Source organism: Capra hircus, chromosome 4, assembly GCF_001704415.2.
Source record: "Capra hircus breed San Clemente chromosome 4, ASM170441v1, whole genome shotgun sequence".
Taxonomy (NCBI): Eukaryota; Metazoa; Chordata; class Mammalia; order Artiodactyla; family Bovidae; genus Capra; species Capra hircus.
The window spans coordinates 52457794-53027433 of NC_030811.1; the positions used below are offsets into that span (position 1 = coordinate 52457794).

Below are 569640 nucleotides of genomic sequence, written 5' to 3' on the forward strand. Positions count from 1 at the left end.
AAAACTGACTTAAAATTTAACATTCAAAAAACAAAGATCATGGCATCTGGTCCCGTTACTTCATGGCAAATAGATGGGGAAAACGTGGAAGCAGTGACAGATTTTATTCTCTTGGGCTCCAAAATTACTGTGGACAGTGACTGCAACCATGAATGTTAAAAGACACTTGCTCCTTGGAAGAAAAGCTATGACAAACGTGGACAGCATATTAAAAAGCAGAGACATCACTGCTGACAAAGGGCCATATAGTCAGAGTTATGGTTTTTCCAGTAGTCATGTATGGCTGTGAGAGTTGGATCATAAAAAAGGCTGAGCACCAAAGGCTTGATGCTTTCAAACTGTGGTGCTGGAGAAGACTCTTTAGAGTCCCTTGGACAGTAAGGACATCAAACCGGTCAATCCTAAAGGAAATCAATCCTTAATATTTATTGGAAGGACTGACGCTGAAGCTGAAGCTCCAATACTTTAGCCACCTGATGCAAAGAGCTGACTCTCTGGAAAAGACCCTGATAATGGGAAAGATTGAGGGCAGATGGAGAAGGGGCATCAGAGAATAAGATGGTTGAATGGCATCACTGATTCAATGGACATGAGTTTGAGCAAACTCTGGGATATAGTGAAGGACGGGGAAGCCTGGCATGCTGTAGTTCGTGGGGTTGCAGAGAGTCGGACACAATTTAGCGACTGAATAATCTCATCAACAACAGGCATATCTTATAAGCATCAGGACTTTCTCACAGGTGAAACCCCAAGTGAAACATCTTTACTTCATATTAAGAAAATAAGTATAATTTGAAAGATATGTACATTATTTATTTATGCATTCTCAAAAAAGTAAACTCTATTAAATTGAACGCATAATATTGTAGAATACTGTAACTAGAAAATCTTAGAATAGGGAAAGCAATATGTTTTTGAAGTGAAGTGAAGTGAAAGTCACTCAGTCATGTCTGACTCTGGGATCCCATGGACTATACAGTCCATGGAATTCTCCAGGCCAGAATACTGGAGTGGGTAGCCTTTTCCCTTCTCCAGGGGAATCTTCCCAACCCAGAGACTGAGCTCATGTCTCCCGCATTGCAGGTGGATTCTTTACCAGCTGAGCCACTAGGGAAGCCCAAGAATACTGGAGAGGGTAGCCTATCCTTCTCCAGCAGATCTCCCCAACCCAGGAATCGAACCGGGGTCTCCTGGATTGCAGGCAGATTCTTTATCAGCTGAGCTACCAGAGAATCCCCAGTGTTTTTGAGGTTTCCACAGAAAAAAGATAGACATTCAGAATTTCAGTGTTCCTGTCTCAAACGACTGCATGTTAACAAACCACCACCACTGCCAAAAAATATATATGTACACATACCAAGATAAAATGACCTATAGCTATCAGCTGTGGTTTTGCGTTGTTTCATGCCAAATTCATAAATCTCCATGAAATGGAGATGTCATCCAAATTTCACATTTTTCTTCAATTTTATCAATTTTATTCAATTTTCATCTTGTTCTCAGACGGTGCTTACCTTGCTTAGCCTTTTTTTAAAATTTAAGAAAACCTGTTGAGGGTTTGAAACTTCCTGTAGAGGGCGCTATTGATATGGTCAACTATGCTAAACATTAAAAAAAAAAAAAGTACTATAGACTCTGCTTAGAAGTCATTAGGTTGATATTTGGGAGAGTTGAATTAAACCAAAACCTTAAGCAGACTAATAATTCTTAAGCTGTTTAATACTTGTGAAACCGGGCATTCCTCTGGCTTTTAACACTGGAGTCTGAAGTTTCTCTCCCCTCCCCCTTTATTATTTAATGAACAATTCCTCTTCTGGTCTGTATTAACAATGGTGCTTGGAACTCGGCATCGATAACACACTGTATGCCCTGTTGTGCTACATGTTGAATGATTTGTGTGTCTTTGAGAAAGTCCAGCTTCTCTTCTTAATCTGGTATCGTGGAGGCTCTGTAATTTACTCCCACAGTTCCCTGCCATAACATATTTCATGTCAAGGGGGAGGTTTCTTTTCTTTTTTTTTCTTTAAAAACTCTTAATAGAGATACTTCCAAACAAAGACAGAGGGCAAAGAGGATCCTCTTCGGATATTAAATGAGAACATAACCATAGCTTATTTTTCTTTTGTATTATTATGAGGCAATTGATGATTGCTTGGGGCTTTGTGGATGAATCAGACTTTTAATAAGTTTCAGTGAGAACAGTGTTCACGGAGATAAGTTAATTAATTGCTCTGCTGTGTGAAAGCTCATGCAGATAGAGTTTTATTCTACCATGAGAATGTTCTTTAAAAGGCACACAATTCTTACTTGAATGCTTATCAGCCAACCTTCACAGAAAATTTTACTTTGCTCTTCTTTTTAAAAAAGAAATTGTTAATAACCTTATTAAACTGAAATAAAATACATTACTGATCACTCTCCAGAACGGGAACTGAAAAGACATCTTTTCTTTCCGAGGTTCTGATGTCTTGCATCTATTGTTTACAAAACTCTTCTGGATGCTGACAGATACCTCTCTCTTGGTTACTTTTAATCTTGGAATTTTTGGCACAGTGCTTCTTTTTTCCTCTGCATCACTTGGGTGATTTCAAACCAGAAGAATTCTTTGTCTTGTCTTTACCCTGTCTCTGTGGCAGCAATGTAAGGGACTGTAAGAAAATGACTCTGAAAGCATCACTGGCTAATACAGTGAGTTTTTCTCCTGATGGCTACAATTTACATGCCAGGGGCCCCCTAAGCCCTCCAGCATTTTCCTGATGCTATGAAGAGGAAAAAAAAAAAAATCAAAGTTTCTTAGAGTCTGGAATGCTTTCCCTGGCAATTGACAACAGAGTTCAAGTCAAGTTTATGATTTGGATTCTAACTTAGACTTTCCTTATGCATTTTTAACTCTTTGAAAGATGGGTTGAAGATACTATAGTATGCGTTACATTCCTCCTGCTATATTTGTTTTATTATTGATTGAATTTTGAAAAGTCTTTATTGATAATTTTGTTTTTTTAGATTTTTTTTTAATAGAGAAAAGAAAGCAATCCACTTAGAGTCTCATCCATCACCTTAATGCCTTTGCTGTCGATCTTTTTCAGGTAAAAATTATTTACTGGATAGAAGTATATTTGTATTATCACTGTTTTCTGTCCTAGTTTGATATTCTGTTCAAATTTAGTATCATATCATAATTTTATCAAAACATTTTTCATATGTGTCGGTGTGGTCTTCAGACCTCTTACAGATTTCAGTAAGTGCAATTTACACATGGCCTCAGGAATTAGGCACTGTTTTCACGTGTAAGAACAATCACACCTGTCTCAAAGGACAACGCCAGGATTAAATGACTCCATCTGAATAGCCTAGCAGAGTGCTTGACATATAAGCCCTCAACAGTGTTTCTCCTTTTTCTCCCTCTTCTTTCCCTGATCTTAATTGGCTTTCATTTGTCACTACTAATATGCCATTACATGATGTAGAATGAATCTCTTGGAACATAATTAAAGTATTTTCATGCTTTCCAATATAATTACAACATGAAAAAAATCAAGTCAGATCAACTTGGCCATTGAAGAATTGCCCAGGGAAGGCTCTGTGCCACCCGGAGCTTTGCTGTAAGGCCTACTCCAATTCCAATGGGCCATCAGCTGGTGGCCCACAGCGCCCTCCTTGGTGACAGCTGCCTAAAAGACACTCTTTTACCTCACCAAGTATTTCTGTGGCTTCAGGAGTGATTGGCTGTGGTTTTTCTAATATCAGAACAACAAATGAATCTCCCATCTCTATCTCCTTTTAATTTTTCTGTTTCTCTACTCTAGTGTTCTTAGCACTCACCTTCCCTGTCCTGGGCAGCAATTTTTTTTTTGTATCTTTTGGGGTGTGTTGTTCAGTAACCTTTGCATTTCTAGCCAGGGTCTATCCAGGAGGCATCCTTCTTTTCCTAAAGTGGCTGTTTTAAGAATATCCAATGAACTCTTGTTCTTCCCATTCTCCATCAGGGGGACTGCACTGTTCAGGAGATTCTGGCTTCTGGCACTCCCTGCTGGAGTTGCCTCTTCTTTGATTCTTAAGTGGAGGGTGTATTCTACACACCATACCCTTGCTTTTGGTAGCCTTGGATTATATGCCACTGTATTTGCTGGGTTATGTAATATTTCTCTTGCAAGTTTTCACCCTTGCGTCTTTTTAAAACACTCTTGCCCTTTACTGATGAGAGATTGGTATTTCCACTGCGTATCTAACCCTTCATAGAATCTTAGAATTTCAGTACAGAGCAATCTTATAGTTTATCTAGTCATATCCTCATCTTCAAAGGTGCAGGAAAGGAGGCTAGGAATGGCCAAGACACTTTCTAGATGCAGGTGACACCTTAGCTCATAACTCAGATCTTGTCTATCTCATGACACTATTTCAGCTTCGGTGAGTTTGAGCTTAATGCTGATTCTTTTTTTCATTTGTTGTTTTTAAGTACAGAAATCTTCCTCAACCCACAAAGTAGTGAGGCTTTTTAGCCAAGAAGCATCACATATTTCTATTGGATCAAACTCTCTTCTCAGAAACCTTATTTCCTCAGACTCTGTATTTCATAACGAAAGCAACAAAGTTTTAGATTTTCAAACATCTCTTCTCCTTTCCCTTCTCTCTGCTACATTTCCACCCATCTCTCCACTTGTTTCAACTTTTCTCTGTTACTTTGATATTCTGATGATTGATCATGGATTCTAGTCTCATTATCTTGCCTGTTAGATCTTAATGACCCTTCTTCTGGTCTTTCCTAGTCTTGTAAATGCGATATAAATTAAGGTCAACTTCCGGCTTCCAATCCAGTATAAAAAGAGATTGGAAGTCATCAATCCCATCCTAACAACTGAAAACTAACAATCATCTAACAGAAAATAATTTGTTCAAAATAATAATAGCAACAACACATTGAGTAATTATAGCTTATGGTTAAGAGAAAGGAAAACAAAGTTATAAGGAATGGGAAGGAGGAATTTTCTATTATAACATGCCTGGACTACAACTACCCATGAAGCAGTATAGTGTTAAGACGGACTTGAATTAAGATGTAAATGTATATTGCAAATTCTAGGGAAACTACTAAAATTTTGTTTTTAAAGTATAATTGATATACTAAAGAGAAAAGAGAAAATGGAATCATAAAATTCTCAATTAAAAGCAGAAAAAGCAGAAAGAGTGGAAGACCAAAAAAAAGAATCAAAGAACATGCAATAAATATAAAATAGTTGCAAATATGGTAGATAGAATTCCAACTACATCAAAAATCACTTTAAATGTGAATGGTCCAATTAAAAGACAGAGACTGTCAGAACAGATAAAAGAGATAAGACCTCACCCTACGTTGTCTATAAGAAATGTATGTTAAATATAGACAGATATAGATTAAAAATAAGAAGATTGGGGAAAGATGTATCATGCTGTGTCTGTGCTCAGTTGCTTCAGTTGTGTCTGACTCTTCACAACTCAATGGACTGTAGCCCACCAGGCTCCTCTGTCCATGGGATTCTCCAGGCAAGAATACTGGAGTGGGTTGCCATTTCCTTCTCCAGGGACCTTCCTGACCCTGGGTTCAAACCTGGGTCTCTTGCATTGCAGGCGGATTTCTTACTGACTGAGCCACAAGGGAAGCCCCCATATCATGCTGCTGCTGCTGCTGCTGCTAATTCACTTCAATCGTGTCCAACTCTGCGTGACCCCATAGACGGCAACCTACCAGGCTCCTCCGTCCCCGGGGCTCTCCAGGCAAGAACGCTGGAGTGGTTGCCATTTCCTTCTCCATATCATGCTGCTGCTGCTGTTGCTAAGTCGCTTCAGTCATGACCGACTCTGTGCGACTCCATAGACGGCAGCCCACCAGGCTCCCCTGTCCCTGGGATTCTTCAGGCAAGAACACTGGAGTGGGTTGCCTTTGAACACTAGTTAAAATAGTGGAGTAGCTATTTCAGATAAATTAGTTCTTAACATAAGTAATAAAGTCAGATATGCTTTAAAAGTCTTTGTTTTCTTCTCATAGAATTCATGTTAAGAGAGAGTTCCCCATCTTTCAACATTTGGCACAAGTTTCACCTGCATTTGATTGTGTCCTTTGGGCTTGCCTGGTGGCTCAGATGGTAAAGAATCTGCCTGCACTGTGGGAGACCTGAGCTCGATCCCCGGATTGGGAAGATCCCCTGGAGGAGGACATGGCAACCCACTCCAGCTTTCTTGCCTGGAGAATTCTATGGACAGAGGACCTTGGCAATTATAGGAGTAAGAATAATTCTTTTGGCTTCCCTGGTGACTCAGACAGTAAAGAGTCTTCCTGCAGTGCTGGAGACTCAGGTTCAATCCCTGGGTCAGGAAGATCCCCTGGAGAAGGAAATGGCAACCCACTCCAGTATTCTTGCCTGGAAAATTCCATGGACAGAGGAGCCTGACAGGCTACAGTCCATGGGGTTGCAGAGTTGGAGGCGACTGAGCAACTTTACTTTTCTGTAATTCAGTGATATACCATGTATGTTGAGTGTTCTGGTCTGATTTGGCTTCATGATGGATCAAGCATTATTGCTCAAAATTTTATCATGAAAAGAAGCCTTTTGAATATTCATCTTCTAACCCTTGCATTTTTATTTAGGTAGAGAAAGAGTAAAAGAATTATCATTCATTCCTGTTTTGTTTTAGCATACTTGTTGGTTTTATGTCTTCTTTGAATTGGAATGACTTTTATGTATTTGAGATATTCATCAAAGTTATCTGCCTTACTATTTTGAAATGCTAGAGATTTTCTCTCTTCTCTGAAAGAGTAAAAGGACCGCAATTAATTCCCTCGGGAGAGGGTGTTAAGAGGAAACTATTTGGAGGCTTTTAGGTGAAATTCACCATGTACCTAGGAACACTGTCTAAATTTTCTTTGGCAAAGGGCCTCTATTAGGCTTTTCTCATGCAAGATAAATACAAACCCTTTTAAATGATGTCTGTTGATCTCATCATAATCTCAGATTCCAAGATTCAACTATCTTGTGGGTACTCACCTCCTCTCCAGGGGAACAAGCCCACTCTGAGGCAGGATATAACCATTTCCATTAGTGGTCAAGGGCAGTTTCTCTCCACACTGGCTGTGCAGTATGAACTTCCCTTTTATATAGTCTTCAGTCAAGTGACTTGATTTAGAGTGGGTGAAGATGAACATTTGTTAGGAACAAAGTAAAGAAAGAAGGAGAGGCCCTGTCTTCTTACTGATCTTCCTGATGATTCTGTTTTCAATTTTCCTTCACGCTATAGCCCTGGTGCATGTCAGGACAAGGTTGGTGTTAACCCAGTTTCCCCCCACCCTTTTCTTTTCCCAACTGGCTCCAGTGGGTAGCAAATATCTGACTTGCACTCCAGGTTGCAACAGGTTGGTAGACATTGTACACTACATGCAGTGGGATGTGCTCCAATTACAGAGAACATCCTAAACAACACTTCATTTCAATAAAGACATAAAATCCCTTTTCCTTACTGGGGCCAAGAATGTCAAGCCAAACGAGGTATTCTATGAAATGGTCTGCAAAGTAGGGCGAGGAGTTCCTTTCCCATTTTTTCTTTTTTCCTGTAACAACTCTAGGCAAATTCCTCAGAAATCAGATTGGCAAGGGCAGACAAGGGGTGGGCTGGAACTCCGGAATCTGGGCTTGCTGAATGCATGCCATTCCCTTGCCACATAGCACAAACTGATGCCAATTGCAGAAAATAAAGACTTAAGTCAGAAGAGCAATACAGGCACAAGGCAATCATCAGCTCAATTAAACTGGTTATTCCACAAATAACCTAGAAACAGCAGGATTGCCAAACAATCTCCAGCCCCTGGAACATTTGCAAATGAGCATGACAACTGAGATTTTTTTTCTTTCTTTGTAGCCATACACTGTCACATTTTAATGATGGATTATAGACATGGGCTTTTGGCAGCAGACTGTAGCAAACATGATTCTATACTTATTTTCTTTTAATCAGAAGATACAAGGGCATATAGATCCATGGCACTGTGCCGGAGTTAGATAAAGCCCTAGAAAGAGAAATGTAGGATGGGAATATACATACACTTTCCCTTCTTTTCGGATACAAGGCAAATATGTTTTTCTTGTCATAACATACATTATCTTTTGTTTTACTTTAGGTGGTATTGTTGCACCTGTTGGGGATGTTTATATTAAAATATATAACTAGATAGTATAGCATATGTCTCTAATCCTATAATATATACGAATCCATATCAGTATCATTTAAAAATTGCAAGTTGAACATATTTTTTCATAAACTAGTAATATAATCTCTTGATGTCATAAATATGAAAGCAACATGTTACTTCTACAGGCATGATGTCAGGAAGATATTATTTAAGCATTTAATGGGATCAGAGTCTTAGTGTACAAAAAATATCCTTGTTTCTATAGGTTTCCTGTTTCTGTTCTACTTTGTTCAATCACTTTAACTGCAATTTCCTTTTATTTGTAAAACAGGACCGTAATTCTCGGATGCTATTGATTCTTTTTATTTTGGCAAGCTGAAGAATACCAGGTAACATTGTAAGAATGAAGCCACAACTTCTGTATTCTTCTGTTTTGTCCTTGTCTTGATCTATACCTGTCTCCTTTTTCCTTCTCCTCTTCTTTATATTCTTGATTATTTACCTTTATTCATTTCATTGGGCTATGAGTACAAAAAGAGGAAAAACTCTGGGTCTTATTTTATGAGGACAAATTACCTTATATTTTAAATGCCACAAGGATATATATACATATATATATGTGTATATATATATATTTGAAGAATTTTCTTGTTTGGGAGACTGCCTTGGATCAGAGGGTAAAATAATATATGGAACATGGTTTCCTAAAAATAACTCATTCTTAAACAGTAATGTAATAAATTGAAAATATAGAGAAAAATCTAAAATGTGGATTGGAAAAAAGTCCATAGTTTTGATTTAGGTCCCATATGTGTGGATGTGTGACATCCATCAATGGGTAAACAGTACCTGGTGGTTGATTTACAGAGTGGAATCCCTCTCCAAAAAGGCACCTATTTACCCCTTGACAATACTCTGAGTGATGGATGTTGTATTCCAGATGGATCTATTTGGAGAAGCAAAATTTAGGCTAGGGTGGGACCAGTATAATGAGATGGGGGAAGACATAAGGACTGCATCTGTCTGGACCTCTTGGGTTGGAGCCAGCCTCTGGAGGATCCATCAGCTCCTTCCTCTTCCAGTTTGTGAGATATTGAGGATCTGCACCAAGGAGACCCGTACCTGCCACAGCTGCCCCTTTTGCCCGTTTATTTGACTTAGTGAATCAGGGTAGAAATGGTTCCTCTTTTTTTTTTTTTTTTAAGTTCGTTCATCAGCCTCACACAAGACCCTGGTCTTCATGTTTAGCAATTAGAATGACCAGCGGTGGGTTCAGTAATGGTAAGTCAGCAATGCTAAGGCTTGACTCGTGCCCTCACAATCCGATCTTTGCCACAAAGCCTCCCATTATTCTGGAAAGGGTCTATGTCTGCTATTCCTTTACCACACAAGACCTTACTTAGAACAAGAAAACACTAAGATCTGGGTTTGATTCAAAATGGTAGAACCAGTTAAAGCAGTTAGACTCTGGTATATAAGCCTTGGACTTTAACCTCAGGTTTCATGAGTTGAGATTCCAGTTCCAGGGGAAGAGGAAATGAGGACTTATTGCCTAGTATATACAAGTTTCCATTTAGGATGGGGAAAAGGTTCTGAAAATAGATAAACAGTGGTGATCATTATACAGAATGAATGTACTTAGTGACATCAAATTGAATACTTAAAAATTACTAAAAAGGTAATTTGTTTTATGTTCTATATATTTACCACAATAAATGTTGGCAAGGATGTGGAGAAAAGGGAATCCTCCTACACTGTTAGTAGAAATGTAAATTTGTGCAGGCACTATGGAAAACAGAATGGAGATTTCTTGAAGAACTGAAAACAGAAGTACCATAAGATCCAGCAATTCCACTCTTGAGTATTTATTCAACCCACCTCCAAAGCCAGAAACACTAATTTGAAAAGGTACATGACCCCAAAATTCATAGCAGCATTGTCTACACTTGTCAAGATATGGAAGCAATGTACATGTCCATCAACACATAAATGGATAAAGAAGATTATATATTCACACACATACACACAGAGGAATATTACTCAGCCATAAAAATGAAAACTTGCCATTTTCAATGACATGGGTAGACTTTGAGGGTATTATACTCAGTGAAATACATCAGACAGAGACAGACAAATACTATATGTTATCACTTATAGGTGGAATCTAAAAAATAAAACAAACTAGTGGAGATAAAAAAAACAGAAACAGACTCACAGATACAGAGAACAAATTAGTGGTTACTAGTGGGGAGACCAGGGCAGAGAGAGGCAAGACAAAGGTGGGAAATTAAAAGGTACAAACTACTAGGTTTAAAATAAAGAAGCTACAAGGATACGTAGTTCAACATAGGAAATAGAGCCGATATTTTATAATAACTCTAAATGGAATACAACCTTCACAAACTGTGAATCCATTTTGTACACCCGAAACATATATTATTACACATCAACTATATATCAGTTAAGGGCTTCTCTCATGGCTCAGTTGGTAAATCATCTGCCTGCAATGCAGGAGACCTGGGTTCAATTCCTCGGTCGAGAAGATCCCCTGGAGAAGAAACGGCAACCCACTCCAGTATTCTTGCCTGGGGAATCCCATGGACAGAGGAGCCTGGCAGGCTCTAGTCCACAGGATTGCAAGTGTCGGACACAACTTAGCGACTAAACCACCACCACCATATATCAATTTAAAAAAATGAAAAAAATGAATCCCAGTTTCACTTCCTGTCAGACATTTAGGCAAGTTTCCTGTACCTCTATATAATCGAGTTTCCTCCAGAATGGAAGAGGAGGATAGAAATGATACTAGCTGGGTTATCTTAAAAGAATGAGATGTGTGGGAAAGACTTACATTAATTACTAACAATCAAAGTTAACTGTTGTCTGATGATTTATGAGTGTGAATTCCGTTGTCAAAATGTCTTGCATTTGGATTCTGTGTAGATACCACCAATTTCAATTTTGCTTATAAGACAGACTAACATCCGTTTGAAATCTCAAGTAAGACTTTGCTCTTAAAAGATGCCCCTGCTGATAAGAATGTGGGGACAGGGGGCACTCTTGCTTCTTGTAGGCTGGACACTAATTGGTGTCCTACAATTCTGAAGGGCCATTAAGCAATATGTAGCAACATTTAAAACAGGTATAACCTGTGGCCCTGCAATACCATTTCTATGAAAATTAGTCACATATGTATGCGCAAGTAACAGGTATTCACTGTAGAACTGTTTATAATATCAGCATATTGGAAACTATATGGATATCCATTCATAGTGAATGGATTAACTAAACCCAAACAATAAAATCTTACATAACCATGAAAAAGGATGATGCCATATTATAATATTCCTGGACAGATGTAACAATAAATTGTAAAATTTAAAACTAAATTGTAGGAAAAGGCAGTTTGAGAACAGAATATATAACTTGACCACATGCATGCAATTTATGTTTACATGTATAGTACAATTTCTAGAAGCATATTCATCCAACTTTTACAGTAGTTATGTCCAGATGGGATTGTAGGGAGAAATTTACCTTCTATTTTAAACACTTTTGTGTTACTTGAGGTTTTTACAAGCATGTATTACTTTTCTAACCTGCAGAAACAATAAAAATATTTCCATTAAAGAAAAATGAAAGAGAGGCCATAAGGGATATTCTTGGATCATCCATGATAGCCAGGATCTTGCTAGGCCAGGGTCCGCTGTTCTTCATCAAACAGGTCTACTGCTTCCTGAACACAGGATTCAGCCTCTGAAAGGATTCAGCTTCCACAAAATGATCACTGAGAGACATGGCAGCTTCCAACCTTTTGCGTGTGTGTGTGTGTGTGTGTGTGTGTGTGTGTGTGTGTGTGTGTGTGTGTGTGTGAGGGGACTGGGTTGCTCCACAAAACAAAATAATGTGATGCAAGACAGTGAAAGGAGAGATGGAACATCTTGAAATAAAAGCCGCTGCAGCAGGGTGTAATGGACACTGGGGATTCTGGAGCTGCCTTACTTATTCGCTGTGTGACCTTGGTCAAATTACTTAGCCTCTCTGAGTTTTAATACACCCATCAATAAAGTAGGAGTAACAACATCTTCCACCCAGAGTTGTCAAGATTCAATGAGATAAAATATATAACTTGAACCATAGTTCGTGCTCACAAATAATCCTCTCCTTTCCGTCCTCTCAGACTTCAGCATTGCACTGAACAGACACAGCAGTCTTGAAAATAGATGGTTTTTCTAAACAGCACAGTGTTCCAGTGTACTGCCTGTACGGCATTCTCTTTAAGTGTCAAGTTAGGGCACTGCTGTGAAAGCTACAGACAGAATATTTTAAAACCAGCATGAGTAAGGGGGATGGGGAAGTTTTATATTTTCTGACTCCTTCAGTGGGCAATTTTCATGTTTCAAATGAGGTTGAAAATAACTTTCCAGGTTTTAAATATTCTGTACCATGTAAGAATGAGGAGGAATCGCTGATCAATTAGGTTTAAAAGCTACTGAAATTCTCTAGAATCATTTCAATAAGGTACTTATAAATAAATGCCCCTGAAGAGATGAGAGTAACCTTCCACGTCAGCAGTACATGAGTTAAACATGTGGTTAACGATAATATAAAAAGAGGTGGTGTGTGAAATATCAGTTCATGTGAGGTGGCACTCAATATTAATTTATGTGATATCAATACTGTTTTAGTCTAAATGAACCTTCCCCATATAAAACACTCCTAATTATTGTAAAACCGTTACTTTCCACTTACCATTGATCTTAAGGAAATGACTAAAACTTTTCCAGTGTGCTGACACAGCACTATTATTCTGGGTCATTATTCAGAGCAGGTGTCAATCTCTTTCACTTAATCCCAACGCCGGGGCCGGGGGGGGGGGGTGGGGAGGAGGAGGAAGAGTAGTTTTTCATTTAATCAAGTCTCTCTTTTAAAAGATAAAAGAGGAACACATTAAGATAAGTGTAACTTTCATAGGGATGTTAACACTCTAATGATACTCTTTGGGACAAGTGAACACTTCTGAGTTTCAGCCCAGTTCAAGAGAAAACATTAAATTTTATAATATGGGGGATACAGTAATTCCCTAAAGGAATAGGTCAAGGCAATCAGTAACTGATACTCTTTCAAAAGAAGTCATCCAAGGTTGAACCAAGTGACCAGGCTGTCCTTTGTTAAACAACATTTGAGTTGACACGCATCCCCACCTCCAATGCAAGAGTATGGTGTCTTTTGAGCTACACCTTTTAGGATTTTAAGAAGTGATTACAGAAAATCTAAACCAGACAAGAATTAATAATTATACAACTGGCGGTTTAAGAAGGCATTTGTATGTTAAGGAAGGGAAAATTGTGATGGTTTCAACCAGAATATCAGCCTGTGTAAAATTGCTCTGTTGCCCACAAACTCAAGATGGATTTGTTCATCTAACTATCTTTCAAATACCAGTGGCTTATCTGAAGGCCATTAATTTGAGGACAAATGGGATTGATTCCTCGATTTTAATCCATAGAACTTCAGGATTAGAGCTTACATGCAATTTTATGTAACAAACATTTGCTGAGCATATTCTAAATGACATACCTAGTTGCTAAGCACTTGACATGGATTATTTTATGAAATTCTTCACCAAATCTTATCAGGGGATAAGGGTTTCTAACATTTTTCCAGTAATTATTATGTGCCAGGCATTGTTTTAGGCACTTTATGTATATTAAGTCATTGAATCCTTGCAATATCCTAGGAGATAGATACTAACATTAGCTCCACTTTACAGATGAAGGATCTGAAGTTTAGAGAAGTCAAAAAACAGTCAGGGCCACACACTAAGTGACAGAAGGCTGTTAGACTCCTGATCCGCTTGCCCTTGCTCTGCACATGGGGAGCATGGGTCTGGGGGCACAGCAGATTGCTTCCTTCATTTAGGTAGGGTTGGTTGCAGGGCTTCCCAGGTGGTGCTAGTGGTAAAGAACCCACCTGCCAATGTAGGAGACATAAGAGATGTGAGTTTGATCCCTGGGTCGGGAAGATCCCCTGGAAGAGGGCATGACAAACCACTCCAATATTCTTGCCTGGAGAATCCCCATGGAAAGAAGAGACTGGTGGGCTACAGTCCATAGGGTTGGAAAGAGTCAGACATAACTTAAGCGACTTAGAGCACTTGCAGGGCTGGCTACATAATTCTCAGACCCAGCTTAACTGAAAATGCAGGGCCCTTTGTTCAAAAGACTGGGGAAAAATGTCATTAAAGGTACTAAATAGAAAGGTTTTCCTCTCTGTCATAGTCAGTCTCTCCACTTGTCATGGTGTTTTTAATCTGCTATTTAACGTCATTCAAAGTAACAAAAAATTAAAATATTAAATTATTAACACTCATTTTACCATTTGCATTTATGTTGTATAATGCCAGTTTTGAATGTACATATGTTCACTTGTATGTGGAATCACTGAATTCACACAATTCCTATGTGTATATGAATTTTGTTCTTACCTGCACAGTGGAAATGCTGCATAAAATGAACTCAACTGTATTTCACTTCTTAGAGTGTACACATTCTACAAATATTCTGCCTTCTGTTTACTTACAAGGAAAGGCTGAAAAGAAGTAAGGGCAACTCTATCTTTCCCTTTCCATCTATGTCATCATTTTCAGTGTAAGAGATTAGTTGCCCAACACAGAGACTAACAGAAGTTAAGACAGTTTTCCTAAGTTTTTTTGGGTGTCTTAGAGAGCCTTTGGGCTTCCCATGTGGCACAAGTGATAAACAGCCCACCTGCCAGTGCAGAAGATGTAAGAAAGAAGGGTTCGATTCCTGGGTCGGGAAGATTCCCTGGAGGAGGGCATGGCAACCCACTCCAGTATTCTTGCCTGGAGAATCCCACGGATAGAGGAGCCTGGAGGGCTATAATCCATGGGGTCACAGAGAGTCGGACACAATGAAGTGACTTAACACAGCACAAAGCACCTTTGCCTTTTTGCTGAGTTCCAACAAAGTTCCAGTTTGAAAGGAAAGCATGCCCTCTCAGGGCCGACAGTGTCCACTTCACCCCCATTCCACCTACGGCAAAGGAAAAAGGCTTACCTCCTGGTTACTTAGTGTCTCACTGACTCCCATGCACCACAGGTCCACCAGAATTTTGTGCATAAGCTGCTCCATGCAAATGAAGTGGGAGGGAACAGTGGACACCTGAGAGGCTGAGCGCCTGTGTTCTGGTGCATGCTCTGTGGTCCAAGGGTCTTCCCGGAGGCGCTTGTACTAGCTCTAAAGTGGTCTGGGTCCCTCAATTCTCTTGGCCTTGACCCAGCTGCATGATCTTTGGCAAGCTGCTCACTGCTCCAAGATTTGATCTCTTCATTGCAAATGAGAATGGGTTCAACAACCTCGTAGGATTATTCTGAGGAGTAACTGAAAGAAAGCACATAAAGCTCTGAGCATAAGCCTTGGCAAAGAGTAAATGCTTGGTAAGTGTTAGCCAGCGGTTCTGTGGTTGTTTCTGCCTTTGGGTGAATTTTCCAGTTCTGTTTATTTGAACATCTTTATCCCTTCAAATACAGAGGAGCCTGGTGGGCTGCAGTCCATGGGGTCGCTGAAAGTCAGACATGACTGAGTGACTTCCCTTTCACTTTTCACTTTTGTGCATTGGAGAAGGAAATGGCAACCCACTCCAGTGTTCTTGCCTGGAGAATCCCAGGGTCAGCAGAGCCTGGTGGTCTGCCGTCTATGGGGTCACACAGAGTCGGACACAACTGAAGCAACTTAGCAGCAGCAGCAGCAGCAGCAGCAGCAGCATCCCTTCAAATAAGATAGTGAGGATTCATTTTAAAAGAAATGGAAACTTCCCAGTGGTCTCATAGCAAGGTGTTTAACCACAAAGACAGCCACAATCTTATTACCACTGTTAACACTGTTAAGAAAAGCCTTGAATGCAAAAGAAATGGTAAAACTCCCTCTGAGTGGTGTATGTGGAAGGGAGAAGAGGAATCCTTCTCCAGGATTATGGGAAGCAGCTGGAGGATTGATTTTAAGCAAGAGACTGTTTTTTTTTTCTTTAATTTTTAAATTTTTTAGTGCTGCAGGCTGCAGACTCTTCCTGTTCCATCCCTGGCGTCCTCCCAGGTAACTGCCCATCTATGAATTCACTAGACAAGAATCACTCGAAGTGGGGTCTCCAGACACTTGCATCAGAATCACAAATGCAGAATCCTGGGCCCAATGCCAGATCCTTGAACAGAAATCCCCCGGGGATGCCTGACCCAAGAAACTGTCTTTAACAAGTTACCTAAGTGCTGCTTATGCCATTAAGTTTGAGAACTTCGGTGGGAGTCTAGGAGAGAGCTGAAAAGGAGACACTTGTTTTTTCCTCCTCAGTACTGGGCAGACCTATCAGCCTTTGCTGAATGTTGGAGAAATGACTGAATCCAAAAAATCCAAAGCATGCGCAAAAGGGCTTCTTACCCTCTGAGGACCCGTGGGATGGTTCTACTCTGGCCTCATATTCAGTGCCTAAGTACTGGTAAGGCTGTAAGTTTGTTAAAATATTAAAATTCTTCCCTCAGTTGAGTTCAGTTCAGTCATGTCTGACTCTTCGCAACCCCATGAATCACAGCATGCCAGTCCTCCCTGTCCATCACCAACAGCTGGAGTCCACCCAAACCCATGTCCATTGAGTTGGTGATGCCATCCAACCATCTTATCCTCTGTCATCCCCTTCTCCTCCTGCATTCAATATTTTCCAGCATCAGGGTCTTTCCAAGTGAGTCAGCTCTTCGCATCAGGTGGCCGAAGTACTGAAGTTTCAGCTTCAACATCAGTCCTTCCCAATGAACACCCAGGACTGATCTCCTTTAGGATGGACTGGTTGGATATCCTTGTAGTCCAAGGGACTCTCAAGAGTCTTCTCCAACAACACACTTCAAAAGCATCAATTCTTCGGTGCTCAGCTTTCTTTATAGTCCAACTCTCACATCCCTACACAACCACTGGAAAATCCATAGCCTTGACTAGATGGACCTTTGTTGACAAAGTAATGTCTCTGCTTTTTAATATTCTGTTTAGGTTGGTCATAACTTTCCTTCCAAGGAGTAAGCGTCTTTTAATTTCATAACTGTAATCACCATCTGCAGTGATTTTGGAGCCCAGGAAAATAAAGACAGCCACAGTTTCCACTTTTTCCCCATTTATTTGCCATGAAGTGATGGGACCAGATGCCGTGATCTTTGTTTTCTGAATGTTGAGCTTTAAGCCAACTTTTTCATTCTCCTCTTTCACTTTCATCAAGAGGCTCTTTAGTTCTTCTTCACTTTCTGCCATAAGGGTGGTGTCATTTGCATATCTGAGGTTATTTATAGTTCTCCAGGCAATCTTGATTCCAGCTTGTGTTTCTTCCAGCCCAGCGTTTCTCATGATGTACTCTGCATATAAGTTAAATAAGCAGGGTGACAATATATAGCCTTGATGTACTCCTTTTCCTATTTGGAACCAGTCTGTTGTTCCACGTCCAGTTCTAACTGTTGCTTCCTGACCTGCATACAGATTTCTCAAGAGGCAGGTTAGGTGATCTGGTATTCCCATCTCTTGAAGAATTTTCCACAGTTTATTGTGATCCACACAGTCAAAGGCTTTGACATAGTCAATAAAGCAGAAATAGATGTTTTTCTGGAACTCTCTTGCTTTTTCCATGATCCAGCGGATGTTGGCAATTTGATCTCTGGTTCCTCTGCCATTTCTAAAACCAGCTTGAACATATGTAAGTTCATGCTTCATGTATTGCTGAAGCCTGGCTTGGAGAATTTTGAGCATCACTTTACTAGTGTGTGAGATGAGTGCAATTATGCGGTAGTTTGAGTATTCTTTGGCATTGCCTTTCTTTGGGATTGGAATGAAAACTGACCTTTTCCAGTCCTGTGGCCACTGCTGAATTTTCCAAATGTGCTGGCATATTGAGTGTAGCACTTTCACAGCACATAGTTAGGATTTGAAATAGTTCAACTGGAATGCCATCACCTCCACTAGTTTTGCTCGTAGTGATGCTTTCTAAGGCCCACCTGACTTCACATTCCAGGATGTCTGGTTCTAGGTGTATGATCACACCATCGTGATTATCTGGGTTGTGAATATCTTTTTTGTACAGTTCTTCTGTGTATTCTTGCCACCTTTTCTTTTTTTTTTTTTTTTAGTTTTTTATTTTTTAAATTTTAAAATCTTTAATTCTTACATGCATTCCCAAACATGAACCCCCCTCCCACCTCCCTCCCCACAACATCTCTCTGGGTCATCCCCATGCACCAGCCCCAAGCATGCTGCACCCTGCGTCAGACATAGACCGGCGATTCAATTCTTACATGATAGTATACATGTTAGAATGCCATTCTCCCAAATCATCCCACCCTCTCCCTCTCCCTCTGAGTCCAAAAGTCCGTTATACACATCTGTGTCTTTTTTCCTGTCTTGCATACAGGGTCGTCATTGCCATCTTCCTAAATTCCATATATATGTGTTAGTATACTGTATTGGTGTTTTTCTTTCTGGCTTACTTCACTCTGTATAATTGGCTCCAGTTTCATCCATCTCATCAGAACTGATTCAAATGAATTCTTTTTAACGGCTGAGTAATACTCCATTGTGTATATGTACCACTGCTTTCTTATCCATTCATCTGCTGATGGACATCTAGGTTGTTTCCATGTCCTGGCTATTATAAACAGTGCTGCGATGAACATTGGGGTACATGTGTCTCTTTCAATTCTGGTTTCCTCGGTGTGTATGCCCAGCAGTGGGATTGCTGGGTCATAAGGTAGTTCTATTTGCAATTTTTTAAGGAATCTCCACACTGTTCTCCATAGTGGCTGTACTAGTTTGCATTCCCACCAACAGTGTAGGAGGGTTCCCTTTTCTCCACACCCTCTCCAGCATTTATTGCTTGCAGATTTTTGGATCACAGCCATTCTGACTGGTGTGAAGTGGTACCTCATTGTGGTTTTGATTTGCATTTCTCTAATAATGAGTGATGTTGAGCATCTTTTCATGTGTTTGTTAGCCATCCGTATGTCTTCTTTGGAGAAATGTCTATTTAGTTCTTTGGCCCATTTTTTGATTGGGTCGTTTATTTTTCTGGAATTGAGCTGCATAAGTTGTTTGTATATTTTTGAGATTAGTTGTTTGTCAGTTGCTTCATTTGCTATTATTTTCTCCCATTCAGAAGGCTGTCTTTTCACCTTGCTTATATTTTCCTTTGTTGTGCAGAAGCTTTTAATTTTAATTAGATCCCATTTGTTTATTTTTGCTTTTATTTCCAGCATTCTGGGAGGTGGATCATAGAGGATCCTGCTGTGATTTATGTCTGAAAGTGTTTTGCCTATGTTCTCCTCTAGGAGTTTTATAGTTTCTGACCTTACATTTAGATCTTTAATCCATTTTGAGTTTATTTTTGTGTGCGGTGTTAGAAAGTGATCTAGTTTCATTCTTTTACAAGTGGTTGACCAGTTTTCCCAGCACCACTTGTTAAAGAGATTGTCTTTACTCCATTGTATATTCTTGCCTCCTTTGTCAAAGATAAGGTGTCCATATGTGTGTGGATTTATCTCTGGGCTTTCTATTTTGTTCCATTGATCTATATGTCTGTCTTTGTGCCAGTACCATACTGTCTTGATGACTATGGCTTTGTAGTAGAGCCTGAAGTCAGGCAAGTTGATTCCTCCAGTTCCATTCTTCTTTCTCAAGATTGCTTTGGCTATTCGAGGTTTTTTGTATTTCCATACAAATCTTGAAATTATTTGTTCTAGTTCTGTGAAAAATGTGGCTGGTAGCTTGATAGGGATTGCACTGAATTTGTAAATTGCTTTGGGTAGTATACTCATTTTCACTATATTGATTCTTCCAATCCATGAACATGGTATATTTCTCCATCTATTAGTGTCCTCTTTGATTTCTTTCATCAGTGTTTTATAGTTTTCTATATATAGGTCTTTAGTTTCTTTAGGTAGATAGATTCCTAAGTATTTTATTCTTTTCGTTGCAATGGTGAATGGAATTGTTTCCTTAATTTCTTTTTCTACTTTCTCATTATTCGTGTATAGGAATGCAAGGGATTTCTGTGTGTTGATTTTATATCTTGCAACTTTACTATATTCATTGATTAGCTCTAGTAATTTTCTGGTGGAGTCTTTAGGGTTTTCCATGTAGAGGATCATGTCATCTGCAAACAGTGAGAGTTTTACTTCTTCTTTTCCAATTTGGATTCCTTTTATTTCTTTTTCTGCTCTGATTGCTGTTGCCACCTTTTCTTAATATCTTCTGCTTCTGTTAGGTCCCTACCATTTCTGTCCTTTAGTGAGCCCATCTTTGCATGAAATGTTCCCTTGGTATCTCTAATTTTCTTGAAGAGATCTTTCCCATTCTATTGTTTTCCTCTATTTCTTTGCATTGATCACTGAGTAAGGCCAGTAAATACCCACTGCTCTGACCTCTGTGCTACCCCCACTGACCCAGCTGCCCAGGCCTCATTCTTGAACTGCCCTGTGATCCAGCAACTAAGGGTTAATCTCTGGTCTAACAGGCATCTCATCTATTCTCGTTGGTCAGTGTAGGTGCTGAGCCAGTTTTTCATAGGTTCAATGAATGTGGGGATGTGGTGCCTTACGGGCAGAACTGTGCCCTGCCTGTGCCCCTACCCTTGGAGGTGGTGGGGGAGAACCCTGGGTGGGTAGCACCTCAGCTAATTTACCCTGGCTCTAGTGTAAGGGCCCTTGTCTCCACATATCTCCCGGGCCATGATGGGTGGAGTCCTAGTGGGTGAAGTGGCATTCTTGGAGGTGGTGCTGGCGCCCCAGCTGGCGATTGCCACAGGTTATGGCTGTCACCAGTGGAGGTGCCCCTAGAGATGCTCTTGCAGGGCTTCTTCTGGGAACTGCAGCCTCCATGGGACTCTGGCTCTGAGAGATCCTGAACGAGACAGGGTGAGCTCAAGGCATGTAGAAATTTGAGTCCATAAACACAAGGGCTCTGTTGGCATGCTTTGACACAGGAGAGCCTGGTTGGTATAGAGGGTGGATGCAGGGGCTAATGTGAGGCTGGGAAAAGTATGGGGAAACAGGGTGTCCTTTCATTCGTTTGGTCAAGTTTGCCAAAATCACGGAATATCTTCCTGTCATGGCATTAGTGGCATTATTTTCACTGATAAAAATGAGGGCAAATATTTATGTATTATTTGTCCCGTGCCAAACACAATTCTCAACTCATTTGAGTTATTATAATTATCATCACCAGTCCCATTATATAGATGAGGAAACTAAGACCCAAAGATTAAAGTTCAAGATTGGGGGCAGGAGGAGAAGGGGACGACCGAGGATGAGATGGCTGGATGGCATCACTGACTCGATGGACGTGAGTCTGGGTGAACTCCGGGAGTTGGTGATGGACAGGGAGGCCTGGCGTGCTGCGATTCATGGGGTCGCAAAGAGTCGGACACGACTGAGCGACTGAACTGAAATGAGCAGAGCCACAATCTGAACTCTGCCAGCCTGACAATAGAGTCCACACTTACAAACACTACCTCTTTTCTTCAGTTTACATTAAAAATAATTTTGTGTGTGTGTGTGACTTACTTGGTCACAGAGATCTATAATATATAGAAAACTGTAGTACAATGGCTTAGAAACATTGTGAATGAAATTGTTATCAGTTCAGCAGAAGCAGAGATATGAGTCAGCACCATGAACAATATTGCTGATGTGGAGAAATTATCTGCCCATTGAAATTCCAATTAACGTAATGATTATTAAATTATTGGAGAGAGCATTGGAAAAGTTCCACGTGTATTCCTGTGTCAACCATGGCTTGGAGGGGGAGGCATTGTTTACCTGGTAATAGCATATCAAACAAAAGATCAGCAACAATTTTTAAAGACTGACAACTGATTTGAATAGTATTAGAAGCTGATGAAATACTGCTTAAAACCCACATATATGCTTCTGGTTAGAGAATACTGGGAAGTCAATGTTTTAAATTTAGATGATGATTAATTACTTACAGGTTTTTAAATATTTTGGTTATCACCTCAGCTTTGCTTATTCAATTCTCCATTATGCACCTTTGAGCCACACCTATTAGCCAAGAAAAAAGATGAGCTCTCAGACTTGGTACTGCTTTGTCAAGCTGCATCCCTCTCCTGCCTCAAGTTTGCTCCTGATCTGGCTCACACTTTTTTCTTTTGAGAGAGGAAGTAGATACCTGCTTTACTGGTAAAGGATGTCCTGATAATTGAGTGGGAATGCGGGCAAGGTGGCTGTTGCTTCCTTCTGTCAACCCAAGTAACTGAGCTGTCATATTTAAAGTTTTATTGGTTAAGATTCAAGTTAGGACTGGAGCCCTTCTTTTCAGTTCCTTTAGGGCCACATGTGGAAGACAGCAAATAGGAAACTCAGTGATGAGTTCTGAATAAGACTGTGAGAAATCCAAAGTCAGCAGTCCCTGTGGTCTCAAGAAACACTAAAGGGAAGAGAGTTAAACACTTAAAACCAGAAAGGAAACACAAAGATCTTCCATTTAGTGTATCAAAACCAGCTCAGAAGCACGTGACAATCCAGGCAGAGCATTACAATTTCTAGCCAGTCCAGTCACGATTCTCTGGCAAACTGCACAGTCATGGTTTTGATGCAGTGGGATGAGAGGTGCTATATGAATGTCAAATGTTACATAAACGTCAGGAAAGATTATTGTTTGTTGTGTGTGTGTTAGTTACTCAGTCGTGTCCGACTCTTTGTGACTCCATGGACTATAGCTCTCCAGACTCTTTCATTCATGGGATTTTCCAGGCAAGAACACTGGAGTGGGTTGCCATTTCCTTCTCCAGGATATCTTCCCAACCCAGGGATTGAACCTGGGTCTCCCACATTGCAGGTAGACTCTTCACTTCTGAGCCACCAGGGAAGTTAAATTGTTTGTTAACAGGGGCTAAACTGTTCCTAAGCAAAGCTCCAATCCTTAGCAAAGGTTCTAACCACCAATAACCCATGAGAAGGGAAAACAACCTTGGTTCTAGAAGAGCCCAGTTGGGATCTGAGGTTTGAAAACAGGATTTGGGGTGGTGCCAGTGCCACCACTTACTCAAGCAGCTTCAGGCCAGCTCCCTAACCTTGTGGATTTTGCCTTGGCTCACCTGTAAAATGGGGATAATGATAACGCTTGCCCTCCTTGTGCTGGTTGTGAGAATCAAGGGAGTTCCACGTGGGTGTGAAGGCTTTGTACACTGTGAGCTGCAGCAGGGATGACAGTGGTGGTCTGGGGTGGCTAGGATCCACTGGAAATTACTCTATGCCTTCTCTTTGAGTCTGGCTCACTGAAAGAACATCTGAATGGAAGTCAAGCCGAGGATAGTGATGGTGAGGGTGTCTTGGCTGATCCTGAAACCTCCAGGCTCCTTCTCTCACGGAGCTGTGGGGAAGATACTGCAGACCAGGGGCTCTTTCCCTCCCTTTGGCTCCTGCTCTGCCACTTGTCAGCCGGGGAGCTTGGGCAAGTTACAGCCGAGTCTCTGGAATGATCGCCAATGGCCCTTCCGGCTCTGACGCTGAGTCTAAATCAGGCTCATCACTTGGCTCTAGCCGTGATACACCTTTCCCTTCCAGGAGTAACTCTTTTTCCAGCTCTTAGACTCGAGAAGCAGGGGTCTTGGAAAGGGTGGGGGCAGTGTATTCCACATGAGTTTGCACAATAAAGAAGTTATTTCCTTGGAAGTGAGCTGGAGAGGGGCGGAGGCGGGAGGTGAAAAGGGGTGTCCAGTGAGTGCTCTGAAAAGCCAGGATGCAGGGAACACTGTAATGAGGTCATGACTGTCGCAGCAAAACGGAGCTGGACATCTGCTGGTGGGGGAAGGGGGAGCGTCCCGCATTTCTGTTCGGAGAAAGTCTCTTCCCTGCGCTCTTCGGCACCCCTCCCCACCTCGCCCCATCCCCACACCTTTTAAAATGCTACCAGGCCCTACTCACGGGAGAGCCCGTGTCCCTGCCTCCTCCGTGGTCCTTTCTGAAACCTTGAGGATTGTTTCCAAGCTGACTCACACCACTAATGTCAGGGAGCCGTGTCACACGGCGCTGGGCTCTGCAAGCTGTTGCTTGCGCGGTCGCCGCTGCCGCCGCCGCTTCCCCGCGGGTGCACCAGGGTCCGCTCGTGGCGCGGGAGCGGGGCGGGGCTGGGGCGGAGCCCGCCCCCTCGGCGCGACGGCCCCGCCCCTCCCTTCCTCCCTCCCCCACGGACCGCAATGATTTAGAAGTTCAGGAATCCCACGTGACGTCACCGGGGGGGTGATGTAATGCACTCTAAATAGAATGTATTGTAATCTTTGCTCAGTCCAACGTGGTCCCTTCACCCGGGCTCCGCTCTTGCCTTCTCCACACTTGTTTGGTAAGTTCCTAAAAATACGGCTAGGCCACTTCTGGGGCTTTTGCATTTAGTCACTTTTGTTGCACTTGCCGCGGGAGCCGTCTCGGGAGTGTAGTTGTTTGCAGGGGTTGGTTCTCGGCAGCAGCCGCGAGGTTACTTGGTCCAGTGGGCAGGTCGCAGGGCAAGGAGTAGGGAAGATGCGATGCATTTTCTTTTTGGAGGATGATCTGTGTTTGTAAACACTTTGACGGACCAGAGGGAAGTCAGGCCCCAAATACTGGTGGATTGTGGAATCAGCCGTGTCCTGAGGCTACCCCAGAGACCCCACGCCGTGTCCGTCCCGGAGCGCGTCTTGGTGGCCGCCGCGCCGTGCGACTGGAGGGATGCTAACGTGGAGCGAGCGCCGAGTCCGCCCCAGCGTGCGTGCGTGTGTAGGAGCGCGCGTGTGTTTCCCTGACACGGGGAACAGTTATGAATCGGGGGTGTGTGTTTGCCTCCAGAGACCTGGCAAGGTGCGGAACCCTCCAGAAGTGCGGTCAAGCGGCGGCAGAGGCGGCAGCAGCGGAGACGGCGAGACAGGAACCTCCCCCCCGCGTCCCCAACTTCCCTGTGATGCGGCGGAACCCCGGAGAAAGTTTGCAAACTTCCAGCGGGCGCGGCGAGGACGCCGGGTCACCTAGGGGGCGGACGGGCGGGCGCACTGGGGGCTAGCTCCCTCCCGGGCCCCAAGCCTGCTGCTGCCACCTTTTGCAGGGCTGCCCACCGCAGGTGGTGGGCGCGCGCGCCAGGGCCTGAGGGGGCATCACCCTCGGAGGGCACTTGCCTTTCACTGCAGGCGTGGAAGGCTCGACAGTGGCGAGGCTCTCCTCGTCTTCACTCCTGCAGCCGCCTCTTGCCTCTGTCCGGTTCTCGCTGGCATCGTTACCTCTTCCCCGCCGCTGCCCCAAATGACAGCTCCCGCCTTCGACGCGGCTGCAGTTCTCAGAGCACGGCGGCGGAGCCTTCCTCTCCACCAGATTCTCCACGCAATAGCTCAAAACTTTTCACGACGTTCTTAGAGGGGCAAGACTCACGAAGGAACCAAGGAGATGTTTTCTCCCAGCGGCTGCATCCCGCTTTTCCTTTGCCATAGATTTATTTCTGGGGTGGGGGTTGAGTATCTGGTAGATAAAGATCTTGTCCACCCTAACTTTCCCTGAACAAGTGCCGCCCCCACTTGAGACTTGTTCAAGGCCGGGAACTGAAGTGGGCTACTTGTATATTTCGTTGTCAGAGTCTACAGAGTGTTTGATTTTTATTTTTCCCTCCTTCTCTGACATGTGTCAAGGAATAAAGGCTGGATACAGGTCCATTACGTCATTCTGCAGACCAATAAGTGTTTGATTAACAGCTTCAGATACTCAAGGGTTGGGGGCCTTAGAAGTGCTGACAAGGCAAGGCTTTCCATCCCCAACCCCCAACATACTCGTACAATCTCTGATTCCCTGGGCATCGTTATTGCCCTCTCCTCCCGGATCCCTCCTTCTCCACCCGCTCTACCGCCCACACTGTTATCACTCTGGCCCCGCCTCCGCCTTTGACTGCTTTCCCTGGGGCGATCACAGTCCCTGGAGTGTGGGTGAGAGCTTCTGGTGGCTGAGGGAGCGCAGTACCTGATCGACGCACACACAATCTGCCCTTTTCTATTATTTAAGAAAGGCACCAGTGAACCCTCTTCTCCAGGGCAAACTGCTCAACTCTGATAGAAAAGGCGTCTCAGGAAATGTTTAGAGACACTATGAGAGTACCGTGTCCCTGTGGTGACTTAGGAAAACAACACACTCACTGTAAGCAAAGTACTTAATTTTACACAGCGCCTTCCTCAGACAGACCGGTTATCCGAAGAGGGATGGCTGAGGGTGCTTGACTAAATCAAATTTGGCTGGAAGGCTCGAGATTAAACGTTTCATTTCCAAAGTGAGGGAATGTAAGTCGTTGAACTCAAAATATCGTACAATAGAGTGGTGCACGGGTTACTTTTTTTCTCTTAACATTAACTTTCTGTATTTAAATAGAAAGTTAAATACGTACGTCATTGACCTGAGTCAGAATCCCCGTTTCTGGCAGTTGAAGAAAAATGCTGTATATGACATGTTTAAGGGATAAAAGTAAAAAGAACTCCGGGTGGGGTGGGGGTGGGGCTGCAGTGTAGCAGAAATTAAAGAAAAGATTTCTTAACAGGCTTTTGAATAGAGGGGGTGCAGAAGAGCTGAGTGCTCTCTGATTTGAAGCTGGTGAAAGCTAAATAAAGGAAAATTTATATTCTGAGTATGTGGGAATTTCTTGAAGAACACATGTTTTGTTATAATCAGATCTACTTTCTTCAGAGTGAAAGCCATGCTGTAGAGTAGGCATTTGTGAAACTCATGTCTGGAGTCTAATTGACATCATTCCCCAAGTTTGTGGCAGTATTTATTATTTATTCACATCTAGAGATGAAATAGTATGACCCCACACACAATACATGTGCATCTGAAATGTTAAAACTTCTTGTTTGTGATGCATACATAGACCTAAAGGGGAAAATGGCCCGGGTCACCAGCACTGGAGAGTGTGATTAATGATCAGTGATTTAGTGATCAGTGATTAGTGGTTTTATTCAAACTGTTACCTCTGACCAGAAGCACACATCAGAGGATTAACAGGCTCTTTAGATAAATGCTCATTAGTGGAAGGGGAAAAGCACAGATAATAGGCATGCACCCAGGGACAACTTTCGAAGAAAATCATTCCCCGTCTTCAGAATAATAAGCTCTATTAACAGAAAGCCCTTTTAATTTAAAACTTGCTTTTATCTTGTAAATCAAAGTTAGATGTAAAAGTTTGTAGTGCCATTATAACCTAAATTTTCCCATATCCACTAGATGTGGATTATCTCAGTAGCGATATTTTTTTTTATTTAAATAAACAATTGGACCTTTAGAGCAGCTGAACCCTGACAAGTCCTTAAGTCCCAGAGTTTGAAGGTGTCCCCCCTTTTAGAATGGAGAGTGCAGCTTGCTAACTAGATGGCGCAGTGTTATTTGGTGTTCTGTGCTGTGTCGTGCAGGAGTCTAAAGGAGCAAGTAGCTGCTTGCGAAGTGTTCTTCAACACTTCCAACAAAGTTGATTCTGTGTAGGGTTGGAGGCTAGACAGTTCTACAAGTTTTTAGTCACATTTTCCATGTCAGTTAAATCTGGGGAGTTCAAGGCTACTGGAAAAGTTAGTCTCATTACTAAAAGAAACTTAGAACCAGAAAGAAGAGGAGATTCCGGAGTCCAGGAGGTACCTGTGGATTGCAGAAGTGATTGTAAAATACCAGACCTGTTCTTTTTTTTCCTTTTTTTTTCTTTTACTAAGAGCTGGTTTCTCAGTGTTGTGGTCTGAATTACTGAGGCAAATACTTAAAGCTTTATTTTCTTCCTAATCTTGCTGGTGAAAAAGAATTTACTTAGAAAGAAAGGAAGGAAAAACTTGATTTGGTGGCTGCAGAAAGCAACACGGTGTTGATTTTATTCTACAGATAATGGTAAGATGATGTTTATTACGCTTATTAAGGAGAAAGGGAACTTTGTAGTTGGTTCCAGGAGAACCATCTTGTATTTTCATAGATGAGATTCGTAAGTGGAATTCTTATTTTACACTGACTTTTAATGTTGCTGTTGTAGTTTCCTGAGACTTGATAACGTTTGATTGGAAGCTTTTGTGTGTGTTTGTGTGTGTGAATAAGACCATTATTTCCTGGGTAAAATAATGTTTGTGAGCATGGGAACTGCAGTAAGGGAGCTATGAAACATGTGAAATGATATGCCAGGTAAGAATACACTTTCCCCCTAAGATTTCATGAATCACTTCAGTAGCTACTTAAGTTTTAATTAAAAAAGAAACCTAAAAATTAAAAATAAAACAAAAACCATCCTAGATGAGTATTCCCTGAAGAAGGATGCTGTTGATGGAATATCAGCTACTACTTTAGTTATAAAACTTAAAAAGAAAGCAATTAAAGAACTCCTTTCTTTATTGTGCTTCCCTGTAAGTTTTCTCATTTTCTGTTGCTTATAGCATGTTATATGCATGTTATATTTAAATCCTGTCTGATTCATAGTGATTTTTATTTTCCAGCTTTGCTCAGACTATGTTTACTCAGTTGATCATATCTTGAAGCCAACTGGTTTTGAATATAAATGGATGATACCCCCATATTGCCTGTCAATGAGAAGTCAGTTGTGACCTTATATAGTCACAAATAGTTAATTAGGACATTCTCACAAAAAAATAGAAACAGTGCTTTTATTTTTATATCTTTTGGTGTTGCTACTTTTATTTGAACAAGAGGTTCAGTGAATGGTAGCTTGTTAGAGAGATTTTTCTTGTATAGCTTTTTAGTTACAGTAAGTTGAAGATTTTGGTTACAGTTATTTGTCAGTTTCCCTCACCTATGGATTCAAAACCAATCAATTGTGGACTTTCCATGGCTGTTCATATTAATGTCAGGTTCCTGGTCTCCTTATTTCTTACTAAAATTTGCTTTTTTGGCAATGATGCATCACTGTCCAATAGTATTTCCTTTAGCTTTCCTTTACTTTTTATTAAGCTGAAAATTATTTAGTGGGGGTGTGATGTTTGCTTTATCACCGAGATGTAAACTTTGTGTCTGTAGTTGGTTTTCTTCTGGTTATGCTATTAGAATAAATTGGGGATTTGAGTAGACTTATTATTTTTGTCATCTTTTTTCCCCCTTCTTCTTCTTCACTTCAAAGCAGTGCTGTTAGCCACAAAATTAATGTGATCATGGCTGGTGTTTCCCATCTATATGCTTCTTTTGCTTCTTACAAATTGGATTTCCACAGCAATTTAAGATCTTTTTTTAGAGGCAGCTTTCTTGGATGAAGATGGAACAATGATCTCAGTCAATTCATTATCTTGTCCAGTTTGACTACCAGCTGTATTATGGGAATCAACCCATGCTTTTGTAAGTTAGTGTTTAAAAATTTAAATCTAGGACTATTTCTCTGAATCCTATTTAAGAAAATTATACAGCTGAGATAAGGTAATAAACTTGGGGGGGGGGGGGCAATGGCCCCACATATTTAAATGTGAGAAAGAAGCACTTTCAGATATGCTAAGCAGACTTAAAGAACCTTTTTGTATTGCTATTTGTAAACTATATAAGCTATCTACTTTATGGCATTGCTTTAAATAGAAACTCTGGCACTTTAAAAATGACATCATGTTGAATGTTTTCAATAAAGGGTTCTTACATTTTGTAATTAGGAAAAAAATGGACAATTAGTGCTTTTTGAGGATCCATTAGTATTCCATTGTTGGGAATCACAAATCATGGATTTAATGTAAGAAAAGAGAAGAGAGAGAAGGCTTTTACAAGTTTCCAGGTAATACTGATGATACTATTACAAAACAAAAGTAAAAATTTTGAAACTCTTATTGAGACTCTAGGACCTTCAAAATAAAACTTTAAAAGTTTAGGATAAATTCTTGAATGTATAATATGTTACAGTGACATTTCCATATTTCTTACCTCCAAGCTCACTCTGTTGCCCATTTAGGTTTTCTGAGAAATAGATCAGAATCAACTTTAACATTAAAAAAAATACATATTTTAGCTGCTTCCTCCTACTTCCTCAAGGTTCACATTTGTAACCTCTACCCTAAAATTAACAAGGATTGAAAACTGCCACGTTGGCATTTGGCTTCCCACTCCGGTATTCTTGCCTGGAGAATCCCCATGGACAGAGGAGCCTGGCAGGCTATAGTCCATGGGGTCGCAAAGAATCAGATATAACTGAGCACCTAAGCACACACACCTAATTGTAGTGAGAAGTTCCTTTTGGCTTAGGGGTTCAGATGTGAGAAAGGCTTTTGTGATAGCATTTGGCAGAGCTGGAATTGGTGGGGTAGGGGGCATCTTCTCGTTGATCGGCCAGCTTCGTCCCTTTGCAGAGGACAACCTTCGGCCTGGTGGTTCTTCTGGCTCATCTAAGGCCTAGAGTTGGAGAATGCCGAACCCAGCCTAGAAGCAGGGTCTTTACTTCCAGGTCAGAGGGTCTTTCCAAGTGTCAGGCTGTCATAATTGCCCTTGTCCTGAAGGAAGCATAACCATGGCTTCGAATGCTTTGCTCTTTTCAAGCCTTTTGATCACTAACCTTTCAAATTTATCAGATCCTTTGAATGAATATCTTGACCATATAAACTGTAGTTTTTATTCTGGTTATTCTTATATATCTGCAATGTTAATTTTTCTGATATTGGTTTCCTTATTTGAAGGCCACTCATCTTCACCATTGTAATTAGACATGCCCTGTAAAACTACATCATCCAGACTTAATTTGAGACTAAAAACGGTCTATAGGATTATCTCAATAAAGGCAGTAACTTTCTTTACTTTCTTGTCCTTTTCCTTTCATAAATTTCCTTTCCTTTCTTTTTCGTCTCTGAGGAAGGAATCCAAAAAAATTTCTTAAAGTTAAAATACTTTGTCCTTCTTTATGTTAAATAGAGTAACAAGTACTATTTTCACTCTGGCAGATACGTTTTTGCCTAAGATCTGTCTCTAATATATTATCTTTACGGGCTGGTGTATTTGAGATTGTTTACAGGTGAATATTACTACATAAGGAGTGAGTTGGACCTGGAAGTATGGTCTTTGAGGTTTGACTGGCAAAATTTGACTGATCACAGCAAATTGAAATCATGCATGCAACATAGGGGGCTCCAGAGCACCAAACATTGATTTAAGATGATGTTTTGGTTTTGCTGTATTTAGGATGGAGCACAAGAATATCTCAACAGAAATCTTGAATGTATCTACTGTATGTGTTGTTTGGCTTGACCCATAGTTTTCCTTTCCAGCTCTTTGCATGAACACTTTATATCAGAATTCAGGTCTCTTTTATTCTTTGATTACACTGAGGAGCCTCTGTGTTGCATGATTTCTCAAATATAACACATTTCAGCCAGTTTTATGCAATTCTCTCTCTGCTGGCTTCCCAAGGAGGGAAAAACCACATGGAACAAAAAACATCTCTGTTTTTGTTTGAATTAGCTGATTATTAGAAGAAATACATTTTATCTCCATTTGCCAGATCTGGTGGGACCACTTTACATTATCAAAACAAGATTTTTTTCTTTAAGTCAACTGCGATGCTATTTGACTTCGGAATGACCAAGTACTAATCCATGCAGCAGAGACAGAAGGCTTTGAGGATAAAGTCCACTTCTAGAAAGGTATCTACGTGTGATGAGGTGTGCCATTTGGAAGAGTCTGTTTGCCTCACTGAGTGACAACAGAGTCCAGAAAAACATTGCCTTTGGGAGGAAAGAAAATATTACAGGCTCAGGCTTCTAAATTCTGAGTGGAGACTGGGATGCTGTGCTGAGGATGAACTTTGGAATGCTGAGGGTCTCCAGGGTTATTTATTAAACTGCAACAGGGTAAAACATTCACGGGATAGAACTTGACCATCTACATCTTAAAAGCCTTAATAGTCTTCATTTATTTTCTGCATTTCCTTTATGCTAATGTTCTTCTAGATTTATTTTTAACATTCATTCTTGTGACTGGGCTTTCATGAGCAACCTACAAGGACAAATCACAAATGTGTGCACAGCAGAGAGGGGGCATTTTTTCATAAGGGAAATAGATTTCCATATCAAATCTTAGAGGAAACAACCAGCAAGATAAAAGAAAGAAAGGTTTGAAATCCCAATGGTGGTTTCCTGGGCTCTGCCATTCCTAGGTCTGCAACAGTGAGCTTTAAGGCAACGGGACAAGCCTGAGGCCAGAAGAGAGTTTAAGACTCCAAAGTGCTGCCTTGTACTCATGATGCTCTCTGCCTCAGTTTCTTCTTTTGTAATTAGAGTGTTGGTCTTGACCGGCACAGTCCAATGGCAGGAACCACAAATGCAAGCTGCACATGTAATTTTAAGTGTTCCTATAGCCACATTAAAAATATTTTTTTAAAGGTGATGTTAATTTTAATAATTTTATTTAACCCAATATATCTGAAATATTATCAGTATACAATCAATATTAAAATGTTGATGAGATACTTTGTGATTTGGGGAGGTAGTAGATCTTTGAAATCCTGTATGTGTTTATAATTATGCCACATTTCAATTCAGATTAGTCAGATTTCAAGTGCTCAGAAGTCACATTTCATGTACCAGTGATTATGATATTGGGCAATGTAAATCTATAGGCTATATCGATGGTTCTAATCCTGGCAGCCCTATAAAACTACCTGTGGAGTTTATTTAAAAAAAAATACTAATATTTACCCTGTCCCCCTCCATTCTGATTTAATTTGTTTGGGGTGGGGACCTGGGGTCTCTATATTTTTTAAAAGCTCCAGAAATGCTTGTAACGTTTAGCCAGGGTTGAGAACTGCAATTCTAACTGATCGCTGAGGAATCTTCTACTCTAATATTCCATGGTTCTATTTAAGGAAAGAGATTGCAGTGGAGCCTTCAGAGTTCAAAGGGCAGCAAGTGGTTTTTATTGGTGTGCTGCTGCACGCTGCGAAACATGTTTAAGAAGATGTCATTAACACAAAGTAAAACATAAAGGTTTTAGAAGATAATTCCTTGAACCACGGATGAGCTCCTTTTTGTGTAAGTTTCAATGTGGATTGTTTTAAGTGGTTTGCTTCCAGAGAAATCTTAAGGTAGGATCTGGTTTGCACGCAGACTCTCAGAAAGCTTCCATTTTGGAAAAGGTCAAGATCACCACATTTCAGGTATTTTGCTAGCTTGCTTCTTTGCCCCAGATGCTCCTTGCCTTTAGCTGGTTTTGAAGAGATGCTCTGACTGTTTGAGACATCTGGATACCCTTGTATTTCTGCCCTCTAAACTTTTAACAAGCTTCGTGTCGGACGGAACTTGCTCTCTGCTCATGTCAAAGTGTTAGTTACAAACCCCTAGAATTAAAGTGTTCCTTCTATTTGTTATCCTTGAAAAATCACTATTTCTTAGTACACATCAGGATGTTTTCCTTTAATGATTTTTTGAACAATATACCAGCCTGTACTTTCGGTAAATGATGTGAAGAATCCCCCAAAACAAAAAATAATAATTTCCAAACTCCTCACCCATCTTCTTTTGAACACTGCATTGTTTGTGGAGGGGAGGAGAGACCTCAGGGACGGTCCCTTGTGACTTCATGTTTCCTAGAGCCCCTGCATTCCCGCATTCGTGAGTCATTTCACCCTGAACCTCTCTCCTTATCCCCTGCATAGCAACTTGGTTCCAAGTACATGTTTCTCTGGCCGTGTTCTTTCAAAACGTGACTTAAACTGCTTTTAGGTTCAAAACTATACCTTTCGCTACATTTCATGGTGATAACATTTGTGTTTTCTGTAATATCATTCCCTGGGAGAATTTTAACCTCCACAACACACAGCATGATTTCCTATTGTATAGGTGGGGAAACAGAGATTGACACTGTGTTCCTTAATTAGGAGGGTGGTCAGTGTGAGCAAAAAGCTCACATTTATTAGTGCCTAAATATAAGCATTCCGGATAGCTTCCAGGTGAGGAGTTCCCAATTGTGTATATTATTGCATTCGTCTTTGAATTCATAAATAAAGTTTTTTTCCTGTACTTTTCCTTGCATTATTTGCACATCAATTAGTGCCTAAATATAAGCACTGGTCTGGATGGCTTCCAGGTGGGGACTTCCCAATTGTGTATATTATTGCATTTGCCTTTGAATTTATAAATAATGTTTTTCTGATACTTTTTCATGCATTATTTGTACATCGATGACTTCTCTGCTAATAACTCTTACTTCCCAGCTTCAGGCTGCAAGTGCAGACCTGGATTGATTAACAAATACATATGGGTTTATCAGCCTCTTAACATGGAATCTGTTCTGAAAGTTGCGTGGAGACATCTGTTGCAAACCTGTGTTTTTGGTGGTATCTAGGGAACCTTTCTTCAGGCTTCTTTGTGATTGACTGTCAGAGGACTTTGTGGAGAGACGATGAGATTAAAGATGTGAGTTGTTTTAGGTATTCATTTGTTAAGCAAGGCAGACTCTAGTCCTAGCTCCTAAACTGTCTTTAATAAAACTTTAACTCTTGTTTTACCAGTGTTCTGTCTTCACACTTGACCTGGAGCCATCTTCTTTGGAGTACTTGGTTTTTGTTTTCTCCTAGTAATGACTAGAGTTGGACTTAGTCATTTATAGTCTTTGTCTACACCTCTGTTTCTTCAATGGGGTAGATACAAGCCAGGATTAATTGCACGATCTGTTACCAGTGCCAGGGAGGGGTCACTTTGGTTCCTTTTCCAAGTATTATACTAAAATTAAAGAAATCTTAATATCTACACAAATATGTGGTTAAACATATATAAACAAGAACCTCAGCCAATGAAGACCAGAATGTTACTAACATATATACTTGTAAATGTGATTATCTTTTTAAGGATGCCCATGGATAATTATTCCTCCTTTTGAGCAAGTATCTATTTGTCACATTGATTTAGATACACAATTGGTGATTAAGGGTTTTCCAGTCGTTGCTAGGGGTAAAGAACCCACCTGCCAATGCAGGAGACTTAAGAGATGCAGGTTTGATCCCTGGGTCAGGAAGATCCCCTCTAGGAGGGCATGGCAACCCACTCCAGTATTCTTGTCTGGAGAATCCCATGGTCAGAGGAACCTGGAGAGCTAAAGTCTATAGGGTTGCAAAGAGTTGGACACGACTGAAACAATTTAGCAAGCACACACGCCTTGGTGATTAAAAGAGATTGCTAGTTTAAAAAAAAATGAAATTATCTTTAAGACACTCTTCTAATAAGGCTTGTCTAATACTCTTGCCTGGAAAATCCCATGGACGGAGGAGCCTGGTAGGCTGCAGTCCATGGGGTCGCTGAGAGTTGGACACGACTCAGTGACTTCACTTTCACTTTCATGCATTGGAGGAGATGGCAACCGACTCCAGTGTTCTTGCCTAGAGAATCCCAGGGACGGAGGAGCCTGGTGGGCTGCCGTCTATGGGGTCGCACAGAGTTGGACACGACTGAAGCGACTTAGCAGCAGCAGCAGCAAGCACACATTGTTTGCAATTTCATCTTGCAGCTTTGCAAGGCAAGATGACTAACAACCCCCATTCTTAGTGCTGTGTTGGTAGACATCATCAAAGATGATGGTGCAGTGTTTTGGCACCACGAAGCAGCAAGTAATTTGAAACTGTACATTTTGCTAAATACCCACGCTAATCTCCAAACCATTCAAGACGTTAAAAAAAAAAAAGAACGGTGATGTCTCTCTGTTGGACGGACAGAGCACTGGCAAAGAAGCACAATTCTTTCTTCATGTGCCTCAGAAGCACTCGCAAAAATCAGGGAGGAAAAAAATTACATGGAATTGCTTGATCTGCCCTTAGGAATGGACATTCTTAAGACAGACAAGTCAACCCTTTAATCCAAGATTCATTTTTACTCTTTCCAGGAAATAAATTTTTTTTTCAATCCTGAAGGACAAAAATTATATTATCTTTAAAAAGAAGGCTATAAATGGATGCTTAATCTTTTTTTAAGTTAATATATTTTTTAATTGAAAGATAGTTGCTTTACAGAATTTTGTTGTTTTCTGTCAAATCTCAACATAAATCAGCCATAGGTATATATATATATTCCCTCCCTCTTGCTTAATCTTTACTCAACATTTAGCAGGTATTTTAGAAGGTATAGTTAGGAACTTTTACATTCCTTTACATAGTTCTAGTTATTTAATGTTTGTTGAAAAAGTAGGCAATTCTGGAGATTGGTTGCACAACTATGGTGAATACATGGAACACTACTGAACTATGTACTTAAACATTGTTAACATAGGGAATTTTATTATGTGTAATTTATGATTTATTTTAAAAAGGAGGGATAAATGTTGCTCATAACCATTTGCAGGATGGAGAAATAGAATGCATAAACCACTTGTTCCAAGCTGTCATGAACACTAAGCCTTAGTGTGTTAATGGGAGGAATAAAAGTGTAAAGAGGACTTTTGAATTTCATGCAAATGAAGAGAAGTGACAGGTGTGTGATGTGATTCTGACATGTTGGATGATCCAGGGAGGACAGCAGCTAGGCACAGGGCTCAAAGTGCCTCTTTTCTGGAGACCAGCTCAGATCTAGATGGATTCTGTGTATAGAAAGTTGTGTCATATAATTTGAAAACCACACACCATTTGGCACTATTTGAATATCTCTGCTTGTATTGACTTGATTGCTTTTCTCAGTGCAAGGATGTGCTCAACTGAGAGCAAGGAAGAACCATGGCCTTTAGTTTATGAAGTGAAGTGAAATGAAAGTCGCTCAGTCATGTCTGACTCCTTGCAATTCCAAGGACTATGCAATCCATGGAATTCTATAGGCCAGAATACTGGAGTGGGTAGTCTTTCTCTTCTCTTGGGGATCTGCCCAACCCAGGGATTGAACCCAGGTCTCCCGCATTGCAGGTGAATTCTTTACCAGCTGAGCCACAAGGGAAGCCCAAGAATACTGGAGTGGGTAGCCTATCCCTTATCCGGTGGATCTACCCAGCCCAGGAATCGAACTGGTGTCTCCTGAATTGCAGGTGGATTCTTTACCAACTGAGTTATCAGGGAGCTAGTTTATGAAAGGAAATAAAACCTACATATCATTTCCGCCTCTACCCCACCTTTCCTTCCTTCCTTTGTCAGCCATTTGTCAAGCATCTATTATGTGCCCGGTAGTAGGGATACATGATCAAAACCGGACACAGTCCCTCTCCTCCCAGATCTTACTGGTAGGAGAGACACCAAATAGGTCACTGCAACAGAATGTTGTGGGAGGGTGAGGGAGTATAGATCTGGAGGTGGAAAGTCCAGTGAGAGGGCTAGTGTGGTTGTCCAGGGAAGAGATGATACTGGCTTGAGCTATAGTGGTGCCAGATTCAAAAGCCATTTAAAAAGTAGGATTGATACGACTGGAGGATTGATTAACTGAAGATAGGAAAGGGAGAGGGTTTACTCATTGTCAGGGAAGAGGGAGCCAGGCAGGAGAAGCCTGACCCAGTTACGAAGCCCGGATTGTCCTTTGGGGTGGTAGAAGAGGGGAGGGTTTCTGGCCCAGTGCCCCATGCATGGGCTGGTGTCAGAATCCTCGACAGAGAACAGAAAAAAACTGTGAACAAAAACTCAAAGAGCAGCTATGACGAAAAACTGCAAGTGCAGTTGTTGGGTTGCAAGGCAATGCAGTTTTGGTCTTTATGTCAGAGGGAGAGGCACCCTCCTCCTAAGACAGCCTTGGCTTTGGCACTCAGCAGGAAGTCCACTGCCAGACGCGTTAGTTTCCTGGGGCTGCGGTAATCAAGTACCATATACTTGGTGGCTTGAGCAACAGAAACTTATTCTCTCACAGTTTTGGAGGCTGAAACTAAAAAGTGTTAGTCAGGCACTCAGTTGTGTCCGACTCTTTGTGACCCTAAGGACTGTAGCCCTCCAGGCTCCTCTGTCCATGAAATTCTCAGGCAAGAATGCTGGAGTGGGTTGCCATTCCCTTCTCCAGGGATCTTCCCACCCTAAGGACTGAACCTGGGTCTCCCACATTGTAGGCAGATTCTTTGCCATCTGTGCAACCAGGAAAACCCTAGAAGTCCCAGATCCAGGTGTCAGCAGGGTTAGTTCCTTCTGAGGTCTGTGGGGGAAAATTGTTTCTTGTCTCTCTCTTTAGCTTTTAAATGGCTGTCTTCTCCCTGTGTCTCTCTTCTCCCTGACTTCCTTCTGTGTGAGTTTGCCTCTGTGTTCAAAGTTCCCTTTTTATAAAGACACCAGTCATACTAGATTAGGGCCCACCCTAAGGACCTCATCTTACTCTGACCACCTCTGTAATAGGTGGTCCCATTAAAGTCACATTCTAGGGTGTTGGAGATTTGGGAGATGCAGTTCAGCCCAAAACAGCAAGTATGCCCATAGTACTAGCCCCAGGACAACTAGTATGGGACCCTATAGGAGCTGGCAGGTTGGGAGTTGTGACTCATAACCTGACAATTTTTAAAGCAGGTGTTTAAAATAAACTTTTATGGACTCCCAGAAAAATTCAGAACAAGTCTTCAGAGATGGGGATCTATACATTACCAGGAATGGACAAAACCAACAAAACAAGTCGATACATTAGAATAGATGTATATATATTACACTGGTGAGTGAACTTGCTGATGTAGTCATTGTCCTTGGTTTGGCCTTGAATTTGTCTTCAGAGTTTGTGAAAGAGAAATGCCAAAAGGGCAGCACCAACTTTGACCTTGAGAACAAAGAATGAAATGCAGCTGTAGTTTGTCACCCTGCCAGGCTTAACAGCCATTGTTTTGACGTGCTAATATTTACTGACAAGGACAAAAGCCATCAGTTCCTATAAACAACAGACACACCAAGTTGAACATAGATGTTTCAAGCAGGAAGAAAAGTAATTCTGCTTTTCTAATAGTTGATGGATAATTTATGCCTATGTGTTACCTCTGTTTTACACAGTGAAAGCGCAGAAGACACAATTCCGTGATCTAAAAACGTATCATCATAAAAAGACAAATAGCCAATTTAAAAATGGGCAAAGAATCTGAATAGACAATTTTACAAAGGTGATATACAAATGGACGATAAGCACATGAAAAGATGTTCAACATCACTAGCTATCAGGGAAATGCTTATCAAAACCACAGTGAGATTCCACTTCATACCTATTAGGATGACTATAAAGAAAAGACCAACAATAGCCAGTGTTGATGAGGATGTGAAGAAGTAGGAGCCCTCATACATTGCTGGTGGGACTGTCAAATGCTATAGTCACTTTGGAACACAGTCTGGCAGTTCCTCAAAAAATTAAACATAAATCTTATGACCCAGCAATTCCACTCCTCAGTATACATCCAGGAGATTTGAAAACATGTCTACACAAAAGCTTGAATATCCATGCCCACAGCAGGGTTATTCACAGTAGCCAAAACATGGAAGTAACCCAAAGTTCATCTGTTGATGAGTCGATAAACAAACTGTGGTATATCTATATGTTGGGAAATTGTTTGGTCCTAAAAATAAATGAAATAATGCTGCATACTGCAGCTTACATGAATCTTGAAAACACTGTGCTGAGAAATAGAAGCCAGATACAAAGGACTCTACACTGTATGATTAATTTATGTGAAAGGTCCAGAATAGCCAAATCTATGGAGAGAAAGTATAGATTCGTGGTTGCCTAAGACTGGGTGGGGCTGGGGACTTGGGAATGACTACTGAGGGAAAAACGTGTTTTCCTATTTAGATGATGAAAATCTTCTAAAATTGATTGTGGTGATGGTTGCACAGATCTGTGGATATTCTAAGGCCATTGAATTATAAACTTTAAGTGGGTGAATTGTATGACATGTGAATTATGTACTTCTAACTGTATGGATGTGAGAGTTGGACTGTGAAGAAGGCTGAGAGCCTAAGAATTGATGCTTTTGAACTGTGGTGTTGGAGAAGACTCTTGAGGGTCCCTTGGACTACAAGGAGATCCAACCAGTCCATTCTGAAGGAGATCAACCCTGGGATTTCTTTGGAAGGAATGATGCTAAAGCTGAAACTCCAGTACTTTGGCCACCTCATGCGAAGAGTTGATTCATTGGAAAAGACTCTGATGCTGGGAGGGACTGAGGGCAGGAGGAGAAGGGGATGACAGAGGATGAGATGGCTTGATGGCATCACTGACTTGATGGATGTGAGTCTGAGTGAACTCCAGAAGTTGGTGATGGACAGGGAGGCCTGGCGTGCTGCGGTTCATGGGGTCACAAAGAGTCAGACACGAGTGAGTGACTGAACTGAACTGAACTGAACTGTTAAAAAAAACACATGGAGAAAAATATATGATGCTAAATTTAGTTGGAATATATGTCAAGCAGGGTTTTTGGTCCAGCAACTTCTCTGTACATTTGGGCTATATAATAATGAGCTGTAGAGAAGGGTAGATAGGAGCATTACAGACGTTGGTAACAGGAACAGTCAACTACTAAAAATCTTACAGTGTATGCCATGGGTCTCCAGCCCATACTTTTATCCCGGGCCATGAATCTTGACTTCCAACTTCACGTTGGCTATTTTTTGCTAGATGGACTGCTGCTGTTCCTTAGTTTTTAAATTGTTCAAACACAAGCCATCTTCATACCATTTCTCCTTCTATCATACCCATTTCACTGGGGGGCCATCATCATCCCCTGATCTCTCGTCTTGAACCTTCATGACAGTTGCTGACTTTGCCTTTTCCCTTAGCCATCGTGATCATGTCACCCCCTAGTCTGCTAGGTCCCACGTGAAACATGTCCTGTGATCTGCATCCTTTTGCCTTGTTTTCTCCATCAGTTCCTTCTCAGAACTGAAAATTGAGAGGAACGAAATGATTTATTGAGTCTTTACTGAAGCTCCTCTCTTGTTCTACCGTGTCAACTTTCCTAACAAGCCTATCGAGGAGCTGGAGTTATCCCTTTTTATAGATAAGGAAAGTGAAGCTCAGAGGTTAGGTGGCAAACCAGATAATGTGGCGAAACGAGTACATGGAGGAGTTGGAGTTTGGAACTGTTTTGTTTGGTCCCTGAGCTTGAACTCTTTCCAGCTACTAAACAAGATTTTCTACTCTATTGCTTTGAACTTCTCATTTTTCTGCTCAAGAGCCTTTATGAGCATTTGTTCTAAGGCCTCTCAGCCAACCCTAGCCACAATCCCTGTGCGTATACCCAACATTTACGCCAGGTGGTAGTGGGTGGTTTAGTCACTAAGTCGTGGACAACTCTTGCAACCCCATGGACTGTCGCACCCCAGGCTTCTCTGTCTATGGGATTCTCAAGGAAAGAATCCTGGAGTGGGTTTCTGTTCCCTTCTCCAGGGGCTCTTCCTGACCCAGGGATCGAACCCGAGTCTCCTGAATAGCAGGTAGATTCTTCCCCACCAGGGAAGCCCTATTAAAGCCAAACCCATAATTGGATCTTATTTTGTTGAGTGCCTCTCTGCCATGTTCAGAGTCTCATCTTCCTGGAACATCTACTCTTGTCCCCTAAGTCCTCACCTGTGGAAACACTTGTCTCTGGATCTCTCAAAGCAAAGACTGAATGCAAAACTAGTTAATTCCCTGCTGCTGCTGCTCAGTCACTTCAGTCGTGTCCGACTCTGTGGGACCCCATAGACGGCAGCCCACCAGGCTCCCCCGTCCCTGGGATTCTCCAGGCAAGAACACTGGAGTAGGGTGCCATTTCCTTCTCCAATGTATGAAAGTGAAAAGGGAAAGGGAAGTCGCTCAGCCGTGTCTGACTCTTCGCGACCCCATGGACTGCAGCCCACCAGGGTCCTCCATCCGTGGGATTTTCCAGGCAAGAGTACTGGAGTGGGGTGCCATTGCCTTCTTAGTGCTATGTTAATATTTTTTTCTCAGGATTAAAAAGTCTTATATTGTGGTTGTTTGGAGTTTGTCATAAATTCCTTCTCCTGGATCATCAGCCCCATCACAGCAAGAGTTGACTCTTGCACAGTTTTGATTTCCCTCATAGAAGCTAGCATATAGTCCCTTACACAGAGTTAGTTAATCCTGAGTGAATTGATTATAGGGATGCTCAAGCATTGTTCTTTGTCATGAATTTCCTGTTACCAGCATGAGATGTTTGATGTCTGGGAGTGTCCTTGGGAAGACCAGTGTAGGGAGATTCTTTAGGTATATTGATGGATGTTCCCATGGGGCTTCCCCAGTGGCTCAGACAGTAAAAAACCTGCCTGCGATGTAGGATACCTGGTTCAATCCCTGGATTGGGAAGATCCCCTGAAGAAGGGTATGGCTACTCAGTCCAGTATTCTTGCCTGGAGAATTCCATGGACAGAGAAGGGTGACAGACTTCAGCTCATGGAGTTGCAAACAGTCAGACATGGCTGAGCGACTAAAACACCCATAGCTTGAAAACTGAAATAGTATTTTGAACTACAAAAATGTGAAATCAGTGAGGTTTTCACCACTCTAGGGAATCACTGATTTTTCATTTGTCCAGAAATTAACATAATTTTAAAAGTTTCAATCAGAACATAGACATAGTTTAAAATTCTTCCTTCACTTAAAACTATACCACAGACATTTTTTCATGTTGCTACATAGTTTTCAAAACTATGATTATGCATCATATTCCATTGAGTTGCTATACCATAATTTCCAAACCATCCCCTATTGTTTGCCATTTAAGTTTGCTGTGGATTTTTTCTTCTTATGATTATAGAAAAACACATGAGTAATCTTTTGGCAAGAGAAATATGTACTCAGAAGACCTTAATCTCCTTCCCCTTAAGCTGGTTGAAAACTCAGTTGAGCATAGGCAAGATTCTGGAGAGGGGTATGGCAACCCACTCCAGTATTCTTGTCTGGAGAATTCCACGAACAGAGGAGAGTGGTAGGCTACAGTCCATGGGGTGGCAAAGAGTTGAGCACAACTGAGTGACTAATGCTTTCACCTGGGCTTCTCAGGTGGCTCAGTGGGTAAAGAATATGCTTGCAACGCAAGAGCTGCAGAAAGACACAGGTTCAGTCCCTTTGTGAGGAAGACCCCTTGGAGGAAGGCATAGCAACCCATTCCAGTATTTTTTGCCTGGAGAATTCCATGAACAGAGGGGCCTGGCAAGCTACAGTCCATGGTGTTGCAAAGAGTCTGACACGACTGAAGTGACTGGGCACGCACTCACATAGGCCTTCTCTTCTTTCTCTAGAACCTCGATCTTGGTAAGATATTGCTGCTGCTGCTGCTAAGTCGCTTCAGTCATGTCCGACTCTGTGCGACTCCATAGACGGCAGCCCACCAGGCTCCCCCATCCCTGGGATTCTCTAGGCAAGAATCCTGGAGTGGGTTGCCATTTCCTTCTCCAGTGCATGAAAGTGAAAAGTGAAAGTGAAGTCGCTCAGTCGTGTCCGACTCTTAGTGACCCCATGGACTGCAGCCCACCAGGCTCCTCCATCCATGGGATTTTCCAGGCAAGAGTACTGGAGTGGGGTGCCATTAATTTCCTAAGAGTTTGTAATTTTATCTGATCTAGAAATGACCATGTGGTAGCCCAGCAAAGTGCATCATTAAAGGTACCTTCTTGAACTGGAACTCTTCAAGTTCTAAGGGCATGGCAGTGCATCAATAGACAACATTTCTTTAGAAGTAGAGATGCATCACACAGCATTTAAGTGCTTAACAAGAAAGTGGGTGGATACGGTGTGCTCTTTCATCTTTCCAGCTGGAATAGTCAGGGAATGCCATTTTGAGAGCTTTTGACATGAGGGAGCAATTCCTGGGGAGATCTGGAGAAAAATCTTTCAGGCAAAGGGAGCTGCTCATACTAAGGCCCTGGTGTGTAAGCAGGGATGGAGACAATAAGGAGATAGTGGATGGCTAGATCATGTAGGGCTTGCGAACCATGTTCTGAACGTTGGGTATGAACTTCAGCAATAAAGCAAGCCATGGAGAGTTCTGAGAAGAGAATTCATCACTTCTAAAAACCTCCCTTGTTATGGTTGAAGAACAGACTATTTAGCAGGTGGGGGGCAGCAGGGAGACCTGTTAGAAGGAACAGACCATGGTGGCTTGAACTAGATGATTGTGAGAAGGAGTTTGGCTTATTTTAGAGGTTAAGGCTGAAATGAATTGCTGATAGATTGGGTGGTGTGGCTAAGCAGGAAGTCAGGGAGGGTGCTGAGGTTTTTGACCTGAGACCCTGGGAGGATGGATTTGCCATCAACTGAGAAGGAGCAGATGACACATGGAATGTTTGGTAGGAAAGACAAAGAACTTGAGTTTGAGCTTTGATGTTATATGTGAGGAGACGTCCAGGAGTCAGTGGGATGATGCCTCTCAGAGAAGGTTTTGGGGCTTCAGATAAGGAGCCAGGATTGGCATCATCTAGGCCAGCCTCCTCCTAACAACACACAACCCCAAACACACTGGAATTTCAGGTGCTTAAAAGCACCAAGTCCTTGTTAACTCCAGGGTTTTTGCATGTGCTATGCCCTCTGCCTAGACCATTCCAGCCTGGTTAACTACTGCTTTTCCCTCGTTCCCTGATCTAAATCACGTGTCTGACTCTTTGCGACCCCGTGGACTATAGCTAGCCAGGCTCCTCTGTCTGTGGGATTTTCCAGTCAAAAATACTGGAGTGGGTTGCTATCTCCTTCTTCTGGGGATCTTCCAGAACCAGGGATCGAACCTATGTCTCCTGCATTGGCAGGCAGGTTCTTTACCACTGAGCCATCTAGGAACCTCAATCTAAATTAGGTCCCCCAGTGAAATATTCAGGTTACCCTGAACTTTTCCTTCATTCATCTGTTTTCAAATGTATATTCCTGTAAGTGATTTTTAATTTTTTAAAAATAAAAATCCATATGTCTCACTGGAATCTAAATTCTGAAATGTCAAGGGTCATGCATGATTAGTTCATCAACATTTTCCCCACATCTAGTGCTGGCACGTCGTAGGCACTTACTCAAAATTTGCTGAATAAGTAGATAACTGTTACTAATTTATTAGCTTATATGTGATATGTTGGAGTTCCTCCATTTGTAATCATACAATTCCAAGGGTAATTGAACCTAATGATTTTATCTTCTTAAAATATAGACTAATTTATTATTTAATGGCTCCATGTGTTTGTTGTGATCAAACATTTTTTTATTAGGTGGTACTGAGTAGAGATTGGCCTGTGATTGAAAACGGAATGGGTAACTTGACTGTGAAAGTTTGAAAAGAAAAGGAATTTAAGGCTTACACAAACTTCCCAATTGAAATCCCTCCACCTCCTGTTTCCTTGTCAGCAGTTTTGTTGCATTTCTATGGACTCCTGTATCCAGCATTGCCTGAGGTTATTTTATAGTGACCTTTGACAAGACCTATTACTTCCTACTCACCATGTTTATGGGGGGACAGAGGCCAGGCATGGCAAAGAAGGGATGAGAGTGTTGTGGGAGATGACGGGGTCTGAGTTGGCTGAGTTGACTTCTGAGAGTCCTTTGGTGACTCTCAGAAAGGTCTGTTATTTCCAGCCTCATCCTGGAAGATTATAGGAAATGATATGTGAGGGAAGAGATTTGATTTACCAAGAAAGGGTTGTTTGCTCTGAGTTTCTGTTTTTGGTGGTGTTGAACTGTATGAAAAACAGGATTAAATTGGGATTTTATCTCTTTATTGTCTTTAAAGCTAGAGTGAACTTTCAGAGGAGCCTGTGTTGTTTGGGAAACACATATATTGGTTCCATGAATATATATTTGTGTGTTACACAGATATACATAGAAACTGATTGGTTGATTGATTGATTGATATATGTCCAGTGGAGCACTTCATGGAAAAAGTCACCATCTTTATATATAATATTTTTGTGGGAGACATCCACTCAACAAATATATGTTGAGTGCTAGACCTTGAGAAAAAGTGGTGAACAAGCTAGACAAGGTCTTTGCCTTCGTGCAAGTCATGAAATCTACCTAGTCTCATTCTCCTCATCTGTAAGATGAGTTCATAATAATACCTACTTTGGAGAAGACTCTTGAGAGTCCCTGGACTACAAGGAGATCCAACCAGTCATTCTGAAGGAGATCAACCCTGGGATTTCTTTGGAAGGAATGATGCTAAAGCTGAAACTCCAGTACTTTGGCCACCTCATGCGAAGAGCTGACTCACTGGAAAAGACTCTGATGCTGGGAGGGATTGGGGGCAGGAGGAGCAGGGGATGACCGAGGATGAGATGGCTGGATGGCATCATGGACTCGATGGACGTGAGTCTGAGTGAACTCCGGGAGATGGTGATGGACAGGGAGGCCTGGCGTGCTGCGATTCATGGGGTCACAAAGAGTCGGACACGACTGGGCGACTGAACTGAACTGAACTGAAATGCCCCTGAATATGAAAATACCAGTTGGATTTTAAAATGCTGTGTAAATTGAGTGTCTACTATGATTGATATACCAAATATAGTTATTATTACCTTTCAGAACAAATCTGGATTAATTATTGACACTTCTGAATATCTTACATCCCCATACAATTTGATTTTTCCTTATAATTTGGGAAGCTAAATTTCCTTTCATTACAGGCCTAACTGTAAGAAAAGAAAATGTCACAATACAGTTTGTGTTTTAAAGTGTTGTATTAGTTAGCTATTGCTGTGTAACAAACTAGCTCCCCGCACCACCCTGCCACGTATTTGTTAAGTCCGTGTTTCTGTGGGTCAGGAATCTGGGTATGGCTTAGCTGGGTCCTCTGGCTTAAGGTCTCACAAGGCTGTAATCAGGATGTTGGCCAGGGATGCAGTCATCTTGGGTCTCAGCTGGGAGAGGATCTACTTCTAGACTCATATGGCTGTTACGTGCTTTTGAAACTCTACATGCAGGCTTATTTGCCTGGCTTTCGGCAGGGTAAGAGTAAGAAGGGGTTCTAAGAGTGAGAAAGAGAGAGATGGAAATTGCAGTCGTTTTTGGTAATCTAACTTTAGATATGACATCCCATTAAATTTGCCATATTCTTTTAAAAATATTTATTTGTTTTTGGTTCCTCCACATGACTGGTAGGATCTTAGTTCCACAAGCAGGAATTAAGTGTGGGCCTCCAGCAGTGAAAACAAGACTCAACCACTGGACTGCCAGGGAATTCCCACATTTGCCATATTTCCTTTGTTAGAAACAAGTCAGTAGGCCTCATCCGTATTCAGGGGATGAGATTGCACATGTGTATACAAGATTGCGTTGATTAGGAGATATCTCAAAGACTGACTGAAATAGTGATAATGCTATGAGTTAATGCTATAGCTGTGGTATTAAAAATGTTACACCTTTTTAAAGGAAAGAAATAGGAACATAAGCACCATCGCTTCCTTAAGACACAATAATTAGACAGACAAGGGAGACTGATGTTGGAGCCTTCTAGATTTTCACTTGTGACCAGTAACAAATCCTGGTTCGTTCGTTTCCTTCTGCTGTGAGCTCATGCCTGGACATTTATAACCTCTGTGTTTTTTAGGAAAGCATTTGAAAGGTACCAGGTAAATACTGGACGTAACCAAAGGTCAGTCTTTCCTAAGCAAGAATACCAAATTAAAAAATGTTATTTGCCATTTCACATGATTAAGTCATGTGTTCACTTGATTACTTTTTTAAAAGATCAAGTTATTAAACTATAGGTGATTAACAATGTTGTGTTAATTTCTGCTGTATAGCAAAGTAATCCAGTTATACATACATATATTGCTTTTCATATTCCTTTCCATTATGGTTTATCACAGGATATTGAATGTAGCTCCCCGTGCTCTACAGTAGGGCCTTCCTGTTTATCCATCCTATAGGAATAGTGTGTAGCTGCTAGTCCCAGTCTCCTAGCCCATCCCTCCCATATGCCACCACAAATCTGTTCTCTATGTCTGTGAGTCTGCTTCTATTTTGTAGTTAAGTTCATTTGTGTCATATATTAGATTCCACGTGTAAGGGATATCGTATATTTGTTTTTCTGACTTACTTAATATGATAGTCTCTGGGTCCATCCATATTGCTGCAAATGGCACTATTTCGTTCTTTTTTATGGTGAGTAGTATTCCATTGTATATATGTACCCTAACTTCTTTATCCATTGATCTGTCAGTGGACATTTAAGATGTTTCCATTGTTTACTTGATTACTGTTAACCCTGACCTGAAAACAAAGCTGGTCTAATCATTTGCCGATGATGAAGGTGAAGTCACTCAGTCGTGTCCGACTCTTTGCGACCCTATGGACTGTAGCCTACCAGGCTCCTCCGTCCATGGGATTCTCCAGGCAAGAATACTGGAGTGGGTTGCCATTTCCTTCTCCAGGGGATCTTCCCAACCCAGGGATCGAACCCAGGTCTCCCGCATTGGAGGCAGATGCTTTAATATCTGAGCCACCAGGGAAGCATATTCTCTTAAAATGTAGACAAAACCTAGTGCTATGGAAATAAGCTTGCCAGGATTGAGAAACAGAATAAAGACTAGTATGTCCACAATATAGTGAGCAAGGGATTAAATGCTACAAGATGACGCTGGAGGTGAGGTATACTAAGCCAAGTTAGGAGTTTAGATTATGATCTAAATGCAGTGGAGAGCCATTGCACAGTTTGGGATGATGGCAAACAGCAATAATTTTTTCGTGTGTGTGATTTTAGCTGTTTTTGAAAGAAAGATTCTGAAATCTGTTAACTAAAAGCCATGCTTGGGCAAAGATAAAACAAGCACTGAAACTTTATAATAGGATGTTTGAATTAGGCAATGTGTTTAACACAGAGTTGAAGTGTTGTGTATTTCAACCAGCCAATGGCAAAAGCAATGTGGTAGATGCATTTGGAATGAGGTCCTCGTATCATAGGGATTCCTAGTATTACATTAGTTTCATGTGACAGAACTTACAAGAAATTCATTCAGAAAAACATCCAGTGTAGGAGTCCTTTTGGCATAATCTGTGCATATTTTCTCAAACAAGCAGCAATCACTTTTCGGTTCTGTCATTTATGGCTGGTGTCTGTATGTAGTCCTGGGGCTCTTTTCTAAGCCGGCAGGCACCGCGAGGCAGCTTGGCAATGTCATCTGGAACTGTAAAATTAGAGCACACTGTTTAAAATAGTGGTCTCAGTAACTTCTCTTTCCTCCAAATTTCCCCTGAAGCTGGCCTTGTAAGAAAAATACCCTGAAGAGGAACAATAGGGCATCTTTTTTTTCCTAAAAGGGTAACTAGGAAAGGAAAGTTCCAAAGTTTTAACATTGGAAATCAGCCCATCCTAATGCTAAAATCTATTTACTAGTGTGTTCCTTTCTGAGTCAAGACAAATTTTAGCTGCCTTGGAAAAAAATGGTGAAACATTTTTAATTAGATCTGAAGTTCAAAGATTCTGTTACTTGGCTTTTAAAAAAAATTTAGAGATAAATGTGCTGTTTTCTGATTTAAGAAAAAAACTCACAGAAAAGACAAAAACATGTAAAGAAGAAACTTCTTACGGAAAATAATCACTGTTGGTGATTTTGATGTGTATCCTTCATATAATCTGTGTCTATCCATCCGCATCCGGTAGCTGTAATTCATAGAGTATTTGCAGTTTTGTGTTTGGGTTTGTTTTCTATGTTATATTTTTTTTGTGGTCATTTCCCCAAAATCATGATATATTTTTTGAAAATATGATTTTAATGGCTGTACTGTCTTCTGTTTTCCTTAATTTACTTAAGCTTTTCTGCTTATTATTAGGTGCTTAGTCCATTTGGAATTTTTCCTTGGTAATGCATAGCATTTTATGACTCTTCTTACACATAACTCTTCATCTGCATCTCTCATTTTCCCAAAGGAATTAATCCAACAAATGGATTCTGATACATTTTATTAAATTGCTTTCAAACAGCCTGGACCAATTGCCTCATCATCATCAAAGCTATTCAGAGTGCCTATCAAACTTGACCTCTAAACCAGTATTTAGATAGTCACTAAAAAAAAAGAGATATTTGCCAGTTTATTAGGTCAAAATTGTTTTAATTTGCTTTTATTTGATTAAAAGGGATGTTGAACATTATTTCCGTTTGTTTGCTGGCAGTTTGTCAATTGTCTGTTGATGTCTGTCTGTGCCTTTTGGCCATTTTTCTCCTATACTATTACTGTTATTGCTTATTGAAATTTACATTTATGAATATGGCAAGGGTATGCACTCTTTATCTTAAAAATTTAGAGACATAAATATAGCCATGACATCTAGCGTATAAAAAGGTTTAAAATTTTTTTGTGGTTCTTAATTCCTGATACAGTGGTTTATATATGAGTCGGTAAAATATATAAACAGTTTACTTTTAGAATAATGTTACTTCTGCTTGGTATATGTTCAGTTACATGAATCTTCCTTATATATTTCTGCCTGTTTCCCTCTTCCTTCTCCTGTAATAATTTTTTTTTTTTTTAAGATCCAGACTTCTACTTATCTCACTTTATTCAACTACACTTTTAGGTGGCAGCTCGCCAAGGAAACCAAATCTGCAAAGAATCTCATGGGAGCACTGAAGGGGGTCGGTAGCTCTAGCGAGAGGAATAGTCCATGAGAGAGCAAAGACAGCTTCTTGTTTATGCCATGGAGAGAATGAACTTCCTGATGCCAGCTCAGAATGAGCAGGCTTAGTGCGGAGGCCTCGGGGCTCAGGAATTTCAGGTATCCGTCAGCCCGCTCTCTTTTTCTGCCTGTGGCCAGAGGCAACCGGTTCATCCCGGCTCCATCTCCGCTCCTCATTTTATAATGGAGGTAATAATACCTCAAAGGTATGCTCTAATTAATTTTTCTTAGAGCCTCTGAAAATATAATTGCTAATTATGACAACTATTAGATCATTAATTCTTCATTCCTTTTATGGAATTTCAATCAAATGCCAAAAATTCAACACCCGGATTTAGCTAGTGGTGACTTTTGTTGGCTTGCTGTTTCAGGGCTTCTTTATGTTTATTTTGCCCTATGCTAAATGAAGTCTTTAAAATGTAGCAATTTGAAAGTCTGTTGAAAATATTTAGAAATGTTGAAGTTCCAAGGAGAGGGAATGCCAAAAAATTTTATGAAATTAAAAAATTTAAATTACAAAGTTTTATATTAGTATCTCCACAGATCATTGTAACTCACTAATAAAAATATTAAGAGCTAAATATTTGAGACTGTTGTTTTTAAATCATGTTAAATTCCTTTTTCTTAAAGGTGAGACATTTTAGTCTGGTCATTGGTAAATAATTATATCTAAGACTATTACAGTTACCTAGATATTGAACAAGAGAATCATATGGGCATAAATAATTTAACAAATGGCATATTCTGACCAGTGGCCCTGGTTCTTATTGTGCAGCTTTAAGTTTGAAACTGTGTGTTGACTAATTCAGAATCTTTTTGTTAATTCCATAAATTCAGAAAATGAATATGGTTTTGAGTTGGAAAGGGTGAAAAGGGTATATGCTTAGCATTGGTGATTTTTCTTCAGTTGCACTGTTTGATTTAGTGTGTAATCGTCTTATTTTTCTAATTAAGTCGTATGCACCTTAAGAGTAGAGACCATGTGTTGTACTTCTTCTGAAAGCAGAGGGGTTGAATGAATGCTGGAATTATCACCTGGGCCACCTGGCTTTTTTCACCCAGCTCAACCTGTCATCAGCTGTGAGTCTTTGAACACTTAGGTAACTGCTTGCCGCCTCAGTTTCCCAATGTCTAAATTGGAAAATCATACCTTCTTTAATTTACAAGGCTGTTGTGAAGTGGTCAGGAGCTTTGTGGGGGCTAGTAAAAAATCAGTGTCATTTTGTAAAGTTGTTTTATTTCCAGATGTATGATTGTCAGTGGAGACATACGTTTTGACCTCTTCTCCTCCATTTCTGCCTGGGAGATTTTTGCATACTGATAAGAGCTGAGAGTTGATTTAGCAGAGTTATTATCTGATGTTTCCGGCTCTCATGGCCTCTAGCTTCTCCTGGGCTGGCCTTCATATGAACGAGGGCTGTACAATCAGCCTCTTAATTTATGTCAGTGGTATCGTCTTCATCAGGAGAAACATCTCAAACATTTATTTTCTTTGCAGAAAGCGAGTTTTAGTGGGGGAGTCAATTTATTTCTGAAACGATCTCATTTACCTGAATGAGGAGTGCATATTTATTTTCAGGGTAAGTGGCGAGGGTGTATAATTCTCCTGTGACAGATGAGCCAAACACTCTGCTGTAAATTACATTTGGCTGGAAGAAGATGCTCTGGTATGAAACCACATTTCTGTCTTGCTTACTTGCTCTTCTTGGGTTGGGGCTGAGAGCTGGAAGATGGGTGAGTCTTTACCTAGAAAATGGAAACTGTTCTTTAGAGGAACCTGAAAGGGGTGAGTAATCCCATCTATACTTATCTATATAAAAAAGAGGATTCGTGAATGTGACCTGGGTCCAGCCTTTCTCTTGCCAAGAGACTAAAAGTGTCGCAGAACATGTCTAAACGGCTTGTGGCATTACAGTTTATTGTCAAAGGCCTTTTGATAACACAATTAAGCCTTTCCCTTTGTTTTATTATTTTTTTTTATTAATGTAGCCAGTAAGTTGCCCTTACTGGCTACATTAATGTGTCACAAAGTGGGAATTTTGTTGTTGTTGTTCCTGTGAGCCTTCAGTCTCATAAAAATTAAATGTGTGCATTCCTGTAACCCGATATGCCCTCTCCAGTGAAAATCAATGCTTCGTGCCCTTGCTGCTCAAGCTGCAGAGGTCTTACGTAGCCTGTGTCCATTGTATGCATTTGCACATTTGGCCTTTCATCACCCCATGTTTTCTGATGTTTCTGAAGCATATCTGATATCTCAACCCTGCTACAAACAATCTGTCTGCTTATGTTTAGCCTCTCTGTGTATATGATCAGAACAGCAGAGGGTGCTTTTTTTTTTTTCCTCCCAGTATTTGCCCTGGGGAGTGGGTGCAGAAAAGCACCACTTTGTTACTCGTCTATGTGTTGTTTTGGTTCGGGGTAGCAAGAACATCTGAAGAAGATGGATTTCTGGAGGGATAGCAGCGTTGAAAACCATTTAGTTCACCTTCAGACTTGAATTATTTTTTCTTAAATAGGCCAAGTACAAAGAGTCTGAGACTCGTGATGGCTAATTATTTGCCTGTGCTTAGATGCACGTATTTTTCTTTGACCAGTGGAGTTTCCATTGCAGGTTTCTTCTAGGAAATAATCAAATGTTGAATTTTAGGATTAGGCTCCAAAGTGGAGGAAAGATTCTGGAAGTCACAGATTCTCCTTGAACTAATCATTGCCTTGGATAAATGGGATCAACCTTGCTGGTTACAGCAATTGACTGGAATTTAAGGATGTGTTACCAAAAGGGTGGCATTTGGGGAAAGAGACTACATTTATTCTGCTCTGTAAAAGTCCCTGAGTTGAATTGTATACTATGCTGGTGAGGTAACTGAAAGCTTGTGTTAGAGCAAGTGGTGAGCTGTCCCCAGTTGCCCTTCCCTCAGTTTTAAAAGGAGAGGAAGCATCAGAAGGTCTTTGGTTTGGTGCAGTCCAGTCATGATTTTGTCTGATGTCACCGAATCAGTAGGACAGCATCTTCTCAGAGGTCTCAGCGCTTACTCACAAAGTCCCGCTTGTATGATCAATAGAAAGGATTCTTAGGGGCATGGCTAAAGACTTGTTACTATTGTTTGTTATTCATCAATTAATCTGATCAGTGCCTACTATACGCTAAGCATTGTGTTCAATACTTTACTTACATTGTTTTATTTAGTAGGTGTAATTATTATCTCTTTACTGATGAAGAAACTGAAGTTCAGTGAGACTGAAAATTTACCCAAGATCACATATCTATTAAGTGGCAGAGCCAGCATTCACTGTCTGTCGTGGGTGCTTTCTTTCCTTGTACAGTATTAGGAGCATAGGGAAAGATTTGTAAAGCTTCCCCAGAGAGATCACCATTCCATCTTCTTCAGATGAAGCTATCTGTACAGCCAAAATATCACTGAGGTTTTGGATCCAAAGATCTTCCTTCCGTCACCTTCTACCAATACAAGATGCTTTTTAGTTCTGTCACCAAATATTTTACTGAGTGCCTACAGAATCCTAATTTTAAGAGGTCATTGATTTCAAGAAATACAATAAAAGTATAGTGCATGTCATCTGCTGCTGCTGCTGCTAAGTCGCTTCAGTCGTGTCCGACTCTATGCAACCCCATAGACGGCAGGCCACCAGGCTCCGCCATCCCTGGGATTCTCCAGGCAAGAACACTGGAGTGGGTTGCCATTTCCTTCTCCAATGCATGAAAAGGAGAAGTGAAAGTGAAGTCGCTCAGTCGTGTCCGAGTCTTTGGGACCCCGTAGACTGCAACCTATGAGGCTCCTCTGTCCATGGGATTTTCCAGGCAAGAGTACTGGAGTGGGTTGCCATTGTCATCTAACAACACAAAAATTAAGGTGCAGTTGGTATTACAGTCTAACTAAGTGAAATTGCAAGCGATGTTATTAATAGTCTTAATAGTTGTGTTTAAAGATACACTCCTCTTACCTATGATCACTGTAATATCATGCCACTGCTTAAATGCAGTCACTCAATGATTAATAAGTTCAGGAGTCTTTGTATAACTGTTTTTGGAATTACAGTCCTAAATCTGTTCTGGAACAGAAAGAGAGTATAGACATTTATGGGATTAGAATCTGGTAACTTTCAGACCCAGGGCGAATTTACACACCCTGGCATTCATCCCTGCATTATTTCCCAGTTATCCAAAAAGGCTTTTATTCAGGAACCATTTGTGGTCAGGATGCATTGTGATGCATCATTTATGCAGTGCCTTAAGTGTTTACTGAGGCAGGAGACAAAGCTCCAGATCCCTGCCTAAAGCCCTGACTAACTAGAGACACATTTACTGTTATGTAATAAAATTTCATCTGTGAGTAGATATTGTTTAACTCATTCGTTTCCTGAGAGTTGAAGTTCAGAGTTTCCTTTCACATTTAGATAACCCCCAACATGCTGCTTACTATTTTCCCTTCCAATAAATAGTCATGCCAAAGAATATGTTTTGCACTTTAAAGATGAGCAGGAGGTGGGATGGGAAAGAAGGTATTAACAGTAACCAGCAAGTTATTGTTAAGAGGGTTTTGGGAGAGGGCAGCTGAGGGTGGGCAAGAGATCGCTGATCCCCAGCTTTACACCATAAAGGGTCTCTTTGTTTTTTTTTTTTACTTTTATGTTTGAAAGTTTTTTTTTCCTACTCCATAAATATTAATTAATCAGTTTTCTTTAAAGCTAAGGACTTTTACAATTGTCATTCCAAAACTGTAACAGTCATCAGCTGACTGATGTTACCACACTGAATCAAAGAGTTTCCAGCCAGAAGTAAATCTGATATTTTCCTTGGCATGTAAGAGCTTTTTTGGTAAATTACTAAATGTTTAAATACATGTTAAGCTTTTGGAAATTCTGAAAATAGAAGTCATCTCTGTTACTACTTTCACAGACTCCTTAGGAATCCAGAGACCCCTAAGTGGGGAGCAATTGTATTTAGTGATTGCTGTAAATTGCCTTCAACTTCTCACATTCTGTGATTTGGGAACACCATTAGAGCTAACAAAACGGACGAGTTGCAAATGTAATCCCAACAACGTTTTGAAATCCAGGTCTGACATTTTGTGGGGTGGAGGAAGAAGCAAAATTAGATGCGCCCCCACCCCGCCCAGAATTTGGAGAGCTAGGTAAATAAGTGGCAGCGGCTATGCTCTGGGTGTGCCCCACAGTTTTCCTTGGAAAGCAACCAGAAATCGCAGTGTCTACTTTGTCACCCTTGACCACAGTCAGTTCTACTTGTGATTAAAACAAACAACCAAACAAAACCAAACCCTTTACATCTGGAGTGGACCTTACACAACTCTTTAGCCCAGGCCCCACACTGTGGACAGAATGATAGGGAAAGCCAAAGCCGACTATATCAAAACCCCTGTTGGGTCTCAACTACCCATGGGGATAAAATCTAACCTCCTTAGCTTGATGTAGAAGATCTTTGACAATATGACCCTAATCTACCCCTGATTCATCTCCACACATGCATTATGAACCTGCTAATGCTGAATTTTTCATCATACTTGCAACTACCAGATCTTTCATTAACCATTGCCTTTACACATGCTATTTGGAAGATTTTTTTGCTGCTCAATCTTTGTTGCATAAGTTCCTACAATATCTGGCTCAGATAATAGTAATTATTATGTGCCAGACACTCATTTAATCTTTACAATGAGGTAGTTGACATTATCAGTACCCTTTTGCAGAGGAGGAACCTGGCCCAGAGAGGATAAGTAAACTTCCCAAAATCACATAGCCAATAAGTGGTGGAGCCAGGATTTGAACCTATACAGCCCATCACTTCTGTACCTGTATCCTCAACCCCTGTACCACACTCCCCCTTTTCTAAGCTGCATGTACAAAGTTGACAATGTTCCTAAATTCCTCAAGTGGAGTAACCTCTTTCATTCTTAGGATTTCCAAAGTGCTTTCTAAAGCAGTCTAGTAATAGAATCTAGCAAGTTGAATTATTATTTTGTTTTTTTTTTCTGTGCCTTTGTGATTTGTGAGTAATTCTGAGCATCATTCAGTTTCATGTGCCCAGGGCCTGGCAAATTGCCTGCCACTAGGTAAACACTTAATAGATTTATTTCTTCAATGAGAGAATGAAGAGTGAATGAACAAACACAGAAATACTTATCTGTACTCAGGTGGGTCAGGATTGTCTTTCCTTCTATGACATGCTGCTGGGATATCAGTTGAAAAACACTTTCTTCCAGTAGACTTTACCTGTCTCATGGGTGTAGAACATTCCAGCAGGAAAACTTAGAGCTGTCATCTTCACATGACAGTAAATCATTTCCAAATCCTGCAAAGATGCCCATGAATTCTGCTGAGCAGCCATGTAGCACTCTAGTCTGACAACGCTGATTTATTTAAGTATAGGTTTGGTGCTCTGTGAGAGCTCACCATCTGCTTAAGTTGTGTTTACTTTAAGCACCAGTCAGCGTTTTCCTGATGCATTATAGAAAAATGGTAGTTCGACTTAATTTTTAAGCGAAGTCTGTTTAAGAATAATTTGTTAATTACTAGTTGGTTGATCTTGTTTCCTTAAATTAAGGGCTTCAGTTAATATCACATGTTTATTGCCAGCTTGCTAGAAGCTGCTATAGTGATGCCCATAGTTGCATGATATACGCTAGCCCTATTTCTCTGTGCCATCCTCTGCCCCAGCTTTTAAATTCATCTTTAGCTAATTTTACAAGGCTGGAGAGTAAGCTGATGGTTTCCTAGCTTTAGGGTTGCAAGTTGGAAGCTTAATTTAATAGCCACTTATAAAACCGTTTAGGCAGAAATTGGTTACTAGGCCTTCAATATGATAGGCACACAGAGCCATTTCATCAAGGCTGATAATTCAAAATACAGGAGAATTGGAGTTCACAGTATTTGGGCTGAAGGTGTTTCATCAACCACACACGAGACAGGATCCAAACCTTGCTGTGGGTTGATTTGGAGTCCAGAGAACTTTTTGGCAAGAAAGGAAATATTTGGCAGCCTGTTACTAGGGAGGTCCAAGGAGGCTGGCCCTGGCTATTAAAGAGAACACACTGAGGTTGGGTGAATCTGGATGTGTAATGGTTTTGTAAATGTTTTGGTTTCAATAAAATCCCAAATGTATTTTATCAATGCATTTCCCCCTGTAATTTTCAGACCTTTGTGTATTTCAAGGGAAATTTCATCCATATGTTTTTGATTCATTTATACTTAACTCATCAAAATGTTGTTCTCTAAGAGTTATTTGATGTTCAAGAAGATTTTAGAGCTTGATTTAAATACCTTCTAGTGTTTTTTCCCTTTCCTTTTTAAAAATAGAAAGTCATCTACTTTTGGCAAAACCTAAATGCACACACACCAAAAGTCTGCATTTGGTTGAAAGCTCTAAGCCCATAAGGCTGTTAAGCTGAGCCAAATGAATTCTCCAGCTCCTAGTAATGTGTGAGCTCTGTTCCTCAAGAGTATAAAGAGATCTTTACCTTTTGATAATCTCTGGTGGCTGTGTACCTGGAAAAAAACTCTAAAAAATAAAATGCCTGATATTTTCTAGCTCTTTGAACTTGGGAAAGCCACTTCACCTCCCTTCACTTCACTTTCCCCATCTGTAAAGTTGTGACATCTTTGTCCTGCTTCCCTCTCAGAATTAGAGGATTAAAAGAGCTCATATGAAAAACACAAATAGCTCCACAAGTAGAATTACATCTCTTTTCTTGATGTTATTATTCCTTGAATAAAATAATAGACTCAACCTTTAGTCAGTGTTGATCACGTGCCAGGTACTATATTAGATATTTTACAAATTGCTATCTTGTTTAATCTTCATAGTATCTGGTAAAGAGCAGATACTTTACATTTCTACATTTTGGAAGGTAAAACTCTTCTACATCATTTACCCAAGGTCTTATAGTATGTGGAAGAGCTGGAATGTAAATCTAGCCCTTTATGGGTTTTAGCCAATAAGTTGTACAGTAAGTATATGGTTGAAGCCATATTAATCATTGTGATGTTGACATAATGTCAAAGTTTATCTTGAAAATTAACTGAGTCTCTCCATGTGGTTGGACTTCCCAGGTGGCTCAGTGGTAAAGAATCTGCTTGCCAGTGTGGGAGACACAGGAGACATAGGTTCGATTCCTGGGTTGGGATGATCCCCTGGAAGAAGAAATGGCAGTCTGCTCCAGTATTCTTGCCTAGAAAATTCCATGGACAGAGGAGCCTGGCAGGCTACAGTCCATAACATCACAGAGAGGCAGATACGACTGAGTGATGGGAACAGGCACGGACACGCACTCACACGTGGTTAAGGCCACTTACATTTTCTGTTACATTCTCTTATTGAATAGAGTGAATGCATATATAATATTATTCTGTTTGATTAGGTGCATATTAAAAGATCATTCGTTACATGGTTTAGCAGAGAAGCTAATTTTAACTGAATGCCCACTTTGGACTAGACACTGCAGAGCTCGCTATGTGTTCATTGCCTTTATCCTCACAGCAACTCTTTGAGGTAGAGACTGTTATTATCAAGAGCTGTGAAGATCTGAGATTTTACTCTATTTGCAGGCTAGCAAACTAGCCTCCTGTTTCATGGATGCTGGAAGAAGTTATGAAACTCCTGAAGCAGAAATGAAGTTATTACTGACAGCCAGCAGACAGCATCAGCTTCATCCCTGCATCAGTTTCCCCTGGCCCCCAGATCCTACTAGGCTGATGTGCACTGGCCCACGTGGGTTTATGTTATAGCGAAGGAGATAACCCCAAGCTCAGAAGTCCATCTCTTTTAATACTGTGGTAAGAAACCTTGCCTGACCCTTGCCCCAGGAACAGACATTATCTTTATTATATTGGACAGTAAGCAAACCTGCCCTGTGCTCCAGATGGACATTGCATCTATCTCACTGTTTTCTATACAAATATGTTAGAAAAGTACCAGCCATAAAGTGCCTCTGCTTCTAAGACATACATTATCTCAAGAGACTCATCTCCATTTTACAGACAAGGAATCTGGGCTTAGAGAGCTTTAGTCATTCATTCATTCCAGAAATATCTATTGAGCACCTGTATGTGTTAAGGTCACACAGCCAAACAGTGGAGGAGAGGAGCAGCCAACACAGGCTCTAAGTCATTAACTTGTCCCCTGACCCACTGACCCCTCACCTTCTCAGTCATTATCCATTTTGCCTCCCCACCTAAGGACCAATGATATGAAATGGTGATTAACATAAGATGATAATAACCCTTTGCGACACATATGTTTCCTGCCATCAGATGCTCCCTCTGCAGCTTGACCCAGCCCTAGAAACCCAGATGCAGCGGGGTTGCCTGAGATGTGAGCATGGTATTAGCAGCCCCCAAGGAAGTCGGAGGTCCTATTTAGCGTCACATGAAAGTCAATGGTGCTAGGTGATTAGACAGTTAAATTTGAATCATTTTGCAATGAAAAACTTAGTTTTGGAACTTTTGAATAATTTGGTCTCTGTATAAAATTGAGAAGGTTCTTTTTCCTTGTTGCTCCCTCTTCCAGTTCATCAGCATTATTTTGTGTTTGTATACTGATGCCATGAAGTGACTCCATGTTTTGGTAGTACCCGTGCTGAGAGTCGGGCACGACTGAGCAACTTCACTTTCACTTTTCACTTTCGTGCATTGGAGAAGGAAATGGCAACCCACTCCAGTGTTCTTGCCTGGAGAATCCCAGGGACGGGGGAGCCTGGTGGGCTGCTGTCTATGGGGTTGCACAGAGTTGGACACGACTGAAGCGACTTAGTAGCAGCAGCAGCAGCAGCAGCATGCTAGCTTGTGGGATTCCTCTTGCCATGTTTCTGAATCAATCCTTCAGGAAATATTAAGTGATTATGAAATTGGAATCTGGGGAGAAGAAAAAAGTCTTGACAATAATCTGACCAGAAGCATCATTTCCAAAGAGGTCTCTACTCCATGGGAAGGTGTCCTAGGGTGTTACTTTTCTGTAACAGACTCCCCTAAGAGAGCTAGTTTGCCAGTTTTCCTAGGAGAAGAATGCGGGTTGGACCCAAGTGGGGAAAGGAGGGTAAGATGAATTAGCAGATTGGGGGTGACATATATACTGTTGGTGGTATCTATAAAATAGATATCTAATGGGAATCTACTGTGAGCACAGGGAACTCTACTCAGTACTCTGTGTGTGTGTGTGTGTGTGCTCAGTTGTTTAGTCATATCTGACTCTTTGTGACCCTGTGGACTGTATGTGGCCAGGTTCCTCTGTCCATGGGATTCTCCAGGCAAGAATACTGGAGTGGCCTGCCATTTCCTCCTCCAGGGGATCTTCCCTGACCCAGGGATGGAACCCACCTCTCCTGCGCCTCCTGCATTAGCAGGTGGATTCTTTACCAGGGAGCCACATGGGAAGCCGACTCAGGTTCTATGGTGACATAAATGGGAAGGAGATCCAAAACAAGAGGGGATATATGTATACATATAGCTGATTCGCTTTGCTGTGCAGCAGAAACTAACACGACATTGTAAAGCAACTATATTGTTGTTCAGTCGCTAAGTCGTGTCCAACTCTTTGGGACACCAGCACTGTAGCCCTCCAGGATCCTCTGTCCATGAGATTTCCCAGGCAAGAATGCTGGAGTGGCTTGCCATTTCCTTCTCCAAGGGATCTTCCTGACCCAAGGATCGAACCTGTGTCTCCTGCATTGGCAGGCAGATTCTTTACCACTGAGCCACCAGGGAAGCCTAAAGCAACTACACTCCACTAAAAATTAAAATGAAAAAGAATAATGGTGGGCACTGGACAATGAAGAGGGCTGGTATTGAACAAATAAAGTGAAACCGAACTGGTCAACCTTTGCCTCTTTCAACCAAGAGACCTTGGGGCAAACATTCTTCTGCTGGCATCTCTCCACCAGAGGGGAAGCTGTACCTTAAAAAAAATGAAAGAAAGATGCCTGCCTGGATGTTCACTTAGCCCTGCCACTGTGTTCATGGATTAGCATAACACAGTGAGCAATTCTCTCCTGCTGGCCTACTCCTCAGCACCTGAAGCTATTGGCCCTGTTTCCTGAGCTTGTTTCAACTCCCTTTGATGCCAGAGAAAATCTAATTAGTGAAGAATTTGAAACAAGGAATTTTGGAGAGAACTCTGCCACCTCAAAACCTCAGCAGAGTGGGACCATGACTTCCTTGTGAGACCCTCACTGTAAGGGGTCACTTCCTAATTTTAAAAGTTAAGAAAGAAAGTTCATGCACAGACTGTGATGGAGCTGGGCCTCGTTTTGAGCAGAGGATTCTAGAACCACTTATTTTGCAAATGGAATCTCTCTTCAGATTGACTCTATCTGATTCTAGACTAGGCTTGCAGAGAGAGGAAATTACCTTATGCACCTGAGCAGCAAAGTCAATTGGAAGAGAAAAATAGGAATCTTTGGAACTGAGTTTTACTTAAGAATGAAAGTGGGCCTCAGGAGCTAATGTTCTCTAAGTATATGTGATGGGGTGAAGAAAAAAAATGTTTGCTGCTTTGCTCCAAATATCCGAGGCCTGTTCATGGCCGTGGCAAAACAACCTCAATAAATAAAAACCAGACAAAAGCCCAACAATGGGTGACGTGTTACTTTCCTAATTACTTGATTCTGCTCCTTCCTCCCCCAACCCCAGCCCCTTAGAGCAGCCAGGCCACCTTTCCTTGAGGTAGCCATACAAGATGTCCTTGCATGGCTCCAGGGGAACCTTCAGTGCAGACCATCTTCCCCGCCTCCTTTGTTCCTCTTGATAGGTCCACCCGAGTTTCCTTGTTGTTGTTTTTGGTTGATCTGTTTGTTTTGGGTTCTCCCGCCACACATGCACCGCCCCCTCCCCCAGCTCCAGGAAGCTGTACACACACTGGAGCATTTGGAGCTGACTTGGCAGGATAATGTGACTGCTGGCAGCTTCTAAAATATGACACCAGTGAAAATATGAACCAAATGTTTCTTGTACGCTAGGGTGTGCAGTCTTCATCACGCTTCGCTCTGAGAGCAGAGAGCACGAAAGAACTAGACAGTTTTGGGTCTTGATCCTGGCTGGGTCTCTTAATTGCTGGGTGGTATCTTTGAACATAATTCTTTATTATAAAATAGCAGTTGTCTTACTTGCTTCATAAAGGTGCCATTGGGGTCAAACAAAGTCATTTATTGAGTCCCTATTACATGGCAGAGAGTGTGGTGAAGTAGCATCTCTACTGAAACCTGAGTTCCTCAAAGGCAGGACCATTTCTTACTCCCACTGGGCTTGAATCTTGATGCTGTCCCTTGCTAGCTCTGTGACTTTGGGCAAGTTACTAACCTTTCACCTGGAAAGCATCAATCACAACAGCACCTGCCTCAGAGAGTTCTCCTAGGAACTAAATAGGCTTTTATGCATAGCCCAAGGCTTGGAAGTCGCTCCGTGAAAGTCAGCAATGGTTGTTACTTGTAAGCCCAGTGCCTGGCACACATCTGTCTTTTGAAATATAGTTAACAGTAAGTCGGAGTAGGCAATGGCAACCCACTCCAGTACTCTTGCCTGAAAAATCCCATGGACGGAGGAGCCTGGTAGGCTGCAGTCCATGGGGTCGCTAAGAATTGGAGACGACTGAGCAACTTCACTTTCACCTTTCACCTTCATGCATTGGAAAAGGAAATGGCAACCCACCCCAGTGTTCTTGCCTGGAGAATCCCAGGGATGGGGGACCCTGGTGGGCTTCAGTCTCTGCACAGAGTCAGACACGACTGAAGCGACTTAGCAGCAGTAGTAGCAAACAGTAAGTGCTCAACAAATGCTAGTTCCATTTTCCATAATCCATCTTCAGCAAGTCTTTCCTTTCAGATATGGCAGATTACTATGGTGTGTCTCATTGGGGCTGATCCCAAGACAGGAAGATAGGGGTTTTCCAGAGGGAGTTTAATGGTGAAGGTTTTCTTCATATGCATTTGTTATTTCAGCCATTATAAACCTACAAAGGGAGAAATAATGGACCAACTAACTCAGTGTCTTAGGGCGTTTGTCCCTTCATATAGCCGTTTGTTTCAGCTGAGCCCAGGCGCAGTGATCCTTAGCCATATTGGTGGTAGAGAGAAAGCAGAGAATGTTCACTCAGCAAGTCGCTGTGACAGGGACCCCACACCGGCACCTGCTGGGGGAGTCTTCATCTAGTCTTTGTGTGTCTTCTGGGGGACTTCTCAGATACTGAAGTGAGCCTTTAACCTGCTAAATTCTTTGGATGGCTTGACAGGTTGCTGGCTGTGACTTCCAAATCATGCATTCCCTGAATCCTTTAGTCCCTAGGGGGTTGACAGATCTGGGGGAGAGGGATCGGTGGGGGAGAACTGGTAAATCAGTAGGGCTTATTGCTGCATTTACACTCACATAAACAAAAACAAAACAAAATTCCAACAAACAACGTGTGAAGTGCTACTTTCATAATTATTTGGGTTCTGTTTTCAGGATTTGAATGCAAATCCAGTTCTATGGACCCCGTGAGCAGGGAGCATTTGAGATGATTCAGTCTAACCTTCCCATTTTACAGATGTGGGAACTGAGGCCCAAGTGGGGGTCAGATAACTTGCTTCTGGTCACAGTGCCAGGAGCAGAGTCACAGCTGGGTTTCAGGCCTTGTGATGCCTTCTTTCAGGGTTCTTTCTGTTCTCTTCCACGTGCATACTTGTCCTTGACTGAGGCAGAAACTGGCTTCTTATCCAGTTTTTTTCACCGATTGTCAAACCCTCTTACTTTTTAAAAATGGAGTTTTACAGCTCTTCCTCTTGGCTAAGTTTCTTCTCCTTCTCCTCTCACTTGTCCTATGTGCACCTGGAAGCAAAGTAAATCACATGAAAAAAAACTTAAGTTGAAAAACCATCATTTCCCCTGGTCACTCACCAGAGGTGATTTTTTTCTAACTGGTTCTGTTTTGGGTTTTTTCTGGAAGTGACTGCCAAACTTTAAATAATACACTCATATCTATGTTTCTTCCTTTATCATATTTTTACGGCATCTATTGTTTGGAAATGGGGATTGAGCTCTGTTGTCCTGCTTCTTCTCTACCCCCACTTTCTCTCAGTGTTCCATCATGACTTTTACTCCTTTTGGTCAGCAGTACCTTTAAATGTAACTTGCACCTTCACTTTGCCTTGTCAAATTTCAACCAGTTTTCCTAAGATGGAGTTCTGAGCCCTTCGGAGACTCACTCCTTGCCCTGTCCCCTTCCACACACCACCTTTTGTCAGCTCCAAGTTACTCTTACCTTGTTAAGGTGATTTTCCTTTCCATTCTTTCTTGTAACCACAGTCATGGCTTCTATGCTTTGGTTAACTCTAAAAATGACCCTGATGCTGAGAAGGCCTGAAGGCAAAAGAAGGTGGAGGAGGATGAGATGGTTAGATAACATCACTGACTCTATAAACATAAATTTGCGCAAACTCCGGGAGATAGTGAAGGACACTACCTGAAAAAAAGAATATAGATCTAGAGGTGATTCTTAGGGGAAAACTAGAGCTAGGAGCCTGGTAGGCTGCGGTCCACGGGGTCGCTAAGAGTCAGACATGACTGAGCGTCTTCACTTTCATGCATTGGAGAAGGAAATGGCAACCCACTCCAGTGTTCTTGCCTGGAGAATCCCAGGGACGGGGGAGCCTGGTGGGCTGCCGTCTCTGGGGTTGCACAGAGTCGGACATGACTGAAGCGACTTAGCAGCAGCAGCAGCAGAGCTAGCTGCATATGGCTGTGAGAGTGTGCATTCAAGAAGTTGTTTGATGAAAGAGAATGTAAGCTGTGGCTGATGAGTGAAAGTTGGCTTCCCAGGTGGTGCTAGTGGTAAAGAACCCGTCTGCCAATGCAGGAGACTCAAGAGACGTGGGTTCAATCCCTGGGTTGGGAGGATCCCCTGGAGGAGAGCATGGCAACCCACTCCAGTATTCTTGCCTGGAGAATCTGATGGACAGAGGAGCCTGGCGTACTACAGTCCACGAGGTTGGAAAGAGTTGGACACAACTTAGCAACTGAGAAACAACAAAAGGAAGAAAAGTGGAAAACAAACAAATAGCGTTTATATATTGAGACTATGCAATTGCTCTTTGTTGCTTGGGCAAATAATGTATTACAATATTCTCTAGAGGACTTAATGTCATAACTTGCTGCTAAGTCGTTTCAGTCGTGTCCAACTCTGTGCGACCCCATAGATGGCAACCCACCAGGCTCTTCCGTCCCTGGGATTCTCCAGGCAAGAACACTGGAGTGGGTTGCCATTTCCTTCTCCAATGCATGAAAGTGAAAAGTGAAAGTGAAGTCGCTCAGTCAAGTCCGACTCTTAGCGGTCCCATGGACTGCAGCCCACCAGGCTCCTCTGTCCATGGGATTTTCCAGGCAAGAGTACTGGAGTGGGGTGCGGGCTTGTCAAAGAAGAATATTCCTAACATCATGGTCATGACTGGCTTCTTTTTTTTTAAATAAAATGTTTCATTGGTTGCTTAAAATCATTGGACCAAGATTGATACCTCTGTCAGTGTCTTCTGAGAAGGTCCCTGGAAGGTTTTTCTCCAGTGTTTTCTCTGCTGCTTTCTTCTAGCTCCCTCTCACACTTCACAGAAAATAGAGTCAAGTACTGTTCAGTTTTCTTAGGCTTAGAATCTCAGAATTTGGAGATGTAATCTATGAGGTATGCTCAGTCAGGGATGCCATTGATTCTTTGGCCTTCTTTTGGACAACTAGCATGGAACCATGTGTGCCCTGTAATAGTAAGAGAAGCTGCTGTTTTGGAGAATCAGTTGATATTGCTGATGAGTTTAATTTTCTTTGTCTATTTATTTATTTTTGATGTTCTCTTCCCAAAGGAGGATGTCAATATAATAGATGCTGTTTGTTTGATGGATCCTGTTGTGATTGATAATAGTGATTCTGATGCTTTCTGTTGGATTAAGATAATAAAAAGCCCAAGGGTATTTATAATATGCCTAACTGGGTTTTAGATCAATTAGTGGGTATCTGAGGGCTTTATATAATACATCACTAGAAACGGCTACTTGAGGAAGAGCCTGGAAATTCTCAAAAATTATCCCCATTTGAAACTGTGATACCTGCTGCTCTAAATGACCATTCTGATACTTGATTTGTATATTATGCGGAATACTGAAATAGATAATTTACCAAGCATGCAATTTCTCATGCTGAAGAAAATATGCAATTAGGAAACACCCAGCATAGATTTAGAAAAAAAGTATTTGCAGCAACTCAAATGGTTGATGTTAAACCATAATTTTCCCCAGATAATGGAGTGCCACAGGAGCTGAATCTGCTTGGCCAGATTCTCCACCTCTTCCTGGCATTTATCCCTTTCTGTCTCTCTCTCTGTGGATCTTTCATGGGAGAAGACAGTGTGGGGTAGCAGGAGATGAAAACTGGCTCTCTACATTTTTCTCAAGTTTTGGCAAAATGTTGAAGCTGGGTATTAACGTATATCCCCCACAGTTCATAAGTGCTTTTTACTCACTCTAAATGGTTCTTTTTAAATTACTTTTTTAAAATTTTTATTGAAGTAGAGTTGATTTGTAATGTGTCAGTTTCAAGGTACAGCAAATTGACTCAGACATACTTTCATCAGATTCTTTTCCATTATAGTTTATTATAAGATATTGAATATAGTCTGCTGTGCTATATAGTAGGTCCTTGTTGTTTATCTATTTTGTATATAGCAGTGTGTATCTGTTAATTCCATACTCCTCATTTATTCCTCCATTCCTTTCCCCTTTGGTAATTATAAATTTGTTTTCTATGTCTGTGAGTCTATTTCTGTTTTGTAAATAAATTAATTTGTTCATCATTTTAGATTCCACATGTAAATGATATCATGTATTTGTCTTTGTCTGAATTACTTCACTTGGTATGATAATCTCTGGGCCCATCCATGTTGCTGCAAATGGCACTATTTAATTCTTTTTTATGAGTGAGTAATATTCCATTGTGTATATACCCCACATCTTTATCCATTCATCTGTCGATCGGCATATAGGTTGCTTGCTCATAAGTACTTTTGAAACTGATTTTCGTTTTGATGTGATTGGGTGTTTAAAGCTGTTAATGATGAAGTAGTGATTTGGGCAAAAAAAATCTTCTAATGGGCTTCATAAGTACCCTAGCATTAGTTACAATGTGCAAAACTATAGGAGTCTGTGGTCTGTGTATGGAGTGGGTAGAGACGTGCAAAGAGAGCAGAAGTGAGAATGTGATTGGGAGGGTCTCTGCTAGGGAATCCTTCTCCCAAGAGAAATATCATTCTTGGAAAGAAGCTAGTCTATGTTGCGACTGGCATATAATGTTCCTCAGTCCTAAAGTTAACACCATCTGTGTTCAGCTTTCAGTAATCCTTTCTGTGGTTTGGGCCTAACAAGTAGAGCCCAGGCCATTCTGGTCTTTTCACTTGATCTAGACTCCAACCACTTTCCTTGGGTGCTATTTTGTCTTTTTGCCGAATGTGTGTGTGTGTGTGTGTGTGTGTGTGTGTGTGTGTGTACGTACTTCTCCCACTGGAAAATTAAGTCTTAGGTGAAGCTGGTTGTGGGGCTGTAGCTTAAAAGGAATGGCATCTGAATTTACCTAGAAGTGGCATGGTATGTATGTGTGTGTGTGTGCTGTGGATATACAGTGAGGTGGGACAAGGAAGATCAAGGTTGTGTGTGCACAGAGGTACAGTGTTCCTACAGGAGCCATCCCTACTTGGGAACCACTCTTGAGAGAGTGATGCTAACCTGGTCTTTCTATCTTGGGTCCTGGGAACTTGAATATAAATGTGGTTTGGGTTTATGTGCAGTACAGTCGGCTTACTTTTTAAACAGCTGATGGACTGTGTGAGGATCCCTGAGCTCACATTCTTGACTGACATCCACAGGGCTTCCCAAACGTGTATTCTAAAGTGTACACACATAGAACAGACGTACATGTACAGCAACTGCAAGCTGTGTGTAGGTGTTGCTGCTGCGTGCTCTGGCACTAGCTGCCAGCCCCTCCTGGCAAGGAAATAGGGCCCTGCTCCCACCCTCTGTTTTTCCTGCCTCATCTGTCAGTTCGTCTCTGAGCCACTCCAGCCCATCTTGGACTGGTGATTTCCTTCTATCATGGATATTAACATCACTCCGCAGTTGGCTCTTGACCTCCAGTTACTCGAGGTTGTGTTTCCCCATTTCCATGTCCTCATCATCTCTGGCCTTATCGGGTGAAATGATACCTCTTTATGACAAATATTTTATAATAAGCTGCTACAGTTTTACAGTAAACCTTATAGATAAAAAACCTGCTCTAGATACTTGATTACCAAAACTACCATAAATATAATAAAGAAATAAAAGGAAGATAATTTTAATAAAAATTAAATTTTTTTAATCAATCAAGGTCCTGACAGGAAAGAACACAGTTAACAAGAGCTGTTTTTAAACTGAAAAGACTTCAGTGAATGTGAGGTTCAGGGTTAAGGGAACCAACCAACCAGAGTAAGGGACTCAGAGACCAGAACAGCTGGAAGCACTTACCAACCCCTAGGCCTGCAGGAGCCGCTTGAGAGAGTGGAATCTGGAGCTGGAAAGTGGGAGACAGACACATCTTCACTCTTAGGATTAGGAAGGAGGGAAGCGGTGAGTAGATACCCTAGTCTCTCCCACCTCTCACCCTGGGATCTGCCTCTGCCTCTGCCTCTCATTGGCTGGATGCTAGAGGCCCGAGGGTCAGGAAGCCTGCGGGATGAACTCCCCAGAGCCCAGCCTCCTAATGGAAAAAAGAGAGAAGACCAGAGAATGGATCCAGGTGGGGTGGGGCACAGGTAGAAACTAGCACACTGTTTCAGTATGCACCTGCCAGCTGCCTTGACACTGGAGGGTTTAATGAAGGGTCAAGTCCTCGAACTTTGGTGTGGGATTTCTCAGGGAATACGGGAATGTGACAAATGTTTTGCATTGTGTTTGGAACTCTGATGTTCTCAAATGGCAAACAACTTTCGGTAAAGTTCTAAATTAAACCAAATCCAATTTTCTCTTTCCAGGTTGCTTTTCTAAAAAAATAACTTCAGCATATATTAAATCATGCAAAAATACATTTTGTTTATACCTATAAAATTGAGTTAGTTTCTCAGATAATTTTAAGTCTATTTTTTCTTCTACATTAATGGCACTTGAGTTGCCTGTGGGGGTGCAGGGCAAGTATCTGCTCAGCAGGAGTATTTTGTCTATTGTAGGATGGTTGACCCCTACCCTCTAAGTAAATGCTCACAGCACCCCTCCAGTCACAGTAAGAAACAAAAGGAAGCACCCAACAGTGTTCAAAATGCCCTCAGGCTGGGGTCTATCCTGTTAGCCGCCACTGCTTTAGCTATTCCTGGTGTCATTTACTGGGCTTCTCAGATGGCGCCAGTGGTAAAGAACCCACCTGCCTATGCAGGGGACATAAAGAGATATGGGTTCCATTCCTGAGTCAGGAAGATCCCCTGGGGGGAGGGTGCAGCAACCCACTACAGTATTCTTGCCTGGAGAATCCCATGGACAGAGGAGCCTGCTGGGCTGCAGTTTATGGGGTCACATTACTATGTCATCACCCACAAAATTGCTTGAGGTACAAGTTTCCTCCAGTGCAGTTGGCATAAAACAAATTTAAATGCTGCCTTCTTCACCTTGCTGGGTGAGCAGGTTCTGTAAATCATTTTTCTGGGAGAGGATGTGGTCCAGGCTAGTTGTTATCTGAAAGAGACTCTCTTCCAATTCTTATTCCTATAAAGGTTCCCTCATCACTTTTCTCCTAATGTGTGCATAATGAGCACATCCTCCTCCACCAAAGCTGTGTGCATGTCACTCAGTTGCTCAGTGGTGTCCGACTCTGTGTGACCCCAAGGGCTGTAGCCCACCAGGCTCCTCTGTCCATGGGATTCTCCAGGCAAGGATGCTGGAATGGGTTGCCATTTCCTCCTCCAGGGGATCTTCCTGACCCAGGGATTGAATGCACATCTCTTTCACTGGCACACGGATTCTTTACCATTGAGCCACCTGGGAAACCCTGTCAAAACTGTGTGTTCGTAGCTAAATTGGCTGAGCCACTGCTTTCTAGAACATCAGATCAGCCTGAATGTGGGTTCTTGAGGCACTTGTGATAACAGGTACCAGCATCTGAGGCCCTGCTGCTCTGCCACCCATCAGCATTTCTCAGTCTTCTCCCAGGACTGTTCACTTCCAGTTTCCCTTCTCATCTGTGTTGGCTGTGTGGCCTCTCCCCCTAGCATCTATGGGTACCATACCTCCACCTGAGCTTAATAAGCTGTACCACTGTTGATGTCATGACATAAGACATAATTGGGTTACCAGTCATGACTGGTCTACCTGTGGCTCTACCTTCCCCTTATTACTATGACATTTCTCAGTATCTGGGTCTCAGGGTCCAAGTCCCACTGGAGTGTATATTATTCTTAGGATATGCTATTAAGTGGGCTTTCCAGTTGGCTTAGTGGTAAAGAATCCACCTGCCAATGACACAGGAGATGGGAGTTTGATCCCTAGGTAGGCCAGGAAGATCCCTGGAGGAGGGCATGGCAACCCATGCCAGTATTCTTGCCTGGAGAAACCCATGGACAGAGACACCTGGTGGGTTACAGTCCATAGCGTCGCAAAGGGTTGGGTAAGACTGAAACGACTTCGCACATACTGTGCATGCTATTAAGCACCTAAAATTCCTTTCTAAATGACTGAGATGCTAGTAGGCCAGTGCTGTTTTAGAATTTGAAATAGCTGATATGCCATTTCTTCATCGCATGGAGAATCTGGCCAATTATAATGGAATGTGCTTTAATTAACATAGCCATAGTCAGCCATGGAGGGTTGTGTGTACTGATACCTACTTCCCCTTCCTTTTCTGTCATGGATGCTGAAGGGATAACCTTAATGTAGTTTTGGCACACCACCTCAATTGTCTTTGAATGAGGCTCCTTTATAATTCTGTAGTGGCATCTGATCACCCCCTTAATGTACATTAAGACAGTGCTTCTTTCACCTTCGGTTCTCGTAATCAGATGATGAACAAAAGCTTTAAACATAGCATTTGGCAGAAATGGGTGGGAGGTAAAGCTGCACATGAAGCCTGTTCAAGTCATCAGTTACATGTGTTGAGGCATTAAAACTGTTCATTTATTAGTAGTCATATGTCAATCCCAAGACATATTTTGCCATGCAAAATATGGAACACTCTAGGCTAAACTCCACAGAACTGTAGAGATGGACAAGATTGAGACTGCTTACTGTCTGGGAATGAATCAGGCTAACAGACAGAGCAGATCAGAATGATTTGGAAGTAGACCGAGGGGAGAGAGGGGATAGATGCTTTTTTTAATGGGGGCACTTTTTTTATGGGGCACTTGAATCAAGTCTTGAAGGTAATACAAGATTTTGATAAAGAAAGGAGAAAGGGTGCTGCAACTGAGAGGGTGCTGCTGGCTTAACATGAGAAAAATACTATTTGTAAATTAATTGCTTAAATTTTGTGTTGACCCAATTACTGGCAAGAGTTTCAGGATGGCAGATATGTAGGATTTATGCAACTCTGACCCTGGCAGGGGATAAAAGTTGGGGACAACTTTGGACAGCAAAGCACCTTCACCAACCTGCCAAGGAGCATAGATTGAATTTGGGGGCTTTGATGCTTCAGATGGGCACTGAGGAGGGGGCAAACACACTAAAACCATAATTCTAAGAAGATCGCCCTTGTGCAGTGTGAAGGAGGGATTAGAGAGGTAAGGAAGCAGGAAAGAAATGGTTAATGGGCTACTTAATAGCTCTGGCCAAGATGATGTGAGCAGAAGGGCTATGTGTGCTCATGGCAGATATGAGTGGAGAACTGCGTGCATTTTCCTTCTCAGTGATGTTGGAGGAATGACTGATACCTTTATTTCTTTTCTTACTATGTGAGACGTATTACTGACCTGGTCAACTTTTCGCCTCTCAGTCTCACTGAGCCCAGACCATAGAGGGGATGATCGAATTTTTTTTTTTTTTTTTTTCTGTGCTCTCACTGGTGCTGGGAAGAGAAGGTGATATAATCCGTTAGTGTGAAATCATAAATGGAATTCAGATTATTCTTAGGCAGGCCACTGACTTAATGTTTCTAAGCAATAGCTAGAGTTTACATCCTCATCTTGAGAGGGGAAAAAAATGTTCCCTCTGAAGCATGTACTAAAGAGAAAGGCTAAGAGGATTGATTTTTTTTCCCCCAAAGAATCCATAAATATTTACATAAGTGCAAGTTACAAATCTGTGGCTTGGAGATTATCGAATTTCACTGCTTTTACACTCACAGCATATAAATTTCCAGCAGGCATTTGCTGGTTGTGAATGTTGGGTCTTTGGAGAATTGTCTCCTAGTTTGTTTCCTTTGCTCTTGGAAAACACATCTCTCATGTGCTGTTTTTAATACTGTCACTTATGGGTAGGGATTGGTCGCTGGCAGCCATGTGACAATGGTCCTTGGCCGAGGGGCCTCCACCGTGATGGACTGCCTGCTGGTGGGAGCATTGCACCCTGAGCCAAAGTTCGGCTTTTAAAGATCCTTTTGGTAACGCAATCATTCTCTCCAGAAGAGAGCCCTAGATGGTGGTATATTTCCAAAGTCTTTATGGACTTCTTAGGTAAATGAAAAAAAACCTCTGAAGATCATGTCCCTTTAGCAGAGAGACATGTCAGCAAGTCTTCATTAAATATGACTGTTGCATCCGCCATTTTGCATGTGGACAGACCTCAGCGATTTTATTTTTTTATTCTCTTTAGAGAATTGGGCCTGAGGCATGCTCTTTTCTTGTTTGGCTGGTCAGAACAATCGGTGCCCAGTAAAACTTGTCACTAAGATTCTGAATAGATTTTGGACTAGCCTACTAATCCCAGGGGTCTAAATCTGTATATACCGAATGGCATATTTCTTCAATATACCAGGGACAAGGTCCTTGCCTGTGTCCTGCCTGTGACAGACAGGTAATACACATTTGTGGAATTGGGGAGTACTTGACCTGAAAGCAGTTCACGTCTGTCTTCTTTCAAAATCATTTTAACGTTTGTTTTTAAATTTGAGAAGGTGCTGCACAAAAAGTAAACAAATGAATTTAAAATTCCTTCCAGTGGACCATGCGAGGGTGCCAGAAGAACTTAAGTCTGTAAAAGATGGGCTTTCAGACAGAGAAACAAAGGGGCCATTTCTGTCTTGTGTGGGGACTCAGCTGAACACAGCTCGGTCACTTGCACAAGCGAGATTGGTGATAGGTGGGCTTAGAACTGGGTTTACCGCCAGCCTCAGAACAAACTCTGGTCAGCCTGCCTGGTTAAAGGTTTAGCCCAGTGTCCACAGCAGTAACTGGTGTGGTCCTGATGAGAGGTTTGCAATGGGAACCCAACAGAGGGGATGAGGTTTCTCAGCAAGCAGACAGACTGAGATCACAGAATGAATGGTGCCTTTGGATTCTGTGATTCTCAGATCCTGTGCCTTTGGACAGGACTCCAGGCCTGGAAGGGGGACTTGGAGGAGCATGGTCAGACCCTTGCCTCTAATCACTTGACTGGAAGATGGAACCAATATGGAAGAAATCTAAAATTGGGAGTCTTGCTCTCTGGGCATAAAGAAGCCCAGGTTTTTAACTGGGGTATAAGATTAGGACACATTAGCAGTGAGGCAAATAATTCATGTCTAAAATTCAGGCAATCACTCCTTAAAGAACCCCTCCATGAGATCACGCTTAGCTTTGGATCTTGGAGGAAGGCCTGAGACTGTGTCTCATTCATTGTGTATCTTCTTGTGTCTAGCAAGATGCCTGATAGTATAGTACTCACTAAGTAATGGATTGCAATGGGAGTGGCCTGGGTGGTGTTTTAAGAATGTTAAAAAGCAATGAAAGCTTATCTAAAGTTGAATTTAAGTTTACAGTAACATTAAAAAAAAATCCTTTAACTAATATTGAGGTTATGTAATACACAAAATAGGCAGAAAAGAAATGGCTATGTCAAGAGCAGGGTCCTGAACTTTCTCTGGAAGCTATGTATTCTGGTGAAAAAAGAAAAAACAAAACAAAATGAAACATGGGCTGTGGTTTCAGATAGATCTGGGTTTGAATCTCAACTTTGCTAAATACTAATTATGTGATCATGGCCAATAACTTCACCTCTCTGAGCCCAACTTAATCACCAGTAAAATATGGATACTATTTCATTCCTGGAAGGGGTGTTGCATGAATATAATGTTTTAATATAAGTTTAATACTTAGGTGGTGCCTGAGACCTAGTGGGCCATGGGAATGGCAATTACCACATAGAGTGCCAAAAGAACTAACTGTGAAGGAGAGAGGCAAAAGGCTTTTAATGCCTTGCTCTGGGATTTGATGGCCCCGATGGGCCTCATCCTTGTGCTCCCTGAGTGATGCTATTCTTGCTGACGTAATGGGCTGGGTCAATGTCGTGGAGATCTGATGACAGAACACCCACACCCTGTCACCCTCAGTGCCAAGAAGGACCGTACTTGTTGGAGCTGGCCCCTCCACAGGAACCAGGCTTTACTCACGTCCTCTTGGAAAATTCAGCCTGTTGCTCTGGAGTGGTCATGTTCTTAGCAAGGGAGCACCTTCCAACCACTTCTGCAAACCCTAACACTCTCATCCTTCACCCAGACATCCAGGTTCCTGTTTCATCAGGCAGAATTTGTTTACATCTTGACCATTCTTTCTTCTGATTTGGAGGAGTGGGAGAGCACAGGAAGTGAAAATCAGGAAAAGAGGCCTTTTTTTTCCCCCCTATTGCCTGGACACTCAGAAAAGTGAAACTAGGCTGTTGGATCAGAGTCATGTAGCTCTGATGTTTCTCATGGTGAGGTTTTAGGTTCTGGAATTGGGTCATCATGAGATGCATGAAATCCCATCTGCTACACTTTTGCCCCCACCAAAGTGCCTTGTTTTTCTTCCAGGTGAAGCAGAAGGCAGGCAGGATACACATTTAGGGGCTGACTCATTCTGCTGAAAATGTGACCAGGCCCTGTGCATGTGGAAAGGTGGGCTGACACACTGGAAATTGTGGAGTCCAACTTGGGTTTGTGCCGCCCTCGCCTTTGACTGGCAGTGACTCTGTCCTAGTCAAGTACAGTTGTCGTTGTCTAACGTTTGCTATCTAGTATTACATAGTAAACAATGTTTACTGTGTTCCTAGCATGGCACAGACGCTTCGTATATGTTATCTGGTTTAATCCTCACTACAAATCTTATGAAGTCTGTATCATTATCCTCATTTTACACACGAGGCTCAGAGAAGTTGGTGAGCGGCACGAAGAGAACTTTGAAATGATGTTCCTCCGGCTGCAGTGCCTGCCACTGTCATTGTGTCTTCTACAGCCCTTGCCCTTATCAGACCTCACCATCTGCCCCTTACAACTGGCCCACTGCAGTCATTTATGAAGACGTTTGATGTCTTTATGAAATAATTTGTCCTGCTTACTTCACAAAATTGCCTGAGGAATTAGAATTGAGGAACTGCTGAGGAAAAAAAAAAAATTGGAAAAGAACTAAGTCCTTTACAAACATAAGGAAACTCACTAATATGATGTCATAAAATTAATTGATTGATTTTTCTGCCATGAATATTAGTTGCAGCACACAGGATCTTTGTGGCATCACGAAGGATCTTTCTTTGCTGCGCTCAGACTCTCTGGTTGTGGCATGTGGGCTTAGTTGCTCCATGGCGTGTAGGAGCTTAGTTCCCCAACCAGGAGTCGAACCCACATGCCCTGCATTCCAAGGCAAACTCTTAAACCCTGGACCATCAGGGAAGTACCACTAATATGAAACTTTATATAAAGGAAAGTAAAGTTGGCAGAAATAGCAGAGGTAAATAAAAATGGATAAAAGAGAAACAGTTAAAAAGAAAAACTTTACGTATGAATATATATGTGCTTCTATAGATATCTAATTGCTTCACGTGTTACAAGCCAACGAAGTCCATGCAGGTGCAATTATTTACCCATAATTTAGAGATGAGGAAACTGAGGCACAGAGAGGTTCAGTATATTGCACAAGATCACATTCCTGATAAGCAGCAGACCTGGTCAGCCAAAGTCTAACTCAGAAGCCTGCAATTTTAACTCTGATTATTTGATGTTCAGCCTTCCAGTGGCTTTCAGAGGTAAGGGCAAGGGGCTAGGACACTCATGAAAGGGTCTCCTAGCTAATATTTCAGATGTGGTGTCCATCATGGAGGTGGTGACAGCTAAGGTGATTTTTAAAGGACTCTTGGGAATTGGCAGTAAGTAAGACAGGAGGGTTAAGAAGAACAACACCAGGCAGAACCTTCTTAAGGAGCCTGTAGTTTACCCTAGAGGGCAATGAAGGGTTGTATGTAGGGGAGGACCATGTTCAGCTTTGAGTTTTAGAAATATCATCCAGACAGCCACATGGCCATATGGCAGGATGGGATGATGAGAGAGAATGAAGGCTGTGGGGTCGGACAGACTCAACTGTCAATACCTGTCTGGGTCTTGATTTTCTTATCTTAAAAACAAAGAATAATGACAAGATATACTTAGGAAGGTTACCTTGAGGATGAAATGAGAGCTGTTTTGCACAGTAAGTGCTTCATAGAGGCCAGCAGTGCATACTATGAGCTGCTTCAAGAAAACAGTTAAGGATGAACATGGTTTACCTGGGATGGTGGCCATGGAAATGGAGAGAGTAGACAGGTTTAAGAGAAGTCAAAATGAGAAGATTTGACCATTAATGCGATTCATGGGGTCGCAAAGAGTCAGACACGACTGAGCGACTGAACTGAACTGAACTGACCATTAATCAGAGGGGGCTTCCCTAGTGGCTCCATGGGGTTGCAAAGTGTCGGACACGACTGAGTGACTTTAACTTTCCCTAGTGGCTCAGTGGTAAAGAACCTACCTGCAGTGCAGGAGATGCAAGAAATGTAGGTTCTGTTGCTGGGTCAGGAGAACCTACTTCCTCCCTGGAGGAGGAAATGCAACCCACTCTAGTATTCTTGTCCAGAGAATCCAATGGACAGAGGAACCTGACGGAACACAGTCTATGGGGTCGCAAAGAGCCGATACAACTGGGTGACTAACACTGACCTTTGATCTGATGTCGTGGTTTAGAGAGGAGAGGAAGAGAGAGCTGTGAGAAGAGAGGTGTAGTAGAAACAGGAGAAGAAAGCATGGAAAGGGAAGGAGTGGGGGAAGGGATATCAAAGAGATGTAGAGCCTGTAAGAATACCCAGTGTTAGCAAAGCTGTAATCACAGGAGGAGATAGACAAAGGAAACACTCCAGCGAGAAAGAGCACTTGTGATTTGATGAGGGAAAAATCCACTTATTCATTCAACCATTGTTTGTTTATGCAGTACCTTTTATACTAGACATCAATCAACAATGCAAGATAGTCTGATTATTGCATTTTTTGGATGGGTGTTTGTTTTAGCTTTGGTGGTCTTTAAATGTTCATACTTTGAGTTTAGAGTAGAAAATGAGTGATGCTTTCCTACATAAATACCTTTTTGTAGTCACAGTTTTCCATGAACTCATCATGGTTAGAGTTCAGTAATTAGTGTGTGTTTTTTGAATAGTGGAGTATGTATATTTCATGTGGTTTGATGACTGACACATGAGGCCACTCTAGAATTTTCTGTGACACCTCCATTTCCGTGTCGTTGTAACACTTTCCCGACAGATGACTTGTAAAATGGTTCATTGTGATTGAATGGGTAGGCTTTTTCATTTAATTAAATTAAAAAGCAGAAATTTCTTACGTCAGAATGTATCCTGATTTTCGGAAGATATGGGCCTTATAGCCTTTTGAGCTTAACTTGTAAATCCATTGCCAGTTTTCAAATTGAACCCACTTGTAGACTTTAAAATGTATATAAAACAGCTTTATTGAGATATAATTCACATATTATAAAACTCCCCCTTTTAAAGTATATAGTTTAGTGTTTTTTTAATATATTCACAGACTTGTGTAACCATCACACTGTCTAATTTTAGAACATTTCATCACCGTAAAAAGAAACCCTGTGTCCATTAGCAGTCACTGCATGTTATTCCCTACCTCCCAACTCCTGGCAACCATGAATCTACTTTCTCTCAATATGGGATTTGCCTCTGCTGGATATTTCATGTAAATGGAATCATACAATATGTGGCCTTTTGTGTCTGGGTTCTTTCACTCAGTATATTTTTAAGGTTCATTTATGTTGTAGCATGTATCAGTACTTTCTTCCTTTTTTATGGCCAAATAATTAAACATGAGAATAGACAATGTTTTGTTTATCCAGTCATTAGCTGATACACATTTAGATAGTTTCCACTTTGTGGTTATTACCAAGCATGCTGCTGTGAACATTCATGCACAAGCATACAAGCTTCTGTCTGGACATATATTTTCATTTCTCTTAGGTGTAGACCCAAGAGTGGAACTGCTAAATCATATGGTAACTCTATGTTTCATGTTTGGGGAAACTAGCCAACTTTTCCAAAGTAGCTGCCTCATTTTATAGTCCCACTGCCAGTGTATGGGGGTTTGCAGTCTCTCTACCTTACCAACACTTGTTTGTGTCTTTTTAATTTTAGCTGTCGTGTGGGTATGATGTGATTTCTCACTCTGCTTTTGATTTGCACTTTCCTGGTGACAAACGATATTGAACATTTTTTCATGTGTTTTTGCTTCATTTGGATATCTGCTTTAGCGAAATGCATGTTCATATCACTTGTCCTCTTTCTAATTGGTTTATCTGTCTTTTTATTGGTGCGTTCTAAGAGTTCTTAATTTAATTTGGATACTTGACCCTTATTGAGAATATGACTTGCAAATGCCTTCTCCCATTGTATGGGTTGTGTTCACTTTCTTTTTTTTTTTTTTTTTTTTTTTTAGCGGGAGACTTTATTTTATTTTATTTTATTTTTTTAAATTTTAAAATCTTTAATTCTTACATGCGTTCCTAAACATGAACCCCCCTCCCACCTCCCTCCCCACAACATCTCTCTGGGTCATCCCCATGCACCAGCCCCAAGCATGCTGCACCCTGCGTCAGACATGGACTGGCGATTCAATTCTTACATGATAGTATACATGTTAGAATTCCCATTCTCCCAAATCATCCCACCCTCTCCCTCTCCCTCTGAGTTCAAAAGTCCATTATACACATCTGTGTCTTTTTTCCTGTCTTGCATACAGGGTCGTCATTGCCATCTTCCTAAATTCCATATAGATGTGTTAGTATACTGTATTGGTGTTTTTCTTTCTGGCTTACTTCACTCTGTATAATTGGCTCCAGTTTCATCCATCTCATCAGAACTGATTCAAATGAATTCTTTTTAACGACTGAGTAATACTCCATTGTGTATATGTACCACTGCTTTCTTATCCATTCATCTGCTGATGGACATCTAAGTTGTTTCCATGTCCTGGCTATTATAAACAGTGCTGCGATGAACATTGGGGTACATGTGTCTCTTTCAATTCTGGTTTCCTCGGTGTGTATGCCCAGCAGTGGGATTGCTGGGTCATAAGGTAGTTCTATTTGCAATTTTTTAAGGAATCTCCACACTGTTCTCCATAGTGGCTGTACTAGTTTGCATTCCCACCAACAGTGTAGGAGGGTTCCCTTTTCTCCACACCCTCTCCAGCATTTATTGCTTGCAGATTTTTGGATCGCAGCCATTCTGACTGGTGTGAAGTGGTACCTCATTGTGGTTTTGATTTGCATTTCTCTAATAATGAGTGATGTTGAGCATCTTTTCATGTGTTTGTTAGCCATCCGTATGTCTTCTTTGGAGAAATGTCTATTTAGTTCTTTGGCCCATTTTTTGATTGGGTCGTTTATTTTTCTGGAATTGAGCTGCATAAGTTGCTTGTATATTTTTGAGATTAGTTGTTTGTCAGTTGCTTCATTTGCTATTATTTTCTCCCATTCAGAAGGCTGTCTTTTCACCTTGCTTATATTTTCCTTTGTTGTGCAGAAGCTTTTAATTTTAATTAGATCCCATTTGTTTATTTTTGCTTTTATTTCCAGAATTCTGGGAGGTGGATCATAGAGGATCCTGCTGTGATTTATGTCTGAAAGTGTTTTGCCTATGTTCTCCTCTAGGAGTTTTATAGTTTCTGACCTTACATTTAGATCTTTAATCCATTTTGAGTTTATTTTTGTGTACGGTGTTAGAAAGTGATCTAGTTTCATTCTTTTACAAGTGGTTGACCAGCTTTCCCAGCACCACTTGTTAAAGAGATTGTCTTTACTCCATTGTATATTCTTGCCTCCTTTGTCAAAGATAAGGTGTCCATATGTGTGTGGATTTATCTCTGGGCTTTCTATTTTGTTCCATTGATCTATATGTCTGTCTTTGTGCCAGTACCATACTGTCTTGATGACTGTGGCTTTGTAGTAGAGCCTGAAGTCAGGCAAGTTGATTCCTCCAGTTCCATTCTTTCTTGATGGTGTCCTTTGAAACACAAAAGTTGTAAATTTTGACAAAGTCTAGTTTATCTTGTTTTGTTGCTTATGCTTTTGGTGTCATATCTAAAAATTTATTGTCTAATTTAAGGTCATGAAAATCTATATCTATGTTTTCTTATCAGTTTTATAGTTTAAGTTCTTATATTCAGTTTTATGATCCATTTTGAGTTAATTTTTGTATATGGTGTGAAGTAGGAGTCCAGACTTATTGTTTCCCATGTGAATATCCGGTTGGCCTAGTACCTTTTGTTGAAAAGGCTTCTTTCTCTATTGAATGTTTTTGATATCCTTCCTGAAAAGCAACTAACCATAAATGTAATGGTTTATTTCTAAACTCTATGTTTCATTGATCTGTGTGTCTTGATTACAGCTGCTTTGTAGTAAGTTCTGAAATTAGGATGCGTGAATCCTTCAACTTTGTTCTTCTGTTTTCAAGATTGTTTTGGCTACACTGGGTTTCTTGAATTTCCATATGAATTTAAGGATCAACTTGTCAATATTGGCAAAAAAGGCATCTGGGATCATGACTAGGATTGCATTGAATCTGAAGATGAACTTGTTATTTAACATATTTGCAATTTATAAACTTGAAATATCCTTCCATATATTTATTTATCCTTTAATTTCTTTCAATGGTATATTGATTTTTTAGTATACTCTTCTTATACCTCTAGTTAAATTTATTACCATTTTATTATTTTGATGCTATTGTAAGTTATATTGTTTTTTTAATTTTATTTTCTGATCAGAGCATATAGAAATACAAATGAATTTTATATATTCACTTGTATCATACAAACTTGTTGAACATATTTATTAGTTCTAATAGGCTTTTTATATTGACGGGTTCCTTAATATTTTCTGTATACAAGATTATGTCATCTGTGATTAGAGATCATTTTGTTTCTTTCTTTCAAATCTGGATGACTTCAATTTTGCTTTCTTGCCTAAATATCCTGGCTAGACCTCTGGTGAAATAGAAGTGATAAGATCTTATATCATTCTTTTCTTCTTGATCCTGGGGTAAAATCTTTAATCTTTCACCATCACATATGATATCAGCTGTGGGGTTTTGGGGGTAAATTTCCTTTGTCATGTTGAGGAAGTCACCCTCTATTCCTAAGTTTTTGAATGTTTTATCATGGAAGAGTTGGATTTTGTCAAATGCTTTTTCTTTGTCTATGGAGATAATCAGTTTTTTTTTTCTGTTTATTCTGTTAATTTGATGTTATTGTGATTGATTTTCAGAAGATAAACTAACTTTGCATTCCAGAGAAATTCTACTTGGTCATGGGATACAATACTTTTATATGTTGCTAGATTTGATTGACTTGCATTTTGCTGAGGATTTTTGCATCTATATAAGAAATGCTGGTGCATTTTTTTCCCCTTCTTGTGATGTCCTTGTCTGTTTTGGTATCAGGATAATAATAGCTTCATAGAATAAGTTGGAGAATGTCCCTTTTTCTTTATTTTTTTGGAAGACTTTGAGAAGAGCTGGTGTTAGTTCTTGAAACATTTGGTAGAATTGACCACTGAATCCATGTAGGCTTGAGCTTTTCTTTGTGGAAAGTTTCTGTTTGTTTGTTTTTTAAATGATCAATTTAGTCTCTTTATTTGTTGTAGGTTTAGTCAGATTTTCTATTTTCTCTTGAGTCATCTTTGGTAATTTGAGTTTTTCTAGGAATTTGTCCATTTCATCTAGGTTATCTAACTTGTTCATGTACAGGTTTTTATAACACATGTACTTTTGTTTCAATTATGAAAAGTTATACTTTTTGAAAATAGGAGCTTCTACAAGACGTGTCTATGTAGCTCTGGACACAGGCCTGTGATAATAACTGTTACAGAGTACTTACTATGTGCTGAACAGTTTGCTAACTACTTTATACTTGTGCTTTCATGTGCTACAACAACATTCTGAGATAGGTAGTGTGTTATCTGGAAATGGAGGCTCACATTGGTTATGCAACTGGCATGTAGTGGGACTAGTAACTGTACCCAGATAACCTGGACACTTAGAGCAGAATTCTTTGGAAAGAGGTACTGAGTTCCATCCAAGTGTTAGCTTGGGAGAAGAGAATTTCAAAGTCACCTCTTCATATAGAATGTCTTAAGGTCCCAAGGACAGGATGCTGAGTGGAGAGATGTCATGACTCCTGAAGTTTCAGGAGACTGTGGTAAGTACTGCAGAGGTAGAAAGCAGGACAGGGGGATGCTTTGAATTTACCCAGATTATTCTCTACAGTCTGCCTTAAGCTTAGGTCTCTGGGTTATGCTAGGAGCATGGAATGGGGATACAGCACAGAGGGTTTTGCAGCTTGATCCAGGGCAGAGGGTGCTGGAAAGGTGCTTGATATGGTTTCTCCAGCTTCCAAGGTAAGAGCACAACTTCCTCCCCATCTTTGGAAACACCCCATAGGGCCTAGAGCTTTCTAGAGTAATACTTGTATAATTGTATCATAAATGTATTTTCAGGAGCCACTGGCGTGTAATTCCCCCAAGGGCAGAAACACTGGCAAATTGGTTGCTCTGCTCTGTTGTAAGAATAGCCTAGAAATAAGGGGCAGAGGGCCCGAATTCAAGTCCTAGCTTTGTTTTTCACTCACGGTGTGACCTTAGTCATATTACTTTCCTTCTCTAAATCGCAGTTTCATCATCTGCAAAATGAGAAAAAAAAATACATCTCATAAATCATTCTAAGTTCCAAATTAAATTAATGTATGGAAAGTGGCTTTGTAAACTGTTAAACCTTACAAAAGTTAACGAATGGCTCTTTTTCTCCCCCATATGGAAAAAGCCACTGAATGAATAATCTCTTACTTGAGTGTCCATTTATGTCAGCCTGCTGAGGTCATACGGTGTGGCTTTGAAGTGGAGAAAGTGTGACTGTCAGGTTTTAAAAAGGAAGCAGAGAGACTGTATTTCTCTTGCCTCTCTGCAAGGTAGCAAGCACAGCTGTAAAGGCAATGATTTCACAGAACCTGCAGCACCTTCCTGGGGCAGAAATAGTCAAAATAAGAACAACTGAGAAACCAGACTTGGACAAGTTGGAGAAATGAAATAAAAACAGACCTGGAGGGCATAAAAAGCACCTTCATTTATAAAAAGCATTCTTAAAATAAATAGGTTCTTATGTTTCTTTTGTGGTTTTTCTAGAAAATTCCATCTAGTTCTTACCTGATCACTTTTATCCTAAATGTATGACTGAAAAACAAAAGCTCTGACATTTTCAGCCTGATACTTTGTGAAAATTGAGAATGATGATGTTTCTCAAGATAATGTCATATCTAGTATCTGTTATGGCTACTATGATTCACTGATGATTTTGGGAAAGTTTCAATCAGGCTTGAAAGAAAAATGCAGTTCAAGTGGAGGAAAGACGGCTGGTATTGGGGTTGGTAGATGATACGTTGTGTTTGGTTCCTGGTCCCTTTCTCCTAGTTGGGTCCTTGGAGAAGTTATTTTCCTCAGATTTTCTCATCTGTAAAGTAGGGAGAATAAAATACTTTTTCAGTAGGGTTGTGATGAAGACTAAGTAAACAGCAATAAATCTTTATTGCCTTCCCTGCCTTCTTTTTTTGATTTAGCTTTTTGTATTGTAAGACCAACATCACTTACCGAGAAGACATTTCCAAACCAGTTTTTCTCTCTCATTCTGAATGTTTCTCAAGCATCTGACTTTCCATCTGGGATTCTGAGAGCTGCCCTTACAGGGTGGTCAAACAACATCTCTCTGGTCAATTGACTTCTCCAGAGAATTCTGATATCCTCTGAGTCTCTAGGTCAAGGCCTTGCAAATCTGGGCTCTGATCTAGGAGAATTCATGGTCACGGTAGTTCTAGGCATGAGAACATGATTAAGCAGTCCTCAGACAGACCGCTGTATCTGCTAGGGTTGCCGTGAGAACAGATGGCACTCTCCGGGGGATAATGAAAGGAAGTGTAGTGAGGGGACTACTTCACAGCTGTGGGCAGGCTACCAGGGAGCCTGGAGGGGCCAGGGGGCCAAGGGAAGAACCCACGGAGGATTCCTTTGGTCTGGGAAGGGGCTGCCTGCCATATGTGGAGAACACCATCACTGCCACTCAAACCCCAGAAGAGAGGCAGCGCCATTGAGTGGACCCTTGACTCCTCTCCGGTTCCTCCCTTCAGTTAAGGAGATTTGGGGGCAGTTGGCAAAGGGTGGCCTCCTGGGACACGGTGGGGGTGCAGAGAATGGATCTGGAGGGGGAGAGGAAGAGAAGAACCATCCTCTCAGTGAGGGAGGGTCCTTAGGGCTGATGCTGGCATTATACAGATTGACTCCAGTCCTGGAACCACGGGCAAGGGTAGCACACGTAAGTACAACCTTTTATCCCACCTCCCCTGCTTTTTTTCCCCCTGTCCTTTTACACATCTAGAAAGGAAAAGATTTCATACTACCCAGGTTTGAATCTGAGAAATCCTGTCTTCTGCTTCCTTGCATTCTTGGCCACAGTTCTGGCAATACATAGTTCAGATACAGCATCTGTTTTCAAGACCTCTTTGAGGATTTATGAAAATGGGTTATTGCTCCGGGTAACACTTGCAATTCTTTATTTTCCTTCTGTAGACAGATGAGGAATTTCTCTTGTGGGCTGATATGAAGTGTATAGAAGTCACCCTAGATCTCATCAGCAGCCTACCCATCAGCCAGAATTTCCCACATTGTCAACTTTTTGGGGCCACTGTGTTGAAGTTACTGTGGAGGTTCCTTAGGATTGATGGCAGAGAAAAGCTGCTCATGTGAAGTTGGTCAGGCTGCATCCTAGGAAAGAGGTTGGATTAAAGCAGAAACATCTTAAAGGCCAGCAGCACAAGCAACTTGGAGCTGTTTGGTCCTTCTAAGAGAGTGGCAGGCAGTCTTGGTTGGCCTGAAGATATTTGAAACTCTGCCATGTTAAAAAAAAGGTTATACTTCAAGATGGGCCCCTGGGATGGGATAACTTGCAGTTACTGGGAGATGGAGTTTTGTTCCCTAGGATGAGGAAGCCCTAAACCATGAGAGCATATGAAGATTGGCAGGTGGCCTTATGCGGTCATTACATGCTTCTGCAAGGAACAGTTCAGTTCAAAGGTCAGTACTCAAGAAGCTGTGGCAGAGAGTAGACCTGGGCAGAGAGCCTGGGAACAGAGTGAGACAGTGTCCAGTGCCCTGAACAGAAGTCATGAGTGTCTGAGCAGCAGAGCTTACTGCAGAATAGACATGAGGTTCTGAACTGCTGTGGCTGATAAGCTATGGGCACGGGGTGCTCAGCTCATTTCTGGGATGGATTTTATTTGTCTCAGGTTCCTTCAGAGGCCTGAATTGAGACCTGTGTGCTGACGCTGCTCATCATCTTAAAGGTGGCCTCTAATCCTTCATGGGGGCATGGTTACCATCACTGCAGGTCCTCGTCTGCCTCTGGTTGGTGAGTTCTTTGGAAAGTTGTTAGATAGAACCAAGCATGACTTGTGTGGTTGGACAAGATAAGCTTGATCTCATTTGATGAGGGTGAGAGTAAGCTTTGATTGGGTCTTGGATTAGAGGCAAAGGGATGGGGTCTTACTTGTCTCAGGCAATGGCAGATCTTCCTAACCAATCTGTAATTTATTAGGCTTCCAGTAAAAATTGTGTCTGATATGTAATGAATGACCTGAGAAGCTTTCCAGGTGGCTCAGTGGTAAAGAATCTGCCTGAAGATTCCCTGAGGGAGGAAATGGCAACTCCCTCCAGTATTCTTGCCTGGAGAATCCCATGGACATAAGACTGGTAGGATACAGTCCACAGGGTTGAGAATAGTCAGACATGACTTAGCGACTAAGCACGCACACACCAACAACCTGAGTCCCCTTTGTGCGTGCGGTGTGACTACATACATTAACAAAATCACATGGAGATTTACTGAATTCTGTTCTACACTGGAGGAATAACAAAAAGAATGAAGACAAAGAAAATTCTCATTGGAGAAATTGGGCAATTAAGTTGGCTGGGTAGTCCTAAAATTATAGCTTGTGTTTAATATATAGAAACAAATAAAAAATTAGGACTTTGATTTTTCCTTGTCACATAAACATAACAAGTTTATACATGAATAAAAATTAATGTCTGTGCCAATGAGTGATACTAAAATGCCATGCTATTCTTGCTTGTTATTTTTGTCACCATAAAATAAACCATATTTACATGATTATGTAACCATATGCTTTTCAGAAGTTTTAGATTTAGATTTCATAATAGTAATGAGAACTGGCAGTTACATAGCATTTACCATGTGCCAGGCACTGTTCCAAATTGTTTACATATGTTAAGTCCTTTAATCCTCATATACTCTTCTATCCATATAAGGAAAGTGCCATTATTAGAAAATATGAGGAAATTGAGGCACAGAGAGGTTAAATGACTTATCTAAGGTCATGCAGATAATTAATGAAAGAAAATATTTGAACCCAAATGCTCTTAAACACTACAGGGTACTATGGAGCTGTGATTTATTAAGTAGTCACTGTATGCCTCATTCAGTCTTTACCACAATGCTGTATGAAAAGAATTGTTTTGTTCATCTAACAAGTTAATAAACCCTAAAATTTAGGGATGCTTAGAAATTTGCTGAAGATGGAACTTGCCTGCAAAAGTCAAGGGAAGTTCATGGACTCTTAAGAGTTTTCTTGATGAACTTTCAATGGATAACTTTTCTTTACATTTGAAATAATCAACTCTGTAAAAATGAAACCAAACCAAAATAAACCTGACCTATTGAGAAACTAAAATTATATTTGATACACTTTCTTTATCCTAATGAAAATGGTCTTTTCGAAAAAATTATTTTTATTGAGCTTTACATTGATTTATAATACTACATAAGTTTCAAGTGTGTGCCATGTATATTTCTACTTCTGTATATGCTCTAGCATGCTTACCACCAAATTTTTAGTTTTCATCTGTCACCATACAGTTGACCCTCTTTAGCCCTTTTGCTCTACCTCTGCCCCTTCCCCTCTGGTAACAACTACTCTATTCTCAGTATCTGTGTGTTTGTTTTTGCTTGGTTTGTGTTTGTTTATTTTATTTATTTATTTTGTATTCTATATATCAGTGAAATCTTACAGTATTTGTCTTTCTGTACCTGACTTATTCCAGTTAGGATAAAGCCCTCGAGGCCATCCATGTTATTATAAATGGCAAGATATCATCTTTTATGACTGAGTGTATTCCATTTGTGTGTATGCGTATTGTATGCATATATATCACTAGGTATGTGTATGTAAAATCTATATATCTATATTTATCTATCTCACATCTTTATTCATTCATTCATTGACACTTAGGTTGTTTCCTTATCTTCAGTTCAGTTCAGTTCAGTTCAGTTGCTCAGTCGTGTCCGATTCTTTGCGAGCCCATGAATCGCAGCACACCAGGCCTTCCTGTCCATCACCAACTCCTGGAGTTCACTCAGACTCACGTCCATCGAGTCAGTGATGCCATCCAGCCATCTCATCCTTGGTTGTCCCCCTTTTCCTCCTGCCCCCAATCCCTCCCAGCATCAGGGTCTTTTCCAATGAGTCAACTCTTTGCATGAGGTGTCCAAAGTACTGGAGTTTCAGCTTTAGTATCATTCCTTCCAGAGAAATCCCAGGGTTGATCTCCTTCAGAATGGACTGGTTGGATCTCCTTGCAGTCCGAGGGACTCTCAAGAGTCTTCTCCAACACAATAGTTCAAAAGCATCAATTCTTCGGCCCTCAGCCTTCTGCACAGTCCAACTCTCACATCCATACATGACACTGGAAAAACCATAGCCTTGACTAGACGGACCTTAGTCAGCAAAGTAATGTCTCTGCTTTTGAAAATGCTATCTAGGTTGGTCATAACTTTTCTTCCAAGGAGTAAGCGTCTTTTAATTTCATGGCTGCAGTCACCATCTGCAGTGATTTTGGAGCCCCAAAAATAAAGTCTGACACTGTTTCCACTGCTTCTTCATGTATTTCCCATGGAGTGATGGGATCGGATGCCATGATCTTCGTTTTCTGAATGTTGAGCTTTAAGCCATCTTTTTCACTCTCCTCTTTTACATCTTAGCTATTGTAAATAATGCTTCAGTGAGCATCAGTCAGTTCAGTTCAGTTGCTCAGTAGTGTCCAACTCTGCGACCCCATGAATCACAGCACACCAGGCCTTCCTGTCCATCACCAACTCCTGGAGTTCACTCAGACTCATGTCCATCGAGTCAGTGATGCCATCCAGCCATCTCATCCTTGGTCGTCCCCTTCTCCTCCTGTCCCCAATCCCTCCCAGCATCAGAGTCTTTTCCAATGAGTCAACTCTTCACATGAGGTGTCCAAAGTACTGGAGTTTCAGCTTTAGCATCATTCCTTCCAAAGAAATTCCAGGGCTGATCTCCTTTAGAATGGGCTGGTTGGATCTCCTTGCAGTCCAAGGGACTCTCAAGAGTCTTCTCCAACACCACAGTTCAAAAGCATCAATTCTTCGGTGCTCAGCCTTCTTCACAGTCCAACCCTCACATCCCTACATGACCCCTGGAAAAACCATAGCCTTGACTAGATGGACCTTTGTTGGGAAAGTAATGTCTCTGCTTTTGAATATTCTATCTAGGTTGGTCATAACTTTCCTTCCAAGGAGTAAGCATCTTTTAATTTTATGGCTGCAATCACAATCTGCAGTGATTGTGGAGCCCCCAAAAATAAAGTCTGATACTGTTTCCACTGTTTCCCCATCTATTTCCCATGAAGTGATGGGACCAGATGCCATGATCTTAGTTTTCTGAATGTTGAGCTTTAAGCCAACTTTTTCACTCTCCACTTTCACTTTCATCAAGAGGCTTTTTAGTTCCTCTTCACTTTCTGCCATAAGCATCGGACCTTGTTTCTGTCACCAGTCACATCCACAGCTGGGTATTGTTTTTGCTTTGGCTCCAACCCTTCATTCTTTCTGGAGTTATTTTTCCACTGATCTCCAGTAACATCTTGGGCACCTACTGACCTGGGGAGTTCCTCTTTCAGTATCCTATCATTTTGCCTTATACTTTTCAGTGAGCATAGGGGTGCGTATATCTTTTTGAATTAGTGTTTTCATATTATTTAGGTAACTACCCAGAAGTGGAGTTTTTGAATCATAGGGTAGTTCTTAATTTTTTGAGGAATCTCCATACTATTTTCCATAGTGGCTGTACTAATTTACCTTCCCACCAACAATGTATAAGGGTTCCATTTTCTCCACATCCTTGCCAACCCTTGTATTTCTTGCCCTTTTGGTAATAGTCATTCTAGCAGGTATGGGGTGGTAACTCATTGTGGTTTTGATTTGCATTTCCCTAATAATTAGTGGTGTTAAACATCTTTTCATGTGCCTCTTGGTCATTTGTATGTCTTCTTTGGAAAAATATCTTTTCATCTCTGACAGTTTTTAATTGGGTTGTTTTTTGTCGTTCAGTTGTATGAGGTCATAATGTATTTTGAATATTTATTAATAAAACCTTATCTGATATGTGATTTTCAAATATCTTCTCCCATTTAATAGGTTGTCTTTTCATTTTGTTGATAGTGTCCTTTGCTGTGCAGATGCTTTTTAGGTTTATGTAGCCCCACTTGTTGGAGAAGGCAATGGCACCCCACTCCAGTACTCTTGCCTAGAAAATCCCATGGATGGAGGAGCCTGGCAGGCTGCAGTCCACAGGGTCGCCAAGAGTCGGACACAACTGAGTGACTTCACTTTCACTTTTCACTTTCATGCATTGGAGAAGGAAATGGCAACCCACTCCGGTGTTCTTGCCTGGAGAATCCCAGGGATGGGGGAGCCTGGTGGGCTGCTGTCTATGGGGTCGCACAGATTTGGACACGACTGAAGTGACTTAGCAGCAGCAGCCCCACTTGTTATTTTTGCTTCAAAAATGTTCTTTCAGTCCACCTTTTTCTCTATCACATTGCTCTCTTTATCTCTCTCAGTGAACTTTCCAAAATGTGCAGTTGTTTTTCTTGGTCACTTACTTGATTTGTGTGCTGGTGGATTTCCCTTACTTTCTGTGGTGTTTGCTTACTTTTTTTTTTATTCTCCGTGAGAACCGGGACCTCATCTATCTCCTTTCCTACCCTTTCCCTCATGCTCACCTACTGATGTCCTCCAGAGACATTTGCTGGAAGACTGACAAGTCTTCTGAAGGCAGACAGAGAATATAAGGGAAGAAAGTGACTCTTCAGTCCGCTTAAAACCTGAACCCTGCACTGGGCTTGGATGAGTGAGATCTGTGCTCAAATCAACCGGCCCTAGGACAGGAATCTGAGGTCAGCAGATTACTGAAGACACAGGCCACTGTCCACCTTTAGGAAAGGCCTCGAGCCCAGCTTATTTGGCCAGATGTTCTTGGGAGTGTCTCATTGTCACCTTTGGGTCCTTGACCCTGCCCTGTGACTTTGTGCTTTGAAGATTTCTGATGAGTGCTGTGGGGTGTGCCTTAAAGTGGCTTGTGTGCACTGTGGAATTTGGCTCCTGAAAGCCTCATTTTAGGGCTTCCCTAGTGACTCAGCTGGTAAAGAACCCCCTTGTCAATGCAGGAGACATAAGAGATGCGAGTTCAATCTTGGGTCGGGAAGATCCCCTACAGGAGGGAATGGCTACCTATTCCAGTACTCTTGCCTGTGAAATCCCAGGGACAGAAGAGCCTGGAGGGCTACAGTCCATGGGGTCCACCCAGTCCATGGGGTCACCAAGAGTCAGACAGGACTGAGTGACTAACACTTTTGCTTTGAGTCTCATTTTTAAGGGATTATCTGAAGCCTGGTTTTGTTGTTTGTTTTGCTTTCCTTTTCTTGTCTTAGCTCACTGAATTGCCTGGTTCAGGGGACATCAAGACACCAGCTTGACTCACTGTCCAGCCCTGACCAAGAGGCACATGAAAAGACATTTAACACCACTAATTATTAGGGAAATGCAAATCATTCTGAGAGAAATCTCAGACGTCTGCTGGGTTTTGAGGGGCTGGGGGATGAGACTCTGTGGAGAGAAGCTCTCTCGTCTGCTACTCCTTTTTAAGCTTTCTTTGCGTATTATTAGCAGCAGAAGCCTTGCAGTGATAGCTTAAATGTGAGTACTGGTCTGGGTAAGAAGGCTTGAGAATCAATGAGCTTGGACTTTGGGTGCTTGCTCGTGAATCCTGACCTCAGGTTCCGCGGGTGTTGACGGGTAACTATTGGTTTCCAGTGAGAGAGAGGGAGCCTTAATCTCAGCATGTGTGGGATGTGCCCCGTGGGGCCGTGTTTTGTAGGCAGTGAAGTTAAGGCTTGCCCAGAAAAATAACATGTTTTCCTTGCCTGGTGCTTGAGGTGTTTGCCTGGTGACTGGCTGATTGGCGGTTAGGGAAGAAAGGAGACATTGGCTAACTTGGGTGTCCGGAAGATTTGTGTGTGTGTGTTTGTGTAAGAGGTTGTTTCTGTTTCTTTGGAAACAGTAGAGGACAGATGAAGAAATAACAAAGATATTACTACTTTCAACTTGTGTTCGAGTTCCTTGAAGCATCTTACCAACAGTAGCATGATGTCATTATTTACATAATCCCGTCACTTAAAGAGTACCAGAAATCTTTTGATGTGGGTGTCATAAAGGTGGATAGGAAAACTGAAGATTTTGAAAATTACTGAGAATTTTGCCATCCTAATTCCTATTTGAACAGCTTTATCTGGTTGTATTCCCTACAGAGGCACTTAGTGGAGAAGATAAATCAAAGCTGTATCTCATCAAGGTTTTCTTTCAGCCTTGATGCAAAATGCTTTTCTGAGATTAAAAATGGCTGACAACTTAGGATGCGGTGGTACATGGAAGAGATATTTTCATTAAATAAAATTCTCACTATTCTCAAGCATTAAGAAAAAAAAAAAAAAACCTCAAAAATTTTCAGTCTTTCCATACATACTGACCTTTCTGCCAGTATGAGGCTGGAGCTAGTTGGAGGGCCAGTGATCTGCTTTCAAGGACAGAGGTCTAATCATCTTGAACAACTCAGTGTCCTGAGTTAGGAAGTGTTGCTCTTATTGACGTGTCATCTCTCCATTTTCCCAAGTGGGTGAATTGACCAGATTTTTTATTTGTGCTGTGACTTTTTTTTTCCCACAGCTGACTCTTGTTGCCTTATTCAAAGTTCAGTTCAGTTCAGTCACTCAGTCATGTCTGACTCTTTGCAACCCCATGGACTACAGCACACCAGGCTTCCCTGTCATCAACCCCCGAAGCTCAAACTCATGTCCATAGAGTCAGTGATGCCATCCAACCATCTCATCCTCTGTCGTCACCTTCTCCTGCCTTCAATCTTTCCCAGCATCAGAGTCTTTTCCAGTGAGTCAGTTCTTTGCATCAGGTGGCCAAAGTATTGGAGTTTCAGCTTCAACATCAGTCCTTCCAATGAATATTCAGGACTGATTTCCTTTAGGATTGACTGGTTGGATCTCTTTGCCATCCAAAGTATTTTTATTAAATATTACCTGGGATATTTTGGGAATTAAAAAAAAAAGAGAGAGAAGAAAGAAAAAATAAGAAGAGCAAGAACAAGAATAGGCAATAAGATGATGAAGAAAATATAATTTGCTGAAGAAAATTTAATGATAAAAGGAGGGTTCGATTTCTTCTTTGGTAGCCCAAGTGGAGAGCACATGTAAACATTGTCATAATCTGTATTACTCTTTTTTTTTCCAGACTTTATTTTAGCACATATATAAACATATATATATATAATTAATATTGTCAAATTTTGTGTCTGTTTTACATCAACTGCATTTTTTAACCTTTTGACCCCCTTTACCCTTTAGTTTTATATTAATCTTTTTAGTCTGTATTAGTCTTATTTCTGATGACTTCAGGTGAGCCTAAAAGCACCCATTGATAAGAAGACACTGAGTTTCTCAGTTTATTCCAAGTGCCTTCCAGATTCCCCTCTTCCTGCCATGAGTATGACTGGAGTCTGGATGGTAAGGACAGCGTGGCCAGGCTCTAGCAGTGGGCTTGCCTAGCAAGGAGCTTTCCCTTCATGTCTGTGTTCGGGAGCAGTACTCCAGGAAGGTAAACAAATTCATCTGCCTCTCTAGCTCTGGCTCCTCCAAGCGCAGGCTGAGGTACCTGATGCTCCCTGATTTGCTCAGCCAGCAATAGCCAAGTTTGTCCTAGGGTCAAGTGACCCATGACCCAAGCTTATAGGTCAGCTGGCATGTCACAGAGCTGACGTTTGAACACTGACCAGACTCCACAGCATTTCTTGACATTGCATCTCAATTGGAAGACCAAGAAAGTAAATCTACTTGGGAGCCTACAAGTTAAAAGCTGATAGATAGTAAAGGTTTGGCTTGGTAGTCGCTAGGTCATCCGAGAAGCATAGAAGGTCAGGATCTCTTTGATGATCATCCCCTCCAACAGCTTTTAGAATCCTTCATCTCTCTGCACATGCTGTCAAGTGTAGATATAACTCTTTGCACCACCCATTACCTCAGCAATTCCATGCGCTTACTACAAGGGGACTGAAAAAAACAGTAGCCAGCATTTCATAGCACTTTACAGTTTATGTCGTGCTTTTGAAATATCATCCATTTGATCACCTCAATATCCCCAGAGGCACTTGATGCTGATATTATCTATAGTCCCTCTTTTACTGAGAAAAGTAATGTTCAGAGAAGTTAAGTAATTTGCCCAGAATCACACAGCTAATAAGCAAGGGAACTGAGATTCAACTATTGATTTCCTAACATAAATCTGGTCCCCTGGCCACAGTGTTAGGCTTATGGTAAATAATGTAGTCTTGAAAAAAAAAAAAAAAGTTGAAAGTTAATCTCACAGTTGTGTCTAACTCTTTGTGATTCCATGGACTGTAGCCTACTTGACTCCTCTGTTCATGGGATTCTCCAGGCAAGGGAGTATTGGAGTGGGTTGCCATTTCCTTCTCCACGGGATCTTCCCAACCCAGGGATTGAACCCAGTTCTCCTGCATTGCAAGCAGATTTCTTACCAACTGAGCCACTAGGGGATGGTCTTGATCCCTGTCTCCTGCACAATTTCACGAACTTCATTCCATTGTTCATCAGGCACTCTATCTATCAGATCTAGGCCCTTAAATCTTTTTCTCACTTCCACTGTATAATCATAAGGGATTTGATTTAGGTCATACCTGAATGGTCTAGTGGTTTTCCCTACTTTCTTCAATTTGAGTCTGAATTTGGCAACAAGCAGTTCATGATCTGAGCCACAGTCAGCTCCTGGTCTTGTTTTTGTTGACTGTATAGAGCTTTTCCATCTTTGGCTGCATAGAATATAATCACTCTGATTTCGGTGTTGACCATCTGGTGATATCCATGTGTAGAGTCTTCTCTTGTGTTGTTGGAAGAGGGTGTTTGCTATGACCAGTGCATTTTCTTGGCAAAACTCTATTAGTCTTTGCCCTGCTTCATTCTGCATTCCAAGGCCAAATTTGCCTGTTACTCCAGGTGTTTCTTGACTTCCTACTTTTGCATGCCAGTCCCCTATAATGAAAAGGACATCTTTTTTGGGTGTTAGTTCTAAAAGGTCTTGTAGGTCTTCATAAAACCGTTCAACTTCAGCTTCTTCAGCATTACTGTTTGGGGCATAGACTTGGATAACTGTGATATTGAATGGTTTGCCTTGGAGACGAACAGAGATCATTCTGTCATTTTTGAGATTGCATCCAAGTACTGCATTTTGGACTCTTTTGTTGACCATGATGGCTACTCCATTTCTTCTGAGGGATTCCTGCCTGCAGTAGTAGATATAATGGTCATCTGAATTAAATTCACCCATTCCAGTTCATTTTAGTTCGCTGATTCCTAGAATGTCGATGTTCACTCTTGCCATCTCCTGTTTGACCACTTCCAATTTGCCTTGATTCACGGACCTGACATTCCAGGTTCCTATGCAATATTGCTCTTTACAGCATCGGATCTTGCTTCTATCACCAGTCACATCCACAACCTGGTATTGTTTTTGCTTTGGCTCCATCCCTTCATTCTTTCTGTATTTATTTCTCCTCTGATCTCCAGTAGTATATTGGGCACCTAATGACCTGGGGAGTTCCTCTTTTGGTATCCTATCATATTGCCTTTTCATACTGTTCATGGGGTTCTCAAGGCAAGAATACTGAAGTGGCTTGCCATTCAGAAATGGTCTGGACCTAACAGAAGCAGAAGATATTAAGAAGAGGTGGCAAGAATACATGGAAGAACTGTACAAAAAAGATCTTCATGACCCAGATAGTCATGATGATGTGATCACTAATCTAGAACCAGACATCTTGGAATGTGAAGTCAAGTGGGCCTTAGAAAGCATCACTATGAACAAAGCTAGTGGAGGTGATGGAATTCCAATTGAACTGTTTCAAATCCTGAAAGATGATGCTGTGAAAGTGCTGCACTCAATATGCCAGCAAATTTGGAAAACTCAGCAGTGGCCACAGGACTGGAAAAGGTCGATTTTCATCCCAATCCCAAAGAAAGGCAATGCCAAAGAATGTTCAAACTACCGCACAATTGCACTCATCTCACATGCTAGTAAAGTAATGCTCAAAATTCTCCAAGCCAGGCTTCAGCAATACGTGAACCGTGAACTCCCTGACGTTCAAGCTGGTTTTAGAAAAGGCAGAGGAACCAGAGATCAAATTGCCAACATCCGCTGGATCATGGAAAAAGCAAGAGAGTTCCAGAAAAACATCTATTTCTGCTTTATTGACTATGCCAAAGCCTTTGACTGTGTGAATAAACGGTGGAAAATTCTTCAAGAGATGGGAATACTGGACCACCTGACCTGCCTCTTGAGAAATCTGTATGCAGGTCAGGAAGCAACAGTTAGAACTGGACATGGAACAACAGACTGGTTCCAAATAGGAAAAGGAGTACGTCAAGGCTGTATATTGTCACCCTGCTTATTTAACTTATATGCAGAGTACATCATGAGAAACACTGGACTGGAAGAAACGCAAGCTGGAATCAAGATTGTCGGGAGAAATATCAATCACCTCAGATATGCAGATGACACCACACTTATGGCAGAAAGTGAAGAGGAACTAAAAAGCCTCTTGATGAAAGTGAAAGAGGAGAGCGAAAAAGTTGGCCTAAAGCTCGTCATTCAGAAAACAAAGATCTTGGCATCCAGTCCCATCATTTCATGGGAAATAGATGGGGAAACAGTGGAAACAGTGTCAGACTTTATTTTGGGGGGCTCCAAAATCACTGCAGATGGTGACTGCAGCCATGAAATTAAAAGACGCTTACTCCTTGGAAGAAAAGTTATGACCAACCTAGAGAGCATATTCAAAAGCAGAGACATTACTTTGCCGACTAAGGTCCGTCTAGTCAAGGCTATGGTTTTTCCTGTGATCATGTATGGATGTGAGAGTTGGACTGTGAAGAAGGCTGAGCGCTGAAGAATTGATGCTTTTGAGCTGTTGTGTTGGAGAAGACTCTTGAGGGTCCCTCGGACTGCAAGGAGATCCAACCAGTCCATTCTGAAGGAGATCAACCCTGGGATTTCTTTGGAAGGAATGATGCTAAAGCTGAAACTCCAGTACTTTGGCCACCTCATGAGAAGAGTTGACTCATTGGAAAAGACTCTGATGCTGGGAGGGGTTGGGGGCAGGAAGAGAACGGGACAACCGAGGATGAGATGGCTGGATGGCATCACGGACTCAATGGACGTGAGTCTGAGTGAACTCTGGGAGATGGTGATGAACAGGGAGGCCTGGCGTGCTGCGATTCATGGGGTCGCAAAGAGTCGGACACGACTGAGCGACTGGACTGAACTGAACTGAGCCACTAGGGAAGCCCAATGTAGTCTTACTTATCAGAATTAAAAGCAAAATAATGCCCAAATTAAAACGAACAAAAAACCCTTACTTCTAGTACAATTAAAAGATTGCTTCAAGGTGTGTGTGTGTGCTTTTATGTGTATATTTGTTCCTTGAATTGATATCTTATCAAGAGGAATGTTTAGCTGTAGCTGATAGAGTTAATGAAATAGCCGTGTTTTCTCACAGCCTCTGACCTGTCACAGCACTTTGCTAAAACTAATTTATGGCCTTTAAAATTCTGCCTTCTCTATAGACAGCTGTACATGTGTCCCCTCCCTGCTGTATGGTCGCTGCTGCAAGGGCAGGGGCTGTTTTTGTGGAGCCTTCTTGTTCTTAGCATGGAGCTTAGTGCTTGCTAAGTGCCTAGTAACTGTGCAAGGAGAGAATGAATGAATGAGACCAGTGTCCTTGGTTTCTGATCTTACCAAAGTTGAATCACTTTGGAACAAGTTCAGGGTGACAGGTAATCAATCATTGTCCACACACCACTTTCCCTGAAGCACTGGTGAACAAAGCCTTGTGATGATCCTAGAATTGGATCGTTGAAGATCTGGAGTTCACCCACGGGGGCTTCTCCTTCCTCTTTACCAAGCCTTTCAATGGAAATGTCTGACGGGCCCCCCTCTAGATTCCTTCTGGATGCCACTTGCACCCCGCCTTCCTTCACTCTCCCTCTCCGAAGAGTCGAGGTTCAGGGTGTTTCCCAGGACCTGACCTCCACCCCCTGAGCGGAGAGCCCACAGTCAAGCTGGGGGGAAAGGTCCCAGGTTTGAGAGAGCAGGGGCATTAAAAAAAAAAGTCCTTTTCCTTTCCCATGCCGATTTGGAGTGTTGACTGAAAAATGGAGCTGTTGTCTAGGGGTGAGCCCTGGGGAGAGAAGGAGTTGGCCCCTCTTTGTTAATGGTTCGGACCTTTTGATGAATTGGAGTCTGGTACAGTGTAACCTCTCGTGGGTGGTGGTTCAAGGAAAAGGCCTTTTTTTTCCGTGTCCTTTTTTCCAGGTTGTTGCAGTGGATTTATAGGCTTCAGTGAGTAGCTCTTTTGTTTAATAGGAAGTTGAGAAAGACATGAAGGACTTTTCTAGTCTGTGGAAATGACTTACTGATTCTCAGAAATACATCTAATTTCTGTACTTTTAAAATACAAGCTTAATGATCCTTAACTGTGGTGAACTTATGCTGTGAGCCAGACCTGACTTTTCTTCTTCTGCCTCCTTGGAGCTCAGTGGCCTCCTTGGGGTTATGTTTTGGGCTCAGCCTCGGTTTTGAGCTAGTTTATGGAGATGAAATAATCTCTGTAATATGTGTATGAGTATATATATATACATACACACACATACATACTCCAGCTTATCAGTAAGTAAACTTAGACCAAAAGAGAAAAGAGTTGTGTATATGTGTGTTTTTTTATATATGTATTTGTATGTATGTATATATATATATGTACACACATATACATATATATATATGAAAAAAAGTGAAAGTGAAAGTCACTCAGTTGGGTCTGACTCTTTGTGACTGCATGGACTATAGTCCACCAGGCTCCTCTGTCCATGGAATTCTCTAGGCAAGAATACTTGAGTGGGTAGCTGTTCTCTTCTTCAAGGGATCTTCCTGACCCAGAGATGGAACCCAGGTCTCCCTCATTGCAGGCAGATTCTTTGCCATCTAAGTCATCAGGGGATATGCATCAATGAACATGTTTTTGGCCTATTAATAAGGATTGAAGTTGGTTAGGAGGCCAGTGTTCCCCTAGTATGTATTCTATGAGCTGATGACTGATGATAACTAGTAACATGAAAACAATTTAGAAGCTTAAGACACTCTCTACTTAAGAGGAAAAGAAAATCAAAACCAAACAAAATATGGTCTTTTTGATGACACTGTCCTCAGCAATAATATAAAATAAACAAGGTAATTATCAAGAGTGAAAGGGCATCTGAACAAAAGCCATCTCCACCTTGGGCCAAGGCTTTTTTTGCTACTGTTGAGTCAGTACTGCTTAGAATGATGTGGTGAATGGATGGGAAAGTGGAGCTGTAGGTAACTAAGCGAGGTAATTCACTTAAAAAGTCTCCTCTAGCTTACTCATCTGTCTCTGCTCTGGATTGAACCTGAAAGCGTATGCTTATGCTTAGTTAAATTTTGGCAAAAGTCCCCAGTCCTCCTTCACACTGAGAGGGAATGATAATTTCACATACTTTTTTGAATATTCATAAAGTTTTTATTGGCATAGAATCTAGCCTCATCCTTAGCTTAACTCAGCCTGCATTTTCCAGAGCTGTTTGCAAAGTATAAAGACGTGGGTATGCGTCAAGTCTCTTATTTTCATTTCCTCAGCTCTATGTTGACTTTGTTTTTATTGTCTCCCTCTTACTATTTTCTTATCTTATCTGCTTTTTACCTCTAAACCAGAGGGCAGTAGGACTCATATTATGATTTACTCTTGTAAAAGCTGCGCTATTAGCTATTGGGTCGGGAAATTTTCGTGTTGCACAGGGCTACCCATTCTGCACATCACAGAATGTTTTGTATCCCTGACCCCCACCTATTTAATGATACTGGGGTGACCCCCAGAAACAGCAGTAATTAAAACTTGGCTTCGCATGTTGACAAGTCCACTTGCTGGGCCATGCAAGAAAATTATGCCTTCTCTAGGAAGACACATGAGAATGTGCCTTTTGCCTGTATTTAGAGAGGGAACTTTATTAGAATGATGACAAACTCTTCAGATGCCTGAAGATTTTTGCCATAATGTGGCCTTTAAGTGACCTGCTGCTGCTGCTGCTGCTAAGTCACTTCAGTCGTGTCCGACTCCGTGTGACCCCATAGACGGCAGCCCACCAGGCTCCTCTGTCCCTGGGATTCTCCAGGCAAGAACACTGGAGTGGGTTGCCATTTCCTTTTCCAATGCATGAAAGTGAAAAGTGAAAATGAAGTCGCTCAGTCGTGTCCGACCCTCAGCGACCCCATGGACTGCAGCCTTCCAGGCTTCTCCATCCATGGGATTTTCCAGGCAGGAGTACTGGAGTGGGGTGCCATTGCCTTCTCCGTAAGTGACCTGCTAGTCCTGTCAAATGTTGATATGCTTGACATTTGACACATAGACTGGTTTGAGTCTGAATCAAGTCTTTTGAGTGTATTTTTACCTTGTATTTAACTAACACAGTGAGATGGGGTGGGCTCTGGCTCTGAACATAACTGCTGGCTGTTTTAGGTAGGACTTGGGAATGCCTTGCTTTATTCTAAGTCAAGGGAAAAAAGCATTCAGTTTGATACCATAACTCTCAAATGTCTTTTCCTAGTAAGTCAGCAATGGTAATCATAAGATGTGATACTCAGATGAAATAGGCCTTGCAGAAAGCAGATAGGTTCTGGCGTGATCAGTGCTGTATTTCATACACAGTGTCACATTCTGTAGCCCTGATTCATGCACAAGAAGGAAACTTCTCAGATGTTTTGATAAAGAATACTTCAGCCCATGCATTAGATGGACCAAGCATATATTGTTGCTGGAAATGTAAGGATACTTACATAGAATAAAGATATAAAGAAAACAGTTCTAACCAATAAAAATCATTTGAATCTGTGAAAAGCAAGCCAAGACTAGAGAGCTGTGATTTTTCAGAATATTTTAAAATAATCATTTTAAATGAAAACAGTTTAAAAACCACATGCACTCAAAATGTCTGAAAGATTACCCGGAGACAGAGTAATCCCATTTGGGAATGGGTTACAATTTTAAAGTCAAATTTTACTATAGTAGAGCAAGAAAGGAAAAGAAAGAACTTTTTCTTTCTACTGCTAACTTTTACTTGAATTTCTAAAGGCAAGTTGCTTTGGACCAGAATGAAGGATATACCCAGTTTTGCATTAATTTCTTTGCTATCATAGTTTGTCCTCAGAGTTTCATAGGGCAATTATTTTATCTTTTAGGGCAATTATTTTAAATAGCAGGGGAAGACTCTTTGGGAAGGTACAGATGACAAGGTCAGCTGAACCCTCAATCACCTCTTGTTCCAATTTTTTTTCTTCTTTTCTCATCAGTTTGTTCATATTGGGAGTAGGGAAAAAGGAAGACTTTGGTTTTCAGCCTGCCTTTGGATGTTGTGTTCACTCTCATTAGAAACAAAGCAGGTGATTTGGTTACATTCAGTATTTCCTTCAAAACCTGAGAATCTCTAAGCTAGTGTTTAGTTAACCACCTGCATGTCAAATAAACTTTTCATGGAGATGGGGTGTGTCCTGCCAAAAATGTATTGTGCTAGGTGAAAGCAGGAAGAGGAACAGGGGCTTAGATATATGGCCTTGGGCACAGACACACACCCTGCGGAGACTAACACATCTAAGGCCCCACACTGTTGCTTAGCAAGTATGTTCTGAACTTCTGAACCCATAGGTAGGAAAGCTATGAGACAGGACTGTGTGAAACATAAGTGGAAATTAGCCGGTAACTTTGAAAAGAGCTCGTATCCAAAGAAACATATGGAAAACTTAAGAAAAAAAGAGGACTCTAACATATGAAAACCCAATCCCACTGGAATGTTTTTTCATACACAGTATAAATGCCACATAAATAAAACCACAAACCTCTGCTAAAGTACACGAGAGGACGTGAGTCCCCAGCTCTCTCTCCTGTGAAGACCAGGTTGGAAGGCCCCGTGAGTTTCTAGAGACAAAAGCTGTAAATAAATCCTCCTCCTGGGAACCGTGGGCTTGGTTTGAAAGGGCCTTTGGACAGTCTCTTCAGAGTGATGCAGCCTGTGAAACAACCTTAAAGAGGTCTGTGATTCAGGCTGTGGGACTCTGAACTTTTGAGATACCAGTGGATGGTGGAAATCTTTTAAGGGCAATGATATTCTGGTTGGAATGGGATGGCTGCAAGTGGTATGTATAAAGCTGAGGACTCCTGGGGATGTAAACAGCCCAACAACACACCCCACTGTCACCAAGTTCTGTTGAAATTTTTGCTTAGAAGGTAGAGTCCCACCCTTGGTCTTGTTCCCTGTGTAAATCTCTGGTTTGAAAACTTTGCAGCATTCAAGGCGTTTCAAGCTTGAGGGTTGAAATGTCACTTTAAAAGCAGGGTTAAAAAGGTCACACAGCTGCAAATAATAATAGCCCAATGAAATTCAGATTCTAGCTGCAGCCCACTTCAAGAATAACACTGAAACAGGAAACAAGCATACCAGATCTTTTTACCAGTAAAGCTAGTAAGAGCACATCTGATAAAATGTGTGTGTGTGTGTGTGTATGTGCGTTGGACAGACAGACACACAAAGACATATATAACAAGACAAAGATACAGAGAAACAGACATAGAGACATAGAATTTTCAAGAGAGAAGATACAGACAGTAAAACAAAGAGACACACACATGCAGAGGGATACAAAGGCACACTCACAAAGTAATTGATTTTCTTGGACTGAGATTCAAGTGTATTTATTTTTCTATTTGAATATATGATATATGATATTCAAATAATATTAATATTAAAATAATTTCAAAATTTTATTTTTTCAATTAATATCTCTATAAATGGTCCTATTTTACAATGTTTTCCTAAAATGGTCCTGTTTTACAGATGAGCAGATAAAACAGTGAAAGTTACCATATCCTTCAAAATAATGTCAACCTCAAATTAAATATGTAATTCATTTCCAATAGCTAGCCACATGTTGAAAGAATCATCCTGCACCCTGGCTTTTAGAGTAGAATCAGGCATCTTAGAATAAAATACTTGAGTGTGTGCATTTAGTGAATTTGTGTTGGGTTATTATCAGGTGTGGATCTTTGCCTTTCTAACCAAGACACTGAGAAACATTTGCTTTTTTTTCAGAAACACAAAGTATAAATTGGCTATGCCATTAACTAATTTAGTTTTAATAAATCCCCTTTGTTTGCAGAAACAAAGTCAGACTGATATGGACTCTCATACAGTGTGAACTCAAGATGTTTGTCCCCTGACCTTGGCATTTTAGGAAGGACCTGTTTCCTCCTCGAGAACCCTTTCTGCAGTCCTCAGTGGGATAGAGAAGATCTATTTCAGGAGTCTTGCCAAGACGACTCATTCCAGGCTCATCATAGGGCAATAAAGGCTGAGGGAGGTTGTTAACATCACTATTAAAATGCAAGCCCCCTTTCAGATCTCTAAATGCGTTCATGTCCAGATTAAAAGTACCAAAGCTGATGAGGCTGTGTCAGTATTATCTGTACTTATTTATGTTTACAGTTTGTGGCTTTGGAGTTCCCAGAGCTTTTGGTGTTGATAAAAGCGCATGCCAGATTTTCAGATTAAAACAACATTTTTAGTGTTTTACTATTCCAAATCCCATATCACTGTATGAATCTATTTGCTGTTATTGGGGAAATTTGGACCATTCCACTGAGATTGGAGTTTGCTGTGAACTAAGAATCAGTAATCAGAGAAGGCAATGGCACCCCACTCCAGTACTCTTGCCTGGAAAATCCCATGGACGGAGGAGCCTGGTGGGCTGCAGTCCATGGGGTTGCAAAGAGTCGGACACAACTGAGCGACTTCACTTTCACTTTTCACTTTCATGCATTGGAGAAGGAAATGGCACCCCACTCCAGTGTTCTTGCCTGGAGAATCCCAGGGACAGGGGAGCCTGGTGGGCTGCCGTCTCTGGGGTCTCACAGAGTCGGATACGATTGAAGCAACTTAGCAGCAGCAGCAGCAAGAATCAGTAATGGCCTACCATGATTTAGATGGAGAGGCATCAGTCTTGGTTGATTCCAGCAAAACAGATGATGTGGGTTTTTCCCCTTTGGGCTCAGTTGTGACTTGTAAGTTTTAAAAGACATATTGACAGTATTTTATATAGAGTATACACGTGTTTTTCTTTTTTTATAGCATTTGTGTTTTGCAGTGTTTCCCCTCCATGAAGTGGTAATTCCAAGTATATCCCTAAATGCCTGGCAAAGCATTTGAATGGATTGCATCAGCCATTGTGGAAGATTTCCCATTTTAGACCAGGAGGAATTTGTGGGGTCAAACACTGAACAATGAAAGAGTTTCTTGCTCATTGAGAGGCCAGCGGAATCCAGTGGCAGTTTAGGGTTTGAATTGTAAATCAAACCTGTCATCTCCTTGTGGACTGTGAAAAACCTCTACTCACTGCTTTATACAACATTAGGGTTTGTTATTAAGGTTTTGTATTGTTTTCCAAAAATTTGAAGGGAAATTAGACTCTTGAGGCGTTTGTTCACTGAAGCTGAACTTTGGAAAAGAGGAACAAAAAAGTAGTACTGTTAGTAAAGAAACTCTTAAATGATTAGACAGCTCCCTCCACAATTACATCTATATTTAACCAAAGATATGGGCTCACTCAGTATTACTCAAAAGACCCTCTCTGGGTGCCATACACAATCCACACATGGTTAATAGACTGGACTCCAGTGGTTTCAGTGTCTATGACAGTATTAATAGACTGAATTCATAATGAATTAATAATTTACATGTGCAATTTAATGAGAACTAGCCTGTTATTTTCACCAAAAGCAACTTTGACTTTTTTTTTTCCATTGAATCTGGTGAGATTTTTTTCTCTGGTCATAACTGGGAACAGGTGGAATTAGAGGCCTGCACAACCTCTTGCCTTGCTGAAAACTTGGCTATGGGCCAAAAAGCTTGAGGACCACTGCCTTAGGAGGAAGAAAAAAGCAAGCTGTTTGAGACGGTTTATTGTGATGATTCAGGATTCATTACCCATTCCACAAATATTTATTGAACGCCTACTATGGCAGCTCTGTGCAAGTGAAGCCTGGAGTATGGCGGTTGCCAAGCAAAACCAGGTTCATTAAAACATCCCAGCTAGTAAAACAACTGAATGGGAAATGAGAAGATGAGGCCTGACTTCTGAGGACCAAATGCGGAACAACCTGGCTAAAATCATGTCTGAGTAATTTGCCCCCTACTTGATGTATGATAAAAGAATATACACAGGGCTTTAGTAGAAGTCTGTTTGAGAGAATAATTATTACAATATGTGCTTAAAAAGAACCATAATGATAGACCATAAAAATAGATCACGGCTCTTGACTAATACATCAGACCAGATCATGCTGGTTGATAAAAGTAATGAAGCCTTGTGGTAGAGTGCTACTATTTAGTAAAACTTTCACCGACACCCACACAGAATGGAATGAGCAAGGCTGTGCTGTTTACAGAGGGTAAATGTGGGAATGCAGAGCATCAGAAAAAAGAAGTTGAGTTTCACACACACACACACACACACACACACACACATATATCTATATACACCCACTCAGACCCTATTAATCACTGAAAACTTCTTTAACAATTGCCATTCTACCTTAGGAATATTATTCTAGTAGTGCATTGCCAAAACCTTCTTTTCATAGATCTATAGCATGTACTATATTGACACAGATTCGTTTGTGTTTAAATAATAGAATAATACAATGACTGGTAACTCAGTTGAACATGATAAACTGAACTCTATTTGAAGGCAGACTCAGCAGTCTGCTAATCAGCCCTATTCCTCTAAATGTGGTGTTCAGATGATGAAGGCTTGATAAGACCGCGTAAATCTATAGCGCTGAACTTTTTTAAGAAAACCGAACCTTGTTCTAGTCTCCTACCACTAGCATCATATGACCATGATATTTACTGCAGTTCATATGCAAACTATACCCAATAATTAAAATAGGTTAGGCCATGTTGACATAAAACAGAATTGCTAAACTATTACTGTTAAGGGCCTGAATTTATGGGAAAAGTCAGCATTTAGGTGGACTAAGGTTTGGGATAGAGTTGTGAATACAGCTGAAAAATACTTCTTTGTCATACTGATGTGACAAGGCCTGGTCAGTCTCTTTCTTCTCTTTAGCTTATTAGTTAATCCCTTTAACCTCCAGCAGTAGCACTTCCAGTCTTGACCACTTCTATTGGCTGGACATGAATGATCATCACTACTTCTTTCAGATGTAAGCCATACATGTATTTATATGGCACTTTTTCACAACTTTTTCATTTTCCTGTCATGTAATCTTGATATTGGTTAATAAAATGACTAATACTGGCATTCTTTGGTTACCTTAGCAGCTAAAGTTCTTAAATGATGTCCAAGAAAGACTTACCTTACAGCAACTTCTCTTTTATACATAAGGAATAGTTAATGTTAGAGTGAGGTTCCATAATACTTGTCCACAAAGTCTCCTCCCACCACTTCCAAACACACGCACTTAAATACACAGACCTTTCTCCGTAACTTGTAAAAGGCTCCCTAGCTGGTCTATGTGATAACAAGGATGAAGGAGCTGAAGACTGATATTCACATCCCCATTGTAAAGGAGGGGAAATTGAGGTATGAAACAGTTGAGTGACCTGGTAATGGTCAGGCAGATCATGGACACAGAGATCGAAAAATTCCAAGAAAGTGTTTTAAAAAGTTCACTAGAAAATCAAGGCATATTTAATATTAACGGTAACCCAATTACCTTGCTGTTAGTACTATCTTGGATCAAAATCGTTTTCTCAGTGTTAAAGTCAGTCTTTATTTGGAGGCTTAGAAGTAAGTTGTCAGCACTTACAGGGGCGAAGAGGGATGCTCTAGGATAAGTGATGGCAAAATTTTTGAACAATGAGACGTGAGAAATCATTTTAGTTGCTCATGACTTTCCTCAGACAAGAACAAGTGGAAAGCTTCTAAAGATATTTGTAGTTTTTCTTCATGTAAATATAATAGGGTAAAAAAGCTTAAATAATATGCATAAAATAAAAAAGTTGTAAAATTATGCTACGTTACTGCCTTGGTAGGTGACTAGTCATTTCAAATGGAGAGTGGAAAGGGTATTACTTGCTGAAAGTTGTATGAGGATGAATAGTGATGTGAAGACAGTTTACATTGTAAAATTTGTTTTCTTTTTAATGTCTAACTGGGAGTATTATCTAAGGCAAGTCTTTTTCCCATTGTGTTTCAGATAAGTGAAAGTACGCCTCTATTTTCCAAAGAATATATGTGGATATATTAGTGTCTGGGGAAGGGTTTAATGATGTACAAATTAAAATTGGTTGTTTTTGCAAGATGATAAATAGAGTTTTCTTGGATGAAGGGTAACTATTCCATGAGTGAAGCCGAGTTTCCTCTGTCAAGAGTGAAGGTGACTTGAGACTCTTGGAATCACTTACAAGTAGCATTTTAAGGAAGCACATCACTTCCTTTGTTCAGAGACAAAACAGTAGGTTTTAGTTCTATAATAAAGCCATGTCCCACCAGCAGCACATGGAACTTATTTAAACTCAGTTCCAAATTGGCAAAAAGAAAATTATGATTTAGAAAACTATTTAAACTGAGGAACTTCAACTGCTTAGTACTTCTTATGATATATTTTTTAAAAATTATATTGCTATGTAGATTAGTAACTACACAGTCTTGTATACTGTGCTTTTATTGGTTTGGGGGGGATTTGCAAAGATAATTTTGATTATACTCAATTTTTGCCTAATGAACTTACCTTAGAGCCTAAGCCCTACTTAAGAAAAGACCCCGCTATAATTTAATATATGTCTGTGATCATAACGTAAGTTTTTTCCCTGCAAAGCTACCTTATTCCAGATAACTTATCTAGATCAGGGAGGCAGCCCCTTTAATCTAATTTTAATTTCAAATCAGCCTGTGAAACCAAATTAATGGAATATTTAAGGTAATGCTTTTTGTATTTTCTGGTTTCACCCTTGCACAACTTGGATAGTTTTTGTTGAGGTATCATCAAATGCCTGAAATGAAAGGGAATTTAAGGCCGTGGCTCACCACCAGGGTCATTTGCTAAGCTGGCAGTAGGGCTACCTTGTTCATATGAAAGCTCAGTGGGGTGATCATGGGAGAATAATTTGATGTTCAGGGTTGGTCCTCACACTGATGATTGCTCAGTAACTACCCTCCTCTTGCTCTCTTAAGCAGCCAACCCCAAAGGACTGATGCAATCTTTGCCTAGGAATCTTCCTGCACAGGTGAAGGGTCTTACCTGGAAATAACACCTGGTGGGTGTTATTACAGACAGAATTTCTGCGGTAACAGACATTTTTGGAGTTGCATTTTGTTGGCAGTTTTCCCCTCAAAGTGCAGCAAATATGCACTCGAGAAATATAACAGAACTCAGGCTTCAGGGAGCCTAATACACCTCAGGCAGGCAGGACCTATTGCTCGTGCTCATGTTTTCCTCATCTAATGGGGGAATTAGCAGAGGAGAGGGCTCCGAACTGTGGCTTTTCTCGTTCCTCAGGCAGAAGCAGGAGATATTCATGACTTTCTGTTTTCCTTCCTCCCTTTCTCCCTGACCCTTCAGATTTATGAGGAGTCCAAGATGAATTTGGAGCAGGAGAGGCCGTTTGTCTGCAGTGCCCCAGGCTGCTCCCAGGTGAGTGTGGGGGGTCCTCTGCTCTGCCGGCAGGGGACGCAGTACCTTCCCACAGGGAGGCACCTCTCACTTGGCCATCATGCCTGCTGCGGGCTTTCCTTCTTATACCAGGATATTCTCACCACCGCCACCACCATCATTATCATTTTCCACTTTGAATACTTTGAACTACTTCCCGCCCAGCCTCTGCGATACATTGGTGTTGGCCATTTCCCCCCATAACTTTCCCCGGGAAGTAAGCCAGCCGAATCCTGCCCACCAGATGTTCAGGATTGATATTTCAGACTAGGGGAAAGAGGGTGCCTGCTTTGACAATAGCCACTTAAATTCTGGGCCATTGGATTACTGGTGAAATAGCTCACCGGCAGAGACTGAATTCGATTTCGTTTTGTTTTCCCACTTGAGTAAAATAAAACTCCTAGACTGTACTAGAACCCACAGTTTTTCCACTTATCTTTAAGAGATGAAGTTGGCCTACTGTGCTGGATTAACCCTCTTTTGGCTTCCAGTGGTTCCTATCAAGTGGATTAGATGTGAGACTTAGATGAAGTTCTATGTGCAGAGTGTTAATAAAGGACCAGCACATTGTGCTCAATTAAGATCCACTGTTGCTATGACGACTGCGGCTATTCGTATATGAGAACCCCTGTCTTTGAAAGAAATTGGAAACATCCATGATCTAAAATCAGAGTTTGGCATTTTCCCTTTGGAACTTGATGGAGACTTTTTCTACCCTTGACCCTTTGGATATCTCCAAGTTCTAGTCATTGGAAAATGACTACACGTGGTGCTCTCATGCCAAGATCTTCGTTTTATGGGATAAACAGCAAGCTTAGAACTCAGAGCACAGGCATGTGGGTAGTTATGCTCTCCTTCTCTAAAGTGCCCAGTAGTTTCAAGTGGAATCAGGCCCCATATTTTTGTCTGTTTATATTGTGGGGTTGGTGGCACAGCGTGGAACTATGTCTGTGAGTCAATGAGAGGCGATGTCCATTAAGGACCCTTTCATTTTATCTCCCCAGAGAGTGTGAGGAGGGTTCTGGAAGCTTCCTGGGGGGAAGATGCCATGGGAACATGAGATGTTACTGCCCTGTGATGCTGCTGGTGACATCAGACCCTGGCTAAGAAACCAGCATCCCTTGCTTGGATTCTAGTAGATTCTGCAAGGGCTTTCTATGAATGCTGGTTTTCACTCTACAAATAAGGAAAGCAGCGGAGAAAATTATTTTGAAATTCAACTACTTAGGGCTGGTTTTGGAGGTCCCTTTGAAATAGGAAACACTGGGAAGATATAGATACGTTGTTGTACTGGATAAAATTCTGCTAGACCATGACTCTCCATTGTGAATGCAGAAAGTTGCCTTATCTAAGTTAAAACTGATTTCCACCTAGTTTTCTTAAGGAGGAGTTTTGATTGCCAGAAAAAAATCCAATAATTTGAGTAGTTTGCTTTGCTTTGGCTGTGAAAACGTGACATTAAGTTTTGTTCAATTTGAGACACTCAACACACTTTCGAGGGGTCGGCTGTGTAAATAAAACCCATGCATCCTGCCCCCACAGAGCTTCTAGGCTAACCATCATCTGTGGAACCACAGGATCACATCATCAATTAATTAATGAACTGCAATTTTCCATGAAAGGAGAGCACAGGTCACCCTGAAAAATATCATAGGGGGATTTACTTTACTTGGGGGAGGATAATGGGGTTTCCTTTGTGGAAGGGGCATTTAAGGGAAAGGGATCCTCGAGAGATTTACCAAAGGCCAAAGAAGGTTCATGGAGAGTTAGGGTTTCAGGATATTCCAGGGTTGTGAGTGATTGTAGAGAGAGTCTTTGCGGAAGGTTTAGTTGCATCCAGCATTTGGATAAGTCAGAGAGAAGAGTGCACAGTGGCTGCTGGACAGTGTGGTGGAAATTTCCCATTTTCGACCCTACCGACATTTGGGGCTGAATAATTCTCTGTTGTGGTGGTGTTAGGGGGGCTTCCCTATGCACTGTTGTGTCGTTGTTTCATCGCTAAGTTGCTGCCTTTGTGAACTACTTGTTAGTGAAAGGAAGTTTCCATTTGTCCTTGGCATGGAAAGGCTCAAATAATGTCTGTGAGTGATAACAAACTCAATCTCGGTCACAACTCTGCCTTTGTGATGGTGGTAACTAAGAACATGCGCTTTTAAAGGATTGTTGTTGTTTTAGACACTAAGTTGTATCTGACTCTTTGCGACCCCCTGGACTGTAGCCCGCCAGGCTCCTCTGTCCATGGGATTTTCCAAGTAAGAATACTGGAGTGGATTGCCGTTTCCTTCTTCAGGGGACCATTCTGATCCAGGGATTAAACCCATGGCTCCTGCTGTGTTTCCTGCATTGTAGGCAGATTCTTTACCCAGTGAGCCACTGGGGAGGCCCACCCTGTGCACTATAGGATCCTTAACAGCATTGTTGAGCTCTACTTGTTAGATCCCATGAGCACTCCTCAGTTGTAACAACCAGAAATGTTTCCAGACATTACTAAATGTCCCCTTGGGAGCTAAATTGCCCCTGTTAAGAGTGACACCCCAATGCTTTGCATTTCGGCTTTAGTCTTGTTTCTTTTTGTATCTGTTTCTTTTGGGGGGATCACCTACTTCTACGTGATGCTCTCCCTTTCTATTTTAGGTATTGCTACAAGCCATCTTGTCTCCTTCTTGGAATCAGGCAGGGTATAAATAAACAAATGTTACAGACGTGTAGTCGCTGGTGTCAGATGCTGCTAGAGCTGGGATAGCAAGAGGCCTGAGCAGGGGCTGTTGGGTTTGGCAGTTGGGTGCCTGCCGGCGACCTATGAGAGAGGAGTCCGGTTGGGGGCCAGATTGGAAGGGATTACTGAGCGAGTGGGTGGTGAGGAAGTGGAGGTGGCCAGCATAGAGGAGTCTTTCAAGAGTGCTAGGGAGTGACGGAAAGCAGAGTGATATAATGATAGCCAGAGAAGGAAGCAGCTTGAAAAAGGTTCTTTTTAAAGTGAGGGCTCTCCAGGCTGGATTTTGTCAAGGGCAAGGAGGAGTGAGCGTGCTGACTTGAAGGATCACAGCTTGACTGTCCATCCTCAGGAGACAGGGGTGTAGAGGATCCTGTGAAGGAAATGGGGGTGCTCATTTCGCTGAGAGAGGAGAGAACAGAAATAGAACCTATGAAGTTAATGCAGATTCTAAGATGAAGGTGATAATAAAGGTTGGAGGGGTGCATTTCAAATGATCTTCAGCTTCAGTGAAAGCAGGTCATTTCCTTGAGAAGGCTGAGTGAACTGATGAAATAGTTGGACAAACATGAGAAATGAGAATTTGCACAGTTTCTTGGTTTTAAGGTAAAATTTGAAGCCTCTTCTTTCAATACCCTCTAAATTTGAATGTGAAGATAAACCTGTAACTTGATGTCTCTCTTTAATGTGGAAGTGTTTTTTCTTGACAAGCTGTTATAAAAATATGAGCATCTTTCAGTTGAAGAGAAATTAGAGTTAAGAATATATAGTTGTTGGTCAGTGATTCCAAGGGTCTCCTGTTGGGGTGTTAGGGAATCAGTCCATCATGACATTTACTTTAGCTGCACTCCATAGCCTGAGAAACTAACTGCATGGAGAAGAAGGGATGGCTGGGAATTGGAAATGGAAGTAAGTATGGATTATGAGTGCTTGCACTGTGTTGGAGGTGATGGATGGATTCCCCCACCCTTTTCCCTAATTGGAAAGAACCTTTGCTCTATTAGGAACAGCTTATAATATCTGGGAGGTTTTTATGTATGTGTTATGGCTCCTTATAAATTAACTGTGTCCCACAAGAGAGGAGAGACAAGTTTCTTATGCTCTTTCTAATCTCACAAAGTCCAATGTTAATTTCAGTGTTCCTTTGCTCTCTGCATTAACCATGTTTTAAGTTCCATTGGCCTCTCTCAGCTCTGTGTCTGTTGCAAACTGTTCATTTTGGCTATTTACAATTTGCTGCTCTTTTCCTACCAAACTTAAAAAAAAATTCAAGATGTCCTATATTGTCTCTTTTGGAACATTATTATAGTTAATATGAGATATTATGGAAAGGCTCAAATGATAAAGAATCTGCCTACAATTCAGGAGACCTGGGTTCCATCCCTGGGTTGGGAAAATCCCCTGGAGAAAGGAATAGCTACCTACTTCAGTATTGTGTCTGGAGAATTCTATGGAATGAGGGGCCTGGTGGGCTACAATCCATGGGGTTGTAAAGAGTCAGATACAACTGAGCCACTAACACTTTAACTTTCTTTTTTTCTTTCCTACCAAATCTAAAAAGAAAATTCAAGATATCCTATATTGTCTCTTTTGGAAGATAATTATAGTTACTATGCTATATTATGGAAATTATTATTAGTATATAATAAGTTTATCTTCTATTTTTTTCTGTTTATATTCTATTTTAGGCTGTTATTTTATGGAGCCAAAAATGGCTGCCCAAATGGCTGCAAATGAAGCCTGCTACCATGTTGTTTTCTGGTTATATATTATAGAAAAATTATGACAAGGCTTTTGACAGAAAGACTTTAAGAACCTTAATCTATGTGTCTAAGTCACACATGGTATTGTAACATATTTGATGCAGTCATTCTACTGCGGTGTTAGAGGACCAAGAAAATAGATGATCCTGTAGGAAAAACCCACACATCATGGAGACTTCCATGTATTCAGAAATGTGGCATTATCACCATGCTTTGCAACTTTCTATGTTATACAAATGACAAAGAAATGAGTGATATTTATTTGAAGAACTACTTTTGAAATATTCCAATGAATTTAGTCTAGTGAATCCTCTCATTCCCTTGAATACAAATTGTATTATTTGCAGAAAATATTTCTATTCTAGTATACAATGGTAATTGAAATTTATAGCCACTATCCTGTGGAGCTGGGATGCTCTGAAAGATTTTCTAAATTGTCAAAGCCTAGGAAATATTTAGCAGACCTAATTGTCTTCTGTTGTATTTTCATTTGACTTTGATGAGGCAAATACTCAGTTAATTTTAGTTATTAAAATGTACCATTGTGAGTCAGGATAAGCTAGGCTCTGCTGCAATAACAAATCGGCTCAAAGCTTCAGTGGCTTGACACAGTAAAGACTGATTTCAGTTGCCCAAGCATACAGTTCAGTTATAGATTGACAGGACATTTTTCATAATTCTTTAGAATTTGGAGATGCTCTTCATAATCCTCCAGAGATTTAGGATGATTGAGGGGGCACTGTGAATGGCCATGCTAAAAGGGAAAGGATCTTGCCCCAGGGAGGTAATGCTTACATCTGGGTGACATGTCACTTCCATTCATGACTCAACGGGCAGAACCACTCATATGGCCCCACCCAACCACAAGAGGGCCAAGAAATCTAATCCCATCATATGACCTGAAGCCAGACAATTCAATACATTTGGGCACAGCATTTTGACAATAATAGTGTCATTCTCTGAAAATTAAAACTAAAGTGTTGGTTTACTACACTGTAGGGAGTATAGAACATTAAAAGCAATTTGTCTTGTTACTATATATCATATATATAATTATGATTACTGAGATAATCAGTGTTCAGTGTCTTCATATACAGAAACATAGTATGCAGATGTCATGGGGTACATTTGTAGATATACAGCAAATAATTAAGCATGACGTGGAACTCTTTCCCAAAGTCTGACATGAATGCATATGTGCTTGCATAAAATAATTTGTCATTTTACTACCAACCATGCTTTCACACTTTTTCAGAACTAACTTTTTGTTTTGCCTGTCACATTTGCAATGCTGAATAAATCTTTTTCTCTGTGATGGCAAATATTTATTATAAAACTGAATGGCTCCTCTCCTCTCTCCCTTTTGTATTTTGTCTGACAGCGCTTCCCAACAGAGGATCATCTGATGATTCATAGGCACAAGCATGAAATGACTTTGAAGTTTCCCTCAATAAAAACAGACAATATGTTATCAGGTAAGGAGCCATCAGGCAAAGAGGCTTGGGTGAGCAGATCAGCCACACGTGAGGTACTTGTGCTGCGTAATAGAATGATTTTCCACTGGCAAATTCTGAGCCTTGAAAATATACATTTCTAAGATATAGCTGAGACTTAAAATAATGGTAAGAAGAAATGTAATCAGCTAATGTAGTGTTTACTAAAATAATTGGAGCTCTATGACTTCTCATTTTTCTGTAATGTGAAATATTTATTGCTATGAAACTTGTATCCATGTATTTTTTTTCATCACATACCTGTAATTACTCAAACAACAAATATTAATTGATTGAGCATCGGTAATGCACTCTGCATAAAAAGCAGAGACATTACTTTGTCAACAAAGGTCCATCTAGTCAAGGCTATGGTTTTTCCAGTAGTCATGTATGGATGTGAGAGTTGGACTATAAAGAAAGCTGAGCACCAAAGAATTGATGCTTTTGAACTGTGGTGTTAGAGAAGACTCTTGAGAGTCCCTTGGACTGCAAGGAGATCCAACCAGTCCATCCTAAAGGAGATCAGTCCTGGGTGCTCATTGGAAGGACTGACGTTGAAATTGAAACTCCAATACTTTGGCCACTTAATGCGAAGAGCTGACTCACTTGAAAAGACCCTGATGCTGGGGAAGACTGAGGGCAGGAGGAGAAGGGAACGACAGAGGATGAGATGGTTGGATGGCATCACCAACTCAATGGACATGAGTTTGGGTAAACTTCAGGAGTTGGTGATGGACAGGGAGGCCTGGCTTGCTGCGGTTCATGGGGTCACAAAGAGTGGGACACGACTGAGCAACTAAATGGACTGAACTGAATGTACTCTGCACCATTCTGAGTGCCATGGAGCCTCAAAGATTGATATGATTACTATTTTTGAGGATATCATAATGTAGTGTGTGTGCGTGGGTGTGTGTGAAAACTTAGCTAAAATGGAAGACTGACCATGATATGTATCAAAAGAGCATTGTAAGGAAGAATGCTATGTGACTTTAGTAGAAGGAGCTCTCTTTCTGGTTGAACTAATCAGTGAAAGTTTCCTTAAGAAACAGTACCTGCTTCATAATTAGGAAATTAAATGAGATAATGGTGGAAATATAGCGAGTAGTCGGCAAATGTGAGCAGAAATAAATAAGGCTAATCTATCAATTGCCATTCTGTCCCATTTTGACAAAAGAGTGCCAGGAGTAAGGAAAGAGTGCAAAGAGTGAGAAAACTTGAATTCTAGTCTGGCCAGATGACCGTGAGTAAGTTGGTGAACACTTCTGGGCTTCAGTTTCTTTTTCTATAAAATGGGAATGATTTTATCTGCCCAGATACAATGAAAGTATTAAGTGAAAGTATTTCATGAGCCCAACCAGGGTAATTAAAGCATTTCCTGTTGCCCTTCTTAGGCTAGAAATAATTTGCTCAAGCCGCTGTCTCCCTGGCATTGTGAAAAAAATCATACACCCATAAACATGTTTTAAAAGATATCAGAAGAGAAACTGACTGCCCAGGGAAAACTGGTTCCAATAATTGATCATTTCTATGGCACTTAAAATTTACAAGTATTTTATTATCACTATTATCAGTAAACCCTCTAAGAGTTTTGTCAGACAGGTTATTATTACAACCCACATTTTACTAAAGAGGTGGAGGGACGTGGCAGAGGGAGCAGCTCTCCCAGACTCCCCAGTTCAGTTCAGTTTTGCTCAGTCACGTCAGACTGTGTGACCCCATGGACTGCAGCATGCCAGGCCTCCCAACAGGGCAGAAATAGAGCCCCTGATCCTGCACTTCTAGCCCTCTGACCCACACCAGCTACTGCACTGTCAGGCTTCCTCAGTTGATACATATGATCAAATACTTTCAGTGATGGGACCGTCCACACATGTTCACAATCCGGCCTGTACTTGTTAATAGTGCAGATGTACTATAGTTTGGAAGACTCTTGAGTTCAAAGGCAGCCTTTTCCTTCAACCCTCCCCCCACACCCTTCCCCAGTACCTCTCTCAGTCTGTTTGTTTTCATTGAACTAGCTGGCTCTTCAGAAACAGCTTTGTCTTTCCTTAAGTCTCGAAACAGAGATGCAGAAACTCAAATTTCTAAGAATTATGAAAGCCTAGAAGGATTAGGAAGGGTGGTCTGTTCTTTTGTTTTGATCATTTATAAAGTTCTGTAGAGTCACATGTGGTGTTACCTTACAGTTCAACAGTGAACATATATATGCAAATAGCAAGGCATTAGACTTTGGAATCCCCAATATTTTAAAATAATCAGTTCACCCTTTATTTTATCCTAAACAGGATCCTTAAAATAGGCTGCCTTGGGGTAGGGAGTGGTAGGTGAGTGTGAGGATGCTGTGCTTAGTCGCTCAGTCATGTCCCATTCTTTGCAACCCTATGGACTATAGCCCGCCAGGCTCCTCTGTCCTTGGGATTCTCCAGGCAAGAATACTGGAGTGGGTTGCCATGCCCTCTTCCAGGGATCTTCCCAACCCAGGGATAGAACCCAGGTCTCCCACATTGCAGGCGGATTCTTTACCATCTGAGCCACCAGGGAAGAGGGAATGATGAATATCTGGAGATTTTCAGAGATAGAGATAAGAATTACTCTAGTGTCTCTCAGACAGACTGCTAGGGTGCCCCTAAAGGGAGGCCCATCTGAAGGTCTGAAAAAAAAAGCTAAGGATGTGTGAGCATGTCTGTAGATTTTCTATGATCAGATCTTTGATGAAGCCCTTTTCAGTCATTCTTACCAGATTCTTACTAGTTTGAAAAGAATTGTTGCTGGTGATAATTGGCAGTGTCAGATGGAAAATTATTGAGAGAAAAGTCACTCAGATTTTTATTATATTGAACTTGGAATAAGAAAATGAAGAGAGAAGTAAATGAGGAAAAACAGCATGAATAATATAAAGGTATATATTTTTGCTTTCTCAGGTTTTATGTTGAAGCTGGTAGGAGGCCATTTCATACTCCCAGTGAAATTGAGTGTTAAATTTTAAAATGTGCTACCCACGCTGCATGTTTGTAATCTTGCAGAATTTTCTTGCTGGAACAGAATGCAGAGCTATCCAGTCCAACTCCAGGGGTTGAGGTCAACTACACATCATATGTCAGTCAATTTGTCCACAGTGAATTGTAATAGGCTATTTACTGGATATTTTTGCCTTGCTATTTTTTCTCAAGGAAGTCTTTATATATGTTCATCTCAAATACAATTTTAGCATACTACATTATGATTGTAAATATGATTGAAATTTTACTTGTGTATATCTTGATTACTTGGATTTGAATTTATCAAAAGTTTCAGAATATATTTTTATTAAAATATGTTCATTAAGATTTTATTTCTTAATGTACCTTAAATCTATTTTGTGGCCTCTCATAAACATTAATAATTTTTTACAGCTTGAAATATAGTAAAAATAAAAATAGCATAAATCAAATCTTAAATCAATGAGCATCATCAGGGCAAAAATGTTTAAGTCCCTCCTGGGCTATTTTTTTTCAAGCAATATTTGATTATACAAAATTTTATTTCAGATGAATAGGAGTTTGACATATATTAAGGAGATAATGTATGGTAGGTATGTTTATCACTGATTTCAGGATATCTGGCTAACTTAAATTTTTGGAAAATCACTTCATCCTTCATTAATTGCAAATATTGCAGTTCAGTTCAGTTCAGTTCAGTTCAGTCACTCAGTCGTGTCTGACTCTTTGCGACCCCATGAATTGCAGCATGCCAGGCCTCCCTGTCCATCACCAACTCCCGGAGTTCACCCAGACTCATGTCCGTTGAGTCGGTGATGCCGTCCAGCCATCTCATCCTCTGTCGTCCCCTTTTCCTCCTGCCCCCAATCCCTCCCAGCATCAGGGTCTTTTCCAATGAGTCAACTCTTCTCATGAGGTGGCCAAAGTACTGGAGTTTCAGCCTTAGCGTCATTCCTTCCAAAGAACACCCAGGACTGATCTCCTTCAGAATGGACTGGTTGGATCTCCTTGCAGTCCAAGGGACTCTCAAGAGTCTTCTCCAACACCACAGTTCAAAAGCATCAATTCTTCGGCGCTCAGCCTTCTTCACAGTCCAACTCTCACATCCATACATGACCACAGGAATAACCATAGCCTTGACTAGACGGACCTTAGTCAGCAAAGTAATCTCTGCTTTTGAATATGCTCTCTAGGTTGGTCATAACTTTTCTTCCAAGGAGTAAGTGTCTTTTAATTTCATGGCTGCACTCACCATCTGCAGTGATTTTGGAGCCCCCAAAAATAAAGTCTGACACTGTTTCCACTGTTTCCCCATCTATTTGCCATGAAGTGATGGGACCAGATGCCATGATCTTCGTTTTCTGAATGTTGAGCTTTAAGCCAACTTTTTCACTCTCCTCTTTCACTTTCATCAAGAGGCTCTTTAGTTCCTCTTCACTTTCTGCCATAAGGGTGGTGTCATCTGCATATCTGAGGTGACTGATATTTCTCCTGGCAATCTTGATTCCAGCTTTTGTTTCTTCCAGTCCAGCGTTTCTCATGATGTACTGTGCATATAAGTTAAATAAGCAGAGTGACAATACACAGCCTTGATGTACTCCTTTTCCTATTTGGAACCAGTCTGTTGTTCCATGTTAGGGAAGTTATGGGTAAATATCCAAAGAATTGTAAGATCTGAAATAATTTCATAGCTTTGCCATAGAGCCCATTTTATTTAGGGCAGGTAGAATTTACCACTCAAAATGACTGTAAACAATTTTCGACACATCACAAGTCAGGTTAATACCAGTGGCAGTCATGGTGTTTTATTCAGATGAGTCTGCTTTTATGAATGGAGAGTAAACATAAAACCTTTCTTTCTAAGGGGTCAGTACTAGTAGGGACATGAATAGGAGTGGTGGTGTTGGATACTGAGGGCAAAGACTTCCATCCCCTCCCACCTTGGTCCTTCTACCCTTATTTGGGCCATATGATACATGTCCAGAGTTCCTGATGTGATCAGGGGCATGAATCATTCCCTTTAGCTATTCTTAATCTGATAGGTGGTAATTTCTTGGTGAGGAAAGTGGTGATAGCAAAGGTTTCACACACAGGTTGCAAAATTACCTACTACCATATCACAGCAGATCTATTGGGTTTGCAAATGATGATCAGATTTCAGTATTAGAGACACTGAAGCATTAGAGATATGTGTCTGGGTCTACATTAATGGTATTATGGCTTGTATCCTGGAATTCCCCCATCTTGCCCTATCAGACATCCCCAGCTCCATTTTTTACAGGGTTCTGGAAAAACAGAATAAGAATCAAAGTGCAATTTGTAGCTGAACAAATAATAAGCAGATAATACTCTAAATGAGAACTCTGTGTGTATGTGTTGTGTGTTGTGGATTGACCTAGAAGATGACAGATTTTATTTCATTAAAGGGAAGATGAAGTTCAAGAGAATCACAGACCTTTCCCAAAAGGTAAAGCCCTATCAACACTCAGGTGGGAAACCTGAGAAAGAGACACAGAGACTGCCTTTAAATGCCCGGTCAGTTCCCCCACTAGACATCTTGATCCCATTAATGCCACAGGCAAAGGGACTGTGCTTGTAGAGAAGTTAGGACAGGCATCCGCTGAGGTGTAGAAAGGGGATCTGAAGCTGCCCCTTCACCACCATTCATTTATTTAACAAACATTTGATGAGTGCCTGCAAAGATCCTATCGTGTTGGGTGCTGGGGATGTGGTATTGAACCAGACAGATGAAGCTGCTCTTCCATAGAGCCGATTTTACGCTATTCAGAGTGGGGAGGAAGAGAGATAATAGGCAAACAGAACAAAACAACCCCCTGCCCCCAGATAAATAAGTAAGAAAATATCAGTTAGGGGCAAGTACTCTGACAAAGGTAAAAACATGATAGTGTGACATCAGTGCCCAGCAGGCTGTCTGAAGGGAGGTCAGGAAAGGCCGTTTCCGGATGGATATGGCATTTCAGCCAAGACCTGGTGTTCAGCACCCCAGGCTCAGGGGTTCTTTCTCCCTGACCTCTGAGTGTGGTGGGGCTGGAAGTGGTAAAACCCCAACACCAGAGGCGGTGCAGCTGACTGTGTCTTGTACTGACACACAGAGGAGAGGTATATAAAGGACACTATAACCCTTCAGAACTCAGCTGAGATCTGGATTAGGTCGAGAAGTACAGCCTAGTTCCAGATTCAGAACCTAAGTCTTACTGTGGAGAAAGCAAAATGTTTTCAATGAAGTAGAACTTTTGTTTCCAAGAAACTGTAATCAACCAGACAATCTCAGAATCCAAATCTACTGCCCATGGCTCTTTGCTGTAAACCCTACTTAACAATCCAAGAACATTTTAATAGAAAAGTCAGAGGAAAGGTGACATATCACTGCAAATTCTTTTTGGAATGCACTGGGATATAAAAAGTAAATAAATCACACGCATGCACACACACACACACACACACACACACACACACACACACACACACACACAGCCCATGCTTCCCTTCTTTCTCTTCCATCAGTGGCAAAGTTACATAATGATTTCTCACTATGGAAATCAATCAGATCTTCATGGAACAGAGGGTGGTGGAGATGGCTTGCACCAGAGGGCAGCATGATAATAGCAATAGCTACCACTTATTGCCGTATCTTATGCCTGTAATTGTGGCCCCTGCTTTATATACATTGTCATTTAATCCCGGCCACTTTTTTTTTATATGAGTGAAAAACATCAAGAGGATAAGCAATTTGTCCAAAGTCCCTATCTATATTTTTCTTACTGTACATCTAGATTTGGTGAGATATGCTATGGGGTCGCACAGAGTCGGACACGACTGAAGCGACTTAGCAGCCGCAGCAGCATATTATTTTTAGCATATTTCAGCCTGAGATTTATGTTTGGATATAAGTCTATAAACTGCTTTTTATTATATTATTGATTTATCTCTTCAGTTCAGTTCAGTCACTCAGTCGTGTCCGACTTTTTGCGACCCCATGAATCGCAGCATGCCAGGCCTCCCTGTCCATCACCACCTCCCAGAGTTCACTCAAATTCACGTCCATCAAGTCAGTGATGCCATCCAGCCATCTCATCCTCGGTTGTACCCTTCTCTTCCTGCCCCCAATCCCTCCCAGCATCAGAGTCTTTTCCAATGAGTCAACTCATCCCATGGGGAGGCCAAAGTACTGGAGTTTCCGCTTTAGTATCATTCCTTCCAAAGAAAATCCCAGGGTTGATCTCCTTCAGAATGGACTGGTTGGATCTCCTTCCAGTCCATGGGACTCTCAAGAGTCTTCTCCAACACCACAGTTCAAAAGCATCAATTCTTCGGCGCTCAGCCTTCTTCACAGTCCAACTCTCACATCCATACATGACCACAGGAAAAAACATAGCCTTGACTAGACGGACCTTTGTTGGCAAAGTAATGTCTCTGCTTTTTAATATACTATCTAGGTTGGTCATAACTTTCCTTTCAAGGAGTAAGCGTCTTTTAATTTCATGGGTGCAATCACCATCTGCAGTGATTTTGGAGCCCCCAAAAATAAAGTCTGACACTGTTTCCACTGTTTCCCCATCTATTTCCCATGAAGTGATGGGACCAGATGCCATGATCTTCGTTTTCTGAATGTCGAGCTTTAAGCCAGCTTTTTCACTCTCCTCTTTCACTTTCATCAAGAGGCTTTTTAGCAGTCATCAAATGGGAAGAAGAGTCAAACATTTTTAGAAGGAAATTATAACAATGCATTAGCATTTAGAGGAATGAAGAGTTGTGTTTTTAAATCAGATTTTCTCATCCACTGTGATAAGTTACTACTGGCATCTAGGCTAAGTCAGCTTGTTATTCATGTTTTTAATTGGTCAAGCAAAGTAGAATTTTAAAAATTCACCTGAATATGTCAGAAGCCTTGATTGAAAATCTCCTTTTATATATGAAAACTTGACTTCTAGTCTATTTAATCTGGAACTCAATTCTTTTTGACAAAGAGTGTAGGAGAACTTGGGCAATTAGTGACTAAGTGGAAGCATTAAGCTTTCGATTCCACTAGTCAGGGCAGATTTTGACCCCTTCATTTACGTGGCCAGTGAAAATATGGTTTCACAGTGTTAGTAACACTTTTTACTGGCTTAGCTCCTCTAAACAGAATTAAAATTGTGACTTAATGGCTGTTGAAACACTTAGAGTTAGGCTGTGGCTGATAGTATGCAGGTGTGGAAAATAGACTTGTATTTTTAAATCCATACTGCTGTCTTCTGGAACCATGTGTCGTAAGAGATGCGCTTATCAGAGCATGCTCTGGTTGACTCATATCCTCTCTAAGCGTGTCTAGTCCACCAGCTCTCTACCTTGACAGTGAATGGATTGCAGCATGTTAGTCAAGAGTGTGAGAGTGTGTCTCACCTCTTACTGATCTGGATCACCCCAGACCAGGTCAGTTTTTAAGTATCCCACAGCTGTTGTTAAAAGCCAAAGTTGCTTTGGTTTGTTCCATAGGAGCACTGCCTCTTGGGACAGATGTCAGTGTCACTGAGAGGACCCTATTGCTCCTATTGTATATTCACACTCAATAAAAGGCACATTTATTACAAAGAAGCCTGTCTAGAATTCTGTGGAATTCTGTCAGTTGTTACGGATTATTGCTCTTATGAAGGATTATGTATTTTAAAATTCATTTAATGTAAACTTAACTAGAACTCTATTAAAATGCAGGTAAGGGATAAGAATATTTCTATGAAAGCACTGGTTGAAAATAGTGGGATAAATCTGACTATAAAAAGAATATTAAAAATCTTTAAGAGAGATGCCTTTTTTGAGAACCCTAACTCTTACCAAAATAGATAGGCTACTTCTAATATTTTTTTCTATTGATTTGAGCAGCATTCTTAAGGAATTCCATTAAGCCACATTTTGTTGGCTGAAATTGAGTCACGTAAATTATAAAAATGCATTGCCTTTTAAAAAATACCCTACAGTTAGAATGGTCACTAATTCAAACTGATCTTTCTTATAACTTGTCTGAATAAGTGAGGCTTTTATAGTATTGATTTAATACAGAATGATATAAAATTACTTTATAGAGTCCTTTAGTAATACCATCGCTGAGACTATCAGACCAATAGGAAAAAAAATTTTTGCTTAGGTGACTCACATTTTTTTCTCCTCTGGTATATGATGGGAAATCTGCTTTTCCTTTTTTCTTAAATTGATGACTTGTCACCTTGCCTTTTTTATAAAAAAAAAAAAAGAAACATAGACAGACATATAACTGAAACACAGCTCTGAAACTGAATAAAGTAGCAACCTATTATTAAATGTAAACCAGACTAAACACTTTTTTAAAAGAAGAATTGGGTTTCATGCTTTAGCTTTGTGCTTGTCATTTAGGTTTTGGAATAATCATACTTGCTGGGACTGAAGCACTTGATGGTAGGCAGACTATGGATTGACTGAAAACTTAGTGAGTTGTTTTTTTCCCTATTAGTTCTAGCCATACACTTGTGGTCCTTCCCAGGTGAGATGTAATGTGATGCAGGCTTTTTTTATCACAGAAATGATGGGTAAATTCCTAACTCACAATGCCATGTTTGTGGTCCTTTTCCTGGCAGATAGGCAAATAGAGTCTCTGCTCTGTTGGCAAATATCCTTTAGTGAGCTATTTACAGAGGCAGTGATTTTATGAGAAGATGCTCCATTTTCAAGAAATAGACTCATCATTCCAGGAAGGGAAGTAGATATTGAAATATGACAAACTTTACAAAAGATATTTTATCCCTTTTGGTGCAAATCTTTCTTGTCTGGTTGGTAAATATATCCCCAAGGATGCTTGAGAGGGGTAGAAGAGGCTAAGATTTCTTGCTTGCACTGGCCCTGGGTGTCTAGGTCTCCTGAGACCTTGGCTTGATGTGCTCTTTGTAGACTGTGAGAAGGTGGCACACAAGCTGCAGCTTCCATGCAGATTTACAAAGGTTATAGCTACAACTCAGGTAGCATTCAGATTCAAAAACGATTAACTTTTAGTTTGAGATTTGGGATTGAGAGTCTCCACCTCTCATTCAGATGGTCCCCACTGGAGTAAAAGCACTAAAAGAAAGGAGAGCAGAAGTCCTTAAATGATCATATCAACTCTGAGTTCTGAGTGGAACCAGTTCCTGTAAGTCCTTGGAGTTTAACTCGTCACTACTGAACACACCTTCGATATTATCCACAGATAGAGCATCAGTCACTGTTATTCAGGACATAGAAACTGCTGCCGCTATAGATAACTGGTGTATGCTCTTGGTTCTAAATAAGGCATAGATTAGAAGAATTTTAACTTTGGCCATGGATATTACTCACTTATTTCTGGTCTGATCTCAGCTGGAATAGTTACTTGACAAGGCATTCATGTGGCTAAGAAACTCTGCCTCTTTTATTTAAGCTGCTGATAGATTTAGCTGTTCCCTCTTTTGAAGATTTGCACATTTCCTGGCTTACTTGGAACTGGTACCATGTGGGATCAAAGATGACTTGAGACCCTGTATTAATTCTAATAAATGTTAAAACAAAAGTTAAGCTCCATTTTCTGGTTCCTGTTGTAACTGGAAAGAATAGCTCATTCACAAGAAGAGAATGAATTAAATATTCAGAACAGTGTGCCTTATCTATTCCAAATGTGAATATAGATAAATGTTTTGCCTTCCCTTCACTCTTATCATACAGCAAAGAAAGTCACATTTGGTAACAACTCTGGGGCCCTCCTCTGGGTCTTTGGCTCTGGGGAGGAGGGGGCCGGCTGTCTTTACTGCCCATGGCTGCTCTTGTTCCACAGCTTTGTCTCCCTATTGCTGCAGAGATGTTCGTCATGATGGATGGTGCTGTTGCCACCCTGTGCCATGCTCCTTCACTCTCCTTTGTTGATGTATGTGGGTGTATGTGGGTATCTGGGAATAATTTTGCTTTAGCGAAGATAGAAAACATCTCTCAGCTTTGCTTGGGGCTTGGGTCCCCAAATGCCAACCTGAATTCAATTTTATGGACCATCTCATGAACTTGTCCCAGAGTTCAGGAGTCTTATAGAGCTTCTAGGATTACTATTCTCTTTACCCGGAATCATGGCCCTCAACTTCTAAATCTCCAACATAGAAGCATAGAGAAATAAAAGGAAAAATAAAACCTGGCAAACGAAATTCCTACTGATGACAAGTGGTCTAATATTTCAGTTTTGTTATGTGATACTTTCTCAGGTTTTTTTAGTCACAAAAATGTTCTTGCTGGATAGTGAAGAGTCTGTAGGCTTGTAGTACAGTAGTGTAGTGTAGTTCTATTGTGTGAAGGATATAAATGATTGCAAGATATTTCAGAAGAACCAAGGATTGTAAGGATTGTTCATTACCAATACAATTATATGACTCCATTTCTAAATGGTGCCCAAGGTGAGTTTCAGTTTCCTTGTAAGTAAAATGGAGGAGGTAATTTTTACCTAATGTGGTTGGTGTGAAAATTGAGATGATGCAACCAAATACTTAGCAGTATGTTTGGCATGGAACAGTGTGAAAGGATTAGTTAGTCAGTCTTTTCCGACTCTTTGCAACCCCATGGACTATAACCTGCCAGGCTCCTCTATCCATGGAATTCTCTAGGCAAGAATACTGGAGTGTATTGCAGTTCCCTTCTCCATGGCATCTTCCCCATCCAAGGATTGAACCTGGGTCTCCTGTGTGGTAGGCAGATTATTTACAGTTTGGAATGGAATAAGCACCCAGTAAAGGTACAGTCATACACATTTTTAACACACACACACACTTTTATTTCCGCTCTCAGTTCCTGTCCATTTACACCCTCTGTTTATAAAACTCTGTCTAGCCCTTACTCTGGCCCAATTTCTAGTATCTAACCAGTTGTTACTGGTGTTCCTGTCCTACTGTTCTTTACATGGTCATACGTATCTTTGACCTACTACAGTGACTTTCTAATGGAACCCGGTTATGGTGGTGATTTTATGATCCAAACCTTGTTTGAAAGATAATGAGCATGTCCAGAGAATGTAGGAAATTTTCTCTAAATCACACGATTATCAAATCTAGATTTCTGAGTTGTCAATATTGTCTTTTACTCTTGTACCCAAGACCTTTGGACCTATAAGGAGAGTCTGGGCAAAGCATGGGATTTAGATTGAGGAAGGACTATGGTCATAGGTAAGAGAGGACTTAATAGTGATAAGATGGTTATAAATCATGTGACCTTGTGCAAAGTACTTATTTCTCCTGTTTTAAAATAATATGTACCCTGCTTACCTCATAGGATCTTGTGAGATGTGGGTTCTAGACAATGTGGGTGAAAATGTTTGTGAACTGCAAACATGCTGCAAAATGCTGAATAAATACTAATTTTATTATAAACACTGTGTGGTATATATAACTATTATAGATAAGTATGGATATGTAGGTATATGTGTCCATGTGTGCTAAGTTGCTTCAGTTGTTGCTAAATTGCTCTTTGTGACCCTATGGACTCTATGGACCCTATGCCAGGCTCCTCTGTCCCTGGGATTCTCCAGGTAACAATATTGGAGTGGATTGCCATGCCCTCCTCCAGGGGATCTTCCCAACCCAGGGATCAAACCCGCATCTCTTATGTCTTCTGCATTGGCAGGAAGATTCTTTGATGCTGGCGCCACTAGGGAAGCCCATGTAGGAATATATGTATAGCTTAATAAATGAATGTACATTTTAATAAAACCATTTTTAGCAAAACCCAATCCTTTGCATATCTTTTATCTGTACTGTCCAGTTTATAATCATCTGGCTCTCCTACTGGCACTCCATGTACTACAGAGAGAGCTCAAGATCTTGGAGACCAGACTAAGAATGGGGAAGAATGCAGGTAGATATTTTGTTGCATTTGAATCCGAGTCAACCATTTGGGTCCTTAACAGGTAGGAAAGCCCCATGCCCATAGTGTATCAGGAGACATTGCCTTGGAAAGGCTCATTAAATGGAAATATCAAGTCTTTTTCAGCTTCATAGATATTAAGATTATTCTTTGACTTTCAATGGATAATTTACTAAAATTAACTACTCTCTTTATGATTTAGAAAATGAAATAGGATTCTAGTTTCTGGTCATATAGGAACATATAAAGAGAATGCTGAAACTGCAATTTCATTGCAACTTGGGGACTTTCTGCAGTTGACTGGTGTTGATGACTAAGAGGACTGTCCAGAAAGAGATCTGAGGCTGAATGTAGATCATTGGACAATGTTGTAATCCATCTAGCAGTGTCTGCCATAGACTCAGATGGGAATAATGCATGTACATAATGGAAATAGCACCAAGCCCTTGGTTACAATACCAGGGTTGCTACATCTACCCGGAAGATCTTGAATAAGACCCTTAATCACTCAGAGCTTCAGTTTTCTTCACTTGCAAAACAGTTGACATGGCCAGGCTTCCCACTGGGAAGTGGTCCTCTCTGGTTTTTTTAATCTTTTGTTACTGAGAGAAGTGCAGTTAACACAATTTTATTCTTATTCATGTAAGTATACTTTTACTAGGAATATAACTACCTTTAATAATTACAAAAGTGTGATTCTACACTGCTTACCTATAGGATCTTATGAGACCTAGAGTCTAGAGAATATGTACATAATATTAAGACACAAATAGTGGTTTCAGATCCTCCAGTTTTTGAAGTGGTAAACTCTCCAGACCATCAAGAACATGAAAGAAATTCTATTCCTTTTAAAATGTCTTCTCTGAACATTCTTTTGGCTATAGCAGAGGAAAATAAAATTAAGAAGTATATTTTTGAGGGATGGAAGCTGAATGTGTTTGTCTTGGAACCATTCATCATCCTTCTGTGACTCTCAAAAAGAGAGAGAGAATTGCTAAATCTTTATTCTTCATTAAGAAAAAGGAATCAAATGCGTGCTTCCCTCTTTTTGTTTAATATAAACATTTATTAAATATTTTATCCTCCCAGCTCCCTAAAGTCAGGCTTAACATTGACTCTAGATTTTTTTTTGGCCTTATTTGAGCAAAATTGTTTTTTCCAATTAAAAAATTCTACACATTGTGACATGTATTCAAATGATATGAACCCCAGAAAGTCAACAGTGGCTTCTCCTCAACTGAAGTTTTCCAGAGGGAACCCCTCATGTGCTGCAGGCTTCTACACATCATATTCTTTCTCTGGGCTTTATGGTTTTATTTTATTCCATATTCTAATTTTATGTAAAGGGCTGGAAAGTTATGGATGGCCACTTGGCGTTGTCATTAAGGCTAGTGGAGGGGATTAGTGAATTTAGGTCGTGCTTGCCATTGGCTTTTGAGGAAACGATCCCCTGTCTAATCATTTGGTCTTTGTTTTCAGATCAGACTCCAACCCCAACGAGATTCCTGAAGAACTGCGAGGAGGTGGGGCTCTTCAGTGAGTTGGACTGCTCCCTAGAGCATGAGTTTAGGAAGGCTCAGGAGGAAGAGAGCAGCAAGCGGGTAGGTTCACTTGGATGCCTGGACAAGTGTTTCCTCTAGCACCTGCTAGACACGTCTGTGTTGAAACTAGGTGGCATTGTTGTGCTGATGTGGCTCTAAAACAGCATTTTATCCATTTACAAGTGCTTTATGTTTTTTTTTTTTTTTTTAATGGATGAATCTCTGGTTGTGGTAGAAAAATCATGGGAAAAGCAGATTATATGAAATATGGAATTCAAGCCAAAAAATTATCCTGATTCTTTTTTTTTAATTGGAGGATAATTGCTTTACAGTGTTGTGGTGGTCTCTGCCATACATCAGATGGATCATAATTATTCTTGACTTGAGTCAGATAAACTCATGGAATTTTCCATTCAAAACTCGCTGTTTTCCTTTGCTGAATAATAGCAAGATTTCCATGGGTGGTAAGTGCAGAAGACAAGGACCAGGGGGTAAGATGACAAGTGAAGGCTCATAGCAGTAGGAGAGAGGATTTCATCTGATCTTGACCCAGGCTATAACTATCTGATTTCTGTCATCTTCCTGGTGTCTTTCTACCACATTTCACAGTTCCTTCTTGACCATATTATCGTGTATTTGTTGTTGAAATAAATAGGTTCACTATAAGTGTGCATTATTTGTTCTTACAAATGTAGAAAATCTACTTTATGAATCCCTCCAGAATATACTCTTTTTTTATTGTAATGTTGTGCCGGCATTTAAAAAATCACTGTATCAGATTAAGGAAAAGAAATGGAGGCACAAGTAAATAAGATAATAAAGCCTTTTAGTATTTTTAGTTTGTTTTTATAGACCATTATTGAATGCCCACACTGTACTAAACAACACATTAGACATATCCCATGCCCAGAGACTTAAACTGTGAAAGTGGGTTGAAAGGAGGTACCAGCTACATTGTAATGGATTCTGAATTTCCAGCTGTTGCATCCGGAGAAGAAATTTTAAAAGGCTCTGATATTTCTCTAAGTGTTTCAAAACCTTTGAATCTCCCTCTATGTGAAATTAGAATAATCCCTCTCCACCAGATTTTTCATGTCACATTCTCACATCACGATAGCCGAGGGTCTGTATTCAGTCTGTACTGCTTTAGGAAAAATCCTGAAAATAGGTCACAAGAGGGATATAAAATCTCAAGCAACTCATTTTATTTATAATTAGTTATTCATACTTGACCATCTCCTACCTCCCCAGCCCCAACCCAGTGAAGGGCCTTTCTTTTTTCTTTTTTTAAAACAAACACTTATTTAGCACTTATTTGCCAGATGCTGTTCTGAGTACTTAAAATTTTTAACTAAATAAAGATAGAAGGCATGCATTCTATATTTCGTTGCAATAGAAATAGATTTTTAAAAACCATAAAAATAGCAAGGAAGAGAGGAACCAAAAAGTCTAGTAAATTTACTCTGGTTGAGTAATAAATTTAGCTTTCCTGATGGACATGACATATGTAGACAACTGAGAGATTAAGTTCATTTATTCCTTGAGATAGTTAGGACCGGCTTCTTCTGAGCTATAAGTAAGGTGTATACTTGGTCCATATTGTCTTCATTTCTGACAGGAGGGTTTTAGTCAAAATGTATGCCCTTGATTTTCCGGAAGATATTTACCAAGAACAGCAGCTTTAGAAGCCCATGATCGGGTTGTGGTTTTAGATCTTCTTTGCATAGTACTCACCATCTCCTATATGAAGCCCCAGGGGAGGAAATTCTTACAGATCTGAATTCCAGGAAACAGTTTGCTTCCCCTGAGGAACTGAAATATTTTCTCCTTGTGGACATGAGAATTTTGTAACCAGTTCTGTTTCTCTTTTTGCTTTGACTGCTTGATTAACACGAAGCCAAACTGACTGTTTGACTTTGAGAACTTTTTAGAACACGGTAATGAGCATTTTACTTCCCCACAGACTAGACTTTCAGTTCCAGTTTATATTTCCTCTGGTCCCAGTTTTTAATGTAGAGTGACATTTTCATGATCTACATTTTCTTTGTGTATGTGAGTTGCTTTTGATTCCCTGTGGGTTGAGTACAAAAAAGTGTTAAAATATTCAGGCAAACAAAGTTGAGGAGGACTACTGCCATTGAAGAAATATGTTTTTCTTCTCTTTCAAATGTTGCTCTTAGCAACATTAGTCATGTGATGACTTTGAGAAGGGTATGTGGGTGGGGGATCCTGCAGCCAGCTTCCCCCATGGTTTTGGGGTGGGCCCCTCAGGAGACCAGTGTCTCACACCCCAGCTTCACTTGCACGCACTGGAAGTTGGACAGCATTCAGACTGTTGAAGTTTCCTCTTCCACTGCCTTGTTCAAACCAGTGGGCCAAATCCAGCCTCGGTGGCCATGACTACACAAGTAGGCACTTTCTTGAGGCCTCAGGCAGGGTGACTCATCCAACGGCCAAATGAGCTGTGTTGGTGACTTCTTGTGTATGTTGGTGTGTTGGTGATTTCCTTGGAAGCCACATGATGGGGAATGTAGAGTAGGAGATGCTGTCTCGTCTGCCAGCATATTTCTACTCATCCCTGCCTCCACATTTCTCCAGCTTCCAACATCCTTGGCACACTGTCACCACCAGCTCCTACTTCATTTATTTGTTCCCCACTTGAATAGTAGGAATACGAGTTCTTTTTAAAAAAAAAAAAAAATCTTTTGGTTGGGAGGTGTGTGGGATCTCAGTTCCCTGACCAGGGAGTAAACCTGTGCCCCTAGTATTGGAAGCATGGAGTCTTAAACAGTGAACCCCCAGGGAAGTCCTGGAATACAAGTTGTTTTTCAGGGCATACCTTGTCATCATTAAGTTCTGTCTCCTCCTTTGTCCCTTTTGCTGCACATTCAGATAACAATTCCTTTTTAATTCTACATTCTAACTCTCTTCTAATTTATTTTCCTCTGAGACTGTTAATAGAAGATTTGCAATAGTACCCTCATGCTAAATCAGTTCAGTCCTGTCTGAGTCTTTGTGATGCTATGGACCATAGGCTGCCAGGCTCCTCTGTCCGTGGGATTCCCCAGGCAAGAATGGAGTGGGTAGCCATGCCCTCTTCCAGGGGGTCCTTCCAATCCAGGGATCAAACCCGTGTCTCTTATGTCTCCTGCACTGGTAGGTGTGTTCTTTACCACTGGCACCACTTGGGAAGCCCATTAGTTCCCTCACCAAGTTTTATTTTGTAAAGTGGGAGATGGATTTGTTTATATGGAAAATTTGGTTTAAAAAGATTTTTGCTTGAACTTGCTAAATACTTTATACAGAAATGTTAGAAAGACTGAACTGGTCCTTTCCTCCTCCTTTAAAATTCTAGCTGAAGTTTGGTCTAGAAAATGCTATCAAAGAGCAAATAGGTAGTGGGTTGTTGTTTAGCCTGTGTGGCTATCTGTGTTGGGAAAAATTCTGTTCGACAGACTACCTTTAATCCTGATACATTTCCAAAAGTATTCCAGTATGTGTATAGAGTGAGGACAGGCTAGAGGCAGGTAATGACCAATGGAAAAGCCCCAGTGTCTGTATCCACAGCATATATTATATAGCAGATGACGCGTTCCATAATTGCCTCAACCTTCCACCTTAGCATAAACCCATAGCTTCAAAACTCTTTAATTAGAGATATATTTTTTCTCTTGAAAAAGCATTCCTCACTAGCAGTATCACGGATCTCAACTTGCCTAGTCAGGCTAGTGCGTGTCCTGAAACAGATGAGAAACTTTTATTCATCATTTATTCACACAATAAATATTTTTGAGAGCCCATCATGTGCTAGGCACTGTCCAAAGTGCTGGTGAATTACGTGGACTAAAGCTGATTTTAAAACAGAAAACAAAAAATCCCTGACTTCAGGTTGCTTACTTCTCATGGGCAAGACAAACAGTAAACAAGTAAAAACGATAGAATATATAACATGTCTGAAGGTGAAAAGTGCTGTAGAGAAAAATATTTCATGGAAGGGGCACAGGGAGTGTTGGGAGTGATCTAAGGGGCCTCACTGGTGAGTGAACGTGCAGCTGTGACCTGAAGGAAGAAGAAGTCAGAACCAGTTGTGTACTGGGGAGGAGAGTAGAGAGAGCAGTAGGTGCAATGCCCTGAGGCTGGAGGGTGCTCTTTGCTGGAGGAACAGCAAAGAGCAGGGTGTGCAGTGGTGGGCAGAGTGGGCCTGCAGGGTCATATCCAAGAAAGCTGAGTAGGCTTCAGTCTAAGTGAGATGGAGAACCATAGGACAACTGTAAGGAGAGGTATCATAGCATCTGACTTACATACAACAGATCTCCTATAGACCAACGAGTTCCATTCCCAGAGAGCGTAAGTCCAATTTGTTTCTAAGTCCAATAAAGTTAGCCTTGATACCCAACTAACACAAGCACTTATATAGTACTGTACTGTAATAGGTTTCACACAATAATACATAAAAAACAAACCCCCCAAATAAAGAAAATATTTTAAATCTTACAGTACAGTACCTTGAAAAGTTCAGTAGTACAGTACAACAGCTGGTACTTCTTAGCAGTGCCATCTGTATCACCACTGCTTTTATACATGTTTGTGGACATCCTGGGCTTGAAATAAAGACACTGCAGTACCGAAATCTACACAGTACTCTACAGTAAAGTGCACAACAGCACAACCACCTGCAGAGGATGCACACGTGACAGACACGTGAACTAACCTACACGATTGGACACGCAAATACGTGTTTGAATCTTTGAAATTTCACAACTTGAAGGTTTCTATATAGGGGACTTACTGTGTAACAAAGTTTACTTGGCTGCCAAGTTGAAAGTAAATTATTGGAAGGAAATCGCAAAGTGAGACCAGTTAGGAGGGTATTTAAAGAATCTAGGTTAAAGATGATGACAGATTGGTCCAAGGTGCAGATGGAAGGGGCAGTTAGATTCTGGATTAATTTGACGATAGAGCCAATAGGAATTGGTGATGAATTAGGTCTGGGAAGTAATAGATGGAATTCAGGATAAAACCAGGTTTTTGACCTCAGCAACTGAAAGGATGGAGTTGCCTGTGGGAAAAACAAGTTTGAAGGGCAAATTGAAGAGATTGTTTGCAAACTTGTTAAACTGGGCAGATGAATATATAGATATGTAATACAGGACCTGTCTGAAAATATAAATTGGTGGGTCATTGGCATGTCGTTATTGTTGTTTAGTCACTCATTCGTGTTCAGCTACTTTGCAACCCCATGGACTGTAGCTTTCCAGGCTCCTCTATCCATGGGATTTCCCAGACAAGAATACTGGAGTGGGTTGCCTTTTCCTTCTCCAGGGGATCTTCCTGACCCAAGGAATCTTCCCAACTCAGGGATCAAACCCATGTCTCCTGCACTGGCAGGGCAGATTCTTTACCACTGAGCCGCCTGGGAGGTGGTGTTTAAATGCATGAGACTCAAGGGAGTGACCTGGGCTGGGGGTGAATGGAGATGAGGTAGAGAAGAGGTCTGAGTATGGAACTTGGCAGAGTCCTCCAGAATCCTCCAAGACAGTCTTCCACTCTCCTCAGTGGTCAGAGATGACACAGAAGACTATAAGACATGGAGAGTCAAGTATGGGAACCCAGGCAGTGATACTGAATAGATACCAGTAACTGACAATCTGCATGTTGATCTCATGTTCCGCATTAGTGGAAAAAACAAAAACAAAAGATTTTTTTAAAGGATGAATTGACCTCTCACATTTGATTTCTTTTTTACAGAAGAGCTCCAACAGTGCCTATCTAGGAGGAGAGAGAGAGCTTCATCATGTGATAACAGTTGTGTGTGAGTGTGTGTGTGTGTTTAAGAAAGGAAGAGGAGTTGAAAGTACTAGGAATGAACTCCTTTATCTTGCTGAGAGAAATATAACATTACAGCCTAACATAGGGAAGGACCCTGAAGATGAAAAGCATGGTATATAAGTGCTAAGTGTTGTTATTCTCCCCTAGGATCTACATCTGACTCATTATGCTGATACAGCAACAGCAAATTAGGACATTTCCGTCCTCTAGAATTCCTACCCAAATGATGAAAAGTGCAGTCTATTCCCAGAGGGTGTTGACTGTTTAACACATGGGAACAGGGGACAAGCTACAATCGTAAGATCTTGGATCCCAGCTCAACAGGAGTCATGGAACAGGGCATAGCCAGGTCAGCCTCAGCTCAGAAAAGTCAGCTGCTCAATCTGATTATATTCTGTACCTGGAAATCATGTTACCTGACACCACCAGTTACTTGGGGAGAGAGGGGGCAGAGAGGGAGGTGCTTTGCCTTCGTTACAGTCTTGCTGTACCAGCTACTAGTGGGCATGGTTGCTCTTTGGGGGAGGTGTGAGTGGCCACGTGTGGGTGGCACAGGGTGAAAAATAAGAGATAGCACGTTGAGAAAACTTGCAACAGCTGCATATTTCCAGTTATGTTAACATGTTGCTTCTATATTTATGCAATACAGCCCCTCTCCCTGGCTTTTCTCCCTAGCCCCTGCCTTACAAGTCTGGAGAAAAAGAAAATTCTGAAATCTAAACTTGGTTTTATCCTGGTTTTGAAAATGCCACCATGTTCTCTAAATTCTAGTAGATGAGATTGTTTTTCATCTTTTCGTGCCTTTAAAAAAAAAATCAGCATGACTGAAAGGAAACACCCATTGGGAACATTATGAGAGATGATGGCCTATTTCTTCCCCCACCCCAATAACTGGAAAATCTAACCCTTATATCGTAAGGATTCTCTTGTCCTCCCCCTCCATTTCAGCACACTAGTCATGTAAGCACTTTCCGCTTTCTCCTTATAGATTTAAATTTTGCCCTCAGCTTAGATGGAATTTGATGCTGGAAGAGAAGTTGGCTTGGTCTTTGCATCCCACTCAGGGGAATGACTAAACCAGTGGATGAACTGGAAGCTAGTTCATGAGTTTTGGTTCCCTGGGATTTAGGATTAATGAGCACAATCTCAACAGAGATTATTAAGAGTTGGTATCCACTTGCACATATGTCAGTGAATCATGAGGTGATCTCAGGCTCAGCCTCAATTTACAATGGAGTGGAAATGGAAAACAACTCACAGAGTTGATTTTTTCATCTGTTTGTCTTGTGAAGGTTTTTTTTTTTTTGGTGGAAAGTCATGGTATCCTCAGAGTTGCAAAATCCATCGTCTTTGCCTTGCAAAGAGTGAGCACATAAAATCAAGTCCCTTTTACGTGAATGATGAGGAAGGCCCATGGCTTGGAGGAGAACTGACCCAGATGGGTACTGGGGGTTTGCTCATCTCCTCCCTTAGACAGTTTGTATATTTGTCTAACTTGGACCTTAATGGATGAGTCTTCACAACATAACCTTCACATTATAGACAAAACATCTCTTGAGGCTGCAGGTTTACTTTCTAATGCTAAATCATCTGGCCATTCATGGTCGTGCCTTTAGCCAGTGTTAGGAGCCAACTTATTAGGGAATGGTGGTATTTATAATGGCAAATAAATTTCTCTTAGCTTGTGAATGGCAGATTTTATTGTCCTTGAGTTGATTTTCTTTTTTGTCATGGGTCTTATTTATATTTGCTATCACATGATGTTTGTTCTGGCAAGACTGAGGTATCTGTCTGAGTCTTTCTGAGAACCAAACAAGGTTTTCAGAGGCTTACGTTTGATTAGAAAGGTTTGTATTCATTCCATGCAGAAATGAGTATTTTCCTAAGAGGTGCTGATGTTGTCATTTGAAGGTGAGAAGTAGAAGAGATTTGGAAGATTAGATTATAAGATACAGCATAAAGATTGCTAGAGGAAACTTGGCATTGATTTTGGGAACCCCTATTTGTGTTGGAAATGTTGAGGAATACAGCAGTGTTTTCTCACACCAGGATTTCCTGTTCAGTTGTGACTAGGTATGGTAATAATCAAAGTATTTCTATACCTTTGAAGCATATCTGACACCTCTGACATTTTGAACATGTTGTTAATGATAACTTTTATTTTGGTCCCTTTTGTTAACAGGGAGTAATTATAGGTGGTTATGGCAGTGCTATGTTCCCCATGTTAAATACAGAAGAATAAACTGCTTAGAGACAAGAAGAGTTGATAGGTGCTCATTAAGGGGGGCCAGCGGTAGGGATGATGTATTCTGGCTTTTCTCCTACCTTCCCTGTCCTCTCTCTGCTTCCTTGTGTTTCGCTGTATCCACTTCCAGGTGGTTTTTGTTTACACCTTCTCTTCAGAAAACTCATATGTTCTCATAACCCAACCATCAACCCTACCCAACAGTTCCTTTATCTGTGCATCTAGTCCTCACCATCTCTACTCTCCAGCTGTTATTAGCATTCTTATTTGAATATGCCCCTGGTGTTTATAACTCATTATGCCCAGTACTGTGCTCAAAGCTTTCCTGTACAAACTCACTGCCACAATGAGCCCCATTCTCTGTCTGGGTCTGTCAGAGGCACAGTTCATCCACCTTGTGCATGCATGCTACGTCACTTCAGTTGTGTCTGACTCTGCACGACGCTATGGACTACAGCCTGCCAGGCTCCTCTGTCCAAGGGATTCCCCAGGCAAGACTACTGGAGCGGGTTGCCATGCCCTCCTCCAGGGAATCATTCCGACCCAGGGATCAAACCTGTGTCTGTTATGACCCCTGCATTGGCAGGCAGATTCTTTACCACCAGTGCCACCTGGGAAACCCTCATCCATCTTAGGGGGCAGCTTTATCTCCCCTCTGTCCTTTGCCCCCCTCACTGGGTCCCATCAACTTCCTTAGGCCAGAGTCCTCATGACTTCTCTTTATTTTCCATTTCTATCACTTCAAGTCTAGCTCATCTTTACTTCCTACTGAGTTACCCCTGAGCATTCTAAGATGTTTTGATTTTTAACCCAACTTTAAAGAGGTACCTAGATTTAAGTATTATCACAAAATTAGATGTATTTTTTAACAAGTGAAAACAAACTGAAATGTTTATCTGTTAAAAAAAAATTGCTGTTGAAAGTGTTTGCTTGTGGTGAAGTTGAAAGTTCCTCCGGGTATTGTCTTTGTTAACAGGTAGAGGGGTTGGTGTCGGATGTCATCAGTATAAAAGGGAGTGCGTTGGGACCTGTTAAATACAGTTTTGATTCTAGGAGACTCTATGCATGGAATGCATCTTAAAGTTCCTAAGCGGAGATGGGGCTTCCCAGGTGGCAGTAGTGGTAAAGAATCTCCCTGCCAGTGCAGGAGAAGCAAGAGAGGTGTGTTTGGTCCCTGGGTCAGGGAGATCCCCTGGAGGAGGAGATGGCAACCTGCTCCAGTATTCTTGCCTGGAAAATCCCATGGGCAGAGGAGGCTGGTGGGCTACAGTCCATGGGGCCTCAAAGAGTTGGACATAGCTGAGCGATCGAGCACATATACCACACACACACACAAAAGCAGGGATCGGGTGGGACAGGAAGAGGCACTTTAAAAATGACTAAAAAAAGAAGCGGAAAATGGCCCCGAACACAATGGAGCCCTGATGCTCCCCAGGCAACCCAGACTCGGGTTGTGCAGATGGCTTGTTTGGCCTGCCTTCCCATCAGGATGCCTGACTGTAGCTGAAAATTAGCCCAATTGAATTATTTGTCTGGGAGGCTACTCACTAAAATAATTAACGAATCTCAGCTTTAAGAGTCGAGAAAAGGGCAGCTTTTCCCAGCTGGAGACTTTCTCATGGGGTAGTTTTCCCATTTGGGGTTTGGTTGGGATCTCAGCTGGTTATAGTCACTATTTACCTGTCTAGAAGATAGTAAAGCCAAGCTGGGATTTCAAAGTACTAATCCAAGTGGAATCACAATGGCAAATGGACACTCTCCTCTGAAAGAATCTATTTGTAGCTGAGTGATTCCAAACTCGAAACCCACCGGATAGGTTGGCGGGTGTGTACCTGGGGCAGAAGGCTTTGCGTCTGCTGAGGGAATGAGTCTTGTCCTCCATGAGGCCCTGCATTCATGCTTCTGAAAGCAAGCAGGGAAACAGATCTGCTTTCTGGGCTGAATTAAAACAAAATGACTAAAAGATGAAGCTTCCGTTCTAGGCAAAAAAACAACACTCACATTTAGAAAATTGGACCACATGTTAGTTGGCACTGAGCGTCTGCAGCTAAGAATCACTTACCTGGGCCCCTCACAGAGACATGAGAAAAAAACCTGACCCTGTGAAAGAGAAAAGGAAAAGAATATAATAGTTGTGAGAGTCTCTGCTTCTATCATCTCATAAATCCAGGTGAACGTTAAGTGTGGTTAGGAGCAGGTATGGGAGTGATTTACTCTGGGAACCCCACTTTAGCATTTGTGTGCTGTTAAGTTATTTCCATACTGATAAGGCTGGGGCCAGGCACTGAGATTCCATACATTCTTCCTGTCCATATTTCCAGCACATTGACTGTCAACTCAAACCTGAGATATTGACTGATTTTACTGTCAGAACCCTGGAGGGACATTTTCCTTGTTTAAACCAACTACCACCGAAACCCAAAAGCCTAGGGGTTTATGAAATGGTGGATTTTCTCCCCTGGAAACACCTTCCTACACTTTGAGGAGCTGGTTGTCCTGCTGACCCAGAGGGGCTCATAAGCTATTTGGATTGGAGCGGGGTCAGGACATTCCCTGGGTAGCCAGGCACAGTGTCACCTGCTGGTGCTTCCCTCTAGAACTGGGATGATCCTCGCATCCCAGGAATATCGACTGCAGTCTTCCCCAGAACACTGCTGGGCTTCCCTTTGTTCTCTGCTTTCTGGGATATGAAAGTCTATTTTTAGCCCAGGTGAACTTGGGGCTCTTCTATCTGATGGGACCAGTTTCTCATTTGTCTCTAGAGTGAAATGAAATGCTGAAAGGTCTTTACATGCAGTGTCTCCTCTAAGGACACATTTTCTAATAAAACTCACTAGTATTGGCAGAATCAGACTCTTGTGTACATAGATGATGTTTTGCCTTTTGACCTGAAGGCGAATGTGAGCTGTTTTATTGGACAGCTTTGGTGCTAGAAGAATGGATCTTCCCACCTGCAAGCTCTACCTTCATTGTCTGGCTTGGTGGATGCTTCCCCAGTCTTCTTCGTGAAGTGGGGTGAACCCTGCATTTGGGTTCCATGTGGCTGCAGCCCAAGCATCCCTGAGATCTGAGTCACGGGCAGAGCACACCATCTGTTACATGAAAACTTTGAAAGCTGATCACAGTGCTGACCGCTCCTGCCAGAGCTGGTGCCAGGTGCCTCCGTTCCCTGTGGCTTTATGTTTGGGTGGGGACTTATTTGGGCTCTGCAGACAGTCTAGTTCCCAAAGAAGAAAAGCAGTCATGTTTTTGGTGCACCTGTCCAGGTGATTGACTACAGATGAAGCAGTGCCCGGCATTTTGAATCATAGCCGCTCTCAAAGAAGTCATCCCCTTCCTGGCTTCTCTTGGAATTTCTTGTTAGGCACAGAGCTTAGGAACTTTCCCAGAAGGTTTACGAATGTGAGCAATTGCTGGATTCAGTGGCACAGTTGGTTCAGGCATTCCTGTACTTTTCAGGGCAAGCCTGGAATCTGCTGTGCTCTTTGAAGCAGAGTGCCTATGAACCCCACCCTTCCAGCCCCATTTGATTGGTCCCCAAGTGACCGAAAGGGAACAAGACAATCCAAAATCCTGGCAGCCTCTCTTGTGGTGTGCTGTGCCAAAATGTGACTTGCACTGTGCTATCTCTGTGCGGCTGCTCCCCCTGAAAACGGCTTCCCAGCTCCTCCTGTGCTCACTGCAACAGCCCCGGTGTGGATTGTGGAGAACTAAGGCGGAGTGTTGTCTAAATTTAGGACGAGAGCAAGAAACCCAGACTCCGTCCCATCACTTTCTAAAAGTCAACGTGTGACTTAATTTTCTCACCAGTAAACTGGACTTTTTAGGTACCTTGGAGTTATAAGCGTTATGTAGTTCAACTATATTGACATCTGGAGCATAGAAAATAAAGCTAATTCTTAAATAGATGGTGTTAGATTCACATACTACGATTGCGTCCCACCTTGTACTTTTTTTCTCCTGTTGCCCGAAAGAAGTGTCCTGAAAGGGGTTCTGGGCCAGAAATCCAAGTGTGCTCTCACAGAGTCAGTTCAGCAGCAGTGATGTCGCAGCGTCAAAGAGCGTTTCTCCCCTGCACAGTGGGAGGAGGGGGACAGCTCCTGGATCCAGATTTCTGCTAGACATTTTTATTTGTATCATAGTCATGCACACATTCACAAGTACATGTCTTAGGCAGAGTGGGCCATCAGGCTTTGTGAATAAGCAAGGGCTTTTCTGACTACTACTGTGGATTGCTCCCTGTGTCCAGTTCAACACCAGATAAAAGAGACTTTTGATGTCCCAAGTACAGCTGCCTGCTGCCCTCTGATTTTGAAGGTAGCATGCCTGATCTGTCCCTCAACTGGGTGTGAACTTAGAGGTGATTTCCCATTAACGGTGATGGATGTGCACAGATAGAAACACACACACAGACACACACGCACACACAGACACACACACACACACCCTCCCATGGACCCCCTTGTGACCAGAAGCACATATTGCCAGACAGCTGGCCAGGGCCAGGGGTGCAGTCTGTGATCACAGGAGAGAGGAGCTGCTTTGACCTCATTAGTGCCGTTCTCCTAATTGAGTCTAGTATTCACAGACTACAGCTACCCGGGTGCATTTTACAGAGAAAAATCTGTTAATAACATTGAAGAGTCCAAGCACTATTTTCTCTAGTGAGATTTTAGGTGTTGCCCCTCCTAATGTCTACTGCCTTTCGGCAGAATCTGATGATGCTACAGCAAGCATGCCTGAATCAACAGTGGTTTGTGGCTGTCAGAGAACATGCAGATCACACATTTCTATCTTGGTCAAACTGAAAGTGTAGAGAAAAGCCCGAGAAATGCTTACAGAACAGGGGACATCCTATATGTTTCTGATCTGAGCCTACAGGTGGGTGTTAGAAGGGAGAGAATATGACGGGGGCTTTGGGTGTATGTTAGGAATGGCTTGAAAGGAAGTTTGCCAGTCAGATGCTTTACTTGGACTCTTTGTGGGATTTATTCATCCTCCAGACTTACTGGCTTTTAATTAAAGAGTAAATTCCACTCCAACAGAACCATGCCCTGTGCATATGGAATGGTTGATTCTCTATAGTTTTCAAACATTTGTTGATGGCTTACTCTGCTCACAACTCTTTCACCCAGTTCCTGCTCCTTCATTTGGAAGTCCTAGCCCTGACTTCCTCATCCCCTGTTGGGGGTGGGGGATGTTTGTCAAGCCCTTTTCATGGGTGACCCTGAGACCATCTGACATATTAGCCAACCAGAGAATGAGGTCTAGACCAAGATAACTAATATTTGCATTTGTCTTTCCATTCCATAGAAAAGAATTAAGAGACCGATTCTGATTCTTCAAATGGTCTTCGTTTTCTACATTCCCCGCCCCCCAACCCCAACAGAGGTAACCTGCGCCCTGTGCCAAATGCCTTTCCCAACAGCTGTTTGGTGATTCTGTGTCACTGGGCTCACTGTAAAATCAGGCATATCCTTTTAATTACCTGTTCATATTTCAGCCATGCCGAGCTCCATGGCACTGAGAGAGGGGATAAACCTTCATTGTAATGGATTTTTAGTAAGACTATCTCAGAGATAAGAGTCCTAAATCTTGGCAGTCTCTTTAGAGCACACACTTTGTGATTGCACACAAATTCTTGGCTCCCCAGAGCCGTGTTGTAAGTGGAGTGCACTGTGTAGGGCTAGGTAATAAGATACTGCAGATACATTTGAGAGCAAGGTACACTTCTGCTTTATTTATGAAGATAGACATGCTGGTTGAGGGCTTAATCACAGCTGATAAATCATTTTAAGAAAGCCTATTAGAACCATATGCTGATTTTTTTGCATTAATATAGTGTGTCTGTTTCTAGTCTAATAAGACAGGATTTTCTCTCATGCTCTCTGTGTCTCTCCAGTGTGGACTGTTTATCTGTTTAAGTGGTATCACTTGTGTGGGAGCATTTATCTCTTTAAGAGGTACCATTAATAAAAGAAGGTGAAAGGGGGAAGGAAACATGAGTGAAGGGGCCCATTGCACAATGCCTCTGTGTGTGTGTGTGTGTGTGTGTGTGTGTGTGTTTATGGTATTACAAAGGAAAGAGTCAAAAAGCTGAGAACAGGAAACATCTCAATTAGAGTTTCGGAAGACTGTGGATTGGTCTTCACTCAGCATAAGGTAGTCATTTCAGCCCAGGTGGTTATAATACTGTAGTAAAAGATTATCTGAATACGGGGGAGTGCGCACTGACATTTTGGTTACCTCACTTCTCCCCAAGCTAGCAGAGGTCTGCCCCAGGAACAGGTCCCAGGGCTCTTTAATGAGAGACATATTGGGGCTCCAACTTGGAGCCAAGTTCTGTTTATCACTAATTGCAGGGGTGCCTTGCAGATCTTTTCTATTATTTCCTGATTATACCCCTGCTCTTTTTATTATCTTGCCAAAATTCAAACAGTAATAATTGCATGATTTGTTTATTTATAACCCCTTCTACTGTGCCAATCATTGTATTTAATAGATTTTTAAAACAGTGATAGCCTTTACCAAATTAATGGATGTCTTTTCAGTGGCACCCCACTCCAGGAGCCTGGAAGGCTGCAGTCCATGGGGTCGCTGAGGGTCGGACACCACTGAGCGACTTCACTTTCACTTTTCACTTTCATGCATTGGAGAAGGCAATGGCACCCTACTCCAGTATTCTTGCCTGGAGAATCTCAGGGATAGGGTAGCCTGGTGGGCTGCCATCTATGGGGTCGCACAGAGTCGGACATGACTGAAGTGACTTAGCATTTACCTTCCACAGAGAAGCCATGTATTGGTGAATCTAACTTGGCATTCTTCAGAGTGTTTCTATGACCCTCCCTCCCCAGAATCTTGTGTTTTTGATCATATAAATTAGGGCTGATTTTGGTGCACAGAGTTTGCATGCCAGGAAGATGTTTTAGGAAAGGATATTAATTTATCCTTTAGGAGTACATCCATGTTGGGTTCTATGACTCCTGAGTTTCTTTGCAACTCAGTTTTCATGATTTGTCTGAAAACTGAGTTTAGAGATAAAGATACAGGAAAAGCCCATTTTATACAAATTTAGACAGAGTGGGGATACCTGACACCAAATGAATTGGAATTGAGATTATGAACTAGTAATCATAAAATTCACTACCATTTATTTATGGGTCCCTACTATTTGTCAGGCACAGTGATAGAAGTTTTGTTTGCATTATTCCCTGATCATTACAATACTATGATGGTTTTTACCTTCATTTAACATAATAAGAAGCTAAAGCTTAAGAGTTTAGTTTACTGAAAGTGACCAAGCTCAGAGTTGCAGATCCAGTATTTGTACATAGGTCTGTCTGCTGGATGGAGAAGGAAGTGGCAACCCACTCCAGGATTCTTGCCTAGAGAATCCCATGGACGGAGGAACCTAGTGGGCTACAGTCCATAGGGTTGCAAAGATTCAGACACGACTGAGAGACTAACACACACACACACACACACACACACACACACACACACACACACACACACACACACACACACAGAGTCAGCTGGAAAATTCCTGTGCTTCCCATTATTTCAGATCGCCTCTATTGCCTCTATCTTCATTCCCTTATGGTACCTGTGTGTTTTAACATACGTGCTAATTTACTTTAAAAAATGCTCAGTAGAAGCTTTGCAAAGCATCACACTCTGCTTGATCTGCGCAAATACATGAAAAAATTTTGAGTGCACCCACCCACTCTACCCTGGTCTTTAAAAATTCTCCTTTAGGCCTCCAGTCTCGGCCCCAAATTCTTCCGTGTTCTGTAGCAATGGCTGCAGTAACACAGATGACCCTGAAATCTCAGGGGGAAAAAAAAAGGCTGCTTCTCTCCATAATACATTTATCAATGTCACTGAGGTCACACAGTCTACCATCACTGCCTTGCTTACCAAAATACATAATTCCCGGTCCAAACCAGACCTGGGACAATCTTCTCATCTCTAGTGTTGTAACATGCTCCTGCTGTGGGATATTTCCTTCCATGCCTGGTCCTGATGACCTCTGTTTTCCTGGAATAAAATGAACATTTGCTGAGTGGGGCTGTATTTGGAGTTTACATTAGATTCTAATAGAGTAATGCCTGGAGGAATGATTGCCCCTGAGGAGAGAGCACACTAAAGAGAATGCTGCTGTGGTCTCTTAGGATTGCTTTGGATTGGGCAATGGGGGTTGCTACACCATTATTTCTGGGTGTAATAGGAATTGGGGTAGCAGGATAGAGTAATTTCTGATACGTAGGCTGTGGTCAGTGTTATATTTATATTTAACCATTGGATTTTAAAAGAAAGCTTTGCCATGAACCTCCCTCCAACTTCAACTTCCTCCACTGGAAATATTTCTATTCTGTCCTCCCGATTCAATCCAACAAACTTTTATTGAAGGCTTAATATGTCCCAGGTGTTGTACTAGGTGGGCCAGGTGCCAAGGCTATGTTCCAGTAGGGGAGCCACTAGTCTAAGGGTCTGGGGGGTAGGTTTGGCCTTCTTGATGGGTCCTAAGCTCCTGTGGAATCAGGGGTACAATGGAAATAACAGTGACTGTGGCAGCTCAGTTTAGCTGCAGATTCTTCATGACCTGACCCTTACTTAATTTCCCAGTTTTCTTTTTTGTGTTATTTTCTCTCATGTGTTTTTTGCTCCAGAAAAGTGGAATAAGACCTCCCTTCCCTAAATTCTTAGTAGCTCAGACAATAAAGAATCTGCCTGCAATGCAGGAGACCCAGATTCGATCCCTGGGTCAGGAAGATCGTCTGGAGGAGGAAATGGCAACCCACTCCAGTATCCTTGCTTAGAGAATTCCATGGACAGAGAAGCCTGGCAGGCTACAGTCCACAGGGTCGCAGAGTTGGACACGACTGAGCAACTGTCACTCCCTAAATCTATCTGTGGCTTCCCCACCTCATTGTGTTTAAGTACACAGTTATCTTCACCTGGAAGGTTTCCCCCTCTGCTCATCTCTGACCAACTCTAACCCATCTGTGAAGGCCTATGTCAGATGCCACGCCCATGAAGCCTTCTCTAATTCCTCCCCACCTGATGCGACCTTGGCCTCCTCTGACTTCCCACGTTGCTTTTCAAGTGCTTCTTATGGCACTTCTCCCTGCCTATCTCATGTTCTCATATTTACTGCATTTTCCCATCTCCCCTGAACTGTAAGCTATGTGGTTGCAAGGTACTGCCTATCCCTTCCATCACTCCCAGCACCATTGTCTCATTTGTGGAAGAAGTTTCATGAAGAATTATTAGAATGAGTGAATAAATGAACATGAATGCATGCATGAATGAATGTCTTCATGCAGCAAGATTACCTGGTTTATCTGCGGCAAGCAGAGCTGAAGTGCCTTCTATAGCATTGTGAGAGATGTCTTAAAGAGTTTCAGTATCCATTTTCCTTATAAGAAATATGCTAATTCATGAAAGAGCTAGGATGACTAGGATGAAAAATATCCAAGAACATCAGTTCAGTTCAGTCGCTCAGTCATGTCCGACTGTTTGCAACCCCACGAGTTGCAGCGTGTCAGGCCTCCCTGTCCATCACCAACTCCTGGAGTTTATCCAAACTCGTGTCCATCGAGTCGGTCATGCTATCTGGCCATCTCATCCTCTGTCATCCCCTTCTCCTCCTGCCCCCAATCCCTCCCAGCATCAGGGTCTTTTCCAATGAGTCAACTCTTCGCATGAGGTGGCCAAAGTATTTGAGTTTCAGCTTCAGCATCAGTCCTTCCAAAGAACACCCAGGACTAATCTCCTTTAGGATGGACTGGTTGTATTTCCTTGCAGTCCAAGGGACTCTCAAGAGTCTTCTCCAACACCACAGTTCAAAAGCATCCATTCTTCGGCACTCAGTCTTCTTCACAGTCCAACTATCACATCCATACATGACCACTGGAAAAACCATACCCTTGACTAGATGGACCTTTGTTGGCAAAGTAATGTCTCTGCTTTTTAATATGCTATCTAGGTTGGTCATATCTTTCCTTCCAAGGAGTAAGCGTCTTTTAATTTCATGGCTGCAGTCACCATCCGCAGTGATTTTGGAGCCCCCCAAAAATAAAGTCTGACACTGCTTCCTCTGTTTCTCCTTCTATTTCCCATGAAGTGATGGGACCTGATGCCATGATCTTAGTTTTCTGAATGTTGAGCTTTAAGCCAACTTTTTCACTCTCCTCTTTCACTTTCATCAAGAGGCTTTTTAGTTCCTCTTCACTTTCTGCCATAAGGGTGGTGTCATCTGCATATCTGAGGTTATTGATATTTCTCCCGACAATCTTGATTCCAGCTTGTGCTTCTTCCAGTCCAGCGTTTCTCATGATGTACTGTGCATATAAGTTAAATAAGCAGGGTGACAATATACAGCCTTGACTTACTCCTTTTCTTATTTGGAACCAGTCTGTTGTTCCATGTTCAGTTCTAACTGTTGCTTCCTGACCTGCATACAGATTTCTCAAGAGGGAGGTCAGGTGGTCTGGTATTCCCATCTCTTTCAGAATTTTCCACAGTTTATTGTGATCCACACAGTCAAAGGCTTTGGCATAGTTAATACAGCAGAAATAGATGTTTTTCTGGAACTCTCTAGCTTTTTTGATGATCTAGCAGATGTTGGCAGTTTGATCTCATTTCCTCTGCCTTATCTAAAATCAGCTTGACCATCTGGAAGTTCACAGTTCATGTATTGCTGAAGCCTGGCTTGGAGAATTTTGAGCATTACTTCACTAGCGTGTGAGATGAGTGCAGTTGTACGGTAGTTTGAGCATTCTTTGGCATTGCCTTTCTTTGGGATTGGAATGAAAACTGACCTTTTCCAGTCCTGTGGCCACTGCTGAGTTTTCCAAATGTGCTGGCATATTGAGTGCAGCACTTTCACAGCATCCTCTTTCAGGATTTGAAATAGCTCCACTGGAATTCCATCATCTCCACTAGCTTTGCTCGTAATGATGCTTCCTAAGGCCCACTTGACTTCACATTCCAGGATGTCTGGCTCTAGGTGAGTTATCACACCATCGTGATTATCTGGGTCATGAAACTCTTTTTGTACAGGTCTTCTGTATATTCTTGCTACCTCTTCTTAATATCTTCTGCTTCTGTTAGGTCCATACCATTTCTGTCCTTTATCGAGCCCATCTTTGCATGAAATGTTCCCTTAGTATCTCTAATTTTCTCGAAGAGATCTCTGTCTTTCCCATTCTGTTGTTTTCCTCTATTTCTTTGCATTGATCACTGAGGAAGGCTTTCTTATCTCTCCTTGCTATTCTTTGGAACTCTGCATTCAGATGGGTATATCTTTCCTTTTCTCCTTTGCTTTTCACTTCTCTTCTTTTCATAGCTATTTGTAAGGCCTCCTCAGACAGCCATTTTGCTTTTTTGCATTTCTTTTCCATGGAGATGGTCTTGATCCCTGTCTCCTGAACAGTGTCACGAACCTCTGTCCATATTTCCTCAGGCACTCCGTATCAGATCTAGTCCCTTAAATCTATGTTCTCCAAGAACATAGTTATGTGTTAATAGCAATCCTGTGTAGAGAATCTTGAATTGAAAGCAAGAAGGCTGTGAATGAGAAATTCATCTGTTTGTTCAGCAGTGTTGTATAGCTGTCAGTCATTGGGATATATAAGGTATCATTTAAAATGTCAGCATTTACAATAAAATGTTTTGTGCTGTAGTAGTAAAATAGGCCAAAGCTAAAGATTTCTTAATGCATTGTTGTGTGTATGTGAGTATGAGGTAGAGTGGTAGGTTAGGTAGGTTAATTAACCTAACATAGGTGGCGAAACTAATTATTTATCTCCTAAAGTGTTCTTGAAGATGGATGAACTTGCTATGTAAAGCACTGTAATGTTAATGCAGTGGTACTCAATAATTCTTATTTTCTTTCCCTTCAGTATATGTATACCCAAGGATCAGAGGCTGCTGAGACTTTAGTACCAAATCTGTGATGGAAATTAAGCACATACACTGTTCCCAAAATTTTAACTGGATTTTAAGTGGTAGTTGTGACTCAGAAGTGCCTTTCATCACTGTAATGGGCCAAGAGACTAAAACCTTCCAAAGGCTTTAGTCACAACTCAGAGGTGGGTTTGGTGTCTATGATCCATACCCAGCAGGAGATAGTCTCTTGTTGTTATAGGTGATTCTTATATGAATCCAGAGTCTCAGAGCTTCCCACAAATTTCCTTTCACTACCCAGGTACTGAGTATACCCACTATTTATTTTTAGGGAGATTTAGCAGATGTGGGCTAGGCTGACTTCCAGGTCAGAAGAATTGTTCAAGGATGCTTTCTTCCATGCAATGTAATAGAAGTTCCCATGGAACAGATTGGAGTGAAACTTTATCATCTCTAGAACACAGTCATCTGTTCCTCAGTCATTTATCCACAGAATTGCTGATCTCACAGATACCATCTTACATAGTCTTCTTTGGCATTTAAGTAGCTTCCTGGAATGATGTGTTTCTTCCAGTGTCTGGGTGTTGAGAACCATCAGAATTTTGGTTACTGTAGAACATTGCTGGTAAAAAAAATAAATAAACCTTCTTTGGGGCAGATCTACCATCAAGGTTGATCTTGCCAAACTATGAGTCCGTAGTTTAGGCAAGTTTGGCCTGATTGGAAAAAACAGTCTGTGTGGCCATGTGGCCTGGGCATGCTGGACATTTCAAAGCCAGCTACACACTAGAGAGGTGCTGCTTGGCTGCTAGTCCTGGTCCTTCTGGGGAAGTGGTCCAGGGGAGAATATGGATATGTTCAAGGTCCACAGCAGCTTGGAGCACAGGCATGAACCATGCAGTTCATTCATTCTTGTTTTCTCTTTTGCTATGAATATTATGGACCCAGTGAGGCCCTCTACTCTCTGCATGTGGTATTTAATTTATCCACACTTTAAGACCTAGACTCTAACCTCGGTGGCTCAGTAGGTAAAGTGTCTGCCTGCAATGTAGGAGACCTGGGTTCAATCCCTGGGTTGGGAAGATCCCCTGGAGAAGGAAATGGCTACCCACTCCAGTACTCTTGCCTGGAAATTCCCATGGATGGAGGAGCATGGTAGGCTACAGTCCATGGGGTCACAAAGAGTCGGACATGACTGAGCAACTTCTCTTTCTTTTCCTTAGGACCCAGACTCTACACCCTTTACCAATAATGAGAAAACTGGGAAATATTAAATCCACGATGATGGCAGAATGTTTACTCTTTCACCTTGTATCAAAGGAGGACAATTCCATCAGGGAATTAGAGCTGAGACATGATATGCACCCTGACCAGTTGCAGTAATTCTTGCTGAAATGGGCTTTTCCAGTTTCAAAGAACTAGTTTGGAACCATCACAACCACGATTATTATTATCCCTTCCTAATTATGAGCTGAGAGACCAGCCTTTTGCCCCAATAAAAGCCTGTCCTTGGGACTTCCTTTGCAGTTCAGTGGTTAAGATTTCACCTTCCAATGCAAGGGGTACAGGTTCAATCCCTGGTTGGGGAGCTAAGATTCCACATGTTTCGTGGCCAAAAAACCAAAACGTGAAACAGAAACAAATTGTAACAAATTCAATAAAGACTTTAAAAATGGTTCGCATTAAAAAAAAAATCTCAAAAGCAAAAAGAGCCTGCCATCCTTTCTTTCCTTTCGCTGCTAGAACCAAATACCAAGGTCAGTGCCACATAGTACTTCTATTTTATGGTTTATCAAAATGCCTTCCCTGGGAAACTGCTCCTGAGAAATAGGCTGCATCAGAATCACCAGCATCATCAGTATCACCTGGGAACTTGCTGAAAGGACAAAATCTGGAGCCCCACTCCAGACCGATTCTCTAAGTCTGAGCATGGCAAGTCCCAAAGGGTGATATCACTGGTCTGGAGACTGTACTTTGAAAACCACTCTTGTAAGGAACTTCTGCTCTATGCAGTCCTTTGTCAAGAGGTTCACTATTTGTTTAACTTCATCCTTCTCTTAGGGGTTCACAATGTACATTGGCATTTTAAGGGCTTGAAGAGGTCCTGAGTGAAAGAAGCGTTGGTCAGCCCACCATTTTTCTAGCTTCTGATTTGACCACAGAACCCTTTTCTTTCTGTGGAAGAGCCCTTAATATTCCATGGAGCTAGAATCCTTTGAAACCATCTTTGCATGACTGCCATGGAAAGAGCTTGAGATACCCTGACTTACTGGTTTTATGGCCTTACCAAGTCACCTGTCTAGTCTGAGCTTCTGTTTCTATCTACCTGATAAAGTTATGGGGAGGTTTAGGTATAATTACATGTAAAGGGTCTAGCAAATAGCTTGACACATAGAATAGACTCAATAAGTGGAAACTATGTTTCGTCTAGCTCACGTCAGGGCTATGTTGGCATCTGTTCCACCCACATTCTCTTTTAATGTATGGTCACTCTGGGACATTTTGAATGTGTCCAAAGATTTCTTGAAATGTGGGCCCTTAGTGTCAGTCTTCAGGTGAGCAGATCTTCTTGATGTGAGCTCTAACTCTTGTGCGTGCTAAGTTGCTTCAGTCGTGTCCGCTCTTTGCGACTCTATAGACTGCAGCCCACCAGGCTCCTCTGTCCATGGGATTCTCCAGGCAAGAATACTGGAGTGGATTGCCATGCCTGCCTTCAAGGGATCTTCCCAATCCAGGGACAGAACCCACATCTCTTACGCCTCCTGCATCAGCAGGTGGGTTCTTTACCACTAGCACCACCTGGGAAGCCCGGGCTCTAATTGAGTCAGCACCAATTGTTCTGTAATTGTCAAGGGAAATAGTTTCATGATGAAGAAAAACAGCCAGCAGGATGGTTTTTGAGAATGCTGTGACATTAACCGTAAACAGCATTTTGATTCTAAATTATGTGAGAGAAATGTGTATGCTTCAGTGTGCTATAAAAATGAGTGAGTGTGATTATAATTATTATTACCTTAACAAATGTTCTAGGTTAAAAAAAAAAGGCTTGTCATCGCTGAATTGGTGTGTTTCTCTGGAAGGGAAGAACATGATATTTTCAAGGAAAAATATGATATGTCTTCCCCTTCTTTGGCCATCCTCTGACTATTGTCTGTCTCAGAATATCTTTGAGGGGAACCTCTACAACTTTCTGGGCTATCTATGGGCCTGTCACTTCAAGAGTGGACCTCAGAGAGGCAGTGAGAGGGTAGAGCATCAGGTGACTTTCAATAACTCCCCGTAACCGGGGTCACACCTCAGTACTTCTGACGCAACAAACTTGGAGACAGGGGACTGTGATTTATGAGGAAAGGCAGCTGATTTTTGGTTCTTCAGTGGGAGCAACTGGGGAGCTATGGTCTGGAGCATGCAACAGGTTTCCATAAATTAACTGTGTGACCCGCTGGCCCCCTGGAAGGAGATGGGCTCCAATGTTCCCAAAATACAGGGAAGAGGATGATTGACTGTGAGACTCAGCAAAACCTGAGGCCTAGGGAGTGGATGCTGAGGGAGGGAAGGGAGCCTTCTCAGTATGGGTCCCTGCAGGGAGCCCTCTTGGCAGGCAGAAGAGGGCGGATCAGGAAAGTAGGAAAGGAGTGAGGCAAGGGGAAAAAAAAATCACAGATGTCCCAAGTTTCCACAATTTTATCAGAAAATTTTCCATGACTCATCTTGTGCCTTTCCCCCAAATTTAATATGATAAAACCACTGCCCCAAGTATAATTAAATTGCAATTATCCAAGACCAAGAGGGTGGTGCATTTTAATCAACCTTTTCAGTCCCTCCACCACCCAATCCAAGGTGGCAAAAATAAAGGCACAAACCATCTCTCTCCCTGCTCCCATCCTGATTCCCTTGCTAATATGGCCTTCTCCAAAGGGGAGCAGAACAGAAGGCATTCCAGAGTAATTTCCTTCCACTCAAAGGTAGTGAAATAAAGTGAAAACCGCAGAGGGGGAGCTGGAAGATTATGGTTTTGCTTATTTGTTTACTCAGCCCAACTTCAGGATATTTTCGGCTCCAGCACACTTTGCATTACTACCTTTCAGTACGGTAATCTGCCAGGGAAGTTGCTTTGATGGTGGAGCAGGGGCAGGGTTTAGGACACTTGATCACAGCACTAGCTACTTCTTGCTTGGCACCTACAGTCTGCCAGGTGTCTTCCAAACATTATCTCTTATCCTGATAAGAGGCCCATAAGACAGGTTTTATAACTTATAATTTTACTGATAAGAAAGGAAGCTCAGAAAATCAGTTATTTGCTCTTAGTCACCCAGTGGGCAGAGCAAAGATTTAAAAATTCAAGACGGTCCAATTCCAAAAGTCCTTTCTGATCCTGGGAAGGAGCAGCTATGAATGGAACAGGAACAAAAGCAGTTCAGAGCTGCTGTTCTTGCTTGTGAATGCCTCCAGACTGTTTGTCACAGGCTCCCCATCCACCCGACCCTTATTTGCCTCACTACAACTGGCTAAGGAGGGTCACGCTTGGCCTGGAAGGTGCTGAGAGACCTGGCACTGGGCGCAGCTCATCGAAGGGGACCGGGGTCGCCGTTGCTGTGACCTGGGAAGGTGCTGTGGTCCAGCTGGACCCCTCTGCAGCTGCTCTGAGGTGGCTTGGGCTGCTGTCCAGAGTGCACTAAGCCATAGCCAATGTCAAGGGCTCCTAACATCCAAGCAGGAAACTGTGACTGAAAAGCTGAAAAAACATATGATCCCATAAAAAGCCGCCTCTGGGGAAACAAGCCATTAGTCAGCCTTATTTATTTATTTTTCCTTCTTGCTGCAAAGTTCAATACCAACGAAAGGGCTGTGATTATCATATAAAAGGCTATGCAAAATTGCCCTCCTTGTACAATGTTGAAGAAAACCTCACCCTGGCCCTTCCTTTACCCTGGCCCTTGGCCACAGTTAGCTTTGTTTGTGTTCTTCAGATTCCTAATGCTTTGACCACAATTGTAATGGCCCACGTTGGAGACACAAGTGTGTCTCAAAATAAACAAGCAGAGTTGGAACTCTCCAGAGCCTCCTCTCATCTCCACCCGCACTTCAGCCTTTTATCCTGCCTGATGACGGAGGCTGGAGGAATGGGTGTCGGTGGCCTTATTAAGACAAGATCTTGCTCAGGAAAAATGTGCTTAATGAGCTTAGGAAATACCTTGTGGTCATGAAAGAGTAATAAAATATCCGCTTTCTTGGGCAAGATCAGGAAACCTTGACTGTCCATTCAGAGTTTTTGCCAGTTTTACTCAGGAACGTGCTTTTGGAAGGTCAAATGGTTTTTTCCTTTTAATGGGTGTCAGGAAAAAGACACAATATAATCTTTTGAGGAAAGCCCCATGGTCAACCCATGGATGCAGAAGAACCACGCCTCCTGTCCTTTAGAGATCTCTATTCTAGAGATGTCAAGCTTTTTTTTTCCCCCTTACCATCTGTATTAGCTTCCCAGGGCTTCTGTAACAAAGTACATGAACCAGGTGGCTTAAAACAACAGATATATATTGTCTGACAGTTCTGAAGCCTGGAAATCCAAGATCAAGATGTCAACAGGGTTGATTCCTTCCGAGAGTTGTGAAGGAGACTCTGTTCCATGCCCTCCTCCTAGGTTCTGATGATTTGTTCCAATTTGGGGGTGTTCCTTGGTCTGTATGTCCACCTTCATTCATATAGTGTTCACCATGTGGATATGTCTCTATCCAGTTCAGTTCAGTTCAGTCGCTCAGTCGTGTCCGACTCTTTGCGACCCCATGAATCGCAGCATGCCAGGCCTCCCTGTTCATCACCATCTTCCGGAGTTCACTCAGACTCACGTCCATCGAGTCTGTGATGCCATCCAGCCATCTCATCCTCTGTCATCCCCTTCTCCTCCTGCCCCCAATCCCTCCCAGCATCAGAGTCTTTTCCAATGAGTCAACTCTTCTCATGAGGTGGCCAAAATACTGGAGTTTCAGCTTTAGCATCATTCCTTCCAAAGAAATCCCAGGGTTGATCTCCTTCAGAATGGACTGGTTGGATCTCCTTGCAGTCCAAGGGACTCTCAAGAGTCTTCTCCAACACCACAGTTCAAAAGCATCAATTCTTCGGTGCTCAGCCTTCTTCACAGTCCAACTCTCACATCCATACATGACCACAGGAAAAACCAAAGCCTTGACTAGATGGGCCTTAGTTGGCAAAGTAATGTCTCTGCTTTTGAATATACTATCTAGGTTGGTTATAACTTTCCTTCCAAGGAGTAAGCGTCTGTTAATTTCATGGCTGTAATCACCATCTGCAGTGATTTTGGAGCCCCCAAAAATAAAGTCTGACACTGTTTCCACTGTTTCCCCATCTATTTCCCACCAGCTATCCCCTTTTTATCAGGATGCTAATCATATTGGATTAGGGGCCTATCCTACTCTATCTTAGCTAATCATATCTGTAACTACCCTGTTCCCAAATAAGGTCACAGGGATGTTAGGGCTTAGAATATCAGCAAATGAATTTGGGGAGGGGTACAATTCAACATGGCTTCCTTGGTGGCTCAGACTGTAAAGAATCTGTCTGCAGTGTTGGACACCTGGGCTCAATTCCCGGACTGGGAAGAGCCTGGAGGGCTATAATCCATGGGGTCACAAAGTGTCAGACACAACTGAGCAACTAACACTTTTTTTCACTTCACAATTCAGCACATAACATCATCAGATGGACTTCTCCAAGTTCTCTTTTACTCAGTAATTCTGAAATTTAGCCAACAGAGGAGTGTGGAGATCCCAACTGAAAACTGAAGCTGAAATTTTATCAGTGTAAAGTTACTCATTGTGTTTGAGACTTTAGCATTTGCTCATGAGGCGGAGTTTTGTAGGGCTTGAGGAGAGCATATCATGAGGACGCTTTAAAATCCTGTGTAGAGTCCCATGTGGCCAGGACATGAGTCCTCCTGTCAAGACAACTCTGAGTGAACCATCTTGAAAACTGCCCCTCCAGCACCAGTCAAGCCTTTAGATGAGAACAGCCCCAGCTAACGTCTTGCCTGTAATCTCACAAGAGATCCTGAGCCAGAATCATTCAGCCACACTGCTACCAAATTCCTAATCTGGAGAAATTGCTGCTGCTGTTGCTGAGTCACTTCATTTGTGTCCGACTCTTTGCGACCCCATAAGACGGCAGCCCACTAGGCTTCCCCATCCCTGGGATTCTCCAGCAAGAACACTGGAGTGGGTTGCTATTCCCTTCTCCAGTGCATGAAAGGGAAAAGTGAAAGTGAAGCCACTTAGTCATGTCTGACTCTTAGCGACCCCATGGACTGCAGCTTACCAGGCTCCTCTGTCCATGGGATTTCCCAGGCAAGAGTACTGGAGTGGGGTGCCATTGCCTTCTCCTATGAGATTCTAAATGTTTATTCTTTTCAGAAACTGAGTTTGGGGTTAATTTGTTATGTAGTAACAGAGATCTAATAGAGCTTCCCTGTTACCCCCAACCCTGGAAAACCCAATCTGCTTTGTGAACGGCATTATCCTGACAACACTGAGAAGGACAGTTAAGCCAACAGTGACACAGGTCTTAGGGGTAAGAAATTTTTCTGGTTGTATTTATTTGCTTTCCTTTTTTTTTTTTTAAAGGAAATGGAACAAATGTACTTCCAATGCAATTAAAAATAAATATAGTTTATTAACTACAAGCGATTTTGGCCAAAAATGGCAGTTTTGTTCACTTCAGCTGCAGGATAGTAAAATGGGAAGAGTACAGAGTTCTGAATCAAGCTGTCTGTACTCAAATCCCAACTTTTACCAGCTATGTGATCCTGGGGTAATTGCTGTACCTCCCCGTTTTAGTTTTATCATCTGTAAAATGAAATAATTATAATAGTATCCACCTCATAGAAAAGAGTTAATGAAGGCAATAACTTAGAACTGTGTCTGGCACACAGTAAGATTAAGTTCCTAATTTTGAGAACACAGGGGAGGGAAGATAACATGAAATGTCCCATATTGGAGCTATGACACATGTTGAAAGAGGCAACTTCACAGGAAATGGGAACTCAGAACTTGTGTGATGAAGCTAAGACCATGCTTCCATAATCTACCTTCCTCAACCTTTAGATATATGCGAACATAATAAACTTCAGGAGGAAAGGCAACTGTCTGTAAGTTACAGAAGAGACACTGATGGCAGATGACTTGTTCAGGGCTGTGAGACTCATGGAAACCCCGATTGCCACATCACTCCCAGCAGAATTGCTGTCTTTCTTTCCTTTCATTGGAGAAGGAAATGGCCACCCACTCCAGTACTCTTGCCTGGAGAATTCTATGGACAGAGGAGTGGGACAGGCTACATACAGTCTATGGAATCGCAGAGAGTCGGACAGCTGTGCAACTAACTTTCCTTTCATTTATACCTACATTTAAATGGAGGTGGTGACCTATCATACATTGTCGGGAAATCATATCAGAAAGTGCCACAAGGATTTCCTGAAGGACACAGTGTTTTAAACTCTGCTTGATAAGAAATTCTTAATGTCTGAAAGGCTAAAGGACATGTTGATAGGATTTTGCGCTCTGCATTTTATTTGACACTTTCTGAGAAGCCTTCAGTGGACTTAGTCTTGTATTAGGTAGAGACAGCCTCCTTTTTTGTTCTAAAGGAGCTTGAAATTCCTGTACTGGGTCTTACTTCCTGGTACAGTAACCACACCTGAGCATGTTGTGGGGTGCCCATCCTGAACCAGTGCCCTGAGTGGTTGGTCTTTGTCCTCCTCCTCAGCCCCCTCCCTCCCCTCCTTCTCTTAGATGGTACTACACAGGCTGAGTCAATATCTGTAAAAATTAAACCCAGTGTCAAAGTTTAGGTGTCACAATGACAAGTCAAGTTTGGGATTCCAATATTTGCTTTTGTCACAGGATTTTTCAGTTACATTCCAGGAACTCAGATCCTGTCACTCAACCCTGGAAAAGCAAATCTGTATTATCCTGACAACTTCTGGTGAAAAGACATCCAGATCAACAGTGCCTCAGGGCTCAGGGATAGGAATTTCTAGAAGAAAAAAAAACCAAAACAAAGAAAGAGAGAGAGGCATTTTGATCCAATTGCCCTTCATATTGTGTTCCTGTCCAATTTGCTAGAAAATTTCCCACTGGCTGTTGGCTCATTCTCAAGTTGGAGTGCAGTCTTTCAGAGATTACTCTGTACACGGAGAGACAAGGAACTCTTTATTACACAGAATGGGGAGGCCCTGGCTTTTAGGAAGGGTAGACGGAGGCTACCCTCTGGCCTCTGTGTCTTAGCCCCGCCTCTCCTTCCAGGGCTCCTTCCTTTCCCAGTGGAAGGAGAAAGACCATGGTGACCCCTTGACTACTTCGGCTGGAAGGGGAATGAGATTTAAACTAAGTAACAACTAAAGCAATCCTTCCCCTGACCAGGGGGCCTCTTACACAACTATTACTGTAGCAGGAGACTTCCAGGAGAGAATTCCAGTGGGAGGGGCCACTCCTTGTTTACCCACTTTTCTCAAAATGGGAGAATTTTCAAAGGGGAGAAGTCTCAGATAGCATTTTCTTCTCTTCATGTCCACTTCGTCTTTCATTTATCTTGCCTTCCTTCACTTCTGCTCATTTAAAAGGCCTGGATTTTTGGATAGCCACCTTCCTTGTTTTCATAGCAAACATTTATGTAGCGCTTCCATGTTAATTCATTTAGACTTCACGAAAGCCCCATGAGACAAGTGCTACAGCTTTCCCCTTTTCTTTGGTTGTTCAGTTGCCAGGTCATGTCCGACTCTTCATGACCCCATGGAGTACAGCATGCCAGGCTTCCTTGCCCTCTGTCATCTCCCGAGATTTGCCCAAGTTCATGTCCATTGAATTGCTGATGCCATCCAACCAGCTCAGCTCATCTCCCCACTTTAGAGATTAGAAAACTGAGGCACAGAGAGGTGAAGTGACTTTCCCAGGGTCACAAAGCCCAGAGTTGACCCCAACTGGTCAGACTGTAGAATCTGAGTTCTCCTACCTCTGGTGACCCACATTGCTCCCCTCATATTATTTATTTCTCTTTAGAAATTCATTCTTTCCTAATAATTTGTTTTTTTTACTGAAGGGCTTGTGTGTCACAGCTCCCATTTCAGGTTCCTCCCAGTTCTGGGTGAATTACTCAGTGAAATAAGGTGAAGGCTTTGCCAACAGCAAAATCCCCCCTCATCTATGTATACATTCTTAAATAAGGCCCAGCCCAGCCCCGCAGGGGCAGCCCTGCTAGGAATGCTAGATCAGGCCTGATTTGATAACAGATTCGCACTTTTTGCAGGAATACAGCCCTTTCTCAGTATCTACAGGTGTTTGGTTCCAGAAGCCCTGAAGATACCAAAATCTGAGGCTCCTCAAGTCCCTTCTATATAGACTATATTTCCATAAAACTTAAGCACATCCTCCACATTCTTTAAATCATCTTGAGATTGCTTCTAACACATAATACAATGTAAATGTGGTATAAATTGTTGTAAATACAACGTAAATGCTATGTAAGTAGTTGGCAGTATGTGGCAAATCCAAGATCCAAGGTTGTGTTTTTTGGAACTTCTGATCCCCTCCCTCCAGTTTTCATCCACAGTTGGTTGAATCCATGGATGTGAATCTAATATACAGAAGTGGAGGCTCTGTTCCCTGCTGGCTGCAAATATCAAAGTCCTCCAGAGTTAAGCTTAGTTTCTTTAGGAAAAGTAGATGGAGGGAAAGAGAAAGGAAGGAGAAGAGAGGGAAGGAAGGGGAAAGGAAGGAGAAAAGAAGGGAAGAAGGATGGAAGGAAGGATAAATAGAAAGAAGGGAGGGAGAGAGCGAGAAGAAGGGGACAGGAAAGAAGGGAGGGAGGGAGGGAGAGGAAAAGAAGAGAAAGAAGAGAGAAAAGGAGGGGAAAAGGGGGGGAACGAATGGGAAGGAAGGAAGAAGGCAGAATAGAATATTCATTGTCTTGGTTACCATGAATTTTTCAGGGAAGATATTCTTTCAGGCCTCCTAAACCTGACCATTTGGGCAGCACGCTTCTGATCCCCCTGGACTGGGACATGCTAACTTCTGCCACACGAAAACTACATTTGGAAGCCTGGTTACCTTCTCCAGGTTTCCTCTCTAGAAAGAAGGAATGGAAAATAATGTAGCAACTTCAGTGAAACACATCGGACCAATTCAAGGTTCTGAGCCCAGAGCTGTAAAGGGGCCCTCAGAGACCCGGAGACTTTTTGGGGCTGCCAAAATGTTTAATGTCTAAAGTCACTCCTCGTGGAGTGTCTGATTTCCTTGTAGGATAACACATAACCTGCCTGGGACACGAGCAGAACAGTGCTCAAGAAGCCGCTGACCTGGAGGGCACACGAGGGGGCCTTTTTCTGGCCTCCTCTACTTCAGAGACAGAATCATTTCAAGAGAACAGTGGGGAATGTGCGCCTGCAGAGTTTGCAGAGGTTCTGTGCCATGGCATCTGTATTTCTCCATCCCTTCTTGGCATCTGTTTCTCCTTTTGCTTCTTCTCTTCTTTTCCATCGCGAGGTGCATCTCCATGGAATGTTGTCTTTGCTGCCTGCCAAGTACTGAACTCCCTTCCAGCCCCCAAACTCGTTGATTCTCCCAGTCATGGGCATGCTATCTCTGCTGTTTCTAGGGCCTGATCCAGCTCAGATCTCAAGTCCCTTGCAGTAAGATTTGACACCTTCAGGAGGCAGCAGTGGGCTGGCCTGACCAGCCAGGGGTTTGTGGAATCACTTACTGAATAAGGCTCAGTTCCAGCATTCCAGTACAGAGACAGTCATCAGTCTTAAATTATTCATATTATTTATAGCATCAGTACCATTTCAAGTAATATCTACCACTGGTTACTGAACATTCATCAGATGCTGTGAACATACTAATTGCTTGTGAGTGTTACCTACTGCCTGTTCAGTAGTATTTATGCACACAGTCTTACTTAGTTTCACTTAATCCTCACACAGAGAAGGCAATGGCACCCCACTCCAGTACTCTTGCCTGGAGAATCCCATGGACGGAGGAGCCTGGTGGGCTGCAGTCCATGGGGTCGCTAAGAGTTGGACATGACTGAGTGACTTCACTTTCACTTTTCACTTTCATACATTGGAGAAGGAAATGGCAACCCACTCCAGTGTTCTTGCCTGGAGAATCCCAGGGATGGGGGAGCTTGGTGGGCTGCCGTCCATGGGGTCGCACAGAGTCGGGCACGACTAAAGTGACTTAGCAGTAGCAATCCTCACACAACCCTAAAAAGGAGCTATTTGATGCCCATTTTTCAGATGAGGAGACTGAAACCTGGGTGATTAAGTAACTTGCTTAAGGTCACTCTACCAGTACTTGGAAGTCTAACTGACCCTGGTTTGTTTTCCTCCATCGTTATACCTCCAACAGTACTGGCTACCAAGGATTACACATGCACCATGTCCTATAACTGTGCCAGAAGTTTCATGTATGTTTGATTTAATCCTCATAATCATCTTGCAAGATGGGAGGATTGACTCCATTTTTCAGCTAAGGAAACTGAGGGTTAGAGGTGGAAAATGACCACTCTGGTATAGCCACTGAAGCCCAATAAATGTTTAGAACAGCTCTGAACTTCACCACCAAAACACAAAAGAAGTTTCTATAACATCCATTTAAAGACTTTCTGTTTTTCAAGATAGCAGAGTGTCTGCATTTATTTTGAGCACATGGTCGTTTAAAATTATACCCTGAGACAAACGCACCTGATGTGGATGCCTGGGAATGGACTCAGAGAAGGTGCAGACTGCTGGGATTACTGGAGAAAGTGGAACATAGTCTATTTGGATGAATACAGGGGGAGCTCAGTGAGTCAGAAATGAGTGGTTGCTTGATATTCCTGTGAGTGCAAAAGAGGGAAAGATTCCGGAGAAGAACATGAACTCCCAACAAGATTTCCAGATTTGTTTACAAATCTTGCAAATTCATAACTGATTTGTCAGAGGCCCCAAATAAGGTCAGTAGTCTGTCATGAGAAAGGAGAACTGAATCTCAGTTTAAATCCCTCCAATCATACTTGATATATGGACATCCTTCTTTTTCTGATTCAATCTTGCTTTTATATTAAGCAGTTTTGGGTGAAGTTTGTGTGTCTAACCATGTACCTACTGGTCATTGCCTACCTTATGTACCTTTTACTAATAAATCTCTGTAAATGAATATGACCAAATTCTAGTGAAATATTTTTAAATGTCACTTACAGAAATACTGGGGGGGAGGAAAATCTATATGTTGCCTCCATGCTTTCTTAACTCCTTTCAACTAGGCGCATGGACCCAGCCCTACACTGAAGTCTTCCACATTGCCATTCCCTGAAAGTATTTCTAGTGCAGCTAACATCATTTCTAAGCTGTAAATCCTCTACTCTGGGCACCATGTAAGTATTCAGAGGGACATTTTGGCTCAAATGCCAATATTTTGCTTTAAAGAACAGTGAGTAAAAACAGACTTTTGTTTTTAAAGTTTAAAACCAAGGTAAAGTTAGAGGTGGTGAGCTTAACCGTGTGCCAGTTATTGTTCTAGGTGCTTTTGTGTTTCTTCTCGTTAAAAACAAAAATGAAAACAAACCACCAAAAACAAAAAAACAGAGAACACCTATAAGATGGGTGCTATTGTCATTCCCATTTTACAGATAAGAAAACTGAGAAAGATTAAGCAGCATGCTCGAATTCATATAACTGGTTAATGGCAGAACTGGGATTTGAACCCAGGTGAGCCTAACTCCAGACTAGACACTGTCTTTATGTTATACTGTGCTATGAAGGGAATAAAGCCCCGTGTATTATTCTGGGGCATCAGTCATTGAAAAAAATTTTGTTTGCAGAAACCTATAGAAAACACCAATCCTGAGAACCAGCTTCCTACAGCCCCAGCTGACAGACGGCTATACTTACACCGAAACTCTAGTTCACTTTGTGCCAGCTCTGAACAGGTTGAAAATTCGCAGAGTAACCTGGCTGTGTTTGGCTCCTCTAGCAATGTGTCAGTGACTCTGGGAGTCTGAAGGTCTGTGCTCCAGTTCTAGCTCCATTAATCAGTGGCCACTGGAACCTTGGACAAATTGCTTAAGTTGTGAAGTATCGATCAAATGGGCAACAGTAATACTTCTGTCTATTTAAACTCTGAAAACTCTCCTATGATCTACAGAGATTGAGAGAAAAGAGTAACATCCAACATCATAATTTTAAGACCTATAAACTTTAGATTAAAGGGATGTAGATGCCATGTCTTTTCTGGACATGTGAGGAATGAGATTAAAATGATTTTAGACTCACTGGGACTAAGAAGAAGACTTGTATTTTAATTTCCTTTTAAGTAAAACCCTAGTATTCAAAGCTAGGTGATTTTGCCACAGATAATGGCATGGAAAGTGATTTTGCCTGTCTGAAAATGCTTGCAACTACTTCAGATGTGATTCTGTAATAATATTTTGGCAGTGGTCAAGATATAGTTATACCCTTCCTTTGAAGAACAGCATTTTAAAAGACTGGGGGGAAAAATGTCTTCTGTCTCCATCTAACAAGATGTGCTATATCTTTTGGTGTCAATTTTATAAACCAATATTATTTAGAAACTTATCCTCAAGTAAAATTCCAAATTTATTGGCATAAAGTTTAGAAAATATCCTCTTTCTCTTTTCATTTTCCATGGCATATATGGCAATAAGCTTTTTTCATTCCTGATGTAAAGTATGCCTCATTTTTTTTTCCTTGATTGGTTTTGATGGGAGCCAATCAGTTTTGTCAATGTTTCCCAAGGATCAAGCTTTGGCTTTGTCAGTTTTCTTCACTGTACGTGTTCCTTATTTCCTTGATTACTCCTTTTATTTTTCATAATTTTATTGTACTTTCTTTGAGTATAGTTTGCCCTTCTTTTTGTAACTACTTGAGATGGACACTTAGATCAATTGTGATTTCAACCATTCTTCCTTTCTAACAATACACTTAAAGCTATACATTTACATCCAAACACATATTTCGCTATATTCCGCAAGTTTTGATATATTAAGTTTTCATTACCATTCAATGGGAAATATTTTCTAATTTTCATTGCGATTTCCTCTTTAACCCGTTAGTTATTTAGAAGCAATGTTGTTTCAATAGCAAACATTTGGGAATTTTCTAGTCATGCTTCTGTTGCTTATTCTAGCTTGATTTCATTGTGCTCAGAGAACTTGCTTAACCTCTCTGTGCCTCAACTTCTTGTCTGTAAAATGGGGATAATAATAATATTTTTCTCAAAGAAATCTTGTGAGCATTAAGTTTGGTAACATATTAAAACCAGCACCTGAGACATGAGTACTTGGCACCATCAATAAATGTTAGCTATTATTAATTAATTTTATTATTGGTTCTTGTGTTGGCTCTAATATAAGCATCATTGCCTGTCAGTATCCCGTCCTGGGTTGGGAAGATCTCCTGAAGGAGGGCATGGCAACTCATTCCAGTATTCTTGCCTGGAGAATCCCAGGGAGAGAGGAGCCTGACGGACTACACTCCATAGGGTTGCAAAGAGTCGGACATGCATGAAGCGATTTAGCACACATGTGCTCAGGCAGCCCACCTTGCCTGTCTGCTCTCAATTGCTGTTAAACTGTAAGGAATGGGTCTTAAACATCACCAAAGTCTCATAGCATTCCCAAGAGGTATGTACTATTAATATCTGTGTTCTGTCAATATGGAGGTTAACCTACAAACTAGTCTTGAATAGAAGACTCTGTTTCTTAAGATATTAGCAACATCCTGTCCTTAGTTCACATCTATATTCCTGTATCATATTTTATTCCATACAAATAAATAAGTAATAATTTTGTGATCAAGTAGTATTGGGGTTGAAGTTTTTGTTGGTTATTCCCTGTGGATATATGCATCCTCAGGCCAGTCTGCCCCTAATTTGTAGGTTTGTCTCACCTCAGCCACTCAATTTCAGTCTGAAAAAAGGCAGAGTCCTGGAGAGCTGTAAATACTTCTAGGTTCCCAGCCCTTAAAACCCTCCAAAAACAAAATCCAGCGTCATCACCTTGTGGGAATTCAACAAATAGTGGCTGATAGACCGTCATGGTATCAGTTTTGAAAATAAGCACAGACATTTTTGATTACCAGCCCACCATCACCTCAGTCATAAAGCCAGGGAAATCAACATTCTTTCCCACTCATTGGGCATAAATTGTTATGGCTGTTTCCAAGGATGCATGGTACACGTGTAATGTGGGGGTCTTTCAGGGAGATTTGACATCAAGCCTATAGTCTTGAGAGACTGGTTTGTATTTTCAAGGAACATTGAAGATTTTACCATATTTCATAGATGGCATTTCCAAAACCATATTGGTACTAATTTCTCAATGTATTTTATGACTTGCAGCACCTGGCCTCTTGTGTAGTGTGATTTCAGAGGGGCTGGTATAATTCTTCTGCATATCCTAAATCTCCCTGGATGTCCTGTAATTGCACAATTTTATTCCCTATTCCTTTGACACGTCACATTGCTACTTTATTAGTTCTAGTATACAATCCATTGAAAAAGATAACATTAAATTCCATTAATTGTTCATACTCTGGATGAGTGGGGTTATTAGATTGTCTACAGAGAGCTTGTTTAGGCTCAAATGGAGGAGGGGCAGGGGAGATGGAGGAGGATTTAGGTACGACGGGCATCTGGGCTTGGGGGTGCTAGATGAAAGAACCCTGTCTGCTGAGGCCGAGCATGTGGTAGCCAAGGAAGCTTCATGTTTTGCCTGAGTCTGCCTCTGCCCACATCCTGTTAACTGCACAGCCAAATGCCGCTTAATTAGATAATTGCTGTAAACCTTTAGAAGTAACGTCTTTACCATCATATCACAATATTCTGAGTTTATGATAAAAATTGCTCTTTTTCTGGTTTGTATATTCATCCCTGGTCTTAGACAGCTTTTGGGGTTGTATCTAGTGTTAATGACAAGGAAGAGTTGAGAACAGGAAAGTGAGGGAATTTTAAGAATGTCTTTTAGAACTATCACTGTGGAAGACACCTAGGGCTCTTTCAGCTCATTGCCTGTTTGTGTTTGATACTGACGAACCTGTGGCAGAACTTCTCTTCATGGAACCTGCCCTGCACCTACCTGATAGGTTACACGATGCTCTTTATTCTGTAGGTAAAACAAAGCTGCTGATGCCCATGATACTTTGAATCCTCATGACTGCGAGTTCTTTACTGCTTACCAGATGGCCACTGTATTTATTTCTAAATAGTCAATGCTGATTATATCTATTGTTGTAATCCCATAATTTAAGTAATGTACACATGAATAAAATAAGAGCATGGAAGGCAAGACCTAATTTGAATGTTGGCAAAGACTTAGGAGAATCTCTTAGAAATGTTATCAAATTAAGTATGGGCAAGAATGATTGGAAATGTATTTATGGAAATGCAGAGAAGTTCTGCACTCAGATTGCTTCTCTGTGATCTTTTAAGTTTTTGCTCTGCTGTTGAAGATGTAAAACCGGAAGCCTTTGACTATACATTCAGGGTGTGGTTTATGCCAGAAGGAACATGCAGATCTTCACCAGCACACCCACACTCAGAAAAGGCACTGGTCCTCCATCAGGTCAGCAGTGCATTTGCTTTTATATATTTTAAGTTAACAGGATGCCTAAAGTATACTATTGTGTTTATACTCCTCTCTTTATTTAGGTTTTTAGTTAATCAACTAACTACTTTGTCTCAGTGGCTTTTACTGTATTAAGAAAGTCCCTGTTCTTCTTTATGTGGAACTCCAAGAGCTTACTTTGTACCCAGACTCTTTACTAATTAACAAGTATTATCTCACTTCATCCTCACAACAACCAAAAAAGTAGGCTTCATTACTGTCTCCATTTTCTAGGCCATTGAGACATAGAAAGGGAAAGTGTGTTGTCCAAAGTAACACAGTGGATGATGGAACCAGATTGACCTTGTGCTCATAACCACATGAAACTTATTTTTTAAATATCTTAAGTCATTTTTATGGCTTATTTGTATGGCTCCTTTTGGGGGACAGGGATGCTGGGGAGCAAAACTGACTACCTTCCTCTATTCCTTTATGTCCAGAAGGTGATAAAACGTTGTTTCAGACACCATGTTATCTGAGAACAATGCTGTTAAATCTTGCCTTTCAAAAGGCATAGAGGAATATGCAGGACTTTGCACCTCAGACCAATAATCATTAATGCAGATGGACGGGGCTGTGTGTGTGCGTGAGTGCATGCACGTGCACCCAAGTGTCTTCCTTCCCTGCGGCTCACTAATGAGGAACTGGTATTTTAGTGCCCTTTGGTGCCATTGTGCTTTTAACTGCTATTCAGATAAGGAGTAATGTCCCTCCAGCTATACATAATAGTGTTGTAATTCCATCAAGGGGCTTTGATAACTTCATAAACCCTGACAGAAAAGCTTGAGTGGATTTTCATGTCACCATAACACCAAGATGGAATTACAGCCTTAATTTACTGGGTGTACATTTTAGGGGGTACATTACTTAATGTTAAATCCTGTTAAAAACAAATTGGCTGATACCATCTGGCTCTATTTCGTAGTGGCATCCCAGCCGCCCCATAATTTTGGATCCTTGGTTATCATTTTCTTTTTCCTAATTACCTTGCTCATCCTCATGATGAGTGTCTTGTATCCATAGACCTTTAGGTTAGGTTACAGAATGCTCTTTCTTCTCATTCATGATCCTGGTAGCCTCATAAGAACCTTAACAGTTGCTTTTTTCTCTCTCCTGGCACATCTGAACTTTAGTTATTTGTGTTATATGGAACAAATGTCCATAGGCGTCTTTTAAGAAGGAAAGCAATGTGTGCACATTGGAACTTTTCAGACGGGGCAGGAAGGCATAAAATGAAATGTAAAGTTTCTTTTCCTTTTGCCTTCCTAGTGTGTCTCTCCCACAGGTGATCCCTGTTAATAGTTTCTTTTATTTCATTCCAAAAAATTATTCACATACCATAATTTATAGCTCTTAGAAAAACAGTATGCATTTCTCTGCTTGTCTGTTCATTTATCTGTCCGTCTCTCCTTTTCTGTTTATCCAAATGGGAGATGATTTGCCCCATTTTGTTTTAAAATACTTAATTATATATCCTAGATATCTTTACATATCCTTACACATAGCTTCCCTCATTTTTGTAGCCATCACATAATAGTCTGTCTTCCAGATATTATTTTAGGTTATAAAATGTGAGTCAAAGTTGCCTCAGGTTGAAGAGATAGGCCTAACATTACCCAGATCTTGCCAGGACAGATCTCAATCCATTCTCCTGGGGGCAAAAGGAAATTGATTTTTTGTTTTGTAAGTGATTTCCTATATTCTGAGTTAAAGTGAAACCTCCTGAAAACGTCATGCAATGCCACATTCCTATGTGGCTGGGCAGAGTCGAGACAGGGAGTAGGCATGATGTTATGGGAGGCATTCTGGACCAGGTGTATGCAGACTAGCCATATAACCTTGAGCCTTTCTGGGCCTGTGTTTCATATTTGAGGGTGTGGGCAAGTACTTTTATCTAGATCTCAGTTTCTCCATCTGCGAAATGGAGACGTTCAATAGATCTAATAGAGGCTGAATGAGTGTTAAAAACATGGGCCCATCTTCACTTCCATCTCTGTTGCTGATTCACAATGTTGGGCGAATTACTTAACCCCTCTGAGCTCAGTTTTCTCACTTGTAAAATGGGATTAATTATATCTACCTCATATGAGTGCTGTGGTCATTAAAAGAGATGCTTATTTTTGTCTTGATAAATGGTTTTATGAGTATTCTAAGGCTACTTCAGCATTTATAGCTGATGAAGTAGCTTTCTTTAGAGGAGGCAGAATTTTTTACAGCTCTTGTGTTTCCATAACTGAACATTTTTTGCTGTCCCATAGATTGCAAACTTCTAATGTAATGAAATTGATTTTGAAATGTGACTTATAGGAGCTGTTCTTCTTGCTTTATCTTATTATGTGTTATTTTCTCTCTCAAAGCCCAGCACATGTAGTTGCTTTGTAAGCCTGGTTGATTCAGAGATTTGTGAAATTTGGATGTTGTGTTGGGATGCTAGCTACAGAAAGATTTTCAAGAATTCCTGACTCTGGGAGAAAAGTTTACATGTTCCAACCCACTTTCCAAAACTCTTGTCCCTTCTCTTCTCTAACAGAGAACAGTCTAATATGGGTTTCCTAGTATGCATGACTTTTTAATTTACCTTTTGCTTTGATAGACTTTCTGTGAGTGAATGTGTGATCTGTGAAACACAGAATCAGCAGGCTGACACATTTACGTAGTAGTTTGCATTATGTTGTTGTTGTTGTTGTTTTAAGCAGCAATATATTTTCTTTTAAAACAAGTTTTTCCAGAGGACCGGTCTCCTAAGATAAACAGTGTGCTCTGGAAAGATGTACAGGATAAGGCCTGGGCTCGCTCCTGCATAGGCCTCAGCTTGCAGAACTGCCATTTAGAAAGTACACTGTTGTCTCCCAAAGATACTGCCAAGAATCCCAAGCTGGAAGCAGAGAAGGCAGCGTGGGGGCGGGGTGGAGAGCTCCATTAACCCGGTTGGTGTGCAGGGTCGGCCAGAGACAGTATAAATCTGGGAACTGCTCTGAGTGCTGAATGCCCCTGCAGGAGTTAGAGTTAACAGACAAATTAGCATAATGTAATTGGCTGGCAGGGTCAGCCTCGCTCTGTGAGTGCAAGCCATGGGGATGGTCGGGAGAAGCAGATAAAGGATGAGGGTGCGGGGGGGTGGGGAGGGCAGTGTTTTGTTTGTCATCTCACCACTGCATAGATAAATTACAGCTCCAGAGACAGCCCTCTCCAAGTGAGTAAAATTTCCATTTTTGAAAAATTCCTTCCTTTAAAACAAAATATCAAAAGTCTACTATACTCGTCTCTCCCCGCTCCCCTCCAAACCCCAGCAAACAAAATAAAATAAGTATAAAAGAAGAGAAGAAGGTTTTTTTCCTCTTCACTCACCTACTCTCACCACTGACTTTTGGAAACTCCTTCTGGAACCTTGAGGACTATTATCTTTTGACTGGTGTGTCTCTGGGTGATTCATTTGTCTAAATGACTTCACTCTGCCTACCTGTTGTGCAAGCACTACCGTATTTTTTCTGTGGAGAAGCTAAGATATATGTCTTTTCTTCTGACCTAAGCACTACACTCACCTATACAGAAAAGGATGCTACAGCAGGGATGTTTTCCTCCGGATATTTTGCTGCTTGTGTGATTTTCAGAAACTTAGGAGACAACCATCCTCTGTGGTTACCATATATTTTTTTAAAGCTCTTTTTTTTTTTTTGCTTTCTTTATCTTTATTAAATTTTCCTTCAAACTTCAATTGCCGAGTAGCATTCAGTTCAGTTCAGTTCAGTCACTCAGTCATGTCTGACTCTTTGCGACCCTATGAACCCCAGCACGCCAGGCCTCCTTGTCTATCACCAACTCCTGGAGTTCACTCAGACTCACGTCCACTGAGTCGATGATGCTATCCAGCCATCTCATTCTCTGTTGTCCCCTTTTCCTCCTGCCCCCAATCCCTCCCGGCATCAGAGTCTTTTCCAATGAGTCAACTCTTCGCATGAGGTGGCCAAAGTACTGGAGTTTCAGCTTTAGCATCATTCCTTCCAAAGAAAACCCAGGGCTGATCTCCTTCAAAATGGACTGGTTGGATCTCCTTTTTCTAGTCAAGGTGATTATCATCACTGTCTGGGACAATCCCTACTCTTGCCGTGTCTGTATTCTCCCCTCTGGAACCTCTTACACTGTTGGTGGGAATGTCAACTGATACAACCACTATGGAGAATGGTATGGAGGTTCCTTAAAAAACTGAAAATAGTGCTACCATATGACCCCAGCAATCCCACTACTGGGCATATACCCTGAGAAAACCGAAATGCAAAAAAACACGTGCACTCCAATGTTCATTGCAGCACTGTTTACAATAGATAAGACATGGCTAAATGTTCATCAACAAATGAATGGATAAAGAAGATATGGTACATATATATGATGGAACATTACTCAGACATAGAAAGGAATGAAACTGGGTCATCTGTGGAGACATAGATGGAACTAGAGACGAACATACAGAGTGAAGTGAATCAGAAAGAGAAAAACAAATATCGTATCTTCTCCTCTCTGTCTTGAGGTCCCATTCCTCTCTCATTCCCCACTGCAGTGTACTCATTATATATTTTTGAGTCCTCATGTATCCTTGTAAAAATATAGTTGTGTGTATCTGTGTGTGTGTGTGTGTGTATTGAGTGGCAATGTGCTATTAATCTCCTGCTGTTACATTTTTCATACAACATTCTTATAAAGATTTATCCTTGTTGCACAGTTCATTTCTTCTGTTACATAACATTTCATGGTATGAATCCACTCATTTTATTTATCTATTACAGCAATCAATTTTAGAACATTCCTCACCCTGGAAGGCAGCCTCATGCCTATCAGACATTCCTCCCCATCCTCCATCTGTCCTGTCCTAGGTAACCATAATCCACTTTCTGTCTCTGTGGATTTGTCTTTTCTGGACATTGCATATCAATGGAATCATATAATACAGGGGATTTTGAGACTGACTTCTTTCATTTACCATAATGTTTTCAAGGTCCATCTATTTTGTATCATGTTATCAGTACTTTTTATATCCAAATAATAGTCCATTGTATGGATAGACCACATTTTGTTCATTCATGAGACAATGGACATTTGTGTTGTTTCCACTTTTCACTTATTATAAATTATGCTGATATGAACATTTGGACACACATTTTTGTATGGGCATACATTTTTTTGTCTCTCTTGAGAGTCTACCTAGGAGTGGAATTGCCGGGTTCTATGGTAGCTCTATGTTTAACTTTTTGATGAACTGCCAGACTATTTTCCAAAGTGGCTGCACCATTTTATAATCCGAATAGTCTGAGGGTTTCAATTCGGGTTCATTCTTGAAAGGACAGACTGTCCTGCCCTGATGGGTGGCCAAGACCTTGTTTTTTGAGGAGGAAGGGAGGGTGTGCATGGAGCTTATGTGTTATATGTAGGCTGAAGTCTCTTTATGGCAGTGACTATCATCTCAGGTCACCTAAGTCATCTCAACAGCTCAATGGTAAGATTACTTAATAAGCAGTTCATTTTGTCCACTGAAAATAACTAAGCTATGCAGGATTGGAGTAGGGAAACCTGAATTCAAGCTATAATTCTGCCACTCACTCTGTGATCTTGAGTAAATTGGTTTCCTCATTGATAAGTTACATGCATACATATTGGGCCTCTCTGGGTGTGGATAGAGCTGAAGGTAGAAAGAAAAAGGGTCCAGGGAGTTCCAAACATGCAGAGGCTGAGAGCCTCAGGAAGTTGAGAATTATTCATTCACATGTAAATTTACATTATGATGTGAATTATACATTTATCAAGATAGGAGGTAGAACATATCTGTAAGTTGATTTGTAACTTTAATTTAGTCAGGTAGGATATAGACCTCCATTTGTATTCTTGCCATGCATCCCACACATAGAAAGGGACCAGTCATGACCCGTGATCCTTGTATGCAACTACATGAGAATATAGAGACATATAGCCTATACATACTTAGTTTCCCTGAGTTGATACAGGTTGAATTCCAGAAATCAATCACAGAAATTTACACTGTGATGGCATATGGTTCCCAGGTCCCCATATCAACACCAACACTTGTAATTATTCACCTTTCTATTTTATACTACTCTCATCTTAATTTATATTTTTATGGTTATTTGTAAAGTTGAACATTTTCCCATATACCTTTTGGACATGTGGACTTTTATCTTTTTTGGAACCCCTCTTTATATTTTGTTTCTATTTTCTCATGGGTTTGTTATCTCTTTTTTTGTTTGTTCTCAGGATGTGTGTGCGTGTGTGTGTGTGTCTGTGTTTGTATAGAAAGAGAGAAAGAAAAAGGCCAATGACTTTAAAATTGCAACAGAGACAGAAAAAAACAGTAGTCTTTGATAAATGTCAGTGTTTATTACCTTAAAAAAACTATATACATACCCACATGGGGATATATATGAGAGACATATATGGTGAATCATCTCCAACATGGATCCCCAGGAGTCTAGACATTACAGTTAAATACGTTCAGAATGTGTCTTTCTAGATTGCTGCCTTTCAGTTAAGATCATGCTTTTCTCTTCTTAGGAATAAGCTGGAAAACAGTCTTGCCTGAAATGCATGTGAATGTGAAGGAGATCTCCCCTTCCACCCGCTCCCTCCTCCCCTCCATCCCTGTTGCTTAGGAGACAGTGTTTGCAAGGGATGGCAAAGATGTATCAATACTGCTGGGTGTTGCTTTGCTTGCATTTGGTAGAAGGGTTGTAAAGGCCAATAAAGCTGCTTGTTGTGGCCCTGTCACTCTGGGCCAGAGCTGGAAGAAGGATTCAAGCAGAGACCTTCTGAGAAAGTATCCACAAGAATTCCTTTGACATCACTAGGTTCTCTTTAGCTAACATGATTTCCTCAATCTTCCCTTTTGGAATAGTATCCATTTATAAGTGTCATTTCTTCTATTTTGCTTTCTCTGTAGGTCAGGAGGGCCCACCTTGGTCTCATTTGTATTGTTCTAACTCAACAGTGAGTATGACAGAGGAGAAGCTCACCCTCATCCAAATATAATTCAAAATCCGTCTTTAGTTCCTTATTGAAATGCTCCCTGACTGTGCCTGTCAGCAATCACCATTTTATCCTCTTGTATTAGAGTTTCAACTCATGAAAAAGCTGGCTTGAAACTCAACATTCAAAAAACTAAGATCATGGCATCTGGTCCTATCACTTCATGACAAATAGATGGGAAATAATGGAAACAGTGACAGACTATCTTCTTGGGCTCCAAAATCACTGCTGATGGTGACTGTAGCTATGAAATTAAAAGATGCTTGCTCCTTGGAAGAAAAGCTATAACAAGCCTAGACAGCGTATTAAAAAGCAGAGACATTAGTTTGCTGACAAAGGTCCATCTAGTCAAAAACTATGGTTTTCCCAGTAGTCATATATGGATGTGAGAGTTGGACCATAAAGAAAGCTGAGCACTGAAGAATTGATGCTTTTGAACTGTGATGTTGGAGAAGACTCTTGAGTGTCCTTTGGACTACAAGGACATCAAACGAGTCAATCCTAAAGGAAGTCAGTCATTGGAAGGACTGATGCTGAAGTTGAAACTCCAATACTTTGGCCACCTGATGTGAAGAACTGACTCATTGGAAAAGACCCTGATGCTGGGAAATACTGAAGGCAGGAGGGGAAGGGGATAACAGAGGATGAGATGGTTAGATGGCATCACTGACTCAATGGACATGAGTTTGAGCAAGCTCTGGGAGTTGGTGATGGACAGGGAAGCCTGGTATGCTGCAGACCATGGGGCTGCAAAGAGTCGGACACAACTGAGCGACTGAACTGAGTATTAGTCAGGGTTCTCCAGAGAAACAGAACCAGTAGGAGATATTTATCTCTCTCTCTATCTCCACTTCTATCTCTAGATCTATAGAAAGAGGGGACATAAGAGAGAAAAGTAGAATGACTAGAAAATCTGCATTTTCCAGGTTGGCAGCCTGGAAATTCGGATAGGAGTTGATGCTGACCTTGAGTCCAAAATCTATAAGCTGCAAACTCAGAATTTCCATATTGTAGTCTTGAGGCAGAATTACTTCTTTGGGGAACCTGAGTCTTTATTTTTAAGGTCTTCAACTGATTTCATGAGTCCCACCCCCATTATGGAGGGTAATCTGCTTTACTCAAAGTCTGTTGATTTTAGTGTTCATTAAAAAAATATATTAATACCTCCACAGCAACATCTGGACTGATATTGGACCAAACAACTGGTCATTAAAGGCTAAGATAGTTGACATATAGAGTTTACCATCATACCTCTGGACTCGAACTAGTCACTTGGCCTGCAACCATATGCAGACTAATGATGTCTAGCATCATCTTTTTTGACATTTAACTTTGTCTAAGCATGTATGGTTTGTCTTGCCAACTTCCTGAAGGCAGGGATCATGTCTTATACTTCCAGTGGGTTCCCCAGAATGCCTACTGGGGTAATTTATATGTCATGCTTAGTAAACAGTTGCCCAAAAATGAATGCACAGAAAAAGCGGCTTTTTGAAAATATTTCAAAGTAAATATTTAGAGTTAAGAATTGATCTTTGGTATTTTGCATCCATTTCTTTTTGCCCTCTCAGTTACAAACAAAAGATTTCAACAAATTCTCCAGATGTTGGAAGTTTAGTTGGGGCAGATTTTTTGGCCAGGTGGACATTTCAGTTCCCTTCTGTGGTATCAACTTGAGTTTAAACTCTGAAACTAACCTGTGAATTTGATGTTCCTCCGGTCTTTTTCACACCTGAAGTACCTGGTTATTGGTGGGACGTTTTGTGTCTTGAGAGTTCCTTCCAATTCTTTCTACTCCATCTTGTCTAACCGTTTTTAGCTTCCTTTTCCATATCCTAGACAATTAAATTCATGATGCCACTATATATTTGGAGGTGTTGGATCTCATCTTTGGTGAAAAGCAGTGTACTGGAGCAAGCTCTGTGGTTTTCCTAGTTATTGGCAAAATGTATTAAACTGTCTCCAGCTTACACAATAGAATGACTGTTGTCAGTGACAGACGACATTTGTGGTACCCCCTAAAAGCAAAGAATAATTGCCCTCAGACAGTTTTGAGTGCCAGGGCATTGGTGGGGCAGAATGGTGGTACAGAGACTAAGTATACAGAAGCTTATGACTCTAGGTTTTAAGTGTGTTGGGAACTTTCCACAATTCAGAGCCTAGAAATCCCCACCCATGATGCTAGCTAGCTCAGTAAAGTTTCCAGAACATCTGACTCTTTGCTATCCTTTGTAAAACATAGCAGATTCTTCTTTTACCCACAAGGCCAACTGTCCTAAGGGCTAATTCACCCAAATCATGTTTTTTTTTTCCTAGTTAGTTCTTTGTTGAATATTACCACATATTATTTTCTCTATCAGTTTCCCCTAGACCAGGGGAACACATACTTTCTCAGGATCAGGCACTCTTCGTGTTTCAGTAATTTTTTCACGGCACACCTTGGCCGAAAGAAGTACCAGGTCATTCTACTTTTAGGTGCTTAGGTCCAAATGACATCATAAGTGTACAAACATCTCAGAAGCTATTTGAAATAAATAATACATAGACGTGCTATGCTTAATCACGCAGTCTTGTCCGACTCTTTTTGACCCCATGGACTGTAGCCCACCAGGCTCCTCTGTCCATGGAATTCACCAGGCAAGAAGACTGGAGTGGGTTGCCATGCCCTCTTATTGGAAGTTAAAAAAAAAAAAAGCTTTTATTCCATTCTTAAATAACTGTCATTATTAATGGGGTGTTTGTACCTGCTGGACTTCCCGCAAGTTCTCAAACTTTAGAGTCAGACTGGCTATCACTACCCTTGTTTTCCGTTCCACACTTGTTTTTGCCTGATATTTGCTTTTTATCATGGCAATCAACCGAAATCCAGCTTTGCAAAGATGTGCTTTAATCAAAGGAATGTAGCAGGATCTAATGTGGAAGCATCAATGGCCTCAAGTTTGTGCCTTGTCCAGCAGATTGCCACCTTTCCCTCAAACTTTTCAAGATCCTGCAGCAACCCTGTGAGTTCAGTGTGGCACCCTGGGGCAGCTCAGCATACGGTTTGGGAAATGCAACCCTAGGCATTAAATGTGAGTTATTAGCTAGAACATTAAATGTCTGTTAAATCTAGGAGGAATGGGACTTTCTGATTTGTCCTTAAGACTAAAATTTCTCTTCAAGGAGTCATATTCTGAGATTTATACCTATCCACCTAGCTGTTTTTCATTTTCATAGGAAGTTAGATGCTTATATGCAGGGTAGCATTTCTCTCACTCTTCCTTTTCATTCTCTAGTTTTTGAAAGACGTGCACTTTGCGATGCCCCACCCTTATTCCTTCTCAACACTCATATAAGCCAAAACAGCCTGGCCAGCACTGTTGTTTATTTTATTGGGTGCCTGTTATTTTTGCACTGTCTGATTTCTGTTTTATTTGGGTTAGTAATTATTAAGTATCCTAAGCATGAGAAACCTTGTACAGAAGCTACATATGGGGAAAGAGAAAACAGTGTTTTCTCATAGAGGTTACGCACTTGTCATTTCTGATGCTTTGCTTCAAACCCTTAGCCATTTGTGAACCAGAAGATGTCACATGAACTGAGACCCCAGAGAGTATCAGCCACTTGCTTGCTTTCGTGAGCCTGTGCTCTCGCCTCTGCACTGGGTTTTAATGCCATGGCCTTTGGCTGCTTTTCTGAAGTCGGCTCATGACATCACTAAGTTTCAGGCTCAATGATATTTTAGCCTTACTTTATGTCTCTCTTTATTCTAATAAAGATTCTGCTTCTGCTGTTATTACTGCTGCTCTTGCTTCTCCTTCACATCCTTTTCTGTTTTCCTCCTCCTTCTCTGCCCCATCACCTACTCCTCATTTTCCTAACGAATGTATCCAATATTCCCATTACAATATCTGAGCCTTGAAGGGCTCTAAACACGAAGCCTGTTGGATGAGTGGCTACAGCAACTGGAGGTCCATGGTGTCTCCCACGTCCCTGGACCCAGAACATCTTTCCAACAGACAGGGGGGCTGGGAATAGAAACACTCTCTAGTTGTGAAGGTAGCTTAAGACAAAGCTGGAATCAAAATGGCCTTCGTTGGCAATTTATTTCGCCTTGCAACCAAACAAATGACTCTCTCGGATGCTGACCCCTGCTTGCCTCCATCCTTCCTGCCTTTCCTAACTCCTTCCCTGCTGCACTGCCCCCACCCCAGCCTCCATTCTCTCATCTGTCCTTTACCCTCTCAACTTCTCCACCCAAATTCTGCATTCCACCTTTGACTCCAGCCTGTAAATGTTCTCGCCACTGACCTGGTCAGGTGGAGGCTGCCGTAACTCCTGTGTGATATCAGTAACCCATGCCGGCGAAGCCAATGAGGTAATTTTCCCCGAAGCTCTAAATATAATTTAACAAGTTAAACACTGTAGCATTGTGGTGGATGCACTCTTCAGGGACTGTAAATTGCTTACATAGCATCAATAAACACGGTGCCCTAAAGCGAGGGGCTGTTAAGACTTTATAATCTAAAGCAGCACTAGGAGTATCACCCCAAGGCTTTAACTTCATGTCAGATAAAAACAAAGTGGCTGAAGTCTTTAGTTGATGCCAAATGTACCCAGGAACACAACAAGCTTCAGGGGGTAATTACTTTCTGAGTGCTTGATGTGGATTCACTGAGAAACACATCTGTTATCAGATTTGCCAATGATTAATTTGATTCTTCCATTTGCACAGAAAATGAGGGAAGTAAAGTTGATGGTTACAAGTGCCAAGTCAATTGGTATATGGCCCCCCGAGGATAATGTATCATTTTCTTGGGATAAGAACAAAAGTTTCAGTGTAATCTACTCTCACACTTGGTATTATACCCCATAGGATTATGTGTATAGAAAAAGATTTTGTGGAATTACATTATCTTTGGTGTTGTTGAAAGGGTGCAGAGTTTTAAAAGTTAATGGCCTCTTTTGGAAGTGAAATAATTTGTGTTTCAGGTTTTGAAACCCTAAAGCTTTCCCCTGCTTCTTTTCTCTTCCCCCTGATGTGCACCCAGCCTTGGTCAAAGCCTTTCACGAAACACACCCCTTCTGCCATTCCTTCCCAGGTTCATATCCTCAGCCAACTGGTGACTAAACCTTTTTGTGTTTTAACTATTATCCAGAGTATTTGGTCAAAAGTATTCACATTTGAGTTCTGGAAAGCTCTTAGCATTTTACAAATGTTACCTCATTAATCATTGCAACCATCAGACTGACAGTGTTTGCCTTATATTAAAAGCAGTGGAAAAAAGAAAGCTCCGAGTGGCCTGGGGACCTAACCAAGGTTGTTTGGTGAGTCACGGCAGAGAGAGGGAGAGGACCTGCCATCTCAGGCACTGTTCCAACCCCCAGACCTTGCACCTTCTCACCCAAGAACACCCCTAAAACTCTCAGGGTAGGGCCTTTGGGTCTGCAGGATCTCAGGGTCACCTTTGTGATCTCTGAGTATTTTGTTCTCTATATGAATTCTGAATAGGATTAAAAGGTTACCTTTCTTTCATTACAATCAGGGCCATCTTAAGATGATGGGAAATTTTCACCTCGTGCCTGTAGGCTCTAGTACAACATACCAATCCCTGGAGGACAAGCAATAACTGTGAGAGAAGGAAGCATCACTGGGGTTTGGGAGAATGGGCAAAATGCCCTCTGCTCATTTAACACCGTCAGCAGTAGCCATCACCTCTCAACTGGGTGGTCCTTAGGGTGCCCCTCTGCCTTTTCAGCCCCATCCTTTGGGCTGCACGTTGCGTTGCATTGGGGTGCATCAGGGTTCCTGCTAACTGGGTTCATCAGCAGAAAGATGGTCGAGGAGGGCTTTGACCTGGACCTCGCAGTCCACTTGGGATGGCTTTGACTCTGGGGCTGGGTTGAAATTCATTCTCTGTTGTGAAGGCAGGCAGGATCCAGGAGATACGTTTTTCACACAGATGACTTAAACTGCTTTAAGCTGGTCCAGGCATCTCTGCTGGGAAATAGGCCACTCTCCAGGAGAGGTTTCCATTGATGCTAGTCTGCCAGGCTCACTACACACCTATCACTAAGTTTGGGGCGGCAGTGGTGGGGGACATAATTCAGTTTTCTCTCCCAGCTTTTCTTGTGCCAAGAAGATATACTCCAGGGGCGCCTCTTATGCCTTAATGATAAATTATAAAAATCCTAAGATCAAAAAGTTGACAGACAAGAACAACTTCATCTTACTTCCAAGTGGCTTTAGTTAATTTCCAAATTCTGTGGTACCATAGGACTACCCCCTCCTCACCCATTCCTAATTCATTTCTTAAAACACCAGCTAAATATATCATGGGAGATACACCATTACTTTCCATTCTTTCAAGTAATGCATTTCTGTGTAAACATGTTGTTTATGAAGGAAGCTTTTATGGATGCTTTGTGTTGCCCTTTGCTCAAGAAAATACATTTTAAAAGAATTCTCCACAGCCTGGCATGTAATGTTTCATTAGCCAACATAACCTTGTTTATTTGCTTTTTAAAATTTTATTTGGGAAAGGAAATCAATCTGCACCCCTGACATGCCGCCAGGTTCCTGTTTATAAGCACACAATAGGCAGCTTGGAGGGGGCAAAAACAGATAGTTTATGATTTCAGCATCAAGTATGACACAATCTGTATCTGAAACCATGGAGGCAATAGTGTTTTCCTGTCCCTGCAGCCATGCTCTGCAGTTTAAGTGCCTTTTTTTTTTAAAATCAGTGCATTATAGAAGTGTGCACAGAATGAATGTTCCTAATTGTGCCGGGCACTTCAAGTGTGAGGAAGCATTGTCAGAACAAAAGGAGGTCTTTTCTGGGTTTTTGTTTTTGTTTTGTTGTTTTTTTAGAAAGCACTTGAAGCAACTAGCTGAGACTCAGCCCTATAAATGTGCTGTGCTCTGGGGAGGCTCACAGCGGCCTTGCAACGTAATTGAGTATCCCAAGGCCCTCTGCTGTCAGAGATTCCGAGGGGCTGGGGGATGAGGAGCAGGACATGAAAGTCCATCATCAGAGAGAACCCCTTCCCTTTTGCTCTAGACTGCCAGTGGTGATGTGAGGAGGTGGCCATCCTCTAAACTTGACTCTCACTCCTGCCTTGTTTGAGTGTCCATCTGCTTTTCTCTTCCCCAAAATGTCCAACATGTTCAAGTCCAAAGGGGACCCTGAGATAAAGTTTCTCTGCTTCACAAAAATGATATCTCTGCAGTCCTCCACTATAGCAAAAAGAGCCCTGGATTAGAAGGCAGGAGTTCTAGATTCTAGTCCTGTTTCTACCTCCATTTAGATGTGGGCTTCTGGTCTGCTTACCTCTCCTTCTCTGACCTTCATTTTTTCTCTGTAAAATCAAGGAGTTGGATTCCAGGCTCTCTATGGTATATTTCAAAGCCCAAGGTCTGAGAGCAGGTACTTATCATCACCATAAAATCTCCTCAAAGGAGAGGGTGGGATGAATTGAGAGAGTAGCACTGAAACACATTTATTACCGTATGTAAAATAGATAGCTAGAGGGAAGTTGCTGTATAACACAGGGAGCTGAACCTGGTGCTCTGTGACAACCTAGAGGGGTGAGATGAGATGGGGGGTTGATGGGAGGAAGGTTCAAGAGGGAGGAGACAAATGTATAGTTGTGGCTGATTCATGTTGTTGTATGGCAGAAACTCCAGGTCAGGAGGATCCCCTGGAGGAGGAAATGGCAACGACAATCTCATGGACAGAGGAGCCTGGCAGGCTATAGTCATGGGTTGCAAGGAGTCAGACATGATTGAGCGACTAAGTGCATCCACACACAAGCACACACACACACACACACACAGGGCAGAAACCAACATAACATTGTAAAGCAGTTATCCTCCAATTAAGAAAACAGTCTTCTCCTCCAACCAGGAGTTTCTTCTTTCCTGTCTTCCCAGCCTACATCCAAGCTGGATATCCTGTTTTGGGTTCATTCATCTGTCATTCTGTATCTATGCCTGATGAGTGGACATTAACTTCACCCCTCCTTTTCACGGCCCCAGTTTCCACTATTTCAGTAATGATTTTGACTTCCGTGGATCTGCGTTTTCTTTGTTCCTTTTCATCTTCCTAAATTACCATTGAAACCTAACAATTAAATCCTGCATGATTCTGCTGGCCAACAGAATTAGTGTCTCTTTGGTTACAGAACTGTGCCCGGAGGCAGGATAGGGTCCCTTTCCCGTCCCATCCTGCCATGTGCAGGGTCAGCCTGTAGTCATAGCTTCTTATTGAAGCCCTGAAGTTTTTCCCAATTTTTTTTTTAAGTGGCTTTATTTTGCTGAGCATGCTGCAAGCTCTTGGGATACTCTGTGTTTAAATCTAGACTGTTCACACAATGAGTCAAAGAAGGAAGCTGATTTGGTGGGGCAGGGGTACCGTAAATACATGGGGAATCTTTCATTATTCATCTCTGCTAGTAATTAGAGGGTCCTATTGGAGACTCTTGAGAGTCCCTTGGACTGCAAGGAGATCCAACCAGTCCATTCTGAAGGAGATCAGTCCTGGGTGTTCATTGGAAGGACTGGTGCTAAAGCTGAAACTCCAGTACTTTGGCCACCTCATGAGAAGAGTTGACTCATTGGAAAAGACTCTGATGCTGGGAGGGATTGGGGGCAGGAGGAGAAGGGGACGACAGGATGAGATGGCCGGATGGCATCACCAACTCAATGGACATGAGTTTGAGTGAACTCCGGGAGTTGGTGATGGACAGGGAGGCCTGGTGTGCTGCAGTTCATGGGGTCGCAAAGAGTCGGACACAACTGAGCACTAAACTGAACTGATTGGATAGGGCAGTGGCCTGCCACAGGGGCAGAGGCTCTTGGTGCAGCAGACTTGAGTATGGCATAAGTCCTCTTGGAGGAGGTCACCATTAACCCCACCATAGAGGCACCAGAACTTACACAGGACTGGGGAAACAGACTCTTGGAGGGCAGAAACAAAACCTTGTGTGCACCAGGACCCAGGAGAAAGGAGCAGGGACCCCGCATGAGACTGGCCCAGACTTGCCTGTGAGTGTCCAGGAGTCTCCAGCAGAGGCGTGGGTTGGCAGGGGCCTCCTGCAGAGTCAGGGGTGCTGAGTGTGGCAGTGCATGCAGGGGATCTTTTGAAGGAGGTCACCATTATCTTTATTACCTCCACCATAGTTTGGTCTCAGTCAAAGAACAGGGAAGGAATACAGCCCCACCCATCAACAGAAAATTGAATTAAAGATTTACTGAGCATGACTCTGCCCATAAGAACAAGACCTAGTTTCCCCCACAGTTAGTCTCTCCCATCAGAAAGCTTCCATTAGCCTCTTATCCTTATCCCTCAGAGGGCAGATAGAATGAAAACCACAATCACAGAAAACTAATCAAACTGATCACATGGACCACAGCCTTGTCTAACTCAGTGAAACTGAGCCATGCCATGTAGGGCCACCCAAGATGGATGGGTTATGGGGGAGAGTTCTGACAAAATGTGGACTACTAGAGAAGGGAATGGCAAACCACTTCAGTATTCTTGCCTTGAGAAGCCCATGAACAGTATGGATATGAAAAAGATGACACTGAAAGAGGAACTCCCCAGGTCTATATGTGCCAACATGCTACTGGAGAAGAATGGAGAAATAACTCCAGAAAGAATGAAGAGACAGAGCCAAAGCAAAAACAACACCCAGTTGTGGATGTGACTAGTGATGGAAGTAAAGTCTGATGCTTAAAGAACAATACTGCATAGGAACCTGGAATGTTAAGTCCATGAACCAAGATACATTGAAAGTGGTCAAACAGGAGATGGCAAGAGTGAACATTGACATTTTACGAATCAGTGAACTAAAGTGGACTGGAATGGGTGAATTTAACTCAGATGACCATTATATCTACTACTGCGGGCAAGAATCTCTTAGAAGAAATGGAGTAGCCATCATAGTCAACAAAAGAGTCCAAAATGCAGTACTTGAGTGCAATCTCAAAAATGACAGAATGATCTTTGTTCATTTCCAAGGCAAACCATTCATTATCACAGTTATCCAAGTCTATGCCCCAACCAGTAATGCTGAAGAAGCTGAAGTTGAATGATTCTGTGAAGACCTATAAGACCTTCTAGAACTATCACCCCAAAAATATGCCCTTTTCATTATAGGGGGCTGGAATGCAAAAGTAGGAAGTCAAGAGATACCTGGAGTAATGGGCAAATTTGGCCTTGGAGTACAAAATGAAGCATGGCAAAGGCTAACAGAGTTTTGCCAAGAGAACGCACTGGTCATAGCAAACACCCTCTTCCAACAACACAAGAGAAGACTTTACACATGGACATCACCAGATGGTCAATACTGAAATCAGATTGATTATATTCTTTGCAGCCAAAGATGGAGAAGCTCTATACAGCCGGCAAAAACAAGACTGGGAGCTGACTGTGGCTCAGATCATGAACTCCTTGTTGCAAAATTCAAACTTAAATTGAAGAAAATAGGGAAAACCACTACACCATTCAAGAATGACCTAAATCACATTCCTTATGATTATACAGTAGAAGTGACTAATAGATTCAAGGGACTAGATCTGATAGACAGAGTGCCTGAAGAACTATGGGCAGAGGTTCGTGATATTGTACAGGAGGCAGTAATCAAGACTATTCCCAGTTAAAAAAAATGCAAAAAGGCAAAAGCTTGTCTGAGGAGGCCTTACAAATAGCTGTGAAAAGAAGAGACGCTAAAGGCAAAGGAGAAAAGGAAAGATATACACATTTGAATGCGGAGTTCCAAAGAATGGCAAGGAGAGATAAGAAAGCGTTCCTCAGTGATCAATGCAAAGAAATAGAGGAAAACAACAGAATGGGAAAGACTAGAGATCTCTTCAAGAAAATTAGAGATACCAAGAGAACATTTCATGCCAAGATGGCATGGCCCTAACAGTAGCAGAAGATATTAAGAAGAGGTGGCAAGAATACACAGAACTGTACAAAAAAGATCTTCATGACTCAGATAATTACAATGGTGTGATCACTCACTTGGGGCCAGACACCCTGAAATTTGAAGTCAAGTGAGCCTTAGGAAGCATCACTGTGAACAAAGCTAGTGGAGGTGATGGAATTCCAGTTGAACTATTTCAGATCCTAAAAGATGATGCTGTGAAAGTCCTGCGCTCAATATGCCAGCAAATTTGGAAAACTCAGCAGTAGCCACAGGACTGGAAAAGGTCAGTTTTCATTCCAATCCCAAAGAAAGGCAATGCCAAAGAATGCTCAAACTACCGCACAATTGCATTCATCTCACATGCTTGCTTCTTGGAAGAAAAGCTACAACCAACCTAGACAGAATATTAAAAAGCATAGACATTAATCTGCCAACAAAGGTCCATCTAGTCAAAGCTATGGTTTTTCCAGTAGTCATGTATGGATGTGAGAGTTGGACCATAAAGAAAACTGAGTGCCGAAGAACTGATGCTTTTGAACTGTGGTGTTGGAGAAGACTCTTGAGAGTCTCTTGGACTGCAAGGACATCAAACCAGTCAATCCTAAAGGCAATCAGTCCTGAATATTCATTGGAAAGACTGATGCTGAAGCTGAAACTCCAATACTTTGGCTGCCTCATGCAAAGAACTGACTCATTGGAAAAGATCCTGATGCTGGGAAAGATTGGAGGCAGGCGGAGAAGGGGACGAAAGAGAATGAGATGGTTAGATGGCATCACCGACTCAATGGACATGAGTTTGAGCAAGCTCCAGGAGTTGGTAATGGACTGGGAAACCTGGCTTGCTGTAGTCCATGGGGTCGAAAAGAGTTGGACACAACTGAGCGACTGAATTGAACTGAACTGATTGGATAGATGTGATTGGATCATATCACAAAAGTTAAGATAAAAGACTGTAAGCATTTCACCCTCCACCTTCCAACGTTGTCTGAGCATCCATCTGCTCCCAACACACACTCTTCAGCCTCCACTTGAATTTTGTTCAGCCTATGCTGGAGCTCAGTGTACTAGAGTTGTTTTGGGAAGAGTAGGCAGCACTATGTGTGTGTGTGTGTGTGTGTGTGTGTGTGTGTGTGTGTGTGTGTAGGAAGCTTCCCCAAAGCTTACATGTACTAAAAAGATAGGGTTCCTGAATTCTCTCTGCACAGAGAAGACCTCAGCATCTGTTAGGTCTTTTCCCTCAGCTACCACTGAAACAGACCTTTAAGAAGAATTCTTGATGGTTCTCATCCCAGTAAATGAGAGAGAAGAGAGAAAAGGAACCATGTTAGCACTTCTTCAGACACTGGAGCCTAAACCTCCATTGGATGTGGAGATGTGAAAGAATGTTGGAATAAATGGAGCGATACACAGGACAAGGCTTGGGGGAGTGGTCTCTTCTGCCAGCAGATGATTAGATTTGATGCCTAAATGTTGTTGTGCCATTAAAAATGGGATGGAGAATTATCCACCCAGAGAAACTGGTATTATGTATAAATACAGAACCTACTTGTAGTCAAAGCTGCTTAATCAGGGTGAAGGTAATATAAGCAATTCAAATAATATGTCTTTCATCTTTTGCCCTGAATGTGCGTTTTTTGCTCAGTCATGTCCAACTCTTTGTGACCCCATGGACTGTAGCCCAGCAGGCTCCTCTGTCCATGGGATTTTTCCAGGCAAGAATACTGGAATGGGTAGCCATTTCCTTCTCCAGGGGATCTTCCCGACCCAGGGTTTGCATCTGCATCTGCTGTGTCTCCTGCACTCGCAGGCGGATTCTCCACCACTGTGCCAGCTGAGAAGCCCTGATGAATATGCCTTTTACTAATGATGATAAACCTTTAAAGTAGCTCTGTATACTGAGATTCTATTTATGTTTCTGAATTTATCTATAAGGGTTTGAAACTATTTCATAAAGTGACTAGTAAACAACATATGTATGAAAACACCTGTGAAAAATATATGTATTTTTTTTTAATATTTAGGCCTACAGTTGGGTTTCTTTCAAAGTAATCAGACAATAGTCATATATATGTACCGATATACATATATACTTGTGGGGCAAAAAGTAAACAAACTTATATGTATCATCAGCTTAAGGATATAAGCGTGTGCAAAGGGAAAGATGTAGGCCTTTTGTCCAAGGACTCACTAAAAACTCCTACAATTTGTGTGTGTATCTTCTCTCTTTTTTTTGGCATGAGTTTAGAATTGAACCCAGTGTCCCAAGTGGCAAGTGAGAATTCTACCACTGAACCACCCACGTACCTCGGGTGTGTTTCCCATGTGGGTCTCTGACTCTCCTGAGATCTCATCTTTGTTTTAGGTTTTGAAATACTGTTTCTTAGCCTATCAACTAATCAGTATATTTATTCCACCTTAAACCTGTCAGTGGAGAAATGGCACAAAGGACAAAAATGAATCCAAGATGGCAAATTATAGAATGTTTGAGATGCTGAAGATGAAGGCCCTGAAGATTTGATGTCCTAACACAAGAATAAGAGGTTGCCGGGGGAGATCATCTATATACAAATATTTCATTGGCTTTTAGTGCTGACTTAGCAAGCCAAGCTAATCCTGACTGTCCAGGGTAGAAAAATGCAGCTTCTAAATGTACTTACTTTCCTCCCATCCAATAGCTGGCAGAAGGAGAGTTGAGCTCAGCACGGTAATGGCTTCATGGTACATATACACCAGGTGCCAAATTCTTCCTTCTGTGACTCCCACACAGAAAACTGTTCTTATTCCAAACCCCATTGTTTTACCAGGAGGGATGTAGATGAATCGGAAGCTGTGGCCTAAAAGTAAGACCTTGTGTTGAAGGTGTGTATCTGGGTTCAGAGGAGCCGTGCTTGTCCCAGCTCATCGTTGTGGGGTGGAGCTGGGTTACCTGGGCACATGTGAGATGGGTGCGTCTTAGCTCTGCCTTCTGTTGTTTTTATCAGTCCAATCATGGCTTGTTAGGCACATGGGTGAATGCAGAGCAAGTTCTGTTAGTCCAGTCCTGCCCTTAGATGGTTCAAATCAAAGGAAAGGAAATAAGGATACAGATAACTCTTGTTTTGTTTTGTTTTTTTTTAGTAGGTGGGATGGAGTGAAAAATGTCATGGGTTCCAAACTGGGGTTTCTAATCTTTTAGGTCCCTTGGATATCATAATGTACATATAAATACATATTATTAATAATATAATAGTATTTATATGTAAACATAAAATAATGTAAACTTAATCAGAACATAGTTGTGCTGCATAATTTCTGACTGTCCATCCAGGCCATTTCCCCCTTTTCCATTCCACTGTCTTCCTTGCAAGGCTGACCTGTTTATACTGCACGAATGAATGCCATTAACCTGTGCTTTCCCACTGATCTGGGCCTATGGCCACAGGGGCATTATGACAGGTTTCCGGAGAGGGAGGAAGGAGAGCCTGTGGGTCTGTTCTCCCAGCTCCTTTGGTTAGTTGCCTCTTCTGACTGAGGGTCACAGTTCTGGCCAGGTGCCCTCTCCACATAGCTCTCTCTCCTCCCCTGGTCCTGCTAACCTCTTCTCTCCTCTGATCTCAATGCAAACATAAGCCTGCCGTTTCTCTTGCTCTTGGAAGCCTGGGCATGCTAACAGCTCCTTGCTGAAACTGGCCCCAGGGTACTACACTGTGGCTTGTGCTTTTCTGCATTCTGTCTACAACTTTGCAACTAGTTTCTTTATTGTGGGTGCGTGCTAAGTCGCTTCAGTCGTGTCCAACTCTTTTTGCCTCTGTGGACTGTAGCCTGTCAGGCTCCTCTGTCCATGGGATTCTCCAGGCAAGAATATTGCAGTGGGTTGCCTTGCTCTCTTCCAGGGCATCTTACCAACCCAGGGATTGAACCCACGTCTCCTGCATTGGCAGGAGTGCCACCTGGGAAGCCAGATTCCTTTATTAATCACTCCTAGAATTACCCGTTATGAGCACGCCGTTTCTGTTTCCTACTGGGACCTCAAGTGATGCAGAGGTCCAACATTCTAATTGAAATTGTGCCTTTATCTGTAGTAAGTCCGCCAGATAACCTAAAGCATGAGCTTCCTTCTGTTTGACTAGGATTTTATCAACATTGTGAAATAGTATCTGATGGTACAATGGAGTGAAATAGGATTTTAGTAATCTGGGGATGTAAAAGCTTCAAAAGACAAGTTGTATAGAAAAATGAATTCAGACTTTTAAGGAAGTGTTTTAGAAGTATGAGATCCAAGGAAGGAAAGTCATAAAAGAGATTCTTGGTGGTCAAAAATAAATAAATAAGTAAAGTCATTGGATTTTTTGTGTATTTTTCTTTTCTTGAGTTCTTGTTTTAAGAATTAGGATCTGAAATGGTCTGGTGCTTTTGGATTGAAATGAGCGAGAGAGGAATGGGTGTTATGAATGGGAATGAATGGATGAAGTAAGGGAGGTATGGACTCAAGGAGGCAGACTTGTAATAGCAAACAGTGTGGCCAGGCCTCAGACATAGGCCTCACTGGGAGGTAATGTTTGAGCAAACATTTGGAAGAGGTGAGGGAGGTAGCTATGAGAATAATGTAAAGACGCCTCTAGCCTGTGGGGGTGGTGGCATCAGGGCTCCCATGTGCTAGCAGAGCATCAGGGAGGTCAGTGCAAGTCTGGAACAGAGTGAATAAGGTGAGAGGTGGTAGGAAATGAGGTCACAGTGGTGGGTAATGTCTCATAGGTTTGGGGATGTACCTCGCAGACTCTGTAAACACGGAAACCATCTCATTGACCCCCATTGTGCTCCTCTGGACGCCTGAGGATCCAGAGAACCCAAGTTCCCACTAGAACATTTTTAAGAAATTGGCCTCTTAATATTCAGACAGGATCTCCAGAAGCTTCTCTGGGGACTGTCACATCCCGCTGTGGCCAGTTCCCCTGCACCACACAAGTGCTGTTTGGTTCTCTGTAGTCGAGAGAAATGTTATCTCTTTATATCAGGATTCCATCGAATAAGATAAACTTCATCTCTCACCAATTTTTTGTGTTGATGATGGCATTTGGGTTTTGTCTTAAGATTTGAAACACTGGTAGCTATGATTCAGTTTCCTTGGAAGCAATGGCGATTCAAAAGGTACTTATCCAAGAGCCACTTCCCAGGATAGAAATATGCTGCTTTATTAATACTGATCCTTAGGACAGCCTCGCAGAAACTTAGGTTTGTGAAACACTAAACAATTTCCAAAGCAAGTTCATTCACGGAGAGTCACCTGACGGGTTCCACCAGCAGCAACATGAAGTGGGAGCCTCCTCATTCTCTATTGTTTCACAGGAGGAAGTCTATCTTGTAGTACTTTTTCCTTCCCGTTGAAGATCACATTTCTATGTTATGTTCAGAGCATACTGTTGCCAAATATTCAGGAATGCAGATGCCCAACCAGTGCTCCAGTTAGGGGAGTTTTCAGCCAAATCCATTTTTGCGGCCAGCCCTGCCTTCTGCCTCTTTTGGCTGTGAGAGAAGAACTGGGGGATGTGGGGCCTAGCAAAGGCTAGGGAGAGTTTCTCCTTAGACCTGTGCTAGAGAGTGCCACCTTTATATTTCTGGTCATTAAGCAAGTATTTGATTTGCTTAGAAATGTTGAAGGGAACTTCCCTGGTCGGCCAGTGGTTAAGACTTCACCTTCCAATGCAGAGGGTGTGGGTTCGATCCCTAGTCAGGGAGATAAGATTCCCCCATGCCTCGCAGCCTAAAAAAGAAACAAACAAACATAAAACAGAAACAATATTGTAACAAATTCGATAATGACTTTAAAAATGGTCCACATCAGAAAAAAATCTTAAAAAAAACCAAAGAAATGCTGAAGAAATAGACCTTCATCATCCCTGTAGGAGTTTTACATGCAGTTATTTTTAGTAATTTTACTTTTTCAATAAGGCAGGGAGAGAAATTTGTTTAGTGATTCTAAAATGGACCACTTGCCTCCTGCATAGCCAAACCAGGCACTCAGGATGACTTCTCAGAATTTTCCTATGTACTTAGCATTGCTTTCATGTTAAAGCCCCCTTTCAAAACTTCCCCAGGCCACACAGAAGCACGAGCCTGGCAATAGCATTGGGGCCATCTGCTTACCTTTCCTTACCTGTCCCAGGGCCCCAGGGTTTTACTTGTTTTTAATCACTTAGCTCTGACTTTTGGGCCCTGTTTCCTAGTTGCTAAGGATGGCCTATGTTCAACCAGGGTGCTCTGGTTTGAGTTGACCAGGAGACTGTTGAGCTGTGTCCTGGCCTCTGTGTGTTGATAAGGACTTAATAAGAACCCAAATTCACAGGTGGTCTCTCTTTATATCTCAGGCTACGACAGCCATGTGCCCAACATAGATGAGGAAATTATAGATTGATTGCTCTTTATTTCCATATCATCACCTCAGAAGTCATAATTCACTCATCCACCTAGTCATTGGTCATCTCGCTCTGTGCCAGGCATGGAGCTTGTGTGTGTGCATCTTCAGTTGCTTCAGTTGTGTCTGACTCTTTGTGACCCCATGGACTGTAGCCCACCAGGCTCCGCTATCCATGGGATTCTCCAGGCAAGTATACTGCAGTGGGTTGCCATACCCTCCTCCAGAGGACCTTCCCCACCCAGGGAGCGAACCTGGGTCTCCTGCATTGGCAGGCAGGTTCTTTACCGCTAGTGCTACCTGGGAAGCCCAGGTAGCCCAGGCATGGAGCTTAGGCACTAGCAATAGAAGAGAAAATGAGACAGGCACTGTCCTTGCTTCCTGGAATTTATAATATGGTGCGCTGGAAATAGGAAGTTACTATGTGATCAGGATAGGTGATGATGAAGTTCTGGAGCTGGTGGGAAAGCAAAGAAAACAGCTGTGGGATTCATTATGCAGGCAGAATCAACAGACTGAAGAAGTTAAGCAAGATCACGTGCTTAATGGTGGATCAGATGGAAACTCTGACCTGTTGACTAGCCCTTTGCTCTCCATTCTGTGGTCTCATCAGCTTTGGATGATGTGTCTTTCCTTCTTTCTTATATGTATGTATATAAAAATATGTTTCTGATTCATTTGTTTTCCATCCCCTTCTTTCCCTAAATTTCCATATTTTCTCGAAACTGTAGGTCCTCTAAAAGAGCACTTACTTTTTCTTTTTTTTCCCCCTCTTTCCTCAACATTGGCTATACTTACTGTTTATTCACTCAGCAAGCATCTACGTGATAGCCATTGCATTAGGCCCTGAGGACAATGATATGAAATCAGACCTGTCCCTGTCACTAGAGTGTTCATAGCTGGAAGGGGAAACTGACCTGAATTATAGAAATAAATGTACCTGTGTGTTATAGGAACTTTGAAAGAAGTATGTATGGGATAAGATGGAGGACAAAGGAGTGGTCAATTGATTATAATATTGTGACCTGGAAATAATGATTATCACAGTTGCTCATTGAGAGAGGCTATAAAGGAAAAGATCTGGGTGCTGAGGACGAAAATAACAGGGAGCATATCCTTAGTTAGGGAGGTAGTGTTAGCACTGTAGTAATCATGATAATACTAATGATAATTATAATAATGACTACTAACTTTTATTGGACATTTAATGTATCCAATATTTCACTCAGCTCTGTATTTATATTACCTAACTTAATCTTTATAAAAAATCCTACAAGGCAGGGATGTTCCTGTGTAATGACTGAGAAAACTAAAGCAAAGAGAAGCTATCAACTTGCTCAAGATCACACATTGTTCCTTTATTCACTGAATAATTGAAGTTATTGCACATCTCTGAAGTTCATGGCACTGGCGGTTCTCAGATGAACATGGAATATTCCCTTCTCCAAGTTTCCTGGAGGAAGCATTTGTTAAAATAAGTCAGGCTTTCTGATAGAGGTGTGAATAAGGCACTGTGGGGGAGCAGAGCGGGGCATTAACAGAGCCAGAAGTGGTGGAAGGCTGCACGGAGGAGGGAGCATTGGAGCTGGACCTTGATGCTTGGGTTGACTTCAGAGAGGAAATGTTATGTGCAAAGGTAGAAAAGAGACGTGAAATGATCTAGGATAGTCAAAAAACATCGAAGTCTATGTGTGTCAGTGGTAGGGGAGAGGATGGGGAAGATGGCTTGGCGGGAGGTGAAGTGGGAAGGATTGATGGCAGCCGGAATGTAAAATGCTGAAATCAACTTGAAGGAGGTCATGGATGGCCAGTGGAAGTGTTTAAGTAGGCTGATGCCATGATGGAATGAATGCGCAGCTTTCTGGAAGTTCTTTGAGAAAGGAGGAACCTTACGAGACAGCAATGCTGACAATATCATTTTCCGTGGTGTTAGATGAGTTTCTAACTTCCAGTACTATCTGTAAATACAGGAACACCAGAAATTTGCTCCACTGTGATTCTAGTAAGCTGAATGCTGTCCTAGCACCATTTCATTTCTTTTCCATATGATTGTATTTAGCAGGTGCAATCAAGACAGTCACGTGGGAGATGAGAACAGACACATGAACTGTTCAAGGCCCTGAGAATCTGAACAGGAAGGAGCAAAATCTTTGAGACAGACCCAAAAACTGTTTCTCACAGTCATGGGTGGCTTCTAAGAAGAGGTGTATTGTCTTAAACATTTTACAACAATGTTAAATGAATAGCTATAAAATGCTTACAGGAGTGCTTCAGGGCTCTGTTGCCTGAAACCCAGTATTAGAAAGGATGACAGAGGTCTGGGATTGGAGGAGAGTGTGGACCAGTCAGATGGATCAGATCTTGCTGCTGTGTGTCCTGCAGACTGACATCGAGAGCCCCAGTTGGGAGGTGCGGCCTGCTTCCTGGAAATGTGGGAGTGGGCTAAGACCACTGAGGGTTACATCACCGTGCGAGCTGCCTTTCTACCCGCTGCAAGAGAAGTTGCCTTAGAAGTTGAACTTGATACAACTGTCAGAAACATTATCTCTTTCTCAGGCTTTCCCTGAGCTCTGGGAAACTTTTAAGGAAGGTGAACCCTCATCATAGAGTGAGCTAGTCATGGTTGGTTGTTTGCTTCGATAATTTGGTGAAAGTATTGATCAACGCTTTTTGAACTACAGTCTTCCGTCCCTAATTCTAATCTGTACTCTTCATAGTAAATCAGTTTAGAAATGCCAATGCAGCCAAAATGACCTTGAGACAAGGGTTACTGATAAATCACTTTGAAATGAATTAATGGTATATTCCCAGGCTTTGCTAGCTGTAAAGGCTGTGGTGATGACATTGATCCAAATTAGTGGCCTGACAGATAGACTCTAATTCTCAGGATCATATACTAGCATCAGTTGGTCACTTCTTTTAACATCCATAGAAATGATAGCAGATCTACTTTATATTTTACTGTGTCACTTTCCACTAGAAAATATTTTAAAGAGAGACTATAGAGGCAGTGTGGATTCTGAAGCCAAGCTGCCTAGTTCCCAGCTTGTCCACTTCCTCATTGTGTGACTTTGAGGACTCTTAACCTCTCTATGCATCAATTTCCTCATCTGTAAAATGGAGGTAATAATCATACCAAACTTCTAGACTGATGATAAGGATTAAATAAGATTTTGGATATATGTTCAGGCTGTGTGTTAGCCATTACTTATAATATTTATGTTAATAATCAGTCATAGGGAGTAGCCACCCCCCAGAATTAACCATTTACTGTCTGAGCCTCACATTCTGAACTTTACTGAAAGGGAAGAAGTGCACATTTGCTGTCACGTACTATGATGGAGTATTATCGCATGTGAAACTCACTACAATCCTGTCCACTAGATGGTTATCTCCATCTTAAAGATGAAGAAGGTATGGCTCCGAAAACTTAAATACCACGTCCCGGGTGGTACAGAGCTCGAGTGAACCTGAGCTCGATGGCAGAGCTCACGTTTCCTTTGTGTAAGTTGTTCCTCCTTAGAATTCTCCAGGGATAAGTGGCAAACCCTGACAAAACAGAATTAAAGGTGCACGTCAAAGCTGGAGTTTTCACAGTGCCCTGTGATCTCCTCTCCCTTCCTCTCCTGCAGAGGTTGCCTGAGCTAATGCTTTATCTTCTGTGGTCCATCTTGTACTGTGCGACTATGCTAAGGAAAGAGAAGCAGGCTGCATGGCCCCAGTTCTCCTCCAACCCCAGCCGTGCCTCATATAATTCCACGCTGTCTCCTTTGTCATGGAAGAGCCCACCTTCTCAGTAGGATTCAAAATACTCATACCATTACAGCTCTCAAGAGCACCAGAAAGGAGTCAAGACCCTCTAGAGTCTCTCTAACACTTCTGGAGAGCCTAGAACCTTCCAGAAGGTTAGAAATTTGTTATTATGTCAAAGTCTCAGACATCTTTTGGATGCAGTTCATGGATGTTTACACTGGAGAAGTTCTGAAAGTCTTCCTAACTGCCCAGGCGTCATTAAAATGCAGACAATTCTAAGATTGCACAACTCATCTTGTAAACGCGTGGCTTATAAAGTCTCCACACCTTGGCAGTTGGGAAGAATACAGATTAGAAGATAACATTTGGGGACTTTATGGGAATCAACATCATGTTGTCTGTGTGCTCCAACCTTCACTTTCATTTGTGGTCCACCTCCCTTCATCCTGCATTACCATGCCCCCAAATTATAGTTATTTGTAAGAGTATGGACTTATGTTCATATACATCAGGTTGTTTCTTCAATATTGGTTTCCAAGCCCATGCATGTAGACCAATTACCGCTCTACCTCAAACTCACTGACTATGCAATCAAGACTCATTATTACCCCAGTTCTCATCCCATTCACATACCCTTTATGTCTCAGAACAACAGTGAATGGAGAGCAAGGTATATTGCAGGGCATAGGAAAAGAGGAAGGCCAAGGACATGCAGAGAAATCTAAACTAAAGAGGGGGAGATTTAGGTGAAAATGGTTTCTTCCGAGAAGCTTTTTCATCTTTGGTGTTTGTGAAATTTTATTTTGTTAGGTCTGTTCCCTCAATCGTGATCCCTTGGGTCTGGTGGAAAGCTATAATTTTTGGAAAGCTCGTTTCTGCAAAAACTTATGGTTATGGAGGAAAATCAATGTTTGTAAGCCCTTGAATCAAGTCTAAAAAGTCTGTTTGGATATTTAGAGTCTCGTAAAATGTAACATAGAAAGACATGGAGAATAGCAGAGCTGGAAAAGGTCATGGAGACTGCGTGGTCCGCTGTACCCCTTGTAGTGATAGGCTATGAAGTCAAGGGGAGCTGAACGATTTATGCAGGTTATATGACGATAAGGAGGGGTGGAGAGACTGAACTGGAAGAGACCTCCTAACTCCTAAGGCAGTGTATTTTCAAAATTATCACAGCTTACTAATTATTTGGAAGCGTCTGAGCCAAATTATGAACCATGTATTGTGAGGGAATCTTAGCAAGAAGAGACCTTAGAGATCATTTAGTGCCATCTCCCTCTGGCTGTAAGAATCCTCTTGGTGGCATCCTTTACAGATGTCCACTAGTCCCTACCAGCTTAAATCTGATGCTTGGAAGCTCAGTACTTTATAAGGCAACTTGTTTTGTCTTTGGTTATCCCTACATATTGGTAAATTTATCCTAACTAAAGGTCACATTTCTATTTTTAAAGTGCCAGTCCAGAAGGACTGAGTGTGGCCAGAGGGAGATGGAATGGTATTAGCAATGGTGTAGACTTTTACTCTTTTTCTCATCTTAAAATTAGAATAGTAATGCCTGTCTTACAGTGTCATTGTGAGGATTAGTGAAGTGAAGTTGCTCAGTTGTGTTCGACTTTTTGCGACCCCGTGGACTGTAGCCCACCAGGCTCCTCCATCTATGGGATTCTCCAGGCAAGAATACTGGAGTGGGTTGCCATTTCCTTCTCCAGCGGATCTTCCCAACCCAGGGTTCGAACCCAGGTCTCCTGCATTGCAGGCAGATGCTTTAACCTCTGGGCCACCATTGTGAGGATTAGAGGAGCAGTTTATAAAGCATCTATCATAATAGCTGCTTCAATAGGTACTCAAATTGTAGTTGTTGTTGGCTTTTATCATCTTGATCCCATTTTTTGAAAGTATGCCCTCTGGAGCAACATAGACTATGTCTAATACCGCAAATATTTGAAGGCAGTTAGCATGACCTCTAAGCCTTCTTTTCTTCAGACTAAATATTCCCTGATTCTTCTACCACTCTTTCCTGTGATGTATTTTGGATGCCTCCATTGCTTTCATTCCCGCCTATTTGTCAATTTCCCCCTTAAAATGTGGTGGCCAAATGTGGTCAGTCCGATGTGCTCGACAGTGAAATAATTACTTCCCTTGATCTGGACTTTGCACTTCTCCTACAGCAACCTAGATTTATGTTAGCATTTTTGGAGGCCAGATCATACAGTTGGCTCGAGTAAAACCGTGTTCTACTATCCAGAATGTTAGTGATGCCTCCCAATATTGTGTCAACCACAGATTTGACAAGCATGAATTTACATCTTCATCCAAGCTGTTGATAAAAATGTTGAACAAGAGAAGGCCAAAGGTTGAACCCCCAGATTCTTCACTGTATATTGACATCCATCACTGGTTGGTGACATTGTTTCACCAGCTCCAAGTCTACGCACCTATACTAACAAAAATAACTCAGTGAGATACAGTCATTCTTTGTGTTTTTGAAATTGGATATTTAATTCATCTAAAGATAAAATGCCATTCTTTTATCAAGGAAGACAGGTTTTGAACCCATAATTAGGAAAATGTGAATTCAGAAAGTAATTTCATGTTTGAGTTACTATGTAATGCTGAAAGAAAAAAAATCATCTTCTTTTAATGCAAAATGATAATGCTTGCTTAAATTTGTTTATTTTTCCAAAATGTTTTGAAATTACTCTCTGGGTCTTGGGGGAGGAGGCTGGAGAATTTGCAGATTTCATATGTGGGGGAGAAAAGAGATTTTTGAAAAACAGCATAACTTTTAGGAGTTTTTTCCATCTCTGAAGGATATCACAGAGACAAAGAGATCTCTTTAAAATGTTGGTGGGGATGTGTGTGAAGTGTATTCCTGGTAGTCTTTTTTATTCTTTTTAATGATTCTCAGACAACATTCCTAGACTTTTTGAGGGCATAGGTATTTCTCTCTCTCATTTAACATGCTTCACTCTGAATAAATCAAACCAATTTCTTTGTATCACGTTTCAAAAACTTTGAACAAAGATTTTCTTGGTTTTCATGGTGAAGGTAAAGAATTGTTATGGACATATCACTTGAGCCAAAGTGCTCAAAGACTTGAAGTTCATTTCTTAGTACTTTCCTTCAAGGGCTCATTCAATGTCTTCTCAAAGACTTTGATTTCCAGCCTATGTTCCATGCTTGTGGCTTTCTTCTTAATTCTGATCCTATTTCTCTACCCCATAATCAAACAGGTACCTTAATATCTAACGTATCTTAACATCTCTTATTGTGAGCATACTTTGAGATTTTAAGGTAAACAGACAAGAGAGCTCACATTCTCAGAATTCACTCAGGAAATAAAAGATAAGATTTCATCATACTGAATATTTTAGGAGCGTCATTTTATAGTTTACTCATTCTGTGTAGTTTACTGTGTGCCTACCTTATGCTGGGCACTGATCTGGGCAACAGAGACTCAGTGGGGAGTAAAGTCAAATTTAGTCCCTTCTCTCATTGTGCTTAGAGGGAGCAACAGATATTGGTCAAATAATCGAAGACAATTGTGAACTTGTGTAAAGTGCTGCAAAGGAGGGGGAGTCGGTGCTCATTCTTGGAGAGGTCAGGGAAGGCGTTCTCACGTGATGCTCAGTTTGTGATTTGAAGGTGCAGGTAGGGAAAGAGCGCAGGTAGCAGAAACAGCATGCTCAGCTCTGTACCGACATATGGAGCGCGTTCAGGATGAGAGCAGGGAGAGTCCTGCAGGTGGAGTGAATCACAGACAGTGAGAGTGAAGGTGGTGTGAGATGAGCTGGGGAGACCAGAAGGCTCCCATGAAGGCCTTGAAGATCAAGGAAAGAGTGCTGTCAGGGTCTTCTGAACCACGAGAAGCCATCTAAGCAGCCTGGAGAGGGTGGGCAATGTAGAGGGATCTGTATGTTATGTGCTTGGTTTTGCCTTTTGAAAAGGTGACTGTGGCTGTAGTATGGGAAGGAGGAAAGGAAGTCAAAGTGAGTGACGGGGGACCGGTTTGGAGAGTGATTGTTGAATCCAGGAAAGAAGATGATGATGGTTGGGTAGAAGTTGGTGGAAGAAGAGACAGAAAGAGGAGAATGATGCTTGCATTGAATTTATGGTACTTGGGGACTCCACGTGGGGGTGATAGAAAAGAGATGCCAAAGGGAACTCAAAAAGGGTTTAGACATTTTATATTATTGTCATGAACTTAAAGAAGATTATTTTTAAAATCATATGGCTCTGTTGATAACTTTCACTAGCACAACAGAAATAATAAAACGAAAGTCAGAAATCCTCCTGTGCCTGAGATCTATTATTAACAAAATAAGTGACTGTGAACAAGATGAAAAAAATGTGAATATCTTGAAGGATCTAAACAAAGGATTTAAAGATAATACTTGCAACATTTACTTCATCACAACCTCATGCTAAGACCTAGAAAAATGAGTTTGTTGAGGTTTACTTTTGAAAGAAATAATGATTATCTTTATTTTCAGTATTACTTTTCATTTGATTCTTTATACCTCTAGTTCCCATAAAAATAACTCAAGCATATCCCTGTGCTGCCACCCCAATACAAATCACTATTTCCTTCCATCTTACTTTAACCAACCACAATATTTTCCCATGTCAGAAAAACCTTCCAGTATATAAGAGGAGCCTTTGGATCATGTGTGTGTGTGTGCTTAAACCTGTTCATGCCTTTGGGACCCCACGACAACACAGTCAGCTCACAGTCTAAGCCAGGTGCCCAGTTGCCATCTGGACTCTGGACAGACTGTGTGGTCAGGATTTAGAAATCAGAAACCTGGGAAAGGTGCAAAGTGATGGACACAACCACCCCCGCCACCATATATGTTATCACCATCATTTAACACATAGTGCAGGAAATCCTGTTCTTTGCAGAAGAACTTCAAAGAACCACTTCCTGTTCTCCTGGGTACTGTTTATTTTCTTCTTTGCTAACCCCAAAGCACAGACAGATAGATATTTTTCCTCTAGTAAATTGCTAGTGACACTCCATTTCTTTCCTGTCATCCTCAGCCCACTGTCCAACTGACCTCTCAGATTTCCATACCCTTCTAGGCTAAAGAGCTGTACTTGGATGTTTTCAGTGGCCCACTGACTTATGTGACTTTGTCCGGTACTTTCTTTTTCTTTTCTAGGTTCTGAATTTCTCACATTTCAGCCCTCTTATGCCTCAGTGTGAATCCTCTCTTCTTGCCCCAGTGACATTCTTTTCTAAGCATTGGCTTATATACACTATCACATGTGAAATAGATAACTAGCATAAAGCTGCTGCATAGCACAGGAAGCCCAGCCTCGCACTCTGTGATGACTTAAAGAGTTGGGATGGCGGGAGGAGGGGGGCTCAGCAGGGAGGGGATATACATATACATACATACATACATATACATATACATAATTATGACTGATTTGCATTGGTACATGGCAGAGACCACTGTAACACTGTAAAGCAATTATCCTCAAAAAAAAAAAAACAAACACAAAGCACTGTCTTTCAAGCTGGCTTTATCATGCATATTTTACCTTGCGTACATGCTAAGTCATTTCAGTCATGTGCAACTCTTTGCGACCCTATGGATTGTAGCCCTGCAGACTCCTCTGTCCATGGGATTCTCCATGCAAGAACAGTGGAGTGGGTTTTCCTCTTCCAGGGGATCTTCCCAACCCAGGGATTGAACCTGTGTCTCTTATGTCTCCTGAATTGGCAGACAGGTTCTTTACCACTAATGCCACCTGAGAAGCCCATACTTTACCTTACTTTTGAATTTTAAGCAAAGAAGCCTTCACTCAAGTCACCAGAAATAAAGACAGGATGTTAAGTCACTCAAGTGACTCAGCTGTGCTGTTATTTTCTTCCCTACTGTATTCATGTATGTATGTGTGTATGTCTACTGAGTGCCTACTGTGCTCCAGTCCCCATGGGGTAGAGTCATGAACACAAACATTGTATGTTCTAGAGGAAAAGACAGTGAACAAGTGAACAGGTGAACCAGTGTCGTCAGTATTCCATGATTCAACCAAAGTATTGGAGATTTATCTTATGGAAAAACAATAGAGAATTGTAACTCTCACTCTCATCATTGAACCCCAGACACCCTGTTGTCTTTCACAGTCAATATCCTCACTCCCTAGGTTGTTGAGCTTGGGTCACGCATACTCAGATTATGAGTTAGAAAAGTAGTTTCCTGGGGAAAAAAAAGAGGTGGTTACTCTTATAGGACTGAAAAAGAAAAAATAACAAGTGTGCTTGTCATTCAAAGCAGGGTGCTGAATGGCTTTTCACTAAATCATAATGTTATGCACTTACCACAGAAAACATTTTCAAATGGAATATATATCACTCTAAGTCAGAGCAGATATGCACTAAACCTCACATGGGGAGGTGGCAGGGTGATTAGTGAACTTCCAGGTATTTTCTTATGTGCTTTACTCTTAAGGCAAATAGTTATTTTTCATCTCCTTGAAGCTGTAACTTATAACAAAATAAATGGACCTATGGCTTGCCAGAAGCCATAACTCTGTATTTAGTTGACATGACCAGATTCCCCAGTTTGGCCTTTGAAAGCCTGAGAGCAGAATAAAGCATTAACCTCTTCTGACCCTTTCCCTTCTGTCTTCTCTGGGCAGAATATCTCGATGCATAACCCCGTTGGTGGGGCCATGGCGGGGCCTGGAGCTCACCAGCTCGGCAGCGCCCGGATGCCCAACCATGACACCAGCGTTGTGATTCAGCAAGCCATGCCGTCACCCCAGTCCAGCTCTGTCATCACGCAGGCCCCTTCCACCAACCGCCAGATCGGGTAAGGAGATCTCCTTGGTTGTCTCTGGGTCCTGGCCGGAGCTTAGGGAAGCTTCTGGACTTTCTTCTGGCTTCTAGTCTGCAGGTTGCATAAGACAGAAGTTGGTCTTCCTGGCTGGTGTGATACTGCCTAGAGCTCAGAGTGATGTTTTTGATGGGAGACAGGTAGAGGGAGTCTCTGTTTGGTAGAAGCTCTTTGACCTTGGATCTAGAGAGAAGAGCAAGTCGTTCTGTGTCATTGTTCCTTCAGAGAAGATTCTTGAACTTTAAGGTGACTGTGGGGAAACTCCTTGGACGTTGGGAGCAGAGTGTAGTTCTCAGGACAAATGCTTGAGGATGGTGGAGGGAAGTGTCACCCGCCCAGCTTCCTCACTAACAGAGTATGTGCCTCCATTCCTAAGACCAATCACCTGTGTCTCTGGTATGTTTCCACAGTCCTCCTTGTCTCTGATGATGATTCTTTCTTCTCTCCCTTGTTAGTAGTAATACCTTCTCATTAGCTCGCCTCTTTCTGCACTGGTTCATATTCATTCCTGGAGAAGACAAAACGAAGAAGGCAGATCCTATCCTTCTCATTTATATAAAAAAGATAATACTGAGGCATTGAGAAAAATAGGTAGAATGTTCGCAGACACTGTATCATGGCATGGAACAAGCACTCACTCCTGAGTATCATGTGATAGCTCTCGGTCCTTGTTACTCAGAGTGTGGTCTGAGGACTGGCAGCATGGGTATTACCCAGGAGCTTCTTAGAAGTGCAAACTTCTGGCCCAGCTTCCTGCTCTCCAGAATGAGGATGGTGTCTCTTCTCTCCACCCTCACAAGACTAATGTGAAAAGGAAATAAAAGATTTAAGAGTGCTTGGGATCTTAGGAAGAAAAAGTAGTAACTTAAGCTAAAGAGCTATGATAAATTTATGTTACTGGATGCTGAGAACTGCTTGCTCCTTGTTCCTAGAATTCTCTGTTTAAAATAGGAAAGGGAACTTGCTGTGTTTGGTGTGCATATCAGAATTTAGTTAGAATATTCCACTGAATAGTAGATATGGTGATTTTAAGAAAAAGTTAGAAGCTATCTCACCCTTTGTCAGTTATGTCTTTTCCCTTCCTTGTTTTAAATGTGTGTAAGAATTCCCCACCCAGAGGGAGCACTAGGGACAATGGCTTATCCCTCCTCAGAATACACTAGAAAGGGTACCTTGTCTCTCACATTTCTCAACTCATCAGGATGGGTTGTGACATACAAAGACAAATCTTAACAAATGAGAGTTGTGGGTAATAACTGTGTTGTGAGTTTGCCATGGGAACCTTTGGTTTCCCATTCAAGAAACAGAAAATTAATCTGGCCATTTGAATGCTTGGCTTTGTTGGAATAAGCCATCACTAAAGTTGCAAGTGTGTCTGTGAAAGAATCCTTTTTTTCTCAAACATCTATGGGAGTAAATGCTTCTCCGTCCAAAGCAAGAACCTGTAATATACTAAGAAGGTGGGGTCATTAAAGACAGCATCTCAGTCTCAAGGGGACTCCTTCACGCCAGTGGCTTGGCTTTGGGCAAACAATTCACAGTTAGGCGAGCTAATTATAATTATTTTATTTTTCTTTCAAGGGGAAAAAACATAAAATGTGCTAGATTTTATTAGCATTTTTACAGCATTCCTTCTCCCCTGGAGTTCTTCTGCCTCCTGCCCCCCAACTTCCCTTTTGGAGGCCCTTAGTATTTGGCCATTGTTAGTACAATGGTGGTTTTTGTGAAACAATCTTTTAAGGGTTAGCACTAAATTCTAAGATGGGTGTTGACTCTGTCAATAATTTCCCAGCTGGCCAGGGCTGTATAGCTGGATGACATTTCTAGGCTGTGTCACTGTGCCCTGTCAGGTGGGGGTATATGCCATCTCCCGACCCACTCTGTCTTCCCGTTTATTCCCAGTCCTGGGGTGTTATGTGTTTCTCCTGGTATTTTCTAGGAGATAATTGTCACTTTTAGGACTCTGTCTCATTGCCAAACTTGAGGGAGGCTGTTTCTTGCTTCAAATCCTTCCCTGTTGTGTTTGCCATGTTGATTCCAAACTCCACACCCTGTCATTTCCATTTTTCTCCATGTGACCCATCTAAAACTTTGCCCGGATGATCATGGGGGCTCAGCAACCCATCTCACTAGTGGATTCAGAATGAAACTCTAGGTGGTAACATTTGGGGATGGCTGACTCTTTTATTTCTCTCAGCAAAGAGGAAATGAGTACTTACTTTAAAACATGAGTTCCCTCTGGAGACTGTGTCTTTAAATGAGCATTTGAAACTGCAGATAGTTTTCTTTTTTTTTTCTCTCTCTGAGGCTGCACAGAACCATATTGTAGTAATATTCTGATTTTTATCACAACCTCAAATATTTAAGTGTCAAAATCTGGCCAAGCCACCTGCAAATGTTTGCCATGGCTACTGGCCAACAAAAGCAGCAAACAGCAATGAAAGTCTTCATTCAGGCTCCGCGCTTAAGCTGCACCCAGCCAGAGAGGCTGGGACCCACCTGTGCCCACGCACAGGGCTTTTTTGCTATGGCCAGTGGGCGTGTTCACAAATAGAACTTTGCGGGAGAAGGGGGGGCCACCCATCTCCCGTTCCCCCCTTTTCTTCCCTTTGACCAGTGCTGGGTTTCTGTTGCCAATCCCACTTTTATTCTCCTTTCTGCCACCATCCCCCCTTCATGCTGTATTTAAACTTAGAGGTTTGAATGTATTGGGAGTGATATTGACATGAAGGACTGGAAATGGGAACAGTGCCTGCTCCTAAGGAAGATTTGGAGGACCAAGTGTAGGCATCCTTGTGAGCATTTGATTTTCATATTTTTGAAGCAGGCACTGAGTCAACGTAGGACCAAATGGGTGGAAATGCAAAATTCTGAGATAGACAAACCACGTGTGCAAACTTCAGTCTGTCCTCTATCACCTGCTTCCATCGCCAATGCCCACTTCTGTCCAAGTAGTGCTTTTTATCTCGATAAAAACTGGAGGTAAGTATAAATATCCCAAATTGCACTTGTGTGGTTAGGCAGGCTAGAAAAACACAGTGTTGGAGAGTGTGGGAGGCATCCCCAAACTAGTGACTGCTTGTGCTTAGTCAAACTGGCAGACACCCTGTCGAGAAGAGTGCCTTTGGCTGATTGATGGTAGCGTTTTAGGAGATAAGTTTTCCAGATGGAAAAAGAAAAAGAGGGAGCCATGGGGTGTGGGGGAGACAAGCGAGATAGAAAACAAGCATGTGTTAAATACGGATGAAATAGATTCTGCCTTGAACCAAATATGTGGCAGATTCCAAGCAGTATCTCTCCTCTAGTAATTATTTTTTTTTATTAGAGATCACGTAACAGGCTCATTAATTCAGGATCAAGTCTGCAACTCCTGAGAGAATGGTGGAAGAGCAGGTGTCAGTAGTATAAGTTCTCTCTTTCTCTCTAATTCTGTCTCTCTCTCTCTCTTTCCTCATATGAGAAATTTTTGTAGGGGCCAGCAGTCAGTTGAGAAGGTGGCTACAATTTTAATAACTCCTAGCTTTCCTTGGTGGTTCAGTGCTTAAGAATCCATCTGGCAAGCGGGAGACACAGGTTTGATCCCTATATTAGGAAGATCTTCTAGAGAAGGAAATGGCAACCCCTCCAGTAGTCTTGTCTGGGATAATCCCACGGGCAGAGGAGCCTGGCAGGCGACATTCCATGGGGTTGCAAAAGAATTGGACATGATATAGCAACTGAACAACAGCAAATTCCTAGAGAAACCTACTTCTCTTTATGGACCAATGTCATTAGGTAATTCATGCTTGGTAACTTTTTAGAAAGACAATGAAAGTAATATGGAATGAGGTGATCTACAACAATGGATATCAGTACAGAGTTCTGACAGGTTGTGAGAGGCACACATAGTCCACAAAATTTCTTCCTGTATTCAGAATGTTCTATAGATTTAGTTCTCCCTATGGAATTGACAAATGCATAAGCTTGTTAGATTATTGGTAAAAAAAATTATTTGCCAGTCATTGTTTAAAGTGTAGACGTGATATATCTAACGTCAGGATATACAAATGTTGCTACCAAGGCTGATATTTGAAAAGAAGATATCTGGTCTTTTCTGGAATGTTCTAGTTAGGATATCAAGAGATTTGAAAATATGTTCAACAGCATGTATATATAAAACCTCTCTCTGATTTTATGCCAGTTTTAGTCTTGGCACATGTATGTTTGTAGGTATATTAGCTGTTTCATCATATACCCTATTTGCATAAAGCTTTATTTAGGCAATGTAGATCTAAGACTTGGCTAGAAATTTATAGAAAATATAACAAATCTTGTAAGAATAAAAAGGAGCTGATACTCATCAAAAATTGCATTTCTCTCACCCTTTCTGAGCTTTTTTTTTTTTTAGTAATAGTAATAAAAGAAGAGCTTATCACATCTCAAAACTCATTGATGTAAAAAACAATGCCGCTTTGCCTGTTGGAGAAAGTCATGTGATTTTTTTGTATGAGTTGCTGTCGATGCTTGAGGTGTCCATTGAGATGGGAATGTTAATTGATTCAAGGATTTCTGTGTCTGGTGTTCTGAAAAAAGGGAGGGGAAAGGTCAGTAAATGATGCCATCACAAAAAGGCACTGCTTAAAGAAAACATGTGAAACATCAGCTTACAGTTAACTCATACTGTAAAGAATTTGCCTGCAACGCAGGAGACCCGGGTTCAGTCCCTGGGTTGGGAAGATCCCCTGGAGAAGGGAATGGCTACTCACTCCAGTATTCTTGCCTGGAAGAGTTCATGGACAGAGGAGCCTAGCGGGCTACAGTCCATGGCGTCAGAAAGAACTGGACATGACTAAGCGACCAACACTTTCACTTTCACATTTCACAGTTTGAGTATGCTTGTTCTGTATATGCATAGGTGTGTACATCCATTATGAAGAGTTTTCTTAAACTCCACAAATCAACAGCATGAATTAGACTGTCACTGCCCACCGCAGGCCAGTGCTAGCAGGGTGCAAGCCAACCTTCTTCCTCCTGGCTGCAGCAGCCAGCAGGTCCCGGCTTATCACTCCCTGCCCCCACGCCCACAACCCCTCTCCAGGACAGCTTGAAGCCCCCTTTAGGTAATTCAGACCCGAAGCCATTATTTCCTGCTTTGTGTGTTGCAGAATATCACGGCCATGAACATTGCTTTATTGTTAGAAAGTTGCTGGGTCTTTCACAGCCCTGAGAACATTTATGAGGCCTTTCAGGGGAGTGCTTTCTGGGAGGGTTGACGGACTTAACCATATGGCTCCCGTTAAATCCTGTGCAGAGCCTTGAGAAATCACCTCTGACAAGAGGGCCAGCAGCTTTCTACTCAAAGAGTTTTATGTGTGGAACGAAACATTAAGTACTGATACTTGAGGAAATATAAGGTTTCTTAACATTTGAAAGTTGTAATACCACAAGATATTGTGGCCAGATGAAGGGGGGCAGAGCCAGGATGCCAGAGCACATGGCTACATCTTCCAAGAAGCAGAAAAAAGCACCCCTGCTCTCCTCTCCTCGCCTGGTTCTTGCCTGTGATCCCTCAGGCCAGCTTTGTTGTGTCTTAGTGTCTCAGTTCCTCACCTGGAACACAGCAAGGCAGGTATCTTCGCTTAAACAATAGATGTCTACTTTCCACAGTTTTGGAGGCTGGAAAGTCCAAGGTCAAGGTGCTGGCAGATTTGGTTCTCGGTGAGGGCCCTCTTCCTGACTCACAGATGACTGTCATCTCACTGTGTGCTCACCTGATCACTTCTCTGTGCATACAGAGAGAGAGACAGGCAGATTGACAGAGAGAGGAGAGGGCTTCCCTGATAGCTCAGTTGGTAAAGAATCTACCAGCCATGCGCGAGACCCTGGTTCAATTCCTGGGTCGGGAAGATCCGCTGGAGAAGGGATAGGCTACCCACTCCAGTATTCTTGGGCTTCCCTTGTGGCTCAGTTGGTAAAGAATCTACTTGCAATGTGGGAGATGCGGGTTCGATCCCTGGGTTAGGAAGATCCCCTGGAGAAGGGAATAGCTACCCACTCCAGTATTCTTGCCTGGCGATTTCCATGGACTATATCGTCCATGAGATAGCAAAGAGTTGGACACAACTGAGCGAATTTCACTTCTTCACTTCAGAGAGAGGAGAAAAAGACAGAAAGTGAGACCTCTGGTATCTCTTCCTCCTCTTAGGACACTAATCCTGTTTTAGGGACTCATGACCTCATTGAAGGGAATGCCAATCCACTCCAGTATTCTTACCTGGAGAATTCCATGGACAGAGAGTAGCCTGGTGGGCTACAGCCTATGGGTTTGCAAAGAGTCAGATATGACTGAGTGACTAAAACAACATATGAATTTGGAGGGAGACGCATTCAGTTTGTAAAAGCTAGTCTTCTTGGGAAAGAAAGTTGAAAGTCACTCTTCAGTGGCTCAAGCTATTTGTTAGAGAAGTTTGGGATTAGCAGGCTGATAATAAAGAGAAGAAAGGGAGCTAACATTTATCCAGCATCATCTATGTGCAGAGCACTGATTTATCTTTGCATGTTGCTTTCTATCATTCTCCAAGAGTCTGGAGAGGCAGGCATTATTTGCTCGAGTTTTACTGCTCAAGGAAGAGAAGTAACTTATCCCAAGTCACTCAGCCAGTGAGATGAGCAGAGTTTGAATGTGGTTCTGTTGGACTTCAAAGCACGTGCTCTCCCTGCGCTCCTGCCTGTAGCACTCCCAGTGCCATGAAAGATACGTGAGCGTGTTTGACCATTTGGGAGAGCCATCTGCCCACATGAGTTGGTTGGTGCTTAGCCTCTGGTTACAGTGTGACGTGCTTCCTTCACATACCTACAGGCTGGTCAAGGGCAGAGATAGACACACTGAGTTTTCAGCAGCTGCTTAAATCCTTCAGGAGAAAAATACAGGAGTTCCCTGGCCCTCAGAAAGGGAGTTTGCAGGTTGTGAGAGCACATGGATACAGAGAGAGAGAGCCTGTACCTGGGAGATCTCTTGGCAAAATCCTCTCACTATTAAGAAAACCAGATTCCTGCTTGAGAGTGGCTGTCCTTTCTCCAACCATTTGGTTGCTTTACATTTGGCTTCGTGGTTTATAGGAAGAACCTGTGCCCTGACCAGATGAAGTGTGACTTCCAGGCTATTCTGATTCCTGTGTGGATAGGTGACTTTGCCTGTGATGACTTATTGGGGGAGGGTCTCATTTCTGGATCTTATAAACAGAAGCTCTGCTCACAGAGTTCCAGAACCTTCCATATAAGTGTCTCTGTATTTTGACTGTCTCCTCCCATTTTTAGAACAGCTAGGCACACCAATGAGTCACCACACAAAGAGCTGACTCTTTGGAAAAGATCCTGATGCTGGGAAGGATTGAAAGCAGGAGGAGAAGGGAATAACAGAGGATGAGATGGTTGGATGGCATCACCAACTAGGGGACATGAGTTTAAACAAACTCCAGGAGACAGTGAAGGACAAGGAAGCCAGTATGCTGCAGTCCATGGGGTCAAAAAGAGTGGGACGTGACTTAGCAACTGAACAACAACAAGGCACAGGTCTGCTCTGGAGAAAAGAGCCCAGGATTATTCAGTCTGTGTCTGTTGTAAATCTAGACACTTGTTCTTTTGTGTGGCATATTGAAAAGATATGCCTGGAAAAGACAAGCTTACTCAGAACCAAACCAAGTCAGGTTAGAGGGGAGTCTTGCAAAAGTATTGACCGCAGGTTTAGAGGTCATGGGTTTAGGCTCTGTCAGTCAAAAAACTTTATAACCTTGGCCAAGTGCACAATTGCCCTAGGCCCCCCTTCCTTCGTCTACACTTTAAAAGGTTGACCAGCTGATTACAGGTCACTCTCAGCAACACAATCCTCATTCATTGCTTCTTATCTGTCTCAAATTTCTTTTCTCTTTTGGTTTGTTTTCCTCTAGGAGCTGAGTTTGGGGTTCTTGATTATCTGAATTTCAGGAGGCATTCTCATACTCATGTGTGTAAGAACAGAGTAGGGACTGGGAATGTTTGGGAAGGGGAGACCAGTGCAGTCAAGACAAGGGTCCTAACATATGAAGACAGAGAGACTTGACTTCCAGGTTCAACTCCTAGGTGAATCGCAACAAATTTATAATTCTGTTACATGGAGATTTTATACCCATTTTACAACTGAGTAAAGTGAGGTTCAGTGATTATGTGGCTTGCCCCACGTTATATGGATAAAGGTAAGTGCTGGAACTGGAAGCCAAGTCATTGTCCCATGGGTCCAAATGAAGTTGACTTCTCCATGTTTTAACTTCCTTACATGTAAAATGAGGAGGCATCACTAGAAAATTCTCAAGCCTTATCCTGCACTAAAAGGCTGATGGTTTTCATAATGAGTGTAATTTTGAAAACTACTTGGAAGGCAAGTTCCTTGGGGGCTCAGGACTGTATGCATGACTATGGAGTTTCCTCCCTTGAATTAATCCTATCAGCAAATTGTCCTTTTATTCTCATTTTACTAAAAGTGACTTATTGCCGAAGAGCTCACTAGAAAAACACCTAGACAACAGCACAACAGTGAAAGATATAATACAAATGTAATGCAAGAAATTGGAACAATTATATTGCCAGACATAGCTTTATGGAAAAATGCAGTCCACTGTCTTCTTTTCTGGATTTATTATTTGGGGGGTTACTTTATAGAAGACCTGAAACATAAAAGTCTAGCCTATATCAGTATTTAGTATTTTCCAAGGGGAAAACCTTGGGTAAGGTGCCAAATAATTAAACATTGGAAATTGAGGATATATGTTTATCTTAATATAAAATTCAATGATTAACTGCACCTTTCTACACTTGTCACAGTTCCTACACGGGAACTGGCTCATTATTTTCTGTTTTTAGGGCCAGAACACCAAGCTGGCTCGCCATTGTAGGTTTACATGAGTCCCAGTGTTGTGTTTAGAATGAGTCCGAGGACTAAGTGTACCCATTCCTCCAAGAACACCAAAAGGGATAGTGACATGGGGAAAGGACTGGTGTGTGCTATGCTCTCCAAGGTGAGTGTCTTAGGAGAAACGAATCTGGTAAAGCAGAGATGGTACTTTGCAACTGGGAGTACACTTTGCTTTTTTGAGGACTGAGCATGTACAGGTAGCATGGCTGTGTCCCAGTGGACATTTCTGATCATTTGTAACTTTCAAATTCTTAAAGACTATATGTTTCACAAAGTGTAAATAACTCTTAGCTGTTCTGATAGATAAGTAGTTTCTGAGTTAAAAGACAAGAACTGCAGATAGTCTGTGGTCCTCACTGCAATACTATGTAGTCATATAACTGGATACTTTAGGATTTAAAAGGTAAATGGTTCAATAGGTCCTCTTATATGTATTTTTCAATAATATTAGACCAAATGGATTTTTTCTACTCTTGTTTTTAATATTCTTTTTGTGGAGGATTTAATTGAAGGAGATACAAATTCTGTGGACTTTTTACCTTTGGTTGGATGAGAATATCACAGAAATAACCAATTTGGTCTTGGATTTTGGATATGAAGGGAATCCCTTATGTTAAGTTTCAGTTACATACAGATGGAATCCTATTTCAGTGAGACAGTACAATGTCATTGCTAGAGATTGAGAGCAATTGCTGGTGGTTTTGACTCTATCACTCACAAGTTATGGGACTTTGAACAGCTCCCTTGACCTCTCAGGGCCCTATTTTTCCATCTTTTAAAATGAAAGAATGAAACTGGATTGTCTAACCAGTGCCCTTTTCTAGCTCTTATGAACATATTTGTTTCCTTATCATGACTAACACACTCCCACAATACTGCTTGGCTGGTAGGGATTATGGAAAAAGAAATTTCATAAAAACAGATACATCACATTTAGCAGACAATCCAGTAATCTGTTTACCAAGTATGTTGTGCTTTTGGTAAATATCAACTGTAAAATTTCTATAGAGCAATAAACATTCTTAATGGTACCAGACACATTTAAAAGAATTTGGAGTTTTATAGTTTCCCCCCACCCCCTTTGGCAAAGTGCATTCTGGCTGGTGAATAGGTCGGTAAAGTCTGTAAAATGATAGGACCCTTGTGAGTGAGGGGGGTACAGACATGCCAGAATGCGCTTGGCTGGCTTTTGCAGAGGTGCAGGTCTTTGCAGAGAACAGATGGCCCCAGAAATCTTTGAAATGCCAGAAATGACTTCCTGAGCATACTCATCATATATTGGTTCAGATAGGATAATTCATAAGCCAAATACACAGCAGTTTACCACTGACCTCCAGTATATTATTTTCAGTCCATAAAACCCATAAACATTTCTACGTAGACAATCATAATGATGACTGCTGCAATGAAAACCCATCCCCAAGTCAGGAAGCCACTGGACACTTGTCAAGTGCATGATGGTGTTCTCAGTGTCTATAGGGGCTGGAGGCCAAGTGTTTGGCAGACTCTTGGGGATCACTGCTTAGTGTGCCATTTTTTCTCACTTGAGAGTCTTGGTTCAAATTGAATGCCTAAAGGGATAAGCAGTCAAGTGCTAGATTGAAGAGAACTAGAGTCTGCTTCCACCACAGTAGTGTTTGGGTGGTATGAGAGATGCCATTTTTGTTGAAGTGCAAACTCAGTGAAGCTAGAGTCTCCCCCTGAAGCTTTCTATAACCCTGTATTGAGTCAGGGTGTATTTTTCAATGACAAAACTAAACAAAAATGCAAATTTTAGATGCTTATTTCAAATCACAGCCTCTCTAAAATTTTGAAAGAATGTACTTAAAAATAATCGTAACTAAATTGTATATTATTAAAGGAGACTGGAGAATTTTAATGTCCAATTTCATCCAAATGAAAATTGTGTATGTGTGAGTGATGTATATGTATACACCCACTTCATAATAATTTGCTTTACTGGAACATCATTTAAGCCATTTGGCATGTATATAACATTATTGAAAACCTTTGAAGAGATTTTCCAGGTATATTTTGTGTATTCCACATGGCATGTCCTGAATGTCCTTTATAACCCCTTCTTACATGACAATAAACTACACCAGCCCCTTGCAACCAGTTTTAAAGAATAGTCACAATGATTAACAAGCATAATAAGTTTAAAAAAAAAAAAAAAAACTCATGTAGATTCACCTTAGACCCTTAACCTAGTTTTTCAGAAAATTGAAACAATTCCTCATTATCTACAAAATGACTGTTTGGTTGATGGATTATGTTTTCAGGAGCAGCCACTTTTTATTTCTCTGACACCTTGACATCACTGGTTTGTGGGGTGAGATACCTAAGTGCTAATGCGGATGTCTCTGGAAGGTGGTGACAGCCAGATCTAGAATGGGGGAGAGAGAGCCCCAGCTCAGGGGGTAACTCGCTTCCTGGGAGGAGCAAGGTGAGTATCTCATAGAGAACTGGCTGTGGCACTAACTGTAGGCTTGGGACTTCACCAAGAAGGCTTTGATCTGTTGGGAGATTCTTCTGATTCATAGCTGAAGAAGAATGGGTATGGCAGGACATTCATCTAGGACCCTGGCTTTCTTTTCTTCCTCTCTCCTTTCTTTCTCCCCTCTTTCCTTCCCATCGCCCTTAGAAAGAAGGAGGAATACCTCCAATTATTCATCATGTCTGACATTAGGCCATGACTCTCAGTAAAAGTCTGGGGAGAAAGTTTAAAGCTTAACTAAAAGGAAAATGGGAGACTCTGTGTGTGTGTGTGTGTGTGTGTGTGTGTGTGTGTGTGTGTGTGTGTGTGTGTGGTGTCAATTACTCAACATGTCCCAATCCCCCCTCATTGTGCGGATAGCCGCTATTTATTTAATTTAGGTCTGTAGTCAAGCACTTTGCAGGAAACCAGAGGAATGAGTTTGTCCAGATCTCTTTTGGCAAATGTGTATGTGTATTTGTGTGTGTATGTGAGAGAGAGAGAGAGAGAGACAGAGACAGAGACAGAGAGATTGATTTTTATAAAAACAGTGTGTGAAACTTTGGCTGCCCCGCCAAAGCCACAGATAATCAACCTTACATTGGGTCCACCGCGTTCCATAATTATTATTGCCATTAAGAGTAATTATTATTTGCCTTGTCGCGTTGGCAGTTTGGAGTCTGCCTGAGACTGAGGCTTCTCACAGGAGCAGAAGCACACACACAGCGGCCGAGATTCACCCACAAGTGCTTCAACGTGTTTGGACGACATCCCTTGCTTGGTTCACTTCATTGGATTTCAGACACATTGAGCTTCACATTGAAGGAAAAGTTTATCAGATACAAAACCAGCGTGAACGAGAGCCTGCACTCCAAAAGCTTTTTTGAATGGATGCTGGGATTCTTGGCTTTTCTCAGTGTGGAGATGTTTTCTTTTCATTCCACTCTCTTCCTTTAATTAAAAGAGAAAAATAAATGATACGATAAGTCTTCAGTTAGAGGCTGAGCTTGAAATGGTAGAAGAGGAAAAAGTAGAAGAAAGGCAGTAACACCACATGGCAAGGCAGCAAGTTCATATAGGAGGGAGAATAATTACAACCTTAATTTTGATTTCTTTCCCCTGATTTGTGTTGTCTCCTTGCCCACACACCCTCCAGACTCCAGATTCTGTATTGTTGCCTTGTCCTTTTGCCTTATCATTTTGCAATAACTGGCCACAGGTATCGCCTCTGCCCTCCTCGGGGACCTTGGGTAGGATGTGACCAAGTCTTTTGAATCCTGGAGTGCTCACAACAGAAGCTGTTCCCGGTGGAAGGTCATTAAAGAAGAAATAGCAGGACAAGATGTTCATCCCCCTGGAGAAGAAAATGACAACCCACTCTAGTATTCTTGCTTGGGAAATCCCATGGGCAGAAGAGCCTGAAGGGGGTCATGGGGTCACAAAGCCATGGGGTCACAAAGAGTCATGCACAGCTTAATGACTGAACAACAAGATGTTCTTTCAGACGTCACTTTTCCCATAAGATTTTGTTGATTTCCTGCCAAAGTGAAAGTGAAGTTGCTCAGTCATGTCTGACTCTTTGTGACCCCCTGGACTGTAGCCCACCATGCTCCTCTGTCCGTGGGATTTTCCAGGCAAGAGTACTGGAGTGGGTTGCCATTTCCTTCTCTAGAGGATTTTCCTGACCCAGGGATTGAACCCAGGTCTCCTGCATTGTAAGCAAGACGCTTTACCATCTGAGCCACCAGGGAAGTCCTTTCTTGCCAAAGTCTATACCAATCACAGACCTGAGAGTACTTAGAAGAGCCCACACCCTCTGTGTGGGGGTCTGTCCTCTCCCCGTAACCTCCTTCTCCCAGAATGGAAATTTATAGCAAAAGCTGCTGAATCAGACCCCTCCAGAGCCTCCTCAAAACTGCTGAATCAGAAGAAGGAAAAAAACCCAACAGGCTCCATTTGAAGGGTCAGACCCAACACACCTGAGTGAATGTCAGCTTTGTCTTCAGACACCCAAAGGGTCTGTCCTCCATTGTCTAACCAACTGTGATCCCTAGACAGGGTCAGAACTGGGAGGGAGGGGAGGCGCCATGTCTTCAATGTAAGCATTCCTCAATCGGTCAAAGAATGGAGGCAACTGGTTACTCACCTTCTCCCAGATGTGGTGCCCGGATGGGGTGAGTGACAAGAAGCCCTCCCCGTCCTAGGCCTTGAAAAGAGACTTCTTTGTTATTATACTTCATCAGACAGGTTCCTTGGGTGAATCCCTCTGTACAAATGAGAAGCAAGTAGAAGTTTCATTGTAGTGATTTCCAGGGACCTGTGGTCCTGGATAACACATGTATGAAGACTGTTTAGCAGGGAAAATATCACAAAGGAGCATTCCTTTGTGGGTTTTCATAAAAGATGGCAAAATCATGCTGTAGAGGAAAAGAAATCCAGCACTTTCTCAGTAGTAGTAAAAGCTTGTCTTCAGATAAGATTTCCTAAGAGTGTAGAATGACTGCTTTTTCGCTTTTCATTTGTTTTAGGAATTCAGGGGTAGAGAGAGGCCAGGGGAATGTCATCCATGTGCATGAAGTTTAATAAAGATGGAGCCTTAACTTGTTCATTTTCAATGGTAATCTTCACAAGGAACCACTTTTGTTTTTTTTTTTTACAAAACTCTAGAGTATATTAGTCCTTAGTATATCAGTCCTTAATACATGTCATTGTTACTTTTTATTCAGAGATCCTGTTGTACCGAGTCCTTTATTGTCTTACGAGACAGTAAGTGCTTGTTTTAAGGATATTGCTTTCTATAGAAAGTATTTCATCCTTCATGCTTTTGTCATGAATTTCTCTGGAGTTTCCCCAAATCTAATTGTTGTACCTTGGTTTTTCTAGTGATGGATCTGATCTTCTGCTAAATGTTGTCTCTCTATTAATTGACTTAACTTTAAGTCCTTTTCTACAGTCAAGCAATGAAAAGAGCTTGCAAATTCTGTTATTTGTTCCGAATAAGGTGCATGGTGAGTTTGAGGGAGCTTCCAAACAGAACTGGGTACTGTCAGAGGCAACAGTCACATTAAATGGCAGACCCCAAGGGAGAAGAGGTAACATCACCAGGGAAACAGCTGTTTTCTCAGCTGCACAGAGATTTCTCCTTTAAAAAAAAAAATGACTACCTGGTCTAAAAGATGAGCGGTAGACACCAGCACTTATCACGTGATGTCTGTGTACCACATTATAAAGATGAATTAGAATACTAAACAGAATCCACTAAACTGGGCTCTGAGTGCGTGTTCAGGGGCTGCCAAAGACAAGCGATGTGGAGACTGACCTGGTGGGCAGGTCACCCTGTCTCCCCATTTCCCCTCACCCAGAGCAGTTCCACATTTATTCATTCAGTTGAGTTTCTACATAAGTACTTCTTTGAATAAAGAATTCTACAGCAAGAAAAACATTTGAAAACTATAGGGTTAGGAGATTATTTTCTGTATATGTACTAGGAAAGAAAAAGTGAATTCTTGGGTATGCTGATGCAGACACCATCTTAAAGACCAATTCCCCGAAGAAATAGTAACACCTTTGCGATTGTGGAGACAGATGAGATTGGAGAAACAGGCCATGGTTTCTGGAGTGATGGGGGGTGGCGGTGAGAGGAATAACACATGAAAGAACTCATAGCGACTGGATGGGAGGGGAGAAAACCATCCAAACAAAACATACAGACTTCACAGGAATCCGTTCATTTGAATCCCACAGGAAAAGATGCAGTAGCAGATGAAATTGTACTTTTTCAGTTCACTCTTTTAGACAGATGCTTGAACACTTGCAATCACAAGGTCTGAGGTGTTGAGACTTAATAGGGCTAGAGAGGCAGCACCAATAAACCAAAGACTCCAGACGCCCTTGCATCACCCTATCCAACTTCAACCTGCAGACTCCTCTCTCTTTGACTTGGTTTAGGTCTCTAGGACTTCACTATGATTTTTTCTCTCTTTCACAATTTTACCCCTCTCATGGTCCATCCTGACCTCTAGGCATACCTGCTGCTGCTGCTGCTGTTGCTAAGTCGCTTCAGTTGTGTCCGACTCTGTGCGACCCCATAGATGGCAGCCCACCAGGCTCCTCTGTCCTGGGATTCTCCAGGCAAGAACACTGGAGTGGGTTGCCATTTCCTTCTCCAATGCATGAAAGTGAAAAGTGAAAGTGAAGTCACTCAGTCATGTCTGACTCTTAGCAACCTTATGGACTGCAGCCTACCAGACTCCTCTGTCCATGGGATTTTTCCAGGCAAGAGTACTGGAGTGGGGTGCCATTGCCTTCTCCACTAGGCATACCTAGAGGAGTGAAAAGGCAACTTCCTCGGATACCCCCACCCCAGTGCTCAGCCCATAGGACAATCCCTTACTTCCTCCTCCTTTGTAGACTCAGGATGGCCTATCTCACAGGCAAAACTCAGTTCTTTCCATCTTTAACTATGGTGCATCGGTTGTTTTGAGTCAAATTGCATCCCCGCAAAAGATCTGTTGAAATCCTAAACCCAAGGTACCTCAGAATGTGACCTTAATTATAAATAGGATCTTTGCAGATGTCATCAAGTTAAGATGAGGTTATACTGGCTTCTGGGGGGCCCTAAGCCCAATGACTGGCGTCCTTAGGAGAAGGCCGTGAGAAGACACCTAGAGGACAGCTTGCAATGGCGCAGGCAGAGACTGGGGTGATGCAAATACAAGCCAAGGAGAGAGAAGGTCGGTCAGCAACCGAGGCAGCCAGGAGAGAGTGGGGGGCACCGATTCTCCCTGAGAGCCCCCTAAAGAAACCAACCCTGTGACCCCTTGACTTCTGATGTCTAATCTCCAGAACTGTTAGAGAATCAATTTCTGTTGATTTTAAGCCACCGAGATTGTGGCGATTTGTTATGATAGCCCTTGGAAACTAATACATGTGTCTTCATGTAGTTATGGACCTATTTGTTTTGCCAATAGTACTGTGGTTAAAAAACAATTCTTACTCTGTTCTCTTTTTATTCAGCTGTAACAGATGTACGGATAAAAACATTAAGAGAAAAAAGCTAACTGAGAATAAAAGTAAAACTAGTCTCTGGAGAGCTAGTATCTTGGAGTAAGGACCTGTTTGGTGGGACACCACCAAGTCTCCATTTGTCCAGAGAGGGAATGAAGAGGCCTGTTCTCCATCAAACAGGTCCCCAGTTAATATCTTCTGATGAAAGATATTATTAGAGATGCATTTACCTGGGTTTCAAGCCTGCATTGCCATAAAAATCTACTTTGAGAGGAACAGGGGAGAGTTTTTCCTTAGCCGTGCATTCTCTGCTCAGTGGTATCTGCTGGATTCTGAATTATACACTTTTTATTGTTTAAGCTGTCTACTCTATAATTTGCAATGGAGGGAACATCAGCATTGCACATAGGCATGGGGGCTTTTCTAGTGGTAAAGAACCCTCTTGCCAATGTAGGAGATGCCAAAGACAAGGATTTGTTCCCTGGGTTGGAGAGGTCCCCTGGAGGAGGGCATGGCAATCCACCCAAGTATTCTTGCCTGGAAAATCTCATGGACAGAGGAGCCTGGCAGACTATGGTTCATAGGATCGCAATGAATTGGACATGACAAGTGATTTAGCATGCATGCACATAGAGACCGTTACATTCAACCTCCCAGAAGTTTTTAGCAGCTGCTTATATTTTCTGGACACTGAAGGCAAGGGCACCCATGACTCATCTGAGAAAGGAGAGTCCAGGGTGATGGGTTTTCGGTTTTGTTTTCCTGTGTGTGTGTGTTTCTTCAGATCGTGAGCTTCATCACAAAGAGGTTTCTTTTAGGTGGTACCTAATTCCTTTCAGCCCTCCAGCCCACGGGCTGGTGCTCATTTTCATGACTGATCAGGTTTTTAGCTGCTGTTCTCCTAATACGTGTTTTTGAGAAAGGAAGTAGCTTATGTGGCAGCACTGTTCTTTTGATCTGGTAACTTTTCTTAATTCTTTCTGAAGCATCCTTCTGCCTCCATCTCTGGCTCTCAGTTATTTAAAGGAAAAATCCTGGAGTTTATATGCTCCAAGAAACCTAATGCTCCGAGAAATCCAATAAAGCCCACTGCCAGAATTGTGTCGGGGGGCGAAGGGGTATGAGATGACCACCCAGAGCGAGAGCCCGGATAGGAGGGCATTTAAAGCAAGCAGACTGATACCTGCTCAGTCTACCGCTGAATAGGATTTGCCGGCTACAGATCACTGTGAAGGTGGGACGAGACTCTCACTCTCCATTCGCAAACTTTTTATTTGCAATTGGGAAAGGTTGTTCACTCCTCAGTATTAAGATACAAGGCTCTTCTTGCCTTTCACAGCACCCCACCACCACAGCTTTGTTTGAATTTTCACGCCTTGGGAACTTTGTGGGGTTTTTTTGGACCTGGATGGATCCTGGGTTTTCTTTTTCTCAATGATCTCAGTCAAATCACTCTGTTGCCTTGACTCCCTTATATTTTTAATAAACCTGATAACTGAAGCAGTTCCCCTGGCCAGTCTACTGAGCTGATGTGCTGTGACTCTTCCTCAAGCTTGTGGTGTTTGGGGTCTTCATTCTTATCCGTCAGAACTCTGGTTGGGTGTTTTCCAAAACTGGGTTCCTCTCTGGGTCTGATGAAAGTCCCATAGGTGAGCACGGTGGCTGCTGTGGCAAGGAGGAGAGGGGAGGAAGCAGAGTTCGCTGCTGCTAAGTCACTTCAGTCGTGTCCGACTCTGTGTGACCCCATAGACGGCAGCCCACCAGGCTCCCCCGTCCCTAGGATTCTCTAGGCAAGAACACTGGAGTGGGGTGCCATTTCCTTCTCCAATGCATGAAAGTGAAAAATGAAAGTGAAGTCGTTCAGTCGTGTCCGACCCTCAGCGAACCCACGGACTGCAGCCTACCAGGCTTCTCCATCCATGGGATTTTCCAGGCAGGAATACTGGAGTGGGGTGCCATTGCCTTCTCTCGGAGAGTTCGCTAGAGATGCTCAAAACTCTGGGAGGGATCCAGGATGTTCTGATAGTTTTTGTCAAATAATAATAACTGTGAATACTTCCTGCAGTTCAGACCAGAGAAAGCAGTGGGGCGATTGTTGCCGTCCGCACTCTGATGACTCCTGCCACAGCTGAGATCTAACAGTTGAACTCTTTTGCGTGGCTTATTCTATCCTTTTGTGCTTTATAATGTCCATCAGAGTAGAGGGTGATAAGGATGAAGAATGCAGATCAGGATAATTTGATCACTTTCACCAGCAAGCATTTTTCTCTGGCGTGATAAAGAGAAGCAGGAAGGCATCATGAATCTCAGACTTTGAAATGACTAGGAAAAAACAAATCCAGCCTAAATACAAAATAAGTTTTTACTTTCTAAGTCTTCTAAAAAGTAGTTTGTAAGCACAGCAGCAGTAATCACACTCTGGCTGGTGGCAACAAGTGGGAAAGAATGGGATAGCACAGCATGGCCTTAGGGCATGTTTGTTCATCCCACAAAACTACCTTCTGGTCTGGCATCCTTTTTCTCACCTGGCAACTGCCTAGCTCAGAAGGGCTGCAGCCTGGCATGTCCTGGCAGCACCCCACAGGGCATTTCTGATGGCAGAAAACCAGACCCAAAGTGGAGAGAGTGGTCCAGCCTGGCTTCTGGCAGTGAGCCTCTTGCTATGTGACCAACCATACATAAGATCAGCTCAAATGTTATTGTAAAAGTTGAATTATTAAGTCCATAGGATTCTAAATAGTTCAGTTATTTGTCTATGCTTGACTTTATTCCAAAAAGGGACTTAAGGAGACTTACACAAAGCACACTACTACAATATTAAGAACTAACAAACACAAAATCTATGAAAGAAAGGAAAGCAGTATGAGAAAATCCTAAATGAAACAAAGACACTGAGATAGTTTTGTTGCTGACAACATTTGTCTTGATTGCTACCGTCTTTTAAGTAAAAAGCAGTGCCTGAGTCTGTTGGCACAGAGCACTTCTTATAGAAGTCATCAACTTTTAGGAGAGAAATGAAGCTTGTTTTTGGCTCTGCAATGGGTTTTTTTTAGGTATATGTTCAACTTCTAACCACTGGTGCTATACACCATCACTGTACTGTTTTGGAACATGTGTTTATGAGCACTGAAAAAGCAGGCTAGAGGTAGCAAGATTCTTTGGGAATTTAAAAAAAATAAGTTTTGTAAAACTAAGCAGGCCATTGTGGAGGTGGACTGAGGGGGTGGAAGGGAGGGCAGACTCGTATTAAAATCTTGATATAAAGTTCTAAGCAACGAATAAGAGGCTTAAATACATAAAGAGCGAGGCTAAATTTGGACCAATTTCCTGTGAAATCTCTTGTGTAATATTTTCAATTTGTGCTTGTTTAATGTGGTTTATTTTCCTAAGGTTCACGGTATAGGTTTTAAATTCAGCCTTGACTACACACATGTGTCGAGAGGTTATAAAACGAGAACCAGCTCAGACCAGTCTCCAACTGGATGCCCTTAGGTGGAAAACATTACCTCCTTTTCAGTGCCTCAGGTTTCATCATGGGCACTGACTTCGTCTTTTTCCTATCCAGTTCCTGACTACTTTTGCATCACCTGGTTTTAGCAACACCTGTCCAGTGACATCAGTTCATGTACCTAAGGATGCTACACGGCCTCTTCACTGCAGATCAGGACTCGAACAAGACTGTCTTGGGCAGGCCTGAACCCTATATGAAATCTCAAATTCTTGACACAAAGGGATAATTCCACCCTTCCGATTAAAATGGAGAAACCACCTCAGGCCCTTCTGAGGGCTCTAATTTGCAGTACTGAGTTCTAATGTTGGCTTCTGATGTCCTGGATCACACCTACTCTAGGATGGGATCATTTCCTATATATATATTGATAGTGTTTTGATGAATTGAATATAGTATGTAGGACCTATTTTGTAAGACCTTAATAAAATAGGTAGGACCTCTCTGTTATTTGTGGCACTTACTATAGAAGACCTTGTCTTTTTAAAAAAATGTGTTTATTTATTTATTTGTCTGGGTTGGGTCTCAGTTGCTGCAGGTGGGACCTTTGTTGTGACATGTGGGTTGCTTCACTGTGGCTTGTTGGCTTCCCTAGTTGCAGAGCTCAGGCTTAGTTGACCTGTGGCACGTGGGATCCTGGTTCCCTGACCAGGGGTCAAACCTGCATCCTTAGCATTGGAAGGTGGACTTTTAGCTGGACCACCAGGGAAGTTCCCAGACCTTGTCTTGTAGTTACCTGCTATTTGTCTCTCCCTGTCGGCTTTAAGTCCTTAAAACAAAGTTTGTGGTGTATCTCCTACAACACTCAAAATGTTACCTAATATGGAGGACTGTACCATTGAAGATGCGCTTATACCTGTGGATGTAAAGGGAAATGAAATGAGACATATATATGCTGAGTGTCTTAATTTAACCAGTAAGAGATCAGCAGGGAGAGAGAATTAGTTGCCTGGATGTTTTTATTTTCTTCACTACTATTCAACAAAATATGCATCGGTCATTCATTCAGCAAACATTTGTCGGACCTTTTTCGTTTTTTCCCCCTCAAGAAACACAAGCCTTCCGAGTCTAGGTTACAAAAACCAAAAAATATGGTCCACAGTCTAGTTCCATTTCCGGCTGTACTTGTGATATAGGATGCAGTGACGTTGAACTCTGGCATCTTCTCTTTGCCTCCACTGTATTTTCATACCTGTTCTTTCCTTTTCTCTTGGCATGAGAGTCTTTCTCAAGGCTGTGGATCTGGGCTACACGTGGTCAAAGAGTTATTCTTCAAGCCACTGTTTTCCCTGGAAGGGGCAACCTGATTCTTAGCTTCTGATGGCTTTCTCCTTGGGGATGTAGTCTTTTGTCTTCTCACTTGCCCACCTAGCTTTCTAAATAACTCAAGTGTGATATCAGGAAATTAGTAGCCTAGAAATGTGAGCCTCACTTTATGGTCACTTTCTTCCTGACATTCTATTGTGAGAATTTTCAAACTTAAAAATCTTCAAGAGTTGTTTATTTACCACCCAGATTCTACAATAGCCATTTCACTATACTTGTTTTTGCTTATAGATTTATCTATCCATCCATAAATCCATCTTATTTTTTAATCCTTTTCAAAGCCAGTTGGAGACATCAGTCATTTTACCCCTAACTGCTTTGGCATCTGTATCATTAAATAGAATTAATTATTTAGTTATGGTTCTTTATTGTTGTTGAAGTTTATAAAGAGTGAAATGCACAGATCTTAAGCACATTAACGGCTACCTCTAATGTTGAATATTGTTTTGTTTTCTAGTTTTTCCTCATTGTCAGTAACTAATCATGAAGATTAAAAAAAAATTCTGTAATATCCAACGGTAGTATATTTAGGTGGTGAGTATTCCTATAACATTTTTTTACCTGGCAATATTTGTTCTAGTCAGAAAGGAGCAGGAAGAGAATAGGAGTGTGTGAGGCTTGTATGTTAAAGGCCTCACTTTGTAGACAGACTAAGAGTTCCTCTACCTTCTCTGTGTTCACTTTCTTTATCTTCAGTCCCTTGGTGCTGCAATAGTAGGAGAGGCTGTTTACATGGTGGTAAAGGACACAAGTTTTGGCATCACAGAGCCTAAATTCAAACTCTAGTTACACTGACCTTGGGCAAGTGATATTTACTCATAGCTCGGTTGCTGACAAAGGTCCATCTAGTCAAAGCTATGGTTTTTCCAGTAGTCATAAATGGATGTGAGAGTTGGGCCATAAAGAAGGCTGAGTTGCAAAGAAGTGATGCTTCGAACTGTGGTGCTGGAGAAGACTCTTGAGAGTCCCTTGGACAGCAAGGAGGTCAAACCAGTCAATCCTAAAGGAGATCAGTCCTGAATATTCATTAGAGGGACTGATGCTGAAGTTGAAACTCCAATACTTTGGCCGCCAGATGCGAAGAGCCACTCATTGGAAAAGACCCTAATGCTGGGAAAGACTGAGGGCAGGAGGAGAAGGGAGTGACAGAGGATGAGATGGTTGGATGGCATCATTGATTCAGTGGACATGAGTTTGAGCAAGTTCCAGGAGATAGTGCAGGACAGAGAAGCCTGGTGTGCTGCAGTCTATGGGGTCCCAACGAATTGGACACAATTGAGCAACTGAACAACAACAAAACAACAGTGTGTCTGTTCCCTCTTCTGTTAAAATGAGGGTAATGAAAGGGAAAGTGTTAGTCTTTCATCTGTCTGACTCTTTGCACCCCACGGACGGTAGCCCGCCAGGCTCCTCTGTCCATAGAATTCTCCAGGCAAGAATACTGGAATGGATTGCTCTTCCTTTCTCCAAGGGATCTTCCCAGTCCAGGGACTGAACCTGGGTCTCCTGCATTGCAGGTGGATTCTTTACCATCTGAGTCACCTGGGAAGCTCAAAATGAGGATAATATTACTATCCAGTTCAGTTCAGTTCAGTTCAGTTCTAAGGTCATGATAATTCAGCGAGATAATGGATGAAGGTTGTCTGGTACATAGTGCATGTTCAGTGATGTTCATTTGTATCATTATTACCACCGAAATACCAGCTTGGTGTATGGTTAGAGATAAGTGCATATGTGTATAGTTGATTTAGAAAGACTTTAATTTGGTAATCTTCAGTTTTCACATTACCAAAGTGAATCTTTTGTGACCAAGGAACTTTTGAGGAAATACTGAAAATGTATTTTCCCAGCGGTTTTAACAGAAATGAGCACAATTCAGTGTCAACTGAGATGTCTACTTTGACTTCAGACAGGGTAACCATTGGCTCTTCCTCACAGGATCACTATCTAGTGTCCCCAGGGTCATGCATTACCTAGGAAGGCCTGAGTAAGAGCCAAAGGACATTATGTTTCCTCCACACAGCTCCCAGGCTTTCTCTGTAACCTGAAGTCACAAGGGGGTTTCTTTTGCGTATAGTAATGCTCCGTCACTAAGTCGTGTCTGACTCTTTTGCGACCCCATGGACTGCAGCCTGCCAGGCTCCTCTGTCCATGGGATTTTCCAGGCGAGAATTCTGGAGTGGGTTGCTAGTTCCTTCTCCTGAGGTTCTTTCCGACCCAGGGATCGAACCCACGTCTACTGCATTGGCAGATGGGTTTTTTTTACCACTGAGCTATCAGGGAAGCCCAGTTTCTTTTGTGCTCAACCACAGTACTGTTCCTTCAAGCAGCCAGACCTAAACCCAAGAGTCCCCTGGCTTCTCTCCACTGCCTTTCATCTCCTATCAGCCACATATTAGACTGAATTTTCTCCGTTTCCCCTCCAAGCCTCATGTATTTTGGTGGCTTGCATGGTAACACTCAGAAAATGTCTGTCCATTTGCTTGTGTCCTGTGGCTATTTCTCAGAAACCTACATGGGGAAAGTGCAGCTCTTTCTAGGAACTAAACCACAGTTACTTGCTGCTTCCACCTGCCTTCAGAGGTGATAGGGGGACCAGTTTAGGCGAACTTACAAGCTGTGAAAGCTGTTCTTGAAGATGGACACTGTCCAAGGAAGACTGGCTATGGAGTGGCATCAAAAGACACACAATGGGACAACCTGAACCTTCTTTTCTGTTGAGTCAGAAAAGCACAGATGTTGGGGATCATGGGCTGTGGACAGTGAAGGAAAGTGGCAATTCTGACACGTGACTAATACTACATTAGCAATTTCCCAGCAATCTGTGTGTGGAACCTGTGTGCTCTGCATGTGCCAGACACTTGCTAGTAGAGCAAGTGAAGATGCCCTGAGGGAGTATGCGGCGATTTCCAAACCAGCTGAGTTTAGAGAGTCATAAATGGGATGGAGCTGTCGTATGGGCAGTGTGTGTTCTGAAAGCAGAGCTGAAGCCATTCGGATCCTTCAGACCCTTTAAGTTAGTCTTATCAGATCAGGCCGTCATGGAGCAGATAGACAGGTAAGTCTCAGAGACCTCTGAACCCAATTAAAGTTATACCACAAAGAAATCAAACTCATGTGGTTTGCATTTCAGAAAGCTACATTTGGTGGGCTGTTCCTGTTTTAATTCGGTAACCTAATGCAGACCATGTGAACATTTGAAACGCTTTTAACAGTTAAACCAGCTCAAATAACACAAAACCAGAGCAGCAATAAAGAATGAATTAAAGCTGATTGCAACTGCGGCCAACATAATTTTTTTTCCCTTGCAAAGAACTTGGGGAGAATAGAATGCCGGACCCGCGGGGGAAGAGACTGGTATCTCCATTTTCAACTTTGAGTAAAGCAGCAGGCACTTTGACTCCTTTTATTTCTTAAGCAAATGTTTGAAACAGATCAACTTAGAAGCGATACTTAAATCTTGAAGAGATTTGGGATGAGGGAGCAAAGGGGCTTGACATCCTTTAGAACTGATAATTTGGTAGTGAGTAGCTCTGCATTCCCCCTGCTAAGACGGTCAGTGGACACGGCACGGTTGTAAGCCTACAGAGGTCAAGAGTTCAATCCTGCGTGGGTCCCTTAGCCTCATACTGGAGGAGGTAGGGAAGTGAAACCTGTTTGAGTGCTTGCTATAGCCTCTACCTCCCAAGTGTCTACAGAGGAAAGAGAAGCAGAAATAACAGTAGTGATCAGTTGATGTGTTCCATGTACCAGACACTATTCTGGGTGCATTCAAGGCCACATACCTAACCTGGCTACTGAATTCATCTGTGCCTCAGTTTTCTTATCTGTAAAATGGGGACAGAATTATGATTCTCATTTTACAGATGAGGAGATGAGGCACAGAAAAGTTTAATTACTTTCCTAAGGTTGCATAGATAATAAATGGCAGGACCAGGATTCAAATGCTGGTAGTCTGGTATGAATAGCTGCAGCACCACCACAACATACTCCTGCAGCAAGTTAAGGAACTTGAAGACAAATTCAGTTGTGGATCATGGGAGCAAATGTAATAAGCCTCAACCTTAGTTATTGGCCTCTTGCCCAAAGAGGCGGAGAAGGCGATGGCACCCCACTCCAGTACTCTTGCCTGGAAAATCCCATGGACGGAGGAGCCTGGGGGTCTGCAGTGCATGGGGTCACGAAGAATCAGACACGACTGAGCGACTTCCCTTTCACTTTTCACTTTCATGCATTGGAGAAGGAAATGGCAACCCACTCCAGTGTTCTTGTCTGGAGAATCCCAGGGACGGGGGAGCCTGGTGGGCTGCTGTCTATGGGGTCGCACAGAGTCGGACACAACTGAAGTGGCTTAGCAGCAGCAGCAGCAACAGCCCAAAGAGGATTGACTGCACCATAGCTACGCCCAGACGTCACAGTGTACCATGCATGCTCCACAATGATCGCTGCGTTTGTGTTGGTTGAATTGGATTTTATACACACATAGAAGATGCCTCCTACGTGTAGTTGCCATGTTCCATCCATGGATAGAAAATTTTCTGTGAATAAAGTCTAAAAGAGATGGTGAACGTGCTTTGGATTTATTTCCATGTAATTCTAGGCACTTGAAGGGAGAGCCATGGGGTGTGAGGAGGGGAGCTTGGGCCCAGCCCTGTGACAAGTGCCATAGGTGATAACTGACTGCCTACCCCATTTCCCAGAGCATGCTGACTTTGTCAGAGATCCAAGGGAGCAAGGGAGAAAGGACCTGTAATTTCAGATCCATTAGCAACAGAAAGCCTGCCAAGTGGGAAAGAGTACAACTACAGGAAGAAACTTTATTTGCAAACTCCTGAGGGGTTATCACCAGCAGCAGGGAGCCGAATAATCACTGGTGGGCAAAGGGGCTCCGCTGAACCCCCCTGAGTTTGGGTTCCTTCCGGAGCAGTGGGAAGCTGGCTGTCAATCTCTTCTGCAGGCAGTGCCAAGTTCATCTGCCTGACCTTCACAAACACTCCTCCCCAGAGGATGAGAAATCTTCCTCCTTTCTTCTTTTAAAATGAAAACTAGTGTCTATGTTGCTAGCTAGATCCCCTGAACAGAATAGAATTATTAAGTATAAATAAAAAGGTAAAAGCCTATCACAGGTTTCTTTTTCTTAACCTCATAGATAAAGTCAAAGGGTTAATTAAAGTACTTTAACTAAGTATTTGTTAAGCAACTGCTTTCCCAGCCCCTGTTCTGTTACTCTGGAGGAAAGGGCATGGCAATCTGTTCTAGCATTCTTGCCTGGAGAATCCCATGGACAGAGAGAGGAGCCTGGTAGGCTATAGTCCATAGGGCCGCAAAGAGTCAGGCAACGACTAAAGCAACTTAGCACGGATGCACATTCTGTCATTAACAGAGGAGAGGATTCAGACGCTTGATGAAAATATTATCTCTTTGACTTAAAGGTAAAGGAAATCCAGTTTACCTCCCCCAACAACTCTGGCTTCAAGGATTACAGTCCACTTAACTCTCTTTAAGGCCTGGATAAACACTGGGTGCCTAGTCTTCTAAACATTCCTCAGTTTATTGGTTTAGTTAAAATTAGCTTTCTAGAAAAGTCTCAGGTCCTCCCGATTTCTCCAGGCCGACCCTGCTCCCTTCCTGTGGCACACCCGTGTGACTTTTAGTAGGCCATGCACCCAGCTGGAGCTCACGTGCCTGGAGCTCCGTAGATGACTAAATAATCAGTGAAGCGTACATGGTGATCAGAGCAGGCAGAAGAGAATCTTGATTAACATTAACGATAAAAATCTATTTTCTTTCTAATAAGGATTTTTCGTTTAAAACTCTGTCTCAGCACCTGTTTTCAGAGAGCCCAACCTGTGACAGGCTCCTTCATCTGTATATGGCCCAGATAACCAAATCCCTTGACTTCCAGACAGTTTTAAGTGAATTCTTCCTTCTCATTCAGTCTTCTCTGCCAGAATTTAAAATTTCTCTTTAGCAGCCTCTATAAGCCACTCTAGCTATATGAGGACATTTTCTGAAACTGGGTGTTTCAGAAACACGAGTTATCAAAAGATCTCCTTACCCCCTACTTGAGTCCTTAAAAATGCTTAAGTTATTTCTAACTCTAGTCATTCAGTAAATATTTCTTGAGCATTCCTGTCCCTCAACCCTGCCACAATCCAGTGTCTGTGTTCTCCTCTATGAAAATAATATATTTTACATGTATATTTTTCATATAATTTTATATATACAGTTGAACATTGAACAATGCAGGTTCTGGGAATGCCAATCTTCCCTCTCTCTACACAGTCAAAAATCCAGATATAATTTTTGGCATGACGAAAACTTAACAACTAATAGCCTGCTGTTCACCAGAAGCCTGTTGACAGCATAAACCTGATTAACACATATTCTGTATGTTATGTGTATATCTACCTATATTTTATGCATTCATGACAGTAACTTTCTCAACTTTTTTCTTATTGTTAGGCTTTGCAGTTTGTCTGCAAGTTTTTTCAACTTTTGGCAAATCTATAAAACATTTTCTAATAAATGTATGACAGATATCTCCATATAGGTGGACCCGTGCAATCCAAACCTGTATTGTTCCAGGGTCAATTAGGTAAATAGCTAATAAAATAAATACTATATATTTTAACATATATATTTTATATTTGTATCATATTATGTGCCAGGTACTGTGCTAGGCTCTGTGAACATAATGGAGAGAAAAATAAACAGACATGTTCATGGAACACATAGTCTAGTGAGGATGATGGACATGAATCGAAAATTTACACAAATACCTCTAAATTGTCACCTTCTTAATTACAAATGCATGTTGCTATGGAAACATCTAGTAGAAGAGCTCGGCTTTAATAGAAAAGTCAAGGAAGATTTTTCTGGGAAATTTTGAAAGTTGAAGGTATCATCATACCACAGTAAACTCACTCAAACTTTAATTATAGTGTTGGAGATATATATATATATATTTGAAATAGTTTTAATAGTTCAGTATCCCTTTCTACTTTTACCTCAAGTCCCATGGTATACTACTTTCTTTGGTGGGTTCTGTGTATATCTCCCATTTTATACAGCAAGCACCCAGCTGTGCATAAAGAATAAGTCACTTTTAACTTTAGCCAAAGGTTGGACCAAAAGAGGCCCCCTCTTTCTACTTCTCAACCCTTCCCACCAACATGGTCTTAATTTCAAAGCTGGTGATGAAGATTGAACGTGCAAAAGGATCTGGCTTATGGCTCTTTCTTTTGGCAGCAGCAACCTTGGGAATAATTTAGAGATCACATTTCAGACCCATTTTGCACACCATCAAAGCAAAGGGGATAGAAACTGATGCTTTTGAAATTGGAGGGGCCAGGCCAGTTTTCATGTGACTGCAGTTGAAGTTCTCTGGCGTCACAAGTTCAGCAGACGGATATCATACGCCTACCTCTGGTATGGTGTTCTGAGTTCCTTGGGAAATTTGATCCTTGGCCTCACTTTCATCATGCCTACCACAGCGCTTTAGGCCAAGACCTCCTCAATCTCAGCGTCATGCAACCCCCTCCATCCAGTGGACCTAAATGTCGGGATTTCAAATGATGCCTCCCAAAGGGACCACCTTTCTGACTGGGAGATTCTTCTCTGAGACAGTATGGTGCAGTTTTTATGAGACTTTGGGGTATGTGGCAGCTCCATAGCAATGATGACTAATATCCCCCCAAATCATACATGATGAGTGAAACCATCCCAAAACTGCTTTTACTACATATTTGGGCAGCCAGGCCAATGGGGGACTGAGATACAGGTGATCACATCAAGGTTGCTGGTGCTGCTGCTAAGTCGCCTCAGTTGTGTCCGACTCTGTGCGACCCCATAGATGGCAGCCCACCAGGCTCCCCCGTCCCTTGGATTCTCTAGGCAAGAACACTGGAGTGGGTTGCCATTTCCTTCTCCAATGCATGAAAGTGAAAAGTGAAAGTGAAGTCACTCAGTCATGCCCGACTCTTAGCGACCCCATGGACTGCAGCCCACCAGGCTCCTCCATCCGTGGGATTTTCCAGGCAAGAGTACTGGAGTGGGGTGCCATTGCCTTCTCCGCACATCAAGGTTAGAGATGCTTTAAATAAAACAAACTGAAATTTTGCTCTTCCCAAAGGGCAAAAAGGAGCCAGCTACCCTGAATGTCTCAGAGCTGAATTTCTTGCATTGTGTATATTAGAAGGAAAGTATGCTCTGCCCTGCCATTTATCTCACTAGATGCCCTCCTGGATCCAGAAGAAGTGAGTCACAGATGCTTAGAAGCATCTCAGTTGCTCACTTCGAACAGTTTATATTGAACTATTGAAACAATGCACTAGAAATTAACTTGTCCTGTTTTTCTGTCCATATGAAACAAGTTCTTTTTGACATATGTGAAGCCTTTTGAATGGATTAAGAGCATGAACTTACAGCTAGATAGGCCTGGGTTCAAGTCCTGGCCCACAGCTCTGTGACCTTTGACGTTTTTACCTCCTCCCTGCCTCGGTTACATCATCATTAGGGTGTGGATATCAGCAGTCAACTCACATAGCTTCCATAAGAAATAAATGAGATAAAACATACATAGAGAATTTAGAATTGTGTTCATTATAAAAACATAACTGTGCTCTGTGCTCAGTCACTTCAGTCATGTCCGACTCTGCGTCCTTATGGACTGTAGCCTGCCAAGCTCCTTTATCCATGGGATTTTCCCAGCAAGAATACTGGAGTGGGTTGCCATTCCCTCCTCCAGGGGATCTTCCCCATCAGGGGATGGAACCTGTGTCTCCTGCATTGCAGGTGGTTTCTTTACTCTGAGCCTCCAAGGAAGCCCCTATAAGGACACAGAATTATTCGCTATTATTATTAGCATGTGACAGTGATATTCAGTAGCTTAAGGATCCCAGTTTTTTGGTGACTTGTGAGCCTTGAGGCTAGGATAGTGCCATATGATACTGGTCCCAACACACCCACCGTTTAGATTTGCACTGGGACCATGTCCATGATATAGTATGAAACCCCAAATGCGTGATGTTCTAGCCTGAACATAAGAATGTGGTTACTGCATAGTTAAACCTTCCTGAGGCAAGCTCAGAAATTACTGGATCCATTATCTCCTTGGCAGGGTCAGCAGTGCAGCTCTTTTCCTTCCTCAGCTACGAAATGAATGTTAGCAGGACAGCCTGGAACCCGAGGGTTAGGTTGGTATGGGTTGCATGAAGCCTTCTGCTGGACCCTGTGTTATTGCTTTCTGATGAAGTGTGGACATTTGGCACCAGGAGCAGATGTGCTCCCAGGAGCCAGGCAGAGGAGCATCCCTCTTTGCAAGTGGTAAGCGCATCTCTTGGGCCTGCTTATTCTTCCACAAGGGTTTTCAGATGTCCACTGGGGTCGCTGAATGGGATGTCCTTTCTGGTGCACTCTCAGCCGGTAAAATGAGGTAACAGTACCCTGAGGAATGTTTAGATCGACATGATTCCAGGTCAGGCAAGTGAAGCAGTGGACCTGGAGAGTCTGGCCTAGATGCAAGTCTTGTTTCATGCAAATAATTCTGGGAAGGATCCAACTTAGGTTTGGATGTTTCTTTTAATTTGGCATTGGACCAGGTTAAGGGGAGTGAATAGCTGTCTTCATTCCCATCCTGGAACCACATCAGCCCCTGCCTCAAGGCTAGAACCTCCTCATTCTCCTGACATTGGGACCCTGATGAGCCGCAGCTTAACTGAGTCTTTCTGGTTCTGCTTCGGCAAGGATTCTCAGCTGTGTGGGAGGAAGGATGCTCTCCAAGACATGGGAGAGCAAAGTGGAGAGGAAAGAAATAGAATGCCTCGTTGGGCTGCCTTCCATCAGAGGGAAAAGAAGCAATACTTGTTCACTACAGCTGAGTTCTAAGAAGGTGGGAAAATGGAGCCAGAATAATACTTCTTTGGCAAATGGATGTTGATTTCCCTCCGAAGGAAAAGGCAGGGAAGGGAGATACAGCTAAGATTTATTTATCTATATGAACTTGGCACTTTAGTGAGTTATCTCCTGTAAGAGAAGATGTGTGAAAAGGGTGTGTAACCATGCTGATGGCTAGAAGGATCTTTTGTGTGTGGTGAAATGTTTTTAAAGCTACCCTTGAGCATCATCAGACACTTGGTCTGGTGAATTATTTCTCTGATCATTAGACTTAATTGAAGAATTATAACAACTTCTCATGACGCATTTGGCTGTTCCTTGTGTCCCAGGTTAATTAGCACTGGCAAGTCCATTAAGCCCATGTAATATCGCTCACCCCTCACCCAGAACTTGTGATTGAGCATCTTGAGGGCCACACACCTTCTTTACCTCACTCTATCCATCATTGCTTTATCTGAATTCTGCTTCCTCTGTCGAATTGGCCTTGCTCAATTTGCATTGTGTGGTGACCTGATGGTGTGAAAAAGCTCAGCGTAGGTACAACTGTGGAATTTTCCCTAATGAATTTAAAGGGGGTCTTGATTTAAAGCAGGGTATGATTACCTTTATACTCTATGGTATGTTTTAGTAGAAAGAAGTTTCTTTTTTTTTTTTTCGATAAGTAAGGCATAGCTCACTTTTCTTTTTAGTATCTGAAGCCACTTAGAGAAGGCAAAATAAAACTCAGAGCTTTTCTGACAGTATGTTCTGATATACAACTTCAACTCTCCTCCTGTTTTGTTGACTGACAGATTTTGAAGAGAATTTTCTGTTAGATAAAGATGCTTGTTTTTGCCATTAAATTATAAGAGATTAGGAACATTCCCTTTTCTTCATATTGTATTGGCAATTTGATCTGTAGGAGGTGATTGAAGCTTCAGCCTTGAACTAATTTCTATAGCTGGAGTCTCTGTCTTTAAATTTCATTTTAATTTGATTTGAAGTATATACAAGAAAGATGAAAGAGAGAGAAAGAGAAAGATTGTAACAAATATGGTATATTATCTCAGATTTTATTTTATTTGAAATTTTCTTTCTCAAGTAATACTAATTATAGAAGATGTGAAAATAAGCCCACATATTCTTGGGTTTTATTCTTTCCCACTACTTAAAACTGCATCCATTAGAATGCCTAGAAATATTAAAATAATTTTACAAGATGATCTTTGCAAGCATTTTGGTCTGTTATTAACAACAGACTGTACCTGGTGCATGTGGGGAATGCATTAGAAGTTCTTTCACAGATAATTCATCCAGTCAAAGTCAGCATCCCATTTCATAGCAGAGCCTCTGTCAATGATGACTCCCTAAGTGTATAATGACAGGTGTCCCCAGGTCTGCACTATTGACAATTAGTAAAATTCTAAAGTCAATTTCTATTTCATGAATAAGGGACTTTAGTTTTTAAGGTTGCAGGGCAGGCCCCGTTTTTCTTGCTTGTTTTACCTAAAACTTCATTCTTTGATCATCATATTGTCCTTATAAGTCATCTAACAGGTCAGGTGCCTGGATGTGAGAATTGTTCCACGATGAACTTTAAGATACTTATCGTCCATCCTTTTTTGATATGCCTGTCTTGATAGAAGTGCCACCTATGATTTAATTACTGCTTCTTGTGAAGTTCACAGGGAATAAATGGACTTGTTAAAAGAAACCATGCCATTTTGAGAGGTTGGGGACCGAGGCATTTGTGGTAGGAGTTAGTGTGTAGGAAGGGGGCTTGAGGGATGGTATAAGTAGGTAGCACATTATAAGTAGTGACTCCTTCTTCCTCCCAGTCCTCTCTCCCCATCCCCAATTCCATACCCCACCTTTGTATCCCTGGATGCCTAGACCTGTCTTGTATCCTCCATTCCTTAATCCTCACTTCCCCTGCGTTCCCTGGTGTGCCTCGGTGGTTTGGAGAGAAACTGCTATTTGAACCCAGGAGTTGCTGAACCCAGGAGCAGGAAGCAGAGGAGCAGTGCAGACATTCTGTCCATTTCCTCTGCGCGCCCCGCCAAGCACCCGGGAAAGACTTGACATTCATCAGAGTAGCTGCGTGAAGATCAGACAGCAGGCCTAAGGAGCAATTTCATATACGCCAAGATTTTCACATGGTTTTCCCAAGAATCCCTTTTTGTGACAAAACTCACTATAACAGGCAAATGTCTGTGGTTGTTTAATTATATGAGAAGCAAGGATGGTAGGGAGGGAGTGGAGAAGAGAAGGAACTGGCTAGTACGTGGTTTATGTGAGAGAAGCATTTTGTAATCCAGATGGTCCTTCGAAGCTTTTTGTTTGCTTTAAGATTAGGTGTGAGGCAAAGGCATATTCCTATTCTACTACAGGTGATGGGTAAAATGTGAAAGACTTGAACCAGGGGCACTGCCCCCTGTTGTATAAAAGCCAAAGATGTGAGGGACAGGAATGGGAGTTGGCGAAAAATGCTGTCCATACCTACCCTAGGGCCTTTAAATATGTGTTCTCCTCTAGAGGAGTTGTGGGACTCAGGAGCCACACAGACTGATAAATAGCTCTGCCCAAATTAACACATTTCAGCTAATACTTACGGCAGCCTCTCTGCTCCCCACGTCCCGCCCTGCCCCACCAGAACTTCTGTAAAGGGTCATTTCAACTAACATGAGTTTCTTGTTCTTTCTTTTTCCTCCATCCATTCTGGTATGTTCAACCAAAAGTGAGAGAATCAATGGACCTATGAAAGGAGCATGTAAAACTCCCGAGAACAGAGTATCTCCCTTCAAAGAATCACCATGTTGGTCTTTGTCTAGAGGATCTCTAGACCTTTTTATATAACTATTTTGGGGGAAGGGAGCTGAGGCCTGGTTCTAAATAGTAAACTTCAGTGGACAGTGTCTACTCTAGTGTATGGGGGGTGGGTGTAGGAAAAAAAAAAAAGGGCTTCCCTGGAGGCTCAGAGGTTAAAGCATCTGCCTGCGTTTGCCTGCAATGCGGGGGATCTGGGTTCAATCCCTGGGTCGGGAACATCTCCTGGAGAAGGAAATGGCAACCCACTCCAGTATTCTTGCCTGGAGAATCCCATGGACAGAGGAGCCTAGTGGGCTACAGTCCACGGGGTCGCAAAGAGTCAGACATGAGTGAGAGACTTCACTTTTTCACTTTCAGGATAAGATAGGAATTATTCTAGAGATATAGAAGATAATAACAAGAAAAAACACAAAGGTTGGAGCTATGTGAAATAAATATAGAAGGAGCAGGGAAATGAAAAAGGCATTAGGCAAGCTGGATAAACAAGGTTGCAGTTTTGGAAGGTGAGAAAGCAGTGGGGAAACCACATTAAAGAGTCTTTAATAATAAAGCATCAATACTCACGGAAGTCCATCTCTTTTGAATTGGCTAGAGACTCCTGACACTAAGGGTTGATGTTCATTTTCCCTGGAGGTATTCCACTGGAGCATTGCTATATAATGACTTGATGTTGCCATGTAGACTTCAACATATATGATATTTTGGGGATTTTGTGAATTGGCCTGTGTTTTATTGCATAGTGTGAAATGTGTAAAGCTTGGTTAACCTGTGTATAGATAGGTTATTGTTGACTAGTTACAGTGTACTAGGATTGCCTGTAATATTTAAGCTTCTTACTACTGTGTGTGTTGGTAGGAACATATAATTTTTGTACATTATATTTACTGAGACATTATCATTTTTATTTTACAAATACTTTGGGATTCAAATGTATTTTTTACTTCTGTGAGAATTGATTTAGAAAGAGTTTTAATGAAATTCCACTGATTTTAGATTTTGCTTGAGACTGACTTCAACAAATTGTCCTGTATGTTCCAAATTTAAAAGAAAAAAAAAAAAGATGCAGGTGCTAGAACTAGACCCCAGGATTTGAAATCTGAGTACACAATTTGCCAAATGTGCCATTGGGAAAAACATACCTTGGCCCCTCTGGGTCTCAGTTTCTTCATCTGTGAAATGGAAATAATAATGGACCCAATTTTAAAGGGCATTTGTAATGTATGGACACATCAACCCACAAGTCCTGGGCCCATGGCAAGTGCTCATTCTAGGTTCACTATTATGGACAGCGTCTTAAGAGCTTTAAATGACGGAAAAGGAAAGAGAGCACTGCACTTGGAACTTTTGTTGCATTGGGAATATTTCAGTGCATAACATGGTGGAAAATTTAAGCAAGACAGATCAAAACCACTCAGAAATCCTAGATTTTTTTACAGTAATGCTTCAAAGTCCTCTACAGCATCCAGAATTTTAAGACAGAATCTATTTTTTCCAGCTCAAAGAATTGAATTAACAATCTCTAAGTCAAATCTTAGCGATTGTTAGATTCTGTCTTAAAATTCTGGAGACTGTAGAGGCCTTTGAAGCATTACTGTAAAAATCTAGGACAAAAAATGTGTCTGGGCAGTAAGTTTTTGCTAGAGCTTTTTTAAGCACAATAAAAATCGGGACATAAGGATACCCAGGTGGCACTTAGTGGTAAAGAACCTGTCTGCTAGTGCAACAGACATAAGAGACACGAGTTCGATCCCTGGGTCTGAAAGATCCCCTGGGGTTGGGCATGCCAACTCACTCCAGTATTCTTGCTGGGAAAATCCCATGGATAGAGGAACTTGGTAGGCTACAGTCTATAGGGTTGCAAAGAAATTGGACACAACTGAAGCAACCTAGCATACACACACACATTGAAAGTGTCATATGGTTACCAAAAGGTAAAAGCCAAAAAGTAAATGTAAAATATTCATGTATAGTCAATTTGTGAATAGGTTATTCTATGGCATAACTTCATCTAGTAAGTACAGATCTTTTCTCTTTATACAACTGGATTTGTGTCAGAATTCACAAATTTGGACTATTTTAAAATAAGAATGTGTTTCCAAATGTCCTTAAGTAGTAAATGGTTAACCAAATACTAGTACATCCATACCATGGAATATTACTCAGCAGTAAAAAGTAACAAACTATTGATACATGCAGTACCTGGGTGGATCTCAGGGGAATTATAGTTAATGATAAAAGCTAATCTCAAAAGATTACATACTGTATGATTCCATTAATATAACAGTCTCGATATGACAAAACTATAGAGATGGAGAACTGATTAGTGGTGGCTGAGAGCTAAGGCTGGTGGTGGGGCTGGAAGTGGCTATAAAGAGGTATCATGAGTAATCATTTTGGTGATGAAATAGTCTCTGTCTTGATTGTAGTGGTGACCACACAAATTTACATGTATGTTAAATTTTAGAGAATTAAACACACACACACACACACAATGAGTACATGTAAGTGGTGAAATAATCTCTGTAGATTGGACCAGTGTCAACTTGCACTATAGCCATGCAAGATGTTACCACTGGAGGAAACTGAGTAAAGAGTACACTGGACCTCCCTGTGCAATTTTTCCCAACATTTTGTGAATCTATAATTATTCTCCCCTTCCCAAAATGGAAAAAATCAAAGATATATTTATTTCTCATTTGATTTTAAGTCAGTAGATTTAAAGAATCCTTCCATGACAAAATAAGTTTCTCCCTTTTCAGGCACCCACAATAAGCACTGAAAGATTGACCAACCAACTGCTTTTTGAATGTGAGCATATTGGGATCAACATATTACCCTGAAATTCATAAATTCACTGTATTCCATGGCTGCCAGATGAAGATTTTGTGACAGAAACCTTTATGTGTCATTAGTTGGACTCTAATAAATATGCAAAATAGTTTGTCCACAGCCTTTGAGAACTTAGCCAGTTTGAGCCTAAGTATTTTGTTTAGATCCTGACCTATCTGTTGAGGTCTTTTGATCATATTTAAAGAGGAATTGGGAAGTCACTCATCTGAATCCTTGTTCCATGCCATACCAGCTCTCTTATCACTATGCCTGTGACCTTTCTATCTCAACCAGATGGCCAAACAGGGAGGAGAGACATTTGGCTGCAATAGACTGTTCAGAACTGGGGCACCCTAACCAGGTGGAAGTTGTCTCAAAGAAGGTCTTTGTTGGCTGTGGCCGCCACTGAGCAATGACTACAATCTGAGTGTGTGTGACATCCTGCTGTGGGAGTTTGTGTTTAGCTTGTAGATCTTCCAAGGAGTGTGATGTTCTTGAGGAATAATAACTGATTTGTCTGGGCCCTTTTCTGCCCATATTTTAAATTTGGATTTTTCTTTTTCCATTCCCATTTAAACCCAGTAAGGTTACTGAACATGTTGCTTTATGTCCCTAGGTTTTAGTTAGTTGGTTGGTCAGTTGAGCTTGCTGGTTAAGTTGCAGCCAGCTGTGTTTTTAGTTTAGAAACCAAGAGTGTGGAAGGTTTTGCTGTAGTTTTGGGGGTCTTGAGGTAATTTGTGAATATGATGGCTGATGTAAGAAGGAACATTTCCTCAGGAGATCTGTGGCCAGAGCCAGAATGTTTCACAAATTTAAGAGCAGTGCTTATGTCCAAGGGTGTGTAGCATACAATATTTAGAGAGATGATATGCTTAAAGACTTCCCTGGTAGCTCAGATGGTAAAGTGTCTGCCTACAATGCGGGAGACCCAGGTTCAATCCCTGGGTCGGGAAGATCTCCTGGAGAAGGAAATGGCACCCCACTCCAGTATTCTTACCTGGAAAATCCCATGGATGGAAGAGCCTGGTAGGCTACAATCCATGGTGTTGCAGAGTTGGACACGACTGAGCAACTTCACTTTCTTTTCACTTATGCATAAAAGAGTGGTAGTCCTCTGCATTTGTGTGACATTTAAGATGGTTTCAAACCAGTTCATGTGCGTCTTTTTGTTATCTCACTCCAGATGGAGCAGGAGTATCAGATAACCTTCAACTACACTTGTTAAACAAGTAAAGATAAAAAGAAGACTAGAAGAGCTATTACTTATTTAAAGCCCCTACTGTAGTAAGGGAGGCATCAAGGACTAGTTATAAAATGTTTATTTTGGTGCTCTTTTCGCTGGAACCCACTGCCTCTGCACATACTCTTGATGCCGAAGAACTATGAAACATTCCATTTCTTTTTTACATTGACTTTAGATATTGGAAAGAATTTATGGTGAGATCTGGGTTTATTTTCTACATCAGAGGCTTATGTGGATGAGAGATTGGCCTTGAGAAATGTCAGTGAAGGAACATTGATCTTTTGTATATATGGTTAAAAGAGTTTATAAACCCTTTTTTTCCCCCAATAGAACTAGATAATGTAAGATCAGATTGCCTACTTAAGTAGTGGCTGATGTTGACTTACCATTCAGAAGAATCAAAACTTTTCTTCTCTTGAATATTCATTCTGTTTAATCGTTTGATTACCTTACTCCTTGGTTCTTTCATGGGTCAGATAATCTGTCTAATGAAGGAAGTATTGCTCTGTTTAGGCAAGAATCCAACAGTCAGTTTCTCACTGAAAGTGAAAAGTGAAAGTGTTAGTTACTCAGTTGTGTCTGACTCTTTGTGACCCCAAGGACTTAGCCCACCAGACTCTTCTGCCCATGAAATTCTCCAGGCAAGAAGACTGGAGTGGGCTGCTATTACCTTCTCCAGGAGATCTTCCTGACCCAGGGATCGAACCCAGGTCTCCCGTGTTGTGGACAGATTTATTACCCTCTGAGCCCCCAGGGAAGCCCCAGTTTCTCACTAAATGATAAAATAATAAATATTAAGTAATAAAATCATAAAATAGTTATGGGCAAAGCCCTCTCTATAATTCTTCTCAATATGCATCATGTTGGTTGTCTTCTAGTTTTGCCTAGTTTTTTCATATTACTATACCATAGATTAAAATAATCTCATCATTGGGATCAAAATTGTTTCAGTTGAAGTAGAAATGTTTTAATAACAAACATTACTCTTAAATAAATCATTTTAAACTAATTTATCCTTTGCTTTATTTAAAAAATGATGTAAATTGATTTATTGCTTGCATTATACCCCACAGCCCTGGAAGAATTAATATTTTCTAATCATTATGGACAGCAGCTTGAAGGACAAATAGAACCCAGGAGCTGATGTTTACATAAAGACTTAGGACACAGAACAATTTATGCCTTTTCTTATTTGAAAAAAAAAAGTTGAGTCACACAGGAAGGTCTTAGAGGACATCAGGAAACAGAATAGCCTAATAATTTTGATAATTAGGATTCTTCTGATGCTGGGATGGCTTATATAGAGAGTATCAGGTCCCTAGACAACTAGGTGTCTCACACAATGAAAACATCCTTGCTTAGTCCTAAGAACGAGAAGGAAGTATTTGTGTTTGGTGTTAAGTGGTGGTAAGTGAAAATTTCTAATTTGCAGACCCAGGAAAATTCTGCTTAAAGTGAGAATTGCTTTGTGCTTTAGTATTTCCCTGAATTCCTCTAGATATTGTGAGAAAGCCCGTCTCTTTCTCCACTCTGGTGTCATCAAGCATGCACCCTGCATCCGTTTGGTCAGAGACCTAACACATTAAGGCACATGTGGGAGAGAGTATCAGAAGGGTCATCTTCTTTTCTATTTTTAGCCTTCAGGATTGGAATCCCCTTATTCCAAAAATATCTTTTTTGGGGAATCCCAAACAATGTGCTAAATTTAATACCCCAAAAGGAAATGAACTGGAATTGACCTTTGCTACTTCCTGCTCCTTATTTCCTGCTATTCTGGTGACTTTCTCAAAAATGGCACTCGTCCATCCCTGAGCTGGTTATCAGAGTCAAAGCTGATTTCCTGCCCATGGGATGCAGAAATGAGGGGGACACGGTTTTGGTAAAATGGTGGGTTTGGTAAATTGAGATTAGAGACACCAGACATGAAAGAATGCATTCGTTATGATTCTACTTCATGAAATTCTAGAACAGGCAAAATGCCCTTCAGAAGCAGAAAGCATGTCAGTGGTGGCCTGGGAGGAGGCTGCCAGCAAAGGGACATGAGACAACCTTTTGGGTGACAAAAATACCTTACCTCTTGACTTGTGTTGGTGGTGACACAGATGTAGACACTTGTCAACACTCAACGATTTTCCACATGAAATGGATAAATTTTATCATACGTAATTTTTATCTCAGTAAATTAAAAAAATTGTGATTAGAATACAACTTGAAAATCATTACTGCCATCCCCCTGCTTGTCCTTTTAATTTTGTTTTAATGACAATATTTGGGGACAATATTTTGATAGCAAATGCCACTTTTTATGTTTTATAAGATTAAAATGTCCATGTAATACCACCAAAAGAAAATTTATCTCATGGAGCAGGATCACTCTAACTAATTAGAGATGTTAAAGTTCTGTTCCTCAAAGTATCCTGTGCCTATGAAATATAGAAATATACCTATTTCTACCTATGGGTATAAATATTCATTTGACTTAAAATATTTGCATATTAATTTCATTGTTGCTTTGCTAAGAGTGTGTGGATAATCACCCAATGATTTACCCTCATGTTCCCTTGATTCAAATCACTCAACTTTGTATGGGCTTCTTGATACTTTTGGTATGAGAAGAGCCTCTCATCCCTAGAAAAGAGTCCTTGGCAAGCAGAAATGATTCATATTCATTTGCCCTCTGCTTCTTGATTACAAAATGTTCCTAATCAGAACTGATTCTTATTAAGCCTTTGCAAATTTTGTCAGGTACAGCAAGGCTTTTCCTTGTAGCTATGTCCTTTTTCTCTCTTTAACTGTCTCAGACATACCATCTACATTATTCATATAAGGTGAAATAAATAAGAGATTTGCATGTGACAAATACAATGATCCCTTTGAAAAACTAGATTGTGGTTGCTACAGTTAGACTTTAGAGGCAAATATAAAAGTTGTGATTTCCCCATTATTTCAGAGAGGTTCTAGGTAAATGACAACCCTTTAACTAGTATTTAAAATATATGAATTTCGAAAAGATACATGTACCCACATGTTTATTTACAATACCAAGACATAGAAACAACCTAAGTGTCCATCAACAAATGGATAAATGAGATGAGGCACACACACACACACACACACACACACACACACACACACACACACACAGTTGAGTCCTGAACAACATGGATGTGAACTGCATGGGTCCTCTTGCATAGATTTTTTTCAACAGTAAATACTGCTGTATGACTTGATCCACAGTTGGTTGAATCCATGGATGCAAAAGGTTGAATATGAAGGAACCACAGGTAAGGAGGGCCAGCTAAAAGTTATAGCCGATTTTCAATCATATGGAGGGTTGACAATGCCCCCTACATTGTTCAGGGGTCAGCTGTACAATGAAGAATAATTCAGCCATAACAAAGAAGGAAATCCTGCCGCTTGTAACAATGAAGAAAGACTTAAAAAACTAACTCATAGATAGAGAGAATGAACTAATGATTGCCAGAGTAGAGATAGGAGTTGGGGAGATGAAGGGAACAAATTAGTGAAGATGGTCAAAAAATACCCAATATATGTGCATTGGAGCTGGAGGATAAATCTACTCCAGTAATGTGTAAAGGAATTCCTTCATAGCTCAGTTGGTAAAGAATCCGCCTACCGTGCAGGAGACCCGGGTTCTTCCTGGGTTGGGAAGATCCCCTGGAGAAGGAAATGGCAACCCACTCCAGTATTCTTGCCTGGGAAGTCCCATGGACAGCAGAACCTGGTGGGCTACCGTCCATGGGGTCGCAAGAGTCAGACACGACTTAGCGAGTAAAACACCACCAGTGTGTAAAATGTGGGACCACGTGACTGATGTAAGGAGAAGTAGGAAGAAGAAAGACCCTGTGTAGCATGTCCTGGGAGTGGGTGCGAAGCAGGGTGGATGTACATGTGCTAGGGGCATGTGAGGCCTACCAGGGACTGGGAAATGCAAATTCGTCTAGCATTGCCAGGAGGATCCAATCCATAAGGACAGGCTGGATTCACTTTGCTGCCTGCCATGTGAGAAAATTGTACCATATTTCAACTGCTGCCTTGTGGATCTGTAAAACCTTAAGCCAGGGAGGATCTTAAGTTTTAATGAAGTACACAACTCTGCATTAGTTATGGGACCAAACTCTGGACATGTGATGCATTGAAAGGGAAGTGGTTTAATGCTTTTTATTTGTTAAGCTACAAAATGAAAAAGACCTCTGACTTATCCCCCCAAAAGAACAATGCCTATAGGTGTTGTTTTTTTTTTAATCATGCGCATACTTGAAAAGATTTTATCCTAACAAAATAAAAAAAAGCAGGCTAGGGATTTGAGTTGCTTTTAGAGCTCACAGCAGTACAGTTAAACTAAATTTTTCTTCCTTTAGCTTCCTTTGTTTTCCTCCAGACTTAGTCCTTTGAAACCAACACTGAACAGCACAGGACATGGTATTTCCTGGGAAATGTCACTGGCTGTGAGCTTTGTTTAGTAAGCATGACATTAGGGCACTGAGAGATCTTATATGGCTTCCTCTTGTGCCATACAGATTACACACACACACACACACTCAAGCTCCTTTTGCCCTTCATTTTTATTGTATTTCCTCACTCTTTAGGAAAAAGCAGGGCAAGGAATATTTCCCCCTTATGTGTGTTCACAGGTTTCATATTTTCCTTTTTCTTTCAGTTGTGATTTCTTAATAGTGAAGGTTGGGGAGGTCAAGGAGTATAGGTAAAAAGATAGGACTTTAGCAGTAAAATGCCAGAAAGATCCTTTTGGCAGTAAAATTAAATGCTACATTTTAAAATACGGGTTGGTGGGAGAGAAATGTTAAAGAGGAAATGCTATGTAATTGAAGCTGCTAACTAGCCTGTGGTTAAAGCCAGGCAAAATTTGGCTGTCAAGGATGCTGCTTTAAAATGTCATTTGATATCAATCCCAGTCTTCCTGCCTCCCTGGCTCCTGCTTTCCTCCATCCCCATGGAACAGCTCACAATCATGTTAAAAGCCAGAATGTAAGGACTTAGATCAGTGACCCTAAAACTATTTTAGAAAATCAAATTTCATTGTTTACTCCTGCAGAAGTCATTACTGCTTTCCTTAAAACCAGGGCTCTGAAATTCCTGAGGGTATGGGGCAACTTGGGCTTCCCCAGTGGCTCAGCAGTAAAGAATCTGCCTGCAATGCAGGAGGTGCAGGAGATGTGTGTTTGATCCCTGAGTTAGGAAGATCCCCTGTAGGAGGGCATGGCTACCTACTCCAGTATCCTTGCTTGGAGAATCCCATGGACAGACAAGCCTGGTGGTCTACAGTCCCCAGGGTTGCAAAGAGTTGGACACAACTGAAGCAACTGAGCGTGCACACACGCATGAGGCAACTTGATGGTTTGATATGGACTGATACATGAGTAATCTTTAGGTCGATAAAAGTTAACGATAGGGATGGTTGGTTACATGTAAGCTTAAGTATTGCCTGGCTCAAATGTGAAAAGAATAGGATCTCTACATTTCCTGTTAAATTACCTTAATTTAAAAGGAGAAATTTTGTAGTTATTGGCATAAATATTAATCAATAGTAATTACTCATCTGTGTTCATTTATACTCTATGACCTACCTGTATATCATGCAGCAACTATGGTTATAACAAGAAAGTCAAATCATACCTCCTGGAGCTTACCATTTAAAGCAGGATGTCAGAGGTATAACTTTACTTTTTTCAATATGTGAAGTGAAATTCGCTCAGTTGTGTCCAACTCTTTCCAACCCCATGGACTATAGTCCATGGAATTCTCCAGGCCAGAATACTGGAGTGGGTAGCCTTTCCCTTCTCCAGGGGACCTTCCCAACGCAGGGCTCAAACTCAGGTCTCCCACATTGTAGGTGGATTCTTTTGTAGCTGAGCCACAAGGGAAGCCCAAGAATGCTGGAGTGGGTAGCCTATCCCTTCTCCAGGGGATCTTCCCTACCCAGGAACTGAATCTGTGTCTCCCGCATTGCAGGCAGATTCTTTACCAACTGAGTTATCCGGTTTCAGTATGTACTTTTATTTATTTGTTTACCTTCATTGGGCCTCTTCTAAGCTGGAAATATTGTAAACTTTATTAAATTGATGGGGAAGAAGAACTGTTATTTATTTTAAATAAATAAATTTATTAATTTAATAAATAAATTGGAGGATAATTGCTTTACAACTTTGTGTTGGTTTCTGCCATACATCAACATGAATCAGCCATAGGCGTACATATGTCTTTTCCCTCTTGAACCTCCCTCCCATCTTCCACCCCATCCCGTCCCTCTAGGTCATCACAGAGCACCAGGCTGAGTTCCCTGTGCTGTACAGCAACTCCCATTTTACACGTGGTAATATATCTATTTCAGTGCTACTCTCTCAGTTTCTCCCATTCTCTCCTTTCTCCGCTGTGTCCATAAATCTGTTCTCTATGCCTGAGTATATCTATTTCTGCCCTGCAAATAGGTTCATCAGTTCCATGTTTCTAGATTCCATGTATATGCATTAATATACAAGATTTATTCTTCTCTTCTGGCTTATTTCACTCTGTATAACAGGCTCTAGGTTCATCCACCTCACTAGAACTAATTTAAATTCATTCCTTGTATCAGATCAGTTCAGTTCAGTCACTCAGTCATGTACTACTCTTTGTGACCCCATGGACCGCAGCACGCCAGGCCTCCCTGTCCATCACCAACTCCCGGAGTCCACCCAACTCTATGTCCATTGAGTTGGTGATGCTGTCTAACCATCTCATCCTTTGTTGTTCCCTTCTCCTTCTGTCCTCAATCTTTCCCAGCATCAAGGTCTTTTCCAATGAGTCAACTCTTCACATCAGGTGGCCAGAATATTGGAGTTTCAGCTTCAGCATCAGTCCTTCCAATGAACACCCAGGACTGATCTCCTTCAGGATGGACTGGTTGGATCTCCTTGTAGTCCAAGGGACTCTCAAGCGTCTTCTCCAACACCACAGTTCAGAAGCATCAGTTCTTCTGCACCCAGGTTTCTTTATACTCCAACTCTCACATTTATACACGACTACTGGAAAAACCATAGCCTTGACTAGACAGACCTTTGTTGGCAAAGTAATGTCTCTGCTTTTGAATATGCTGTCTAGGTTGGTCATAACTTTCCTTCCAAGGAGTAAGTGTCTTTTAATTTCATGGCTGCAATCACCATCTGCATTTTGGAGCCCCCAAAAATAAAGTCAGCCACTGTTTCCACTGTTTCCCCATCTATTTGCCATGAAGTGATGGGACCGGATGCCATGATCTTTGTTTTCTGAATGTTGAGCTTTAAGCCAACTTTTTCACTGTCTTCTTTCACTTTCATCAATAGGCTCTTTAGTTCCTCTTCACTTTGTCATAAGGGTGGTGTAATCTGCATATCTGAGGTTATTGATATTTCTCCAGGCAATCTTGATTCCAGCTTGTGCTTCATCCAGCCCAGCGTTTCTCATGATGTACTCTGCATATAAGTTAAATAAGCAAGGTGACAATATACAGCCTTAATGTACTACTTTTCCTATTTGAAGTCAGTCTGTTGTGCCATGTCCAGTTCTAACTGTTGCTTCCTGACCTGCATACAGGTTTCTCAAGAGGCAGGTCAGGTGGTCTGGTATTCCCATCTCTTTCAGAATTTTCCACAGTTTATTGTGATCCACACAGTCAAAGGCTTTGGCATAGTCAATAAAGCAGAAATAGATGTTTTTCTGGAACTTTCTTGCTTTTTCGATAATCCAGCGGATGTTGGCAATTTGATCTCTGGTTCCTCTGCCTTTTCTAAAACCAGCTTGAACATCTGGAAGTTCAGGGTTCATGTATTGCTGAAGCCTGTCTTGGAGAATTTTGAGCATAACTTCACTAGCGTGTGAGATGAGTGCAATTGTATTTGAGCATTCTTTGGCATTGCTTTTCTTTGGGATTGGAATGAAAACTGACCTTTTCCAGTCCTGTGGCCACTGCTGAGTTTTCCAAATGTGCTGGCATATTGAATGCAGCACTTTCACAGCATCATCTTTTAGGATTTGAACTAGCTCAACTGGAATTCCATCACCTCCACTAGCATTGTTCTTAGTGATGCTTCCTAAGGCCCACTTGACTTCACATTTCAGGATATCTGGATCTAGGTGAGTTATCTCACCATCGTGATAATCTGGGTCATGAAGATCTTTTTTGTACAGTTCTTCTGTGTATTTGTGCCACCTCCTCTTAATATCTTCTGCTTCTGTTAGGTCCATTCCATTTCTGTCCTTTATTGAGCCCATCTTTGCATGAAATGTTCTCTTGGTATCTCTGATTTTCTTGAAGAGATCTCTAGTCTTTCCCATTATATTGTTTTCCTCTATTTCTTTGCACTGATCACTGAGGGAGGCTTTCTTATCTCTCCTTGCTCTTCTTTGGAACTCTGTATTCAGATACTTATATCTTACCTTTCCTCCTCTGCTTTTCGCTTCTCTTCACAGCTATTTGTTAGGCCTCCTCAGATAGCCATTTTGCCTTTTTGCATTTCTCTTTCTTGGGGATGGTCTTACTTCCTGTGTCTTGTAGAATGTCATGAACCTCTGTCAATAGTTCATCAGGCACTCTGTCTATCAGATCTAAGCCCTTAAATCTATTTCTCACTTCCACTGTATTATCATAAGGGGTTTGATTTAGGTCATACCTGAAGGGTCTAGTGGTTTTCCCCACTTTTTTCAATTTAAGTCTGAATTTGGCAATAAGGATCTGAGCCACAGTCAGCTCCCAGTCTTGTTTTTGCTGACTGTATAGAGTTTCTTCATCTTTGGCTACAAAGAATATAATCAATCTGATTTCAGTGTTGATCATCTGGTGATGTCCATGTGTAGAGTCTTCTCTTGTGTTGTTGGAAGAAGGTGTTTGCTATGACCAGCGTTCTCTTGGCAAAACTCTATTAGCCTTTGTCCTACTTCATTCTGTACTCCAAGGCCAAATTTGCCTGTTATTCCAGGTGTTTCTTGACTTCCTACTTTTGCATTCCAGTCCCCTATAATGAAAATGGCATATTCTGGGGGGGTTTTAATTCTAAAAGTTCTTGTAAGTCTTCATAGAACCGTTCAACTTCAGCTTCTTCAGCGTTACTGGTCGGGGCATAGACTTGGATTACCATGATATTGAATGGTTTGCTTTGGAAATTAACAGAGATCATTCTGTCATTTTTGAGACTGCATCCAAGTACTGCACTTCGGACCCTTTTCTTGACTATGATGGCTACTCCATTTCTTGTAAGGGATTCTCGCCCACAGTAGTAGATATAATGGTCATCTGAGTTAAATTGACCATTCCAGTCCATTTTAGTTCTCTGATTCCTAGAATGTTGATGTTCATTCTTGCCATCTCTTGTTTGACCACTTCCAATTTGCCTTGGTTCATGGACCTAACATTCCAGGTTCCTATGCAGTATTGCTCTTTATGGCATCGGACCTTGCTTCCATCACTGGAATATTGGGGTACTTGTGTCTTTTTTGCATTAGGTCTTTTTGGACACATGGGATCTTTCTTTGTGGCACTGGGACTCTCTGGTTGAGGTGTGTGGGTGAGTTGCCCTGAGGCATGTGGGATCTTGCATGAGCAAGGATCAAATTCTCATCACTTACATTGCAAGGAGGATTCTTTACCACTGCACTGCCAGGAAGTCCCAAGGTACAACTTTAAATGGCCTTTCAGATGTACCTGAGATAGTTACACAACCACTGTCTGCATAAAGGAGCAATAATTTGAACTAGCACAGTAGTTCTTGAGTAGCAGGTTGTGTGTTTACCTTTTGAGAAACAAGTACTCTTCTGACTCATGCATTTTAGACATAGCTTTCTTTTAGGTCTGAGTTCTATGAGCTGGTTGGTCCTTTTCTCTGAAGCCGTTTGTGCTAAACCACCTGTAGTTTCCCTCTTGACCAATTTCTAGGCCGTGAGCGTACCTGCTCCTAGGCTCCTTAGTTCCAGGAGCACATTTTCTCCAGCATTTAGTCTAGAATGGTAGTTGAGTCCAAGTGTTTCTTCAGTGCTTTCCATGGTATATGGGATGGGTTCATGCACCCAAAGAACCTAGGCACGATTGGTATTTTTAAGAAGTGCCCATTTATAGAGTATTTGTTGAATGAGCACAGCGCCTGGGAGGGATAGGAAATATTGAGCCTAATGAAAAAGGTAGTTTTTATTTTTATTTATTTCTTTTAAAAGATTGTTTTTTAAAAGTCCATTTTTTTTCACTTCTTTATTAGTATTATTTTTGTCACAGCATGTGGTTTACAGGATCTTAGTTCCCCAACCAGGGTTCAAACCCAGGCCTACAGCAGTGAAAGTACATGTTTTAACCACTGAATTGCTAGGGAATTCCCTAAAAGACAGTTTTTAAGTAGAAAAACCCCCTTATGTGTGTTTTGATTGTTTCTGTGTTTAGGTAAGAGAGAGTTGTATGGCAGGATTTTTTCTTTTCTCCTGTCACAACTCTGTGCAGTGAGCGGGTTTTCTCCTTTTGGTTCATATCTGTCATGGCCCAAGGCCACCTGGTTGAGTTGGATGCCCTGGGGTGCATGGTGGTCACTTGGTCTCCTGCCACTGGCAACAGTGGTAGCTAAGTGAGAAGGCTTCATGCTTGCCATGGTCAGAGCCCACAGCTTCTGAACCCAGCATGCTTGGCTAGGCTCTGCCACAAGTGCTGGGGAGGGAAAAGGCAGAGGGGTGAGCATGTAGGGTCAGAGAAGGAAATAGAAAATATCAACTAATGGACTATAGATCACCCAAGGTTACCATTGTGAGGGCAACCGTCGGAGGGGGCTGGAATCTGTGCCCTAGTGTCTGATACTGTTGATTCGAGTGGCCAAAGGTTAGTGTTATTCTCAAGCAAGAACTGAAAGCTGGAAGGGCATCTTCGAGGACCTTTGTCATTTTCCTTTTCTTGAGCAGCTTCTCTGTCACTGGCCTTCCAAGTGTTGCAGCTCATACCATCAGGGCTTCAGTTCTGTCCTTTCCGGTCTGGAACCCATCTTTTCTAGTACATGTTTAAAGACTGTAGCAGTGTGTCCTATTTATTCACCTTGGGCTTCTTTCTGCGTCCCACTCTGCCAGCTGGGTGATCAGGAGGAGCTGGCAGCAAGGAGAGGGGCCAGAGGGAAGGTGGTGAAAGGAGTGCTCAGAGCTATCTGGCTTTGGGTTTTTCCAGAAGTTGATAGCATTCGGCTTAGTGACCACAATTCAATTATAAGCACCGCACAGCCATCCTGAGTGACTATATTCTTGCCAAAAACTGCTGTGTAAAGGCGGCTGCATTTTTGTTAGCCTTGCCTGATGGATTTTTAAGTATATTAACCACATACATTTACACAAAGGGGAAAATTTACTACTTAAACAGAGGGACCTAAATCCCCTAGGCTAAATAAACCCAATGAAAACACAAGAACTGCATTTACAGGCCTCCCAAAGATAAGAATTCAACCTTTAAAAAGGTTCCTTCAAATGAAAAATGGATGGTGGAGCTGCTAATGGCCCAGTAACCTAGGAATGTAACTCTTCCCTAATGTGCAAGACCTTCGGATCAGTTCCAGCTTCTCGGGGTAGAGGATTTTCACCCCAGGCTTCTGCATGTGTCTGGGCCCAGAAGGTCCCGTTGTGGCCTTAGAGATTTAACGACCACCTTGGAAGACAGACTGTCTTGGCAATTTTTTGTTGTTGTTGTTGCGTCTGTTGTTTGTGTGTGTAAAGAGAGAGAGAGAATTGCCTGTGTGTATCAGTCTCTGAGAGGAGAGGCAGGGGCCAAGGCTGGGGAGAATGTATGTATCCCCAGCTTTTTCCAGTTAGACTTTGCTGGGAGACTGAAGAGACCTTAGTCTTTTGAAACTTAGGGGAAGAAGAGTTAGGAAGCTTAGGAAATCTCCTAGTCGAGTCACTGCTGCAGGTGTTTCTCTGCAGAAATAGGTTATTCATTAGGGCCACTGTGAAGCACTAGGTTTCGCCCAGAACATTCTCAGACTTCCAGTGGTATGGAGGGTCCCTGAAGCTCGTTACCAGTAAATCTTGCCACTACATTAAGAACAAGTTACAACATGCAGGTGAATTTGTGTTTCTGTTGTAAATCATCTGAATATTCTCTTTAAATAAATATTGTGACTGGGGAAAGGGGTCAACTACTAAAGGGGCAAGGGGATTTTTGAGGTGATGACGGTCTTCTTTATCTTGGTTGTGGTAGTAGTTACATGACTATATGAATTGCAGTATTAAAAAGGGTGAACTTTAGCATTTGTAAATTATAACTCAATACACCTGGCCTCCCTAAAACTACAGACAAATAAAGAAAGAATCAATGGATGGATGAATGAGTGAATTTTTTTCACTTGTCTCCTTGCTGTTTTGCCAGCCAGCGAGTCATTTAGACAACGTTCCTCTTTCAAAGGAAGGACACCATGTCATCAGCTCTGGCCTGTGAGCTCATGATGCCAGTAAAGCTGTTGCAGAAAAAGCAAAGATGGTGTGTGTTTCCTTCTGGGGCAGATGACCTAACCTTCCAGGTAGCAATGCCCTTGTATGGTTAGCACAGGTAGGGAAATACCTAGCTTCATGCTGACTCACCAGGTAAAAAATCATTTCTCTGGATGAGTCAGAATCACAAATGTGTTCTGAACAGTCTCACATGTCCTGCATTGTGAAAGGCTGAAAGCACCAATGAGGGCAGACACTTGCAGGTCTCACTGGCCCTATATGGATATCAGCCTCAGTCTGCTGCACTCCCAGTTCCTGGCATAGTCCTGTTGAAGTCAAGCCCTCTAGCTCACTCAATCACATACCCAGTTAGGTACAGAAGAAACGGATTCAAATTTATACATTACTAATGTTGTTTATTTAGTTATAGCTAAATCTAATAATGGTAGAATAAATGTTTCAATGTTAAGTATATTTCTGTTCATATTTCTGAAGAGTAGGAGTGTGTCTGTGTGTATGTAAGGATACAGAGTTAAAACAGACTTGGGCAGTGTAAAATACCACAGAAAATAGGGGTTTCCAAGGAAAACATGGGGAAACGCTGTAGGAGAATCTAACGCATGCTATAGCTTTTAAAAGGAAACATTAATAGTGAAACATGCCCTCCAAGGGCAAGTCAGTAATAAATTTCATGTCAGAAATTACCTGTCAGTAGGATTATGTTAAATAATGTTGAATTGTTATTAGTCGGAGGGGAAAGAGCAGAGCAACTTTCTCAAAAGTGTTCAAAGAGTGTCATGTTTCACACACAAATCCCATTATTGTTTAACAGGATTTTTGTGCTTAACCCTTCTCAAAGATGTATTGAAAATTTTGACCATTTTAGTTCATACTCCAAATGCACTCATTAAGGAAAAGAAGCCAAACTTTCTCTGCAGGAATTTGGAATTACCCAGAGGACTAGTGTATCTGATTAGACATCCATTGTAGAGTGTCCCCATTGATAAATGTCTGCCTGCTTACTGGAGCCACAAAGAAAAATGTCTTCACTTCTCTGCCTCAGCAATGCAGTAATGAAATAGTGGGGGCCTCCCTGTTTCAACATTTTGAGCATTTTGCTTGTTTTGGCCAAATAACTGAAAATGTATTTTCCCCTTGAAGAAAGTCTCATAGCAAATGTGTGAATTTTTAAGGTTCATTGCAATATATTTGGTCTGAAACTGAGTCCACTCATTGAGCCAGGGCCCAGAACCCTACCCCAGATGCAGTGAAGATGGGGACTGCTGGGAGCAGAGTGAAAAACATAACTAAGGTTTAAATGTGAGCTAACACATTGTCACGGGGCTTTTTGCTAAGGGCTGCTTATGACTCATAGGTGTCAAATCATCAAGTCATTACCCCTAGAATAAAAGATCATTTTGACTTTATGTGAACTGAATGAAGTGTGATCGCTGCATTGGATTTGGGTTTGTGAAAGACAAAGTCAGAGGTAAGCTTTGGGGTCCCTCCATACACTTTGATTTCACTGCTTGATGACTGATCATTAGCTGTCCTGGGTCGCTTTTGGAAATTGTCATATTTAATGACATATTTGACTTCATGACATTCAAACAAGATCTTGCCAGTGAGTGACTGATTGCCTGAGCATAGTAGGCATTAGTGGAATCCTTTATTTCTTCAGGTCATCAAATCTCAATATTTATAAATTACTCAAGCAGTAATTTACAAATGGTCTTGGGGGTGGCTTAGGGTCATAGATAAATTTTCCAGTGTGCAAGCCACTGCATCCTTTGGGGGCTACTTAGAATCCAGAGGGGGTGATTGCCAGCCTGGAGCATTCTGATCTGCTTCAGGAATGGTGTATTGGGGGTAAGCACAGTGACATTTTTTAAAATTTTATTTATTTTAATTGGAGCACAACAGTTCACAGCATTGTGGTGGCCCCTGCCACATATCTACATGGACCAGCCATGGGTGCACATCCTGAACCCCTCACCCTGAACCCCCCATCCTGAACCCCCTTCCCACCTCCCTCCCCACCCCATCCCTCTGGGTTGCCCCCAGAGCATCAGCTTTGAGTACCCTGCTTCATGCATTGAACTTACACCAGTCATCTATTTTACACTTGGTAATATGCATGCTTCAGTGCTATTCTCTCAAATCATCCCACCCTCACCTTCTCCCTCAGAGTCCAAAAGTCTGTTCTTTACCTCTGTGTCTCTTTTGCTGCCTCACTTATAGGATCACCGCCACCATCTTTCTAAATTCCATATATATGCATTATTATACTGTATTGGTTTTTCTCCTTCTGACTTACTTCACTCTGTATAATAGGCTCCAATTTCATCCAGCTCATTAGAGCTGACTCAAATGCATCCTTTTTCATAGCTGAAAAATATCCCATTGTGTATATGTACCACAACTTCCTTATCCATTTGTCTGACGACAGACATCTAGGTTGCTTCTGTGTCCTAGCTATTGTAAACTCTGCTGCAGTGAACATTAGGGTACATGTGTCTCTTTCAGTTTTGGTTTCCTTGGTGTGTATGCCCAGCAGTGGGATTTTTGGGTCATATGGCAGTTCTGTTTCCAGTTTGTAAAGGAATCTCCACATTGTTCTCCATAGTGGCTGTACCAGTTTGTATTCCCACCATCAGTGTAGAGGGTTCCCTTTTCTCCACACCCTCTCCAGCATTTATTGTTTGTAGCCTTTTTGATGGCAGCCATTCTGACTGGTGTGAGATGATACCTCATTGTGGTTTTGATTTGCATTTCTCTGATAATGAGAAATGAGGTTAAGCATCTTTTCATGTGTTTATTAACCATCTATATATCTTCTTTGGAGAAATATCTGTTTAGTTCCTTGGCCTCCAGGAGGATACCACAATGATTCCACTGAAACACTGGCCTGCTTTTTGATTGGGTTGTTTATTTTTCTGGTATTGAGCTGCATGAGCTGCTTGTGTATTTTGGAGATTAGTTCTTTGTCAGTTGCTTCATTTGCTATTATTTTCTCCCATTCTGAAGGCTGCCTTTTCACCTTGCTTATAGTTTGCTTCACTGTATAAAAGCTTTTAAGTTTAATTAGGTCCCATTTGTTTATTTTTGTTTTTATTTCCATTACCCTGGGAAGAAGGTGGGTCATAGAAGATCTTGCTGTGATTTATGTCAAAGAGTGTTCTGCCTATGTGTTCCTCTAAGAGTTTTATAGTTTCTGATCTTACATTTAGATCTTTAATCCATTTGAGTTTATATTTGTGTGTGGTGTTAGAAGATATTCTAGTTTCATTCTTTTATAAGTGGTTGACCAGTTTTCCCAGCACCACTTGTTTTAAAGATTGCCTTTTTTCCATTGTGTATTTTTGCCTTCTTTGTTGAAGATAAGGTGTCCATAGGTGCATGGATTTATCTCTGGGCTTTCCATTTTGTTCCATTGATCATACTGTCTTGATGACTTTGTGGTATAGTCTGAAGTCAGGAAGGTTGATTCCTCCAATTCTAGTCTTCTTTCTCAAGATTGCTTTGGCTATTCAAGTTTTTTGTGTGTGTGAAATTATTTGTTATAGTTCTGTGAAAAATACCATTGGTAGCTTGATAGGGATTGTGTTGAATCTATAGATTGCTTTGGGTAGTATGGCAGTCATTTGTGCTGTCCATTTGAGATTTGATCTTGCAGTTTTGGAATGGTTTCTTAATTGCATTGCAAAATATATAACTTATTAATATCCTATTGTGAGTTAGTTGTAACAGTGGCTAGGCTGCTGTCATCACCCACAACATATATAGTGAGATCAAGGCCTAGTCAGTGAGACCATGCCTTTTTCATGAGATGGCACCTTCACCACCAGCAGGCTGCCTGTCCTGATCTAGCAAGCTTCAGTCAGAACAGATTGGATACTCTTGTTATCACTTCTGGGTGATTCCTCATACTTCAGTCATAATGAGAAACCCATTCATTTCCAAAAACTTCTTGCCTTCATGTGAAACCATTCCTTCCGTTCCTGGCCTAAAACTTTCTCTCTCTCTCTCTTTTTCTTTTCTTTAACAATTAGGAAGAACTACCTTTTGTTCTAATTGTGAACAATACTTCTTAAATATTTTAATCACAAACATTTCAGACATTATAGAAGTACAGAAGTCATGGTAAGAGACCCAGCGTGGACCTCCCACACAACTTAACCAGTTATCAGCCCATAACTGGTCACATTTCATTGGTGTATCTACCCATTTCCAGCCACTCCCAAGGTTATTAGAAGCAATATCCTATATATCATAGCACTTTACCCATAAGTATTTGGAATATAAGTATGAAAGATAAGTTCATTAAAGTTTTTAAAGAGAAGTAACCATGATACCAGGCTTTCCAGGTGATGCTAATGATAAAAAAAAAAAAAAAAAAACACCCTGCCTGCCAATGCAGGACATGTGGGTTCAATCCCTGGGTCAAGAAGATCCCTAGAGGAGGGCATGGCAATCCGCTCCAGTATTCTTGCCTGGAGAATCCCATGGACAGAGGAGCCTGGCGAGCTATAGTGCAGGGGGTCACAAAGAGCCAGACACAGCTGAAGCAACCTGGCACAGAATAGCACACAACCATGATACCATACTTTCACCTAAAAATTTACCCATAGTTTAGTATTTTTAAACATCTTTCAGATGTCCTTATTTGTTCCATAGGATTTTTGCCCTTTATTTTTTATTAATTAATTCACTTTATGTTTCTCATATAGAATTGCAACAGTGGTGGCCACAGATGGAGCCTGAGTTCTCTGCAGGGAAACTCTGGTGTGAATCTATAGGAGATGGTCATTGGATTCCTGACAGGGAAGCTTGGTGATCACAGTCTCTTTTCAAAAGTCAGCTGTAAGTCTTGGAGATGGAATCATAGTGGTCAAGATTGGCAGTGCAGCCCCCAGCCGAGGTGTGGCAGTCATCCATACTGGCCATCAGTAGTGACTTCTTGAGTGCGGAGGCCAAGATGACCCCAGTGTCTCTGGGGTGGAAAAAGACACTCACCTCCATGGAGGTGGGCATCTTGTAGGGACAGTGTGGTACTTGCCTGTCTTGTTCTTCCAGGAGCATTGCCACACTTGGACAGTGGAGAGCTTGAGCAGGATGACAACCCCTACGATGGCCATGATGACTTCTTTTGAGCACTAACACTCAGATTGACATGCCCATTGTAGTCCAGATGGCAACAGATACCTTGAACCTGGTCCAATGGCTAGCATAGGTCTGCTTTGGTGGATATTATCTTCAATACCTCATCCTTGAGGCACATCCCCAGGAGAAAGTTGGTGATTTCAGATTCTGTGATGGGCATGGAGAAGAGAGAAATCTCATCCAGGAATTTGGTCTTCCTGTCCTTGACCAGGAGCCCAGCTTGCCCTTGATTTCTCCACCTCAGTGATGTGGACTGGGCTGCTGCCTCCTACTCCAGGGCCCCAGTATGTCTGTTCCATTTGGTGTTTTCCCATTTAACAAGTGTACTTTATTTTAATTGGGACTGAAATACTCTCTATACATTAAAATTGATTGACGTGTCTTTCGTGATGCTTTTACAACACATTCTGCTCCCTTCCCCTCCTTTTTTTTTTTGCCTTGAAATTTGTTTGCTAAAGAGTATGTAGTTTTGCAGACTGTGAATATTGTTGATTCCATTCCTATGCTACCAGTTTAACAAGTTCCTTTGTTTCTTATATTTCCCGTAAATTGGCGGTTTAGACTTTCTTGGCTTGATTTAGCATCAAGTTCATTTTTTTGGAAAGAGTACTTCATAGACAATGTGGAGTACTTCTGTCAGGAGGCACCAAATTCTTTAGGAATCTGACACTCTTTGACAGTCCTTGCCTAGATCCATTACTTTGGAAACTGCAAAATAGTGAAGTACGGTTCTATCATCTCTGCTTCATTTTGTAGCTGGAATACGTCTGTAAGGAGGACCTACCTTCAACTATGTGACTACCTTGAAGCCCAGTTCAAAACTTCCTTTAGCTCTTTCCGCCATCTTTCCTTGCTGCCATTATGGTGCACATGAATGTCCTGGCTGATGCTCTCAAGAGTATCCACAATGCTGAAAAGAGCGGCAAATGCCAGTTGCTTATTAAGCCATGCTCCAAAGTCATCATTGGGTTTCTAACTATGATAATGAAGCATGGTTGCACTGGTGAATTTGATATCATTGATCATCACATGGCTGGGAAAACTGTGAACCTCACTGGCAGGCTAAACAAGTGTGGAGTGATCACTCCCAGATTAGATGCGCAATTCAAAGATCCAGAAAAATGGCAGAATAGCCTGCTCTCATCCCTTCAGTTTGGTTGCATTGTACTGACAACCTCAGCTGGCATCAGGGCCCATGAAGAAGGGAAAATCCTTGGATTCTTTTTCTAGGAATGTAATATGTACAAATAAAATGTTTCAGAGGACAGAGGCAAAACAACAGCAACAAGAAAAACTTCCTGTAGCCTATGGCTCATTTGTTTTAGGGACAGAGAAATGTCCTTTTATCCAGTAAGTATCCAGAAACAACATTTCATCCATAAAAGGAGATAGCATGTAGCAGGAAAAAACAAGCCAGGGGCTCAGGAGTCATGGCTCTATCTCTGAGATCTGTATTGATGTTGGACAAACTGTGTCATTTCTTAGAGCTGGAGGTTCCGAGCCCCTACCTACACTTCAACCAGAGAAGCAGTTTTTCCCTAATTTCCTTTGAACAAATCAGACCATGACTTTTAAAATAATTTTATCAATATTTTATTGAAATATAGTTGATTTATAATGTCATGTTAATTTCTACTGTACAGCAAAATGATTCAGAATGTGTATGCTTTCTTTTTCATATTCTTTTCCAGTGTGGTTTATCACAGGATATTAAACATAGTTCCTTGTGCTATATAAGAGGACTTTATCCATTCTATACATAATAATTAGCATCTTTTGACCCCAAACTCCCAGTTCATCCCTCCCCTACCCGCACTTTTCCTTGGCAACCACAAGTTTGTTCTCTATGTCTGTGAGTCTGTTTCTGTTTCATAGATAAGTTCATTTGTGAGGCCATGGCTTTCTATCACTAAAGTCTCTTTCAGTGAAGATATTTTATGATTTTCATTTAGGATAAGACAAAGCCTGTAAGTCCGCATCAGGATATTTAGGAGCCAAGGACCAAGAAGAACTAAGTGTTATTTCTAAAAATGTGTTATTTCATTCATTCATCCATTAATGCAGTAGTTCATTTATATTTTTAGTCTTTAAACAAGGCTTTATGCTATCTAAGTCTCTTTAACATCTAAAGCTTGAAAGTGGGTATTGTGAGCAGTAACCTTTAGGGGATTTCCTGGGGGTACTATCCTTGAAGCCTGAGGATCAGAGAGTTGGGGAAAGGATGCTGGGGTTCTTGAAAGTGCTTATTGATACCATCCATAAGAATGAGTCCATGTACTTGACAGATGAGTTTGGAATTTTCCTTATGGAAAGACTCCATGGAGGAACCAGTGTAGGGGGTATTTGATAATATTCCTAAGAGGGAAAGCAATTTAGAAGGACATCTGAAGAACTCTCACTAATTGTTTACGTGATCAAGTTAATCTCAAATCATAGAGAAAAAATTTGGTCAATGATCCTACTTCCAAACTCCTCATCCAACTGTCCTTCAGTTCTTTGTGAAGAGAAGTCTCATCCACACAGCTAATGAGTGAATATAGATTACAAGCATTAAGTCTGGTTTTAGCACAGTCCCAGGTTCCAGGTAGGAAATATAGACTCTGCTTTCTCATTAGTGCCCCTGAAATTTTGCTCTGGGTATGTGTATTCAAAGTGGTTCAGGTTGACGGGGACTTCCCTGAAGGTTCGGTGGTAGAGACTCCACGCGTCCACCGCAGGGGATACCAGTTTGATCTCTGTTTGGGAACTAAGATCCCTCATGCCTGTGCATTGCAGCCAAAAAAAGAAAAGAAAAAAACAGAAACTCTTTTCTCAATAAAGTGAAGAAAATATTTAAAATAAACAAAGAAACCAAAGTGGCTCATGTCAAGGGGGTGAGTAGAAGGAGGAAAGCGGAAAACACAATCCCAGAATCCATCACTGGAATCACACTGGCTCGTGACAGAGGCGGCATAAAAATAAACTCGACAGTTCTCACCTCTGGAACTAGGCGCAATGCGGGCTTCCCTTCCTCACAGTTTCACTCAATACTTAATCATAGAAGGTGCTGCTGCTTCTCTGGCACTTAATAATTTAATAGTGGGAGCAGTTCCTGGCGGGAGATGTTATGAAACAGCCTGAAGAGTAAGAGGGGGCAAAAAAAAGAGCAGTGCTTCATTTAACAAATTCAGAGCCTTTCTTAGAGGCCATGAAGTTCTCAGTTCAGGTTAATTATCACCAACAAATATTTATTTATTCCCTTGATGAATATTTATCAAGGGGCTCCTTTGAGCAGCATGCAGTGTTGGTGTCACCCTGACATGGAGATGACAAGAAGCAGTCCCTTATAAGCAAAAGACAGAGACAGTTTGCCCAAATCATTATGAAACGAGGTAGACTTTGATAGCTCTGCATGAAAGGGGTACAACTGAAAGTTTTATGAGGACATGGTAGGAAGAGATTAGTTCTAGGTGCAGATTGAGAGGCAGCCTAGTAAAGGAGATGGCATTGAGACCAAACATGGACAACTGGGGAGAATTCTAGCAGGAGAAGGCAGCAGGGAGGAGGCAGGAGGCGTTGAGGACGGAGCATCCACAGTGAGCCAGGGTAAGGCATGGGGAACAGCTTCCCCACTTGGCATCCGTGAATTCCTAAAGATGTTTGAGCTTGGAATCCTTGCGTATGGCCCTGGTTGAGACCACGATGCTATATCAAAAGGAGATATGCTTTATGTTTCCCTCATTTGTGTCAGCTGCACTCCTACTGATCTTGTCAGAAATCACATTCATCTCAGATTCTGAAAAAAAACAAACAAACTCATTTCATTCTATTTTTTACCCTGCATCAACACATCTGCTTCTCTGTCAGATGCAGCTCTGATTTTAGGACTGGTGTTGCCCTAGGCTCCCCTGAATAGCCACCCACATGGTGAGCAGTTGTCCTACTTTTCAGGGTTCCAGGCATCCTGTGCCTTTGCCCAGGTAATCCTGCAGGGCCAGTAGGGCTCTGGGATTCTAGATCTCTACACTGGTACGGCCACTCACAGAGAGGGCAGGCCTCCCACCCTAGGCTCCCCTGAGATGTGGTGACTCACCAGATTGTAGGTAAACACTGCCCCACCCTACTGGCTAAACACTAACAATTTGATTCCTGCTTCACAAACTACCAATGGGGTTAGGCTAGGGATCACAATGTCAATCACTTTCTTTCCCAGTTTGAGAAGAAAGGGGAAATTACTTGCAAAGGGAATGCAGGTATAATTCAGACATTGTAACTTTCTCTTCAAGACAACAGCAGCCATTCTCTAGATACACAGAACATTTTATGATTTATCAGGAACTTTCAAAGACAGGATCCAATTTGATTCTTGTTACAGGATTTATCATTATTCCCACTTTATATATAAAGAAATAGAGAAGCCCATTCATTAATATAATAAAAATCATGGCTCTCATCTGGGCACATCTCCATGTTTTGTCCAAAGCACTTTACACTCAACTCGTCAAAGCCCCTGAATTCTGTAAGGTAGATGGTTGTCCTCATTTCGCTGCTGAAAGAAACACACACAGAGGAGTTCTATAGTTTGCTCAAAGGCCCACAGCTAATTTCTGGAGAAGACTTGCCCAGCGTGGCTCCAAGGGAGCACTAGGTGGCCCATAGCCTGGATCTGAAAGACAGTGCTTATCCAGATCTACCACTGACCCAGCCAAGAGAATTCCTGAATATCATGTGTCCCCATGGCAAATGTTTCTGCTAGACAAACGCCTTCAAACACCTTCTCTATCCTTGTTGTTGTTCAGCAACTCAGTTGTGTCTGACTCTTTGTGACCCCAAGGACTGCAGCACACCAGGCTATCCTGTCCTTCACCATCTCCCAGAGTTTGCTCAAATTCATATCAAGTAAGTTGGTGATGCCATCCAACCATCTCATCCCCTGTCCTCTTCTCCTGCCTTCAATCTTCCCCAGCATCAGGGTCTTTTCCAGTGAGTTGACTGTGCATCAGGTGGCCAAAGTACTTTAACTTGGATAGATTTTGTCTGTTTGTTTGGTTGTGCTGGGTCTTCATTGCTGTGCGGAAGCTTCTTTAGTTGCAGTGTGCTGGCTTCTCATTATGGTGGCTTCGCTTGTTGCAGAGCACAGTGTCTAGAGTGTGGGCTTCAGTAGTCGCAGCACGTGGGCTCAGTAACTGTGGCTCCTGGACTCTAGAGCACGGGCTCAGCAGTTGTGGCTCATGGGCTTAGTTGCTCCTCAGTGTGTGGCATCTTCCTGGATCAGGCATCACACCCTGCATTGGCAGGTGGATTCTTTACCGTTGAGCCACCAGGGAAGGCCCTAACTTGGGTAAATTTTGAGATAACTCTAGAAGAGAAAGTTGTTTGGTGCCTGCTTATTTCCCCCTGTCATTTGACATTGAGATAGACACCATCATTTCCAGTCAGAAAACCACACGTCTAAGCCCTTCCCCATTTCTCCAGGATGACAGTGAAGCATTCTCTGGGAATGAGAGGATGTTTCCATATTTTGTGCAGAGCAGAGGCTCGTGGGGAAACAACAGTGGACACAGCACTAGAAAACCTGGATTGTGGTCATGGGCTAAAGGTGTGACCGTGGACTAGTTGTTGCACCTCTCTGAGCCTCGACTGTATCAAGTAGTGACTCTTCTGCCTGTATCATGTTAGAAAAAAAAAAAAAGATTATAAGGATTAGTATGAAATCTGTAGCATACTGTACAAATGTGGTGAGCTACTATCGTCCTTTCCAGTTTATAGCCATAATTTGTTGTGTTGTTTTTTTTTTCCCCTCAAAGCTTATTTTTGTACTTCAATGCAAGAAATTTTTTTAAAAAGAGATTCCAAAACAGTTTGTAAGTTTCTGTACAATTTAGGCATTATTATAATGAAATGAGCTTGATTTATTAAAGATTCTCAAAACAATAACTTTAAGGCTGGTACAATAATTCACCCATTATGGTTTGAGCCAAAGATATATTTAATCTGTATAGAGGAGAGAAACAACTTTTGTGATTTTCTCATATATTCTTCTAGTAAATTCCAAATGAGTCAAACTTTTAAGATTTGAAAAGATTTCAGCTTTGAAAAGATTTGCTTTTGAGTTAAATAAATCTTGATGAATGGAAACAATATTGCATGCTAGTGAAGAGTATGTGGGCTTCAGGGAGAAATAGAACTTATCACTAGTCAGAAGAGTCAGGCTTGAGTTCTGGCTCCACCACTTACTGTTCTGAGACCTTAGGCAGATTTTTGAGCTGCACTTGGTCTCTTTTCCTCACCTGAAAAATGGGTACATAATAATAATTAATTATATAGGTGTTTATGAAGATTAAATAAAATAATGTATGTGAGCATTTATCATGGTAAATGCTCAGAAATTGTTAGCTTTTTCTAAAAAAAAAATTGCATATTACAGAATTCCCTTCTTTCAGCCTGAATACACCATATTTTCTTTATTCATTTGTCTGTCAATGGACATTTAGGTTGTTTACACATCATAGCTACTGTAAATAATGCTTCTATGATTATGGGTGTGCTAGTATCTCTTTGAGATCTGAGATCTTGATTCTCATTCTTTTGAATAAATACCCAGCAATGGAATTCGGGGATCATATGGTGGATAGATGTATAAATATTCCCGACCCAAGGATCGAACTGCATGTCTTGTGTCATCTGCATCGGTAGGTGGGTTCTTTACCACTGGTGCCGCCTGGGAAGCCCCAGATGTGTGTGTGTTTGTGTGTGTGTGTATTTGAAACTTCTGTACATTTTTAGGACTTCCCTGTAGCTCAAATGGTAAAGAATCTGCCTGCAATGCAGGAGACCCAGGTTCAATCCCTGGGTTGGGAAAATCCTCTGGAGAAAGGAATGGCAATCCACTCCAGTACTCTTGCCTGGAGAATCCCATGGACAGAGGAGCCTGGCGGGCTACAGCCCATGGGGTCGCAAAGAGCTGGACATGACTGAGCACCCAACTGCTACTACTACTCTGTACTGTTTTCTATTGAGCTTCACCATTCTGTATCCCCACCAATAATATACAGGTGTTTCAACTTCTCTGCAGCCTCGCCAGCACTGCTGCTGCTGCTGCTAAGTAGCTTCAGTCGTGTCCAACTCTGTGTGACCCCATGGATGGCAGCCCACCAGGCTCCCCCATCCCTGGGATTCTCCAGGCAAGAACACTGGAGCGGGTTGCCATTTCCTTCTCCAATGCATGAAAGTGAAGTCGCTCAGTCGTGTCCGACTCTTCGCGACTCCATGGACTGCAGCCTACCAGGCTCCTCCATCCATGGGATTTTCCAGGCAAGAGTACTGGAGTGGGGTGCCATCGCCTCCTCCGTCGCCAGCACTAGTCTTTGGTTTTTCTTTGATACTAGTCATCATGACTGGTGTGTCATGTTAATCCCATTGTGGTTCTGATTTTCATTTCTCTGATGATTAGTGGTATTGAGCATTTTTTTCATATACATGCTGGCCATAAAGTTATGTTAAGTGAAATAAGCCAGTCACAGAAAGACAAATACAACATGTTTCTCTTAATATGAAGTGCCTAAAATAGTTGAGTTTATAGAATCAGAGTGGAGTGATGGTTGCCAGGAGCTCAGAGGAAAAGGAAAAAGGGAGTTAGTTACCAGTCAACCAGCATGCAGGATCTATCAGTCAAGAAAGATGAATAAGCTCTAGAGACCTGCTGTACAACATTATACCGATAGTCAACAATAATGTATAAAGTGTAATAATAATATGTAATAAAGTGTATAAAATGTAATAATATACTTAAAAGTTTGTTAAGATGTTATATCTTGTGTTAAATGTTCTCACAACAAGAAAGTTTTTTTTTTTTTTAATTCTAAAGTAAAAATGGTCTGAAAAGTTGGGAAGGTCTGACATTGTTTCTAAATTTGTGAAAAAATATGTTCCAATATGGCTATTCAGATTATCCTCACAGAACTGGTCAGTTCTTAAGGTTGATATGATATAAGCCTAATAATGCCTTTTTGAATTAGATATAGTACTGGCTCATGACCTTTTGATAATGCTAAAATAAGAAATTCATCAATAAGAAGTAATTGGATAGGAGGAAGAAAAGGTATTGACATGATACATTATTTTGTACAGATTGATCAGTAACAGAACCCTGGTACCTTCCTAGGTAAGCACCCAAACAGTCTTCTGACATCATTTCTAGAATAAGATGGTCTCACTAAACCCCAGATTTGGCTCTCCAGGAAGCTTCTATCTTAAACTAAATCCTACTCAATAGAAAATAGATTTTGATTTAATATCCTTGAACTGATGAGTTTGCTTGGATTATTGTATGATTTGAACAATAAATAAAAGTTATCTCCATCATACATATAGCTGGAACTGAATCAGTAAAAGACTTAAAATTAATAGCTCAGTGGAGTAGTAAATGCCAAGTCTCTGATTTATACTCTGTTATTGAAGTAGCAGAAATAGAAGGGAACTTCTCTTTGGAAATGCCCAAAATCACGATTCCTGAACCATTTATGCTAATATTGTTGAGGTCTTTGTTTTGGAGCCATCTGATGAGAAAAGCTACCTTGGAAGGAATTTCTTTAATTTCTTCAATGACTAAGTTCATTTGGAAGAAGTAGTTTCATTTATACCAAGTGTATTAGTGAACAGCGTTACAAAAGAATCCTACTATTAAAGGGCGCATTTTAAAGCCCACTTTCCCTATGAAGTCACACCCATCAAGATCATGTCTTGGTATCTCTAGATTTTCACACAGGCCTGGTACCTAATAAAGATCATGATTGTCTCCAGAAGGAATCATCTTTAGATGATGAAGGTGTTCACAGGGTAAAAGTTTCTAACTACAATTTATACTTCATCTTATGGGGATGCTAAGAACCATATGGGCTTCCCTGGTGACTCAGATAGCAAAGAATCTACCTGCAATGCAGGAGACAAGGGTTCCATCCCTGGCCTGGGAAGATCCCCTGAAGAAGGGAATAGCAACTCCCTCCAGTATTCTTGCCTAGAAAATCCCATGAATGGAGGAGCCTGGTGGGCTACAGTCCATGGGGTCACAAAGAGTCAGATATAACTGAGTGACTAAAAAACAAACACAAGCAAACCATACATCTAGAAAATGCCTATTCCATTTGCTTTTCCATACCTGGCCCCAGGCTCCTCCCTTATGACCCCCTCGTTGGCATCCAGAGCCATCATGGTGAAGAGGAAGGAGGCCACAGATTGACCTGCATTTAAGAATATGCCTATCCAGTCAGCCACTTTTGAGACAAGAGATATCTGTAAAAGATTGCCTGTCCTCTGCCATAGAAATGCTGTTAACCAAAGAGAGAATCAAATAAAAAAAAGAGAGAATGAAATGAAAATCTGTGATCCAGTTGCTTTTGAAGATGAAGGAATGCTTGCTGGCATTAACATTTTACAAAACCAATGAGAAGTCCCTAGAATTAATTTTATCTAAAATCTAGTCCCAAATTTGGAATTGAATGCTAATCTAAAAAGTTATATTAAATGACTATTTCCAAAATAATTTCAGAATGACGTGGACATTTCCACATGCCTAATATGGCAGCATCTCCCAAGGGCCCTCAGAGCTGAGTGGCCTTGGAATTGTGTAGTGAGACTAGAGCAGCCCCTAGAGATGTCCAGACTAGGATTAGTCAGAATCTAATCCAGGCTTGGCTGGCCCTGGAGATTCAGAGGGGTCACAGGGAATCCTGCGTCTCTGGTAGAATAATGTTTGCCTTGTCAGGCAGTGTGTAAAAAACTATTGGCATGCAGGGTTACAGATAAATGCCAAGAGCCAGAAAGTTTGGGTTATGATGGTTATGAACAAAGGAAAGTATTTACAATATCCCTTTTGCCCCAAAATAGATTCTAAACACTCTACAAGCACAATGGAATGCATCCATTCATTTCTAAATGGGTCGTCTCCTACCCCCATGTTTAGGTCATAGCTATTTCTAGACTTTCATGTGACAAGACCTTCACAGACCAAATTCAGTAGTGTCACCTTCTGAACCAAGTAGCTGCATATACTGTGGTTTTCCCTTGTTTATTTTGCCTTGTTTTGTTTTACACAGCCTGTATCACTAGTGTCCCAATCAAGGTCAGCAGATTGAATTCAACCCCATTCGTTTAAACGAGCGATAGATTCATGCCAGCACCATGATCTCACCACCCTGAGTAGCAGAATGTGGCCATGCAGTGCGCTGAAGTCAGTCTTCCAGACGCAAGTGTTCAGTGTGACCCTGAAACCACACCTGGAAGACAGGATGGTGTCGTCATACCAGCATGCATTCTGACTTCAGCTTCATTTATTAAGGGCAACATGTATCCGGAGGTGAAAGAAAAGCTTGAAATGGTTGATGTATTGTTATAATTGAGGAAGTGCCAGTAATTCAGATAAACAATATCAATGGAGAAGATTCATCCAAACACCAGCGTGGAATTTCCTGATATTTGCTGCCAATTTGCTATCAAGTAGATGTTTAGGAAGTCTCAGGTGGATGCTAATCACACAAGGGCCAAAAAGAATCTTATTACGAGGGTGGAGGTCAGCGATGAACATTGTGATATGACGTCATATGCCTTGCAGTGCAGCTCTTTGCAGTGTGCCAGGTTGGAGATCAGTGTGCAGGCAATGTTGAATGTTCCCTGTGAGTGAAACTCCAGGGAGGAGAGAGTGGCAAGTTCCCCTCGTCGCCAGGTGAACTCTGATACACATAAACAGATTCTCTCTCTCTCTCTCTCTCTCACACACACACAGCCTTCCTCTCTCCAATTATATGTCCCCTTAAAGATGTTCATTACACCAGTCACAGTGGAAGGAAAAGAAAACTCTTGCCAACTTGTAGCCATCAGACCTGCCTGCTAGTGCAGCTGTTTACAAGACTATGAAGAGGTACTCTAGCAGTGAAGGGGCACCCAGAGAGGAAGGAGACTGTACCATCTTGTAACAACTACGGCTGAAGAGAGCAGAATTGTAACTGGCATTTCTTAAAATTGTATTATGTCTGCTGAGTGTTTTATATACATTTTCTTAGTTAATTATGAATGATATCAATGTCTTAAGGTAGGGACTGTATTTCCATTTTACAGGTGAAGAAACTGAGGCTGAGATGTTTAATGACACTCACAAATCCCACTCTAAACCACTGTGTAATACAAGCCAAAATAGGAGTGTATAGAATGGCAACTTGTTGTTCTGTACCAAATGCAGTCTGTACTTATATATGTATGAATATGAATGGCTTATCATATGTTAGGCCTGAGCATGCCCAAGATCCCATAGATGGACACTTGCACACTCTTACACTGGTGGTCCTGTTACCAAATATTTTGACCTTGTGGTAGCCTCTGGTCATATTCTAATATTTTTAGCTAAAGTTATAATAAAGAAATCTTTCTACTTCAAAATAGCCTTGCAGATCAAACTCTGGACAATCTGAAATGTCACTTCCCTGTTTGGCGAGGGTTAAATGGTTATCTCAGGCCAGTGTTTAGTTCACATTCTATAAATGGCTCTTACTCCTTGATCTGAGTCACTGTATGTATTACAGCAAAGTCACTTACAGATCAATTTATTTTTAGCATCTTAAAGAAACAGATTCAACAGGGAGTGTTTGTCAGACCACAGGGTAACTCGAAGGAAAACTTATCTTGGTGAGGAACTTTCTTTCTTCTTGATTCCTCTGCCTACAGCTCTCTGCTTGTGCTAGGCCTTTGCATATTGTATTAAAATGTTTTAAATTATTTTAATAGTAGACTGGCAGAACTTTATGCCAATATCTTACATAGTAGAGAAGTGTTGTGATGTGCAAGTGGCAGAGCCTTTTGCATTTTAAGGAAAAGAATGTTGGGAAATAAAGAGTTCAATTACCTACCTTTCAACTTTGTAGTAGAAATTTTCTCTAAGATGAAAACACAGGAATATGACTAAGCACAATGATGGTAATGATAATGGTGATGATGCCGGTGATGGTGATGAGGGTAGTGAGTGAGGACGTTGATAAGCACCACCACCTTTAGGAGAGATTCTGGATCCATCCATTAAATAAATATGGCATGCTGCCCTCTACAGGTATGCAGTCTAAACCATATAGTATTAAAATCGCACAAATGGGTAAAGCAATCTCAATTACACAGACCAGTGAATACATGCAAGTTGAATATTAAAGCCAGTGAAATAAGCAAAACCTTTATGCTCTACAGGTCTAATTTGTATAAATTCTGAAGCCAAAGAAGAAGCAAGGATTTAGTAATTCGTTTATTTTACATTTCTCTTCTGAGTTTTTGAATGTGTATATATGAGGCCAATGGCAGAAGCAAGAAAGACCAGCTGGGAGTTCATGGACACTTGAAAAAGTGTCTGCTATCATAATTTTATGCTGACAGTTGAAAAAGCTAATTGTCCTCTGGTTTGGTTAAGACATGTTATTTATGGATAAGGTATTTAATGGTAGTTAATGAACAATTAATGAATAACAGTAGGTCTAGAAACATTACATTTGTTTGTATTTCAAAAAGTTTGGCTTTTATATCACATTCAACCAACATTTTTAGAAACTAACAGGCTTTGGGGAAAAAAAAAAGAAAGAGGGTCTGCCTGGCTCCATTTCTACCCTTCTACTTCTGCCGCACCCCTGTCAATACTCTTGTTATTTTAGTATCTGAATTGAACATTTTCATCAATTTACCCTTTACTCTTCCTTGCTGGGGATATGAACCAACAGAGGAAAAACTGCTAGGCAAAGAATCTTTAGAACTGATTTCTTATACTCACCTTCCACCCTTGAGTTTAGTTTAAGTTTGTTCATTCTGATCACTGAGCTGTTCTTAATGTTATTTATTTCCTCAAAAAGGAAGGGCTGTCTCAATGGGGCTGAGAACCCACGAGTCTGGACTTTTTGGGATTTTGCCATGCGGGCCAATGAGTGCATAGAGCAGTGGTGATGAGCATCAGCTTTAGAGCAATCCTGGGTTCGTGTCTAGCTTCCTTCACTTACCTGCTGGGTGCTTGTGGGGCCAGTTATAGAATGTCTCTGAGCCTCAATTTCCCATCAGCAATTGAGTACGATAATATCTACCTCAAAGGAGGTGGGGAGGATTTTAAAATACACTACAGGATGAAGCATTTTGTAAGCATCATCTTTTTTCATTCCCATGAGCACCTTGTAAGGAAGAGGCTACTATCACCCCAACTTACAGAATGAGGAAATACAGCTTCAGGAGGTTATGAATGAGGTTAAATAAATGAATCCAAGTTACAGGTCTGGTAGATGTGGAGCTGGATTCAAGCCCAGGTTGAGACCATGTTTTTGACCTCTGGGTCATTCTGTCAGATATCCGTATCCATTTTCCCCACACATGTTACTAGGATGCTAAAAAGAGTGAGTTCCACTTCACTCTCGAAGTCAGTCCTCTCCCCCATCATTCTGATTTCTTGCCAGGCTCTGGTCTCTCCATCAGCAAGCAGTACAGATGAGAAGAGTCAGCCTCTGCCACCTACAGTCTCAGTGCTTGGTAGACATGGAAGAAGCTACTAAAAAATTCACTCTACCCTGTGCCTCTCAGAGTTGACTTATATAGGCAAAAAGAAGGGGATCCTTGTTAGTGGCTAGCGTTAAAATCCCAAAGCACAGTCAGCCAAAACCTTATCCAGATGCAAGTGTGTGGTCACTGGTCATGCATTTCTGTTTGCTGAATTCCATACAACCCAGGCAACTGCCTTGCCTCGCTGAAGATCCACTGGGGAAAAAAGTTATGTGCACTAATATGAAAAAACATGCAAGCAGAGTTCTCCGTCGTTGTCAGGAATGTTTGGAACAGCCGTGTTTATTCCACGGCCTCCATCCGTGGTAAAGATGCCATCAGTTCTCGTGGGGGAAAACCCAACCCAGAGCTTTCTTACTGGCTGCTCATTTTGTTAAAATGACGTCGCTTTGTAGAGGACCATCTATTACAATCAAAACAATTTTGTGGATGATTAAAGTACATGCATTTTAGTGAAATAACTACTGCTAGAGTCTTTTGGACGGTTGTTAGACTAAAAATGCATATAATGTGTCCATAAGTACCATATGCTCCTTTTCTTCACCTAATTTCTCACATCCTCTGAGGAAATTTTACAGTACTGATATTCTAGCAGATCATTGTGTTTCTCCATTATGGCACACTCACTTTATTAGTTCATCCTTTGTGGGTGCATTTTTGTATATTTAAAATTTGTATTGGCCATTTTATGATAGTACTAAGTCACTATTTTCTGTATATTCTTATCATGGATTACTAGAATAAGTGATCTTTGATGTATATGAAAAATGACACTCAAAAAAATTTTTTTTAATTAAAAAAAATGATACTCAGTTCTATCTTTAAATATCACTTTCTTTCAAAGGCTCCAGTGGCTTTACCATTTTTGAGTTGAATGATTTTTAATATAAAGTACTTGGGATTGTTGAAGTATGGAAGAATTTAAATCTAAAATTAAAATCTTCTGGTGGTCTCCTTGGTACGAGCACTAGCTAATACTGATTGATGACTTACTATACGCCAGGCTTTGTTTCAAGCTTATCTGTATTCATTGGCTCTCATAACCATCCTATGACGTGCCCATTTTACAAACAGGAAAATTGAGGCATGAGAAATTAAGAAACTTGCCCTTGGTGACACAGCTACTAAGTGCTGTTTCTGGGATTCAAACCCAAGGGGATCGGGCCCTTACTCTGCTCCTTTTAAGTGTGACTTCAACTATGGGGTGATCCAATCCACTTTATTACTTTTAAAGAACATTTACTTACTCTCTTAAATGAATACAAATGGATTGTTATCTTTAGCCAGAGAGAGAAGGAAGAGCTTATTTAGGCAGGGATCTAAACAATAAGTAAGAATTTGTTCCTTCTCATGCTGTATTGAAAGGCTTGGTAAAGGAGGTCGACTATGTGTTACTCCCCCTGGTGTTCAGAAAGGGTGCCTATGGGGGCCCTTCATCAGAAAACAACCCTGGAAACGCTTCATTTTCTTTTTGTTCTTGAGCTTGAGAAAAGAAAAGCAGCTAGATTGCACTACAGGAGTTTCTTTTCTGATCTGTTTTTGCTCTCAAGGCTTGCAATAAGGTAGAAACAGTTCAGTATCTAATTGCAACCCTTGACAGCCAAAGTTATTAAAATTTCTAATTTCCTAAAATTTCTCCTGCCCTCCACCCCTATGCATTCTGCCACGCCCCTGGCCTTCTGCCAGGGAGTCTGGTTTTCCATAATTAGCATGGTGATTCTGATAATCTTTCCCTGTCTTCAGCCGTGGCTGCTGGGCACTTTCTTCCCCAGATCTCCATCACAGTTTTCCCTGTTATTATCTGTTTGGAGTTTCTGATAATCAATATTCCAAGGAGAAAAAGGTAAGATCTCCTTGAACTGTCGCATCAACTTGAGCTTCAGTTTTAGATGAGATAGCACCTGGTTCCTGAAAGTGTAGCTCACCGCTGGCTACCTGGGACTCTCACTTTTAAAAAATACCAGCACATGGACTCCACCCCCAGAATGTTTGAATCATTTCTTCTGGGGTGGAGCCCCAGGCATCAGCTTTTCTATTCTTTTTTTTTTAATGAGATCATGGTTGAGAAACATTGGACTAAATTAATCTTTTGGCTTAAATTTGAATACCAAGGCCCTGAAAGGCCTTGGCTCAGAAATATACTCAACTCATTTAAATGGACAATTGTTCCTGTTGTTTTAACCAGTTCCTGTCTGTTTTAACCTACCTGCTAACATGTGAAAAGGGAGTTTTTGCTCTACAGCATGGTCATCCCCAGATTAAAGGGAAAGGATGAAGTTCATGCCAAAGTGTCCCCCCAACCCTAGGCATCTCTGGCTACATCCTTTACAATAGGCCCAAGTGTTCCATGGCTGAGATGTTTCAGCATATCTTCAGCACCAAAACAAACCAGCACAATCACCAGAAGTCATTTTCATGTTAGTGCCTGGTCATTCTGGGTGTTCAAGAAATCAAAATTTGTCCGTGGCTTAGTACATAATGCAGGGGTTACTGTTACTGTATGACATTGGAGATGAATCTGGTTCCTTATATATAAAATCATGTATAAAAAGGCAAGATCTACTGATGCTTGCCTTACAGGATTGTTTACAAATTAAATGACAGAATTTATTCCAAAATTTTGATCTACCTGCTTGAACTTTTTTCCCACTTACCTAGTTGATAATAGTTAAGAGCCTAGACTTCCAAATGAGGGTATCTATTTAAATGGTGGATTCGCCACTTGCTGTGTGATTTGAGGCTAAATGATAATTCACTTTACTTCTCTGAAAATTGACATCATAAAAATATTTACAGATTGTTGTGGAGATTGAATGAGATAATACATGCAAAATCCTTAGAAAAGTGTTTAGCACATAGTAAGCTAAGCACTCAACATAGCTTAGATTGTTAGTATTAATCCACTGGACTATGTTAAGAAAGAGAGTATGAGGATGGACACATGGAGGCAGGCCCTATAGGGAAATCCAAATGACTAATTTATTGCCCCATTCTCCTTCCATCTCCTCCCTTCCCTCAGAGAGTTGTTCTGGAATCATGCACCCGGTGTACAGGTCAGCCAAGCTGCTCAGCTTTTGCTGGCCCCTGAATTCTTCTTTCTGGCCTCAATAGACAGATCAGAGAGGCTCTGGGACAGCCAGCAAACAACTCTGTATTCGCTGTTGAGCAGGCAGCTGCAAAGTGGAGAGTTTCTTTGCTCCAAAAGATAGTGGGACAGTCAGGGTTTGAACGATCTGTGCTGCTTTCAGAAAACTCACTGGCCTTTCAGAGTCAGTCATGACCCCGACACAGAGGGCCACGACACTCTCCTTTACCTCTTTGGTGTCTCAAGTCTTCCCAAAGCTTTGAACCTTCCTGATTCAATTGTTCTGACAGCTTATCTCAGCTTTGTATAAGGAATATGATATCTAATACATTTTGAAAATTAATTTTTGTTTATCAGAGACATCATTAACATGTAAAAGCTCTTTGCCAAGTTGAGTTGACTCTACCATCAGAGAATACCATCAGTATTGGTTATGTTTCTATAAACATAGAACTTTGACCAATGCTGAATTAAGGAACATAGATTTAGAAAGATGTATTTCTGTGTCACATTTAGAAAATGTGAACTTCCAAGGTTGATAGGATCCTCAGAGGTCTCCTAGTCCAAGCTGTCCATTCAATAGATAACTTCCAAGCAGCCCTTAGAGGTAGCTGCCTAGCTTCTGCCCAAGCCATTCTATGAGGCCCTGAACTTACTAGCTCCTACAGCACCTTCCTCCTGTGATGGCTAATTGGACAGCTTAAATGTTAGAAAGTATCACTTCTATGGAGGCAATTATGTTTTCCTGGATTTCTACAGGTAAGACTAAGAACTACTCATTTGACACAACACCAAATCCATGTATCTCTTCTCTGAAATGTTGCTCACTTCTAATACCAGCTGATTAATTACCTATTCCTAATAGCAACTTCGGGAACAATTGAATATCTACATTTCAGTATAGTCTGTTTGAAATTCTGATTCTCAAGTCTGTGTTTTTTGGAAACCCAATAACACTTGAAACCAAGTGCTGAAAAAACATGTGTTTTTCATTTTCACCTGACATATTGCATCTTAAGGCATCATGCTGGGTGTGCAGCAGCTGAAAATGTTTGAAAAAATTGTAGCCACTCAAAACTAGAGTGATACAGGGACACACGGTAGAGCAAAATGGACAGTGCATAAAGCAGCTTGGTGCATGGCGTGTGGGTTGGAATCATCCTGGTTGTATAGATTACCATATAAAAGGACAATAGTGTGGTTAAAAGTCTGGCTGATTCATGTTGCGGTTTGAGAGAAAACAGCAAAATTCTGTAAAGCAATTATCCTTCAGTAAAAAATAAATTTTTAAAAAGTCTCAAAAATTTCCAAAAAAATTTAAAAAAATTATTTTGTGATGTGGACCTTATTAAAAGTCTTTATTATATTTGTTACAATATTGTTTCTGTTTTTATGTTTTGGTGTTTTTGACTGCGAGGCATATGGGATCTTAGCTCCCCAACCCAGGGATTGAATCCGCACCCCTGGCTTTGGAAGGCGAAGTCTTCCAAACCACTGGCTGCCAGGGAAATCTCACAAATACATTTTTAACCCCTTTTCACCTTGTTCATCACCCTGCTAGCCAAGACAATGACTTTTTGTACATAGAACAGATATGTCTGTAAGCTCCTTCAGTATTAATTTGACATTTTTGTATTGAACACCTCTCTTAATTCCAGGCAGAGTATTAACACTAGGAGGTATACATGACTATTTTCTTCTTGTTACAGAAGAGAAAACCAGGTACAAACATTAATAACTTACCCAAAGTTATGCACCTAGTAGATGGTTGTACTGGGGTTAGAACCAGCAATCTGGTCACAAAATAAGTACGTGGTCTCAACGGCCACCCAGCACCAACAGAGGGATGAGCAGAGGTGAAAACCTTTCAGCCCTGAGCTGCTGACTGTACCTTGAGGAGGACCATTTGTTCTTCTTCTCTGTTGGAAGGATTTCAGGATGCAGATGCTAGAGCGTTATTGGTTTTTATCTGCCTCTAAAATTTCTGCACGTCAATTCCAAAGTGTAGGATTTCTCGCCAGGCATCCAAAGCAATTCTCCAGCACCCACTGGGTATCCTACAATTCAACTCAGTTCTGACACTACACAAAGATAGTGTCAGATCCCACAGGATAAGGGTTCAGTCCCACAAGACAGCCCTTCCAGCCCCTTCAGACAACAGTTGCTAGTCCTGGATATCCCTTCTGCTTCTGACTGACTGGCTATGGCTCAGAGATCTCCATGATCCCCTCTTTGGCTTCAGTTAATGAGCTGGAGTGGCTCACAGAACTCAGCAAAACATTTTACTTACTAGATCACTGGCTTATTATACAAGAATATAACTCAAGAACAGCCAGATGGAAGAGATGCACCAGGCAAGCATGTGAGAAGGGGCTTGGAGCTTCCCCACCCTCTCCAGGTATGCCACTCTCTCCAAACCTCCAATCCAGCAGCTCTCTGAAACTTGTCCTTTTGGGTTTCCTTGGAAGCCTCCTTCTATAGGCATGATTGTCATTGGCAATTGGCAACTGGCAACTGTTCAGTTTTCAACTCCTTTATCCTCCAGGGAAGTCTGGAGGTCAGATTGAGAGTTTCAACCCTCATAATCTCTTGGTTGGTTGCCTAGCTACCATCCATATCTTGAGGTCCAAAAGTCACCTCATTAACAGAACGAAAAACACCTTAGGAAATCCCAAGGGCTTTAAAAGCTCTGTGTCAGAACCCAGGGGTGAAGACTAAATACGTGTTCCTTTTTTTAAAGCCGCAGTATCACAGCTTCCCAATGGGATACTTGAAAATCCCGTAGTTCCCTCTCGTGCCCTGACAGTCCTGTGGCATTGCTTTCTGTGCAGTGTGTCGTAGTGCATGCATGCTAAGTCACTTCAGTCACGTCCAGCTCTGCAGCCCCATGGACCATGGCCCGCCAGGCTCCTCTGTCCATGGGATTCTTCAGGCAAGAATACAGGAGTGGGTTGCCATGCCTTCCTCCAAGGGATCTTCCCGACCCAGAGATCAAACCAGCATCTCTTACCTGCATTGGCAGGTGGGTTCTTTACCACTAGCGCCACCTGGAAAGCAGGTGTGTAGTAGAAAGAACTCTAAAACAGCATCAGAATTCCTGAGTCAGAGTCCTAGCTCCATCAGAGAAGAGCTGTGTAACTCCCAACAAGGCAATTCATCCCTTGAAATTCAGTTTTCTTCTTTGGTAAAAATACCCACCTCCCAAGTTCGTGGTAAGGATTCTATGACTCTAACAAATGTTGACCGTGTTGGATGTGCCAAGCACTTGGTGAAGTTTGGGATATAAACTATTAGATAAAATAGTGTGGCTCTTGCCTTTTTATAGAACCTGCAGCCATGTGGGGCAGCTAGACAAGAAGTAAGCAAGCACTTGAATAACTGAAAGTTGGGATGAGGGTTTTGGAGGAAGGGAAAGAGCTCAGCATTGGAAAATTGAGTGGGCGGGAGCTCCCACTTAGTTAAGGCAGCCAGGGATGGTCTCTCTGGGAAAATGTGTCCAAAAGTTGAGGAGATGCCTGCCAAGTGAAGAACAAGGAGAATTTCAGATCTAGGAATGGCATCTTTACAGGCTGGGAGCTGGGAAATAGGAGTAAATAAACACTTATCATATTTGTGTCTGAAGTCACTTTGTAAATCAAGTTAGGATAAACCTGTGTAAAAAGCTTCAGTTGCAAATGAAAATATAGCATTGGCCACCTGCAAAATCCAGCTCAGACTGTGTTCGTCCCACAAGAATCAAGACTAACATTCCAACCCAGGGAAGTTTGTTCCATTTCCACAAGATAACGGCCTTTATCCCCCCACACCAAAATTTTAGGTGCCTGGACTGAAAAAACACAAGCACTAATGTTTTCCTCGATTATACCAAGGAGCAGAACTTCCTCCCTCTCTCACTTTCCCATTTCCTCCACCTCCTGTCCTTGCAGATTGGGCAACAGTTTCTAAAAATTTCCTGCAGTTGACTGATGACAGGACATGGGTGTCTGGAGTTTGAACTGCCTGACTCGAGCTAGGACAAGATGTTAAAAAAGAAGCCAGGAGGGTCCCTGTCTGATTCTCTGCTCCCTCTCTCCTGTCGGCACCTGGAATTGGGGGTGACTGTCAGTAGCACTGAGCTCCTAGACTTTTTTCCAAACGTTTTGATGTTTAATTGTTTTGTGCACCATCCTTAAATATATCTATGGTACATAAGGAACACTGGTAATGTTAATGCAGGAAGGACCTATCATAAGGGGATCCTTGGAAAACAGAGAATGCTATGGTTTTTTCTACTTAATGTTCCTTACACGGGAGGCGTAACTGAAGTTTCAGCAAGATATTTTTCTGCCCACCCCTTTGAAAGTTATCCAGTGTCTGACCTTAGTCATCCTCTCTGACATTGTCACTTTCCTTACAGCATTTATCAGTCTCTGAAATGTTATTGCTTATTTTTTCTATTTATTGTCTATCTCCCCGACTACAACATAAGCATCCTAAATTCCAGGCACTCACCCATCCTGTTCACCATGTATCCAGCTTTTAAAACAGTGTCTATCATGTAATGGTTACTCAGTGGCTGACTGATGAATGTAGCTATAGATCAAGTTTTAATAATGACAGTGATCACTTCCATAGCTCTCATCAAATTCTAGGCACTCCTCCAAGTGCTTTAAACATCTTAATTCACTTAATCCTTTTGATAAACACAGGAGGTAGGCATTAGTATTATTCCTACTTGTAGATGAGTAAACTAAGGCACAGAGAAATGGTGTGTTTTGCCCAAGCTGACATAGTAAGTGTCCAAACTAGCATTCAAACTCTGTCTGGCTCTAGAATCTACACTTTAATCCACTACACTGATATTCCATAGAACATGTTGTTCCAAAAGAAATATCCGTGATATCAAAACAAAACAAAACTGTTTGAGACAAAATTATTTTCCACAAATAAGATGCTTCATCACTTTAACAAAAGGAAAATTCAAGTGTGTGTGTGTGTGTGTGTGTGTGTGTGTGTGTGTGTGTGTGTGAAGGAAAGAGATACAGAAAATTTGGTACTGTGAATTTTTTTTTTAGGGATTTCTTGGTGGGTCAGTGGTAAAGAATCTGCCTGCCAATACAGGAGACATAGCTTCAATCCCTGGATCAGGAAGATCTCCTATAGAAGGAAATGGCAACCCACTCCAGTATTCTTGCCTGGGAAATGCCATGGACAGAGGAACCTGGAAGGCTACAGTCCATGAGGCCACAAAAGAGTCAAACATGACAGTGAGTGAACAACAATGAAGATTGTTTTAGCCTGAACTCCTGGACTACCAGAAATCACCTTTGTTTCTTCCTACATCTCACACTTAGAAAAATACTTTTGAGAACATCTGAAGAAAAACTAAAGGAAGTGTTTCTTCTGTAACAAATACCATGTCTACCCTGTGCAGGGTGCTCATACAATCATCCAGCCAGGCCAAGAATGGTTTCAGGAACTTCTGACATCTTTTGATTTGCTGGTCACTTGATGTATGGATCTCATAGTGATGGTAGCAATGGTGAGGACTCAGGCTGGTGGGATGGGGAAGGAAGATTATGAATGTATGGGCGTCATGAGCTTGTCCAAAGAAATAAATACAGAGGCAGTGGTCCTGCATCTCTCTTTGAGGCCCTTTGGTCTTGCATCTTCAAATCTAAAAGATAATGATCTAGCCTGTCTCCAGTTATTGGACAGCACGAAGTCCACGCTGCCTATAAAATGAGACCAAATCTCTAAATCACTGTTACCTGAAGCCAGGAGTCTGGCTCTTAAACAAAAGAGTGAAAAGAAAATCGATGAGTCTGAAACCTTAGCCTGTCTTCTTGGCTATCTGATCAGTTAAGATTCCCAGGAAAAAAAAAATGTAAAATGAAGGTAATTGATGACAATTTTGTGCTTCATCTTTTTCTCAGAGATTGGCAGTGTTTTTAAAGTATGATCTTGGTTTATCCCATGATGGCCTCATAAAATGGTGTACAGATTTCCACATGAGTTTCATTTGAACTTTAGTCTACACATCCAGCCTGCCTCTGAACAGCCACTGGAATCTTTTCGCTCTGAAGTAGTTTCTTGAAAACAGAAAAACTATTTTCAACCAAAGCTTTAATCATGCCATTTCCCTTTCAGACCAGTTGAACAGATAAATGCATACTCATGAATTAAAACTGGTATTTTTAGGAAGGGCAAAAAAAAAAAAAAAAAAGCCCAGATCTCCTCATTATGTGCTTCACTCTTTCCTTAGGGAAAAATATTTACTACTGTACAATCATTTTGATGATTATAATTTTAAAATTTTTATGAGCTGTACATCACAGAACTGCTTTTTCACTGTATTGTTCATTGCTTAAAAAATGCACATGGCCTGATGTCTAAGGACCTTGCAAGCCCACCCGTGTGTATCTTACCTTCTTTCTTCAGTTGTCAGACTGGTTCTCCTCAGTGACTCACACACAGAGCCTCGATTACATACTTCTTCTCTCTTTTTTATCTGTAAGCCAAAATCCTACTGCCTATCCTTCAAATTCTACCTTTTCCCCTCACTTTCTGACTCTAGTCCATATTACTTTCTGAGCTCTTAGAGGAATTCATATCTCTAATCGTTTGCTTTTATATTTTGACCTTTAAAAATGTTTTCTGCTATTACAATTGCCTTTTCAAGGAGACATAAGCAGCTTAAGGTTAGAGCACTCTCCCAGTTAGTAATGCATTTACCTTCAAGTAAGAAAAACTAGGAAAAGAGGTTTATTGTTCTCATGGAACAAGAAACATTCAACCCCAAATAGCCAAAGCAATCTTGAGAAAAAAAGAACAAAACTGGAAGTGTCATGTTCCCTGACTTCTGACTATACTACAAAGCTACAGTAATCAACACAGTATGATACCAGCACAAAACAGACACAAATCGATGGAACAGAATAGAAAGCCCAGAAATAAAACCACACACCAAGATAAATTAATTTATGACAAAGGAAGCAAGAAATTACAAGGAGAAAAGATAATTTCTTTAATATGTGATGCTGGGGAAACTGGACAGTTGCTTGTAAAAGAATAAGATCAGAACATCCTCTCACACCATATATAAAAATAAACTCAGCATGGATTAAAGACCTACATGTAGACCAAAGACAATAAAGCTCCTAGAAAAAAACAGGCAGACCAGTGTTTGTCATAAATCATAGCAATATTTTCTGTATTTGTCTTCTAAAGCAAAGAAAATAAAAGCAAAAATAAATAAATTGGACTTAAATTTTAAAACTTTTACATAGCAAAAGAAACCATTGACAAAACAAAAAAACAACCACTGAATGGGAGAAAGTTTTTGTAGGTGGTATGACAGATAAGGGATTAATACCCAAAATATATAAACAGGTCATGCAGCTCAGTATCAAAAACATAACTCAATTAAAAATAGGCAGAAGACCTATGTAGGTATTTTTTCCAAAGAAGATATGTAGATGTCCAACAAATGTATGAAAAAATGCTCAACATCACTTACCATCAAAATTAAAATGAAATATTACCTCACACCTGTCAGCATGGCTATCATCAAAAATCCACAAATAACAAATGTTGACAAGGACATGGAAAAAAGGAAATCCTGTACATTGTTGGCAGAGATGTAAATTGTTGCAGCCAGTATGGAAAACAGTATGGAGGTTCCTCAAAAAACTAAAAACAGAAGTACCGTGATCCATTAATTGTACTCTTGAGTATATATCCAATGAAAACAAAAATACTAGTTCAAAAAGATACATGCAGCCCAATGTTTATAGCAGCATTAATTACAATGGCTAAGATAGGGGAGCAACCTAAGTGTCCATCAACAGGTGAGTGGATGAAGAAGATGTGGTGTATATACAATTGAATACTACTCAGTCATAAAAAAAGAATGAAATTCTGTCATTTGCAGCAACCTGGATGGACCTAGAGAGTATTATGCCTAGTGAAATAAGTCAGAGAAAGGCAAACAACTGTCTGCTATTATTTGTATGTAGAATATAAAAAATAAAACAAATGAATATGATAAGGCAGAAACAGACTCACAGATGTAGAGAACAAATTAGTGGTTACTGATGGGGAGAGGGAAGGAAGGAGGGGCGAAATAGGGGTAATGGATTAAGAGGCACAAACTACTACTATGTGTCAGTATAAAATAAATAAGCTATCAGGGTAGAGCTTCCCTGGTGACTCAGATGATCAAATACCTGCCTGCAATGCAGGAGGTCCGGGTTTGATCCCTGGGTTGGGAAGATCCCCTAGAGAAGGAAATGGCTACCCACTCCACTATTCTTGCCTGAAGAATCCCAGGGACAGAGGAGCCTGGCAGGTTGCAGTCCATAGAATCGCAGAGAGTCAGACATGACTGTGCAACTAACACTTTTAAGCTATAAGAGTATACTGCATAACACAGGGAATATAGCCAATATTTTATGATAACTTTAAATGGAGTATAATCTGTAAAAAGATTGAATCACTGTGTTGTTCACTTGAAACTAATAGAATATTTAAATCAACTATACTTCAATTTAAAATGTTTTAAATTAAATAACAACAAAAAAGAAACACTTAACATGTATTTAAATCAATAGACCAATGTTGACAGATTCAGTCTTTCTTTGTCATCATGAACGAGTTATTAGAATGTTTGACTCAACTGACAAACTGCTGAAGCAGGAGATATTAGCCATTTTAAAACCATAAACTCCCAAACTTAGTCAACAATATTCTAACTTTATACTTCTGTGCACTCTTTGTGCCCTCTCCTAGACAATAAACTCCATGATGACTGGAATAATGCCTGCCTGTTATATGTCTAATTATTTGTGAAATAAATAAACCACCATAGTCACCCAAAACTCTTGTACATAACACAATCTGGTAGCTTGTTCTACATGCTCTTTTCTGACTTTGAAAGTCTCTATCATCTATGTATATTTATTTTGGTTTGCTAATTTTAGGGTTGTTAATTTTTAGATCAACAGATTTTAGTTTTCCACTTTACAAGATCTCTGTTGATTCTTTTATTCTTTCGTGCATGTGGTTTTCTGGGTCCAGTCACATTCCAGAAAGGCATGTGCAGTTAACATGGTACATCCCAAACTCTTGGCAGCCCACCTGAAAATTCTCAGTTGCTCTTAGGCCGTGCCATTATTGCATGTAGCTAAGACCCGTGTGCCAGACTTTCTGAAGAGATGAACAAAGTATATCCAGCCACTGGTCAACTGAGCATGCCAAAGGAATCAAACAAAATCAACAAATAGTTATTGAGCAACAAAAATGTAGGATTGCAGACTTGGATGAAACCTGAGAGATCATCTGTTCCAATTTCCTCTTTTCTAAAGAAAATTTTCTCTTTTCATATTTTATAAGCAAATGAATTCACAAAATACCCTTCATTTAACAAGAGAGGAAAATGAAGAGCAAGATCACACAGATAGTGAGTGATCAGAAGCCATTTTTGTGCTTCTGGTTCATGCCCTATACTGTTTAGAAGGACCATTATGGGGCTCTCTGCTGGGGAGATAAAGGACGCAGAGGAGTAATAGTAACAGGCTTCATCTGTGGAATATGTTTAGAGCTTTTGCACATGTGACCATCACATTTGAAAGGATTGGCAAGGGTTTTTTTAGACCACATTACTTATGAACTTTTATCTTCTTCCTCTGGATTTGCATCTCCTGCATTGCCTGATTCAGTGAGAGCCATACCATACACCTGGTCAGCTTCTTTCTGTGTGACTCTTCAGCTATGATAAAATTCAGTTCAGTTCAGTTCAGTCACTCAGTCGTGTCCGACTCTTTGCGACCCCATGAATGGCAGCACGCCAGGCCTCCCTGTCCATCACCAACTCCCGGAGTTCACTCAGATTCATGTCCATCGAGTCAGTGATGCCATCTAGCCATCTCATCCTCGGTCGTCCCCTTCTCCTCCTGCCCCCAATCCCTCCCAGCATCAGAGTCTTTTCCAATGAGTCAACTCTTCGCATGAGCTGGCCAAAGTATTGGAGTTTCAGCTTTAGCATCATTCCTTCCAAAGAAATCCCAGGGCTGATCTTCAGAATGGACTGGTTGGATCTCCTTGCAGTCCAAGGGACTCTCAAGAGTCTTCTCCAACACCACAGTTCAAAAGCATCATTGATAAAATTATTTATATATAATTATTTATTTTAAGCCCCTTCTCCTAAATTATAAACTCCATGCGGACAGATATAATGCCTGCCTCCTATATCACCAGTTATTTGTGGAATGGATAAATCACCACGGTCATCTAAACCTCTTCTACATAACCTCCGGCCTGGTAGTTTGTATTCTATATAGTATTTACTGATTTTGAAAGTCTCATGTTTGTTCTTTTGTCTTTATTCCTACCGTAATTGCCTTAGTTCAGCCCTTCATCACCGTCTCTAGTCTCCTAAGTGATCTCCCTTACCCAGCCTCCATGCTTTTCAGCTGAAGTTACTTTTCTCAGACACAAACTTGATCACATGATACTTCTGAGTTTATAATATCACAAGCTTCATGGTGTCCTGTGATTTTCATTCATTCATTCACCCTAGAAATGGTGTTTGAGAGGCTATCATTTTGTAGGCCCTGTATGAGAGGCTTTCTACATAGAGGTTAATATAATGGTTGTTCTCAAGGAGCTTGTGGACTACTGAAGATGACTGCTGATAAACAAATATAAAACACTTAAATATCTAATCACCATTTGTGATGACAGTAAGTGCAAAGGAAACAACTAAGGTGATAAAAGGAGACTAATAAGGAGACAAAGGACAAGGGAGAGAGAGAGACTTAGACAGATTGTGTGGGTGGCACTGGTGGTAAAGAACCCTCCTGCCAATGCAGGAGACATAAGAGATGTGGGTTCAATCCCTGGGTCTGGAAGATCCTCTGGAGGGAGGGCATGGCAACCCACTCCAGTGTTCTTGCCTGGAGAACCCCATGGACAGAGAAACCTGGCAGGCTATGGTCCATATCATCACAAAGAGTCCGACATGACTGAAGGAACTTAGCATGCATGCGCTCATGTAGGAAACACTTATCTGAAATGTGATGTTTCAGATGAGACCCTTGGGAATAGAAAGAGCTGTCCATGTGCAGACACAGAGAGAAAAGGATTTACACAAAAGGAACAGGGGATGAATGCCCTTTGGTGGAAAAGAACTTGCATTCTTCAGTCTGTGAATTGAAGGTGTCGCTATAGATACTGAATCCTTCTAGTTCTACAGTCAATCACTTAAGAGCTTATGTTTAAATGTAAAGTATTGGGTGATTTACAGTTTTTATTTTTTACTGTGCCACTGTGTTTTTCCAACAACACTTGGTAAATAGTTTGACCAAGGAAGACTAACAGATCCTAGGTCTGGAAATTAAGAATTCAGATAGCTCAGTGCCTCAGACTCCATGTGTGTGTTTAGTTGCTCAATTGTGTCCAACTCTTTGTGACCCCATGGACTGTAGCCTGTCAGGCTCCTCTGTCCATGGGGATTCTCAAGGCAAGAACACTGGAGTGGGTTACCATGCCCTCCTGTAGCAGATAAACCCAGGAATGCAGGTATCCCGCATTGTAGGTGGATTCTTTACTGTCTGAGCCACCAGGGAAGCTCTCAGACTGCATGGTCTTATCCATGGTCTTATCCATTTACAGCCTGGCGCATTTTCTTTTGAAAATTACCATACATCTTTTGGAATCTTTCCTATTTGCTCCTTAGCCACAGGATTCCCTTCCCTTAGTATAAACATTGACTTAAGACATTTAATCAATGGCTTTGCTGTATTTTTCCAGTGTTTGTCAAATTTCTGAGCTTGTGTATTCTGATGTAAGGGTTTTTGTGCAGTATATCAGCAAAGAAACAGATGAAACACCTAGAGTATGTAACAGTCCCTATAGCATTGGTCAACAAAATCTTGGTCCAGTCTTCATTTGACTTACTGTCTTCAATAAAGAGATCCAAAATACATGTATCATATACAACATATATCATATAACACATAAAGGCAAACTGCTTGCTAGCAGGATATACATGTTCTTTCTCTCTTAATCTTAAAAAGACTATTTCAATTCAATTGCTCCTATTACGACTTATATCAATAATAATATACTTCACATAGCCTTTAAAAATTAATCCATTTTGTGTATGAGAAACTGAGACTGGTCACCTGCCAATGTTTTTTTTTTTTTTTTTCCCAATTCACATAGCAAATTACATAACCAAACATGGACATTTTGTCTCCTTTGAACATGAGGTTAGATGATAAGTAGGGAACACTTTATGTACGTCCCAAATTTCAGAGAGGTAAAATAAAATGATCCAACCAGTCCATCCTAGGGGAGATCAGTCCTGGGTGTTCACTGGAAGGACTGATGTTGAAGCTGAAACTCCAATACTTTGGCCACCTGATGCAAAGAGCTGACTCATTGGAAAAGACCCTGATGCTGGGAAAGATTGAGGGCAGGAGGAGAAGGGGACGACAGAGGATGAGACGGTTGGATGGCATCACCGACTCAATGGACATGGGTTTGCGTGGACTCCAGGAGTTGGTGATGGACAGGGAGGCCTGGCATGCTTCGGTTCATGGGATCGCAAAGAGTCGGACACGACTGAGCGACTGAACTAAACTGAAAATGTCTACATTCTTTTCTTTTCATCCTGACTTGATATTGCATAAGAGGAAAATTATCCCCTCTATTTATTTTTATAAGTATATACTTTTTGAAAAACTAATAATGGAGTATATTGGACTGAGAATGTGCAATGCCCACACCTAGCCCCGTAGCCTCCCTGCTCAACTGGAAGAATGCTTCATAGCATTTGCTTCTCTGGAACAGCTAATGACTCAGCATAATTATTTCAATCTCTCCTGACACTCAACTAGGATCTGATAAGTTTCTTGGCCTAGTTTTATCTTTATTTGGCTTTGAGTATTTTCTAGAATAAGTTCAACATTCTAATGCAAGCATGAGTCTCAACCCCTTCTCAAATCAGAGTACAATAAAACAAAATTCCTTAAAATAAATATACTGCACTAAAACGTTAGCAGACACTTAGCTCTAGAAAAGGGAGTAAGCATTTCAGTATGTTTAATTTTTATGTCACAAGAGATTTGAACTAAGAAACAGAAATATAGTTTTCTGTAGTATTTAGTAAGTTCTACCTCAACTGTATACTTTTTATGTCTGAAAAGTGAGCGATGAACATATATCTAACTTCAATGAAAGGAATCCATATTTCAGTTTTTAGTATGTGGGAAAATTCAAAGCAAAGTGTCCATCATTCCTTCTGTTGGTTTCTCACTGGAACTTGAATGATGCAACTGAGCATTAAACATGGACTCAAAGACCACACCAAACCTTATGTGAAGCTCACCCAGAGCGGATGAGAAGAGATCCTAATGTTCTGTCTTACCTGCAATGTAAGAGAACCCAGTTCTCCACCAAGTTTGAACTAGGATAGGCTAAAGTTAGTTGTAAAGGAGGTTTATTTGATACTTAAAAGCATTTCAACCCTGAGGCCAGCAGTGGTGCTGTGTAGTCAAAACAGATGCCTCTCAAGCCTTCCGGAGACTGCAGCAACTCACAACTGGTCATACCTTCCATGTACTCACTGCTGTAAAAACTTGCCAGTGCACTCACATACACGTGTGCATGCACACACACACACACACACACAACAGCTGGGCGTAACAGAGAAGTATAATCCTCTGTATCCACTGCATACAGGATAACAATTGGCTGCACAGTCTCAGATCTGGTTAGAATTTGGTTGAAAATGCTAACCTTAGTGATTACCTGCTAAGAGTTGGGTACAACTGAGTGGCTTCACTTTCACTTTTCACTTTCATGCATTGGAGAAGGAAATGGCAACCCACTCCAGTGTTCTTGCCTGGAGAATCCCAGGGACGGCAGAGCCTGGTGGGCTGCCGTCTATGGGGTCGCACAGAGTTGGACACAACTGAAGCGACTTAGCAGCAGCAACAGTGATTACCTACACTAGAGCATCAGAGGAAAATGAGCAGGAAACACTGTTCTGTTGGCTCAGCACCAAACCGTGAAGTTCTAGGTAGTAAATCAAGAGCCTGAACCACAGAGCCTAATTCTTCACCAAGCTACTCACACCAAGAAAAAATGTGATGAGCAACCTTCACTTAACTGATACTACTTAGACATTTTCCATTTTTACGACATGAACTCAATGATAACACCTCTGGGGTAATTTGACAGTGATCACATACGGCCTAAAAGAATGCCAAAACTCTGTGTTGTTGGTAAACAGTTGATCAGATATCTTTCAAAGCAACAGCAACCATGCAGAAATAGCAATTTCAGCAACTACTGCCCCAAACTACACATACTTAGCTGTTCATTTCACCATTTGGGAAAAAAAATGCTTCTTTTATATTATTTCTGTCAACTAATTTCTTGTGACAAAATTAGGTTAAAAAATTTAGAGCATTTTAAAAGAAATTTACAGAGATCTTAGGAAGAACGGTGAAAGTAACTTTCATAAAGTGAGCTCTATAATTAAAAGGGATTACAGAATATGAGCTGGCCACATGCTGGAAGCAAATGAGTCTTGACATTGGGAATGTGACAAGAGAGCATTTTAAAATTATATACCCCCTGTCAAGGCATGAAACTCATGTCTCCCCCTCTTCAAGCTGATAATTCCTACCCAGCTCCCCAGAGTGAGACCCCCACCCCTGGTGTACTGAGAGAAAATTATTTCCTCACCTTCAGTTCATTGGTCATTGTGGCAGCATGACCCTGAGAAGGAATTTTAATATCTAGTTCTGCTTTTCCTCAGGGCTTCATTGATAGTGCTTTAAAATCCATTCTGAAAAACATCTTACTGCTTTTTCCAATTCTAAATCATTGGCACAGCTGGGGTTCCTTTCAGAACGTTAGTTTTCTCCAAATGATTGGTGAGTGTCATACCAAAAGACATCACCCAAAACTACTCCCTTCCCCTCAAGTCACAAGCCAAAATTTCTTTATTAGAGAAGGCACAGTCTGGCCTCTATGAATCCCTAGTGGAAACACGGTGTCCCTGGGGGCTAAGAACCTCAGGTCAATGTTAGTTAATACGCTGGCAGAGATTATTTGTCCCAGGCAACTCCCATACAACTCAGGACTTGACGGTTAGTAAGTTCTAAGGGAATAATCCAGAAGCTACCTTAGAAGGGTCATGACAATGAGCCCCCATCAGATGATAGCTGGAGGGACTGTTTTTGAGTTATGAAAGTTAGGGCTACATTTTCAAAGAGGAAACCATGGTCCAGTAAATATTGGACCCAGACAAGGGTGTTAGAAAGGTCATTGTTCAGATACAAAATCACTGGGATCAAAGAGTTTGGTGTTTTGCCAGAATCGAGGTAGCAAATTGGTGATGAGCCAGAACAGCACCTCAGTCTCCTGACTTCCAGTCCATGCTCTTTCCATTCTGCAAGAAGGAACTTAACTTCAAGCATGGCACAGGCAGAGGAGTACAGTTCACTTCAGTTCAGTCACTCAGTCGTGTCCTACTCTTTGCGACCCCATGAACTGCAGCACACCAGGCTACCCTGTCCATCACCAGCTCCTGGGGTTTGCTCAAACTCATGTCCATTGAGTCGGTGATGCCATCCAACCATCTCATCCTCTGTCATCCCCTTCTCCTCCTGCCTTCAATCTTTCCCAGCATCAGGGTCTTTTCTAATGAGTCAACTCTTCACATCAGGTGGCCAAAGAATAGGAGTTTCAGCTTCAACATCAGTCCTTCCAGTGAACACCCAGGACTGATCTCCTTCAGGATGAGCTGGTTGGATCTCCTTGCAGTCCAAGGGATTCTCAAGAGTCTTCTCCAGCACCACAGTTCAAAAGCATCAATTCTTCAGTGCTCAGCTTTCTTTATAGTCCAACTCTCACATCCATACATGACCACTGGAAAAACCATAAACTTGTCCAGATGGACCTTTGTTGGCAAAGTAATGTCTCTGCTTTTGAATATGCTATCTAGGTTGGTCATAACTTTCCTTCCAAGGAGTAAGCGTCTTTTAATTTCATGGCTGCAGTCACCATCTGCAGTGATTTTGGAGCCCCCCAAAATAAAGTCTGACACTGTTTCCACTGTTTCCCCATCTATTTGCCATGAAGTGGTGGGACCGGATGCCATGATCTTCATTTTCTGAATGTTGAGCTTTAAGCCAACTTTTTCACTCTCCTCTTTCACTTTCATCAATAGGCTCTTTAGTTCTTCTTCACTTTCTGTCATAAGGGTGGTGTCATCTGCATATCTGAGGTTACTGATATTTCTCCCAGTAATCTTGACTCCAGCTTGTGCTTCATCAAGCCCAGTGTTTCTCATGATGTACTCTGCATATAAGTTAAATAAGCAGGATGACAATATACAGCCTTGCTGTACTCCTTTTCCTATTTGGAACCAGTCTGTTGTCCCATGTCCAGTTTTAACTGTTGCTTCCTGACCTGCATACAGATTTCTCAAGAGGCAGGTCAGGTGGTCTGGTATTCATTCCCATCTCTTTCAGAATTTTCCACAGTTTATTGTGATCCACACAGTCAAAGGCTTTGGCATAGTCAATAAAGCAGAAATAGATGTTTTTCTGGAAATTTCTTGCTTTTTCCATGATCCAGCGGATGTCGGCAATTTGATCTCTGGTTTCTCTGCCTTTTTTAAAACCAGCTTGAACATCAGGAAGTTCACTGTTCACATATTGCTGAAGCCTGTCTTGGAGAATTTTGAGCATTACTTTACTAGCGTGTGAGATGAGTGCAACTGTGCGCTAGTTTGAGCATTTTTAGGCATTGCTTTCCTTTGGGATTGGAATGAAAACTGATCTTTTCCAGTCCTGTGGCCACTGCTGAGTTTTCCAAATGTGCTGGCATATTGAGTGCTTTCACAGCATCATCTTTTAGGATTTGAAATAGCTCAACTGGAATTCCATCACCTCCACTAGTTTTGTTCGTAGTGATGCTTCCTAAGGCCCACTTGACTTCACATTCCAGGATGTCTGGCTCTAGGTGTGTTATCTCACCATCGTGATTATCTGGGTCATGAAGATCTTTTTGTACAGTTCTTCTGTGTATTCTTGCCACCTCTTCTGCTGCTGTTAGGTCCATACCATTTCTGTCCTTTAATGAGCCCATCTTTGCATGAAATGTTCCCTTGGTATCTCTAATTTTCTTGAGATCTCTAGTCTTTCCCATTCTATTGTTTTCTTCTGTTTCTTTGCACTGATCACGGAGGGGGGCTTTCTCATCTCTCCTTGCTATTCTTTGGAACTCTGCATTCAGATGGGTATATCTTTCCTTTGCTCCTTTGCTTTTGTCTTCTCTTCTTTTTACAGCTATTTGTAAGGCCTCCTCAGACAGCTGTTTTGCTTTTTTGCATTTCTTTTTCTGGGGATGGTCTTGATCCCTGTCTCCTGTACCATGTCACGAACCTCCGTCCATAGTTCATCAGGCACTCTGCCTATCAGATCTAGTCCCTTAAATCTATTTCTCACTTTCACTGTATAATCATTAGGGATTTGACTTAGGTCATACATGAATGAGTTCATGATCTGAGCCACAGTCAGCTCCTGGTCTTGTTTTTGCTGACTGTATAGATCTTCTCCCTTGGTGGGTGCAAAGAATATAATCAGTCTGATTTTGGTGTTGACCATCTGGTGATGTCCATGTGTATAGTCTTCTTTTGTGTTGTTGGAAGAAGGTGTTTGCTATGACCTGTGCATTCTCTTGGCAGAACTCTATTAGCCTTTGCCCTGCTTCATTCTGTACTCCAGGGCCAAATCTGCCTGTTACTCCAGGTGTTTCTTGACTTCCTACTTTTGCATTCCAGTCCCCTATAATGAAAAGGGCATATTTTTGGGGGGTGTTGACTCTAGAAGATCTTGTAGGTCTTCATAGAACCATTCAGCTTCAGCTTCTTCAGCATTACTGGTTGGGGCATAGACTTGGATTACTGTGATATTGAATGGTTTGCCTTGGAAATGAACAGAGATCACTAGGTCATTTTAGAGATTGCATCCAAGTACAGCATTTCGGACTCTTTTGTTGACCATGATGGCTACTCCATTTCTTATATGGGATTCTTGCCCACTGTTGTGGATATAATGGTCATCTGAGTTAAATTCACCCATTCCAGTCCATTTAGTTCACTGATTCCTAGAATGTTGACATTCACTCTTGCCATCTCTTGTTTGACCACTTCCAATTTGCCTTGATTCATGGACCTAACATTCCAGGTTCCTATGTAATATTGCCCTTTACAGCATCAGACCTTGCTTCCACATCCATAACTGGGTGTTGTTTTTGCTTTGGCTCCATCTCTTCAGTCTTTCTGGAGTTATTTCTCCACTGATCTCCAGTAGCATATTGGGCACCTACCAACCTGGGGAGTCCATCTTTCAGTGTCCTATCTTTTTTCCTTTTCATACTGTTCATGGGATTCTCAAGGCAGGAATACTGAAGTGGTTTGCCATTCTCTTCTTCAGTGGACCACATTTTGTCAGAACTCTTCACCATGACCCATTGGTCTTGGGTGGCCCTACATGGCATGGCTCATAGTTTCATTGAGTTAGACAAGGCTGTGGTCCGTGTGATTAGACTGGTTAGTTTTCTGTGACTGTGGTTTTTAGTCTGTCTGCCCTCTGATGGAGAAGGATAAGAGGCTTATGGAAACTTCCTGATGGGATAGACTGACTGAGGGGGATACTGGGTCTTATTCTATGGGTGGGGCCATGCTCAGTAAATCTTTATTCCACTTTTCTGTTGATGGGTGGAGCTGTGTTCCCTCCCTGCTATTTACCTGGGGCCAAACTATGGTGGAGGTGATGAAGATAATGGTGACCTTCCTCAAAATATCCCAGGCATGTGCTGCTACAGACTGTGCCCCCAACCCTGCAGCAGGCCACCTCCAATCCACCCCTCCACCAGAGACTTCCAGACACCATTGATTTCTGGAAAAGTGAAAGTGAAAGTTGCTCAGTCATGTCCGACTCTCTGTGACCCCATGGATATACAGTCCCTGGAATTCTCCAGGCCAGAATACTGGAGTGGGTAGCCTTTCCCTTCTTCAGGGGATCTTTCCAACCCAGGGATCAAACCCAGGTCTCCAGCATTGCAGGCAGATTCTTTACCAGCTGAGCCCCTAGGGAAGCCCTAGAAAAATAAACCCAAATTTGTGCTTTAAGTTTCCCGCATTCCTAGCAACATCGTTCTCTCCAGGGGAAAGGAAAAGGTGAGTTAGACTGAACTAAGGAAAGCTTTTCATAAAGCTAGCTTAATGAGGAGTGTTGTCACCTCTTGTTTTTGTCCCAGACAAAATATTTTAAGTCTTTCAAGATTTCTCTTTTGTTCTTTACTTGCTGCTTCTCTGATCTCCAGTCCCTATCCCATTTGTTTTTAGGAATGGATCATGGAGACCAGAAACACACACACACAGCAAACACATATGCCCATTGGGTAAAAAGAAAAGCTTGTGTGTACATGAGTAAGTCTGTGTTCATGTGTGTGCAGGCCATGATGTGTAGCAACTTCAAGAGGAGGCCCAAAATTAATGAGTCCTCCTCAAATAACTGGGTGCAAGGTGCCCTGTATTCAACCCAGCAATTGTGCTGGAACCCCAAATTAGAGTCTGAATTGTTCTTTGTTGCCTTTGTTTCAAGCTCAGCACCAACTTTTTTTTTTTTTTTTTTTGCTATAAAAAAATAAATCTGAAAACAATAAGTCTTGTTCACTGACATAAACCGGCTGTCGGTTCCTTGTGGGACCCATGCTGATAAAAACCAGGGAAAAACTATTTTATTTGCAATGTAAAGAATTTTAGCCTGTGGAGATTTTTTTTTTTTTAGTTCAATAGCAGTAAAGGTAGGGACAGCAACCAAATAAGCTGTTAAAATCTGTATCCCCCGCCCTCACCCTTCTTCCAGTCCCAAGAGACATAATTAAAACTCCAGAAAGTGAGAAGCTGTTACTAATACTAACATAACTATTTAGTGCAACAGAATCATGCATTTGCCAACTTCATTTTTTTCTTTAAATAGTGCAAGCTGAACTTTATTTTGCTATTTCACATACAAAGGCCTTTTCTCGATGTAAGTGCTTTCATATGATTTGCCAATCGGCCTGTTAATAGCTGTTAAGGAGTAGACATGTTGGCCAGCCGTGGGGCCATACTTCTCAGAATCACTGTGTACACTTCAGATGTATACTTCACTCCTTCTGCTGAAAATGGTCTAGTTGATGGCTTATATATTAATCTCAGGCTTCCCTGATGGCTCAAACAGTGAAGAATCCGCCTGCAATGCAGGGGACCTGGGTTTGATCCCTGGGTCAGGAAGATTACCTGCAGAAAGGAATGGCTATGCACTCCAGTATTCTTGCCTGGAGAATCCCATGGACAGAAGTGTCTGGCAGGCTCCAGTCTATGGGGTCACAAAGAGTCAGACATGACTAAATGACTAAGTACTTTACACTTTTTTTTACATTTTAGCCTCATCCCAGTTCTGTTTAGAAAGAGACTTGCAGCTCTAGCTGACTAAACTGTCCTCTGTAAGATTTTTTATGTGATCAGAATAAAGACTGAAGCAGATGGAAATGCACATATATAATAACTAGCATTTTTGTTAAGGTGAATAAAAGCAAGCATGCCTAAGCCTCGGCCCAGAGTTTACATAGACGTTGTTCAAAATTTGCAGGAAGGTGAGATTTTAACCTTGTTTTTCATGTTGGGGCACTACTGTTGAGCGGTCAACTTCCTCCTCTACACAAACATACACACACACATATACCCTGGTCTGGCTGGCTTCCAAAGTTCCAGATACCTCATGAGGAGGAAGCTTTTCTCAAGATTAAATTTTCACTTGTCAGGTTCTGAAGGTACTTGACAGCAACTGCATTGAACTTTAAGACTTTATGAACTCCTCCCTCAGTCAACTGATACAATAATGTGAGTGTATCTAAGAATCCAGCAGAGTCCTAGATCTGCCCCTGGAACCAGCTGTCCTGGGAGTTTCTAAAAACACTTATGAATTCCCCAAAGGAATCTTCCAGCTAATTTTAGGGCATATTCATCCAAGGTCACTGAAAGGGTTGGAGTGTTTGGGTCGAATTTCTAGGTGGCTGTGTGTATTTGGCACTTCTGTTCCATTCCTAACCAGCTAGAGTGGAACTTTTCGTTCTGCGTTCACTTGTGGTGCACACCCTGTTCCCATGGAGACCTTTGGCCACTCCCTCCTCAACGCACACTTAAAATCTCAGACACATATCCTCTCTGAATTGAATGGAAGGTTAAGTCCATTAAGGTTAACCTTAGGAAGGTTATGTCTTCTCTGTCCGTGTCTGAGTATCTATAATGGGAGGTCAGTACTGACTTCCACAGGTGTTGTGAGACTAAATGAGATAATACAGGTAAGGAGTCTGGACAGGGGCTTCACTGGTGACTCAAGTGGTAAGGAATCTGCCTGCAATGCAGGAGACCCGGGTTCAATCCCTGGGTTGGGAATGGCAACCCACTCCAATATTCTTACCTGTAGAGTTCCATGGGTAGAGGAGCCTGGTGGGCTTCAGTCCATGGGGTGTCATAGAGTTGGACACAACTGAGCAACTAACACTACCACTACTAACAAGTCTGGAAAGTGACTAGCACATAGGAAGAGTCGGTGCATCAGGTTTTACCATCATTATCATCATAGCTTTGAGCTAGAGGCACCAAAAGGCCTTTCATCAATCTAGGACAGTCGTTGATAAACTATAGCTCTGGGCCACATTCAGCCTGCCACTTGCTTTTATATGGCTCATGAACTTGAAATTGCTTTTACATTTTTAAATGATTAGAAAAATCGAAAGAATTTTATTTCATGATATGGAAAACTTATATGAAATTCAAACTTTAGGTCTACAAGTAAAGTTTTATTGGGACGCATCCCAATTCATTTCATCAGCAAACTGTTTACTGCTGCAGGGTAGAATGGTTGCAATAGAAACCATGTGTCTGGCAAAGATGGCACTTTACAGAAAAATTTTACCAATCCCTCACCTTGGAGATGATGTAAAGTGTGGGCCATCCTCCAAACCACCAGAGGATATTCAACCTACTTGGAAGATGTTTGAATCAGGATCAGAAAAGATAATTTTGCCTTTACCTTCGAGACTGTTTTCCACCATTCTCCCACTAAACTGATAATAACCTTTTTGAGGAATAGACGATGTCTTAGTATACCTTATGTCCTCTGTAGAGCCTCACAAATAGAAGGTAATCAATTGTTGCTTGATGAATGATGGAATGAATGAAAATATAAAGATATATGATAGATAGATAGATACATACATACATACATAGTGTTTTGGAACAAATTACCTATTTTTTTATTACCACATATGAAATATCAGAATTATTATAGTCCTGAAGTAGTGATTTAATATGTCAGCTAATTAGTAGAAAAAAGGACAATATCAAGAATAGTAAAGTGTAACAGAAGAAGCTCCCTGAATTGAAAATTAGCTAACTGTTGGATTTGAAAATGTGCTGACTGATGGCCATGTCCCACATAATATTCAAAATCAGTAGGTAGCTCTTTGGGTTCCATTTACACCTGTTTCCATCAGCAGAGTTATGTACATAACAATAACAACATATCTGCTTTTGACAGTGGTACTTGATCCTGAAAATGCATAAACAATCAAATACTTGAAAAAATATCATAACCAGAATAAAGTGGGGGAAAGTGATATTCACATACTTTCTCTGAGCCAGGTGTCAACTGGGGCACCTAGAAATCTAGATTCTCTGGAGCAAGATTTTCTGTACACATTCTTTGTAAATTGTATCTACTTGTGGCCACTGAATGGGACCGTAGCCCAGCAGATCTGCTCATTTTTTGCTATCTCCATAAGCAATATTGATTGCCCTAGTCAAATCAATTGTGTGGTCATTTCCATTTACACATCATTTAGCTTCTTCAACTGATTGCTTCTGCCAGGCTACAGTCATGCTGTTTCAATCATGTAGACCCAGGTAGTCTCAACCCCTTCAAATGGAACATTACAACATCAAAACACCAGGCTCGGAAGAATTAACCTAGTATTTTTTAATTTCATAGCAAATTAATGTTAAGAGTAATAGGAAACAAATCATCAGAAGGTTATGTTGTTCAGTATATACAAAATCAGAAATTTCTGGAATGCATATTTCTTTTTAAAATTTCTTTTATTTATTTTTAGCTGTGCTGGGTCTTTGCTGCCTGGGTTTGTCCTAGTTGTGAGCAGGGGCTACTCTTTAGTCACAATACACAGGCTTCTCTTTGCAGTGGCTTCTCTTGTTGGGGAGCTTGGGCTCTAGGGAGCATGGGCTTCAGTAGTTGCCACTGTCTGGCTCCAGGGTAGACTCAATAGTTGTGGTGCATGGACTTAGTTGCTCTGAAGCATGTGGGATCTTCTCAAATCAGGGATTCAACCAGTGTCTCCTGTATTGGCAAGTGGATTCTTTACCACTGAGCCATCAGGGAAGCCCCATATTTCTTAATAACAATGAAATAGAATATCACCAGTTGTTTTTGAAACTAAGTATGCATTCACCAGCATTGGTAAAATACCTTTGGTAGCAGGTGGCTCTTTAGATCTCAAATTCAATGACATTTTTTAAAAAGAGAAAATAAATGGTGATTTTAATCATCTTTGATTATTAGATAGTATATTGAACTGAAGTTTTCTGATGTTTTTACTTGGGTAACACAAAGACAGCCTGGAAAAGCAAAAATCCATGCTGAATGGGAACAAAACCCGCTATCCAGTTTACTTGCAGTGGTGGCAGCAATAAAGGAGGACTGGGAATATAAAGACAGCTCACTGTGGGAGGACATGAATTTGCTTTTGCTGTATTTTTTTTTTTTTCAATTAGTAGGAAAAGCAGATTTGCACCTCCTGGCAAAATAACCTGTAAAACAAATATATGCTTTAACAAATAGACTTTAATATGGGCCAGGTAAATTTTATTGAAAATTATGGTAGTGACTAGAGGCCAATTTACTGTTGCTGTCTTTTTAGATGGTGGTGGAGACTGTGCTAAAAATAACACAAAAGACTGTATTCTTGGGGGAAGGGGCAAATGGAGACAAAGCATGTTTCTCAGTGAATACATTTAAAAAGTAGCCTCACCAGATGCCTTATTAATTTTGTAGCAGTGGACGTATAGCAACATAGAGAACAAGCCTTAAATGACCTTGAATCACAGGTTTGGAAAGACTTCAGGGACTTTCTTATTTCTGTTTCACCTTTTTCTGGTCCACTTTCATCCACCAGGCACTGGGTACCAACCTGTACCAGACCTAAGATTTTGCCTAACTTTCTTTGCTTCCATCACAACTTACCTGTTCAATGTGCTATTTGCATTATGAACATTGCAGGTTAATTTTGAGCTGGAATTGTTGTTCTTTCATAAGCAGTGCTACACTTGTCTCTAGGGCTTTCACTGTTTGAAACTTTTATAAGTTTGCTATTCTGTGTGACATGTGAAGAAAGCACTGGATGATCAACTTAAGAATTGACCTTCAATCCACTCTGCTACTACCCCTGAGCCTTACTTAATTCCTTGTTTGTAAAATAAGATAAATGATATTTGACCTACTTGCTTTTCGTGGTTAAAAGTGAAAGACATTGATGATGTTATTATGCAAATTTGTAAAAATAGCCAGTGTACTTTGTTATGGAGCAATCTTTTGCTCCCCAAATAATTAAAAACAAGTTTATTTTAAAGTTAAACTTATAGCAAGCCCTATTGCAAATTATATGTTAATTTCTCATATATACTGTTTTAAATAATGACTTTTATACTCTTAATAATAGTTCTCACAGTTAGAAAAATCAGATGACATTTCATAATTCACAGTTTTGCTTCTAATGTGAAAACTCCCATTTTAAAATTGCTTTACAGATCTAATGGAAATGTTTTCACATTATGGTTTCAGAGAAGTTTATTCTAGTACCCTAAACTCTTAATGGTTCTAGTTTTATGAATATCAAAGCATGCTTACTTATGAAAAACAGATACAGAAAGGAGAGGACTATTCTGTGATCCAGTTAAGACAGCATTACATTGAGAAGGGTGTTATAGAGGGAAAAAGCTAGCTAGAGCAGGTCTGAATTCTGTTTCCTATACTTTCCATGTGGTCCCTCTACTTTCTTAGAGCCATTAATTTCTCCATCTATAAAAAGGGTCTAATAATAACTTGAGCAATGTTGTAAAGGTTAGAGAGAATGCATACAGGATGCTTTGTACACAGAATAGATGCTCAATAAACTGTTACTACATAACTATCCCCCACACACATCTGCTGTCTTAGATGTTGCTTGCTAGTGTGATGCTCAAAACATATAGTTTCATTGCAGGCTGTCATGTAAGTCCAGGGAAAATCCAATTCAAAAAAAGATGATTGGTGTCCAACTGCCTTTGCACATATGCCCCCAGAGTGAAAAATGTGGTGACAGATATCCAAATTCAGTCTTGTTTCTTCTCTCTATGACAAGTCTTTTTCAGTGAAACTTGGTAGGACATTGAGGCCTTTACCCCTAGACATGAATGAAACAAAATTTAGGAAGGAACCAAAATTGGGAAGAAACTAAAATTAGGAAAATAAGTAACCCAATGTGTTTGATTTGGCAGAGAGTTGAAATAATTACCTTGGACAATTTCCATGCAAAATATTAACATTGAATAGAAAATATTTCTTTTAATCAGAAGATGTGAAGGTACCACTTGGACAGTGACTTTTATTCTGGAAGAGCCATCCATAAATAATTAGTTACCATTTGAAAAGTAAAACTGGGTGTTTTCACTAAACATCTATGAACCTTTTCCCTTTGAGACATTTGGGTTGATAGAATATTAAGGTGCCAGTGATTTTCTTGGGAACAAAATTAATTCTGTAACTTGTCAGTGTGTTGACAGGGTATGCCCTTTCCGATTTCCAGCATGAAGGCAAATAGTGTTTTATTGAGCCTGACTGAATGTGGGTGAAAACATTCATTATACATTTATTTTATTTCTTTAGAAGCAGCTATTTCCATGATCGCCATTTCCTGGTCTACACTTTGGGAAAATATGAGTTTTCCTCTCATCCAAGAGAACACGGGAGACATCACATCATATTATTTGCCAATCAGGCGCAAAGATATTAACCCATAACAACTGTCTAGGAATGAATCTATAGGCTGTTCCAAAGACTCATTTCAGAATCCAGTAAAAATAAGTTCAAGTGCAAACTCCACCACCCAAAGGATGTTTAGAAGCAGTGGTGTGCTGCTAAATCAGCTTCCTGCAGGGGCTAGTCCTGATTTGTAGGGTTTACGAATTAATGTGCTCCTAATCCAGTCTATCCTAAAGGAGATCAGTCCTGGGTGTTCATTGGAGGGACTGATGTTAAAGCTGAAACTCCAATACTTTGGCCACCTGATGCGAAGAGCTGACTCATTGGAAAAGACCCTGATGCTGGGAAAGACTGAGGGCAGGAGGAGAAGGGGACGACAGAGGATAAGATGGTTGGATGGCATCACTGACTCAATCGGCATGGGTTTGGGTAAACTCCGGGAGCTGGTGATGGACAGGGAGGCCTGGCGTGCTGCAGTTCATGGGGTCGCAAAAAGTCGGACATGACTGAGTGACTGAACTGAACTGAACTGAACTGAACTGAATGGATTGTCCATTTCAACATACCAACAGTTTAGGAAGCGTTTACAAGATTCCTGAATATTTAACAACTGGTTTCCCCAAAGCACATCACAGCCTTTAGAGTGAGTTTTAAAATCTCACACCCTGACTATTGAAAATTTTGGGGGCTCCAAAGGCATTTTAAAGAAACTGACAGCTCTGTTACTCAAGGCTGCATATAAGAACATGTGGGTTTTTCCCATGCACTTGCCTTTCCTGCATGGGTTAAAGCAGTCTTTCTTTTCCAGTAGCCAATATCCATTACCTTCTGAAGTTTCTGACACAGTGGACCTCTAATGAAAACATCGATTTATGCAAATAAAAGATTTTCTCTCTATCCAACCAGTTAAAAATAAGATATACTAGCATGTCCGCAATTAGCCAAGACTTGCTACTTACAGGAGTCAATGCAACTCACTCCTCTCCTGGTTCTCAGCTTGCCTTAGAGTTTTGCTAATACCCGTCTACTAGTCAAGTACTGCCTGCCTGTCGGTGACTGGTGGAGTGATTTGATCCCTTTACATATTAATACAGTAAAGCACTTTGAGGCTCGCAAATGGCACTGTTTAAATCAATACATAATGATTTATTACATATGTGAAGTGCTTATAAATATATTATGAAGCACTAGAGCACAGCAGCATCCTAGACTAGTGGGAGGCATGGGTGGGAGGCCTCCATACTGTTTTCTTCTTCATTCTGCTACCGAGATGTCCTGTGACCCTGGGTAATTCATTTCCCTTTGCTGTAATTTGCTTTATATGTTTGGAGAATGGGTCACCAATGATAGGATTGCAAATGGTTTGAAGACATGGGGTGGTGTATGAGCAATATTCTTTCAAACTAGAAAATAACTATTTTAATATGGCCCAATGAACCAAGCATCACAATGAATATCAAATAGGTATCCTGGCTGAAAAGTGAGAGATTCAAAGTTGTTCAATCACTCAGTCATGTCCAGCTCTTTGCGACCCCATAAATGGCAGCACACCAGGCTTCCCTGCCCATCACCGACTTCCGGAGCTTGCTCAAACTCATCTCCATCCAGTTGGTGATGCCATTCAACCATCTCATTCTCTGTCGTCCCCTTCTCCTCCTGCCTTCAATCCTTCTGAAGATTTTAAATGTTTGTTGAAAGTACAAACATGTAAAATAAATGTATTATGGTAAACATAGAATGGGCTTCCCTGATGGCTCAGTGGTAAAGACTCTGCCTGCCAACGCAGGAGATGTGGGTTTGACCCCTGGATCGGGAAGATCCCCTGGAGAAGGAAATGGCAATCCCCTCCAGTATTCTGGAATCCCATGGACAGAGAAGCCTGGAAGGCTACATACAGTCCATGAGGGTCATAAAAGTTAGACGTGACTTAGCAACTAAACAACAAGACATAGGATGCTCATCATCAAACCCAAGAACCTATGACCACTGTAGGTTGAGGAGGAGTGATTAGGACTTGGGAGGGGGATATGTGTGAAAACCCAATTCTATTTGTAGCATTTTATTTCTCATTTTCAGTGGTGGGTACTGAGGTTTTTGTTGTATACTTTTTAAAATTTCTTTCTGAAAATTTATACCAAGAAGTCCTTAAATCAAATTAAAATGTAGGGACTTTCTTGGCAGTCCAGTGGTTAAGACTCTGAACTTCCAATGCAGGGGCTGTGGGCTCAATACCTGGTTGGGGAACTAAGATCCCACATGCCACATGGCCCCCCCAAAAAAAAAAATATTTAAAGGTTTCTGTTAGTCATGATATGGGTGAGCTAAGCTTTTATAATGGTGTCATATTTTCCAATGAATGAACAGTTTTTGCTTATGTCTTTGCTTTCTACAGTCACACAGTTTGGGGAGCTCTAAATGTCCTCAGTCAACTGGACTTTGTGCAAAGACCATAACAGGAATAACAGCCAGGGTTTAATCAATCCCCATCAAAGCCAACAGCTCATTAACACATCTCATTAAAATGTTCATTAAAACATTTTTGAAATGTAGGAAATTGAGCCTATGTTATAACACTTCTATTGACTAAGAGACAAAAGAAATAGAGATATATTTGGGAACTTGTCTAAAATTCAACCCAGCTATGCCTCTCTGTGGGCTGGTCATATAACAGTATCATTACAGTTTCTCATAGCAATCACTGGTAAGGCACTAGTGACAAAAATTGGACTCTAACTGGACTTTCTATTGGACTCTAAATATATCTTTATTTTAAAGTTCAGTCAGTTCAGTTCAGTCGCTCAGTTGTGTTGACTCTTTGCGACCCCATGGACTGCAGCACGCAAGGCCTCCCTGTGCATCACCAACTCCCGGAGTTTACTCAGACTCATGTCCATTGAGTTGATGATGCCATCCAGCCATCTCATCCTCCATCGTCCCTTTCTGAAAATGAAAGCAATAAAGAAAATATTTTATGGAGATGATGATAGGGAGAGGTTTTATTGAGACAACTCCTTATGCCTAAAAGAATGTGTTCCTTCATTGGCATAGCATTCCTCATTCCCAGAACCAGTATGGTCATGGGGTTAGGTTCTTGGATGAAGTCACTAGGTACAGCGTTCTTATGAACTAAAAAGAAATCACTCTTATTTGTTTGTACCTAATGGTTTCTTCCATTGCTCTAAGAAAGGCTGTATTCTTAATTAAAATCAGATGATTTTGACAGCAGCATGATGTATACATGATTTGAACTCCAGATTCAAAGACTAAGATGGTGAATACTAATGACCCAACTAGGCTCACTGGGATTTGAATGACACAAAATTTGTCAGTACAGGCTACTGGTCTTCTCTCTGAGGAGGGACCCAGGGAGTGAACGAACAGGAGAGAGCTGAGAAAGTGCATCTCTACTCTGTCAGCACCTTCACTCATCCTGGGGTTTAAAGGGGGAAATTATTGCCATTTTATTCTAGGATACTTCACTTGTAATGCATTCCTCCTTGATTGTTAACAAACCAGTTTCCTTACACTGTACATCTGCATATAAGATTTTAACACTTTTTTAGTCCTTTTTTGAAAAATATTGCAAAATAGCCAACTCATGGGACAATCTCCTACTACATGAGATTATGTAGAGTAAAGAAAAGTAGAGGAAAAAGAGCTTTTCTAGAGAATTTCAAATCATGGGATGCATAGGATATGTTTCCAGGCAGACATCATCCCAAACACACATAATCCCTTCTGAAAGCACGCCTGTCCCATCTGCAAATCACCAACTTTATCACATGCATCTGCCACACTGACAAAAGGTCTTAAAGGTATAGTGGATATGATTATAAAAAAGAATTTCTGTGCCATGAGAAGTGAGTGACCAATTCAAAGTTACAAAGAGAGATCTCTGGACAACTGGTTTTCAAACAACCTTTCAGGTTGGGAGGAATTCCAGACTAAGCCAGAATCTGCTTTGACAGCTCCCTCATGGCATGAGAGTTGAATCGATCCTCAGTCCCCATGGTTTCTGCAATTCTACTCCTCATCACCCCTTCCTAACCCCACCCCTTGGCTACACTTTAAAAAAAAGACTCCAAAGCTCTCTATTCTAGTCATTGTGTCTCCTTTGTAAAGTAGTGGAACCAATCAGCTATCCTAAGCCAGCTGCTTAGATATATGCCGGCATGGCTCATTAGAGTGCAGTCATAAACTCATTGATAGAAATATTCTGAAGGATGTTTTTATTGCTTTATTGTGTGTATAAATCTCTGCACACAGAGCACACTGAACAAAATGATGAACTGCCGGTTCCATTTCTTTTCTGCCCGCTGAGTAAGCACATCATGATCTATCTTGGGCTATTCTTCTGTAAACAGTGTTGGTGACCATGAACAGCGTTTACTCAACACCTTTGTCCTTAATACAGAGCATGCAGTATGAACAAAAGCACTGATAAGGGTGGAACATGGCTTGCACATGAGGGATAACTATGGCTCCAGACAAATGATAGGATTTTTCAATTGCTTTTTTGTAACCATTTCTCCCATGCATGGCCCAGACTTTTCTTTTCCAAAGAAGAAGGGTAGAAATTACAAAGTCAAGGAATAAAAATTCATTTGATGACAAGCTCTGTGGTTGGTTGAATCTAGAAAGAAACAGAATTAGGGTCAAAACAGTGCTTCCTCTCTACCTCTGCCCCTGAACTGATTGGAGTGTTTGTTTTTGTATTACAGGCTTCTTTTGTTAGATTGACTCTAGTTTGGGGTTTACACACAGGCTTGAGATGCTTCACATTGGTGGTAGGGGCAAGAGTCTCTATTCTGTGCTTACAGCAATTTTCTTCATTACGAGAGAAGTCTTTCCTTGCAGCTGCACTGGGGAGCTCAGGCATCCTTGAATAAAGCACGTTTGCACTCATGCACAGAGAAACGTGAGAGACACTATCATATAGACGGCTTGCTGAGGTCTGGCCAAGTGGCCCACCAGCAGTTCCCGGCGTTCCCAGGAGGATGCAGCCTGGCTTTCTCAGACTTTGAGCTGATTAAAGCAAGGGGTGATGGGAAGGCCATGTTGAGTCTCTAGTTTGGGGAGGGGGATAAGTAAAGGGCTGACAGCTGCTGCATAACTGGAGACAGACATGGATAGAGATAGCAGCCTCCTGTTGTAAGAAAAACAGCAAAGAGATATGGTCTAGACCAGCGGTCCCCAACCTTTTTGGCACCAGGAACTGTTCTCATGGAAGACAGTTTTTCCATGGACCAGGGTGGGGACTGTGGGTTGGGGATGATTCAAGCATATTACATTTATTATGCACTTTATTTCTATGATTATTACATCAACTCCATCTCAGATTATCAGGCATTAGATCCTGGAGACTGGGGACCCCTGCTCTAGACTATTGTCATAGATGCCTGTTTTCTTGATAGTCCCTCACTTGACTAGATTTCTCACTGGAGGCTCAGATGGTAAAGAATCTACCTGCAATACGGGAGTCCCAGGTTCAATCCCTGGATCGGGAAGATCCCCTGCAGAAGGCAATGGGTGCCCACTCCAGTATTCTTTCTCGAGAATTCTGGAGAATCCCTTGGACAGAGGATGAGAGTTGAGACTATAGCCTGGCAGGCTATAGTCCATGGGGTTGTGAAGAGTCAGACATGACTGAGCAATAACACTAACTAACTCACTCACCTGTAAGTCTCACTGTTTACCCAATATGCATACATAGGCACTAAAAATGACTTCTATGAGATAATTTATAGTAAGCCTTCAGGTGGAGGGAACTCCAACATGAGACTGAGCATGTTGTTTGGTCCTCTGCCGCAGGATGGTGACCTCCTGACTCATCCCTTTCACAAATGTGCAAGAGAATCAGTGTTTTACACACATTACTGAGTAAGTGTGCTGGGCGGATGGAGTTTTTCCTGTTTATTAGGCACGCATGAGGAAAGCCTTTGCAGGCGATTATTTAATATCTGGAAAGTCCCCCAGCAGCTGGATTCGGTTCCTGTGGCACTTTAGAAGATGGAAATGGTGTTTAGAGTCAAATGCCTTATAGGATGTCAGATATTTTAAGAAAAGGAGGGCAACCTGGGCTCCAAAAGAGGCAACAGGCACTTTTTTCCACTGAGGAGGAAGTTTAGGATATCAGCTACACACTTCCTAAGCCCATTTCAGCAGTTATTTTTTAATTCTGTATGCCATAACACTGTCCTGTAGTCCCATATGCCTAGCGTACAAGGAGCCCAAAGCCTTTGACCAACAGTTTATTGTTAATTCTCATGGTCTGCTTTGGCAGAAGGAGCGGGAAATCAAGTCATAAAAATACACATCATTTTGTGACAACACATTTTACAATTATTTTTAGTTTTTAAGCTGCTTCTTAATTTACACACACACAAGAAAATCTGTTTCAGTATGGATTAGATTAAATTGAATTAAATTTCAGTATGATTTGGATATCTCTGATAAGTGATGTGTTTAAAAAACAAAAATGGAATACAAATACAGTGGTTCAAGACAGCAAAGCAAGTGCATACACCTATCTCCTCTTGAAATAAGAAAAAACTACATATAGACAATATGATCAGAACAGAGGGAAAAGAGTCTCACGTTGTCTTCTTCACTGCTGTCTTCACTCTCTGAATGCCTTTCAATACCCATTCACCTAGTACCAGTTGAGCTTTTGCTAGTTGGGGGGTGGGAGTGAGCTGTTGAAAATAAAACCATGGTCCTTTATTCAGTGATCGTATTGACTCCTGATTCTGATATTGTTCTCCCTGGCTTCCAAACTCCAGTTCAGATGTTGCCTCCTCAGTATAGCCTTCTTTAATTGCCTCTTTTTTCTTCAACCCGTATTCCCAGTGGTCTTTACAATGACACATCACTGTATGCTCCCATAGCATTTATTGTCATAATTATTTATAACCTATGTATCACTTTTGCTGGATGCTCGATGTTTCTTAAATTAATATACTGAATGGGCATCAAGATTTTCCCTTGAATATTCTCTATTCTTTTCTCCACACTTCCCCCACTAACTTCCACAGAACCCAGTCTCTGTGTCATTAGGAACTACTTCTCCCTCTATCTGCATGAAATTAAAAAAAAAAAATTCTCAACTGTTTATCTGTTTTCTCTTGGCTGTTTGCATATCTGTCAGCATAAATTACTTGCTAGGTTTAGAGAGACTAAACTTCATAAATGAAACTCCCTGTCTTTATTGAAGTAGAGTCACAGAATTCATTAAAGCTCTGATAGTTTCTGAATTTTATTTCTCTCTTAAGTAAGCCACAGATGATTTTTCAAGTTCATTCTGACTCTTTCCAGCTTTAAGTCACACTCATTCTCCTGTCCTTGTCAGGGGGATCCTGCCCAGGTCACAACCCTTCTATACAGGATTTGAAATGGAATACATTACTTTTAAGGGGAGGATAATGAGGACTGAATATAAAAGCTGCAGAGAAATTGTAAACTTTATAAGTGACCACTGCTTTTCCTGTCATAATAGGCAAACACGCCAGCTGTGGAGGAAACTAACATGCTGTACTTGGGCAGAAACATCATGTCACAGACAAACACAGTTCTTTGTTTGGATCCACTTCCTATGAGTGTGTTTCACATTAGGTCTGTGGATGCCAGCCCCTGGGACAGCGTGGCTGTCCCATAGTGAACAGCAAGGAAACAGGCTGCCCTTTCAGGTGGCCGATCACCTAGAGAATAGAGTCACATCACGCTGGGGGAAACCGAAGCAAGCAAGTGGAAGAAAAGCCTGGTCATTCCTCTGACAGTCTTGGAGGTTAAACAAGCTGTCTTCTGGCTCCAGTCAGCCACTAACTTTCATTAAAAAGGTGAGAAGAAAACCTTAGATGATATTCCAGGGGCCTGGGCTTTTATGAAGCAGGGAACCCCCTAAGTACCTACAAAATTCTCATGGTGGGTGACCACCAGGTGGCTTCACCGCAGCTCAGAATTTTACGCCACCAGCAAGAGGTGTGCCAAACACGATGTGGGTAAGTGTGCTCTCGTGCTGGCCCCCAGCAGGAAACGGTGGTGGTTAAACTTGGCCCGCTGAAACCTGCACAGTTGCAGGGTTGTTGATCTTTTGCTCCCCGCAGCAAGTCTTTGGGCGCCAAACCATAAAGCTGACTTGTCATCTCTCCCTGAGGTTTGATTTAAGCACTTACCTGTGAATGATGACCCTTCCACACACATATGCACGTGCAGGACACACACACACACACACACACACACACACACCAGCCCTGAGGTGCTGATCCATGAATATGCTGTGAGATGTGCGAGGAAGCTTCTCTGGAGCCTTCTGCCCTGGACAAGTTCTGTTTCCACTTCTCCCAAAGAAGATAATGAAAGGATGATAAGAGTCTTTGGTTCATGAGTTAACAATTATTTGCCCATTTGGTTTCACTATCAGGTTTACTAGTTAATACTGACTGCTGTGGAGAAATATATATGTGAGGGCATGAGTATAGTTGCAAGATCACAGTTTCAACTATTATTAATAGTAAAATCCACTTCTGATGTGTGTCTATATAATGGATAGGATGTCACCTGGAAGAATATCTCCCCCCTGGTGTGTGAAGCCTCAAGGAGTCTCTTAAGTCAAGATGGGATCATAAGTCTTTGGTTTAAGATTCCATATTTACGTTTTCCATTTGGAACCATCTCTGGTTTCTAGGCCGAGGTATCAAAGACAGAAAACTTGTTCTCATGTAGTGATTTGATTTTTCTCCCCATATATTTGTGGTATTTATTTTTCTGATATTATGATTTAATGATTCTAATCTTCTCTGTATGTGTATGTGTGTGTGTGTGCCCATTTATTCTATCATCTTATCTCCTTTGCTCATAAGAAATTTTTTTTTCATTTTTTAAACTGAAGTGTAGTTTATTTACAATGTTGTGGTAATTTTTGCTTTCCAGCAAAGTAACTCAGTTATACACATATATACATTCTTTTTAATATTATTTTCCACTGCAGTTTATCCCAGAGGATTGGATATACTTCCCTGTGCTGTGCAGTAGGACCTTGCTGTTTACCCATTCTAAATATAATAGTTTGCATCTATTAATCCCCAGCTCCCAGTCTATCCCTCCCCCTCTTCACCTCCCCATTGGGGAAAAGCATTCTTCTACACATGGTCTTCTATTCTCTCTTGCACTTTAGTACTACTACAGTTTCATCAAACAAGGGCTGATAATTACTATTCCTCCCCAAGTTCAGGCTAAAGTCTTTGGGGGGAGGGGTGTTTACAGTGCCTCTCAAACAGCCTGCAGAAGAATTGCCTGGAAGGCAATTACACAGATTCCTGGGTCCCACCCTTACAGATCCCGATTCATGGTTCTGGAGTGGGACCCAAGAATTTGCATTTCTGACAAGTTCCCAGGTGCTGATGGTACTGGTCCCAGGACCTCAGTTAAGATCTGTTCATCATACAGGACTATTCTGCTTACTTAGTTTCTAATATCTTTCCTTCTGAGAGCCATCAACCTTGTCATGAAAAACAAGCTGAACCAGTTTTTGTGCTGATAGAGGTGGAATCCATATTCTTGTCTCCCAGCTATGTGTCAAATCAAGGAACATTGAACTAATTCAGCCCAAGTACAATTTAGTATCTCAGATTCCAAGTTGTTTTCCAGTTTCAATTCTTTAGGACTATAAAGATAGTTTTTGTCTATGGAAAGAAAAAAATGCAAGTTGTTTTTTCCTTCCTCCTCACCTCCTTTTATTCTTCTTTGCCTCCTTCTCTCCTACCTCCCTCCCTCCTTCCCCTCTTCCTTCCTTCCGTCCTCTGAAAGTAAGGGTTTAAGTAAATGATTTTTCCTATTTCATTCTTCTGATTCCTTTTGTGCCTGCCATGTTTCCATCATCCTCCTTCCTGTGTTCCTAGGCAAAGAGTAGCAATTGAGTTGGAAAACATGATGCCTGTATATTTAACATTTTCTCAAATGTGATAATTGGTGATTTTCCTGAGGCTTGCCACAGAGTCTATTTCGGCATGCAGTTTGTTTTTATATCCCAAAGATTCACCAAGAGGCATAAAAGATTAGAAACAGAACCCTCCTAGTCTATATTAATGTTTTTCCATAGCAAAATGGGCAGCTTTTTCAGGAGAGTGGGTGGGGAGGTGGAGGTGATTAATACTGGAAGAGCAAAAAGGAAAGGAGAAGAGAGTTTTCGGGGTAGTATAGTCTCTCCAGAAGTCATAGAACATGTACAAATAATGAGAATTCTGAAAGAAAGACAGACCTGGCTAAGTATGGTGTCAGGGAAGTCTGTGATCTCAAGCTATTAAATATTACCCAGCTCTTTCTGGCTGTCATAATTCAAAACTGCAGTGATACTGTGGTAGCTATAAGTGGAAATCTTGCCTTTGCCAGAAGACTACGAAGACGACAAAAGCTAAGAAAGATCAGAGAGCATATTGGGCTGAGATAAGGAGGTTATCTCATTTTTCTGTGGAAGCTTCATGAAATACTCAGTTTGACCTCTGCTCTGCAGTAATGAATTTCAGTGATGGGAAACGGGGGAGGAGTGAAAGGTATGGGTGAGGGGGTTGTAGGGTGGAAGAGAATGGGAGCCAATGGTCATCGTTTCCTGGATCTCCTGTAACCCAGGTAAAAGGGACTGGGCTAAGCTGCCTTAAACCTGATTGGGAAACTCTGCTTAATACATTAAAGAAACAACTTGCAGAAACATCTACCTTCCTTCCTTCCTCCCCCAAATAGTAATGAGTCCAAATTGCTAATAAAACATGAAAACTCAAAGATGTTGTCCATGGGCCATTTTTCTAAGCTGGTTATTTTTTATGTTAGTTTTCCCACAGCTGTGAGCATGCTATAACTATCAACTTACCAAATGCCTCAGTTTAAATGAAACTTGAAAGAATGTGTTTAGGAACTTTATAAAGAAGGTGGCGGGGGTGGTGGGGAACAGACAAGTAAGCTCTATCAGTTTTTTTTTCTTTTGGTAAGAAAGAGGAATTTGGGAAGGGTATGGGGGAATGGTTTAAACTGATAAGTCTTAGCAAATAGTGGTTGAGAAACATATTTCTTCCACTTCTTGCTAAGCCATTATTCAGAGATTGCCCTCAATCTGAATGGAGAGCAAGACAGAGGTACCTGATAGAATCTCATGCACATTACTGCGAACGTGATCTAACTTCTGAGATTAATTTACCCAAGTAGAATTAAGAGGCAAGTCTAAAGCACAAGGAAGAACAAAGAATGTTTCTTACAACTTCAGTTCAGTTCAGTTCAGTCACTCAGTCATGTCCAACTCTTTGCGACCCCATGAATCGCAGCACGCCAGGCCTCCCTGTCCATCACCAACTTCCGGAGTTCACTCTTACAACTTAAACATATACAAAATCCCACCTCAAGGGCATTCCAGCCATGATGGATCAAATGGTCTAAACTGTCTAAGGAAATGTACTTTGTATTCTCTTTCTTCACGTCCATCTTTCAAAAAAAAAAAACAAAAAAGTAAACATTCTTATTTGGAATTGTGTGAAAGTCGTTATAAGGGGCAATTGCCAAAAGTTTAGGTCATAAATAAGAAACGCGTGTGGCAAAGATGAAGCGTGCCTGTTAGACTCAGAACTAGCAGTTGAGCTTCATCACTCTGTGGCTCAGCAGCATCATTCCAGCTGCAAAACACCTTAGGGATATTTAATGTTCTGTGCCCACCCTTTATAAATGTATATGACTCAATATCCCCAATGAGTAATGTGGCTGGCGGCCATACCACCTTCAGCTAAGCTCTCATAAGCTGAACAGGGCTGGGTTAGGTCGGTGTTCTTATGGGAGACCTCCAAAGAAACCCTGGAGGTGTCAGCGATGATTCAGTGGGTAGTACTCTGATTTGAGTCAGTCCCAAATCACTTTCCTTTCCTGGTGTTAACGGGTCCTTTACATACACAGGTGCAGCTTTTTTGAGAATTGGTCCAAAGCCTCTTTTTTTTGCTTAAAAAATTTTTTTTTTAATTTTAAAGGAAAAGTCAGGGCAGGGGGTGACCCAAAGAAAGGGAAGAGGAAAAGGAAGGGAGTGGCAGAAGCTGGAGAGACATTATCCCTTTCATGCCAAATACCATTTCAAGAAGCTCACAAGGATGCCCCAAATCATTTGACAGTAGTGGGGCCTGGTTGTCATCAATTTTTCTTGAATTGAGTGGGTCACCAGCAACAAGATTTCAGGATCTGCTTTGATGTGGCGAGAGAAACAAGGATTGGTGCTCTTGGGATCCTGTAGAAAGTTCTGACTTCCCCTTGAATGATCTACTCTAGACAAACCCAGAAGATTTGCACAGCCCCATTTAAAAGTTCTCAGAAGTGTGCTGTCACTGGGGTGAACCTGATCAGTCCCAGGGTGACCAACGCCAGTCAGAGTCATCAAGGATGCTAGTCCTTGGTGTGTGTCCTTGTAAGCACGTTCCCTGGCCTTCTAGTTGCTTGAAACTACCATCAGGCTTTGTTGTTGGCAATTAAAATGCTACTGTGCCCCTCTCTAGGAGCTGCTGTTTTGAGGATGTTTAAATTCTTAAAGATATAGAATGTTCTGAGCTTCTTGGAGTAATGTAATACGTTAATATGTAAGAGGAACTGTAAATATATTTCCTTTCTTCAATGAAATATGCTTAGGCTGCTTCTATCCATATTAAAGCAAGGATATGAATAAATCTGCCTAAATATTTTCTTTGGGATAGGAATCATTTTCTAAGTAAATCCCATTGGATGATATAAAACAATAATAAAAGAAAAAAAAAGATGAAACAGTTAAAAAAAAAACCCTCAGTGTTGCATAAGACAAGAATTTGTTCTGTTTATTTGTAAACTTGCAAAATATTTCTAAGTTTGCAAATAAAATAAACATTTTTCTATACAGTTGTTTTTGAAGTCACATCCAGCCTGTCTCCTTAGGATGACAAAGCCCAGGAAACAAAAACAAATATCTGTTCAATGGAGTTGAAATTAGTCCATGTTTATACTTTTATTGGAAGGATGTGTTACATTTTTAAAAAGCTAAAAGTGTTACTCAATTATTATTAATAGATTTTTCTAAACTTTTGCTTTGCCTTTAAAAAGACGTTATAGTGAATAAGATAATTAGAGACTTAAAAACTTCATGTTTGCATTTTAGTCACATTAAGTTGATCATATGTCTTCTTGACTAATTTCCCCAACCTTGAATATTGCAGTCATATACAAAAATCAAACTTTTTCATAAAATGCTCTACGGTCAGGTTATATCATATTTTAATCTCTCTTAAACTCTATTTATTTCAGAGTTCATTGTGAGAATATGTAAAGAAAATTCATGAAGTTTCCCTTTCTAGGTCTAATGCATGATCTCTCTTTGTGCTGTTCAGTTTTTATTAAATTTCTTCGCTAACAATGCTAAAAAATATAAGAAAACTAATAAAAAGCATATCACATCTTTTCATTTGCAGAAAAAAATCAGTGTTCTGCATTCCAATATGAGGGGTCATGTCATACATTCCCTTCCCTTGTCTGGGTTTTGGAAACCTCTCTGGCTATGTCAAACCTTATTTTTTAGTAATCATATTTATTATATATTGATGACTATACAAAGTTCTATTGTAATTATGCAAGTCTGAATGCAGAATTATAGAGGTATGAAACAGTTGCTATAGTTAGTGATACTTATATGTTTACCCCTAAAGCATGGCTACAGAAGAAAAAATTATCTATTATAATCTTTAATATCATAAGGAAAGGAGGACCAAATGCAAAAATTGGAACAAAAAAGTTTACAGAGTTAGGTTTTCCTTTAAACAGAGTTTGGGTGAAAACAAGCTTTATTCCAGTTGAAGTAATGGAATGTAGGAAATACTCTGCTCTTTTTGTATTATTTTTATGATATGATTTCAGTCTATATTGGAACCACGTCTATTGTTATGCCTCAATCACTCTAAGGCACTGAATTTTACTGGTGGGTGAGAGTGTGAAGTTTTGTTTTTGGTTTTTTCAAATTCACAGCAATACATACATTGAGGGACTCCTGTTCCCTCCCTCTTCAGGGGTCAAGGTCTCCTTTCTTACTGACCTCAGCTGCGCAGGCCTTGACCTTCCACCCTGCCCTGCTCTGATGTCCCATTTAGTGGGACCCTTTCCAGTACATAGCACAAGAAATGTACCAGTGCCCCCCACCAGAGATCCTTAGGCCAGAAAGAACACATCCAACTTGAGGCACCAGGAGTGCTTCTTAAAGTAGAAAGTACTTGATTTGAGTCTTGAAGAAAGGATAGAGCCATGAGCCCTGGAAGATGTTTCAAGTAGAGGGAACAGCGCGAGCAAAGTGGTGGATGTGAGAAAGGTTAGGATAGACCGCCTTGAGAGAAATCAAGCATCTCCAATTTGACTCTAATCAAAACATAGAATACATGTTGCTGAACAGTGGCAGATGATTCTAAAAATATAGGCTGCAACAGAATAACAGAACTGTTTACTTCAATTAGCAATTGAGAGCTTGTTTTTGAGTAAAGAAATGAAATTATGAAAGCCCCATTATGATGGTACCCTGGAAAAGATGAGATATTAGTAAAAAAAAAAAAAGAACTGATAAGTCTATGAGTTAATAGTATCACATCAGTGTTAGTTTCTTAGTTTTGATAAATATGCTAGGGTTAAATAAGATGTGAATATTTGGGAGAGCTCCAAGTGGGATGTACAGGAAGGCTCTGTATTATCTTTGCGACTCCTCTGAAAATTGGAAATTATTTCAAAATAAAAAGAAATGACAGGGACTTCCTGGTAGTCCAGTGGTTAAGATTCCATGCTTCCAATGCAGAAGGTGTGTGTTTGATTCCTCGTTGGCCAGCTAAGATCCCACATGCCATGCAATGCAGTAAAAATATTAAAAAAGAAGAAGAAGAAAGAAACAATAATAAAACATCCTTATGGGACTTTATCTCCAACACAGGACCCTCACATCAGGGCTGTCAGGGGATGGTTTGGTTGTGGCCACAAGCCAAGCTCCTAGAACAGAAGTAAAGCATTTGTTGTTTTGCTGTAAGCTCTGGAAGTCTGTTTCCTGCGTCAAGAGTCTTTGTTTCTGTAATTTCACCTGCTGCTTGGGTCTGCTTCTTCCTGTGCCTTCCATAAGGATGTACCTCTCAGCTGGAAGCCGAGGGAGGCTCTGGGGACCCAGGCATCTGATCCAGGGTGGACTCCTAGCTCCCTGGGGCTTCTTTTCTTGCTTTCTGTGCCTCTTGTCCCCCATCCCCTTCCCTTGATGTCACTCTGAATATTCTTGCTGCATACGATAGAAAGTAAAATGTTTTTAAGACCAGTTAGCACATAATTTGAAAAATGCTTGAGTTCACTGACTTTTAATAGGTGATTTTAAGTGTACATCTCCATTAAGACCATGTACCCGAGTTTGGTTACTATGTTTCTGTCACTGGAAATATTTTTTTGTAGTAATTAATGCAGATTGAGACGCTGAAAGTTTGTCCAAACGTAATATAAACATATTTCATACATGAACACTTGTATCCAGAGTAGCTTATAGGAAGTTATTGTCTAGAGTTTGTTCTTCATTCGCCCTATCTCCTATGTGCCATCTAAAAGCCGGAGAGGACAGATCAATACAAGTCAAGACAACAGAAGTTCACTCACAGAAATACACAGGTATGTGCGTATTTATACGGTGTGTGTGTGTGTGTGTGTGCTTTCCACCAGTCTATAGCAGCCTGCTTTGTTGATGAAGTTATAATTACATTTCCTACAACAGTCTCTTAGCCAAAAGTGTGTACTCAATTGCTTGAGTTATTTAGTGACATTTATTGCAAAATGAATACAGACACTTCCTATTTAGAAATATGTTTCCTGCTTGCCATGATCTCTTCTCAAAAAACTGAGGCTCTCTTACAATTAGCTTTAGCATAAGCATACTTTGGGTATCCTGGGCCAGTCTTAGATGTTGCTAGCTTCAATTAGAAGAGAGCAATCCCCCACTCCAGTACTCTTGCCTGGAAAATCCCATGGATGGAGGAGCCTGGTAGGCCATAGTCCATGGGGTTGCAAAGAGTCTGACACAACTGAGCGAATTCACTTTCACTTTAATCCCAATTTTGCAGATTGTCAGGAGACAAGCAAAAGACTTTTGGTCTTCTTCCCTGTCTCCAGTACTTCTGAAATTCTAATAATACTTGGGTTACTCAGCTGCCAATCTTCATGTGAGGGTTCAAACCAGATAACGAAGCCAAGAAAGAAGAATTGAGCCATTCAAGTCTTCTTTGTTTTGTTTAACAGTGGTCCCAAAGAAAAAGCCACAAGGTATGGTGGATTAGAGTGAGAATACATCAGTCAACTGCCTGGATTTGGGACTTGACTCTGTCACGTGCCAGCTGTGTGATCTTGAGCAAGTTACTTAACCTCTCTGAACTTTTGTTTCTTCATCTGTGAAAGAAGGATGAAAGTTGTAGCAAGGTTTCATTTATTTAGTGAGAAATTGCAGATTATCTCTTAGCACATTAGTGGCATGTAGTAAGGATTTACTGATCAGTTTTTATGTTTATAATAATTATTATTACACTTTCCTATGCTTTCCTACCTCCAAAATTCAACCATGTACCTCATGCCACTGAACTGTACAACTTAAAAAAGATTAAAATAAGTAAAAATGACCATGAATCAAATAAATCAAAGCAGCCAGGGCCCAAGACCAGGTTCTACAAACTAATATCTCCTCTTCTCAGTCACTTCAGTGTCCGACTCTTTGTGACCCCACGGACTTTAGCCTACCAGGCTCCTCTGTCTATGGAATTATCCAGGCAAGAATACTGGAGTGGGTTGCCATTTCCTTCTCCAATGTCTCCTCTACAGGGTGCTTAACATTTTTGTGTATATGGTTTGTCTGTGTCAACCGAGTTGATTTAATCTCCCTACATGTAGCCTCCCACAATAAAAATGTTTTTTCATGCTTCTCAAAAAAAAAAGTTAAAATCGTAAATTTTATGTTATGTCTATTTTATCACAATTTGAAAAAACAAAACATGGTGAATGGGAAAAAAAGGATAGAGTTCCAACCACCCCAGCCAACCAAATGCAAAAATCACTTTTCAGAATTAAAGAACACATACTCAGGAGGTTAGACAAGAAGAAAAATTATATTACGGGAAAACCATCCGACTATGGCACAGCAACCCGCTCCAGTATTCTTGCCTGAAGAATCCCAGGGACAGAGGGGCCCAGCAGGCTATAGTCTATATGATCACAAAGAGTCAGACACGACTGAAGCAACTAAACACAGGCACAAGATGTCAGAAAACCTGGAATCTATTTAGTAACTCTGCTCATGGCCTGGTCCTTACACCATTCTGACCACAGCTTTCTCCTTGGGAAAAGTCCTAGGAGGATTAAATGAGGTAAGCGATTGCTTTGCCACACATATAAATTGGCATGATTGTGGCCAGAGTCCCTTTTGCTTTTTATTCACTTCTATGAACAGAGCCAGGATGTTGTACAGAACTGCAGGAAAAGTGTCCTGTTTGTAATGCCTTTATTTGGTTACCAAAACATCAGGTCATTTAATAATGTGCTATGAAGTAGGCCCTGACAAATTCTGATTGACAGAGACTGGCCATCTTGACTCAGTTAAGGGGAAATGCCCTGGGTCCCAGCTGTTGATTCAGTGGGCCATTACCAATGCCCCTCAGCTGACACTGTGTTCAGAGCACCGCCTCCATTCCCAAGAGCCCAAAGCCAAGAACGAATTAAGGAAAATCACCCAATGAGACGCTCACTCTACAACCCAGAGATACCAGGCCTTCTGCCCAGGGTGCAGCAGAAAGAGCTCTGAAATAGGGGCTTGGGGTGACTTTGAGCTCCTGACCCTTTTCTGTACTTCAGTTTTCTCACCTGCAAAATGAGAAAAGTAGGACTTTGGAATCTTCATGGTCTAACAACCCTATGAGGTTGTGTTAACAAATACCTTGAAAACTTTAGGATGTGTTCTTGCATTTCCCCTATATTTAAACATTGTAGCACTTAGCCTCACAATTACTTTGGCTTCCTGAACCCCAGTACCGACCGCCACCATCCTGCTCCGCCATTGCCCTTTCTAAATCAGTATAGGCCATCTTCAGAGGAGGCACTGTTCAGGGAAATTTGGATTTACCTGGAACACCTTAAGGATTTTTATAAAAACATCCACAATTTAGCTTTCAAATTTTAAGAGGTTTCATTTGATTTTGGAAATTTGGGGTAGTAAATTTCTCAAGTTTCTCCATTAAAAAAAAAAACTAGGTCCTCTCAGTCTAATAGAAAGGATAACATCATACATTCCAAAAGGATCCTCCCCACCATTTAAAAATGTATCCCAGGCTACCTGTTTTCTTAAGAAAATGTCTATTGGAAAGCAGCTCTTATACCCTATTGGGCAGCCTACATTCCCAAACCACCCTGGGACCATCTCCAAGTGAGAAATGTCTTAGAGGTCTTAAAATCACATACATTAGTAAAGTTTGTTGTTTAAAAACATGTTTCAGGATTTTCGTCTTAATCTTGCTCCCTGGCTTTTGAGACAAAAGAAGTTCTCCCTCTAAAAGCCCATGCATAATTTCAATTTTGCCATTTCTGCTAAGTCTCAAACATGGTAATGGCTAAAGCAGAAACCTCTGTTGGCAGGAAGTGTATCTCTCGCTAATAAAAATTGCACATATTTATCTGGGTGTTAGAGCTATGGTTTAGCTCCCTCAGGAACAGTGAATTGTGAAGGGTAAGGTACCCAGGCAGAGAGTATCTAAAAGCTTTGGCCCCAGATAGAATTTGTTTAACCTCCTTATCTTTTGTTGTTTGCAAATAAAACCCTCAATTTCTCTGCATTACAGTAATTTCTTTCTTGATGTTCGCAAGCATGGGGAGACAGGGCAGAGTGCTTGCAGAAAGGTGATAGGGCATTGGAAGGACTGTTCTATCAGCTGACTCTGTTGCCTGTTCATCTTTTTGTAGGCAGAGCACAGCCACAGGAAGGATTGGATAGGTGATTCTGAATAAATTCATCCTCTTTGGTGATCTGAAGTAACTATTGCACTTACACTGACTTTAGGACTCTCCCCTGAGTCTTTCCTGGTTTTTCTCCCACCTCACTAACTGATCTTCCTCTGCCCACCTCTTACTGTAAGAGCGGCCTTTATGACTCACTTCTGAGACTCCCCCAGTCTGTGGCTTTGAAGACAGTCCATCAGAATTGATTCCCAATGGATGTCTTAGCCATAACTGCCCTGCTGAGCTCAGACGTTCCTACCCCTCTGCCTTCCTGATTTTTCCATCTGTATGTCACTAGACATCTCAGATTTAACTTGTCCAGAGCAAAAGTCTACCCCTTCCCCAAGGCTTCTGCAATATCAGTCGTGTTCATCAAGGTCAATGGAAACAGCATTTACCCACTTGATCGGGTCAGAAATGTGAGTGGTCCTTGCCTCCTCTTCCTTGCTCCTGTGGCTATTCAGGTGCTGCGGGCTCCACTCAGCTTCTGACTCTATCCTCTCTCACCCATGTTTTCTGCTACCAGCCTAGTGCAAGTGTCCATCACCACTCCTCCAGACTATTGAAAAATCTCTCTTCTGTTCCCCAAACTTGAATTCTTACCCTCTGACAGTCCATTTTCCATTTAGCCATTAATACAAATCAGATTATGACAGTTTCTTCTTTAGACTTACCAATGGCTTCTCTCTGCCTTACAATAAATTAGAAAAATTTTGCTATGGTCTGCAAGACCCCTACCTGCCTCTCTCAGGTTCTCTCTTTCCTTTCTCCTTCTCCTTCCCTCATGACATTCTTCCTCTTTATGCAGGAAGCACACGCAGTCCTTTCCTGTCTTAGCCCATCAACCCACCTTGTTTCCTCTGCACACTTTGTCTCCCATATCTACACCTACACCTCTGTGTGTCGTTATTTGATTCTCAGGTAAGATGTCAACTCTTTGGAGCAATCTTCCCTGAATGCTTTATGTGAAAGACTTCACCACACCCCCCATCTCCCCACCAGGTTTTATTTACTTCATAGCAGTTGTCACTGTCTGTCATTATTTGCTTGCTCCTTTACTTATTTATCATGTCTTTCCATTCATTAGAATGCCGTCTCCCTGAGGTCTGAGACCTTGTTGGTTTTGCTTTCTGCTGTTTCTCTGAAATCTAGAACCTAAGACTCAGCAGCATTCTTCTGCAAATACACTTCCCTCCCATTTTCTGCACTGGTACCTCCGCTACTCACATGAGACCGCATGGCTTTGCATTTCCTTGACTTTTCAGCATACACTGTACAGTGAATTTGCCTTTATCTGCTAAAGTCTTTTGTGAAATGAGTTGAAACCAGTTAAGAACAAAAGGGCGTCAAGAAATATAGACAGATATTGAAAGGGGAGACGAGAGAGAAACAAAAGGATCTTAATTTTGCTGAGGTTTGGCCAGGTCAAGAGATATCAGATAACATCAAATAGCCTTTGTTAAAATAACAGAAACTTAGACAAATTAAAATGTAACTGCCCCAGACTGAGTTATGGGGCCTTCCAGGCTTGAAACCATCTAACTTTGTAAAAGTATGCTACCCTATGCAACCTAGCATTGAGGACACGGTTTCAGTTTGGGATAAGGTACACACGCACGCTCACACACAAAGACATCTCAGATTTGAGACAGAGAAGACTCTGGGTTGGACTATGAGAAACCAACAAGAATATATTTTTTTTTTTTCACCAAAATGAAAAGGCAGTTTGCTGACAGTGATTATATTCATTATATGATAAAATGCATTATATTCATAAATGATTATATTCATTTCTGGAGAAGGAAATGGCAACCCACTCCAGTATTCTTGCCTGGAGAATCCTGTGGACAGAGGAGCCTGGAGGGCTGCTGTCCATAGGGTCTCACAGAGTCAGACACGACTGAAGCAGCTTAGGATGCATGCATGCATTGGAGAAGGAAATGGCAGCCCCCTCCAGTTTTCTTGCCTGGGGCATTCCAGGGACAGAGGAGCCTGGTGGGCTGCCGTCTATGGGGTTGCACAGAGTTGGACACAACTGAAGTAACTTAGTAGCAGCAGCAGCATATTCATTTCTGAAAGTATCCAGAACTTTAAGAAAACAGCTACACCCAAACTGTTTCATTCAAAGATGACAGTCATTATTAATGACTAATATCTCTTCATTCCCTAAATCTTAGAGGTCTTTCTTTTCTGTCAGAAAGCGTCTCTGAGTAAATGGATGTAAAAAGCTTCAACAAGTGTCAGAATGAAAGGGGCATGATGGTCCCTGATTGGAAGGGTAATAAGTGAGCAAAGACTTAAGAGACCTCTTTGCTTTGGGCATAGCACGTCATTATTTTTGATGTTCTCTACTCTATCTCTGAGAACATTGCCATCTCCATTGCTGCATTATTTCTCAGACATTCAGCACCTCCCAAGGTTTTTCCTTCTGTCTGTCCCATGCTCAGGTGTGTGGTGTCTCTTTCAGTAGCTGTTTCAGTGGTGCTATGACCATATTAATGTGAAAGAGTTGGTGCAACAGAAATTACAAGGAGCATCATTGTAATTCAGACACTTAATTCCCACTTAGCAGTAGATGCATCCATTGATGACTCATGAGGTCATGATCCTCATTCCCCTTCATCGGTCACTCTTGTTTTTGGGTCTGCGGATGGATAGGCACTTTACAAGGTTAAAAATGAAAGACTTCTGAAAAACTTTGATAACATCCTTTAGAAAGAAATGGGTAAAGAACCCTGGAGACGGGTACCCTGTGCAGAAATCTGTAGCATTCTGTAGCATATCTGAACCAAGACCACTGCTGGATGTTTAGTTGAAGTTCTAGAAGATAACCACCAGAGCTGTGGTGAGTTGGTGACATGCAGTAGGCTTGTTAGTTACCACCAATATTCCCCTCCTCTCCCTGAGGTCCCCTCCCTGTGATAGTCATTCGGAGACTGGGAATATTGCAAAGTAAACATCTGGAAGTATTGATAGTAAACATAGGAGAGAAATGCCTTGCTGAGCCAGCCGCAGGTCAGGAAACCCTAATCTTATCGGGGTCCTGGAGACCATAGTTCCATAGACTGTTTGGATGGCGTTATGTTACTGTGAACACATATGTTTTCTTTTTATCCTTTTTTTTAGGCATCCTGTTTTGGAAAAGCTGGTTTTTAAAGGCTTGATCATTTTAGGGAGGATTATTCTATTTTTTACCTTAAAAAAAGGTGAAAGAAAACCACGGCTCCTTTAGAGCCTGAACAATGGGAAAATACACATTTATTTCTATTTGTTTTACTTATTTAGCTTATTTGCTTGTAATATTTCTGTGGGCTTCTCTGGTGGCTTAGGCAGCAAAGAATCCTCCTGCAATGCAGGAGACCTGGGTTCAACCCTTGGGTTGGAAAGATCCTCTGGAGAAGGAAACGGTCACTCCAGCATTCTGGCCTGGAGAATTCCATAAACAGAGATGCCTGGCAGGCTACTATCCATGGGGTTTGCAAAAAGTCGGATGTGACTGAGCGACTTTCACTTTCACTTTCAATATTTCTGTGACTGAGGATGACCACCTAGAATTCACCCTTTCTTGAAGTGTAGTGTGTGGATCACTAGCATCAAAATCTCTAGGGAGTTTTGCTTAAAAATATACTTAGGCCCCAGGATGGCTGTTGGAATCTTTGGGGCAGCACCTGGGAATCTGCATGTTAGTCTGTTCTCAGGTACACTCATTCTGAAAACCACTGAGCTAGAAAAAGGCCGTGGTCTGCTGGTTGGTTATAGTGCCTGACTGGGAGTTAGCCTTCAAAGCATTGAGATTCATCTGTGCATTCCTGCTTTTCTTTTCCTGTAAAAGGGTATAGCTTAAGTTTAATGCACAGAGAACATGCTTTTTTCCTGGGAATTTTTAACCTGGGGTCTATGGTTAAAAGGAGAGTTTCCAGTTTTTATGAGATTTTCAAGGAGGATCATTACTCAGGAAAGGCATGTTCCAACACCAACTTAAAGGCATGCTTTCCAGTTTGGGTGGGAACATTGAGCACTCAGATTGGCCCAGATGGTGCTTGAATCTCTCATTCTTTCCTATTTCTATTCATGTCAAAGGAAATTCTAACGTTTCTGAAGAATGAGAAATTTAGAATTTTTTTACCTCCAAACCTATAGACCTCTTGGACTTCATAACGTCTACTGTCCCTCTCAGATGAATGGAAAGGATAACACTAAGTTATTTATGAATCATACAGTGCTATACGTCTAGAAAGACAAAAACACATAGCCATGCATATGAAAGTGTCAGTAGGATCGTTTTCTTAAAGGTCTAGGTCTGAATTTCAGCATAAGGCAGGATTAACTGCACCTTTCTCTGGGATTTCTGATGTAAATACCGACACCAGAGTCATGTACAGGCCTGAGAGGGACAGTAGAATGTGGAAGTGGGTTTGGAAGCCAAAATATTATGTCAGCAGTTTTCTCTTCCATTTATTCTTACTTATCAAAACCAACTTTTTAACTCAGGGGCTTTGTTAATAAAAACATAGATAATTTCATTTGGAAGGCCCAAGAGCTTCATATTCGGGGTTAAAAAAAATTCATCTCATCCCCTCCAGGCAAAAGTACTGGAGGGCTGATTCCTCTTGCAGAACCCTCTGAATAAATTAGTGCTGGTGAACTTCTCTGCTCAGAGTAGGGGGAGGTCAGTTATTAAATACACACAGAGCCCTATAGCTGGAATCTCTGTAAAAAGAAAAACAACCACAAATACAATTTCTGAGTTTAAGCCTTCCTTTTTTATTTCTAGTACCCTCAAAACCTCTTCAAATCCATTATTACTTTTGCAGAGTTTTTGTTTATTTGTTTGTTTTCATTTTAACATGTTTTACAATGAAAACAGCTAATAGGGTATATTTTCAGGGCTAATATCCAGACAAGTTAAGTCATCTTTTTCAGAAAGCCTTTTTGTGCAACTGCAAAGTATACTTTGGGGGTGACTGTTGAGAAAGTAGACACCCCAGTGTTTGAATTAAAACTATGCAAAGAGGTAACATTCCAGATAGGAATTTGCAGCAAATGATGGTCAGGTTCTGGTGGGCACACATTTTCATCCCTGTGAACTTGGAAGACCCAGCATGCTCTGCTGGTTAGAAATGATATCACCCAAGCACTCCACAATGCATGTGAATCAAATCCTCATGCTGTCTTAAACCTTTTCAGTGATATATGTCAATTCCTTCTCAATAAAACAATAAAACTGAAAAAAAAGAAAAAAATCTAACACGCTACCATTTTGGGGAATGAGTAAGTCCTGGGGGCAGTCTTCCTTCCCTTAGGACACCCCAGCAACCACACGAGAAACACCCCAACCAATAGAATGCCAGTTCCTTTCACCTAGAGTTTCAATTCCCCTAGATGCTTTATATATATATAAGAAATTGGCGGAAATAGTCTAATGTCAGCTGCTCTGATCATAAAAACCTCAGGGTGCTCATTCTGGCACTGCTGCCATATGGGTTCTGGGAAAGGGGAGCAAGAGGAATCTGAGTCCCCTTGAGAAAAAAATGACCTAGTGCAGAGATGGACAAGGCCAACCAGTGTATTTTCCAGGATTTATTATTATGATGATTTTTCCAGGTCTTCTAGAATGTCCAGATCTTAAAGAAGCCACAGAAGAGTTGTGAGTAAGAATGCCAAAGGGGAAAAAGACTTTTAAGAGGGGAAATATTCAGGGAAGACTGAGAAGCCTGTGGTGCCATAGCTCTGTTCAGTCACATTTTTTGAGAACCTACTGTGTGGGAGTCAATTGCTTGCTAAGTGCTAGGGGCACTCAGATGGATCCGCCCAGCCTCTGCCCTGAAGAAGCTCACAGTTCCTGCGGAGGTAACTGGCTTATTGCTGGCATAGAATCTGATCCATGATGCCTCAGGAACCCAGAGAAAGGGACACTCCTACCCCTGCCTGGTAATCCAGCATGCTGTTCATGGAAAAGGTAATGCCTGAAATCAGGAGTTCATTCATTCATTCAATTATCCAACAAATACTCATTGAATATCAGCTGCTTTTCAGACACTGTGATGGGTTTGAGTGATAAAATGACATACACATTTTTAAAATGGGGAAGTTAGGGGAAAAGTACATAATGAGTAGGCAAAATTTATAATATTTTACAGCTGATCAAAGGGATCTCATAACTTCCCAGTACCTACCTACTCCCAGGGTTTCCTGATGCTTCCATCATTAGATATTCATTCCTTTGTCCGTCACTTTCAATATCACCACTTCAGAACATCAGAAATAGATTTTGACACAAGGAGGGCCAGCAAGTTGCCTGAGGGTACTTGGAGCCAGACCTGGGATGTTGGAATTACAGTAGGTAGAAGACAGAAGTAACCAAGGGGCTGACCACTGTCTTACTTTCTCCCTGGGAGTGCCAGGAGCTGGCTATAACAGACCCAGCCGTCTAAACAGTGAATCCCGCCTGCATGCTGCACAGGTTGACCCAGACAGCCTCTCAACCTCTGTCCACTGTGAAAACACAGCACACCCAAGTTGAAGGGAATGCTGAATGACACCACGTGGGTGTGCAGTGGTCTGTGACCGGAAGGTTCGCTGGAAGCAATTTGCAAAGGAGGCCTTAGAAAACCACCTGGATGGTTATTGTAAATTAAAAAAGGAAGAGATGCCACTTTTTTCCGAATAATTTTTAATACTAGGTTTATGACTGGGTACATGTGATAGTCATTAGAGCTTATTTAACTCTGAAATTATCTGGCCCCTCAAACTCCACTGGGACTGCAGGAATCGTGGGTTAAATTTTAAAATACAATGTCTGAAAGAAGATGATATGCTTTTCCTTGAAGAGAATAAATTCAGACTTTAAAAAATATCAGCTCTGTCTAGAAAGGATTGTTATCATTTCTTATATTTATTGTGTGTTTCCATAATGTGTTTGAGCTTAGAAATTCACCCAGGCACACACAATTTACTTGAGTCGGCTGTTGCGCCCTTCAATCCTGCGGTCCAAGTTGTTCTTTTCTAGTGGGTTGATTTGGAGATAGTCCAAATGTGTTCTGAACTCTGAGCTCAAATCTCAGAGGTTTTCACTTGTTCGGAGCCGAACATTTCATCAGGAGCTGAGAGTATGTGAGTTACACCGAACAGCTGTGAGGTACCCACCACCCTCTCCCCAAGGATGACACGTTCTGAAAGGAGGGTGTTGTAAGCATTCCTGAGCAAGCCAGCTAATCTGAGGCCTAGCTGGTTGGCCAAGGCCTACTTCTAAGAAGGCTCCCGCTGGAATTACAGCATCTTATAACCCTGATGTGCAAAGTCCCCCTTCTTCAGAAGAGCAGCTAGGACATGGAGGGGGCTGGGAGAGGGGGGAGAGGCGACGAGAGGGCCAAATGGGTGAAAAAGGAAGCTCTTGAGTCGGAAGGGAATTTTCTTTTGGGAACAGGATATTCTTTATCATTAGCTGCTCACAGGAAGGGAAATAGGAAAACAGGGTTTCTTTTCAAGTGGGGGAAACCCAGCAGCCAGTGAAAATGCTGGGTTTGGAATGGTGGGGAAGGTGGGTACTTATGTTTGGAAGGCAAATGTAAATACTCAGACGCCTTTGAACTCTGAAATTGATTCTGACTCCAGCCAGCCATCCAAAGAAGTTTCATTACAGCGTCAGTGTGTCCTGTGCGTTGCTGGCCTGGTGGCATCACCACCATCAGGTTATGGGGACCTCGGAGTTTGGCTAGGAGCACTGAACCCACTGGCCACAACACCCTTGATCAGAGGCACCCTCTCCGTCTTGGAACCTTAGGCCTCTTCCTCCTCCTGGCAGGAGCAAAAATGCTTTGTGTGTCTCATGAGAGGTCTGTGTCTGTCTTTGGCCAAAACTGCCATAGCCTCTGTTACTTTCCAAGGAAGGCACAAGAAAGATACCTTTAAATAATCTTTCCCTACAGCAGAAGGTCCCTTTCAATTATTTCAGTGAAAAAAAAAAAAAAAAAAGTAGGGTGTACTTTCTAGGAGCTTAATCTAGCCCCTGGGACATGGTCTAAGAAAAGTCCTAAGCGAGTGTTTCTCCTTGTGGTTACAGGAAGGCTACACTTTGGAAACTGGCACCACATATCCATGGCTCAGCAAGTAAAGAATCCACCTGCAGTGCAGGAGACTAGGAGATGTGGGTTCAGTCCCTGGGTCAGGAAGATCCCTTGGAGGAGAAAATGGCAACCCACTCCAGTATTCTTGCCTGAAAAACCCCATGGGCAGAGCAGCCTGGCAGGCTACAGAGCTACATTCCAAAGGGTCACAAAGAGTCGGATATGACTGAACACAAAATAATATTTAAATACAAAATCAAGGTGAGTTGTAGGGAGCAGAGAAGGAAAAGTGAAAGTCCTTAGCTTTATATTAACCAGTATGATCAATGGCATGTATAAAAAGGAGAAAATCCTTGATGTAAAATCTTATCCTGCCCTGAAGTGGAAAGGCTGGTAGGAGTGACTGAAGATTTTGTTTTATTTATTCCCTGCATCAGAAGAAAAATCAATAGCTGCCTGGCGAGTCAGACGTAAGTGAGTTATACAGGCCACTGACATAGTGGACCAAACTTTATAACAACCATATTTGCCGCTGTCAGGCCACGGGCTTCAGTGGCGCCAGCTGTAATTATGGCTGATCACCTCTAATTCAGAGCTGCCTGCCTTGATAAAGGTGTCACTGGAGCAACTGTGGCATCAGTGTCGATTAGGGGTGTCATGCTCCAGGAAAACTGCTGGAGAAAGCTCTTCCCCTCTCCAGCCCCCAGGGTCAGGAGACTTCTGGGCAACCCTTGCTTTTTAACTTTTCACCCTGAGTTTGGCGATAGTCCCTAACACTCTGATTTAAACTCCAAGGGACTCAGATGAACAGCCCTGTCCCCTGGCAGCAGATACCTTTAATAAACTAAGAAATCTCTCTGAAAACAGAGTTTAGAAGTTGGGATCTTCTCTGCTTGACAACATGCAGAGAAACAAAATGTTTGTATCACCTAGTTAATTCACTGATTGCAAAAAGGGATGAGAGGCAATAGACTTGGGCAAAAGCTACAAATATTTTTGAAAAAAAAAAAAATGCAACCCCATGCCTTTCTTCTGCTTTTGTGGTATTTCCAAAAAAAAAAAAAATTCTAGCAAACTTCCCATTTTTAAAAATTACTATTTTTTTTTCCTTTTTGAAGGAGACATTAGGGTAAGGGAATGAGAAAACAGAGAGAAGATAGAGTTAAAATGCTGTGCTAACAAAATGGCCGAGTGTCTGGATGTTCTAGGTAGAATGCTGAGCAGGAGAGGTGTGCAGTGAGAGGTGGAATTCTGCAATTACAAAAGGGCTTCACTGTCATTTGTGAAGGATAATGTTTGACTCCCCTCTCAACCACCCCAGGCTGTTATTCCTCCCTCTGTAATTAAGAAAGAGACACACACACTGTTCTCCGTGTATCCTTTAAAACTCGCAGACAACCCCACCCGCACCACTGCTCCCCCAGCCAGTGGCGGAACCCACAGATTGTCTTCATTTGGGGGGTGAACCTCTTCTAACTCCCTCTTCTTATGATGACGACTCACCTGAGAGTGGAGTGCTAATCTTGGGAAGACAAGCTCTGTGTTTTGCAACGAGGGTCCTTCTCTCTTCTACACACACACACAAAAAAGAGTGATCAACGGGGGCCACGAGAGTAGGGACCACGATTTGCACTTCTGGACGGCTCCTCACGCAGGCAAGTGTTTGGCCCAAAAGTAGGTTTGCCCTTGCTGACAGGGAGGTCAGGCGTGACCGGTCTCTGGTGGAGAACCGGTGGTTGACACTGAGCGACAGAAAACCCTATCCAGCTCCAGGACACAGAGGCGCAGTGAGGCCCCGGAGACGGACCATCTGGTTCTGAAGAAAGCCTGGGCTGGTGGCCTGTCTTAGTTTATCTTGCTCATCCTTCCAACCTGCTCTTTCATCTCCATCTCTGCCTGCATCTCCACTGTTGTCCTTTCTCCAAACTCAGGGACCTTTTTTAAAATCAGCATTAAAAAAAAAAAAAATCGGAACCAGTGGACCCCTGCCCACAGAACTCGGGGTCCCTCTCTGAGTCCCAGGCAGCTGGGCCATCCCCAGGCGGTACTGTTTCCTCACTCTGTTTACTCGTTTCTAAGGGCAATTGCACCACTAAGGCTCCCTGAGTCTGGAACTCGGCCTGGGGCTGTTTTGGTTACATTGAAGTTTTTGCTTCAGTTCTGCCAGATTTAAATGGTGACTTCACCAGCACTGAGCTAAAAAGAAGGGGGAGGAGGGCGAACCCAGGAGAAAGAGAGCGAGCGAGCGAGCCGGAGGGAGAGAGCCAGAGCCGGGCGCTAGAGAAGGGCCAGCACATTACATCATCGCTTGGCCTGGAATCAAGTGGGAAGGATGTGAGTCACTCAGGCTAGTTAAGCTTTGGCTCAAATTCTACACACACTCATTCCAGAGCTCTCATGTTCTGCACCTCAGGAGGGAATTCAGCCTCAGTGATGTCCATGAGGTTTGTTTTTAATTTTATTTTCTTTTTTTCCCGATTTTATAATTTTTTTTTTTTTGGCCCCTACCGCCTTCTTTTCTTGAGTCTTTATACCCTTCCTCCTCCTCTTTCTCTCGCCCCTTCTCCCCTTTCTGCCCGGCTTTGTTTCTCTTCTTCCTTCTCCTCTTTCCCCAGCCCCTCTGCTGGGCTCCTCTTCTGGTCCCGAAGAGGCATTTCTTTTCACTTGGATCAGAGTTTTTGTTCTAGTATAGCGACCTGAATGAGTTGAACCGAGGCTGGGTTGGGCACAATTTTTTTTTTTTTTTAAAGCAGAGGGAGCCAGAGGGATTGGAGCAAAAGAGCCACGAATAAAAAGCGAAGCAAGACAGAGCAAACTCAGGCGAAGTTTCTCTGCCTGCAGTGTCGCTGCTAATCGGAGGAGACAGGGAGAGAGTTAAAATGCAGGAACCAATCGCTTGAATGGTGATGTAATGCAAGAACCGCAGGGTAGTTAAGTAATGTGAGAGCAAGGGGGTCAGGGTTGCAAAGCATTTACCTGCTCTCAAGGGGTTTTCAGTTTATTATCAATTGCAGTGACTGTAACTGGCTTCAGACTGCAATCTCTAATTATTCACAGACGCCCCTTTTTTATCTTTTATTATTAAAAGTAAAACTATATTATGGTATTTAAAAAAAAACATGATATTATCACAGCTGTGTATTATTTTCCACCGGGATTCTCTCTCCCTTTTCTCTTAAATGGCTCAAAACTGTTGTCTTTTCATAAAAAGTTGAACCGAAGTGATGGTGGGAGAGGGGGTGGCTTTTTGAGTGTAACCAGTGAATTGTAAATGCCTGGTGAACTCTTGGTGTGTCCTGCTGAGTAGGAAGAGTTGTACTATTGCATTTATTCTAGAGAATGTACTGTTGGTTTTTAAAGTCATAGATGATGATCCTCAAAGTAACTATAGTCTTTCACCTATTATCTCAGCTAATGCTTAACAGCAGTTAATTTTAACTTCATGCTCTTTCACGTGACAATTAACTTAATCCGGGTGCTAACTTTAAAACCTGTATGCTCTTCAGTTATTTTCAAGATGAGATTCTGTGGTCGTGGGGGCAACGATGAAAACTTCCGGATTGATTTGTCTAAAAGCAGCTAGCTAATATTTGCGAGTAAGGAATTAACACAGACTAGATGGAGAGAGAGACAGTTGATGGTGTTCTTAATGCTCTAAGGATCCAGGGTACCCAGAGGGAGAGACTTTGACGTTTTGAAAATTATTACCTCGTTTCTGTGTGTTTCATAAAATACATTTAGTGCTGTGATGCTCGGCCTGCGCTGAATGCTTTCTAAAACCAGCCAGCTTTATTAGACAGTTCTCAGCTGAAGCCCTCCACAACTAGAAAGCCAGTCCAGTGAGAGATCCCTGACTCTTGGCTAGTCCAAAACTTCTCTGGCTCAATTAGTCTGGACCATCATAGAGCTGGATGCATATTGAGGCATGGGGCACGTACCAGAAAGGTGTTTATGTTTATTTAATGCATGTTTGGGGTATCATTAATCATGACTTTTTATGGATCTTCTCCCCTTTCTCCTTTTTGGGGCAGAGATGGAAGGGAAAGGGAAGGAGGAAGTAATTTTTGGAAGAAACAGTGTGATGTGGTAGAGGTCAGGAGGCCTGAGTGCTAATCCTGGTGACCTTGAGCAAGTCCCTTAAAGCATCTGGGCTTCATTTGGAAATGAGGGAGTAGACAAGGTGGGAGACAAGCCCCTCCTCCCTGTGTGGAACCAATCTAAGGTGATCTCTGAAGTCCCTTCAAGCTCAAAAGCTCTGTGTCTTTGTCCGTGTTCTTTCAAAGTTTTGCTAAAAGGTATTTGGCATAGCTGTTTAGAGAAACGGAGGTTTGAATTCAAAATGAATTAGTGCGTTGAAAGAAATGAATGGAGGAGGGTGAAGGGGAACATGTCTTTTCTCACTTTAAAAGTTGGTTTTTGTTTTTTTGTTTCTTTTGCTTTTTGGCATGAATGTGCCTCTTGTGAAATTCTGTTTCCACTTGTAGCCTGTAAGGAGTCCTCAATGAGAGATAATTACTTAGGTGAGTCTGTCAAAAAGAATGGTGGAGAAATCCAAGAATAGAGTAAACTTTTCTGAAAGACCCCACAAGTCCCTCAAATGCATAAAATGGTGCTAAAAATACAGGAGACATATATGTTTTATCCACTCATATTCATATTCAAAATGGTATTTTTAGTGATTTCCACCCCCCTAAAACTATACAACTTCTTGATAGCTTTCTGTAATTTCAACATAAATTCAAGTTTTTAGATGAGATTGAAGGCTATTTAAAATCCTCAAAAACTTGAAAGGCAAAACTATATGTGCTTGTAAGAAATATAATTTTACTAAACAATATCCCTATTCTTCTGCCAAATTCCAGGATAGTAGCCTTATTGTCAAGTATGTATTTATGGACCTAGTTTAATTGTGCACAGGGAAAATTGCGCCTGTTACGGGTGGCAGTGGCGGGGCGGGGGCTGGGGAAGGTCGATTACCCAGAACTGAAACGAAACCACTGGTGAAGTTATTAGTCATTGTGCAGAGATTGATGAGTGCCAAGTATGTGCTTGAGACTCTTCAGGAATAAAGAGAGCATGATTTCTTTTTTTAGAGCATTACCATTTGTGTTGATTTGGCTCCAAGGTGTTCACCTATAATCAGAAAGGTCCTGAAATGACTGACAAAGAGGCAGGGCTAGGAGTGTGAGCCTCACTGGGATCCTCAGTCAGACTTTTATTACCTCACTTTCTCCCCATGATAACCCAGAAGAATAGGAATCATTAGCTCTGCTGTTTGGTAATTGTTTTCTTTGGAGTTTTTGTTTTGATTACCGTTGTGTTCCAATTGAAATGTGTATTGAGGTACTTGTTGACATGCATGTATTTGTAAGAAATAATACAGAGCTCCCATGCACCTCTTACCCATTCTGGTGACATCCGACAAAACTCTAGTAAATATCACAACCTGGATACTGGCAATGATCACAACTGGCTGATGTTATTTAGTGTTCTTATTTATTTGTACTTATTTGTGTGTGTGTGTGTTGCCTTTATGAATGTGAAAACTGAGGTTTAGACTTGCCACAGTTCACACAAGCTTTAACGCCTCAAGTCCAATCCATACAAAGTCTAGCTTGCCATCACTGACAAACTTTTCTCCACCCTCAGGACCATCAGGGGCCTTATGGCTGTGCTTGGCAATGAGCTATCCCTGTGACACTGTCCTTGTTTTACATTTCCTTGAGGCATGGTCTGAGTGGCAGCTTTGCCCTCCATGAGGGTCCCTACTGCCATGCTTCACATATTAGCAGGTGAAGGAGGAGGCAGGGCTTCGATGGCATAAAAGAAGAGGTATAAATATATTCCATCCGTATTCCAGGCACAGAGCAGGGGGATATCCACTGTCTACCCCTACGCTAAGTTAGTACTGAACTCAGCCTTCTTCCTCTTCCCCTGCCATTTCTCCCCTGGTAGACACATCTTCAACATGAAGGAAGGGGGTGACATCAGAAAACCAGACAGCTACTGATCAGAGAAGGACTGTGGTCTTTTGAAAAGAGCATGGAGTTGGGGGTCAGAAGACTTGGGTTCAAGTCAGTCACTCCTCCAATCACTGGTTATATGACTTTGGCAAGCCACCTAACCTCACTGTGCCATAGTCTCTATCTTTGTAAAGTGAGGATAGCCATACCTACCATGTAGAGTCGTCAGGGTTGGAGACATTCTTTAAGGGCCCCAGCACTCAACAAGATCACAGGAATCATGTTTCAGCTGCTGGGTTCATGAGGATGCAGGAAAGGGTCCTCCCAGGAGTCTGTGCGGGTGACTGCAGATTCTAACTGATCATCCTATTCCCAGCATCACTCAGGCTGCTTCCTTTGCCAGCCTTTCTTCCCTTATGTCTTCTTTTTATTCAGAAAATCAAGCAGGTCTGAGATCAAGTCAGGTACTTGAAACAGAAGTAAATGTACTGTTCTGATTAAAGTGAGGTGAGGACTAGTGCTGATAAAATCTGCCAGATTCCCAGTGACCTGAGTGGAGGGAGAGATGAGAACAATGCAGGTTGGAAAAAAGACTCTTGCATTCCCATTCATGCTCAGCTGTGGCTTTGTGAATGGGAAAATGGAGTGAAATGGAGAAGAGCAAATTCAGTCATGAGAACTGGATTCCATTCTGGACTGGACTAAGAGAATTTCTATTTGCAATAGTTCATGCATGTAATGCATATTTATAGTCAGGTGACACTACCTTTTAGGCTTGTTATTTCCTCTTTTGTGTGTTTTCTGGCAGCAAAAATGATGTTTTAGAGATTGAAAAGGAGTTTTCCAAGGTGACAAGGGACATGACTTAGCAACTGAACAACCACAACAAAGGGATATGATAGCGAACTTGGTGGGTTTCTATTACAGTGATGGAGCCCAAGACTTATAGCAAGAGTTTCATTCCAGGGGCTCCAAGCCTCTGCTGGAAACAGACTTCAGGATGTCTCAAGCTGCATGATGAAAATGTCTCCAGTTTACTAAGTACATGTTGGTCAGGGAGGCCAGGTCAACATCCAGAGACAGAAATTAGTGTGGACTTGAGGCAGAGTGTTGTCACGAGCCCGAAGGAAAGTAGGGTGGTCACTTCTGAAACTGCACAGAAAAAAGTAGAAGCAGTGGGTTGAATGCAGGCTTCTTCTTTCTGCTCTCTTTCTATTTGGTCTTTGTGGGCCTCGGACCTTTGAAGGGAAACTCCTTTTGATTGGATTTTTGAAGGATGTGTGTATGAGTGCCTGTGCCAGGGGCCATGGGCATCGCACGGGGGTGTGGGAAATAGTTGAGAGAAGGAAGGAACATGGGTGGCATTGATAGATGGGGTAGTTGTTGTTGTTCAGCCGCCAAGCTCTTTGCGATCTCATGGACTACAGCACTCCAGGCCTCCCTGTCCCTCACCATCTCCTGGAATTTGCCCAAGATCATGTCCCTTGAATCAGTGATGCCATACAAACATCTCATCCTCTGTCACCCTCTTCTCCTTCTGCCTTCAGTCTTTCCCAGCTTCGGGGTCTTTTCCAATGAGTCAGCCACGTCAATAAAAACTCTGTGGTCCAAACTTTAAGTTTATAAATGTTTTCCTATATTCTGGCTGTGCCGTGCAGCATGTGGGATCTTAGCTCCCCAACCAGGGACTGAACCTGTGCCATCTGCAATGGAAGCTCAGTGTCTTAACCACTGGACCGCTGGGGAAGTCTCTGAAGTTTATAATTTTTAAACAGACTTTGCTAGTCTGATCAAACTGTAGTACAGTTTGGTGCTTTCAGCAGTGTGTATTTCATGAATTTTGGTTGCAACCACAGCAGTTCCTTGACTACTTACATCCTTGAAACCTGAAATTGATTTGACTGAGCACTCCAAAGTCCATGACGCAGTACACATACACTTTATAGCAAGTCCATACATCTTTCTTCCTGTGCCTACCCTGGCAGGAGAGCTTATTTAATGATTGATGAAGCAACGCTGCACCCAAGAAGAATTAATCAATAGTTTGCAATGATTATGGAGAGTGCGACAGTAGTTATACAGTAGCCAAGACCCACCTAGCTATCAGCAGGGTCTTCCTTTCCTCCACATGATACCCAAAGTTGAATTCTACCTTATCTATTTTTTTTCCTTGTTGTCTTTAATGACTGAAATAGAACTGGATGTGTCAAACACAGCAAAGCCTAGGAAAAAACAGGAAGGCTTCAAAGGAATGCCAAGCTATCTATTAATGCATAGGCTCAATCACTCATCTTAATGGGAGATGGGAAATGGGGCCAAGAGGCAGTGTTCTATAAGCTGGAATGCCTATCATCAATTACTGTGTTTTAGGAGCCTATGAACTTTTAAAATCAAAGATCTTTAAAGGCTTAAAGTCATGTGGAGTTGGATAAGTGTGCTAACATGGCAGAGGGGCCAGCTGGGCCTCTTGTAGCCTTATGAGTCTCACTGCCCATTTGGCTCTGCCCTTCTGCCCTCAGTGGAACCTATATCACTGCTAAGGAGAGGTTGCAAAGCAAGCTTCTTTGCAGAAGTGGAGCCTCATTATTCGAAATCATTACGTCCCATGTAATTGCGTCCTATCCATTGCTTTGGAGTCAGACAGATCTGTGTTCAAACTCTGGCTTTACCACATGTAGCTGTGTGATTCTGATCTGTTGAATGCTTCTGATCTTTGGTTACTTCATCTATGAAGTGGAGTCCATGAGATAATGACTATAATGCACTGAGCATGGAATTAACAAATGTTCCATAGGTATTAGTTATTTAACGATGAGACTGGCTGACTTTGTTTGGAAGTCTGGGTAATGGTCTTTGGGGGCATCAGTAGTGTAGAGAGAAACACCATTACTTAGCAGTTCCTTTCTGGAAAGGTAAACTGAGTCATGGAAGGCTAGGGAGGCTGTGAACAGGACAGGTGAGGAGAGAAGCGTAACACTGGCTGTGGGACCGTTTCTTCACTGGCCAGAAAATAAGGCTTAAAATCTCACTTTAAAACATTTTATTTCAGAGTTAAGAGGCTCTGGGTCTCCCCCACCCCACGTCTTTTAGTTAAGTAGTAGATAGGAAACATAAGAGACACGGGTTCAATCCCTGGATCGGGAATATCCCCTGGAGGAGGAAATGGCTACCCACTCTAGTATTCTTTTTTTTTTTTTTTTTTTCCTGTAAATACAAAGTTTATTTGCTCTACAATTGACATGCAACAGATGCTCAATAGATATATACTGAATAAATAAATTATGTTTATAATTCAAGAAAATGTGTAGGATGTAAGAATACATAGCTGGTATTAAGTGTATAAAGTAGACATTTTAGATATACAAAAGAGCCACGCTAGTATTCTTACCTGGGAAATCCCATGGACAGAGGAGCCTGGCGGGCTACCATCCATAAGGTCGTGAAGAATCGAATACGACTGACGCAACTTAGCACGCACAGATTTCTTTTTTAGATGGCATAAGGCAATTTTTCCTTTGCATCTGCCTCTTCTTTACCTTCTTATTTATCATAATACTTCAGTCAGCTCAGCAACACTCTGCAAAAAAGGGCTGATCTCCTTTAATTCCTCTGGAATTAATCATAATGACAGCAATTATGATAGACACATTTAGTATAAATGCACATGTAAATTACTCTCGCGTTGCGTTTTCACCTTCAGTTCTGCTTTCGCCAGCACCCACCCTGATACGGGTTATGAAGTGGCCTCTCGCGGGCCAAATCATTTTCCTAATTCAGACCTTCCCTTAGCTCAGTGTGAAGCTGCTTGTTGCCATTTCCTTCCACCAAGAGTAAAGAGGAAGCGCTTATGTACAGGTCACAAGGGATGGCATTTGCTTTGCCTTTATGCTCAGCATCTAGAACTTCCTTAGCTATAGAATAATAATTCTATCATTCTAAACGCCTGGATGAGGCGGAAATTTTAAAAATCCCTAAACCCAACCCGCTCACCTTACCGATTCAGAAATTAAGGCCTCTCCGAAATGTGACAAAGTATCTGATATTCTAAAGCTATTTGATGGCAGTGCCAGAATCCGGCTCCAAGGCGTGAGGAGCACATTTCCACCCTGCCAGGCTCTTGGACTTCCTGGACCCAGGAATTGCATCTTCTTGCTCAAACAAATGCTTCTAGTTCCCCTTTTGAGTTCACCATCTTGGGATGGTGCAGTGGGGAGAGTGCAAAGAAAGACTCTGAGGTACAGGGGCACAAAAGAGCCGCTGGCAGGCTGGGAGAAACTGGGAGTCATTCAGGCACCTGGCTGTGCAAACACTCCACCCTTTGGTCTGGAGGGAGGGGTGGAGAAGCAGACAGATAGTCTGCTTTCTGCCTCCAGCCAAAAGCTCCTCGGTGTCTAGTTAGTGGGTGGGGCGTCCCATCGTCCCTGTCTGTAAGTGAGATGGGGTAACCGTCCAGGAGTCAGGCTCTCTGTGCTTCCCTCTGCTCTCTCCCTTCCTCCCTCTCCTACCAGCCAAGTGCCTGTCCATGTCCAATGAGGACAAAGCTTGGAAACCACCCCAGAAACAGCACCCACCCACCTGCAGGATGTGACCTCTGGGCTCTGAAACTCGCTGCTTCCTCCCTCTCCCTCCCCACATAGGGAACTGTTTTAGACCACAATTCCCAGTCCAGCCTCACTTTGCACTTTAATCCCAAAGAGACTCTGGCACTTTGTGACCACAGAAAACTTGTCACTTCATTAGGATTCTGAAAAAGGAAAAAAAAAAAAAAAAAAGAGCAAAGGGTAATTCATAGTTGTTTTAATGACTTTGCATCCTTTGCCGTGGAAGCAACTTTCGGCTCTTAGGCACAAAAGACACCAGCGCTGACGTCTAAGAGTGCACGGGGGGACAGCATTTTTCATAATGCTTTATCACAAGATCCTTCACAGCCGGTTAACCCAATTAATCTTTCCACAGTAATTGTCCAGGTGCTGTTTTATTCAGTTTCCCTGAAGTCTCCAAAGCTCCATGGTGTGGAGATGAACTATTGTGCCTCCCGACCTTGGAAGGATGTTTCTAACTAATTAATGATTGTTAAGTGCTTGGAAGATGCACTTTGGAAATATGCTGGTGCTAATATGTCTGGATTTTACACTGTGCAGCTGGCCAGTATACGAGTCGAACATCATTCTTGCTGTTTGTAAATCATACAAAGATGAATATGATGCCTTCTTTTCTCAACGAGGTATCTGTCCTCACATCCCTCCCCCATCACACATTTGTTCTTTGTTCCGTTCTCTCCCAATCTGTATTAAGTTGCCTTCAGTGAGATAGCCTGATGAGTCTTAGGATTTCTTCCAGGAAGTAAGAAGGCTCATCATGCTACTTCTTCTAGCCACGTGGTCTTTAATGAGGCAAATTGAAAATTACTATTGGCTGAACTGCCAGGAAAAGGAACACAGTTTTCTGTATGATAAAGGGGTTTCAAAACTTTTTTGATATGAACAACAGTAAGGGATATATTTTATATTGCAGCCTAATAGATTGAACATGTGTATGTTTACATATGTGTGTATGTTTACATATGTGTGCTTGCATGTGTGTGTTTACACATGTGCATGTATGTATAGTTTGATAAATCAATACTTAGTCTTTACTGTGTCTTGACTTCTTGGAGATCACATCCTAAAAAATACTAGTCATGTTGGATTAAACTGATTTCACCAGTTCCTCACTAATACCTCACTAGTACCCTCTAATGAACCTCAGCCAGAGTTCAGAAAGCACAGGCATAGTGGAAAGGTCAGTGGAGTGCTGGACTAGGGTCAGAAGACCAGGGTTGTATTGCTACCTCTGTCCCAACTCCAAGATTTTGTCCCCAGACCTCAGTGTCCTCATATAAAATTAAGGAATTTGTTTTCAAACTGAATTTACCCCCGGAGTACTTACCAAAAGTCTTCTTATGTAGAAACCCAGTGCGAAAAATAGAGCTTCCGACTGGCCCACGGCTCTTCCCTCAACTCACGTCCCCACCTCCACCCAGAAGTCCTTGGAACCCAATCTAAATACTACTAGGCCAGAAATCTCCTAAGTCTCTTCTTGTTCTGTCATTCACTGATTATTTTATTCTCTTGGTAATGGGTTTATCTAATGAAACACACCTGGTTTACTTCTACTGATGCTCAGCTGGGATTTTCAGTTGGTCATCTCCAGAATCAAAAGGCATTTTCGCCGTAGGACCAGGGTTCTTTCTTGCTTTAGCTTTGCGACTTGTTCTCAAGCCTCGTGACATAGGCTTCTTCAGGGGAAAGTGAGTTTGAAAGGCCTTTGGTGGAAGTGTAAGCAGGCAGATATGAGGATGCTTATTTATGTCATTGTGTCTATTTTCTTGCCTCCTAAATTCAGCAGGTTCTTAACTCTTAACACAGCTCAAATCATTTGGCTTACAGCTGGTAAAATACAATTTTCTGGTTCTCCGAAAGAAAGGCTTTTCAGATTTATAAAAAGAGAAGCTCATAAGACTTCTTGAACATCAAATAGCTTTTACAAAACACCATTTTGATGAGTTAAGTGTAAATGAATCAGAAACATACGGATTAAATTTCCCTTGAAAGACACATGGGTTTAAGAATTAAGGGAGGGGGGAGTGCTTGGCAAGATGGATTTCAGGTTTTTGCCAAACCTCAAAATGTTTGAAAAATGGTTTGAGATGTTTTTAGCTGAACACAAATTGCCGCGGAGTTCACCCATCCCAGACATAATAGCGAATCTTTTTGACAACAACTTTATGACAAGAAAAAAGGCCTGTGGGGCTTTAGCCATTTTGTCAGTTCTCTTTTGATAACCCCCCTCCCTTTACCAAAAAGCCCCACATTTATAGGGCTAGGAGAGCTGTCTGATTGACAAGCTAAAGTTTCAAGTCAAGCAATTACCAGAAAATAACCCCACCACTCAAAAATCTTGGATTTTTTTCTCCCATACTACCCAAAGTCAATTATACCATTTTCTAAGTAGAATAATATACTCTGGGGATGTGGAGTATTTGATATATTTTATTCACTTGTGTCTAGAGCAGTCCACAGTTACTCTAGTCATTTGTCTGACATTAGTGTGCCAGCTTCTTTGGGGACGGAAGAAAAAAGCCCACTAAAAGCAAACAGATTGGAGGAAAATAGTCATTGGTTTATTAAAACGGCTGCACCATGGAAATGCTATATATTAGAGAGGCAGAGCATGTGTTGAGGTTTTAAAGTTGCTGGGAATGGTCTTGGAAGCTTGAATTCTGTTGTAGCTTCTTTATTTAATAAGCTAAATGAGAACTTCTCCGCACTTTTGAATTTTTACTGGCATGAGGAAACTCAGGTGCAACATGGAGAAGACTCATGGATTGATTATCTTATAAGAGCTGTGCACCCTGTGTATTCCATGCCCTCTCATTCTTTTTTACTGGCTACTGCTGACAGATGCCGGCTGACACTTTTACAGTCTCTCATTTTTCACATGCAAAAGCACAGACAGAGTGGGTTTGGGCTAAGCTGCACACAGCGAGTGAAGGAAGAAGCCTGGGTGAGAAGGCTTGGGCCAGGCCATTAGCTCCGTGTAGCGACGTTGTCTTCAGCCCCTGTTTCATTTTCCTGTTTAAGCCAGGATGACCAAGGTTTGCTTGCCTGCTTCCTTCCTTCCTTTCTTTTCCTTTGAAAGAAAGGATGCATTCAGTGACTGCCAATATCGATTTAGAAACTAGGGAACAACAATGTACTTTTCAAAAGGTTTCAAGTCAATGTAGACCACAAAAAAAGCTATGCTATCTTTAAATCTATATGTTTTAACTCTGTGCTGGAAGTAATGGGGAATCTATTTACTATCTTGTTGGTATAGCATCTGACACCATGTTTGCAGGTAGGACCTTCCTCTCCAGGAAAATGAAAATTAATTTGTTGCAAAAAGAGCACCAGAAGGAGAGTAACCGTCACATAAAACCCAGAAAACCGTCTTCAGGCCTTCCAGTGAAAATACCTCATGCCAGTGATTGTTAAAATATACACCCCCTCCCCATCTCATGCCTATTTATATTTATTGAGCTCAAAGTGAGAAATAAATGAAAACTAGGAATGCTGGAAAGAAATTCAATGATACTAGCTTTCTGGTATCTGAAGTCTTGGAGGACTTCAGAACAGAAAAAGCAGGGCCCGTCTGGCTCCATTTTTACCTTTTCTGAAGCAGCTTAATATGGGATAATAGGACCAAGAAGGGCTTCATTGACTCTGGAAAATGCTGAAGCCTTGTCCACAGCTCAGTGCCTCCCTGCCGCTTACCCTAAATCTCTCTCTCCCTTTTATTGTACTGCCCTCTAATTCAAAAAGGATCAGATTCATGCAGTATAGTCTATCAAATGGTTCTTTTCATTTGTAACTCAGACACCTCCATGAAATACTGGAGGACTCATTTTTAAAAAGTCTAAATGTATGCAGTCAACCTACACACCCAGTTTGTTCTCTACAGATCAGGCAGAATGAACACACATCAGAGAGCATGTGTTCCTAGATAGGGGTGGTTATCACTCAAGGAGATTGCTCTCATCTCACGTTAAGCTATAAACAACAATAATTATTTAACGTCTTCTTGGTCTGTGTTGATGTACTTTAACAACCTGCTTTGCTCAGAGTTAACTCCGGTTGGAGCCCCTACCACTGATAACCCCTCTCTTTCACTCTCACAGACATGAGCCACCCACACATGTACACATGCAGTGAGGGGGCTAACTTCTCATCTTCCCTGGAACAATTCATGTGTCCCCTTTCCTGGGATCTCTCCCTCGAAACCCCTAGGATGTCAGATATCTGTTGAGGGATTCTCCCATTATGCCTGTGCTGACTTGCGGTGGCTTGTTTGTTTTCCCTACGACAGGATGGATTTCTTAAGGGCAGGGGTGATCTTTTATTCACTCTGGGCTCCTAGCACAGTTCTTGAAACGTCTCAGGAACTGAGTAAAATGTTTTAAAAAAATAAACTTAAAAAATAATTTTAGTTGTGTTTCTGTTGGAATGTATTTTTACTGAAGCCACAAAAAGTAGGTGGGACTAAAATTTCCCCTCCACAGGCCCTCTTGGGTTCTTGGTCCTCGCAGAAAATGCAAGCAGTAAAGTACAGTGGAGTTTTTGCTCAGATGATGAGCTCCCTGCTTCATTTCAACTTTCTCTCCTAACCTATGTTTATCTTCAGGGTCTTATTTATATCTATTTCCTTTCGATAAAAATAGAAGCTCAAAAAAGTGAATTTAGCACACGAAGGATGATACCTTTAGCCCAAGCCTGAGTTCACAGATACAGCTAAGATGCTGCCCTGCATGTGGACGTCCAGCTAGATGTTCATTTTCTGAGTCATCTGACTTCTGAGTTTTCACTTTTTTAAGAGTATAATTAAGATAGGTTCCCAGGGATTAAACAAAGTGAGTAAAGCAGACAGTCTATATGTTGAGGCCCATATAAGGAGATTTGTGGGCACCTGCCCAAATTGAGAGAAGCATTACAAGCTATTCAAAACCTACTGAAATGTCAACACACTTTTGAAAGGGGTCCATTAGGGATGCAAATGTGTGGTTCCCTGATTATGATAAGCACTGGAAAGAAAACAGTGAAACCCATTAGCAGGCTTTGAGAACTTGGTTTTGAAGAGTGGGGAAGACAACTCTAGTTTCTGCTGAGGTCTAGGCTTCATTTCTTTCCCTAGCCCATCCCTGCATTCTGAACCGCCGATTCTCATGATTTAAATGGTCCTGAAAGTTTCTCTGCTTTCGGATAAAGCCAATTAACTCATCTGTAAATGGGCCAACTTTGAAATTCTATCCACGTCAGATAAAGTTCATTTTAATAAGGTTCATTCTCTGGGTTACAAACTGTAACTTGTTTGTGTAAAGAATCTGACATCAGAAGCTCACATCAGGCTTCTGATGTATTTCTGTTTATTCTTGCATGGATTTTTCTTATAAAAGGTTCATTCTAATTTAAAATCTATAATTCTAACTGTGTAGTCTTTTCTAAATCAACTCACAGTAGGGGTATATTTCTATTTAATAATCATTTAGGGCTTTTCTGCAAAAATAACTGATTCATCTAATCAGAAGGACACCTTCAATTCTGGCAGTCTTGAGTTGTTCACACATGACGTCAAATGATATTCAGAGTAATGGATAAATTAAATTGGGGCCTAATTTTTGTGTAATCTCTCTAAATGTAAAAAAAAAAAATGTAATTGATTTTTCCATCTTCCTTGATCTGGAAGGAATTGTATCAATTTCCAGGACGTCATAAAACAAAATATTTAAAGTATGTTTCAAATAATAAAAAAAAGAAATTCTTAACTTAATAAAGATGTGGAATTCATTTATGAAAAAAAACACTGGCTGTGGACCAATAGTCCGGAGAGTCTGCCAGAAGTCTGCAGTAGACAGTCATTCTTGAATGTCCACTCTCTCCCTCATCACTCCTGAGCCCACTCCATATTAAGAAAATGAATTCTCTCAGCTGCACTGGACTTGGAAATCACTGATTTTGTTTACTTTGTTTTTGAGTGAAAAACCAGAAGATCTTTTTTCCGTTTTCTGCCTTATAAGGAAACCAGTTCACAGCATTTATAACTATAGTTCTTCTTGTCTTATTTTAACTAAGCAAGTTTTCTTGGCATATATATTTGATGCTTGGGAACCTTACATAGAAGTTATGGCTTTTGACCCTCTGGAGAGCTTCAATAATTGAAATAATTGGCAAAAGAGGAAAATACCTAACTATCATAAGAAAGCTTCAACATTAACCTAAAGCAAAAATTAGAAGCCCTGGAATGAGCATCCCATTAGGCTTTTGTGCTTTTCAAAAGAAATAGCCTCAACTGTCAGACTATCAGAAAGATCTATTACTAAGAGCATGTAGGTGAATATCCTGATACTCACTCACTTTGAATTAATCATCTTAACTTCTAGAAACCTTTGCAGCTATATTATGGTATTCTCTTTTCTCTTCCATGTAAATGGAGTGGAACATTCCAGAAAGTTAGAGCATAGTTTCTCAATGGTTTAAAAAAAAAAAAGTCAGAATCACTTTACCTTTGACAGTCAAAAGATACATATAGCCCCTGCCATCAGGAAGCTAGGGTCTAATGGGAAAGATTGACACTAAATAATCATACCTGTAAAAATATTGTTAGACATAGCACGAAGGAAAAGCACATGGAACTATGCAACCTTCTAAATTAGAGGCACCTGGAATTTGAGGGTCAGAGAAAACTTTAAGAAAGTAATATTTAAACTGAGATTGAAAAGATAAGTAAGAGCTGGTCAGTTAAAGAGCAGATGGGTATGCATTCCAGGTAAAGGCATTAGGGTGTATTGAGGTTGTTGGGTAGGAAAGAACTTAACACATTCTAGGAAATGAATGAAAGCCAGAATGGGTGAAATGTATCAAGTCAGGTTGGAGAGTAGCCCTGCAGATATAAAAGAGGTAGAATGCTTAGAAGATGTTTTTATTAAATTCTAAATGCTGAGCAAAGTCACAGAAGAAGGTTGAGGAGGGAAATGTCATGATTAGGTCATTCTGGCTATGATGCCGAGGTTGGAGTGGAGAGGAGTAAAACGGGAGGTAGAACATGTGGGAAGAACCAAGCGAGAGAAGATGGTATTTTGGACTAGGATCTTGGTAGTGGGGACAGAGCCAAGTGGATGGAGTCCAGGTCTATTTTGAGAGTGGAGAGAATAGAACTTGGTGAATGACTTGAAGCAGAGGATGAAGGATGTGAAAGTTAATGCCTGAACTCCATGAATTCACTGCTATCAAATATATTTAAGGAAATATAGGACACTTTTCAGGGAAAAGGTTCTAAAGAGGATACATTGTATTATTTAGGAGTCTCTAGAATCCCAGGGACAGGGGAGCCTGGTGGGCTGCCATCTATGGGGGCGCACAGAGTCGGACACGACTGAAGCAACTCAGCAGCAGCAGCAGCAGGAAGAAAAGAACCAATAGGCAATACACTATGAAAATATATATGACGTTATAAAAAAGTGGCTTACAACAATCATAGAGGCCAAGAAGTCCCGTGCTCTTTTCCCTGCTAGCTAAAGTCCTAGAAAAGCTGGTAATGCAAATTTCAGTCCAAATTCACACCTCTGAGAATCAGGAACACTGATATGGTTAGTGTCAGTCCAGGGGCTGGAAAAGGCTGATGTCCCAGCTCAACCAGTCCTACAGAGGGGTGGGGAAAGGAGGTATAGTCAGCCTTTTCCTTTTTTGTTCTTTTTAGGCCTTCAGCAGGTTGAATGATGCTTATATACCATGAGGAGGGCAATCTGCTTTACTCATTCACCAATTCAAATGCTGGTTTCTTCCAGAAACACCTTCACAGACACACTCAGAAATAATGTTTAACCAGATATTTGCACATCCATGGCCCAGTCAAGTCAACACATAAAATTACCATCCCAGGCACCACAGACAGGGTGCCATAGGGCTCAACCTTGGCATTTAGGGAATACTATCTTAGCTCTTAAATGAGTAGGGTCAGATAACACTTACTCCTCAGTAGTGAAAATGTTTTTCCTAGCAAGTCACAGACTTGAAGGATTTTTGTCATTCTCCGAACTGTTCCAAGGGCCTCATGTACCCCAGTGAAAAGACAGAACTGCTTATTTGGGGACCTGGCCTACCTTTCTCAAAGAATATTATTTGTGTAATAATTGACTGATTCTAGTATACAGAAGAGTGAAACCTTTATTTTATGCTGATTAAACTGATCATTTTTCATATGCGAGAAGGAACTACCCCCTCACCTGCCCCTCAGGACTTGTGGTTCCTGCCCTCCTTAGCTAAATAGTACCCACATCCCGGCATCTTTGGAGCCTGCCTCTTGTTCAGGAAAAAGGGAATGCACAGAAAAGGCTAGTGTTGAATTACCCATTTGTCCCCTGCTTTGAGGAAAAGCCCCTCATAGCTGATGCACTGCGTCCCTGAAATAAACAGTTCTGGGCCTCTCCATAAGCCAAGTTACCCTCTCTTGATCATATCTAACCATATACTTTTAGAGTCAAAATGTCCTTGAAGATTGTTGGCTCAGCCTCTTTATTTTATCCATGAAGAAATGAAACTCTTGAGGACACAGCCCATGATCCCCAGACAAACCGGTAGCTGAGAAAGTGGCATACTTTCTGGGATATTCAGATTCAAAGCCAAGGACTCAGCTACCTCACTGCATCTTTTTATCATCTTTAGACTGACACATTCTGTTCTGGTGAGCCACTGGTTTCCCAGGGCCCGAGGAGAAACCAAGCTGTCGTCACAGGTCACTGCAGGGATTTCTTGGGAGAACAGTGAACTCCTATGAGCAAGCATCCTGTGGCACGTGTCCCTTAGATGCACTGACAGTCACTCTCTATTTCTGTTTCTAGTAGGGACTGACTGTCGATAGCTGAAATTGACATTTACTGTGACTATAACCCTACCACAAATTAAAATCAGATCCGTGCCCCTCTGGGGAAGATGTTTATTAAGCTGTAAGAAGACATCTGAAATGATACCAAATTACATTTAAACTTGAAACCCCAAATACCACATTTGTTTGGGAGTATGAATAGGGCTGTCTGGGGAATAATATGGGAAACTGAGCAAGTCACTCTCTTTGGCAAAGTGGAAGGCCACCGGGGAAGGGAAAAGTGCCTTAGAAGAGATGCTTTATACATAAACCCCTGTGTGGCTTTTAACTAATCATTTAAGCCTAAACAAAATTTCCTCCGGAATGAACTTAAAGGAAAAATAAGCCCTTTAAAACTTCCATGCCTTTAAAGAACAGACACAGATGTTCCAATTGTTTTTATAAAAACACTGAGAAGGGGGTTGAAAGAAATATCACAATAAAACAAGCCTACCAAAATGCAAGCCTGCGTTCCAGAGTTTGACCCGGCTATTACAGACAAAAGCATGTTTTTGGGGACCAAAAGTCTTTATATCACTTTTGCCTTTAACATGTAGTTGTCTGCCGTCTGTGGGTGTTTGTGTGCAGTAGATGTGTTTATGCACGTAATATGGTCACAATCTCAATCTCTGAGTTTAGAATCAACTCTGTCCAAAGGGAAGCTATAACTCAGTGGCTTCTTTGCTCATGTCCAGTCCATGTGTAGCTTTGAACATAGCAAAAGCCCAGTTGCAAGGCCCTTTGAGATCCTTGGATGCAAAGTGCAAAGTGCATGCCAAGTGTCATTATTATGAACTTTATTGCTACTATTTTATTAAGTGTTTCAGACTAATATCAATTTAGCTTCCTGTTAAGTGCTATAAAGTGGGAGAACTTGAAAAGAGGCTTGGGAAAGATCGCCCAAGGAGGACACACAAGCTTCCTAGAAACTCTACCCCTCCCCCAATCCCCCTTTTTCAAGTCAATGATAAGTTGACTGTCCCTTCAGAATAGTATTTCAGGTCATCACGGTCCTTAAAAAGAAGGCCTGTCTGGATGTGTCATGGGGCTACTGCTGCCAGGAAGTGAGACATCATGTACAGGGATTAAGTCAACATGTACAGGGATTAAGTCGTTCAACAAACTTCCACAAGGCTCCTACTGTGTGCCGAGTCCATCCCAGATGACACTCTCTCTCCAGTTTAAGGGGGAAACTGAGACATGCTCTGAGAACACAAAGCAGAGACTAGCCTGGGCTGGAGAAAGCAGTAGTTTTCTCTAAGATGATCCAGCAGGATACACCAGGACTCACAGGAATGGGAAAGACATTCAGATGCCTCAGAGAGGCTGCGTTTTTCTGTCTTTTCCCCAAACCGCATCACCTTGCAACTTAGGAGTATATAGCTTTACTTTGTGTATTAAAATGACACTAGCAATAATTTTATTTTCTAAGATAGACAAATCATTTCTTGAATAGAATATACACTGACCATCCTCCAAGAGCCAAGTGCACACTCAATACTATCTCATATATGATTGTCGGATCATCCTCCCAGCACACCTCTGAAGTGGGGGTGGTCAACCCTCTTTTGCCTCTGAGAAAGTAGAGAGGCTAAAGGATTTGTGCAGAGCACACACTTGTGGTCTGTGGCAGGGCCAGCAGGCGACACAGAGCTTAGCTGCCGCACAAGGCTGCTTTATGCGATTTACTAGTTAATGATGGCAGCCAACATTATCTCTATCATTTCTGTCAGCCACTCTGACTAAAATAAGTGAAAATAATAGACCTAATTTAGGACTAGGAGAGGCCTGCCAGTTCTTCCTCCTCCTCCCTAGAAACCCTGCCAGATGGGGACGAATCTATTTCTTAAGAGTCTAGTAAGAGGAAATTCCAAAACCTCAGTAAGCCATTTAATTGTTTTACACTGTTTATTCTCAGGAAATATTCTGTCTTTTGACTTAAATCCCGTGTGCTGCTGTCTTAGTATTGTTATTCTGCTTCAGTTGGATTTGAAAGTAACTGGTCACCATTCTCTAATATAGTCATTTAAAAATTTGAAGATCTTTATCATCATCTCCCTGTCTTCTTGTTCCTTTTACTTTCCCATGTAGGTCTTCCCTTCTGGCCCTTCAGTATTTTTCAGTGTTTCTTTAGAACCTTCTCTAATTCCTCCATACCTTCCCCTTCTCCCTTCCCCAACCCCTCACACCCTATCCCATGTATTTTTGTTATTTGATTACAGCCTAGGTTTAGAATTTGCAGCTGTCTGTTAGCATGTAACCCAGTGAGGAGTTTGCCAAACCTAAGGCAATGTCTCTTTCCTTGTATGTGTTTCCCTGGAGAACCAGTAAGTTACCCTGGAGCATTCCAGGTACTTTATCATTGAAAACAGAACTTGAGAAATCAAGCTTGTAGCAGCCTAAGGTTGCAGAGTGTGCGTGTGTCACAGAGTCTGTGGGTGTCATCTCAGCGGCCCGAACCCACTCTACATCGCTGACACATCCTCTCTCCCGCCAGTGTATCTGTGGAGTTAATCATTTCTATCACCTCCTCCTAAAGAGCTGAAATCACCCTGGCAAGTGGCTGTGGGGAGGTGGGTGGAAGGGCTGTCATAAATTTGGTTTCCCCAGAGAGGTATTTGAAAACTGCCTAAGAGACTATGCCTCACAATCCAAGAAGAGGTTAGATAAAGACATTAGTCAGGGTGACCTAGTGGGGAGGCTTCAAAATGCAAGGATGAGTTCAAGTTGCCCATATGATCTTTTCAAGGGCTCTTCTGTTTTCTCTGGCTGAAATCTTTTGCAATTGGAGCTTCTGTCATTCAGCAGCAAAACTAAGCAGTCTGTTTGGAACATAGGTATTGGGGGATTGTGCTGGGTGTGGATTCTGCTACAGATTACTCATTGAACTATTGTAGCCGACAAGCTAAGAGTCCAGAAGAAATCAAAACCAAATTGCTGACTTGAGTTGGGGGAAGGGGATATCGCTAAGCAAAGGGAGCTCTCTGCCTCTACACAACATCTGAGCAAGTGTGTTAGTGAATGTTTTCATGAATTATTCATTTATGGTGAATGAATGCAAGCAGCAGTCCCTTGTAAACGACAAGGCTCATAATCAGAGGGCTACTTATTTGTCCTTAGGAAGCAAGGAGGAAGCTTATTAACATCTCACAAACAGGAAGAAATTTTACTTAGAGAGATATGTTTCTATGGAGAAAAAATTTCCCTCCAGCCAGCCAAAGAGATATATATCATTTATTTGAGCCTGCATTTAAAACCATCTTTTATTTTATGTCTTTTGAGTTGCATTTACTTGCCTTTTCTAAGTGTAACTTTATGAATAATTGATAACAACTGACAAGTTATTGGCTAATTGAAAAACCATCCCTTCATGTCTTTAAGTCTGATCCATGGTTAAAGCCAAACTATTCAGGCATTTAGGATATTTTATAAAGGGTCTTTATAAAGAAAAGAGCCTTTAACTCTTTACAAAGGAAAAAAATCAGAATTTGAAAATGAATTTTTTTTTTTACAAAAGTACTTCAGAAACCAATCCAACCATGTTTTTGGTTAACTTAAATGAATCAGGCCGACTGCATGACTAATTCAGATTAATGGTGCAGAAATCAGTCATTAAAGAAGAAGAAAAAAAGATTGATCTACTAGTCTCAGCAGAATGGCCGTAAATTCACCTCTCCCCTTCTAGTACTACTTTCTCTGTTTGAAACATTTGAAAGCATTAGTAAACACCTCCTCCGCCTGAGTAGGTGCAGCAAGCATGCTGTAAAACCCAGCAAAGGCTCCAGCGGAATACAGCTCTGTTAGCTGTATGACATTGTATTACTACTGTCGACTCTCTTGCATTCAGGCTTTCACTGAAAAAAAAAAAAAGAAGTTACATTTCCAAGATATCACATACTACATCTATTATATAATACAGTGCATATATTGCAGTAATACCAAATTGATTTTTCTAAAAGAAAAATGGAAAGTGCATGGTAAATTTAATTTAATTTAATAAAAATTAATTTCCAATATCCCTGGTGATAATGATTACAAAAGTGTTCTTGTATCGATAAGTCAGTGCAAAGCAGAGATGTTCAGTTGACCATGATGTGGGTGTCACTGGTACCTCTGAGCCCAGAGCTCTGAACATTATAAAGTGCAACCTTATTGCAAGGCAGGTATCCTGTTTTTTTAAATATTATATAGATTAGGGACAGATGAGTGTTCCTGAATTATTCATAGCCTTTTCTTATGAAATGCCCCAAATGTAATTTCAAATGGAAGTTAATTTAATTCAGGCCAAAATAAATGGGTCTAGAGCTCACCTGAAAGCTTGAGTTTAATCTAAGGGACACTGATAAAAAGTACAGATTACCTTGGAGGTAACCAGTTATGCTGTTCAAGAACAGAAATGGGTTATATTAAGTTGCTAATATAAATTGGAGTTTCACAATTTGTAAACCAATTAAGTTCATATTAATTAGCAGAGATAATTTACTGAACACTGTTCTTGCCATGTCTTTTGCTAGACAAAGAGATCCTTAATATCTATGTTTTCATTAATTTGAGAAATACTTATTAAACATCTATTTGGTATCATATACTTTCTTAAATTTCAGTTGTGTCTGCACAGGTAAACACAGCAGATACAGTCTCTGACTTATGAAGTATATGGTCTAGTTGGGAGCAGAGACATTTTAAAAAATTCACTCAAAATTTTTAATGAATTGTAATGGAGAAGCAGAGATGGTAAACTCCAAAAGGCCATGAAATACGTCTATTTTGTTCATCATCCTATTGTTGCCAATTGGACATATGTAAATGAATTCTTATGCAAGTGATCTGATTTACCAAACAAGTTTTCCCCTCTGAAATTAAAGTGTATAGCGTCCAAAATATATTAGATGCTCAGTTGATTTTTTGATGATTGATTGAATAAATGAGGATAAGTATTACCAGGGAAGAGTGCAAAGGACACTAAAGAGCACTACAAAAAAGTGCTTGTTTTCCCAGTTATTACTTCACCCATCCTGGTGTAATCGCCCAGAGAAGATTGTAGGATTACTTATGTCAGTGGTCTGTGGCAGGAAGAAAGACGGTGCTTTCATAAAGCTGGAAGAAAATCATTCGGGAGATGTGTGGAGCTCATGGCCATGAGCTGGGGAGGTAGTGAGGGACCAGACGGTTCAGGGCCATGGAGCTGCGTTGAGTTCTATCGCAAGGATATGGGCTTACTAGCATCTCTGATGAGCCAGAGCATTTGCTGTTTCGCTTTGGCTAGTGTACTAGCTTTTCAAGACACGATGGAGGCGAGGGGCTGGGTCGAGGATAAGATGAAAATACTAAGGCAGGATTCTCTTCCTGGATGCCCAAATGTTTTGTCACCAAAGGAAAAGGGACAGAGGGACAGTTCTCTCAGGGAGATTCCCAATCTTTATCAGAGGTCCTCTCTTGAGCCTGAGGAAGCTTAAAAAGGGAAATATATTTTAATTGAATTCTGCTGATACTTTGGTACCTTTTCTCAAGCTAACTATTTCTACTTCTTTGTAGAATTTCTACTTTCAAAATCCTTATTTGTTAAAAGGGGAAATACTATATTTGCCAGCCAGTTTCAGAAGCTTGGCTATAAGACCTGGTACAGAGCATGAGCTCATTCTAAAAGATACAAGTAATATGATGTCTTTGAGAATGGGGGCCAGATAGCTTTCTTGTTTCCCCAGTTATTACTTCTGTTGGATTTCTGTCATTGTTTTCAGGAAAAACAAGATACTGAGGACTGATCTCTCGGGAACTAGTTTGGTTCCATTTTGAGGAAATATTTTCAAGGCTCCTTTCTGAGAAATACTGTGAAGTCATTTTGCAATTCTGTAAAATCATTGGTGGGAAGAATCCATTTGCTTTCATAGAAGAGTTTGGGATTCTAAAGTTAATGCATTTTAAAACAAATATATATATATGGAGATTGGGACATTTTTACATTTGTTAGATTATAGTTCTTCAGTTAAAGCTAAGGATGGATGTTCTTTAAGATTACAGCCTTACTCACCGCTTTCACTGTTGGGGGTCTGGATTCAGTCCCTGGTAGGGGAACTAAGATCTCCCCCCAACACATATAAACACAACAAAAGATTCTAGCCTTAAGCCACAGTTTCTTGAGTATAGTGATTAATCTGATGTTTGGGTAGTGTCTCAGAATAATAATAATAAAAACAAAAATAACCACAACTAATTTTTAATCAATATACTTAACATATGATAACTCATTTAATGCCATGAGGTAAGTATCACCCCCATTTTACAGTTGAGAAAACAGAGGCACAGAGAAGTCAAGTAACTCTGCCCAAGGTTTCCTAGCTAATAAGTGGCAGAGCTGAGATTCCAGTTTTAGCAGACTAGCTCCAAAGCCTATGTTCTTCAGTATCCCATTTTATAATATATTTAGTACCTAGGGAAGAAATCAACTATACGGTCTTTCCATTTCACATTCTATTTGATTATCCTGGCAATTTGCTTTCTTTACAAAACAAGAATTTATATTTCTTTAAAAAATTTCACTTAGGAGAAGAATAAATATTTCTCACTACAAACTGCCTTCTCTTTAGATTTAAGAGTTTTGCATTCCCCTCTTTAACTCTTCAGTGTCTGTATCCCAGACAGAAATTAGTGTGGTCAATTAGGCCACAACAGTTCATTTAAGAAGATTCAAAAGAAACACACCGTTCTTTTCATAAGCAAATACAAAGATAGTGGGCAGCAAACTTTCTCTAATCTGTGTGTGAACTCATGTTATATTTAAACGAGAATGAAGTGTGGGCTCCATAGAATGGATTGGGTCCATTTTCAAGAATTTCTCTCACTTTTTAGGGACACCTTCTATTTGGAATTTAAGAACTAAGCGCTGTATGAACCTAATTTCATTTACTATAGATACACTGACCACCTTCTTTGTGCCAGGTGCCAGGTTAAGTGCTGTGGACACACCAGTGAGCAGTAAAGAGTACCCTTATCATAATAAAACACAGAGCCTCACTAGATTAAGAACATATCACTTTCAGTTCAAGTCCTAGAATCTGAATTTTAGAGCTTCAGGGGATTTCCAGATAGCCTGTAGTCTGATCCATTCATGAAACAGATGATGAGATGGAAAGCCTAAAAGTTAACTGAGAAAGTTTCTTCTCCAGAATCAGAAACTTTAATAGCAACGGTATCTGTATCGCCTGCTCCTTGCCCACCATTCCTGCCATTTTATTGCTTTCAAGGTTTTTTAAAGTCTGGCCCCCACCCCCAACACCAGGTTCTTTTGTTGTTGTTGTTGTTTTGTTTTGTTTTTATCTACTCAAGATTTCTTAGATGGCTGTGCCCTGACTTTGATGCTAATATTGCTCTTCCAATTTTCCAACCTAATTTTTTTCATCATTTATTTTTTCCCTTTGCCTGTCCACATATGTGGCCTATCTGCCTGTCTTAAGAGTTTAATAACTGATCCCAGGAGGTAATGGATCTGGTGAAGAATTGGGAAAGAAGAGCAGTCTGCTGTGACTCTCCTGAGATCTTGCAAACAAAAACAATGGCCCTTAGCTCCTTAAAGATAGTGGTCTTGCACAAGGGCAGGGAAGACCAGCAGACTTTACTGATACTCCTAGACTGGATGACATCCTTTGGAGGGAAAAACAAGGACATGAAATCTCTTGCTGTGGTACTTATCATTCTGCTAAGGACAATGAAAACAGTCTGTCATCCCTGACATCTTAATTGAAAGAAAATCTTACATAGATTTCAGCCGTAAGCAGTATGTTTATACAAGTGTATACAAGAGGAATAATCTGTCAAGTTGGAAAACTCTTAATGCTACAGGACTCAGTTTCATAATTGAACAATCCAACATGAGCTCACACATCTTACCTTGTTCCATGCCTCAATAATTTTTAGTAGAAATTCTTTACCTAGAGGCATATGCTTATTAAAAAGGAGGCTCGGCTTGCTCAAAGTCTGGAATTATTAGCTCATGGCAACAAGCCTGCACTGGAGCAAAACTGTTGAGTCTTTGTTTTCACAACTTTACCACAATTTGCCATCTTATTTTCAGAGCCTTGCTGATGTGTTGTTTGGGAAGTTTTTTTTCTTTAAAGGAATAAAACAAAATTTCACATGGATGAGTGACTTCTCATGTTAGCAGAATTTTACTACTTCACTGGAAAGTTCAGGGAGCAGTGTGAATATCAAAGGAAATGGGCCATGGATTTATTTTAGTATTAAAAAATCAATAATACCTTAGTTATGGGAGGCATCAAGGTGTGATGGAGGAAGCCCTTTATTGCAAGTTGAGTGTAAGTCGTACTGTTTTTCATGACCCATTTGACCTTGGGCAAACGTAAATGTTTCTGAATTCATCTTACTCCTGAGTAACATGGGAGTAGTAGGACCTACCTACCACATTGCATTGTTTCAAGTCCCATGAAGGTGAAAATATTTAGAAAAATATGAAGCAATGTATAAGTGCAATATAAAAATTTTATGAGTGTATTAAATAATAACTATTTTTATATGTATGAAGGGAATTAAACAATGCAAGTATTTCAGTAACATTTTGCTTCAGTGATCTAATGGAGAAGGCAATGGCAACCCCCTCCAGTACTCTTGCCTGGAAAATCCCATGGACGGAGGAGCCTGGTAGGCTGCAGTCCATGGGGTCGCTAAGAGTCGGGCACGACTGAGCGACTTCACTTTCACTTTTCACTTTCATGCATTGGAGAAGGAAATGGCAACCCACTCCAGTGTTCCTGCCTGGAGAATCCCAGGGACAGAGGAGCCTGGTGGGCTGCCGTCTATGGGGTCGCACAGAGTCGGACACGACTGAAGTGACTTAGCGTCTTAGCGTCAGTGATCTAAATATTCTGGACAAATGATTATTTCTCAAGCCAAGCTACATAATTACCTCATTCTAGGCTTTTGTATAGCTAGTGATTGGGTAGGCATAGGGTTTTTTTTGTTGCTGTTGCAGTTTTTTTTGGTTTAAAAGCCTATGTAAGAAGTCTAGGAAATTCTATTGGTTTTGTAGATGGGATTGGGGAAATTACTTACGGAATCTGTGTAAAACAGTAATTCAAAATTATTCAGAATTCAAACATACAGGCTTCCCAAATAACTATTTTCCCTTCCACTGTACTTTGCCAATTTGTCTGATTGGTATCATAGGTAATTATTATTATAGTCCCAGGGGAACCTCATACCCTGAAAAGTTTTCTTAATTAATGAAGGAATATTTAATATTTAAAAATCTAGGAGATTTATGCATGGTGTGGAAATAACTAAGCTAATACGAACACTGAATTAAATGAAACATACTATTCCCCAATTATTCTCTACAACTGGGAGTTTCCCACAGTCTGGGAGAAGAATGAAAACTTATCTTAAATTTAATTGCTTTTTCATATTCATTTGCATCACCATTAAGTTGTTTAATTGATTTCTTTAAAAAAATAGACCGTCAATAGAAGCTGATAACCAGGATTGTCATTAATATGTTGGAAACAAAATGTAAATGGTGATAATGTGTTGCCCTTGCTTATAAGAATGATACTTCACATCAACATAATCAAATATTTTTAGTTGTTTTTGATAACAGTTTTCAAGTGGCCCTAACCGTCTATACTCAAATTGTTACCCTGGTGACTAGAGGGGCAGACATATGGTTGAAGACTGTATGTATGTATATATAGATTTATGTATGATATGTATGTGTGTATATAGATATCTATATCTATCTATCTGGATATTTTTAAATGAATGGATGGATGTATATATAACTATCTGTAGGGTCTCATTATGAAACTGGGGAGTTCAGATTATTAATCTTGTACTTAGAAGAAGTGACCATTATTAAACATGCTATACTTGGATATATAGCTATTTTCTTTTTAGCAAAGGTCCCAAACAAAACATTAAGACTGGCGAATATAAAACAAAAGTTGTCTGTTGATCAAGCAGCATTTTATACTTCTCTGACTTGAGCTCTGAGTATCAGAGACTTTTGACCCAGTGATATTACAACCATAGAAATTTGGAGCGATTGAAAGAAGCCATTTCCTAGACTTATAAAAGCTGAAGGGCCGTCAAAAACCTTACTAATCCTTACTGTTCATCTGTACTACAGAGGTCCCAGGTGTACGTGTCAAGAAATATCCATAGTACTTCACTTGCTTTTCTAAAAACACCCATGTCATTGTTACCAGCTTCTCACCTTAGCCTATCTATGTAACCACTCACACACATCCTGTTAATAGAACTGGTTGTGATTTGTGTACATCGCCATAAACTCTGTGCAAAACTTTTATATTTTCTTATATTTTCATATACACAACTTCCTAAACATATAAATCTAGGACTAGCTTAGGACTAATCCTTCTATGATATGTGTGACTGTGATAGCTAGCCGTGTTTCCAAGGGAGATTTCAGGCGAAAAGACTGAAAAACTTAATCTTCTTTGGAATCGTAACAGCAATGTGAAGGAAGAATATCTTGGCCTTCTTTCCCCCAGTTCAGGCTCCGTGAGTCACCCATGGGAGGCACATGAGCTCCAAAGAAGAGGTTCTTCATGCTGTCCTTCCCTGAAACACAGGAAGGCATTGCCCTGAAAAGAACATCTCTCTGCAATCTTTACCCAGCTCTTAGCTTAAGCGATTTTTTTTTTTTTTTTAGAAAATTCATTAATTTGGGAAGCACTATTTTCCTATCATGGTATTCAGGATAAGATGCTTTAACATGGAAGACTCAGAGGTTCTGAGCGGTTATTTATTTGTTTGTTTTGCTTGTTAAGTCATTACTTCAATGGTTTGACATTTATACGGCTCCCCAGAGTAAGAGCATCAGGAGATTGAGAATTGAGCCAAGGAGGTTATTTGTTTGCCATTTTTAATAAACACAAATAATTCCCCTTTTCCCTCAGCCCCACATTCCCTGGCTCATTAAATCAATTTAAGGCTCTTAAATTTTTTTCTGGCAAACTGAAGCAAAAGAACTATGTACTTCCCCAAGGAAAGCTTACCTGAGACCTGCAGATCAGGCTGAAATCAATTTCTGTCAAAGTGTCTAACACCTTGAGTTATTACAAAATGAGGGGTCAGTAACTGGGGACTGGGCCTCAGACTCGCCCCAAGAAAGACTTGTTGCATCGTGTGAACCGTGATCTAGCTACTTTGGTTTGTGACCTGGCTTTGTGTTTTTTTCCCACTCAAAGTGGAGAATTATGGAAAAGTCAAAACAGATTTCTGTTTGGAAATTATGAATGAAGTTGGCTCTGCAAATCCAGATAGTGAAAGTATATCCAGAGGAAAGCCAGGCAGGCTTCCAGGCAGAAGTATGGAAGAATGTTATCAAACAAATGTACACACGTCTCAGGCTCTAGGATCCCCCAGGGGGCAGAGACCTCAGAGTAAACATGCAGGATTTCAGTACCAGGTCCCTTCTCTTTCCTAAGAGGCAAGCGTTGTAGGAGATTTACTGGCTTGTTGTCTATTGACTATCAGTTAGATAACAGAGGTCAGGAAATGAAGTGGAATTTGATGTATTAACTAGGAAGCAGCAAAGGAAGCCAGGCTTGTATTTTATTTGTTATTATTTCCCTAATATCCTCAATTATGTGGCTCCCATCAGGGAATATGATCTGCTGCTCATGTAATGGTATTGTCCCCACTGGTTCTGGACTTGAAAAACTGGCAGTGAATCCCCTGCCTAGAGGATCAGGAATAATGTTTGCTGTTTTTTCTTTTCTTTTTTCTTTTTTGTTCCCAGGCCTGTCCCAGGCTCTCTATCTTCTCTGCTCCATCTTCACAACAGACAGAGACAGCCCATGCCAGCCTCCATGCCTGGGACCCTGCCCAACCCTACAATGCCGGGTTCTTCTGCCGTCTTGATGCCAGTAAGTGCTTCTTTCTGCTGAGGCTTGCCCCATTTGGAAAAGTACAGGAAGTATGCAGATCTAAGCTGATGGGAAAGAAAAGAGCTTCTTATGGATGGAGAGTTGAGCTGGGTGCCAGTTTGCTCTAAGTGCCTAGTTGTGTATCCTTGGGGATCTTGCTGGCTTCTCCATCCTTCAGTGCTTCCATAATGAGGCATGGTTTCATCTTCTTGCTGGTGACAAGTGAGTTTGTAATACTCAGGGAATGGGATTTGTCCCGGGACATGGGAGTGTATGACTACTCCAAAGTCTATAGCTTGGGTTACGTATAGTGTCCTAAATTGCCAGTGAGTGGTCTAGCTGGGACTCAGAGTGATGTGTCAATAATAACAATAATAATGATGGTACATAATAGGTGCTAACACATATGCATGCATATTATGTTTTATTAATGATGCTAGCAGCATTTACTGAATGCTTACCTTGTGCCGATCACTCTCTAACCACCTCATTAACCTGTGAAACAACCCACTCAGGTACATACTATTACTATCCCCATTTTTGAATGAAGAAAGTAAGGCAAAAAACAAGCTTGGCTGAGAAGCAGTGCCATTGAGTTTTGAACCTAGGAGTTCTCTCTCAACCCCTACCTGATCCATACATTCCCTCCTTTCACTCTCACAAGAAACCTTTGAGGTATGCACTGCTCTTACCCTTACTTTGCAGAAGAGGAAACCAAGGCACAAGAGGCTGAGAAACTTGGTTAAGTGACTAAGTCAGTAAGAGCTTATTGTTGTTCACTCACTAAGTTGTGTCCAATTCTTTGTGACCCCATGAACTGCAGCACGCCAGGCTTTCCTGTCCTTCACTATCTCCCTGAGTTTGCTCAAACTCATGTCCATTGAGTCAGTGATGCCATCCAACCATCTCATCCTCTGTGACCCACTTCTCCTCTCGCCCTCAATCTTTCCCAGCATCAGGGCCTTTTCCAGTGAGTCAGCTCTTCGCATCAGGTGGCCAAAGTGTTGGTGCTTCGGTTTCAGCATCAATAAGAGCAAGTGAGTGACAGAATCAGGTTTTAGATCCAGGTGGTCTGACTTCTAAGTTATTACAGTATACCTCCCTGAAAGCAATAGATTCACAAAGAATGAAGATTCAGACTGTTTTAGAGCTAACCTGCTCTCCTGCCGCGGGATCCCCACTGTGTACATCTTCTTCCTCCCTGGCATTGTGCCTCAGTGCACATGCCTAGTGTTACCATTTTCAGGGCCATTGGGTTCTCAAAAGCCCTAGAGGTGACATGATAATTCAATTAAAGTCCTCCCACAACAATATCAGGAATATTTTGCAGAATGTTTTTAGCATTCTAAGGAACTGTCTACATTTGCTATTTCATTTTGTTCTCACAGCAGTCCTGTGGGAATATGACTGCAGCCATTATCAATATACTTACTTTACCAATGGGAAGCTGAGGAGTACGATATTGGAGGGATTTGTCTAAAGGCACACAGCTTGTAACGGCAGAGTTACAAGTTACAAGTGACTAGGATACACATCTCACCTCATGTTTTGCAGCCCAGATCATCCCAGAATGAGGAATTTGCTCATTTATCTGGAAGCAGGGAGATGGAGAAAGCCTTGATGGCCCAACTGTAGCGACGTAGGTCTTCCCACTGTTCAGAGTCAGACAGTTCAGGCTAGAAAGATTCTTTGCAAAATGTTGTCAGAAGGACAGCTGAGCTGGCTGACTACCTGCCTCACTCACCTTAAACGTTTTAGATGAAGGAAAGCAGCACCATCCATACTGCAATCCCAGATTTCATTCAACCTCACTAATTGCAAGAGACTTCTACCACAAGCCATTTTCATCCAGGCTTTAAATCCTTCTCATTTAAAATTGTTTCCTTTCAGAAATTCTATGCATTGTCCAGAAAAATATCACTGCAGTGACCTTTTTTCCCAATTTGAATAAACTGTGTACCATTCCCAGGGGCAAAGGTGGGGCATTTAGGCTGCAAAGACCCAGAGAAAAGGGTGCCTGGCACTGGTTTCCACCATATCACTTCATTGTACAACTTCATTGTACAATAGAAGAGTAGAACAGAAAAAGAATCTTTCAAGTTTTAACAGAGAAGTCATGTACTTGAAATTTTTAAAAACTGTTGATGCTTCAGAATAGAAGCAAAGGATCAGGTACATGGTAAAAAGCCAGTGTAGATAACAGAGTCAGAGTTCAAACCCGCGTCAGTGATGTGTACAGCTGTCATGAAAACAGTGTCCATCCAGAGTAGTGACTCTTAACTAGAATCAGTTTTCTCCTCCAAGGGATGTTTGGCAATATCTGAAGACACTGCTCATTGTCACAACTTGGGGAAAGTGCTGTGGGCATCTAGTGGGTTGAGGTCAGAGATGCTAAACATTGTACAATGCATAGGACAGTTACCAGGACAAAGAATTATTTGGCTCAAAATGTCAATAGTGCCAAGATTGGGAAACCATGATCTGGAGTGACACTAATGTAACTAATGAAAATGAATGCAAGATATCTAAAAGCACATACTAAGAGTTTTAGGGCCTAGAAAATTGGGCCCTTTCTTCCTCATTATCGGGTTGCCAGCCCCTGTGCTATAATTTTAGCTTGTCAAGCAGGGACTTTCTGTAGAGTTCTTGTGTCCCCTGGCATAAAAAGATTAGTTTATATCTATAGGTGAAGGTGAGATTCTTAACTGATTTGTGGTACATGCTGTTAGGCTACATATTTCACAAAGCCCTAGGTCTGAAATAAATGATGAATCTGTTCATTCATTTATTTCTTAAACTTTTGTTGAGCTCCTTCTAAGGGCCAAGCTCTGTGCTAGATGCTGAAAATGTGGTGAAGGAGGAAATAGGCATTGCCTTCCAGGAGTTCACTGGGTCAGGATTTGTGATTTTGAAAGTCAAAAGCTGAAATTATTTGGGAATATGAACAGCCATTTATGATTACAAAAGCCCAGTGGACTGCAGACATTTTTGGCTCCTGTTTTCCAACTTATTTCAAGGAAAAAGAAGAAGCTCAAAAAAGATGATATCCTTTACCTGGATGTTTTACATACAGTGCTCAGTATTGCTTAGTATTCAGCAAAGCCACTCCCGTCTTCTGACCTCTTCTTTCTAGTCCACTCATTAAAGCCACACTCATGGGCAGAGCGTTTATTAGCACATAGCACCAAATAGTTGTTTTGAAGAGGCTCTTGGTAACCCCATATAATTACTTATGTGGAAAAATGCAATTTTTTAAAGATAGAGAAACCAGCCCTGTTTTTAGTATTCTGTTTAATTTGTGAGTCATAAGGTAGAAACAGTCATAGCCTGTAACTTTTCCAAAAAGTAGGCAGCATGGCTGACTCTGAATCCAGAAGCAGAAAGCAGGCTACTCTCATTTCTTTGTAAAATGGTGGCTCCAAAGCATGATGGAAAACCCTGGACAATCATGTGTCCTTCTGAACAATCCTCCTTCCAAAAACTGAAAGCAGAAACTCCTTTGGACTTTATTTCTCTTTAGGAGAAGGTCACTAATTTTAATAAAGGGTCAAATGCTAATCCCGTTCTCCTACCCACCAGCCTCTGGAAAGTGGAAGTTATAAGTAATGAGCGTTTTTTAGAGAAATCTCCATGACTTAACAATTAGAGTACACAAATGTACTTTATGGCACTGAACTGTACACTTAAAAAGAGTTAAACTGGTAAATTTTAAGTTATGTATATTTTATGATGATTTAAAAAATAATTTAAAAAAAATTAGAATACCCAGGCTGCTTGAAGATGTAGGGGAATATGAGAATGAATACAGCCAGCCCATATACTTTAATTCCAGACAATTCCAAAAAACATCATTTGGATTTGCAAAGTATTTACATTGTATTAGGTGTTTTAGGGGATCTGGAGATGATTTAAACTATAGGGAAGGGTGCACGGAGATCCAAGCAGTCCATTCTAAAGGAGATCAGCCCTGAGTGTTCTTTGGAAGGAATGATGCTAAAGCTGAAACTCCAGTACTTTGGCCACCTCATGCGAAGAGTTGACTCATTGGAAAAGATTCTGATGCTGGGAGGGATTGGGAGCAGGAGGAAAAGGGGACGACAGAGGATGAGATGGCTGGATGGCATCACCAACTTGATGGATGTGAGTTTGAGTGAACTCCTGGAGTTGGTGATGGACAGGGAGGCCTAGTGTGCTGCAGTTCATGGGGTCGCAGAGTCGGACACAACTGAGCGACTGAACTGAACTGAACTGATGCCTTTTATATGAGACTTAGGTACCTTGAAATTTAGTGTCAGAGGGAGGTCCTGGCACCAATCCCTGGAGAATATTGAGGGGCAACTCTATTTTATTTTGCTGAACTGGTGCACACAAAAGGTTTTGCTAGAGTGGTCTAGAAAGTTCGCCATCATTAAATAGCTCCTTTTGCAACAGTTTCACAAAGCCATACACTGCTAGATAACTGATAAACTAATTCTGGCTAAGGTATGGCTGATGATACTTCACTGTGATGTGATAGGAACTGTGCCCCAATCATTCTTGACAAGGCTTTTAGCAAGTACCTCTGCTCGTCCACACATTGGTATCCTAACAATAACCCTGCCCTTGGGGTGGGCACAGCAGGAATCGCAGTGATAATCTCAATGATGGAAGGGACCTTAAAGGGTCATTTTGTTCAACTATTACTCTCAACTCTTATCTGTGAGGTTTCTATCCTACACTGTTTGATGAGCTCCTTTGATAAGGAACTCTATTTTCTAAGACTACCTAGGCTAACTTTGCGCAGAAACCTGGTTCCCTAAAATTTCCTAACGTTGTTTCCATTTCCATACTTTGGCAAATGGAAAACTTTTGCACTGAAGAAACTATTTCTCTCTTGAGGCAAGTCTAATTGTTTTCTGTATGATTTCAGTATTAAGTACACTTGCATTATTCCTGTTCTTCAAAAAGTGTTAGTTTTCTACTAAATGGAAAATGTTTGTCAGACACAGTCTTTCTGACTGAAAAAGAGATTTGTTTTACTGATTCATTTTTTAACAGGGACACCCTGGAGACAAAAGCCAGAACTCAATTCAGATATTGATAATCAAATGTTAATTCTAGACACAAGGGTAGGCTAGAAGGGCAGTGGGGGGTGTTGATCACATGTCTTCAGTACCCACACTGCTTTCTTTACCTCCCAGAGCTCTAACCCTGCTGGGAGGCCTAAAACTGCTGCTGTGTAGAGTCAGACAAGGTTAACAGGGGAGAGAAGATGTGCCCTGGGCAGCCGCTCCTGCTGGACCATTTTGATGGTGGTCATGAGTTAGAGCGACAGAAAGACATATCATCTTTAAGGGGGTGGCTTTTAAAATGAATTTTTTCTTACTGCTAAAATGACTCATATTGCACTATAAAATTTGGGGAGAACACAAAAGCTGCAGATATCTTGAGATAACCATTTGGTATATTCTATATCCTTCCAGGATTTTTCTAGGCATGTGTTATTCTCTTTATAGCTGTGAAATAGAAAATCCCATGGATTTCTACTGGGGTCCCTAAGAGTAGGACACGACTGAGCGACTTCACTTTCATGCATTGGAGAAGGAAATGGCAACCCACTCCAGTGTTCTTGCCTGGAGATTCCCAGGGACGGTGGAGCCTGGTGGGCTGCCGTCTATGGGGTCGCACAGAGTCGGATACAACTGAAGCGGCTTAGCAGCAGCAGCAGAAGCTATGAAAATAAGCTTGATGAGTAGTATTCAGAGTGGAAGTGTTGCATGGTTTTGTGGAAGTATTGCCTGCTTTTGTTTGGAAATGATCTCCCATCACAATGTTGTTCTCTTTTGCATTGGACTTCTTCTCTAGAACACGCGGCTTTGGATGATTCTTTGCTGTGCCTGAGTTCAAGACTTAGCAGTACCTTGCTTACCCTTTACCAAAACTGCAGGTTTTCCCTGGATTTATTCACAGAAATTCTACACAATCCATTTGAAAGAGAAATGCAGCTTTGTCTATGATCTCAACTGCCTTTCTCAGACTTCTGATTCTGTTACTTTCCTTTCTCTTAGATGGAGAGACAAATGTCAGTGAACTCCAACCTCCTGGGAATGCAAGGTCCAAATCTCAGCAACCCCTGTGCTTCTCCCCAAGTCCAGCCAATGCATTCAGAAGCTAAGATGGTAAATAACAATTATAATCATCCTTTTCTTACTGTATGACTTTTTCTTTTGATTTCTGCTCTGACTTCCAAACTCCAGTTAAAAGAGGTAGATGGCTCTGTCTTTGTTTTCAATGAATAGGTCTTTCTGTGGAAAAGCAGTGCAGAACTTGGTCCTCCTTTTGAGGCTATTAGTTACTGAACCTTGGCATGGGATGCTCATGTAACAAGCATTGGATCAGTGTGTGGCCTTAGTGAAAGGGACTTTTAGAAGTTTGGGGAGATCCATAAGAGTTGAGGTAGGATACACCCAAATATGTGTATATTTGTTCAGGAACTGAAATTAACAGAACAATCCAGAGTTTCTCTCCTTCAACGTAGTCACCATTTCAGTGCCACTCTTCCTGTCCCCAGAGCCACCAAAATAGATGTAATTTTTAAACATACAAGTAGTATGAAAATATTTTCATTTTTTTGTGTTATAGTCATCAGATGTGACATTGATTTGAAAAGACCAGAGTCTTGTTTTCTCCTGGGGTAACTGCAGCTCACATTGAAATGTACGATTTCAGGTGACATTTAGTGACTTTTAACATATGAGATTGATGTGCACTGAAGTCATTCTTTCCAATTAAAGTGATAGATTCATGCATTTATATCCTACTAAATATTAATAAAAGCAATGCCTGTTGGTCTTGGCCATATAAAGTCAATTTTCTGGTTACATTTAGCAAAATTACTTGAAGGAATAATTCAGTTTTTGTATACATTCAGACACCACAGTTGGTAAGGTGTCAGATGCCAACAAAATGCACAGCAGCAAAGTTTTTTTGTATCTGATATTGGGTAAAGATAGCTTTTGCTAGAAGCTGGAGATTTTTTTGCTTTGCTGAGTGACGGCATAGGGACCATGTCGGAAGGCTAAGGTTGGATGTTATTGACACCTCTGAAAATTAGCCATCAAAATCCAGAGACTTTGTCTTTAATGACAGTAAGTGTTTTGGACGCTGGCTTTGGTCACTTTCTCTTGGAAATTTCTCTCATTTGACTTGCACCTTCTTAACCCAAGGAAGCAACTGAACTCCCAGTGTTGGCAACCCCGGGCACATAAAGTCTGTGGTTGGGAGAGGTCTCTTTGCTGGGCCACAGTCCCTGTGACATGCCAAATGGCACCAGCATCTTCAGCAAAGCTCGTTAAATCTTTTTGGAATCGGCAAATATTTTTTCAACTCAAGCCCTGCTGAGCCAAACCAAATAATTGCTGGCAGAGTAAAATCCAAACTGGCATCTGTTTTGGAGACCAGAGTAATGCCATTTACATTTTTTTAGAGGAAAATAAAAAATGAACTGTGAAGGTACTTAAGCAAGAAACAAAATTAAGTTATTCATGTGTATGAATAAGGTTCTGGGTCTAAAACATTAAATGCTACTTCTTCAGCCAGATTATTTCTGAATCATCTAGTTTAGTTCAGGGTCTATATCTCTTTTGAGAGACCCCACCAGACAAACTTGAAGGAGATTCTAAAACACAATTCCAAATGAAATTTCCCTGCCAGTTGAATTTTCCTGAATTGTATGCCACCGTTTGACTCAGAAGTATCCTCTCCCTCTTCTTGCTGGCAAAGAAGGAAAATGCTTCCAAAGGGAGTCCAGGTTTACAGTTATTTATATGCATGGCATATGATAGGGCAGATTAATAGTGAATAATATCAGCAGGAGACAAAAGGGAATTGGACTGTGCTTATAAAAATAGTGTTACCCTGCAAATGTTTGTCAAGTTAAATTTTGAGCAGGCATACTCCTCTGCTGATTCATGTTCTAAGTGAATGAATATTTCCAGATCCATGATGTCTGGGCAAATGGACTGTATCATAGAGCTGATACAGCTTTTCCCTCTGCTCCAAACTCCCACCTCCTAACCCTGTTTTTGCCAATACAAAGTTGGATTCCTGTTCATCCAAAGGGAAAAATTGTAATATTGGCCACTTATATTTTGGAAGAATAGCATTTACCTAGTAGCTTGGAAAAGCGTTAAGTAAATGGCTTTTAATACATTACTCAGCATCCCTGTTCTGATTTCTGCTCACTTTAGTCACTGCAGAAACTAGTTATTGCTACCTACTCACTGTACAATATTTTCTAGCAGCTTTGGGTTGCTTAGACAAAAAGTTTTTATGAAATAGAAAGTAGAGAAGAAAAAAAAAAAAAATCCTCCCTGATATTAATGTCAGCCAGAGCCTCCACAGGTTTCTCAGAACTACGGGCTTTGTTGTTCTATGCCTAATTTTCTTCCTGTGTAAAAGCTGGAATGGATTCCAGATTTCAGCTAAGACTCTTGTTTCACTGTTTTCAAGGACTTTTCCAGAGGTCACACATGGGCTATTGTGATGAAGGCACTCTGTGGGGTGTGTGCTCAGAGCACACGAGCAGCCAGAGGGCCGCCTGGGAGGTACTGCCCACCCCACGACGCTGCAGACCTCTCCTCTTGGGGCCAGACTGTCCATTTTACAGTCCCTTTTGGCCACTGACAGATGTCATCGTCCCGAATCTCTGGTGAAACTCAGAGCTCCTGGAGGTGGACAGAAGCGTAAGGCAGGATTGCTTTGCATGTACAGCTTTGTTAGAAGCTGATAACTGATTGTTCGATAGAATGCATCCATTCTCCTTGCCCCAAATGGGTCATTTCACCTCTGGGAGAGAGCAAACCAGTGTCCCCAGTAAACTCTCCAGGGCATTAGTCTGCGACATCCTAAATTGAAATCACACGTGCTCCTCTTTTGATTTAATGTGTATTAGTATCAAGCCGTGCACTTTGGTGGACTGTAGTCACATCTGTCCAAGCTGATTTTATCATAGGTCTGGCAAATGATAATTTAGTGTTATGGATATTTCTTCTGAAGAATTAAGCCAACAAACATATGGCTTCACAATAATACAAGTAGATATGTGCATACTGGATTTTTGTCTCAGGGTCAGAGCAGATTCAGAGGTGTGAGAGCCTCCCACCTTTCTAACTACACAGGATGGTAGGCTTTTCCTCCCAGATTCCTAGGATCAGTGGGTGTCTTTCATGAAAATAGGTCTGCTAGAAGGAAATTTCGGAGAAGGCAATGGCACCCCACTCCAGTACTCTTGCCTGGAAAATCCCATGGATGGAGGAGCCTGGTGGGCTGCAGTCCATGGGGTCACTAAGAGTCGGACACGACTGAGCCACTTCACTTTCACTTTTCACTTTGATGCATTGGAGAAGGAAATGGCAACCCACTCCGGTGTTCTTGCCTGGAGAATCCCAGGGATGAGGGAGCCTGGTGGGCTTCCATCTATGGGGTCGCACAGAGTCGGATACTATTGAAGCGACTTAGCAGCAGCAGCAGCAGCAGCAGCAGCAGAAGGAAGTTTTCACTGGAAATCTGGTAGACAGTTTTAACACTCAAAGGGGAACGAGAGAGAAGGAGGGGGATGAGCAGAGAGAAAGGGAAGGAAGAAGGAGACAGAACGGGTAGGAAATGCGAACCAGACTGGGATCCTGTTTCCAGCCTCTGCTGGGTGTGCATGGCTCTGCAATGATGTAGATTCGGTGCTCTCAGTCTGTAGATTTGTGCTCATTCCTATTGGTGAGAATTAGACCAATTCTATCTATTTGTTTCACAGGTTTATCTTTTCTTTTTTAAAGAAGTCAATAATAGAGTTTGGAAAATAAATAAAGCATGGGGAGAACTTGTCCAAACATCTGTCTGGAGTCTCATATATGATGAGATGACAACTATTATATTGAAACTGATGATGAGGATGGCACATAAACAGCCTTTCATAGAGGGCGCTGGCCACTCTGCCCAGGAGTCACCATCAGTTTGGATAGGGGTACGAAGCCTAGGAAATAGTGATACCAAGGAGAAGTTATGTATAGCTCTGACCTGAAATTATTCTCAGGATGGCCCCATAACAGGGATATTGTCCCCATTTTATAACTGAGAATGAGCTTTAACTAGTTAAAAAAAAACTGGCCCAATGACATATCACTTAGCAAAAGCTAAAGTTTCAGACTCTAATGGCAAAGCATTTTCATCACAACACTGATCCTTTAGATAAAAATATACAGGTTCCAGGTGTTGGTAGGCAGCAGATTAAATCAAATTCGTTTTAGGTTAATTTATATGTACAGACAAATGGGAGACAAGGATGGCTAGGATAGTGTAAACCTCTAGATAACCTGTAAAAATGTGGAGTGGTTGGTTAGTATGGACCTTACTGCTTAGTTTAACCAAAGCTCTATGGCTGTACTGATTGGTCCAACCTCACTGCCTCATTCCAACTCATTTTAATCGTGACATTTCTCCTTTTACATGTGTGTCTCCCCGATTTGATTGATTGGAAGCTCCTTGAAAATAATCCTTGCATTGTGTAAGCTCTGTGTACTGAGAAAGGCCCCATGAATGAGAACTGAATTTAATTGACTTGAATTGAATTAAAATTATGAGAAGGAACCAAACCCTAGCCCTGGAAATGAGAATGAGATGGAGTGGGTAGGGGGCAATGGTGGGGCTAAGAAGGGGAGGAAAACATTATTAAAATGCTTAGCTAAGTATTCAGGTTGTAAAGAGTAGCTATCTACATTTGATTTGTTTGAGAGACATCTAGAAACAATAGCCATCTTATTTTTTTTCCTTGAGAGGGAAGCAGTACATCTGTTCCTTAGAAAACAGAACTGGGAATATCATTGCCCTCTGAGGAATTGAGAGCAATCAATACTAAAGGTTGTTTCTTCCATTGTGATGGACTGACTGTGCTGTGTTTTGGTCACCAACAGTCAATACCTCATCCAGTTAGGTTTACTGTTCATTGATAGAATATATAAATATATGCATTAATGAATGAATGAAAGAAACCATACGATTGGAGCGTCAAGGCCTTTTAGAGATAGAAGGTGCTTGCCCCAATTCCTCATTTCATAAGTAAGGACAGAAAAACCTGGCAAAGACTTCAGGAGATCAAGCTATCATTTAAACACAAAGCTGGGCCCCAACTCAGGCCTTCAGCCATCTACACAGAATTGTGCTTTTGCCATCAGCTGTACCAATAAATTACTAACAGTGCTTCTTTTTTTGGCAAATAGTTTCTTCCTGGCAGATTGGCAGATGAGAACCGGGGTGGCATAGTGAGCAATCCATGGTTAAATCTCTACTTTGTTTTGAATGTCAACCTGGGTGTGTTTGTGTTTGCCTTTTCCCTCCCTAATTATCGAGCTGGATAACTGTTTGCCTACAGTGCCCTTTGGCCACCCACTGTCCAATAGATAAATCACAGAGAAGTCTGGCTCCATATGGAGTTGCCTGGAAAATTTATACACATGAAAAGACAGTCTCCAGGTAACATCTCTCTGGCACTCTTGAGAAATGCAGTCCTTCGATTTGCCTATTTGCTTTAATCATCCCCAGCTTCACTTCCTAAATGTCTAGGAATAAAAAAGCAGGGAATAAATAGGCTGTCTGCTTCTCAAAAGCTTTGTGGCAAGGCAGGAAATGCTGTTGACTTGAAAGACGCCCTCCTTCACTTGCCAGCAGCCATGTGGCCCTGTAGCCAGTGATCAAAATGTGATGATAGGCTAATCCAAGGAGACCACTCTTTTCAGAATCCTGCTCCTTTGGTGCTATGAAAAAACACTGTCCAGTATGAAGGTGAATAGGAATTAGGTAAGATTCTGTGACAACAACAGCAAAAATCTGAACTCTTGATGGATATCATTTTAAGGGCAGTATAAAACACCGCAGTAGAAAACAATAATTGTTAACATTAATTAATCACTTGTTATGTGGTGGCAGAAATTATGTTAAGCATCTTACAGTACATTATTTCATTTAATTCTTGAAACAATCCCCTGAGGGAGGTACTATTCTCAATCTCACTTTATAAATGGATAAACTAAGAGACAGTAATTTGTGAAGAACATACAAGCTGATTAAAAAGAAAACAATGGTGTTGGGATGTTAACCCAGGTATTGGGCTCTTGCTCCTGACCCTAAACAATAATGTTTTGCTAGCAGTGGGAATGTTCGTCTTTTGAATTTGTATTAGTAGAGCACTTTCCAAACTGTAAAGTATACATTGTCTCCTTGGAGCCTGATAGCAACCCCTATAAGGTCAACAGGGAAGTATTACCATCTTCGTTTTATAGACACGGAGAGTTTTCTAAGTGACTTTACATCATGATCCAGTAGCATAAGCAGGCCCTGAGCCCGTCTTTGATTTTTGTCCTGTTTCTACTATAACATCCCTGACCCTGAGTCCTCATGATAACTTATTCTGAATCAAAGCAAGTCCTTATAAAAGTAAAACTCAGTGGTATTAAAGGGGGATGAGATGCAAATTAATTGCTAGGCCGGGTAACCTATTAACTTCTCTAGTCCTCATCATCGAAACACTGGAGAGAAGGCTGATTCATATTTCTGTCTGGCCAGGACAAGTGCTGAATTAAAGGACTAAAAGCAACAACTCTGAGAGCTCACAGAAGCCCCGAGTCCTTTTTCTTGGCTGAAATGTAACCTTTCACATGCTATTACCACTTCACCCATTTAAAATGTAGAAAGCTTAGTTGGGGAATATATCATCTTTTTTGGTACAATGTAAATGGTTAGATTGTGAGATCATTGATAGGTGCTAACAACCATTTATTTATATTGCCATAGAACAGAATAAATTCCTACAGTGTTTACATTCCTTGTGCTGATCAGGATCCTAAATATATGGGATTATACATTTGATTGTATTTGTTTTGAAAATGAGAATTTGAGAGATGATCAATTGCTTATGAATCACCAAATTCTAAAGCAGGAAAGGAGCTCAGGGATTATTTTAGCAAAATTCTTTCCTTTGAGAAACAACAGTCTGAAGTTCCAGTTAATACCTGGTCTAAGGTCACATAGCTAATTAGCAAAAGAAGGGGAATTAGAACCCAGATTCCAGGTTTTCAGTTTAGTACTTCACTCTCCATGTGCCAGTCAGGAATTGACAGAGAAAGCCATTAGCTGGTTGCCGTGACAGTGAACTTTCTAAGGAAGTCTCCCGAAGCATTGGCTATAGCGTTTGGTTAGTGAGGCAAAGTACCTGGGAAGAAGAGGATCAGTCAGCTCTTCCCTTTTATATCAAATAGGAGGTGAAGTTCGTCATCCAAATGCCTGAATGAATGGGTTCAGTTTTCTATAATTATTCCTGAGACCTGGGGGTTCTCAACATGAGACCACTAAGCTATTCTTCTGGATCACGCAGAGTGTGGATTCATAATGAGTATTGCATCTCTTGGTATTCGGTATAAACTGCCTTGATTTTGCCTGCCACTGAGCAAAAGTAAAGTTCCCACATCTCATTGCTGTGTGTTTTGGGACTGCGTGGAGCTTACTTGGGCTTTTGGAGATATGTTTCTCCTTGGTGTGGAGCAGTGATAGAGCTCTCCAAGCACCCAGCACAAAGCAGTATTGAAATGTCCCTTTCCATCGACTCTCTCTGGGCTCTCCCTTCCTCCACCCTCAGTAGAGTCTTCACATACTCACACTCAGACGGTCTCCTAGGACTCATTGTCTTCCCAGTTTTCTTTCTTTCTCTTTCTGCAAGTATCCACCCTGTTTTGGTAACCATGGCAACGGGTGAAACACAATCCCAATATTTGCTCGCTGCCTCTGTCACCCAGCCCAGCACGCGCATCGCCGGCTCTTGTTTTTGTGTTTGTTTAACGTTCCCAAGCCTGAAGTCAAATGCATCTGGGCAAGGACGCGGTGCACGGTCGGTCTGGTTCGGAACACCCCCTCTCAGACAGTCTTCAGGCACGTCTTCTTTGTGTATTTGTGTACGTGTGTGTGCGCGTGTTTCCTTGTCTGCTTTGCAACGCTGTACAAATAAGTTCAGCTTGTGTAAGAATAGCCAAGGGGGAAAAAAAGGATATTTTCTAAACCTTGTTACAAGAAGTTCTGCTTTGCAGTGATATATTTTGGTCTTTTTCTTGGACTTTATGTTGCTTACCCTTTCCAAGATTTTTGCCAGCACAACTAATAACGAAAGTTTGCTTTGCACTTTGGGATGATGGTTCTGCCTTGATTTGGTGTTTTATGTGGCAAATACAGCAGATCTGTCAGAAAAGTTGTGCCTTGGGGCGGGGGGAGGATGGAAAGCAGAGCATGGGGGCAGATAGAGGAGGAAAAGTTTTCCTAAAGGTTTGGGATTTTTCTTTTGTTAAGAAAAGAAAGTAAATGAGAAAATCCCGTCTTCAAATCCAAAACTAACCAGGAGTGTATTTTTCCTATTGGTATCCTTTAGAATGGTCTTTCTATCCCTTGTTTGTTGGAAAATCTAGCTGTACTATAGTACTCCATATTTTATATATTTTGTTTGCCTTAGGATGAATAAGATGAATCATTAGGTTCTCTGAATCGGTGAGTCCCAACAATAAGAATAAATACATTAAGTATTTTTTATTTTGAAATCCTATTTACTGTCACCAGACAGAAGATGTGTTTAAGGACAAGATTTTCATCCAACTGTGGCCTTGGATTCTAGAGATTAAAAGTGCAGACACAAGGCAGTAACCTGATTTCAGTAGCAAGCCATCATCTGAGGAAGAAGAGGGAACAGGAGCACACTTGGATAGAATTTCAGAGCTGGCAAGTGTTTCACTTGCACCCTTTCCTGGACTGTCCTTCTTCTCCCTTTTGGCACCGCTGCATGGGAATGTGCCCGTGTTTCCAGGGTACCAGTCCTGCGTCCCTCCCAGCCTCTCCTGTTCAAGTATCATGATCACTCTCTGAAAGGCCCTCCCAGGAGCCTGGCAATGTTCTGAGGGCTTCTGGCTCTCTCTGGCTGCCTTGCCTCTCCTATCCTATTTCCTCTGCCTGCAAACAGTACTCCACTTTTTAAAATAAGACTTAGTTCAAATGTACATTTCCAGCAAAGTCTTCTCAACTGCCTCAGGTAGGCAGAAGCCATGCCTTCTGCTGGGGTAGACTCCATTTGAACCTTGTTTATCACTTCCTTGTAGAGGCTTTATTGCCTGTGTCCCTGCCTCACTGCCAACCTGTGAATTCCTTGAGTATAGAGGCCAATGTCATGCCTTGTCCCAGGGCTGGCATCTTTCCTGTGTGTTCTAGGTGCCCAGTAAAAACGTTTATTGATAAAATGAAGGAAAGAAAAGCTGATAAACCAATTTAGATGGAAATATTACTGTGACTTACTATGCTGCCCAGTACACTTGGGCTTTTTTTTTTTTTTTTTAGTTCCAGGGATAAGGTAGGACATAACTCAGATGATTGATTCACCAGTAGTAGAATTTCAGGACCCATGACAAGTGGGTGGGAGAGAGATATTTGAGCAGGTGAGAATCCTTCCCACAATTTCCCAAATCCCTGCATTGGTATCTGGGCTTCTTCCTACCACGGTCAAGTGCAGCTCTGCAGAGAAGCCCTGCCTGCGACTTCTGGTGTATGTCCTGCTTTTAAAAAATTTCACATGCTATTATGAGCATTTGCTCATATCACACAATATCTTTTGAAAATAGCTAATTAATTGTATAATTTATCCTATGGCTATCACATTAAAAAATTCACTTTATTTCTATTTCTGGGTATTTAGATTTTCTCTACTAGAATTTGATTAGAAAAGTAAATCAAACAAAAAGCTGATCTGAAATTATTTAATTACATCTTTGATTATTTCCTTAGAATAGATTCCCAGAATTAGGATTACCAAGTCAAAAGGAATATGCACTTTAAAGACTTGGTATATATATATACACACACACACACCAAATTTCTTAAAATTTACACTAATTTTCATTAATTCCTGTTACATAGGAGGATATCTGTCCTACAGCATTTTCAGAATTACTAAACATTCTCATTTTTAAACAGAATCTTAGTCAGTTTTGATTTGCATTTCTTACATTATAATAAGTTTACACATCTTTTTCTATATTTGTTTGCGACTTGATTTTTCTCTTTGGTTACATTTCTGTACTTTCAGGCAATTTTTCTTCATTGGGGTGAGTATTGGAATTCAGGGAACAAATGATAGAGCAGGTTATCCTTTCTCTGCTGCATTTTTCAAGTTCTTAATAGTTAGCTGACGTTACCACCTTACTTTACTAATTATATTTTTGTTTCTAAAACTCAATGCATGTCTCAAAATATATTTAGTAGTTTTGTTTATGTGACTTTTTTGCTTGGATGCACAGTGTTTGGAGGGTTTAAGAAATCTCCTTACGCTTTCTGATTTTCATAGTTATTTGACTTATTTATTGCAGAAGTGTTGGCTCCCCTGGGAATATGAATGTATTTCTTCCGCATTTTCTGTGTTTACCTAACCAAGTCTTTGCTTATTTAAATATAAACCTGAGTACCTTAAATAAACTGAAGTTACGTTTGTGTCTCTCACATTTACCTGAGATAGGATTATATGGATCCTACTCTTATCCCCTTTAAGAGACATCAACCTCTGACCATTCTTATTTCACCCACATGAGGGAAGTATATGGATTTATACTGATTGAATTTGATCACTACTGCTGGATATATGTTACCACTGGATGGTTAAATGTCACTGAATCTATTCTCAAGCAAGAAAGTTAAACTGAAAATATAAAGTAGCTTAATTCTCATGGAGTGATATTAATGGAGTATTATTTTAAGGTTGCATGAGTCCTATGTTAGCCAGACTGTAACCTCCTTCATAGTGCCTAGGCTCCCTCAGGGGAAGTATCTGACTACCTAACACAGAGTTGGCACAAAATGTCTCTTTGTCAAATCAGTGAGTTTGAGTAACTAATTATATAATAATATCAAACAGGCATTGAATGCTGATTATGGGCCATGTGACCATGTGATTTTTATGTTGTAAAGATTCAGGGAGGAGCTGCACATAAAGCTCTCAGAGTAGGCATTTACATGTATCCTCAGCTTATTCCATCCTCACAACTGTCCTAGGAGGTAGTATCTCTGTTGTGGTTTGCTTGTGTGTTTATTGAAGTATAGTTGATTTACAGTGTTATGTTAGTTTCAGGTATATGGCACAGTGATTCCGGTGTATGCATGTGTGGATATCGGATTTCAGATCTGTACATTTGAGATGTATATCAGAGCTCCTGCATAGGCCATCAGTATGTCTGTGCTCAGTTGTGTCTGACCCTTTGCAGCCCTATGGGCTGTAGCCTACCAGGCTCCTCTGTCCATGGAAATTTCCAGGCAAGAGTACTGGAGTGGGTTGCCATTTCCTACTCCAGGGGATCTTCCTGACCCAGGGATCGAAGCCAGGTCTCTTGTTTCCTTCATTGGAGGGCAGATTCTTTACCACCAGCACCACCTGGGAAGTCCATACCTAGCATGCTAGGCTGCTTCAGTCATGTCCAACTCTGTGACCCTACGGACTGTAGCCTGCCAGGCTCCTCTGTCCATGGGATTCTCTAGGCAAGAATACTGGAGGGGGTTGCCATGCCCTCCTCATTTCAGAGAACAGTGCCCAAGATCACTAAGCCAACCCAAGACAGACTGAGAATTTGAACCCTACTCTGAAATCTGACCCTCATGCTGGATCTCTGTTTTAGCAATCTAAAAACAGCATGTTGACTGTTGTAGTACGGGTGGAAGCTGTGTTAATTAACTGGCAAAAATTTATTATTAGTGTCAACTATGTACTAAGCCCCTCCTTTTTTTTCCCAAGAAGTAGACTCCTGACATTTCTGAGAGTTTTGCCTGGCATTGTTTTGAATCCCCAAACCCATGGAGTTGGCAAGTCACCTCCCTGTACCCGGGAAAACTGGCAGAGAAACCGCATCAGATGGAGGGTCCTTCTCAGAGCTTTGGAGCAACTGTAGTTTAAATCTGCACCCCAGCAAAAGTTCAAACTACTTTAGGTCTTGGAATTTGAGGGTAATTTTTTAATATTTGAAACCTTGAATGTTAAATTAGATAATACCAGATCTCTGTGTCTTTAACAGTAATGTTAATAATGATTGATTGCTCATAATTTAAAATCTGTAGAATATTTTCCCACCTTTCACACAGATAGTCAGTCAAGCTAGCCTCTTATGGGTTTTAGGGCTCTCAACTGGAATTAAGAACAAGATGAGTTTGCTTTATGTCTTTTCTTTGAGAAGAAGAATAAACCATTGGTTGAGAACAAAGACCCTCCAATCAGATTGCCTGGCTCTAAATCCTAGCTGCGCAACCTGATTGCTTAACTCTCTGTTCCTCATTTTCTTTTCTATAAAATGGGGATAACGGTAGGGACTCACTTATAGCGTTATTTTCAGGATTATGTGAGGTACTACAGGGAAATCGTCTGACACAATCCCTGGCACACAGTAATTCTCTTTATATATTATTTTCTTTCCTATTTTCCCCCTACTTCAAAGGATCCTCCTCTTTCTTTTACTGGTTTAATTCATGATATTTAAAACATACTTGTACAAAGTCCATAGTCTCATAAAAGAGAAAACTGAGACTAAGAGAGATTAAGTACCTTACCTTTGATCATTCAGCAAAGTCGTGGTAAACTCAGTTATAGAATTCAACTCCTAGTTTTGATTAATGCACTAAATTACTCTGCTCCTTAAAGGGACTTAGATATGGAAACCCATGGGAGTTACACAGCTGTTGCTTTGAATTCACCAATTAATTGAAATATGTAAAAATAAAAATGACTTATAAAAAGGTTTTTAAATAGTTAAAAGCTTATTTTAGAAAGCAGAGTTCAACGCAGCATACTTTTGAATCTCAAACACATGTTCTTGTTTTATGGTTTGGAGGTTCACAAACATATGAATATGAAAACATTTTTGTAACATTAAATATTTTCATGTTTAAATATTAGGCCTAAATTACACAAAAGACGAAAGGCTCACCAAGAAATATATATTAAATTCCACTGCCTAAAATAGACTTTTAGTATGTCTGTACAAATTACTTGAAATTATACAAATATTTGGAATATGTCTAGCCACGAGACTCAACTATGTACCCTAAAATGACATGAGCAGTACCATGCCAACTTTCAGCATTTATTTTCTTCCAAAACACCAAGGATCGTTATTGGTTTAAATGAGAATTTCCCTTTTGCTTTGCAAATGGGTTTGGAAGAAATGCTGGGGAAGGAGAGCTCTCCAGTCAGTCACTTGGATGGAGGTGGTTGAGTCTCTAGTATGTGGTTAAGAAGGCGCTTTGCCAACATACCCTTTGGAACAACCATACCCGTGATAACAGAGTGTGAAGACCTGATTATTTTCAAATCTGATGAATGATCCCAGCTGTTCTATAGATCAGTATGGGGTATGTGAGAACTTGGGATCACAGCAAAAGCATGTTTATCTCACTCCATCATTGCAGTGAACTTTATCTCCTGGGAATTTTCTTAGAGAGCAAGTCTGGACAGAGTCATGGCTTAATGACCAGGAGCTCTACAAGCACTGTTCCTCAGCTCCAGTGATGCAGAATACAGGGCCTGCATTTGTAAGGAAAGATAAGCTAAAGAGCCGTGCATGTTTCTTAGACAAAGATAATTTGTCACGTCGCTACCATCAATCCCTTAGTTCCCAGCTCACTTGGTTCCAAGAGATCTGCTTTGTAGATTAGTTATATATGTAAATGTGTCTCTACCAGTCCACCAAGCCATTAGTTCTTTTATTCATCCTTTCATTGAAAACACTATGGAGCCCCTCCAAAATACCCGTGTTATATTTGGTTTTTGGAGATAAAACTGTGATTAAGACTTAACTATAGGAACTTACAGTCCAATGAGGGAATCTAGTAAATATATAGATAGCTAAGTATATTGTGATATATATTATGATAAAGTAAAGTACAAAGTGTATGTCAAATCCAGCTTCACGGTGCTGGTGCTGAGAACTCCAGAGCGGCTCTCCAGGAGGATCTCTTGAATGAGTCAAGCTACTGTGCTCTTCAGCACAGTGGCCTCTAGCTACAAGTGGCTATTTAAATTTTAAATTCATTAAAATAAAATAAAAACTCCAATTCTGAGTTTCACTAGTTGCATTTTATGTGTTTAGTCGCCACATGTGGCCAGTGACTACAATATTAGACGATACAAATAAGGAATGTTTCCATCATCACAGAAATTTCTACCTCATAGCACTGGTCTAAGCAAGTCAGAAGAGCTTTCCTGGTGGCTCAGAAGGTAAAGCATCTGTCCGCAATGTGAGAGAACTCTGCAATGCCTGAGACCCAGGTTTAATCCTTGTGTCAGGAAGATCTGCTGGAGTAGGAAAAGGCAACCCACTCCAGTATTCTTGCCTGGACAAGAACAGACAGAGGAGCCTGGAGAGTTACAGTCCATGAAGTTGCAAAGGGTCGAACACAACTGAGCAACTAACACTTAAGCAAATCAGAAGGGTGAGAAGGAAGGGTTTTGCAGGGAGAATAAACAGAGTGACCAAAGTCCTGGAGGTGCTAGAATATATACAGCATTAGGAAAATAAAATTAGCTAAAACATGTGTGTATGCATATATGTATGTATGCACTCAGGAAGCAAGTACTGTTTAAGCTACAGTTATAGATTTTGCAAAGACACAGTGCCAGCCTCTAAATAACATGTATTGAGCACATTTGGGGAGAGGGGGTCATAAAAAAAAAGAAAAATTACCAAAACCTGTATTTGAGGTCAAAAGAGAGACTGATTATTGGGTGTCAAGAAGGAGACTTAGAGGGTCAGGCCAGTTTAGTCTTCATGAAGTTGTTGCTTTGATCTGGGTCTTGAAGAGCTGTTAGGATTCAGACAGGGAGGTAGACAAATTCCTTACCTTGGTTAAAAAAAAGCATTCAAGTTTCTTCCAGAGTTAGGGTCCAGCAAGCAACTGAGTAGCTGAGGACTCTGCCCACTGGCATATTCATTAATGTCTTTCTCCTAATACTGCCGTTTATACAATGCAGAGCTTATTCAGCTGTGCCAACTTACACGGAATAGTCTCCCTTCTAAATGGTGTTAGCATGGATTAGTTTAGGGAAGACTGAACCAGATCTTGTTTGCAGCCGGTGGCTGAAAAAAGGACTTGGGGGGTGGGTATTAAGGATTATGCAAATCACTGGCTGATATGTAGGCTGAAAACTGGAGACTTTTGTAAAAGCAGCTTTTACACGCCACTTGGTGAGGGAACTTGGATGCAGTTCTAGGCATGATGACTTAGGCAGATCCAATGAAAATATCGGTAACTGATTATGTACATATATAAATTCTATTCTCTGAATGGTACAATCAGATCTCATAAAATTCACCCTTAGCCACTTATTCCCTGAAGCTACAGGCAATGAGCACTTCCCTTTTCTGTTTTTCCTCTGAGGTCTTGTTTATCACAAAAGCCACTTGGCCTTCCATTTCTAAGATTGTAATGTACTTTGTTGTTTGGGAAACACAAATAACATCTCTTCCTTCAAACACAGAAATCCGTTTGAAGGAAGAGATGGATTCAAGGGATCGACAAATGAAGATTTCCTTAACAAAAACTACTCTAAAGTGTGTGAAACTCATGTGGCGATCCGGTCTTTAGAAATTGTGTTAAATGATGAACAAGAAAAAGGTAAAACAGTTTTGCAGATCTCTGTTTAAAATCCCCTTGCTTTTTAAGTCCTTTTTCAGTAGAAAACCCTTTTATACGTCTCACTCTTAAGAAAACAAAAAGCTAATTGGAAAAATGGCGTGAATGTTTGGGGAGAAAACGAGAAATTTTTTTTTCCCATTATCACTTGGCAGGTAATTTCTAAAATTTAATTACATGTAGTTTGATATTTATTCAAGCAAATAAAATTTAAAAGAACAGAATTCTGTCTGGATTTTAGGCTTTGAGTTTCTCAAGACCAAGAACACATTATGATGAACACGTTACTTGGCCACGCAGTGGATTTTCTACACACTTGTTAAGCTAATACATTTCTATCTGACTGAAGCTTGTTGAGTTACCCAAAGTGCTGTGGGGTTGAGCACCTTTCAAAAGTGTGTAGTGTTGCTTTTGGAACTCCAAGATGGATCTTCTGCAAGCAGTTCTTCTGCCTTCAAGCCATTCCTGTCTCTCACACAGGACTGGTTTCCCAAAGTGTGTTTAAAAGTCAGTCATTCAGAACTCAAAACACTTTTTTTTTTTTTTCATAAGAAATGCCAGAGATGGTTGCTTTCCCAGGACTGCCCACAAAAGCCTTTTATTCCATAATGTATCTGAAAGAGTTCATCCACATGTGTTGAGAGAAGAATGGGGTAGTATGAACAAGAGTCCCCTCCCACCATCCCTGGAGACAATGCTTTTTACTTGCTGTAGAGGCAGCCACCTGGGCTTCACTGTGAAGGAAAGGTAACACATTTCTCTCTGAGGGGGACATATCCCTGGAGCTATCCCTAATATAGGTATTTATAGAGTGAACCACTACAAAGTCAAGATGTATTCGGTTCACCAAAAATAGAACAGCTCAAATGAACTTTTTGGCCAATCCAATATTATTTTTTTTAAAGACAACTCAATAATCTCCAAAGTGAAGTTTCTTTTGAACTTTCTCTTCTTTTATTACTGTGGGCTCCATTATGACTATTTCACATCATTACTGGATTTAGAAACCAGAGGAATGATGATCACATGACCATAGAAATCAGTGTCCCTAGGATTCGTCATGAGCGAAGACAGGCATCTATCTCTTACTGGCTTGATACTGACATATTCATAGCCCTTAAAAATAGCCGCAGTGCGCCATTCTCACATTTGATTGATATATTGTGACTTTTTGATGTCAGAGCAATGACTTGATTCTTTTTAGCACCAAAACCAAGGACAGGAGTGATGGAGATGACCTAGAGGAAGAAGAAATCTTACCCTGCCAGGGCTGAAATAATTGAAGCGATTCTATATTCTTGTTTCCTCTCAGAGAACAAGCCCTTCATCTCCTCCCCATCGTTAATAACACTGCCATTTTCTAACATTTTTTTCCACCTAGAAATTGTGTCTATGAGTTCTTGAAATATAAATTACTACCCCACTAGCTGTCATTCATCTATAATGATATACTTGGGAAATTTTCAACCAGTATCACAGACTGTTGCTTTTTCTTGCTTTGCTTTCACTATCTGAGTGAACGTTGAGGGCTTCCCAAGTCGTGCTAGTGGTAAAGTATCTGCCTGTCAATGGAGTAGCTGCAAGACACACAGGTTTGACCCCTGGGTGGGGAAGATTCCCCGGAGTAAGAAGTGGCAACCCACTCCAGTATTCTTGCCTGGGAAATCCCATGGACAGAGAGACCTGGTGGGTATAGTCCATGGAGCCACAAAGAGTCAGACACAGCTGAGGGACTGAGCATGTTAGAGAGTTAAGACTTGGATGAAAGTTTAGACCCCAAAGACTATGTCTAATAGTCCTTAGTGATCAAGGCTATTTTTGAAAGAAGAAAGAAAAACTGGACATTAGAACACTTAGGAAACAGTTTCTCTATTGGTTTCTTAGAGATGCCATAACATAGTACCACAGACTGGGTAACTTAAACAAGAGAAGTGTATTGTCTCTCAGTGCTGAAGGGTAGAAGTCCATGATCGAGGTGTCAGCAGGCCTGGTTCCTCCTGAAGGATGTGAAAAAAGGCTCTGTTCCAGGCCTTTCTTTTTGGCTTATAGGCAGCCACCTTCTCCCTGTGTTTTCACATGGTATTCCTCTGTGTGTCTGTATCCTAATCTCCTCTCCTTATAAGGATGTCAATCATATTAGATTTTAGAGCCTACTCGTAGGACTTCATTTTACCTTGCTGCTGCGGCTGCTAAGTTGCCTCAGTCGTGTCCAACTCTGTGCGACCCCATAGACGGCAGCCCGCCAGGCTCCCCCATACCTGGGATTCTCCAGGCAAGGACACTGGAGCGGGTTGCCATTTCCTTCTCCAATGCATGCAAGTGAAAAGTGAAAGTGAAGTCGCTCAATCATGCCTGACTCTTAGCTACCCCATGGACTGCAGCCCACCAGGCTCCTCTGTCCATGGGAGTTTCCAGGCAAGAGTACTGGAGTAGGTTGCCATAAAGGTCCCATCTCCAAATATAGTCACTTTCAGAGGTATTGAGCGTTTGGACTTCAATGTTGTCTGCACAGTTCAGCCCATATTTGTTTCCAGAAGTTATCTAAGGATTATCTAAATCTTAGAATCTTAAACAAAACCCTGATCGCAACCCCATGATGGAGCCTTGCAAAATCAAATTCCAGCGGAGCTTCCTGGGATCCTGTAAAGCCCTGCAGTATCAGGTTGGCCTCTCCAATGAAGAGCTCTCTCTCGGTAAACATAGAAGTTTGCAGATTGGTCCACTTTTGAAACTTGAAAGCAGAGCTAGGATTGGGATGATGAAACAAGAAGGGTGCCCAGGGCACTCACTCTCGGGGTTGTGAAAGCGATGACTTTGCACTGATGCATTTACACAATTTTGAGAGTGAGTATCCCCTTAAGAGTGGTATCCTGAGTCCCTTCCCTTCCTCACCTTAGTCCCAGCACTGCTTCGAGGAAGCTGTCCCTGTGTCGCATTCACACAGCTCTTTTAGCTATGTCCTGGCAAGCACCTAGTGCTTAAGTGTTCTCAGAAGTAACTGGAAGTGTGATTAGCAGTGGTGGGGGCAGGGAATACGGATCCTGAATCCTCGCCTTGTTGTCGGTGACAGCCACTGAACCAGGAATAGATTTTGAGGTCCTTGTGCCGTGTCTCCGCATTTGTGATCCAGCGGCAGCCCTGCTCTTGTTTGGCTGTATTCTCAGCCACGTCCTCAGTGCCTTGGAGAACCACACAGAATTTGGGAAGATTTGTTGTCCCTTTGGGGCTTCCCTGGTGGCTCAAATGGTAAAGTATCTACCTGCAATAAGAAGACCTGGGTTTGATCCCTAGATAGGGAAGTTCCCCTGGAGAAGGGCATGGCTACCCACTCCAGTATTCTTGCTTAGAGAATTCCATGGACAGAGTAGCCTGATGGGCTACAGTCCACGGGTAGCTGCAAACAGCCACAAACAGTCAAACATGACTGAATGACTAACACTCTATTATCCCTTTGTGTGCATCTATGCCCAGGCTCAGAATGTGCTGAGGGTTTGGGGATTGTATCAGCTGAGTTTTGAGAACTGAGAAAGCAGTGGCACCCTCATCTCTGCCCCTGGCTGTTGCCTTGACCATGAACTTGAGAAACCTCTCTGCTTCCATGTTTCTACCATGCCAGAGCAGAGCCCCGAGACACGGAGAGATGTGGCCACATTGCCACAGCCAGCTGCTGCTCTAGCAACTGGCTTGGAGCTGTCTAGACAGGAGGGAGGTTTCCTTCTTGCCCCTGCAGTGACTGACCTGACCACTGAAGCAACGCTGATGTTCTTCAAGAAGTGGCATGATCAGCAAGGCAGTGAACGCTGCTGTTTTCTAAGAGACTGGCAAGGACAGCTCAGTCCACGGGTTTCAGGATTAACATTTTCATGCTACACAGGACCCTTCAGCTCCAGCCTAAGAACCCATACTTCCTTTTAGAGCCCACAGGAGTGCTCCTGGAGGAAACCCAGCTCCATGCTAGCTCAGTGCCTTGATGGGAATTTGTAGAGCCTAAGCGTTTCCTTGTTTTGAGGCGAAAATAAAAAGTATCTCTACCCTCCCATCTAACTATTAAAAATGTGCATTAGAATTTCCTTTAGAAGTTGATCTCAAAGATACAAAGCTTTCCAACAAGCCCCTTCATTTTTAGTGTTAACGTGAAAGTTTCACCAATAATATTAGTGAAGATAAATTCTCCAGAAACATGAAGAAGAGATTTCAGTGTAAGGGCAGTCTGCTGTAACTTTTTCATTCTATCTTGCCACATGGAACGGCAAGAAAAAGTAGGTTCAACATGGCATCCACCTGTTGTTACTGTTGTCTAGTCGCCCAGTCACGTCTGACTCTTTGCAACCCCATGGACTGTAGCCCACGAGGCTCCTCTGTTCATGGGATTTTTCCAAGCAATAATACTCGAGTGGGTTGCCATTTCCTTCTTCAGGAGACCTTCCTGATCCAGGGCTCTGACCTGTGTCTCCTGCACTGGAGAGGATTCTTTACCACTAAGCCAACAGGGAAGCCCTATTGTAACACCATGAAGGCTACGTAAATTGCGTCCTGGGGCTAAATCATCGGAGACCTTGCTGCTCACAGTGGTGTTTCTGAACCCACAGCATTAGCCTCACCTGGGAATTCAGGATTTCAGACCTCACCTCCAACTAACTAAATGCAAACGTGCGTTTAAATAAGGTCCCCCACTTAAGTCAGAGGCCTACTAAGGTGATCTAGGAACTATTGAACCTGAGGAGATTCTGGCTCAAGACAGGAATATTTTGAATTATCCACTCTACCCAAAAGCTTCCGATTAACTTTAGTAAGTCTGTTACAGAAGATGTTTGTTTTCCTGTCAAGTCCTTTTGTCATTGGTCCCTGACTTATCCAATCTTTGTAAGACCCCTTCAGTTTCTAATGAAGCTTAATTGATTAGCTCTATTTGTGAAATGCTCAGGCCCTGGTAAGTACACACTCCCACTGGGTACACAACTAAATAGTTTATGAGGTAATTCGTATTTTAATGTCTTTCCTAATGAGCCCTTTCAGTAATGAAATCCCATGAGAAAATGTTACTGGTTTACAGACATTTCTTAGGATTCTACAGAGGGGAAGCTGATGGCATTCAAAGCTAGAAGCTTTAGACTTCAGTGTAGAAAATAGTTTCAGTTCAAAACAGGTCTGATTTTTTTTTTTTCACTAAAACATGTTATGCCTTATTTTTTGTACCTTATTTATAAGCTTTTTTTTTTTACACTTTGTTTTCTAAGCTCCTATCTTCTCATTTTCCATATTAGAAATAAGACTCTTTTCCTGAGGCAGTTCTGAAACTCCTTACTTTTGCTGTAAGTGAATAATATGAGGGTTTTCAATCTGTATGGTCTTACGTGAAAAAGAAGGGTAGGTGGAGAGGACGAGAAAAGGGACATGCCTGCACGTGTGCACACAGAGTACCTGCTGGATGATTTGATGGTCTTCAGTTGTATTTTAAATATTCTCAGCAGCATAATTTCTATAATAGACGATAAATGCATCCATCATTAGTCGTTAAGGCTAAAGCCAGAATGAATCCCACAATGAGAAAGAAGCATTTGGAACTACAGAGTGGTTGAACAACAAGATGGCTACCTGCAATGAGGCAGAATTCTATCCAAGGCAAGGCACAGCCAGTTCCCTTTAAGTGAGGGAGGCAGCAATGTCATTTGGATTTGCTGACAGCTGTTGGAAACCTGTGGTGGTGAAGGGACTCACCTTCCTCTTTCCACAGCCGAGCAGAGAGAAGACACACAAACGCTCTTGAACCCTAACTTGAAACTAGAACTCAGGCAAGGAGGTGCCCACTCAAGCTAGATGTCCATCCTAGCACATTATTCCCAGCTTCATTCTCTGAGGAAGATTCAGAGATGGACTGGGCTAGCTGCTGACATGACACTTGAGGCCTGTCCTGTAATTGATCAGGAGAGCTTGACCTTATTTTGTTTGACACAAAGATCAAAGCCTGTTAGCAGTACTGGATGATGAAAAGCAACCATTGTCTACCAATTTTGTCCTTTCATTTGTTAATGGTGCCCCTCCATAAAGGAATAAGCTTTTGTAACTGGTTTTAGGAGATGGAGAAGATCCTGAAAGGTATGGGAAAAACCCTTCTAGAACTGCTGTTCCAGATGGTGTGGTATTGTCTGTTCCTCTAGGAGAAAAGCCAGTACAATATGACAAGGTCAATGGATGTATTCCAGTTGGGCCTGTGGCCATGTGGCTGGCTTCAGATGATGGCTTGTTACCTGATGGCATTGGATAAGCAGATAAAAAATAATGACTTAATAGACCATGTTTTAATAACATGTCTGTAGGTCACTTGGAACAGGGACAGTGAAGAGCTAAGCTGGAGTGTTTTGTTTTCCTACAAGCTGGGCTGTAATCTAAGCAAGTCAGTCTATACGAGACATATGCATGCATGTGCGTGTGCTAAGTTGCTTCAGTCATGTCCAGCTCTTTGTGACCCTATGGACCATACTCCTGCAGGCTCCTCTGTCCATGGAATTCTCCAGGAAAGAATACTAGAGTGGGTTGCCACGTCCTCCTTCAGGGGATCTTCCCAAAGCGGTCTCATATGCCTCCTGCATTGGCAGGTGGATTCTTTACCACTAGTGCCACCTGGGAAACCCCTATACAAAACACATTTAGTGGTAAATCCCTTGATCTGTGGGCATTTTGGCTTTTTATGATGAGGCAAGCAAATAAATGTGTAAGGCTTCTTTGAAATCCAAGTTATAACTGGCTGTCATCATGAGAAAGAACAATGTGCAGGTAGGGGAAACCTCTTTACTCAAAAACATAGACTTCATTTTGAGCATGATGCTATTTCAATGAGAGAACACATGTCCTAGTCATGGAGGATGAGTTACTAGAGCTCAGTGTCATGAAACAAGAAGAATCTCAGAGCTCTGAGAAGACTCTTCAGATGCCTTGAGCAGGCTTTGTAGAGGCTACTTCATTCTTGAGAAGTAAGACTTCATTGTCTGTGGAGGATACTGTTGAGCAGGGAAGCCTCTACACTTGGCTTGCTATGGACGGGATGCCGGAGAGGTAAAGAAGCCTGCTTATGTCCCAGCATGCAATTAGAATTTCAGAATGGCTTGTAGGTCTTGGCTCTTGTAGACAGTGGGCTTGTGTATATCTCTGTAGATGCTGCCTGGAAAGGAGCAAAGTGAAAGAGAAAATCTCAATGCTATTTTTCTTTCAGTGACACAGCTGCCTTTGTGTAGAGACAAAGAAAGCAACCAAAGAGCAGGTGGCTGTGATTTTTAAAAGTTGTTTTAACAATCAAGAAGGCTGTACTGCTCTGGAAATCTCATGCTTCTACTGAAGCTACCTTGAGCCAGTTGCAACTATCCTTGAGGAAAAAAATAGCAAGGGGCAATTTGTGAGCAGAATTCAAACATGGCTTTATAAGGTGCATGCTCCAGCCCCCTGTTCTCTAGGTATTTCAGCATCTGTGAGAGCCGAAGCCTCAACACAGAATGGTAATTTCAACAACTTCTCTGAAGAGTATTCTGGATGAGACAAGTCAGTTCCTTCCCATTTACTTATGAGTTAATTGGCATTTAAACTCAAGTCTCCAGGCCAGTGATTTATTTTAATAATAAGTTAGCCTCATGGCAGGCCCATGACTTCATGACTGCAGCAATGGAGAAAGGGCACACCACCCTGATGGGTGTCTCAGTGCTACATGTGGCTGACTTACAAGGCTATCCTCTGATCTGAGTCACTCTTGCCTCTTCTGCATCAGGGCCCATGGGTGGCACCCAGCTATTAGAAGGTCTACCTGCTTAAAGGGACAGTGAAAGAAATGAGTTGGGTATAAGAAACTGGGAGGAAATTATTTTTGAACAAGGAAATCACTGTATATTACAAATTATGAGGGCAATTTGTACATGAGCCAAATCTGATCAGTTTCCATATGTTCATTTATGTTGCCTTTATTAAAACAAAAGCCCATAGATGCTGGTATTAATTTAGACTTTATTGTTTTGAGTTCTATCGAATGTCATCTGCACTTTCTAGGTCTTATGACAACAATGTCCATGATGGTGGAATCAGCTGATTTTTCAAGGCAATCTTTAAGGTTATTTCATGTTTGTTAGGTTGCTACGGGTACCTAATACATCAGTATGAGTAGAAGAAGTGTTTAATGCAGTTGCCAGATTTTTCTGCAAGATAAATAGTTTTACATGTCTCAGAAGTAGAATCCAGTTGGCCAAGAAGTTGGCTAAGGATTGAAATTTGACATCATTCTTGGAAGCTAATCTTTTTTTTAATATGCATAATATAAAAAGTACACTGTATCTTTTCTAGATATAATACTAAGCCCAAAATATAACTTTTAATAATAAATCTATATATGCAAATGATCAAATACTTTTCCTAACTGCTGGTCATAGTAATAGACAACATTTGAAATGGAATAAATTTTTTTCTTTTTTCCCCTTAGTATTCTTAAAATGAGAGGTTATGTAGTACACATGTATTTTACAAAGCAAAAATGATATCACAAATACCTGTGAACCCACCACCCAGCCCTAGAACTAGATCACCAGTCATTTGTAACTACCTGTGTGCTCTTCCACATCCCATTCTCCTGCCTCACCCTAGGACACTACAGTTCTGAGATTTGGGCTCATTATTTCCTAGTATCTAACAAAATACTTTCATTATGCATATGTGAATTTTTTAGCAATAATATTTAATTTTGCCTATCTTTAAGCTTTATTTGGAATGGTTCTTACATGGAATTATCTAGACTTGCTTTTTCATTTAATATAACAAATTTCTGATAAGAAAACTCATGAATATCATTTTAAAGAATTGCTTGGCTGTATGTTAAACACTTTAACCCTATATCGTAGGTATCTGACATACAAGAAACATAAGAAATACATTTTAAGCCTAATGTAAGATATGTAATTCTTCCCTATTAGAGTTGGAGATGCTTGTAGTTTCCATACTTATTATATTTTAATTAGTAAAAGGTGATTAAAACATATGAGTTAAGTTTTATTTTGATGTTTTTGCAATGTGGTAATTAAACCCACAAGAAGATATATTTTCCAGGATATACCTAATTAACATGTAATAATTATCAAATTAAATACTTATTTTAAATAGGTAATTGAAGTGTCATGAGTTGAATATAATTTTTTGGAATGAATTTATCAGGTAATGAAATTTCAGGCTTCCATTAGCTTTCAGGACTGTTCTAAACATAGGCATCATTATCCCTATGGAATCTTTCAGTTATCCATCTGGTTGAATACAGATTCTAAAAATGTTTTTAAGGGCTGAAATAGAATAGTTGATAATCTCATCAAGAATTAAATGGCACATCCCTGGATGAAACGTTTTGGTTTACATTCTCTAGGCTTGCCCTAAATATCAAGGCATTTTTTCCTTCCTCATTAGCCAACAAAGGAAACAATTCTGCTGCCCACAAACCTGGAAAGTGTCAGGTAGCACGAGCAGAGTGAGCATGGATCAGTGGGGGTGCAGTGGAGGCAAGAGATGCTCCTCCTTCTCTCTATGTATTTATTCACTGTGATGCCGGTCTCAGCGTTCTAGGAAAACCACAACTCTGTTGAAAGGAATAGCCACGATAATCATTTTTCAGAAAATAAAAACTGACATATTTGGAATTTACATCCTGTCCATGTGAAAATCCAGTGGATTTTGTCTATAACATGTTCTCAGGTTTCTATAAAGACAGGTTAAATTAGCCATTTCAGAACTGAGGCTGATTTTTCTCCTCAATCATGGAGTTACTTGTAGTCTGCAAATATCCAGGAGGATTCAATGCCTTCCAGAGAGGACTTGCCTTTTTACGTGAAATGTGTGTGTTAGAGGTGCATTTTTTTTTTCTTTTCATGGTTAATGTCAGAAGTTTTTAAAGTTTCTTCTTTTCATTTTGAAATAATTTTAGACTTATAGGAAAGTTGCAAGAATATGCAGAGTTCCCATATACCCTTCATCAAACTTTCCCCAATGTTAACATCTTCTAAAACTATGGTATAATGATCCAAGTCAGAAAATTAACATTGGTACAATGATACTGGCTAAACTATAGACTATATTCATATTTTTCCACCCCGTCCCTACCTACATCTTCTTTCTGTTCCAGTCCCTGAAGAGCTCACATTGCAGTTGGTTGTCATATCTCCTTGGTCTCTCTACCCTGTGACAGTTTCTCAGTCTGTCTTCAGTCTTGTAGGAACCTGATATTTTTGAGTCAGTTACGTTATAAAATGCCACCCATGTGTGTTTGTCTGGGACTTTTCTGATTATTAAAGTTCAGTATGTCTGAAGAGCACCTGGAGGTGATGCTGTGTCCTTTTCAGTGTGTCTCATCAGGGGTACATCGTGATGATAAATCTTGTTACTGGTGAACCTTGAGCATTTGGTTAAGGTGATATCTGTCAGGTTTCTCCACCATAAAGTTACTGTCTTTCCCTTTGCAGATAATGTTTGTCTCCGCAGAATATTTTGAGACAAAGGTACTCCTCCCAGTGTTGAGGAAAATCTTCACATAGACATCTGAACTTGTGAAATAAATACTTACGTAACTTCTTTCATTAACAAAGGATTCTTCATTTCCCTAAAGGATTCACCCCAAGATTTCATATTAAATAGCGATCTCAGCTCTACTACTTTAAAAATATGTCTCACCTAATAAGCATTGAATTATACATCTCTTTGAGACAGTGTCTACTATAGGGTCTTCCTTTAGGATAATATATATCTTCTCCAATGATGCATGAATATATTCTCATCTCCTTATATGATTAGAAAGATAGGTAGAATTTCTCATATCTGGTACATTGTTTAAAGAAGAAACTCGAGTTTATCTTCCATTCTTTATCCTTTTCTGAAGGGGTCTTTTCTTTGTCAGAAATAGGAGGTTAAAAAAATATATCTGGGAATGGAGCATGTTTTAAGAGATGCTATTTTATGCCAGCATGCCTTATACCAAAGTAAATAGGCTAAGAGAATATTAATTATATGCCACACATGATTCTATTCTCTGGAAACTGAATTGGTAAAATGTACCAAGTCCTTTGAGATTGTTAGTCTTGAAGATGTCTGTATCCTTCAGTTCTACCTAAAAAAAAATCAATTCAACAAAATAATTGCAGAACTAAGCAGAGATTTATGTTCAGGAATAAATCATGCAGAGCTGTGGAAGTGATCAGGTAAATTGGAAATAATATAAAAGCCCCCAAATAAGTAAATAGTTTAATGCCTACAACAATTAAAATCATGTTTTTAAGAAACAATGTCACAGTAATGTACTATGTAGAAAGATAGAAATATTACTATTTATGCAGTATATCTCTAATCTCTCTGTCTTTCTTTCCCTCTCTCTCTCTCTCTCTCACACATACGTATATACACACACCCACCTTTTAGGAATATATTAGAATGTTATCTTTAGGTGTTAGAATCATGAGTGATATCCATTTTCTTCTTTATGCTTGTTTTTCAGCTCTTTTACTCTGTTTCTTTTATTAAAAAGAAAAATAAATTTTTGAAAAATTAAAACTAGCAATAATTCCACAGGTGCCATTTGGGGAACTGGATTCTTAGAAATCTCTTTCCAAGTCCTCTTTTCAACCCCATGTAAATTACAATTTTGAAAGCAACTAAATCCACTTTCTGAGTTTATTCTTAATATTTAATTGCATGCATTTTCATATACACATTCAGAGACTTATATGAACTTCTTGGTTAAATAAAGCCAATGAAAGCTTAAAAATGACATTTGTCTTTCAAGAAAAAATTTCATTGTCTATTTTTCCTATGGTTGACTTTCTAACAGTACACAGAAAAAATCTGTAGGAATCTAAGGACTGTAATACAAAAAAAGACGAGAGAAGGGTAATCCTACCGGGCAGTATAGCTCCCGCCCACTGACCCCACCCCAGAAAAGGTGGAAGGGGTGCTGGATATTTTTTCTATTATTTTTTTCAAGGGTAGTATTTAAAATTAAACTTATTTTTAAAAAATAATCACTTATTTAACCCCATCAAATTGCAGAAAGCCAAATATCTAGCTTTCATTTTTAATCAAACAGGCTAAATAGTCTTGTTGATGTGACTAAATGAAACTTTTGTATGCAGTGTTTCACTCCATCTGCATGAATAGTAGCATTGTGGCAGGGTGAGGTCACTGCAGAAGGGAAAGTGAGGTAAGAACACAGCTGAGTCTACAGGCTTTTCTGCTGCGGGGCGCACCAGCTCCTTCTTAAAGCCACAGAACTGCCATTCTCACACCAAAGGCCCTCAGTTTGTTTGCCCTGGGCTGCTACACGGCTTGCCTGCGTGCAGGGATATGCCATGTGTCCTGAATAATTCAAGTGTTCCAAGAGAGAGCCAGAGGTGCAGGGAGTATCCTGTGGCCAGAACTACAGTGGTGTGTAGTTTGTGTCCTTTGAACATCCATGTTGGCCACCTGCTTGGGAGGGAAAAAAAAGTCTCTTCCATTTCCTACTGCTCACTCACAAGACCTAGGAGGAATCTCGGCTGTAGTTATGCTATCCCACTGTGATGTCGCCCTCCCAAGCAGTTGCAGGCTGACATCTCAAGGCTAAGCCACCAGAAGTTTGGTTAAAGATGTGTGTCTGTTCATAATTTACCTACAGTTCCTACTAACTTAGAGGAATAAGTCGGTTGCCAAGAGTACGCTGGCAAGCAGTCCCTTGCCAAAACCATCTTATTAGAGCTGTGAGAACTTGAAAAAAGAAAACCCACTCCTTTTTGCCCCCAATAAGCTGTCCAAAATTTTTACCTCCTGCTTTATAATGGAGAGGAATCTTTCACTCTCCGCTTGTCATTGAGCAGCATCCAATTTAAATAATAAGCTATTTTGAAGATATGGATACCAAGCCTTTGCTTGTACCTGCCTCGGTAGGTATGGCTGCTGCTGCTGCTAAGTCACTTCAGTCGTGTCCGACTCTGTGTGACCCCATAGATGGCAGCCCACCAGGCTACCCCATTCCTGGGATTCTCCAGGCAAGAACGATGGAGTGGGTTGCCATTTCCTTTTCCAATGCATGAAAGTGATAAGTGAAAGTGAAGTCGCTCAGTCATGTCTGACTCTTAGTGACCCCATGGACTGCAGCCTATCAGGCTCCGCCATCCATGGGATTTTCCAGGCAAGAGTACTGGAATGGGTCGCCATAGCCTTCTCCATCAGTAGGTACTATGATATCAAAATTAATGACAGCTTTTAACAGCTCTCCAGGAAAACTCTGTCATCTGAGGTCAAGCTTATAAACCCCCAACACATAAAATGGTAGCCCTCTCTGAATCTAAACTGTGAGAGTGGGTAAGGTTGATTCTTTTTTTTTTTTTTTCAATTTGCTTTTTTTTTTTTTAACTTTACAATATTGTATTGGTTTTGCCATACATCAACATGAATCCACCACAGGTGTACTAGTGTTCCCAATCCTGAACCCCCCTCCCACCTCCCTCCCCATACCATCTCTCTGGGTCATCCCAGTGCACCAGCCCCAAGCATTCTGTATCCTGCATAGAACCTAGATTAGCGATTCATTTCTTATATATTATACATGTTTCAATGCCATTCTCCCAAATCATCCCACCCTCTCCCTCTTTAAAATTACCGTGTCTTATAGATCACATCCAGAATTCAGTGCTGAGGATAAATGAAAGCTTAAGGTTGACCAGAACAAGCAATATGAGGGTTATATGATCCATGTCCCTGATGAGGTTTTAGCCCCACTGAAGTGGAGGATCAGGAAGTTAAATAATGCAGAACACTGCATGTGATCACTGTACCACAGACATGCAATCAGGAGGAAGTGATATAGAAATTCAGAGAAGGAAAATGTACTTCTGGACGTTGTGGACTTTTGGAGAGAAGGCCTGGTCAAGGAAGCAGGCAGTGTATAAGGCATTGAAGGGGGAACAGGCTTTGACTTCTCTAGCTGAGAAAACCAGTATGGAGAGAGAGGTGGCTGATGCTTTATTCCTAACAGCTGCTCAAGATAGCATAGACACATGTATATGTGTAACTGGGTCACTTTGCTGTACACCTGAAATTAACACAGCATTGTAAATCAAGTATACCCCAATATATAAAATAAAAATTAGATTTAAAAAGATACACATTCCCCAAATAGACAGGTGACTGACTCTGTGTTCTGGGATGGGGGCATAAGTATACCTGTTGAGCTGAGAAGTTGCTCTCTGAGCGAGATGGGAGGTCTCGTTGACAGGGCGCTGGGTGCCAGCCAGTCCCTGGAGGCTCTAGAATGCCAGCCTCAGGAAATGGTCATTATCTTTTAGGCAAGAATGAGTCACTGAGGATTAGGAATAGGGAGGGACTCAATGAAATCAGCTTTTCTGAGAGATGAATCTTGCAATGATATGCAAGAAACCTATCAGCTAATCGTAATAAGGAAACCACCACACTGAGTTAGGAGTATTATAGGTTCCATGCTAGACAGTGTTAAATCATGATTAAATGATTAATTCTTGCTCATTTCTGGTGGTGGCTGCAGAACATTGATCCAGGCAGCTGCTCACTATGAGAAGAATTAAATGGATGGCGCCAGCCAGATATTCAACTACCCCTCAGGTAGCCTCTAAAATCTGTATCTCTAAGGGGCTAAAGTGCATTTCCAAAATGTTTTGGAGATCTTCAAATCCATTCATTCATTCATTCAATTATCAAACATTCGTAAGTTCAAACCTACTGTGTGCTGGGTGCCGTGAGAGGCCCTGGAGGTCAAAAGAAAAACAAAACTATATCTGATTTTTATAAATTTTTAGTGCAGAACGTCCGAAGGTACAGAAGCTCAGAATTTGCAGCAGAAGTAGTCCCACTGTATGTAAGCCCTCTTCCCTTGAGTGACTTACTCACCTGTTAGTAAGCACTCACTGGCCTTGCAGAGCATCAGTTCCTCTGTAGCCCCGCATCTAAGAGAGAGAAGGGTGATGGAAAGCAAGTCACAGCCAGAGGAAGAGCCTTCCAGCTCCCTTCCTAGGGCAAAAGTAAATTGTGTCTAAGTAGCCCTTGTATTTCAGTGGATGGAAGCCTGTTTATTTTGCACTTAGAAAGGAATCTTTACCAGAAATTTTAATTGAGAACCCAAACTTCCCTCACCAACATGTGTACCACTGGTGTTCTGTAAAGTGGCCCCTCTTCCCTGGTTATTATTTTCAGCACAACCATATACTTTAAAGTATATAACTGATGTTCAGAGATGTTTGTTGGAAGCTAAGAGCAGTTTTCCGAGAGGTGGAGAGAGAGGTCAATTGGCTATGCTTGCATCATATTTAAATCACTGGTTATAAGTCAGTGGTTTTATGGATAATTGGTTTAGGCACTCACCTTTCTAAGACTGTACAATCAACCATTAATAAAAGAATTTTGACAATCTGCAATATGTTGTTTACAGGTCTCATGTTAAACATAGTTAGTGCCCATCATGTTGTATTATTGCCAGTTATCAATTACTCATACTAATTTTGTTAGCATACTGTTAAATAGTGTTTTTCTCTGGGTTTCCCTGGTGGCTCAGACAGTAAAGAATCCACCTGCCAATGTGGAGACCAGGTTTGATCCCTAGGTCAGGAAGATCCCCTGGAGAAGGAAATGGCTACCCACTCCAATATTCTTGCCTAGAGGATTCCATAGACAGAGGAGACTGGAGGCTATAGTCCATGCAGTGGCAAAGAGTCAGACATGACTGAGGGACTAACACTTTCACTTTTCACTATTCTCTGAGCCAGGCACTGTTCTGAATACTTATTGCATCCTTATAACAATCCCTATGAAATATTTACTAATACCATCCTTATTTTATAGAAGAGGAACCTGAGGCATCAGTTCAGTTCAGTCCAGTTCAGTCGCTCAGTCGTGTATGACTCTTTGCCATCCCATGAACCGCAGCATGCCAGGCCTCCCTGTCCATTACCAACTCCTGGAGTCCACCCAAACCCATGTCCATTGAGTCGGTGATGCCATCCAACCATCTCATCCTCTGTCGTCCCGTTCTCCTTCTGCCTTCAATCTTTCGCAGCATCAGGGTCTTTTCAAATGAGTCAGCTCTCCGCATCAGGTGGCCAAAGGATTGGAGTTTCAGCTTCAGCATCAGTCCTTGCAACGAACACCCAGGACTGATCTTCTTTAGGATGGACTGGTTGAATCTCCTTGAAGTCCAAGGGACTCTCAAGAGTCTTCTCCAACATCACAATTCAAAAGCATCAATTCTTCTGCACTCAGCTTTCTTTATCGTCCAACTCTCACATCCATACATGACTACTGGAAAAACCATAGCCTTGACCAGATGGACCTTTGTTGGCAAAGTAATGTCTCTGCTTTTTAATATGCTGTCTAGGTTGGTCATAAGTTTCCTTCCAGGTTAAATAGCTTTTCAAAGTCGCGCAGTCACACAAAGTCACGGTCAGTAGCAGAATTGACATTTAAACCTAGGAGTCCACTGCTAGAACTTATGCCTTTAACCCCTGTGCTGCCGTAACAATAGGAAGCAATATGAGTAAAGAAATACAGAGAGTAATAGTATTAACAGTGCCAGTCGGAGTAGTTTTATAGCAGCAGCGGTAGCAGGATGGTACTAATAGTAGTTGCATGCTGCAGTCGTAGTATTACAGTCATCATAGTGTCGCAGCTGTAACGTTAATAGTGGTAGTAGTAGCATTGTCGTAGTTGTGTTGTAGTACTATGGTATCAGTAATATTGTACCAGTGGTATAGCAGCAGCAGCTGGTTATAGTAGTAGCAGCTGGTTGCAGTAGTAGTAGCTGGTTGTAATAGTTAGTGGTGGTAATGGTGGCCAAAGTATTGTAGCAGGACTGCTGTAACAGTGGTGATGGTGGTGATGTTGGTAGTGGCAGTTAGCAGTACTGCTGTGGTAGTGCTGCTGTTGGTGGTGGTGGTGGTAACATTGTCATGTTGTAGAAATACTAGTATCACGGTTGCAGCCATGATGGTCTCTGCCATCCTCGTTTCTACATTCTCCTTTCAGAGACAAGGGTATGGTGGCTTAGAAAAGTCTAGTAACTAGCAAGTTCAGGACAGGGCTTGTGCCCACATGTATCTGCACCCTTTGCTATCTCTTTGGCTGAACAGATGAGAAATAGCTGTTTCTGTAGCCTGTAGAAATCACTGCTCAGATACGCTCATACCAAGTACTCAACGGCGATTGTTTTGGCAATGCCACCCTGACCTCTGTGGTGTTTGAGTGGTTTGTGATGGTTGTTATTCTTGGTTGAATCTCTGTCTTATTTAAGCTACCGGTTCGCTGGGGTGTTGCTAGTGAATGGGAGGGCTGGTGCGTGAAGGGGCGGGAGTCCTTTGGGGAAAGCCAGCCAGCAGCAGCCAAATCAGTTGTTACTGAACTGCCTAGCTTGTGGATTCAGTGACACAGATCAACCCCAGTAGCCTCATGTAGACCCTGCCAGGGTCTGAGCTACCAGTCTATAGGTCACCCAGTCAAGCCCCTGTGAAGTACCCCCACCCCCGCCACCACTTAGAGCGGTAAAGACTGATTAAGCACGTTTACGTGTAATTTGAAAATGGTTCTTTCAGGAAATATGTGGTTCTTAAGAGTCATTTTAAAACCTGAGATTTTACTTTCGTTTATTTACATTCTAGCCAAAAAGAGTCCAGGGTTGAGCACCAAGTCTCATGATGTATGGAGTCCTCCAGGAGAATTGTCAGAGCAGTTTTATATATTTTTACTCTATCAATATAGCCTTTCACAGTTCCTAATTAGTTTTGTTAGTTGACTTACAGAAAAGTGTATTTAAAGTGAGACGTCAGTAATTCCACTGAGGGAACAACATTAATGAAAAGCACATACTGTCAGGAGGCCAATGGGAGAGCAAATGGTCTGTCCTGAGCACCCCTAGTTTGTACTGGAGGTCGTTAACTCGACTGCTTCCATTGTAAGAACACACTTCAGTAGGAACCTCTGGAGATCATTCCAGCTGTGCATGTGTGCGTTTGTGTGAACGTGAACCAGCACACGCACGCACGCATAAACATGAACGTATTATATTTTCTTAAAACAAGGAAAATAAAAGATAAATCGAGCTTTTGGAGTACCCACCCAGTGTAATTCTGTGCACATATATGTCACTGAGATTGTATTGGAAACTCCACTGGGTTTGGGCTAAGGCACTGTATATCTTGCCAAGGAGAAAGGAAATAGCTGCAAAATAAAGAGAAGGAGCAGTAAAATATGGATTTACTGTATTCTGACAGGTACGTTAGCCAGATATGTGAGGTCTGACTTGGGTTGTTTCTACTTACATGGGATTTCTTGGAATATTGTGTTTGAAGAATGATATCTCTAAATTTCAATAGCCAGAGCAGATGCACAGTAAACTTTTGAGGTTTTTTTATAGTAGACACGTGTGTGCAGTCTACCAGAAATTAAAGATGCACAAGTAGATTCTTCACAGTGTACATAATCCTGTCAATCAAACCTGGTTCCTTAAATGAGAGATCAGTTTTCTTTATTTCCTACTGAGTTTACCAAGTGGAGTGTTGGCTGCCAGCACTTTTAGCTAAGCAGTTTTGCTGCAAAACTGTTTCCGTTCATTTGTGCTTGGGCCAGGATGGAGGGTCACTTGCCTTTGTATGGAAGATGCAAAATGGGAGGGTCATGTGTCATCACTCTAAATTGTCTCTACTTCTGCAGCCCTGGCAGTGGGAATTGCTGGGAATGTACATACCACGCAATTTTTCAGAATGCATGACTTGGTCAAGTTTATGTTTTTCTGTGGTGTGTCGTGGTTGTTTATTATGTGGAAGAAGCGGAAAGCTTGCCAATCCACATCACTAATGCAAGTCTGAGTAATGACATCAGCAGTAAACTGGAATTTAGCTTCTAGCCACATACAAATAGGTCTCAGGCTGCGGGTTATGCTATGATGTCAACCCAGTGCCCCCTTCATTAGCTGATGTGCTTTTCAAGGTAAATGCCAAGAGAAAGAATTTGGTTTTGTTTTCCCAACGCACAAAACATGTTTTGAACAATAGAAATACTTCTCTATCAACAGTTTTCTGGCTTGTTGATTTCCCAACTCTGTTAATTACACCCTCTGAGTCTGTATTTCCAGGTCTTTATTAGAACACAAAATTACCTACAGGAGAGTTGATTTCTAAATCAGATTGAGTTTCCACACACACACCTCTCTCTCCTCTCCCTGGAGACTCCGTTGGGTATCTACACGTGGCAGCAAAACCAGACCAACCAAATTATTCTGCATTTCTGATGCATCCTGACAGGTTAAGACAGTAGCCTAACCAGTGGGGAAAGATGTTTACAAGGTCCTACTGATGATACCACCTTGAAGATCCGAGGGGATGATTCAGACCCACCAAAGTTTTAGCTTCCACCAATGCTGCCTCTGCATGTCTGTGTTCATCTGATGGGCAGCCTTGCCATAGTTTATGTGGGGTGTGTATTATCATTTGTGGCCGTCTCTTTGTGAATCAGCATTTAGCTTGGAAGTAGCCTGTTTTACCACACACAACAACACTGTTTATTAAAAGGCCTTTCACTCCAAAATTGGACTTCCCTGGTAGCTCAGCCGGTTAAGAATCTGCCGGCAATGCAGAGACAAAGATTTGGTTCCTGCGTCAGGAAGAAGGGAATGGCTACCCACCCCAGTATCCTTGCCTGAAGAATTCCATGGACAGAGGAGCCTGGTGGGCTAGAGTCCATGGAGTTGTAAAGAGTCGGACACAACTGAGTGACTTTCACTCTCTGAAATATAGCATTGACTTATGAATATGTGTCCTTTCAGGGCAGATCTGTGTCTAGAAAGAAGAAAACATGATAAAAGAACAGAAGTTTTTAAAAACAAGAAAGAATCAAAAGCTACATTTGACTAGTGTTCATATTCATGCCTGTGTAAGGCCTACACAGCTACTTTCTTGGCACAGAAACAAATACAAATGAAATTGTTGCTGAATATAGAAGAGAGAAATTTAATTAGGTGTAATAATAGCACTTTTCATTTTCAAAGCACTTTACAAATGTTAACTAATTAATCTGTAATATTTCTAAGAGGCAGGAATGTCCACTCCTCAACTTGTGCTGAGAGCACCACATATACGGTGCTCCCCTCCAGGAAGATTCTGGGGGGGTCTCTGTCTATCCCCCTGCTTCCCACACGTTAAACCTAAGTGAATATTGTCAAGTGGGAAACTATGGCATGGCACAGCTAACAGTGTTAGAAACAGACCAAAAAAAAAATGGATTCTGATATCCAGAAATTCCAAATAAATCTGTGTATGTCTGATGACCTCATATTCAAGAAGAGAAAAATTACCAATAGAAAAAATATATATATATTTTTTAAGTATTTCTTTGCTTAGGTATGAAATATGTTCCTGAGAGCGGGGAGGAGATTGTAGATGGGATTCCACGTTCTCAATTACCCAGCAGTGGGCCCTCAGGCAAGTTATTACCTGCTCTAGAAGTTTCCTTGCCTATAAAATTGTGAACGTCAGACAAGATCTCTGAGGTCCCTTTTCCCCTCAAATTCATGGGTTTCTGCTTGACGTAAATGGTGAGTCAGCAGGCAGGTCTCCATTCCTCAGAAGGTTCTTGGCAGAAATGTTTTCTATGTGGCTACCTCTTTAGCCACAGCGCTGCAACGTGGTATAAATCTCCAGGCAGTACGTTTATCTAATTACATTTAGACTCAAGTCTTAATTAAAGATTTCTTTCTCATGTGCTGTCTCAAGATGCAAATAGGGTTGGGGGCTTTTTCAGCTGGAGAAAGTCATGTGGCTAACATTTAATATGATGGAGAGAGATGCATGTTCTCCTATATGTAGTTCTTTGAAACATGTGTGATGTGTGTATATGTGTGTTTATCATTTGTCTTATGGAAATATTTGTGTGTGGAATAAAAATGATAATTTCAGGAAAATAAGCCAATTGTATATGCCAAGAGTTGAGAAGATTTCAGTGATTCCTTAAGTATTTGTCATTTTTTTTAAGTGTGTGATCTTTGTTGTTTTTGGAAGCAGACTAATTTTTAGAAATAAATTTGTGACATAGTATGAAATAGTGAGAAACATCTGTGTCTAAACTATAACATAATTGGTTGAGGATAAAACTGACCTCATTCTCAGACTTCTTGAGGAAGAAAGTTTGTAGTGAGGAGAAACATAAGCTTGGCAGCCAAAACATTTAAATTAAAGCTTTAGAGATTTTCCCCAAATAATCCATGTATCTTTGCAATGATGCAACACAATTTTTTTTTTAATTTGTTTATCGCATTTGGCATAAACTATTATTTTGATAGTCAGTTTGGGTCAGTTATCTTAAACACCTACAGGTCAAATAAAATCCTAAGGAAAAAGTAAAGAATAATTTCACCAAAAATAGAGGGTCAGGATGGGGAAGAGATGTACAGCCATGGCTGATTCATGTGAATGTATGGCAAAAACCACCACAATATTGTAAAGTAATTAGCCTCCAATTAAAATAAATTTTTAAAAAATGAAAAAAATTACCAAAAATATTTAATATGAACAAAATTTTACAGATTTAAATGTCAGAATGATGTGCTCAAATTTTCCTGTCAGGTAGATGAAATTACTTGTAATTTTAAAGGAATTTTCAGTACATTGTGTTTGGTAGCTTGAACTTTCTGGCCAAAACTTACTATCTTTTGTTGTTATTATCAATGCTGACAAGGACTTGAAATTGTATATATAGCATTAAATGCAAATATCCTGCTGAAACATGACTAATGCAATGAAACTTAACCAAAATAATACTGTGACATAATTTTAGGGATCATTTTAAAATTGTCTTCCACTCCATGTTCAGAATTGAGAACACTCTGTGTCTTGAACCCTCTATCCTGCTCAACACAAAAGAAAATAAAACAAAAACTTGGTAAAACCTAAGTAGATTTTTCTTTCTTTCAGCCAGTTATCTATCCTAAATTTAAATTCTTGACCATGTTCTTAGACTCTCAGATGACCTCTAGGCAGTACGAAACTAAGAGAGAACACATTTATTTTCATTCACTTTACTTCCTCATACTACTTTAGAACTTCATTTTGCCTTGGAACTGAGAGATGTAATAAATCTGCTAGAAATTCTTGGCTTTAATCATTAGTTCATATAAATGCAGACTCCCAGAAGATCTTATTTATTAAAGTGTTCAACTGAAATATGGGGCTTGTTTCTTACCTTTGCAGAGGGTATCTTTCCTTACCCAGGGAAGATACAGATTGTCAGGAGTTTCAGATAAAGCTGAAATTGTAATGGAGCCCTTACTTTGCTTAGAGCATCATTCAATGCTTTCCTCAGCCCCAGAGCTTCTTGAGAGTGATCAGATCAGAAGTTCCCTTGTTTTCCCTGTGAGCTTTTCCCGATGATCTGTTCTCCTCTTTAATACGAAAACATGCTGATTCTCACAACCAAGAACAGCTTTTCCATGGTCCTCTGTATGCTTAGTACTTTGCCAACAGATATTTACATTCTGCAATGTATCTCCACTGGGTAAACATATCTGTCTTTTTTCAGGAATGTGATAGGTGCTATTTCAAAGGGAGTCCCCTTTTCTTTCTATAATTTGTTTTTCAAGATAGGTCACTATTTCTTAATGAACTTAGGATGAGGAGAAAATTTTAGTCTTTGAGAATATGAAAGTCTTGGACTTCTTAAGCTTTAATATTGTCAAGAAATCTCTGAAGTTCCCCTTACAGCTAATTAAACACTCTCCACTCCCAACCCCCATTATCCTGCCAAACTTTAGCCTTTAACACTGGCACTGATGCAAGGCACAACTTTTCTTTCTCCTGTGCTTAGCCACTTTACAGCATAAGCCAGACAGTAAGAAGGGCCCTTGAGGATATTTCCAGTGGATTCTTAATATCCCTATGAATTATCCTGCTCTTATTCTGAAGGGTTTCATGATTACTAATAGACATATTTCTATTAGAAATATTTATTGACACTTTTTCCTTATTCATAAGATTTGAAAGCAGGATATAGCCAGAAATGTAGAGATTATTTTATTTGGTGAAGGTAGTATAGAAATACATTCATGGAGCTAGAGATGTGTCCTTAATCGATTTAAAAACCATTTTTTTAATTGACCTGAATTTGCCCCTAAGTTCTCCATCATTTTCTTATGTCACTCATAATTTTTAAAAACCTCAACCGAACTATGAATGAGATAATGTTAACATTATAACAAATTGCACAGTGTTATAAGCAGAGCAAAATGCAAAGACGGCCCTGATTTTCCTTTAAGAAGAGTGACCTAGAAGTTGACACTTTTAGTCTACCACTAGCCATCTGGCCTTTGGATGGCAAACATAACACTTTGCCAAGCTATAAAATTCATGATGTTTAAGAGAAAGATCAAAACTAAAACGAGAGGGTTTATATGTACAAATATTTGCTTAGTGCAAATATTCCTGTTGGATGGTCTTAGAACATTGGATTCCAGTGGGTTAAAAGAAAGTCTGGGCCATACTTTATTATTTGTTTTCTATTTTCATAGTATGCTTTTCCACTTTTTAAAACTCTTTGCAAATATTACTCCTTTGTAAAACTGTTATCTTCCTGTGAGAAATAAAATCCCTTACCATGGATTGACTATTACATTTTAAAATTTGGGTCAGTTTTACATGTTTTAAAAAATAAGTGAGGATTTCTCTTATTCTCTTTCTTAGCAGCTAGATATAAATGTTGATGGTAATTTCTGTTTCTCGTGTTGTAAAGTATTTGTTTCTGACGATGACAAGATTTAGAAGGGTCACTTCTACTATTGATTTCACATAAATCATCTTTAGTCACTTCAGTGTCTTATCTGACCAAACACAATGTTGCCTTCAAGGATCTTTCATAGATCTATACCTGAAGTTTATACTTAAATTCTCTGCTTACATAGCCATGAAATAGCTAAAACACTGTCATCAAAATGGTGGCAAAGATGAGCTGATCATCTCATTGTTATTTATGTAACATTTTTATTATTTTGAATTATAAAATACCTGATAGGAGAGTTTATTGCAAATTAGCCTTTGAATATTTCACCTATTTTTGGTGAAATATTGTCACTTGTTGTCACGGTAGAAATCGTAAAAAGTGGAGGCAGTGGTAGATATGTTTACATTTTCCATGGTCTGTTCCTATTTTCTGCAATACAATCTGAGTTTTTGGCAACAGTCGGTAATAACACAAGAGTCAGTATTTCCTAGATGTTTTACCCTTGTACAAACTGTCACTTTACAATTTAAAACCATTTATTCAAGATTCTATGTAAACTTTTCATTTAAAGAACTATGACTGCATTTTGCATGTGGATTTGAATATTTGTTGTTTCTTCCTTTGGTGTTCTTCTCTCTCAGTAGAGCAAAGGCCACAAAATCACATTTGTCTTACCCATATCTTTGCGTATACATCTATTTTTAATCTTTCTTGCAAAGATGAGTTTGAGCAAGCTCCGGGAGTTGGTGATGGACAGGGAAGCTTGCCATACTGCAGTCCATGGGGTCACAAAGAATCAGACACGACTGAGTGACTGAACTGAATGGGATGACTTAACTAGATAGGAAAGGTTAAAAAAAAAAAAAGGGAAGGATAAAAACAGAAAAACAACTGAAAAAATGAGTCAGCACTAGTAATAAAAGGGGAGAAAAATATTGGTCAAGACATGAATGGCTGAAGAAAAGGAATCTCTTCTTTGACTGTTGGTATCTACAGCAAAAAATCTGTTTCTCATACATTTCACCAGATCTCAAACCCAGCAGTATTTATGATGGGCATTTAATATGTGTCCTTAGAGAGTAAATGGGGTAACAGATGGAGTGTGTTTCCAAATGTGGCCATCACTGTGCTTCAGACTCTTCTCTGTACCAAGCTGGTGGCACACTGCTGCAGCCAATGCTTGCATGCAGGTCATTTTGAGAATTAACCCCAAGTCATCACTGATTCTAATCTCAGAATTTTTCTTGGGTGGTACAATGGGAAAAAGCAACGGCCTTGAAATCAGACAAACGAGAGTTTACCAGCTTGGACAACTGACTTAGACTTGGAGCTACAGTTTTCCAGAGAGTAAACTAGAACCCCTAATTGTTGTTGTTTAGTTGCTCAGCCATGTCTGATTCTTTGCAACCCTATGAATTGTAGCTCACCAGGCTCCTCTGTGCATGGGATTTCCCAGGCAAGAATACTGGGGCAGTTTGCCATTTCCTTCTCAAGTGGATATTCCCAATTCAGGGAACCAACCCTGAGCCTGCATTGGCAAATGGATTCTTTATTGCTGAGCTATTGGGAAAGCCCATAAGTCCTAATTGCATATCCAGTGAAAAAATTACATGAGATATTATTTGTATGCTCCTTAGCAAATGCCTAGTGCATAAGAATTCATTTTCTTTATGTTACACATGATCTCTTTAAAGTTACATAAAAATAATTTGATTAAATAAATGAGAAATTAAACACTTTCTAATGAAAAGAAGAAGTGGTGCTTCATGTCCCAGGATTTTGCTAAATTCTCCATTTGGTTCTTGGTAAGGGTTTTAAGCAGACTTCTTGAATCCTTTGTAATTGTTGTTGAGCTTCCTCTGGAAAATGCAGGAGAAGCTGAATTGGTGAGAGTACAGCAAACACTTGGAAATCTAGGTGGGGATGTCAAGTTTTCAGCCTGAAGATTGAAGATGGCCCATCATCTGTGGCTATTTGTTGAGATGAAGACCTGGGAATGGCTTTCATGAATAATTAAGCTTTAAATAACCATGAGAAAGACCCTTCCTTAGGCTCCAGGCCAGCCAGACTTGGTAAACCTGAACTTTCAGCACCCTTGCCTACTAATCTCCACTGGAAACCATAGGGACGACCATGCCTCCTGAGCAATGTTTAATTTACAAGATAACTCTTGGAGTCAAGGTGATATAATGCTTTGAACCTTAATAAATATGAAGCATGTGGAAGTCACTTGTGCCTCAATTTAAATACCAATCCTGAACATTATTTCTATACTGATGACTAGGTGTGCTTCTTTTGTGTATTTGTTTTTACAAAGAGTAATACACACTTGGTTTTAAACTACATGCTAGGAGAAAAATTCTGGAAGGAGAATTGCTCTGGGACCCTATGTTTTGTCTTCATATCATGAAATAATTTTTTAAAAATCAAAATGACTTTCTTCGAGATTTATGTACCCAAGTAACTTAGTCCATTTTAAAATTCTTTTTCTGCCCTCCTCTGTGTTTGAATTTTTAAATTTCTTTTCATTGTGACTGTGTGTACCAGACTCAGCTCAGGCAGTATGACATTGACAAGTCAGAAATCATATCAAAGGGAAAGAGAGTAGACATTCTGAGATGGGTTAGCCAGGCTCTCTTCCATTGCTGTATTCACATTGCTTTCTTTGGTTGAGCTTTTCTCTGTCCTTTCAGGAATCATCCTGTTGGTAAATATTTTAACAAATGTGCATTCATTTTGAACCTGGCAATAGTCCTGATTAGAGATGTTGCAAAATAACCATTCAGCTCAACACGGCCCTAAAGACTCAGAGTTTCCAGGATGAATCAGGACAGACATAGCATAGACTGATGAACATTTTTAACCTTTAATCTGGGAGTGGGGAGAGAAGAGACACTGTGAATTGACAAACACCCTTTCTACCAACTTTGATTTTATTTCTGTGGCTTTTTCCATGTGGCAGTTTCTTTGAAAATTATAAAGCTGCAAAGCTTCTGTATCTATCCCAGCCCCTGATTCAATGTTCCCAACTTGGGGACAGAAGCAGCCCATGCTGTCTAAAGCCTCTTCAACCAAGAGCAGTTTCCTATAGCACCATCTATTCATGACCCATCTAAATTTAACTCCTATGTAAGGGATTTTATATTTATTCAAGGTGGTCTACAAGTATGTTAAATTTTAGTTTAAAAAGGAAAAATTAAAATGCAAAGAAAGGTATTTTAGAGAAACTCTCTGAATATCCTTAAAGTATATTTGAAAGTTGGTCAATTGAGAAAGATCCCCATCAGGATAGAAAACAGTACTGTCATTTGTAAAATCTTTGGATTTTGCATATATTAGACTCATTTGGTTAAAAATGTAGAATTAAGTCTGAATTGGATGTATCATGAGAGAGGGGCTGTGGGAAGGGAACAGGAGTCAGAGGGAGCAAATTCCAGAGTGTGGAGGGAACCATATGGAGGTAAAGACAGGGACACTTCTTCCCTTTCCTTGGAAAAGAAAGAGGAAAAGGCAGTGAAGAAAAAGACTCCTTAGGAGTGGGTACTTGGGGAAGAATGGATACATGTATAAGTATGGCTTTACTGTTCACCTAAAACTATCACAACATTGTTAATTGCTATACCCTAATACAAAATAAATAGTTTTTAAAAAGAAAGAAAGTTAGTGTCATTTTTAGTCATTTAGTTAGAGTTAGTGTCATTTCCTTTGAATAAATACCCAGAAGTAGAATAGCTGAGTTCTATGGTAGTTCTATTTTTAATTTTTTGAGAAACCTCTGTGCTGTTTTCCTCCCACCTCTGGTGGGAGGTGAGAGGGTGTGAATATAGAGAAATTGGAAGGAGATAACCAAGGACAGTTGAAGGCTCTTACATCCCATGTGTTAGTCTCACAGACATAGAAGGGCAGTGAAGTTCTGGGAGGAAGCTTCAGCTCACCTGTATGGGTAAAGAATCTGAAACCCACGCTGCCTGAAGAAGGGTTGAAAGGCTCCCAATCCCTAATCTGAGATGTGACAGTTATCTTTATGTATTTGAAGTTCTTCGGTGTGTAGGAGGAGTTAGAATTTTGGGAAGACAGATCTTCCCTCAGGGTGGAATAAGCTGCCTCATGGTCAGGGAGCTTTTCCTTTCTGGATCAAGGATGAAATGGTAACCTTCTGAGGGTACTATGTATGTGTTTGGGGGGAAAGGATGCCTGAATAGAGTCTCTTCTAGTCCCAGTTCTTTATGAGTAAGTTAAGGTTTCAACCACTCACTTCTGGAGAGAGAGCAAGAGAATCCTACAAACACTGAAATTTGGCCGGGAGCCCCAATCTAGTCCCACTGTTTTTGATATCACATAGAGAAATTCCTCCTACCCAAATGAATTAACCGTGTGGGCCGTATTCCCAGAAGAAAGCAATTTCAATCAGTTGATAAGATCTGAGTTGAACAGTTTTCATTGAGGATAACCTTTGGTCAGTCTCAACTCAAGCTTCTTCTCAGGAAGCCTCCTGGGCAAAGCAAGACCATTCTCATTCTTCCGAACCATTCTTAAGATTGTTCTATAATCAGTGAGCGGAGACTTCTGACCATGAATGCTTGGGTGGGAATTCAGAAGGGGACGACAGAGGATGAGATGGCTGGATGGCATCACTGACTCGATGGACGAGAGTCTGAGTGAACTCCGGGAGTTGGTGATGGACAGGGAGGCCTGGTGTGCTGCAATTCATGGGGTCGCAAAGAGTCGGACATGAGCGACTGAACTGAACTGATACTCTAAAGAGAACTGAATGACCAAGCATTGACATGCAAAGAGTTACAGAGGTTTAAAAAGGGGGCATTTATCTTCATTCCTTAAAGTACTCAATTTAAAATAAAAAACAATTCATCCATTTCTCCCTCTGCCCTCCACTTCTAGCAAACCACCAATCCATTCTTTGTATATGTGAGCTTGATTTGTTTTGTTAGTTTGTTTTTTTAGCTTCCATATGTAAGAGAGATCATACAGTATTTATCTTTCTCTGTCTGACATTTCACTTAACATAATGCTCTTGAGGTCCAAGATGTTGTTGCAAATGGCAAGATTTCATTCTTTTTTTTATGGCTGAGTAGTATTTCATTGTGTATATATCCACCACAATTTCTTTATCCATTCATCTCTTGATGAACACTTATGTTGTCTCCATATCTTGGTTATTTTAAATAATGCTGTAATGAACATGGGAGTTCATATTTCTTTCTGAGTTAGTGTCATTTTCTTTGAATAAATACCCAGAAGTAGAATAGCTGACTTATATGGTTGGTAGTTCTATTTTTAATATTATGAGAAACCTCTGTACTGTTTTCCATAGTAGCTGCACCAATTTATAGTCCCACCAATAGTGCACAAGGGTTCCCTTTTGTCCACATCCTCACCAAAGCTTGTTATTTGGAGTCTTTTTGATGGTAACCATTCTGACAGGTGTGAGGTGGTTTCTCATTGTGGTTTTGATTTCCATTTTCCTGCTGATTAGTGATGTTGAGCATTTTTTCATGTACCAGTTGGCCATTTGTATGTCTTCTTTGGAAAAACGTTTATTCAGATCGTCTGTCATTTTTTAATCCAATTACTTGTTTTTTTGCCAAACTTCCTGAATAAACTAGGGAAATGAGAAAATAATTTTTATTGGCTATGAAGGGATACATTTTAGACTTTTCAGCGTGATTCATTTTTTTCACTCCCTAGTCCACTTACAGTAACCAGAAAAATAACTAAGATAGAAGAGAAGAAATCCAGTCATGGTAATGACAGTCACATCAATGAAGAGACTGTGAGTTGATAATCTACTGATAGGTTTTGCCTGTGAGCAAAACGTGGTAGACCTTCAGTTTTGGCTCACAACACTGCCAGTGCTGTTTTCCTTCTCCTACTAATGGGGGAGCGCTCTCATACGTTTAAAAGTTATGCAGTAGTAACAGGGCCGAAAAGAAGAGCTTTGTCCCCTATTAGTTTCAGTCTTTGACTAAATCACTATCTATAGCTCAGTTTCTGCCTTTGTTGTGTGAAGGGGTTTGGGTGAACTGAACTCTCAAGGCTTCAGTGGTCTGTAAGCAAAAAGAAAAAAAAGGCTCTTCGTTTAGTGTGCTGTGCTTAGTCACTCGAATCATGTCCTACTCTTTTGGATCCCCATGAACTATAGCCCGCCAGGCTCCTCTGTCCATGGGATTCTCCAGTCAAGAGTACTGGAATGGGTTGCCATGCCCTCCTCCAGGGGATCTTCCTGATCCAGGGATCGAATGCACGTCTCCTGCGCCTTCTGCATCGTAGGTAGATTCTTCACCCGTTGAGCCACCTGGGAACCCCTTTTCCTTTAGGGAAGGCGTAAAAGGTTTGAAATTCCATGGCCGTAATTCTGAGAAGTTTCCAGAGAAAATGCTTCGTCAATTAATGTTGCCTTGTCATGGGGTTAGAATACAAGGGTTCTACTCAAATGAGCCTGAGCAAGTTCCTTCTCCTCTTAGCGCCCCGCTTCATCTTTGATAAGAAGATAATGACACCCACCTCAGAGAGCTGTGCAAGTGCACAAAATGATTCTTATCAGGCTCCTGGCACATGTTAGAACCAGGCCACCCTTCTCTTATCATATTCTCTCTGTGTGGGCGTTACGTCTACAGCTCTACCCCTTCCAGAAGCTTCCAAGTATATTTCTAAGTGGCAAGTGCTTCAAAAAGGATCTGTACATAGCCCCAGACCTGACACCGCGTAATGTTTAAAGCACTGACTGGCAATTTGTTATGTCAGTAACATGATTATAGTTCCCCATGGGCAGGTGTGTGGGTATATGGGTAAGTGGGAGACTGGGGTCCAGTTTCTCAGGAGAAGACATTTTTCATGCTTGTAACTTTTTTCTTTGGTCATTTCAAAAAAGTTTGAGTGCCTGTTCTCTGCAGAGTCTGAACATTCAGGCCTCTACATGGCTGGTGTGTGAGCTTCTTTTCCCCCAGACAATACATTTCTCAGGGCAGGCAGGTCGCCTCTTTTTTCCTTGCCTGGTAGAAACCAGACCGCAAAGGGCAGTTCACATGGCTGAAATTTGCCCACTTTCTTGTGCAGCCTCTTACCTTTAGCTGCCTAGCCTGGGCTTTAAGGGACATGTAGTAGTTTTACTTATAAAATCCACTTCCTCAGAGAGCGACTCTGGTGAAGTTTTCTGAATTTGGCAGAATCTCTCATTAGAGAGAGGCCACTTCAGGCTGCCAGACACTAGGACGTGTGGGCTCAGGTTAATGGCCAAAAAGTGCTAGAAGCTGGTACAAAAGGGGAATGAAGGCAGCAGTGTGACCTGGGTGGGCAGAAGCGGGTAACTGCTTGGGGAAAAACTGAATGGGAGGGCAGGGTGCCTACGAGGGCCCTGGCAGATATGAAGATAAACTCATCAACAGAGGCCATGAGATGAGATCCCCAAAACCCTGACTTCCCAGGAGCAGCAGAAAGTAAAGAGAGGTGGGAGCTAGTGTGTCCACCACCAACTCACCCCAGGCATGAAACTACTAATTTATCCAGCCAAATAGTTGAGAAAGGAGTTAAGAATTGTTATGAACAAATGGAACACAGTAAGCTAAATTCTCTTTTAGAGACCTACTAAAAAAAAAACTACATACAGTAAAATTCTCAATTATGATTTTTCATAGAGCAAAGCAGTAAAGCCTTTTGTAGAACATGATCACTCATTTTTTGATAAATTAACTGAGAACCGGAGAGACTGAAAGACTTGTCCAAGCTCACTCAGATTTAAGATAAAAGAACTCAGCTTTCCAAAGCAAGCACTCCTTCTAAGATTCACTGCCTGGCCAGGCACCGTGGAGAATGGAAAGCATTTGGATTTGAAAATAAGTCTAATGATATGGGTCTGTTCTAACATTTTTTGCTCTAAAGCTTAAGCATAAATATCTAAAGGCTGTGCCCAGTTAGATAATCATTCTGATAAGTTGTCCCTCTAAAAGATTTTTAACAACTGAAGCTATTCCAGATAACTGGTAAATTGAAGCAGAGGTGAGTAAACTGTTTCAGGAAAGGGCCAGATAATCAATATTTTGGCTTCGTGGGTGCCTGAAGCTTCCTATATCTGCTATATCTCAAAAACAGTCATCCACAATACATGAATAAATGGGCATGGCTGTGTTCCAATAAAGCTTTATTTACAAAATCAGACAGCTGGCAGATTTGGCCGAAGGGCAGTAGTTTGCCAACTCCTGTCTTAAAGAAACCCATATCTTTTCCTGATTTCCCTGTTTGGAGTGGTTTTAACTGACACCTTGAGCTCACACAATTTTACCTAGTATGGCTCCACCCTAGTGAATGGCTTGAGGGACTTAGGGAACACTTAAATTCAGAGCTAATTTTTAATGAATGTAGTCAGCCTGTAAGAGCTTTAGTCACCTAATCTTTTCCTAGCATCTTTCATTTCAGTTCCCATGCCAGGGCTTTACAATATAGGGGTGGATGGAGAGTTGTTTTCCAACATGAAGATTTAAGCTGGAATATTGCCCAGGTCATTTCTCTCATATTTCCATCTACTTCAGAGGTTGTTCATTAACTGATAGACAGAGGGGAGAGTTTCATGCTCTTGACCACTGAGGAATTCTTTCATCTTTCTTTCTTTTAACTGAAAGTTATCCAGTATGAGGACTTTTTGGTTTGGTTTGGTTGTTTCCATTTCATAGTTGGTGTCAAAACTTGGGGAGTTTTCTGTTTTTTTATCAATAAGTTGCTTCACACTTTCAGAATTTTAACTGGTAGATAAAAACCAATGGCTTCTGCAAGTAGTAGTTGAGCCTGAGCTGAGATAATAAATGACTGGCATTTTGTCCCATTTGAGGAGGGGGGGATTCATTTCAGGGCCATGTCACTTCACTTACTTGGGCCTTTATTTCCTGAACCATGAGAGCATTATCAGAGGCCAAATATCATTCACAAAGTTGTCTCTGGGTCCTTTTTAAAAGGCAACTCTTTTCTCGGCTTCTTTTCAAAGACCCTGCATGTTCTTCCCAGAATTCTACATTTACAGTATGGACATTTGTTATTCTGAGACTTACTCTTGCCATAAGGTATTACATAATTATTTTCCCTTTAGGTATAATTACAGAATTGCCAACCCTAAGACTCTGTTTTGCATTATTTCACACGTATTTTTGAGTTTTGATTTAAGTCTCTGCGTGCATTGCCATAAATCAGCAGAGTGGGGGTGGGTAACGAAAGGACATCAAAACACAGCCCCCATTGCTATAGAATGTTACTCAAGTGACACTCCATAATTCAAATTCTGCAAACCACGGGGTAGCCAAAGCAGGGCACTGCAACAGTATGAGTTGTTTTTGTTAATAGAGATGAAATTATGGGTGTAACTAGCTGGCAGTCCTCAAACAGACTTCAGCAAACTGTTTACTCAGCTGTCCTCAGGCAACAACTTAATACTTGTGGATGAAATTATTCTCCCACCATCTCCCAAGTGGTATATTCCAGGGATCCCAACTTGTTCTCACTATTAAAAAGAAAAAACAAGTTTGCCACTCTCCAAACACCGTTTGAGATTCTAGTTAGGTTTTGTTTTTAATGTATTCATGAAAATCTTTTCTTTTGTGTCCTGAGGTTGAAAAACCTATAAGAAGCTAGAGATCTAAAATGCTTTGTGTAGCTTAAGGAAACCTTGTGGTCCCTAACTTCAAAACTTTGTTATTTTTTCCTTTGCTTACACTGTTCACTTTATCCACAGTGCCTTCCCTTCCTCTCTGCCTGTGAAAATCATGCATCCTTTTTGGTCTGGTTCAAGCACCTCCTCCTAGAAGTCTTCTGCTATCCCCTAGTTTCACCCACTAGACACTGACCTATAAATTTTTCTCTAATCCAGTTTTTAAAAAAATTTCATGCAGTGTTAATGATACACAAAACCATACAAGAAATAATACGATCACCAGTTTGCCCAGCACCCAAGGGGTAGAAACCCCCTGAGTACTAGAAGAACCACTATCTGATTTTAGTATTTATTATTCCCATGGTTGTTCTCATATAATGATATATTTTACATATTTTATATAATATAAATATAGTATATATGATATATATATGATATAAGCATATGTTCTATATAAAAACTATCAGATATTTTATATTAAGGGATAGATATGCTGTTAATAATACAGTATTTTTGTATATTTTAAGCTTTATATAAATGGTTTTATGCTGTATGTGTTCTTTTCAAACTTGATTATTGGGAAGAGGAGGCTCACATTTAGGTTTATCAGATTTATCATGTTGATTTTCATAGTTTATTCATTTCTACTGCTATACGGTATTCTATCATCAAAATTTATTTCTCTCTGTTGGTGCACATTTACAGTGTTTTCACCTGAGCCCATAAAAATTTTTAAATCACTATTATGACAGTACTAGTATATCTTAAGATTATTTATTTATATATTGTTTTATCCTCTATGAGATTAAAGTTTTCTTGAGGGCAAAGACCTTGTTTTCTTCATCTTTATATTTGTTGCGATCCCTGCTAAAATCCCATGAAGCCAGTCTATGATCCATGTGTGTTTGTTCTTTTGAATCGAATCCCTACAAGAGAGCCAGAAGGTATCACTTTTTAAAAAAATAAATTAGGAAACTAACACCATGTAACTGTCCCATGAGCTTAGACATTAGATCCCGCAGTTCCCTTGACTAGAAAGTTAAGCAGTGCTATCTTAAAAACCATTCTCATTTACTAGAGAAGACCAGAATTGTTATAATCTCTATATTTCTATCAAAATATATTCACAAGACTCTGAATTTTTTAGTCTAGAATTTGAAACTTCTTTGAAAAAAGTCGAAAAATCGCATTATCTCTGCTTTTCATCTGAAGGAACTGCATCTCATAATGATAAAATGTGATTGCATTAAAAACAGTTTTTAAACTGAGCTATAATTCATATACCATAAAGTTTACCTGTTAAAAATATACAGTTCAGTGGTTTTTTAGTATATTTACAGAGTTGTACATCAATACTATCTAATTTTGGAACATTTTCAACACCCAAAAAGAAAGCCTTTATCCAATAGCAGTCACTCCTTCTTCTCCCATTTTCATCTCCTGGAAACCACTAAAGTACTTACTGTCTCTGAAGACTTGCTTATTTTGGATATCTCATATCAGTGGAAACATACAGTATGTGGTCTTGTGTGACTGGCTCCTTCCACCTAGTATAATGTTTTCAGGGTTCATCCATGAGCCTTTTAAAGATTGTATCATGTATCAGCACTTTTTCTCTTTTTTACTGTCAAATGATATTCCATTATATTTATACCACACTTTATACATCGGTTGGTCAACTGATGGACATTTGGCTTATTTCTATTTTTTTACTATTATGAATAATGCTGCTTTGAACCTTCATGTTCAAGTTTTTCTGTAAACATATATTTTCAACTCTCTTGGGTATATACCTGTGAGTAAAATTTCTGGGTCATATTGTAACTCTATGTTTAATTTTTTGAAGACTTGCCAAACTGTTTTCCAGAGCAGCTGTGCCATTTTACATAGTAGATCCTTATACGGAAGCTCAACACTCCAAAGACATTCCTAGCTTATTTATTATCAATGTGGTCCCCCATTGGATGTTCTACGTTTTAAAACAATGTCTGACCTCACTGTATTATCCCGTGGTGCCACTGTGCTTGTATTTCTCTAAATTAATTTCTCATTCTTACCCTTCCAGTTGTGAATGAAGCAGTGTCATTCCAGGTTGCATTTATATATTAACCTCAATTTGGCATAGTTTCATTGTAATGAAAAATCCTCGTAGTAATTTCCCTCCCAAGTTTGTTTTATCTAGCAAACTTAAATGACTCTGGTATACAAAGATTAGCACAAAAATACCCCCTGGTTTTAAAATACAGAATTTTCCAGGTAACTGCATCATAGTAACAGTGTAGGCAATTCATATTTGAATGAAAACAAAAAATATGACAGTGGGAAGTGTGAAGTCCTGCAAATACCACCACAAAACAATCAGAACAAGAACAAATTAATCTGCTTTCCAGATGTTTGTCCATCAAAAGTTCTGGAACTTGTGACTCATCTCTGTTTTGGAGGCTTTTTTTAATTGCACAAATATAAGCCTCCGTACTGTTTCTTTTAAATTTTTTGATGCTTGGTGAATTTTTTAAGTTGTGTTTATTTTTTCTGATTAAAAGGCACATGTTAATGCCAAAAAAACAATTTTTAGGAAATGCAGAAAATATATATAGAAAAAAAAGTGAAAAATAAACAAAAGTAAAACCTATAACCCAGTTACTCAGAGATGACTACTTTCAACAGAGTATTTTCTTTCAGTTTCTTATCTATGCTTAAATATTCTTTGAAAATATGGTTTCTCTGGCTTAATGACATGTCTTCATATAAATGTATTATGATTTATGGGGCCATCCCCCTGATGGAGGACAGCTTGTTGATCTTTTCTGTATTGTTTGTTGATGTTTCCATGCTGAATTGTGAATGCCTTTAACTTGTTTTCACATTTTGGTGGGAAAGATGACCCAGGCATACAGAAGTTACCTAGTCTTCTCATGGAAAGAATAGGAAACAAGAAATCTTCATAAGAAAATACTGAAACTTGTAGGAATGAGAAAAACATCTTCATGTAAATAGTTTTCTAGTAGTACTTTGTAATTTAATTGTAATTTAAAAGCTGCCTAATACTTATGTCTAATAGTGACAAGGCAATTGGTTTTAATTTAACAGTGGAGGATTATGGTAGCTGTGCATAGAAAGAGGCCAAATAACACTTTAAGGATTTGGGGTATTAATATATTAAAGATATAATCCCTACCATTCCTTTTAGAATATCACTAATGGTTATTAGAACTGATTATTGTTATAAATCTGTGATTCTTGATCATGTTGGATATGTAACACTAGTTAAATTTAATAAAAACTTCGTGCTTTCCTTCATGAAAACCACTTACAGATACAGGGACAATTTCCATGGGCATATAAGTAATAAGGAGTATGAGTATGAAATGAATTCAAATTACATTTATCATTATTATTTTTGGAAACTCTTTAAGGAAATGGAAAATGTCCTAGTGTATTGCCAAAAACAATAACCAAAAAATGACTGGGAGTAGAGAATAAAGATCATTTTTATAATTAATTAATATGATCCAGAATAATAAATATCACTTGGGTAATTAAACAAGACTGAAGAAAAAAGTTAACAAAATAAACTTACTTCAAAATGCTGACTACTTTTCCCCTTCAGTTCTTCCCCATGAGTCAAATATATCTTGATTTTATGTTAAGATTTAATAGCATACTCTTATAGATTTTAAAGCTCATCTCATTCATTCTCTCCTGAAACATTTTTACTGTTGTTATGAAATACTAGCCATGCCAAGAAAGAGTTTTTCCTTCTCACTGCATTTGCAATCTTATGAGGAGCTTCTGGTGACTCAGAAAATCCCATGCATCAATTTTCCAAATTGGACTTTATGTGATTAAAAATAAATTTAAATCAAACAGAGACTTTGGTGTGCTTCTGAGAATTCCCATGTCAGGAGTTGGCAAGTGTCAACCATGTGTAGGTGTATGTGTGCTCACTAATACTGTATGAGCCTTTAGGACCTTATTTGAAATGTTCTTTCCTGGAAGAAGAGTAAAGGGTACTGTTTTGAAATGCAGCCTGCCATATCCTGCTCTGCTTCAGAGGAAAAGAAAGGGGGGTGGGTAGACACCAAAAAAAAAAAAAAAGTCCACAGTTTAAAAATCAAAGAAACAGGCTCACCAGATTTGTTATCCTGGGATATTTATTAACTCGAATTAGTTTCTGCATAACCTGTCTTAGGTAAAGGAGAAGGGAGAAAAATGAGTATTCTTATGACACAAATAAATGCATTTTTCTAAATTATGCTGGTTCCCTCATCCAAGCCTGCTTACCGTGACTGACATCAGTTGGTGGCTGTGTCCAGGTTTTTCTGTTTATAGATGAAATTGACCAAAGGCATAACCTGCTTTTAGTTAGTGAAAGAGATGAGTAAACCTACATAGGTAGTCAACAGCTGGAGTCACCAAAGGAGTGTTGGTAATGAATAGAGGAAGCAAAAGGGATTCCTCCAAGAGGGTCATATGGTTGGTTATCTAGATAAGGTCTCTAAGCCTTGTTAGAACTCATCCTCCTCAAAGCATCCTGTAAGATCCAGCTGAAAACTGTTCAGCTCTGACTCACCTTCCTGCCACCGCAGATGCTGTTAGCTCTCTAACTCTTATTTTCTGTCCCTCCCATTGGTGCTTGGGCTTTGATATGTACACTCTTTATTCTCCCAACTAGACAGTAAGTTTCTTGAAGGTAGGAGCCAGGTCTTCGGCTTTTCTTCACTGCCTGCCATCTTTCCCATGCCGCCAGCCTGTCGGTTTGGTTCCTTTATCTCAGGCAACGAAACTGCAGTCTGCAGTATAACGCTTCTGCCTTGACATGAGAGGAAGAAGCTGAACGTCAATTAAACCATCCAGACCATCCCCTGATGGCTATGCTCTATAGCACACAAAACACAATTTTCCCATCCTAAATGAAGGCAATGGCCTTTAATTGAGTAATAGAAAAGGCATAATTAATGCCATATTAGAATTATTCAAAATCAAACCTGTTTAGAGCACCTGTACTCAGATTCTTAGTGGTTCTCTCCACTGCTGTTCTTTGAAATATACTGAAGCATATCTCCAGCATATAAGACAGTGTGTGTTTGCGTTTCTCAGCATTCAGTAGCTACAGCCTACTTTCTCCCCTTTTGCACTATGGTTTACATTTGTGATGGCAGAAGAATAACACAGATTCAAACTGTTTTAGTCAACATAGGGCTAGATTCTGAATGCATATTAAATTGAAACTTGAGGAATATAATTATTTTTGTAACATTGAACTCTGAGGGGAGGGATATTCATGCATGTCAAACATTTTACATCCTAAAAGACCAAACATTTTTACATCCAAAGTGCCAAACATTTTCCATCCTGAAGAAGAGATGGACGTGCTGCATTATAATGTATGGGAGGCCAGAGTATAGCCACAGTGACCTTCCTGCTCTATCGGATCCGGAGACAGTCATGAATGAACCCATTTGGAGAGATCAGTGCCCTTTGATTATCTTCCATTCAGCGACACAGATGGGATACCCATTCTCTAGGGAAACTATGAAGAGAAATCCTGACAAATCCCTCACTTGCCTGATTTAGATGGAGATTATATCTTATTTGCACAGGGCCATTAAACAGACTATGATGGGTAAAGGAATTTCTGAAATGCTGATATGTGGTCTTAATAAATCTCCATGAATGGAATTATCTCCCAGTGTTTCCTTTTCCAAAAGGAATTGAGTTTGAAATGTAAAATTTGTCTTTAGTCATAAGAACCTTCTGGAAGTAAAGTCTAGAATTTAATCTGAGAAATACCTTTGTAGAAGTTCAAGCAGTGCTCTGGGATAAGTTGTTCACAGCCTTTCTAACCCAACGTGACAGATCTTCAGCATTAAAGTGGCTTCCACACAATATAAAGACATTTTCCTCATTTTTAGGGTATTTCTCTCACCTTTGTAAAAGTATAATGTCATCATTTGAAATAAACTGAGAAGTCAGACAAGATAGTTATCAAGAGTAGCTATGAATTCTTCCATGAAATTTTTATAGTTTATTGTTTTATACAACATATTTACTTTTTGGAAGTAGTGTATTTGGTGCTTAAACTGTGCTAAGGCAGAGGGTTTGGGCCTTTCTACAATTTGAAAAATGAACTTTAGAAACTGACTTTTACTAGAGACATTGCTGAATCCAAAAAAGACATGAGACTTCAACAATGTGAAACTTTAAATTGAGCAATTTTTCCTGTATATGAAAAAACTAAACTAAAAATAGATGTGAATGCATACATGTATAGCTGTTTGTTATTTTGGTAGAAATATAGCAAGAATGTTTTTGATTAAGCCTGCTGAAGAAAGTTTTGGAAAGTTTAACATAGCATCTTTTAAGATATAAAAGTTAAGGAAATGCTGTCAGGATGATCGTTATGTTGTCCTCATCATCTCAAGATACAACTATCATATAAATTTTGTAAAGTCTCATATTGATACACCATCAGCAGCAGAAATGGAGATTGGCATGCTTAACTGGTAAATCCGAACATGTATCAAAACTAGACTGTCCAAAGTTAGATATATCAGTTAAAAAATTTTTTTTTTACTTAATTTAATCTGAAAATAAAAAGAAATGAAAGAAACACTGGTGCACCATCACATAAACTTCCTTCCCATTTTTGAAAGAACCAACTCCCAACTAGTCACAGCTAAAGGAACAAAAGATGTTAATAGGAAGATTGAATTTAATTCCACTTGATTTTATCCAACTCAATAGACATTTTGGCGGGTGCGGTTAATGCTAGAAGATACGTGTTAAAAATGTCAAGAAGAGTTTGAATTAAGGATTTTGTATTCCCTGGGGAATTTTAGAAATGAGCAAATTGTTGATGGAGAAGTCAAGTTCAACGAGCGAGCCGGAGACTGAGTTAGCCAGTGGCGGGACTTGGGGGGTGGTACCTTAGGCTCTTTCACAGACTGTATGGAATAGAGGAGCCAGTGGAGGCATGGTGATACTGCTGTGAGGTCTTGCAGACCTCACTGGTGCACCCGAGGTTTTGTTTCACTTGGCACTTCAAGTGAAGGAAAGACGAGAAGGAGGGATGGAGGAAAGGAAGAAAAGATAACGATGATTTGTCATTTCCAAAAGTTAGGGGGAAACCCTTGCCCCCATAAAATTAGTGGTTGATATGAACAGTGAAGAGGTTCTAACTCTTAGCATGAGACAGCAAAGCTAGCAATAACAGACCTCCAGAATCCTCACTCTCAGTGGAATCCTCACGTGTCTCCCTTATCTCACGCTCAGGCCTAGCCTTCATTATATAGGCTCACAGATCACATTTCCCCTTAGTAGGCAATGTCCCCACTAAAGGGGCTGACTTGGTCTTATCATTGGTACCATCTTCATGTCACATTTACTATGCTGATTAACTAGCTGGTGAACCAGCATTATTTATCACATCCTTATATTATGGTTCCTCTTCTCTATTTTTATCTAAAATATCACTTTTTTCTAAATTATATGTGAAAATTAGTAGACATATATTGGTCCTAAAGTCATCTTCCTTCAAATTTGTAAAACACTTTATTTGTAAGGCTGATTTCATTCTGAATGAAAGCAAAATCAAATGGATACTTTTGAAATATATATATTTATTTACTTGGCTGCCCTAGGTCTTAGTGTGGCACGCTGGATCTTTGATCTTCCCTGGTGTGTGCAGGATCTTTAGTTGTGGCATGTAGGATCTAGTTCCCTGACCAGGTATCAAACCTGGGCCCCTTGCATTGGGAGTGTGGAGTCTTAGGCACTGGATCAGCAGGGAAGTCCCCAAATGTATACCTTATAACCATTTGTTATGATTAGGTTATTCTGAAATAAAATTGTAGACATCTCTTCTTTTTCCCCCTTCTTTTCTAGTTGCCACCCACCAGATCCACAGAAAATGTGCCCTCTGGGTCACCACATAAACATTTGGCATAGACTGGCCAAGAATAGGGTCAAGAGTGTGGACAGCTGCTATAAATGAGGGGGACCTTGAGGAACACCTGGTTTCAGAGCGTTGAGGGAAACCTTGGGTGAATCAATTAAAATCTCTGCCATAGCTGGTTCATGGTAAAATGGGGCTCAAATCTTATCTACCACATGAAGATCCAATTTAACCAGTGACTTCAGAAAAAGCGCCACAAACAGCTTGGCACAAAGCAGCTTACTTACTTGGTTTTTCTTTAATAAGCCACTTATTGAATGAATGAATGATTCCTCTGATCCTGGACCATGCTGGTCTGGACAAACTGCTGATACACTGGCAGCCTTGGGTATAAATATCCACCAGTGAATGAGAGAACAACAAAAGCAACCACCAAAATGAGTACAGAAAGGACACCATATTGTCTCTGAAAATGGCCCCTGAATGGGTGATAAATTCTAATGATTGTCATCACTCAGATGACTTTTTCCTGTTCTGAGCATCGTCCCACCTCTATATTTCATTACAATTGATGGGCATTCTTGTTGCACACCAAGCATTCAGGGTAAACACAGCTAGTGAGTGCGACACTCTGAGTCCTGCAGGGTAAAAATGCGTGTCTGCATTTGCCTGCAGGGCCTGCAAGAGACAGCTTGACACGGACATCCCTTGGCCTTCTCACCACTCCTGCTAACCCAGCCCTGATAAATAAGCCAGCTAATTGAATTAATAAACAACTCTTTCTTTTTTTTTTTTTTTTTAACAGCCAGCTGGCATGCAATCAAAATGTGTGATAAATTGTCTGTCACTGCTTTACCCACAGCAGGGGGGAAGGGAGGGAGGGGGTGCTTGGAAAAATTAGCCACTTTAAGCCTTTCTTACTGCTGCCAGCCTTCCTGCTCCGTTTGCTTTGCTATAGGATTTTACCCCATCCCTGATCTTCTCACTTTGGCTATGGTCCAGGACAGAGTTGCTATGGGTGGAGAAGCATATTTGGCTGCCCTTGATGATGGATCCTTAAGCCCAGGCACTGTGGTGGGATGCTAAAATGCCGAGGCAGCCTGTGGGAAAGAAAGATTTGTCTGCTGCCCTGGCAGGGAACGTTTGGTTATGAGCCTGTGGTTTTGAGCCACAAGATTCTCATTAAGGGAGGGGAGTGTGATGTGGTTCGCGAGCAAAGTGTTGTGATGTCTGCTTTTTCTTGCCCACCTCTAATGCCAAACAGCTTTGGGGCCTTTCTGGAATGAATGCAAAGGGCTCTCCAGAAGCTTCAGGAATGTAAGCAGTGATAATCACTTTTCACCCTTTTTTGTACCGTGGCAGTTTTCTTTGGTATCTTCTTGCATCCTCTTTTCTTTGTATCCTAAGACCTAGTATCAAGTCACTCCTGTTAAAGGTTTTGACGTTTAGAAGCTACTCTTCAGAATTAAAGAGTCTGTACAATTTAAGAGGACTTTTCCTTATTCATTTCTCAGCTGGTCCCCAGTGAAGTTTCTCAAAGTCAGATAAATAAACACTCCCCATCAGGTTAAATCCATGTGGAGGCATCATTAGGGCTTTTCTGCTACGTCTCATTCTGTCTGGGGCGGAGACCTCCTGTGGTTCACCTGTGTTGGAAAGCGTCTGGATTGTATATCCCAGTTTAACACCGTAACTCTCTGAGAGGTGCTTTCATTTTAGGACATTGCCTTGTGTAATAATATACAAGTTATCCACAGAGAATGGTCTGGAACTGGCAACAGATGTAGACTGGGTGAATGCAGGGGTTCTTGATCTGTTTGATTCATGGGCTTCCAAACACTTACACTTCCAAAGAACTTTTTCCAGAACATATGTGCTTTATTGTCTGTATAGAGCAGAACCTTAATCCACTACCTTTTAAATACAGTTGCATGAAGACAAGATAAAATGATGCCTTTTTTTTTCATTCTTTAGAAAAACAAAGCTTTTTTGGTAAACTTCATGGAGTTCCTAAAGTCATACCTTGATCATTATCAGGCAAAAAATAAGCAAAAATTTTATTATAGCCTTACACTAGAATGTTTACTACAGTCCTTTTTCTTGCTTTCATTGGTATTTTCAACCCTGGCTATGCTGGACTTCTCTGTGGATCCAACAGTCTCTTAATGGGGATGGAGGTGGGGTGGTGGAAAGAGAAATTAAAGTAATTCTGAACCAACAATGTGAAGTATTGTGCTTGTGAAACTCCAGGACATTCACACCTCTGTGGAACAGTAACTGGCTGCCCTGAAGAATGCACTTGAACTCCATGGGACAGAATCCAAAAATTCCAACAGGGATCCTGTTTAAAGGGCCATAGGAAAATCTCCAGGCAGACTTGTGAATTATTTCTGGGGCCTGATCACATACCAATGTATCCTTCCTCATCCCTTACCCCATCTTCATGCTCTACACATAGCACACACACATATACACTGACCCCCTGCTTTGTTCCATTTCCTTGGTCATAAGGCAGATTCCAATGGTATAGAGAGACAGATGGTGGTAGTTTCAAGGAGCATACTAGTGATTGTGTCAAAAATCTGAAAGAGGAGTCAGCTAACTTACATGAAGCCTTGTGACCACCCATGTTACATGCTTCATCTCCAACACTTCAAAGAAAACATGAGACAGAAAATTCAAGCTTCCATTTTTCTTTAAAATACTTTGTTTTATTTTACAAAAGATCTGAAAAGAGAAAAGAAGGGGCAGTTATGTACATACTTCAATTTCCATATTTCCAGGCCCCCCTCTTAAAATTCTTTATAGACACAAAGTAGGATGCGGGTGGGAGGGAAGGCCTCCTCCCAACTCTTAATGATTAAGTCAAGGTGGACTGTACTAAAAAGGTTTATGAGAATGTTTATTGGAATCTCTGGATTTTGGTTAATTATTTGAATGTAGAAGTATTAATTCACTATTGAATTCAGAGTCGACTAGGATTAGTTTTCTGCAGACAAATAGAGTAAGTATCTCTTCTCCCACCCTGCACACCAAATTCCATGTGCAAACCCAAGAATTTACTGAAAGGAGAATTCAGGGCTGAAGCTTTACATAATTCCCTTTAAAGACCTTTGAAAAAAGTGAAGTGTGTTAAGTTACTCAGTGGTTTCTGACTCTTTGTGACGCCGTGGACTGTAGCCCGTTAGGTTCCTCTGTCCTTGAAATTCTCCAGGCAGGAAGACTGGAGTGGGTAGCCATTCCCTTCTCCAGGGGATCTTCCCAATACAGGGATCTTCCCAACACCAGAATCAAACTCGAGTCTCCGGCATTACAGGCAGATTCTTAAGCACATTGACCTGAGCCACATTTGAAAGATAACAGAATACAATCCAATAACCATTTTAGCCAGAGGGAGAAAACTGGGAGAAGCAACCCCAGCTGCTAGTGGGAAAGGAGAATATTGTTAGGCCTTACTAACACTCCCCAGAAAGTCTTGGGATCTGCCCTTGCCTACTAGTGTGGCAGATCCTACCAGGAGTACCCACCTCCAGCTGAGGAGATGCAGATGCCTGCCAGCTTAACAAACTCTGCTCCTAGTTCCCCCAGATCACAGTGGCTAATACTATCGCTGTGGCTCCTGACAAGTAGCCAGCCTCAGAACGCATTGTCTCAGCACCACGGAAAATACACAGCACATGGGCTGTTAGTGTTTTCAGATGTCATCTCTGTTTCTTATTTAAATTCGAGGCACAGCTGAATCCCATATTAGTCTCCAGAGGAAGTTTGGATTGGCAGTCGGGAGGCCTGGGTTTGAATTTACCTTCAACCTTGAACTTTGCAGTGGAACCACAATGGCTTTTTAATCTCACTAAGGCTCAGTTTTTTAATCTGTGAAAGAAATCTTAATGAAGAAATAAATAAAATGTAGTCTGTGTTTTGCTCCAGATGGGCCCCCAAACTCTTCCAGTTATTAGGGCCAATGGTTATAGAAAGTAATTCTCCATGTCGCTCTCATCACTGCCATTCCTGAGCCAGCATGAGTTGATGAATTTCATAAGGACAGAGAGGAAATATCACATACAGGGTATTTTTTTATTAGCTTGGATTTTACCAGCAGCTCACTTTAATATCCACATCACAATGGTCTTTTAGTGTCTCCTTCAATATAATAAAATAAATAACTGGTTGGTAATTGGCACTGAGTTCTGGTTTAGTTAACCTAGCAGTCAGGTTAGGCAGTGTTTCTCAACTTCAGCATTATTGTTATTTGGGGCTGGAGCATTCTTTGTTGTGACAGACTGTCCTGTGTATTATTAAATGTTCAGTAGTGTCTGTAGGCTGTACCCACTAGATGCCAATAGCAGCCCCTCCTCCAAGTGGTAACAGTCAAAAATGTCTCCAAATATTGCCGTGTCCCCCAGGGGACAAAATCACCCTCCATTGAGAACCACTGAATTGAATCATGACTAAAAGTCCCAGTTTAGGTCAGGTTTAACTATATTTGATATGCTACAATCTGAAAATGCTAGTTAGCCCTAGAACACCAGCGGTATCTATAGGTTCGTGTTAGAACAATCTAACCTTGATCTGAAATATCACTAGAACTAGCCCATTTAATCCATAATGTCCCAGGACCTCAGAATAAAGGAATCTCCTAGATTTCAATCTTTTTGGAAATTAGCAGAATCATCTTTGTATATCTTACTGTGCACATAATAATTGCTCATTAAACATAAGCTGAAAGAATAAACAACTTTCCCTCAAACAGTGGGAGATGGAGGAGCTGCGCTTATGCCCAGCCAGTCATTCTGGGTGATCTTTATTCTGCAGGAGAAAATGAATCAAGTGTTGGCCAGTTGGAGGGGTAGAAGGAATCTTTTGGGAGGGAATCTTTGCCATTACCCTAGCTGAAATGGAGCCAGGTTAAAACTCTGTTCTGATTAAAGAAAAAAATATCATGGAACATTTAATGACCAGTCATAGTGCATCAGAGCCCAAACTATGAATATCACCCATGCTCCCCAAGAGCATGTAAGAGTGAAGGATTCAGTTACTTTTAGTCATCATATTCCTAAATCGCCATGTATTTTGGCAGTGTGGGATGTGCAAATCTCATAGGTGCATCTAACATGTTAACCTTCTTCTTAAAATGGTAGCCTCACTGTTTTTCCTAATGCACTTAGAGTGTGACCTTAAATTGCATTTGAAATGTCTCACTCAGTTGTCCTGACAAGTTTCTTTTCTCAGAGTAAACAGAATTCACCTGAGTCTGTCTCCAGAGACATAAGTAATACATCAAGTTTGTTTTCATGTTTGCTGTTTTGAGGGTGTTCTTTGAACCAACCTTCAAATTCTGAACAATATTAAATCTAAATTCGCAGATTATTTAATGCAATCATCTGGTCTGATTCTTGACATCTGCTGTTGTTGTTCAGTCACTCAGTCACGTCCAGCTCTTTGGGACCCTGTCGACTGCAGCACAGCAGGCCTCCCTGTCCTTCACCACCTCCTAGAGCTTGCTCAAACTCATGTCCATTAAGTCAGTGATGCCATCCAACCATCTCATCCTCTGTTGCCCTCTTCTCTTTCTGCCTTCAATCTTTCCCAGTATTAAGGTCTTTTCCAATGAGTCAGCTCTTTGCATCAGGTGGCCAGAGTACTGGAGTTTCAGCTTCAGCATCAGTCCTTCCCATGAATATTCAGAATTGATTTCCTTCAGGATGGACTGGTTTGATCTCCTGGCAGTCCAAGGGTCTCTCAAGAGTCTTCTCCAACACCACAGTTTGAAAGCATCAATTTCTTCAGTGCTCAGCCTTCTTTATGGTCTAATCCTCACATCCGTACATGACTACTAGAAAAACGATAGCTTTTACTATACAGACCTTTGTCGGCAAAGTAACATCTCTTCTTTTTGATACGCTGTCTAGGTTTGTCATAGCTTTTCTTCTAAGGAGCAAGCATCTTTTAACTTCATGTAGATTTTAGTTAATATGATTTTGTAACCATTAAGTTCAGAAATGATCAAAATTGACTTAATATGAGGAGTTTTGCCTCTTACCTGGGTAATTATTGTCATTCAGAAGAAAATCAACCAGGCTGATAATCTTACAGCCCCATCTCCACACTTCACTGTGGAGTGTCTGTTTCAAAATTCTAATGGCAAGAGCTTTGGAAAAACATTACCTAATTAGCACTGGGTGAGAAGTTCTCTGCTGAGGTGTCTTTTTGATAATATACTTAATTGGCAACTAATGTTATGAGATCTGAATTTTATCTGAGATCAAAACTAAAAAAAGAGCAGTGGGATGGAAAGAGTGCTTTCAGAGGGTTTACCTGCACATGAAGAGTGTGCAAAATTAGGATTCAGAAAGAGGGACAATTGTTATTTCAGAAGGTAGTTTAATATAGTAGTAAGTACCAGTGTGCTCAGCATGTGTCTTGAATACATGTTCGTTGAGTCCCTGATTCTTATCCTGTGATACATGCTCTATCTTTAAGTGAAAAAACAGAAACTAGTTTAAAAAGTTTAAACTTGGGATGATAAAAGAAAGACTTGAAAGAATAAATATGTGCTTCTTTCCATTCATTTTCCTTCTGTCTATATCTCCCCAGTCTTCCATCCAAGAACACCAAGGAAGACAATATCGTTTATCCAGAGGGAGTTTAAGATTTGGAATATTTTTTCTTCTTCGAATCTAATTTAAAGATTCCATACCTCCACCCCGGGGAAAATAGCCGGGGTTGGTTGCAAAGAATATAATATATATTTGTTTATAAAATGAATTTTAGTACATATCCCTCCTACTTCTAGAAAAGATTCAAAGCTGCTAAATAATGAAATGAAATCAGCTCATCTTTAAAACAGTCCTATTCTAAATAGCAAATGTTACACAACTGAAATAAGTTGAGTGTTCGACTATTGACAATTGTCCTTTATGATAAAGTGTACAATATGTAATATCCTACTGAGTGAAGTGAATGAATTCGCTCAGTCGTGTCCGACTCTTTGTGGCCCTGTGGACTGTAGCCTACCAGGCTCCTCCATCCATGGGATTTTCCAGGCAAGAATACTGGAATGGGTTGCCATTTCCTTGTCCAGAAGAATATCCTACTAAGGGAGCCTAATAGTGAAGTACTTCCTGTAATGAATGGGTTTTGGAAGGAAATCAAAGGATATTTTTGAACAGAAGAAAGAAAGGAAGTGGAAATGTAGCAGCAGTCTATGCCCTTTATTTTTTTATATGAACATGGATTTTATTTTATTTTTAATTGGAGAATAATTGCTTTACAATGTTGTGTTGGTTTCTGCTATAAAGCAACATGAATCAGCCATCGGTATACACATGTTCCCTCCCTCTTGAGCTTCTCCCTCTTCCTTCTACTTCATCAGAGAGCACCAGATTGAGCTCCCTGTTATACAGCAACTCCCCACTAGCTATCTGCTTTACATATGGTGATATCTATGTTTCAGTGCTGCTTTCTCCATTCATCCCATCCTCTCTTTCCCCTGCGGTGTCCACAAGTCTGTCTTATGTCTGCATGTCTATTCCTGCCCTGTAAACAGGTTCATCAGTACCATTTTTCTGGATTCTATATATATGCATTGACATATGATATTTGTTTTTCTGATTTACTTCACTCTGTATAACAGACTCTAGGTTCATCCACCTCACTTCAACTGATTCAGATTCATTCCTTTTTATGGCTAAGTAATATTCCATTGCATGTATATACCACAATTTTTTTAATCCATTCTTCTATGAGTGAACGTCTAGATTCCCACTTGATGGGCTTGATCCCCAGCAGTTGCACTTACATAATGTGGAAACTTTGGAACAAGTCCTCAATCTTAACCCAGAGCTGCAACACTGGGTGAAAGGTTATCTGCTGTGGTATCTTTTTGATAATATACTTATCTGAATTTTACCTGAGATCAAAATTAGGCCAAGAGTAATGGAATGGAGAAAGTCCTTTTAGAGGGCTTACCATCTCTGCACATGAAAAGTGTGCAAAATTAAGCCTACTCTCTGACATGAGCGATAGTCTGTAAATGTAGATGACCCTTCCCCTGATCAGCTGGGCTTGCAGCCTCCAATATGCTCTTCAAAGCATGATGCCATTCTTGGAAATCAGGCTGGATGCTGGATGGAATATGTCACAGAAATGGAAAAACAACTCCCCATTGCTGGAGCTGCCATCACTGTTTCCACTGGGCTTAGTGGGTGACACGTTTGGTTAACCATTTTGTTAGCCTTTGGTTAACCACGCATGGTTTGAAAACCTTACAGAAGTGGGAAAATGTCTATATATAGTGTTATTCATATAAAAACAACCCTACAAGATGCAATTCTTTCCCTATCTGCCATACCAAATCCAGACTCTCTTCAGTTGGCATTTAGTGAAAGGAAGAAATTATTGAAAAACATCCTTTGGTGATTAACTTATCTGGAAAGTACGGTGGAGTGGACAATTCTCTAAAAAGGGGAACTGAGCTTGTTTGAGTTTGGAGTCCTTTGATTCAGTCTTGTATCCACTCCTCTTTTACAATGATCCTGCTTTATCACTTCATGTTAATAAATACAATATCAGACCCCTTGGGTAGAGCATGTTTTCCACCTCCAGTTGAGCTGACTTGCTTTCCCTCCTGCTTTCCTCTTATATATCTTTTTCCCTTCCCTCTGACTTTTTGCCTCTTTCCTTCCTTTATGCCTTTTCTACTTGCTTTTTGTATTATCCACCATCATCTTCTAACTACCCAGACTGTCAGGCTGCACCACAAAGAACAACAGCAAATTCAATGCCTTGTCTACACTGGCTCTCAAGGTGAGTTAGCACTTATTTCTTCAGGGGGATTTCCTACACCTTCAAAACATAGGGAATGATCTTCATCACCTACTGCAGAGGTTTAATATCTGCAGAGAACTTTGTTGTGTAAAAGGAAGGCACTGATTTAGGGCAAGCTACTATATTGTCAGTCGCTGGTAAGCAGTTGCTTAAGAAGAAATTGGGAGTCAGAAAAGAAATTGCTTAGGCTAAAAAAGAAGACAGATCATGAAAATGATATCTTAAGCTTGTTAGAAGATAAATTCTTAGACAGGCCATTTTCAATGAATAAATCAACCAGAAAGCTTTCTATTTGGTGTTTTTAGAAGGTACTCAGTTGTGACAATGTGATTTAAAGAGATGGTTCCATATTCCCCACCCCACCACCCCTATTGCTTGGGTTGTACGCAGTAAAATAGCAGATTTAGATATCCAGTTTATTGACTTGTACACCATGGAGACAATAGAAATGAAAAGGTAAAAAGATAGCTTAGCAAAGGACTGTAGTTTCGCTCTTAAAAAAGCACCAAATAGTTAATGTATTCTGTTGGTCATACCTCCTGAAACAAAAAGAAAAATTAGAAAAGAGTGCAGTTCTTCAACAACCAGTTATCAATGGGATTTTCAAAATGCATGTGAGAATCAACATGATTTGGATGCACATTGCTCAGAAAAAAAAATGTTGTTCCTCATTTTTGGCTGGACTCATCATCTTCTTGGGCATTATTCAAAAGTTCTCCTTAGGCATAACTTTTTATAAACACACAAGCAACCAGAATCTTCATAAATTATAAATGGTTTCTCTTGAAAATGCCTTAAATGTAGACATTCGTTATATTAAAAAAAAAAAACTGCCTTAAATGTAGACATGCAACCAAAAAAAAATTGAAAAAAAGATTTTGCATTCTGTTTGTTTCCCCATGCACAGCTTTATTCTCCCTGGTATGGTTTGCCTAAAAAACCAAAGATTGTATTATGATAGAAGTTTTTATTTATGATGGTGCTCCTTCATCTTGAGACTCTCCTGGGTTATTCCTGATCCTTCCTGCTCAATGAGAACAGGCCATTGACAAATGGCATCACTGATTCTCAGTGTGCTCAGAGCCCGGGGGCTATTGGTGGATGTGTTGGCTGTGTTGTCCCAGGGCAGCAGAGTTGAGCACCGTCAGATCCAGACCACTCACAGGCAGACCTGGAACTCTCTTTTAGGAGGAAGATAGAGCCATCACAGCAAGCTGATTGGGCTATTAGTCAGAGGCTTTGGACCACAGACAGTTACAAAGCATCCCCAAATAAGCGGCACTTAGTATTCAGAGGTTATTATACTCTCTCTCTTCCTCACTTCCCCCCTCCACTCTCCTCACATATATTTGTTGGCATGTTTGGGGAAACTCAAGCAGGGATCAGGCCAGAGGTAAAAGAGAGCATGGAGAACAGAATGTACTGCACCATTTTACCAGGAAGAGAAACAGAACTGGACATACACCACATGATAGTTGGGTGTGGATATTGATACCAAGGGGCAGGATAACTTATACTTCCATACAATCTACTACCCACAATATAAGAGAAATACATGGACACTTTTTACCTATAATGAGCTTGAGGCCCCCTTGGGCAGATGACTAATGTCTCCACCCAGAATAGCACACGTCTCGCCATCTCCCAATAAGTGGAATAAAGCTAGAAGACAGCAATCTGGAACAGCTATCCTGAGAAGCCTTCCCAGGACCAGACAGAGGTGTGTCTAGGAAGGCCCTTTAGTCAGACATTCAGATGCAGGAATTTGAGCATCTGAGTAACTGAGAGGTGTCCTCTGGGGATGGCGCGGGGGTGAGAGGGCAGTGCCCATGGAACACAGATGCTCTCAGAAGGGTGTGGGGAAGGATCTGATGGAGAACTGGTGATGGGGTGACCAGCTACTCCACCCAAACAGCACACCATCAAGTCATGGACCTCCCTGCTCCAGCACTGCAGAGTGATGACTCTTCATGATGGTCACCAAGCACACACCCAAGGATGTCTGTGCATTAAAAACAGCGCAGTTGATGTAGCTAATGTTGCCTGCCATCCATCTTTCTTGGGATGATGGGAAGTGTAGCAGTGAGGAGAAATTATTTCCATCACTTTTCATTTTATAACTTTTTTTGCCAAATAATTAGGTTACCCCCCTCAGGAAGGTTCCTTGGATGTACATATGGAGTCAAGTTTGTTGTGGGAACTTGAATCTGAATTTCCTGACTTCTGTGCAATTAAGACCCCAAATTTAGTGTTGCTTTAACATGGATTTTCCATAGTAAGTTATAAATGCAAAGTTCTATGTTTCATATGTCCTTTTCTAACATATGTTACTGCCTATGTTTCTGATTAAAAGCTCGTCCAAAATAAAATAACAAAGGATTACTTTTTTCCAATAGAACTTTCTTCTTCTATAAAAGCTGGAAATAAGCCCTCACCTAAAATTACCCAGGCTTGCAGGTGCTGGGTCTTTGGGAGGTGTGTAGTGTTCGCTAGCAAGACAAAGGGCATTATTCTCCCTGCAACCACCACCAGAAGGTGTTCTTTCTGTGAGGAAAACATAGGCTGGCGCTTCAAAGACATTCCACGGCTAGGCACCACTCCTGGAGACTTGCAGGCGGCAGGCAGGCAGGCAATCAACAAACATTTATTCTAAGGCCACTGTGTATTCAGCACTTTTAAAATTGCCCGGGAAACCAGCCAAGAGCATATAATATCTGTTAGGGCGTTTTCCTGGTGGCTCAGTGGTAAGGTGTACCTCCTGCAATGCAGGGGACATGAGTTCAATCCCTGGTTTGAGAAGATCCCCTGGAAAAGGAATGGCAACCCATTTAGGTATTCTTACCTGGAAAATACCATGAATAGAGGAACCTGGTGGACTACAGTCTAGGGGGTTGCAAAGGAGTCAGACACAACTTAGTGATTTAAATTGGGCCAAGTTACTACCCAAAATCATTCCATAGTGCTTAAGGAGCTCAGTAATCTGAAAGGAGCAGGGGACCTTAAAGATATAATATGGCAATGTCTCACCTGGGTATGGGGATATTGATAGAATAGGAAAATAAGACCCAAGAAAAGGCTCATTAACTAAAACTGATTCTGAACGGTTGCCTCCACCCCCATCTTTTCCATCTCCCTTAACACCAAGTTACCATTCCCTACACATAACACACAGACACATACGTGCATTAACAGACATGTACAAGCTGCTAACACACAGACATACCCTGTTCCTACCATTCATCGTCATCATCACCTCTTCCCAGAAGTTGAACCCAACAGGATGGATCAAGTCATCAGTTTTTTAAAAAAATAATGAACACATAGAAGTAGCTGGGCAACTATGCCAAGATGTGCAGATACAAGGATGTTCCTCACAGTGTCATTGTGAAAGTTGCTCGGTCGTGTCCAACTCTTTGCAACCCCATGGATTATACTTTCCATCCATGGAATTCTCCAGGCCAGAATCCTGGAGTGGGCAGGCTTTCCCTTCTCTAGTGGATCTTCCCAACCCAGGGATCAAACCCAGGTCTCCCCCATTGCAGGTGGATTCTTTACCAGTTGAGCCACAAGGGAAGCCCAAGAATACTGGAGTGGGTAGCCTATCCCTTCTCCAGCGGATCTTCCCAACCCAGGAATCGAACCGGAGTCTCCTGCATTGCAGGCAGATTCTTTACCAACTGAGCAATCAGGGACGTCTACAGTGTCATTAGAGATGGAAAAATGATAATGGCATGTGTGGAATACAACTGAAAGTTGGGATATTCCCTTAGAGAAAATCCAACACCTATGACGCATGATGTGAGATCTTTGGGGTGGGGGGTAGAGATACGGGACATGGGCTTGTACAGCACACATTCCAGCCTGTGCAGAGGTGAACAGGACTATCACTCTCTTGCATTAAATTCTCTGATCTAGTTTTGCTGATGCAACTGAAAAGCCAGCGTTAGTTGTTTTCATGTGTGCTTTACATAGCTGTGGTTTACAAGGTCACATGAAATCCCTGAATCCTCTGATATATATGTAACTGACAAGCTACATCTCCCTTGATTTTCACTGGACAGTGCTGGTGTATTTTTGTGCTTTGTTTTTGTTTATGTTAACAAAGCATAATATGTCACACTGACCCCTCATTAAATTTCTCTTATTGGATTCCTTGATGCTACTCTGCCAAGATTTTTTTGGATGCTGGTTCCTCATCCAGTGTATTAATACCTTCTACTAGCTTTGTATCGTACACAGTTGACGGCTGTGGCTTCTGCATTTTCTGTTTAGTTCTAAGCCAACTAGGAGATGATTGTTGTTGTTGTTTAGTTGATAAGTTATATCTGATTCTTCTATGACCCCGTGGACTGTAGCCTGCCAGGCTTCTCTGTCCATGGGATTTCCAAAGCAAGAATACTGGAGTGGGTTGCCACTTCCTTCTCCAAGGGATCTTCTCGATCCAGGGATTGAACCCACATCTCCTGCATCGGCAGGTGGGTTCTTTACTACTGAGACACTAGGGAAGCTCCAGGAGATGATAGAGTTGTTTAAAAAAGAGAGAGAGTGTGTATGTACCAGTGTTTTGCAGAGGAGTCAGATTCCATGAAATAAACTGAAAACCTGACTTTGTCCTTATGCATTCTATGGTAAAGTATCTTTTTGGCTTCTTTTGTTCCCAATACAGTGTTCTACTTAAGGTGACACCATAATGAACATCAGTCTTTCTCAGATAAAGAGTTTCTAGTAGCACCCTCTTAAAAGATAAGAGATTATTATTTTGAAGAATTTGAAGCTTAAAGTGACTGATCAAGGTGGTAGAGCAAGGTTTTTAAACCTAGATTTCTTACTCCAAGTCTTCTGCTCTTCTTCTGAAGTTCTCTGAAACAATGATTTTTCTTATTTTAGGCATGTATACAACTCACTTCTCCAATAGATTCCTATCTCTTAGCAGACATCAACTCAGACCGCTTTCTCATAGAATAGAGAATTTGGGATCTTGCCTCATTTGTTCGGTAGATCAGAACATGTAGAGCCAAGCAGTTTACTTATCTAAGTGCTTATTTAACGCTGTCTTTCACAAAATGTCTTTCACAAAAAAAGCTGTCTTCACAAAATGAAGACTAGCTCCTGCCCTCAGAATAGCGATTGGTTCTGAAATTCACTAAAATGCAGAGCCTCTTAAAATGCTTATCAGCCTGCTGAACTGTAAAGGACAGCCCCTGATCTGAAGAGATTCAGGGAAGTGGTATCTGAAATAAAACAATTCTATCAATGTGCATTCATTAATTTCTTCAGTTACCAAGAATAAATCAAAGGCTCTCTCTTGCAGAACTATAATTAATATGTGATTTACATATTAATATAAAAAGACTGGCAGGGAAATTGATCAAGATCTGTCTCTGGGGTATGATTGGCTTTTTTTAACCACCAAAGTTTAGCATGTCACCTAGCACCTGGGTCTACTTTACCTCACTTTATAAGTTAGACCCATAAGTGGACAACGAGAGAGTGAAATCAGACATCAAATTCTTTTCCTTGGTTACTTTGGAACTGCTGAAGTTCCACTTTTCTGAGGTACCATCCATATTTTTGAGATTTCCTCACACCATTTTCCAGTGGACTGGAGTATTAATGTATAATGCAGTTCCTTTGTGGTTTTTATTAATTATATCATTTCTACTGTGTTCAGAATTAATACTTTTTAATGACAAGTGACAGAGTATGAATATTCTTCCTCCCAGATCCTGTGGCATCCTCCCCTTTCCCTGGTGATCTCTACGGCCAACCTGTAGGATCATTTGGAATTTTACTACCAAACCAAAATCTAAAGCAGAAGAATACTTGAATTGTGAAACCATCAGAGCTGAATTACATTATGAAAGTTTTGAAAGGAGCATATTTTATGCCAAGTAATTAAGCCAAATGTGATTTTAGTTAATTGTCTTAACAGTGATTCTGAAATAGATGTGGATTTTAAGATCCACCTGCTAATAGAGTTATACGATCATTCTCAATAGACATCCTGAAGCTGAGATGTGAATCTAGGCATTAAAACTATACTTGCCTTAGAGACTTCCCCTTCTGGTGGTCAAGTGGTTAAGACTTCACCCTTCTAATGCAGGGGTCAAGTGGTTAAGTGGTTAAGACTTCACCCTTCTAATGCAGGGGACGCGGGTTCGAGCCCTGGTCAAGGAACTAAGATCCCACATGCAGCTTGGCCAAACAAGCAAACAATTTCTACTTTGACAGAATGAAGGTCAAAGTTGGTATAACTTCTCCATGGCACCCTCTCATCCCTTCCTCTCTCCAACTTTGGGAAGGATTTGGGGATCCAAACTGACCACGTATAGTCATAAAATTCAGTGGATAAATATCAATTACTTTTTTGTGAATTCAGAGACAGTTTCAGAAGTTCTTGATACCTACAGCAAGTCAGTAATAGTCGATATTGCAGCCCTCCTTCCGTGAAAAGTTCTGGGGTGTCACGCCACTGACCATTTGGACCATTCAGAAGCCTGTGTTACACCTCAGCCGATTTGCTGTGTTTGAGAAGGAGAAAGGATGAAGACATTACATTTACAGAAATACCTCTGGGTGGCCACTGATGGTAATTGTTTTGTATTCAAAAGGAAATACAAAGATGGGTTTTATTGTATTTTCATATAGATAGTCTCATACTTGTGGTCAACTCAGCAACACTACATTTTGATGTTACCACATTCTCTTCGGGAAGAAAACCCAGAGCTGTTTTTAATTAAAACTGCCCCCCCCACCCACCCAACTGAATTTCAAATAATTGTTTAATTTGGTTTGGCTTTCAGAGTCTGTAAAGCATGAGCAATCTGCTGAGCTGAAGATGGAGAAGAAATGTTTTTACAGTTTCACAAATGTTTCTAATTGGCCAGACTGAGTTGTTAATGGGAGATAAATTGCCTGGGGTGGGTGTGGGTGGGTGCGTCGTGCGTGCGAGCTCACGCAGGCCTACATGTATGCACTCATGTGGAGGTGATGACGTTTGCATATACCTGGCCTTCACAAGACATGCTGCGATACAAAGCTGAGCTGAGCTGGAGGGGCACTGGGCCCGGGTCATCATGGCAGGAGTTGTGCAGGGTATGGGATGAAGTAGATAGCTAGTTTCTCACCAGGACTCGGATCCCAGGCAGCAGGCCCACCCTTCCATCAGGAACAGTGTACAAGGAGCTTATAAAATACACAGACTGAATGAAAATGACCCCTGTTGACTGAAACCAGCTGTGTCAGGCTTCTTGCTGTCTCTCCTGATTTGCTCTTTCAAATAAATGGATATGGTAGAGGATGAGAGAAAGTAAACAGAATCTTTTTCTTTTCCTTTCTTGCCGTCGCACCTCCGTAATAGCCTTGGTTTTTATAGTTGAAAAATATATGTTTATTTGCTCATTAATTTCCCTCTCTCCCTTGCCTTTTCTTGGCATTGGGTAGAATGTTATTTAAAATAAGACACAGTTCAGTTTCAAAAAGAATCATTCTGCAAAATACAGCTTGGACTCATTTGCTGGTCATTTATCATCCCTGAGAGAGTGGGATACAAACATCTTTATTTGGTGTTTTTTAATGATTTACAGGGCGATGACTCTTGTTGGCACCAGAGAAGCAGCAGGCTCTTTAGGACTTTGAGAAGTACCCCCACACTGTCTAGAAATGACATGGAAAATATTAAATGTAGCATATGCAGAGCAGCTCTGTAGTCATTTCTCTTTAAAGATGATGCCAGCTGCTTCTCTGGGAGTGGACTCAACCCACAGGCCTGGGATTCTCTAAGCCAGGGGTTCCCATCCTCCAGGATCTAATGCCCCATGATCTGAGTGGAATTGATGTAATAATAGAAATAAAGTGCACAATAAATATGTTGTTGGCTTCCCTGGTGACTCAGTTGGTAAAGAATCCACCTGCAATGCAGGAGACACGGGTTCAGTCCCTGGATTGGGAAGATCTGCTGGTGAAGGGAATTATTCTGGCCTAGAGAATTCCATGGAGTATATAGTCCATGGGATCGCAAGGAGTCAGACACGACTAAGTGACTTTCACTTTCATTTTGTTGTTCAATCACTAAGTCGTGTGCAACTCTTTGTGACCTTCTGGACTGCAGCATGCCAGGCCTCCCTGTCCCTCACCGTCTCCCAGAGTTTGCCCAAGTTCATGCCCATTGAGTCAGTGATGCTATCCAATCATCTCATCCTCTGCTTCATGGATCACAGCCTTGTTGTGGCTAAAGGGCTTGCATAACTCAATGAAGCTATGAGCCATACTGTGCAGGGCCACCCAAGATGGACGGGCCATAGTGGAGATTTCTGACAAAATGTGGTCCACTGGAGGAGGGAATGGCCAACCACTCCAGTAGTCTTGCCACAAGAATCCCATGAACAGTATAAAAAAGGCACAATAAATATAATGTGCTTGAAATCTTCCTGAAACCATCCCTCCCACCCCTGGTCTGTGGAAAAATTGTCTTCCACAAAACCAGGCTCTGGTGCCCAAAGGGTTGGGGACCACTGCTCTAAGGGATTCTTAAAAAGTCTTCATTTCCACACTTGAGTGTGTGTGTTTTCTTTCCAGCACTTTGGAAAAGCTTTGCTTTTTATACATCTCCGATTTCCTTCAGGTAGTGGGCAAATAATAATGTGCCTAACATTAGTGCTCAGTAAATATTTGTTGAATGAATAGTTAAATGGAATGTTATAAGCCTTATTAGTATTATGGCCTTGGCAGGAAACCTACAAGAATAGACTTGAGGCAATCAAGTAATTTCCCTTAACAGTACAAGCTAATTATTTGAGAGATGAAGATCTGGTGCATAGTATTTATTTGTCAGGCAACATTTGCACCTAATTAAAGGTGAAAAAGTTGTTTGTAGCATTGAAGGGATAACATAATGACCCACTGTTTAACAGCTTTTCAATTTTCCTTGCCAGTCTTTCAGGGAAAATATACCAAGATGAAGTTAATGCACATTCCTTTTGTGTGTGTGTGTTTTCTTTTCTTCTTTTTTCTTTTCTGTTATCATTTTCAGAGGGCAGACTGGGGATGGAGCAGGGAGGTCTTTTGACAGTACTTTTATAGCCCACCTGCCTGTATGACTTCTGCAGTCATTCTCTTGACCTTCGATGACTGGTAAAATTTTCCTTTCTTACAAATACCACCACCAAAGACCCAAAATGGAAATGCTACATTCTTATCATAAGCCTTACAAAGTTTCATTCATTCATTGATTCATTCCAGAAATATGAATTGAGTGCCCAATATGTATACCAAGTTCCGTGCTAAAGTTATGAATTTAATACCAAGCAAAATCCACCGTGGTTCCTGCAGTCATGATGCTTATCATCTGGGATGGTTGGTGGATATTAGTTGAATGATCATACTAAAAGCTACAACTACACACTGAGTTTTACAAAGAGGAATATGGTTCTTCTGGGACTTTGTAACAATAGGAATTGGTTTAGAGCAGAGACCAGGGAGAATTTTACTAAAGAGGGTCCTGCTGCTTAAAGCTCTAGAGTGTCTGAGGAAAAGGAAAGATTGTCCCAGGCAAAAAGACAATCAGATGGAAGCGTTGGTGGGAATGCCAGGCCACACTCCTCAGTGCCTATGCATAGGCTGTGTTAAGGGCTTGAACTTCATCCTCTGAACATTGAAAAGACCTAGAACAGTCATACACGTGAAGGTTAGGAAGTGGGCTCGGGGAGAAGATAGAACAGTCATATACCTGAAGGTTAGGAAGTGGGGCCAGGGAGAAGATAGAACAGTCATACACATGAAGGTTAGGAAGTGGGGCCAGGAAGAAGATAGAACAGTCATACACGTGAAGGTTAGGAAGTGGGGCCGGGGAGAAGATAGAACAGTCATATACCTGAAGATTAGGAAGTGGGGCCAGGGAGAAAATATACCTGGACCTTGTCAGATCTGTGTTTGGGGGTGGAATATAAGTACCCATTCTTAATAAATATAACACAAGAGATGATGATGCTAAGCTCTGGATGGTCCTTTGCTGCAGTTGAGCTGCCTGGAGATTGTTACCTCCCCTCCCCACCCCTTACCTCTGCCAAGTTTCAGAACAAGCAAGATACACTGGGTCTCCACTTGTGTGCTACACTGTGCAGAAATAATCTTGTCTTTTTTTTTTCTGGGCACCGCTCTTCTTTTTGCGTTTCCTTTTGATGATAGGGAGGTGGCACAATACAGTGTTTTCCCATTTTTGACAAAGTGTGCATGGCAAGCCTTCCAGCTCCTTCTGTCCTGGTGTAGAGAACAGGTCTGGAGGTAGCTCACCTCTGCTCCTCGCCAGTGGCAAGAGCTTGGGCACATGGATTAGTCTGTCTTTGTGCCTTGCCGGATTGTTCTGAGGATTAAGTGAGTTAATATTCATAGAACACAGAATGAGGAGTGGCACAGAGTGAGCGCTCAGTTGATGCCAGACATTATTATTAGCTATTATTAATAGGGCATGTTGTCAAAGATATATATTGTTGAAGTAGAAAAAAGCAAGATACAAAATCATATATCATTATAAAGAGCTTACACAACACGTTCTGATAAATGCTGAGGATATGTCAGCAGATACTTGGTAGTTACATCTGAGGAATGGGGCTAAGAAGGAAGAAGGTAGGCAGGTGGCTTTTACTTTTTCACCACATAGTCTTGTAGTAGTTTGGTTTTTTTACTATGCAGCTTTATATTTTGTAATAATAAAATTATAAAGAATAGTATAGAAAATCCATCAATACTATTTGGTATGTCAATTTCAAAATAATGATCTCAATATATTTTTTCATAATTTTCTTCACTTTGAAGTTTGAATGTATCACGTACAGAGTTTTCTTGGATTTAAGAAACATGTATCTGAAGTCCAGCAATTCATCCAATTCTTGCTTCTTTTGCTTATGTTCTCTTCAAATAAGGGTTTTCTGACACCATGTGCCATGGTGATCGCGCTGTTATGAAATGACTTGACTTGTTGCTCCATCTCTACAGAGAGAGCTGTCTGGAATACTGTTCACCCACCAAATTTAAGCAATGCACTTGGTTCACTGGTTACTGACTTCACTGTACTTTTAAGTGTCACTTAAATTTTTTATAATGAGCGTTTTTATAAAAACAATGAACTCATTTCTAAAGCTTGGAGGTGGGGAGTATCTGTTCACTTTTCTGTTTAGTAATAAACACAATACGCAGCACCTAATCTTTCCCAGGGATTCAGGAAGCCTAACTTCTTTAGGATACTGATGCAGTTCAGTAGCTCCTGTGTAGCAGATGTTGCTTGTGAAGGGGGAGGCAGTTGTGCTCAGTGGTTGCTGCATCAGATGCAGGAAATGTATTCAATGATTATTGAATATTAACATATGGTTTGTCAACCTCTACCTGGCCCTACCCCCGCCTGCCGGCCTGTTTTTTTTTTTTTTTTTTTAAACAAGTGGAGGCTCTTTATATTTAAGTAAAGATTTTTATGGATTGAATTTATCCTTGTCAATAGTTTACTCTGCCCAGTTGAGAATCATTAATATTGCATAGGGCTGGCACATGGTAGCTTTGATCGTCATTTAAATACCGCTCTTCCATTTGCAGTGATTACAGGCTATCATCATCAATCAGATAAGAATGCAAATCAGGAGAGAACTTTGAGTTCCCTAGTAAATACTTCATGAGGCCAACATAAGCTTGCCAACTAGACTATCATCTCTGCAGAAGATACATTTCCAAGGAGTAACTGTATTATACGATACTTAGTACACTGTGCCCCTCAGGGTATGACGATAATTGTCTGTGTATAAGACTGCAAACAACTTGACTACCAACTGATTCTTTACCACGGCCTAATTTTGCACAGCACAGGAGCTAAAAATGTTTTGACATTTTAAAATGATTGAAAAAAAAATCAAAAGTAGCATAGTATTTTGTGACATGTGGAAGTTATATGAAATTCAGATATCCTGTCCCTAAGTAAAATTGTGTTGAAACAGAATGTCCATATCTGTTTTTGTGCTGAAAGGGCTGAGCTGAGTAGTTGTGAGAGACCTTAAGGCATGCAATGATGGAAATATTTACTATCTGACTTCTTTATTGAAAAGCTTGCTGACCCCTGCTTAGGGGTTAGATTCAGGGAGAATTTAATTGTGTAAATGTCTGTTTGCTTCTTGATGGTTGATGATTTTGTACCTGCCCTGTGGTATGGTCATCAAAGAAGCTGTAGAAGTGCAATGGTCCATATTCTTTAACTTTAAAATCAGAAGAACATTATTGTGTGAGAAAATTAGATTATCAGAGGGATTATGAGAAGTGTCATAGGAACAAATGGAAAGATCTACATTGCCTCCCAAAGTTGTGGATTTCTAATCTAATTTGAAGACTTAAAATAATATTAAAATTGTTCCTAGATTCTGAAATTTGAAATTCTTTCCTCTTTGGGTCCGAGAAATCTTGAAAAGCAAAAATCTTTTATTCTTGAGACAGTGCCATTTCATATGGGCCTTTTGTTCACTGATATTGTCATATTGAATGATTCCATTGGGTTTATACTTGCACTTGGCTGTCAATAGGATATAGCGAACAATTGGATTGTAGGAAATACCTTTTAGTAAAGTGTCTAGGGTATCCTGCTCATTTGCAGTGTCAGTTGAATTAATTAACATTCCTGGCTGACATTGACACACTTACCTACTCTAATACATATGAAAATTTGAAATTTATATAAAAGCCATACTGCTACCCAGTACGAAAAAAATGTTAATAATAGTATCATTACATGTTCATGCTAAGTCCCCTCAGTTGTGACTCTTTGCAACCCCATGGACTGTAGCCCACTAGGCTCCTCTGTCCATGGGGATTATCCAGGCAAGAATACTGGAATGAGTTTCCATTTTCTCTCCAGGGGAATCTTCCTGACCCAGAGATCAAACTCGCACCTCCTGTGCCTCCTGCATTGGCAGGCATATTCTTTACCACTTGAGCCACCCGGGAAGCTGCTAAATATTATAAACTTGAAACTATGAGTCATTTTGATTTGAGATCCCTGTTGTATACACAGCTGACTGTGTCTGTCCCCTCTCCTTTTGTTCTGTTTCAGAGGCTGAAGGCTGCATTGACTCACCACCCTGCCGCCATGTCGAATGGGAATATGAACACCATGGGACACATGATGGAAATGATGGGCTCCCGGCAGGACCAGACGCCGCACCATCACATGCACTCACACCCGCACCAGCATCAGACACTGCCGGCCCACCACCCCTACCCGCACCAGCACCAGCACCCAGCGCACCACCCTCATCCTCAGCCCCATCACCAGCAGAACCACCCACATCATCACTCCCACTCCCACCTTCATGCACACCCAGCACACCACCAGACCTCGCCACACCCACCCCTGCACTCCGGCAACCAAGCACAGGTAGACCTTTTTCATTATCTCTTTCCCCCTTCTCATTAACAGTGCCGGCTCTAATGAGGGGCTCGTTGGCAGCAACCTTACTTGACAGGCCCACGTGTTCTAACACTCTGAGGGACTCTGTTCATTTCCTAGGAGGTAATGGTTACCCATAGGACCCTCCCAGATCGCACTTTCCATAACTAATATGATAAATATCAAGTCTAGTTTCTAAGGGAAAAGGGAAACTTCAAGTTCTCCAGAATCTATTTTTGTAGTATATTACAAAGTTAACCCTAAAAATGTAACACCAATGGAGGATTAGGAATTTAAGCATGTAATGAAAGAAGTGAATAAAGAACGAGAAAGGTAAGTTCATTCTAACCATGGTTCTAGCTGCAGTGCTTTATAACATCTTAGAGACCCACTTGTGTCACCTGTAAAATGGAAATTAAATACAGTGGGCAATCTTCTACATAAGAGTAAATATTAAAAATATAAAGAGTAGCAACTTCAGGCAGACAAAGGTTCGGTGATGGATGTTAGAGTGTAAGGTGCTTTGTGAATGTTGAAGAGAGATGACTCATCCCACCCAATGAGAAATGCGTTGGAGGGAGCAGACAGAGAGCCAAGCTCTGTAGATGATCAGTTCAAGAGAAAGGCCAAACCCCAGAGGTGGAAAGTCACCAAAAGTGGCTAGAAAGAAAGCCAGCATTTAGACACAACTGGAAGAGGGTCGGGGGACCAGGCAGACGTTATGTCACCCAGCCCAAGAAGAGAGGCGGGTCCATGTACCCGAGTGAGTTTCAGTAAGTGGATGAAGGGCATGTCTAGGAGCATGGCTCGCCCTGGGCACTTTGAACCTTCAAGTGAAATGACCTTTGTCAGTTCCTTCCACCCACCCAGGTTCCAACCAGTTGGGTCAGAATGATGTCGGAAGCTTAGGATCACCAAGTAACACTTATTCACTGTCTCTTTCATCATCTGACTCTGTGCCTCTCATCAGGCAGCTTCTAGAGCTTGTATATTCCTGCCTCCTCCAACACACACCAAACCTAGAAAGCTACCCACAAACTGGGTTACCCATAAGCAGCTTTCTAATCTGTTCAATAGTTAAGATTATTTGTTAGGTAAGCTTACTTTTGCAAAGAATCTTAGAAGTATTCTACATAGCAAATAAGAATCAGGCTTTGGAATGAGAAAACTTTTATCTTTTTCCCACCTTACTTGTGTGACTGAGGTCAGTAGAAGAACCTCCCTAAGTGTCAGTTTTTCCATCTGCAAAATGGGGCAATAATAGACTAAGCCCAGAGACTTAGGAATATTAAATAAGAGAATGTTTAGCCCTTAGCACAGTTTTCACTACATGTTAGCCAGGATTAATTTCAAACTGAAATAATGTGATAGAAGCTTAGCACATAGTTTAGCAATCAATAAAATGCTATCCAAAGCACCTTTTTAATCATGTGCCAATGTAGGTCATATATTTAGAAGGGGAAAAAGAAAACTACAAGATCAAAGATAGAAGATAGATTCACATGTGTACTTTCTTTCTTTTTTTCTTTTTAAATGGATAGCATAAGTTTTGGTTGAATTTATGGGCAGGTTACTTCATAGATAAGTTTAAGAGTTCATTAAATATAAAAGGCATTCATTAGCTAATTACCAATTAGCCAACTGGCCTCCATTTCAAGTCAATAAGTGGCCAATTGTATATGCAATCAGTTAATTGCTTTTATAATTGGCTACATAAAGTTGCTTTTTTCAACAAAACCAGGTTAGTCTTGTTGAAATTTGAACAAAATTATTTAGAACATATTCAAAATGCTCCTCTTAAAATGTATTAACTTGGTTGATGAAATGAAATTCGGATTGTCAGAACACCAGGAGTAGAAGTTTACTAAGGTCATCCAACTCTGAGATTCTAAAATGACTTGGAATAAAATCTTCTTGAAATTATAATTGTTTTTGATCAAAATTTTCAGAGAATCTGTGTCAACATAATGCCATTCTATTTATTTATTTATTACTGAAGTATAGTTGACTTACAATATTGTGTTAGTTTCAGGTGTACAAGGTAATTTGGTTGTGCATATATGTATATATCTATATTCTTTCGTATTCTTTTCTATTATAATTCATTACAAGAACTATGAACATAGTTTCCTGTAGTATACAGTAAATCTTTCTTGTTAATCTATTTTATATATGGTAGTATGCATCTGTTAATCCCATATTCCAAATTTATCCCTCCCACCCTACCCCCGACAGAATGCCATTTAAAAAAATAATGCTAAGTAACAATAATTATCAGAGACACAAATTCTGGTCTTAGGCTTGCATTTGCAATTTCTCTTGGCTTCTTGTAATTCACTTGCGTATCAGGTTATAATTTCAGAGTCCTGGTATCACTCCTAGGTCACTTAATCAAGCCACACCTTGACCCTGAACCTGGACAAAGCCTGAAATCACCATGTACCTTACCCATTTGGGTTAAAGCAGACGAAAAGAATCAAGGGATAAATGTTGGTTAAAGTTAGCATGGGAGAATACAGCATTGAAAGAGAGGTCTCCATAGTGAAGGTTAAACCCTAGTTTTTGCCTACTTGAGAGTCTTGTCTAGGGCTGGCAATGAGAGATTGTTGATTCACACAAAGAAATAGTAAAGGCAAAAATAGCCAGGTTAGCGCATTCTTTCCTAGTGCTTTGCTTTGCAGTGGTTAGCTCAGAGGTTACTGCATCTGAAATGACTAGTGCTAAACATTTGCCAATAACAAGGATTAAATCTTCAGCAGCCGCTCTGGTGAGTAAGATCTTAGACAGTTTAATTTGTTATTCCTTTATGATCGTCAGGAGAGGAATTGCCAATAAACAGTTTTAGAAAATGTCTTTGCTTAAAAAAAAAAAATTACTGAGATGCAATCCAACCTCAGTCCTAAGCCTAATTCTTTAGTAATGTATGGTTTGATAGCGTTTAGGATTAAAATATATCGTTACTCAGCTGATGGGCAACCAGGAGCCATTATTAGCACAAGTATAGTTGTTCTGATTGGTTTCAATCATAGGGCTGGAATGTGGTAGAAAAGGTGGCTGGGTTTCATTTTTAAAACTTTTTGCCTGTTATTTCTGCAGGTTAAATGCCTCTTGTAAAACAAATTTATAGGTATTACACCATAAGCCTGAGTGACTGAGCAATGAGAGGGAAGGAGGAAAAAAAAAAAAAAAACCCTTTATTGAGAATGAAGAAAGGGGAAGGAGTGAAGTGCATTAGGGAAGCATTAGGTGTTCAGACACATAAAGAGTCAGCCATAGAAATTTCACTAGGTGCTGAGTGTCTGCTGTATATGTGTGGGGGTCCCTGAAACCCTACATGTTGCTGAGCCTCTTGCAGACCTTACAAGGAATTTAGAAGCATAGTAAAACATTTTAATAAAGTGCTTTGCCACTCCTGGGATTTCCTTATAATGTAATAGATGGTGCTATACAACCATCCCTCTGTGTCAGTAGACACCCTGTATTAACAGGGCTCAGTGCTGCTTCAGGATGGGCTTTCAAAGGTCACGCTTCCCAGTCACCTAGAAATTCACCCACTCACCATCTCCTATAATCCCTTCAGCCTTAGTCAGGCTCAGAGGAGGAGAGAGACCCAAATGGAGTTTGGTCCCACAAGACCTTTACATTAAGAACTGTGATGTTGTGACAGAAGGATTTCAGGTGCTTTCCCGGCTTCACAGGGTTCTTTTGATAAGAGTCACAGTGGTGATGCCATCCCTGAGGTGTATTCTAGGAACAAGGTTTTAACACCATTGGAATGAAAGGCATTCACAACCTGCCCTGAAGGAGATTTCTGCAGATGACAGCAGACCCATCAGTACAGTGACAGTCACCCCTACCTCTCTGTTTTCATCCATCACCATACGTGGGCACTTTCAAATTTTACAAAGCACCTTAAGTAAAAACATTTTTAACATCTAAGGAGGAAGAAAAGTGTTTCTTTCATCATGATTCAGCCAAATGCCAGTCGAGGGAGGGGGGGAATCTACTTGACTCTCTTTTCCCACGTCATCCCTGTATCTTGCCAAAATATCATAGGAGATAGCTGGATGATGCTTTTCCTCGTCATGAGTGTGACTTCACTCTTAGCAAAACAAGTTTGATGTGCTAACTAAAGCAAGGGGCTGCCTGTACTTCACATTTCAACACCTTACCCAACCATCCCTTCCCTCTCCCCATCACCTCCTCTCTGTCTTCCCCAGCAGGTTTCACCAGCAACGCAACAGATGCAGCCCACCCAGACAATACAGCCGCCCCAGCCCACAGGGGGGCGCCGGCGAAGGGTGGTGGATGAGGATCCTGACGAGAGGCGGCGGAAATTTCTGGAACGGAACCGGGCGGCCGCCACCCGCTGCAGACAGAAGAGGAAGGTCTGGGTGATGTCACTGGAAAAGAAAGCAGAAGAACTCACCCAGACAAACATGCAGCTTCAGGTGCAGGCCACTGTCTCTTTCCCGGGACTCAAAGGCCCTGTGTACCATTGGCATTTCCTGGCCCGACAGGCACTTGTTGATCTAAGCCACAGAGCGGCTGCAGGCTTACTTCTCAGGCTTGATTAATTCTTAGACGCTCTGCAAAACAAAACCACCATTCAGTTTTCAGTGCATCTGTGCTGAGGAGGGAGACCCTGCCCAGCTAAGTTTTAGGGCTGAGAACAGAAGCTTTGGTCAGACAGAGGTTGAGACCCCTGTTCAGCACCTACTTGCAGTGTTAAATCTCTCTAGCTCTTAGTTTCCTCATCTGTGAAATGGGAATAATAACCTCATAAAATTGTTGGGAGCAATAAATGAACTAATGGTCTGCAAAACTGTTTGCACGATGCCTGGCACATAGTAAGTCTTCAACTGGAAGGCAGCCCTTTCTGTTTCCTGGCTGAGGGGGTTGCTTTAGCTTACACTAGATTGTCTGTGTTTTTGTTTAATGGAAGAAAAGTTTGTGTAGATTATTTTGCTTCATAAGAAAAGGCACGTTTCTACCTCATTTTCAGACTTGCCAAGATCTGAATCTTGCGTTATTTTGCTTTCTCATGGGTGGCTCAGTGAGGGACATTTCATAACAGGGCCAATTCTAGGAGCATTTGAGAAACTGTGGTACCTGGGGCTTCTCCAGCAGGCTTCGTGTCATACGGAAGATGCAAATCAGGGCATTTGTTCTCACACAGAAGGGAGGACACTGTTCACCAGCAGAAGAAAAACACAAGTATTAGATGTGTGACAAGCAGTCCAAGGATAAGAGGAAAATTGTAGATTAGAGCCCAGTGCTTCCAGGAGTAGAGATAACAGCTAAAGATGGAGATAAGAGGGAAAAGAATGCCCCAAAGAGAGAGTCTGCTCCTCGGGAGTTCATAGGTCACCTTCACCCACTGCCACATCCTCTGCGGATCTTTAGAAAGGAGCAATTAGGGCGCCAAACCTCCAAAGCCTTTGCATGTTTAATTCCATTAAATGGAAATGACCTTAGGACATTCAGTGTACAAATTGAAAGTGTACAAGAAAGTTTAGGTTATTCATGGACTGACTCTTGTAATTTATGAATGTTCACTCTCTCCTCCCCTCAAATTTATCATTCTTTTAACGATGGACATGAGAAGGAAACTGGGAAACATATACAGTAGATATGGGGGAAGTCCCACTAGCTTGTACGAACCTTGGATAAAGGTGGAGACCCTATTCTTACCCTCTTCCCCGACCACCTACCCCCTTTTTCTAGTGTTAGGTCTAGCCTGAAAAGTTCCTGAGTGTCTGTACTCAATATTTGTTTGTTGAATAAATGAATGAGCTCCCCATCACTGGAGTGTCCAAGAACTAGCTGCCTGACTACTTGGCAAAGATGTGATTTAAGGGAATCAAGCCACAGAGTTTGGCTGAACACAGGCATCTCTAAAGCCACTCTGACTTGACAGTCTGTAATTCTAGAACCTGGCAGGCATAGTCATATGTGAGAAGCTTTTAGGTGGAATGTGGGTAGGCACTTTTAACATTAATAATCATCTTTTAATTTTTATGTGTATTAAAAAATGTAATCAGAACATCAAAACTTGAATTTCACAGATTATTTTTGGTCAGGGCCAGGCTAAATCATTTTTTAAAATGAGTTAATTTGTACAAACATGTTAAGTAAATAAAAGTTCTGGTGAATGTGACCTAGCAAATATCACAGCAGTAGTTTTCTAATGACTGGAATGTGAGCATCCCTGGAATTTGCTACCAGTTCTGAGGTCTGCAAGATGACCGTGAATGGGTGCAGGTTTTCTCAATCTTGGCACTATTACTGAGAATAATAGTTGTCAGTTATTCTTTGTTATCTCCTGTGCATTGTACATATTTACCAATACCCTTGACCTCTACCCACTAGATATCAGTAGCACCCTCCACCCCACCCCTAAATTTTGACAACCAAAAAGCCTCTAGACATTGTCAAACATCCTCTGGCAGGGGGAGGGGGGCGGTTAAAATTACCCCTTATTGAAACCCACTGAGTTAGATGGAGGAGCCCTGAGTAGCCAGCTGACATGTAACCAGATGCTGAGAAATTTTATATCAGTTTTAAATAAAATGAGTCCTTGCAGAAGGACTCCAGGGTATTGACTGTCACCCTAGAGCCTGAAGACATGGGTCAGGGGGTGGTCATAGCAGAGAGCCAGGGAGACGAAGGATGTTGGTTACTTTGAGGTCAGATGGGTTCACGCCTTCACATAGGCATATATGTTTTAGCATTTACTTAACCTATAAGGTAAACATTTCCTTTATGAGAACAGGAATTATCACATTAATTATCACATTCTAAGAGCCAAAATGGCTAAGGATAAAAGATACTAGAAATCTAATCTCTGAAAACCAGAAAAAAAGTCTCATTCAACAGGCACCAATATTTTTGGTTGTTAAAGCAGTGCCTTTGGAAGGACAGTCTCTGAAAAGACTGAGTTGTTGGTATTTTCCAACCACTGCTTTGCTTCAGAGGGACAGAAACCACAAGGGTTCCGTGTCTTCGGGGATGCTGAGAGCTCTGTATCAGGCCATGTGATGCTGGAGAGGAGATGCAGATTCTGCTACCTTTGAATGACCCCTCTCCCTCTCACTGGACCTTTGTCAAAAGAAAAAGGTGTCTCTCTTGAGGCTGATCCAGTGAGTCAAATTTTAAGTAAACAGAAATGGAAGGTGCTAAACAAACAAACTCTCGCCAAAAGGAATATCCAAGGTCTGGATGGCCAGCTGCCACCTTTGAGTTGTTTTCCAGCATAGAACCTTCTGGTTAGGCTGCAGAGCTTCAGATTGGAAAAATCAGAGCTGAGCAAACAAAATCAACTCCCAAACTTCATTTCCTCATCTCACAACAAATCTCTGCCCAAGAGGTCAATGCAAGTATAGGAATTAAGGGGAATATTAAAAACCACCAATTTTACATTTTATTTAGGAAGAAACTGAGGCTCGGAGCACATGAGGAGTCTTCCCAAAAGTCACACAACAAGCAAGTAGTAGGATGAAGACCCAAGCAAGGCTGCTCTTGACCTAACCCACTGCTCTGTGATCTTTCATTCCAGAAAGTTCTTAAACTACAAAAGAATCCACATTCTTTTCACTGAGAGAGTGGCTAAGATCAGTTCTAACTTCACCAACTGCTAATGTGGTACTCAGTGGATTGCTTGTGTTCAGTAGATGATATGGAAATCATCTGGTCACCCATGGAAATAATTGCTTTTCTTTTTCAGTTCAAAGACACATGGCCTAAGTCGCTGCTGAAATTTTCGACACACAAGCCCAGGTTTGGGACTTGGCACAAGAAAAGGCCAGATGGGAACTGTTGCTGTACAAATCGAAAGTCCTTTGTTTTAGAATGAACCAAACCTGGCCTCAGTTAATCTATACGGAAAAAAAAAAACCAATGGGCGGGGGGGCTATGTTGTAGGGATCATTTTGATAATTATGTTCTTGGCATGGACTACTGCTTGTGTCAAAAAGCATTCTGAGTTTATCATATTAACAAAATGACATCCCCCAAAGCCAAAAACTGAAAAAAAAATGTAGTTATTAGGGACTTCTTGGAGTCCTTATTTCAAGTATGTTGCTATAGTGTTGAATGTCTCTCTAGGGGTGCTACTTCATCCCAAGGCAACTTTATGAATTTAAGAACAGATTAATCTAATCACATCTATACTCTCACAGTCCCTATTTAAATAGCTAACCTTTTAAATAGCAAATCCACACTGGTTTAGAAAAAAGACAAAAAAATTAAAGGCTGATTTCAGCAGGAGAATCAATAGTTAAAAAAGAAAGTGTTAGTCTCTCAGTCATGTCTGACTCTTTGCGACCCCATGGACTATAGCCCGCCAGGCTCCTCTGTCCATGGAATTCTCCAGGCAAGAATACTAAAGTGGGTAGTCATTCCCTTCTCCAGGGTATCTTCCCAACCCAGGGATCAAACCCAGGTCTCCCGCATTGCAGGCAGATTCTTTACCTTTGAGCCACCTGGGAAGCCCCTCAATACTTATTATTAATACTTTGCTCTTGCAAAGTGCTTATGTATGAAGACCTATAGTTATAACCTACACAGGGGAGTAAAAAAATTGGTGATTTGCCTCAGTTCATAAAGCAAGGTAATTCAGAATAAGAAAATGCCTGCAGAAGTCCTGTGTGTGTTTTTTTCTTAATTTCCCTACCAGAACTGCAGGCCACTTTTGATTTCTTTCATGCATTTTGAAACATTTGCTGTCTGATTGTTCTCTTCCAAAATGTATTCAAGGTGACTTCTAGTAATGTTACCTTGAAAAGAATTTTTGTTTGAAATGTAGTCTAGGGTTTGTGTATTTCCTACATCATTTGGTCTGTCAGTATATAGTGATATCTATCAGTACCTTTCAATATGTATTGACAATGCTTGTGCACAGTGAACTCTGCTTCCTCTCGGGCAGTGATTCTCAACCTTTCTTAACTCAGAGGCTCCCTTATGGGATCTGAGGAAGGCTCTAATAGACTCTCACAATGTATATGTGAGATATGGACTTGAAATTTTCCGCAGAAGTGAAACCATAAATATTCCTTTGGAATCTGCCCTGATAAGCTGTGGAAGTAAAGGGGATGCTAGAACTGTCTCCCTTAGGAAACATAAGACTTGATATCTAAGCCCATTTGAGAATACCAAAAGCAGTTAAAGTGAGTTAAAAATCAAGATGGAGACCTTCATTAGATTATTAGGTAATTAGCATTCTCAATAGAAAGCAACACAGAAACATAGAATAAAAAACTGGGACTTCCCTAGAGATCAGTGGGTAATACTCCATGCTTCCACTGCAGGGGACACAGGTTCAATCCCAGGTCTGGGAAATAAGAATAAAAAACTATCTTACAGAAAGTAATTAGAAAACTAGTCCAACCACCTTGTTTTACACTAGGTTGGTGTAGCAATTGTGAAAGCCAAACCTTGTTATTCTCAATCCTCATTTGAGAGTTCCTTTTTCTGCTGGAAGTTTCCCCATGAATTTCTGTTGTTTTTATGGCCATTAGATTTTTATTTAGTCCTTATCAGCAACATACTTATGTGTGCATGATATAAATGAGACAGAGGCTGATAGTTCTGTCTATGGAGAATATTAACTGACATTCATTTTCCAATTATAACATAGCTAAATGATTATATATTACATTAAGAAATATGTCCATATTCACATATATCTTTAAATGATGGTCAATCATCACTGTGATTTTAAATAATGGTTAGTCATCTCCAGGTTCCTATATTTTTACAGACTCTCACTACCCCCAGGGTAGTTCTATACTTACAGGTTCTATACTTACAACATATTGGTTTATTAAGAAAGTGCTTTGCTATCCATAGACAAAAATGCCACTAAAATCATCACATTTCATTTTGAGGCCAAATATATACACATTCACGGAGAAGGCAATGGCACCCCACTCCAGTACTCTTGCCTGGAAAATCCCATGGACAGAGGAGCCTGGAAGGCTGCAGTTCATGGGGTCCCTAAGAGTCGGACACGACTCAGTGACTTCACTTTCACTTTTCACTTTCATGCATTGGAGAAGGAAATGGCAACCCACTCCAGTGTTCTTCCCTGGAGAATCCCAGGGACGAGGGAGCCTGGTGGGCTGCCATCTGTGGGGTCACACAGAGTTGGACACGACTGAAGTGACTTAGCAGCAGCAGCATATACACATTCATACATCTTAATCTTCTTTTTCTCATTTTTTTGTTCAGTTTTTGACTGTTTTGTTTTTAATCAGGGGTTGCCTTCTACCTGATGATCTAAAAGTACCTTTCTTTTACACAGGCTATTTTAAGCAGAAGGAGACCTGGGAAAAGCAAGGAAGACTGTCTGAATTTACATGAGCATAAAATCAGAGGGAAAAAAATCATGTTTAAGGCTGAAATAAATTGTCCTATATATAAAGTTGTCCTGTTGACCCCCAAAGTGACAAGGGTCACTTTCAGCTTTGACAGGGCCCATTATCAATCATACTTATTTGGAGGTGGAAGTGCAGCTCACCTTCCTGAACATTCTCAAATTTAAGAGTAATTTTCCTGTGAAATTAAGTGATGTATTCATCATTAATGCTATTTTATCAGATAGGCATTCTTTTAAAAATTTTATTGTAGTTACTTTACAATGTTGTGTTAGTGTCAGGTGTACAGCAGTGACTCTATTATACATATACATATATCCATTCTTTTTTAGATTCTCTTCCCATGTAAGTTTTTACAGAATATTGAGTAGAGTTCCGTCTGCTCTAAAGTAGGTCTTTATTAGTTATTTTTTATATAGTAGTGTATTTATGTTTATCCCAGTCTCCTAGTTGATTCCTCCCTCCACCCTTTCATCTGATAGACATTTGTATTTTGTTTAGTTCAGAGGAGAAAGAGAAAAGCCTTTGTAGATGAGATATTTTTTTTAATTTATGCTACTCAACATTTGATTGCTTATAATGTATTTTGCAAATGAATTTGGAAATAGGAAGTATTCTTTGAAACAAGTTTCCAAAAAATTTTTTAATTAACTTCTAGAATTCCAAACTTACTTTCCTAGGTGATAAATACATGCCTGAAAAGCCAAGTTCATATTGAAAGTGTAGATACAACTTAATGACAGCAATGTTAAAACACCTTTTTCTATGTGCATGCTTTTTTAAAGTCTCTTTCATGTGGCAGGTAATGCCTGGCAGCCACAAAGAACACTGGTCAAAGAGAGGGTATTATTTATCACAACTGTAAAACGGCTTATGTGAGCTAGTGCTACATTTACAGTTTACTTTTATCAAGTGGAAGCACCTTGGAAGAGTCTATTCTACATTTATACAGTTGTCCCTGGGTATCAGCAGGGTATTGGCTACCCTCAGATACCATAATGCAGTTCTGCTCAAGTCCCATAGTCAGCCCTCTGTATCCGTGGTTCTGCATCCTCAGATTCAGTCAACTGCTAATCATGTCGCACAGTATCTATGGAAAAATCCACATAGTAGTAGACAACTGTGCTTGTAGACAATGGTGCCACGTACATTATTCCACGAACTATGAACCTTGAACCTGTCTTTTAAAATTACTATGTAAAGTGGAGATGTGAGACACTTACCTAAGTCAATTTTTAAGATGCACACACAATCCACAATACCCTGATACTGAGGGGGAAAGGAGTTTATAGACTGAAATTAGCCAAACTAATTAATGAACCAATCAAATTAATCCCATTACGGTCCTAAGCTCTGTTGTCCTTTGCTTGCCTGGACTAACCCGATCCCACTAGTAGAGGACCAGCATTTGCACCATATACCGTATCCTTCCATGCCTTCTCCTAAGTGGCATCAGGCATAGGGACGTGCTCTGTTGAATTGTAGCCTATTAAGAACTTCTTTGAGGGAATCAGCTTATTCTGAGGGCATTTAAGTTTGAAGTGACTCATCCTGCCACACAATTCTTCCCAGTGTCTCACCTTCACCTTCTACTCATGATCAGTGTTAGCCCACAAGGTAGCGTGAAGAGGATTGCTATGAGAGCTAAATTTACTGAATGCATAGTATATATTAGACATTGCTTTGCATATTTGCTTCTATCACCTCATTTAATCCCCACAACAACTCAAAGAACTTTCTACTATTTTCATCCCCACCCAAGGTTGTTGGAAGTTAGCTGGGTTATGTCACCTGCCTAGAGTCACGCAGTCAGTGTACAATGGAGAGTTCCCACCCAAGTAACTTTTCATAGAATTCAGCTCTTGATTGAAAACCTAGTCTCTTCAGAAAGCCCCTGGTAAGCCTGAGGGACAAATTGAAGGCAAGCTCCACATTTCCAGGTGAATCCTGTTGTATAATAATAGTATTACTGTCATTCAGATGTAACAGAAGAGTACCAGTTCAGTGCTGAAAGTGCATGGGGCCTTTGGTTTGTCTTCTCTGGTCTTCTTAACGTGATGCTGATCTGTCTCTTTCCAGAACGAAGTGTCCATGTTGAAGAATGAGGTGGCACAGCTGAAGCAGCTGTTGTTAACGCATAAAGACTGCCCCATAACAGCCATGCAGAAAGAATCACAAGGATATCTCAGTAAGCCATTGCCTTTTGTGCTTTTTTTTTAAGTGTCCAGGTTTTTGCCAGTAATTTCACATTGTATTTATTAAAAGAACAAAAGTAAAGTCTAGACTGCACACCTAGGTGGATAAGGTGCTAAAATTCTTGAGCAGCTGCCAGACTACTGCACCAGAGGGAATCCTTCTTTTCTGACCCTTGTTCATCACCACGCCCACCACCTCTTGATCATTTATGGCTAGACATTCCCTGGCATTTCATGTTGTAAAAATCCCACCAAATTCCAATTTTGCAGCCAGTAGGAGCCCAATTACCAGTGGGCTAGCAGTTTTTTATGGGCTGGGAAACAGGCTTCAGATGAATCATATCCAGTGCCCCAGGATACGCTGCATGTTATTCACTGGGCTGAAAAGCAAGTGAGCTTGTCTCAGTTTACCAATAGGTGAAGTGGGTCCTTTTCTCTAGATCCCAGTATCAGCACCTGGAACATCAATAGGTTCAATGCTAATTCAGTAGGGAACAGTGGGAGGAGCGGAGATTTACGGCCAAAGGTCATTTTCTTTTCAAATAGTTTTTTAGATTGAGCAGCACAGATTCTCCCACCACGTGTGAGTATTTTTCCACATTTGCTATATGTATGGATCTTTGAAAAGACAGGATAGGGACTTCACAGGCCATGACTCAGACACATCCAGTCATGTTGCTGACCTAGAAGGTATGGGTTTGTTGGTAGCTGTAAACTGGGAAGGCGTAGCTTTGTGACCAACAGTTGAAAGTTTTGAAATTAACCTCCCAGAGAAAATGCGGGACACACATTCTATTTCTAGCAAACACATAGCAACATTTTTGAGTGGTCTCTGAGCCCACCCCAGGAAAGTGCTATATTGGTGTGTGTGTGTGCTTTTTCCTAGGTCCAGAGAGTAGCCCTCCTGCAAGTCCCGCCCCGACATGCTCGCAGCAGCAGGTCATCCAGCATAACACCATCACCACTTCCTCAGCAGTCAGCGAGGTGGTAGGAAGCTCCACCCTCAGCCAGCTCACCACTCACAGAACAGACCTGAACCCCATCCTCTAAAATCTGTGGGTCACACCTTGCCTTCAAGAAGAGCTGTTGCATATCCTGCGTCCTTTCTTTTAAGGGCATTTTTAGAATTAACTCAGACCTGGAAGACTCCTCAGCCCTTCAAAGACTGGCTTTCATTTTTATAGTTATTATGGAAATGTTGTCTTTTATACTTAGTTATATAAGAAAAAAGGGAGTTATGCAATTAATAATCTATCAGCTTGGGAAATGCTTTGGTGCTTTCCTCCAATTTTCTGGTACCAGTTACTTGTTTATAAACTGAACTCTCTCTGTACATAGTCATGGTTTCATTCTTATCAGTCAAACCCTTGCCTGAAATGTTGAATCTTGTTAAACCGCAGCTTTTAGCCAAAATGAGGCGTACGTAGATGTCCAGTAAACAGATTGCAAGGCGACTGGGAGGTGGAGTCTGATGACATCATAACTCATGTTGAGTTTGCGCTATGATGTCACCAGAATGCCAAGCAAACATAGAGCCTTTTCCACAACTGTTTCTCTTACTATTAAAAGAATATTAATAGAAGCTCCACTGATGTCCAAATAAAATCAGCAAGGATCTCACCACTCCTCCTCCTCCTCCTCTTGGTCCACTTCCTTGACTGCCCAATTTTCCTTTCTATTTCCACTTTTTACCTGGGCTCCCTGTTGACTTTTTATTGTTACTTTCTTCTGTTTTATTTTTTCCCTTTAGCATTGCATGTAAAGAAGAAAAAAATGTTTAAAGGAAAAAAAAAAAGCTAATGTGGACCTAGCCATGGCTTCCCTTGCATGTGACCCACAGCTGGAGTTCATTCAACTCTTGCTTTTTACACAAGAGTAACCAGGAGACATTTAATGTGCCTGATTTAATGTTTTTAATAATCAGAACAAATAAAAGGTGGCTTAGCCATAGGTGAAGCACTGTTGAATGCCAGCTGTGGAGACACTAGGGAAGGGAGCTTTATAAGCCTCAATTGTGAAAGTCCAAATTACGATGCAAGGTTATAACATCACACCCTCGAATTACAACTGGTTTTATATGGCCTGTCTATAATGTTGAAAATCCATGTACTATATAATAATGCAGAAGGGCTCTATTCACTACACGGATTACATTGTTCAGTCATCAGCTGCTAATAGCCTAAGATTTATTATTGTTTTTTTCTTAAGCCTATGGAACCGTCTTTGCTGTTCTGGTGGGTGAAAGTAGACAAACTACCGGAGGAACAAAGAGAGAAAGAAAACCTCGTGCTTCCGTAGAGCTGCTCTCAGCCCTTCCACCACAGCTAAAGCACTCTGGCTGTTGAAAGAATCCCATGGATATGGCTACTCCACTCTTCTGCTAATCCTGGTTTATATTTTCAGCAACTTTTCTGGACTTTCCCATTATAAAAAGCAGACAGTTGTGCCTCCTTGAAACAAGCCATTTTACTTGGTGAAGGTTTTCATATCAGAACTCACAAGTAACAGGGCTAATGTTTTTCTCTAGTGGTCTAGGCAGGTGCTGGTGTTTCATCTCTATGTGAATGTTTGACCTCCAAACATGAGTGTGTGTGTGTGTGTGTGTGTGTGTGAGAGAGAGAGACAGACAGACAGACAGACAGACAGAGAGAGGGGAAGATTATGGGATTTAAAAGAACAGTATTTTACAAAATGTGTAGCTTTTTTAAGAGTTCAGAATAGGGAAGGATGTGATTTTTTTCTCTCACTATAGTATAATAATCTATTTTGGAGAAAAAAAGAAAATATAAGGGTCATGAAGCATGGTTTTTATAACTAGTTTTAGTTTTATCTAATAACTTGCTTTTTAAATCAATATTTATCAACAATCTTTTCATGTATGCAGTGCTTTCAAAAAGAAAGTTTTGAGTTTCCAGGAAAACTCATAACTTGGAGATATGATCTAAAAAAATCAAAACAAAGACAAAAGCAAAAAAAAAAAGAAAGAAAAGAGAAAAAAGGAAAAAAAATGCAAACAAGAAAAGGATTTTCTATTATATTTTAGACAAACATATCATTTTTAAGTATTTTAAATACTGAATTCATTATCGTTTTATTTTGTTTTGAATCCCAGCAGGAATAGCTGAATGGTTGAACCAAACTGGCTTCATAAGAAGTTTAAGATCTAGCTCAAAAAGTAGTTAATATCCTTATCTCTATTTTGAAATCAAAAATAATTTTTTTATAAACTCCTTCCTAGGACCATTTAGGTGTCCCCCTAAAAAGGAGAAAGAGCTCATTGAAATATTTGTTTGGGTTTTTTAATTTTTATTTTATTTTTGTTTTGCTTTAAGTGAAAAATATTTTTTTTCTTTCCTGCATGCATAGCACTTAATGAAATGGATTTTTTAAAAATCCACTGGTGATATCAGAATGTCCAAGGAGTGGGCTGTCACTAAAATTATGGTTTACTTTACTTCTGTTCCACCTCTTAATTGAAATATTTAGTTGTGAAACCGAAAGCCTCTGCAGTTAAGAACTTGCCTGAGTTTTCTTAATTCAGCAACTTGACAGTTTGACTGATGTGCATTATGTATAGCTCAATTATGTCTGTTTTTTATGCTAAGTAGGCAAACCAACCACACACACGTTAGCAAACGGGCCTCAACGTATAATTAGAATACACTGTCTTCTTGTTATACTCAGGGCCTTTAGGTATGTTCATTAGTGGTGTGGAAATAGATTAAATGGAAGATGCCAGCGAGTCGTCAGCGCTTCTTGAAATCCTGAGCAGAAAGGCTCACTGGTCAAACCTAGCACTCAGCTTATCAAAATGAAATATTTCACTTGAAGGCCTGGCTTTCACCAGACCATCATAGAATCATTGGTCTGCCTGAACATCTTTCCTTCTTGCCCCACACTTTTTGCCAATCTGAGGAAACATTCTGCCCTGTTCTCCCCTCCTCTCCAGCTCCTGGGTCACCCACTCATATTGTCATAGATGGGTTGCAGTGACCTTCAGAGCACCCATGCTAAGGCAGGAGGGCTGGCAGCAATGCGCTGCCTCTCCTCGTTCCCAGGTGGGTTGCTATCAGCAGGATCTGCCTTTGAAGTCACTACCAACTTGGCCTGGAAACTTCCACAGCACCTCCCCTGCCTCCTGTGATGAGAACTAGCTTCCAAGATAGGGACGCCTGATAGTGTTTCTGCCAGGTTGGTTGTCACCTACTCTGAGCTATTCCCATCTCAATTGTTTCTCCTAAAGACATTTTTCGACATATATGGAGACAGTAGAGTGGAAATCCTCCCTGTGGATGAATGCACGCGTTTTAACGCCTGGTGTGAGGTTGAATGTTTCGCCCTTTCCCTTCCCCTCAGCCCTCTCCTGTCTCCACATCAGTGTTCACCCGTCGGAGTCTCTACACGGCCTGTGGGGATGAGCAATTTGTATGCTGTTACTGCCTGCGTCCTTATCACAAGGGTTACTTACTCGGAGCAGTTGCTGTTTGGAGCCTGTTGGGTTCATGAAATCAAATGCAGCAAATGTTCTGAACGGAGGGGCATCCATGGTGAATGTTCAGGTGGTCGTGCTCTGTTAGTTCAGTAAAATCATCGTGTGTCAGTTGAGTTTGTCATTAAAATCAACCAGCTGTGAGAAAAGACCAGCCATTGGCTGGGGGGTTTTAAGCATCTGTAACTGCTATAAACCTAGCCATCCAGTTAGGATAGAATGTGCTTCTTTCTGGTGAATAAAAACCATCTAAGAAAATATATATGTATGTATGTGTGTATACAGTGGAATTCAAGGACCAAAGCAAAATTTGAACAGGAATCTATTAATTTAGAATTTTATAAGATATTTATTAATAAATGTTATTTTTAAACATTCCATTTGAACAATATTCTTCTGTAGGATCTACTTGTTTTTAAAGGATTAGTTCATAATTAACTACTCTAGATATGTGTATCTTCCTTTTTCAGGGTTTCAAATGGCTATTCTCCATCATCTGGTGGAAATGTCTGTTTAGATCTCTGTGCATAGAAATTTCAAGGATTTTTATTGTTCTGTGAGTTGTTTTTTAATCTATGTTCAGAACAGTTGTAAATCATCTATTTCTTTTTTTTTCACTTGTAAAGTAAGCTCTTTCCTTTAGGAAGCAGAGTTCAGCTAAAGGGAATCTGTAACTATAACTGGAACAGCTCTCTTGTTAAAGTGTAAAAACAGCTTCATCTCTGCTTCTCCCCACTGCACTCCAACTTCCTAGAATGCCTTGCACTATTTAGCTTTGTTGGTGCTTTTCTTGTCCCTTCGCAAACCGTGTGCAGTAGCTTTAAGCCATTCAAGTTCCATTATGCAGTGTATCAGAAGGGAAAGGAAACGACATGTTTAAATTGGAATAAAAATGTGCCTATGTGAACAGTAGCAACTTAGAATCTCTCTTCTGCTTTTAAAATAATTTATATTTTAAAATTGCACTTTAGCGTTTGTAATCCCTGTCAGTTTCTCTCATTCTCTTTCAAACCTCCTCCCTGTCCTCAAACTTGCCTTCTCTCTTTCCTTCCCAGCCCCCTACCTCCCCCAAGCTTCCTCTAAGGCTCTGAACTGCATCATTTAAAATACTTTATGGAATATGTGCCCCAGGTACATTTGCGTGCATTCACCAGTAGCATAGCCAAGATGCGTTACTCACATCCGCCTAGATGAAGCCTGCTACGAGAATGCCAAGGAAAAGAGCCAGTTTATACTCTTTATCCCTTTATTCATAGCATTATTTTTTCAAATGTTATGTAACAGACGTGAAGCAGCAACTATGCTATACTTAAGAATTTTCTATCTCATCCTCCAAACCAAAGTGTCCTGAAGGAGCCAGGAGACTTATTCTTTTGTGCGTCACTGTGCACGTTGGACTGAGGTCCTCACCATCGTCTCTCTGGGCTGCTGAAAACACTGTGGCCCTAATTATTTCATTCTTGGTTTCAAAAATACTGTGTTGCCTTGTACCGTAATTAGGGACAGCACCTCTTTTCTACAATTATAATCTAAGAAAGGACAAGAAGACACTGAAGCAATAAATTTACAAGTAAAATCCAATACCAAAACAAAGAAAAGAAACAAACAAACAAAAAACCCTTGCTCATCATGTTGTGAAATTGAAGAAGTGTATGTCCACTCAAAATATTTTACTATTTCTTGCGGAGTTTTTCAGTGATGTAATGCTTATAGCCAAATTGCTTAAAGAACATTTATATATTTTTTTTCTTATAAAATTGTCTATTTTTTAAAAAAAAAAAAGCTATTTAACCACAAGTTGAAGAGGGTGGGGGTAAGGCCAAATCGCCAGCATTTGTTAAAAGATTAATACTCTTGAGTGGCGCTCTGATACCTTTCCAAGTTTATCATCACAGGGGGATCAATAATTATCAGCTGTTCTATTTAGACCAACTTACAATATCTAGCTCATTAGAAGCCAGGATTTGGAAAGCTCTTCCGAAGCCATTGAAGATTTTCTTACATTGAGTTTCATTTTATAGAACTTTCTAGGATTTTTTTTTTTAACAGAATCATTTTAGCCTCAGGACTGAGAATGTGGAGAGCCTGAATAAATTAGCTTTAAGTACATCATTAAAATCTTATGCACAATAAGCTCATTAGAATCTAGTTTGCTCCTTTAGAATACCAAGTCTATAGATGCTACAGGACATGATGAAAGGTATCAACCATGCTGAAGTGGAGGGGGTTTCAGAGAAAGGGCCCTTCCCCACCAGCCAGCCAGTAGAACAGAAGACCTACTCACCCTTTTTCCTTCTTCGTTCTGCTAAATCCACACCTGCCTCATAGAGAGAGGAGTTCTGCCTTTGAGGTTTGTCTTGGAGAAAAGATAGGCTTGAAATGTTCTCCCTAGAGAGGACATGGTTGGGATCTTCCAAAAAGCCCCAGGAAAAAAAAATGGATCAGTTCGAACACAGTGTTCTAGGACAATTGGAATATAAATATTGTCCAAAAATAGAATTAAAAGAAGAAAACAAAGTTAGCATTTTCCTAAGTGTTAACTAAGGAAGCCCTCAAAAAACGGTGCTGTCACTTGGGGCGGGTGGGCTTGTTTGGAATTGTAAACAGCAAAGCATTTGTGTTTGTTTGTCTATTTGTAAAGCAACCACCTTCCTTATTGGAAGGAGAAACAATTGGGGGTACATACATGTAAATACTTGCAGCAGCATTTAATATGTTTAATTTTATGTTAAGCTTTTTGTTGCATCGTGAAGACATTTACTGTTACCAATGGACAATGAGTTCATTAAGACTGTTCAACTAGGTCAGATTTTTACATCTCTTTCTAGCAAGAAGAGACAAGATTTTGCGCATTTGTACAAATGTTAATAATATCACTGCAATTCCAATATAATAAAGCACTTAAATGCAAATAACATATGTACTACCCTTTGTATGATGAAATTTGAATTGGGGGATAATGACATGTATCCTCACAAGATCTTATCCATGCCTTGGAAACCAAGGCTTAGGCTCCAAGGTGACCATCATCTGGAGAGAGAAGCAGGTAAGATATTCTCCTTCCCAAATCTTCACTGCTCTCCTACTGCTTCGCCCACCCAACTTCCCAATGGAGGCCACTAGTCTAACACATTTACGGTGGGTACTCTAACCCTAACCCTAACCACACGACTAAACTTCACTTCGGGATTTAACACTCAAGAAATGCAGCCAAGTGTAAATTTGTGTTTCAGTTATGTCTAGAAACCAGGAATCACATGCTGGCACTCAAGTCCTGGCATTCTTTACTTGACCTCCAGAGAAGCCCTAACAACGTGTTAGCTAGCCCCTGTACACATGCACTTGTACATATAGCCGCTAACCCCAATCTTCCTCTTCTTCCTGCCTTTCTTCCTCTCCCTTATTCTCTTATTATTTTTTTATTCACACTCCTCTTTTTCTTACACTCCATCTGATCTCTCCGCATGACAGAATCCAACCATCATTTATCACCAATATTACTGTTGCAATTCTGTCCAGACTACCAACATCTCTCATCTGGATTTTCTCAGTGTTCTTCTAACTGGCAACCACAGGGAGCCTCTGAAAATGGAAATCAGATGGTGTTCTTCTACCACTTAAAACCCTGCAAAGACTTCTCTACTCATTTAGAGCAAAAGCCAAATTCTTTACTATCAGGTTCTGCAAAGGTGCCACCTGACCTCACCCTGTTCATTCTCTGAACTTGTCTCTTACCATTTTCTTTCTCCACTCACACCTCTCCCATCTCCATTAATATCTTTGAAGTCCCTCATTCTCACACTTCTACTGGAGAACCTTTTCATAAATTGTTCATTCCCTTCATCCAGAATATTCCTCCCCCAGATGTCAACCTAGCTCACTTTTTCACCTGTCTCCCTCTCAGTCAAGCCTTGTTCCATCTTATCTAAAATTATATCACCCCTACTCTTCATTCTTATTTGTCTTCTTTAGACTAAATTTTCTATAGCATTTACTGCCACCTAACATAATTTATATGGCTTCCCAGGTGGTGCTAGTAGTAAAGAACCCACCCACCAATGAAGGAGATGTAAGAGACATGGGTTAGATCCCTGGGTTGAGAAGATCCCCTGGAGGAGGGCTTGGCAACCCTCTCCAGTATTCTTGCCTAGAGAATCCCATGGACAGAGGAGTCTGGCAGGTTTTGGCCCATAGGGTTGCAAAGAGTCGGACATGACTGAAGCGACTTAGCACACATGCGCAATGTAATTTATATTTAGTTATGATTTTTTATTGTCAGTCTCCACCACTCCCCCACCCTACGCCCCCACCCAGTAGAATGTAAGCTCCACAAGAGTAAGGGCATTTTCTTTTTTCTTCACCCTTATGACCCAAGACCTAGAACAGTGGCTATACAATGGGCACACCAGAAACATTTGCAAGATAGATGATCTGTTATTTCCTTTGTGCCTGTTCCCTTGTTGTTGGAACGCTCCAACCCAGCCACCTGATTCTGCAGGCACAGCAGTCGGATTTTAAAATCAAGTTCCAGGGCACGTCATCTGACACCTAGCCTGACATTGGGACAGGATATTTGAAATTGGGACAAAAACAATTTGGGATATGGGGGATGGCTGCTGTTCTAATGGCAACCCCATCTGTTACATTTGCATTAAGACCACTCAGCACACTCATAGTTCCCAAGAGAGGCTTTGTAATACCCATCCCACACTTATTTGCAATTTTAAAGCCATTACTATTGGTTAAAAAAATTGTTATGATCCCACATTTATACTTTGAGGATAGACAACTCTAATCTCCACCATGCCTTTCATCCCTGTGTGTCTCTGGGGCTTCATAATGTCCTTTTATCTCACACTTGCTATTGTGGTTGATTATTAGTTGGTTGGATCACATTTTAGTTTTGTGTTCCATATTTTCTTATCCGAGAAAAACAGTTTTTTAGCAAGACAACCTTCCACGTGATTTGGTACCTAAGTATCTTCATTATGAGATCATAAAATTCTGGAGCACAGTGGCCTCCTTTTTAAAATAATTGAAAGCAAGGCACTTTGTGAGACCTGTTCCCATGGTAGTAACATCAATTTTAGCAGAGCAGGTATGAAAATTTGACTGCAAAAGAGAAAATATACTGATTTTTAGGAATTATAGAGTTTGGGTTTAGATATGCCCACTTCAGAAGTTACTGCCTTTTGGCAATTGTAGATGATTTTTCAAAATGACTGAAAAGTTGGATAAATAATAACATCTGAAAAATAGTCTTTTAGCTGGTAGATCTAGCAAAACTATTATTATTGTTGTTGGAAATGGTTATATTTAAACCTGGAAATTAAGTCATAAAACTTTTAGTAATCACTAAGTTTCATTCTATACTGTGTCTTTGCTTACATCACATTTCCTTGAACAAATTGGAGGCTGAACTGCACAATTATCAGTGATCTTCCATAAATTTCTTGAAACAAGTATGACTACAACGTAGACACAGTGGGCTATAAAATTTCTCCCATAAGTCACTTTCACCTTCTAGAAAGAGAAAGTTCCTTTCTACATGTTCTCTTAAATGAATTTTAAAAGGGAAGATCCTACATTGGCAATGTGTTCTAATTCCTCAATACTCTTACAGCAAGAAAATTGTTCTGAGCATCTAAACATGATCATTTGTATAGCGTTTGCACAGGGTAAGTCCTTGCTCTATTATTATTACATTCGAGTTACCTTAAATGGAGCACTTTGTATTTAAATTCGCTCTCTGATTCTGAGCCTGGCAGGCTGCAGTCCACGGGGTTGCAAAGAGTGTGGCATGACTGATCACACGGCACGCACACACACATACTGACTGACCTTCATCCAGGCAACTCCTGGTCAGAGGAGATTTGCTTAAAGAAAGAGGCGCCCTGTCAAGCAGGCTTGAGTGAAGGCGAAATCCTTAGAAGGGTGTAAGAGGCAGCTCACAGAGCCCAGCCAGGTATGGGAACAACTGTGACAACGAATCTGCAAAGTCATTAAATAGCTAATCTTTCAGCTTGTCTTTGTCTCTGAGGCCAGATGTCTTCTCATTCTGCTCCATCTCTCTCTCTTTTTCCAAACTAGTTTGTATACTCACTTAATTGCTTCTGTGAGGACCCATCATTTCTGCTCCAAAGTGACAGCCTCAGCCTCCAGCATATATATGGTCTTTCAGTTATAACACCTAACAGCGACTCAGTTTCTGTATTTCTATTCCAATTCCTCAGGAGAGAGAATCTGATTTACCATATCAGGTCAGGCTTTATCCCTGGTACAATCAACTACGGCTGGGGCAGGACGGTTAAGTGAATTTAAAGCTCCTGCTTCTGGGGGCTTCCCAGGTTGGCTTCACAGCTGGCGCTAGTGGTAAAGAATCCTCTTGCCAATACAAGAGACACAGATTCTATCCCTGGGCCAGGAATATTCCTTGGAATAGGAAAGGCAACCCACTCCAGTATTCTTGCCTGGAAGATTACATGGGCAGAGGAGCTATGGCCCATGGGGCCGCAAAGCGTTGGAGGCAACTGAGCACGCAAACTTCTGGGGGCAGACCAAGATTTCCAAAAAGGGAGTGGGGAGAAGATGATTGCTAAAGAAAAAGAGTTGTTATTTCTAAAACCACCTCAAGAAATCTAGCCATTTACCCCAAAAACTTTCTAAGAGGAAAAAGTGCAGTGAGGAGATAATGCAAAGGTGGGCACAGAGCTATGTTAACAAGTGTGTGTTGACTGAATTAATGGTTAATAAATCCATGTGTTATTGGAACCTTGGAACTAAAACAAATTGAATGTTCATTAAACAATAAAAAATAATTTTACAAAGTTAAGAATTTTTCTGGATACTATGTATGGCTCAGCTTGTAAGGCCATAGTATCCAAAATATAAAAACTAACCATCAACAAGAGTGAGAAAGGGTTTGCTTGTCATGTTTTACAAATTCGCACTCTTGCTTTAAACTGACTGATTACGATTACACTTACACTTTCCCGATAAGTGTGTAGTAAGCTCTATTTTTATTATATTCTCCATAGGCGATTCCAGTGTGTCTGTGTTTGTAAGGATGTTGGCATAACGTCTCCAGAATGAGGTTAGGAAACACTCTTCTCCTAAAACTCCTGCCAGGTACTGTAGTAACTATCTAAAGAAGACCTTATGACAAGGAAATAGGGCAATCCTTATCAATAAGCCTTCAAGAAAGCAATAATTACTACCAAAAAAAGGCTAGAATAAGTGAACATAACAGCCTAAGAATGAGTAAGAATGAATAGTTCTTCATTTTCATTCTAAACTGTCTATTGATTTCCTGAATAACATTACACCAACACAGTTGTCTTTTCCTTATCTCCATTGTCAGTATAAATATACACAGAGTGAGGTGGGGATTATTTCTGTGCTGGCTGCAGAGGGAACTCTGCTCAATACTGCTACCATACCTTTCTCTGGAAATTTCTCTTCCCTCTACTGCATCCTTCTGGCTCTGGTGGAAAATGATGGCCTAACCCTCCAGCCATAGCTTCTTGATCTAATACTCTGCTCCTGGTGACCTATGAACAATGAGCTCCAGCAAGTAGGCTTCCTAGGTGGCTCAGACGGTAAAGAATCTGCCTGCAATACAGGAGAGGCAAGTTCAATCCCTGGGTGGGGAAGATCCCCTGGAGGAGGAAATGGCACCCCACTACAGTATTCTTGCCAGGAAAATCCCATGAACAGAGGAGCGTGGTGGGCTACAGCCCACGGGATTGCAAAGAGTCAGACATGACTGAGCGACTAACACTTTCAACTGGATAAAGGGACAGGGGACCTAGAGAGTCAGCTCCCCCTGCCATTTCATATTTGAAAGATGTAAACTTGGAAGCTACCAGGAGTCAAGTTTCTGCCAAGTAAGGCAACTAGTCCTTAGCAAGACAGATAAATAAAATCAAAACTGCAGAAGGAAGAGGCAAAAAGAGAGCTCTGGAGGTGATTATTTCCTCTTAAAGTGGTCGTTAATGGCTCATGGCAAACACATCCCTCCCCACTGCATGGTTTTACTGTAAAATAGTCCAAGATCCCTCAGATAAATCTCCCCTTTCGCTTAAGCTAGGTGGGTTTCTTGGAAGCAACGGAGATTGATTTAATGCTCTATCCCCAGAAGCCATGCAAAGGGCTTCTCCAGCCATTCAAGGCTCTGCTGTACAACACAGGAAAGAAGATGTGCATTCCTGACCACTGTGAGCAGTCGCAGTTCATTCGAACTCCACCCACCAGGGTACTGCCACACTTGAATATACATCACAGGTAACTCCACAGACCTACAAGCTGCAAGTGCTGAAAGATACTCACACCTATGTCACAGACGATAAGTCGATTTTAAGTTCTTCTTCTTAAGGAATGTTTGCAAAACTAGCATCATACTTGCCAATGAAGGAATTGTTTCCGATATTTTGTCAGACAGATAAAGAACTCTAATTTCTTTCATTCCCTCTGTGTCTTTAGGTGCATAGTAAAATAAACATGTAAATAATACTTCTGACAACCATTTATGGATGACTTGGGCTTCCCTAGAGGCTCAGTGGTAAAGAATCAGCCTGCCATGCAGGAGACACAGGAGATGCTGGTTCTATCCCTGGGTTGGGAAGGTCCCCTGGAGGTGGTCACAGCAATCTACTCCAGTATTCTTGCCTGGAGAATCCTATGGACACAGGAGCCTGGCAGGCTACAGTCCATGGGGGTCTCAAAGAATCAGATACAACTGAAGTAACTGAGCATGCACACTCAACACATAGATGATTCAACTTCCAGTGGCTTAAACAAATAGGGATTTAGTTTTCTTTTGTAATAGGAAATCTGGAGATAGTGCTCTTGGCATTGATCTGGAAATGAGAGCAGTACTAGCAGCTCCCAGTACTTCTGGCCCCTCCCGGATGCCTCTCACCTCTTAGCCACAAGATGGTTCCCGAAGTTCTGGAGTCCAGAAGCTCTCCCCAATCCAGGAAGAAAGGATGGGAGGAGGATCAGTACCAGGCACATTCATTTTTGTTCTCTTTTACTCGGGAAACAAAACCTGTCCCTGAACTACTCCTATTCCCAGGCAAACCACTTGTGTTTTGTTGGCCAAACTAGGTCATTTAGCGTCTCTTAGCTTTCAAAGATAGCTAAGACGACAGAGGATGACAGAGGGGATGACAGAGGAGGAGATGGTTGGATGGCATCACCAACTCAGTGGACATGAGTTTGAGCAAGCTCTGGGAGTTGGTGATGGACAGGGAAGCCTGGCGTGCTGCAGTCCATGGGGTCACAAAGAGTCAGACATGACTGAGCGATTGAACTGAACTGAGCTTTCAGAGAAGCTACAATAGTGGGGAACCAAGTCATCATGCTTGCTTAGACCCATGCTTCCCAGCTAGAGCGCTTGTTGTGTAAGACCTCTGGGTTAGAGTAAAGCCACGTAAAACTGACCCCCTCATTTCTTGGTATGGCAGAAGCCTTCTGGCTGGTTGTCCTTGGCTAGTATTAGCATGGTCTTTCAGAGCCTCTTACAGGGTGGGCACCTGAAGGGTGGTCTCTTCACAAGGTGCAATATCTGGTGCTTGCTGAAAACAGATGAGCATGGCTACAAAGGCGCTGCCCCACCTAGCATGTCCTGGAGAAGCCAGGTGCAGAGTCTGCAATGATGCAGGGAAGAAGGAGCCTGTGGGCCACTGGACAGGTTTCTAAGGGACAAGGGGTTCCCAAGAGGCACCTGCGTCAGGCATCCAAGAAGGAGATTGCATAACCCAAGGTGTGGTCATTAGAGGCTGGGGATCAAGGAAGTCACATATGTGCTCTCAGTTGGCCCCACTCTGGTTGACCACCCCAAATCTTAGCCTTCACCTCTATCAGGAACTTCTGTCCTTGGGCAATTGATGTATTATTTTACTACCATCCAGCCTACCTACCGGCCAGCTATAATTCTCCAGATTAGAACTTCATCATAATTTTTTGACATTTGATAATGGAATGTTTTCCTGGACTTGAAATATATTCACATTATCACATAAAACTTTAATACTATATCTTTCAAAGAAACATTAGGTTTTAAATTTTTTTTCAATGATTACAATTTTGAATGGTTGTAAATATGGTTCTAATATATTTTAGTCACCAGTTTGTGTAAGCAGAAATTGTGATGATGATCAAGAGCTTGAAGAGAAAATCTAAAAGAGAAATTACATTATGTTTAACCAATGTTTTCAAGCCTAAAATCTGATTATTAAATTTTAGGTTTGTGGAAATAAGATTGAGTTTCTTATTTTAAAAAATTAGGAAATATCTTATTTGGAAATATCATCCAAATTTAATAATTTGTCTCTCTAAATATTTATATTCCATTTTTCTTATCATAATTACATAATATGAAAAGAATATAACAGATTTGCTTCCTTTCAAGCCTCATATGATGTCTCCAAATTTCCTCCAGGTCAGCACAGCGTATTGTGCAAATTTAATCATTTTCTATGTATCAAGTCATGAAAAACATTTGGAAGCACTGGCTGAGATCCCCAGAGGTGAGCACACTACCATCCTAAACATGCTGAGGTCACTTTTGTAAAGAAGACTTAGTGGATGAAGGCCATTGGGCAGCAAACAGCATCTGCCACAATAGGTTATGAGTTTCCATTGTTGAATTCAGAGCATCAAATAGCTGTATATGCTCATTCCCTTAGCTCTCACTTAAAGATAAGCTAAGACTTGGCCTCTTATACAAAGTGATTAAATGAAGTCTCTCTGTGCATAAGTTTTTCCTCCAGGTATATCTCAGGTATATGGTCCAATTACCTTAATACCAATATTACAAACTAACTATTTTGAATAGAATATTTTTCTAGACATAAGTGAAGCTTTCCAGCTGAACTGGGATGGCTACCCTATTTCTTGTTCCTTTGACATCTTCCAGCCTCTGAGAACAAAGAGTTTCAAGAGAACAATGTCTTGTGCTGCTGCTGCTGCTGCTGCTGCTAAGTTGCTTCAGTCGTGTCCAACTCTGTGCGACCCCATAGACGGCAGCCCACCAGGCTCCCCCATCCCTGGGATTCTCCAGGCAAGAACACTGGAGTGGGTTGCCATTTCCTTCTCCAATGCATGAAAGTGAAACGTGAAAGTGAAGTCGCTCAGTCGTGTCCGACTCTTAGCAACCCCAGGGACTGCAGCCCACCAGGCTCCTCCGTCCATGGGATTTTCCAGGCAAGAGTACTGGAGTGGGGTGCCATTGCCTATGTCTTGTGCAACACCATTTAATCTGCATCTCATGGGTGAGGGGTGGTGCGGTGCTGAGTCTGCCTTGATCACCTTAAATCTTGTACCTATGGCTCTTCCTTCCTCTCACTTGTCTACCTTTTTCTACTTGTCAAATGAATCATATGAAGTATAAAAAATCCATGAGTCAGTACAATGGACTTGAAGTCAGCGTTTCCAAGCCTGAATGCTGACTCTGTTACCAGCTGCTTTTCCTGGCAGATTAACTTCTCAAGACCTCGGTTACTGTATCCGTAAGATCAAGACAACAATATACATTGCATGAGGTGTCCAAGGGCTTCCCAGCTGACGCTAGTGGTAAAGAATCTGTCTGCCAATGCAGGAGGTGCAGGAGAAGCGAGTTCGATTGCTGGGTTGTGAAGATCCCCTGGAGGAGGAAAAGGCAACCGGCTCCAGTATTCTTGCCTGAAAACTTCCATGGACAGAGGAGTCTGGAAGGCTACAGTCCTTTGGGCTGCAAAGAGTTGGACCTGACTGAGCATGTACGAGGTGTCCATGAGACACTGCATGAAGGCCAGCACAGTGCTTAGGAAATGAGAGCCTTCAGACTAAGAAGGGCTAGTTACCAAACATAATCACTGAATATGTTGACTATAGGAAAAGTTATAAAAATCGCAAATCCCAAGGAAGTAGCCAAATCTATTTTGCCTAAAATGGATGCTGAAAACTGGAGGGTTGGGAGGCTTCTGAAAGGATCAGGAGGAAGAATCCTGATTCTTACAAGGCCCTTGTTATTACACCAGCAATGTGTCCTTACTTGCTGGCTTGTTGCTCAGCAGAACACACTTTCTCAGTCTTCACCTAAAGTAATTCCCCTTCCATCCAAGTTTTTCTCCTGGGTTATAACCAACTGAAAACCTCGACTGGGGATCCCATCAGTGCCTCAAAGGGCTATATGCTCAGTCATGTCCAACTCTTCATAATACCATGGACTATAGCTTGCCAGGATCTTCTGTTCATGGATTTTTCCAGGAAAGAATACTGGAGTGGGTTGCCATTTCCTCCTCAGGGGATCTTCCCAACCAGGGATCGAACTCATGTCTCCTGCATTGGCAGGCAGATTCTTTACCACTAGTGCCACTTGGGAAGCTCTCAAATATATAAGGTGCTCAATAAAAGTATATTAAACCATCCTGACATTGGATACACATCAGGCACTGAAAAAGGTTGAAACTGTGCAAATGAAGAAAGCTGGTATGTCATGTAAAAAGAATCACCAGATATCATGAGAGTTTTAGGCTAGCGACTACTAGTGATTCAAAGTTAGCCATGAGGATCACCACCTGCTTTGTTCTGTTTCACCTTTGTGGCCCAGAATCAAGGGGAAGATTCAGGAAACTAGAATTGATTTCAAAACCCAGAATAAGAAGATTCATTTGAATAATGAAGTCAGACTAACAATTTAGCCCAAGAAAAAGGTACATCTCTTAGAGAGTTGAAAAACAGTGAATGAGAGCATTTGCTAAACCATCTCAAGATACAAAGTAGGCAGCATCAGGATCACTTAAACAAATAGGGGCTTCCCTGGTGGCTCTGTGGTAAAGAATTTGCCTGTAATGCAGGAGACCTGGGTTCAATCCCGGGTTGGGAAGATCCTCTGGAGAAGGGAATGGGTACTCACTCCAGTATTCTTGCCTGGAGAATTCCATGGACAGAGGAGCCTGGCAAGCTACCGTCCATGGGGCTGCAAAGAGTCGGACGTGACTGAGCTACTAAACAGAAGGAGAGCAACATAACTCTCCAGCTTGGTATGCGGCAGCAGTCATGTAAGCCAACCAACATTTGACAGCAGGGCTGTAAGCTAAGAAGGTAAATCAGAAGAAAGTAATGTGATGCTTTAAGGCTTCACCTGAATGAGGGGGTGCACCGCATGACGCACGGATGCATGCCCAAGATCAGGGAACAGCCACACTGGAATCACCTGGAGCTGGTTAGCAATGCAGAATCTCAGGCCTCACCCCAGACCTAACGAACCAGAACCTTCATTTTGCTAAGAATCTGGGGTCATTGACAGAGCAATTAAAGTTTGAAAAGTGCTCCTTAAAGTAGACCTATTCCAGCTGGTAGCTTTGATTTGGAGATCTTGGTCATGAAAGAAAGTAGAAGAAAAGGAACCAAAGGGTCTAAGAAGACCACATCTACTCATTGGTGCTGATACAGGTTTCTTTCACTTGTAAACACATAGCCTCCACTGCTTATTTTCAATTCAGCTTTTTTCTACTTCTTTTCTGCTACACTCCTACACTTGCCTCAGACTTTCCTTTCATATAATAATACCATTTAGCTCTACCTTAGGCCTCCAGTCTACATAAAGGGGAAATACTATCAATATTGATCACTGACTTTAAGTTTTTGGTAAGGCAGCAACCTCATTCTGCTGATGAACAAAACTCACAAGTAAGAAGTTCAACAGTTGGTCAGCCTTTTTCTTGGTAATAAAAGCCAACATTTAAAGTTATATCACTCTATCGCTTTCTTTTTTACTTTTAAAATGTTTATTTATAACTAAAATATGTTTGACTAATTACATTGTATAAATTTAAGGTATAGCTTAATCAAACCATGTTGATTTGGAATGACTGTATATTGTAGTATGACAGCCATTGTACTGGCTGTTGGCTCCTCTATCCCATTACATTTGTGTGTGTGTGTATGGTTGGACTAATTAAGATCTAGTCTCTTAGCAAGTTTGACGATTATAATACAGTATTATTGTCTCTAATCACTATGCAAGTGACTTCCCTGGTGGTCCAGTGGTTAAGAATCCCCCTTCCAATGCAGGGGAGGCAGGTTCAATCCCTGGTCAAGGACCTAAGATCCCACATGCTGAGAGGCAACTAAATTCATGCACCACAACTAGAGAGACACCCAAGGGCCGCAATGAAAGATCCTGCATGCTGCAGTTGAAACATGCAGCAGCCAAAAAAAAAATATTTTAAAATTAAATAAAATAATCACTATGCAGTGCATTAGATCTGTAGGCACTTTTTATGCACTAGTTATAAGTTTGCACCCTTAAATCACATTTCTCCTTTACTCCCACCGACCCCCAATTCATGGTAACCACCACTTACTCTATGTCTTTATGTTGTTCATTTTTCAGTCGCTAAGTTGTTGTCTGACTCTTTGCAACCCCATGGATTGCAGCACGCCAGGATTCCCTGTCTTTCACTATATCCCGGAGTTTGTTCAAACTCATGTCCATTGAGTCGATGATGCTATCCAACCATCTCATCCTCTACTGCCCTCTTTTCCTCCTGCTCTCAATCTTTCCCAGCATCAGGATCCTTTCCAATGAGCTGGCTGTTTGCATCAGATGGCCAAACTATTGGCGCTTCAGCTGCCTTTATGAGTTTGGTTTATTGAGATTTCAACTATAAGTGAGATGATATGGAATTGATCTTTCTCTGCCTGGTTTATCTCACTGAAAATAATGACCTCAAAGTCCATCCATGTTGTCACAAATATTCCACCACTTATTCTATACAAATGCACTTGTGAAAAATCTGCTTTCTAGTTGAGATCAGATAGTTTTCTGATTAATAAGCTATCAGGAAAGGTTTCATTATTTTTAATCGATCAGTTATCATGACAGAAAAGCCTCCTCTGAGTTCACTGAATTTTTCAGAGCCACTGAGAGATCTAGGAAACACCAAATTCAGTGGTTCTGAAAGTGTGATCCGGGTACCAGCTCAACAACATCACCTGGGAACCTGTAAGAAATACAAAATCTCAGGCCTCACCTTAGACTTTTTAAACCAGAAACTCTGGGAGTGAGGTCCGGTTGATGTGTGTCTTTAAAAGCCCTCCAGGTGATTCTGATGCCCACTTGAATTTTAAAATTACTAATATAATTTAAGAACAGATAAACCCATCAGGAAGATAGATCAGGCCAAAAAAACACCCAAGGAGCTTTCACAGAAAAAAAAAAAAAAAAAAAAACATACTCACAGCAACTATTTCCAACTACGAGCATGACTGTCATCCTCAGAGCCGGCTTAGTCAAAGGCAAAACATGAGGGATTCCATTGAGTCAAGTAGAAATACCTGTTTCCTAGGGTGATTTTAATTGGTGCAAACATTCAAATATTCATTTATATGAGGATATTTTTCAAAGCAGACACAGTTTCATAACCAGCTAGCAGCCTAGAAAAGATTAAAAAGGATCCTGGCAATTTTTCTGGTGGTGCTGTTTGTCTGCTTTTAATGTTTATAAAAAGTCTGCTCCTGGGTCACATCACTTTACTCTCATTAACTTATACTTTCAGATTACTAAACACTTACTAATTGAAGAAAGAGGCTCTTCTGTATCCTATAGTGCATTCAGTATTTTCAGCTAATGGATAAATTTCCACCCCATCTTCCAAGTGTTCAATTGTCAAAAGAAGCATTTCGACTTCACTTTGGTTTACAACAACCAATCCTGCAATTAGCTCATGCTCAGTTCCCCTAAACCAGGGGTAGCCTAGACACAGGTCAGGACTACATGAGTTTTATGTTCAGGAGTTAAGAGAGAGGCACTTAAGTAAAGTGCACTATGCTATAGTATCTGTCTTTATGATTCAGGGAAAATCAACACTTAATACCTGCAGTCCTGTTATAAGTTAATCAAATTATTAATATCAGAATGCATATTAAAAGTAGGTCACTGAGTACATGCCAGGACCCTTCATCCTCCCCACTTGTCTGTTCTGCAGGTCATACAATGCTGTGTTATGAAAACTACCCTTTAAACCTGATAAAATATTTAAGACATGTGTCCTGATAGTGTTAAGTAAGCAAATACCAAGAAGAGTGCAGCCATTAGTGAACCTGATCAGGTCCAGTCTCCAAGGATGGGGAAAATAATCCAGCAATGACTATGGACCTGACCTGCATTGAGAGATTCCAAAGTGTGGACTCCTGCAAGTTCAGAGCCCAAATACCCCAGGCCCTTCTTGGAAAGTGATTCTTTAACTGACTCGTTCATTTAATTAGATTCAAGCAGCACTGAACCTAGGTAACTTTACTTAAGAAAGAATAAATATTTAGCATTGAAATTGTAAATCACACTAAATGAAACTTTGAGGATTGCAGGATCAGATAATTTTATAAGACCTTCTCACCGGTGAACTTCCTCCTTGATTCAGTCCCCTGGCTGGATTAAGGACAATTCCTAAGACTATAACACAGAACCTAATTCAGTTCAGTTCAGTTCAGTCGCTCAGTCGTGTCCGACTCTTTGTGACCCCATGAATCGCTAATTACTGTCATGATTTCCTGACCCTAATTCCATCACTGTCTTAGTCCATTGTATCCCAGTCCCTCACTCAGTGCCTACACGTGCTCTATAACAATTTCTTTGTGCATTAATAGATGAATATGCAGATATGCAAAGTGGTTCCTTCTTCTCCTTCCCCATCCCAGGCCAGCGTGATGCCAAAGAACCCCTGTAAACATTTTGTATGCCTTCACCTCCTTCTCTAATCCCCAGTTCTAATTATTTGGCAAACCCTGATTACTTTGCCTTCATAATAAAACTTGAATCTCCCTCCTCTTCACCTTGCCCACTTGCCTCCTGTAGAACTCCAGCTTCTCTGAGCAGGGTCACTGCGATATCCTGCTAACTGGCCTTCTCTGCTTCCATCCATGTCCTTGCATGATCCCAATTGCCAACCCACTTCCTTTTTAAAGCACAGATTGCCTCTGCCCTTCCTTCATGCATGCAGATATACACACACATACTCTCACACACACACACTCCTGCCCCAACTCCTACACTTCCAACAGCTCTTCACTGTGAAATAAGCCAAGTCCAGATTTAGTAACTTGATGCACCCAGATAGGGTTCCCCAGCGTCACTTTAAACTACCCTTTCCATCCATCTTTCCGCATCCTCCTCCCCACCCCTACAGGGCTCCCATCACCTTTCCCCACACAGAGTCTGCACCTTCTCCTGGATGACCATGCAGACAGTTCCCTCTGCCAGGAATCCTTTCCCTCTTCCTGGAGGGAGCCTGCCCAGCTCACTCCTCCTCTGAGCCCTGGCCGCTGCTGCCATGCCTCCACAAAGCCTTTCCCAGAGGCTGCAGCTAGAATGCACCCACACCACTACCCCGCTCTCACTGCTTTTGTCTTATTCTGATGACAGCGCACTGGGCCTCATATCAATATTTACACGTGCTGTCTCTCCCACTAGATGATGGCATTATCAGTCTCATGTTTTACTCCTTTCTATAATCCCATATGGCTTGGCACTCAGTTAATTAGCACTGAGGAAGAGCTGGGAAATGTGTTTGCATCTATGCCATGACTTCTATATAGTGTCAGAGACAAACATGTTCTCTCTCTCTCATGCACACACACACACACACTCATGCGCACATTTGGCCCCAAATCAAAACAAAAATTTTACCTACAACTCTCATATCCATATATCAGAATATCTCATCAAATGATGTGCAGCCCATGGCCTTTATTTCTCTCATGTAACTTCCTCAGGCAATTAATAAATTAGTCACAGGAAGAACATAAAACTTGCAAGCTCCTGAAAAGCACAGAGATGGAAATGCACAGCACAGCTCCTCGTTGTATCCCTGGTGAAGGACGCTGACTCCAAGTTGGGAGAGCCATTCCAGGAGCCCAGCAGAGCTCTCCCCCCAGTCCACGTGGGTGTGTTCCTTCTGTTACAGGGCAGAACTGACTCCATGTTGAATCTGTTTCTTTCACTTTAACCTTTGCTTCAGATTGCCTTGGTTCACTAAAAGGATTCTGTCTTAGCATAATTTCCTGCCTCAGGGAACGCTGCTCCTCTGCCTAAATGTTAAACCAAAAGGCTTTTGTTCCTGTCCCTGTCCACCTGTGGGTGGCTACAGGAAGGAAGAAATTAACACGTTCCTCCCCTCCCTGAGGCTTGCCATTCTAGGAGATATTTGTAAGATTAGTGGCCATTTTTACTTTACTGCCTCACCTACCCCCACTCAGTTCTATAAAAGAACCTGGCATCCAGGCTCTGATAAGACGGTTATTTACAGACATTCATTGTTGTGCAGTTGCTCAGTCAGGTTCCACTCTTTGTGACCCCATGGATTGCAGCACACCAGGTTTCCCCATTGTTCACCGTCTCCCAGAGTCTGCTCAAACTCAGCTTCATCGAGTCAATGATGCCGTCCAACCATCTGATTCTCTGTCACCCCCTTCTCCTGCCCTCAATCTTTCCCAGAATCAAGGTCTTTTCCAATGAGTCAGCTCTTCACATCAGGTGGCCAAAGTATTGAAGCTTCAGCTTCAGCATCAAGGACTATTCAGGGTTGATTTTGTCTGCCATATTCTTGGTTAGCCGGCTTTCCAAATAAAGTTGTATTCCTTGCCTCAACACCTCATCTCTCAGATTTATTGTCCTGTCGTGCAGCATGCAGAAACAGCTTGGAGTTGGGAACACTTCTTCCAGTCAAATTGGGTTCCCAGGTTTGCATTTCAACCCTAACTATGATTTCATATCTTTGATTCAGTGAGTGGTTTTCTCCCAAATCAGCCATTTTCTGATTCCTACCCAACAGCTGGCCTCAGTATAACAATCTTTGCCAGATTAACCCACGAATTGTTGTTCAAGTTGGGAAGAGCTTCCTAAATCTCCCCTTGGGTTGACCCTCTTGAATTCCCACAGATGTGGCTGCAGAGCCCTGCTCAGAGCAGACTACCAACTTGCCCTTGTGATCTGGACATCCTAATCTGTTTACCAATGAGCACATACAAACATTTGTCTACATTTTCCTCAATTTAGCAAATAAACTCTTCATTCTAGACGCTGAGCAAACCTCCAAGGTGATAAACTGCAGAAATGTGATTAAACACCCCCCAAATTACATTAAAACCCACTGAGTAAACATGACATTCAGTCTAAAGGAAAGAAATAGACACTGGAGAGCTGAGTATGGAATTTTAAAATTACTAAATATAAGACTGAAAATATTTATTTTCATATTTTTCCTACTCCTATTTTTGAGGTGGAGAAAATTATTTTTCTTCCAGGCCATTTCCTCTGTAGAGTTTGTGCTTGGCAACCAGAACAGTTCTAATCCTTTGATTGGTAAGAGCTGTTGAAGAGAATGTGTTTAATTAAAATCCTATTTTCTGGAAATAAATACACCATTTAGCTGCTATTCACAGCTCTTCAGCTTCTCTCATCTGTGGTGGTAAAGGTTTAAGAAGGTGTGGACTTGGTTCACCCCAGATTCCAAGTAGGAAGAAGTCTTCTTGGCCATAGCCCCAGGTTTTTCTTTTATTGGTTCTTTCAGTCAACCTACAAGCCCAAGTTCCTGGAATCAGGGTGACATTTATTCATTTATTAAGTCAATCAACATAATTCAACTGAGCTAAAATTTTAAAAGCATAGAGATCATAATGTGGAGGTCGTGCCTCAATTCACAGACCATCCATGAGGATGGATAGGTAGCAGGAGAAGAGGCTGACAGGTGACATTAGAGATGAACCCAGTGCTGCACCCTGAAGAGGCATGGCAATCTGCCTTCTGGGCTTCACACAGGCAGGGAGGCTGGAGTAGAGGTGACCTGCATGGAGACTTCACTTGGCCGCAGAGTCCAAAGCAGTAGAATTTATGATAGAAGTTGAACTCTGGATATTGGAATGTAAAATGAAGACTTTATAGATCATGACTTAACAGCAACAAAACTTTATTTTTTTTCAGTTTAAAATCATAGATATATTTGTTTAACCATTCTGAGGGAATAAAATCAGTAACACAAAAGTGTGTGAATAATCATTGAAGTTCCAACAAAAAAAGTTTCTGGAGCATAGCTTTAGGCTTTTGTTTTCCACTATGACAGGTTATGGGGCTTCACTGGTGGCTCAGATGGTAAAGAATCTGCCTGCCAATGCAGGAGATGCAAGAGACACAGGTTTGATTCCTGGGGTGGGGAGATCCCCTGGAATAGGAAATGGCACTCCACTTCAGTACTCATGCCTGGAAAATTCCATGGGCAGAGGAGCCTGGTGGGCTACAGTCGATGGGGTCTCAAAGAGTTGGGCACAACTGAGTTACTGAGCAAACACACGCACACACACGCACACACACACACACCTGCGACCAATCATAGTTTCTAAAAGTGACAGCAGTGTGTCCTATTCCACACACCCCTCTGCACCGTCATCTCTAATTGCTAATCTTGGTCATCTCTAATTAAGAAGAGGCGTCTGTATCTACAGTGCTTGAATGCAGATAAGCCCTGGGACTGCTTTCACCAGCAGAACTGCACTGAAATAACCTGAGGTTGTTCCAAGTGCAGGCCTTCACTGGCTTGGTTTCTTTCACATCTTACCTTTTGAAAGCCAACCCCCTTGCAAGAAGTGTGACTCTCAAGGAGCCCACCACATCATGAAAAGGTCAAGCCACATCCAGTTGGAGAGACCCTAGACGATAAGAGGCCAGAGGAAAGAGAAAGAGGGAGAGAAAAAGAGAAAGAGAGAGGAAAAAGAAGATAGAGGAGAAGGAGGGGTGGGGGAGGCCCGGGGTTCCAGACCCATGAGTGAAGACGCCATCTTGGGAAAGATCCTTCAGCCCCAGCAGCCCCAGCTGACTTCACGTAGATCAGAGATGAATGGCCCAGCCAATACTTTTCTGAATGCTAACTCACAAAACTGTGGAGCAAAGTAAAATGGTTGGTTTAAGCCACTAGGTTTGGGGATCACTTACTGAAATACAGAGGTTCTGACGTGGGTATATGATGCTCAGGGAAACAGGATCCTGACATGACTTAGGTTATCATCTTGTGAGCCCATAAATTTCGAGATAAAAGAGAAACTCAAGTCCCTTTGTGTTCTCTACTGTTTCGTGTACACTTCCATTCCACTCTGGTACTGATCTGCCTTTATGTAGGTCAGCGGCAAATAATACAGCAATTTGTAACATTCCTTCCTAATGTGTAAACGATATTTTGTGGAAGCTACAACCTTTCCAGTGCCCAACCTTGAAATAAAGGAGCTGTTTAAGTGTTAGCCTGTCAAACAATGGAGAAAACCCTTTTTGTTCATTTTCATCTTTGCCATAAACTCCAAAGGTATACTTGCACACAGATTAATAGCAACTTGGGTATTCATCACGCATGTGACCCCAGAAGCATGATTACCTACTTTGAAGGCTTTTAAAATCTCCCAGAGAACACTGTAATATTTCACTGCACTGCAGGGAAAGAGTCACAAGTTTTTATGCACGGTTAATATGAAAGAGGAAAAAAATCAGCTAAGGGCATTGAGTTTTACATTAAGCGGGGACTCGTTTCGTCTTAGAAATAGCGGAATAAGTTAGAATTACTTGCTGTGTGACTATGGGTCCACACCTCCCACCAAACACTGAGGTGCTCCCCAGAGCTTTTCAAAATGCAATGAAATCACCCCAAATGCGAGGAGGGTGGGAAAACAGACCAAATAGTTCAGCCTTCTGTCTTCTTTCCCTGCCCCCATCCAGCCCCAGCCCTAGCCCCAGCTTTGAGTCCTGGATTCAAGGAGTCTGATTTCACTCCACTTGGAAATTAGCGAATGGCAAGACTGACCAAAAAACTTGTCATCAGGCAGGACCTTTGTGAAATGGCTCTCTAATTAGCCATTTCATATTTTTGTTATTTCTTTTGCGATTCATGTTAAAAATATGTTCCACGGATGCCAGCCTGCTAGGACCCAAGGAGCCCTTGTCACTCAGCAATAACTCAGTGAAATAATAAATAAGCGCGTCGGCAGCCCCACCGTGCACCAGCACTTCCCCTCAGGCCCTCAGGCAGGGGGCTGCGCTGCCCACACAAGCCACCATGTCCTGTGGGGGACACGAGTGGTCGCCACAAACAAGGAGGGCACCCTGCCCTTTTAGGAGTCTGCTCTCACCAAAGGCAGGACTCCTGAATAGTCTCCTGAATCAGAGGTCACCCAAGGACTGGGTGTAAAAAGCTGTCTTATCTGACACACTGTTATCACAAGCAGCAGATCTCTTGAGTGAAATTTCAGGAACAGAGGTTCCTAAGGGAAAGATGCCATTTCATCCACTAAAGCCAGATCAGCTGGAACTGGGAGGCAACGGCTTACATGTGCGGAACAGCTTGGACCAGGACCCTGTGTTCCGTCAGCTTGTAGGTGGGGTCCCCTCGCAGGTTCTCGCCAAGATTTCAGCCGGGTCCTCGCCCCACCCTGGCCCACATTCATCGTCCTCACTGAGCATCTCAGGAAAGAAACAGTAACTTCCCCTCAGAGGCTCACCCTTCCTCATCTGTGTTAGAAAAACAGTAGGGAACTATCAAAATATGACGGAGAAAGATGTTATTCAGGCAACCCTGGGCTGGAGTCATCATGCTTATGATGGCAAGCCAACTGTGGCCTGACACACCAGGCAGGTCCTCAGTGCGGTGACAGAGGCAGAAGCGACGAGGCAGGGAGAATCAGCCTGCTTACCCGTCCCACTGAAGTCTGGAGCTTCACTTAAGGACAGCAGTTTTAATCCATCCTACCACTGCATATCAAAGAAATAAGAAAATTCCATAACAGAATCAGAATTTACAATCAATCAGGGACACTTAGAAACATCTTATTCTTTCTAGCATTTTCTGCACACAAGGAACAGAGCTCTGATGAGAGATTATCGTTTCCCTTATGATGGTGTACCCTTCTTGGCACACTATCACCCACCCTAGGGAGTGGGTCTTGGATGCCTTTTGCTTCATAGATTGGTAGATAATGTCAGGATTCTGATCAAGCAGCCATAGGTGAATGGCTACAGAGACCACCACTGAAAACTCACATCTCCTGTGACAGGAAATGAGCAGAAAGGGGAGAGCAGAGGAAGGCAGTTCTGTTATTCCTCCACAGCTCTGTGGGATGAGATAAAAAATAAAGGCAATTAGTGAAATGTTCTAGTCATCCAGTTTTCTTTTAGCTTTCCTGATTTTTTTGAACAATCATTGTGTGACTTGGACATTTACAAAACATCGGCTCTTTCGAAAAGTCCTTTATATCCATCATGCGTCATTTATAAATAAAAAACAGGTGTTTTTTTTTTGTTTTTATTTTTTACTTTCCTTAAACTTCATCAGTGCTGCCTGCCTGGATAAAAAGGAAATAGATTTTAGAAATAGATTTTTTTCTTATATCACTACGTGGTTTCACTGGAATCTAAAATTGTCAGTATTTTCTGATCCTTCGGGAAAAGCTTGCTGAGTGTGCTGCTCTGTGTACAGGCAGATTGATCCCCAGACTAATGAGGAAGGCTAGCAGAGCTCATGCACTCCATGATTTCTTTTCTCGACACTCCAAATATTAAAGAAATTGAATTTACTTAAGAGCTATAGACCTTCAGGAGAAGATCCTTGGAATAATCTAGGAACCTACACGGAATAATGATGCGGCTACAAAAAGCCTCTTGATTGTTCACATGGGGTTTTTCAACCTGTCCTTTCTGGGGAGAGATAAAGCACAAAGTCACTGTTTTAAAATTGTATTTCATACCCCCCCCCCAAAAAAAAAGACCTGAAAACAACATAAATCGTTAATTATGAAAAGTTCATTGAATTCCTTTTAATATATTTATATGGTGTAATGCTTAAAAGCCTTTTAAAATGGCAATGATTTCTGTTCTTGTCCATAGCAAAGAATGCTCATGATACACTGTTAGGTGAAAAAGTAGATTAGATTGTATAACATAATGCATATTTTGATGATTTAAAGAGATGTGTAGATCCACAGAGAAATGTCTGGACAAACATATGTCAAAAGAGTGTTAAATGTCTAGGTAGCAACTCTTATTCCTGAGTTTTGGGTGGAATGATCAGAGTTATTTATTCTCTTCTTTACACTTTTATTTATGGTATGACTTTATTTTAACTCAGAATATCTATTACTTTATAGTAAAAACAATATTTTCAATAAAAATGTTTCCTTAAAACGTGGATTCTTAACACATTTCTACACTGTATTAGCTCATTCTGTCATTCAACATTGAAGAGTCTGGGCTGGCTAGGAAGGTGTCTGCCCTCAGACACTTCTACAGGGAAAGGCAGGGAAGACGAATCTATAGGTGATAAAAACAGATTCAAGATATAAGGCTGGCAAGAAGCAGTGAACAGACCACATATCCAGGGTATTTTAAAATTCTCAACCTAAACAGTTTGGGGAATTATTATAAACCATTTTATTAATTTAGATTCCACAGATTCAGAATTTGTAAAAAGTGTTTTGGAACTGAGTGGAAGTTATCTTTTGAAAGTTTTTTATTAAGAAAGACATTAAACAACAAGTAATTCTTCAACTTTCTTAAAAGAGCCATTTGGATTGTGCCTTCCAGGAGACAAACCACATCCTTCTTAATTCTTAGGTAAGGCCATTCTGTGCAGTACAAGACATTGTAGGTGCTCAACAAAAGGGTTTTATTATTTTATTACATACTGCATTAATGTAATGTACTCACAGTACATTCCTTACATGCAAATAAGGCTGTTCCTTATAAATGGAAGTTATGAACAGCCATTCTGTCAAACTCATTTGGATGTAACCCTGCAAAAAGGGTGTTTTTTTTTTTTTATATACCAAAAAGTAATACAACTGCATTCTATTCAGGCTTTGAACTAGATTTCTTACCCTGATTAACCTACTAGATTAATGGGTTATATAACTTTAGATTTGATTAACAAGATTTAAACTAGTAGCAAAACATCAAATGAATAGTAGTCAAATACATTTCACCTGAATATTCAGATTCTTTTCCATATTTTGCTTCTTTTGACTGCTTACTATTTGATTAGAATACATTACCATTTTCTTTTCATCCCAATCAAATCAAATAATTCTAATTTGAAACGTCATTCTCCCGCAAAGTATTCTTATCCTGCGCAGCATTGTAACTGCTATTGTTTGCTGCTGTCATTGAATTACACTCATTTCAAATTTGCAAATAAAGAATATTGGGATGCAACAAAAAGTGAGATGTTATTCACAATTTCATCGTTAGCCAACAGTGATGATACTGAAAGAAAAGTGTTGTGTGTGTGTGTGTGTGTGTGTGTGTGGCACACAGAATAAGCCATAGAATAGAAACATTACATCTGAACAATAATGAAACAGAATAGTCTTCTAAAACTGTGACCAATGTTGAAAAAGAAAGGAGAGATTTACTTCCCTAAAGAATATCCTTCTTTAAATTCATCGTGAATAAGATACTGGAAAGAACATGTAATATCCCAAAGCAGAGGCTTTTGCCTCCCCAGTACATCTTCTTCCTTACTCCCAACGTTGCTCTGTCCCGTTTGCCCCCTTCTCCATCACACATACACTCACATATACACATACAGCATTGTGGTAGCTAAGAAATTACCAAAACGTAACAAACAGTCAGATTTTTTTAAAAATTGAAGATATTCATGCACTTAACTCTGAAGAATAGTCTGAAATGATGTACCAGAAAAATCTAGATTCAGACCTCTGGCAGAAACAGTGGGGCTTTTCCAGGCTTCATTATGTCAAGTCAGAGGCCTGTCATCTTCTGTGAAACACCAAACATCCAGCGGTGTAACGACTCCTGTCTTGATTCTAGATTTAGACAAACAACTGAAGAGGAATGCAGTACTCCTTGAAGAATCATAAATGGGACAGGGGGGCCAAAAATGCCCTTTCCAACCTAAATCTTCTTTCTATTTTTGTTGTTAAATAAAGTCCAAATTGCTAACTAAACATCAGAGAAAGATTAATCCGCAGATTCTGATAAATTGGTATTTGTCAGAAAATTCTGTAAAACTGAACTTATTTTACATTTTAATTTTGTTTAAAAGTATCAATATTTTCTATCTTTTGTTTTTTTTTTATTAAAAGAAAATTAGCACCATCAAGTCAAGAAATTCCTGCATCGTCCCCAAACGTTTCATTAGCGTAGAACACCATTTCTTTGTATTTGAGTTCATTTTTTTTGGATGGGGGAAGAAAGGGTGAGATTCTGATGTAAGAGAAAGGCCGTGCTTTCCAGAGGCTTTCTGCCACGCTTTAGGGCAGCTTACTTTAAAATGTACGTGGGAGAGGTTTCTAAACTCTGCCTTTCCACACCTAATAATTCACCCTTCAAGCGTTCATGCCCGTACTTATCAGGGTTGGGAACGATTTTTTCATTATTATTTAAAAGTCTTCCTTGCAGTTACTTCCTCTGAAACAGACCACCTCTTTCATTAGGAGTATTTATGGGAAATAATATATTTGTACAGTTGAAAGCATCACCTGTTTTGCTAAGTTAGTTCTTGTCTGAATGCAAATAGACTGTTAGAGGGTTTGCTCAATAACACTTGCTAATGGAAAGTACTAATCAAAACTTTTCTACAGCAGTAAATTTTTATATTTTTTAACCACTGGATTCCAATTAAATGTATTCAATATAGCAAGCTTTGATTTTAAAAAAATTTAAGAGATTATGTATACAGCACTGTGGAAAACAAGGCAGGCTAGGTATGCAGGCACTTGTACATTTTTAATAGAAGTCTTTACCTGAAGGTAAAACTCAATAAAGTGCACCCTATAATGTGCTGTGGACTCTATGTTGATTTACCTGGGTTACCCCATCAGCAGAAATCAACTTTACCAGGTACACACTATGCTTATATATTTAGTGCATATAAAAATGCATATAAAAGATTCTTTTTTCTTTTTATAAAGAAGTACTGAATTTCATTAGGGCACAATTTTTTCTTTGAAAAAGTTCTTTGTTAACCATGGGATATACTGATTGCAAATAAAGGAAATTATGGCACTATGCTGATGTTTATAAAGGGAGGGAAAAATTCTTAGCGTGAGCCTACAATTTCAAAAAAAAACAAAAGCATAAATACAAGGTTTGGCCTTACTCAAATATACATTAGCAACATCGTTCAAAGAATCTCCTTGATTTCACTGATACATAAATATTTTCCTAAATGACTCAAATGATATTATTTTATTTAAGTCTATGAGGAGAGGTCTGGGAGTAGATGACCGAAAATCATTTGAGTTTGGGGGCAGGTGGGGGGATCGCAATTTTTTTCTCATCTGAGGATATTTAAATACAACATCTTTGCACATTTCTTGTAAAAATTTCACAGACCTTTCATATGTAGTTTCTTTCCCCTATATTTCAGTTTTAGGATTAGTTGCAGTCTTAAAAAAATATTTAATTCTCTTTGCTCTGTGACATGGCTTAATGAATCTAGGTTGAGTTTCTTTAGGAAACATAAGAAGCTTCTTGACAACTGAGAAATCTCCCAGACACTCACTCCTGTCAGACTTTTCCAAAACCACACATAAACTGAGGCCACAAGGTGCCTACATCAGACAAGAAAAGAAGGCCGCGGTTTCCCACCCTGACCTCGGTTATGTTTGAGTGCGAAATGTGTTTATTGCTCAGTCTCGCTGAGTGTTTAAATGTCCCTATTGTGCGAATTATGAGTGCTTTGAGTGCAAATTATGAGTGCAGCAGCCACTCTTTTTAATTTTCAACTGTCTGATCTACTCTATTTGTCCTTGTTCACCATCCACCTTTGAGAGTCGCAAAAAGCCAGGCCCGTTATTATTTTTAATAATGCTGTTGTATTAAAACCTTGGTTGACGTCCTCTAGCGATTTTTCTTTCCCTCGAAATCTATATTGCTTTTAAAAGCATTTCATTAAGGCTGTGTTTTTAAGGAGGAAAGAGAAAGGAGAGACGGGTGTCATTAGTCAGCTGCGGCAGACATCCTTTTTAATCCTAAGATTAAAGATAGAAACTACAGGAAAGAACTGCCTCTTTGCCTTGGGCCCTGACTTTTAGCTGGGGTTGCACGGCTGGGGAGAGCTGCTGTTCCGCGAGAGGCATGGATATCCCGCTGCAACTCTGTGTCTGCAGGCGCCGGGCTGTTCCCTACGCGGGGCCACCTGGCCGCGCCCAGGAGGGTCCGCGCGCACCCGTGGGACAGGAGCGGACGCCAGGTGCCTTCTTCTAGGGACAGCGGGCCTTCTGACGCCCGGAGCGCCGAGACATTTTGCCCGCGGGTTGGTTTGACAAGTGAAGTAGGAGACATCTCCCGTCTCTCCCTTGAACTGGCGCCGCGCGACCTCTCTTCCTTGCTAGCCCACCCTCCCGACCCTTACAAAGGAAAGTGAATCTATTAGCTCTCTTTCCTCCCAGAAGTCTCGCATGCCCCTCTCTAAAAGGTGTACATAAGGGTGGCAGTCTTGGTAGGGGTCCCGCGGAAGGAGAGGTACTCATGCCAGGGGTCGCCGCCCCAGATTCGCCCGTATCGCAGCTTGGGAGCCTTGAGGCATTTTCCTCAGCTCGCGCGCCCTCTGGCGGCCATGTGGAGAATTCACCTGGCGCGGGGAGGGGTCGAGGGGGCTATCGGAGAAAATTGAGCTCTGGCTTTTGGCAAGAAAGGAAGCAAAGTGGGCGCGGTTCTGGTGGACCGGACGGCCACCTACTTAATACGTATGACTGGGCTCTTGCTCAGTGTGTCAAGGTGACAGAACCAAAGGTCTTGGCTTCCCGGGGCTATATGTTAGTAGCTAGTGACCTTCCCCAGACATTCCTGGGACCCCAGATTTAAAAAGGAGAGCAAAAGATCCCACCATTTCTGGCTCCCCCAACCTCCTCACTCGCCCCACGCCCCCAGCTCCATCTAAACACGCACACACACACCTATTTTCTTCACTCATCCACAGGATCTCCCAACACATTCTTAAACCGATATGTTAGCTTTTTTGATGTCAGCTTGGCTAAGCTGAAGTCCCTGTTATTCCATCGGGCACTAATCTAGATGTGACTGAGTAGGGGGTTTGCAGATGTCATTAAAGTCAGTAATGGGTCTTCCCTGTAGCTCATATGGTAAAGAATCTGCCCGCAATGCAGGAGACCCCGGTTCGATCCCTGAGTCGGGAAGATCCTCTGAAGAAGGGAATGGCAATCCACTCCAGTATTCTTGCCTGGAGAATCCCATGGACAGAGAAGCCTGGCGGGTTACAGTTCATGGGGTCGCAAAGAGTCAGACACGACTGAGTGACTAACACTACTACCGCTGCTGCTGCTGCTAAGTTGCTTCAGTCATGTCTGACTCTGTGCGACCCCATAGACGGCAGCCCACTAGGCTCCCAGGTCCAAAGTCACTACTGGGTTGGCCTTAAATAGTGAACGATCTAGGTGGGCCTGGCTTAATCACTTGGAAGCCCTTAAAAGCAAGGCCGAGACTCCCTAGAGAGAGACAGAGACATGGAGAAGAAATGTCTCCCGTGGAAAATTGCTTCATCCATGCCTACACAGCCCTACTCTGCTTGCGATCATCTCTTCTTGATTGACACCCTACAAATTTTGGAGTTGCTCTGCCAGCTCCCACAGTAGTATAAGCTGATTCCTCATAATAAATCTCTTAATATATAAATGTATTTGTTCTGTGCTTGGTTGAATCCCAGATGATACAAATCACATGGCCCAAATGAGAAAAAAGTATCAGGGAAATTCACAGTGCCAGAATATTCCAGCCCAGCTCATCCCAACTGTCATCCAATAGATAGTTTCTGGAAATCTCTTGGTGGCAGAGACAAGGCGCTGTACTCTGGAGATGTGACTGAGAACAGAACTGACAAGGTTTTTTTCCTTTATTCTGCAGCTCGCTCGCTCTCATACCCTCTCTTTCTCTCTGTCTCTCTCACACACACACAAACAAATCCAGCTCCATATGGCAACTTTGGTCTTTTCAAACCTGGACCAGAAGCAAGCTTTAATGAATGGTTTGTTGTGGGTACCCGTGGCATGCTTGGAGCTATACGAAAGCCTAGTAGGAGGAGGACGCCAAGGAGGAGAGGCAGATAGCAGTCTTTGCCTGTAGGGCCCTCCATCTATCACTACAAAAGGTAAAATGCTCATTTATCCTATTGCCAAACATCCTGAGTCATCCGCCCCCACAGTGCGTTTTCTTTGCCCTTACTGTTTCTATATATGGCAAAGGGGTGACACTTACTGATAATGGATCAGAGCTGCAGAAAGTTGGCAAAAGCAAGCTCAACTCAGGCTGGGAAAAAGAAGGCTCCTCTCTAGATTCATCAGCAGAACCTCTGGTCCTAAGCCAAACTGAAAAGTCCAGTAAAAGACCTCATTCTTCCTTTAGCATCTCCTACCCCTGCCTCAAGGCTCAGTGCCTGTCCCATGATGGCAGGAACCCAGTGCATTTCAACCCAACAAATGTTTGATGAGCACCTTCCATGCTACAAGGTTACTTTTAGAATCTTGCATCCCGAAACAGCTTTTGTTACCACCATTGGCCTGCAAATGAATTGCTCTATTTGCTGATAATTTCATGGATATCCTATTGACTTCTCTCTCTCTTTTTTTTTTTTTTTTTTATCTTTTGGGTGATTTCCTCTATGATATTCATACCTTCCCTCGGGTTGGGTCAGAACTCTTTCCTGATTTTACCTCTTGTTGGCTTTGTCTCAGCCCTCTCTGGAAGGATTTCCTTCTCACCCTGTTATCCAGTCCAAGCTCATTCTTCCCACTTCGCAACAGGCCAATAAATCCGAGAGGTGAGGTGTTGAGGTAAGGAATGCGACTTTATTCAGAGAGCCAGCTAACCAAGGAGATAGCAGACTAATGTGTCTAAATAACCATCTTATCGGGGTCTGGACGCCAGTTTCTTTTACAGAAGTGAGAGGGAAAGGAAGTGAGGAAGTAAAGCAAAAAGGCCATTTACTCAATAGACATGAGTTTGTGTAAACACCAGGAGATCCTGAAGCACAGAGAAGTCTGGAGTGCTACAGTTCGCAAAGACTTGGACACAACTTAGTGACTGAACAACAACAATTTTGCAAAATAGGAGGGGATGTGTTCATTTCTTCTCTGCAGCCATTCACAGATGGGCAGAGTCAGACTGTCTTTCTGTGCCCCAAACAAAGGCACTTTAGTTTAACAGTCAGGCAGAGGGGCAGGGTTCTCCTAGGCAGGCCATTATGTATGATTATAATAACAAAAGCAATGAAAAGCAAAGGTTAAAATCAAAGAAACAGATGCAACATGAAGACAGAATTGGCACCTCTCTGCAACAATTCCACTTCTCATGATTATGAAGTAAGTGTATTCAAAACTCTGTATCAGTCACCTTGTTGTCTGAATCTATTTCCTCACCTCAAGAGATGAACCATACACTGATGGCTCCATATCTCCATCTGGATGCATGCACCGCTCTCCTGAGTCCTCGTATTCTATTGCTGTGGACACTTGGGTATCACACGAGCACCAGTTTCCCAAAAGAACTCAGCATCTTCTTTCCTTCACTTCCAATCTGTTACCCATCCTGAGAGCCCTAGCTGAGTTAATGGTGTCAAGAATTATGTCTACCCAAAAGCCCACTCTAGGAACTCAAGAGGCATTCCAGCTTTCCTCCTGCTTACTTTGTTCATTCAGTTGGTGAGCTGAGTTTTATCAGCCCATTGCAGAATGTCTCTGGTCCCTGCTCCTCTTTCCCATACGCATTGGAAGTGCCTTAGTCTAAACCTTACAAAGTTCACATCTGGAGCAAATAGTCTTCTAATGATATCTTTGCCTCCATGTCTTTGCTTTCTCTTCCATTCATTTTTCTAGAATGCAAATCCTCTTGTGACATTTTCCCATTTAAGAAGTGTCAGTGGTTTCCTAAAAGGCTTCCCTGACCCTCTCCCTTCCGTCCCACCTCCACCCCCGGCTAGCTGATGGGTAGCCCCCTTCTTTGCTCTCACTGCCTTGTAATCTCCCCTTTGGTAGCACTTTACACAGTATCATTGTCTTCTTTAATGCACTGTTTCAAGGAGAGAGAAGTGCCAAAAATACTATGAAAAATACCAACAAACTCACCACCCAAATTGAACAAACCTTTGATGTATTGATTCCAACACTTCTTTTTCAAAGAAATTAGCCATGATAAAAATAGTTGAGATCAATTTGTGACTCATCTAGCATTAAAGCCGCTGCTGTTAAGAGTTTGGGGTTGATTTTTTTGCTGCTCTTACACTTGATTATTAACTTCCCAATGATAGTTTCCCTCTCTTGTTCATCTGTGAAACCCCAGGACTTGCCAGAGAGAAATAAAGGGACTGAGTAAACATTTAAAAGATTGTATGGGTGGCTGGATCCACACTCATGACTCCTGTGGGTCATTCCTCATTACTGTGAAATATTATCTCCTGAAAATTTGCCAATTAATGTACAATGCTTTTAGGGGTATTTGATTCCACTAAGTTATCTCTGTTCTCCAGAGTCATTACCCTTAACTAGTGGCTCTCTATGTTGACTGCACATTGGAATCCACTGGGGAGATATTAGAGGGCTAATATCTGGATTCCACCTCCAGCAACTCCTATTTAATGGGTGAGATACCTCCTAGGCAGTGAGTTGTTAAAAGCTCCTGGGTGCTTATGATATACAGATGAGGCTGAGAACCTCCATTATCTCCTACAAGGCGTCATTATCATCAGCGTCATCATTGCTACCAGTGTTGGCAACTGGTGAGTACTAACTGTACGCTATTTATGTACATTATCTTGTTTATTACTCACCACAAGCTAAGTATTTTTATTATCCTCCGTTTACAGAAGAAGAAAGTAACACTGAGAAGGGTTAAGTAACTTGCCCAAAGTCAAATAGCCTCTGGGTCATGCTGTTCTCACGGCACCACCAGTTCGCATCCCTTATTAGCTATGGCTCTTACAAAGCCCAGGATTAATAGAATTTCAAATACCCCTAAAGAAAGTCGTTGAAGCCTGGCATTACCAGTGCTCTCTAAAACCCTGAGCTTTCATTGCCAACCTTGCTTCTTTCTTGAGTCATTTCCTGAAGTTGGTCATAAATTCTCTGCCTGAGCAGCTGCCGGAGACTCAAAAAATGGAGCCCCTCCAACCTCTGGCCGCCACACCCTCTTTGACTATGGGAAGGATTCCTCGCAATTACACATTTTAGCACTGTGTTCCTGGCCTCTCCTCATCATGCTGTACGGCTTTTTCCATTGCTCTCCATCTCTTGCTCTTTCTCTGTTGGATTGACCTGATATTGCTCCCCACAATACATAAGACTTGCAATTCAAGACCACACTACTGCCCCTTTATTCACCTGCTCTGTCTTTGTAAGACAATCATAGAAGGAAAATACACATCCGTATTTACTCTGTATACTGATTTCTTTATAGATGTAATGTATGTGCTTTCAATAGTGTTCAATAGTGTCATCAATAGTGTTCCAACAACAGCAATTTCCTGTAGGAGAGACCAAGGTGGATTGTCTTGGAATTTTGGAACATGATGGTTTGGAAGGATCTGGGAGATCAGCTAGTCTCTGTGCTGCCATTACAGAAGAACTCAAGAGGGAAATCTGTGCCAGTGCCTCAATGGTTAAGCAGTGGACAGTGAGGAAACAAACGTGAAATCTGGGGAAAACTGTCCTCCGTGCTATGCAATCTATTGGCCGCAATAACATAGGAGACAATCATGGAGGTCATCGCAGGGCCGTGAGCCTCCCACTCCCAGAGAACAGGTTGCTGTCAACTCTGTGCGGCAAAGTGGTAGATGAAAGCAATGAGCTCAAGAAAGAACTGGCCATTTTACGAACAGAAAGGAAAAGAAATACATTCCAGAAACTGGAGGCCTGATAAAGTTGATCAAGAGACCACTTCTGGATTCCTAATATTTCTGAGAAAACAGTCACACAATAAAGACCCAAAGCAACTCACGGAAAGAATCAGACTACTGGTGCGGTGCTCAGTGAAACCTTTCTGTTGGATTAAAAAACTCAGGGTAGAGAGTCTATGAAAGGAGTGGCTTTCCCAGCAAAGCAGAAAGTACCATGAAGCTGAGACATGAAGGACCATGGAGGTAAAAATGCAAGGAGGGAAATAATGATTAGATCATTTCTCTTACAGAGCAATGGGCATGATTGCTGGCTCATAGAATCAATCGGAAGCAGACAGAGGAGGAAACTGCTATTGGGTTGAAAGAGATTCTTTGAAAGCTAATATTCTGGAGCAGAAAATGGGCTGAGAAAGCCATGTATCTCTCTAACAGGGCATGTTCCTTAACACTCACTTCATATTGGACCAAGGAAAATAATAAAAAAAGGAAGAAACTTCCAGAGGTGGAGCCAAAGGCTATGAAGAACCTGGACTCTGTTACTGACCAGATACTACAGTGTGTTTTACAATCTTCTCTTCCAAAAGGGAGGGTGCTTTGTGGTTGCCCTGACCCTGTACCACTATCATATATTGAGTGTAGAGAGGAGGGGAAGATAACTTGTCATTTTAGTTCACAGGTCTCTGGACCATGATGAGCTTCATCCTGACCCAATAGAGATGCTACATACAGCACGTCCCCTGGAGATCCAGGACTTAGAGCTGGATACGGTGACTAGGTGGGACTTTACATCATCTCCCTTGGACGGGTATGACTTGTTTCATGCATGTTCAAGTATAGACTGTTGTACAGACATTTTCTTTACCAAACAGTCATTCCCTCCTCCATATTGCAAGCCCCCTTATAATAAGTCAGAGTCTCTCTCACACATGAGAGTTTGCGTGAGTAAAAACCTTTTGCTGTATTTAGTTACTGAGGCTTTGAGGGTATTTGCTACTGTAGCTTTTTTTTGGCCTAGCCTATCTAACATGATAGCTGTGACTTGCGGTGTGTCATTCTGTTACCCATATGATTATGAGGCCCAGAGAGATTGACCCAATAATGGGCTGACCCTGAATGCCACTCTGAAAATCATTAACCAGGCACTAGGAGTGGATTTACTGAGGACCCAACACATAAATGTCAGTGGGTGAACCCTCTTTCATTCATTCACTCAGTGGTGTTTATTGAGGTTCTACCATGTAGAAACAAACAGGCCCTGGAAATACAATGCCCAAAGGTCTCATGGAGCTGACATCTTGGTTGGAGATAACCAAGGGAGTGAAAAGAACAAATAAGATTATTTCAGAGAGTAGATAACTGCTACTAAGAAAATAATTGGGGAGATATGGTAGAAAGTGATTGGGTGGTCAGGGAAGGTCTCTATGAGAAGGTAACAGTTAAGCTAAGACCCTAAGACTAGGAACCAGCCATGCAAAGGTCTGGAGGTGGAACTTCCAGGCAGAGGAAACAGTAGTTGCAAAGCCCTGAGATGGATGCTTTTTTATTTGATGGGTTTGAGTTTTCAGTTTGACAGAAGTCCAATTTGGCTGGGATGTTAGGAATTAAGGATACAGAGGATGAAATCAGAGAGTAAACGGCAGATCCTTCAGGACCTTTAAAGACATCTGGAGGTGGCTGGATTTTATTTTAAGGGCAATGGGAAGCTGTTAGATGATTCAAAAGAGAGAAGTTACAAGATTTGATTGGAGACTAACTGGTAGGAAGCTGTGGCAGCAGCTCAGGTAAGAAAGGATGGAGCTGCAGAGGAGGTGGGTGACTGTTATATTTTGGAGAAAAACAGCTCTTGCTGATAGTTTGGATGTTGCAAATGAGAATAGGAGAGAAAGGAAGAAAGGACAGCTTCTAGGCTTTCAGCTTGAGTAACGAATAGTTCATTACCAGTCAATAGTGGTGCTGTTTACAGAGCTGAGAAGACTTGGAGAAGCCCAGATTCAGGGCATTGAAGAGAGTGCAAAATTCTCAGTTTGAGCTGCCATGAGACATTCACATGACGATAGGAGGGAAGCAGGTGGAGTTTCAGGGCAAGGTTTGGCCTGGAGATATAAATTTGGGGCCCATCAGTTTATAAATGTTATTTAAAGCCAGGGAGCAGAATGAGATCACTTAGACAGAGTGCGTAAATACAGAAGAGGTCCCAAGTCTGGGGTCTGGGATCCAACATCTATCTCGAGGTCAGCAAGAAGAGGAGTCGTTCCTCCAGAATATTGAGACCTTTTCCACTCCAAAGGGCGGTTTGCTTTTTAAAAGATGTTCTAAGACATATAGATTTTCCCACATATCTTAGTAATAAATGTTACATCAGAGTCTCCTGTGAGTTTTAAGTCACATGTGTCACTGTGGGGAAGCAGCTGTGGGTTAGTAAAAAATGCGTGCTTGAAGCTGAGGGTCAGAAAACCCTGGAAGCTTTCAGCCACTTTGCCACTTACTAGCAATGTGATAAGTCACAGATTTGGGCTGTCATCAGAATTAAAGAAAGCAATGAATGTGAATATATTCTGAACATTCGCAGCTGCCCTGTCTCTTATACTAGTTTCTAGCCACATGTGGCTATTTAAACTGAAATCAAATAAATACTCAGTCCTTTAAGACTAAGAAGACACGATGAGTAACTACAATACGGGATCCTGGACTGGATCCTAGAACAGAAAAACAGACTCTAGTAGAAAAAAACTGGTGATATCTGAATAAAGCCTGTGCTGCTGCTGCTGCTAAGTCGCTTCAGTCGTGTCCGACTCTGTGCAACCCCATAGACGGCAGCCCACGAGGCTCCCCCGTCCCTGGGATTCTCCAGGCAAGAACACTGCAGTGGGTTGCCATTTCCTTCTTCAATGCATGCACGCATGCTAAGTTGCTTCAGTCATGTCCAACTCTGTGTGACCCCATGGACAGCAGCCCACCAGGCTCCTCTGTCCACAGGATTCTCTAGGCAAGAATACTGGAGTGGGTTGCCATTGCCTTCTCCAGGGAATAAAGCCTGTAGTTGAGTTCATAGTATTGAATCAAGGTTGATTTCTTCATGTTGACAAGTGTAATGGGTAAGGTAACTTGTTGATGTCAGGAGAAGCTGGGAGAAGGATATAATGAACTCTGTGTCCACACAATAAAAAGTTAAAGAAAACTCAGTTTCTCAACCATGCCAGCCACATTGCAAGTAGCCATGAGTCATATCAACGTTGATTGTTGCCATCATGGCAGGAAAGTCTATAAGAGAGTGATGCCTACAGCAGTAAACAAATATACGGTTTTACTAAATAGGGCACTGCCCACAGCACTGTGCCTTAAAATGATTTCTGTGGGAGAAAGTCAATGGCTTCAATGAAAAGATTGAAGTCATGTCTAGAAATGAAAATCCAGTCTGCCCTCTTACACCCAAATTAACCGTGTTATTTTAGACTAGCTGCTGTTTTCTCCAAAATGTGACAGGGTTAAACCAAATGATGTCTAAAGTACACTTCCCATCTAACTTGCAACGGATCATGAAGAATACAATGAGGGAATGGCTCATTATCTTGGTAGCCCGTGGAGAAGACGCTCCTGTGGCTAAATTTAAGTGTGCAGTGGGGGAGGGAAGCAGCAGTTTCCCAACGCCCCCCCAACCCCAGATCTGCTCCAGAGTCAGGTCATTCAGCCCCATTGATGGTGCAAGAAGGACTCTGAAACACACACCCCTTGACAGAGAGAGGCTACATTTGAAAAGAGTGAAAACACACAGGGTTTTGATGAGTAAACAATTGAGAAGAATAAAAAGGAAGTATTTTTCTTAATGTTAGAAGCACCTTACTTCATTGGTTACTTTTTTGGTTCATGACTGCCAGTTTTAAAAAGTGAAATAATTCAGCTTAGACTACATAGGGATTTAGAAAACACTAATGACCAAGGAGTGAAAGTCATTCAGTCGTATCCGACTCTTTGTGACTCCAGAGACTGTAGCCTGCCAGGCTCCTCTGTCCATGGGATTTTCTAGGCAAGAATACTGGAGTGGGTAGCCATTCCCTTCTCCTGGGGATCTTCTCAACCCAGGGATCAAACCCAGGTCTCCCACATTGCAAGCGGATTCTTTACCATCTGAGCCACCAGGGAAGCCCCAGGTAGCCTATCCCTTCTCCAGGGGGATCGTTCCAACCAAGGAATTGAACTGGGGTCTTCTGCATTGCAGGCAGATTCTTTACCAGCTGAGCTACCAGGGAAGCCCCTACTGACTAAGGAAGTTACTGACTATTGATTTTTTTTTCTGTCCCTCATACTCTAGTGAGTACTCACTAATAGTAATCTGCTGTCCTAAGGAAGAACTTTCCATCCAAAGACATTTAATACAAAGCATGGATATTAGCCCGTTTATTTCTATGATGTTCATTGATATTAATATATGATACCCTAATCATTGACAGCCTTGATGTACTCCTTTTCCTATTTGGAACCAGTCTCTTGCTCCATGTCCAGTTCTAACTGTTGCTTCCTGACCTGCAGATAGGTTTCCCAAGAGGCAGATCAGGTGGTCTGGTATTCCCATCTCTTGAAGAATTTTCCACAGTTTATTGTGATCCACACAGTCAAAGGATTTGACATAGACAATAAAGCAGAAATAGATGTTTTTCTGGAACTCTCTTGCTTTTTCGATGATACAATGGATGTTGGCAATTTGATCTCTGGTTCCTCTGCCTTTTCTAAAGCCAGCTTGAACATCTGGAAGTTCACGGTTCACATATTGCTGAAGCCTGGCTTGGAGAATTTTGAGCATTACTTTACTAGCATGTGAGATGAGTGCAGTTGTGCAGTAATTTGATCATTCTTTTGCATTGCCTTTCTTTGGGATTGGAATGAAAACTGACCTTTCCCAGTCCTCTGGCCACTGCTGAGTTTTCCAAATTTGCTGGCATATTGAGTGCAGCACTTTCACAGCATCATCTTTCAGGATTTGAAATAGCTCAACTGGAATTCCATCACCTCCACTAGCTTTATTCGTAGTGATATTTTCTAAGGCCCACTTGACTTCACATTCCAGGATGTCTGGCCTTAGGTGAGTGATCACATCATCGTGATTATCTGGGTCATGAAGATCTTTTTTGTACAGTTCTTCTGTGTATTATTGCCACCTCTTCTTAATATCTTCTGCTTCTTTTAGGTCCCTACCACTTATGTCCTTTACCGAGCCCATCTTTGCAGGAAATATTCCCTTGGTATCTCTAATTTTCTTGAAGAGATCTCTAGTCTTTCCCATTCTGTTGTTTTCCCCTATTTCTTTGCATTGATCACTGAGGAAGGCTTTCTTATCTCTTCTTGCTATTCTTTGGAACTCTGCATTCAGATGCTTATATCTTTCCTTTTCTCCTTTGCTTTTCGCTTCTCTTCTTTTCACAGCTATCTGTAAAGCCTCCTCAGACAGTCATTTTGCTTTTTTGCATTTCTTTTCCATGGGGATGGTCTTGATCCCTGTCTCCTGTACAATGTCACGAACCTCCGTCTATAGGTACTCTATCTATCAGATCTAGGCCTTTAAATCTATTTCTCACTTCCACTGTATAATCATAAGAGATTTGATTTAGGTCATACCTGAATGGTCTAGTGGTTTTCCCTACTTTCTTCAATTTCAGTCTGAATCTGGCAATAAGGAGTTCATGATCTGAGCCACAGTCAGCTCCTGGTCTTTTTTTTTTTTGCTGACTGTATAGAGCTTCTCCATCTTTGGCTGCAAAGAATATAATCAATCTGATTTCAGTGTTGACCATCTGGTTATGTCCATGTGTAGAGTCTTCTCTTGTGTCATTGGAAGAGGGTGTTTGCTATGACCAGTGCATTTTCTTGGCAAAACTCTATTAGTCTTTGCCCTGCTTCATTCCATATTACAAGGCCAAATTTGCCTGTTACTCCGGGTGTTTCTTGACTTCCTACTTTTGCATTCCAGTCCCCTATAATGAAAAGGACATCTTTTTTGGGTGTTAATTCTAAAAGGTCTTGTAGGTCTTCATAGAACCGTTCAACTTCAGCTTCTTCAGCGTTACGGGCTTGGGCATAGACTTGGATTACTGTGATTTGAATGGTTTGCCTTGGAAATGAACAGAGATCATTCTGTCATTTTTGAGATTGCATCCAAGTACTGCATTTTGGACTCTTGTTGACCATGACTCTTGTTGACTCCATTTCTTCTAAGGGATTCCTGCCCACAGTAGTGGATATAATGGTCATCTGAGTTAAATTCACCCATTCCAGTCCATTTTAGTTTGCTGATTCCTAGAATGTCGACATTCACTCTTACCATCTCCTGTTTGACCACTTCCAATTTGCCTTGATTCAATGTCAATTCCAGGTTCCTATGCAATATTCCCCTTATAGCATCGGACCTTGCTTCTATCACCAGTCACATCCACAACTGGGTATTTTGCTTTGGCTCCATCCCTTCATTCTTTCTGGAGTTATTTCTCCACTGATCTCCAGTAGCATATTGGGCACCTACTGACCTGGGGAGTTCCTCTTTCAATATCCTATCATTTTGTCTTTTCATACTGTTCATGGGGTTCTCAAGGCAAGAATACTGAAGTGGTTTGCCATTCCCTTCTCCAGTGGACCACATTGTGTCAGACCTCCCCACCATGCCCGCCCGTCTTGGGTGGCCCCACAGGGCGTGGCTTAGTTTCACTGAGTTAGACAAGGCTGTGGTCTGTGTGATTAGATTGACTAGTTTTCTGTGATTATGCTTATTTAACTTATATGCAGAGTACATCATGAGAGACGCTGGGCTGGAAGAAGCACAAGCTGGAATCAAGATTGCTGGGAGAAATATCAAGAACCTCAGATATGCAGATGACACCACCCTTATGGCAGAAAGTGAAGAGGAACTAAAAAGCCTCTTGATGAAAGTGAAAGAGGAGAGTGAAAAAGTTGGCTTAAAGCTCAACATTCAGAAAATGAAGATCATGGCATCTGGTCCCATCACTTCATGGCAAATAGATGGGGAAACAGTGGAAACAGTGTCAGACTTTATTTTGGGGGGCTCCAAAATCACTGAAGATGGTGATTGCAGCCATGAAATTAAAAGACGCTTACTCCTTGAAGAAAAGTTATAACCAATCTAGATAGGATATTCAAAAGCAAAGACATCACTTTGCCAACAAAGGTCCATCTAGTCAAGGCTATGGTTTTTCCTGTGGTCATGTATGGATGTGAGAGTTGGACTGTGAAGAAAGCTGAGCACCGAAGAATTGATGCTTTTGAACTGTGGTGTTGGAGAAGACTCTTGAGAGTCCCTTGGACTGCAAGGAGATCCAACCAGTCCATTGTGAAGGGGATCAGCCCTGGGATTTCTTTGGAGGGAATGATGCTAAAGCTGAAACTCCAGTACTTTGGCCACCTCATGCAAAGAGTTGACTCATTGGAAAAGACTGTGATGCTGGGAGAGACTGAGGGCAGGAGCAGAAAGGGACAACAGAGGATGGCATCACGGACTCGTTGGACGCAAGTCTGAGTGAACTCCGGAAGTTGGTGATGGACAGGGAGGCCTGGTGTGCTGCAATTCATGGGGTCACAAAAGTCGGACACGACTGAGCGACTGAACTGAACTAAACTGAAATCATTGACAATAAGGTATGGTCTGAAATTCTGAGTAATATTTATTTCCTTCTTTTCCTTGTTCTTCATTAAGTATACATCAGCGGAGATTCTTGGCTAAAGGAAAAGAAAATTCTGGCAAATTCAAGCTAAAAGCATAAATCACAAAGACATAAATCACCACACATCTCCTGGGAGACTTGCCATGGGATTCCATAATATCCCCAGAGGAAACCAGAGTGCCAGTAAGAAAGGGCAGCCATAATGGAATAATGCCACCCATAGAGTTCAACCTGTTTATATTTTGTTTATTTTTTAATGCACATTCATTCATTTTGTAAATTATATCATAACCTAAATGCATAAATGTGGAACTTTTATTACTTAAATTTCTGTTATACTCTCGCTCTCTGTGTTCATCAGATAAATTATATATGGTCATTAATACTCATTGTCTTCAGTTAAACAGCAAATAAAGATCCTAGTGTGTATGTGTATGTGTGTGGATGTGTGCACACACACCCAGTCACTCGGTCATGTCCGACTCTTTGCAACCCCCAAAGAGTCCTTCATCTCTAAACACTATATTTTCAATAGAACAAATTAGATATATGAACAAAGGAATAGACATCAGTATAATGTATCATTTGCCAAGGTTTAATAAATTTTGTTTTGATATATTACTAAGTCCTATATAATAAAAAACTCTTGCTCGAATAATCAACTCTTAGGTTGAACAAAGAAGTATTAATAAAAACACTTTCTATCAATAACTTGATAATTGATGCACACTAACCATGGAACTTAAACTATGGCTGGAAGAAAGATGATGAGAGGATTTTGCTATTCTTTTCAAATGCACTCTTATACCTTGTGTGCATATGGAATCCTAGTTCTCACCTGTAATTTAATAGCTGATGCCTATACACTGGGTTCTATAAGAACCTTTAAGCATTTAATTCTGTCTTATCCGAGCCAGGAATGTGCTATTATTTCTCTCTGCTACAATATTTGAGTTTATTTTCACAGCTTGTTAGGGCAATAATAAACAGTGGCTTCATGACTCTCTCCATCTACACCCTTGCTACAATCCTATCCATCGTCCATTAGAAATGATTAGTGGTATTTGTTAAAAGCCAGACTACCATGGAACTACATCTTTTATGTGTCTTGAGATTAACAGTGTCTTCTTAAAAGAAATGCAAACAGTTGTTGAATTCCAGAGGAAAGACTGAAAGCAGCCAGTGAGATTCCAGATTGTCACTGAACATTATGGTATATTTCTAAGGGAGGGGTGGCATTTTTTCCACACACTTTTCTATAGATGTTTCAGTCAGAACAGACCTCGGGAGCCACTGTTGGCCTTGAATTCCTTTTCCTGGGAGAGACAGGACGGTCAATGACACTGAAGTCAACTGCAAAGTTCTGACAATATAGAGACTAGATCAGGGACGTGACTCAAGCATGCTAAGCAGAAAGGACCCCCCCCCCCCTTACATTGCAATGTCTTCTGAACCCTTTTAAGAAGCATGCCTTTAGTTTTGGACATTACTCAAATATTTTTGACAGTGATTCCTCTGGAGGACTAACAGTAACAGTCTATCAGATAACACATTGACAAGGATTGCTGATTGCTAAACTATGCTGGTTCTGCTCCAAGACCCTAATAAAACCTGAGGAAGCACCCCTGAGAGGGAGTCTGTGCCATGAAGAACCTCATCCCAGGTCAGGTCAGCCTGGCAGCCCAGGGATGATTGTCACAGTCAAGAGATGGCAAGGGTGCTGAAGGAGATCAGGCATGAAGGGGGAGATGAAAACAACCCAGAGAGAAAGGTGGATGAACAATAAGTCAGAGTGAAAACAGAATCAGGTGCAAGGCTCCCCAAAGCTCCTGGTTGCTGGATACCTTTCTAGAGAAAACTGAGATTCCTCTTGGCTTAAAAAAAGCACAGCCTTCCCTCACCAGGCCCAAGAGAACTCTCCCAGAGAAGGCAGGAGAGAACCCATGGGTGAGCACTAAGATGAAATCTCCCACATCTGGGGAAGCCATTTGCATTCCTCTTAAACTGTTCCCCCACCAAGCATGCTGCTGCCTAGGGGCCTCTGAACTTGCTCTTCCTTCAGCCTGGGAGGCTGTTGCTCCAGGATTCACAAGGCTTCTCCCTTTCCTCATTCAAGTCACTACCCCATCAAAGAGGTCTTCCTAACCAGCCCATCTAAAACCACACTCCCAGTACGGTCTCCCTCTCATCCTCCTTTACTTTTCTGCACACTAGTACCAGCTTAAATATTTATTTTCAAATACAGAACTCAAGCTCCCTGAAGGCAGGAATTTATAGTGGTTTGTCCATTGTTACGTCCTTAACAAGATTGGTGGAAAAAATATTATCAACCTCAGATATATGGATAGAAAGTGAAAGTGAAAGTGAAAGTGAAGTCGTGTCCGACTCTTTGTGACCCCATGGACTGTAGCCCAACAGGCACCTCTGTCCATGGGATTCTCCAGGCAAGAATACTGGATGGGTTGTCATTTCCTTCTCCAGGGGATCTTCCTGACCTAGGGATTGAACCCACGTCTCCTGCATTGCAGGCAGATGCTTTACCCTCTGAGCCACCAGGGAAGCCCGATAATACCACTCTAATAGTAGAAACTGAAGAGGAACTGAAGAGCCTTTTGATGAGGGCAAAAGAGGAGAGTGAAAAAGCTGGCTTGGAACTCAATATTTTAAAAAACTAAGCTTATGGCATCCACTCCCATCACTTCATGGCAAGTATAAGGGGGAAAGTGGAGGCAGAGACAGATTTTATTTTCTTGGGCTCTGAAATCACTGTGGATGATGACTTCAGCCATGAAATTAAAAGATGCTTGCAACTTGGAAGGAAAGCTATGACAAACCTAGACAGCTATTAAAAAGCAGAGATATCACTTTGCCAACAGAGTTTTTTCAAGGTCATAGCTATGGTTTTTCCAGTAGTCATGTACAGATGTGAGAGTTGGACCATAAAGAAGGCTAAGTGCCAAAGAATTGATGCTTTTGAATTGTGGTGCTGGAGAAGACTCTTGAGAGTCTCTTGGACAGCAAGAAGATCCAACCAGTCAATCCTGAAGGAAATCAACCCTGAATATTCCTTGAAAGGACTGATGCTGGTCCAACTGAAGGTCCAATACTTTGGCCTGATAGGAAGAGCCAACTCATTGGAAAAGACCCTGATTCTGGGAAAGATGGAGGGCATGAGGAGAAGGGGAGGACAGAGGATGAGATGGTCGGATGGCATCATTGACTTGATGGACATGAGTTTGAGCAAGCTCTGAGAAATAGGGAAGGACAGAGAGGCCTGTCATACTGCAGTCCATCGGGTGGCAAACAGTTGGACGTGACTGAGTGACTGAACAACAACAAAGCCAAAAAGTCCCACTGGCTGAATAAAACGAAAATGTACATGGTACCAGCAAATGATTCCTGGCCAAAGGCTCCAAAAAGTAGTTTCTTCACAAGGTAGCCTTCTTGAACTATCTTTCCAATGATCCCTGGATAGCCCCAAACTAATCTATTGAACTCCACTATTCTCAAATAATAAAGGAACATTCTTCAATGATTAAAATTTTTCTGTGATTCTAAGATGGCAGATGGGGAAGAAACTCACCTGCCATCTTCCTCTTATAAGATCAGTTGTGCCTGATGAGGTTTTGTAATGAAAGGCTCTGGGTTTGTTTGATCTGGACAAGCCCAGAGGGCAAGTTCATTGCTAGCATTAATTATTAATATAATAAAGGAAACTAACAATTTTACCATAGAAGCATGAGGACAGTTAGTGCTTTCTATGTGAGGGTCATTATCCCTCTCTGAAATAGCTTGGGAAAATAAAAACTGTTATTTTGTGTCAGACATTTCAGTTCAGTTCAGTCACTCAGTCATGTCCAACTCTCTGCAACCCCATGGACTGCAGCATACCAGGCTTCCCTGTCCATCACCAACTCCTGGAGCTTGCTCAAACTCATGTCCATCAAGTTGGTTATGCCATCCAACCATTTCATCCTCTGTCATCCCCTTCTCCTTCCACCTTCAATCTTTCCCAACATCAGGGTCTTTTCTAATGAGTGAGTTCTTTGCATCAGGTGGCCAAAGTATTGGAGTTTCAGCTTCAGCATCAGTCCTTCCAATGAATATTCAGGACTGATTTCCTTTAAGATTGACTGGTTGGATCTCCTTGCAGTCCAAGGGACTCTCAAGAGTCTTCTCCAACACCAAAGTTCAAAAGCATCAATTCTTCAGTGCTCAGCTTTCTTCATAGTCCAACTCTCACTTCCATATGTGACTACTGGAAAATGTATGTTTATTTATTTGACTTTAAAGTTATTTGATCTTAAAGCTATTTAAGTGATAAAGGGCTCATCTTTAAAGTTTCCTCCTGCTTTGGTGAAACATTATCAAATAAATCTGGAAGACATAATAGGCATGGGATAAAAGGAGGCAGAATTAAGATGTGAAAAGAGGATTGTATCATGTGTGGTACATTTACAATATTTAAAAACTGGTTTCTTAATATGGTCTCAAACATACTTATGTTTATGTGCTTATGAGATTATTTCTCCAGAAGTAAAAATGAGCTGAGTGTGGAGTTGTGGAGGCATGGGTAGAGCGACAATATAGTACACACACCCCTTTTGGTGGGGAGTCTCTCTGTCACCTGAAATCTTATGTGCAAATATAAAGATATAAACAACATGACAACTGTAGTCTGAACAATTGCCACAGTGATGTGTGCTTTCTGTGGTGTTTGGCTTCATTTTAGTCACTATTTAACATTTTCTTAATCTGTACTGCCTTTTATCTGACATCCTGGAACATTTCCCTGTTTATTCTTTATTATTTCCTTCCCTACTAATGATGTTTCTGGAACTGAAGTATCTTCTTGATATGGGTTCTCTTCGTTAACAAAGGGAACACTGGGTTTGATTTATCTGTAAAAACCCCTGGGATGACTTTTGTGCTTAGATGTCAAAGAAATTCTCCATCTCCTTCTCAGCCATTAATTTTATCATTATGGAAATAGCTTCTATAATTGATAAAACATTGTCAACTGAGTTTGACAGACTATTAAAACACTTCTGAAGATTTGTAATCTCCAGCTCCTGTCTCTTGGGGCTTGTTTAAAACGTTCACACCCATATTTATATTCTCTCTTAAATGTCAATGGAAAAAAATCTTTGTGATAAGGTCATTGTAATGCACACAGACAGTGATCAAGGATCATTTTCCCCCAGTCCCAGCCAAGTCAAGTTATTATTAATAAAACAGGGCAAGTCATTCATCTTTTCCCACTAACTGAGAAAATTGAAGCCTGGCCATTAAGAGGAGGAGGACCACCCTGTAAAAGGCATAGCCTGTTGTGAAGTCTGGGGTATCTATTTTTTTAATTAAACATTTTAATTTGAAGTAACTGTAGATTCACATGAAGTTGTAAGAAATAACAGAGCTCCCATACACTCTACCCAGTTGCCCCTAAAAACAGCATCTTGCAAAAACTATAGAACAATATTTAAGTAAGATTATTGACACTGATATTATTCAGATTTCTCAGTTCGCTTGTACTCGTGTGTGTGTGCACAAAGTTCCATGCAACTTTATTGCATGTGCGTTTATTTGTGTATCTATCACCACAGTCAAGTTACAGAATGGTTGTGTAACTCTTTAATAATCACATCTACTCTTTTCTTCTCCCTTCCCTGTAGGGAATCTATTTTCCTTTGAGCGTTTATGCATAATAAGGAGAAATCAAATTATGAGAATTAGCTGCCTTCAATGAAAGCATTTGAGCTTTTAGAAAAAGGTGTCTACTTGTGATGGATGCAGCCAGAGCTTGATATCTAAAAACCTGGCTTCCGCCCCCACTCACCTACCTGGATGGGTACATTTATAAAGGGCCTGCACAAATGTGCGTGTGCTTTGCATTCAAAGCAACAACAGTGATAAGAAATGAGGCATTATGTGTTAGCAAGCTTCATTTTTTGTTGTTGTTGCAAATGCCACTGATAATATTCCACTGAAATGATGAATTTTTAGATAAATCAAGAAATTACTCCCAGTCTCAGAGGTTTCTTGGAAAGTTTTTAGCATCCAAAACGCACAATTAGGTTCTAATTAGGATGAGACTCATATGACATTCTGGAATTTTATACTTAGATGAACATGGGTCATGAGAATTTTCCAAAATTCTTTTTGAAAGGCATGTGGGAAGTCAGCTCCAATTTTTCTCCTTTGTTGCAAGCTGAGATTTTTTTAAAAATATGAACTCCCAGGCAGACACTTTCCATCTGCTACTGTAGGCATTTTTGCCCATCTGATATAAAATACCAAGTAAGTCCTCAAAGCTAGCTCAATGGCTCAATAAAATATGGTCTTCTTGTCACCCTTGGTGCTTAAATCATTTATTGTCAAACTAGGTGGCTTTCAGAGTTGACATTTACTGCTGTTTGCTGCAAAAGAGATTGTAGCCCCAAGGAGAGGGCCAGAACTGTCATTAAGCACTGCCAGCTATGAGAACGAAGGCCTTGGTTAATTTTTTTGTGATTTTGTTACTGTCCTATGGTTCTTAAGACAGGTGGTTTTTAAATGATGAATTTTTAACAAGAGACACTCAAGAAGTGTTTACCCAGTGGTCCCAATGGCCTCATGCATATACAGACACTCAAACCCATACAAGGAAACATCAAAAGAGCCTTTATCTTCCTTCTCTCGACCCCCCACATCTTGCTCTCTTTCACTCAGTTCTTTTTCCAAAATCTGTACATTAGATCCAACACGAATAGACAGAGTAGAGATAGAGTAGATGTGATTATTAAAGAGTTACACAACTATACTGTAACTTGACTGTGGTGATAGATACACAAATAAACGCACATGCGATAAAGTTGCATGGAACTTTGTGCACACACACACATATGAGGAATTCATATTAGTAGTAGGAATGAATTTAAAGGAAGCTTTCAAAGGTTCGTAAAAGATGTATCAAATGCCTTGTATGTTTACGGCACTATAGTAATTGCTTTGGTGGAAACCAAAAAGAGTTTCTTCCCTCAAAATGAAGGAAGCTAGTATTTATCAAGCACTCCTTTGAGCCAAGCATTTTGTATTTGTCATTTCCTGCCATTTTCATGATAATTCTGTGATACTATGGGGTTATGATTTTCCACATCAGGAAGCAGGAGCCCAGTCAGGTTCAGGAGTTGGCCCAGGGTCACAGATAGTAAGAGGCAGAACTGAGATTCAAGTCAGGTATATCTGAAGTCCACGCTCTTTCCATAGAGTGTCCTTTAACTTGCAAAAAAGGGGATAATACAGGTTCGGAAATGCAAGCATACACAAAACTGTAAAACAGACCAGATTATAGTAAATCATGTAAGAAATATCAAATCAAAGAGATACAAAGACAAATGCTGAAGACAGAGGCAGAAGTTTGGGAGTTCACAGAGGAGCTGGTGGTCCAGATAACTCTCATCAGCAGAGCATTAGATTGTTTGGCAGAAAACTTAGGTTTGAATCCTGGTTCTGCCACTTACTATCTCTGGGACTTTGAGTCTGGAGTCACGTAATCTCTCCAAACTCAATTTTTCCTTCTGCCAACTAAGATAATATTTGCGGTGTGGATTGACTGTGAATCTGCAAAGCATTACACACACACACACACACACACACACACACACACACACACACACACACAAAGCAATCTATAAATCCCTAAACAAATGCAGGTTTTAGCTGTGAGGATAAAGAAAGTTAGCCAGAGCAGGAGCTAGCAAGCTACAACTCACCATATTTAGTTAGCCTTTTTCCTTTTTTTGCAAATCAAGTGCTATTGGAACACAGCCATACCTATGCATTTAGACATTGTTTATGGCTGCTTTCAGGCGACAATGGCAGAGATGAGTGGTTGCTATAGAAACCATATGACCCTGCAAAACCTAAAATATCTACTATCTGTCCCTCTACATTTAAAGTTTGCTATCCCTGACCCAGAGCATCAGAAAGAAAAAGGAAGTAACTGATGTAAAAGACAGGATAGAGGTCAAATCTGTAAGACCACAGTAAATTCTAGGGCTTAGGGAAATAGAGAGAGAAAGAGAAGGGACCAATAACCTCAAGGTTCTTAGCCCAAGTCCCAGCAAGATGATATTGACATGAACTACACTTAAGAAATCCGAACAGTTTCACTTAATTGTTGGTTTTATTCTGGACCTTCTAAGTTTCAAGTGCTGATAAGAATGCCCAGCAGAAGGATGAAAATGTGGATCTGGTACTCTGGCAAAGGCTCAGAGATGAGGTTTTGGCTTTTGGAACAATGTGCTTTGACGTGAAAAAAAAAATGAAGGAAAATTGGGGATCCTGTAAGCAGTATAATTTTGACTTTAATCTTCCACAGTTCTGTGTCACATTTTAAAAGTTATCCAAAGACCGAGTCCTTAAATTGGATGGTTACAGCAAGGCTTTGCTGATCATTGTTATATTAAGCAGAAAATGAGAAAAGGACAGAAAAGTTTTACTGTCGCTAAAAAGGAAATATTTTAGAACCAGGCAAAGACTCCCCTCCGTGGAGGGCATTTGACCTTGTTACTGGCCACTAAGCAACACTTGAAAACCAGCTTTCATGTCCCAAGTGATGTGGGTTCTGAGAAATATTAAATGGTTTTCTGCAAATAAAAGGATTTCATGGTTAAAAAACATTGGATAAAACCAGATTAAAGAAAGTTAAAGCTTTCTTTATTAAAGAGCTTCTCAGAGACTTTATTGTGTTAAGAAGCACTGGGATCCCCAAGAGGTAGACAAAGTAAGTAGATAAGAAAACTGGGGGTTTAAAGCAGGAACTTGCCCAGGATTACAGCACTATTAAGAAGCAGAACTAGGAATCAAACTCGGAAATTACTTCCTGCTCATAGCAATTACTCTTTCCTAATAATGACAATGATAAAAGGATGGTGGTGGTGGTGATGGTGGTGAAAATTGTGCCAAGTAGTCCCTGTAGTACTTGCTATCCCTTGGAAAGCTATGGTGATCCTTAGGCCAGTGTATCAGTCACACGGTGACACAGCAATGCTGTATTAACCACTCAAAATTCAGTGACATACAACAGCAAGCATATATTCTACCATATGCATCTGTAGGTTGACTGGGCAGCTTTGCTGACCTCATTTAGGTTTGGCTCCAGCCCGTGCTCTCAGATCAGGTCCTCCACAGGGAGCTTTCCTCTGTCTGAGATGAGCAGGCTGCCAGCAGCAGAATCCTCTCATGGTGGAGGCAGAATGTTCCCCTGTGCATCACCAAGTTACATGCCTGCCCACTACTCAAGAGGCAGGGATTCTCCCTCCATCTCTAGTGAGAACTGCAAAGCCAAATGGCAAAAATGGTTGATATCAGAACGAATGAAGAAACGGAACCAATTAGTCACTATCCCATAAGCCATGTGTAAAATCCAGGATTGGAACATACAATAAACATTTTAATCGGTCTGTTCAAATAATTCACAGACCCCTGGCACCATGAATTCAGCTTCAGTCAATGTAAGATTGCGACAATAAAATTGTATTACTCTTATCCCTGCTTGCTCAGAATCTGCCCAAGTCTGGGCTAAATAAAGTAGACACTCTTGAAACAGCTCTAAGGATTTACTAAATATATTAGCTAATGGTCTACGAGTCCCCTTGTATTCCTTTGCCCAGGGCATTAGGACTGTTCAGCTGGACTGTCGGCTGATGCTTCTCTGGGTCTTGCCATGCTTGGGGCCTGCTGTCCAGCTGCTTCTCCCGGGCAGTCAGACTTAGAGCCCTCCAGCTGAGGCAGAGGTCTTAGAGGAACTGGGTATGTCCAACTTGAGTATTTATCAGTATCACTGAGGATGCAAGGACTGCCTGGGGCAAGAGTCCCTGGAGGCAGTCAGAGAGAAGGATGAAGGAAATCACTCTTGAAAAGTCATATTGATAATTCTCTTGCTTAAAAAAAAATGTCATATCCTGAACTCCTGAATATGCAGGAGAAAATGTTTAGTTTTCCTGGTATTTGAGTTTTATAAATATGGCATCACGTTACATGTAATCTCTTGTACCTTGTCATTATTATGTCCCTGAACTTCTTCATGGTTTGGAGTCACTAAGGTTTATTCAATATTAAGTATACAATATACTTTATTAGAAGTATACCACAGTTTATTTATTTATTCTCCTGTTCATAAACATTTTTAAGCTGTTTCATTTTGCTATTATGGGCAATTCTGTAATTTGGATGTGTCTCCAGATACACGTGTCCAAGAATTTCTCTGGGATATGTAATTCAGAGTGGAAATTCTGGTTTAAAAGCTTTTAAACCATTGTTTGAAATTTTATTCCAAAGTATTTCTTTTAGTTTATAGGCCACTAGCAAGTTATTAGAGTTCTTGTAGAATCATATTTTCACCAATACTGTGTATTGTCAGATTTCAAAATTTTTGACAATCGAGCAGGTAGAAAACAAATCCCACTGTAGTTTAAATTTATATTTCTTGATTACTGGTGGAGCATTTATTCATGGTGTAATTTACCATGCATGTTTTCCCTTCAGAGAGATGTTTATTTCTTTTGCTTATATTCTTGTTTTATTGATTTATTGTAGTTCATCATAAATACTGGATACTAATCTCTTGCCAGTTATACATAGTGCAAATATATTTTCCCATTGTGTGGCTTGTTTTTCTATTTGTTTTATGGTGTCTTTTGACAAACAGATATTTTCAGCTTTGAGATAGTCAAACTACCTCAAATTTTTCATTTTGTGTTCTTAAAGAGATAAATCCCTGTCCCAAGCTCATAAAGATCTACTCTTCATTTGTCTCCTAGAAGTCTTAAAGTTTTGCTTTGAAAACCTAAGTTTTTGATCTATTTGGGATTTGGGAATGGGGAGGGGTGAAGCTATGGTGTGAGGCAGGGATCTGAAAGAATTTCTTTAATGTGTATAACCAATTATCTTGACATATTTAATGATAGTGACTCCCCCACCCATCCACCTCCTTAGTCATCTGCAAAGCCACCTCTTCCAAGTAACAAGGCTGCCTCATGTACAGGGGATGTTGCATTGATCAATCAATATGTCTTTTCCTGTATCCAAATTATCACATCTCAATTACTCTGGCTTTATAATAAATCTTGATATCTGTTGGGTTGTTGTTCAGTTGCTCAGTCATGTCTGACTCTTTGCCACCCCATGGACTGCAACATACCAGGCCTCCCTGTCCTTCATCATCTCCCAGAGCTTGCTCAAACTCATGTCCATTGAGTCAGTGATGCCATCCAACCATCTCATCCTCTGTCGTCCCCTTCTCCTCCTGCCTTCAACCTTTCCCAGCATCAGGGTCTTTTCTAATGAGTCAGCTCTTCACATCAGGTGGCCTAAGTATTAGAGCTTCAGCTTCAGCATCAGTCCTTCCAATGAATATTCAGGACTGATTTCCTTCAGTATTGGTTGGTTGGATCTCCTTGCAGTCCAAGGGACTCTCAAGAGTCTTCTTCAACACCACAGCTCAAAAGCATCAATTCTTCAGCGTTCAACCTTTCTTATGGTCCAACTCTCACATCCATACATGACTATTGGACCTGGTAATTAGGTAGGACCTCCTGGTAATTAGGTTATAACTTGGCTTTGGAGTAAAGAATGAGTTTCAAAATTCTAATTAGGAGAATAAGAGAAAACATATTAAAGATCCTAGCCCACTGTTTACTTAAAAATAATATCTTTTATTAGCTACTGTTTCTTAAGGCTATACTAAGATTGCTGTCATTGGAAATGGATGTTAGTGATTCTAGCTGATGTACAAAAGTAAGTCAGACTTCCCAGTGATTCAGATGAAGGTGGTGAAATTTGACTTTAATTTTTTGTTTTTGCTTCAAGGCCTCAGCTGAGATATGTTGCAAAAATGATTAGCCCTTTTTGCCCCTTAGAAAATGAGGCCACGGGAAAATGTTACTTTTGTGTTTATTCTCAAGTATCTCTAATGCTGTGGCATGTCTTTGCATTACTTCAGGGTTATTTATACAGGGCTTCATGTTTATAGAGCTAAGACAAGGTGATTGGATGAACTTGAAATTTCCTCAGCAGGGAGGGGGTCTTAGGGACTCTGCTATAAACTCTCTGCTCTCTATGGACCACACATTTTATTACTCATTCTGTATAAACAGCTCACATCTTTTGAGCATTTTCCATCCAGTGAATGTGGAATAAATTCCTTTTAGTGGTGACATTGACTCTTTAGGCTGTTTATTTGGACTTCCTCATTGGAGATACAGTTATACAAATTAAAGAATTGTTTAAATGTGATGCCCAGGATGTACTGTAAGTCATGTTTATAAATGAGGTTTTATATTCTCTATGAATGTGCAGAAAGAAAGACATTATCATGTACACAGTGCTCATGATTTGGTCCAGTACCTGGTAGAGCACACAAAAAGTAGCCCTGGACATGTTACATGTGCACCTATATAAATGTGTAGTTTAAAGAAATTTGAAAATTGGTTTACAAAATAATATAAAAATTGCAAAGAATTGCAATATACATTTAAGAACCATCTACTAGAGAACCTACTCATAGTTGAAGAGCAGGTATCAATAGCTTAGAAAGAAGAAAGTGGATAAAAATAAGAAAATGAAATAGAGGCAAGAAATACATCTAGGCAAGAAGATAACATAATGAAAAAAAAAAAAGGCAGAATTGCAATCAGTAATCGAGAAGCCTCTACCACAACAAATGTAAGTGTTTGAATGATAGGAAGATGATTTTTTTTAGTAATTTTGGCTTGGGCAACACTTTTAGTGTACACTGAGGTAGAAAAACAGTCACAAATTAATGAGCTTTAGCTGGAAGAAAGGCAGTCAGAGAAAGTTTGGTTTTGCTGTAGTTTCACATTATGAGTAGCCCAAAAACCATGCCCCAAAGTTTGTGTTGGGTGTTGTCTCCCACCTTCTCTTTTCTACCACTCAGGCTTCCAAAGCTCCTAAAAACTTGCCTCCTTCCCCACTTGCAAAACTTCCTTTACAACAGCTCTCTCATTGCCCTACAACCCCAGACAATCTCTTCACCCAGCAGTGTATTAGTCACACAGATTGTGCATTTAGAAGCATGCTGGCCACAGTAAAATAAGTATTATTTTTAGAAGGTTTATATCTTATTTATATATACTAAAGTGTATGTGAGCACCACAAGGAATAAATGACGGTGATGCTGTGATAGTCTTCCATGTCATTTATAATTCTTATATTAATAGGATTGTAAGATTTAGCAAATAAAAATACAGGATTCCTGGTTAAATAAATTGCATATAAACAACTACTTTTAATATGTCTTGTTAAATTAAAATTAAACAAGGAGACCATTAGACAGATATAGCTCCCCTGCTGTGGTGACCTCTGTAAGGAAACCAAAATCTAAGCCTATAAATTCCTCAAGGTTACAAAATTGAAATGCTAAAGGAAACCGATCACAAACAGCCAACTGAATATTAAGTCAAAGCTAGTCAATAGTTTCCTTGCTTTGCTTCTGTCTTTTTCCCATAAAACTCTTTCCCCAACTCCTGGTGGTGAAACACTCCCAGCCACTTTCAATTCCTCGCTACCCAATTCTAACTGACTTTTGCTCAAAGAAACGCTTCATATTTTTAACATGCCTCACTTTATCCTCTAATAGTCCCATGCAATATTTAAGATATAATAACCCTAAAAAAGTATTTTTGTTTATGTAAAATTCAAATTTAACTGGGCTAATTTATTTGACAGCCCTAAATAGAGTACCTTCTGTGGGTAGCTGGAATAAAACTGGGCATTTTTGCCCTTCTTCCAAAAAATACTTTTCAGTGTCTTGAAAGGTAAGTTTAAAGAGGTCTTCACTGGAGCTCTCTTTCTAAAAACCTCTTTTAGCCCATCTTTCTGCTGCAGATTCCACTCACCTCCGCTGGCTTCCCAAGCTTTTCTTCTCTATCCTGATGCCAAAGAAAGCCAGCCTCTGGATTCACTTTCATTGTCCCCTGTCCACTCTCTGACTCTCTTCCAATCGCTTGTAACCCTTGTATTCCCTTCACCCACCCGCAGGTCACAGCATGGTCTTTCTTACACATGTTCATTGAGCCCTTTCTGTCTCTTTCAGCTCTCCTCGCATGTTCCCTATCAGATCTGCTCTTCCATTGCAAAGGTCTGTCAATATCCTGGTCCACCTCTTGCTTTCCTTGACAGACAAAGAAGCAAACTTTCTGTGGGAGTTCTTAGCTCTTCCAAGATTTAACCGCCATGAACATAAATGGTGTACAATGGCTGGTGTACCACTGGAAAACATAAACTCCCCAAAGAAGTTAGACCTTGAAGCAAAGATGCTTCTCTGTTGCCTCTGGCTCTTTTTCCTACTTGTACGAGGGAGGTGCCTGCCTAAGAAATGAAACTCTGCCTAAGTGTAAAGTTCACAAAAAGCCTTGCCAGAAGCTGGAAGGACTGTGAGATGAGGTGTGATTCTGTGTCATTGAACTCCCACACTGGACTTCCTTTGGGCGTGTCACACATCTGCAGAGGGAGGCCCCACAGGAAAGTTTTATGACCTCTAAGGGAGGAACATGAACTAACCTATCTATACAGTTTGTGAAGCTTATTTTTTTTTTTAACTTTTCTCCGTATATTCTCTTTCCTTTGTGTTTTCCCCTCCCTTCCTTCCTTCTTTTCTTCCTTCCTATCATTTTTTCTTGCTCTCATCTTTTCATTCTCAACCCACTCTTCCCCCGCCCTCGACTTAAATCTCTTTAGTCTTTCAAATCAGTCCCCACCTTGGCTCATGGCATATATAGGATAAACACAGTTTTTCCCTTGGACAGTTTTCATATTCTGACACTTCAGAATTTGAACAATCCTCTGGAGCCTGTACTCCCTTCTCCAGGCTGGAGTGGTTCTCATTATCTTCCAGCCAGGTGTCTTCCCACTTTTATTCCTGCTGGGGCAGTTTTCTTCTCCCCTTTGTATATTCAGAGAACCAGGAAGAATATATTTAGTGTCACCCAGCTGGTTATTTCATTAAGTTCTCACGGCTTGCTCCATATTACCTGAAGAAAAACATTTTCTGTGACTAAATTGCAAGCTAATATAAATTACAGTATATTGGTTGTAGAAATGAAGTTTACAATGGGAAGAGATTCTAGCTGGGGTTCAGAAAGCACGATGGAAAATATTTCAACTGTGTCGTTGGTATTGTAATTTATTCATTGATCCTTGGTTTGTTACTGATGCATTCATAGGTACCTGCCTGGTCCATAGCCATCCCCTCCGCTGAGAATCTCATGACAAGAAACTTCAAATTGTCCTCAGAAAAGCATGGAGAGCATCAGTTTGAAATAGATGGTACATTTAGTTAGGGTTATAAAGTCTAAGCTTCTGCAACAAAGAGACACCCCTCAAGTTCAATGGCTTGAGTAAGATTAGATTTTATTTCTTTCTCACTTAAATCTGAGCAGAGCAGTTCTGCTCAGATTCATTGAGGGGTTCATTTTCATTTTATCTCACTGCTGTGCCATCCTTAAATTGTTATCTTTGTTTAAATGACTGAATCCAGGTTATTGGTTTGCCTAACTCTTGGGAAAGGGAAAGAGAGGAAATAGAAGGCTGACAATTTTCTTTCAGTTAGGTGAGGTGGAAGTTGTTCACATCACTGAAGCTTAAATTTCATTGGTGAAAAATAGCCACAGAGCTATTCTGAACTACAAAGGAGTCTGGGAAATTTAATCTCCAGCTAGGAAGCCATGTTCCCAGGAAGAAAGGTGGGGGGAATTGGAAAGTGAAGTCAAGTGGGCCTTAGAAAGCATCACTACGAACAAAGCTAGTGGAGGTGATGGCATTCCAGCTGAGCTATTTCAAATCCTGAAAGACGATGCTGTGAAAGTGCTGCATTCAACATGCCAGCAAGTTTGGAAAATTCAGCAGTGGCCACAGGACTGGAAAAGGTCAGTTTTCATTCCAATCCCAAAGAAAGGAAATGCAAAAGAATGCTCAAACTACCACACAATTGCACTCATCTCACATGCTAGTAAAGTAATGCTCAAAATTCTCCAAGCCAGGCTTCAGCAATACATGAACCACGAACTCCCTGATGTTCAAGCTGGTTTTAGAAAAGGCAGAGGAACCAGAGATCAAATTGCCAACATCCACTGTATCATCGAAAAAGCAAGAGAGTACCAGAAAAACATCTATTTCTGCTTTATTGACCATGCCAAAGCCTTTGACTGTGTGGATCACAATAAACTGTGTAAAACTCTGAAAGAGATGGGAATACCAGACCACCTGACCTGCCTCTTGAGAAATCTGTATGCAGGTCAGGAAGCAACAGTTAGAACTGGACATGGAACAACAGACTGGTTCCAAATAGGAAAAGGCGTACGTAAAGGCTATATATTGTCACCCTGCTTATTTAACTTATATGCAGAGTACATCATGAGAAACGCTGGACTGGAAGAAACACAAACTGGAATCAAGATTGCCAGGAGAAATATCAATAACCTCAGATATGCAGATGACACCACCCTTATGGCAGAAAGTGAAGAGGAACTCAAAAGCCTCTTGATGAAAGTGAAAGAGGAGAGTGAAAAAGTTGCCTTAAATCTCAACATTCAGAAAACGAAGATCATGGCATCCAGTCCCATCATTTCATGGGAAATAGATGGGGAAACAGTAGAAACAGTGTCAGACTTTATTTTGGGGGGCTCCAAAATCACTGCAGGTGGTAACTGCAGCCATGAAATTAAAAGACGCTTACTCCTTGGAAGAAAAGTTATGACCAACCTAGATAGCATATTCAAAAGCAGAGACATTACTTTGCCAACAAAGGTCCGTCTAGTCAAGGCTGTGGTTTTTCCAGTGGTCACGTATGGATGTGAGAGTTGGACTGTGAAAAAGGCTGAGCACTGAAGAACTGATGCTTTTGAAGTGTGGTGTTGGAGAAGACTCTTGAGAGTCCCTTGGACTGCAAGGAGATCCAACCAGTCCATTCTGAAGGAGATTAATCCTGGGATTTCTTTGGAAGGAATGATGCTAAAGCTGAAACTCCAATACTTTGGCCACCTCATGAGAAGAGTTGACTCACTGGAAAAGACTCTGATGCTGGGAGAGATTGGGGGCAGGAGGAGAAGGGGACGACAGAGGATGAGATGGCTGGATGGCATCACTGACTCGATGGACGTGAGTCTGAGTGAACTCCAGGAGATGGTGATGGACAGGGAGGCCTGGCGTGCTACAATTCATGGGGTCGCAGAGTCGGACACGACTGAGCGACTGAACTGAATTGAACTGAAGAGGTTCTCTGAGGTATCAACTTTGGAACAAGTTCTTCAAGGCAGCATAGTCTGATGGCCAGATGTTCTTGGTCTGGAGGCAGGAAAGCATGAGTTCTAGTTTGGGTTCTCCCACGCACTAGTTGTGTGGCCATAAGCAGTTATTTAACTACCTTAAAACCTCAGATTCCTCAACTATGAAATAGGAAATATAATAGAACCTGTGTCAAAGATTATATGAAATACACAAGTGTTTACATGATAAAGTGTTGGTCACTCAGTCCTGTCTGACTGTTTGTGACCCCATGACTGTAGTCCACCAGGCTCCTCTGTCCATGAGATTCTCCAGGCAAGAATACTGGAGTGGGTAGCTATTCCCTTGTCCAGGGGATCGTCCTGACCCAAGGATAGAACCTAGGTCTTCTGCGTTGCCAGCAGATTGTTTATTGTCTGAGCTATCATAAGTGGTCAATAAATGTTTCCTTGGTATAGTTTCTTGAAGAGAGGAATTGACCTCTTGTTCATAAGACTTCCAGGCCAACAAAAGGTCATCCAAAAATATCCTTTTTTCAGCAAAATTGATTTAGTAGGAGTCTACTTTAGATAGGGTACTAGGATAGCAGCTGTTAATTTATCAACTAGTTCTGTACCTCAAGCAACATGGATATTGCAATAGTCCTTTTCTCATTGAATTTAGAGGGATAAACAAGATATGTTTTTTAAGAGCATAACTCCCTCTCTGGCATACAGTAAGCACTGAATATATGTTAACTCTTAATATTACATTAGGTAAATGCTAAATATTGTTACAAGCAGTGTTGTGGGAAAACAAAGGAAGAAACAATTCTGACTTAGAGGAATAGGGAAAGTTTCGAAAAGGTAATGGCACTTAAGCAGGGTTATTCAGGATGAGTACTATGGCGTGCTGTGATCCACGGGGTCACAAAGAGTCGGACACGTCTGAGCAACTGAACTGAACTGAACATTTCAAGAACTTGAGATTTTAAAGGGATGGTTTCATCAGAGAAAACTACAGGCGTGAAGTATGAAGGTGAGCTATTGTGTGGCACGTTCAAGGACAGAATATCTAGACCACAGATGCATGAAATAAGAATGGGAGAAGTAGAAGGTAATACACTGTGAGATCAGAAAGTGAATGCCACACTTGTGAATTTAGACTTCACTCATTAAGCAGTGAAGAGGTTTCTAAGGAGATTTTCATACTCTGAGCTGTGTATGAGGTTGCCCACTTCTGGTAGCAGGAAACAGGGTAGATTAAAGGGGGGACATGTGTGAAGTGAGAGGCTGGGAATCCAGATGGGTGACCACTGCCATAGTCCAGGAAAAGAATGACAGGGTCTGAATCTGGGCATCATCACTGCTGATGGAAAGTGAAGGTTACAAGAGTCATTGCAGGAAGAGAGATGCAGACTGGAGAGAACAAGCCTGTGGACACACGACGTGGGGTAAGGAGAGGGTGGGACGAACTGAGAAGTGGCACAGACATACAGATACTACCATGTGCCAAGTCGCCAGCTAGTGGGAAGCTGTGTACAGCACAGGGCGCTCAGCTTGGTGCTCAACTTGGCAGGTGACAACCTAGAGGGGTGCGATGGGGGTGAGGGTGGGAAGGAGGCTCAAGAGGGAGTGAATATATATATACTTATGGCTGATTCATGTTGTACAGCAGAAACTAACACAGCCTTGTAAAACAATTATGCTCCAATTAAAACTTGTTGTTTAAATAAAAAACAAAAAAGTCATTGAAGGGTAGAATCAATCATTGAAGAGGTAGAATCAATAGATCTTTCAGTTCAGTTCAGTCGCTCAGTCGTGTCCGACTCTTTGCAACCCCACAAATCGCAGCACACCAGACCTCCCTGTCCATCACCAACTCCCGGAGTTCACCCAAACTCATGTCCATCAAGTCGGTGATGCCATCCAGTCATCTCATCCTCTGTCATCCCCTTCTCCTCCTGCCCCCAATCCCTCGCAGCATCAGGGTCTTTTCCAACTCTTCGCATGAGATGGCCAAAGTATTGGAGTTTCAGCTTCAGCATCAGTTCTTCCAAAGAAGACCCAGGACTGATCTCCTTTAGAATGGACTGGTTGGATCTCCTTGCAATCCAAGGGACTCTCAAGTCCAACAGACTTCTCCAACACCAGTTCAAAAGCATCAATTCTTCGGCGCTCAGATTTCTTCACAGTCCAACTTTCACATCCATACATGACTACTGGAAAAACCATAGCCTTGACTAGACGGACCTTTGTTGGCAAAGTAATGTCTCTGCTTTTGAATATGCTATCTAGGTTGGTCATAACTTTCCTTGATCTTTAAGACTGACTAAATAAGACAGGTGAAGAAGTGGAGAGAATTTAAAACATGTAAGGTTTCTAATCTGAATATTATAACCCAGAGAATATATGATAACTTCAAATAGATCTGCTGAAACTAAAATCTACTTGTACATAGCTATTAAGATTTTCAATATAAATGACCTGAGGCAATGGTATTTCTTGCATGACAGTGTTGTAATAAGTTTGAGTAAAAAAATAAATCCCCAATGTAAGTACTCAATTGTATTCAAAATTTAGACTGACGGGGTCTTTACATGTCACGAGAGAATAACATTCACTTTTAAAAAGATGATATGAAGATGACTTCTGCTTCCAGCTTAATGACACACCTGGTATCAAACTATCCCTCCTGCTGGGAACAGCGGTCAAGTTGGATAAGGGACAAAGAAAAAAAAAATAGCTATTTGAAGCTATCAGAGAGTATCCAAAGAAAAGAGGACTTGAGGTGCTCAGATCCTGGAGAGAGAAAGCACGCACTGAGGAGAGCCCAGTACTTCGTACTGGTTGTCCCCCAAGGTATTTACTGACTCCTAAGATGTATATATGCAGGGTGAAATTTGTGTAACTAAACCCGAAGTACTTGCTAGGTAGAGACTTGACAGTTTCACAGTACTAGGAGACAAAATTAGAGCTCTGAGCCCATAAAAAGGAGTCTCCAATGATTTTTAGTTGAAAGGCCTAAAAGTGTTACACCTTAAAATAAGAGCAAGTAAGAATTACACAGTCCCCAACTGAATCAAGGTGATTTTTTAATATGCTATATGCTTGCCAGAGAAAATTAATGTCCAAGTTCAGAAAGATAACGGAACCCAGATTCTCTATGCTTTTTCATATTTGGTGTCCATGATCTTTCATAAAAGATCAATAGGCATTTTTATCAAATAAGGAATAAAGCAAGGATGACCACTCTCTTTTCTATTCAACATTATACTAGAATTATTAGCCAGTGCAATCAGACAAGAGAAACCAAATGTATAAGAAGGACTAAAATGATTTCTATCTGGAGATGATATAAAAGTATAGTAGCAAAGCTGCAGGGAATCAATGATGAAACGAACCTAAACAATAAAACCATTCAGGAATGTAGCAGGATGTAAAATCAACATTAAAAATCAATAGCTTTCATATATACAAACAATCTAAAGTTAGAAACTCCTGAAAGACTAAAAAATAGATTTGAACAAAAGGAAAGATATCTTCTTTTCTCAGACAGGATAGCTTAACATTACAAAGATGCGAGTTTTCCCTAAGTTACTTTACATGTGCAGTGTAATCCCAATAAAAATACCAACAAGCTATTTTATGGAGTTAAGTTGATACCAAAGTTTATATGGAAAAACAAACATGCATGAATAGCCAGGAAACATTGGAAATAAATATTTATGAGGGGGGAACTAGCAGACACTGAAACATACTATAAAGTCTCTATAATTAAAACAGTGTGGTACTGGCACAAGGCCAGTAGAATAGAAAAGAAAATCAAGAAATAAAAACATATCAAAATTTAGTATATGAAAACAGTGGCATTTGAAACCACTTAAGTAAAGATGGATTTTTAAATAAATGATGCTGGACAACTGAGTAGCCACTTTGGAAAAAGATAAAATTTAACCATATCTCATATCCTACATGAGAATAAATTCCAAATGGTCAGGGGACATAAAGAAAAAGAAATGAAACTATAAAGTACTACAAGTTTATATGGGTCAATTCTTCTTTAGCTTTAATGTAGGAAAGGCTTCTTAACTATGACTCAAAATCCAAAGGTATTATGAGACAAAAAATAAATTTGACTAATAATAATTAAAAGGTTTTGCATGACAAAAACAAAATACAATTTTTAAAGAGCCAAAAGACAACTGAAAAACTGGCAGAAAGTGTTTCTTCAATCTGTAAAATAGAAAAAAACAACTTAAAATTGATAAAGGTATTGATATTTCACAGTGTAATACAGATTGAATTAATTAATTCTCACGATGTTTTTAAGGTGGGAGGCCGGTATTATATGCGATACTTTCAGATGGAGAAAAGGGACAGAAATACTAGAAAATCAGCTTAACTCACACAAAAGACAGAAGTACTTTCTATGAGCAGCCCTACTCCTCAACTAACACTTGCCTCTGTGTGCATATCACTCTCAATGGGCACACACACTCAAACCCCAAGTCTTTGCTTCTGTTTTCCTTATACAGCCTCCTTCTTTCTGATTATTTCACTTCAACCCCTGGTCATTCAACCACGTTACAGAAATTGCAGCTCAAATCCCACCTCCTTTGGACAGCTCCACAATCCTGACTCTTTAATCTACCATGACACATCTTTTAAATGTTGATTGCAAATTTTTATCTCCTGAGAATCTTCATGTTATGTTGACATGAAGTTTTCATGGCTTTCTTTTGTACCTATACTCCTCCCTGTGGCAGTTTCTATGGGAAGAAAACTGTCTGGAATTTAAAAAACATAAATCTTAGTTGAATAAGCAGTGGCCTTAAAAGCCATACTTGATTGAACAAACCAATCATTTATTTTTGCTCGTGTTTAAACTATGGCATGTCCGATAATGACTGAATGCTATACTGCTAACTAAGTTTCTTTTGAGGGCAACCACACATATTCAGGCTGTGGGGGTTAGGGATTGAAGTTTTGCCAGGCTGGGGTTCCCAGATCACCAGCTTCATTTCCTGCCAAGCTCTGCCAGTTCTGAGCTTCCGGACAAATGGGGCTTAATTTAAGCCTCAGCGCCAGCTGCTGCCCCAGTCTCCTCACTGACAGCTCCTGGGATCATAAGAACAGGGGTAGGTGGAAAGTAACTAGAAAGATAGCAAGTCCTCCATTAATGATATCTCCTTAGACAGAGCTGGGAGATGCTTTCTCTAGTTACTCCTTTTAATTTTACATCACTCTGCCGATTGATCAGAGCATCAATTCACATTGCTTGTGAAAGCAAACAGCAGAGAGAAAAGAAATTGAATTAACGTTGCTTTGGATTCTGTTGGACAGGAGAATTTTGAAAACACCCACCAGTGGTAAATAGTTACGAATTCTGTTCTGTTCAACTCAAAATGTCCTTTTGTGTATGTGCTTGTGTCAGTTTATTGTTATTAAGTATTAATAATTTAGTAATTTATCAAGTTAAGTAATTTAAAAATTAATTCCCATTATAAAAATATTTAGGGACTTCCCTGGTGTCCACTGGCAAAGACTCTGCATTCCCAATGCAGGGGGCCCAGGTTCGATCCCTGATCAGGGAACCAGATGCCACATAACCCAACTGAGTTAGCATGCCAAAACCAAAGATCCTGCATGCCACAACAAAGACCAAAGATCCTGCGTGCCACAGCTAGACCCAGAGCAGCCAAAATAAATAAATAAATATTTTTTAAAAATATTCAAGCAAATAGAAAAACATATACAAAGTAACACAAAAAGTTCATCCTACTAACAATCTTCATAAAAACAGCTGGGTGAAAACTTCATAGGAATTAAATTGAAGTTTTAGACTTATTTCAGGACAAGATTATTATTTTTACAAATTATTTTTTTCCTGTTCAAGAACATGGTACATTTTTGTTTACTTAAATTTTTAAAATATCTCTGAGTAGAATTTTATCATATTTTCATTTTTAAAGTCTTGCATATTTTTGGGTGCATTTGTAGGCACATGGCAGAGAAGGCACTGGCACCCCACTCCAGTACTCTTGCCTGGAAAATCCCATGGACGGAGGAGCCTGGTAGGCTGCAGTCCATGGGGTCACTAAGAGTCGGACACGACTGAGCAACTTCACTTTCACTTCTTACTTTCATGCATTGGAGAAGGAACTGGCAACCCACTCCAGTGTTCTTGCCTGGAGAATCCCAAGGATGGGGGAGTTTGGTGGGCTGCCATCTATGGGGTCGCACAGAGTTGGACACAACTGAAGCAACTTAGCAGCAGCAGCAGCAAAAGACAAATAGAAAGTGTTACAGCCAATATAAGATTATCTTTTCACATGGAAGTAAAAAAGCCCCAAAAGAAAACTATACTGTTCAACCCTTTAGCGGTCATTACTGAGTACACAGTGATAATACTAAGAATTTCCACTCATTGAGTGTCTCTCAGTTCCAGTGTGTTTCAGAGTGCCAGGGAACTAGCAATGACTAAGACACAAAGGGCTTATAGTCCAGTTTTGGAATCAATCTGCTAATGCACGTTTGTTGTATTTTTCCTTAGATTCCATTTAATTTGTTGGCAGTGCTTGGGTAAGGCCAGATAGCATTTAATTGCAAATAATTCTGGAGCTTCTTGGCAATGTAGGACTAATTGAAATGAGAGAAAAGCAAGTATACTTATATGATGAATAATATTAGGATCCAGGGGGCGTTTAGAAGATGGAAAAAAAGGAGTGGGTTAATTTTGAACCATTTTCAATGTCCATACCAGTCATTACCCACATTAGTGGATTTATTATGTTCTTTTTCTTTCCCTAATAAGAGCCTTGTAAAATTCAGTACATCATCAGGCAACCTAATAATTACTGTATTTAGGGGCAGATGTGAGACCTTAGTCAGAGACTATTTATTATGCCCCATTCCCTAAAGTTTGACTAAATGGTCATTTTTCTGCTTCCTCATTAATAATCATAATAAGTAAACTGCAAGAGAGAGAAGGAAAGAACTCAGCAAATCAAAACTTAGAAAACTGGAAAGGTCAGAGCAATAAAGCATCCTGCCATTACTCACAGACTGTGTGAGATATGAGAGTCATGATTCTTAATTTTCATGACCAAAATTCTAGAGGGAACAAAAATGGCACCAAATGAATCCATTCAATTAATGTGGAAGCCCAGATTGGAAAAAAAAAAAAAAGAGAGAGAGAGAGAGAGAAATAAATAATTCCCTGAATCTGCCTTTTATCAACTCAAGTCCAAAATTGTAGGCCTCCCTGGAGCCTAAGAATCACAAAACAAAAGCTTAATGTGACTGGTAATTTAAGTGTTTGCTAACCTTTTGTCCTTTAAGCTCTGTGGAACAACCAGAAAAACATTACGTGATGAAGTTGCCCTGGTTCAATGTGCACTGGATAATGGCATCAATCTTCCAATAGCCCCAATCCAGAATTTGAAAAGCAGAAACAACTCCACCCCGAAGATTTTTTTTTAGAAAGCTCTTTTGTTTCTTTGGATTACACTCAAAGATTTTCTTGCTGATTTTCCAAAAGTGCATTATTAATTTAGTGAGCTTTCCCCTTGTTTCATCACAAAAGATGTTACAGATACCTAAACTCTAATGCAATGCAATTACACGTCAAGGAAATATTTTGGAGCTACCACATAATTTTTTGGTTACCCGTTGTTTGGCTTCCAGTTTGAAAATGCCTTTTGTAACAGACAAACAGAAAAGCCTGTTCTGAAAGATTTTGCATTTCACCCCCTCTTGCCTTTCTGTTTCCTTACCCAAATGTGAAACCAATAACTGTGTTCCCATTATAGTTTTCTTTCCTTCTCCTAAAATCTGGGCATTTTGAGTGGGTGTTTAAAGACACCTTCTTCAAGTATTCCCTCAGGCTAAAGCAACAAGAACTCACTCTCTGTTTTTGAAAAGTTAGAACAGTTGGAAACTTTTGAACAACCACTTAGTGCCAACGCTGCCCTTGATCTTCTTTTTACAGTACATGGGGTTTACACTTCATGAGCCAGATTCAATCCCAGCGGACCTCTGCTGGAGAACACAGGAAGAAATCTCCCCGTTTGTCTGCAGGGAGTATTTTCCGGCCAGAATGCATAAACCATTGAGAATATCTCCCATGGAGTCTGCTGAGAGGAAGATAATCCATTACCCTCCAGGCATTTGGCTGGGGTAAGAGGGAAAGAGGGGGGAGCCCCATCTCCAGTGATACTAATGGGGGCTACATTTGAAAATCTCACAAAAGCCAGATCCTGGAATCCAGTTCTTTCTCCCCACAGGTTTTGCATTTCTCAGAAGGCAACATTAGGAGAGATAGAGAACCAGAATGTAAATCATTATCTTTAAGAAAGCATATAAATCAAAAGAATGGATAAATATATTCTATTTGCATAGCCACTCTGAAGAGGTGCATTAGCCAGATCAAGACAAACCTATGTGCCCCAGTTTCAAAAGGCCTTTCCACGTTGGCCAAATAAAACCAGTTTCTCCTAGTGACCCTCAACTTTAACACTTCAAAGGGACGCACTGAATTACTTTTATTGTTTCTATGGTATTTGACAGCAATTCAGAGAAGGCCAGTGAAAATGAGGACCAGAGAGAGTTAAATGCTTTCATAGAACAAATGCCCTTTGCTGACGCTGAGTGCCAGCACATTATTAAGGGAAGATAGGAGTGAGGCCTTCTTAAGAGCTGACATTAAAAATTGAAATCCATTCTGCAAAAGACAGGCCTTGTGTATTTTTTAAAGCCCAAAACCATAGCAGCTAAAGGGTAATAAAAACTGCACATAAGAACATTATGGTGGTCAGACTGTTCCCAGGAAAACTTGATCCAGGATTCAGTATGTATTATATAAATTTGCAATATATCTACATGAAAACTCCACCCAAAGCTAGTGGAACTTTTCAAATTTCAGAGTGGGGAAAACCACCAATCTGATAGAAAAATGGGCAAGTAATCTGAAAGCATGCTCTTCACAGAAAATGAAGTATAAGGAGAATACAAATATTTGAAAAGATACTTGACCATAATCATAGTGAAAGAAAATAAAATCAGAAAAAACAGTATGTTTTTCACCAATGAGATAAGCAATGATGAACACAAGTTTAAGATATAGGGGAATGGCATGTTTATTCTCTGTGAGTTGGCTGTGTATTTGGAGACAGTCTGAGTGGAAATAGACTTAATCAGTTTGGCAATATTTAGCAGAATAAAAATGTATATATCCTTGGCTTAAGCAGCTCTACTTCTAAGAGTTTACAAATAGATAGACAGCAAGTTTTTAATAATCAGAGACAACCTAAATGTTTAGGCCTGGCTACATTAATATGATGCATGCATTTGTGAAATACTTACGACATTGCTAGATGTGATGAGCCAAATCAACAAATATTGACTTGGAAAGAATGTCAAAGTACCGTGTGAAGTTTGAATTTGTTTTTTCTTTAAGTATGATAATTTTCTCCCTCTTGTGCAAAAAAAAAAAAAAAGAAAAGAAACATACATGCAAATGTTTATATACTTGTATGTACATAGAAAAAGCTGGAAGGATACACAAGAAATCACTGACAGCATATTAAAAAGCAAAGACATTATTTTGCTGATAAAGGTCCACATAGTCAAGAAGAAAGAAAAAGAAAGAAAGTGAAGTCGCTCAGTCATGTCTGACTCTTTGTGACCTCATGGACTATAGCCTATCAGGCTCCTCCATCTGTGGGATTCTCCAGGCAAGAGTACTGGAGTGGGTTGTCATTTCCTTCTCTGGGGGATCTTCCCAACCCAGGGATTGAACCCAGGTCTTCCACATTGCAGGCAGACGCTTTACCATCTGAGCCACCAGGGAAACCCCATAAAGTCAAAGCTTATGGTTTTTCCAGTAGTCATGTATGGATGTGAGAGTTGGACCATAAAGAAGACTGAAGGCTGAAGAACTGATGCTTTGAACTGGAGTGGTGGAGAAGACTCTTGAGAGTCCCCTGGACAGCAAGAAGTTCAAACCAGTCAATCCTAAAGGAAATCAACCCTGGATATTCATTAGAAGGGCTTATGCTTAAGCTCCAATACTTTGGCCACCTGATGCAAAGAGCCAACTCATTGGAAAGACACTGATGTTGGGAAAGATTGAGACTAGGAGGAGAAGGGGCAATGGAGCATGAGATGGTTGGATGGCATCACCGACTCAAGGGACATGAGTTTAAGCAAACTTCAGGAGATAGTGAAGCATAGGGAAGCCTGGTATGCTTCAGTTCCTGGGGTCGCAAAGAGTTGGACACAACTTAGTGACTGAAGAACAACAAAACTATGGTTGCTCTAAGAAATCAGATTGTAATATGTGTTTGAGTGTATGTTTTATATATATATATATATATATATTTATATATTATATATATATTCAAGAAAAAAATGCAGAGATGCTCAGATTGGGATGAAGGTGGAATTGTGAACATTGCCCTGGTTCTCTTGTTTATGTGGCTGAAAAACAATACAGGACCCCTGATGGACAGCTTAGATATAGAGGGAGTGCTGTCCTGTAAGAAGTCACCAGAGGGCAAGTTCAATCATGCATATATTGTACTCCTGGAATTCTTTCATAGGAGAAATTGTCCTCAGTTTAGTTCAGTCGTTCAGTCGTGTCCGACTGTGACCCCATGAATCGCAGCACGCCAGGCCTCCCTGTCCATCACCAACTCCCAGAGTAACCCAAACCCATGTCCATCAAGTTGGTGATGCCATCCAGCCATCTCATCTTCTGTCGTCCCTTTCTCCTCCTGCCCCCAATCCCTCCCAGCATCAGAGTCTTTTCCAATGAGTCAACTCTTCACATAACGTGGCCAAAGTACTAGAGTTTCAGCTTTAGATCAGTCCTTCCAGTGAACACCAGGACTAATCTCCTTTAGGATGGACTGGTTGGATCTCCTTGCAGCCCAAGGGACTCTCAAGAGTCTTCTCCAACACCACACTTCAAAAGCATCAATTCTTCGGCGCTCAGCCTTCTTCACAGTCCAACTCTCACATCCATACATGACCATTGGAAAAACCATAGCCTTGACTAGACGGACCTTTGTTGGCAAAGTAATGTCTCTGCTTTTGAATATACTATCTAGGTTGGTCATAACTTTCCTTCCAAGGAGTAAGCGTTTTTTAATTTCATGGCTGCAATCACCATCTGCAGTGATTCTAGAGGCCAAAAAAATAAAATCTGACACTGTTTCCACTGTTTCCCCATCTATTTGCCATGAAGTGATGGGACCAGATGCGATGATCTTTGTTTTCTGAATGTTGAGCTTTAAGCAAACTTTTTTGCTCTCCTCTTTCACTTTCATCAAGAGGCTTTTGAGTTCCTCTTCACTTTCTGCCATAAGGGTGGTATTATCTGTATATCTGAGTTTATTGATATTTCTCCCAGCAATCTTGATTCCAGCTTGTGCTTCTTCCAGTCCAGCGTTTCTCATGATGTACTCTGCATATAAGTGAAATAAGCAGGGTGACAATATACAGCTTTGACGTACTCCTTTTCCTATTTGGAACCAGTCTGTTGTTCTATGTCCAGTTCTAACTGTTGCTTCCTGACCTGCATACAGATTTTTCAAGAGGCAGGTTAGGTGGTCTGGTATTCCCATCTCTTTCAGAATCTTCCACAGTTTATTGTAATCCACATAGTCAAAGGCTTTGGCATGGTCAATAAAGCAGAGATAGATGTTTTTCTAGATGCTTTTTCGATGATACAATGGATGTTGGCAATTTGATCTCTGGTTCCTCTGCCTTTTCTAAACTAGCTTGAACATCTGAAAGTTCACGGTTCATGTATTGCTGAAGCCTGGCTTGGAGAATTTTGAGCATTACTTTACTAGCATGTGAGATGAGTGCAATTGTGTGGTAGCTTGATCATTCTTTTGCATTTCCTTTCTTTGGAATTGGAATGAAAACTGACATTTTCCAGTCTCATGGCCACTGCTGAAATTTCCAAATTTGCTGGCATATTGAGTGCAGCACTTTCACAGCATCATATTTCAGGATTTGAAATAGACTTCATTAAAAACATATACTATAGTCGCCATGCTATATATTATATCCCCAGGACCTTTTAATCTTATAACTGGAAGTTTGCCCCTTTGACTACCTTCACCCATTTTACCCACCCCTAACCCCTACCTCTGGCAAAACCAATCTTTTCTCTGTATCTATGAGCATGATTTTTTTAATTGCACCTATAAGTGAGATCATATATTTGTCTTTCTGTCTGACCTCGCTTTTAATTGATGCCCTGAGTATAAAGAAATGATTTTCATGTTTAGAACTCTGTTCAAAGTAATAATACATTGATTCAAAGTAAATGTTTTATAGCTTTTGTTTCTCAGTGAAGGTATTCATTTCAACAAATATTTTTTTTTACCAAAAAGTGCTTGCTTTATAGGCAGAATATCCATGAGTTTTGACAAATATTTGCAAAGGCTTGCTGTCTTCAATTAATCAACTTAAGTTCTATAAATTTAATGCAAAAGTATAAGATATAAGTGTGAAAACAGGAAGAGGAATTGAAGACAATTGTGTTACAGATTCTCACTTTTAACTAAACATTTGATGAAACACTGTACTATCATTTTTCTATTGAGAATCTATCGTCAGTGTTATTTCAAGTAATAACCTCCTCATCCAAACCCCAGTCATCGGCAAACCTGGCCATCTGTCCTGCATTAGCTGCATCTGGAATACTAAAAATGAAGTAAAAGAACGGAAGAACAGCAGAGCTATCACAAAACTAGGAAAAGGCAAGGTGTATCTCATATTTGTTCATAAAGTTAATGGAGAAAGGAATGAGAAGTGGCAGTGAGGGCAAGCAATGGAAGAGCATCAAGAATCTCTTCTGGGGACTTCCCTGGTGGTCGAGGGGTTACGAATCTGCCTTCCAATGTAGGGGACATGGGTTTGATCCATGGTCGAGGAACTGAGATCCCACCTGCCTCAGGACAACTAAGCCTATCCGTCACAATTACTGAGCTCATACTTTCTGGAGCCTGTGTGCCACAGCTACAGAGCTCACGCAGCTAGATGAAGAACCCACTTGGGTAATCAAGGTTGATTCCATGTCTCTCCTTCCTCTGGGTGTCCCAATTGGAGGAGGATTGTTCTTCCATTGTGGATATAAGTAGGGGGGCTCCATGGTCAGGTTTATCAGAGATGGCTCCGGTTCACTCCCGTAGTTTCTAATATCATACTTTCTCTATCAAAACCCTTTCTCTATCAAAACCGTCCTAGTTCAAATGATAAATTATATAGTTACCCTCCTTAATATAGGTGGATTAAAGTGGGAAATGAGAAACAGGGTCCCTTGGATTATGACTGTTTGCTGAAAATATTTTTGACCACCTCCTCAAAATATAGGTAACTGATAGGATATTAAAAACTTTTTTTGGAAATCGACTGGATTTCTCTGCAAATACCACTCTACATGGCTCAAAAAAGAAAAAAAAAAACCATTTCTCCTCTGTTATTTGCCCAAACTATGTCGTCCATGAGGTAGAAAACACATCGTAGTCTATTTTATGTCTTACCATTTACTCTGTGGTGTAGGTAAACATCAAGGATAGTCTTCAATGATCCCCACCTCCTGAAATTAAGTTAAGTCGCTCGCTCAGTCGTGTCTGACTCTTTGAGATCCCATGGACTGTAGCCCACCAAGCTCCTCCATCCATGGGATTCTCCAGGCAAGAATACTGGAGTGGGTTGCCATTTCCTTCTCCAGGGGATCTTCCCGACCCAGGGATCGAACCCAGGTCTCCCACACTGCAGGCAGACGCTTTAACCTCTGCGCCACCAGGGAAGCCCTCCTGGAATTATACCCTACATAATCCCCATCCCTTGAGCATTCTGATAAATCCTCTCTGCTTGGCTGGACCAAGTGACTTGCTTCTAATCAACTGAATATGAGAAAGGTTATGATAGGCTGGGCTGGTCGGGGGAGGGCGGTTGACAGCAGGGGAGGGTCAGGACTTTGTGATTAGGTTACAAAAGGTATGACTTCCTTTTTTTTAGTAGACACACTGTTTTGCTGATTTTGATGAAGAAAAATGCACCTTGAAGAGGCTCATGTGGCAAGAGATTAGGGAAGCTTCCAGCCGACAACCAGTGAGAAACTGAAGTCCTCAGTCCAACAACCTCAAGGATCTGGATTCTGCCAACAACTCTACAAATGAGCTTGGAAAGGGAACTCTTCCCCATGCAAGCTTTCGGATGAAACCGCGACCCTGCTGATACCTTGACTGCAGCCTGCTGAGGAGTCCTTGAAGAAGAGGGTCAGGGTAAACTATTCTAGATGCTGGATGAACAGAAACTTCAAAATAGTAAGCTGTTTTAGGCTCCTAAATTTGGGAGTAATTTGTAACCTACATAGATGACTATTAGATTCTGTGTGATACTGGTAAAACCGTTTAATACTTCTCTATCTGAGTTTTCTCTTCTGCCTGGTGCAGAGGAAGGCTAAATATATAAATATTTGTGGCCTAGATAAACATGACACAGAGGTTAATCTCTAAAATTCTCCTTAATGCAAACATTTGACAATGTTTTGTTTAGAAAGGGACAACTCTTGCTGACAGATTTTAAAATATGTGTTGTATTACTTTTCCTTTGATGCTACATTTTTGAGTATTTTTATATCACCTTAAATTTTTCGATTTTAAAAAGAACCTCAAAACAGAAGCCTCTTGTTTGAAAGGTTGCATCACCTTTTTTTGTTTTAAAAATATTCCTACCTGTGTGTGTCTGCACAGCCTGGCTGAGGATCACTGCAAAACTTTGATGTAAATGGTCATGCACCCTGCAATTTTTGAACAGATACGTGTGTTTTATGATCACTGTCTCACCTGGCTCCAGAGCAACACCTGCCTCTCATTTAGGATGCAAGGCGACTGCAGCCTGGCCAGAGTGTTAGATACATTTCATTTCACCTTCCTCTGAATTCACGGTAGAGCCTTTTTATAAATCTTCCAGATCATTTCCAAGAACCTCTGGTACTAAATTACCACAGGTCTGTGCTAACCCTGCTTTTCTGAGGATTAAACTTTGCTTCATTGTGGGTAAAAATGGTGTTTTACAGGCTGGAAACAATGTCTTTGATGTTAAAATCATTCCCATGGTGAACTCCAAAAATCTCTTTGGAGACAACACTAAAATCTTTCCAAAAATGTCTTTGAACATTAAAAAAAATAATTTTATTTTTTTACGGAGTTATTTAAACAGCAAAAGAAAAGTGTTACTATCCCAGTGCCATCTTGCACATGGATTTCTATTCAGCAATAAGAATGTGCTCTTTCTCCCTGCCACCACATGAATGGATATGAGAAGCACAAAGATGAATGAGAGAGTCAAACACGAAACAGTACAACTATATGATTTCACTTATAAAAGTACAAAAATAGGTAAAGCTGATCTTTGGAGTTTTGTTGTTGGTCAGTCAGTAAGTTGTGTCCAACTCCTTGTGACCCCATGAACTGCAGCATGCCAGGCTTCTCTGTCCATCACTCTCTAATTCTTTGGAGTTAGGAGTCAGATTAATGTTTATCTTTGGTGTGGGGTTGTAACAGGGGGAAGCTTGAGAGAATGTTTCAGGATACTGGTGATATTCCATTTCTTGACCTGGGAACTGCTTACACTAGGCAGTTCACTGTTTTAAATCCATCAAGTTTTTATATTCTGATTTCTATATATATGTTATAATTCAATATATATTTTAAATGTTAAAAACAAATTATAGTCAGTTTTTTCTAGCAAATACAAACTACAAGTAAGCAGAGGAAGCAATCATAACATCAGAAAAGGCTATTTCAGGGCATGCAGTATTACATGAATTGAAGAATGTCATTTTATACTGTCAACAGATCAGTCCACCATCAAGGTAATCAGTTGCAAACCTCTGTGCATCAAATGAACTAAAATCAAGTTATATTAAGTAAAATCTTCAAAAATTTACCAGAACAATATTGTTAGGTATATCACACAGATTTCCATTTATAAACACGTACATGATAATTAACAGTGGCAGAGGAGGGTTTACAACTTGAATTTACACTCACTAAGGCTAATTCCACCTCTTTGATCAAAAAACTTGCAACCTAGTACAGCTCTGTTTCTCATGAAGACCAACCATTTACTTGATGTCGGCAGGTCCAACATATGTGGACCTGCTCTAGAGGAGGGCTGGCCATTGGTTCTCCCTGTTCACTGCACACTTGGGACGGGAGGTGACACAGCAGAGATGAGGCTGTAGGGCCTCCCCAGTAGCTCAGTGGGTCAAGAGTTTGCATGCAGTGCAGGAGACACAGGAGTTGCAGGTTCAATCCTGATGTTAGGAAGATCTCCTGGAAGAGGAAATGGCAACCTATTCCAGCTGAAAAATCCCATGGACAAAGAAGCCTGGTGGGCTGTAGTCCAAAGGGTCACAAAGAGTCAGATATGACTAAGCACGCGTGCGCACACACACACAAACACACACACACACTTGGGCCAGAGAGGGACAAGAGGTTTTCAGGGCATCTGGCAGCTTTCATTTCTCCCCAATGCCAGCACTGATTTTTGGTCCGTGTGTGCCCACTTTGTAAAACCTGTTGCTTGATCATGTACTCATGACCAAAAATAGCTAGAGGGAATGCTGGTTTTCAAGAAAACTTCCAGTCTTGAACTGGCCCATCCATTACCTGGTGTATGAAACATAATAGACCCACTACCACTTTCCTGTCTTATGTACAGGGAAACTGTAGAAGCAGAGAGTGTCAGTGCCTACACTTTGGGCATTTGGCCTAATTTTCTTGTGCTGTCTGGGAAAGGAAATGTGGAGGGTTCCACCCACACCAACTCACAACTTTGTTTATTTTCCTTTCAAGTCTGCTTCAGAGGCCAAGACGCTAGTGAGATGAATAGTCCATTTATTGCCCTGGGTTAGGACATCACAGTCTGTCATTGCGCCATGTGTTTTTACGTGTGAACTTGGATGCTATATGAACACTTAAAGTGGGGGAGGCAATGCAGGGATGACAGCCGGTGGGAACGAACAGGCTTATTTCAAGACTGATTTAAAAGACGATGGGGTGGTAGTAGACCCTATCCTGAATATCAGTGGGTGACGGCTGTAAGAAAATAAACAAGTCTAGAGTAAAATATGTGGAAGATAGCACTGGCGTGCATTAAATAAAGCTGACATATTTAATCAGGGGGGTTCACTTGTGATCTTTGTGGCTAAAGGAGAACTTGTAAATACTGTAAAAAGCCAGAGGAGATGCTAACAGAGTGAAAGGGAACAACTGTTATAAAAATGAATAATGACACCCACCTGCCCAGCTGCCACTTTAAGAGAACAAAAAATACACACAAATACATAGGTGGGGAAGGGGCACAATTGTATTATTGACCTCTAGGGCATCACCAACTCATGGACATGAGTCTGAACAAGCTCTGGGCGATGGTGAAGGACAGGGAAGTCTGGTGTGCTGCAGTCCATGGGGTTGCAAAGAGCTGGACACAACGGAGCGACTGAACAGCAAGCATAGAAATATTAAAGTGCCTTATAGTAGCCATTCCATTGAGCACAGACTGGCCAGGAAGAAATGGAGTATATGTCAGGGCCCCGGAAGCAGAGAATAAGTTTGGGGTCCAGATCTGGGCAGACAGGAAATGGAGAAAGCTAAAAACAGACAATGAAAACTTCCGGAGGATTAATTATCAGTAGATGCCTCCCCTGAAGCCCAGGATAATGGAGTACTTCAGCACTTGTATTCCGTTTTCCTCTGGGACGGATGAATAAGATCTTAAACTCATCTAGAAGCCCATCAAGCAGGGACCATTTGTTTCTTGTCTTAACAGTCCAGAATCTGTTGTTTCTCCTTCACTCCTGATCAGTTTTTGTGCCAAGGGTCAGGGACTCCTGGAACTTATCGTGTTTCGTCTTTGTTCAGTTGCTGCTGCTGCTAAGTCGCTTCAGTCGTGTCCGACTCTGTGCGACCCCATGGACGGCAGCCCACCAGGCTCCCCCGTCCCCGGGATTCTCCAGGCATGAACACTGGAGTGGGTTGCCATTTCCTTCTCCAATGCATGAAAGTGAAAAGTGAAAGTGAAGTTGCTCAGTCGTGTCCAACTCTTAGCGACTCCATGGACTGCAGCCCACCAGCCTCCTCCGTCCATAGGATTTTCCAGGCAAGAGTACTGGAGTGGGGTGCCATTGCCTTCTCCGCTAGCAAACTCCAAACTAAACCTATGATTCACCAAAAGTTTCACAGAACGTCGTTTTCCGTAGTGAGCTCTGTGGGTTGTCTGCAGTCTGGACTTCTGTTTCATGCCCCTTTCCTTCTCTCCTTCCTCATGCCGTGCACCTATTTTAATTTTCTGTTATTCTGTATTCTATATAGATTTCAAAATCCATCTTAAATACTTTCACCCAGAGGCCTGGTATAAATAAATGGCACCAGAATGACTTTTCATAATTGTAGTCTATAAAATATTATTTGCCTTAAAAAGGACATTTTAAAACAAGATCAACAAATGTGGAAATAGTGACATTGGAACTCAGAAAAAGGAATCCAAGCTTCTTGCTTGCACTGCTGGGTCACACTCCTCCACAGGGAAAGAAAATATTTTAGATCTGTGGTCAAGGAAGCTTCTGTTTCACCTGAAGGAGCAAGGAAAATACTGGGGAATTAATACAAATTCCACCAAAACCAATATATATATATTTGAAGTTTTAAATAATAAAATAAATTACATTTCCCTAACCTGCCTATTGTACTTTTCAGGGTATGCTATGTTTCACATGGGCATATGTTTGGTTCTTCATTTTTAATCTGTATATTTTATTTAAAATTGTATTATTATGAAAGATATACAAGTTTGTATTAACATATGGACGAATGATAAAGTAAAAGTCTTCTTTTGTTGCCCTCATCTTCATCCCCAGAGGTTAGGATTATTGATCATTTTATGTCTGTCATTCTGAAATTTTCTCTGTGTCCACACACACAAATGCCAACAACAGGCATCCTGGGTGCTAGCATTTGTTACTGCCTTGTGTTAAATTAGTAAATTCCCACAATCGCCACCAGAGGGCATCAACCACCCAGAGCATTCAAAGTTATTGAGCCCCCAGCACAGCAGGTACCTAGCTTGAAGGCTTGCTTGTGCTCACAATGCCTAGTTTTTGTGTTTTTTAAAAATTATCTTATAGTGTTAAAGGGACTTGCCTGACCACACCCCCAGTTACTGAATGCAACCATGCAGGTAAAGCGTTTTACATAATGCATTGCTAAATAAACACTTACTATCTCCACTCTTGCGCTGTGCTGTGCTAAGTCGCTTCAGTCGTGTCCAGCTCCGCAACCCTGCAGCTCTGAGTGGTCCACCAGACTCCTCTGTCCACGGGCTTCTCCAGGCAAGAATACAGGAGTGGGTTGCCATGCCCTTCTCCAGGGGATCTTCCCGACCCAGAGATTGAACCTGCATCTCTAAAGTCTCCTGCATTGGCTTATTCCAGGGTAAAACCAAAACAAAACAAAACAAAACAAACACCAGAACCATCCCTTGCTCTGATATTCTCCCTAACATATATATCCCTGCCAGGATCTTATACTTAATATTGGGCCATTGTAGGGTTATTGCACCATTTCCAAAAGTGCTTCTGCCTTGAACTGATTAATTCAAGGATAGATGAGTGCATCTAGCTGAGTCTCATTTCTTGTTAAAGATGTATGACCTTAAAATTTTGTTTTGAGTCTCATTTCTTGTTAAAGGTTTATTACCCTATGTATTTCTAGCCAATTAAAATTTATTTTGTGGAATATACATATTACACATACTCTAGGGCTTCCCCAGTGTCTCGGGGGCAAAAGGATCCACCAGAATGCAGGAGACACCAGAGACTCAGGTTTGATCCCCAGCTCTGGAAAATCCCCAGAAGGAGGAAATGACTACCCACTCCAGGATCCTTAGCTAACAACTCCCATGGACAGAGCCTGGTAGGCTACAGTCCAAAGTGTCTCAGAGTCAGACGTGACTGAGCAGAGCACAGCACGGCATCCTTTTAAAAGTGCATTTTCTTAGATACCACCACCACAGAGGCAAAATTGTGGCTGAGATGGAGCTTGTTACCACTCACAAACATTATTCAACCACGTTCACGCTAAGAACGAATGGAAACTTTCTTTCAGAGAAATAATTCATAAACATAGCTATTAATAAATGGAGAAGAGGAGAGTTTCCACTGAATTTTTTAAAAATTTCCATTATGTCCATATATTTTACAGGTAAACACAGGTAAATGTGTTTGAATTTAAGCATGAAATAGACTTTTGATACTTATCTGCAAATATTGTGCAGTGCTCACTCCCCAGGTCATGCCAGCTCCTTGAGACCCCATGTACTATAGCCCTCCAGGCTCCTCTGTCCATGGGATTTTCCAGGCAAGAATACTGGAGTGGGTTGCCGTCTCCTTCTCCAGGGGATCTTCCCGACCCAGGGACTGAACCCAAGTCTCCTGCCTACATCTCTGCATTGGCAGGTGGATTCTTCACCACTTGATCCACCTGAGAAGCCCTATCTGCCTGTATTTACAATTAAAAATTCAAAGGTTTAAATGGGAGATGGACAGTAACCTGTGTGGCCACACGGTGGCACTATTTCACTGACTTGAGAAATGCTAAAAACAACTCTGGTGACAACAGGAGACCGTGACAGTATGTGAATGAATCACCTTCGTAGTATTATCCCAGATTGAAGGAAAGAATCCAGTAGAATTTGCTTTAAATTAATTTCTATAACCTATGTAACCAAAAATAGCACCAAAATGCAAATGTAAGAAGTATGAGGAAATTGCATTGCTGAAAAATGAGTTAGAAATTAAAAGGCTCCATAAGGCTAACTTACACTATTGCCTGTAATAGCACTATTTTATTTTATAGCTCTCTCCACATGTACAAGGAATTTCCACTAACACTGTTATATTTTGTTCTTCCGGGGAGACAGGCAAGGGAGATTTTATACCCATTTCCAAGTAAGGAACTGAAAGATTAAGAAGTGATAGTTCCTGGCATTCAAAGACTGCAAAACCTTCTGCAGCACTGAGGAGTGTTTGGGGTTCTAACATCTTACTGATGTCTGTGAAAAGTGTTAGTCGCTCAGTCATGTCCAGCAAGGGGTTTGCAACCCCATGGACTGCAACCCTCCAGGCTCCTCACTCCATGGAATTCGCCAAGCAAAGAACACTGGAGTGGGTTCTCATTTCCTTCTCTAGGACACTGATGTCTGTGCTGCTGCTGCTGCTAAGTCGGTTCAGTCGTGTCCGACTCTGTGCGACCCCAGAGACGGCAGCCCACCAGGCAGGCTCCCCCGTCCCTGGGATTCTCCAGGCAAGAACACTGGAGTGGGTTGCCATTTCCTTCTCCAATGCATGAAAGTGAAAAGTGAAAGGGAAGTCGCTGATGTCTGTGAGGTAGTGTAAATTCCACAGGCATTTCACCTAAGCCACTGGGTACTCTGGCTCTGGAGTGTTCCCTGAACCCCACCCAGGATGAACTGGCTGTATCCTAAGTTTTGCATTCATTCCCCATTGGCCAGCACAGGCTACATACACAGTGTTGATCATGAAGAAGACCACAGCTTCAGCAATTACAGAATCCCCAGAGGAACCCATCTTCCATTCCAGAAATGTGAAATGATTTATTATCTGCACCCTCCCTTCAGCCATGGAGCTGAAATCTGCATCCTGCATCTAGTCTCATGATAGGGGACTGCAGAAATCAAACTACCATCCCCTCATTTCTTATTCATAGAGAAGGCAACGTATAATATGATTACATACATGATGGATTGAATCCGACAGAGAGTATAAAAGGAAAGCTGGAGAACATTAACTAGGGAATGGATTTCTCACTGATATTCAACGTCTCCTGTAGTCAACAGTGAAGGGAGGTGGGGGTGAGACAAATGCAAAGAGACACACAAATAACTTTCCATATCAAACTTTCAAATAAATCTTTCCATCAGGCAAAGGCTATTTGCTCTATGCCAGGCACTTGGCTGCGTGCTTTATATACTTCATCTCTTTTAATCACCCTAGTTTTATAGACATAAAAAAAGAGGTTCCAAGAAGTGAAGTTCAGACAAACAGGACTTGGAACCCATCTTGCCAAGCACAACCAGACCGCTATTCTTGACCATGAACTACACTCCCTCCCAGTGTGCTTCTGGGACAGACACTCTGATGCTGTTCAGGATCTTTGTCCCTGGTCAGAGGCTGCTTTCAGCTGCTGACTACTCTGAGTGATGGCTCCTGAGACAAGATGTGGAATTCAAAGAAGTAAATGAGGCTGAAGCCTCTGGCCCTCTTTAGCCACTGTGAGTTCTAGGAGTCACTGGAGGCTTCACAGCAGCAGAGGAAGCCAGGCTGCCATCAGAAAGCTATTCTAGTGAAGCATCTTTGGTGTACTGACTAAACAGATCTTCAAGAGGAAGGACCTAAGCCTCTAAACTTCTAATAATTTGTTGTGATTTATTTTTGCATTCTCAGCAAATATTCTCTATTGTGTCTAATTTTGTATTTATCTTTGTATAGCTTTTTTTTTAAAAAGAGATTTCCCCAAATTGTATAAGCTTCAAGCTCCACAGAGTCGGGATCTGCCCCTGCTTGTGCTTTTGATGTTAAATATTTTGCTTCTCATCTCCTAAAAGGCTGAAACAATTTCTCACAAATCTTCAAGTTGTCGTGGCTCAGCTGAGTGCTTGAAACACAGCTGTCCTAGAAAGATAGAGAGGAGAGAAGAAAGGAATAGAGAGAAGAAGGAAGCGGACAGGCTCGGTTTGCTCCATGGAGGGAGCATCAGTACTAAGAGCGTCTTTTTTTTTTGTAAGCTACCTCTTAAGTAAACTGGATCTCTGCTCTTCTGATACTTCTAACATACTTCCAACAGTCTCAATAGACATCCAGTCCAGTTCAGTTCAGTTGCGTCCGACTCTTTGTGACCCCATAAACCTCAGCACGCCAGGCCTCCCTGTCTATCACCAACTCCCGGAATCCACCCAAACCCATATCCGTTGAGTCGGTGATGCCATCCAACCATCTCATCCTCCGTCGTCCCCTTCTCCTCCTGCCCTCCATCTTTCCCAGCACCAGGGTCTTTTCCAATGAGTCAGCTCTTCGCATCAGGTGGCCAAAGTATTGGAGTTTCAGCTTCAACATCAGTCCTTCCAATGAACACCCAGACTGATCTTTAGGATGGACTGGTTGGATCTTCTTGCTGTCCAAGGGACTCTCAAGAGTCTCCTCCAACACTCCAGTTCAAAGCATCAGTTCTTCAGCCTTCAGTTTTCTTTATAGTCCAACTCTCACATCCATACATGACCACTGGAAAAACCATAGCATTGACTAGACGGATATACAGTAAGCCAAAAGGCTCACTTTATCAGGGCCTCTGTATAGCTAGAGACAAAATTAGACTCTTTTCCTGTGATTTGTTGAACATTTTATTAACAAGAATCACCTGATTATAGTAATTGAATTATTTTGTATGATTTTTAGTCATGTATTATTTTTCCCTCATCTAGCTGAAGGGTCTTGAAATTCCTTAAGCAATTCAGCCACTTGCTCTGGAAGTTTGCAGCAGACCCCTGACTCCTTTGTCACATAGTAGCTGCCCCTAGTCAGCTTGGGTGCTGTGTTTACAAAGCTATAAGTGTCGTTTAGTTCCTTGGATCTAAGGATGAGTAATTCAATTGCTGTATGTACTTCACTGGCCCGATCTACCTGGGTTGGTGATGGTGATCTCTGCTGATCACATTGTCAAGTTCATTGATGATAGTCCTTCTTTTACACCTCCACAGATGGCATTTTTTCTTTTCAGTAGTATTGATCACCAGAGTACTGAGGCTCAGGCTCATGTCAACTTGGGGTGTCATACATGAAAGGAAAAAAGCTTAAATAAGCTTCAGAAATATAAACAGACATATAAATATGCCCATTCTTCCCACTTTTTAAGTAAAACATCTATGTATGTTTTATAGCCTGAAAACACAACCTGCTGCTTAATTAAGTCATTCATATTAAGAGACAGAAACAAGGAGAGATGTTTTCCAAATGTGGGGCATTTGAAGGAAGTAGTAGAGGGTCTTCATCTGGTGTATGTTCATATAAAGTAGAAGTAAACAAACACAGGCTTATTCTATTAGGCCTGTAAATCTTAAGGAAACCCAGCTGCTGCCCATTCCCAAGGCTTCTGCAGATTCCGTGTCCATTATATCTGATCTTCCAAGCACTTTGTTATCTATCGTTCTTTGTTAGTATGGCCTAAACTCAGACAAGCAGTAGCAGTCCCAGTATACAATTAAATTCTTTGGTCATCTGTTTTACCTAATTGTTAAGATAAATTTTAGCTCCCATAGTCTTATACAAAACTTTATTTTATGGAAATAGAAACCACCCTTTGCAAAAAAAAAAAAAGGAAGAAGAAGTAAATAACTATTATGAATTCACCATCCAAGCTTGGGTAAGTTATGTTTGAGCATTATATTTTGATATACATAAGTATATAATTGAAGCTCACATGTAGATGTACAATTAATTTAAAAAATAGCCTCCCTGAAGATGAGGTTTAACTCTGCAGAGTAGTTTTCTTTGTCTCCATTCTCTTGATTTTCATCGTTTGTTATGTTTTTCAATAAAGCTACCCTCAAAAGCTTTATAGGATTACTAATTACCCCATGTCACCCATTGACAGAAGAAAGCCATTAGTATGGTCTCTAGTTATCTGAAATTCAAGTTGGCTTGCCAAGCTCTTAAGATGACAAATACACGCATTTGTAGAGCTGCTCCTGTCCCAGGGGGTTAACTAAATGGTCTGGAGGAGGGCGCGGAGGGTACAGGGGTCCTTGCGAAGCAGCGCTCTCCACTGGGGAGGGAAGACATCCTGGTTCGCGCGGTCCAGGTTAGAAATAACGAACAACAAATTATCTATATTTCCCCAGCTGAATCATAAGTATTTTTCACGTAGCCACTCTCTTCGGGGCATTCATAAAACGCTTCTCGTCGGATATTTCTAGCCACAGGATGTTCTTTTTATTTAAAATGGAAGCAGCTTTGAATTCTCCGCGCAGGGAATATACCCAGAACACCGGCGGGAAAGAGTAAGAGGTCACCGGGTTCTGGGACGTGTAGGAGTGGGATCGCAGGAAGACCTAGTGGGGCTCCAGGAGGAAAGGGAGCGGCTGGAAGGAGACTTCCGCGGATCACAAGGAGACTGAGCCAGAAGCTATTCGGTGTTCTTTGCACCCGCCCACTTCCCCTCCTTGGCTTCATTCTTAAAAGCATTTTCTTGAACGCCTCTCTTCTGTAGGCTACAAAACGTGGTGGCCGCTAGAGGGCACTATGGTGCAAGCCAAGAGCTTGATCTCACAGTGAGGTGAAGTGACAGCCACAGATAAATAAAATAAAAGTTCTCATAAAGAAATGTGCTACCTGTGCTTTCCAGTCCTTCTTCTCTATACACTCACCAAAATGTCAGAAACCAACTGAGTGATAAGGCACTGCAGATGCTAAGCCATTTTTTTTTCCCTCCCTCTCTCTCAGGTTCTGAGAATTAGAAGGAATTTTAGAGAAAATCTCCACTCATCAAACTCAAAACAGTTTAATTTCTGGAAGCATTCTCTGCTCTTAAGTCCAAATTACACAATCAAAGAAGTGGAGCTCAACCAGCAGGGCTTTTCTCCTTAAAACATCGAGAGCACTGAGGCCGAGGAATCGTGGTCCACGGCTTGCCTTTAAATGCATTTCTTCCCAACAGGGATATAATCCAGTGCTGCAGCATTTTAAACCAGGCACATTCTCCTTGTTGTCTACATGTATCTCCTATGCACTGCACATCTTTTCCCTAAGTAGACCTGTCAGTCTGACTGAAACGCATTGCTCAGAGAAGCCGGTTTTGCAGATCCCTGCCAGCCCCACGAGACCTCTCCGCTGCACTTCACTCTTCCACTCCTTCATCGCAGGAGTGGTGAAGCGCTGGGGGCGGCCTCCACGTCCCCACAAGAGCTGTCTCCAGCTGCCCCCTCACCACACCCGGACTCCTAGGTCCTGGACTGACAGCAGTGGATCTCCCGGCCCCACGCCCCCCAGGTGGCCAGGCGGTGGGCCAGAGACCAACTCTGCCCCAAGGCACCTGGCTTCCCCTGCTTGCCAGCTGTGTGACCTTAAACAAGTCACTTAGCCTCATCCGCAAAATGAGGATGATAACAGCACCAGCCCCATAAGGGTGTTGTGAGGAGCCATGAGCTCACATACATCAATCCCTGTAGGTCTGCAACCACGCAAGGCATTTCCCCCGTCTGTCTCCCAGGACCTCCTCTTGGATCCGCTTTCTTCTCTCACAGGATTTCACCCAAGGGCGTGTGCAACCTCTGTCATTGCCTCAACATTTAGTTGTTTTAAAACATACTTATTTTGTATGTCATTACTGTATGTGTTGCCTTATAATTAGCACTTTCAACTATTTTGTCCACAGACAGTGCAGAGCAGTGATCACGAACTCTGGCCCAAGGCTGACTTCCTGAGACTGGATATCTCTCTGCCCCTCTCTAGATTTTTGCTCTTGAACAAGTTCCTTAACCTCCCTGGGTCCCAGTTTTCCCCCTCTAAAATGGCTATGATAACCCACTGTTATAAGATTAAGTTAATATTGTTAAAGTGCAAAGGGCAGTGCCTGGCACATAGCAAGTACTAAGCAGTGAAAGTCACTCAGTCGTGTCCAACTCTGCAACCCCATGGACTATATAGTCCATGGAATTCTCCAGCACAGGATACTGGAGTGGTTAGCCTTTCCCTTCTCCAGGGGATCTTCCCAACCCAGGGGTCGAACCCAGGTCTCCAGCATTGTAGGCAGATTCTTTACCAGCTGAGCTACAAGGGAAGCCCAAGTACTAAGTAAGATACACATAAATGAAAACAACAGTGATGTGGTTAATCCTATTTCCCCAATATCCAACCAGAAGCCAAATGTGCCAGGGTGATGGAATGGCTGAGGCTACACTTAGAGGGCAAGAACTCCAAGGCCATCCCTTCTCCATGGGGGGGAAAGCTTCCCTTCCAACCATGAACATTCCTGTTCAGGACAGGCATGTTTGGTCCAATCCACTAATTTTACCAAGAAGACAACTTGAGCACAGCGGAGTCAGGCTTGCCCTGTTCAGAGGGAGGCGGAGCAGGACCTGGACTGGACCCACAGCTGGCAGTCCTTCTCGCTCCATTTAGTGAGTTCAGTAACTGTAGTATTGATCTGACATTGTTATTAGCCTTCTCCACGACCTGCAACCCATTTTTCTACATCCTGAAGCAGCATCACGTTTATAATCATGAGGCCCTATGAGGATGTTTGATGTCTCAAGGGACACAAAATTCAAAGTATCAAGAAAATATTAGCTGATTTTTTTTCTTCTAACCACAGGTTTTGCCTTGAATTTGCTGTTGTTGTTGTTCATTTGGTAAGTCCTGGTAAGATTCTCTGCAACCCCCTGGACTGTAGCACCCCAGGCTCTTCTGTCCTCCACTCTCTCCCAAAGTTTGCTCAAATTCATGTCCATTGGGTTGGTGATGCTATCGAAACATCTCATCTTCTGCTGCCCACTTCTTTTGCCTTCAGTCTTTCCCAGCATCAGGGTCTTTTCAAATGAGTCAATTCTTCCCATCAGGTGGCCAAAGTATTGGAGTTTCAGCTTCAGCATCAGTCCTTCCAATGAGTATTCAGGACTGATTTCCCTTAGGAAGGACTGGTTAGATCTCCTTGCAGTCCAAGGGACTCTAAAGAGCCTTCTCCAACCCCACAGTTCAAAAGCATCAATTCTTTGGCACTCAGCCTTCTTTATGTTCCACCTCTCACATCCATATGTGACTACTGGGAAAAGCCATAGCTTTGACTATATGGACCTTTGTCAGCTAAGTGATGTTTCTGCTTTTTAATACACTGTCTAGGTTTGTCATAGCTTTTCTTCCAAAGAGCAAGCATCTTTTAATTTCATGACTGCAGTCACTGTCTGCAATGATTTTGAAGCCCAAGAAAATGAAACCTGACACTGTTTCCACTTTTTCCCTCTCAATTGCCACAGATTAATGGGACCAGATGTCATGATCTTAGTTTTTTTTTATGTTGAGTTTCAAGTCAGTTTTTTCACTTTCCTCTTTCACCTTCATCAAGAGGCTCTTTTAGAATACCATAAATACCACGCGAAAGAAAAATTACAAGGAAACAAAATCGAACAGTAAATACAACACAAGAAGGACATTTTGGAGTTGTTTAAAAACCTGTTGTCCTTCAAAGGTCCCTCTAATCCCAACTCGTACTTCCCAAATGCATTTCATACACTGCTGGCTTGTTTCTGTCTGTCCATTCCGCGGAATCTGAGGCAGGGGTGGTCGCCATGAACCCGGTGCATTTCATACATTGCTGGCTTGTTTCTCTGTCTGTCCATCCCGCGGAATTTAAGGCAGGGGTGGTCACCATGAACCCGGTGGGCACAGCAGCCAGAGCGCAGTGCCAGGCTCACAGCAAATCTTACAAATATCCGCTGCTGCCTCGGATGGCGATGTGGACCCAGGCCCACGAGGACAATGTTTCCCAGACTGTGACACGTGCACCACTACTGTCCCTTTAGACTTTAAGTAGAAACAGAGACGATTTTAGATAGGACATGGACAAGGTATTGACAACACTGGACTATATAAGGGGGCTTCCCTGGTGGCGCACATGGTAAGGAATCTGCCAGCAATGAAGGAGATCTGGGTTCCATCCCTGGGTCAGGATGATCCCCTGGAGTAGGAAATGGCAATCCACTCCAGTATTCTTTCCTGGAGAATTCCCTGGACAGAAGAGCCTGGCGGGCTGTAGTCTGTCTGTGGGGTTACAAAGAGTGGGACATAACCGAGTGACTAGCACACACACATACCTTCTTGATAGGGGAAGGGGCGTGTTGACTCAGAGGAGAATAAATGAGTTTTGAGAAAGATGAATGAGCCCTTAGAAGGATGGATGGGTGGTATGATCATTTGTGACACTGTCTGGATGTGGTGTTCACCTCTTGTCTCCCCTCCTCTCCTCCTCAATCTTCCCCGGTTGACGAAAACTCTGGAGGAGGGGATTCACAACAATAGAGTTCCTTTCTGAGGATCTGTCTTTAGGCAGATAAGGGAAGTTCAGAGAAAGTCTCTCCCTGCATTTTCAGCTTTGTTTTTTAAATATATATTTATTTATTTATATTTATTTATGCATCAGGTCCTGGTTGTGGCAGGATCTAGAGTGCTTGGGCTCAGTAGCTGCTGTGTAAGGGCTTAGCTACCCCGAGGCATGTGGGATCACAGTTCTCTGACCAGGGATCGAATCTGCATCCTCTGCATTTGAAGGCAGATTCTTAACTACTGGATGACCAGGAAAATCCTGAATTTGCTGTTTCAGTTCAAAATACTCAGTACATCAAAGTAGCACGTTTAGGGGCAGCATGTCCATGAGAAGGTAGCATTGCAGATAGAGGGAGCCTACAAGTAAGAATCACTGTCTGGGTCATTTTCAAAACAGCTGCCCTAGAAAGTCATCTGACTCATACTAGATTTTATATAAGAGAAAAAATAACCCTTTGCTGTGTTAAGCCATTTAGATACCAGGGTTTATTTATTACTGCAACAAAGCCCCTCGTATACTGACTAATCCAATAAATTTAAAAAGAATTTAAGTATAATGCACAAATTTAAAGAAAATGTTAACTAAATAAGGGTTCAATACCTGACAAGATTTTGAAAGTGGTACTCAAATGCCACTTAGTGTTGTGGAGTCTTAGAACTGAACCTCCAAAATAGTTGAGAGCAGGCCCCGCCGGCCCTCACTGGATCTCCCCTGAATGACCAGGACCAGGCTGGGGTCACAGGCAGTCTGGGGCTACAAAACAGAATGGAGGGAGACAGGCATTTGGGGCACTAAATCTGAGCCTCTGCCTCCTTGGAAACCAGCTGAATTAACAACTGTAAACATTAGAAGCAGTATAATTAGAATCATTAGGAGGCTGGAAGAAGAGAAAAAATTATCTACTTTTCCTTGGGCAGCATGATATACTCTTACTACTTTTTCTTTCCTAAAACTCAGCTTTCTTATAGCCTTGTCATGTCTATGGACTGCATATATGCCTCAGTACCACAACTTCAAGGCTAATTTTTCATTTTTCTATCTTCATGTTCTGATTTGGATTGAAGTCCAAACTATTTGTTCACTCTCAATACAAAAGACATGGGAATAGACACACATAGTTTCATCTCGGGGATGATTTAATATTAATCAAAACATATTGTTTCAAGGTAGGAAACAAGGCCCGAGGAGTCAGCTGCTTCTACATAAGCTCTCTTCTCTAAAGGGCTGGAAAGATTGATCTTCAGACTTAGATATCTTTGGGGCCCCGTGACAAAGTAGGAAACACACGAAACAAGTCTGATTCTAATGTGAGTGTAACTGTTTGTCTTTGGGCAAGTTATTTTACCCCCTGTGTTTTCCATCCCCCAAAATGGGGGATTAACTGTTACTCCAACCGAGTACCTAATACTGTGGTGAAAGCAGACGATAGCTATGGAAGTACAAGTTGTATTGCTACTGGCTAACGTGTCTTGAGTTCTTCCTACAAGGCAAACAGGCTCCTGCGCGGTCTGTGCATGTGAAGTCATTTAATCCTCAGAGCAGACAACGCAGTAACCATGATATTATTATCCCCTTACACTGATGAGAAAACCGAGACTCGGCTGGAAAGAGTGAGTAACTTCCTAGAAGTTGGTAAGTCAATTGGTTACTAAGTGGTGGGGCCAGAGCTCAAAGTCAAGTGCATGCAGCCACAGAGACCGCAGCCACCATGTTCCCTTGCCTCCCAGAAAGGACAGGCTGCTAGCGAAAGGGAAGTGTGGGCTGCTATTGACTCCCCCATGTAGTTCTTTGGATTGTCACATAGCCCCAGGTTTTTAAGCTATGTCCGGCTTCACGGGGTTAATCTGAATAATCTGAATCAGGCAGGGGTGGACAGGCAGGCGACAGCCAGCACTGCCTGAGTGCACAAGGCTGCTTAGCAACAGGGGAAACAAGTGGCTCTCCAGAAGGAAGGGAAATGAGCCTCAGGGTGGGTGGAGGAAGGAGGGCAGGCACAGGAGGGGTTGGGTCCTGGCAGATCTGGGAGTGTGTGAGCAACAGTGGGCAACAGTGCCCTTTGACCCCTGCAGGCACGCACTTGGGAGGATCTTGTGGGGAGGACACGCCCACCACTAAGTGTTTTCTTGTAAATCAAGAAAGACTACAGGATGTTTTGATGTTCAGATTCTGTGTCTCTTTGGTGCTCTCTCTCTGGCCGCATACTGATGGTGTAGGTGATGTTGGGATTTTGAAAGTTTGAACTTGAATGCTATTCACTTAACTAATCCACTAATAGTAGTGTTAGTTGTTCAGTCATGTCCTGCTCTTTGTGACCGTATGGACTGTAGTCTTCCAGGCTCCTCTGTCCATGGGATCCTCCAGGAAAGAATACTGGAGTGGGTGGCCGTTTCCTTCTCCAGGAGATCTTTCTGACCCAGGGATTGAACCCAGGTCTCCTTCACCTCTGGCTCAGAGGTTAAAGCATCTGCCTGGAATGCGGGAGACCCGGGTTCAATCTCTGGGTCGGGAAGATCCCCTGGAGAAGGAAATGGCAACCCACTCCAGTACTCTTGCCTGGAGAATCCCATAGAGGGAGGAGCCTGGTAGCTACAGTCCATGGCGTCGCAAAGAGTCCAACATGACTGAGCGACTTCACTTTCACTTTCCTTTCACTTTCTCCTTCACTGCAGGCGGATTCTTTACCACAGAGCCAACTGCTCACTATGATTATGATGTGCCAGAGCCCACAAAGAAAACAGAAATGGTAATCCCTGGTCATCTGAGTCCAACATAACCTTGGCATATAGGCAGCCTGCAGACGGTGAGCAGAAGAGCCAGCCCTCAAAGGGACTAGATTGTGGAAGCATGGCCCGAGGATGGGCTGGAGGGACAACGAGACTCCCCAAAGCCAAGGTCTACTAAGACACTTGAGAGAAGAAAATTCCAGAGTAATAAGAAAGCTTTGGCCACCTGATGCGAAAACCTGACTCATTGGGAAAGACCCTGACGCTGGGAAAGATTGAAGGCAATGGGAGAAGGGGGCGGCAGAGGATGAGATGGTTAGCTAGCGTCACCGATTGAGTGGATGTGAACTTGAGCCAACTCTGGGAGATAGTGAAGGACAGAGGAACCTGGCATGCTGCAGCCCATGGGGTCGCAAACAGTCAGAGACAACTTAGCGGCTGAACAACATAAAGACCCAGAGAAGCCCCACTCATCCAGATGAGAAAGCATGGGCCATTTCAAACCTCCATCTAAAAAGTATGAGGAGGTAAAATGGATACTCCTGTCCTTCCTTAGTATGGGTTATTTCTGTTCTGCTATACAATTAGAGAGGAACAGGGAAGCTGCACCTCAAATAAGTCCATGAAAATTATATTTCCAAAGAATTATTTTTAATTTTGTTGAGGGTGATAAAGGTACTGTTTATCTTTTTTTTTTGAAGTGGGATAAGATGATGTGGTGTGTGGAATAAGCTTTCAAATAATTCAATAAAAAAGAAAAAGGAAATGTTTCAAATCATTCATAACTTTTTAAAGTTTGTAAACCTTCCTTGAATTTGTTAAAATATTTTCTTCTGCTTTATGGTTTGGCTTTTTGGCCTCGAGGCAAAAAGAGATCTTATCTCCCTGACTAAGAATTGACACCTGAACCCCCTGCATTGGAAGTCGAAGTCTTTATCATTGGACTGCCTTGGAAGTCCATTGATAACTGTTTATCTGAGTGATGAATCTTTGAGGCTTGTACTATTCCTGCTGCTTTTATGTATGTTTGAAATTTTTCATGAAAAATAAAATGTATTCCTAGAACAGACACCAAAAAGAAGCAAATGAACAGAAAACAAAAGCGTGCAAATGTGCCCAGGACTTTGACATGAGTAACTTCAAAATAGCTGCAAACCTCAACAAAATCTTCATGCCTAAAGTCTCTCTCTCCTTAACAGCCACTTTGTGAAAATTAATCAGATGACATCATTATTAATGTGGGGAGTTAGGAAAATGACAAATTAAGAAAAATTTGTTTCTGAAAAAAAAAAAAAATTGGAGGCTGGGTACCAGGAAGCTGGAGGATGTAAAGGGCAGAAACTGTCTTGTGTCTTTCAGGAGGTTGGCAGAATGTCTTCTCAAAGGAGTTCTTTGATGGAAATAAAGTACCATGGGGGGGAAGACCAGAACACCTGGGCACTACTCTGGTCCTTGGGGCTTCCCAGGTGGCACTAGTGGTAAAGAACTGGCCTGTCAATGTACGAGATATAAGAGATGCAGATTCAATCCCTGGGTAGGGAAAAGTCCCTGGAGAAGGGCATGGCAACCCACTCCAGGATTCTTCCCTGGAGAATCTTAGGGACAGAGAAGCCTGGCAGACTAGGGTCCGTAGGGTGGCAAAGAGCTGAACACGACTGAAGCATCTTAGCATGCATGCGTGCACTCTGGTCCTTGCCACTAAGTTGTTGTCTGTCTTTGAACATCTCATTTGTGTGTTTATTCATCAAACGACTGAAGCACCAGGGTGGAGAGAGAGATCCAAATGGCACCATCTGGCCCTGGGGTTGCCGAGCATCTCTGGGAGAAGATGCTGACTAACCAAGCCTCACTTAGCGTGGTCCAGCACTGCATTATGGAAGGCATGATGGGGTTGCTGAGGCTCCAGGGGAATGCAGAACGATGAAGCAGAGAGTAGCATTTGTAGAAAAGGGAGATAAGGGAGATAAGGGAGATGAACAAATTTACGGAGGTGTGATATAGAGTTTCATGGATCTAACTTGTGGCTGGAGTAAGGGGGTGGGGGGAAGGGTTAGGGATGTGGCAGGGAGCACAGCTGGAGAAGCAGGCGAGGCTCAGATCCATTGATGATTCTCTCAACAAATAACTATCAGACAGGATAGAGCAGCAAACAAAATAGAGAAAAATATCCGACTTGGCAGAGATCACATTGGCGCAGGTAAAGAAAAAGACAGTAAAGAAGACAGATGAAGATCCAGTCTATCAGCCAACGAGCTGCCAAGCACAGTAGCAAAACACGCCAGTGGGGAGGGGTATAGCGACTGGGGGCGGCGGGGGCGGGATAAGGAGTGTCAAGGGCATTAGTTTCAGTTTGAGTATTTGAAACATATTCTGAAGGAAGAAAGGAATGAGCTTTGCTGGTAGTTGGAGCAAGACTATTCTGGAAAGAGCTTTCAGGACCTTGCATATCAAGAGGAAAACCTTTGTTCTCACAACTGTGAAAACAATGGATTTTAATCAGAGGATCCAAACCATCAAACCACAGGTTTGTAAAGGACCATTTTCATCCGATGGCTCTCCTATGCTGATTCCCACAGAAGGGAAGGTTATAGGGCATGTTTGAGTTGGCCACCTACTAACCCTGCCCGATCCTTGGTCACATATCTTACCACTGGGGACACAACTCTCTCACCAGGAAAGAAGGGCCAACCACACCCAGGGCTGCCAGCAGCCACCTTAGCACAGGGAAGTTTCCTCCTACTGCTCAGCATCTCTCCACACGTTACATATCATGGCCTCACTCTCAAGAGAAGGATGCACCTACACCACCAGCTGGAAATCGTTCTTATTTTAAAAGGAACACCCTATCCAAAAAGGCACATTGCAGTGAACATTTCCAAGTAGAGGAGAATGCCACTGTCTGTTAATTACCAGAGCCGCATTGTGTGTTAGATGGGGCAAGCTGCTGTACAGCCATTTGTGTCCGTTCTGCTCCATTAGGCTAATTTGTTTTCAGATATAAATTAAAGCTGCTATTCTCAGCCCACTGAGCTGCCCCTTCACACAAACTCCCTGTTCCTTGGTGAATGAGTTAGCAAGCTGTGTAGGTGTAGAAGGTATTTCTTTGATTTAATACTGAAGCAAAACAAGAAAAACTGCCCACTGGAGTACAGAAATCATGCATTACAATAGAGAGTGGTCCTGCAAAAGCTACATGCCTGGGGTAGGTCGAGGGTGTAACTGCTTCCTGATGTGGCATCTGCTGTTACACTTTCTGCATCAGAAAGTGCTTGGCCACTGAGAAGATGCAACAGGAATCTTCCTGCCCTTGGGCCAAAGGTAGAAGTACTCAGATAACAGGAATCATCTGGAAGAGCCCGTAGCCATCTGGGCAGGCAGGGCTGGTTAACATAGGAGAATAAGCCTCCTCCAGGGCTATCATCACCTAGAATGGCAGAAAGTTCTCTGCCCTCGACATCTTTCCACGCATCTGCCTGGGTGCCACCATCGGTGGCTTCATTAGGTTAAGACAGGGGTTCTTGACTAGGGCTCAACAGGACTGGCTGTTTTGTCCCACCCAGTGAGTGCAAAGTGAAAATGTGGGCCCCTTTGTCCAAAGAGTAGGAAAAATGTGCAGTCGAACTAAAATACAAATGTTTTCCCTTCTTCTCCAGTCTCCATTTCAACTTGCTTTTAATGCTTCAACTTGTTTTTAATGAGCTATTCACTGTTTATCTTTACATAATGCTAGTTTTAAAGGCGAATAAGACCCTGATGATGGGAAAGATTGAAAGCAACAGGAGAAGGGGGCGACAGAGGATGAGATGGTTACATAGCATCACTGACTCAATGGACATGAATTTGAGCAAACTCAGGGAGATAGTGGAGGACAGAGGAGCCTGGCGTGCAGCAGTCCATGGGGTCACAAAGAGTCGGACATAACCTCTGAACAACAACAACATGTACGTTTAACTTCTATAGATGACACCACCAAAATTAACAGTTTTCATTTGGTAGTTCATACATGCATGTGTATTTCATCCTCACCAGAATGGTGGAAATACTTCACCATGAACTCAAATTGCTTCTTAACCAGAGGCCTTCTACCAACTCTCTACCTTTGGCTTGCTGAGGAATAAGGAAAGAAAGAGGAACTATGGGCTGTCCTGCCCTTCCCTTTTCTTCTCTGTCCTTGTTTCCAGGATAAGTGGTGACCTCATATAGTTCTTACTAACTGATCAGGGTTAGTTTCCTTGTTTTGACAGATGTAATGTGGTTGTGTAAGATCTCAACATCTGAGGAAAATAGTTTAGAAAAGGGATATGGGGCCTCTCTGTATTGCCTTTGCAAATTATATGTAAATCTAAAATTATTACAAAATAAAAAGCCTATTTAAAAAGAGAAAGCCTTTCTTAATGCTCACCTTGCCAAGACTCACTGAGTTATTAAGGGGGAAAAAAGCCTTTAAAGCATGACAGCAGCATTTATCTAACTTGCCTGAAAACCTTCACCTGGGATGAATTCTTCTACCCATTTCTAGAAGATTCTGATTTATTCAATCTGTAGTGAGTCCCAGGAAGGGATTTTGAATAAGCACTCACCCTGAGAAGTCTTGTCAGGCAAATTTGGTAAATAATGTATTAGAGTGAGTGGAACTAGTATAAAGAAGCAGGTGAACCTGAGGCTGGGTTTTCCAGGTGGTTCAGTGGTAAAGAATTTGCCTGCTGATGCAGGAGTTGCAGGAGATGCGGGGTCGATCTCCAAGTCAGCAAAATTTCTTAGAGGAGGAAATGACGGTCCACTCCAGTATTCTTGCCCCGACAATCCTGTGGACAGAGAAGCCTGGCAGGCTACAATCCATGGGGTCGCAAAGAATTGGATGCAACTAAGCACACACACACACACACACACACACACCACGACCCATGCCTTTTCCCCAGAAGATAACTAACACCAAGAAAAGAAAAAAATATCATCTCTTTAGTGTCCCTCTATTTAGAGATTGTGCTTGATAGTTCGTCTTCTGATAGACAAATGGAGTCAATTGCTCCTCACTCTGCCAAAAGTCTAGATAGACTTCCAGAGGCTTTTTCCCTGAGGGAAGTTACTTGATTGTCTGCACAGAGGCCCCAGGCACAGTTGTGGTCAGAGTAAAACCCTTCTGGATGTCCCCCTTCCCTGCCAGCCACTCCAGCACAGGCCAAAAAACCCTGGGGCGTCGGTGCAAATGCCTCTTCAGCAGAGGTCAGGAAGCAGTGTGGGTAAGATCTGAACACTGCTAAGCATTTTATTTCATGAGAAATAAAAAGACAGTAAAATCCTTTGTCTGCTTTTTGCCTCTGGATGTCTGAAACTTCTGTCTTAGAATCACCCCTAATTTAGACAAGTCCTAAGACAGTGTGCCACAAACGGCCAGTTCCCTCACCCCTGATGAAATCATACATTTACATTTTGATCATCCCTAAGCATCTTAGAAAAAAAAATTTTTCAACGTGCTGAGAAGAGGGACATGTCACAGGAATTGCCAAAAGGCGAATGAGATGAAGAAGTGATGAAGATACGAGGCTAAAGAGGCCGCACCCAGTGGAAGGTCTTACAGACAGGACACATGCAAGATTTGGGGGAAGAGCAAAAGGAAATGAAGGGTCACCCTTTACAGAAGGGTTCCACTTCTACAGCGAGACCGCCTTGCTGCCAGGGCTGTTTACATCCTTTCAATATATGCCATGTGGACAACCTGCTGTATTCCACATCTCGTGCTGAACAGCCATTCATGACACTGTCCTCAAATGTCATCCAAGCCCAAGGACATGTTAGATGGTAATGTTGTAGTTTAAACATGCATTCGAGCACACACACCCCCTAACATATGGAGATCAACCAAAGAAAAAAGGAGACTTTATTGGGAGACCCTTAGGGTCCCCAGTGAAATGCAGTCAGGCTTCACAACAGTCTGAAAGTAGAAAATGGACTCACTCCGAACCAAGGGAGTGACTTTCCTGTCTCTCCAGGGATGGACAGTCTCTGGTATCTTCTTCCCTTAACTTCTCTGAGTCATGGCAAATTTCCCCCACCCTCTAACTTTCCACCTCTCTGGACATATGGCTGAAAATGGAGGCCCAAACTCCAGACCTCTGCCTTCTCCAAGCTCCATCCCAACCTAACAATCAGCTCACTTTCCAGCTCTTAGAGCAAGAGTCTACTGTGCCCAGCTTGGGTCGTGAGTTGACCAGCCTTGTGGGGTCACATAAAGTAAGCATTCTACACTTACATTCCTTCAGTGGTGTGAGGGGTCAGGACCAATTCGGCAAGAAAGGGACTTGGTCTCAATAGATACCTCAAAAAGATATTTATTGCAAGTGAAAATACTGTACTGCTAGGTCAGAATTTTTTTTTTTTTTTTTTGCACCTTTGCCATCTTTCCATACCTCCTGTTCATCAGTTCTGTGGTCTACACTTGGGGGTTGGGATCTGGTTGAAAAGGAAATAAGGTGAAGGAAGACAGCAATGACAAACCATTTTAACTTTAAGACTGAGGCTTCCCTGGTGGTCCAGTGGTTAAGGGTCTACCTTGCAATGCAGGTTCACTAGTTTGATCCCTGGTCTGGGAAGATCCCACATGCTCTGGAGCAACTAAGCTTGTGCACCACAGCTAATAAGCCTGCACTCTAGAGTCTGCGAGCCACAACTACTAAGCCTGTGTGCCTGGAGTGTGTGCTCTGCAAGAGGAGACGCTACCGCAACAAGAAGCCCATACGCTGCAACTAGAGGTAGCCCTTGCTCAACGTAACTAGAGAAAAGCCCACACATGGCAACGAAAACCCAATGGAGCCAAATAATTTTTTTGTTTTAAGTTTTAAGATTATCTGCAAAACAGAGTCTACAGAGACATCCAGATTGCCTTAGATGTTCTTTCACACACTTGAAACTCATCCTGGGGAAGAAACGTCAATCAATTCTGCAAGTCCCATTTACGGCATAGAGGAGGGGAAACGTGCCTTTCCCCTAAGATTGGCCTTCCAGGGTGCAACTCACAGGCAAAGGGCATAAACAACGGAGGCCATAAACTTCTCACAAAGGAAGAAAGACACAGTGGAAAGGTTAGGAATGAAAAAGGATCTGATGGCAGGAAAACTGGTTCAAATTAATGAGACAATGCGAGCCTTGACATTCTTGATGGATGTCAGTGGTTAAGTGCTAGCCGGACCTTCTGAGGTTACAACCTCCATTCAAACCTCCTCCCAGGATGGCAACCTGAAACCCAAGGCCATGGGCGGCGAGCATCTGTGAGCCCAGCATGGATTAGTGCCGTGGCCTTGGAAGGCCCCTCCAGGCGGCTGCTTCCTCCCTGTGCACCAGTTACCCCGAAGCCAGGTGGGCTCTGGGGGTGACAACAATACCAAGTAATTAAGACAAAATGTCCTTGGCTTTGTCTCGGGCACATTCTTTTTATGACAAGAACAAAGGGTTAGTTGATGAACTAATTTTTGGTGGGGAGAGCAGCAGCGTCTATTATTAAATGAATGCCTGGGATTTTTGTTTGTTTGTTTTTCAATAGCCCCATTATAATTTCGGCTCAGATACTCCAAAGCTCATGTTTCCTAATTTATTATCGCTTGCTACAGTCCTCTGGGATCCAGTAATTGAATTTTACTGGCGTCATTACCATATCCACAAACAACCAAGTCTTCCTGAACTCAATCAGTCAAAGCCTGTTGGTTGGCTCACAGGAGATGTGCCCATAGTGGGAGCTGATCTCAGTACAGAAGGGTGACCATGTTTCCCTGGCCAGGGAGACTGGCTACTGCAGTGCCAGGGAGGCTGAATGTGGTCAGCTCTGAACATCTGTGGGAGTGGTAAGAGACAGAGGAAGAAGAGAAAAAAATAATAACATAAGGCTCCAAAGACCAGATCCCCTAAATAACCAGATTATTATCCTACTGCTGTCCAAAATAGATGAGATTCTGAGAGGCGGGATCTACATATTTGGTTGAGAACCAGGAAATTCCACAAGGAGATGCTGAAATTCCATCTTACCAAAAAAAAAAAAAAAAGCAGATCGACAGCCTACATTCTCTCTTTTTTATATCTAAATAGGAAAACTAAATCATAATATTAGATGCATTTTAGGGCTACGTGTACCCATTGTGATCATCTGAATAAATCCAGTCTCCTCATTTTATACTGGAGGCTCAAAGGAAAAAAAAAAGTGAAGTCTTATCTCAGTGTGGTATTTAAGATTTGTTTTTTTAAAAATCCACATCTTTCGGAGATTTACCTTCAAAAACTTAGGACAGCACGGACGAAGAGTGAAAAGAATACAGATAGAAATTGACTGTCACTTGATGCCTTTGAGCTCCTGGACAAGCCTTGATTGCTTCATCTGGAAAATGGGAATAATACTATTATGGGTTTCTCTAACGACTAACATAATGCATACATTATATCTCACAAAGTATCCAGTGCCTGGTCTTAGCGACACACCATCCCACCTTGGCATTTGTTAAGGGAATAGATAATTTGTTTTGAAAACACTTTTCCGTTCAGTTCAGTCACTCAGTCATGTCCGACTCTTTGAGACCCTATGGACTGCAGCACGCCAGGCTTCCCTGTCTATCACTGACTCCCAGAGCTTGCTCAAACTCATGTCCATCAAGTCAGTGATGCCATAAACACTATACTGCTAGGAAAACAAGTGGCTGGAAGGTCAGGACTTTTCCAATGGACCTGCTCCTCAGATAGTTCCCACCATATTCCAGAGCCCAGGGAAGGAGAAAGGCTCCTCAGGAGAGCACCCCAAAACTTCTGAAGGCATCACACAGGAACTCTGGGTAATTTTGCCTGGGTGGCTGAAACTCACATACCACTGGCAAGTTTGGAAAAGTTACAGGGACTTAGGTGCTCTGACACATGGATCATACTTCAACCCAGATACTGTCGGTGTCTTCAAAAATATGACTATCCTGAGGCACAGTGAAGGAATCCTATCACTTCTCCCTGCAGGCTTCAAGCTCCCAGGTACTGATTCTTTGTCAGAAAAAAAAAAAAGAAAAAAAAACTGCTCCACCATTTCCTCCCCTGTTCCCATGTCCCGTCCCTACTGCCTTTAATAATCAAGAAAATACTCTGCTCCCAACTGAATCAACCATCAACAGGATGAATTCTCTTAGGGGTGGGGTTGTGTACCCCCTCAACTCCAAAATTCAGATGTTGAGGTCCTAACCCCCAGTACCTCACAATGTGACATTATTTGGGAATTGGGTCATTGCAGTCGTAACTGCAATTAAGATGAGGTCATATGCAAGTAGGGTGGGCTTTTAATTTAACATGACTGGTCTCCTTATAAAAGGAGGAAATTTAGACACACACAGGGAGAGCATCATTTGAAAATGAAAGCAGAGATTGAGTTGATGCATTTACAACCCAAGGAAAGCCCAAGATTGTGAGAAAATCACCAGCAGCTGGAAGAGGGATGTGGAGCTTGTTCTTTCCCATAGCCTTGAGAGGGAACCAGCCTGGCTGATACCTTGAACTTGGATTTCGGCCTCCAGATAAGCAGGTAGCCAGGAACTCTAAGCTAGTAGCAATACACCTCTGCTATTTAAGCCAGCCAGTCCACAGAACTTTGTTACAGCAGCCCTAGCAAACCCAAACATAGGGCGATCACTTCATTCAGGAAATAAAGTCTCTTTTATGTCCTTCACCTTGTTCCAGGACTGGTTTGGCCTGAGCACCTAGAGCCCCGCCACCCATACCCCCTTCTCCCAAACAGCTTCCTGGCAGGCTTGGTGCTGTCTGTGGACTCATGTCCCGAAGCCTGCCTCCAAACTCCAGGCCAGGAAGCAGTTAGTACCATGCTGGGGTAGCGGGTTGGGGGAGACAGCATCCATCGTCATCCAAGGTCACACCCCTCACCCCTGGCCTCCCTAATCGGATGGCAATCATAGCCTGAGAGATGATAACACAGATTATCCATGTTTTGCAGCCTTATTCAGCTCCCTTATAAGGAAAAACTATGCCCCTAGAAGTCTTGCAGACTGGAGTATCTATTATAAATTCGAGCTTGCAGATGAGAGACTGATGTCATCTTCTCTTTTCAGTAAAAATAGGAAAAAGTTAAAAGAGGAAAGAAAATGTAAGCAACCATTTCTCACTCCCCACCCCACCATGCTTTTATCAACACACACACGGACACAACACCTATACACACAAATTATTTTCAACTAGCTGCGTCTCCTTTTATGGATGTATATTCATGAGAATAGAGATATTGGTTTCTGTCCCTGAAGGTAATGATGATAAATATGCCAAGGTCAGCAGCTTCATCAGCCATGGAAGCTGCTCACTCTGGCAACTGCAGATAATCATTCACCTGGTGGGACTGGTGGCCTACACTTCAATTCATGCTTCACCATGTCACTGAAACACTCCTTATCTCACAAAAACACTTGTCTTATTGTGCCTTTCTGGTGCACAAAGAAATTCAAACATGATTGTTATGCCTTGGATTTTTTAAAGTCTCAGTCATAATTTTGTAGGGGAAGAAGTTACTAAAAAACAGGGACCAGGTGGAAAATAACATCAGTGTGTTGACAACAATATCCTGTTCCACATCCTAAAAAGCCCAAACTCAGGCTTCGAACTCCTCCTATCATATTCCCTTCCTAATAGGACTAATGCTTAAAATTAAAAAAAAAGAAATCCACTGGGATATATTGAGAACCTACTATGCGAAACGCACTATGCAGGAATATGCTATGATGGGAATACCAACATAAATAGGACATAATTCCAGATTTATCCTCAGCAACATGAAATCTCTACATAGCACACAAAGGGTAGAAACATATGTTAAATTTCCCAGATGTTCATTTTTTGAGAACTATGTTCCTATATTAAAGGTAGAAAAAGTAAGATCATATTGTACCCCCAGTCAAACATACCATCTTACAGCACCCAAATCAGCTTTCAACTGTTCTTATATACATGTACAGTTGGTGGGATTACAGCTATTTAGTGACTTGCCTCAGCACAGGAGTGCATATGACTTACGTGAACAGTCTGGCATGTGTGTCTCAGAGGGAAAGGTTGAAAAGCTGCCTTGTAAACTCATCGATAAGCAGGTAGCCAGGAACTCTAAGCTAGTCAGGCTCTGTGGAGAAACAGAGAAATGTAAAATGGGATTTTTGTCCCAAGGGAGCTCACACACTAGTGGAAAGGACTAACCTCATAGCGCAAGATAGTGACCCGTCCATGTCAAGACAGCGGGAAGCAGTTGTGGCTGTGAGATGGACTGCATGTCAATCATCAAATATTTACAGAAGAATAATGTAACTCTGGGTATTTCCCTGGACGTATGACACATAATAAGGGAAACAGGCAACACATAAAGGCCAAATTACTGTGAGATGATTTTTAAAGTACTGTTTTGGTATAGTCTGACAGAAGAGTTGTCTCTCCTTCTGGGCATAAGGAATATTTGTCTTGGTCTTGAGTATTCTTCTGACACAAAGTCTAGCATTCAAATAAAACTTACAAGACTTATAATGCTTAGAATAAAAAAGCATGAAAAATAGCCTATTGTTTAAATAAAAAGCAATCTATAAAACTATATTCAGAGATGTCTAGATGCAGAAACTATTAGACAGAAACTTCACTATAACTAAGAATTAATATATTAAAACATCTACTGGAAAATTACACAACATGCATGGACAGATAGGGAATTTCAACAAATAGAAACAAACCAAAAAATAAAAAACCCAGCTAGGAAAAAAAAGGTATCAGAGACGAATAATTCCTTAAAGGGCTAATTAGCAAACTGCAACCAGTTGGAAAACGATTAGTAAACTTAAAGGTAGGCCAATAGAGATGATCTAAGCAGAATTACAAAGATTTTAAATGTGTAAAAGAAAAAAAAAAGTACAGAATATCCAAGAGGACAAAATCAAGCAGTTTAACATACGTGTACTTAAATTTCCAGATAAAAAAGAGGGGGAAAAAAAAAAGCAGGACAGAAGAAATATTTAAAGAATTCTTTCAAATGACTCAATTTCCTAAAACTACTGAAAGACAACCACAGATGCAAGAAGCTCAACGAGACGTAAGCAGTTAGAACAACGTTTTAAACACATGGACACATCACAAGCAAACTGCTGGAAGACAGCTTAAAGAGAACATCTCGAATGCAGCCAGAACAAAGAGCGGCATCATACAGAGAATCCTGCGTAATTGGAGGAGACCCCTTGCCAGAAGCTAAGCAAGCTAGACAACACTGGGAAACATTTCTGATGCACTGAGAGAAAAGCAAAGTCAATGAAGAAATCTCTAACACCTACAAAAAACATTCTTGTAAAACAAAAACATTTTCTGAGAAAGATGAGATCATTCATTGCCAACAGAACTCCACTACAAGAAACGTTAAAGGAAGTTCTTCAGTCAGGAGTACAATATCATATAGAAACTGGGACTTACCACCCAAGTTACAGGCACCAGAAATTATTTTTTTAAAGAGAACGTATATCACAATATGTTATATACGTAAGTATATATATTATTTTATATCTATGTATACATATAGATATATGTGTGTGTATATATATATGTGTGTGTGTGTATATATATATATACATATATATGTGTGTATATATTTTCTTTCCTTCTATTTTTTTCCCTCAAAAAAAACTGAACTAGTTATATTTTCAGCAGGGATGGAGATATTATACAATACAAAGGGACTAGTATATAATATGATATAACAATCCAAAACAGGAAACCTCAAAATACACACAAAAAAATTGAGATAACTGAAAAGAGATATAGACAAATCCACATTTCTTTCTCGTTATCTTAATTGAGTAGGTAGACAAAAGAATCAGTAACAAAACAGAAGAGTTGAACGAAACTATCAACCAGCTATGTTTACTTAACATTTACAAGATACTTTATATGAAAATAGCAGAATATATAAATTCTTTTCATGTGCACATGGAACATTTATCAATACAGAAAGTATTCTGGGTCATAAAACAAAATTTAACAAGTTTTAAAGAACTGAAATCTCTGACCACAAAGGAATCACGCTAGAAATCAACAACAGAATGATGTCTGGAAAATCTCCAAATATTTGGAAATGAAACAACACACTTTGCCCTGATGGAAAGAGCTGACTCATTTGAAAGGACCCTGATGCTGGGAAAGATTGAGGGCAGGAAGAGAAGGGGTTAACAGAGGATGAGATGGTTGGGTTGCATCACCGACTCAATGGACATGGGTTTGGGTGGACTCTGGGAGTTGGTGATGGACAGGGAGGCCTGTTGTGCTGCACTTCATGGGATCACAAAGAGTCGGACATGACTGAGCAACTGAACTGAACTTCTAAATAATTCAAGGGTCACAGGAGAAACCATCTGGAAATCAGAAAATATTTTCAGTTGAGTAAAAATTGAAATGCAACATAACAAAATCTGTAGGGAACTTGATGACCTTTATAGAATCAAATCACTATATTAGTAGGAAAAAAAGGTCACAATAACCTAAAGATTTTACATTAAGAAACTAGAAAAAGAAGAGATCAAAAGCAAGGAAAAAGTTGAGAATGATGATGATGATAAGAACATAAATTAATAAAATTGAATGAACTGGAAAAGGGGATAGAGTAGATGGGATCAGGGATGCGCTTAACCCCAGGATGTACTTAGGTCTGGGATACACTTAGCCCTGGGATGCACTTAGACTTTTCCTCTTTTTGGGGCACACTGCCTGAAAATTGGGGAAGTAGTAAATGTGCAAAGGTAAGAAAAGATACATAAGTAGGTACATTTTTAGTGTATGATAAATAGCACCAAAGAAGAAACAGAGATTGTGCACATGTAGCAAAAGAGCAAAACACTTCAGAGACAATCGCTAGAAAATACCAAACTAAAATTGTCTAAAAAGAAAAAGAAAGCAGCCCTTCCATTTCCATCCTCAGCACACACCCCCAAAGCCACTGTCATCAACAATACAACCACATCTATGTGGTTACCATGCAAAAGAGAAAACGCTAAAAATAGAACTACTATATTATCCAGCTACCCACTTCTGGGTATTTATTTATTCCACAAAAACAAAAAACAGTAACTTAAAAAGAAAAGTGCACCCCTATGTTCACTGCAGCATTATTTACAATAGCCAAAATATGGAAACCACCTAAGTGACCATCAACAGATGAATGGATACAGAAGATGTGATATACATATACTGTGGAGTATTACTCGGCCATAAAGAGAAAGGAATCTTGCCATTGCCATTTTTTTACAACATGGGTGGAATTTGAGGATATCATGCTAAGTGAGATAAATCAGACAGAACTCTGAGATACAGAGGACAGATTGATGGGTATCTGAGGGGAAGGGGGTTGGAAGGTGGGTGAAATGGGTGAAGGCAGTCAATTGCATGGTGACCATAGTAACTAGACTTATTGTGATAACTAGTCTGTAGTGTACCTTGTATACAAATATCCAAGGATTATGTTGTACACTTGAAACTAATAGTATGTACCAATTTTACTTTAAAAAAGATTGCTCTAACATGGCATTCTAACATGTATACTATCATGTAAGAATTGAATCGCCAGTCTATGTCTGACGCAGGATACAGCATGCTTGGGGCTGGTGCATGGGGATGACCCACAGAGATGTAAAAAAAAAAAAAAAAAAAAAAAAAGATTGCTCAAAGGATAGAAAAGTTAATTTACGGCGTTGAGAAAAGGGGTCGTGGGTACAGGAGGAGGATGGGGGAGATGAAATGTATGGTTGATCTTCATTATTCACAGGTTGTTTGTTTGTAAGCTCACCTAGTCACCTGAACTTATCTGTAACCCCAGAATCTCTGCTCTGCGGCACTTTCACAGCCGCTGGCCAACAGGCGCTGAGTAGATGTGTTCCCAGCTGGTGCTGAACAAAACACTGTTTTGCTTTCTTGTTTCCTATCTCATACTCTAAACAAGTGTCCTTTTCACAGTCTATTTAGTGCTACTTTTTTTTTTTTTAGTTTTTGTGCTTTTTGTTGGTGATTTTGTGGTTTGAAAGGGCTCCCAAGCATAGTGCAGAAGTGCTGGCTAGTGCCTCTAAGGAAGGCCTGAAAGGCTGTGATGAGTCTTGAGGAGAAAATATATGTGTTAGATACACTTCCTTCAGGCATAGATTATAGTGCAGTGAGCCATGAGTTCAAGGTTAATGAGTCAATGATACGTACTAAATATGGTATCTTTAAACAGAAGCACACATAAAATAAGGTTATATATTGATGAGCTGATGAAAATGTTGTGGCCAGAGACACACAGGAAGCTAACCCTGAATTTCCCCTGGGAGCAATAGTTCAGTGTCTGATAACTTAATGTTTGCGGTGACCTTACACAACATAACTTCTGTGAAAAAGGAGAGCTGACTGTCAGAAGGACACACATCAATCTCACAGTGGTAGCTGGGAAAGAAAGTCAGGGGCTTTGTCAATAAGGCATTTATTAAGGCTGAAAACAAACACTGCAAAATGTGAACTGTTATTGAGTGGTGCTATATGGGTGTTGTGATCCACACAGTCAAACGCTTTGGCATAGTCAATAAAGCAGAAATAGATGTTTTTCTGGAACTCTTTTGCTTTTTTGATGATCCAGTGGATGCTGCAATTTGATCTCTGTTTCCTCTTTTTCTAAATCCAGCTTGAACATCTGGAAGTTCTTGGTTCACATATTGTTGAAGCTTGGCTTGGAGAATTTTGAGCATTGCTTTGCTAGTGTGTGAGATGAGTGTGATTGTGCAGTAGTTTGAACATTCTTTGGCATTGCCTTTCTTTGGGATTGGAATGAAAACTACCCTTTGCCAGTCCTGTGGCCACTGCTGAGTTTTCCAAATTTGCTGGCACATTGAGTGCAGGACTTTCACAGCATCATCTTTCAGGATTTGAAATAGTTCAACTGGAATTCCATCACCTCTACTAGCTTTGTTCGTAGTGATGCTTCCTAAGGCTCATTTGACTTCTCATTCCAGGTTGTCTGGCTCTAGGTGAGTGCTCACACCATCATGATTATCTGGGTCATGAAGATCTTTTTTGTATAGTTTCCCAACAAACTGTGGAAAATTCTTCAAGAGATGGGAATATCAGACCACCTTACCTGCCTCCTGAGAAATTTGTATGCAGGTCAAGAAGCTACAGTTAGAAGTGGACATGGAACAACAGACTGGTTCCAAATAGGAAAAGGAGTACGTCAAGGCTGTATATTGTCACCCTGTTTATTTAACTTCTATGCAGAGTACATCATGGGAAATGCAAGGCTGGATGAAGCACAAACTGGAATCAAGATTGCCGGGAGAAATATCAATAACCTCAGATATGCAGATGACACCACCCTTATGGCAGAAAGTGAAGAGGAACTGAAGAGCCTCTTGATGAAAGTGAGAAAGGAGAGTGAAAGAGCTGGCTTAATATTCAACATTCAAAAAACTAAGATCATGGCATCCGGTTCTATTACTTCACGGCAAATAGATGGGGAAACAATGGAAACAGTGAGAGACTTTATTTTTGGGGGCTCCAAAAATCACTGCAGATGGCGACTGCAGTGACGAAATTAAAAGACGCTTGCTCCTTGGAAGAAAAGCTAAGACCAACCTAGACAGCATATTAAAAAGCAGAGACACTACTTTCCCAACAAAGTCCATCTATATTCATTGGAAGGACTGATGCTGAAGTTGAAGCTTCAATACTTTGGTCACCTGATGTGAAGAACTGACTCATTAGAAAAGACCCTGATGCTGGGCAAGATTGAAGGCAGGAGGAGAAGGGGATGACAGGATGAGTTGGTTGGATGGCATCACTGACTTGATGGACATGAGTTTCAGCAAGCTCTGGGAGGTGGTGATGAACAAGGAAGCCTGGTGTGCTGTAGTCCATCAGGCCTCAAAGAGTCAGACATGACTGAGGAACTGAACTGAACCAATATGGGTATTTGTTATTATTTGCACTCTTTTTCATTTCCTAAAGTAAAAATCCTTAGAAGGACACCACAACTGAGAAAAAAAGGAATAAAAGCATGATCACTATTAAAAGTGTGTACATATACTAAGAGTTAAGTATACAGTTAGTTGCAGGGTAAGCATCAGTTCATCAAAACCTTTAACTTGGAAAAGTGAGTAATTGCTACTTGGCTACAGCTGGTCTTAACCTAAAACAATGTGGCTGTCTCAGCATTAACTATGGCACAGGACTAGCATTTATGAAAATTTGGTGAATTTGAAACAAATTTTTATTAAGTTACAGATTCAGGAGATGCTGTTGCTTACAGTGTTAGTACATGACAATTTGTCTGTCTGATGCTAGACAGCCAAATTACAAAGCCCCGTTTCTGTGCCATAAGGAATCACAATGCCTGTAGCTTAAAATCTCTCAAACAGATGCAGTGGGATATTTTGGTATTCTGCCCC

At 41.2% G+C, this 569640-nt stretch overlaps 1 protein-coding gene across 3 annotated transcripts; it reads left to right on the forward strand.

Annotated features, from left to right (window-relative positions):
- On the forward strand, positions 24505–464387 carry CREB5 (cAMP responsive element binding protein 5). Of its 3 annotated transcripts, none has more exons than XM_005679262.2 (11): positions 24505–24555; positions 109323–109394; positions 115270–115363; positions 129712–129833; positions 202166–202338; positions 359017–359143; positions 365191–365301; positions 444077–444400; positions 448633–448863; positions 456868–456976; positions 457870–464387. In XM_005679262.2, exons 2-11 carry the CDS (start codon positions 109341–109343, stop codon positions 458031–458033), a joined length of 1509 nt encoding a protein of 502 aa, XP_005679319.1. In that variant the 5' UTR covers positions 24505–24555; positions 109323–109340; the 3' UTR covers positions 458034–464387. The 3 variants fall into 3 exon arrangements, with proteins under 3 accessions (XP_005679319.1, XP_005679320.1, XP_005679322.1); XM_005679263.3 differs by having other exon boundaries at positions 448636–448863; positions 457870–459952; XM_005679265.1 differs by lacking the exons at positions 24505–24555; positions 109323–109394; positions 115270–115363; positions 129712–129833; positions 202166–202338 and adding an exon at positions 330076–330287 and having other exon boundaries at positions 448636–448863; positions 457870–458765.

Excerpts from the sequence above, each read along its gene's own strand:
- CREB5 (XM_005679262.2), top strand. The coding sequence starts at position 109,341 with ATGAATTTGGAGCAGGAGAGGCCGTTTGTCTGCAGTGCCCCAGGCTGC. Across the intron at positions 359,144-365,190 it reads CTTCTGCCGTCTTGATGCCA|ATGGAGAGACAAATGTCAGT; the intron begins GTAAGTGCTTCT and ends CCTTTCTCTTAG. Across the intron at positions 444,401-448,632 it reads ACTCCGGCAACCAAGCACAG|CAGGTTTCACCAGCAACGCA; the intron begins GTAGACCTTTTT and ends TGTCTTCCCCAG.